Source organism: Clarias gariepinus, chromosome 11 (genome assembly GCF_024256425.1).
Source record: "Clarias gariepinus isolate MV-2021 ecotype Netherlands chromosome 11, CGAR_prim_01v2, whole genome shotgun sequence".
NCBI classification, from domain to species: domain Eukaryota; kingdom Metazoa; phylum Chordata; class Actinopteri; order Siluriformes; family Clariidae; genus Clarias; species Clarias gariepinus.
The window spans coordinates 13,978,637-14,462,569 of NC_071110.1; the positions used below are offsets into that span (position 1 = coordinate 13,978,637).

Below are 483,933 nucleotides of genomic sequence, written 5' to 3' on the forward strand. Positions count from 1 at the left end.
TGCATACAATTTGGGGTGTTGTCCTCAGGGTGTCCTGATGGCTAAAAAGTGGGCATTTTGCTTACAAGATATACTGTAGGGTGTTTCAATATTTGAGTCCTTTTTGCTTGAAGCAGTCATACAGTTCAGCCTATTAAAATGATTTCAATAACTTTTTGCTCCCACTGCCTCTTTTTAGCTTCAGCTGACAATGCTCTATGCTCTATATGAGATAAATTTTCAACCTACAGATTTGTTTACCTTTCTTAATACCTGTCCAAGATCCTGGACCATGATATTTTTCATGATGTCAACCATCTCCAAACATGCAAAATAGATCAGATTCAAGTCGGAAGTTCACTCCTAAAAATATAGTACTATGGGAAAAGCTCCCACCCCCAGTCACTGTACCTGACCAGTTTCAACATAATGTTTTTTGTTTGTTAAGCCACTTATGAATCATTAAGGCATTGAAAAAAAACTGGCTTCCTTTGGCGACAAGAACCAAACAAACAAGGCGTCCTTGCATTCCAGGTCTCATTAAGCTTTAGAGATTTGTACACAATATCCCTGTACTTTGGTTCAAAACACATCTCTTATGTCCCTTGTGTTTCCTTCTGTAAGATTTGAGCATACATATAGTGAGCTCTGACTGTTTCTTCTAAAAGCTAACTAGTTTTTTTCTCCAGTGGTCTTAAGATTTACAGCAGTTCCTAATAATGGATCATATTTGCAGCCACTTGGTGCAATGCTGCGTTCAAGTCAAATCATGACTTTTGATTGTTCAGAATAACAGAACATATTTAAGAGAGTAAAAACTCCCTCTATTTCTTTATATAATCCACGGCTAAACTAAAGTACTTAACCTAGTATTTTAATAGTGCTTAGATACCATCAAGGTACAGAGTTTTCTTAGGATGATGGAATGTGGCCCAAGCATGTGGAAATGGCTTGAAGAGAGGTCGGGACTACATGGGAGATGTGGCACTACCTCCCAGCCGAGTTCCTGTAATGGGCAAGTGGTAATCGTGAATGATTGTTTGTACAGTTCCTGCAAGCAAATGTGTCTCTTCTGTGGCAATTGTCACGGATTAGGTGTTCCACTCACTGAATGTTCACAAGAATGACTGTGGGATCTGAGCCACTTCAGCTGGGATTGTCATTCACGGCCCTACGGCCTTCTTAAAAATGGTAGCACCATTCTGATGTTTTACTATGGACAAGAGTCTTATCACTGCATTGTGCTAGAAGTCTTCTGTAAATGTCGATCGACTTCTGAATTGACTTAAACACACTCATATGTAGCCTTATTCTTATGCCCTTATATCACTTATAAACCAAAATAGTTTATAATTGATAAACAGTAACTTGTGACCACATTTTTTTTTTTTGTTTGTTTTTTGTTTTTTGTTTTTGTGGCAGTGCTGTTAAATCTACCATCCGGATCTGAATCATAATGAAACCTCAAATTCTAGCAAATACCAATTGAAAGTTCAAATAAAAATTCTATTTATATGTTTTTCCACTGGATGTAATAAAATGTGCTAATTAAATTGTCAAGTGCTCAGATCAGTTGAAAGCTACTGTATATTCATAATGTTATCTGTGCAGCATTTTGTACAGCTTTTGGTTATCTAGTATCTTATTCCATGTTTTGTCTTTATTAATCATCATATACCAGAAGAAGAGAGAAGTAAAGAAAAAAAAACATGACTTGCATGTATAATTTCTTTAGAGAACATAGCACATGTGGTTAGAGATGGGTATTTAAACTTCACAAGATCAGAAACACACAGGTCTGATGATTTTGACCACAGTGGACATGGCTATAAACTCAAATATAATAATACAATATTCTGCCATTTGTCTTTTAACCAACTCCAGTTTCAAGCACATAAATAAATAAATAAATAAATAAATAAATAAATAAATATCTGAATAAATTAATAAATAGTAGACATAATTGCTTTCCAAAGTGCTTAGATGTTTAATTACCTTACTTTTAATATGACTGAGGATACAGGAATAGCAAACAACTCCCTAACAAGTAATGAAAATGAATGAATACTTAGTATATCTCAAAGCTCAGTACATTCTAACCTCTCGTCACACCCAATCCACAGCAGCAACAGCATGCACAGCATACACCAGAGTGTTTGATGAATTACACTAGCATGATCCTATTTAAACATTTGTGTGCATAGTGTGAGTCTTGTATGTGTGCCATTATATTTGACACATACTTGAGGCTTATAACTCGTGCCCTGTGGGGCTACATAAAAATTAATGTTCGCGATGCTAAACTGATTTGAAAGCTGACTTTATACAGTTCTGAAGCGATGCTTTAGCCCAAGGCTGGTGACACCACTTGTCATCCTGTGTTAAGAGGATGGGGTGTTGAGTGTTGTCACTTCATCATGACAGACAAGAGGTTGTTATCTCCGGTCCCTGCTAACTAGGAGCTTCAGCTAAGGTCAAGCACATGGGAAACTTTGGAGGGCAAAAATCAGACTGGCTGATATAGGCTTATCATATAAGCATGTCTAATTCCTTATTAAAGATAAATTACACAGGTTAATGGACAAAATCTGAAATGTATGTTAAGTATAAGGTAAACGCAAGTAAGAATCACACAGTGTGTACTTTAGATTAATTTTAGTTACTCAACTCACCAAATATTATTTTAATTATACCTAGCTAGTATACCAAATATTTGGTGAGAGAACTAATTCAATATGTACAGTATATGGGGGTAAAAAGTGTTTTTTTTTCTGCCTCACACTAAGCACAATTGAAGCAAAAGAACCTATTTTAGCATATATACCAAAATCTGTTTAAATAAAATTGCAGCAGGTGAAAGTAATGTACAAAGTAAACATCACACATCCAAATAAAAGAAAACCCACATAAAATACAAATCTACCAAAGCTTCACTTTTTTTCTTCCCCACCTCTGGCTTACAAATTTCTGGTTCAAGCTCTTATCTAGCACTTGTTAAGTCAAATAGTGAAAAAGGTTTTCCTGACTTTCACTGAACATATTTTTTTTTTTAGAATTGAAGGCATTTTATATACAATAGTACAGAGTTGTGCAGTTGCAGTGTCTTCCACCTGATTCATTGGTTATGATTTCAGAGTCAGGTACCGTGATTCGCTGTTAGCATTGGATTGAATAATGTGAAGTTAATAAATGAAGAAATTAAAAGAAATTACTGTAAGCACCATTTTAAATCATACTTTTTTATTCATTTTATGAAGCTCAATTTTGTCATATAAACTCTATTGTGTTTAAACAGGATTGCTTCTAAAGTGCAAAAAAAAAAAAAAAAGGTATCAGGTTTGTTCCACACAAGAGGTACAGTACATCATATTCCTGTTGAACTTATTATGCATGCTAATCAGCCTGTGAAGTGACAAAACTAGTAGAGCTTTATTAAAGTGTCTCATCACGTTTGATGTAAGATCAAGTACTGCAGCCAAAGTACAATTGCCCTTTGATTAAAAAAAATAATAAATTGAGACATTTTACAGACAGGTTATTTTAAAACTCCTTACAATACTTTATTCATTAAATAAGACTTATACATGGCTCATTCTACATGATGCTAGAAAGCTCTGAGTTAATGTCTTTTGGCAGAATTAAAGGTATGTTGTATTTAAAATTATTTAGAAGATTTTAAATTCATTACAATGTTCATTTGGAAATTATAAAAAAAAAAAATAGCTCCCCTCATCTGTATTTGTCCCATAAAATGTTCCACTTCGCAGTTTAAAAAGATTCCTAGATCATGGACATCTGCATTATCGGAAGACATACAGTAGCAATAATATATATTTTTTTTAAGGATCATAACTTTTTACTCAGAATATGAAAGTTCATCTGGGAGAACCTTTAATGGCAAAGTCAGCTACACTACCTAGCCAAAAATAAAAAGTAATATTTCAAAAGGGTTAAATTATTGACCGGCAACAAGCAAAAACAAAATTAAAATTACTGTAATTCATTTAAGAACTGCCCAATGTGTTAGTAAAACCTATAATGATTATGCTTCCACTTTTAAATGAACATGAATGGAACTCACTTAATCGCTTGTTGAAGTTGCATAGTAAAAATTACACCTATGTTTATACAATGTGACAAGAACTCACAGGATTGGAACTGAAAAGCTGTGTGTCTATAAGACAACAGGACTAGGCTCAGCATTATTATGTGTCAATAAAATGAAGTCAGGGACAACCTGAATGTACTGAACGATAAGTTGACCCGTCAGTGAATTTCTCACTTCCCTGTTGTCATGGGCACATTTACCACTCACATTGTGGTGTGAGCCTAAATCTTCTATCACTCCTTGCTCACTTCCAAGCTCACTAGGTAGGCGGCCTTCCCTTCTGCAGGTGTGCGAAGGGGCGTGGCCGTGCGAACGGCCCTGGGAAAGCCTGGTGATTAATTTTCATTAATGGATTTCGGGTTTCTCCTCGTGCTTTAAAACACAGTAGGGAGTGTACTGTAGCTCGGGTCTGTCGGTCTGTCTGTCTGTCAGGACCTGGAGATCTACAGACCTGAGTTGCGCAGCAGACGCTAAAGTGAGGGGGAGGGGGGGGGACATGAGAGAGGCGTGATGCTATGCGCCAGGGACTTCAAAGGCGCGAATGGAATGGTGCCTTTGATCACCGCATTGAGGACAGCCGCAAGCACACTGCTGGAGCTCCCGCAGCACTTGAACTCTCAAACAGAGCCGGATTTCGTGACCCTGCCGCCGAATAGGAAAAGGCCGTTGTGTGTATTACAACAAGGCTTCCGCTCCCAGGAGATACCCTCCTTCCACCACACCAATGAAAGCTGGGAAGCAATGCAAAAACATTCAACGGAACATCTGACCATATTGTGCCCGAAAAAGTCACTTATTTAATATCCTGTTCTTAGTCTTAAGTATGACCTCACTTTTGTTTGTGCAATGTTGCATTTATTTATAAAATTAATTTATAGTCACTATGCCCTTGCCCCCAAATTTTTTTTTTAATTGCTTTGTATCCTTTATTAAAAAGAATAATAATAAAAAATTGTAACCTTGATTTAACCCCTGACCTATACGGTTTCTAACTTTAGGAATAATTTTTAGGAGTTATCTTTGCACTTATAAAAGTTGTCATTTTATTGCTGAGACTTTGAACTTTTTTTTGCAATATCCTCTAAAATTGCCTAATAAACATAGACCTTTTCTTGAGACTGACAGTTCTTTCCAGTTCTCATTATGAACAATCCTGCATGTAGGTTATTTTAATATGTCCACCTTCGATTTCTGCTAGTGCCCGTCTTTTCTGCAGATAAAAAGAAATGCACTTTAGGTGGCAGCTGAAACTGCAGTATGTGATTATTGTAGAGGAGTGGGTGAGTGAACAGGGAAGGTTGCTGTTAATATATCAGATGATGTTCTGAAATAACACAACTTTTTTTTTAATAATTGAGAGGGTGTAAATCTTCCGCTAAGTGAATCCTGAGATAAGTGGTGATTATCTGAATGCGGGGTTTGACTATACATATTGCAGGAATGTACCTAATGCTAGCGTGGCGGTTTAAATAGCTGGAAACTGAAGCAAAGGTAGAATCCTAAATGGTTACCAATATAATACTGTATAGGCTGTGAAAGGCATTATGTAAGGCATGTGTGGGGGGGCTATTTTTAGATTTAATTAATTAAACTGTTGTGATATTAATCATTTACACAGCAAATATAATGTTGCATAACACAATTAGTTTATAAAAATAAATCACTCAAAATAATAGAGAAATGTTTGATATAATGCCTTGTCTGATGGACTGAGTTAATCTCTTGGAGAAAAGCAGCTGGTACAAACATTGAGGCAGGCAAAGTTTCTGACAAGCCTGTGTTGATTCAGTGAGAAATAGAGGGTCTGTTGGTTAGGTATCCAAACAGCATGTAACCTTGATGCTGTAGTTTTCTCCCTTATCTAATCAGGAAAAAAACTAAAAGGTATTACCTTTAAAAAAAAAATGTAAAAAAGCAGTTTTGAGAAAAATATTTTGCTAAGCCTCACATTAGCTAGTCTATTAAGAAGATGATTCATTTAAAAATGGCAAAATCTCTCAAACTTACATTATATTCCACTATGTTTAACATGATTGTAAACTTGTGTTATGAATGTAGAGTCGTTATTGAGCTGTGAGGGTTCCACATTTACAGATAGCCTCACTTCTAAGGTTGTCACCCAGCATGTATTTCAATGATGTAAAAGAGGAGTCAAATGATTGCTATTTCTCCATGAATTAGGGTGAAAATCAAGTTCAGTCAATTTTTCATTCAAAAACTTTTTAATTAAAATGTCAACCTACACTCTAAAAATTGATATGGTAGACCTATTGCAATCACTTTATTAGATGCATGTTTGCAAAAACAGAATCTTAATTTAAGGGTTTAGATAAACTGAAAACATTACTTTATAATGAAAAGATTGTTTTAATAGGTTAAGTACTGACTTAATTATGTTGGTAATTACACCAAAAACTTAATTTTGTGTGTCATTTAGTTCGAAGTACCACATTCATTGATGTAAAATTACATTTTAAGTTGTGGTAACTTAATAACATTGGCTCAGTAACCTAATTTCACTCCACTTTTGAATGCCGGATTTTCAGCCCCCTCCTCCATTCACTGAATATAAAACAAATTCAGACAGTTGAGACTGCAATACAAAAGACATTTTGAAAGTGAGAATATTTTTTTTTAGATAGAAAATTTACAATTGACATATCTTGTGTATGAAAGAAGAAGTCGCGATTTGCTGTAGTAGAACAAGAAGTTCTCAGTAATAATTTATTAGAAAACAAATAAATTGTCTTTCTGTTGCTGATTCTACTGATGCTCTCCCTCCCAATGTTCATGTCTTTGAAAAAAGTAATCTTCTGGGCACATCCAAGGAAAAAAAAAACACAACTGTTTACTGAGTATTACCTGATGTTCCTGCGTGCTCATGTCTTCAATTAAATCCATCTTCTTAGCAATGCTCTACAGGGAGGAGGATGGGAAAAGATTTGGCTACAGTATTGTTCTGGAGCCACTGCTTAAAGATCTTGTGAGTTTGGAAGAGGAGGACCTGTCAGTGCCAGTATTAGGGAAAGGAGTCACAGGAATTGTGCTTAGTATTGTGACAGATAATCTTGGGGCCCATTCTATGGAGGGATTTGTTGAAAGCTTTTCCAGTTCTTATGTGCGTAGATTTTGTCTGAGTGAGTAGCCAGAGGTTCAAGTGAAATAAGTGTAAGCAGGCATTCCAGTCTAGAACTAAAGTACAGCATGGGATAAGCATACAGTATACTAAATAACTGCTGCAGAAACCCAGAGAAACTGCTGCAGAGTATTGGAACTAATCAAGGTTAATATATTGTGAGCTTTGTCATCATCTGCACCTGTTTCTTACTGGTTCATGCATTAAGTTATATGTGTTTCATGTTTGAATATTAATAAGTCACTGTGTGGCTTAACTAACAAAAAACATTCATCTGAAAACTGGTCAGATACAGAGACTGGATAAAAAAATTGGCCAAAAGAAGCCTAGAAAACTATTCCTCAAGCCCACATAAAAATACAAATTCTAACCAGAATATGAAGAAACGAGGAGTGACTAAAGACTTTGTTACAGTATTATATGTTTTACAAAAAGATTTTAAAATAAAAGTTCAAACCATTTCATGCATTTTACTTGACTGAACTGATTTTTTTTACTGATTGTTAATTTTTGCTTGTTATATTGTGCTCTTAATAGTAGCAAGGAAGTGAATGTGACTTACATGTGGTTTTCTTGTACTATAAAAAGTAATTATGGCAAACTTAATTTTTATGAATAATAAAATTAAAACATGTTTGTGTGCTGCCAATATTTAAAGATGTGTTAAATAAACAAGCATTTATGTCTAATGGGAAAGCAGTATTTACATCCCTTATGTAATGTCAGTTGTTGGTTCTCCTTAGTTCTATCAAAGCCATAATCAAAACTTTAAAAGCTTGGTGTAAACTGTTGCATTTTTTTTTTAAGTGTAGCCTCTTGAATTAACAGGATAAGTAATGATGTTTTTTTTATAAATGTGTTTACAGTCCAAAAAATTAAACTGGGTTGCAGTTTAATGCCCTTTGCAGACTTGCCCTTTAACGTCCCAAACTCTCAGTGGTATCCACACTCTTGTAACGACGTATTTTTCCTATTAGTTTCACTGTTGTTGCTGAATAATTTATAGCAATTGCTAATTGCTATCCTTTAGATAAGATAAATATCAGAATGTTAAGTTGGAAGTTTAATTCCTTAGTGTTTCTGCTGTGTTGCATCAGAACCCATTCACATAGTGGAAACCTCAACCCCAGCAGAGCTGCGTGATACTGAATCCTGGTAGAACACTAAAAGTGCCGTCAGTCTCAACAATCCTTTTAATCTCTCATCAATCATGTGGAAGTGGTGCAGGGGCCCCTGATGCTATTACCGTCTCGAAGAAAATTGCTATTCGTGTGAGGAGACAAGCCTGCAATTGGCAGCGAAAAGTAGCCATGGTTCAGTAGGGGAAATGACAAGCTTGAGAGAGCAATCACAGAATGAAATCTTTCAGCAAGTGAAACACAAGCCCTGTAAGTAAACAAATGAGAAAATTATGCTGTCTAACTAATTGCCAGATGTGATTAGGGCTATCTAATGGATGTGTTTGTGCATGGCTTGAGATTCATGAATGCTTTTGCCATTTTTTGGCATCTCTGACTCTGTTATCCAGATGTGAGATGCTAGATGGCTTTGCTTTGACCAACTGTGCGCATAAATATGAGCTTTTGTTCTTCAAGTTTTTTTTAAAGGGCAGTCACCATTTAAAAAGATAAAAATTGAGATGCATGCTTTTAAAAAAACTTTTTATATTTTTATTTAATTAATATTGATTAGTGTATAATAATATTCAATACACTATAATAATGAATAATAATATTATTAATAATAATAATATTGTTGTTGTTGTTGTTGTTGTTGTTAATATTATTATTATTAATAATAATAATAATAATAATAATCCTCATAAAGTAAACAGTTAGTTAAAAAATCTTGACTTGAATCCTGCTTTCATGCTCATTGATTAGTGACCTTGTTTTCCTTACAGTATTTTGCATACTTAAATAATAATATTTTTAATAAGGACAAATCAGTGTTTGGTAAATACAAAATCTTTACATGAATTATAAACAATACATGCTTTTTCTGGTCACAAACTATTTGATGCCAAAAGATGTTCTCATTGTTCATTCTATAAGACTATGTAAAGGGGTATGTTTTTAATACACTGTCTTGACTGGCTTTTCTTAACAACTAACCATACTTTTCCTTAATCAGAGTATCTTTGAATGTATTATTGTAACTATTGAATTAACTAACACTTTCAACAGTGTTGAAAAGCACAATTGGGTTCAAGATTTACTGTCTGGCCAAAAAAGTGCTATTCTATTTTTTTCTCCATTGATCTCAAAGGCATATTCCAGAACAACAATGCCAAAATTCATTAAGGTCAAATTGAGAAACGGTGGTTCTCGGAGCATAAGGGGCCATTTTTACAGATGCATTGGCTATCACAGGTTTCTGACCTTAATTGCACTATAATTCTTTGGGATGTGCTAGAGAAGACTTTGCAGACAGGTTTAACCCTTCCGTTATCAGCACATAATCTTGTCCAGAAATAGATGCAACCTCGGATGAAAAGAATGTTGTGATATTGCATAATCATGTGGAAACAATGCCATGGAGAATGCATGCCATAATCAAAGAAATATTATGTATGAGTATGTGACTGTTTCTACAGTGTACAGTGCAATTAATAGAACAAGAGTTACAGCTGAATTGCATACAAATGTAATACAAATACAAATTGTATAGTCAATTGTATAGTCTTACTCCAGGTGTATAATAGAAAACATCTGTAGAAGAAAATTACAGTTTCATTGATACTTTAGGTGTTACTAAATGGTAGTAACATGATGCCTATAATTCAAGAAACAGTTCTTCGTACATTATAGCAAAAGAGTTATTTTCTTTGTTTATGCAAATCTTTGTTAAAGTAAAAATACTGCACAATTAATGCAGTAATTTATTACTACTACCAATAATAATATGATGGCATGGTGGCTTAGTGGTTAGCACTGTGGTATCGCAGCTCCAGGGTCGAGAGATTGATTCCCACCTTGGGTCTGAGTTTACATGTTCTCCACGTGTTTGGTGGGTTACCTCCGGTTATTCTGGTTTCCGCAAACATTCGAAAGACAAATTTAATAACTCACTCACTTATCGTCTATACTGCTTTATCCTGTATAAAGGGTTGCGAGGGACTCCATTGCAGGGCACACACACATACTGTACACTCACACATACACTGTTCCCAAATTACCTGTAGAGTTTGTGCCATGCAATGGATTGACACCCTGTCCAGGGTGTAATCCGTCTTGTTCCTGAAGTCGCCAGTGATATGATTCAGGCCCCACGACCCTATAGCAAAATAAGTAGTATAGAAGATGAATCATTAAATAAATGAATGAATGAATAAAAATAACAATTCATTTTACACATTACATGTATTTTTGGTTTGAGAAGACAATAATAAATGTTAAGACAATCATATCATCTCACACATAAAAACCCATTGTATCCCTCACTCCACTCATTAGGTTTGCAATTAAAATTGGATATTAAAGATTAATCCTGGCTCAGTAAAAGTTTCCGGTGAAATCTATTTCGTACTGGTGGAAAATGTCCCCCTTTTCCCAAAGAGTGTTACAATGATTAAGTTTGATTATCTCATTAATGAAGAGAGTGAGGGAGAGACAATACACGCAAGCCAACACTAATTAAGTGTTTTATGGTGCATGTAATGTAGGTCTCTCAACACACCTTGTCTAAAAATAAGATACATCAGGCCTGTATTCAGCAGAAAGTCAATGAAATAAATCAAGTAGCCTGAAACAAATGACTGAAAATGTGAGTAATGATGCAACGATCATTCTTCAGGAGACATCCTTCGGTGTAATATCAATGTAACTACAAAATATAAATAACCACTCTGTTACAAAATGTCTTTGCTTATGTCTTTTTAAAAAAATGAGGTAAGTGAGTTATAGTGATCAAATGATTCCTGGTCAGGTTATAAATCCGAGGATCACTGGAAACAAAATGAAAATACTTTCTGATTTGGACCAAAGGACCCAAATGAAACTCATATGGTGATGCAGAGAACATTGAGAACTTTGTGGAACCAGAGCTGAGGATTGAATAAGGAACCCCGGAGCTCTGAGAAGGCAGTATTACATATTGTACCACAATGGCACCTTCAAATTTGAAAGCAAAATTAATTTAATTAAAGCAGATGTTTATTTTAATATTATAATTAAAGCAATACTTCACAAATATCTCATAATCTAGAAAAAGAAGATCAGACTTGAGTTGTATTTCTGATGGCCTAATATTTTTATTTAATAATTTTTATATAATATATTTATATTACATTTTAATTAGTTATTTATTTATTTTATTTACATGTTACTCACATTCGCAAGGAGCACTTGCTCAGAATAAATCTCAGGTAAGAATTCAAGTGGCTTGTTTAAAACAATTATTGTACCTCATTTGAGCAGCACTTGCGTAATCTGACTGTGTAAGTGAACACTAGGTTTCCATGGGGATGCCGTTTCAGTGCAGTTAAGAAGACTGATACAGTTCAACTGTTATTACTTTACTCTCTTGCAAACAGTTCTCACAGGCCCAATCACAAAAACATGATCACAGATGAGTGCTACAGCAGGGTGCCCTCAGTAGGACATTCAGAGCCTGCTTTGTATTGACCAGGCTGTCTGTCTGTCTGTCTATCTGTCTGTATACCAGAACCTTAATCTGAAGGATGGGAGCAAAAACTTTGATATGGCTGTGTGTTTAGATCTGGAGGGATCCAAGTGAAGCTAAGGCATCCTGACAGCATCATGTGGAGTAAAGAGCAGACTACATTAGGCACTGTTCTATTGGGTGTCTACAGGACTGTCAAAACTCGATCAATACTGTTCTTACGTTAAAGATGGGTATGTCAGGATGGATAAGGATGAAAACTGTCTATTGTACAACTTTATGAAAGCTGCATTCCCTGCTAATAAAAAGTGGTGGAAAAAATGTGTTTTTTTTTTTTTGTTTTTTTTTAATCGATAATTGGTGATTGCAGAAGGACAGTTTTTTCAAATCGATAATTGGTGATTGACAAAGTACAGAAACATTTTCCTGTTTGCACTCTTTGCAATTATTTTTGCAATTTATTAAAGTGGCAGCATTACATATTTCAAAAAACAAGTCAGCTCGGTCAGACAGTAGAGATTTTGCTATAGTACACCCAATTAACCTTGAGGAAGCGGAGAAGTTAAGTGTTTCAGAAGTTTTTATGTCAATATAGAATTTTTGAATGTAGAAAATGCAGAAATTCAAAGTCCACAAAGCACCTTGATTCCCAAAAGGTGTGAACATTTGAACAAGTTATTATCTTGTGGGGACAAGTTAATATCTTGTGTGCGCACAGCTCACCTTCTAACCACAAAGCAAATTAACTGTTCAAATAAAACAAAGATAGCTTTCATGTCCCAAATATACTTTGTAAATCAACAAATTGTTAATGTAGATGCAAATATCCCAGCTGTTTTCACGCAAAAGTCCAGCATGCCTTTAAACTTGTGCAGATAAAGAACGGGTTTGCACAAGATAATAACTTGTGTGAATAAATAAGGATTCTGGGGGTTTATGTGACCTTGTTATTTTTTTATTCATATTTGCCATGCATTCAAAAAATAATCAACTGCTGATTGAAAACCAGAAAGAAAAGAAAATCTTATGCATTAGCACACTTTTCTTCTTCATTCTATTATCATGTTTAAATCCGAAAATGTTTAGCCCGAAAAGAAAATGTTTTTTTATCATCAATGCTTAATGCATATGGGAGATTTGGGGCCAAGGTGTTGGACAGAATTCTCTACCGCCATCATTCATTAAACTAAAAGTTAAGTAAACATATTTTAAAAGTGAGGTGTTTATCTTGCAGTTCCGGGAACTTGTAAAATGTGTGCAAACAAACACTGAAACACCTTGAACTTTATAATATGTTTGCCAATCAACTGACCCCATACCTGTCTAGCATTTTCAGTATTGCTTAGCCATTGAGTTTTGTTTGCCTGAGTAGATTTTTAATGAAAGCTGTAACCTTCACCTGCATCCATCTGCCCACCTTATTGACAGTCGAGAAACGTTTCATCCCTATACACACCCTGAGCCTGTATTTACGAACTGAGCTAGTTTACTAGCTTACCACACTTTGGGGTTAAATTGCTATACATATTTGCATACATTTTCAAATCAGTCTTAGGATGAGCTATGATTTAAAATGTTAATTTCAAACTTTTGAAAATGACTTTTAGAAGCAAGACAGAAAGTCAGTAGCCTGTTGCCATCATTTATTTAATCTTTAAGCAAGAAAATGATTTGTTATAAATTAATTTTAATGCCATGATTTTAGTACAAAATATAACACTAATTATGAACACTTGCCTGTGTTTTATTTTCATTTTTTATTAAATTTTTTAACCTGACGTTTAGAAAAACATTTGAGGAAGAAGTGACATATACTGTATCATGCTAAATTGTAGCTTGTTATTTTAAAGCAGGAAACAAGTCTTTGATGAATATACAGTACAGCATAACATGATTGTGTCAAGTAGACATATGTTTCTTTAATTCATTCTTTAAAGTAGATTTAAGCATTCAGGGCAGAAACATTCAGTGGTTAATGTGAACAAAATCAGTGAATTATACTGCCGAATTTCCAGTCTCTTGTACTACTATAATTGAGTGTAATTAAAATTTTGATTTGATTACATTAGAGCTCTAACTTGCATGGGAAGGTATTGTTTGTAGATCGATGTCATCACACTTAAAAATTTCAATCAGAATCGAATTCAGGATGCGGTAGGCACTATAATATATAACTACTAATATGCTCTGAAGTGTAACTTGGATTACACTAAGCCAGACTGCATGCATATGGTAAGCCTATATGATGCCACGTTAAACAAAAGGGATCTTTGACTATATTTCTTTCATTACAAGTCCTGTCTGTGTATATCATTCATTACAGTGGGAAGGCTAAAGTAAATTTGCAGCACATTTCTCTCCCATTCACTCTTTCACACTGCCTGGTTTTATTAATCACAGATAGTCAGGCTTTCCAGGCTCTCCTGTGCGCTAGGGTGTGTCGGCGCACATGTGGGTGTTCTGATAATGAGCCTGAACTCGTCTTCCTGTTGCCTGTGTCAACCGAGGGGCTCCAAATCCCATGGAGACAGCATCACAATCCCGGCTCAGCCCGACTGTTTTCCATTTGAAAGAATATTTAACTTTTCACTCATCTATTCACAGCCACTGAGAACCCTAAGCCTCGCCCAGATTAGCCGCCTGTGGATAATGCAGCGAATTGAAGGCACACACATACCACGTCCTGGCCTCTGCCTTGTTCTCAGGGTAACCAAACACACTTGGCAGGATAGGGATCCTTGAACATTCTTTATGCCTTGTGGAGAAGTGAGAAAGGAAAGAGAGCGCTTGACACAGGCATGAGTTTCAGGGCAGACCTTATTTAAATGCTGTGACCCTGACAAAGAAAATGTCAGGTGGGACAACATGAAGGTTCTATCTCTGCCTAATCTTCAAATCCTGGGTGTCAGAGGTTTAAGCAGAGGTTGCAGAAAAACACAAACTGAGATTTCCTCTGTAAACTCAGTCAAGTATAATTCCTAGATGATGATCTCAAATGGAGCTGTACAAAATGAACTTAATGTGAGGAAGAGATTAAGCAGTTCAGGTGCTTGATCTGTAATCCAAATTAAATTACTCAACCAAACACATTCAGAGTAAGGTCTTTATTAACGCTTGTTTAAAATGGTGCTGTGTTTTTAAAAGGTTATCTAACATGTGACTTATAATTAATTAATTTGCGCTTAAACAGTTTGCTTTCTATATTTCAGTTATACTCTATTTATACAGTATATACAGTATGCTTTCCCTTATGGTAGGAGGCAAACACAGTTCAGAACACCAGATGAGGCTGATGAGGCCGTACATAATAATACAGTACTCAAATCTGTGGTCCAGTGGTAGGTTTCCGGGCAGCTAGTGCCCAAACCCCAGCCACTGGTTGCAACGCTGGTCCCAAAGCTGGATAAAATGGGAGGGTTACATCAGGAAGGGCATCGACTGTAAAACCTGTGCCAGTTTTTGTGCAGATCAGATGGTTCACTATGTGACCCGTTGATGGGAGTAGCTGAAAGATCAACAACAATGTTACTACATTTGCATTTCCACACCACATTCCAAAACAAAAACCTTTTAAAAAAAATGATAATTATATTAACATTTCCCCAGCAACTTGTATGGCAAAAACTACACATAATCTAAGCCCAAAATTAACTTCATTTTCTGGCAACCTGTACAGGGTCAAGTAAGCCTGGAGCCTATCCCACGGGACTCAGGACACGAGTTGTGGTACACCCTGGACAGGGTTCCAATCCATCACAGGGCACAAGCGCACACACACTGATACACCCACTCACACACTACGGGGAATTTGGAAATGCCAATTAGCCTACTGTTCATGTCTTTGAACTGTGAAAGAAAATGTGAGTACTCAAGGGAAACCCACCAATCATGGACAAAAGACAAACTCCATGGACACAGACCCAAGGTGGGAATTGAACCCTTGACCCAGGAGGTGTGAGACCACAGTGCTAACCACTATGTCACCATTCTGCAACAAGCCTTATAAATTTGCCAAATTTGTTATTTAACAAATACAATCCTATAATCATTGATATGTGAAAGTGCCCATGCTTTGTATAAATCAGAGATAAAGTTGGTGCTTTCAGTTTATTAACTGGTATTAACTGTTATGAATGTAAACCACTATTATAGTACAGTATACAGGATGTATACAGTAGCTGATTATAAGAGCTAACTGGTTTTGTGGACGTTCTTCAACATGAAATGTAATTATAAATGGAAGAAAACAGAATGTAATATTCTGAAATTGATTAAATTGTAATCACTGGTAAATCATCATTGGTTTAAGAGAAACAGAGGGTGGTGATAACTGTCCCCCCTCTTTTTGTGTTGCCGCACCACACCACATACAGTATCACTAACTATTTTATACAGTATAACATCATTTCCTTACATCCCTTATGGCCCCTTTCATATAACATCAATCCCATACCCTAGCTTGCTTCATTAAGAAGTTGAAGCTATTGTTCTCTTTCAAGTCAGGACAGTTAAATTTTATTTATGTACTCAGTGTTTAGGGACCATTGATGTAGCTGTTAGGGCAGGTTGAAGAAAAGTCAGGCAAACATTCTAGCTTAATTGAGCTGTGAGCAAAGTTCAAAAGGCTCAAATCTTTCTTTGATGTGCTCCATTAGCTTAAATGTTAAAAGAGTTAATAGCTTTGATTAACTGCTCTTGGTTTGAGCCCTTGATTTCACTTATGAAGACAGCATTTGTTGTTAAAAAGGATAAACCAACATGAAAACCAGACATGTCTTGAGAGAGTGTATGAGAGAAAAGCTGACAAAAGAATGCAACCTGATCAAAGACATAACTCAAACAACAGGTACAGCTAATGCAACAATTTGAATTGCCCAGAAAAAAGAAAGACACCACTGGTGTCCAAACATTGAGACATTTAACAGGTTGACCAAGGAAAAGAACAGAAGTTGACGAAAGAAATATTTTGTAGTTAGGGCAGTATCTGTCAGTCCAGTCATGAACAAAACCTGCTCAGGGTATCACAACCTACAGATTGAAGAAGACTTCAGAAGAGAAATGCAGAGTCCATATCACAAGATGCAATCCACTCACCAGCAGTAACAATCTAAAGGCCAGATTGGAATTTGAAAGAGAAAGAGTTAGAGAGAGAGAGAGAGAGAGAGAGAGAGAGAGAGAGAGAGAGGAGCCACAAGTATCCTGGTACCAAGATAAAGCTCCACCAAAGTCATGGAAAGACCAAAGTATGGAGAAGGTTCTGTTCATGATCCAAAACATACAAGCTCATCGGTCAAGCACAGTGGAGATAGCGTCATGGCCATAGCTTGCATGGCTGCTCGTGGAACAGACTGAGTAATCTTTATTGATGGTGGATCTCATGATTGTAACAGCAGAATTAATTCTGAAGTCTGCACAAACATTCTGTCTGCCAATTCACAGAGAAATGCATCCAATCTATTTAGAAGGAATTTCATCATGCAGCAAGACAATGACCCAAACACACTGGCAACACAACAAAGCACTTCATCACGGGAAAAAAGTGTCAAGGTTTTAGATTTGCCAAGTCAATCACTACTGGAGGAGACTACTGACAACAGAACAACAACTGCAGAAGAAACTGCAGTACAAACCTGGAAAAGCATTACAAAAAAAGAGTGAAAGAGTTTGGTGATGTCCTTGGGTCACCACATAGAGACAGTTATTTCAAGCAACGGATGTGCAACCAAACACATTTTAATTTCATTTGACTTTAATAAAATAGGCTATCATATATCGTTTCTATTCTTTGGCTCATTGGATGGTCTGACACCAAAGGTGCCATGTGCTAAGCTGCTAAACACATCTAGATGGAATTAACTGGATAGATTAAAATGTATTATTGAAATTCTGATCTATCGTCACATTTTTTTAATCACTAATCCATCCAACTGCCAATGTTCTCAGTGTGTAGCAAAAACAAAACATTTGGCCTTGCTGCTCCAATATTTTGGGAGGGGCTATATTTACAGTATATACAATATACAGGTATATAGCAGTGACAGCAAACAGAGGCTGCAGAAAAAGTGACAACGTTCTCATCTCTGAACAAACAACCAGATAACATGCTTTCAAAGATCAAGCATTGTTGTTTATTGTGGACCCCCTGTTTGAAGGGCATATAAGGTCTTTTTACAGTTTGTTTTGTGTGGAATGAGCACTGGAAAATTAGCTAGCAGAAATGTAAGAAAAAATGCTTAAGTATCATTGTGTTATAATATCGTTATTACAAAAAAAAAAACATGCAACTAGGCTACAATAAAAAACAGAATATACAAAAAGATTATGTAAATATGTAAAGAAATTTTCCAGTACCTGGGAAAAAGGAAGTGGATACGATACAGAAAATGTCCAGCTAAAAAAATTCAGCTTAGTCTAGTAATCATATATAATAATTTATAGACAGTTCTTTATTTTTAACTTGGGAATTTTTAAAGGATTTTAACTTAATCGGCACATGGCATATGACTTACAATATAGTTGAACAGATTTTGTCTTGATACATCTAAATTACAGTAGCACATAATCTTATTATCTTATTATCATAGTCTTAATGTAATTAACATAGAGAACAACAGATTGAGGTGGTACAGGGCCATAGTGGTTAGCACCTTCTTGCAACTCGAGGGTCTGAGTTTTTTCGTGCTTGGTGGGTTTCCCCTGAGTACTCCGGATTCTTCTACAATTTAAAGACATGCAGATTAGGATGCCACTGCCATTTGTGTGTGTGTGTGTGTGTGTGTGTGTGTGTGTGTGTGTGTGCGTGCTCTGCAATAGATTGGCACACGATTACATCTTTTTAGTGTAGCCAGTCCACATACCAGCATGTTTTCAGAAGGTCAGGTTGAGACTGAAGAACCCAGACAGACACGATGAGAATGTGTGAAACTTATGAGATTATGTGTGCACAGAGAGTAACCCGAGCTCAGGATCACAATGGTGACCCTGGGGCTGTGGCCTGGCAACAATACCTACTGATCCGCTGTACTTAATAACAACAGAGACTAATATTTGTATTGCAATACCACATATCAAAGAAAAACAGAAATTATTACACTTGTACAGTAATAATTAGTATTAATTATGTAGACGATACTGTATGAAGGAATGCAAGGTTGGTTTGAGGCGTCAAGTCAGCTGACACTTAGCCAAGGGGTCCAGGGTTTTCCAATTTTATTACTGTGGTGAATATTACAACCTACTACACAGACATGTAAGACGCGAAAATACGCCCACAGTAAAATGTTTGCACTAAAAATGTGTTGTTTGGATTGTCCCAATGACAGCTAGCATGGAATCTTGAAATAACTACTTAAACCTAATTCTACCAGTAACAGAATTATCAACATGACCTGGTCAACCTTATGCTTCTGAAAGATATTTTCATGCAGTTAAACATTCTGTTAAGAACAACCCTCTTATTCCTTGCCTGTTAATCCTAAAGCTGCTATAGGAAATAACAGCTATATAATAATAATAATAATAATAATAATAATAATAATAATAATATATTAATTTAACCTATTTACTCCTACTGGGCACGAAAGTGACCATAAAAAAATGTTTTATTTATAAAACTCTAAAAATGTTACAGAATGATGTATCACTGCATTTTGAGTAATACTGCAATATTAAAGGGTCTCAGTGCAGATGCACCTGGCCAGAGCTGTTTATTTCCTAGTTTTACTTTGGTTTAGGATATGTTGGGGCTAGGTGATACCCCAGACAAGGCATGCAGCGTTGTAGTTATCCCTTGAAATGAGGGATATGGTGCCCTCTGTGATAATGATGGCGATGGGTCAGATATAAAGTATGAAAGGGATACAGGCCTTTTGCCAGACAGGGTGTTGAATGAATATGTTGAACTTATTCAAACAGATCATGACAGGCACAATGTTATCAGTGATGATGACCTCCCTCAAACGAGTATACTGGACCTCTGAAATGATGATGAAGCCTGCGTGACAGCTAACAGCATTGTCACAGTTGCAACAAATACGGAGGAGAGATATACTGAGATCTCTGTCAACAGATAGAACAAACAGCAATGCACCTTTAAAAAAATCCCACAACCAAAATGCATCAATGGCCACATGAATGGCCTTGATCTTTACAACCTACATGTTATAAGAGAGAGGATATGGGACCACTGACCTGCTTATCTCCTGTCGCAGTCACTTATGCAAAAGTTTGGTATGAAACCTCTGAGCCACAGAAGGAGATCTTTACAGGCTGTTACTGTTAAAGCTCAGGCAAGATACGACAAAGCTTCTCACTGGTCAATCAACACGATGCACTGTTTCCAAGGATTTGACCATTTAGATTTGACCATTACCTCTCCAAAGTAACTCTATCACAATATGTTACAGAAAAGTAGCAAAGTTGAAAAACATTGATGAGTGATGTTTTTTATTTGGCCTCAATACTCATAATGGTGTTGTGAAAAGGTTTTTATAAACTACCTGGCCAATAAGAAAAATCATTGCTTAGATTTAAATAAGTTGTAATAGGTAAGATCCACTGATTGGACACTTACTGCAGTATCAAGCACCTTTTTTTTAAATCCTAACTGAAGCATGAGTTAGAAGACAGGTAATCAGGAATATAAAAATAATGATGACCATGCTTTAATGTCGCTTAAACACTTGTTGAAGTTGCAGTAGAAATCACAACTATGATTAGTTGTCAAAGTAAGAGTATCTCTACATACACAATCTGGCGGGAACTCACAGCATCGGCAGGTAAACAGTTGTACGGCCATAAAAAAAAAAAAATGTTAGTGCGGCTCATCCAAACAAAGGGCTTCAATTTATATAAATTTATCATAAAGATTAGAAATTGGAGCATGTCATGCTGAACATTTTGGGACAAAAAAGGGAATCACTTAAAGCAATGTTATGATCTGGGGTTGCTTTAGTTAGTCAGGTATTATTAGAAATATTGTTAGCAATATTATGTGGCAATGAAATAAAGTCAGCTGACAAGCTAAACGTATTAAATGACCAGGTTATCATATTTCAGGATGACAATTATGATATTCATTGAACTCAAATATGAAAGAAGTGTTTTTACAGATGAATTGGCTACCAGGGTCTTAACCTTAACATGAGCGAAAGAATTTGGGATGTGCTGGAGAAGATGTTACGGAGTGGTTTGACTCTCCCATAATCAATATAAGATCTGATGATAATTGAATGCAACTCTAAACGGAACATAATGAATGCGCACCATATTTAAACAAAAAGGTGCAATTATAGGCCAGGCAGTGAAAAATAGTCAGACAGTGGCACAGTTGCTATAGTGGGGTCGGTCAGTGACAGTGTTTTATGTGTAAATAAATGGGCTGGGCCATAAAGGAATTTTGATGACTGCACAGAACTATCTTAACCCACCGGCAAAATCATTCACATACTTTTTCATGGAAAAATATTTGATTATTTTAAATGATTACTAGTAACACAGGATGCATGTCAGTTAAATTTTGCAGATTAACCAGAATAACAATGTCTGACCAAACAGAACTCTGCATACTGTAATATTTGGTTGGAGCATCTTTTACTCTGATTATGACCATGGCGTAATTTTGATAAGCGAATCAATGTTAAAACATTTATTTCAGTCCAGAATCTTGCACCATGCCTGTGCCATCATGGAAGAATAAAAAATAGTTGATGCAAACATACAGTACATTCAGGTCATCAGCTGGACACAATTTTTAGGAAAATAATGTTACTGAGCCTAGACTTGACAAACAGAAGCAAACCCAGATCATAACGCTGCCCCCACAGGCTTGTACAGTAGGAATTAGTCATGATGGGTGCATCACTCTGGAAGAGGGTAAATCTGGAGTCATCAGAATACACAACCTTTTTCCAATGCTCCACAGACCATTCTTTATGCTCTCTAGCAATGTTATGCCTTAAAAAAAATTGCCTCACAGATAAGTGGTTTTTATTAAGGCCACACTACTGTTTAGTCCTAATCTCTCAAATTATCTTCGCAGTGTTCGTTTTGAAATGCTCATACTTTCACTATTAACCATAACTGTCAGTTCTACTGTTGTTTTTCACAATTTGATTTCACTAAGCATTTAAGTGATCACTCAGTACGCTCATTCTGAATGTTTTTCTGTCCATATTTCTTCCTTTGAGATAATGGTCCACCAATTTCCTTTCAGGTTTCAGTAATGCGTTCCTAACAGTTCTTTACCCAGTTTTAGTAGTTTCGGCAATCTCCTTAGTACTTTCATTTGCATGATGCTGGACAATAATATGACCCTTATGATATATCATACTGTATGTTTTTTTTTGACATGGCATGATTGTTTAGGAAATGGGAAACAACTCACTGCATCAATTAGGGTTAAAATACTTATTGCCAGCTGGAACTTAATAATCATTGCAGTAATTACCTAGCAGAAGGATCTTACCAGCTTGCTTAGTTTAATGCAGTTGGTGATTTCTTTTTGCCCAGGCAATGTAAATTTAGCACATTTTGCTGCATAGGTGCTACCATTAAACCACGGGTGTCTGTATAATCTAAGTTATGATACAGTATAAAGTAAGTTATAAGCGTATAGATTTATAAAGTGTGGGGCGCTGTTAGATTTAGAACGCAGCCAAGACGCGTAGTTCTCCGTGTTCCTTTGCGAGTATCAGGCTACGGTTAGACCCGATACTGAACATGATAGTGTGTACTGTAATGTTGCGTGGCTACGGACGAACGGTGTTTTACACTAGTAGCTACGCCGCCTATAGTTCAAGCGTAGGCGCGTCTACTAACTAATAACCCCGGTGAAGAAGCTTTGAGGGTTTTTTTTTACCCTCGTGCACGACACGACGCGCACCCCCCCACGCGCTCTCCCACATGGTACGCGCCAGCTCTGACTTGCACGGGGCCGCTGTGGAGTCGCTTTACCCCGCTGCCTCTCCCGACGCACGCGCGGAGGACGCCGCGCGAGCTGGACCGCAGTCTTTCATGTTCTGAAGGCTTCATTTTTGTTAATATTATTATTTGTTACATCGCTGTATGCTACAGCGCGTCCGTTCCGCGCGCGCGCCCCGCGTCCATCCTCTCCGGACTCCCTCTCTCCCTCTCTGTGTGTGCGTCTCTCTCTCTCTCTCTCTCTCATCCGAAATGATGCCGCTGCGCACTGGACGTTTCACCGCGTGGTAATTCTCTCATGGGAGACGACGTGCGAGTGATAAGTCCACCTGCACTTCTTACTTCATCCGCACAGAAGGAAGAAAGAAAGATAAAATAACAGACAGGGAGAAACAGAGATTTCGACAGGCTTCAACGCGGATCTGCCTTCAGAATGGTGAGCTCCCATTTTCTTTCGTGATGCTGCAAATGCACACACTGGGTTATACAGCAGATCGTGTTTCTGGATTCATTCTGGTTATTCCTAGGCCAGGAATAAAAAGAAGAAGCAAAAAAAGCATGTTTCATTTGGCTCGTAAAGTTCGTAGCTGTAGGAGAACACACCTTGAGGAAAGCAAAGCAAGGGCTCAGTGCGCTCACGGTCCTGCAGCACGTCTAATGATCACGTTAGAATTGAGCTTGTTTTGGGTTGCAGTTTGATCTGATGGATAAAAGTTGCTTCCTCATGCTTTTTGATTATAATTGTACTGTTTAATGATTTAAGCTCTACGTTCAGACCTAAGGGCCACGCATGGATGTTCATGGGGTTGCGCGTTTACCGCCTACACGGTGAAAAGCAAAGAAAAATCACCTTACTCTGCGTTATGATCGCGTGTCATATATATATATATATATATATATATATATATATAAAGCGTGTAGATCTCATTCCCTATTTCTTATTCTTCATTTCATACCCCGTGCCTTACTGTTAACCCGCTGCGATGCGCTGCTGCTCGCATCATGTGCTTTCTTTCTCTTGCTGCACTACCTACGCGCACGGATAAGTCAATGCAAACAAGATTCTCATAAAAGCGTATCACCTCTACACAGCTGAGATATTAATTCTACAGCATGATTCCTTTTGGTAGCTTTGGTTTACTTGAGAGAACCAGTTTATTTTGTGTGGGGGAGGGGATGTGTGTGTGTGTGTGTGTGTGTGGGTGATAATAGAAAAGTTTGCAATAAATAAAACAGCATCATGTATGTTAATTATTGGTTAGGTATTAAAACAAAAACATAAACAGGGAGGGTGGATGGACAAAGGAAAGGTTGTGCACAGCTCTAGAGCAAAAACCTGCAAGATCCTTTTTTTTTTTTTTTTTTTTGCACTGCATGAATTACTTTTTCTGTCAAGTCTGAAGCTGAGCACTACTAGGCCAGAAAACATAAAGTCAGTTCTACGATGCTACTGGCTGCATGCATAAGACAACTTTTTTTCTTCTCCCCCCTGCTACTATTCCCTAAACGGACACTTGTGTAGAATGCTAATCAGCCTCCCTGCTCTGGATGGAGTGCCGGGGCTCTCTGAAAATCTCAAGCAGCTCCCGTTGGCCATAGTGGGGCCCAAATGCTTCAATAGCTGGATTGAGGTCCGAGGGAACATGCACTCTGTGGGCTTCATGTGAAGCACTTGGGTAATAGCAATAAATGAGTCTGAAGTTGGTGGGGCTATGTAGGGGCTGACCTTTCCAGGGCAGTCTTCTATTCTTTTGCTTGTTGTTGGTCCAAGTTGATGAGCACACAGGAACTACGAAAACCCAGCCTCTAGGCATGAAAAGGAAACAAAGTAAAGACAGAGCCCCCTTTGTTATCTCCCACTCTGCTTCAGTCTTCTTTCCATATGTTTTTTTTTTTCTCCTTTGCATTAAGCATCTTGGCATCTCATCTTTCTGCAACTAATTTACCCATGACAGAGGATAGCATAAAGAGGTGTATCATTAGTAACAGACACACCTCCATGTGCATGTGAAAGCTGCTTCCAAAAAATGGGTAAGATTTGATGTAAAGAGAAGTGTATCGAATCGCCATGAACAAACGTGACCAGGATGACTTTTTCATATGTTTGTTTTGATGTTTGGTTTTGACATCTAATAAACTCCCATCTTTTGAGGGCCTTTTGAGACTTTGTCAGTAAAAAAAAAAAAAAGGAAACCACGATGGAAGCAGTACAGTGAACTACCTCAGCTCTCTGGTGAGGCTTTCAGTGGGGACTCACAGTCTCTCATGCAATAATTGCGGAGACTTTACAGTTACTGAGCGAAGGAGGAGGCTTCACTGGAAAGTGGACAGCCAGAGCATGGGGAAGTGTGGCTCATTGTCCTTTTGTTGCTTCTCCCTCTTATTAAAGCGGTCGACAATTACACCCCTGCTGGGTCTTTCATCCCTGCAGTGCCACAACCATTTGATCACTGCTTTTAGAGACCGGCTGTTTGGAGGTGGTTTTGCTGGTAGAACACTTCACTGAAACCTAGTGTGATAGAGCTGAAGTGAGATCCCCACTGTTTTCCTTTTCTGTTCTTCCTGTTTCAAATCTTTCACACATCTTCCAAGTGGAACATGATTTAGTTCGTAGGCATCCATGTTTTTTTTGTTGTTGTTTTTTTAAATCACTCACAATTTCAAGCTCGAAATAAACCTCACAGTGGTTCGTTTTTACACTTTTCTCCCTATTGGAGAACAGCCTGCATTCTGATGACACTTCCTGCAGGACACATGTTGCTTTAGCCCACCATGTGCACCGGAACAAATTTTCAGGAACAAAGCGGCGAGATCTTTCATCAGCTTGTAAAGAAAGTAATCAGAACTCTCATCAGCTTCCTTATTTTGGTGAAGGCAAACCTTTTTGCCCTTCAGCACTGCCCAGTGTAGCATGAGGAAAGTTGGATAGAGAAGCAAAGGCAAATGATTTTATCGGTTGGAGCGGATACGGCTTGTAGTTATAAGCCAGCGAATACATGCAAAGCCTGATCAATGAAGTGCATTACAGCTGTGACCCCTTATGAACTCACAACCCGATGGCAGATCAATTGGTGCGACTCTTGCTGTTTGGATTTTCTGCTAAGGTAATTAAGCTTTTATTGTAAGTAAGTTTATAGTGCTATAAATACCACCCAGACATGTGATTACTGTGATTTAAACAATGCCCAACTGCTCTGTAAAAATCACAGTTGTTCATAATGAACAATGGCACACAGCAGTTTGCCAAACATCCACCAATTTATCCGTTCAAACATTTAGTGTTGTTTGTTAGTGCATAATGACAAAAAGCTATCGGACAATATCTAATACAAGGCATGAGCTGAATAAGCTTTGTAAAGTTGCATGTAATCTGTAATCATAGAACAGTTACCAGCAGCAGGGATTTGATATTTCACAGACTTAATGATAGTGATGGTTTATGAGCTGGGAAAATGCCTCTTTTCTTCAGAGGTCAGGGCAACTATGCAGGTTTGGCTGCTTCTCATTCTGTTGTCTGACTTCCAAAAAGAAATGAAAGAAGCAACAAATGAAAAAAAAGACTTTTCTGTAAGATGTCTCCTTAAGATGTCGGCTTATTATTATTATTATTATTATTATTATTATAAATACACTTTCCCTTAAATAACATTTCCAGTTGATTTTTTTTTTTACCCCTGTGGGTAACACCCAACAGCTTAGATTGTTAATTATCAAATAAGGTCTTGTTTAATTGTGGTAATTAGGTCTTGCTAATTGTAGTCCTGTGATAGCTGAGTCAAAACAATACATCACTGTTGGCCTCCTTTATTTTGCAGTCTGTGTCAAGCACTAATGATTGGAAGAAAAGGCTCGGAATGTAATTTACCCTCTTTAACAACGCTTCATTTGCTCCCCGTTTTATTTGGGGGATTAAGCCGTGCCTACACATTCGGGCAACTTATAACGTGTGCAGATATGACATACATCATTGTCACGCTTTTTCATTAATGCATTAAGCGAGCCTTAAAAACTCAGCCGACCCTTCCGCTCTCTTTATCCACGGACTTGAGCGATGTGAAAGGGGAGAGGGTGCTGTATTCACTTGCCTGAAGCATTATGCTTAGTTGAAACTGCAGTCTGTCACACAGTGATTTATCGCACATAGGACTAATGGCATCCTATCGAGATAGCATTTTATTGTACTCAAGAGCTGGGAGCTAGGCAAGGAAAAAAAAAAACAGTAGCCGTCTTCATTTTCAGAATCATTGAATGGTGTCTGGTCACCGGAACACTGTGTTGTGTTGAGATCTGCTCAAAGAAGGATATTTCTCTCTTTTCTTCAGTCTTTTACTCCTGTCTTTTTGTCAAATAAAACTTGTTTAATCTCAGGAAAATTTTCATTCCGAGAGACACATTCTTAGCACGGTTATGCAGCTGTCAGAGCTTTGCACCATTCTTTTCTAAACACGGCTGTTGGGCAAAATGCAATTCAGGCCTTCTATGCGAGCTCCTCATTTTTTTTCCCCTCCCTGGCCAGTTGGTAGAAAAGAAAAGCTTGTCCCTCATTTAGACTTGGACTTAGGTCTTAGACATTGTGCATTCTGAAAGTAGGGATCAGGATCAGCAGCTGCCCCATTTACATCCAAATGACCTTGGAGAGGGCCTGTTTCACAGCATGCCCACCTCCTATACACTTCCAGCCAGGTAGACTCTCAACTCATCTAGCACATGTCTACTGATTCATACAGGACACACAAAAACATTCCTAGGGATCATTTGTCCTTATTTCTGTGCGGTACGGAGGACACACTTGGCTTGTTCTCCTGTAATATGGATTACACTTTTTTGTTTGCCGTTGCTCATCATTTGAATAGAAGGCTTTGATAAATGTAGATGACTGAAGGTGTGAAATTGAAGTCGAAGTGGTTTGTTTAGTTTAGTTTAATCAATCAGGGATGGCGGGTGATGCATGGAATACATAAAAGCCTGGGAAGAGTTATTGCTTGCTGTTGCTTGACATCTGAAAGCGGTAGATCCTTTAAACGGAATAATTAATCAATTAACTTCTATTTGCCGTTAGCGGTGATAACACTCCAGGCCAAAGAGGGGTCAGTGCCGAGTTCTCACTTTATCCTTCTCGTTGCATTGTCTGCATTGTTTAAACATGCTAATGCACCACATGGCCTGCAAACGACCTTATTCCTACCGTGAGTTTAAATAGAATTTGATTGAGGTGGTTTTCAACGCGGTGGGACACTATACACAATGGAAAGATGATGAATGCTCTTCATTTTTTTTTTTTTTTTTTTTGGCCGGTTTAATAAGAAGGCAGCCCTTCAGCTTTCAGCCCTCCGACTCTATTGTGGTGCACCTAAAGCATGAGCCCTGGAGCATGTGCCCTTTCTGATCTCGAGAGTTTACTGCCCTCTGGACTCGCTCACATCAGTCACACAATCCCCGGTGTCAGATTAACGCCGTAAGTCCAGTTGGGCGCAAGTAAACACTGTAGTTAAGTGTCGGCTGGTTTGAAAGTTTTTTAACACAAAGGGCTTAGAATGCTTTAGTTTTTTTTTAGTATTTGTGTTTATAAGAAATGAGCAATGAAATTGGATAGTCCAAATAATCTTGATTCAATCTCATCAGCAAAACGTTTGTCAAAAATTTTTTCGTAAATTTTTTTAAACAGTTTCAAACCAAACAACCAAGATATGTCTGAGGTATATCTGGTTATACAGGTTATACACTTAAATCTGATATGTTATACACAAACCAACCTTAAGTACAGAATCCGAAAATCCGTTTTTTTGTCTAGGATGGTTAAATGGATTGTGTAGAACCTTAAAACACATGTTTGGAATGGAATCCTTAACTTAATTTCGTTTTATAGTAAGTGAAAAACTTTTCCAACATAAACAGAATAAATAAACAGGCATACGAAAATGATGTAAGCTAAACGTAATTAAATGTTTTAAATATAGCAAGCATAACATCACATTTTAATCCACAGGAAATTGAGCTGTTTTGGGTTTATTAAACATTTTGCTTCAGATGCACAGGCTGGAGTTTAATAAGCATCTTTGAATCATATTGATTCTTTTCTTTCGCCTCCACTGGAGATGTGGGGTGACCTACGCTATGAATGGGGCCTTTTACTCCATCCTGCTCATTGGCAATACGAGGCAGAATCAGCCACCGAAGTAGCTTCAGGAAAGGCCGGGGGGGGCGACAATACATACTCGAACCACTTTCAAGAGAGAGCAAGAGGGCTCATGTTTCCCCTCCTGAGCGGTCACTAACAGAATGTCCATTGTGTCCTCCATTTCACACTACACATGTAGCAATTTCTGTGATGATTCGCATAAGCCACGGGAAGCTAATCATGATCTCGGCGCGCGAGACTCGGATTTCAGCTTTTGTCACCGCAGCTTAATTTACTGTCACAAACTTTAACACGCCTCATATATATCCAGTCGAGTGTACGAGTGCGGAATAACGCTTCGCACCTCGTCAGACAGGGCGTCTGGATCGCTTATGGCTGTCGTAGATCTGCTGGAGTAATGTCCGTACCAGTGCATTATTACATAGCCATTACGATTACAATTATCTGTGTAGTCTGGACTAATGGAGGAAATGCGCTAGCAGTTATAAAACTGCTGTGGCTTTACTGGTCTAACGCCCTCTCTTCTGTAGCCAAGTGCTGTCAATTAGGAACCATAAGAGAAGATTTATAGCAGTGCATTTAGTGTCTGAGAAGCAGACACTTGTAATGGAGGAATATTATAATCACACAGTAGAGGGATTCGGAAATAGATAGGTATACAAGATCAAGAGTCAAAAGTTTGGTCATTTTCTTTTTTTGTTTTTTTACCTTTAGGAATAAACATGAATGCATCTAAAGTATAAAATAAAATCATTTGGAATTACACTGTTACATTACATTATAAAAATAATGCACGCTCAGTAAAAAAAAAAGTGGTGTCACCTTTTATTTGATATATATATATATATATGACCTGATGTTTTTCTTAAAAAACCTTGAACCATTTAAAAAACAAGTTACATAACTCTAATGCTTTACTTAACAGCTTCACAACTCAATTGAATCTGAGTTATTAAATGCAGCCCATTCATTATAACATCATATAAATAAATCAATAAATCAATAAAAAAAAACAAGTTCATCATTCAAACAGTACAAAATGTCTTTTTTAAAAATTTAAAATGTAACTTCAAATGAAATGAAACCAAAAAAACACATTTTTACCGACCAGCACACATCTCTGCTGGGATGCATGAGCGCACTACCTGTAGGCTTATAGAGAAACAGCAACGTTATACCACCTGAAATGCTAACATAAGTACCAGGCAAAAAGTCTTCAGCCACACCTCGTTTCATAGTGCTACAAAATTCCTAAAGATACAATTTACAAATGGTTTGTTTATGCACCCATCATTGCAGCAACCTCATTTCTCCTCTCATCTGTTAAAACCACTCAGCATTCCCGGTATAATGATCACCTGTCACCTGTCGGCCGGATCATCTGTCATCATCCACACCTGTTTCTCACTGGAGCATGCTTTAAGTTAGATGGTTTTATGCTTGAATGATTCATAGGTCAACATTCCTCTGAGACTGGTCAGGTAAATGAGAACCAAAAACGTGCCGAAAGTGAAATATTTCTTAAAAATAGAAGGAAGTCTGGCTCTTTGAAAGCAAAATATGAAGAAACAATGGGGACTCAAGATTTTACACAGTGCTCTATATAAATAAATAAAATAAAGAATACATTTGGGAGTCTGTTGTCACAGTTGGGGAAAGGGTAGCTCAGTGGTTAAGGCGTTGGACTACTGGTCAGAAAACTCTCAAGTTCAAATCCCTGCACTGCCAGGTTGCCATTGTTGGGCCCCTGAGCAAGGCCCTTGACCCCTAACTGCTCAGATGTATAACGAGATAAAAACTTAAGTCTGGATAAAGGCCTCTGAAAAATGCCTCTGTAAAAAGTCAAGAGTGGAAAAACATTGTCTAGTCATCAGCTATGCGGTTTCTGTGGCTATGTGCTCACTGTAGCCTCAGATTCTTGTTCTTAGCTGACAGGAGTGGAACCTGACGAGGTATTCTGCTGTTGCAGTCAATCTGCCTCAATCTTTGACACATTGTGCTTGCTGAGATGCCTTTCTGCTCATCGCTGTTTAAAGTAGTGGTCATGTGAGCTACTGTAGCTTGAACCATTGTCCTCTGACTTTTCTCATCAATAAGGTGTTTATTGAAATACTCATATTACCACTGTATCTGGAACCAACAACCATGCCAAGGTGTCAAAGCACCAAAGATCAAAGATATTTTCTCATTCAGATGTTTAATGTAAACATTAAGCTTTTGATCTGTATCTGTACGACTCTGTAATGCCGTCACATGTTTGGCGTTTTGAATAATTTCATTAATGAAAGTTATTGACTGTGAATGTAGATACCAAATAAATAAACAATGTTTTGTGAATGTAACTAAGAAGCAAAAAGCATAACTCTCCCGCATTTTCTCGCTGGCTGCATTTGCCTCACTTTTCTGTATAGTTTAACACATAATTTAATCACATATGTCTAGACTGTTCACTGCCTGGTTGCATCATATTTTTAGTATATAAAAAAACGTTTTGTAAATAAAAATGTTAATATTATTACTTGACTTGATTCGTGCAGATGCATGCTGGCAGGAATAAAGGTCTAAGATGGCCCTCACATTAGAATTGTGAAGTTGCATCATGGGATGAACAGATTAAAATTCTTCTGTGGCTCTTATTCGGAGAGACCCGCCAGAGCGCCATTGGCCATGCTGCAACAAATCCGAGATAGAGAGAGTGAGAGAGTGAACGAAAGAAAGAACGAAAGAAAGAGAAAGCTCGAGTAGCTGATGAAACTCACTCAGTCCTGTGACAAAGAGAGGACTCAAGAGACAGAAAAGTAGACAGAGTGGAAAAAAGAGAAAAAGAGATATCAAGAGAGAGAGAGAGAGAGAGAGAGAGAAAGTGGAAGATATAAAATAAGAAATGTAAAGGTATATAACGAACATATAGAAAAAAGATAAATACAATGAAAGGAAGAGAGCGAGGAAGGGAGAGTGGCTTGTTGGGGAAATTAGATCCCGGCTCTCTGGAGGCAGTTTAGAGGACAATAATAAGGCACACTTATTTTGTTTGAAGGCTCCATTTCCAGGTCTGTTTCATCTGTCCGTTAGCGTCATCGGAGCGATTCCACATTTTCTGCATGTGCGGGTCGCTCACCTCTGATCCGCCTCCCCCGTGGTGTTTCATCATGTGGCCAATAATCTTATGCAAGATGGTGAAATGGCAGATAATTTGCAGGTAATTAGGCCCTAGTGATTTGCAGGTGAAAGGATGCTGGAAGTGAGGGCTGTGTTCGAATGTCACTGTGGTGGTTGCACCTGCGCAGTAGGAAATGTATAGCATATAATCACATAATCTTACGGACTTAATAACATAGTGGGACAACAGTAGTAAAGCAGATGATGGTTTTAAAGCGGAGAGGATGCAGAAAGATTGATGCTTCTATTCATGTGTTTTTTTCCCCGATTCATTCAAAGAAAAAATAAATTCTTTTGACTTAGACTGTGTGATGTTCCGATCTAAAACTTTTCAGAGTTCGATTGCTGATTTAAGTAACACAATGGCGACATTTTCGTCGAGAAGAAAAGGTATCATTGTGAAACAAGGGCTGGCTTTTGTCACGTTTGTGTTTTTAAATGCCAGCGAACGCCGTTCTGTTTTAAACCGAGTTCCTCTTTGTTTTATTCGAGGACATACTGGTTGTCCAATTGATCGTTTTCTTTGCAGCACTTTCCACTCGTCGTGCTCACAAAGCGACCCGAGGGGGAAGAGAGCCCAAGCTTTTACAGGATGAGTGAGTGAAAAAGAGATGCATGAAGCGAATGAGTCTTTTGTATCTTGACGTCATCAGTGTTTTTCCTGCTGCAGATCTCCCACCGTAGTTCTCCTCCTCCACGGACTGTCTACTCATTTGTGCGTATCAAAGGCAAAGCGCTTCAAGAGGCAAAACGGACTCTGAAATGAAAGACCTGCTAAGCTCTCTAATACAACAGCAATTAAGATCCCACAATTAAAGCGCTCACTCTGGAATTTGGCCTCCATGCAAGGGCACCATCAAATAAAGCGGGCGCACTCAGCCAGAGAAGCTGCGCAGAGCTTGCAAATGATTACAGGTGGTGGCTTCACAGAAAATTGAATTAGGTTGGAGATGGAGGTAGAAGGGGATGTATAGACAAAAGAGCCTGGGGTTAGTAAACAGTCTCACCCAACATCTAGGCTCACTTGGAGTAGTTCAGTAAATCCAAAAGAAGGAGCATGTGTGAGAGGGGGTAAGTGATGAAACTGGAAGTAAAACAGTCCCAGATGTATTAGGCAGATGTTGTGAGTGGCAGTACTGACCGAACATGATGGATCAAGAAGAGTCAGAGTCCAAATCATGTTCTTTGGTCAAAAACGATATGCACATTAATTAGTTAACTGAACATTAAGATTATGTTACTTGACAATATTTAGCATGGTGTTTTTTAAAGTGGGGTGTGTGAAGCATAATCAGGAGGTCTATGACATATTCGATTTTTGAAAATATTAAAATTATTAAATTTATTTGACCACCTTAATTAAATTGCTAACACTCACTTATCGTCTATACCATTTCATCCTGTATACTGGGTCATGGGGGACCTGGAGTCTGACCCAGGAGACTTAGGGCACGAGGCAGGATACACTCTGCACAGGGTGCCAATCTACCACACGGCACACACACACGGTCATTTAAACACTCAGGGCAGTTTGGGAATGCCAATTAGCCTAATCTAGTCTTTAGACTGTGGGAGATAATCGAAGTACCAGGAAGAAAGCCAGCAAACTTCATGCACACAGATCCCGAGGCGGGAATCGAACCGGGACCCTTGAGGTGCATCTTTTGAATTCCGGTTCTAGGATTCGACTTAAGTAGAATATTATAGTACAGTGCTATTTATATTTTATCAAGGCTGCAAAAATTAATGTTCCGATATTATTCAGTGTGTCATTATCATGGGGTTGAGATCTACAGAATCAGAGGTGTGAAAAGTAAAGGTGTTGTTCAAATCACTAAGAACTAATTTTATTTCTTGCATCATGGAGAGTTGTAGAGTTTAGTACACTTTACGGTCAAGGATGTTGCGCTCATTTTATTCACAGGACAGCTTTTTCCTTCCGGTAAAGTGAACAGTGGAATATATTACCACTGTATCTATTTGATATACAGTAGAATCTGAATAAAATTTGCCCACCAGAAGAGGCAGTTCACTGAAATATGTGCCATACGAAAGCTGTGCATGTACTTACTTTCCGTTCACATGGATTTTGCCGAAAGCTAACAAGAAGGTGCGAATGGTCTCTCGAGTCATTAAAAACAGAGGAGCTGCTTGTTAATAAGTAGAGGACACCCCTGAGTTTTTGCCTTGCTGTTTTCTTGATGTCAGGGGGTGCAGATCTGGAAAAACCAAAAATAAAAAAAAATAAAAAAATGACTGTCCTGTTTACTTATATAAGCTACTCTTTTGTGACTTGTAAATTTATAACTGTCTGATTAGACAACATATTCTCCTCGCCATACTTTCCGTTGTTAAAGAAAATTTTTTAAATGCAAAAAGACTTTACAATGGTTAATGTTATCAAGGGCTGACTCGAGAGACTCTTTCCAATTGAACATAGGAACAATTTTCCATTATTCTTTTTTTCTTTACACCGAGAACGGAAATGATGTGTTCTAGCCACAACGCAGTATCCAGAGATGATCACTCCCATTCTAGTCAGTGGCTGTGATTCCACCCGGTGCTCCGCGGATCTCAGTGCCGCTTCGATTAAGTTACATGCATAGTCTGGCTTTGCGGGAAGCCGATTTCCAGACACGTGTCATAACAACAACCCACCAGTCAGGTGGTGCATTTTCTTATTTTTGCACAAGCATACCCACGAGAGTACACTCTGAATCAATAAATAAGTCCAATAAAATGGATAAAGACAACAAATGAAAAGTCTGCGTCATATTCACATTAAAATACAATATTTATTTGGATAAGCTCTCTGATATGGGTAAAATATTCAAACATTCAAAGAAAGGTCTCGAAAAACCATGAGTTGAGATGTTTAGTAGTGCTTTCCTCATGAATATTCCTACCAGGCCACAAGTCTACAAGGCGCTCCGACAGTAAGCTGCTAGCCTGCTCCACGTGAATGTAGAGCAGTGATCTTCAAGTCCAGTGCTGGAGGGTCCGTGTCCAGCACAGTTTGTAATTCACCAATCACCTAACCCGGTAATTAACAGATTAGTTGATTCAGCCGTGTCTGAGCAGAAGCATCGCCAAACCACGCTGGACTCTCGCCCTCCAGGACTGAAGTGGAAGTCACATGAACATGTTGTCACTATGGAAATAATGACGCATTAGGATGAACATATAAATATGTCTGAAATAATCTTTTAAGTTACAGATGGTTAGAGCTGCGGTGTTATAAAATTTTATTTCATTTTATTATAAAAATTAATCAACGCCTACAGGTTCAGAGTGTAACAGCGCAGTGGTATAGTGGCTAGTAATGGCTCATAAAAGCTGTACAAAATGAAAACATACTCCTTCTCTGGCTATTAATTAGCCTTGATCTTGACATCTTGTCTTTTCATCGGAACTGAAGCTTTTAATGTGGCAAGACGTCGACTTTTTAATGCATTTTAAGCAGGGTGTTTGCAAGTAGTTTGCTGCAGTGTCAAAAAAAAAAAAAAAGTAAGGAAATCTGCAGCTCTGGGACAGCGATCTCTGCACAGATACTCTGATCTCGCCTAATCTGCTTAACAAGAAATAGCCAACTCCTGAAGATCTTCTTGTTGAATTCCATTCCAGTCCTAATCTAAGACAAAATACGAATACACACACATACACACACACACACACACACACACACACTTGAGTTAATTAAGTCCTTAAGCAGCATCTGAATATTAGGACCAGGTGTGTTTTGAACTAAACACTGCAGGGGAGAAGATTTCTGGGAATGAGGTTACATACTAAGCTCCCCAAAACACTTGCACACACACAAACACACATCCACATACACACTTTGTTACTCTTTCTCACTTGCTAGCTGGCTAGTTGTCCTCCCAGTGCCAAACTCTGTTTATCCATAAACAAAACTTAGGCCGTCCTCTCTAATGGTTCTCAGCGCTACACTGAGGCGTTATATAACAAACTTTTATCTTAATCGAGGTGTTAGAAATAGTGCCAGTGATTTTCACCTCCGTCCCACCAAGGAGCTAACAGCCGCTTATTTTCTTTAGACCTTTGTTAGCTTGTTTGTCTCGCGAGCACTTATTGTCTGCCTCTAAATAAAAGAGCCATTTATTCGCATGCGTGTTCACGTCCCGGGTGGCCTTCACAATTTTGTGATGTGAAAGAGTGTATGAGTGACAAAGGAAGCATTTTGATTAGGCAAGTTCGATTTGTTTACTACAAGAAATGCCCTACACTTTTTTTTTTTTTTATAAATTTTTGTTCTAGAATTAGATTGGAAATCTTCTATATTAAACAAAATGCAGCACGAAATCTTTTCTAGAATTCCCTCGAATTTTTCATTAAGTTTGAGTATAAAAACAGTGAACAGTTTGACATTTACAAATCCATGTGGATTGTTTACTTAAGTTCAGAAAGTTCGAACAAATGTCATTTCAACTTTGCATTGCTTTGCTGCTGAACCAAGCCAATAGTGAGGTGCAAAAAAATAAAATAAAATAAGTATATATATAGTACTCAAAGCAGAAATCTCATTAGACCATAAAGTAGAAGAGATTGTTAAATCAGCCAGCCTGTGGCATACACACTCGGCTCTTTGTTTTCCCACCGAAGCCGCCTCTATTCAAGCCGAGCGCAAGTGTGCGCCCGGCTCCAAAGGCATGCAGCTTGCGGCGGCGAGCGCTGCGAGAGACTTGTCAATATATTTTGTGAGCATTAGGCCACAAAGTGGAGTGATAGCTCTCAAGGGGGCTGCCCTTAAGCTGTTCTTCTATAAATATTAATAAGGCCCACCAGCCTGCCTGGAAGGTAGCTCGGTGCATTTGGCTCGTGTCGCCGGCTGTAGTTCAGCATGTCAAGCTGTGATGGGGAAGAGGACGAGTTGACATTTAGCGCCATGTCTCATTTCCAGCCCAATTTCATGACTCCCTTCTGAAATGGCACCCTGAGCTGCTGACCTAAAAAAGGGGAAAAGGAAGAGACGGGGATGTATAGCCTTTTTTTCCCCCCCAGCACTCCAAAAGGGTCCCACCAACAAGTGTGTCATGCTTCCCTCTGACCTTTCCATAACCAGCAATGCAAGGACAGTAACTTTGTGATTTGCAGGAATCGAAATGCGTACCTACCTGGATTTATATAATGTAACACACTAATACTAATATATTTGTTAATGTACATGAAGGTTTTAATCTGACATTAATGTTTAATGTCAACAACTGACGTAATATGGAGAACATACAGTACTTATACGCATGCCATCAGATGCTCTAACGTATTTAAGCAAAGAAAAGTTTAGCTAAACATGTTCAATTCCTCACGTTTACAAATCCATGACCCGGAAAAGTCTCACACACAGATCTGAATAAGTATCTTACACTATAATAGAATGGATTTGGTTAAAACCCAGCCATACATAACATATCGTTGCCTGTCACGAGAGTTTATCTACTCATCTTTACAGTACCTGTGCAGAGAGAATGATCTCCGAGTGGAGGAATGACCTTTAAAAGAAGACGGCACTACTGTTTTGGTGCTTCATTTTTCTTTGCAAAATAATGTCAGGTCTTTTAAGTGCCTTTGAACTGACCGGGAAAATGCAGCGTGCGCATTCGGCTCTGGGTGTGAGTACCGAGGCGTTTAATGGTCGCCGCCAGCTCGGGCATTCAGCTGCTTTAACTACTTGCCTTTTGTTCCCATTTGGTTCAGCTTTATTTTGTCAGAGCAAGACTCCTGGGAATTAAACGCATGAGCGTTGGTGGGATTTCAGCTCATGCTACTGTCATTTCTTGTAGTAAACTGTTCATTACGTAAAACAGATTAAGAACAGAAACAGCGAATGTGGTGTCGTTATGAATATTGGATTGTTTTCCAGCTTTTCTTTTTTCTGACTGTATAATGTACAGTACATCATCAGAGCTGTTAAAAGCACTGACTGAATCCGCTCTGTATTTTCAGTAACAAGAAATGACTCCTGTTGTTCTATTTTAGTCTTTCAATTTTCATCTTCTTTTGTGTTACATAGTCTATTGCAATACAAATATTAACACAAAGGAGTCTTACAGGTACTGTTCATCATTTGTATTAGTATTAATCATTAAAGTGTTTATGGTAATAATATGACTAAATAATAGTCATAACTAGAAGCAATAAAAATAAGATGAAAAAAACTTTTGTAAGCAAAATTTTGTTAGTTTTTTGTTACTTATTAGTCATAAAAATTTGTAAACTGAAATTAATTATTACTATTCCTTGATGCATCTAGTGTTGTTAATAATGTAACACTATTTGGGTGTAACTTTATTTTCAAACTGGAATTATTTTATATCATTATGTACATCATAAAAATTGCGTATAAAATATTTTTGCCATATCACTATACCCTTTATAAGTTGCCTTACAAAAAAAATCGACAGTAGAAATGTTTAATAGTCAAAGTAAGAACAATTCCACACACACACACAGATACACGTATAAACACACACAATGTGACAAGAATTCACATGAACAGCTATGTGTCCATAAGAACACCACTTGACAGTAGGGCTAATTAGAAAAAAAAAAGTTTTAGTTTGCTAGGGAGCACAAAGATTAGACTTTGGAGCAATTGAAAAATGTGATTGGTCTGATGAGTTCAATCTGACCTTATTCCAGAGAGATGGACGTCACATTAAGAAGGGAAGTGCATGAAGCGATGCGCCCATCAGGCATAGTGGCCACTGTACAAGGCTCCGCAGGCAGTGTAACGATCTGTGCTTGCTTTAGTTGGTTAGGTCTAGGATCATCAGCATTATGTGGCAATAAAATAATGACCTGAATGTACTGAATGACCAGGTTATCACATCTATAGAGCTTTCTTTCCCTGATGGCAAAGACGTATTTCTTGGAGCATGATGAATCACCACATTGCACATTGTCTAAAAGTGTTTAAACAAACTCTTAGTAGTGATGGGTCATTCATGAACGATATTAGTCTTTTGAATGAGTATTTAACATGACGTAGAAGAACAAGTAGTCTCGAAGCGCAAAGCATCGCAAAGCCTCCGTAGATTATGTACAGGAAACAGAATTGAGTGGTTCCCTTCGAGTCTTTTCGGTCCGAATCGTTCGGTCTTTTGTCACATGACTCCCATAGACGCTGTGCAGTGTAGTACACAGGAAACAGAATTGAGCGTTTTTATGAGTCTTGGTCCGAATCGGTTGTATTTTTGTCACGTGACTCCAAAAGCGTAAAGAACCGAACGATTCAGACCAGAAGATATGAGAGGTGAGCTGCTCATTCTGTTTATTATAATATGTCCTTAGCTGCATTATAATATTTTTATTACTGGAACTATATCCAAAATTTGTGGATGTAGACGTGTTGGAGGTCTGTTTATTGAAAATGTAACATTTTATTTTATTTTTGATCAAAAGAACGAAATGAACTAAATGACTTAAAAAAAGATTCATTCATTTTGAAGAACAAAATTCAAAGAACCAAGTCAATAAAATTATCCAAACGTCCCATCTTAGAGTGTGCAACTTTTTTGGCCAGGCAGTGTATTTATACTGACTGCATCTGGATTAGGAGGAGCTCATTAAATCATTATCAAGGTGTCATGTTGTACTTTATTAAATTATAAAAGATAAAATAAGAATGAATAGTCTGTTAAAAGTTAAAGCAAATACAGAAAACGTGGCGAACCTGACATGGGAGGACCTGCAGTTGTGTGTTTGCAGATGACTTTGTTGGATTAAGATAAAATACTGGTACTTTCCATACCAGTAGACTTTTAATTGTCACAGATTAAAGTGATGAATTAAACATATTTCCTAGTTTAAAGATAAACTTCTAAAACTTTCCAGAGCATGAGAAAGTTTGTAATAATTGGATCTGATGGTAGTATAAGATGTTTATCCTAGACTTCCAGTAAAGTTAGAGTGGATTTCATCATTTCATCATGGTAAGGCAGCTGTTTGTTCTGGCTTCTTTAATTGAATAATTCTTCGCAGGCTGGATCAGAATGATGAGTGCTGTGTGACACGGTGCAAAATCACACCTCATTGATGTTTCGGAGTTAGCTCACGATTCAAGATTAGGGTGTTAATGAATTGGGAAATGTTGTGGCTTGAAATTATTTTTATCTTTCATAAGCCTCATGTTTGCAACGCTTAAGTCCAAAGTAAAGCAGCATATTAGCATAGAGTTAATCAACGTCTTTTTTTTCTTTTCTATTGTGTAGAATGATTTTTTTTTTTTGCGAGAAAACATAATATGTGCTCAGTTCATCAAATATAATAGAGGTTTCATAGTTTTTTTGTTTAGTTTGCATTGATCAAACTAGCAGATCAAATTGTTGTGCGTGATAAATGTATTTCTCATTGCAAACGTGTAAATAGAAGTCGAAAAGAATTAGACTGTGCAGACTGTCCTCGCGGTTAAAAAGAAACCGGAGCATTTTCCCCTTCCTTTGTTCAGCATAAAACGACAGTGTTGACAAATCATGTCATCATGTAGCAACTATCTGTTAGTGCAGTCGTTTTGTCCTACCTTGGACAAAGTATGAAGGACAGACGTAACATAAATCGTGTCTGGCTTTAACTGCTGTTTTAGCAGGAACCACAAGTCAGCGTTACCAAAAGTCAGCCCCAAGCAGCGCGGCTCAATCATGTGCATCGAGCTTTCCGATGACTTCCACCGAGTCAGAACCTGAAACATAAGCAATTTTATTTTTGCCCGAGCATTTTTGAACACAGTCCTCAACACAAGTCCCGCGTACTAGGCTATAAAACGAAATGATCGTTTTCCTTCTCTTTGCTTTTGTTGTAGAAGGTTACGCAAGGTCAATACTGTCGATTATGTATGCATTAATTTTCGTCAATAATATTGAATTTTGTTTAACCGAACTAATAGAAAAGTTTGAGAATGTACTGAGCATTTACATTGATTCATTCAGGACATGCATTACTTAGGAGAAAGGACAGTCACATAGGTATTTTTGGATTTGAGATGAGTGGTTGATTTGATTTTTTTGATTTTTCACTTACAACATAATTTTAAACTAAATAATGGAAAAAAAATGTTATATGCTTATAATTTATCTCTGAATGAAATATTATATTATCAGGTTAATCAGAATGGAATTAATTACACTTAATGGGCTGTTCAGTAAGAACACCTATACCCCTCTTCACACAGTTATATACAGTAGTAGTAACCCTTGTCTGGTCCTGTTCCAGTTTCAGTGAGATTCTTCAGCCCTCTCTAAACTTAGATTCATGTTCTTGATTTTCTTGACAGTTTGGCATGCTGTGCATTCTGAGACGATTTTCTCGTAAAGAGTGGTAATTTAAGTTACAGTAAAGTCCTTTTCAGCTCATTCCAGTTCTCCTCTGAGCTCTCTCATCAACAAGACATTGTTTTTTTGCACCACCCAGGAGATGAACTGTCTCTGAAATACTCAAGCTAGACTGTCTGGGAGGAAGAACAAAAAAAATAATAATAATCATGGTCAAAGTCACTGAGATCACATTTTCCCTCATTATGATGTTTGATGTGAAGATAAACTCAAGCTCTTGACTTTTATCTTCATGATTGTATGCATTGTGCTTCTGCCCCATGATTGGCTGATTGGATAATTATATGAATGTGTTTGTGTCCAGATGTTCGTATTAAAGTGGGTCTCTGCCTGAGGATATATTTACTACAGCATCATTATTATTCATTCTGTAAGATCCGCAAGCATATCAGTAACCACTGTGAAGGAATATAAGACCAGAATTTTTGCTTTGTACTAAGCAGAATTATAACAACCTGACTTGAGCACCACTTTTATCCACCATTACTGCCTGTCATATAATGATGAAGGTGTGAAGGTGAGTGATAATAAATGTATCACATTGCTTTGACCCGTAACTCATTTATTAGCTCATTTTGTCCCCCTCCCCTCACAAAACCCACGCCAGGGTCATGTAAGGAATTGAGAAATGACAAAATGGACCAGTGTGACTGGATTTGTGTCAGAATCCATTTCCATGGAATTTTCTAAAATTGGCTAATAAAAACGCCAGGCACAAAATGAGTACAGTAATGGGCTTATTAATATTAATTAAAATCCACTACTTTATTTCGTCATGCTAAAAATATATACCGGGATGAGAAGATTTATTCGAAATACTTCAAGGAAAAAGTATGTAAATGGCGCACACTTGTATAATAAACCTTAATTGAAAGTAGAACTAGTTTAAGGGCCATCACTTTTTGTGACAGGTTGGAATTTGACAGGATAATGTTGATGTGTATACAGCTAGTGATTATGTCTGGCAAATAAATGAAAAGAAAAAGGTCAGGTTACTCGACTAGATTGGCAAAGTAGACTGCATGGTTGCTTCATACTGGAACTAATACTTTGTTCTTTGAAAGCTTGTGAGTCCAGGGTCTTTACAAGCTGCATAGTTCTTAAGTCTCAATCGTTCACATGTTCATTCTTTGTACTGCTCATCATGTGTAGGGTGACGGGGGCCCGAAACCTATCCCAGGGGGTTCAATGCAGGGGACAATGGATGGGGTGGCAATACGCAATCACACTCTTAATCATCACGCGTCAGTCAACATATAACGTCTTTGGACTTTGGAGAAAAACACAGGGAGAAAATGCAGTCATAGACTGAGGGTGAGTTTTGAACCCCCAACTCTGGAGGTGTGAAGCAACGGTGATAATCCCTGAGCCATTATGCCCTTATTGAGTCTTATTTGTCTATTAAATAAAATAAATCTCCCATATTACACAAGGCAGAAGCAGGTTTATGAATCACTGTCTCATTCCTTTGTTATTCCTGTTACCTCAATTTTGTTACATAACCAGTAAATCGATTTGATTGAATATTCTAATGACATTGATGGACTGTAGTGCCATTGCAGTACCCGACTGTCCTTGTGAATTGTGCACAATCCAAGTTTTTACTAAAAGTGCTGCTTAGATGCTAAAGGCACATTATCCGCAACCCTGAAGTGTATGTCTGCACACTAATTCATGTTCAAAATTAAATACCAAGGATATGGTCATTGGGGAAGAGAGATAAATCACAGTAATATGCCTTACTTGAGGAAGAGATTAATCTCACCCCCGGTGTATTTGTGTTTGTTTTGGTCATGCAGTCGACTTTCAAATCCCAAGAAGCACACGTCAAAACTGGGATGAATCTAATATTGTAATAAATGGCACTAGAACATTTGCTGCTAGTTAACGTCTATATTCAGTGTCGCACCCAAAGACCAAAAATGTCGGGTGATAAATAGAAAAAGTGCCCCTTGTTGAATAAATAATAGGAGCACTCAGTGAAGATGAGGCGAGAGATTGAGTAGGGGAAATTCCCATTTAACTAAAGCCACCTATTTGAATTAACCCCTTATCAACCCTTAGTGCTTATGTGGAAACTGTAATAAGGACCTTAGAACAAAACCTACAGAGCAGAATTAGGATGAAGCAATAAAGTGGGACCAATCACAAAAAAATCCCTTCAATGCAGCTCGATGTGATTCAGGTAAATATTTGTTAAGAGCATACAAGGAAAAGTGCTTTGTGAGCCAGCGTGACAAGCCCTGCAGCTATTGGAAACTGAGACTGAAATGGTTTCCTGTTGTGGGAGCTCAGTCTGAAATATCTCCATGCTGAACTTGATCATCATCCTGTAGTCATGATAAAAGAGAGTATGCCACTTCTAATCCACATCTCTGTCTCCGGCCGCTCCACCCACCTGAAGTGACATGATTCAGACTCGCATTGTTACTTCAGCAAACTATGACAATGTACAGGGGAGATTTTACAGAGTAAGTAAGATTTAGATGATTAGAAAGGGCAAAAAGAAATAAGTTTGTGATTGGAGCAAATTGAAATAAAAAATTTTTTGGACACCTTCCCATTTTTTCTTTAATCTGAAATGGGTCACTCCATGAAAATGGTAGCTAAGCTGTAAAACTCCTACCAACCCTTATGCTGACATAACCATCGGAAATAATGGCATATGGGTCAAAAAATACCATCTCCACTGAAACATCTGTTATGAGGCAGCAGATTTACTTACTGGTAACACTGGTGCTGAAATTACCATAAATTCACCAAAAAACAATAAAATAAGTAAATAACGAAAATGGAGACGTTGGAAAAAATCAACAAGTTGGACCACTCTTAAAAAGCTGTTAACTTGAATATTTTAAAATAATACTTGAGTCTATTATTGTTCCAATGAAAAGGGAACAAGTATTTTGAAGGTTAGATTTACTTGTGTAATATGCAGTATGTAGTTACGATACTATGTATATATTAATTGAGTGACATCACTGTACCCTTCACTAAAGACTGTGAGTGTATGCTGGGTACAATGACTTTCACTGTGCAGTTTTTTTATTTTTATTTTTTTTTTTTCTATAGCTGAAATCAGTTTCAGAGATCAAACATGTTTATGTTAACTTCTTTATTTTCCAAATCATATCTGATTGTATTACATTATGATTTAGTCTGAAACATCTGTCTGGAACTGGGTGGGAGAAACAGAATTGGGTTAATTGTATGCAGAATGGTGGAATGTGCAAACAGCGCTAGAAGACAGGTTATATTATTTATCCTGTTAGCATGGATCAGTCTCAGCCACAGACACCCTGAGGGATTTGATGGTAAAATACAACCGTCCCTTTTTGCCTTCTGGGATTTTTCTTATTATCAAAGTTGGCACCTCTGTGTAATACTGTAAGTTGACAAAATCTTGCACAATAGCTGACACCCTAGATTCCATGGTTGTTCTTTTTTGCATATTCGTTTTTATCCCATCCAAGGTTGTTTTACTAATTAAATTCTCAGCTGGAACAAGCATTTGAAAAAGTATTATTCTTGTGTGGAAATAGGAGCATTATGTAAGACTGATGAGAAAATTTGGGAACATTAAACAAGGACTTTTGGTAACCAAAAGGTAACTAACAAAATGTTAGTGTTATTTTATTAATTTGTTAGTGCTTGGAATAATAGGCTGCACGGTGCCTTAGTGGTAAACACCGTCGGCTTGCACCTCCAGGGTTCGGGTTCGATTCCCGTTTCCTACAGGTACTTTGGTTTTCTCCCACAGTTCAAAGATGTGCAAATTAGGCCAATTGGCGTTCCCAAATTGCCTGTAGTGTGTGAATAAGCATGTGAATGTTTACCAGCGATCCTACCACGGTTGTAAAATGGGCCTAAATACAAGGGTAATCACCATTGGCCTCCATGGTCCCTAGTTGCACTACAGAGGCTCCTAGATAGATAAATGGAATAATTGTAGATGAAAACAAGACTGCATACTATTGTCTCATTACCGCTGTTTATTTAAAATTATAGGCCGAAATTAAAATTCAATATGAATAAACCACCTTCTAATCATACTGTATGTTTGTCTAAAAAATAAGATAAGACAGTTCGACTTTTTGACAGTAAAGTGTGTGAAATCTTGAGTAATGACTCTGAGGTCCTTGAAGGTCTTAAGCGATCAAAAATCATTTTTTTTCCCTTTTAATACCCGTCTTTTAGGTTTATTACCTTACTTGATTGAGTTTGGTAATAAAAAAATTTCAGGGTCATATAAACACGTATTTAGTAATATATATGATGTTTGATGGCTGTAGTTCATGGTAGAGGTCAGAAGTTGAGGAAAGGGTAATGAGGAAAAATTACCCAGTGAGGGAAAAAGGCACCTTCTGTGCATGGCACACTTGATGCGTTTTTTCATTTGTGTCTCAGCAAGGCTCCATCTTCTGTTGACTCAATATTGTAATAAGAAACCCAGGGAGCCAAGATGGATACAGCAGGTCATGTATGCCGTAATTAGCGAAGAGAATAGAAAGTCAATGTCTTAACATCCTGCTAACATCGTTATTGACCCTGCCAGGGTTTAGCCACATACAAAAAAAGAAAAAGAAAAGAAAATATATTCCTGACCTTGTGACGTCCTCCTCAATTCCTATAATTGCAGGGGGAAAAAGTTTATTTATTTTAATTTTAATCATCGTGATAAAAACACATTCATGAAAATTCCAGAGAGCTGATGGATATGAATTCATTATTTGTAACTAAGCAGTCCAATATTCTGTGTGGTAGAAATCATTCAACATGCACATCAATATTCGTATACTTTCACTCATTAAAATGAAAATGTGTTATTGGTCATGCTATGCCCTCTGGCCTGTGCAGTTTCTGCATAAGAAGGCCACACATTCACAAATGGATGTAGGATATGAGAGACGGTGCTTACCCAGCAGTCTGTTTTGGTTGAAGGAACATGCTGACTTTTGGCATTCTTTGCAATATTAACACTAGATTATCATTTGTGTACCTAAGGGAACATAGATTGACTGCAGTAGCTAACAGAGAATTTGTTGTTAGTTCTGTTTTGAAATAGTACTGAATTAAAAAGATGTTAAATAATTTCACCAAAAAATATTGAATAAATTCACAGGTTTAAAATGGTGGACACACGACTTCCATTATAATAAAGATGCATGGCTGGATAAATTTATAAGCTAGTTCACCCACCAAGTGAAAGCTCCAGTTTACTGCTAAGTCCAGGGCTTTTGTTGTTCAGAAGCCTTACGAAATGTGCTAAATGGTAACTGGTTAAATAACAAAGCATATATATGAATCTCAATAAAGATAAATGATGGATAAATAAAAAAATTTGCACAATGTGTTGATGAAAAAAGTTCCCCAACGCATTGGAAAATGTTTTGGCTGGGCTGCGATTATTGATGGGACGATCATTGATTCTAGTCTTTCTAGTCTATAGACTTCCTGTGCATTTTAAGCCACCAATTATGGAAAATAGCAATCAATTTTAATTGATTGATTGTTTAATTGATTTGTTTTAGGAATAAAAAATTCCTAGAACATGACATATTGCATATTTTTTTCTGTGCACCAGGGCAACTGCTGTGTAGCGAAAGTTAAAGGAACATGTACGCTTATAATGTTGTATAATAAATGTGTATAATCCCATATTATGCGAGTGTAAAATAACAGTGTATCTCAAGGTGAAACTTTTCTTGGAAAAATTAGATGGCTCGTAGATTTAGCCACCAACAAAGATAAACCACCAACAAAGGAAAATCTTAACATGAACAGCATATTATGCAAAATCTGTCAGAAAGAGTACGCACACAATAGGAAATACTAGTTACTCTACAAAGACTGATGTACTTCTACGTTGACAGCTGCGTCATGTTTGTAACGTTAATAAAGTATATTTGGAAATAGATGCTTTTTGCGAGTAATCCTAGATGATGTGCGTATGTGTAATGCTCTCTGGGGGTAGTAATAGTAAATGGTGGTGGAATTGATTTTCAAGAAACACAACAAGTTTAAAAAGCATTGTACGTTGCGGTTAAACTGATTATAAATAAATTATCAAGTTATTTTAACCAGTGATCGATTATGGAAGGGATACTGACTCTCATCGCTACCTGAGATGTTTTTCCTTGCATGTAGTGTAAAAATATTTTTTGTATCTTGTGCATATCTCAAGTGTAATGTAAAGAAAAGTTATATAATGATGTTTATGTGTGAGTTTTTATTGCCAAAATTTCTTACCTTGAAAATCATAGTTCAGGTTAAGTCGCATTCTTCTGGGAAGGTTTTCGACAAGATTTTAGATCATTGCTGTGCAGACTTGCCTATTCCGCCACCAGAGCATCAGCGAGGTCATGCACTGACGGCACGCTGTCAGCATTCCAATTCATCCCAAAAGTGTTCAGTAGGGTTAAGGTCATGGCTCTGTGCAGGCCACTCGAGTTCTACCACTCCAACTTTGGCAAACTATGTCTTCATGGCCCTCCATTTGTGCAAAGGGACATTGTGATGTTTGGAACGTGTTTGAGCCTCCTAATTGCAGTGAAGGGAAAATGTAATACTACAGCATACAAAAACATCCTATACAGCATGTGTGCTTCAAACTTAATGAAAAGGATTTTTATCAGGAACCAGATTTGGATGTGATGGTCAGTGTCCAAAAAAGTGGGGCCATATAGTATACATGTATGTTTCTAGTTACTTGGGCCAATAGGGGTTTGGGTTTATTTGTTCACCAGCAAACTACTAACAGAGAGAAGTACTTGTCCTGTGTGCCCAATGTCCACGAGGATAACTACCTGAAATAATGTAGCAGGCTGTAAGCAGTGATAGGATTTCAAAGCAATGTTGTTAGGAGAGCTGTGGTAATTAAATACGTTTACCAGCAGACTGTCAAGCTCCAGTCTTAATCCCTGATGACATGAGAAATTGTTTGCCTGTATAGATAATGATGTGTCCCATGGGTCAGTTTGGAAGTTTGACCCCTAGGTTGTTACCCTGTTGCCATGTTGTAAGCGTATCTGAAAAGTGAATGATGGAGATCACATTATTCATGTTGAGCGATGGGGCAGGAATCTTTTAGACCGGTTACAGCCGTCACTCTGTCTGGTGTGCGCTGCTTTACAAACCTTCACCATGCTCTCCAGCTTGGATTCCCTCCATCTGCAAAGTATCATGTTTCTCAGAGCCTTAGGTAGAGAGTAGAGATATTAAACACAGATTTTCTTTAACAGCACTAAAGGACTTTGTGTATTCTGGCACTGGTGGAATATTTTAGCTCTGCAAAGAACACAAATTGAGGACAGAGATTTAAAGACTATACCATTGCACTGCAGAATTCTTTTCGATTGTGAGAAGGTGATTCATGATGATGATAGTGCCAGCTGTGATTCAAACCACAGGATTATATTAATACATTATTGTTTTTGTAGTAACATCTTATATAGGGAGCTGTACGGTGGACACGCTGTATAATTTGTATAATTGACTTCATAAAAACACATTTCAAAAACTTTTACTTACTTAATAGTCATTAGTATGTTGGAGGTGTCTGCATGGAGACATTTAATTTATTATGGAAGGAGTCAGGACTGCCAAGTTTTCCATCAAGGGTAAGATTGTTGAGGGAGCTTGTAGCTGCTATAAATTGATAAAAAGTATATTTGTCATTAATTAGAACATAGAATATTGTAATCATTGACAACTTGGAACTGTAATCATATGACACTTTAAAATCCACACATATAAAGTAAATATTGTATTGGGCTGCATCACACCACTATTTTGTGGAGTACTTTACTATAACAGTGCACCTAATCATGTTTTATTACTTTATAAATACTTAATATATTTAAATAATTCATACTTTATAAACTTATAGACTCCTTTTGGTGTTCGTAAACACAGTGACATTTTCTCGTGGGCACTTTAGCTAGCGCTGGCAAGCCTGTTTTGCTAGTTTGTATTTAAATACTGCCTGAAACTATATATGAAAATCCTGGAACCATGACTGTAAGGAAAAGTTAACATTACCAACCCCTTCACGCTCACTCAGTGGATGATGTGACAGTTTGTTTTATTTTGTTGATATCTCATCAGGCGTCAGGCCATCAGACTGGAGCTTGATAAGATCCTGGTAGATAAATTTAATTACCACAGCATCCTTAAAAACAACTTGATTATTCTCATGGGAAACTGACATTAACATTAGTCAGAAATATTCACATTCCCAGCCAATTTCCAAAATAATTACACAACCCACGCCTACGCCTACTGTACATCTTAAAGAGATAGTTTGACTTTTTCCAAGTCTTGGTTGTGGTGAGTGTAAGTAATCAGGGCCAAATACCACAACCTTTGTTTGGTGTAAAAGTGCATTCAGCTCAGACTCAGGTGAACCTTCTGCAATTCTATTGAGCTAAATCAAGCTGGAATCTTTTAAACTTATGTAGCATTAGTGCAGATTTAGCAGTTTTTTTTCACTGGAGCTAGCTGTATGGCTAACCGAAATTAGCCTTATGGATAACTGGAACTAGCCACACTATCTTTTTAATCATATGTAACTTTACAGTTTTTTTTTTTATATCATATGTACCCAAACCCAAACACATGAATTGTCACAAGAATTATAATCTATCTGATATGACTTTAAAAGATTCTGAATGGTGATTTTTTATTTTTTTTTTTTGCTGCTGCCATGTGATTGATGAATGTCACGTCAGGGATTAAATAGCAACCTCCTGTTTCTGTGTAATGCCATCTCTTTGCCCTAATGTCTCTCTTTGTCTGTGTGACAGTACTACCATTGTCATGATTACAAATTTTGACTCATGACATGAAAAGCTGGCATGATTAAAATAAAAAAATAAAAAAACATGTGGCTTTGGGGAACTGTCCTGTTGCCTAGCACTGAGATGAACAAAAATTGCTTTCTTCTCATATGAAAACATTTTTTTTTTTTGTTGCTGAAATAATACCCAGTTCATCATGTCCTTGGATGGTTGTAATTATACAACATTTTGTAATTAGAAGGGTAATTGCTCCAAATTTCAGAGTAATACCTCCCCCTCCCCCACACACACACTGTTACGAGGATCTGCGGGCAGCAGGTCAAAAAGAGATGACGGAACATTGGACAAGACTTTGTTCTAAAGGTTTCGACGTGAATGTTTACTTTTCTTTTATGAAAAGCAGGTAGTAATTACTTTCATGGCCCCTTATTAGGTGTATTTTCAATTTTCCTGGATTGCTTTGCAGCTGCATTTGTTGTTGGTGTTTTAGGGTTAAATACAGCGGGGGTTAAATAATACTTTTTAAAGCGCACCTAGACTGTGAAGGGCGTCGAAGAAGTGGCGATTTAGATATCGGCCGTTTGTTAAAGGTGACTTTGCTTCATTAAACAATATAATTGCAAACATTTTGCTTGCACTAAAGGCTTAAAGGGATATTAAGCATCATCATTTGTGAAATTTCTGTGGAGCTGTCATGTGTGTAGTAGTTCCAGTGTATAAGCCAGCAGTTACTCTTATATCTTAATAATACACACATATAGCACCAGATGCGGAGCTACACATGGAATTGGAATGCTCATGCTGTCAAAAGAGTGTTGGGAAAATCTGGATTTAATTATGTTTTCATTGCAATTAAAGGGCAATTGTTAAAATTGTCTAGAAATAAACTAATAATGAGTAATCACCCAGGCCATGACCTACAACAGAAAGATGAATAAATAAATAAAAGAATTACTTATAATTCTTACAAATACTTATAGTATGCATAAAAAACTAACTAACTTCGGGTGTCCATCTGCGCAATTATTTAATGGCAAACAGATGCAATTTATTATAGGTATTATAGACATTGTCAGGAATTTATGTAGAATTTGTCAATAATTTAGGTATTTGTTTACTCTTTTAAATAATTTTGAGGCGATAAATATCTATTGGCAAGGATCCTTTTAATAATAAGAAAATTTGTCTAATGATTTGCTGTTCTAGTAGTTACATATTACAGTTTGTAGTGTCAAAATAATCGCAATGTGAGTTTTTGATGTGCAGCCTTAGAATGAATAAATGAATGAATGAATGAATGTTGCATGTACTTGGATTGTTGCGTTACATTTCACTAAACGGAGGGATCTTATAGCACTTCTTCACCTTTCCACATGAAACTTGGCAGCAAATCCAAACCCAGGCCTATCTGTGTCTGGATCTGTGAGGATCTATTTCACATCACATAACACTATCTGTGAGCAGAGGAGGAGTTTCTCTGGGGGGTTATCTGCCAGTAGTAAAATACCAATACTATAAATTGGAAAGAAAAAAATAAAAATAAATCACACATGCACACCAAAAAACAACTCGAGCAACAACAACAACCAAAACATTTTCAATGATAACTATTGAGAGCAACTTCACTGAAAATCTCTATTGTTAGTATTTATCATATTTTTGTTAGAACTTGAATGAGAGAGTGGCATACTGAGCCAAACATCTAAGTAGCAGTTTAGTGCAAGGTTCTCCATAGTCAAATCGTTGTTTTTGAGTTATGGTCCGCAATGTCATGTTCTTCTATGCTTTTGATCACTGATGTGTACGATTAAATTAGAAACACGCTCAGAGTGGCAGCAGCGGTAGTAATGTAACTTGTTCTTCGAAATAGTTGATAACATAGCTGAAGTGTCTGCATTTTTTTTATTCATTTATTTATTATTATTTTTTTTACATCCCCTCAAAAAAATGGAAGTGGCAGGAGTATAATTTATGGAAAATAAAAGAGGGAGCAGGTTGTAAAAAGTTTGGGCCGACACAGCTGGTCATGAAATAGAAGAGAACCACTGGAGTAAGGATAGGGTAAAAAAATAGTAGGTAATGAAACGAAATGCACATGAATGGTTTTTTTTTATAGTCAGTTAGTCATTCATAAACATTAGTGGTGTTTTATGATATTATGTTGAAATTCCATAGCAAGTTGGAATCTTTAGCAAGATTGGATATTATGTAAAGTGCTGTAGTGTAATGAGTACTACAGAACCTCTAATTCATTCAGAGTGAAGATTAGAACAGGATTTAAGGAACTTGTTCTCCCAGACAAGTTTGACACTTCCAATTGATGTGGGATCCCACCAACACATCCTGTTTCTTAACTTTTTTTTTTTTTTTTTTAATGGAGCACTTAAACACAGAAAGATTTCAACTTATCTGCTTGTCTCATGTGTCCAGAACCTGCTGCCATGTGATCCGTTCATTAGTTGCTACAGTTGACTAGTGAGATTGTGTGTTGAATGAATAGACGCACCGTCTGTTCCCTTTCATCCCTCGAAAGCCCACCGTTGCATTGTAGAGAGGTGTTAACCCGCAGTATGTCTGTTAACATCGTGTCTTGCGATAACTAACACCGTTTCGCTGGTGAGCTTGACACGACGTGTCCCGCAGTAAGTGAGCGAGTCGGGCGCTGGGTGGCAGCGATGCCCATGCTGGCCCCCGTTCCCAATCCTAGGCCTCTGGGGAGCTCTCGGCTTACGGCTGTCACATCCTGCCGCATTAACTAGGCACGGTGAAATAACACGCTGCCATCTGGAACGCAGCTTTTCGATCACACTCACCTCAATTAAAAGCTGTTTCTTCAGTCCAGACTTTTTCTTCCGCAGACAAATGACTGCATCTTTTTAAAAAATCTTTTCATCGTCTTTGAAGTTTCTGCAGATGTAGCAAAGTGGCCCGTTTTTTTTGTTGTTGTTGTCAGTTTTAATGCTCAGGGGCTGCAATTTGATATTTTAAAAGCATGTGCGGAGCAGGTGTGGAAAAGTAGCGTGTGAAATCCGGGAGGATGAATCTGGGCTTTGTGGTGTTGAGAGGTGTGCTCGCTTGGGTGAAAGCACTTTAAGGCTGAAGGCTCGGCCTCCGTGCTCAACACGACCCTCTTCTGACCCCACTTTAACCGACAATGAACACCCTTGAAAGGTTTTATTGTTCTTCATCACCTAACACTCCTAGTTTCTGTCCCTCAGTAAGAAGGTTTGTTACCTTGGAGGGTTTCTTTTAGTACATCTAACTATGCACTCTTAAGATGGCCTGCCACAATGATCTGAATCACCTAAAACATCATGTCTGTTCTCTCGCACACTCCCCCAAAACCTGTTTACTCTGGAATCCCTAAGAGTGCAATTAATCCAAATCTTAAAAGAAACCTCTACTGTTATACAGTTGCATTTAAACACTATGATGTCTTTACTGATTTTGGTGCACATGTACAGTATTGGTTGGTACTGTTTTTTTATTACTTTTTTGCCTAAAAGTTACTGGTCGGTCTCCTGCGTAACATGCGCCTTATGCAAGACATTTCTCTTGACATTGTTTTCAAAGATATCAGTAATATTAGGCATAGCAAGAAACTTGATTTTCTTGTTCAGCTCACAAACCAAATAGTCTGTCTTTGAGAACTCTATGCACAATCACTTACTAAAACCACTTGCACATTATATCTCTTGTACAGTCCTGGCCTTACCCCAAGCCATTTCAAGACGTTTGGCTGATTAAAGGGGTTCCTGGGAGGCTAGCGTTTCAGACAGAAAGCAGGCAGTCCGATAATGGCTCTCAGCGTACTACCTAAACCTTCTACCTTGATGGATGGAATTCAAGCATTAGTCAAACATAAGTGCATTAGTATAGCAGGGGATTATATAGAGAAATCTAGAGTCCTGGTTGGACTTGAACACCCCGTATGAACACTCTTTATTCTTTGCAAGCTCAAGAGTTTTAATGACTTGTGTGTTCTTTCCAACCATAAAAGTGCCTAAAGATCATGCCAGGACCGGAAAAGCCTTCAAGGGTTATATGGAATGAACTAATTAATGCAAAGTACAGCTGCGGGATTCAAGCTCATAACTGGCTTCTCCTGCACCGGCAATAATCAGCCGACTTTCACAGATGTACATAGAGAACAGACCCGTAGGAGTAACTCCGGACCCCTCTGTGCTTAATAATCCAACCTGCCCAGAATAAAATACTGGGTATGAAGGATTTTCAAAACCTGCAGTCTGCATGCTTATCCATGAGTTGCGTTAAAATACAGCTGCCTGAATTAATTCTGCTCAGTTAATTTCAATTTCACAGCCGCATGCTTCTCCAGAGTTCCAAATACAGTATGTGAAAACAACAAAAAAGGCCCTGTGTACCTAAAAAGGATGATGAAATGTTTGGAACTTCATTTATTACACACACTTTGACGTACTATCATGATGCTCCAGCTTACTTATAAAAATAAAAAAAACTAGAAATTCAAACTGTGTAAATAATGCAATGTGTCTGCATTAAAGAGTGACTCTGGATTGATAGGCAGCTTGAATTCTCTCTCATTCTTTGACATGTTGACTTTGATAGACAGGTGCTTTATTCAGGGTATTTTTGGCTGTGAATCAACCGTGATGTGCCTTTAAGTGTGAAAGTCATTTGCACAGCTTCTCAGGTGTCACCAGGTCAGGTGTGATCTTCTCCTTGAAAAGAAAAGAAAAGAAAAGAGGGGGAACAAAAGTTGAAAAAACGAATTGCTTTGACCGTCATACCTTAGAAACACGATCGGTTTGGGTTACAGTGTATGGTTTAAGCTAATGCTTTAAAAACAGAAAAAGAGAAGAAAAAATTTTAAAGGATAAAGTGGTGTAAACATTATGTTGCATATTTATCAGACACAGAAATCGCTTCAGCTCTCCCTGTATTGAAAAACTAATTTATCTGTTATTTCCTATTGTGAAATTATTATTATAAGTTAAATAGGATTATTACATTTATACCTAGGCAGTTTCATAAATTTCATGCTTGCAGTTGTCATTTATTGTTTGTGCATGTTTTTTTTCCTTTCCCCAAATAAAACCGAAAAAGCAATAAACTGCTAAATAAATAATAATGGAGGGAAATTACCTGCCAAATGAAAAAGACCGTTTCAAACTTAAATTTAGGAATCTAGAATTAGGTTTAATCATCACAGGTGTGTTTTCATATCAGTCTCAAAATGAAAAATAGTAAATAAATTGGTGTGTTTGGATTAAGATTTTTTTTTCCAGGACTCTGCATCCAAATGACTGTTGATGTTTTTCCTCTTAATTTTAATGCACTGTTGAATGATTGAAAGTTGTGGCCAGTTTAGGAAGCTCCAGCTCAGACTCATCTGTAGTTTCATGGCCTAACGGAGCGAAAAAGCTGGCCGCAGCACTTAAACGTGCCGTGCTCCTAGCTTATCAGAGCATGCAGGTTGGCTGCCCGAGATCTCGGCGAGATATGGGCCGCAACAGGAGTGCCATCTGAACCTGGCACTTAGCATCACTTACGATATCACTTACAACAATCTGTAAGCGAGAAGGGTTTTTCAGGGCCATAAAGACGAGCTTCTTAAAGCGCTGAATTCTCATCAGGAATCGTGTAGCGCTGAAGGACATTCGAGGCAATGGCTCTTGAATGAGCCCGGTGGGCGGATTACCCGAATGCCACGCCTCACGCTGAACAAGGGATGCCTAATTACAATCGGACTCATTGGAATTAATTAACGTCTCAAATCAATTTGGTTTCACACACTTTTACCACTGTGTTAATTTGCATACACACAAACAAGCGTGCATACGAGCTTAACAACAAAATGGCAAACTCAGCACGACCGCTCATGTCCAGCTTTCTCAGCCGATGGCCAAACTCCAAATCCCGCTTGTGTAACCATTTATCCCTGCCTCCATTTGGTTAATAGATCCATTAAGCTGCAGAGTGAGAGAGCATAGTGAGAGAGCATGCGCCTGCGTACGACACGAGGCGAGTGTGTGACATGTTAATTCAGCGTAATTTATGACCGGGAGCGTTGCAAGAGAAGCCTTCCTGTGTGAGTTGTATCTCTCAGGGTCTCCTCAACCTCTCATGCTCTCTCTCTCTCTCTCGCTCTCTCTATCAGCAGGCTAAGAGCACCCTCTCCCTTGCGTCAGCCTGATGAGAGCACAAAAGCATGCTGCCCTGCCAGAGACACACAATAGCTGAAGAAAGGCTTAACGTAGCATGCTAGCTGCCCCACTAAGGTGGGGGGCTAAAAGCACACCTGCCGCGAGAGTGGAAGCTAATCGGATTTCCCTCTCACCGTTACGGCCGCTCGCTGCTTCTCATATGGTTCATATTTATGGAGGGCTGTTGCTCGAGCGAACACTCCGTCCTCTCCTCCGCTTTCCACCTCCTCCGTCTGTCTGATTAGATCCTCGATGATGGCTGCAGCCCAGAGCTGTGGTGATCAATCCTAATTTACTAGCCGAATTAGATTAACGTAAAAAAAAAAAAAAAATGCAATGCATGGACCTGAATGGTTGAGAGGATGTATCCCTGTCATGCAGCTCTAACGCAACGAGACACCCATAGGAAGCCATCCTCCTTGTTGCTTTTGGAACGTGCTTTTTAGTCGGGCTGCTCAACATCAACGTTCCAAGAATCACCCTGTAGTAGTTAGTCAACCAAGAATATGCTGACCTGCCACTCACTCCGCAGGCCATCTGTTTGTTTTGGACCGTGCTGATGCGTGCGTGTGTGTGATATTCACATGGCTCATGCTGATACTTTCTCACTTTCTCACATCGTAATTGTTTCATTTCTGGAGACGAATCTGAAAATCTGCCTTAAAACAAATACCTGTCTGTTATCATACATTAGATCATCCCATGGTATATCGGCTATATAAGTTATTTGCCTTGCTGCTACTCAGCATGTTTGGAAAATCACAGATGAATCCTCTTTTCCGTCGTAAAACTATATTACGAAATCCAATTCAGCAAGCTAAGCACATTTACAGCAGCGAGGTACAGCCCGTGTGTTTATGACTATTATTCTCCACACTGTGCAATGAGCATGGAAGGATGTATTGCCTGTGTGATGCGAGAAGCGACCCACAGTTGCTGAACAATCATGCATTTTGATTCCCATGTGCTCCTTTTATTATCGAGCTTTCCACTCAGCAGAGGAGTTTAAAAAGCTGCTGGAGGGTCCCTATCTACCAGCCTAAGCAAATATTCATGAATCGGGGTCTATCAAAGCCGCATTTTACATTGTGCAATAAATCCAGACAGTGTGGATCGGGCTGTTGACAGGAAAATGTATTAGCATGCACCGCCTCTGAAGCTGAAACTCGACAACAATCCAGCTAAGTCGTGTTTTCTTTGCCATTATCTTATCTTAGCAATTTCACAGATGCCTTTTTTTTATATAACAGCCTACACACGTTTTTTTTTTTTTTTTTTAAGCAAGCACAGGCAAACCGTCCCCCATTAAAGTAAGTAATAGGTCTAACTCCAAGTGATTCATTGCTTGACTACTGCTTTAGCAACTTTGGGAAATTTGCTGATTCATTATTTATTTATCATTAGTTACACTGATGCATCATCCCTTCACCATATGTATTGCGTGACTCATACAAGATATAAGTCGAAAAAGTCAGGAGTGCAAAAGCCATTACAGTTTAAAAACACTGTTCACTGGAGTGTGGTTATGATGTATTGTGTGTAAGTGTTGAGAACTTTTAGTTTGGAAACAGCGTTAAAGTACTTTACATTGAAAAAAAAAAATTTTAGAACTTTTCTGATTTTATTTTTTTTGTGGCCCTCACTATACAATTAAATATTGACATTATGATTGGCGTTGGAATGGAATTTGGAATTATGTGTTATATTTGCATTGTAGTTCTGCAATGCATAACCAGTACCATTAAAACGCGGTGCTTATGTTTGCTTCTTTTATCATTCTCAACTGCATGTCATTAGCGAGTATTGGACATTTTCACTGGAACTTAAAGAAGTCCCTTGTTACAGGTGTTGCGAGTTTAACACAGGTCATGGCTGTGATTTCTCACCTTCGTGCAAACTGGAGCAGCAGTAACTAGCAGTTAGTGTAGAGATGAGTGTTCATGACTGCACAGGAGAAAATAATATGAGAAAGAATGCTTTAGTTTTGTTTTCTTTACTGAGTATAAAATAGTTTTTTTTTTTTTTTTTTTACGATTATATCAAGCAAGAGAATTTTACTTACCATGTACAGTGAGACGGGAAGGCTTCGGGCACAAGGTGGGGCACAACATGGTGCCACACTCATTTGCACAATATGGACAATTTAAGAACACTCTGTATGGCATTGGACTGTGGGAGGAAACCCAGAGAAAACCCACCAAGCTCAAGGAGAATTACAAACTCCATACTGCCAAAAGATACGCTTTAAAAATAGTTTTTTTAATTAACAAACTGAGCAGCAACCTCATTTCTCCTCTTGTCTGTTCCAACTACTCAGCATTCAGCTTTAACAGTATACTAATCACCGACCTGATCATCCGTCCTCATTTGCACATTTTTCTTACTGGTTTATGACAAGTACGTATTTTTTGTCATGCGTGAATGATTTGTAGGTCGCTGTTTGGCTTGACAAGCAAAATCATTTCTCTAAAACTGGTCAGGTACAGGGACTAGAGCCAAAAACATACAAATAAATAAGATCCATATAAGTCCTTCAGGAAGCCTAGGAAACTATTGTAGACTATATTAAAAATACAAGAAAGCAAATGTAAGTAAATGTGAGTAAACCATCCTGAAAATAAGAAGATGCATAAGTAAAAACTAATCTAGAGTAAACAAAGTAAACAAATAATGATATTGTGCTACTATGTTTATTATGTGACAGTATAAAATTACAGGATCATTAATATTCTAATGCAGTTTAAAAGAAATTTGCCCAGCCTACGGTGTTTATTCTTTAATTAGAGAAGTTTGGTCCTGTTTATATTTTTCCTATTATTCATTATACTCTGGTTATGAGATTTTCTGCATTGATGCAGTGCTGCTCTGGAGACAATCGCAGTGCATTGGAGAATACTTTTTATATTTATACTATTTTCACCTAATATGTTTATATCTCAGGTTTAGGATTTATTAATGTTGCTCTTACAACCTTGTGCTGTATTATAATAACCTAAACCACTCCGCCCTTGCAAACAGTTACTAATCTAGCACTCTGGGTTTGGTCAGGATCTTACTTCGAAAATGAGAATGTGTCAGGAGAGAACGGCACGACACCTGTGTAGACTCAATGTTCAGCTCAGCTCTTTTTCTTTCCCTCCCGAGTAGTTTATTAGTCTGTCAGGGAGAGGCATCCTTTTTTGCCTGTCTACTCTTAGAGCAGATGTAGCAGAGCGAAATCTGGAGCACAGCTTTTGCCCTCCATTTTTATGGCCGTGATAAAAGAGAGAGCAGGCTGGAATTGACGGCACACCATTGTCTGGGACTGCTCCGAACGAGCATCATCGTAGGCAATCAGAGCCCACGCTGTCACCACAGAGCTGTTAGAACATGAGTCCCTTCCCTGTCCGCCACAGTTTTCTCCTCAGAAAAGTCGTCCACGCTGCTCTAGAGTTTTTAGCCCTTCGGCATAGTGGAAATGTAATTGGTTCCCTGTTACAACTACTCCACTAGTTTCCCAGCGAGGTAGCTGCCGAAAGCATGTAGATGAGACTCTGGGTTTTTTTTTGGATGCACAGCGTCGCAGGCTGGGTTAGATTTATTCAGCAGTTGAGTAGAGCAGATTTGATTTTCGACTCAAATTGAATAGAAGCTCATCAAGGCGAGTATTTGTGAAGAGCTTTTGTCAGTCAGGCATCAGCCTGTGACTTGAAGATCTACCATTATCTGGAGAGAATATAATCTCGCCTATTTAAGTCAGTTTTTAATGCCATCCATCTACAAATAGATTACATATGCAGTACATTAAAAAGAAATGTATACTGACCGGAGAAACCTATATTTTTATTATTATTATTATTATTATTTTATATCTATATGTTGTTGACTGTTTATGATATAAAAATAATAATTTACATTTACATCAGCCTCTTAAGTATCTTCCCCTGAGGTAAATATCAGTCATGGGGTTTAATAAATAGGCGGCTCATCACTGTCATCATCATCATCATCATCATCACCACCATCATCAGTTCGCTCGAATGGTCTCTGTTTGTTCTTACATCAGTGCTGAAATAATCTCTGTCATTAATTCAGTCTGCTTTGTTCTGGCTAAATGTACCATTTTTTGTTTAGCTTTACAACTTTGCCTGCTGCTGTCTCTACAATGCATGCGGATCATTGATCATGTGCATAATATGACCACTGGTACTTTTTACCATTTACAAACGGAATCCTTTTTGGGTATTGAGTGTGTTTCATATAAACACACATAGCATATATTTTTTAATTAAATTAAATTATGTAAATTAATGGAAAGTGAAATAAAAATGTCTTACTGTGACTGGCTGCAAAGTGCCTAAAGATACGATTTAAAAATGGGTTGTTTGTATAACACCCTTAGCAGCAACCTCATTTCCCTTCTCGTCCGTTCCAACCAATCAGCATTGGGTATCACCAGTATACCAATCGCCATCCTGATCATCTGTCATCATCTGCATCTGTTTCTCACTGGTCCATGAATCAACTTAGATTTTTTTATAAGTTTTTTCATGCTTGAGTAATTCATAGGTCACTGTGTGGCTTAGCAAATGACAGCCAAAAACTTGCCACAAATGGGAGCCAAAAAAGTTCTTCAGGAAGCCTGGAGAGCTAATCCTCGAGACTACATTAAAATTACAAGAAAGTCTGGCTCTCTGGAAGAAAAATATGAGCAACCTTTGGGTGGCTCTAGACTTTTGTAAAATATTGTGTGTATATATTACTGTCTCAAAGCATGCCATTCTCTGTTGCAGAAAAGTACATTAAATGTTTTTCAAAACTGCTAAAGTACATATTATACAGTGACAATGGACGAGAAGAACATAACATGTCAATGTTGCAACTTGTACAAATCTACACGATCTGAGTAGAGTTACCTTATATATTTTAGATTTCAGTCAGTGATCAAGAACAGGCAGCCATCAGCATACAGCTGAGAGCTTTAGAAATACTTAACCTTGCCAACTGCAGGTGATGGAAGATTGACAGCTCTGAGATCTAGCAGCACTGAACCGAAAACTGTGCTCACTACAGATTATCCAGTAAGAACAAACTACATGCCATTTTATACATGGCCTCATTCCAATCCACATTCCTTATACGGCCCAAACAGTTAGGGCTTTGGGTTACTGCTTGGGAGGTTGGAGGTTCAAGCCTCAGCACCATCAAGCTGCTGCTGTGGGTCTCTTAACTCTGTCTGCTCCAGGGGTGTTGCATGACTGTGTGCTGACCACAGCCTGCTAACTGTAATATGCCAAAAAAAGATTTGTGCCATAATGTACATGTCACAAATAATAATAATTATTATCTGTATATGCTGAAAACTGGACAGTAAGCTGGTTAGAAGACTGACTGTTTTTTCTTTATTATTATTATTATTATTGTTATTATTATTATTATTATTATTATTCTGGTCATGCTGGAAAAAGTGTTTGAAAGTCATTTCAGTGTGACCTTTTTCAGTGCTGCTGTACGTTTAATCTTATCGATGCTGCTTAAAAATCAGGGCACATCTTGAAATTAATCAAAGATATCTCTGACTTTTCTGCTTTCCACCAGTTTTTTCTTGTTTGGCCCAAATTCTTTTGTCTTTCCCGATATTTCCTGCTGATGTAACTCCTGAAAAATGAAGAAATGTTATTTTAAATTGTACTTTAGTTTTAGAAATCCCATATGAACCTTTCATTTTCAATTACATCGAGATATATGTGTGATTACAGCAGTTCTGAAAAGCAGCGATAGATTAGCCGGTGATATGATGGGCTTTCTAAGTGTTTTCGACTGCCTGGAAACATACTGTGCTATTATAAGCAACATGCTATATCTTCTGACTGAGAACATTATTTAGCATTGACATGAAGTCCTGCTTATATTTATGGTCTTGTCACAGAGACTGTATGAATTATATTTAATTAAGGAGGCCTAATATTAGACATTCCGTGCATGTGTGATTCATGGTGCTGTAAGAGAAATGTTTGAATAATACTCATAATGAGCAGTATGAAGGGCAGTTGAGGCTCTAGGTTGCTGTTCGTACAGTCAGGGGTTCGAGACCCTCCACCGTGGATTGCCATTGTTGGGCCCCTGGTCAAGGCCCTTAACCCTATGCCCATACAAAATCATTTCTCTGTTGTCGGTTCCATATCTTTAATAAGGAAGGAGGAAGGTTTGCGTAGGGCTAGCAACCCAGCCCTGTAAAAACCACTACTGCTGTAGAAATTAGCATGGAAGGAGCGCCTTATAAACCTATTATTTATTTCCTCTTATTTTTTGTCTGTCAGTGGAATCATAAGACAAGCACTAATCAGTTATTATTTAGGTATTGGATCTTTTTAGCCCAGAAAAAATGTTCAGTCAGCATCCATGCTATGGTCCGACACTAATGGTATACAGCGCCCAACACACAACACTGTTGCTACCAGGTCAGTGATGTAATTTACTGCAATATCAGTAACATATGGTCCTATCACCCAGCTATAATCCACAACTGCTTGGCTATATTGTCAGAAGGCATCCTGTGTCTATTCAGTTATCATGCTTTGGATAAAAGCATCTTGCAAATGAATGATGTAAATGTGAAATGTGGAGCGGAAGTGTGCTTCTCCAAAATGAAGGAAGCATCGTTTGTAAGAATCTAGCATGCTGCTCAGACAAACAGAGAGCCATGAAAAACACATGACGCCATACTGCTGAAAAATAGTGTGTGCCATGGGAATAGGCCTCAGCACTCAGGCTTGGTGTGCCTGCGCGCACACACAGACACACACACAGCCCTGGGATAAGATCCTTTTTTTTTGAAGGCACCATCTCTGCTAGTACATTGCTAGTGCACTTTAAACCGTTGCAAGCGTAAAAAGCCGAAATGCTAAATGCACTCTCAGCTACTCAGTACTGAAAACATATATATGTGAGACTCACGGCACTGATCTTCTTGTGTGTAAGCGCAGGACTTTCGCTGCCTTAGAGGTATAAGAAAAGGAGATGGAGAGGTGTGAGCAGTTCCATGCTTCAGCAATCTCTTTGCGAGTCATGGAGCTCAGGGATTGGGCACTAGAGCTTGTGCCTTCTTCACGCTGGCTCATGCAGGAGCATGTTTTTTGGAGGTTGACTAGCTGGTCATGCCAAGCTGGCTTCCTGTTCTGGTGGGATTACACACTGTTGATTATTACTTAGCTGGTTTCAGGACTGCTCTCACCCTCAGCCGTGGCTGTAAATCAGCGACCGGCCCGGTCAGGCCAGCGTAATAAGCAATAATTGCACTCTAATGAGCCACGATGGCATAAAAACACATACCAGTTCCCTAGCCACGAGCTCCCACTGCTTTTTTTGCCATGAGGACCCACACATTCTTTTTTGCCTCTCTCTCCTTCTCTTACTCATGCAGTCTCTGTTATTCATTTCTTCCCTCTTTCGCTCCTCGGCTCATTTGCTCTCCAAGGATTAAGAGGGGCAGCTGAAGTCAAGATTGTTTATTTCCTTCTGTTCCAGGCATGATCTGTGATATTTAAGCATCTCGCGCGTTAATGCATGCTTGCTCCCGTCTAAACACACTCCGTCCAGCATACTCCTCTCTGACATCTCCTCCCACCTGTGCAAGCATGGCATCGCCCTCTCTTGAAAGCAATTTATGCTCCTTTTGGTGATTTTAATGAATAACCTGACGTTTTTTTGCTGAACGGTGAGCCGTTAACGTTTCATGGCTCCAGTCAAGGTCACGAACGTATATCAGTGTGGAAAGTGAATAAATGTATCTTATACACCCTCCCTATTCACTAGTGCCACCCCTTCCGTTATTTACTGAGATGGATTGAAAGCATTACGCCAGCTGTAGTCCTACTCCCTTGCTCTGTTTCTCTCTCCTTTTTTTCCCTTCCTCTCTCTGTTTCCTCTCTCACTCTCTGCCTGAAGCCTACATTGTCAGGGAAGTGATTAGTTGAAGGGAGAGTACAGCAGCAGCAGGTCTCGACTACTTTTTGTTTATGTTAAGGCTTTTACCAGTTCTGTTTTTATGTGCTGCCAGAACTTCCTGTTTGATCCTGGAAGCGGGAGGGCTCTGAATTACACAACCCCTCTCGTGTACACATTCACTCACATGCAAACCCCCGCTAGACACACTGCTTTGCCTCCTCTCTCTTGCTCAAGACTGCTGAATTGAATTTGCCTCTGCTCTCTGCTTCTTGTCTATTAAAAACACACCTTCTTCTGTGCTGAGCAGACTTGGGAAGGGGGCCTCTGCAAAGGAAGTGAGTAGTGCTTTCAGGCCCCTCTTAGATCTGTCCAAATATAATCCCAGTAGGGTTTCTCAGTTCTGTTATGACTCGGTGACTAGGTTTATCATGAGGCAGCGGCTCCTAACCCTTAATTGTTTTTTCCTGACGTAATACACCTGATTCGAGTAGTCACCTAATTAACAGCTCCTTTGTGATATGATGTTGGTGTGTTTGAGCAGGGAATAGAACAAACTAACTACTGTCACAATGGATGTTTTCACAGAAAGGTTTGTAATATGAAGCATATAAAACTCCTGAGCTTTAATAAAGTATAATCTCAATCCACTATATGTACATTACTCTTACTATGGGAAAAAAGACTGAAGGTAACGTGATATGGTCATGAAGTCACCAGGGCACACACGCGCTACCTACTGCTCATTTATTCAATTAAAACTGTTTTCAGTCGCTTTATCACTTCATTAGTCTACTTTTCAGGTAATTCTCTGAGACGGGTGCCTTTTGGGTCATCTACAAAGAAGGGTTCAGCGTTCAACCCTGTCACAACGATTAACCCTGTTGAAAAAATGTGACAGGGGGGAAAAGTGACGGGGCTGAAGTTGACTGAGAGTAGCCATATTTCCATATTTAGTTAAGAATGAGCACCATATGGCATTTAGGACATCAAGAAAGGTTGCGAGTAAAATCGTTAAATACAGGTAAGAAAAACTATCTACACTTGATTTAATTTTTTCCAAAGACTAGTGTGACATCGTGATGTCGTGTGAGGAGAAATGGTCTCACATGATGGAGGTTAGAAACAAACTGGGGTTGTGTGGCAATATTTCAATTTTACAGATAATTCATGTATTTTGTGAAATGTAGGTAGAGCACAGAAACCTATAATTATACTAGCAGCAACATGTTTGATAAATTTGGTTCATATTCACTGCAAATATAAAGATAGTCTGTAAGGATAGGCAAGCTTGGCCGTCAACCCACTATTAACCTTAAACTTTATTTTAATGGGATATTTGGAAGTTTGTAGGTGGCACAATGACTTTGTGGTTAGCACTGTGGCCTCACACCTCCAGCGTCCTGGTTCGAGTCCCGCCTTGGGTCTGTGTGTATGGAGTTTTCATGTTCTTCTTGTCCTTGTTGGGTTGTCTCCAGGTACTCTGTTTTTCTCCCACAGTCCAAAGACATGCACACTGATATTCCAAAATTGCCCATAGTGTGTGAATGAGTGTGTGTGTGCACTCTGCAATGGATTTGCACCCCATCCAGGATGTACCGCGCATAATGCCCTAGGTCTCCTGAGATAGGCTCCAGGCCTCCTGCAAGCCTATAAAGTGGTATAGATGATGAGAGAGTAAACTTAAAATCTTCTTATAGGACACATCAGCATCGTGCTCTTGTAACTACATATCCTTTTTTATGTTCCATGTTTCACTGTCATGGAAATTTAAGGTGAAAGAAAGGCTTAGCTTTACTTATAAAAAGTACACTTTGTAAATAGTTTATAAGTTTATAAATAAAAAAGGTGAATGGAAACCTCAAATACTGGCTAGACTGTTAAAAAGAAGTCAATCAGCTAGCTCATTATTCTCAGTGAATTTGAATATTAATATTTATAAATTACTTAAAATTTTACTCAGAAATTAGGTTTAATTATCTAATTTTAGTTATGAATGATAAATTTGAACAATATGACTTTAGTTTTCTTTCAGAAATCCTTCCACACTAATTTATAGTACTTTTTACTTAGTATAGTAACTTATTTATCTTACAACAGTAGCTACTAGTTATTAGCATTGATGATGAAAATGTAAACAAGGCTCCTTTCTAAGACATCCTGTTAATTTATCTTATTTTAGCTACCCATGTAGCATTGGTAGTAAATATGGACATTTATAAATGTGATTTAGTTCCTCTTAGAAATCAAATTAGCGCATGATACCTAGCATGCTAGCATTAAGAGCTATTAATATGCATGGCAAAAAACACACATTTTCTTTGTGTGCCTTTTAATCATATTGTATTCTCTTGTAGCGTCCTTTTACTGTAGATCGAAATTGTGCGCTCATACATGCCAGTTGGCTGTAACGGTAGAAATTTGAGAGTGAATTGTTTAAGCTTGAGAGCTAGCATTAATTCAGATATCTAGCATGTGCCATGTGTTTGTTGACCTCCTAGAGGCAGGTGATTCCATGTAAGCTTCTTACGTTTTAAGCTCAACATATTGCATCCATTTTCATTATGTTTGCCTGAGGTAGAATTTCACAAGCATACTGATGGGACACGCATGGGAGTGCCCAGTCCTGGTAAACTTACTCTTGCTGAGCAAACCTCTCTTATTTTCCCATGGCTTACAGTCTCATGTGGTAAAGTCTGCTTTTCCCCCAGACAGTTGTTGTTATACTTTAACAAATTCTATTCATCAACGTAATCATCTCCAGAAGTTTATCATAATCTCAACCATCAGTTGAACACCACACACTTGTTTCCATCGCTTAAGGGAAGGGAACGATATTATTCTCTATGCCAAACCACAAAATGGCTCCAATGGCAGATAATAGTGCCAGAACTTTGTGTCTGCATTGGTGTTCAACTGATGAATAATTCCACTTAGGTAAGATGAATAGACCTGCTGAAGTAAAACGAGTCTGCTTTTACTAATTACATTTCTTTTTACATTTTCCGAGATATAGTACAAACAGCATTGTCTATTTGCCAAAACAGTCCTTGTTTTGCCTTTTAAAGGTTTGCAGGCCTCATAGCATCTTGAGTTTCATAGGATTTTATAATAAATCTCTAGAGGGGTTTCACTGACTGAGGTAGGGAAATATTTTACAACAACATTTGAAGCCGTGTCATAGGTTAAACCAAATCATGTAAAAGTACTGGGCTATATCCAGACATTTACAGTGCCGATTTAAGCATCAGGAAATATATTGTAAATAATCAGAAAATGTATATATAAATGAAACAAATTTTCCATCATATGTTCACTGCATACATATAATTTTCTGATTGACCAAATATGCCTATATGCCAGTAAGATGGCAGCACAGTGATATTTTAAAGAGGGAAAAAGAATTTCAAGAGTAAATGTAAAATGATAAAGCTACAGTTGTCAAGAGAGAAAGAAAGAAGAATAAGATTCAAAAGGTCACATATGTGTGTACAAATATTAAATTTCTGCATGCCTCAGTTCAAAATTAAAAACTTTATGTATTTTGGTAGAGGTTATTATTATTATTATTATTTTTTTTTTTTATGATTATACAACCAAAAAGTCATGCCTCTTTTACCTTCTGGGATTTTTTAAAAAGTTTCTTTGATTATATAGTACAGTATACTTTAATTAAGGGTCCCTATCCTGCTTTAACAACTGTCTTAGTTAAACTTGCATTATTTGGTTAGAGATACTTTTCTTAAGCATCCAAGAAACAACATCAACAACATCTAACATCAAGTAGATACCCAAGTTTGTGTTTGTTTATATAAGAGTTGGTAGGAAAAGTTCACATAAATGGTGTTTATATAATACAAGTCATATGTATATAGCATTTGGGGGCAGAAAATATGAACAAAACCCTTAAGAAAATAAAGGGAAAAAACAGACTGCAAAATACACCTTTTACACAACATTTTAGTGCCCTATACTCTGAACAGACAAAGGTTTGAAAGAAAACACAACAGGTGGGATAATGAGGTGTAATTTACCTCCAGGGACAATAGTAAGTCAAGAAATGAAGGCATACAGTTTCTTATGTATAGCACTTGTGTATGTTTACATTACATTAAATAAAAAAGGACAAAGTAAAGGGGCTATAACTGTCATGATGATATTAATGCACTAAATTATTTCATATTTTTGACACGTTACTGCCAAATGGGTAGTTTTCTTTTGCATTTCTTTTCTCAGTCGTATTTTGTTATTTTACACGACTCGTAAATCCAAGGCTTTCAGTTTGTTGGCATCCTGTTTTAGCCGCCGCTGAACTCCAGGGATTAGATTAAACAGATGCGTCTCCTTTTTTTTCTTTGGTTTATTCATACCTTCAAATGTTCTATCAAAGTAAAACAAAAGTGAGAATGTTCTCTTAGTTTTTTAGATAACCTGAGCTTAAATTCTTACCAACAACATGCCAGTCAGTCAAAGCTGTCTGGTGTTTGTGATGCCAGTTGCTTTCTTGAAAAAAACGGATCGGTTCCCATGGCCTTAAAGGTACAACCTTACACGTACCAGCTGCCCAAAAACACCAGGAAGGCATATGTGTAAGTGCATTGAGGATGTTTCTCTAAGGCCAGCACTTTTGCAATTAAAACAATGCATGTAAACAACCCCCAAACTTCAACATAAGGCCCTAAATGCATTAGCATAGGCTGAGAACCTTTGTTAACTGCTAAAAAAAAAATTAGTAATCCAGAAGCAAAAGGCTCTGCAATGCAGAATCGGCAGCTGAAGGACTCCCTTGGGTCTTTAAGAGAAAGGCTGTTTTTGTCACAGACTAAGGCCTGTGCTCTGAGGTCTTCCAGCCATTAATCACAACCATCTTTTTAGCTGTCAGTCCATACAAAAGGTGACCCCTCTGCCACAATGGGCTTGACAATAAAGAGCCTATTGAAGGAGGGGGTTACGTCTAGTTTACTATGGACTGCAAGTTTGACTGAATACATTTATACTATACTAGCTCTAAAGAGCTTTACATTAATTTACCTGTATGTGAATGAGATCAGAAAATATTGGGGTTTTTTTTTACGAGGAGATTTACACTTCTTAATTTTGTAGACGTTTTGCCAGCAATCGTAAACCGTTCTGCAGCACTGTGTTATGATACTGTTGATGATCACCAGTTGCAAAACTGCAATTCATATTAAACTCATAAGAGGGTGAGTTAGTTTACTACATGTTTAAGGCAGCATCCTCGAGCCCATAGAAAGACTATGACTCTCGGTTGATTCCAGATAATTCACCCCTGTGCCGCACGACACACTTGATTTGAAGGCCAGAATTTGCAGAGAGCTTGACTGAAGCAAATTAAATGCATCAAGTGGGGAAATCTCTCCAATTTAACCAAGCCCCAGAGAAAACAATGACCCAGCCTCTAATCAACTTTATAAATCCACATTGACATGCTCTAAGCCTGTTCAAGGCCACACAGTACCACGTGATTACCTGCAGGGGGAGGGGGGTGGCTAAGGAGCCCTATAAATCCCTGCCCACACCCATCAGCTCACCAAAGCACCAATTCATTGCTGAAGCCAAGCAATTCATCTCAGAGCCACTGCCATTTTGTTTTCACTTACGCCTCCAGCTACTTTTATATTGCACAATTACATTAGCATGCAAACTGTTGCATGGCTAGCTCCCATTACAACCCGCCTGACATCCGCTCAGTGTTGCAGTTTGGTTAAGGTTCGTCACCCAGAGGTTTATTAGGTATTTTGCAGTTGTATGTCACATGACACTGTCTTTAGTTCTCTATGATTATATATATATATATATATATATATATATATATATTATACACACACATTTTCATTTTTCTTTATTAAAACACACGCAAAAAAGATAATCTACAAAAAGATTGGACACACAACTGTAGTGAATACAAGGGGCTGTGGAAATGATGATGCTATCAGCATAACTATTTTTTTTTTCCACATATGCTTGTAATTATTTTACTTCTCCTACATTTTTATGAATTTTGTAGATTTTATAGCAATGTCTGATCAGTGACCACCACTATGGGCTTTATGTTTATGATTGGAGTTAACAGGCTGTACTATTGCTCTCAACCATGAAAGGACACCTGCCACTTAAAAAGCAGCTGGAAGTGCATCATTTCTCTCTGACGCTCATAAAAAAGAGAGAGAAAAAGGGAGTGGGTGGGGTGGGAGGTATTTGTGACAGGACTCAAACCATAAAGTTTATAGCTACAAGATTTATTGCGCAATATTTTATCAAAATGAATCCCACTGCCCGAATGTGCTGGGTGCTTCTGTGTTTTTATTTTATATTTTTTATTTCTTATCAAAGCCACAGAAATGCTGCAGTAGAGAAAAGGGATAAACACCAAGCTAAGGATCATCTAAAGCAGGGCATTGTTTGATTTTGCTTCTCTCACCGTATACAGACTTATCAGCGACATGAAATGGCACAAAATATATTTGAGTGGCTGCCCGAATTTGAATTTGTTTTTGTCTGAAAAAAAACAAAAACTTCAGAGTTTCTTTTCTCTTTCCTTTCTTTATTATACTCTTGCCAAGGTTAGGGTATTACTATTAATACTAATACTGTTAGTCTTGCTGCTACTATGCAAGAAGTGTGACTCCTACTACTATTACAGGTATTATTGTTATCACTATACTTTTACTATCACTGTTGCTGCAAGTGTTACTACTACAGCTAGTATCATGTTATCACTACTACTACTACTACTAAATACTACCTCTTCCGTGCCATGCTGCTACATTTACATGATGGCACATGGCAGACGCCCTTATCCAGACCGATGTACACTTTTATCTCATTTTACATCTGAGCAGTTGCGGGATAAGGGCCTTGCTCAAGTGCTCAAGGGCCCAGCAGGTGTTCATGAGGTTTGAACCTGGGACCTTCTGTACTAGTCCAACGCTCTATCCACTGAAGTACTGGCTAGATAGTAAGGCACTTCTGATCAGATGGTCATAAGTTCAAGAGTCTCCTGGTTTACTACTACTACTAGTATTCACTGCTATCCCCACTAAAGTTAATAACGTTATTATGTCTACAGTTAGTGCTATTAATACTACTACTGGAAAAGTACTGTCTTCATGGCTAAGGCTCCTTTGTTCAGAAGGTCATAAGTTCAAGAGTCTGCACTGTTAGTCTCTTCAGCACTGTCTTTCTGCTCCAGGAATATCGTTATCATGTTTGAGCTGTCGTCTTCTATTCTTGCACAGTAAAATACTTAGCGTTGGATTAACATGCAGAGTGCTGAACGAATACCCTACAGTATTTACTGTATATAGGTTTGATCAACACTGGTGATTTTACTGTGCATTACTCCACTAATACAATGACTGCTAGAAATAATACATATACATTTTACTACTACTACTACTACTATTACTACTACAACTACCATTCCCCTACTACTGCTCCTGCTATTGCTATAATTACTCTGCTATCACTATTACAGTTACTACTCACATTACTATTACTACTACTAATAATAATAATACATTTAAAATCTAGAAAGAAAAATGTACACAGCTTTCAAACAACCAAGGGATAGCAATTGCAATATATTGTGATTAGTTTTATTTTTAAACCTTCATCGGTTAATATTTAACTACATTGTATTTATAATGACACTGAACAGAGGTGAAAATTTTCAAATTGGAGCTAAGGAAATTGCCTTACTGAAACTCCATTTCTTATTTTGAGCATGTTACTGGGCCACGTGTGTCATCTGAATTAAATGCAGACGCAAAGCATCATCACAGCATGTCTAAAGAATTAAAGCACCCCATAACCCCGTATCATTTCCTGCTTTAGAATTGCAGGGGCTAAACCAGCTCCATCCCCTTTGATGTGGAGAATCAAGACGCGCTCATGATGGAAGTGAAGGAACGCAGACCGTACCGCTCTCTGACGGCACGGCGGGACACAGAGCGGCGCTACACCAGCTCTTCGGCCGACAGCGAGGACGGCAAGCTCAAGCCCAAATCCTACAGCTCCAGCGAAACCCTTAAAGCCTTTGAGCAAGACCCCCGGGTGGCCTACGGCACTCGCGACAAGGATGTAGTACACCATGAAGTGGATGAATTCGGCAGGCAAGGTAAGGGCTAAAGACAAGGTCCTGAGGCTTAAACCAATTACAGCACACCTTTCGAAGTAAAGCTTACTGTAGCTTTAAAAAAATACATTTTAAACAGATAAGTGCATATTCTGTTATACTTGTAACATGTATTCGGCAACTGGTAGTAATCTCATTCATAGGTTGTTTTTAATTAGCAGGAGTCGATGAAAGTTATGAAGGTGCTGGCATATATCCATACAATCTAATTTAACGTCCGCAGTCTAATTAATTCACCATCGCCAAGCCTTTCTCGTTAGATCTCTCTGATGAGTGTCAGAATGAACCTGTGTATCATTTATACATCCATATCCTTTTGATGAAATTTTAAATAACATAGTCACCTTGGTTTTCAGATCATTCTTCTCTTTTTTACACCTCACACTGAAGTAGATATCTGTTACATTCAGCTGTTGACATGAAAAGCTCCATAAGTATCAGCAGGTTTTCTGAGAGAGGCCCTGCATCCCTGAGATACGCTTTACAAAAGGATCACATTCAAGCAATTAGGGGAGAAAACACTGTGAAGATTTGGTTTACTGTTAATTAGATTCATTTTCAGACATAAAAAAAAAAAATTCAGCATCTAAACAGAAATAGATAAAAGGGGCGCATTGTAGCCCTGCCATTAGCCCAGCAGGAGTTTAAAGAGAGAGAAAGGCTGGGGTGAATGCCAATGCCAATCCATGGATGTCTTTTATAACCTTCTAATGGAGGAGTGTCAGACTTCAGTCCTAGAAGGCCACTACACTGTGGAGTTTAGCATTGTGGCCTGTTTAACACCTAATTTAGATCAAACGTAAAGTGCTGGAAAAAACATATATTGTGCTAAAATTAAGTTTGACATCTGTTTAAAAAAATCGGATTGGTCAGATTTATTTAACAGCAGTTTAGTTATTTTGTCTCCAAGGACAACTTGTTTATATGAAATGCATTTGTTCCAATGCTTCAGTGTTTCTATAGTAAATATGGATTTTTTAGCAAACGTTTCACATTATCACAATTGTATTTTTTAATAAGTAATATTTCACAGTTTCTGCGATGTCATTGCTCTGTAGCACTTAGGGGTAAAGCAGTACCTTTGAGTTTTTCAACACAGGCACCATGTAGGTGTAATTTAATTGATCGGGCAATTTAATCAGTCTTTTTTATTGATCAAATTAATTGAATCTTATTAATTGACTCAGTGGGTCAGTTTTTAATTAACACATATTATATTATAATATATATATATATTAACTCCACTACCTGTGAAAAGTTTGGACACACCGCCTTTAGTGATTTTTCCTTATTGTTATTATTTTTAAAATTGTATATTAATACTAAAGACCCCCAAATTCTAAAAGGAAAACACATATGGAATTATGTAGTGAACAAAACATTTTTTAAACAATCAAGGATATGTTTAGATATGTGGGGACCATTCCAGGGAAGGAAGTGCTACCTTTGCTGCAGAGGATATGTTTATTAGAAGCTTTAGAAACTGCCAATTTTAAGCACCTCAGATTAGAGTCCATATACAAGTGGAAGACAAATTTCAACGTGCACTATTCAGAGGAGACCTTCATGATTGAATTGCATTGAGGAGGAGGTGTGATGGTGTGGAGGTGCTTTTCTGGTGACATTGTGAAAATTGACTTAGTCAAAATTGAAGGCTCATTTAACCAATATGGCTACCTTAGCATTTTTTCCTGAGACCTCAGACGTGCCATCCCATCTGGTTTATACTTAGAACGACCATCATTTGTTTTCCAACAGGATTGGCCTCAACAATCACCCGATCTAAAATCAACTGAGATGGTTTGGGAAGAGTTGGACTGGAGAGTTAAGCAAAAGCAGCTAACAAGTACTCAACATCTCTGTTAGACAACCATTACATTAGACTACCTTATGAGTCTGACTGAAAAAATGCCAAGAGTATGCAAACCTGTCATCAAAGCAAAGAATGACTACTATGAAAATATAAACCATATTCTAGGTTATTTAACACATTTTTGTTTACTACATCATTGAATAAAGCTGTCTTTAAACTTTTGACTGGTAGTGTATTTAGGTAAACTAACAAATGGTAAATTCTTTAAAATTGACAAGTGCCTTAAATATATACCATAATCCATGCAGAAAATGCAAACCACTTCCATTTTTTTTTTTTTTTACATTTTTCACAAGCATCTCTTCTTTTTTTTTTTTTTATTTCTTGGTGGTTGATGCAACACCACCACCTCGACTAGATTGTGGCACAGAAGATGATTATCGCTTAACTGAACAATTTATAGAGCATTATTATAGAGCATTATTCATCATAATGAATAATAGATAGTTGAGTAGTTTTAAATACTTTGAATCCTGTAAGAAATATACCTGCTTGAGACAAATCAGACAGTAGACGTTTGTGCTTTGAAATTTGAATCAAATAGAATAGAATCTTTATCTTCAATTCACAGCTCTATACAGCTCCCAGCATGCACCATGGGTCAAAGGTTACAGATTACAGTTCTAGTTTAGTTACTTACTGATTGTTTTACATCTGAAATATGGTCACATCTCATTTAGCACTGCATTTAAGTTCCGAGTTTTCAGTTTGTCTCATGCCTTCAGAATTCCCTGCCATATTTTTGTGCCTTTTAAATCCATGCTAATGTGAACACTAACGCTAATGCTCACAGGTATTTGGTTTAGAACTTTAAGGTTTAATCTTAGTATTTTATGGTTAATAGATATATCACAGAGATAAATAATTTTCTATTGAGTTACCTTAATCTAAATTGCATTCTTAATGCATTGAGCTGGTTCTGGGAAGGGTGCGCTAAAACAAGGTGACATTTTATAATTACTGTCAATATTATAATTAATGGTTACACATTGTACACATAATTGCAATTAACTATTAAATTAGTTTCAGTCAATTTTATTTGATATTATGCCACTTTTGTAATGTAAGAGTAACTGTAGTGTAATAAACATATACAGTAGAGCTAAATATCAATATCGATCATCAGTTAAGTGAGTTAGAAATCTTTAAGTGAGTTAGAAGCTTTTTTATAGCAACATAAGATATGACAGAAAATGAAACACTATGAAAATATAATACTATGCAAAAGTCAGAACCACCCTTTATTTCTTCATATTTTGCTTTCAGAAAGCCAAACTTTCTTGTAATTTAATGTCTTTTTGCGGAATAGTCATCCAAGCTTCCTAAAGGACTTTCGTTTTCAGTTTCTGTACCCCTGTACCTGACCAGTTTCAGAAGAATGTTTTTTTTGTTTTGTTTGTTAAGCCACACAGAGACCTATGAATCATTCAAGCATAAAACCATTTAAATTATAAGGCATGCATCAATGAGAAACTGGTGCAAATGATGACAGATGATCAGGCTGGAGATTTTATAGGGGAACAGATGAGAGGGGAAATGAGGTTGCTGTTAAGGCTGTTACATAAACAATCAACTTTTACATTGCAACTTTACATTTGGCACTTCGCAGCTTGAAAAAACACATGTTCCCATTTACATAATTTATTCTTTATAATTTAATTTTATTACATTTAATTTGGTATGATTAAATAAAGGGCGATTTAAGACTTTTGCACAATACAGTACGCATGCTACTACTTTATACTAATGAATTAAATCTTGTACCTGCTAATAATAAATCTCATCAGCAGCTGAGGTAGTTAATGTATCTACTGTTATTGCACAGAATACTGTATAGTATAATACCCTGTGCTTCAGTCAGTATTAATATTCTTTTGTTGCAGACTGGGCTTTTTGTCAGAGTGAAGTGCAGGTGTTCTAAAGTGCTTCTGTTTAAATGAGAACTTTACAAATTAGTCAGGATTTAAAATCACTCCCTGTTTAGCACTTGGACACTACAGTTCAAGTGGATATTAAGTACCCACATCGCATGGTGGAAATAAAGCATTTTGAAAATGTGGATGGAAAATGAATGCTAAATAGGCAAAGTTCAAGTACTTCATATTGTGGTGCCTGTAGATGCGGTTGCCATGTGCATAAAATGTCAAATGTCAACGGTACAGTACTGTTCTGTTTTTTGTGGTGTTCCAGGTTGTCCCCATGTATTTGTTCATTTTATGAATTCATTCTTTACAGAATAAATTTTCCTTCTGATTTTTAGCCCTTTAATTGCAAATTCATTATGTTCCTTGTCTTAAATGTACCCTTCAGTGACTAATATAGGTCTACCAATATGATATTATTATGGTACTCAGGTGCCATTTAAATTTTTATTGCTATTCTGTAAGTGTTTGATGTTAAATGTATTTTTTGTTTTTTTTTACAATTCTAAACAAACTTTGCAAATAATTTGCTCATACCACCTATAAACTTATACCGCCTTAAATACAGGCATATAAAAATGAAATGTTTATTTAAAAATAATAGATGTTGGTGTTATTGGTATGATGCTTAAATCGTCACACAAGAGAATCACAATATATTACTGAAATAATTACCACCATCTCTAGTGACTGATATGAATCGTTAAGTAACAGCAGTGAAACTGTTAGGAAAGGCTTGTAGAGTAGGTAAAGCGTAAGATTTTTGGTTCTGGACCTACTGATGGATGCTGGATAATAGGTCCTGTAGATCCAGTGGGCTAAACTGTGTATGTACCAATAAACGTTTAATACTTTCTTTTCCACAAAAAAGTTTTTTTTTTTTTTTTTTAGGAGCAGATTTTTCTCTGCGAGATCTGGGCTTCGGTGAGCCCGTGGCTCCTCGCATGGTGGTATATCGCTCAGACATGGCAATGCCACACCGTGACTACTCACTCAGCGTAGGCTCAGACGCAGACACCGAGACAGACGGAATTGTGTCCCCGGAGCACGCAGTCCGCCTGTGGGGACGAGGGAATACGAAGTCAGGCCGCAGCTCGTGTCTGTCCAGCAGAGCCAACTCTAACCTGACCCTGACGGACACGGAGCATGAAAACACAGAGAATGGTGAGTGTTCCGCCTCCTCCTCCTCTTTTTACATGCTGGATGCTCTGTGTTCCACAGTAATGAGCTTTTAAGAAGCCGTTTTGGCTCCATTATAATTTTCCCTTTAGAACTGGTGGTGCTTTGAACCTGGAGCTCTTATGGAAATGAAGAGCCGTGTAAAATAATTCGGCTTGGCTCCTGGTTATAACAAGCATTCATGAATACACCTTTTTATGCCGCTTGTGGAGCGATCATAATTTTTTCTTCCCACTTTGCATTTTGATTGAAAAAATCTTATAATAGGAATAAACAAAACCTGTAGACTGTTTGTCACAATAAGAATCTGGTTGTCCAAGGTTTGTATTATGTTCGTTGTTGATATATTTTTAATTTCAGCTTGAAACCTGGACCTGAATGTATTTCATGGCTGGTTGGATGGTCCCGCATTGTGGAGTCTATCATCTGCATGTGTTCTTTGTGTTGGCAGTGACCTGGAGTCACATGTTTGTGGGGTTTATCCACTTTGGAGCTTCGCAGGCTGTGGCAACTATAAAACAAATTAGACACAGCGATGAATCAGCCTGCTCTGTTCTCCTAATTGTTTGTGGATATTTCTACCTACTGTAGGCCGTCCAGCCATGAGGATTGAGCCAGGAACAAATTTTTATCACAACGTTAGCTCTGGAAGTTAGCCCGAAGCATGGGGCTTACTGGAAAGAACACATTTCTAAACTTAAACCCTCCTTTTAACTAAGGCTGAATGAATTCGTGAATTTAGCTGTCCTATTTAAGTCATCGTCTTGTTGTTGTTGGTTGTAAATACCATCCCATCCCAGTGATTGGCAGTAATGATTTTGGCCATGTGTACACTGGGATGCAACAAAGGCAACAGGTGGCAGGTGCCCCAAATAGCCCAGGCAGCCATGATGGAACTGTCTTGCATAAGCTCGGCGCTTCTAAATTACCCTCAAGGGCCCAATGACTCTCTTCGCTTGCATGGAAGGTCACAGTGCACAGAAAGCACATCTCCATGAAACATGTCAAGTGCAGATCCTGATTAGGCTTGGGGCAGGCAGACGAGCAACGTAATCTGAGGGAAAAGTTGCATGATATGCAGTCAATCAGAAAAAGCTCAATTTCTAATGGCGGGTTGGGGGGGGGGGGGCGCTCATCTTCAGGTGAATGCATGTGATTACGATAAGTAACGCACTGTCAGGACGAGGAGTGAATTGAAATGATAATCATGGTTATTATATATGACCTCATCATGCAAGACGAATTGAGTGTTAAAGGATGAGTCCTGAATGTAAAATCAGGTGTTGTTTTTTCTGTCCTAATGAGTTCAATTATTATGGACGGGATAGACATCATGCTGCGAAATGCTTTATAAAAATTTCTGTGTAAAAAAGTTACAGATTTATACTTAATTCAAAATAACATGTGTGCAGTGCAATAACACACTTGCACACGTAAAATATTATATAATAATAGAAAAAATATAAAATATACATATATAAAATGTGCAAACTGTTAGCTGTATGTATAGGAGTGTGTACTGTATAATATGCAATGTGCAATTTTTTTTTTTTTATTCCTTTTTTTCCTGGCTGATCTTCAGTCTTGTTACGTGAAGGGCAGAAAAAAATGCTAATCAGATACTATTGCAAGATCCATCACTGTAAGGACATGGCAAAAATGTAATCATTGTGTCACCTGCCTGTGAAGCATAGACGAGGGATCACTATTCAGCAGCGTCAGAGGCATCTGTTGTCGGCACACTTTTCTTCTCTGAAACCATTCATGGGAATTTGACCAATCCTTCACATAATCTTCATATGGAAGCATAGATGTGCAGTAGCTATTGCATTTCCTAATAAAATCACTTTTACCCTGTACAGTACAGTCTTTCTCGGAAGGCTGGCATCCTTTTAAAATATCTTATAATCATGTCAATAAACGTTTAATAACTTAAGATTTAGGCTTGTTGCTCTATTTCTATCTAATTTTTTACACTTTATTCATGATTATAAAAGTTTTTTTTTTTGTATTACATCTGAGACAGTGTAAACAGTGTAGAGTAGACAAAAAATTGTTATAAGGGGTGTTGTGGACAACCTAACATTGAAACTTTTCAGCCAGTCCTTCCTGCAGTGATTAGTTCCCTTCACATAATATGAACTAGGCAGAAATATTACATCATTATTGCACTTCAGCAGTCTGTGTGAATGCCACAGAGGTGGAATTCAGGTCCGTTGTTGTTGCACCTTTAGGGTGAGGCAGTAGCAGGAGTGAAACAAGATCTGTGTGAAAATTAGAACCACGCATTGGAGAATAGGGGTGGGGGGGAGGGGAGGGGGGTTTGAGACGTATGCTGTGTGCACCGCAATGTCTGGAAACAGTCAATAGTTACTGTAGCAGCTGACCAATAGATGATAAATATGAAGAGTAGATCAGACATCTTGGCTAAAGTTGTTGAATGTTGCTAAATTTTAGTGCATCAAGGAAAGCATCAGCTGAGATAAAGGTCAATTTTTTTATTGGTTAAAATATTCACTTGTTTCAAAGGACAATTGATAGCACTGAGCTCGTTCTAGCATTAAGAGATGGAGATAAGCTTTTTTATTTCAGATCAATCCCTCAGTCTGTATTATGATTAGTTACCACAATTTTGGCTCATCCATGATTGGTTTGCGTTACCACAGCTGTGATAAGAGCAAACAGATGGAAAGCACCAGTGTGCATGGTATTTCTGATGCACATGTTATATGTCACACTAAGCGACACTGTTGTGTTAAAAGTCATGCCTTTTCTGAGCTCCATTGAGTCAACTTAACGCCGAGTTCACGTGTTTAGTGTGCATTACCAAATGAAAGTGATGGCGAAATGTCGAGGGGTCATCTGATCAGCGTTATAGCATGACTTGTCTATTGTCTACGGTATATACTATATAAACGCAGCCCATGTTAGACAGGAAAGTTGCTTGCATACTTTACCAGTAAGTGTTTAACACTTAATTATAAAAATACTGTTTTTGATAAACTTGTTATTTTGAGATACTGAATATAACAAGGCTGACTTTAAAGCAGAGTGAGGATTTTTAGACAACAAGGTTTATTTCAGGTCTTGGCAAACAGTGAATTTGCAACACAAGTTCCAAAGCGGTAAGCCAGACAAAGGTCAAAACACAATCATTAAATTACAACATTAAATTACAACAAGGACAAAGGGTATCTCAGCAAGAAAGGTAAAAACCCAGCAAGGGTTTAAGACATGACATGCAATAACAAGGCTCAGAGCTTACTCAGATACACGGAGTGACAAGACGTCACAATGGGTAGCTAAACATAGGCCGCCCAAATTCTCTAAATTTCTTTTTACTGTGACGGGATTTTTCAATGGTGGAAACAGGTTTGCCATTGGTCTGATGATTAGATAATTACAGTACATTAAATGTATAAAGTATGGTTTAATCAAATGTGACAAATTGCAAAAGAATAGTTTAAATATTAATAATGCCCCAGACAGCCTTGGCTAGGATGTGCATGACTAGCTTCATCTGTCTCAGAGGAAGCACACGTTAGCCTTCACCTTCAGACGTTGAAAACTGTTATATAATATGAGAGAGCTGAGCGCTGGGTGGCATTTAGTAACTGAAACAAACTGATTTAAAAATGATCCATTAAAAAATAAACGATTGTCCTATTTTGTGATGCAGACCGGATCCTGGCTTTTACATATTAATAATAACTAATATCATAATGAGATAAGCGTTTCATTTTTTTGTTTAAACGCACTACATATCAAATCAATGTTTCCAGGTTAGACCTATTTTTCTGCTCACAGCTGTTTGTCTCTGCCAAGCCAGACTGTCCAGTGCACTTTTTATTCCACTCGCCCGAGCAGAAGAACCCTTGCTGTCACCGTTTAATCAGCTCTTACTTAATAACCTATATTTTCTATATGGCAACTTAATTAAAATCCACTCAGCTGCTTGGCTTACTTGTTCCGCAATCATTGTACAAGTCATTTACTTTGGTACTGCCTGCACAAATTCTTTAATTTAACATGCAATACCTACAATATCATGTAGTGTATATACACAGGGTGGGTCAAAGTTTTAGATCCATCCTCATGTCTTTTTTTTCTAGATTTTTCTGTTTTTTTCTCCCAGTAACTTAGTCAGTTTCCACCAGGTCACCATCATCATTAGGACACTCCCCCATCAAAGCTACAACCATCAACCAGGGAGGGTGAAGGCTATTATGTGTTTCCTCTGAGACACGTGGCAATAGCATCTTTTCAAACTGACAGGGAACAGACAGTGCTATCTGCTCCTTTTGCCTTGCGTTGAGCTCACAGATTAGCCCATTGTTGGCTAGCGTCACCATGACTGATGTGAGAATGCTAGAGAGCTCTCTCTAGGCTCCCTAGCTGTGGAATGCTATAGAATCACCTGGGATTCCAACTTGTGATCTCTGGATCGTAGTGGCGAGCTTGTTGCCACTGCGCCTTTATGGGGTAAAATTTTATATTTTTCTTATGGCTTTAAAACTAACAATAGAAGATTAAACATAACTATTTGTTTTACTCTGAGTTCATCTGAAGTCAGTGATCTATCAGAAACACTTATTCTAATGGATTAAGAAATGCTCAATGTTTTGTACTACAGTATTTAAGTGCAAAGAAGTTAAATCTATCAAACTAACCAATAAAGCTATCAATTTGCTGTAATTCATCATTTATATAAAATCATTTTTTGTTTATCAATCCAGGCATTTTAATATTCTAAAAGTTGCATCATTTTAACAACATGCTATTTTTAATGATTAAAACTCAACAAACATATATAAATGGTACTATTGAACTGGCCACAAACACAACTGCAGACTGTTTTGACAAAACTGTCCGAGCCGGTTCTATAGTGGTATTGTAAAATACCACTATAGAAGAACATGCACAAAAAGAACATGCACAAAACATCTACCACCAGTTTGTAATACTGCAGTACTGAATATTTAGCAAAAACACGTTTTTTTTCTCTCTCAAAACTGTCAGAATGGATTTATCGTTTTGCAGTGAAACACGTCATATATAATGCATCACTTATTATAATTTAAACATTACCTCTGATTACTTTTGAAGACTGCTTCCGCGAGCTGTTATCAGATCTCAGTTTGCATTTTCAAAATGAATAGGTTCATGCAAGCATGTAAATTATGTACAAATATTTTCTGAAGCACGTGCATTGTCATTTCGCAATTAGCATCTGATTTTGACAGTAAACACTGAACATAATGTTTACCAAAGGAACAAGTCAGATTAAAAGCACTACTCAGACAATCAATTAACACACCCTGTTTGTGCAAGATAGATGGGTGGGTGTGTGGGTGTGTGGGTGTGTGTGTTAGTTGTGGTTGTGTGGGTGGGGGGGGGGGGGGGGGGTATGAAGACAGATTTATGATAGTGCTCATTCAAAAGACCTTACTTAAGTTTGGTGTGCATGCGTGTGTGTGTGTGTGTGTGTGTGTGTGTGTGTGTGTGTGTGTGTGTGTGTTGAAATCGTCTCTCTTTAACAAGAACAGTTGTTAATCACCTGTAGGTGGTGTAAGGTTACAGTAGATAGATTTATTTTTAATATTTATAAGCCTATTAATCAATGTTTCTCTGTGTGTTCCACAAGTTTATAGAAAGAACTATTGAAGAAATTGATGGAAATGATACTGATATGTAGTTTGGCAATCCAACCAAATGCACCAAAAGCTGTACACCTCTAGGTATCTAAAAGTTGCTTAAGAGCATATGAAAAACAGTATCTATAGCAAATAGTGCAAACAATGCATCTTTCAATTAAGGGACTTTTAAAGGATATACTGTTTAAAAAACATTATTTACACTCGGTAATCAGTCTTATTATTCCCAAAGTAAAACTTTTTACCTTTAAATGGATTATTCTGTATAAACAATATATATATATTTGTTATATACACTACCAATAATCCATTTAAAGGTAGGAAGTTTTACTTTAGATCAATCAATATACAGACATCATCATATGTTAAATCTAACACATTCATTAATTATTCGCTGTTTGAGAAAGAAGATATACATCACATACCCGAGTTATCTCCCTGGCTTTTTGCTGACGTCAGGTTTCCCACTTTGTCTGACAAAAAAATCAGAAATTATGTAATCCCACCTGGAAATTAGCTTTAACAATGGAACATTTAAATATATTCAAAATCTGTACATGTTCCATATCTATATGCTAGAAGTCCTTAGTGATGTACTGCCTGCTTTGTTCATTCAATTTAAATGAATTAATGGAGAATATCCTCCAGCATTGTTTAAAGAAAAAGGTATTGTTTAAAGGAAGACTGTATTCACTCGGATCACAACATTGACCGAACCGAACATCCAACACAACACACATTATTATTATTATTATTATTATTATTATTATTATATTATTATTATTGGCGTTTTAGATTGTTTGATGACTGTGATTGGCCATACAATCAACATCGTTTAGCATAGCTTAGGTAAAGTGTGCATATCGTTTTAACCAGCCAGCTATTGCACTATACCAAATGGTATACCAAATTTAGTAGGGCAATATCGAATTATTATTCATATTATTATTAGTATTTTATATATTATATATACAGTATATAATATAAAGTAAATAAAAAGTTTTGTTCAATTGGTCAATTACTTTTTATTTTTCGCAGTTATTATCTGGTTTGATGATTGATCTTTTTACTAACTTGCCATTAAATATTAAGCATAACTGATGTTTAATCTTTAAGCTTAACATTTTGTTGCAGTATTTTCTTTTAATTATTATTTTTTAAACAATTCAACACATTTCCACATAAAAGTTTTTAAGTAGTTAGTCCAACGGGCATGTGTGGCAATCGTACAGTGACAGAATTTTTGATAAAAAAAAAAAGTAAATAAATAAATAAATAAATATATATATATATATTAATAAAAATTAACTAACTAAAAAAAGCATACAGCTTTGCCTTTTCATGAGACAGAAACCGATTTTTTTCAGTGACATTTTACTGTATCTATTTCTAAATAATACAAGCTTTAATCCTTTTAGAAAGGCATGTGCATTCGTCACTTATTTGTAAATAAAACCTATGTAGTAAGTAGACTTTAACTCATTTAAAAAACTTTTAAAACTAAGCAATGTAGAGTTAAAGTCTATATGCGTGTAAACAAACTATTTACAACTCCACATTGCGCTGACGCTGCCAGACTAGCCGTTAGCATCTGCTCTGAAGAGTCTTGACTCCCGGGCACTAATGGTCCATGTAGGTGACAGCCAAATGACTGACACACACCAAACACTCAGACTAAACTCACTCTAATACACACTTAGCCTGCTAGCTTGTCGTTTTGAGGTCAGACTGAGAGAACAGGAATATACAGTATTCTTTTGAGATCCTCGTGCTGTGTGTGTATATGTGTGCGTGCTGTGTGTGTGCATGCGCGTGTTGTGGTGAGCCATTTGACACAGGACCATTTTATTATAATTTTCTTTAAAGAATAGCCACACGTCGGGTCGATTAGGATTTTTTTGGTAATAAAGCCTCATATTATCGCGGACAGAAATAAATGTTGCTACACATTAACGCACCCCAAGGAATCCACATATTTACATAATCAGCTTAATCGATTCCATCGACACGTCAGTACAGCCCTACAATTTGCACATAATATCTTAGACACTAGTGTGCCATTTACAAAGATGCACAGAGCTTTCCAGACAAGTGAAAAAAAAAAACCTGGAGAAATAAGTCATTGTTTTCACTAAGCAGCAAATAAATGCCTTAATTTGTTCCTCACATGCAAATATATTACCTACTTGTATTGACATGCAAAACCTTCTCTCTTTGTTGAGAGTGCTATTAGCAACCTAATAAGTAAGAATGACTACAGGAGGTCTGCTAGATACCACTGTTAGGGAAAGCAGATTTTGTGGCGGAGAGAAGAAAATACAGTCTACAATCATTTATTAAACAGTATACAGGTGAGGTTTTATAAGCTAATGTCACATTTTTTTTAATTCCAGGATATTTAACATTTGTGATTCAAAAATAATGCACTGTCTCATCAACACTTACCGTTCAAGACTACTGTCTCTCCAGTCACTGCTGTGCATGTGTGAACGTGCAACATAACATCTATAAGGGCAGTGTGAGAAAAAATTTGGATTTTATTTGAATATCTGAGTGAGACGCTTATTAAAACTTCGGATTAAACGCATAGAACTGCTCTCCAGGGGCGTCGTGATCTTGCATGACGATGCACGTCCGCACACTTCTGCCCACACTACCGGAACAAAATTTGCCGCTGTCAAAACTTTTTCTTGAGGTGTTAAAGCATACTCCGTATATTCCTGATCTTGCTCTATTAGTCTTTTACCCATTTGGTCCCCTGAAAGCAGTCCTATGAGGTCAAAGATTTACTTCTGATGAAGAAGTGAAGACAGTGTTGTATTTGTAGCTTGCAGTTCAGCCTAAAACATTTAGAGGATATGAAAGCTTGTTGACAAATAGACAAAGTGTATTGAAAAGCATGGAGGTTATGTCGAAAAATGATGTACAGTAAAACCTTGGATTGTGAGTAACTCGGTCTGCGAGTGTTTGCAAGATAAAGAAAATTTTTAATAAATTTGTAATAAAGGTCTATGAGTATTTGGTACGTATACGCTTTGTCTGCCGGAATACGAGTATGCCTAGTTTCAGTGCACATGCGTTACTCGTATAGTCAACATCCATGTGCATGTGTACTATTCACTTTAACATTGTGACCACGTGTGCTTGCACCCGTAAAGCTTTTTTTTTTTCTTCAGTTTTTGCAGATAGAGACTCTTTCAGAGAGCAGTGATTCTGTTGGGGTGTGTGTGTGCGTATGTGCAAGTGTGTGTAAAAGTTGTTTCACAAAGTATCCCCCCCCCCTCCTTCTCCTCTCCATTCTTTCCCTCTCCTCTCTTCCTCACTATAGTTCTGATTCTTTTAAAGGAAGGTAAATTTGTTTTATTTTTTATTCTATTTTGTATTTATAATTTTAACAGTCTACAATCTTAACAGTCTTTAACAGAATACTTTTGGGTTGTGGAACAAATTATCAGGGTTTTCATTATTTGTTATGGAAAAATTTGCTTTGATATAGAAGTGTTTTCATCAAAATAATTTCTACAGCCAGAGTGTGGATAACTTTTAACTGACCCCTGTTTTATTATTATAACTGATAAATATTTTCATTTTGTGGCGTTTGTAATGTACAGTAATTATATATATATATATATTTTAAATTGTGTTAATTTTTGCAGTCATAATGTATCCGTAAACATGAAGCACTATTTGTTGTGTGAATCACAATTTGTGAATGCAAATATTTTGCAAATGAATATGAAAACTGCAAAATGCCATCTGGGCATGTGGTCCTGTGACTTTTGGCAGCTATCGTTGTATCGTCACTGACCAAACTCGCAAAATGGTGTTAGTAAGAATTTTCGAAGGAAGGAATCTAGGACACCAATCAGTTCTGCCAAAACCAGAAATCACATGACCACATGTTTCCCCGGTGGGTGTTTGCAGATTTTCTGGTTCATTTGCAAGACATTCTGTACACACTTACAAATGGCAATGGATACATACTGTACACGTTTCAATAAACGTAAAGTTGCAAATACAACGAGCATTATTCCATAGTAGTGCTTTCAGCTTGGGTCACTTTCTGAGTCTCTGTGATCCTGTAAGCTCGAGTGCTTTATCCTCCGGCCATGTTCCAGAAGACAGGGCTGCTCGAGGCGATACGCAGTCATACTCGAACCAGCAGCAGAACACACAGAGTTTTTAGTGACTAATCCCCAACTCCATGACTGCACTCACAAACCGCACCTTATTCTCCCAGGTCACACATACAGTATACCCGGTTTGTTATATATCTGATGAAACTTGTTTTTATAAAAAACACGAAAAAAAAAAACTACAACCTAGTTAAATATTTATTGTATCATAGCGCCCCCCTTGTATTTCTTTGGAGAGACGTGATGTCTGTTCAAATGTAACCGTCTTCACACTGTAAACACTTTATAATCAATGTAATCTTCATCTGTGGACCGTTTCCATTTCACTCAGTCAGCTGGGAAATCTGAGGTTGCATTGAGCGGCTTGGTACTTTCAGCAAGGGCTTACACTAGAGAGTGATGGTTGACCTATTGGGGGATGAATCAAGCATGAATTAAAAGGCTTTTACAAAAACCAAATCATTCCAGATGGTTGCACTTGAGTTGTTTAGAGCGGTTTGTTTTGTTGAGCTTCGCTTGCATTTTACCTGGATGAATACAGAGGACACTCAATAATTAGATGCTGTTCTATCGATTGAAATAAAAATGTAATTTTTTTAAAGAATTTTTTCAACATACAGTAGGAATAAGGTAAACATGCAATTAACCCATAAAAATGTGTTAACCCTTTAAACCTGTCCTGGCTTCATTTTGAATATTTATTCTTTGATAACTAAGTAACAGTGCTGTGTGTAGGCATAGAATTAATTAATTATACAAATTAATTATTCATTTATTCTTCTTTTACTTTTAGTACATAATCATAACAATGGCAATGCAAATGTCCATCGTATAAAGAATATAAATTTTCTTTTTCCTGTGATTTTAAGGCAATTCGGATAGTGCGACTTATTGATCATATGACCTTTGTAATATTTTATGTACTGTACACCGATCAGCCATGCCATTAACATCACATACTGTTAACACATTAACATTGATTATCAATTATATAGCAGTAAACGGGCGACAAGTTGATGGTTACCCAAGATTCACCCATGTCCGCAGGTACCAAAGGCCAGCTCGTCTGGTCTGATCCCACAGAAAAGCCAATGCAGGACAAGTTACTTAAAAAGGAAACTCTGGCCATGATAAAAAGAGCTCAAGGCCACTGACCCAGCCTCTAAACTTCCCAGATGACAATCCACTTGGCTCCCAAGGACAAGGTTTTGTGTTGTAATGTTACGGCTGATTGGTCTATTTGGTAGGAGAGAATTTGTTCAGCTAACAGGATTAAGTAAAGTTTGTACAACACGAAAATAGACATTATTTTATGACCTGAATGATCTTTGTAGCACAAGATGGATTCTGTAAAATGGATTTACTAAAAATCATAAGATTTTTGACATATTGTAACAACAAAGAATAGTTATAATGTTCTTGGACATTCTTTTGGTCATGTTTTCCGCCATATATATTAATTTGGAGTACGCTATTGTATATGGCAAGTGTCACTGTAACCAAGGAACCACCTATAAATCATTCTCACGTTATATTATTCTTATTAGCTATTGTATCTTTAAAAACACATGCATTGTTCTCGAGCTCTTCAGTAAACGCCGCCTTCCCTCACCTCTTTAATTCTCACAGATTTCCTATTACAGTCAAAGGGTCTAATTATAGGTTCTCATCCTATTTCCGAATCCACGACATGAGAAAATGATTTACGAGCACATGAATCCGAGTGCGAGGTGAAAATTAGCAATGCTCTGGTCTTCTTAAGGGTCACTGCATTATTGCAGCACGATTTAGCCTGCGCTATCCATTAGCATGTTTTCCACTCGCAGGCATGGCTGCGATAATGTGCCAATGCAATCATGCTTTAATGCACACGACAGCGAAGCGATTACAAAGCCTAGAACTGATCTGTGACAAAAAGCTGTTGATTAGCAGCTCTGCACATATCTATCAGTACACGCTGTTTGTGGCTGTCTGTGCAAATTGACAGTAACACCACAAATGCGGGCACTCAGTGATAGCTTCCGGATCTGTTATAGGATAAGAAAGCTAGAAAAGATTAGAGGATCATTTTTGATGCCTGTACACAATACGCCTAACAGACGGCACCTTCCTTTTTTTGTTTGCTTTTCATTCTTTTTCTCCACGACATTAAAGTAGGTTAATTTTAGTGGAAGTGCATGTGCCATACAGCGACTGTGTCAGGTGTCACAGCTGAGGCTCAGAACCTGTGGGAAACTTTGAGCCGCTGATAGATTGAGGTTAAGAAGAAAGGCTCAGGGGAACTGACAAGTGTTTTGCTATAATCATGAGACGTTCAGAAGAATGCAGATGTGCTTACAGTCATGTCCATACAAATGAAGGAGTAGCAGTTTAGAAGGGGTTCATAGTAAATACATTTGCTTTCTTTTATTTACCTACATACAAAAGAGAATTTTATGCATTTTTAAGCCAGTCTATCTGTCCATGTTTGTGACTCTCAAGGAGTCTCTGGGACTCTTACCTTAACGTTTAGAATCAGCCCATCAGAATCAGCTTTATTTATACAGATGGTGGTCTAGTGGTTAGCACAGTCGCCGTTAGAGTCCAGGTTCGATTCCCAGCCAGTTTCGATTCTGGTCTGTGAGTGCATGTTCTTGGGGTTCCTCCGGGTACTCTGGTTTCCTCCCACAGTCCAATTGCATGCGGATTAAGCTAACTATCGTTCCCAAATTACTTGTAGTGTATGAACAAGTGTGTATGTGTGTGCCCTGCAATGGATTGGCACCCTGTCCAGGGTGTTCCCCTAAGTCTCCTGGGATGGGCTCCAGGCCCCCTGCAATCCTGAATACAGGATAAAGCGGTATAGATAAGAAGTGAGTGAGTGGGTTGTCTCTCAAATGGCTGATCATGAAAACCGATACAGGTAAAAAAAAAAAAAAAATGTTTTTTGACAGCCACATCAACATGCCTTCGCCAGTCTGGGAATTGTACCAATTCTCTTTAACATACGTCAAATTTGCAACATGGAATATTTCTTTCTAAAGCAAAAAAAATATGGCAGAATGTCTGCCAAAAGCTTTAACAGAACAGAACGTATTCTCCGCTTAAGAACAACGCACCGTGAATAATATTGTGTGAATAGTTATCCAGAAAGGCAGCATCTAAATCTCGTAAGTCGACCCTCACTCAGCCACCCATAGCAAAAGCACTCAAAAAGCTTGAGCCTCACTCTGCAGAGAGTAAAAAGGCTAAATCCATTATCACAAAAATGATAATTAAGAGAGAAATAAAGAGCAGTTTCCAGCTGTGGCCGAGGCAACCCGGGTTTACCTTCATGAATGCGGGCCGACAGTGAGCGACTATTCAGCATGGCTGCACACGCTCTGGATGATAAGAGGAACAGACTGTCTCTTAAAAATGCAGAAATTCTGATATTTATGAAGAAATGCCTGCCCTTGCTGCTTATTAATGAGTAGCCCTGATTGGCTTGCCAAATACAAAGTGACTGATGTCTGCATTCATTAAGGAAAAAAAAACGTCGGTGCAGAGTTTCGATTTGTTATTCATTGACACAGCCTTGATCCATGCGCTGCACATTATAACGAGCGAGTATAACAAGACAGACGCATTTTAGATAAGCATTCCGGCGTGTGTGAGAGCCTCTTGATGCTAGTTACGCAATGGAAAATTTTTGCTCTTTAGTTGAACATAGGCTATTCCATTGGTTTCTTTTTCTTCATAATCTACATAAAATAATAAGAGAATGTAATTTGTTGCATCTTGCCTGGCAATAAATAAAAGTTTTAAATTTATGACACTTTCTCAGATCCTAATTATATTTGTTCTAGTTTAGAATAGTTTTTTTTACTGTTATATATAGTACACAAATAAACTGTACTTTAGAGAAAATAAAACACTTTAAATGGAGGATCTCAGTAATCCCCAGACAATCCGTGATTGGTATCAAAATCAGACGATTCTGATGTCTGTGATTGTGGAACGGTGGTCTGCCCCTGAACCCTAAAACCCCAAAAGTACCCCTAAATTTTAGCATTCTTAAATGCTTTGGTCCAAAGAGTGGTAAAGAGTCACTCCAGCCTTCCTGTCAACTCCATTCTTCTCTGACCTCTCTAATCAACAAGACATTTTTGCCTACAATAGTGCCACTCAATCAATGTTCTTCTCCATATAATTATGTATAATGACTATAAATTGGTGTGTCTACTAACAACAATGTGATGGAAACCACATTTTCTCTTATTCAGATGTCTGATAGGAACAAAGCTCTTGATTGATCTTGCTTTGACATGATTGGCTGACTGGAAAATTGCAACGATGTCCAGGTCTACAATCCTGTGCTGATCGATCAGCTGATCCCTCTGTAGCCTGCTACTGTATCTCTTATGACCCAAATGAGTTGGGGTTCCCTGTTGAGTCTGGTTCCTCTCAAGGTTTCTTACTATTGCCATACCAAGTTTTTTCTTGCCACCATCGCCATCGCTTTTGGCTTGCTCGTCAGGGACAATCTAATCATTATGATCTATACACATTTTTATTTGTTCCCACACATTTGCTTTCATTATGTGAAGCTGCTTTGAGACAGTGACCATTGTTAAAAGTGCTATATAAATAAAATTGATGTAGCCAGCATAGCTAGGAGTCTATGGAGGAGAATAGCCATGCTTTTAGTAAGGAGGGATCAGTGTTGGTAACTTAGCGACTTGGTTGCTAGATTTAGCGACTTTTCAGACACCCTTTGACGATTTTTTTTCAAAAAATCGCCTAGCGACAAATCTAGCGAATTTTGGACAAACCGTAGCAACTTTACAAATGTTGCCAGTACTGTCCTGTAAGCGCGAGGTCCTGCTTTCCCGGGACAGTTACTCATTTCTCTGTCTCTGCTCTGATCAGTAAGCGCTAGCTCCGGTGAAAGGAGCAGCATATTCCCGTGACCGCACGGCAGCTGACATAGATGTGAATGAGCTGTGCATGTGCAAACGGTGTTGTTTTATATTGGACATGTGAGGAAGGATTAGGGAAAACACACAGAATGCAAATACGACGTCATTACGTCATCTATATGCAAATATACGCATGACGTCATCTAGCGACATTTGGCGACTTTTCGAGCAGACTTTAGCTACTTTCCATTAAAAAATTGTTGGCAACACTGGGGGGGATGGCGTATTTGTGGTCCCACACATGGTGTGACTCTAGCCAATCCGCGTACATGGATAGGGCCTACCCTAGTCTCATCAATAGTGTTTGAAAAGGTGTCTTGAGGTAGCAGACAAAAGATTTTGCCCTGGTTGGCTGTCCTTTCATTTTCAGTTGGATTTTATTTGTACATAATTTTTTTTCTGCTTTTCCACTTTTTTTACATTTAAGATTTAATTAAATAAGAGAAATTCCAGTAACCTTGTGCAGTTTATGTAAAAAAGTAAAAGCTGAACTTTTGCTTACAGTAAAGGTACCAAAATACAGGGCTATACTGAAAAATTACTCTACCAACATTTGTACTGTAACACTTTCTATCACAAGCGATGCCTTTGCATCATCACTGAACTCAACTCTCGAATCCTCTTTGAAAATCCCCTTTGTCGCAGTTGAAGGTCTTAAACTGCAATACCGAATTTTTGTGTTTGTCTTGTTGCAGCATGCCTCCACATTTTTTTTTTAACTTCACTACACACCTGCACTTTACAAATACAACATTACCTTATGAGTGCCTGTATTATGCAGTTAAAGACACTGCTATGAATCACTCTTCATTTGCAATCTTGGTGCTAAACCTTTTCATCTGTTTTTCTCTGCTGAGTGTACAGTCTACAGTTCGCATTGCAGTTTGTGCTGGTTTCTTCCATTGGGTATTGTTTTCTTGTCCTGTTTAGTAATCTTGTGCTCACCTTCATGTAGTCTCGCGTTCTATGCCGCTGTACTACAGTATCTGTCCACACTACTGTGCTTAAGAAACAACATTTCTTTCCAATGTATATAAGTTACATGCAAGAGAGGCGTATTAGTCAAAAGAAAGACGTGAATGAAGGCATAGAACCAATTGATCTTGACAGAAGACAGCATGAGAGTCTTAGCTGCAGTAAAACATTTGAATGGTGGGAACGTTTAGAAGAAGGCTGTATGTCTGTGAATGACGATCCCAGCTGAGGTGACTGTTATTCAGCAAGTGAAACGCCTTATCCTTGAAAATCAATGGATAACTTGTCCCCAACTAGTGGAAGAGACGCAGCTCTTGTCTTTGAAAGCTGTACGTACAATCACAAACACCACTTGCATATTACAGAAACTCGGCCGGGAGTTATCCCCTTGCCACATCCCCTTGTAGATGAATGACATTAAACCCAACAATTCCAGTCACGAATCAGTTAATACCTTGTGCAGTGTGAGAAAAGACCCTTAAAAACAAAAGACCAGATCGTTTCTGTTGTTTTTGGAAAGGCGCATTCGTCACGAGAATTCATTATTCCTCCTTGGCACCCACACCCACCTGAAGCGTTTGATATTTCCAGTGATGCTTTTGAAGCTTGCTCCATATTTAGAATGCTGCATTCCCCCCGCCTGACGCTTACTCCTCATCCTTTGAACTGGTTCCCCTGAGCCTTGTGACTATTAGGTGTCCATGGTGTGAAGTCAGAGGAGTAGATTCAGCGTGCTGTGTTGTACAGCCGCACAGAGGGATGAGGTTACAGGAACTGACCTTGGAGCAGCAAAGAGATGAGATGGAAGGAACGACCGTTTTGCATAGAGAATTTTCCCTCAAACGCTCTGATTGAGGAAATTGATTTCTGGAGATCTCACGGAGGACCGTGGCTGCTTGTGCCAATTCGCAATCTGCATGAAATGAGTTGCGCGACCTTCTTTCCCGAATGTGAGCGATGAAAAACCGAGCTGGCCATGTTTCCAGTATGATAGCGAAACTGGAGATGCAGCTTCCTTGCAAATCTCTTTATTATTTTGCCAAATAAAACAGGAAAGATTCATTCCAAACATGTGTGCTTGATATTATATACTGTGCTAGTTACCTTTTCTTTTTTTTTCAAATTCACGAGAACTAAATTTAGCTGATAAATGTGAAATATGATCAGGGACTAAATGAAGCCATGGCCATTGCTTCGATTAGCAGATTAGGTTGTATTGTGGGTAACATGAGGCCTTTAATGTTTCCCCTCTAAACGTAGCTTATTTTATTTTTGGAGTATAAGAAGTGAATGTGTTTTTTTAGAAGAATGTTATTTACATCAGCCTCCCTCTGGGCACAGGTTGTGTCACGGTGAGCTGCACAGTGCCACATTCGGCTTTTGTCACAAACAGCTCTGAGTCAAGGCCACTCTGGTTTAATTATAGACCTCACTTTATTATATGCAATTCTTAAAAGGTATTTGTCTGAGAAATTTGATCCGTTAAGGGTTTTGTTTTTTTATTCTAAACGAAAAATTGACTTTAAAATATTGTAGTGCATTCCTAACTGTTATTATATTTACAGTACAGTATGTTAAATCCATTTGTACCAGATGTGACAAATTCTCAGGGGTTTATTTTAATCTTCCTCTTTTTATACATGATTGTTGCTATAGTAACAACGCATCCATAGGCATTTACATGATGGATGCTTCACATAATCTGAGACTCGAGTAATAAATGTTGTATGTATAATTTTGATATGGTGACGCTTTCTTTAAGGAGACAGTTATTTGTTTTTTGTTTATGAAAGCACTCTTAATAGCTGGTGCGTTTGGACACAAAACGGAATGCTTTTTGTCACAGGAAAGTATTCAGGACAGAGAACGTTGCACTTCATGCATTCTTGGTAACATCGACGTTATGATCCCAGCAGGAAGCCTGTTTTAATTTGGTTGGAACAAAGCTGTGATGATGTTTGACTTCAGGACAATGATCTTTTCGAAAGGTAGAACGCGTTGAAATAAAGTTGAATGATTGACACAAACACACATCTAAGAACAAAATCTCAAAACAACTAAATTATAGCCTTTATTTGAAACACTGATGATGATTATCATCCATTCGCAAAACATCCGACCACATCCATAGTCCCTTAAGTCTCTGATTGGAGATTGGAACGGATACAATAGCTCTTAGAGTTAAAATGTTACCTTTAATTTTTTTTTTTAAAGAAATATTACAGTGAGGTGCATCTTATTGTGTGCCTTTACCTACAGTAGTGGTCCAGTGGTAAGCACACAATGAAAGCAGTTTAAATCCCGTTTAGGCCATCTGTTTAGCATTAATATTGTTTTGAAGTCATTTTTGCTACATTGTGTTTAGGGGAATTGGTTCATTTCATCAAAGTAGTTCTATGTTCCAAAAACAACGTAATACCAGCATTGTCCCAACATCTGTAACATTGCCAAGTTATCATCACCACAACGTTTAGACAAAGAAAACTTTCTGCCGGGATTAAGTGAATCTGTGTTTGTGCTGTAGGCGTTATAGCATAAGTAATAACAGGGGCTTGTTTGGATGTTCTACAACATTACTGTAAATACAACCATAAATGGCTAAAATGCACAATGTGGTAATTAATACATTAAAAACATTGTAGGATAAATCAGATATTTAATATACAGTAACAGTAGTACAAAAAACACAATGCAATATGTTCCTGATATACTTTACATAGCTCAGTACATTTATTATTAAAAATTATATTATAGATGGGGATTGGGGATGTGGAAAAAAAATCATCAGTTAATTACGACACGCTTTTTTGTGTGGCAATTTATGTATCGTCACACTGACCCCAGAATTTTTTAATTAATTGAATTTTTAGTAATTTACTATTATTTTTTAATGAAATATTATTTATTTATATTTGTTGTAATGTATATAGGTTTATGTTTGAAATAGTAAAATGTCACCTTTACTTTATAATCCTACAGGTGGCGCACTCTAAACTATTCACACACTATCTGACAGCACTGCATCCTGAGTAGTAGGAGCAAATATTTGGGAAATGTGTTTAGAATTTAAAACAAAAACCTAAAAGTTAAATTTCAAATCAGGGTATTTAAAAAAAAATTTATACTTACAATACAAATCAAATCAGCACCTACAGTAAGCATTGTGATAACATTGTATCGAGTGATCCCTGGTGATTTCCATGCCTATAACAAATAGCTAACTATTCTGTTGTACTTCTATCTATTGTATTATTTGTTATATTTGTTTTAAACGCTAGTATTTTTAATAAAAAAGTAAAAACTACTTTGCTTTACAGTATACTTACACTACTTCCTTAGTGTATTGGTAGTCACCTAGGACAAACTAGCACTATGATTTGTAACGATTTTTTTCTCAGTAGCTCCCATTTTCATCCTCCCTTAAAACACTGTAAGAACAGTTAAGTCAATCAAATTCAAAACCGATTCTTCAATTTGCTTTTGTGAAGTAAAAAAAAAAAGAAAGAGGTGGGAAAAAATAAGTAAAACTAGTCACGCTTGCACCCAGGCCTGGGCATTACTTCTGTTCAGCCAGCAGAGAACTGCTGACTTTGGCTTCTATTAATCACACCTATGTTCTGCTCCTTTATTTATTTATTTATTTATTTTGTGTACACGACATGTTTTTTTTATTTTTTTATTTATTTGCTTACTGGTCTTTGGCTGAGGCTCTTTTTCAGATGGCGGATTAGCCGAGTTAGCTCAGGCTTATTTGAAAGCTCATTATTATAGATTCGAAAGCTCCTTTGAACAATGCAGGTCTGCTATAACAGCTACGCTCCAAAACCAGCCTTCTGGATCCGACGGTGCGCCCATATTACACGTACGCACACGAACATGCTTACACACACAAACCATTAACCCACACCGGAGCACATTATAGCCATCATCATTAGCCAAAAAGAATAAGAGTTTAGTGAGCTATGAATGTAAAATTTCACTCTGTCTATTATTAGTCTGTTGGCAGGCTGTTGCTAGGTGCCAAGAAGTCTTGACTCTACGTGCATATCTATGTAATTAGGGAGCGTATATTAAGGAAACTTGGAAGATTTCCCCCGTTAAACACATTTGATTTAGCATTTCATAATTTTGAATATTTTGCTCTGAAATGAGATTTGCAAGTATGATTGGACGAGTTTAAAAAAAAAAAAAAGCACATTGTGTTCTGGGTACTATTTTCTTAAAAAATATTTCATTTGGTGATTTCATTCTTCCATATTAAAGTGATGGACATGCATCGATTTCAAAATGATTGTAATTACTGTTTATTAGGCTAAAATCAAAATCTGCGTGATATCGGTTTGCACAGGGGGAATTCTGCGTAACAAGTACAGTCTCTCACTACTTGATAGTGGATATGAAATATGAGGTGCGCTGCGGAATTAAATATCAGAAATGGTGCAATGTTTGGAACTGTAGACGAATGAACAATTTGAGTGAACGGAGCATGCTTTTACTGCAGATCTCACACAGAAGTTCTCTTCGCTTGCTGTTATTAAATCGCCTTGGCTTAAAGCAGCTCTTGCCTTTGGCGATAGAAAATAGCTCCACTTTTATTATAGCATAATTGCTACAGGTCGCATAAACAAATAAAAATGTGAGGTTCTTATTCTCCTTAGTTTTTTGTGTTACTCTATGCCATCTAAACTTGCTGTAACCTCTGCCTGCCTGTATTCACATTGTGAACCCCACAGCGACTCGTGTCGCTCTGATTGATAGAGACTATAAATGCAGAAACAAGAACTGTGCACAGAATCTGACACAACGCTTAGTGTGTAGGACATCATTGTGTGTGCACACTACGCAGCCTCATTTTCAAAAATGTAAAAATCTATGGAAGATATAAAGATGCCTGACATTTTTTTATTAACTTTGAGTGTAAATGTATGCAAACAAGTCTACCAAGGAAAAAAAAGATAAGAGTGGAATAATAAAAGTGTGATTATTAATTGCAAATGGAAAGAGAAGTGAGCTTTATTAGTCCTTTCTCTGGCATTTCCATCTTCCAGGGTGATTGTTAGTAGCTCTTTTGTTTAAAAAAAAAAGTCATGATAAGGAATGCATTCTACCTGTGCAAATTAAAGGAACAGGTTTTAGAGGAACCATGATTAATGTGTTACCTCAGCTCAGAAAAAAATCACTGAATGCTGATAGCATTGTCAATGAGGCTAATCTCTGGAGTATATTTCGTGCAACTTGTGTGCAGGCTAATTATGCAGAGCAGACATTATGGAGGCTGGAACTAGTAAACAGTAGCCATGTTGTTTCATAGACCAATAACAATTAAAATTAGTACTGGTGTGTGACATTTCTATTTTTGTTTTAGTTTAAAATGTTTTAAGACCATGTTTTATATGAATGTCACCATTTTGGTTTTAGTGCTGTTACTTATAGCTGCGTTGTAATGTAATGAATTACACATACTTCGTCAATGTACTTAAGTAGAATTTCCGCATGCTGTATCTGTTCTTTATTTCCTTATTTATGTTTCTGGCACCGTTCACTTTTACTCCAATACATTTCGGAAATAAAATCTGTACTTTTACTCCAATACATTTCCGATAAGGATCTTCCCTTCTCCTTGCTGCACCGATTCGAGGTGGTGACGTAAAGCGCAGAAGGCCCGCATCTCCATCACAGTATAATAAATGAAGATTGATACCATCATGGAAGCACCTGCTGCAGGCCCTGCTGCTAATGTTACAACACCGGGTAACAGACGACGACCACCCTGACTACAGTGGTGAACTCTGTGGTGGCCATGAAGATAACGTTACACACCTGCCGGCCTTGTTTGCAAAAAAATGTTTTCATGCGGTGGACTGAAAGTTTCTTCTTACCGGATGAGGTGCCTTTTATGCCTAAAGAAAGTTATTGAAATATTGGCACTTAAAAACTCCCAGTTCTAATTAAAAAAGGACATCAAGGTAAATTACATTAATATTGATTTAGTGGAGCCACAACGTTAATGTTATTTAACCTTAGTTAGTTATTATCATAAGCCTGTTAGCTTTCTGATTAACATGATGGCCAGGCTAATATGTTCTTCAGCTTCACCTCGCTGATTAGGTTATTTTGCATTATTATGCAGCCACAATAAAGTTCACAATTCAAATTCTACCTGCTAATGTTTTTATTTTAATTTTTTCATAAGAATATTTTTATACAGATTTAATATTTAAAAAAATCATTTGATGCTTAATATAGTAAAATAGTAAATATTAGATACTTTCAATCTCTTACTCAGGTGCTATTCTGAAAGGACTTACAAAGTATTTTTTTGGGGTAACATGCTTGTACTTTTAATCAAGTATTACTTTCAAGTATTTCATACAAATTTTATACGAGTTTTAACTAGAAGATAATAGTTTGGATTAGCATGAAGCACCAAAATGCCGACTGGAATCCCCTACCGCACCCTTTTTTACACTACAGGTATTTGGACAAAAATATTTAGCCAAACCAGCCATATTTTATCCAAGTACATATACTTAAATATGGAGTTGGTCCCCCATTTTTAGCTATAACAGCTTCCACCGTTTTTGGAAGGCTGTCCACAAGGTTTTAAAGTGTTTCTGTGGGAATTCGTGTCCATTAATTCTGTAGAGCATTTATGAGAATTGATGTTGGACGAGAAGGCCTGGATCTCAATCTCCGTTCCAGTTCATCCCAAAGGTGCTCCATGAGGTCAGGGTTCTGTGCGGGCCAGTTAAGTTCTTCCACACCAAACTCATCAAACCATGTCTTTATAGTCCTCGCTTTGCGCCCTGGGGGACAGTCATGTTAGAATAGAAAAGGCCCTTCCTCAAACTGTCCCACAAAGTTGGAAGCATAGCATTGTCCAAGATGCTTTATGTCTAAAGCATTAAGATTGCCCTTCTTTGGGGATAAGCTTCCTGATTGTTCCTGATAATTAACAGATTTGGTCAAATACCTTTGTCCATATGGTTTATATTTTATCCCAATTTTTTGGTTGGTGTTTTATGGCAAAATTGTACCAGCAACTCATCAGGAAGTATCCATCCAGTATCCATCACGAAGTTCCAACCTTCTGTTCTTTGTCTGTTTTTGAAAGCTGGACACGTCTAACTTCAGCTTGCAACATATCAGGGACAATAGCTGTCGCTGTGGTGTAGGCTCATCATATTTTCCCTCTTATTTTTCTCTACTCTCCTCCAGAGAATAAAACGACCCTCATCTCTCAGCTGTATGGATTGCTCAGTTTTTACAGGTTTTACCTGAGCTGCGCCAATGGCCCGTCCAAAGTGAAGGAAGCTGCAAAAAAAAAATCTTCACAGCGAGCGAGACAGCTCAGCTTCTACCTCTTTTCCATTATCACTCAGAGACACGGCAGCTTTTGTGCTGACTAGTAAAGATGGCTTTGCCCAAGACTCATCAACAAACGCCTGATAAGGAATAAATGAACTGGCAGAACTATCTGTAATGAGTCAGCGCCGTGGTTCTCATTAGCAGGTCCAGGAGCGAAACCAATGCAAATTGCTTATAAATCAAAGGCAGGCTTTTAGACAAGGGGCGTAGGGTGAGATTACAGATTCTGTTTCTGCCATGAATACCGTTATCGTTTTTATTTCCTGTTCCTGTCTAAAGACCATGACACAGAACGTGTCACTTCCCAAATGTGGTGGATTTTAATATTTGTCCCGGAGCTTTGCATTCCATCCAAAGAGCTCTGAGATAACTGTAGTTTCTTGCAGTCTTTATCAGTCACTTATGCAGTTAAACAGACCTCTCTCTCTCTCTTTCTTTTTTTTATTTTTTTTGCATTGAGTAATGCTGATAATATAGGTGGAATTGTTATTGTCGTAATCTGTTGGCACAAAGCAACGCAAAAGGGTTTTCCGTTGCTTTTGTGATAGACTCGGCACAAATATACAATGGCCGGATCAATAGCTTCTCCGTGATGGTGGCTAAACCAGCTGCAGCAGGCTGAGATTGGTCTTGTTATCAGATGTTCAGAGTCGAACAGGGATGCTTAGAAAGCAAAGCATGCCTGTGATACATGTGTAGCATTTAATTCCACCCTTACACATCCCCTTGTGCTGAGGAGGTAAATGCACAGCAGGATTCAATTAGGTTTCACAAGCACATAGATTATACATTAAAAAAACTTTTCTTTTTCATACACAGCTAGGTAGTCACTTGTGTGCCTTTGATGTGCATCTGTCTGCAGGGTGTGTTTTAGCATTTGATTAAGCCAAGGATACAGGGATGGTGCCATTCTTACTCAGAGCTGCCCCGGGCTAACCACATTCAGCTCCTGTTGTGTCGCTTCACTTCAGTTCCTCCCAAATACTTCACACTTTCACACTATATTTTTCACACTACATCTGGATTACTCTCTGTACATATTTTAACTGCAAAAAAAAAAAAGCAAACAAACAATCAAGCATGTCTTCACTCAGGCTTTTGTGTTGATTCGGGGCGAATTCGCATGTGGCGTGCAAGCGGCCGAGGAGAAATGGAAGTCACACTGGGAGGGAAAAGTCAATAATTATGTGCTATTTGCATTATTGCGATCTCTGGGGTTCGGATCTCTGCTCCTGTGGCAGCCGACAGCAGAGGAAGGAAGGATGCGTGTTTAGAACTGATTAACGCGGCCCGGCCCCTGTGTTGTAGAGAGTTGCGTGGAGTGGGCGTGAAGGCGATTAGAGGCTTGTTTTTAGGGCACTCGCCGAGAGAGAGAAGAGACACTCTTTTAACACGAGGGGGAGGAGAAATACTCCCACACGGAACAGAGCCAGTACTACGACACCGCTATCCTAAACAGAGGAGACAGGCACAAAACAAAGAGAATTGGGCTGGAACAGTGAGAAAAAAAAATCACCACTAGATAATTACACAAGCTAGAGTAAAATCATAGTCTGTGTTATATCATAAAATGAGCGAACAGCTTTACATTTTTAAAGAGATGATATACTAACAGAAAAAAGGAAATTACTAAGAGTAATAACAGAGAGGGTCAGGTTTATAAAAGTATTGGCACCTGTGCATTGAAATGCAGTGCCCAATTTTTTATATTGTATTGTCCTAATGCCCTTGACATTTTGATTAACTTTTATGCAAGAGAAAGTGAGCAAGAGTGAGCAAGAGAGAGAGAGAGAGAGAGAGAGAGAGAATATGAGATGCGATGCGATGACGCTCTTCTGATCCTAGAACAAAGAGTGCTCCTGAACCCAATGTTTGAACGGGCTATCTCAGGAGGGATTTTTGCTCGTGTCAGCCTGGTCCTGTCAGGCAGGCTGAGTGTAAACATGAACAGATATGGCGAAAGATCAAACGAATACACAGTTTGATTTAAAGGTTGACATTGAGGAGCTTTATCACCCAAGTTGGCACAGCTGACCTGAAATGCTTTGAATATACTGAATATCACAAACTGTAATATTTGTCTATATATCCATTTAGCTATCAGTGCATTATCTATACCACTTATTCTTTGTACAGTAGGATGGGGTAGCTGGAGCCTATCACATGGAACCAAGGGTATAAGGCAGGGGACACAATGGATGTGGTGCCAACTCAATGTGAAGGACAAAGGCACACACGTACACATTTTAACACCCCCAATCACAATACTGGGTATTTGGAAACACCTTTCAGCTTACACTGCATGTGTTTAAACTGTGGGAGGAAAAAAAAGCACTCACATTGCACATGCAAACTCCACAGTCAGATGGGATTTCGGTATGCAGGTAGGTAGGTATAACCTAGTTGTCATTGCATAGTACATCTGGATTACAAGCATAATTCGTTCCAGAGCGTTCCAGAAGGTGTTCCAAAACGCTCATAAATCAAAGCCAATTTTCACATAAGAAATAATGGAAACTTAAATTATTCGTTCCACAGCCCAAAAAATAAATACATAAAAATAATTCATACAAAATATAAAGAAAGTTAAACTAAATCCTGACAGACAAGTGTTTCCATTTATGCTTGCAGGCGCTGTGTGTGTGTATGTGTAAGAGAAGGAATCAGCCTCCCCCTTTACATCTTATACATTAAACCGTTGCGCTCCCTTATTTGAATTTCACACACACACACACACACACACACACACACACTAACGGAAAGACTAACGAAAAGATTCACTTCTGTAAAGTCAAACAAACAAACAAAGGCCACAGTGTCAAATTATGCGCACGCACATAACGACAGACATAAGACTTTCTTTTGCTTTACACACGCGTACACACATGTTATAAGAAACAGCACACACGCACTGTATGCACATGTTTACAAACACAAAATAAAATATGTTTTATGCACACAAACTTGGTCATGGTGTTATAGTAAAGAGTACACGCATGCACAGATGTTGATTATTCCAGCAAGAGACACGCACTAGTATACCCAGCAGGGAAGCAATTACCCATAATTCTGCAGCGCAAGAAAGAAAAAAACCATTTGCTTAGTTGTGATCAAAACAAGAAGCACATGCGTGACACATGATACTTGGTACTCGTAAACCAAGACTTGCTCGTTTTTTAAGTCAAAATTTACTAAACAAAAAAAACTTTATATTTATACTTACAAGATATATATATAGGTCCTATATATATATATATATATATATATATATATATATATATATATATAGTGAAAAAGAGAGAGAGAGAGAGAGAAAGTCTAAGTTATAAAAAAGAGCAGTGCTGTATTATTACACATGTACTGTGTATTACATTATGTACTGTATATAGAGATCAATTGTGTATATTTCACAACCCCAACTCTAAAACACTAAGCCATCATGTCACCTTTGCCTACACTTAATATCATAATTTTATTGTTTTCTCATTCTGCACTGGGACACCATATTCATACTTTGATTTTTCTTGATTTTCAAATCTTTTCACTCTTATTATAAAAGAACCTTTTTACAACTTTAAAAAGGTTGAGTGTTTTCATTAGCAGTTGTTAAATGTGTTGGAACTGTTGTCTCATCTCCTCCAAAATGTGTGTGTATGTGAGTGTGTGTGTGTGTTTTTTTTTCTTGAAACCGCACAACATTTGGCAGTTTTGTGCCCTGGTTTTTAGCACCCTGGCATTAAAAAAAAAAAAAAAAAAAAAAGTAAGCCCCAATTTGAAGCTCTTTCGATTTCAGTCAAGACTTCCAAAAAAGAGCTGCCACTGTTAGGCCAAGCAGATGGAGCCTTTCAGCTCAATTATACACTGATGGCATGCAGAAGAAATAAAGCTGGAAGAAGGAGGGATGAGGAAGCGATTGAGGAAAGGCAGGATGTCTACAGAAGACAGAGAAAGCCTATTATATCAGCTTGCTTACTCTCAGTGGGTCTAGTAGTGTGAGTCCATTACTACTTACTGTCTGGGGTTCAGCAGCTGCTCTTTTCCTCAACAAATATTGTGTTATTTATCACTAGACCAGCAAGGCTTAGTTGAACTAGTCTGCAGTTTGCTGATCAAACATTCAAGACATCATGTACATTGCTGTAGAAACCTTATAAAACATTGCATCATTGCATCACTAAACATAGATTCTCCTCTCTGTTTTTTTTCTTAAAGATCCTAGGATTTAGAAGTAGGAACGAGAACAGGATGCAGAATATGTCAGAATATACATTTTTTATTTCTGTATTTGCACTTGTTTTATATTCTTTCTTTGGTTCCTTTTGTCGCTTTTTAGCTCCTCCCGAGCTGGGAAAGGGTGCAAGGAAAAAGAACAAGGATGCGATGGGAAAGCCTTGTTCCTTGAGGCATTATTTCTGTTAAGCTAACTATATAATGGATCTTCATCTACATAGCACAAATCAAACACTGAATTTAAAATGTATATACAAGGGGGTTCTTTGGAAAAAATCATGTAATGAAAATGAACGTTGATCGTGAGGTTAGTCGTTCTCTACATATCCTCCAATGCACCACACATATCCTCCAATGCACCACACATTTCTCTAAATGCACCACACATTTCTCTAAAGGATGGATAAGCCATATATACATATATATATATACACTACAATAAAAAAGCGTCGTATTGACACTATCATATTGTCAATCTAGAAAACTTCCAAGTCAAATATCCCTACATAATATCCATACATATATTTACATAAAGATGCCAGACTTTATGTCAGATCAATTTTTTGGTTATAGGCTAAAGAGCGTAGGGTAAAGAAGTCATCGCTTAGGGATTTGGGAGGCCCTTAACATAAAGGCTAATACATAAAGGCTAATCAGAGCTTTTGGTAACAGAAGTTATTGATCAGTTACTGCAAAGTCACTAGTGTCCTGATCAACGCTTATGTATTTTTTAAAATTAGGCAATACTTCGTATTGCACAAAAAAGTTTTCTATTACAGTATATAAACTAATGGGTTGCATCAGTATTATTTGTTCTTTGTTGCAGTTTTATATAATAAACGTCTGACAGTTAAAGCTTAGTATAACTGTGCTGTTTTATCAGTATTTTTCCAGAAATGTGCATTCAGATACATTTCAACATCTGTCTCAGGTTTAAATAATTCATTTATCTTAATTTTCAATTCATGTTGGTCAGGATATGGAGGATTTGGGCCAATCCCTTGATCACTAGGCAGGAGGACTTCACCCTGGATCAGGCATTAGTCCATCACAGGTTTTAAGAAATGTTTTAGTTGCGTTTTGTATTAGCTTTAAATAACTGATGGCCTTTCATAGTGGACTAAGTAAAGTTTTAGACCCTAAAGTATGAACACTGTTCAATACTTTCACACAGCTGTTGATTAATCAGAGTGTTTAGCTGTATTAAAGTTTGTTTGTTTTATGCATTTTGTTGTTGCCGTTCTTTCGGTTGCTGATGTTAAGATGTGACCACTGCAGATCCGCACATTTAACTTGGTACAGGGTGTGATGCACAGGTGTGATTTTGAAGAATACTCACTGATTATTAATCAGTGTATTTTTATCACTAAATAACATGCTACCTTTGTCAAAATTCAACTCCAATTACCGCTGCATTTTTACATTTATTATTTATTAAATACAAAATCAGGTATCTTAGCAGCCTACAGTGCAGTACGAATCTACTGTTGTATTCACTGGGTTGAAAGTTCCTTGCCAAGTACAAACTAGGTAGCTCATACTGTATTAGTAGCCTTTGTAACATTTCTTTTGTTCTTTACTGTGTGAGCTATGCAGTTGTCCAGTCTCAAACTAAGCTTTTACCTTTATGGTTGTTAAATGATATATCATTATAGGAGAATCGCAATTAGATTTTTTTTCTCTCTCATACATTGATGTCTATAAAAGCCAGTCTTAGAGTACTCACCATTTGTTCTCGACTTTCTCATACATTATACTGCCACTCGAATATTGCAATATTGATTGCTTGCTGTTAGATGGCTTTGTCAGGGAAAATTTATGACTTTTCCAATGATGTTCCATTTGGAAAGCTATTTCCAAACTTCCTTCTAATATGCGTGTGGTCTCTTGGTCTTGACGTACAGGCCATGAGGGAGCGAACAGGGAAGCTTCGACTAGAAATGAGAATAAGGTGCTTCATTGTTTAGAGTCTGGTCAAGATCCATGGAGGTGATTAGCCTTGACGTTTCAGTCTAGCAGATTTAAGGCCGACATTAAAAAGTAATGCAATGTGTATTGGCGCAAGGAGGCACATAATTTCCTAAAAGTAATGGTATGATATTACTGATTCATGAAGAAACTTTTGAGCAAAAGCAACACAGGAGCACAGTGAATGGGATCTATAAGGAAAATGTGTGTTATCGTGTATTGTTCTCTTAGGGGCCGAGTACAGACTCGGTTCGGCTTTTTGTTCAGAGTCTGCTGTGAGAGACAGATGTTGTTGTCACACAGGACATTTTAGCACTTTCATAGCACAGCCCTGTGAGAATAAATCCAAGCCAGAGGAGCTGGTGGAGTGGGCTACAGCACCCTTAATCTCACGCAGGACTGCTGCTAAGCAAGTTTAGTGGAGAAAAGCAGACTTGACAGCTCTGAATTTTGGAAAAGGTTTCAGGGCTTTGAGACAGACAGGGAAAACTGTACTTGGGTCTGTTCACAGCACAGATCGTTTGATGGTGGAATTTTCTGGTGCACTTGAGTCTTCGTGTAATACATTTGACAGAATCTTTATTCTTCATAAGTAGATTTTATTTTAGTAGAAAGTTTGGGTTTGTAAGAATTACTTCACATATGCAGTTTTACCACTGGAAAGATTTTTGATATAAAATGATGCTGACATTAATAACTACATGGAATGCAGGTTGTGTGCCATACTGCCCTGTGGTCCATCCACATTGCATTTATAAGTTTGCTTTTTATTTTAAAGATCTTTCTGATGCTTTTTTTTTTTTTAAATCTGATGCATTGCCTGACCCTGTCATAAAAGTAATAATCCATATTGGTCAGTTAAATTTTGCCTATGAAATGTCAAAACGAGTGGGGCTTAGATTTCATCAGCTGGGAAACTTTTGCATTAAAAGCTGATGAAAGGCTACTCGTAGTGACCCAACCTGATTTCATAAGCTGAACTGTCACAGATCGGATTTTTTCTTTTTTTTTCTTTGAAGTCGGATTACAAAATCGGATTTGTATAACTTTGATATGTGGTCCTACAGATAGATAAACGATCTATTCAGGCATGTGACTTGAACGTGAATCGATAGGTCAGAATTTCTGTGACTTTTTACGTAGGGTGCTCAGTGATATCAATCAACATCGGGAACATGGGGATTTCATAGCAGTGCTAGCAACAGCTACTGAAAGATCTAAAGCAAAGTGTCTGGCTTTCCTCCTTCATTTGGATTTCAACAAATACAGCCGACTAACTGCTAGCCATCCTCCAGAGCAATATTTTTTTTTTGATAAAATAACATTCATTGTTTAAAATGAATAAATGATCGCACAAAATCCTATTGTGTTTTAAAGACGTATGGATGTGCGCATGCATGCAGTTTTGGAGGACAGATGCATCATAGAGTCAGATAAGAATCACCTGTTATTATGAATGTGAACCGCATGACGTACAAATCTGATCTAAGCAAAAAAATCTGAATTGAATACTTGGCTTGTAATGTGAATGTAGCCACAATGATTAACGTAGCCTTTGAGAATTGCTTCCATATGCATTCAAACACAGTTCTTTGTCACAGAATTGTCTTCATTTCATCCATTTGAGTTAGCAGTTTAAAAAGCTGCCTACTCATTCACAAGCTCTTCATTTTGGTTTTAGGTTTCCACTTTCTTCCTAATTCTTATACTATTATCTCCTCATTACGAAAATGCCTCAAAAATAAGATGCATTTTCACAGAAAATGAAATATAATATACTTGTAAAATGCTCAGTCTGAAGAATTTGATACCGCTTTGAGACCAATGAATATGAGATCGTTTTATATGAAAATAAGTGTAATGTATTGTAATAATGGGATAATGGTGTTGGAATTAGTTAGAAAGTGCATTTCGTCTGCATCCTAATGCTGTGTTCAGAGGCTGATTATAATTAAAAGAATCATGCTATCTGCTGTGGTCACTCTCAGTTTCTTCATACTTAGAATTCATACTAAGTATTAAATTTATGTAAAATTTCCAGACTTTTGAGGCTTTATGTTTTGATAATGAAGAGATGATACTGTGGGAACTTGTGACCATTTAAGGGAGCTTGGAAAATCTAAATGAGCCAAATTCATTTAAACTCATACCTATCTAACGTTAGCTGTTTAATGTGTCACTCAGATGGATGTAGTGAAGACACTTCATGATGATAAAGAAAAATATGCACAATTTAGTAAGTACTTACATCATTTTATTTAGCTTCTTATACAGTTTTTCTGATGGTAAGCACTCAGCTCTGTTCGTTCCAAGATGGCAGCTCCACCTTAAACTGAGTGGGTGTGGCTAACTACAAGAGCACCTCTCGCTCTCAAATAGAGATTAAAGGATGTTTTCTTCTAAGCCCCACCTTCTTTAAATAAAGGTCCCGAAAGTTAAATAAAATAAAAGATTGATTTCTAAAGAACATTACACTGCGTGTAAAATTTATATAATATAGCAAAATGTAAGACTGAATCAGATTTCTAAAAAAAAATAATTGATTTGATTATCATCGCAATTAGTTTTTTTTATATAGATATTTGTTGTGAATTTAATCGTTGTATTCTATGAAAGGGGAGGCACTGTGGGTTTCCCTTCACAATCCAAAGACATGCAGAGCAACTTAATTGGCGTTTCCAAATTTCCCATAGTGTGCGAGAGTGTGAGCGTGATTGTACCCTGCAACGGATTGGCAACCTGTCCACAGTGGACCCTGTAAAGTGCCTCAAGTCCTTTGGGGTAGGCTCCAGGCCTGCTGAGACACATTACAGGATAAGCAGTATAGAGAATGCGTGGGATTGAGTGAGTGATTATCCTATAAAAGAGTAACAGGTTTCTTTTGACATGATTGGCATTACTGTAGAAGCAAACACGACTTAAACCCAGGATTGGATAGTATACTTAAAAAAATAAAATAAGGAATGATGGCTGCAACGTCCTAAAGCGGTGCAATTAATTAATTTTCAATTTCAAATATAATTTTGGCTTCTGATGTGTATGAAAGCAAGATAATGAACATTACATGTTCATCCTGCTGCTTTCTTTTTTTGCAGTGATGTATGCATCGTGTGTTAGAAATCCATCACGTACTTTTAGTTCACGGCAGTGCGCTGGCAGTCACTCTCCCCCAGGCTGTGGTAGTTACTGTATCTCTGTGGTAATTATCTTCACTGTCAAAAACACCAGGTTGCTTTATTTAAAGTTAAATAAATGCAAGATGTTTCCGAAGACAATAAGTTATCATGCTATATAATAGTGATTGAGCAAAATGATCATGATTCTCGCCATAATCTAATAACACTACTAGCATTAAATACTGTGACTGTTGTCATAACAATATGCAAACCGAAAAATTTATAAATGTTTGGTGAAGGAAAAACAAACATTTTATTTAAGTGTTAATAAATACAGTGCTAATCTCTAAGCAGAAGCTGTCGAAGACTTACTTATCTCTGGTGTTTATGTGAGAATTTGTTGTTTTGTTCTTTTTTTTTTTTTTTAACATTTTATAAATGTTTTGAACGGCGATGGCGTGACTGTGCGTCATGATGAATTTTCATATATTCACCAGTTTCAGGCCGCATCTGTTTGGTTCTCCTGCCTCTCATCCTCGTCCATATTGACTTTCTATTTTCCACTTGTGAGAATAGACGGATAGGTCTGGTGTAAAAGCTCCTTAACTATACAGATTGAATTCCCAATCTGAATGACTCACATAAGCTTCTGACGTTGTGTTCAACCAGCCTCTGGTGATGTGAGCTTTGCTAGGCCTTGCTTTTTTACATCTTTTGATGTTCTGAAGGCAATAACAGAGCTTAAAGGCAGTTGGAGAGCAGATCTATCATAACTCACAGTAGTTATGAGTCTGTGTAGTTGTTATTTATCCGTACCGCTTTTGTGTTTTACATCCAGTGTCCTTGCCAACTTTAAGGTGAGATGCTGAGATATTGTTTTTTTTTTCCCTTTTCTTTTCTTTCTCCCAGCTTTTCTTGTCTACTGTGAAAGTGCCATATTTAGAACATTCTCTAGGCGTACACCTCCTTGAACAAACTGATAATGCTCCTCTTCAGTAGGAAATCACATATTTGTGCTCCCTCACATCTGTACGTGCCTTTGTAAAAAAAAAAAATAAACCTGTGCAGAATGTGTATTTTACAGAGGTCTCCGAATTCTAAGGCCAGATAAACACCTGCCTTTTATTTACAGAGACGGTTGGACAAGGAGTAGGACACATCTGGGGGTTTTATTTTATGTGCAGGACTCAGCAGAGAAGGAGTAATGATTCAAGCCGCAATGAGGGCTATTCGGAAATTTCACATGCAAGTCAAGAAGGGGTTTACGAATTCTTAATAATAAAGCACATGCACAGTTTAAAGGTTTATATGTCGGAGAATGAATCTGTATGCCAACCGGCTTTGATCACGCATAATTTCTTTGTTGCTAGAGCCGTTTTGGCACCCACGATGTGGACAGAATATATTTAGAGTTGTTAAGATTCAGCACTGGGATCGGTTTTCATGCATATCCAACATGCGTTCTTTAAAAAGCCTACTGAGGCTGAGCTGTGGCACATTCAGACTGCAAACCTGCCCGCAAAAACTTTTTTATATATATTATGTGACATCTGGTTTAGCTAAATTTTTTTGCTTTTTGGCACAATTCGGGACCAAGTACCAGTGGTTCATAGTCACTCATTTGTGATATTTTTATTAGGGCACTAAGCATTCTTGTGTCATTGTATTAGAGGCATTCAAATCAAACCGGGACTTTTGTTTGTGCAGAATAAAAATATACAGTTAAGTGAGTGAAGAAAAAAAAAAAAAAAAAGCAACAACTTTATTTTTCTATATAATCCCCTGGTATGCTACTGCATTTCTCCCATAGATTCACTAGTGCTTGGATACCATCAGGGTAGAAAGTGTCCTCAGTATGGCCGAGGCATAATCGGACTGCCCGCTTCACGTCTAAAACACTGGCTTTCCAGGAACTCCTTTAATGGCCCAAACATTTCATACAGTATGGAAACGGCTTTTACGGGGGATGCGGCAATAACTCTCAGCCGTGTTCCTGTAATGTGCAAGTGTTGTTTGTGAGTGATTGTACACTACGTGCAGTTCACACAGACGGATCCGTCTCTTCCGCAAGTTGGTGTCAAGTTATCCGTTGATTTTCAAGGATCAGACATTCCCCTTTGCTGAGCGCACACACACACACACACACACACACACACACACACACACACACACTCCCAGCAATTTGGAACCACCAGTCAGCCTACGGGGTGACTCTGGACTCTGTTGGAGGAAATCCACCGAGCACGGAGAGAACATGCAAACTCCTTACATACAGAGCAAAAGGCTTTGATTTTGAGATTTTAATCTCTAACTATTATTATTATTATTATTATTATTATTATTATTATTATTATTATTATTAATATAGAATCCCCAAACCTAAACTATTATCAATATTATTACAAGAATTTTGGTGTGATTAGATTTTTTCTGTCTGTTGACTTTTTTTATGCAAACATAATGACAATTTTTTTTACATGCAAATTTTATCCAAACATGAAATTTGGATAACAGCAGAGTGAGACCAACTTGTAACTTCGAAATGGGAAATGAGGGCATTTCTCTGCAACAATCATTTCCTGAGTTGTTAGGGCTCCTGGAAACAGCAAGTAAGGCAAGATCTCGTCAGCAACTGGACCTTCAGATCTTCCTACAAACAAGTACTGATGGTCTCTGTGGATTGTGATGTCTTTCTGTTACTAAGAGTTGGAGCCAGATTGTGCTTGGGAGTAATAACAACACACAAAATTAGGATAATTGACTGGCCACGATTAAGATAGGAGTTGGTATCTCTGATCAGAATAAAAGATTGAGGAGGTATGTATCATGCCAGATCTGGTGCCTGTATCTAATCTATCATGGAGAACTTCAGTTTCTCTTTACTTTGCCAGTGAGGTTGGTGGCTGTCTGAAGGTCCATACTTCTGGAGTTTGTAATATATGTTCATACAGAGAAAGTGAAAGAGCAGGCTGACCCCTGCTGCTTTGTACCAGTCGCCTTGGCATTTGACTCCACGTGCTCGGCCTAGCCTCGTGGGGAAAGGCAAGCTGCAGGAAGGTTGCCATGGCAAATGCAGCACCTCAGCGTACTTCTGAATTAGTGGCTCCTGTTTCTTAACCTTCTCGCATAATTAGGTGGTTTCTGAGCAGAAACTGCTCCCTCGCTATTGTGGGTGGCCTGCTGAGTTCAGGATCCATGGAGCATTGCTGTCGCAACCAGGCTGAAAGGCCACGTCCCAGGAGAGAGAGACCGTCTGGAGTCTGGTGTGGATGCAAGAGTACACAGTGTGTGTGTGTGTGTATGTGTACGTAGCTACAGTGTGCTGATGCTGCGGTCTGAACCAGTCCGAACTTAAACTCCAAACAACAAGTAAAGGGCAAAACAGTCAACTTCAGTCAAACAAAAGGAAGTTTTCTGTTCAGATTTATCGAAGCTGTGAGTTTTTTGTTTACCGAGCTCACTCCGCGGCTCAGTGCCTGCCCGTGTAAGTGCAGCGGATGAGAATGAATTACGGCAGACTGGCTTAATTAAGCACAGTCAGCCACAGGCCGACCTTTCCCTGTAAGACAAACGCGCTCTCTTTGCATAGCTGTGCATAGGTATGGAAATGTGGAACGGGCTCTGCTACGTGTGACTTTCAGTACTTTTTTAGAGGACGTCGATGCGTACTGTAGGTCTGAGGTGAGAAACAATGCGTCCATTACTTACAGCAGGTAACGAGTTTTGCGCAGTTGAACACAAGGTGAAACCTAATGAATAAATGAATGATGAATTTAATTTTTTACGAAAAAACAAGTGGGCTTCTTACTTTTTAGTCGTAAATTTGGCGTGTTTTTGTTAGCGCCTTATTGTGTTCGTTTTTTTTTTTTATTGGACAAGATTATGACTATGCAAAATATGTGATAAAAGGAATCTGTGTATTTATGGCTGGTTGGATGTTTTTCTCAGTGTTTAATATGAATTTGAATTCCAAGAGATGTTCAAGTCAAACCTGGACTTATGATGAGATTGCATGTGAATTTACAGAACACTACGATGATGAGACTCCTAGCTGCATTGAATGGTGCAAGTGTTTTAAAGGAGACCGAGTGTCCATGGATGTCCATCCCAGCTGAGATGACTCGGAGCCCACTGCAGTGATTAAGTGAATTGATTGGGAAGATTTAGAAAATTTAGTGGAAAGCAGAATCCTTGAAAATCGACAGATAAAGTGTCACCAACTTGAAGAAGAGACGCATCTGTCTGTGGGAACTGTACACACAATCGTCCATGAACACGACTCGCACGTTACAGGAACTCGGCTGAAAGTTATTGCCACAGTCAGTCCTGACCTCCTGCCAAGTCATTTTCACATGTTTGGGGAATTAAAGGAGTTCCTGAGAGACCAGTGTGTCAATCATGGTTTTGGCATACTGGGAAAACTTTCTACCTGGAAGGTATTCGAGCATTAGTGAAACGCTGGGGTATGTAGATATTTAGATCAGGCTTTTTCTCTTATTCTGCACAATCAAAAGTACCAGTTTTACTTAAACGCCCTTTTGTATTTCTTAATTGGCAGCGATTTTTAAATCAACACATGTTCATCAACCCAGTGATTTTGAAGTACGTTTCCATTTTTAGCTCCCTTTTAACGTGACTAGACGAAGCATGGCTGATGGGACCATGATAGGCTGAGCTCATTGCAGTGGTCTTTCCTTAAGTGCTCATTTTTCAGCATGTGGGAGAACAACATCGGATGTTAATCACCACTTTATTGGGGCCACTGCCGGGATTCAGCTCCCCATGACAAAATGAAGTGAAAAGACAATGAGTCTTAAATGTGGAAATTGAAAGCCCATGTTTTAAGAAACATAGGGCTGTTGTTCTGTTCAAGCAGAAGCAATAGACCTCATAAAGTAGGCCACATCAGGTGATCCCCTGTGTTTAAAGGATTTTAACAGTGTGCTGGCTGTGCTCGTATTTTGGGATCCATTATGTTGCAAATGACATTTTGTTTTTGTCTTTGTGCTGTGTTGCATGAAGAATGGTGGCGGTGTAATCATGCTGCATGTGAACATGAACCAAGCAGACTAATGAGCTAAACTTTCTTCCGAGTCAGTGTTTGCGCTCAGACGAAGTTAAGGTACAATATTTGCTTAAGACTTAAAAAGTTGATTTAGAGCTGAATTACAGCAGGTCCGCTGCAGGGACATTGGATAATGTTGTCACATAATTGTAATTAGATTGCAACGCCATCCACCTGAAATTCACCATCAAGACTGTTATTTTTTTTTCTCACGGTAGTATTACTGTCATAGAAAATGCATATTGCAAATACAACCTCACAACAACAGAATATCAACATTGATTTAAAGCATGTATGTAGCTTAATGTTGCATGCAGCGCATCTATCTCATGTCGCTTGTACACAAGGAGCTCGCAAGTCTCTTGAGTGTTGTAGCATTATCCCTCTGAGTAACTTTCTAACAAAATGATGACAGAGAAGTGCAAAGTTGCTTCCAAATGCAGCAAAACCAGTGCTCATGTATACATTTTTATTAATAACGTTTGATTAGCTAAATTAATCATTTCAAACATCCACCAATGAGACAAGTTTGTGCTATTATTTTCCTGTTAGCCTAGATTAATACGTTTGCTTTTTAATGTATATCAGTAGTTAAATAGTTACATATCACAATTTAAATTGCAATTGCATTGTGTCCAAATAATCACTTGTTGATATTTTTTATATATTTTTTTTTATCAAATCAAGCAGAAATTTTAACACTTCTATATCCAAAACGTGTCACAGTAAAACATCCTGCAAAATAAACAGCAAAAGCAAATTAATTAGTTCAGATAGCCCTTTCTATTCTGTAATTGCATAATTATGCTTATTATTGAATTTCTTTAAAATGAAGGTTTTTGTCCAACGATATCTCAAGAGAGCATGTTATAATCACAGTATCGATGTCGTTCTTGTGTTATTGACAAGTGTGTCTTTCTCATGTAATGCATGTTCGCCTGCTACTATCCTTCATATTCACTCGTCATTTCCAAATGTTACCTCATAAACTTTGCATCACCAAAGTCTCTCTGTCTTGGGAAATGATTGAAAAAGAAACACCCATCCCCAAATCGCTGTTTTCGAATCTGCAGGATGCCTTTCACACCGTGAGCCCCAGCGCTCGTTTAAACCCTGCCTCTGGGACGGGGAGACAGACAGATATTATTCACGCATCGAAGCATTTGCATGCTTTTTTGTGATGTAATGTGTTACATACGTGTTTTGTATAAGTTCTCTCTGGTGTGTTTCTTGTCTGTGTGTGGTGTGTGTCTGTGTGTGTGTGTGTGTGCGCAATTCTCAGGTCCTCCACTGCATTGCTCCTCTGGCTCCTCCTCCCCCGTCGCCTCTCCCTACCCGCCCCCTGCCCACGCAGCCAGTGAGAGTCAGGGAAGGTTGCTAGGTAACAGCGGGCCTCGGGCCGACCCCGACTCTGAGTCGGAGGATGAGTTTGGCCCTGCATCTTCGTTCTTAGTTAAGACCGGCTCAGGGAATGTGAGCGTGTGTGCCCCTGGCTCTGCGGCCGCTGACGGTGAGTGCTTCACACACAGGCTCTGGCAGTACCTGCTGTTTTTTTTTTTTTTTTTTTTTTGATTTAAGTACATTTGCATCCTAGTTTTGTTCCCTGATCCTGTGGACACCTGTAAGATTGCATTGTTTGCTCCACCATGGTCCTGGAGGCACAGTATTTTGTCCTGTTGTAAATGTATTTGGATGGAATGACAACAGACATTGAGTCAACTTGGCACTTTGTAGCTTAAGAAGCTCACCTCAGGCGAAAACACTTTGCTGTTTTAAGCTGTAGTTTAAGATGAGTCAACTGTCAATGTTTCTTCTTCTTTTTTTTTTTAGCCTGGGGTTTTTGCTAGAGCCCGTAGGGGCATGTAGTCCATATTTTAAGAGACTACATGCTTTTAGAGTGAGATTTTCACCACAAAGAGAAACCAAACACTTTAAAGTAAGCTTACAGAAAGAACTACCTGTTACTTTTGAGCTTTATGAATATATTTAACCGTCTAAAAACATCCACGTTTTTCCCTAGGCATTTGATGTCCGATTTAAATTTCCATTACAGCAATTCACCCTTTATTTTAAAACCTATTAGTGCTAACATTGCTATTGTCACACTGATTACTGTTCTTTATTGTGTTTCAACATCCGTGTGGTTATTAGTGTTTTTTTTTTTGTTTGTTTGTTTTTTTGCACAGCAGCACATTCCATTTCATTTTGAGAACTTGATTAACTTGAAATTTCATTTCAACAACCAGCTTATCCCTCAAATTGCCAAAATGCATGACTCCTATTGTTGGATCTGTCCTGTTTAGCGCAGATCTCAGCAAGTCTTGCTTCATTGCCCTTGTCATGGTAGATTTCATCCTGTGTCGTGAGCGCTGGCGTGGTCCACAACAGCTTCACGGTTGAAAGGTCTAGCAACTCGCAGGCGCCTTGAAGTTCAGATCAATTCAATAGAGGTTATTTATTTATTTTCCATGGTAAATAATTAAAAGATGTAAAGAACTACCACGGAATATAAAATGAATACTTTGACTAAAGCAAGAAGCAGACTCTAAAGTTGTAAAGTTAACATAAAGACAGTGGGGAATATGGCGGACAAGGTTATTGCGTTATAGTGAACGTCTGCTTCTTTGAGATGTGATGTCATGCTAATTTTCAACGACAGCTTTCTTTCGCAGCCTCATTAGCGTTAAAATTTTTTATTACCGCTGAAAGAGTTGTGAAATTCCTTCTTGGCTCCTTAACTACTAAATTATGACTAAATTATTTTAAGAATCTTCAATAATAAATAAACGCCTTCACAGCCCTAAGTCAGCCCTCAACAGTTTTAAAAAGTGAACATGGGGGGAAAAAAATTTAAATACGTCGAAATTGGCAGAAAAAAAATGTTTGATAGAAATTCATTCATTCAAGACGAAACGGCATCAAAAATCAAATCCTTTTGGTGATTTGAGAAGATTAGACTCAAGCAACTGATACAGAGTAAAGCAACGCATAGTGTCATGCACTGATTGCTCTAATTATCTGTTTGACGTGTGACTCTGTACTAATGAGCTGTTAATCAGAAAAAAAGATGATTTCAGTTGATAATACCAGTGGTTTCAGTTGATAAAATAAGTGGTACTTATTATTATTATTTTTTTTTATCTTGGTCTATATTTAAAAGCAGAAATATAAAATGATATAATTAATTCTTTAATTATTTGAAGTTCTGACTTTTTCAAACTTGTGTTTTTGGTGATAAAGTTGGATATTATCAGGTCAAGTCCAATCAAATGCCTATAATGCATCTGGTGAGCTTTGGGTTTGGCTTATACTGTAAGCAGTAATCTGAACTGATAGCCAAGGATGTGGAAATGACATGTAAAGAAAGTGATTGTTCCTCTTAAAAAAAAAAAGAAAGAAAAAAAAAGTCAGAGACTATTATCTTCACAAATGTGGATCGCAAGTCAGGTTAAGCCTTGTTCAGTGCAAAATCTGTTAATAGACCTAGAGAATAAGCTTTTGCTTTGCACCATCTTCTGAAACGATCTCCAATATGTTTTTTTTTCTATGTGATCCTCTTCTTCCCATTTCAGAACATGGTTCCTGAGCAATTTCTCAAGCTAGCTAAAAGTAAGAGTTTTATTAAGTCATAGTGACCTGCCTTGGCATAATGATGTACAGCGCTATTTGCAACAAAGACAGTTTTAAGAAGGGAAAAAAAATAGAGAGACTTTTACTGCTTTATTTCATTGTCGGTTTCATTTTTGATTTTGAAAGAAGCAAAAGAAAAAAAAATGTTTTAAAATTTCAATCTCCAATTTCTGATAATAATAAAAAAAACTTGTTTATAGGTTCTCCTGATGGAATTTGATCAATAATAAAAGACTAATTTGTGTTTATTTTTCTTCTGATAATATAATGAACAGAACAGAATGATCAAAGTGGAATGATCAAAAAAATGTACAAATACTGAATTTTCTGGACAAAATATTCCATTTAAAAGTAGTAGAGTTCTCGGTATCGTTCAATGACTGCCACTAAAGTGAAACTGCCCTCCTCTGGGTGAGTCTCTCTGATATTAAGTTGTATATGAAATGTAAAGAAATCAGAAAACATATATAAAACAATCAGTATATATATATATATACAATCCAAAGTAAGTCAATATCAGTATTGAATTGTTTGAAAATATTCAGATATACACATATATGTGTATACTGTATGATAATCGTTCAGTGAAAGAAAGCATGCACAGTAAGAAGTGAACACGAGACAGTAAATGGCTATAAGCATCTGCTCTCGCTCCCAAAGGCCCTTTGATGCAGCATAACAAAAAATGCTCTAAATAATAGATCGACTTTACCAGTTAACTACCCAAAGGCTCGCACTTGCATCAAGCTCTGGAGTATTCCAGCCATTTGTCAGCACATTAGATGCCTATATGTTGTTTCTACTTTCTCCACAAACAACCCCTGGTCATCTAGCAAACAACTGTGATGAAGTGACTCCGCCGGTTTTAAAGCCGGGATTCGTCTCTTTCACGCACAGCTGTGATTTGCATCTGTTATATAGGTTACCCTGAGGCTGACAGTGAGGGGTAGCACAAACACCAAGGAATCAGCCACTTTGCCCGCGAGCTATGTGAAGCACCATGCGGCTCTGTTCGACTGAAACAAAAGGCCGTGCAATAGCAGCTTTAGTATTCTGAAACTAAGTGTAACGTAATGGAAGACTTATTGTCAAGGATCAGTTGTGTCGCATTGCTCTGTTGTTGATATAGGAGCTGCCTGAAGCTGCAGTTTGAGATTTCCCCCGCCAATTCAGTCATCAGCAGTCTCGCTTAGTTCTCATTACCTGCGAATAAATGACAAACAATAAATGAGAGATATTCTTCAGAGAGGACTCTGTCATTTCGTATTGCTCGGCTCCCGTTATTGACAAATCTGTGACAGGACAGGAAGCCAATTACATTATAAAAGGCATGTCACTGTTTATTCACTTACATCACCTAATGAGCTGCTAAAGCCACTCATATTACCTACTTACACCGTGGCATTGAATATCACATATGGCTTTTTTTGTACTCATACCTCAGCCCTGCTGTGTCTCCATTGAAATTAATTTTGCATATTTTAATGTACAGGTGTCATCACATTCATTTTGAACTGCAATTATGAGCATTAATCATAGCTCAAGATAGCATGCTGAGTTAATTAACTCAGTTAATATACATAGAAACTCTGGCCATATGGTTCTAAGCCATTCGAACCCAGCTATTCTTCTTTCTTCCCATGTCGTCACCACGACAGGAAATGAAACGATCGGTACATTATGTCCGCATTAGTACAGTTCACTGTTTTGACTGGCCTCCCTATGTAGGTTAACAGAGCAGAAGAATGGATTAAGTAAGAAAAGTGAGCGAGAGAGTATGCTGGGAACAGTATAGTCTGCATGTACTGTAACACATGCACGTCTACGTTCTTATGTCTCGTGAGCAACAATAATGGAGGAAGGAGCCAGAACTGTTTCTCGACGCTGATATGATTTCGCGTCCATCTTTTGAAATCAGCCCCATTATGTAGTTACAGAAATGTGATCATGTGCTGAGATGTGAGCAAAAAATAAAAAATAAAAAAAGGCTTAGCTCAGGGTTTCAGAGTGTGTGTTTTTTCCTGCTGTATTTGCTATTTCTCTATATGAGAGAGAGAGGGAGAGAGAGAGAGAATTATATACGAGGGCACGGCAGATATATCCTCGGAAGCTGCGTATTTAAGGGTAGAGCATCAGGGCATAGCGTTGATGTCTAATTCAGTGATATTCCCCCAATCCATCAGGGTGACTGTGGTGTTCTAAGTTTCTGCTTGTATTAAGTCTTAAAAGTACTGGTCGTTCTTTTTGATGCATTTCCTGCTTCATTTTGTTTATGTACAACTCTTAGAACTTATTCTGTGCTCAGAATGAGAAAGAAAGAAAGAAAAATCCTGTTCTGAATGCTTGCTAACCTGCGTTAAGGCCAATGATGTGAGCTCAGTGAAGCTTGAGCTTCTTTATTGAGCATGTGCTGCACTGTGGCCCCTAGGTTTGTGTCTGGGCCCGGATCCCGGAGAGAGCGTTAAAGCAGGGTGTGGACCCCCTGCCGGGCTGCCGGTCTCCAGATCTAGGGCTCTGCTTTCAACCCCACCATACTGTTGTTTGCATCTTTTAGTATGAGGCAGCATGGGGTTTGGCCACAGTGGGCTGCTAATTGAGTATGGTTCTCCTCTGTAAAGGCCAATTCAACATGTCTTTGCAGCTGACTGGGCAGGAATGAGCGGCAGGGAACGAAGCCCGCCAGGTCGTCCTTCGCCCCTGCATTTAGATGAGCCGAGGTTTGTTCGGAACTCGCTTTATCACAGGCCTTCTCTCTGCCGCCAGAACGAATGGAGCAAATAGTGTTTAAAGAGGTCACCATGGAACGGGGTTTCTGCAGGAGATACTTTGATATTAAAATATGGATAAACGTGGTGAGTTAATGAGCAGCACATGGCAAAGGAGGAAACTGTGGATTTGCAAAGGTTTTTTTTTTTTTTTACCTAGTGGGTATTCTATTGATGGTGGTCTTTGCATGAGATTTCACATTCTTCAAAGATTTACCGTTATACACGAGTGCAACTGTAACAGTGGACCATCCATCTGATAGCGTGCTTAGGAACGAGCATACTTTATCCAAGTTTTAATGTAGTCAGATGTTTTAGAAGTTAACATGCAGGTAACAAAAGCAGTAATCAAAGCCATCTGCGCATTTCACCATCGAATCTATCTTCAGGACCTTTAAGGATACATGAGCAATGTCATGCATGTTAATCAGGGTTATTTATTTATTTATTTTTTTTTAGGCGACGGCGCTGTGAATGGTTTTGTTACACAATTTAAATTAAAAGAAGGGTAGCGATTTTATTCACATTTCTACAAAATACATACAGACAGCCGTCCCATTATTTCCACTGATATGACAGATTTCATGTGCGGGTATCATATTTTAGAGTCCTGCGCTCTGTTCCCAAGCACGCTCGCCTTCAGACAGAACCCTGTGAAGACAGCTTCTTTTCCCCTGTGTCCGCCTTTCTCCGTCTCTCCTAATGGTGAGAAACAGTAGTTTGACTGGTGAGCAGAACTCCGAACAGTAGCGTTGAATCCGAAAGTCCCCAAAGCTTTGAATTAGGCTCTGGGGAGACATTTTTGCTTGTGCGCTTCTCTGTATCTAACATCTGGTAGCCGAAACAATGTGTTCGAAGAAGAGCCATCTCCATCATTGCTGTGTTTGAGTAGACGAACACTATTAAGTTGGGGTTTGATGCTCCTGTGCTTAGCTGTAGGGGCTGCAGCACTGGATTGCTTTTAATGATCTGGCTGGCTGGCGACTGTCTTTTGATTAATTCTAAATCAAACCTCTCACAACTCAGCAGTTTGAGCGGGGGTTCGGGGCATGTCGTGCCTTGTCAGGTGTGACCATCGTTGGTGTGGGTTGTTATTTTTGAGCTTTAGGTCGATACACACCGCTCGTGGAGGGGAGTTAGTCTTTCTTCTTGCCTCTGTATTAGCAGAGGGAAACTTGCGATGTGCAGATATGAAGCTGAAAATTGCTGCTAAACTTTGAGACGGTTGAAGTATGAGCTTAGATAATCAAGCGTGGAAGATCTGTCTGAATGCCTGACCTCACTGCTTATCAATTATTTATATCTACAAATCAATTCGGCACAAGATTTGATGGTTTTGTATCAGCCAGTGGTTAACTAACACTGCCAGCTGAAGCAACTTGATTTTCCTTTGAGATTGATTTCAGACCAGTTTAATGGGTCTTTGTCGCCTGCAACTATTGAACATGGAATAGGAGTCCCTTATCTATCTATCTATCTATCTATCTATCTATCTATCTATCGATCGCCCCACACAATATACACAAAGCTATAAAAATACATCTTTAGAAGACATTCCTAAGGTTATAATGCATTACACATACTGCATTTTATGCAGTCCTTATTTTTCAAAATTGCAAATGCATTGGAATTTATAGCACTGTTCATAAAACAATATGAATTGTTTGAATGGACCCAAGTGGAACTTTGTATAATGTTTGATCCTAATTCTTTTAAATGAGTAATCCTGTTGATAGACCTTTCATTTATGACAATAGCTTAAGTTCTGTGAGAATGTGACATTTTGTAACTTATGCTTATACATCTTAGTTTTGTAAATAATAATAATGATAATAATAATAACAATAATAATAACAATAATGATAATAATAATAGCAGCATGATGGCCTCGCACCTTCAGGGTCGAGGGGTCGAATTCTGCCTCGGGTCTGTGTGTGTGGAGTTTACATGTTCTTCCTGTGGTTTTGTGGGTTTCCTCCGGGTACTCTGGTTTCCTCCTACAGTCCAAAAACATGCAGAATGGGCTAATTCACATTTCCAAATTCCGCAGTGTGTGTGTGTGTTTGAGACTGGATGCCCTGCAGTGGATTGGTGGTTTAAGTCTCCTGGCTCCAGGATTCAAATGAGGCTAAGCAGTATAAAGAATGAATGAATGAATAAATAATCATAATAATAATAATTATATATAATTAAGTATATAAAATAATATGGAAATATTAAATTATAATATTATAATAATTTATTTTATTTTCATCATTGAATATAGGCACCAAAGTTTAAAACATCAAAAATCTTTTACAAAATGACATACAAATGTTTTCTGTTTAGTTACTAACCTTGCCATGGTTTTTTCTGAGTACATCACATCGAGTAAACAAGGAGCCAGTTCAACATACAAACAGTTTAAGTTCGTCTTCTGAAAGGAGACAGTGTAATTGCTAGTGTGCTTCCCTTACACAGTAAATGTCGTGCTATAGTAAAATGGAGACGATCACCCATGGATCTGATCGCTCATGTCATAGCAAAACACACGTAATCACTCCGTAAACAGTATAAATACCAGCAGTCAAATTATCCACAACATACACACATCGTCTCTTACATCACAGGCGCGGTAAATGGGTCACGCATCGATTCTATTCAAAACGGTAAGAAATTATGGCAAATCTTTCTGAATTCATCCGTGATTGTAGGAGTCGGAGTGTATGAGCCTCCTGTTCAACAACTGGACTGTCCTGATGTGACTGTGCTGAAGGGAATAGACATGCTGATGTGGATCGGATATGAACATGCTATATCTTTACATGTAGAGAAAAACATCACAGACATACAGTACCAATTTTGTTATATATGTTATCATGTTTGTAAAAATGATGTACAATATCATTCAGTATTTTTATATATAACTTAAAAATTGATAAATACATAACATTACAGGAGGTTATATGCATGGCTGTAAAGAAAGAAATATGGTACAAGGCAGACCAGTTTTTAGATGGAAACAAAAAAAACAGCTGTTTTACTTACAGTACTGTTCAAAAGTCTTGGGCACATACAGAAATATGGCATAAGCAAAAGCTGCTTTTGAAAACATTTCGGCATAAGGAAAACTTCTATAAAGAGCAATAAAAAGTAATAAGATAAACAGTCAATATTTGGAGTGAAAACTTATTGCTAAGAATCTGGAGTTTTAGACACAGATTTATGCAGTTTTATAAGAAAACAGCTGTTAGGTTTTACTGAGCTTGCTGGAGAATATGAGTTCTTCTGGTAACTTTGTCACACTCGCTCCTTTTTATTTTTATGCAAATTCCAGGAGCATACATTAGGTTTTTTGTTTCCATCTAAAAAACTGGTCTTATATATATTTTTCTTTACAGCCATGCATATATTCTTCTGTAATGTTATTTATTTATAAATTTTTAGGTTATATATGGAAATACTGAAGGATTTTGTATATAATTATGCAGACATGATAAACTTATATAACAAAATTGGTACAGCATATCATATGGTGCCTAAGACTTTTGCACAGTACTGTACTTCAGCACCATGTAAAGGCTACACTAATATTTCTCTAGGTATCTTCTCAATTACACGCTTTCCATTTTTACCCACTTTTTAACTGCTTCTGAAACTTGCCATTTTTCTCAGAGCCGTTTCGCTGCTCCTGTAACAGCTGCCTGACACATTTGTTGTTTCATAATTATTAAACACTTTGACATCCTACAAACTGTCAGCTTGGATAATTAGGTGGAAATTACATTACATCTCAGGAGAATTTTTCTTCACCTTTATTCCTCTAGGCGAGGGGATTGTAGCAAACGAGATGGACTGGAGGAAATATGCACAGGCTTTTTTTGGGGGAAGATCTATTTTGAAGTTTGAAGCTGGGTCTGTCTCATTCTACTTTTTTTTTTTCCTCTGCAGTTGCCTGGTTTGTCTAAATATTGATTATTCCTTCCAAACGGTTTTAAGTGACTTTGGACTGCGGCTGATTTATTTTTGCTGAATCGGTGCTTCCTTTGTTGTGATTCTTATTGTCTCGAGAACTCGAATGTGCCTCAGCATTTGTGCTTTTCAATGAAAATAAAGCTCTTACTTTTGAACGCTGCATCAGCTGTTCTCATTTGCCGTCTGCTATTTTAAGAGACCCAAAGGCCATCTCAAGTGCAAAAGCCTGACCAATGTTTTATAAAGGAAAGGTTTACTCATAATCGACTCATTTGTATTTATTGGTATAAACATCCTTGAGGACAGATTTAAAATGTATGGCCTCGAGTTTTAATATTCGGTGCTTTTTCGTCACTAATTAAAACTAGATTGATTACAGCATTGGCATTGTTAAGAGGTCATGACAAATATTTTGTCCGTACGCCATAACATATGCTGCAGAAATTTGGGCGTGAGATTTTTAAGTGATATGCCTGCTCGTAGTCGAACATATGTGTTCATTTATTCGCCAGCAGATAGACTCACAGACTGAAATAATAGTGAATATCTGAACGTATTAGACGTTTATATTTAAAAAGGACACGTATAAGCAACTAGCATTCTGGTGCAGAAGGAAGTAACAGCCACTTTCCTTCATCACTTTCGTTCTGTTTTGGTGCCGGTTTCGTCAGGGTCATCGTCAGCTTGGCTCAGAGATGCATCAGGCTCTGAGTAATCGGGAGCGTAGGATTGTGCGAACGTGAGTCTTTATGGATCCATCTGTCACTGCTCTCTGACAAACGATCCAAGCCTGCGCCTGAAATGAAGGGGAATAAAAAAGCAACTGGGTTTCTGTCGGTGACATATCCCATAATGATTCTCGGGAAAAAAAAAAGGGCTCACCACATGGCATAAAGCGTACATCTCCTCATTTCAGGAAGGTGATTTATCAGAACGTTAATTAATTAAAGCTTGGGTCATGCTCTTGTCATATTTGGTATCCTCCTCATAATCAGGAAGCTTCTATAGATATCTGCTGAGAGGGAAACCACCTAAAGTCTGTAAATCTGTAAAAACACAAACGTGACCACCAATGCCCATCCTTGCATGACCAAGAGGTGTCCTTAATCATCTGACAATCTTGTTACCTGTCCATGTAGTAGGCTTTACATCATGTAGTATGTAAACATTTATATTAATGTTGGATCGTTAATTAACTTCCACCACCATATTGAATGATATCATATGATGTAGATTCAATTGAAGAAATGGGAATAATGTTTTACTGTGACAGGCTGCAAAGTTCCCTTAGATGCTTGTTTATGTAACAACCTGAGCAGCAACCTCATTTCCCCTCTCGTCTGTTCCAACCACTCAGCAGTCAGCATCACCAGTGTACTAATCACAAGCCTTATCATCCACACCTATTTTTCACTGGTTCATGCGTTTAGTTAGATGTTCTTTATACTGTATGCGTAAGTGATATATAGGTCACTGTAGGGGTTAACAAACAAAAAAACATTCCTCTGGAACTGGTCAGGTACAGGGACTGGACTGAAAATGGAAGACAAATTAGTCTTTTAGGAAGCCTGAACTATTCAACAAGACTGCACAAAAAAGACAAAAAAGTCTGGCTCTTTGGAAACAAAATATGTAGACATTAGTTCCTCAACACGGGTACACACAAGCACAGTACTGTATTTGAGATGTTTTTGGAAACTGTGACCACTATGGAGAAACCAAAGTTTTTTGATGTACCATTTATTAGATCTCAAAAATCAATCAGATAAACTTTTTTAGGTAACAACAATTCATCAGCCTCCCATAAGCATTACACTTTTTGGTTTTAGACAGGACTGGCAGGACTGTGAAAAAGTCATATGTTCTGTTGTTTTGTAATTATTACTTTAGTAATTAATAAATATAATAAATATTAATAATTTACAATTAACTGTATATTAGCATTTATTAAAACATTTTTCATTTAACATTTTTTTTTTGTTGTTGATTGGGCTTGGATTATAAAATGGCATAAAGGATTGACAGCTTCCATCCTGGTCTACACTATCTAATGTGTTAGTTCCCCAAGCCTCATGACATGCTAGTGACAGCAGGATGGAAAAACAAAAGTTGCAACTCTGACAAGCCTCCTGATGGCAGACTCTGACCTGTCGGACATCACTCCATAATAGGAGGAAGACCGGCTGACTCTGGTAATTCAGCATACCTGATAATGACAGCTTGTCAGCGGTGCAGGTAGCTAATGCAGGATGGAAGGTTCCACCTGCCAGCTGAGACACGATGGTGGGAAGTCAACCAGGGATAATGTTACTCGCGTAGTTTTAGCCATGCATGCCTGTAACACTGGCTGCAAACCCGATGCTATGCCATAACAAGCCTCAACTTTCACTCCAATATGTTGTTTTGCAAATACTTTAACATGACCACATGTGCCACAATGTGCGTTAATAAAGCATGCATTAGGGGTGTGGGTGTGGGGGGGTGTTTTAACAGATTAAGCAAATATTCTTAGCTTTAAATATGCCTACAATGGAACACGTGGTATCTGTGTACACGGCTTGAAGGCTGAAATCTGAAGTTTTTTCTCCAAATTTCCATTTATGTGCTTATGGTCTTCTCTGTGATACAGTTATAAAAGTTAAGAAAAAGAAGTTTTAAAAGTAAAATAAACTGTCAAAAAAATTATTTTGGCCACCATTGATGACGAAAGACACATGAACAAATTTTTAAATTATGTAAGTAAAATAAATAAGAGTAAGAGTAAAAGTAGGAGGAAAATTAAAAGTAAGGTACCTTTCCTTCCAGAGATTGCAAATTTGATTCCCAGGTAGCTGGGAGTCTAGAGAATTGTATGGCAGCAGTATCTCTCTTTGAGAATGGCATGCTCGCTTTTCCACATCAACCATAGCAACACTAACCAATCATGGGCATCAGTGAGCTCATTTAAGCAGAAGGGGTGGATAGCGCTTCCCTTTGAGTGTGTTACACTGGTCCTTAATGATGCGGTTTAAAAAGATGAGGTCAGTGGCTTTTGGTGCACCAGAGGAACCACGGTTAGCCTACACCCTTTCGTTTCGGTAGCTATTGTTGATCGGGTGTGCCCTAACAAGACGGGTGGAAATTGGTCACGACTAAATTAGGGAGAAATCGGCTTTGTGCACACTGAATTGGTCTTGTTGTTGTTGTTGATAATGTTTATAGGGAAAGGTTTTATAGAGCCAATGCACCAATTTTAGAATTTTGCAGATAAGATTTTCCCAATGGAAACAAAACAAAAGTACATACACCTACACAATTTTCCATCTAGTTTTTTTTTTTTTTTTTGCTTCTGGTGTAACCCATAAATGTTGTACAACAGACGTTTTCCTATTCAGAAAATGTTCAGAAAGTAGAAATCCAGGAGGAACTAGAGCCCTCGAGAATACATTTTTCACTAAGAGCGTAGAGATTTTCATGTGATGCTTGCAGGTTATAATGCATTAATTTAACCTTACTCCTCTTCTTGTTCCCTTTCTCTCCATCTCTCTCTCCTTTCCTCCACTTCAGAAGGCTCTTACCAGAATCATTCGCGCCTGAGAACGCCTCCACTCCCCCTCTCCCACTCGCACTCCCCCAGTCAGCACCATGGCACCTCTGTGGGCTCGCTGAGCCGGAGTAACTACACGCCGCGCAGTAACGTCAGTCCGGCACCCACCGACAGCACGGCCGCACCAGAGGGACCCTCCAGTGCCCCAGACTCTGGAAGTGCACAGGACAACTGGCTTCTCAACAGTAACATCCCCCTGGAGACCAGGTAGGACAGAGGAAATGTCTAATGGTAAAATACAATAATATTAAGGTTCTTCACCAGCCAGATGATCTCCGTGATGCATTATAAACCTGCATGTTGTGAACTTTGGCCTGAGTTCAACTCCCTATAGTTTAGGTGATTATCCTGAATCAGTTCTGTCGTTCGGATTCTAATGAGCATAATTATACGGATGGAAGTATGAAAGACAGCATTTTCTGTAATCATAATTATAAGTTACCTAGCGTATAATTATGGTTTGTGTACTTTTAGAGAAAGTTGTTCATGTGCGGTAAGACCTATAAGCCGTGGTACAGTTCAGGCAGTGAGGCATTTCACAGCGTCAATCACACTAAAGGTTGTTTGGTGCACTATTCCCTAATGAGGTCCAGGTGGAACAGTGGCTCAGCAGGTCACTTGTAAAATGGTCCGTACTCAAAACTTAGGTCAGTGCTGCAAAAGGCCACAATTAATATGTGTCCTGTGCATTCAACAATGCCATAAATGCCATGAGAAACGATGACAACAAGGGATAGAACCATCGGCACATACAGGCTTGTATGTAGTTAGGCAGACTTGCCAGATTACACCGTAGAGATGCATTACATGACGGTTATGACAATGCAGTTGTTATTGTATATTTTATATTATCTGCCCATATGTTAGTCTTGCATCTCTGAATCAGTTTGTACCTGGCTGAGAGCATGAGTGGAGGTAAACATAAGCTGCCTCTGCTTTTAGAGCCAAGGGGTCAATTTATAACAGTTGAGTCATGTTTATTCCTGTACATAATAATGCATAATGTTTGCTTGGTACAATGTCCAGGCTAGGCATAGTGCTGTGTAGGTGTTTAGCTCTACATAAAAGAATGGGTTAAAAACACATTATACAAAGTAATAGTTTTGCATTTTTTTGTACAGCATTATAATAAATGACTTGTTTCTTTGCATATCCATGCCTAATCTGATGCGCACTGCTGTATCGCTGTAGTGCGGATGCACTGTTTGTTGCTCCAGCAGGATGACCTTCAGTGAACTGCTGCTTACATGGCTGTCATTGCCACCAGGGCAGCGAGCCACCATGCATCCAAACCATCCCACAAAAGAAAAGCACTGTTTTCCTCTCTGCTTGAAATTTATAGACCTTGATGGGCTTAAGCATACCATATACTGTAGGTTAGTGGATAATGGATAGGTAATTGCACCCAGGCACCTGTAGGGCAGCTTTCGCTCTCCCCTACTAGCCCTGGGTCCTTGTTTATCTCCGATCAGCCTTTGCTCATGCTGCTTAAGGAGGGTCTTATGAAACCGATCAGTCAAGTGCATTGAATGCTAATGACTGTCTACATCATTCTGGCTGCTCTTAATGCATAGCAAATATCAGAGCTGTCAGGTTAGGACTGAAGAGAGCTGGTGTTCGGATTACCCTCTCACACACCACAGAGCTCATTGCTCTCTAGAAACGGCTTTGTCCCACATTCGCTCTGTGAGCCATTTTCAAAGTTGGTGCAGACGTTCTTTCAATATTTCCATAGGGACAAGTAAAATTCTAGAAACCAAATAATGATGATGTTTTTGCTCACTTGTGACACATTCCAGTAAAGAAAATCTGTCCATGCTTGAAGAAATTAGCTGACCAAGCGATCACCTGCTACACTTAATGCTGACCTTGTGTTAATTGATCACTTTATCCATAATAAATCAGTCACGTGGATTAGCAACGTCTCCGCTTTTCTATACAAGAAACCCCAAACCCTAAGGAATAGTTCAATCAATCAATCAATAAATAAATTAACTGATTACTGTTGTGTTTATGTATTTAATAATGGCCTTAAATGGCATTCCATATATGCCATGCACTTAAGTTCAGATTCTTGTGTAAAATAATGCTAAAAAATAAAGCTAGGTTCACATTACAAGCCAAAATTTTCAATGCAGATTTTTGGATTAGATCAGATTTGCAACTCAGGCCATGCCATGACTGTTCACATTAATAACTACAAGTGACTTTTATCTGACTCTTACAGTGATGTGTCAGTCCTATGAAACAACACACTCGTGCACTTCAGTGTGTCTTTGTGACATATAGGTTTAAACACGTCATATTTGTGTGACCGCACATTAATTTTAAACAAGTAAAGAGATTTTTGCAAAAATATGCTTGGGATTTTGCTCTGGAGGACGACAAGCAGTCAGTCAGTTGTTGAGGTCCAGATGAAAGGAAGAAAGCCAGACGCCTCACTTTAGCTGTTTTATTAGCTATTGCTAGCCCTGTTATGAATCCCCTGGTTCTGACTGATGATGAAATGAGCACCACGTCATGCGCAAAGGCAAGAAGTCGCATGAATTCCTGTTCTCATTCAAGTCTCAAGATATATACCTGATCTAGGACCACGTTCGAAACTGGATCAGGGTCAGAATTTTGTGTTCAGACAGCCATAGACAATCTAAATTGAGTCACATCTGGCTTGTAATGTGAACATTTTAGTCTAATTTAGATTTAGATTCTTATCTGATTTTTTAGATTTAGTCTTTTCGACTTCCCCATGAAAATAATGCGATACGAACTTCTTTACAGAATATTCAATCACACCACCCCAGTGCGCATTCATTTCCTATAACAGCATGGTCTGTCATGTGTCATTCCTTACATATCGCCTAACTGGCTTGGAATATGTGCGATTTCGCTAACTTTCAGATTAAGCTTCACAATATTTCGCCCTAATATGTCATTCTTATTACAAAAAAGATTCTTTTTGACAAGCACATATGCTATGGATGTTTGCCTGCACATCATTCTTTTCACTCTTCTTCATCTCTACAAAATCGTTGCTGTGGCGGTCCACTCAACAGGAAAACGAGTGTTAATTTCGGTTTGCGGAGGGACACTTAACGACATAATGACTGATTAGGCGCTACGGATTTTCCCAAAGTTTAATCTGTAGCAGGTATTCCCAGATGAGAAGGGAACAGATGGTCATGCCAGCCAGTATGCGGGAGAAAGGAGGTGCTGGAAAAGTGAATAAATCAGCATTATCAACCCCTCCCTCATCCAATACTTGGTTATAAAAAGCCTTCATGACAGAAGATAGAGCCATTTGGAAAGGTTCACAGGGGCTGGGAACATGGGGTTTTAGTTATTAGCCAGAAAACAGTGCCGTCCCTTAGTTCAAAGGGACGAATGGAGACAGAGACTCCCACGATGTTGTGGCTTAGCTTGGTTTTCCTTTGTCCTCCCTTTTTCTGTTCTTCCCGTCCACCTACACTCAATTTGCCAAGCCCCTTCCTAGTTTGACTCCTTTTCATTAAAAGTTTAATGCCTCTCTTGCTGGCCGAACAAATGAACAATAAAAAAAATAAGGAAGAGAGCGAGGAGCCTTAAACAGGAAGTGAATAGGAGGGAAACAAGTCTTTTTCTCTTGTTGAACTGAAGGTGTGGAGTCTGTGGTCTGCATGCTTGCTGGTTCATTCTTCCATTGCATTACCTCAGCATTCCCTTATGGAACAAGTGGTTTGATGCAGACATGACCCGGCGTTCCTCAGACTTTCCTCCCAGAAAAAGGAAAGATTTCCTCCTGACTGTTGCAAAAGAACATGTTGCTCTTCGCCATTTCAACGTATAATGTAGAATTTCCAACCAACCGTAATATGTGAATTATTGACTGAGTAAATTTACTTTGTAAAAGCTAAAGAATTATATAACACCTTGTTCTCTTTTAACCCCAACCACAAAGGAACCAGAATACTCTAATGTTTATCAGAGAGGAGCAGGACTCTTGCAGAGAAGGGCAAGGGTCATACAATACAAGGTACATGCTTGGGTGGGGGAAACACTGTTTAGTAATGAAAATACTGTATGAAGGCTTCACAGCAAGCGACAGAATCCTAGTTTAGTTCCATAAGGGGCGTTAGTTTTAATTTTTTCATTTGTCAGTTTTGGTTTTCCCACCTTTTACTTCTGAAGTCACAGGATGATCACATCTGTGTTTCCTTCTTGCATGCATGTATGTCCCTCACTCTCACTCCATCTATCCATCTCTGTACCTGTGTGTAGAAACATAGCAAAGCAGACAATCGTAGACAGTTTACAGGACAACCTTATAGAGATGGACATACTGGCTACGGCTCGCCGCGACACTGATGGGTATGTCGCATGCTCCGACCGCGGCCGCTGTAACTAGTAGGATCTGCTTTGCCATGCTTCCTAGCGATATGCATGCATTGATCTTGTCTTTCCACTCTATCCTTTTGTTCAGGTGTGAAACCGTACCTTCCAGCAATAATTTTTTTTTTTTTGCATGCACAGAACTAACCGTGATCGATGCTAGCAGGTAAAATTGCAATTGTTTTGTTTTTTTTTCTTAGCACATTAGCCTGGACAAGGTTGCATATGATTCATATGTAATTCATCTCTGAGCAGCTCTTACTCAGTCAGTAAAGCGGTTTCAATTGTCTTAAAAATCTCTTCTCATTTTTAAAAGCCGCAGCACTCACTCGGACCATCCTTTAACAAGAGTGTGTCATGATCTTCAAGGGCAAATGAGCCGCCCTTACCATTTGTGCCCTACTATACAGCAGCCTATTGGCACTCCGGAGACACACCCTCTGGAGGTGAATTAGAAGTCACAGCACGAGTCCATATTAACAAGGATCCTCCGTGGTCACTCGGGCTGTAAATTAAATTACATATCGATTCACTTTTCCAGTGCAGCAAACCCTGGTTGCAGGAAAGTTAAAAGCGGCCAAAGCAACCAAAAAGTCAAAGTGACAGCTTCACTGACTGTGCAGAGGTGCTCGGTATTGTCTAACACAGTGGGGGAAAACACTTAACACTTAAGCCTGGCCTGAATCTTTTGAATACTTTGGTGTTTATACATTGCTTTGTTCTTTAAAATCCCTATATGGACAACATGTAGAAACATATGTAATGGTTTCTAAATCGTATATAGTACCATATGTTACTCGATATTTACAAATTGGTAAAGAATAGGGATTCACCAATTAGAGTCATGTGACATAATTTTCTATAACAGCTAATGAACCATTTATGGCAAATATATTTATTATTATGTAAAAAAAATTATCGAAATATAGAAACAGACACACAATGTTAATGCCTACAAACCTTACTTTTGATTTATTAAAGTACATTATTTAACTGTTGGTGTTATTAGTATGATTCCCGAGAATAAATTATTAGTATGAGTATGATTCCAAAACGTAACATATTTTAGAAATACACTCCAAGTGTATTTGGGTAGCATCTGGAATAGAGTAATCCCAATCATAACACTTACGGCTGGATGTAGCTTAAACAACAGCTTCCAGCACACAACATCTGTAACTCATTTCTATTGTACACAAAGTTCTCATGCTGCCAGCAGTATAATAGTACAGTACATACAGTATATAATACCTACAGTATGGTGCAAAAGTCTTGAGCCACCACTTAATTCTTTATATGAAATTATGTAGATTAAAATAATTGTAATTAAAAATTAAATTGCTTGTTTATTTAACAACCTCAGCAACAACCTCATTTCCGTTCAACATCACCAGTACAGTAAACTAATTAAACACCAGTCTGAGAATCTCTCATCATCTGCACCTGTTTCTCACTGGTTCATGCCTTAAGTTAACTATTTTTATGCTTGAATGATTTATGAATGATGTAAATGAATAAAACTGCTCAGGTAGACGGACTGGATTGAACATGAGAGCCAAAAACCTGCCAAAATTTAGAGTCTTTACTATTTTTCAACACTACATTAAAAGTACAAGACAAGTCTGGTTCTTTGGTATAAAAATATGAAGAAATCAGTCAGTGGGTGGCTCCAGAGTTTTGCACAGTACTGTATATCTTAAAGATATACACGTTATTGGTTTGTGTATGTACCGTACTGTTATTTCAACATGAACTTTCCTTACTTACAAATGAAAAGGTTTCTGTATTTAATATGAAATATAATTGTATATAAAATATAATTTGTTTGTTTTAATCCAGACTTTAACATTTAATCGAAATTAAATTCAGTCATTTAGTTTAACTGTTGAAAGCAGAAACACCAATGAGTATTCAAAGTCAGCAAACGCTGTTCAGGCCAACCCTTAAGGTAACACATCGACACACGCTTCTTGACCTTTTTTGTGTGAACTCGTGCAATACAGTCTTACTGCGCTCTTCTAGACACTTTCTATTCAAGCCTGGTGGGAACTCACCGCTGTACTGCACGACGTCGCCCGCTTACCCTCTGACCTCCAGCACGGTGTACTCGCCCCCGCCACGACCGTTGCCTCGCAGCACATTCACCCGACCCGCCTTCAGCCTCAAGAAGCCCTACAAGTACTGCAACTGGAAATGTGCCGCCCTAAGCGCCATCCTCATCTCCATCACTCTGGTGTTCCTGCTGGCGTACTTCATCGGTAAGTTCATACCTCTTCTTCTATTCAGCTTTTTATCCTAGATCCTAGAAATATCTGCCGGTCTATTAATGAGGACTGTTCCAACTTGAGAAGCACACTTCCTTTAAATATTTTAATACACGGTCATGCCAGAGAACATTATGCTGAATGTATTTCATCTTATTAAAGCAGGGATTTTTTTTTTTTCTTTTTTTTTCAGTCAGTTAAAATTTGATGGTCTCCCTAGGACTTTTTTTTTCTTTCAGTCAGACGTTCCAAATACGGTTCAGACCCTACCCTAATTAAGATTTTTCCTTTTAATAAATAACACCTTTCTGTGAAACTATTAAGCTTCGTATATGGCGAATAGACTATGCTTTTGAATTCTCTAGTCCTTGTCAAACCCCCTCTTTGTCTTATCCCAGATCCTGTCATGCAGTAGTGAAATGTTTTGCACACACTCCCTTGTGGTCCTCTAAGAGACTGGTGTTACAATCCATGCATGCGAAAAAGAAATAAGATGCCTTATTTCCAATTACACCACAGATGCAGATTTTTGCCATCATTCGACCTGAGAGTATGTTTTACATTCAGAGCTCCGACAAAAGGACTTCATCATATGGCTCGCATTAACATGTGTATCTGTTTAACATATAAATTATTTCATTGTTAAATGCAATCTTAGGAGAGGGGATCTGAAATAAGATTTTATGAAGAAGAAAAATGGGCAAAGCAAGTGCAAGGGCACATCAGTGGGGTGATGGTGGAATATCTTTCAGAACAATTTCCTATCGTCAGAGAGAAAATAGCTTCTGCTGCTTCATCACTGAGAATAAATATGCATCGGAGTAGAATGATGATTTAAAAAAATAATAATCTTCTTCCCCCCTCTGGCTTAATGATACGGAAGTCATGAAAACATGTCAATATACTGTGTGTATATATATTGGACCAGTATGGAAAATAGTCATAAAAACAAAAAAGAGTCAACTCTTAAAACTTTTCACGCTGTACTATATTGAAAGCACTATATCAGCACTTTGTTTTATGTTTTATCATGTGAATTTATGTACATAAATATTATATTTCAAATCTGACCACTTCAGCATTCTTTAAAAAACATTGGGAGAGTGTAAGATCAACATTTCTGTTAAATACACTTTTTAAATGTTTGGCCACTGAAGTGTATGGTCACCAGTTGGTCAAGTTTAGCTATTGGGATTTTCCCCCATTCTTCCATTATGCAGGTCTTCAGCTGAGCAATCGTCCGGGGTCTTCGTTACTGGCTTCATGATGGGCCACACATTCTCAGTTAGAGACAGGTCAGTACTGCAGGCAGGCATTCTAGCACCTGGACTCCATGAATGTGTAATCCGCAGAAAATGTCGTTGTTCTCCTGGAAAACACAGGGACGCAAAAAAAAGTTTGAATGACGATATATAAACATACTTTTTAACGACAGTTAAATCTGAGGGATCAGAGATCATATGCATTCAGAAGTAGCTTTCGGCCCTGCCCTTTACTCATCAAGACTGGCTTCCTTGAATCTCTCCATGATATCGTGTACTGGTTAGTGTGTGATGTCCAGACTCCTTTCAGTTTCTCTTTTGGGAACATTGACCTGAATAATTCACTGGCATATCTGTTGGCAAATCAGTGAGCCTTGACCCATCCTTGCTCTACTAGGAATACGCCTTTCTAGGAAACTCCTTATGTACTATAACATAATTGGTTTGCCTGTTTAACAGCACCTGCTTCTTATTACCTTCACATCGTTATTTAAAATAAGTGCATACGTTCACATTGTAAAACATTTTATTGCCAATTTCCATACTGTCACAACCTTTATATATATATATATATATATATATATATATATATATATACACATACAAGATGGCATTTTGCTGATGTGTTTGGAAACAAGCATGCATATGTATATTCAGCTATTAATAGCTGATTTACTGCATAAAATATGAATCAGTAAACAGCGACAGGCTGAAGCTGAGCATTATAAAGTCTACGGCCAACTTCGGGTTTGACCTCACCAGGAGCTCTGAGGAGCCCAACAGGCTGATGGGTCTTAATTACTTCTTGTAATTACTCAACCCAAAAAATCAAGACCATCTCCCCATGCACCCTTGAGTAAACATGTAGGGAACCTTAGCTCGCCCTGAGAATCGAGAAATTCCAATCAAGAACAAGGGGCCACGTTTAATTAAAAGCTGATGAGAAAATATAGTTAATTTCAAGTGCAATTAATTATGGAGGTCTGTAATTGGAAAGTCTAACTGTGTTGTCTAATGAACCCAATTAAATCTTCTGACAGATGTTTAGATTCCTGTGTGTGTGTGTGTGTGTGTGTGTGTGTGCGTGAGTGTGGTGTTTGTGTGGGTGTTTTCTTTTCCTTTGTATTTTTTATTGTAGTTCACATGAAAGAATTTGTTTTAAAAAAAGAGGAGTGTGTGGTTTAAAAAAGTCAGGAGGCATGTGCCATTTTCTCAGTGGTGCCATTAAGAAGGTCGTTATGTTCGGCGCATCTGAAGGTCATCAGCTTCCCTCTGTGTTCATTTCTGCTCATGCTGGGCTCTCTTTCTTTCTTAATGCCGAAAGTGGCTCAGTTCGAACTCCCACACACTCAAATTCATATTTCAGCGGTGTTGTTAGTTGCAGTTCTAGTCCTAGTAACCCTGCATCAGTCTTTATTTGATTGCATTTGACTGCATTGCTAATTTATAGATTAATTAACCATTCGGAAGATAAAAACAGCTGTTTTATAAATTCATTTAGTTGCCACTGTAGATACAGTATATTACCAGTGTAGAGTTATTATTGCACCTAGTGGTCAAAATGAGAATTACAACAACCACTAAGAGAGGCAGTATTAGGGCACGAACCACTGTGCTCTATCTTCGTTTTATGTCTGATTTGCTTATGAATAAAGAGAAGGGCATCAGGCATAACACCATGATTTTACCTCATTTGTGTTAGCAGTGGTCCTGTAAACACCAGTATAATTATATATTTTTTTAATCCACTTGTTATCTCAGTTATCGGTCCTTTACGTTTCTATTTGTCAGTAGACTGAAAAATATAGTTAACTGCAGATCAGTTTAATCGAGGACACCGTGTACAGGATTTTGCCTCCCCTGCAGAGGCAATGACCAACAGCTACTGTCACATCTCTTACTGATTCTATCAGGTTCTGTGCATGTCATTGTGCGTGTGACACAGACCCCCCACAAATCTCATCATTAGTAATCAATGAATTAATGAGAGGGGAAAATCTTCTGCTTCCCCCCCAGTCAGTGGATTTAATTACCTCTAGATAATTACCTCTATCCTTGCAAGGGTGTTCCAGTAATCTTGCCTCTCTTGTCTTGCACTTTATTTCACCTTTTTCCGGCTTTTACATCAGCTACCAGTGTGTTGACGGCAGAGCGGTCCAGTAGGGCAAGGCTTCACAAAAAAAAGCAACACAAGCTTTGCACACTTTTCTCTCCTTCGGGGAAAAGCGTCAGAGTCATTAGGACGCTAATGAGAGGACAGAGAACTACCTGCTTTTGACACATCATCAATTCAAGTATCTAAAAAGGAGTTTATGCGTATGCTTGCTAATGCACACCCGTTCATTATGTGGAGGACGAGTGATAATTGGTGGTGGTGTATTCCCATACCAGGTCACATCTCATACTAGGCCCCTCACGGCACACCGTATCTTTTTCCTTGTTATGCATGACCTTGTTTTCAGGTTTCTGGAGAAACTTCTGATTCTGGTTATGCCAATATATGAAAAAATATGAAAAAGTCAAACACAGATCCAGACAAAAGCATAAATGTGATTCCCATGCACCCCCAGCAGCCACCTGTCCTTGCAACAGACATGCAGATTTCGGATGTCAGACTTCCTCCATTAGAACCAGCCAAAAATCCGGATCATGCTAAAGTTTTGACTAACAATAGGACACATTTCATTTATAATCCACTTTTCTGGATTCTGACAATCTCTGCACCATGCAAGATAGCAGGAACTGCCTGGGGTAAATAATAATAGTGCAGGGGTATGCTTAGAAGGGTTGTTTTGGCAAGTTATTTTCCATTAACAGTGAAGAGACTGAGAGTGGATGAGTGACAGACCCTACATTGGAGTGATTGCTTGGATGTTTGGCATGACACACACAGGCTTCAGATGCTGTTTGATGTCCAGGACAGTCCTCAAGCACTGACTCAGAGGAAGAAAATGGGTTGGAAATGAAGAGATGGAAATGGAGGGGGGTGGGGGTGGGGAGGCATGCATGATGTACCACCCAAAGTTGACAAATGGTGCCATCTGTCTCAGTGTGCTCACACCCGCCTCTGCCGTAGTTAGTTTCAGCCAATGCAGAGGGACCTGATTGTTTGCATTTATCTTGTCTCACAAGATAATTTTTGTGCTCATCCGTGTTTACTTCAACACACACACACAAAAAAAAGATGCACAGAAATCTGGACTTGTCGGCAGGAATGCTGAGATGTGGTAGAATACAATCAGCGAAAGGCACTCAGCAATTTTCCAAATAGCTATTGATTCAATAAAACAGAGCTAAGAGACTTTCCAGACTCTATGGCAAGCTATATCAAAGGCCTCATTATTTTTGGAGACCAGATTTACTTGCAGCTTTCAAATGGGAAGATGTAAAGCAGAAGGTAGAAGACTAATATGGCTGTAATTAATGGATGAGAATAAGTAGAGGGCAAAGCTGTGCTGCTTTCTTTTTTTATTTATCATCAAAAGTTTGATCTACACTCTGTCTGTTTGAAGCCAAAGCAAGCATGGTGATTGATTTTACAGCATCTTTAGAGGAATGACTTGGTGTCACACAAATGGTTTGATGATAGGGCAGTGATGGCTCAATCGGTTAAAGCTGTGGAACTACTGGGCAACTGATCTGAAGGTGGTGATCACGGATTCAGACCTCAGTAACACCAGGCTTCCACTGTTGAGCAAGGCCCTTAACTTTATCTGCTCCAAGCAGCGCTGTATTCTGGCTGACCCTGTACTTTGACCTCAGCTTTCTACCTGAATAGGCGAAAAATAATTTCAGTGTGTTGTTATGGAATATGTGACAAATAATGAATCTCAATCTTAAAAATAAGCGTTACTTACGGTACTAGGCACAAGTCTTAAGTCACCCCTCATTTCATCATATGAAATAAAATAATTTAGATTAATTTAAGGAATTGGAAGAAATGTTTTATCGTGCCTGGTTGCAAGCTGCTTAAAGATACAATTAAAAAAAAAAACTCAGCAGCAACCTCATTTCCCCTCTCGTCTGTTCTAACCACTTAGCATTCAGAATCATCGGTATATTAACCACGGGCCTGATCATCTGTCATCATCTGCACCTGTTTCCCACTGTTAAATATTTAAAAAAGGTCTGCTTATTTGAAAGCAAAATTTGAAGCACAAGACTCATGACAAAGCTGAATATATCTTTTAAAAGTCATTTTTTTTTTTCTTCTTGTGTAGCCAGTGTATCACCACTTACTAACACATATTTCATTTGGAGTAATTATTGATGACATTTTGCTAATACTAGCTAACATTTGCCTTCTGGCCATTAATGGATAAAAATTATCCAACATGCATAAGATTCTGGTCACTTTGCACTTATTATTAGCCTGGTTACACAATAAATTATTCATTATTATGTTCTGACCTCGAGTACAAGCACTGGTCAATTACATACTGTAGGTGTATAATTTAGAATAATGGGCACTCTAAAATAGGGTCAGATCGGAATGTTCTTGCATTTGCTTTATTGTAAAAAACAACAAGAAATATCTAAATAAATAGTCTGAAACAATAATGTCATAATGTGTACAGAGTGCCGTGCAATTATACACTTTAACTGTGTTATTTTTTTAAAGCGAAACCTTTAGTCAGAAGCATGCACTCCTTACATTGTTGTTTTCTTTCCTTGTACTTTTATATCTTCGAAACTGCAGAACAGAACACAAATTAAGATTGAGTTCAGTGCTTTAAGAATTACACCAGCTAAGCTTTTCCTCCAAATGGTGTGACATGGAAATAAATCAATTGCTTTAGACCCCCTTTCACCTTATTTCAAGATAAGATATTTGCTGTCGAGTGAAACCAGTACTTGCTCTTTATTTTCATTGATGTTAAGTGAAATGGAAAGTTATTTTTGCTGATGCACATTGTTGAGCGTAAGATGGTGCAGTACAGGAATGTGCTTGGATGCCTTGTAGTCTTGTACCAATTATGTGCTGATGAATGAAAATAGGTTTTGAAATTCAGGTGTTAAGAAAGAATGCACTAGCACTTACAGTTGTGGTCAAAGGTTTACATGATGACAGATCGACATGAATGGCATGGTAATATTGGGCTTGCAATGGATTTTTTTGAGCTGGTCTACAATCTAGGGAAGGAATGATTGTACAGCATACACATTTAATAGAGGAAACCCCCCAAACCCTATCGACAAGCTTGTTTTGGGCAGACATTTAATCACTCAATTTGGCAATTCAAATTGGTTGTTCACTTAAATTTGTGAGCTGTGCTTAAAATTTTTGATTAAGCAAAGGCATAAAAAGCTTAATCCATTCCCAGACAGTGTTTATGTATTTTTTGGTCATTGTAACACTATTAGTTAAAGCATTTAGTTTTGTCCAAATTCCATCTGACCGATGATCTAAAGGGGACAAGCTTGTATTGGGCTTTAGGATTTTGTGGTACCTCTCCTCCCTTATTTCATCCACATATAAACCCAAACCATGATGCTACCACCACCATGCATGACAGTTTGTACAGGGTTGGAGTTGCTGCTCCAAATATACGTCTGATTAGTGCTTTCCTCCAGAAGGCTTTTATTTGTCTCAGGTGCTCAGGGCCTGACTTTAGTCAAGCTTTAAGGTGTAAGTTTTGGAGCTGGGGCTTTTTATCTCTTTCTTGGACAGTGTTTAATTCCATGGTGATGTAAAACATGCTTGACTGTCGGAAGTGGTGGTGTCCCAGCAGCTTCCAGCTTATGACAGGTGTCTGATGCCTTGGTGGTTTCTGGGCGCTTACCCAACATCCAAATTAATCTCCTTTTAGCTGGGGGTGACAGCTAGGGTCTCCCTCCAGACCCTGCCAAAGTGGCAATAAGTGTTACTTATGTACAATCATTTAAAATAATCATGGAATCTGTAGATGTTTAGAAATGTCTCAAAGACACATCCCTGACATCTCACTGGACTTTTCCATTGTACTGTGCATTGGTCAGTCCAATCACTCTCTCACTCATCTTTTATACCGCTTTATCCTGTATTCAGGGTCGTGGGGACCTTAAGTTTATTCCAGGAGGCTTAGGGCACGAGGCAGGGTACACCCTGGACAGGGTGCCAATGCATTGCAGGGCATTCACACATACAAACACTCATTCGCACACTACGGGCAATTTGGGAACACCAATTGGCCTACCCAGAGGAAACCCACCAAGCACAGAGGGAACATAAAAGCTCCATGTACACATAGACGTGAATCGAGCCTGGCCGGGAATCGAACCCGGACCCTGGGGGTGCAGGGCTACACTACACCACTGTGCCACCCTCAGTCCAATCATACAAAGCAGCTGTAGTTGAACATGATTACAAATAGTTGTGAGGTTTTAGGATTGGCACATTATTAGACATTTCAGGACTTCCCATGCTTCCCACGCTCCCAAGTTAAGAATCTAATTGATTATGAATATTTTTAAACCTGTATTGATATTAGAAAATAAATTAAACCATACGCTCCGAACCCTTGTTTTTTGTTCTATTAAAAAACTATGAAATGAACTCTGTGTTTATCCTTCTAAAATGAACTGACTTGGTTATATGTACCAACTGTAGGTATACATATAAAGGTTAATGTTTTGTTGTTTGTTTGTAATGCTGACCAAATGGTTCTGGGATGTGATATTTCCCAGTAAAGCTGGTCACGTCTTTGCTGTTTCTGGTGATCCATCATGATCCGTCACTGTTCTTTAGTCTTCTGCTCCCTGGCTGTTCATCCCAGAGGTCACTCCTTTTGTTGATTGCAGGCTCCTCTGTTCTCTTCCTGCTGACTTGATCATTTCCTTGTCTCTCCTGCTCTGGGGAATGTGTGAAGAGGGGGGGTTATTAGTAAGGTAATTGGGATGAGAAGAATAGTGTTACCCCAGGGATCCTGTGCTGGTAGTTACAACACTCTTTTTTGCCCTGAAGGGTTAGAAGGTTGTGGGGGTTTACGGCTCTTTTGGCTTTTACCCATGCTTTGTCAGCGGGAAAACTCTATTACACATTCATCCTCATTCCTGTGATTCGGCAAGAATTTATCCTTTACAAAAAGTATTTCCTCATAATGAAAGAGAATTGCTTGCCAAAGCACGATGTTAGGAAAAGCCTATTTTGCTGTGTTATGTTCTACAGAACAATATATCAATATATCACTACCCTGTACTGTAACAACTTTTTATTGCAATATAGTGTATGTAACTGAACAAGTTTTTAGTCGTTGCACTGAAGAGAATATGCAAACAACTACTCTAGCAAACAGAATTTCAGATGCTAATAACAGCAAATTAGAACCTGGCTGTAGATTTCATTTTTTATCAGCTTCAGCACTGTATGAAAGCTCTCTCAGGACCTACACTTGAATCTAATTCTAGACACGTGTTGTTGCCTTGCAGCCATGCACCTGTTTGGTTTGAACTGGCACTTACAGCCCATGCAAGGGCAGTTATATCGGCTGGCAGAAGACAACACCAGCAGCCAGTCCATACCTACAGACCTGGGCCTGCCTCCTCTTGGAAATACAGGGCTGGAGCTTCCAGACCGCAGGGGCCGAGAAGACGGTAGGTACAAAAACATATGAATGAATGGTGAAAATGCTGGATTCTTAATTATAATCAGCATATGGATAATTATTATTTTATGTGCATATCCTGCTGAACATTCCAGTTTTTATTGCATTTCTAATAATTAAATGGTTATCTATTATGATTGATTAATTGCATAGAAACAGTATGGTACATGTATGCAAATGTCTTTGTACTGTGGTAGTAAATTGTGCAAATGGTAAGTTGAAGTTTTTTTTGTCATAAACCAAATGATCATTTCCAGAAGGTGGCACGGTGGCATAGTGGTTAGAATTGTCCGATTATATAATTTTGATTCCCACCTTGAGGGCTGTGTGCATGGAGTTTGCATGTTTTTCCTGTGCTTGGTGGGTTTCCTCCAGGTACTCCGGTTTCCTCCAACAGTCCAAAGGAATGCAGATAAAGTTAATTAGCTTAGTGTTTCCAAAATTGCCCATAGTAAATGTGCCCTGCAATGGATTGGCACCCTGTCCAGGATGTGCCCCACCTCGTGTCCTAAGGATCCTGGACACCCAGTGACCCTGTATACGGGATAAAGTGGTATAGACAATGAGTGAATATTTCTAGGTGCAGTTAACTTAGTTCTTTTTTTTTACATTTATTTTTGCATTTAGAGAAATGATATGTGTGCTGTTTTAGAATTGGCTGTGGATTGAATTTTTCCCCATTCATTGCTTAGCACTGTGGCTTCCAAGGTTTACCTGCAGGTGAACTTGATTGCATGTTGTGCCTGTGTTTGGTGGGTTTTCTTTGTGTACTCCGAGTACTCTGGTTTCCTTCCACAATCCAAAGACATGCAGAGTAGACTAATTGGCATTTTCAAGTTCAAAGTAGTATGAATCCTTGTGCCATGTTATGGAGTGGAATCCCTCCCAGAGGGTACGCCACTTAATGCCCAGAATCCCATGGCTTAAGCTCCAGTCATTATTCTAACCTGAGCAGGATAACCGGTATAGAGAATGAAGGAGTAAATCATTCCATTGTTTGTGTTCCTGAATATACCAGTGATATCAAGTGAGTACGTATTACTTGGTATTTTGTATGGGTTTAAAAAATACTCTCAGCTGTCTGTGAAGCATAGACAAAGGAAATCCTTGTTGGCCTTTTTTGACAGGTCTCTCAAATCAAATCAATCCAATAATAAAGTCCAGAAACAGAATCTTCTTTGGCTCCAATAATTAGCAAACATTTCTTACTGTACACATTTACATAATGTTTGTATGGTTGGATTGCACTGATAAAACTGCACTGAATGTCATGAAACAGGTTTGAGAATCAGTTATATAAAGTCTGAGGAACTACTTTCATTTGGCTGACCATACTTGGCGGCATCCAAAAACTTTCTTCACAGCTAGCTTTCCTGGTGTCCTTCAGCCGGTACAAATCCAGTCACGCATTCCAGAATATCCAGCTAATTTCCTAGACGATCCCCACTGATGCAGATAATCAGTGGCCAACATAATAATGTCTTAGTTTAGATTTTTCAAAGACTTCATCAGATCAAGGATTATTTGTCTTCCAGCTCCATGCTGTGACTGGGTTTGGCAGCTTCCTGCAAGATCTGCATTATAATCCAGTGAATGTTGCCAGACAAGTTTAGGGGTATTATTTATTCCTGGGGGACGTCATGGCACTGCTTTGTGGGAGCAGGTACCCAGGGACTTAGAACTTGTATTGTGTCCAAAGAAGGCATGCCTTCCCTTCATCATGTGTATTAGATTCCAGTTTCCTTGGCAGCGGAAGAAAGCGCGTGCTAACTCCTGTGGTACTGTATGCCGATGAGCTGCACAGTAGGGAAAGTTTCACTTTTCTGTGCTCTCGAAACAGAACAGAGCCCAGATTTAGCTGTTTGATTCGCCGAAAGGTGGAGATCATGGCCATTACCATATAGATGAGTCACAGAGTCATCCGTTTTCATTTAGCGGTCCATGGAGAGACAGAGATAAAGATAGAGAGAGGAGGGAAAGAGAGACACATCAGGCCACTGCTAGACTGTCCCTCTGTGAGTGACGGCTGTAGCTGAAGGGAAATCAATAGGCAGTGGTTTGTAATTTTGCCTTACAGAGCACAGTTGTCACCAGAAACACATCCAATCTGTCCTGTGTCATCCCAATGCTATGCACGATTATTTTCTGATTAAATCTCACTGTTGCTGATGTACAAGTAGAGGATATGAACGCCTGCTGCATCCTGATTTGCTGTTATTTAAATATTCAGCCTTAGAGGTGTATGGGGTAGTACAGTGGTCAAGACGCTGGCCTGATCAGTCAGTCACAGGTTCAATTCCCAGCCCCCCCCCCCCACTACCCTGCCACTGTTAGTCCCTCGAGCAAGGCCCTCAACCCTCACCTGTTCAGATGTATAATGAGATAAATGTAATCTGGCTGGATAAAGGCACCTGCCAAATGCTGTAAATGTAAGAAAAAAATGCCACTGGAAATTCAATAAAGGCAATTTATAGTGTGACATTGGAGCTACTACCATTTTAAAGTGGACTAGTGGAGTATTATATAATGCAGAATTATTGCAAATGATGGTTTTTTTGAGGGGCTGCCATCTGGTGTGGTGTGTGGAGTCGCCTGTGGAGCTGACTGCCTCCGTGTCCTTCGGGTTCATTTTGCAGGCATGTCTGTTTTTGGCGCCATCATTGCAGAAATTGGCCCATGTACACGACCAAGCAGATGTTGGCATTTTCCACCGAGGCCCATAAAGGAAGGTGTGGTATGGCAAGCGTGCTTCGCTCCCTCATAGAACAAGGTTCACAGAGAACGAGGATTACCAGTGACACTCAGTTAGTTCCCTTGACCACCGCTGCCCCCTCTCCCTAACATTTCAAGGAATATGTTATCTAAATTACAAAGGTGGCATTTTTGTTGCTTTGTATCACAGGCAAAATGGATGGCTTGTTTCCGGACGATAGCTTCATAGACACGGGCGAGATAGACGTGGGGCGTAAGGTCATGCAGCAGATACCGCCTGGGATCTTTTGGAGGTCTCAGGTCTTCATCGACCACCCCATGTACCTCAAGTTCAACGTGTCCCTTAGTAAAGATGCCTTGGTGGGGATCTATGGAAGAAGAGGCCTTCCTCCTTCACACACACAGGTGGGCTATTCAAACAAGGCACTTATTTGCCGTAATCCCTTTCGGTTCGGTGGGAGGATCAATATGAATCCCCTATGTGAGAATGCTAAATTTGTATAAATGTCAGAGATTTTTGTCTTTCTAATGAGCATGTAAATCGATGCTGGTTTATTGTACTATTGTCTGTTGCTCAAAGGTTACTTTTGCAGTAAGCTGTATGAGCACTGTATGCATGTTTTTTTTTATTTTGTGATACAGTACACACAGAAAAATTGTGAAATCAAACAAGCACCTAATTTTGCTATCGAGCACCCTGAATGTCGACCCGGCTTTATTGATTTGTATCATAGTTCCAGTGTTATTATATTACTGGAAATGACTCTAATACCTAAATTGATTTTTTTCAAACAATTGGATAAGGGGAATACAGTATATACACGATTTACACTTAACTGTGTGTATTTAATAACCAGTAGTGAATCAAAACAATAACCTAATAACAGTTGATTTTTTTTTTTAGCTTTCTGTTCAGGTCCTTTCTCATAAGGAGGCAGTCCTTTGATTGCCTTACAGTCTTTGTGTGTTTGTGTATACATAGGAAAGCTTGTGTGTCATTCTTATACTTGTCTGCGATCTCCTTGTTTCTGTTTCTGTCTCCAGTTCGACTTTGTGGAGCTTTTGGATGGACGGCGTCTCCTGGCTCAAGGGGTTCAAAGCCTGGACGGCCCGCCAGCTCTTACTCAATCACGAAGCCTGGTGCTCCTTGGCAGCCATGACACCGGTTTCATCCAGTACATGGACTCGGGCATCTGGCACCTGGCAGTGTATAATGATGGCAAGGAGACGGAGCAGGTGTCTTTCCTTACCACAGCTATAGGTGAGTAACACAAGAATGTTTCTAGAGGGTTGTTAGGCATGTGTAGTAGCTGGTAGGAATGTGGAAAAATGTGCTCCTGCTTGCATCGTGGCTGAGTGAATGAATGCACAGTTCATTTGGTCGAGATGATGCTTATTTTCTCGGTGTAGTCTGTTGTGCAAGGTTTGAATATGTTAAAGGCTAAGTCAGCTAATTCAAGCTGGTATGGCTATAATAAATGGAACCTTAAAATCCCTCAGTCAGCATGATGTGTTTCTTGCTGGGTTCATTACGTTCATTCATTTGATAGATAATGTTTTAGGCAATGCAGCGTACATTCGAAACGGGCTCTTACATGCCAAGACTCTCACATGCCAAGATAACCGTAATATTTCTCCCTAAACAATTTTATAACATATAATCTTGAGCTTTTTTTTTTTTTTTTTAATATCATGTGACTTTAGTTTTAATAACGCTCTGTTTTACTATGAAGAACCCAGTGGCAGTGACTGTGGTAAAATGTTAATCACAGCTTAACAACTGCGAAATCATGCAACCCTAGAAACACAGCTGTATAGACGGAGTAGATCATTTAGTAAGAGATGCATTAATGGCAAGAGACAGTTCAAGCTTTTAAATATGGACGAGATGTTGTGGACGAGAATCATTAGCTCAGACATTTATTTCATGGTCACGATTTCCGTCTCACTCCATTTCTTCATTTACAGCATGCAAAGACACTTTGCCCATTCATAGTCCTCCTCCAAATATTAAAATTCCCCCTTCAGATAAAGCAGCTAGAAAAAGAGCACACCAGTACTTATGAAACCAACCTGGTACTCTTCAGCTCTGATCAGTGTGATCTCAAGCAGACTGAGACTCTACAGTACACAGCAATTAAGGGGGATAACAAAGACGAAGAGCTCCACATCTCCTTGCTTCTTCTTCTCATGATGGCTCCTGGGCCTTCCATTAGCGTTCGAGTGTCTTTACCATGACAGGTTTTGCCCTTTTTTTTTTTTGCATAACCCATTTGAATACAATGCTGCCCAGATTCAAAGCGTCTGATTGCTCAACCCCACTCCTGCCCCCTGCCTGAGCCATTATGGCTTGTTGTAAACATCTAGTTTGCATTCGCGTCTTGCTGCTAACAGAATAAAGCTCTCTTTTTAATACTTCTTTTTTATGTCCGTGCACGGCACAGTGACCATGCAGCCCAGCTGCCGACATCTGGCCTCCTCCAGTGTAGGCTGTTTGTTGGTTTTTGTCCTCTCTCTCGTGTTCGCTAAAAGCGTCTTTGATTGGCGTGAGCAGAGAGACAGGGCGGAGGGAGCGTGAGGTGTCGGCTTTCGCAAAGGTGGCAGCTGGGAGCTGTTCTCACATGCTCTTTAATTAAAAGCTCCTGAGCCATGGTCCATCTGTGACAGGCGAGGGGTGGTGCGGTGGGGTGATCAGAGGGAGGAGCTCAGCAGATCGATTGAAGAAGCATGTCCTCAGTTGAAGAGCCACAGCAGCCGTGACCCACCCGGAGACAGACGTCAACGTGGTCCCATGATATTTGATACCGTGTGGAAGGTCGATCTGATGAGGGTAGAGAGGGGTGGAGGTGGAGGGCTGTCGGAGTGAAATGCTTTCTGCTCCAGGGAGGGATGATGTCTAACATGAGGGCGTCTGAAAAATCACCTGAGGTCCAGGGCACAATTTCGAAGGACTGTAGAGAATATATAGAGCAGGGGGCACCGGATAGAATTTGATTTGAAGTCAAAGTTGATCAGGCTTTTTTTTTTAGTGCTAGAGATGGGAGTAGAGATAAAGTGGGTCAGCCAACGATGTCCTTCAGAATGATGCTAGCTGTTCTATTTTTTTTTTAAGTAGAAAAGGCCTTAGATGATCCTCAAGCATTTCGGGATTAGAAGGTCTTTCACATTTACTAATTTAAGAGATGGTCCTGTTGAAGTCTTGATAAAGTCATGGTAAAGTCATGAAGGAGACGTGACTTGGAAGACATAACCTAAATATACAAACTCTGGTCATAAAACGGTAGATGAAGATGGTTTTGTTAGACCTAATTAGACATTCTTTTATTCTTCGAGCAATTCAGCAGCAGATATTTATGGAATTTCTTTTTGTCCTCTAAATGCAGCAGCCTAAAATGTGGCTTCAGTGGTTCACTTCAGAATAAAAATAAATGAACATCTCTGCTGGAAACCTCATATTCTGTATTCAGAAATAGTTATTTCTAAACTCATCTATAAAGGTTTATCAAAATAACCGAAGGAGCCCATTTCCCTCTCCTTCTCTTTCATCATCATCGCTCTTCATTCATTACTAGGCTGAGGCGCTCGATCCTTTCCACTTTTCAATTGACTGTCCTTGGTTCTCTCACACACCTTTACCCTGAAAAAAGAAAGTGTTCAGGTTTTTCAATACAGCCTGTTTAAATCCATGCCCATCCATTGTTAATGGCTAGACCATGCTATGTTAAGGTCAGACCTGTAATATGTTTCATGCTTCCGTAGTTCAGGGTTTATGTGATGGATTACAGTGCTTACTATCCGTGCTGGCATGTGCTGTGTATGTATTTTAATGGATTCGTTTCTAGTGTAAATTTTTATGCAGTGACATAACAAGCTTCATGTACAGACCACAGTGCTGATTTCCCATTACTGAATTTTATTAATACATATCCTTTTTTTTTTCTTTTTAAAAAATAATGCAATAGAGCAATTCCATACAAAGGTCAAACTTGCTATGAAAAAGGAAAGCAGGCATAATTCATAGGGTAAATTGACTAAGTGTTTACTCATAAATGAAACAGTAAGGTCCAGTGCTTAGCATCAGGAAGCACAAGGAGGCGAAAAAATGACAAAATTAAATAATTAAAAAGGCCACAGGGTAAAGGAGCAGAAAAAATCTCAGCAATAAACAATTTCATTTAGATTTTTTTGTTTTTTAATGGTTTATTATGGTAAAATTCCCTATTCAAGCATGTTCTTTATATAGTTAGTGGAGTGTTGATTTACACGTCGCATCCATAATGTAAATATGTCACATCCCCAACCTTAACACCACTTTATCTTACATCATTTATTAAAAAATATTTTAAAATTTTTAAATCTACACTTTGTGTTCATTTACAGTACATGTAATGCTTTCTACAGTTGTCTTAAAAAATGTAAAAGGTTTATAAAAAAACATGTAATCTTAAAATTGTGTGTTTGCACACACGTCACATCCATAACACTGATAAAATGCTAGAAATGTAACTATTTTTTTTTTTTTTTAGCCGTACAGAATACATTAAAAGTTATGCACATTACTTCACTGATACTAAGCTTGTCCATACTTTAAGGTTTTTTTGTTTACTGATATACAGTAAGTCCATATTTCACTTCTGTAGGACTAGAGTGAAAGTGTACATCTTACTGCAGTACAGTAAGATTTACACTTGTTTGCAGAATCGCACCATTTTGATAATATGTCAGTAATCGAGGTCCGTGATTGGTCATTCGTAGTGTCTGTCAAATAATTGCTTTCTAGGAAAGCAAAGTGGCGATGTTAAATAAAGTAAACTACAAACAGTGGTAGCCAGCCTTCTGGCTGGTGAGACTATTATGGAGTCTGAGAACCATTTAGTCTACTTATTTCTTCTGAATAAAACATGAAGGCGCTACATTGTTTCAGATCTTTGAAGCAGATGAACATAGCCGTGTGGGTAAGTGGAGTATGCAAGACATGATGGCTTAAAAGTACGTATCTCTCTTGATTCAGCTTGGTTTTGGCAGATTAGCAACCAAAGCTTACCCCGTACACCTTTCTACTGAATACAGATCGAGACGATACTTGCCCGAGGAGTCAAATGTGCATAATTGTATTTCTTGGATACATTTCAAATGGCAAAGCTGTGAAGCTTTCGGCTTTCTCATCTCTGTATGCATCTTATTAAACACTCACAAGCATTAAACTCCCCAGTGCCACAGGTCTCTGAAAGCAGCTAAAGCCTTCTAGTGAGTGAGAACTCAGTCATGGAGGCCATCAAACACTTCAGCAAAGTTTTGATGGGACACACCGGGGAATAGGCAACCTTATCACCTCTTCTTCTCGCATCATTGCACTAAAACAGTGGCTGATGAATGTATAAAATACACTCCTTCAACCCACATTGGAGTTGCCTGCCTCCTGTTTTCTCCAGTCACAGCTCTTTTTCTTCTTCTTCTGCATCCTTCATGGTGATTGACTCTCCTGAGGAACGACAGAGGACTGTGAGAAGGTTCACGTATCCCCTCCTTTATTTGGCAACAAAAAAAAAAGGCAGTTGTTCAGGTCGATTATGGCTCAAGGAGTGCCAGCAGCCCTGGGGGCCTGGAGAGGGGACATATTATTCCTTGCATTTTGTGTTTAATTCACTGCCCCATCTAATTTTGAATTCCAGCCACTACCGGGATTGTAAAAAGCCCTGTTTTGTAAAAGACTAACGCAACATAGAGAACGTATAGAATCAACCTCCAGATCACAGGGGATAGGTTGTGATGCGAATAGAATCACATGAAATGCATTTCACATTAAGGCATTTGAGGCACTTGAATTTTACAATGTACAGTGTATACAGTTCATAACTATTATTATAACCAATAAAATGTTGGCATTTTTAACCTGCTTATTATGGGCTTTATTCTTTAATAAGAATTGTGACTATATTCTTGTCAGGGTATTATTCAGTTTATGTTCCTTTAAATACTATTCTTCGCTGATGCATCAATCAGTCATAATATGACAATGCAAAACATTATGTCTAGGATTGTGTAGGTTCCTCTTGTGCCACCTGGGCAGCTCTGACCCCTTGGGGCATGGTCCAGCAAGACCTCTTGTGGTGTGTTGTGTCTGACACCCAGACACTAGCAGTGGGTGCTGTGGGTTGCAGGGTAGGCCCTTCATGAATAGCTCTGGTTTGTCCCATGCATTTTATGGATGCTTGATCAGACTGAGATAGCCTTGGGCAGTTCGTCTGCTTGACCCCATGCATGGCAGACTGTGGTGAATTGGGTGTTCTGACACCTTTCTATCTTACATTAACTTTTTTTGGCAGTTAGCAATTTTATGCTGGATCGGGTCGGACAGGTTAGTGTTCGGTCCCTCACTATAGGTCTTGTTTGTCCATGATCTTGTCACCAGTTTACTGGTGTATAATTAATAATCAATGTTCACGTGTGAATTTACATTTAGGAATTTGGCAGACGTCCTTATCCAGAGCGACTTACATTTGTATTTCATTATACATCTGAGCAGTTAAGAGTTAAGGGGCTTGCTCAAGGGCCCAACAGGGACAATGTGGGATTTGAACCTGGGACCACTGAGCTATCCCTGACCCCTAAATGATATGTGGTTTAAATGTCATGGTTGTTCTGTGTATATGAGGAAAACGAGTTAATGGGTTTATTGTACCATTGTCAAAACGTGTGAAGAAAAGAAAAACAGTCTATGCAGTGTATCAGTATACATTAATTGTGTATTGCAAGTGCTAATTTGATAATTTGCCCCCACAAAATATAATAAAGATAATAATAATAATAATAAATAATAATAATAATAGTGGTTAATGATATTATTTTTGCATATTTTTTTATTACACTATATTCTACATTCAAAAATGTATTTCACGCTATACTTTTATGTTATATGTGATGACTTGTATGTACAAATATACTATATTTACCCTTTATGTTAAGAAAAGACTACACATTTAAAGGGTTGTTAACAATGGGTTTTTGTCTCAAAAGGATGAAAATTGGTTTAAGTTCATTTTAAAAGAATCTGCTCTTATTTGAGGATAAACTAGACATTGCATTAAAAAAAAAGTTTCTCCGCAGACAGGAACGAACTTATTTATAAACAGCTTATTGATGGATGTAGTGAGCCGCTCTGACAGGCACTGTTGTGTGTGATTTGGTTTTAGACTCAATAGATGACTGTCCTAGTAACTGTTTTGGTAATGGAGACTGCATCGCTGGAACCTGCCACTGTTTTCTGGGCTTCAGAGGACCAGACTGTAGCAGGGGTAAGATCTCTCTCTCTCTCTCTCTCTCTCTCTCTCTCTCTCTCTAGTCATTCTGTCTTTTGTCTTTCCATCTACTTCTCTACTTGTCACTTTTTTTTAGTTGCTCTGTTTCCAGAAAATAAAATAATAAATAGTATATAAAACTTTCTGCTTATATACCTGTCTGGTTCTGCAGTGTCTAATTTAATATACTGTATGCACAACCCGCATACAATAACCAGTCAAATATCTTTCTGGATGTTGTAAAAGTTGGTTTATTAGCTTCTGTTCTAAAACAGATTGAGGTTAGTATTCAATCAGTCAACTTTAAATTAGTGCTACACAATTAATCACATAAAAATCTAAATCGTGATATGGACCGGTGCTATTATTTAATCGCAAAAGGCAGCAATAAATATTGGAAAAAATCCTCTTAATGAGATTTACTGTTAGCCTGGATTAATATGTTTGAACCCAAAATGGTACATTTAGTAGACTAGATAGAGGCAGCCCAGTGGCGTACTGGTTAGCACTGCCACCTTGCACCTCCGGGTTCTGGGTTCGATCCCCTCTTGGGGTCTGTGCGCATGGAGTGCTCTGTGGGATTCCTCCCACAGTCCAAAGACATGCAAATTAGGTTAACTGCCATTCCTAAATTGACCATCGTGTGTGAATGCAGGAGAGTGTGTGTATGTGTGCCCTGTGATGGATTGGCACCCCATCCAGGTTGTACCCCACCTCGTGTCTCCTGGTATAGCAAGCAACATTTTTTTGTAATACTAAGCTATTAACTGATGATATTTATTTTTTTGGAAATTATATTTGTTGATTATTTTTTCAAATGATTTTGCATACTGTAGTCACTACCAGCAATTGAATGAGTTTGTGTTTGTTCTTTTTATAGTGTCCTGTCCAGTTCTTTGCAGTGGAAACGGTCAGTACCTGAAGGGACGCTGCATGTGTCACAGCGGTTGGAAAGGCTCCGAGTGTGATGTTCCCACCAACCAGTGCATAGACGTGACCTGCAGTGGACATGGAACCTGCATAGTGGGGACCTGTATTTGCAATCCAGGCTACAAAGGAGAGAACTGTGAGGAGGGTAAGAGCGTCCTAATCATTAACATGATCTGCTTTGTCTTTCATTGTCTTTGTCAATATTTTTTTTTTCCTGTTTCTGGACTGTAAATCTTTACTCTGTAAGAAGATCAGGTTCAGCTTAGAACCGTATTGAAAGGGATTCCGGTAGCGAATTGCTGTCAAGAGCATCATTTTATGTTCATGTCATTCACTTCTTAGTTCTCAAGAGAATTCACCCCCTCACAGCCCCCAGCATGAAGCTTACCTGATTGCAGCAGCCTGCAGAGCAGCACACTGTGGTTAGGAAAAGTGTTCCTCTCTTTTCACCAGTCAGATGAAACATTTTTTCAATGCCAACCACACAGCTATAATTTAGAGGAATCCGCTGGCCTCCAGTATGCTCGCTGAGCTTTGTCAGGACCAGCCCGCACCCTGTTCCTGAATATTTTAGACCCCGGAGTTTTTGGAGCCAAGCCCAGTAGTGATCTTTTTCTGATAAGCTGGTGAAGCTTCTTTGGCCTCAATTCTCTTTCATATATTATGGATGTTTTGGAGGACTTCATGACATTCCATTAAGCAGAAAAACAATCCCTTTTCTTCTGTGAAATCCAATAAGTTTTGCACAGAGGCAAATTGTGACTTTAATCTTTTAATGGCATCCCAGTGGCACAGCAGAGGGGCCTAGAGCAAGGCGCTGAGAGATAAGATTGAGCTTGCCCATTGTGTTTGGCACCTTTCATTTCAAGATGAAAAATAGAGCAGTTGATTTTGATAAATGCGGGGTTTGACACCTCTGATCCCAACCGCACAGTCTATTTTGGGTCTCACAGTCTGCAGGCGAAGGGAGAGAATAGGGCTGCTGGCCCTTTAAGGGCCCTACCTTTCTTTTCTGCGACCTTCAGGCAGAGATGATTAATTGCCAAGAGAGAAGCTCCTGTCAGTTAGCCTATGATCTCAGTCTTGCACCCAAGCCATCTGCTAGGAGGCCATAGCTCCTGTTTGTCTATAAAGGCCTTCCTTGTCCTTTTATGTTGTGAGAAAGCAACGCCGCCATGCTGCAGGCCTGTCCCCGTCCCCCCTATGAATTTCCCCTACATCTCCATCTGTGAGATCCAATCTCTTCTTGTTGTTGTTGTTTTTGTTATCATTTTCTAATTGAGGTTTTTTTTTCTCTCTCTCGTGGTTCTTGTCCCCTCGTTAACCGAGGCCACATACACCAGCTTTCTTGAGGTCTCTCGTATTCATTAAATAACCATTAGCCATCATTAGCATGCAATTGAACAGACTTTCTGCCTTTTTTCTTTTCTGCCAGAGGTTGAGGGATGGAACGATCAAGCGTCATAAGTCAGGCAGGGGAATATAGTCGGAAAAAGAGCAGCAAATGTGTGAGGATGCGAGTGTGTTTTTTTTCTGTTCTTTCCTTTGAACACAAGGCCTGAGCCATGCAACAGACTCCTTGTTTGCATTCCATCCTGCATTTGGTTTTCTGGGTTCAGCGGGGAGCAAGAGGGGGAGCATGTCCAGTGCCGCTTTTCAATTTATCCCAGCATGCATTGGCTGCAGCCTCCTTCCTTGGCAATGGGAGGAAATCTCATTACCGAGAGAAAGAGAGAGAGAGAGAGAGAGAGAGATCTACTCCACCTGGTGGCATGAGGAATGTCTATGGTGGTGGCTATTTTATTCCCTAGTATTAAAATCTCTTTCCTGTCCAGATATAAGAAATACTTAATGGGAATATAGAGAGGTCCTTATGCAAGAGACTCCCAGAGGAAAAGCATGGAAAATGGACCATGTGCATTATTCCAAAAGCATAGAAAATGTCATTTTACGAGTTGAAATCATATTTGTCAAAGACAAACAGTAACCCTAGCTCTCTTTTTCTCTTTTGAGCTTTCTCCCCATGTCTTAGTGTTCCTGTTCCACACTGAGATGTATGTTTATTCTAGCTTCTAGACAGTTTCTTTCTGACTCAAAAAGTTTATTATTCTTCACAGTGGACTGCCTGGACCCCACATGCTCAGGACGTGGTGTGTGTGTACGTGGCGAGTGCCACTGCTTTGTGGGCTGGGGAGGCTCTGGGTGTGAGAGTTCACGGGCATCCTGCATGGACCAGTGCTCGGGTCACGGAGCCTTCCTGGCAGAGACAGGCACCTGCAACTGTGACCCCAACTGGACTGGGCACGACTGCTCAACAGGTCGGTACTTTTGCAGATTAAAAACAACCTTAAGCTACTTCATTCATCTAAAGTGGTGAAGGGCGACTGGGGCCTAGAGTGTTGATAAAGTTAACTAATGTAATCCACTGGAACCCAGGCCAGTTCAGAGTCTCTGAAGCAATGGTTACGTTTCTGTTACACTACTGCTCTAAGCATTGCCTAGCCCACACTATGTTTTAAACTCTTCAGCAAATTATTTTATATCGGACATTTAAAGTCTTGCAAATTTTTATTGCTCTGGTTTACATCACCTCTTTGTCCTTAGTCTGAGCCTGTTAGAAAGAAAAAGAAAGTAAACCAAAGAGCATGATACTGCTGCCTGATTAAATCGACCATTTTAAAGACATCTACAAGTATGCTGCTTAACTTTATATTCCCAATTGAAAAAAAAAAATCATGGTTGTAGTTTGATTTAATGGTGCATCAACGTGTGATGCAAACATGAAACCCAGGGAAAGAAACGTGATAGAATCTCACTTATGTTGTTAATGAATAGCTATCCAGATGTGAGAGATTTATCATAGAGGAGATTTTTTTAACCAGTGCCACCTTATGAAACTGATATAAGGCTGTCTCAAGAGAGTTTAAAGATGATTTTTAATTGACTACACGTTCAAAAAGTGATGGAGACAAAAGCAGGCATATTAAAACGTGATGAGAACATGACGCATTATTTAGCCCGGTACTAGTCGACAATTAAAGTCCATCTGTACCGTATGTTTTCTTGCTTAGTTAGAACAAACTTAGTAAGATTTAGATTTTTACCTGGTATGTTTCAAAAATATGGTTTGAACTTGTTCTGAATTCTTTCATATTACATTTAATGAAAAATTGTACATTAAGTTACAACGTGCCCTTGTAAAACAAAAAGCAGCAGGCTGTCCCTAATCGTACGTGATTACCTGTTGCCATGGGAGCAGTCACTTCCTTCCTTTATTCCTAGGGGTGTTGGAATTTAATTGCATACAAAAGATAATTTGTCTTTTGGTTCACCAATTGTGTTATTCTGAGAAATCTCAAAAGCAACTTTTAGGCCTGTTATTTTACACGAATGATTGCTTCTGTGTTTTAAGGAAAGGTTTTTCTAAAACTCTCAGACGCTCAGAGAGAGAAACAGTGATTCATTGCTGTTACATAAAGAGTCATGTTTTAATGCTTTATTTTGATGGTGCAAATTTCTACTCTGTGCTTTGGCAGGATGCTACGACATGGTTATTTCACATATTCGTGCGTAAGAAGGGAAGCGCACAAAGTGCTGCACCCATCATGCATAGTGCTCACCAAGCGTCTGGAGGCAGTGTTATGATCTGATGTTTGCTTCAGGTGGTCAGGTCTAGGTTTAACAACATTATGTGTCAATAAGATGAAGTCAGCTGATAACCTGAATGTATTGAATTACCAGGTTAAGACTTTATAACCTACACATTTGCTTACTTCCATGATGGCGCAGGCCAAATTGTGAAGAAACGGCTCTGAGAGCATAAAGAAATATTTTCACATATGGATCGGCCACCATATCGCAAAGGTAAAGGCAGTTGCTTGCTGCCTCATCCATGTCGAGAAGATGTTAGAACAGATGTGGGTTCTGTACGCTTGTCTTCCTGACACTTTGCTACTTCAGTTTCTTTCTAGAGATACTTTAGTAAGAGGTTCTCTTTGGAAGCAATACTTACTGCCAGCAAGAGAGTGCAGACTGACTCTTTTGAGGTTTGGTCTGAACAGTCTTTAAACCACCAAGGCCTTCTGTTTGGTTATGATTTATTTATTTATTGTTCCCTGACATGATTTCATAAAATAATCCAATCTTAGCAATTTAGGTATGAAAGCCTTATTTCATCTTTCCCGTGTTTTTTTTTTTTTTTTACAGAAATCCAATTTATTTTGGACCTTGGCTTTTAGTAAAACACATCGCTGATGGGCTTAAAGAGATGATGCAAGTAAAAATCAGTCTTCTTTTTTAAAGTGTCGAAACAAAACGATCTGTGACTGTGAATTTCCCCCACTAATGCCAAGCTGACAGTCTGACCTATTAGGTAATCCAGGGGATTTGCTGGAAAATAGGCATTTTAAAGGCTGGCTTCCCAAGCAGAAGGGCTGGGCCGTAAATTATGATTAGCTTGCAGTTTTTGGCTCCCGGCCCTGTTTGGTTTTAGTGCTTGTGAAGCGCGCCAGAGTTAAAATGGAGGAGTGTCTGCTTGTCGAGAATGTGTAGCTCAGGCCAGAGAACTCAGGCACCGAGCCAAGTCTTTGTACAAAGCCAAAGTGCATTTTACCTGTGTTAGCAGTGAGGAGAGATGATTAATTATCTAAGTGTCATGAAATCGCAGATGTGAAGGATGAAAATGCTTTTTTTTACCGGAAAAAACTGTGGTAATCTACACAAACAGGCAGATATGATGAGCAAGAGTGCAGCTAAAGGGTTGATGATGTGCAAACACACTAATCTTAGACAAAAACCAAAGGGAAAAGTATTAAAAAATATGAAAACCGGGACAGCCTGATAGAAAGTAACAAGGCCATGTAAAGTTTCAGACAATAAACAGCTTCACATGACCTTGTACATGGTTTATAAAGGAGTTGTTGATGTAATTGATCAGAATTCAGCTGACATTGAACATGGATGTGTAGAGAGAGCCTTTTACTTGTTTTTACATTCATTTGGCAATAAATAGGAGTGATGAAAATTATTTCCGGATGCGGTCAATTTTCTTAATTGTCCCTTTCATATCATTGGTGCGGATACAGGAAGCAGGTTAATTTGAATTATATAAAAATAAAATTCCAATAAAAATGTTTTCTTTAAAGGGATAGTTTTTTTTTCATGTTTGTCTTAAATGACAATTTATGGTCATTCGTATAAGTCCATTACAATATGTTTTTGATGTTATAATTTTTCTTAATCTGGAAATCTGGAAAAATAAAGGAGTTAAATTTGTACTAAATACCCCATAACTTTCAAAGATACCAATATCTGCAGAAGGTTCATTTCAGTCTCATCTTAACTTGCATTCATTTTAATTAGGATTGTGAAATTTGGTCATGATTATTTGCATTGTACTCACATTGTGGGTGACAAAATTCATGGTCAGTGCACATGATTACAACTGAGCCCAAGGTTCTTTTTTCTGTCGCGCTGTGTTTGTAAAAGTCGTCCTAAACAGTAGCCCCCCTCCTTCTGCTTTTTCTCTCATCTATCACCAGTCCTTTCATTAGTACTTTCTTTAAAAGTAAAATGCAGGTTAATTTGTTCATTTTTTCATTTAATTTGTATTATTAATCTTTATATGATTATTTTTGAAAACAAATCATCAGAATTTTTTTTTTATTTCTTATGAGGAAATTTGCTCTGACATACAAGCACACAATTGGAACTGGAATCATGCTCGCAATCCAAGGTTTAACTGTACATTACCACAGCTCTTTGTCATTAATTTTGTCACCCACAATGTGAGTCGATATTTTTTCGATATTTGCGAATATAATAAAGTCATACTTCAAGTTATACTTTAAGCCTGGCTTAAAACAAAACTGAAGTATGGCTTTTTTATATTCGCAAATATCGAAAAAATATCGACTGGCTGATATTAAGACGTTTGAGACTTTCATTAGATCTGCATTGCTGTGTAGTTAATGCCCCTAAAAAGAAGGTGAAGATCTGTGTCCTCCATTATTACAGTAACATCTCTATAGTATAAATCAAATGTCTGTATATGAGAGCAGAATAGAAATGAAGAAAAGAGCAGTAGAAACATTACCTAGCTAGGGGTTGTTGGCCAGGATGCAGCACGTGAAGCAGCTTTTAATAAACGGTATTAATTAATGGTACAGTATCTACGTGAAACATGATACATAAAATCAAGGCCATGTAAATTTTTCTTCTCCATTAAGGTTTAACCTATTGAAACATTATATTTTGGTCAGTAGTCAAAAAAACCTAACTTGACCCACATACTGTATCTTTTTAATCAAGGCACTGCATGGTAAATACTGCAGTGAATACATAGCCCTATAATACCTAGTTTCTGGTGCCCTGTGGCAAACAATGAAGTATGTTAGCTAATCAAAGAGAAATGCATGGTGTGCCTTAACACTTTTACATGGAAGAACACTGTGTAATTCACAGTGTGACCTCGTTTTCTATTTCAATAGCTTAGCAATTTTTCTATCTTTTTATTTTGAAACCTGTGACATCATAGACTAGAGGACTGTGACAAAGTCCTCTAGTCTATGATGTTGGCCAGCAGAGTCTGGAGAAAGTTTATCATCGTACTAGCTACACCGGTGAGGAGTTACACTTCTTTATTGCCTTGTCTCTGTCACTTTAACCCACCTGGCTGCCTCGGTGTCCCCTGAGCTCCAGGAGGCAGAAGAGGGCATTTGATTTGTAAACAATCAAATGGCAGATTTTTTAAAATGCAGGTTTTGTTAGTGTGTGTTGAACATTCCCCATCTGGCCCTGCTCTCCTCCACTGACTCGCTGACTCGCCTACAGTGCATGCTTTTTTCTAGTTTTTTATATATATTTTTTTATTGTAAAACACAATCCTGTGACACCTCAAAAGTCACAGTCAGCCTTTTAGCCTTCAGATCATGGCAAAGCAGGATGTAATAAAGGCAGACGTACTGCTATTTCCATAGAAAGTCAATATTAGATTCCTGCTTTTCCTGTTTTTTCTCAAAAGGATTCATTTCCAAAAAAAAAAAAAAAAAAGAAACAAAAGGCAGTGGGAAAATCAGTGGGAAAGTTCCCGCGTTCCTCCTTCCATTTGAGACAGACTTATTAGATTTGTATTGTCCGAAGGGGATCCTCTCTTCTCTTATGAGGCGGAGAATTCCTTTTCAAGAGCCATCAAACAAGCCAGTGGAGCATGGCCATCTGATCTCTGACAATAACTTCTGGATTTGTCTTCTATTACCCCCCACTGACCTGTGTCCTTCCTGTCCCCTTTCCCTTTCTCACCCCCTCTCATATTCACTCCAACAGAGCTTTGTGCATCGGACTGTGGTGGCCACGGCATCTGCGTAGCAGGCGGCTGCCGCTGTGAGGAAGGTTGGATGGGCGCCCTGTGCGATCAGAGGGCATGCCACCCTCGCTGCAGCGAACATGGCACCTGCAAGGATGGCAAGTGTGAATGCAGCCCGGGTTGGAATGGAGAGCACTGCACTGTCGGTAGGGTGAAGGGGTGGAGATGTGTTAACGTCTATTTCTGGATGTGTGTGTGTGTGTGTGTGTGTGTGTATGTTTGTGTGTGCGTGAGAGAGAGAGGGTTGGATCATATTGGCGGGGGGGGGGCACTAGAAAGGGAGAAGCATGCGTAATTGAATTTGTGTAACTCGGCATAGCATGAAGAGGTTTGCTCAAGGATCTGAAGCTTGACTTCATGCATTTTAATGTGAAAATATGCTAAGGTGTCTTTTCATTTCCGTTCATCCTTTGCCTCATCCCTCTTTTTTATCCACCCACATTGCCGTCGCCTTTTGATTTGCTGATGTGAAATACAAACATTTGCATCATCTCCAAGAGCAAAGTCACTGGCAAGACATTCTTTTTGGCGGGGCGCTTGACCGAGAAAAAAAAAAATCAAATCAAGATCTTTTATTTACTCCAAAAGCTCTGGGATTCAAAATACCTATTATATGCCACCTCTTATATTAGCTATATATTTATAATTTGATTAACCCTGCCAGAAAATTAATCAGCTCAGGACATATTTGTTTTTTTTTTTTATTACCTCAGAGTTGACTCATGAGGAAAACTCGACATCAGCTCTACATCTGGCTTCCCTTCAACCCTAATTAAAAAAAAAAAAAAAACTCATGCACTGTCTTTTTCTTCACATGCTGGGGTTGTAGGAAGCTTGAGATCTGTCGCGAAGCCAGTTGATATTTAAGGGCTAGTTTCAACTAAACGCTGCTATCACTGCCGATTAAGCTAAAAACAACAGTTTGCATAACATCATTCTCCTTGTCATTAAAGACATCTTGTTACACATTAACTGTCTTTTCGTAAGCAAAACCCCATTTTTAGCTATATTCCTCAGGGATTAGCCAATCATCTAAAGTAGGAAGTTCATGACAGGAAGTGAATGATTGATCAATCTATTGTGTGTAGAGACTACGTTACTATTTAGATATTTATTGAGAGTATATTTTTCCTCCGAGCCTCAGACAGTAAGAAAAGTGATGCTAGCATGAGATATATTTTACAGTCCTAAAGCAACACAAAAAAACAACAACATTTTTCTATTAAATATTAAACGTTAAGTCTTTCCTTAATGTGTCTCACTGTTCCCATTTGAACCTGGGGAGTGGTATCCGGATTATATCTTGGATGATACAAGTCAAAGATCTCAAACTCTTCTCGAAGAATTAGTACGTACACTGATCAGCCATAACATTAACAACACATACCATTAACATTGAGTATCATTTACACACAGTAAACTGCTCACAGAATCATGGGCACTCAGGGCTCATTCATACCTGTGGGGACCAAAGGCCAGGCCGTCCGGTCTAATCAAATAAAAAAGCCAATGCAGCACAGATCACTGGAAAAAGCAAAGGCTGGCCACCATAGAAGGGTATCAGAGGACCCCAGTCGTCCATGGGAGCTTAACAGACAAAGTGACCAAGGACCAACCGGCTCTCGGACTCCCATGGAATGCCCTGAACGACCACCCAAGAGATCCGCTGCCAATGTCCTGGTGCCAGACACCAGGGGTCATGTGTAGCCATGCCTCAAGGGGACAGAGCTGCCCCTGTGGCACATCGAGAAACTTCTTAATACTGAGCTTAATATTTTGCCTTGTACTGTTATGGCTGATTAGTGTACAGTATATGCAATGACGTATAAGCATTACCAGTAATGTCCCTAGTTATACTTTGGTAAATTATATATTTTGGAAACTTTCCAGTATAGAATTTTATGTATATTAAATGCTTTCAACTCATCTTAGATAATGCATTAAAGATAAACTTATAGTACTGACTATAAAAGCGACAGATGGCAATTTCCTCCAGACATAATTAAGTGCAATGGACCTTAGGTAGATATGCACGATGTTTAGATGATTACGTAAGTACGAATGATGAAATTTACTGTTTTTCTTTCTCGGCCCTGTCTGAGGTCTGCTCGCTTTGTGTTTGCTGAGCGGCCTCTCATTGTCCCCTGAATGGGCCAGTAGACTGAGCTGTTCTGGGAGACTGCCTTTCCCAGTGTGCCTGTCTAAACACCATTGTGGTTCGTCCCCTGTCTCATCTGTTTACCCTTTTGATTGTGTCTCTCTCTATCTCTTTTCTCATTCTGAGAAGTGTCCCTGCCACCTTTGCTCACTAGAAATGGGTGACACAGTTCTTTGCTGCTGCCATAGTGCTTACCAGCCCCTGATTTCTGTCTGTTTGTCAGTCAGCCGCCCCGGAAAAGGAATGGCCGGGGACCTGACAATTGCAACAGCGGGGAAGGAAATCTAAATAAGCAAAGAGTGATGTATTGACTATATTTAGTTTGAGGTATTCTAAAGTTTTACAAGGCGAAACGACCTCTTAGAGGGAGGGCTAGGGAAGCTGCAAGGTTTTCTCCAGGCTTTGAGTGCAAGTATTCAATGTTTAATATCATCTCAATAAAATATTAATATGCCTTTTATATACTGTATGCCATGGTGAGATGCATCATTTCCCAAAAAAAAAACTGAATTGGAGTATTACATAAGTAGCTTAACTGTAATAGAAAGACTTAGAGGGAAAAAAACTCTGTTATTTATAGTAAATATGAAAAATTTCATAATTTCTTTAAAAAATGTCAGAATCTGCTTGTTATACTGTAGGTCAAAACATGTTTATTTGAAATCCTCTCCTTCTTGTTTTTTTTTTTAATTATTATGATTTAATATGAACAGTCAAGATAGCCTTTTTATTTGTGTTATTTTTAAAATCAGATGCCATAATAATGCTTATCCATGCCAGAGCTGAGTGGACAGGAACTGCTTCTCAGGAGCTTTACGTCCATCATTCTCTCTCTCTCTCTCTCTCTCTCTCTCTTTCTCTCTTCCTCTCTCTCTCTCACACTCTCTCTTTCTCTTTTACTGTGTTCCTGATCTTGCTGTGTGTCTCCGCCTGTGCTGTATGTGTGTGTATTTCTCTATGTATGTGTGTGCGTTTGTTTTTTGTATGCGTGTGCAGCCCTTAATGCATGCTGTCGGTTCCTGTCACTAAAGGCACGCACACCTGCTCTAGCTCTTGCTGTCCGTGTCTCATTCTGGAAGCAGCACTGTTCAGATCCTCCCCTTACATGTCCTTGTCTTTTATCTCCCAAGCTCACTATCTGGATAAGGTAGTGAAAGGTATGGCATTCCTACGTTCCTTTCTTCCCTCATTTCTCCCGTCCTTCCCTCCATCTCATCCCCTCTCTCATCCAGCAGATGCACAGCTCACTGTTCATTTTCAGCATTCAGACACGCCTCCAATCTCCTCTTCTCGCCCCTACTGCTCCCTCATCGCTCTCACTCCTCTCTTTTTTTCTTGTTTCTCTTTTTTTCCTCTCTTGTTTCTTGTGCGTCTGTTCCTTTTGTCAGTCTTTTTGCACATATTATAGGCGGCATCTCAGACCACTCGCTAATATATACACAGTATAATTATAGGTGTGATTAAAAAGAAAAAGAACCTATGTGCTAAATGATGGTGGCTAAATTTCTTATTTGTGTTTAAGTCAGTTTTTTAGTTTTCCTACAACAGGAACATTTGCTCTTTATTATTAACATATGCCCAGAATGCTTTGTATCTATCTATCATTTCAGAATTATTATTAAATATATATTATAATAGGAATAAGATTAGCTCCAGGGTCACCAGTTCACTCCTAACCTTTTCTCCCGACTTTCTGTGTTGAGATCTTGACACTCCACAGTGTTTACTAAAGATAAATTTATGACGGAATTATCGCTGCCAGCACCGATTATGAGGATCAAAGCTCTATCCCATTCAGTAGCTTTTTACAGATATATTCAGTAGCTTCAATTCTAAATGCCTGAATAAACCTGTATTTGAAAAATGATCCATCCCAGATGGAGTGAAAGCACTGAACACTACAATTCTAGGTAAGTGAAGTGTTTTTGTTATCACGGATGGATCAAAATTAGTTCATATCGGGCACATACACTGAGCTTCACGGCTTCTCCTGTGTGTCAGGTACAGTTAGGGGAAGGAGCACAAATTAACACTTGTCTCATACACTTTTCTGTGTATGTTTTAGTCAAAAAGCTGTGCATATGACATGGTATTAGGGGATAATGAGCTAAAATAATGAAATTAAAAAGCTTAAATTTACAGTACAGTATAGACAGAAAAAACATTGAGCTCTTCGGAGGGTTTCCTATGAATAATTTCCGGACTTATGGAAGGCTACTCTATTGTTATGGAAAAAATATGTTTGTTAAAGTTGCAGCTTCTAGTCTACGTTTCCAATTTTAAGCAAAATTAGATTTTGTCAGGGAAGAAAAACAACATAAATAAGGAAAATAACAAAAGTGCCAGAGATCCAATTGTGTGTCCTTGTTAAGCCTAATTATTCTAAAGTTCATGCACTTACCAGGTCATAACGATCTGCTTTGAACTAATGAAAAGTCTAGCCAGGCTTTTCCTTAAGAATGTTTCATATTTTTATCTGTTAGTAATTTGCCTCACAAAGCACATTGTGGCCCAATTTTTAGTCCTCAGTGTAAATATTTTAATACATAAAATACATTTACTATATTTAATAGACAGATTAATTTTTTATGAGGCTGTTTTAACTTTGACCGTAGGCATTATTACAGTAGGTGTGTTTACATGGATTCCACTAATATTGGATATAGCTTAATCAGATTAAAAATACATCATGTAAACACTTCGATCGGAATGACCATTCCTGATCAGGAGCAATCAGAATAAAATGCCTTTTTTTAATCGCAATGAGACGGGTGGTTTAAACCTCTGATAATCTACACAGTAGATAAATATTAGCCGTATGCCTGAATGCCTGAATCGCCGAATCGTAAACGCTTGATCTGGAATAAATACGTTCTTTCTGTGGGTGTCTGCCTCACGTGGAAGCATTAGGTGAGTTTCAGGGAGGGAAATTTATGACGTAAACTATGTCGCAAATCTCTGCAAAGGTAGTGTACAATCAATCTGAGATTTTTTAAGATAAGATAAGATAGATCTTTATTAATCCCAATGGAAATTGCAGTTCTGCAGCAGCACAGGATAATAGTCACAAACAGCTAAAACATACACAAGAATTTAGGGGAAACCAAAAAAAAGTACAGTAAAAAAATAAATAAATAAATCATAACGCAAGGGCAGGATTTATCAGACAAGATGGAAAGTCTAACCTAATCTCAAAGTTGGAGAAAAATACTTCCAACTCCTTTTTCTGTTAAATTTCTGGCAGAGTAAATGCTTAGCTGTGGGCAGGAACTCGTTTAAAAAAAACATTCATGATTAAATGCTTTGAGCACGTACACTCACATCTTATTGGATCAGCATTGAAGGGTAAACAGTTCAGTTTGAATGTCTAATCAAAATGGCATCAATCAGATTGAAGAAATCATGTCCATGTAAACCTACAGTAACTATTGTTTAGCATGGTGTATATTTACAACGCCAGATTCTTTGAACTGCTGGCCGAGACAAAAAGACTCCGATTCACCAACTGAGGATGGCTGATTACATCACGTTAATAAATCTAGAGACTACCGTCTTAGTCTCCCTGCTGCATCTGAACAAACTCACCTAATGCTTCACAAACTTCACACAGATTCTGTCTAAAACTGTAACATCCTGTGTGCGTGTGTGAGAGAGAGAGAAGAGGTGAGGTGCTGATGAAGCTATGTTGCAGCGTCGCTAATTAAAGAGTGCTCGGCATCATGGGCGGTGGAACGGAGGTTGAAACTGATGAAGCGACATTGCAGTCTCACTAATTAAATAGGGTCTGGATTTGAGAAGAAGATTGAGGTGTAGTTTCTTTCCTACAGTATCTTCCCTCACTCTTTCTCTCTTTTTCAAACTAGACTATTTTTTTCACTGATCTGTGTCTTTTATTTCTGTCCTCTGCCATTCTTCCTGCTTTTCCAGACCACCTGCATAGCTAGCAGGAGTTGGCCGGGCCATTTTTCAGGCCCGCTCGACTCCAATGCCGCTTGAGTCTGACTAGCTAACACTCCACAGGGGCTTGTCTCTAAAAGGCCTGCCAATTAAACTGAACCAGTGCCAACAGAGAGCCGATCTTTATTTATTTATCCCTATAAAAAGCTTTCAGAAGTGACTAATCCACCACCTTCTCTGTGCAATCTACGTAGAGTTCTTCGTCTTCTGGGACGGCAGAAATGGAAGCATTCTCTGAGTAAACTGTCTAAAATGGGACATTTGGCCAGAAAATATATTTATAAAATATATTTTTTAATCTTTTGTAGTTTTAAACTAAATTTATTGGTATTACTGATATATCTCTCATAACCAAGTAATACTGAATTGATATGCTGATTTTAAATGTTAGGGCCAGGTTAGCATAGTGGTAGTATTTTTCTTGATTGCCACCCAAAGCCCAAATCCCAGCTACTGGATGCAGTGCCAGTCCCAAGCTTGGATAAAATTGGGAGGGTTGCACCAGGAAGTGGACCCGGCATTAAACATGTGTCAAGTTGTTGTGCAGACCGGATAGTCTACCGATAGAGCAGCTGAAAGACAAACAACATAAACAAGCTGGTTTTAAATGTGAAAGAAATAGATGGATGAATAGATAGAGAGATAGACAGACGGACAGACCGACAGACTGATAGTCAGTCCATGAAGGCCCAGTGCCAGGTACCACAGCACACCCCCAGAGGTCTGCCTGACCGGCCAGGCCTGCCCTGGTGCCACAAGGATAACACAAAGGCTTAATGGTTTGTAATGTAATTGTGGATCGGTGTATATACACCTCACATATACACCATGCAAGACAAACCAGAAATTTCAGCCACCCAAAAGGTCTTAATTTGTGCATTTTTCCCCCCACTGACCACGATTCTACTCTGTCAGCTCTCTGAGGTTTACTTCTTTAGTTTTTACACATGAGCTGACAAGCAACGAAGGGTCCCTTCAGAAGAAATCCTAAAGCAGGAAAAATACCCAGAGCTTCACTTTCCGTCTTCAGCTGAAGGCTGAAGGCTAACGGTGACAAAGCAACTCATAGAAATATGTACACTATTGTTAGAGGAGACAGTATCATGAGTCAGACATCTACCTCCCTGTAGACAGTGTGCTACTTTTTGTCAATAAACATGGCCATGAACCACCTATTTTCTCAAAAAGAGGGCATTTGTCTGACATTTAAAATCAACAACCATCTTAACTTATAGCAGTTTTAAAAAGAACTCCCCGATAACCTTTAAAGATGTAATACCTTCAGCTTTTTTTTTTCAGTCCGAGTGAATATAACTTGCTCATTCAACAGTTTTTTAACTTTTTTTTTTTCTTTCATGCTTCTGAAAAAGCACTTACCTTGTACAGCTGATGAAGGACACTTGGAAACTTTTATGACACTCAACTTTTACCGCATCTTCAACTTAAAGTTGGAAAGAAAAAATAAAAACATCAAAAACAAAGTAATTTTAAGATTCTGAAGCTTGCGGCCAGAAATGTTTACCAATCATATTTGACTCACAGAGCATTTAAGGTTGAAACACTTAAAAAACAAGTGCTTTCTTTTTGGCCAAACTGTAATACAACAAATATGTCTTCTCTAACACACTAGTTATTGTGCTGCTTTTAAATGTAAAAGATATTGTTATCATTTTGGAGAAACTAAAAAGCAAACCTTCTAATCCTGTTTTTTTCACACACAGGATTTTGGTGCATTTTTATGCGCGGGATCACACTGCTCATCGTAATATATAATTCAGAAAGTCCTGCATGCACAGCGCTCCCTTATCACAAGCGCGACTGCACAAAGCTCCAATGATCGCGTTCCATGCTACTTAACATGCAGCCATTTCTTTTTAAAAAGCACCGAAGCATCAAAAAAAATTTTTATTCTTATCAGACAACATCCACCTTTTTCTATTCTAAACCCACAATCCTGCTCTCTTTTTCTTTGCCTGCGTTGGGAGGCTGTCGCACTGGTGGCTGTCGCCAGCAAAACAGGCCAAGATGTACAGTATTTATGTCGCAGATATTTGTTCGAGAGCTGCAGTGCGCTTCCTCGGAGCATGCAGCATTTTATAGCATCAGGCATTTCATCATTATTTACGTTCGAAAAAAGAAAAGGCGAAAGGGAAGTGTGCAGGAGAAGCAGCAGGACAGTTCTAGGCTCTTTTAGCCTACAGCCGAATCAGACGCTGCTCTTCACATCTTCATACACCCATCAACATTCCACATCCCAGTATGCCGCAGCCATGCTTGATAATTTTAGCCTAAAATTAAACAGAATATTGATGCGAGGACAAAATATAATCATGTTAGGTTAGCTAAAGTCTACCTCTTCATAAAGGTTTAAGGAACTTTAAGTTATAAGTGTAAGAATGTCAGGTTTTTAAGGAACGCTTACAAATTATTTATACATGTTCTCTGCAAAGTTTTATTAACAGTTTTCTTGAGAATTATAATTTAAATTGTTATAATAATTTCAAAGCAAACCATTATTAAATTAGATGTTTATAATGTTACAGTCCAACCTTTATAAAACAGCTTAAGAACTGTCCTAAATTTATCTTAGCAGGGACTGTAGAGGATATAAAAATAAAGCAATAAGCTATAACAGGATGTTTGTTATGGTGGTTTTATTCTACTGTACATAGGGTTGTTCATAGGCATTAATAAAATCATATGAAAAAAGTTTACTTAAATATTTTATGCATTATTATTATTATTATTATTATTATTCATAGATTATCCAGCACAAAAAAATAGCCTGTTAACAGTGAGGTTCTGTTGCTAAGCAACATAATGCACAAATGTAAGGCTATTTGATGAACAACATAATGGTTTTATTGGATTAAACCATGGTGCATTAATAGAGAATTCACTTACTGTGATGCGGTCACAAGTGCATGCATTTCAAGCATTTTAAATGAGCTCTTCTGATTTTACAACAGAAACTATACATTGTATAATCGATGATTTAAAAAAAAAATGCATCTCGGCATCAAAACTTTTTTTTTTTATTACGGATTTGAGTTAGATGCTGCAAAACATATTGTCTTCCATTACCTGTTCCCTCCCTCACGTTCGCTCTTTATCTCTTTTCCTAGCAGTAGAGTGCTAGATCCATTCTGCAGCACTAATGAGAGTATATTGATTTGGAGAAACTCTGCAATCGGCGTCTGCTTCAACAGGATATGAGGAACTTAACAAACGGTGTATCAAAATTAATCACCCAGAGTCAAAGGCAATTATTTCCGACTCATTATTTAACCTGCTTCTGTCCGAAGAATTTTAAAACGCGAGATAGAATCTTACACGTATTATCAGTTTGCTACATAACTCTGAACTTCACCTCTTTTTTAATCTCTCTCTCTTTAGCATATGTTTCGGAATCGTGTATGGGTAATGAGTTTGTTTTCAGTCTGGAATCTCCACCATTAACACGGTCATTGTGCTTGTGTGTGTGCACAGAGGGTTGTCCGGGTCTGTGTAACGGCAACGGCAGGTGCACGCTGGGTAATAGCGGCTGGTATTGCGTGTGCCAGCTGGGCTGGAGAGGAACAGGCTGTGACACCTCCATGGAGACATCCTGCAGTGACGCCAAAGACAATGACGGAGGTAAACAAATACAAGTGTGCAATAGTCAGTTAGCCAGTCTAATCTTTTTCTTTATCGCTCAGTTTATTCATCTCCGCCATGTAAATCTCCTGAAACAGAAGCGCTTTTAACATGCCATCCTGCTTTTGTCTTTTACTTAAGCCTGAACACCTGGACTGTCTGTTAATCAGGTGGCTCTTTAAATAACCACAAATGTGTACGAACCTGTCTTCGGAAGCGTTCGGTGGAGAAGAGTAAAGCCACGTCGAGTGAGAATTAGATGCTCAGAGCTCCTTAAGCTGAGATCGCAGGCATACAAAACCTCACAGAGCCTGTGCCTTCCAATCCCAGCATGCGCTAGCTTCAGGGTAGGCTTCCCACAAAGCCAAGAAATAAGCCGCAGCCTGCGCCGCTGACAAAACCTTCCAAAACCTACGAACACACAGGCTCCAGGGATATACGCCGTCGCCGGGGAACACTCCTGGCCGTGATCTGCAAACACACTGCCCCACCACTTACTGTTCTGCTTTATGCAACCGTTTTATATCTCCTTTTTAGTCTGGGTTTTTTTTTTCTTTTTTTTTTCTGTTTTTAACAATTGCTCTGCATTCAGACTCGAGGCTGAACATATGTTGTCAGAGGATGATCTTTGCCGGAGCAACACTGAATCCGAGCTAATGTGCAAATTACACCCTTCCTCATTTACCCTACTGTTCAATATAAGGCCAAAGCACTTGGCACGTTAAGGCATTCAGATTTACATAAGTGTCTACTCAGCAGCAAAACACTCCTGAATCTGTGCAGTAAGAAGTTATGAATTGGTTAGTCTGTGACAGCAGAGGCAAGCGTTAAAGAGGCAACCGTGTGATGTCTGCCAGGAGACGTGTTATTTTTGTCTCTCTGTCCATCTGGCCAGAGTGCTTCCTGAGAGCTACAAACAAGAAAAAAAGAGAGCAAGGGAGCCATGACCTATTTTAGAGCGCTACCACGTCCCTCTCCTGGTCAGGAGTCTTGAATTATTCGGGCTGAATTACGGGAAGGTGGAGAGTTGTAGAAAAGATGTGTTAAAGCATAAAAAAGGGGAAAATCAGAACGGCAAGGAGTAATTGTAGCTGTTAAAAAGTTTCAGGTTATCATTTTTAATTATGGGGGTTAAAACAGATTTGATTTTGACAGAGCAGTTTCAAACCAACATTGCTTTTTGATTTGTGAGCTTCATCACCCAAATAGCTGATATTTTACAAAATATATATATTTTTTGAAGTACAAAATGCATCCAATATTTGTACTGATTTATTACAATTTCAGGAAAAAAATTACAAATATATAGAGCATTACATCAAGTTTTTTAATTAGAAATAGCAGCAGTTACCTTTAGTTCAGCAGTTGTTGAAACTACTGGAAATCAATTCCATTCCCTATAAAGAAAATTTAAAATTTTTTAATATTCTGAAATATACGTCTTTTTACCTACCGGACAATCTCGCGCAGTCTCTCTGCAGAAGAAGATTTGTCTAAATGCCGCAAACAAAAAATCCTGCTAGTTGAACACCTGACGGATTTATCTGCTTCCTTCAGACGGCCTGCTAGACTGCATGGACCCAGACTGCTGTGTGCAAACATCGTGTCACATCACATCTCTATGTGTGGGCTCTCCGGATCCGTTGGACATCATCCAGGAGACACAGATGTCTTCAGGCCCAAGCAACCTGCACTCCTTCTACCAGCGTGTGCGCTTCCTGGTGGGCCGAGACAGCACACATGTCGTTCCTGGGCCCAACCCCTTCGAAGCTAGGTGAGTGGCGTATGGGTTCTAATGCAGATTTATCCTTTAGGTGCCACTGGAGCATTGATTAGCATTATCAACAATAAACATGATGTTGATCGAAAAATGGATGCTTAAGCTCCTGTTGTATACTGTACATTGCATTTTCTTCTTCTATTGTTTTTTTTTTTTTCATTAGATTCTGATCATTTTAAACTGTCTTCGAACATAAATAAGCCATTTAACCATTATACCTAATTGTCCTCATGTGCCGTCATGGTTTTACAGGATATATAGACAATGCGGTTGGGGAAAATGTCAAGTTCTCATATGAGGACATATGGGTTTAAGTACAGACAGCGGTAATATGAATAAATAGCACGCAGGAAAAGAATGAGTGAATGCACCAAAGTCAAGCACTTGACTCACACAAACTTTTATTAAGCAGAACACAATAAAAATTCTGACTAAAATGCCTACAGGGATGGACTGATTCTATCTTGGGGATTCTATCCGCTAAAGATCTCAGTGCGTATGTTGCGTCTTATTTTTAGACTATTTGGCTGAGCAGATCACAGAAGTACAACTTTCACAAAAGCAACCAGGGCACATGATCCCATCCATATTCCTTTAGATTGAGGAGAGGCAGGGAAAAAAAAAACATGCCGTCATTGTGTCCCATCTGGCTTCTCAGAGTGTCACTGCCTTTGTCTTGTTCCCTGCACATTTTTAAACTCTAGAGGGATTCTTCAGCGACATGTTTGCATCTGACACGCGTGCGAATCTCTCTCTCTCTCAGCACTCACCCTCTCCTAATGCTTTTCCTAAGCTCATTTAAGACCAACAGAATAGGCAAAGACATAAGAAAGAAAAGAACGTGCAGCAACTCTGAGAACTCACAGACCACCCTCTCACTTATCATTCATCAAAACTGTGGTAGAAACATCAGTGCTGGAAATGTGGGGGGGAAAAGAAGCGCCTAAAAAAGAGCATCTAAAGAGGAAACATCTTTTGAGGATGGCTCTATGGATCAAGCCTAGCAGAACACTAATGTTTTGATCCTGTCTTCTTGAGGCTTTGGTTTAATATGCCAAAGAGGTTTTGGATTCCTATTTTCAGCCTCCTGAAGTGGATATGCGATGTTTTGAGAAGCTTTCAATCATTTGCCCTAAATGCCATAATTTGCCTTCCGGAGCATTGCAACTTTGTAGTTAGGCTTAAAGCCAATCGGCTTCGGCTTTGTACAGCAGCATCTTCAGTTTGTCCAATCTCCCTCGTTTCTGATCCATTTCTAATGGTGCTTTGATCACTTCAAAGTCAAGGCCACTAGCCTAATTCTTCCCCACTGTGCCCACTCCGAATTTCTTAGGCTTTTCTCAGCTAAGCCCCTCGTAAAACTTTTACGAAGTCATCGCACCCTCAGTGCGCCGATGTCGAGACGTCTGTTGCGTATCGGCTTTCTCTAACTGGAGATCATGGCGCAGCATGAGCAAGAAGGCAGTGTCTGATAGAGGCGTCTGTGGACATGAAAATGCATTATTGAATGGACTGCTCTGTGAATACCAGCTAATTCCTAGAAGTCACATTTAGAAAGGATTTTTGGAGTGTTTCCGTTTATTATTGTGTCACCTGCCTGCAGAGCATCGGCGATGGATCATTACGCATTGTCTCTCTTTGATGTCATTGGCATCAATCATCTGTCATCATCACACTTTTCTTCTCTCCACAACTCCTCCAACACATTCTTTTTTTCAACATAAACAAAAGAGAGAGGGTCAAATCTCCTACTTAACCAGTCATGGGGATTTGACCAAACTTCAAATCGCCAGGACGTTTTTAGATCTAATTTAACCAATATACTGTAACATATACTGGTTAAGTTATGTGGTTTACACCAAATATTCTTTTTTGTTGTAGTGAACTACAGCTGAATGCATGTTTGGAGCGAAGTATGGCTACGATGACGCTATGATTAGCTACTTCGATGAACTTATTCTCCTCAGTGTCTACAGTTCACTATCACTAATGTAGAGTCGTGGACAACTGTCTTGTATAGGCGTTGTTTAATACTGTAAATGTTCACTAACTATTTTATTGTGTTGCCTGTCTGCGAAACATAGGCAACACACACAGGGATCACTGTCCGTCATCTTGCATCATCTGCGTCATCGTCATCCATTGTCTTCCATCTGCAACTTCTCCTAAACCGACCATGGAAATTTGACTGAACCATCACAGAGCCTTTATTAGGAAGCGTAAATGTGCATTAGCTATAAGTAAAGCAGCTACTAAGCTATCAAGAAAAGCTAAGCTTTATCTGCTTTAACCTAAAAATATCAGCTGTTATATATTATTTAACACAGTTCATTTTGCTGAGACAGAGCTGAGACAGCTTGGCAGAGCTCAGATGGGACACTCCGAAACGGGATGTGCCAGCAGGAAACGTTCCCCTCTTCGTCACCTGATCGCCCCCTTTGTATCGATCCTCTCCCCCCTTTTTCCATGTCAGAGTCCTCTTTCCTGATGCGTCCAGCTACTAAAAAGCTTCTGAGGCGCCGCACGCAAAAGCCACCAAGCTTTTAATGGGACACTTAATACACCAGGCTACATCATTCGAGAGCGTGTGGCTGAACAGAAAACGTGCATATTGTTTTTTTCCCCTTCTCCTGGTATTTGCAATATTTTTTGTTGTTTTGTACAGTATGTATGCACGTGCGCACAAACATGACACAGGATCTATGACAGCGCTGCATCAACTGAAAAAAAAAAAGAGTTTTTTCATCACAGTTAGGGAGACATATCTGTCTCTTTTTGATGTTGGAGATAAGGCAGATAAAGAATGCTCCTCTTTCACATAGCTGATTTAGACAGCAGGCAAAAGGAGAAACGCTTAGGCATGTTAATGCACTTCTAATGAGGGCTGGAGCATGCTTTATGTTTTTATTGTCCTAAATAATAACAGTAACTGGCTAATTTAATCATTTTTAACAGAAGTCAACTGGAGGACCTTTGTCCTGATGCAAACCCAGGGTGGTATTTCAGCGGAGAAAAAATAGTGTGGCTGAGCTGATAAATTTACTTTCAAAACACAGACCGTTGTGTCTCGTGTAACAAAGTCCCTGTTGTGAATTATCCAATCACGTGGCTATGTAAATTATTTAGCTTAAGGCGGCTCATCAGACTAGACATTTTTTTAATCATCAGAGATTTTTATTTTCCTGCTCTGATCTGATTATAGAACTGACAACAGTTTATTATTATTATTTTTTTATTTTTTTTAAACAGGTACACGGTGTGAACAGAAGGCAAATGGACAATGACACATGCAAATTCACAACAGATGTAACGCCGTAGTCTTTGTTCTTAGTTGATATTGGTGCCACAACAAGATAAAATTGCTTCCAGCAGCTTAATTACAGCTGTAAACTTATCACAACAACGGTTAAGCTTTAAAAGCTTTAAAAACTTATCGCCTTTCGGTCATGCCAGCCCTCGGTCTATACCTTCAAGTTGTTGTATTTTAGTTTAATACAGTGGAGACGGAGGATAAATTGTGTCTGTTTACACAGTGTATTTTTTTAGGCAGTAATCTAACAAAGAAAGACTTGATAATACCTCTTGCAGCAACAGCCAACGTCTGCGATCAAGGCCGACCCAACACGCAGTTTATTTTCTTTTGAAATAATGAGACTTTCAGCACATCTCCCCATGTGTTGTTTTACTGCACTTCAACTCCGGTTGAAATGTGTTATTATTTTGCCCATTAGTGCCAGTGAAAAGTCCAACTGCTTTCAGTTTTCCTGCAGAGCGCAGCAGAGATAGAGCCACACTAGATCTGTCGTTGTGACGTGTCCTTTTGAACCCGTAAACCTCCCCATAAATAAACCCTCCAGTTTCCTGCGGTTCGGGAACTTCGCTGAGTGTTTCTGTAGTTTTGAATTCTGCTGTGATCACTCATCTCTCTCTCTCTCTCTCTGTTTCTCTCTCCCATTCTTTGCTCTGTATCGCTGTTTAATATCTATATTGAAATCATTCAGTATTACCAGTATCGGTTCTTCATTCATCCTGCTCAGACGTGCGCTGCCAGGCTTGAAGATAGTTCCACTTCTGTTGACCTTCATAATAAAAGTCCACTAAAACATGAATAATTGGCTGTGACACAATTGCATCCTTTTCCTTCCTTCTTTTTTTTTCTTCTTCCTTCTCATTATCACAGCACACGTATTGCACGGGGCTTTTCAACTGCTTGTGGTAATATTGTTTATAAAGAAGCAAAGCTAAATCAAGGACTGTTGAAGGAGAAAAGCGGCCGAAATTAGCATAAAGCCGTGCTCCATGGGACCAGGATATTGTTAGGTGAATGATTTTGCCTGCAGTAAGGACACAACGAGGGCGGCCTCTCATGCACCAGTGTTAATTGTTTCCGCTATGTGGCAAATATTTAAGAGCTAACTCTTCCACAGGCTGATAGCGCCTGATTTATTTTTTATTTATTTATTTATTTTTTTGCTTGTGCTTGGGCAAAGCCCTTTAATGGCCCCAGTAAAAAAAAAAAGTGCTGGATATAATACAGGAATAAAAGTCTTCTTGATGTACTATACAGTACAGTACAGTGTGTTTACTTCCTAAACATCTTATGAAGTCTCCCGTAAGCTCTACTTCATGTGACATTGAACTTGGTAATGCTTGTACCCTGGCGTTAAGCCTCTTGTTGCAAGTTCAGAACTATTAGAAGTGTTTGATTGATTTTTTAATATCGATTCGTAAGCCCCGTCTTGGCCAAGGTGACAGATAACATCTCTCGACTGCAAGATCATTTCCAACCCAAGTAGAGTAGCTGAAATCACCAATTCGTCGCTGCACTGTTGTCCTCTCTCCTCTAAGCAGTTTTAATGAGGATAAAAGTGTAAAGCATTCTCTATGAACACCCTTTTCTTCTTCTCATTATCTCTTTTTCCTTCAAGGCAGGGAACCCCACTGTGGTCTCTTCTGAGCTCTCAGCTGGGTTGAATTCATTATTTATGCAATTAGAAACGGGGTAACATGAGGTGCACACTCCCACTATGTGTCTGCATGGCTGCATGATGTTATAAGGCAGAAATCTAGATTGACTCTCCCGTCTCTCCGCAGTCACGCCTGCGTCATCCGAGGCCAAGTGGTGACGTCCGATGGAACTCCACTGGTGGGAGTGAACATCAGCTTTATCAACAATCCTGCCTATGGCTACACCATCACCAGGCAGGATGGCAGGTAGGATGCTCTTTGTAAACATCCACAAAATGTTTATCCCCAGCGTGTTGTTACCGCCTCATCGAGGTGACCTAAATAAGCTCTTTTTTTATTATTTTTTTTATTTTATAGCAGCACAATTGTATCTTATAACAGACTCTATATATCATATTATCAATACAGTTACTTTCAGTGGAAACGGACATAAAACCGGTTTATGTGCTTGGCATTGCTTTTGATACCATAGGTGTGTGCAGAAGTGTGAGTTCAAATAAAGATCATTTTTTAAAACTGTGAGAAGATCAACTTTTTACAATTGGTCAGTTTCACCCTTTTTACCCTTACACAAAGTAGAGAAGGAGTAATGTTTTTGGGTTATCTATCTGACCCACCAAGTGTCCATCTTTCCGCCCGTCCACACACCCCTGTTTTTTATCCAGGATTCCTGCTGAAGCAATTTTTTAAGCACTAGTGATTTAGTGTTTTCAGGATTTTTATGGTAAATCCTGTAAACATTCAGCAGATGACCTGATTCGATTTTGAAGTTGATCCAAACAGGATCAAGGTCACAGCAAAGTCACATGTTGGTGTTTTGTTTAACATTATCCTTTTAGAATTTATCCTTCTCCACCAATAATAATCTTGCAATCTAGCAACTGCAAGATACTTTTGATATATTTAAAGAATTTGTATAATGAGTGGAATTTTGTGGAGTGACATCGTTCGTATCTCAATAGTTGTTGCTTAATTAATTGGATTTCTTTGAGCTTGCGTCTCCTGTCCTCATTTTCATACTCAAACAAAACCCCTTTTTCTTTTCCGCTTGCTTTTCCACCCACCCAATAACTCATTTGCATTCTGTCGTTTTGTGCTTTCTGCAGTTTATATGGCTATCCCACTTTCCTACTCTTGTTTAAGTTTTCTAACCTTTTTTTTTATTATTTGATTTTTTTTAAATAATAAAATTAATTTTATTTATTAATTTGGTGTTTTAGGCATCTTTTATGCAACAGTTATCCCAAATCCCTTGCCAACTCCTGATCAAGGGCACTACTTGGTGTGTGCAACAAGAGATTGTACACCATACAGTTTACTAACTTTCCATTTTACGCTTTTTGGGATTTAACCCCTGAACCAGAAGGTTAGCTAAAATTTTTAAAGCGGAATAAGTTAATTAAATCTTGTGGGTTCCTCAGGACTGTCCACCACCTCTGTTGTTTATTCTTTTTACTGTATATTTGGCTACATAGTACCAGTAGGAATTTAAACCTACTTTTAACCCTCTTCACCACACTATCTCTCGTGTCTACAACCGCATTTCGCCATATTTGAATAATTCCATTGACACTTCAGTAAACTAAATGCTTTAAGGTGTAGGTTCAGCCTCAGGTTTCAGTCTTGCTCCAGGTTGTGCATAAGGAAGTAAAGAATGTGATGTGTACCACCATCATCCACCATCATCCGTCAGTGCAAAGAGGTATCTCTACAGAACCTGCATGCTAATCTACTCTCATACAGTACAAGCATTCAAGGGTTCTAGCCAAGCCAGTGACATAAATGTATTCCAGGAATATGGTGGTGATGGAAACACCAAGGGCTGATACGGAACAGTACCCTGTTGAGGTATCTTCCATCATAATTCCATATTAGCAAGTTTGTGTTAATTTTGTCTTGAATTTAGGTGCTTTATTAATTTTGATATATACAAAAGACACATTTGTTAATTTTTTTTTTTTATACTGCTCCATCCTCCAACACACCTTAAAGCTGTGTTGGAGATATCTGGAGAGGAGTGAGGCAGTGATGTCTGTAATGAAATGCACCGTCCAGTCACTGATCTGAACCCGAGTTAGTTTCTTTGGAAGGTTTTGGATGAAAGAGCCAGAAAGGGATGTGTCTGAAAAGTCCCTTTAGGAGACATGCTAAAGCATCTCTGAGAAATGTCTGCGGAAATTCTCAAAGCACCTGGTTAGTTTCTAAAGGTAGTGTATAATGAGGTATTATAATGGAAGCTAGCAGTTGAGAAACTTTAAATACAAACAAATTCAGCCACTCTCTTCAGCATTTCCTCTGAAGCTACAGAAGGCTAGAACTACTTCATTATTGTGCAAAAGTTGGAGATTTTCGAATTGTCATTACTGAAAGAAACCGATAAACACCTCCTTGCCCTGATTGGTTGGATGGTGGTCCAGACTATTACAAACCTGTTTGTATAAAAGTCTTACCTCAGAGTAGACATTTTATTGCAGGTGATATAATATGAAAAAAATATAAAATATATATTTTTAAATACTGTATATAAGAAAATCACTAGGTGCCTTTTCATGGACGATTATATTCAACTAATAATTGAAATATTAAATACTCCCAAGGGTAATAAAAATGCTTCATGTGAACACCTCAGCTGGAACAGTCTGAAAGGATCTGGCTCGAACAAAATACATTTTCAATCTAAAAGAAGGCGTGGCATAAACTCTAATCATCATCATCATCATCCTACTCTCATCTATACCGGTTTATCCTGTATTCAGGGTCGCGGGTGGCCTGGAGGCTATCCCAGGAGGCTTAGGGCACGAGGCGGGGAACACCCTGGACAGGTTCCAATATATCGCAGGGAACACACACATACACTCACTCACACACTCATTCACACACTACAGGCAATTTGGGAACGCCAGTTAGCCTAATCTGAATGTCTTTGAACTGTGGGAGGAAACCAGAGTACCCGGAGGAAGCCCACTAAGCACAGGGAGAACATGTCAACTCCATGTACTTATACTATACTGTACATGCACACACACACAGACACACACACACAGACACACACACACACACACACACACACACACACACACACACACCACACACACACACACAGACACACACACACACACACACACACACACACACACACACACCACACACACACACACAGACACACACACACACACACACACACACACACACACACACACAGACACACACACACACACACACACACACACACACGCACAGACACACACACACAAAGAAAAGCTCTCTCTTGAACCATTTCCATCACCCCATGCTGAAACACACCTTTTAATCCCAGCATCGCTCTCTTTCGATCCTTCCTGTTTCACTGAGCGCGCCTCTACTCTGATCTGTTTCTTTATCCTCTTTCATGCCATTCTTTACTCTCACTTGAGATGTTGTCTTCCTGCTACCTCTCTAAATCTTTACATCCTCTCCTTACTGCCTTCAGCTGATAATTTCCTCCCTGCTTCACTTATTGCTTTCCCTACATCCCACACATTTTTTCTCTTCCTCTCTCTCTCTCTCTCTCTCTACTCTGTCTTACTCCTCCTCTGTCCCTTTTACACTCTGTCTTTACTCTGCGGCTCCATTCCCCGTCACTTCCTGACTGTAAACACACTCTCACTGTTCTGTTTTCCCCCTTCTATCATCCTGTCCTTCTCTCTCTCTCTCTCTCTCTCTCTCACACACACACACACACACACACTGTCTCCCCCATGTAAATACTGCCTCTCTCCCACTGCTTTGTAGTCAAGCCTAGCGAAACATGCTCAGCATGGCGTGAAATCACAAATGCACCTGTTCAGCCACTTAAAAATGGAGGAAGGCTGCCTTCACTCATCTTTATGATGTGTTCTTCATTGTCTGAGCACCTCTGCTTTCTTCAGCTCTCTTACCTGCAAACCTCTACTGAAACAAGGCTGACACCAACCAAAGCAATTAATTCGTTATAATTAATCTATCATGTGTCTCTGGTGAGGGGAGTGACAAAAAAAAAAAAAAAACACACAGCTGAACAAGCTTACTTTTCAGCCTTGAAGAATCAATCTCTTTTATATTTCTGGTGTAACGTTCATCTGCTCTAGCCTAAAATCAATTACTGATGAAAATCACACGTGTTTAGCTACAATTCTTAAGGTCTTGTGAAAAGAAAAGGTTTCACATATTTAAACTGCTTATAGTGGAGAACATATAACTACAATACAGTATAGTACATCTACAATACAGTACAGTACATCTACAATACAGTACATCTACAATACGGTACAGTACATCTACAATATAGTACATCTACAATACGGTACAGTACATCTACAATATAGTACATCTACAATATAGTACATCTACAATACGGTATAGTACATCTACAATACGGTACAGTACATCTACAATATAGTACAGTACATCTACAATACGGTATAGTACATCTACAATATAGTACATCTACAATACGGTACAGTACATCTACAATATAGTACATCTACAATACGGTATAGTACATCTACAATACGGTATAGTACATCTACAATACAGTACAGTACATCTACAATATAGTACATCTACAATACGGTACAGTACATCTACAATATAGTACATCTACAATACGGTACAGTACATCTACAATATAGTACATCTACAATACGGTACAGTACATCTACAATATAGTACATCTACAATACGGTACAGTACATCTACAATATAGTACATCTACAATACGGTATAGTACATCTACAATACGGTACAGTACATCTACAATATAGTACAGTACATCTACAGTACGGTATAGTACATCTACAATATAGTACATCTACAATACGGTATAGTACATCTACAATACGGTACAGTACATCTACAATATAGTACATCTACAATACGGTATAGTACATCTACAATACGGTATAGTACATCTACAATACAGTACAGTACATCTACAATATAGTACATCTACAATACGGTACAGTACATCTACAATATAGTACATCTACAATACGGTACAGTACATCTACAATATAGTACATCTACAATACGGTATAGTACATCTACAATATAGTACATCTACAATACGGTACAGTACATCTACAATACGGTACATCTACAATACGGTACAGTACATCTACAATACGGTACATCTACAATACGGTACAGTACATCTACAATACGGTATAGCACATCTACAATACAGTACAGTACATCTACAATATAGTACATCTACAATACGGTACAGTACATCTACAATATAGTACATCTACAATACGGTACAGTACATCTACAATACGGTACAGTACATCTACAATACAGTACAGTACATCTACAATATAGTACATCTACAATACGGTACAGTACATCTACAATATAGTACATCTACAATACGGTACAGTACATCTACAATACGGTACAGTACATCTACAATACAGTACAGTACATCTACAATATAGTACATCTACAATACGGTACAGTACATCTACAATATAGTACATCTACAATACGGTACAGTACATCTACAATACGGTACAGTACATCTACAATACAGTACAGTACATCTACAATATAGTACATCTACAATACAGTACAGTACATCTACAATATAGTACATCTACAATACGGTACAGTACATCTGCAATACAGTACAGTACATCTACAATACGGTACAGTACATCTACAATATAGTACATCTACAATACGGTACAGTACATCTACAATATAGTACATCTACAATACGGTACAGTACATCTACAATATAGTACATCTACAATACAGTACAGTACATCTACAATGGGGTACAGTACATCTACAATATAGCACATCTACATTACGGTATAGTACATCTACAATATAGTACATCTACAATACGGTACAGTACATCTACAATACGGTACATCTACAATACGGTACAGTACATCTACAATACGGTACATCTACAATACGGTACATCTACAATACAGTACAGTACATCTACAATATAGTACATCTACAATACGGTACAGTACATCTACAATACGGTACATCTACAATACGGTACAGTACATCTACAATACGGTACATCTACAATACGGTACATCTACAATACGGTACATCTACAATACAGTACAGTACATCTACAATATAGTACATCTACAATACGGTACATCTACAATACAGTACAGTACATCTACAATATAGTACATCTACAATACGGTACAGTACATCTACAATACGGTATAGTACATCTACAATACAGTACAGTACATCTACAATACAGTACAGTACATCTACAATACAGTATATCTACAATACAGTACAGTACATCTGCAAAATAAATCATACAAATTCCCTTTAAAAAAAAGATCGATTATGTTTCAGCCCATATAATATTTACTCTTAAAGAAAGGTACAGTTACAGTAGCATGTATGAATATACCTGGTTGAGATGGGGGAAAAATTCCTGTTATTATAGTAGATTCACATATCGCCATACTGACTTCAAAATCTATTTTTCAAGAACTATTTTTACATTTATAATAAGGATGAACCGTTTGATTTGCCAGTTACCAGAATTGTGACACCTTGGAGGTCTCCAATCCTGCAGGTGGCGCACTCCAAACTATTTACTGTATACATTTTCATATCATCCCATTTGGAAGGAAGAAATTATTTGCTAAGTTTGTTTAGAAATAATAATTCTGAGGGATGACAAAAAAAAGCAACTTTCTGAAAAAAAAGTTTATGTTGGCTAAGATAGAAAGGTATCGGAACACCCAGTGTATCATAGCCTGCTGCTAATGGGGTTTGGTAGGCAAAGAGTTCGAGGTTACTGATTTCGGCCACCAAATTCCCCAGATATCAATCCGACCAAGAACGGTGGAATGCACAAGACAAACAAGTCTGATCCATGTAGGCCCCACCCTGGACCCGAAGAAACGGCCCTAATATCCCGGTTCCAGACACCACAGCAAGCACACACCCGAAGGTCTTGTGGAGTCATGTCTCGATGGGTCAGAGCTGTTTTGTTGGCACAAGGCGAATCTTAAACCTAATTGGTTTTAATGCTAATAGTTTTAACATCACAGCTGATCATATATTAAAATGTATATTCTGTCAGGTGTATTTTTATACTTGATTTCGTTCACTAAGCAAAAGTCAACACAGTTCATGAAAGTGCTTGGTGAAATTGTACTAGAGAAGCTCTTGACTATAAAGTGTTAATAATGTTAAAAACAGTCTATGAAGTTGCTCTGCATCCTGTTCATATCTCACAATATAATCCATGTTTAGAACCCAGAAGTATAAAGAGGGTCTAATTGTGATCTATGCCTCTTGTGTAGCTTTAGGGATACTCCGCAGGGTGTGAGAAAGTCTTTGATTTTTGAAGTACATGTAGTCATGTGTATGCCCTGAAGGCAACATGAAAGCAATCAGTCAGTCATAGCACCGATGAGCAAACTGCAGGCAGTGTATCCAGGCCGAGCTGAACCAATTATTCATGTTAGTGGTCTAATCCAGTTAACCCCTTTGGGTTCACCCGCTTCCCAAATGAAATCCTAAACAGAGAGAGTGATGGTGTGCAGAATTATAGCGTGTGTCACTTCTTCAGCCTGAGGTTCTTCTCGTGATTAATAACAGGCCCCATTGATCGGCACGGCAGCCCGTAGGTGTGCAATTTATGTGCATGTGTCCGGCTGGGCTTTGTGTGTGTGAGCGGCTGTGACTGCAGATCGCCACAGGCAGCATGAAAGCATGCATGTGACCATTCTGTCATACACACTCTCTCTCTCTCACAGTCCACACACTGAGTTCCATTTTATCAAGGGCACGGTGGCAAGGGCAGAGCAGACCTTTGTTTACAGATGCAGCCAATGAGCACTATGTATCAGAACAGTCTGCAGGGATGTGTAGGTGAATTAATGCCCAGGCAGCATGAGGGTATGGCTTCACAGTCACTCCCTAAACTCGAGGCCTGGAGATTCACGGCCACACTGTCCCAACACATTCCCCAGGGTCTCCACATCACCTTCTGTTAATGGCTTATTAAGAGCAGCAGTTGTGCAATGCAGGTGTTCAGTAGGTGCTTAGGAACAATTTCTTATTTCGTGTGGGTGGGTGTTGATGTGTGCTGTTTTTACTATCTGTTATAATAAGTAAATGTTTTAGGTTTTTTCATAGAGTACCGGTATATTTTTATTGTATTTTATACTTGCTTAAAAGTGAAGAACAGTATAAATCAGCATATTAATAGACATATTGATTGGAGATTTATTTTAAATGATTGATCATTTTGTTTTCATTACCAATCCATAGATCAGGGCTTGTCACATGGCATTCTGGTTCGAACCCAGGAAAGTAGACCACCAGACCATACTGCATACATAATAAAAAAAAAAATCTGCCAATAAACATAGAGGTAAACTTGCTGTAGTTCAGTTTAACCAATCACATGTATTCATGTAAATGATTTTTATTATGTTTCTCAGATCATAGACAAGCTATCGTACATGGTTAGAGACATTTGCTTACACAGGGAGACTTTTGCAGGTTGAATTGATGACATGGCTTTATTTTTTTCCCCCCAACCTTTTCTGTATAGACACAGAATTACGAGGAGTGTTCAAGTCTAACCGGGACTTTTGATTGTGCGGAATAACAGAACACAGTTTTGAGAGTTAAAACTCCATTTATTTCCCTATATAATCCCTGCTACACTAATGCACCAGTCTTTAACTAGTTTCTTAAAAAAACATGATGATCAGACAGCCTGCTTTATATATAATATGAAATCCTGGCCTCCCAGGAACTCCTTTAATGGCCCAAGCATGTGGATTGGAGTGAGGTCAGGACCGTATGGGGGATGTGGCCGTTTTTGTCAATGATTGTATGCACAGTTCCAACAGACAGATGCGTCTTGCGACTTGTTTGTGTGAAAAAGAAATGTGTTTGATCTGTTTAGCATCTGTAGCACTAGTCAAAATTGGTACTCTGAAGCACAAATACAAACACAACTGTTGCCTAATCCTAGCCATTACCTAATATTGAATATTTAGGCATTAAAAGATAGTTGCTGGCACTATTCAATCAGATCCTTGTGCAGACCTTTGTAAGCAAGCGATTTCATCCATATTTTGGTAGAATAGATTATGTTGTTTCTTTTTATCTCCTGCTGTTTCATGGACGGGTCATTATCATTGACTTTTAGCCGGCGCTCCCGGGATTTACGTCCGGAGGGTGATTGTTGTGAACAGTATCGAGTTTTTCCTCCCCTCTTTCAGGATTAGAACAATGTTTAAATATCTCTATGATCTTTTGTTTAAAACTGATTTAGAAACTGAATGCTAATACATGTGTTTCTCTATGGCTGTGCTATGATAGCAGTGGCGGAGCTAAAATCATTTTATTTTGCAATAAAAAAAAAGCTAAACAGTTTTCAGCACCCTTTCAAAAGATTATATTAATTTAGATTTAAAAGCTCAATCTTTCAAAGAGCCAGAAGCTTATTGTTTTTACGGCATACTGCGAAGCCCGTAGATTAAAAAACATGCTTCCTAAATTGCTTGAGCTGAGTTTTTTCAGCAATAATTAATGCATAATTAATTACAATCACAATTAAATCCCCTTAGGGTGCCTATGATAGAGTTAGAATATGTTGTTTAGCAAAAGCTGCATAATAATAATAATAAAAAAAAAAAAAACGATTTGGGTTATTGTAATGTGATTGCATGGTGAGTCATAGAATTAGCATGTAATATAACGTTTTAGATGTTTGATTAATGGACTGAACATTGAATAAGAAATATTTCTAATTACACTGCACACTGCTATCTATTGGCCTACTGTTGTATTGGAACCGGCGCATGGTCTGAGTGAACTGCATTGTGAAAAAGAAGCATGTCAGAATCCACTAGGGATAAAACCATTACAGATCCCTACATGCAGTAAAGAAAGAAATGATTGCTGTTGACAAAGTGAGTGCACATTGTCTTTTTGTTCATCTGCTGTGATGGAAGCTATCCAGGCTCTCAGTGGAACGTCAGACTGACAGTCTCACTAAAGCACCGTAATCTTCTGGCTCTGTTTCAGCTTCGACCTGCTCTCCAGCGGGGGCGTGGCTGTAGCACTGCGCTTCGAGCGCGCGCCGTTCATCATGCAGGAGCACACGCTGTGGTTGCCGTGGTCACGCTTCTTCGTCATGGACACCGTGGTCATGCGGCACGAAGTGAACGACATCCCCAGCTGTGACCTCAGCAGTTTCACACGGCCGAGTCCCATAGTACTGCCCGCTCCTCTCACTGCCTTCGCCTCGGCCTGTCGGGACAGAGGCATCGTCGTGCCTGAGATCCAGGTGAGTGTTCATGAAAAACGTGAAACTCTGCATATGCATATTACAGGTGTTATAAATAAATAAAGTGGGAATTTGAGTGAGGCAGTAAGATTTACTGATATACTTAAATCTACTACAGGCTTATTAAAAATTCAGCTGCATATTTAATCAAAAACCTGATCTAAAAAATTAACCCACCTTAACTCAACTCAACATCATCAAAGCTTATGTTTCAATAGATAATTTCAGGAAAAAGAAAAAAACTAAGTGAAAAAACCCACATCATCTTGGTTATGAATTAAAAACAGAATTCCTAGAAGTTTTACTGTCTAATAAATTCCTTACAGTTACATCACATGTTGAGAAATGACCACATTATTAGGTTGTAACTTTATTTATAGAAAACTACAGTTGCATTACTGCATAATGGCATATGTGAACACGATTCACGTTTTATAACATCTGTCCATCTGTAGCGTTTATGATGTAGCGTTTCCTCAGCCTGTGGGATTCCGCTCCTTATTTTTAAAATGTTCCTGTTCGTCAAGGCAGGAAGTCGCACGACTCAAAGGAGCTCAACTTTTTCAAAGATGCTTTCAAAGCATCTATATCTAGAATGTATTTGAACGCTTCAGAGACATATCAGACAACCTGTGGGTTCAGCAAAACCTAGAGGTATATCCGGGCTGGAATTCTCACAGGGGTAGAATATAAATAAAACCACCTAGTAGCACCTAGAAAGGATCAAATGTAAAACTAATACCAGACATATAGGCTGCTTTTGACTGCTTCATTTCACACTCAGGAAGCAGCATTTTATTTTTTATTTTTTGCTTTTATTTGCATTCTTCTCTTCTGCTTTGCATTTAATCTTTGTCATTTCTTAAATACAGAGTGAATTCTTTAGCGCTTCACATGCAGAAATGTTTATATTCAGAAGTCGGTGTACTTGAAAGCGCATTTGTGTTGCACTCTGGGAAAACCCTTCGCTAGCTGACATTTTGACATTTTCTACTATATATAGCTGTGTAAAGGCTTACAGGCAAAACCCGCCTTCATTCATAGCCCACAGCCGAGTTTGTCAAACTGGCTCCTTATTTACCCAGTGTGGTCTTTGTAGAAAGATTTTTAAAAAAGTAAATAAAAGGTTTCTGCAGGGCTGCAGTAGAAAAGTATAGCCCCCTAATGTGAAGACATCACAAGTTCAAACCCTGGCGATGCTGTAGCCGTCCACGGCCAGGAGTCCCAGGGAGGCAGAGCTGGCCTTGAGAGGGATGGCATTCTCTCTCTTCCCACTGGCAGTTACTCAGCAACACTAGCCAATTCTGGGCAATTTGTTAGCTCATGTATACAGAAGAGGGCAGATAGCACTTTATTGTATTTTTGTTTTATATGTTCTATGTTTTTATTTTATATAAACATTTTATAACTGTCACTTGAGAATGAACAGTAACATCGTTAAATGAACGGGCGACCCAATAGGTCCGCACTATGAAGACGTGCTGCTCATTACTGTACACCACCATCCTGATGAGAGGTCGAGTGACTGAGTGAAGGGGTACAGCGTTAAACGGTGCGATGGCTGTCTGGTGCCTACTCTACCTTATCAGTCCCACTCAGGGGCATCAAGGCCTACAGTATATACTGAGGGCACATGGTTTCATTCAGATTGCTTCGTCCTAGCGAGAGTTATTACAGAATACTCTGGGCATCTTTTAAGTAAATCTCCCTGTATTTAACGATTTATATTAGTTACTTAATTTTATGTTTTTAAAGGTCCAGTATTTAAAAGTTAAATTAGGTCTCAGAGGTCCCTGAAAGTGCGTGTGTTAATGCTTCAGCTGAAATAACCATCAGATTCCCAAACTTTTCCTGTTTCACTCCTCCATTCCGTGTCTATGGAAATGAGCTGCTGCTCAGCTACGCCCCAGCAAAGAGTAGAGGAGAAGAGTTACTGTACCTGTGGGAGGGTATCTACAGTACTTATAGGGAAATAGCTTAAGTGGTTTAGTTAATTAAACAGTGAAAAAAATGTGAATTTTTTTCTTCTTTTCTTGTTTATCCTCGCACACTGGGGACTTGTAAAAGTAAATAAATAAATGAATAAATAAATTGGTCAGAATTCAGCTGGCGGGTTTCTCAGATCGTGACACGTTCCTTTCTTCCTCTGATTAGACAAAGAGTCACTATTAACTTATTATAAGTAAAGAAGAAACGTCGGAGTTTGGCTTACCAGAGGTTGTAAAATCACACCACAGGATGCCAGGACGTTTGCCCTGGCTAAGTATAAATCTCATTGGCCACCTCATTTCAGAACCGTATTATACATTGTGGACAGTATCGCTCTTTATCCTCTACTGTTTTGCCTTTACCGTTCATTAGTATCCATATAGATTCTCATCGGGAGAGCTTTAATTAGATGAACTGTTGCTATTAGCTTTTAACAGACGGAACAAAACACATCTGGCCCTTTAGTGCTCTCTGTAAATGGATTGTATGCCCTCTATTGCACTGCGCGTGTGATTCATTCCATGCCAGCTGTTGTCACTGATAGAGGACCCCATGCCCTCATATACAGAGGAAGCGGATTGGAAAGAGCATACATCAAGTGGGAATGGAGGAGTGACTCTTGCTAGTGGCAACACTTTCATCAGGGTTTTGTAATTGGTTGGAGATACACAGTCTAATTTACAGTGGAAGCTTTTTGCAGAGCCAGGATAATTATGTTTAGCAGAAAGCAGACACTTATTGAATTTCTGTATCCAGAGTTTGTAGTCACTAGTGAAAAGCTGTATGTTTTCCCTTGGGGACCTTTTTTTTTTTTTTTGTCGGAGGGCAACAAGGAGTTCTGTGCTTGTGGTTAAAGTGTGTATGAATGTGACAGTGGAATGATGTCTGTGCATACAGATATGTCTACTGTATACAGTATGTGCAGTGATCTTTTTATAAACAACGATTCCTAATGTATTGTGTGTTTTTATTCCTTCATACATGTGTGCGTATTCCAACATATATTTGTCTGCGAGTGTATATCTATGTCCATGTGTTCTCTTCTAATTATTTTGTCTCCCTCTTTGCTATGCAAGATTAATGGCTCTGCAACGTGCAGTGCTGTCTGGCCTATTAATATCAGACACTGTCTTTCCTATCCTTCCTCTTAGTGGCCTGGAGACACACCGCACACACACACGCACACACACATGCATATGCACACAGATTATTGTGATCTTTTGCACGTTCTTTACGCCATTCTGCATTTTTTACAGTCTAAGGTCTTTGGTTCTGTCATTATTAGGATTTACAAACGAGCACAATTTAGCAGACGCCTTTCTTTTCCTTTGTCCTTCTCTTTATCTGTGCATTTGTGAAGTCGTCACTGACTGTGTTAATTGCTCTGGTCTTGTCTGAGAACCAAAGTGCTACATGTGGTGACTTAATGAGAGCACTGCAGTGTGCGTCAAAAAGATTGTAAGGAGGAAACTAACGAACCAATCAATTCCGTGCACTTGGCCTTTGTGGGAGATCCAGAAATGCTCTTCTCTGTCACTGCTTATCCTTTATGCATGCGTCCATCTGTGATTTAATTTAACACGCTTTCATAGCAGAATATGTATTTTTTTTATTGTTCCAATGCAAACAAATAAAATGAGTTTATTCATGTCTCGTTATCGGGTCCTATTCGCATTCCAGCTGTGAGCATCTGCTTTAGTGCCAGTGAACTCTCTTAAAGGTTGCACATGTGGAGTTTGTTCATTCTTCAAGCTTGTTAGAGCTTTAATATCTTCTCTTGTGCAGGCTCTTCAAGAGGAAGTGCGTATTCCCGGGACAGATCTGCATCTTGGATATCTGAGCAGCCGCACAGCAGGTTATAAATCTGTCCTGAGAGTCACGCTGACCCACGCAGTCATCCCTTTCAGCCTGATGAAGGTGCACCTCATGGTGGCCGTAGAGGGACGCCTATTCCGGAAGTGGTTCTCAGCAGCACCCAGCCTCTCGTATGATTTTGTTTGGGACAAGACTGATGTCTACAGTCAGAAGGTGTACGGCCTGTCGGAAGCTTTCGGTAAGGGGATCTTCATGCATTCATACTTCATACCATATTCATATCTCATGCATTTCTTTTATTTAATAATGTCTACGGTTTAGGGCTGGCGAAAGTATCTTATTAAGAATTTTGTTTAATTTTTATTGATTTATATGTGAAAAAGCACTACTATTTTAAAAGGCCGCACTTTTGGTCATAACATGTTTCATTCTGTTTATTTATTTATTCATTTATTTATTTATTTTCCATGATGCTATTGAATTTAGTTTGGACTTGCTTGAACATAAATTTTGGGTACAAATACAAAGCATTTACAAAATATTAGTATTTAATTATGAATTAATACAAATAATAAAGTTTAAATCATTTACTAAATAGAATACAGCTGTGTTAAACTATTACATATTATTTAAAGCATTATTATATGGTATTTAGAAATTGTTTAAATAATACTTTATATTATATATTATAATTATTGCAGCATATTTTATTGAAATTATATAATCTGAACAATCACAGAGGCATGGTGGTATAGTGTTCAGCTCTGTGGCTTTGAGGGGTTTCCAGGGTTGAGGGTCCTATTTCCGCCTTGGGAAATTGTAACCATTGTTTTCAAATTGCCTGTAGCATGTGAGTCAGTGTGTGTGCTTGTGTCCTGCGATGGGCTGGCATCTAATACAGGGTGTACCCTGGCATAGGCTCCAGACCTCCCACGACCCTATACAGAGTGAGTGGTATAGAGAATGAGTGAGTGTTACTATGGTTACATGAATATTTTGGTCATTTTTACCTTTACTTTATTACTTTTCTATTTGTAAGGTCAACTGTTTTTTTTTTTTTACTTTCTTATTCCTCAACCCACCCTATTCTAATATTTTAGTATTATAATAAATAAAGTATTTCTCAGAAAATAAGGGTTTCAACTAAATAAAGCCTAGAGGGAAGAAACCAGCCAGATGTGTTAGCTTCTGAGACTCTTTAGAGAAATTGCATCATTTTTAAAGATCTATTTAAATAAAGTGAGAAACTTCACCTTTAACCTAACACTTCAGATATTTATTATAAATTCTGATTTTAAAAGCACAGAACGTTGTAGTGTAAGGTTGTACTCTCTGTTTAGTGTCTCATCATCATCAGGTAGAACACTGTGTTGAGGTTTTTAGGTGTGCACTGTATGCTCACTCTTGTGTACTGTGCTCGAACAGTGACTGTGGGCTTCGAGTACGAGTCATGTCCTGATATGATCCTGTGGGAGAAGAGGACGGCTGTCTTACAGGGCTACGAGAGCACAGCATCCAACCTGGGGGGCTGGAGCATCGACAAACACCATGCGCTTAACATTCAGAGTGGTGAGCTCGGAAACACATACACAAACACACACACATACTCATACACACACTTTTTCCCAATTTAGGAACAAGAATTGAAGGAGGGTTTGAACCAAAATTTCAGGAGAATTGAAATGGTAACCAGCTGGGACACACCTAAGTACCGGTCCTGAATTCTTCATAATGATGATGATGCATAACAGCTTTTAAAGCAAATGATTTAAATCACTAGGAAAGTGAAGCAAAAAAAAAAAAAGGATGCAAATGCGAAAGTCTGTAAGGCAAAAGGAGATTGTGAGAAATGTCTGGAAATTGGAGTGATTCAGAAATGAAGGAGCTGTCAAGGGCAAAATTCTCCTAGAAATAACTGGCGATGTGGCCTGTGTAATGAGGCTGTTAATGCAACACAAATCACTAGCAGGTATAATTCAGTTCTAGTCAAGTGGGTTTTTAGCCGTTCCTTCTTTCAGCTTGTATTTATTGTTTATATTAAATATGCATTTTGTACAGAACATCGGATATAACAAAATTTCCAGGACAATGGTGCGACACACAATGGCGCAAAGTTAAATTCATTCTACATTTCTCTGTTACAAGTCACACGTAGTTAAACGAGACCTTATGGAGAGAATAAATTTATGTATCTTGGTCAATTTGAAAGTCACAAAAGTATTAAATATATTTTTTAAAAAGGCTACACGTTGTTGTTCACATTTTTTTTTATATATATATAAATACATACCTTCTTATATACGGATCATTGATGCTTCAGTCCATCCAGCGTCCACAGACTGTCATTTCAGCACCATGGACTTCCCTGACATTCTGACACGGAGAAGCCATTTCGTCCACTCTCTTTCCCTTTATCGTCTTTTTTATGCCTTTTTTGTCGGGAGGTCATTTCTCATCCTTCTGCCGAATTGGTTTTGAAAGACGGGAGCCGTGCGCGCTCGCCACTTCCCTACGAGGAGCGAGCTCTCTCGCCAGCATCCATACACACTCATCACAGGAAATGAGGCGTACTTACAAAAGAATGTGGAGCGCAGGTGGCACTTCGATCTGTCACTGATAGCAAATCCGGTCTGAAGAACAAACTGCTCTGACAGAGGACTTCCTCCGAAGTTGATTCTGACTGACTATTAGATATCTCATTCATTCATTCTTGCATCCTCTGTCTCGCTCATCCTTTCCCCACAGCATCCCATAGATTTCATTTTTATCTCTGGAGTACACAATGCTCAGCCATAGAGAGAGTTTGCAAAGATTTTATGATCACAAATAAGCCGACTGGAATGAATTTAATATTTGCACCGTTTGTCCTGGGTAGAACTGAGCAGTATATAAATTTACCTTTCAGTTATTTTATTTTGTTCCCTTGATTAGTTTTTCCATAAACTTGAAACTTGAATATTCCATTACTTTTTAGTTGTATTGTTTTACGTCTTATAGTACTTCACAATTCCCATTGGCCAGTGACAGTGACACCAATTTATATGCAAATGTTCTTTATAGCTCAGCAATGGATATATTGATCCCCTGAGAAACGTGGTTGGATTCGTGATCATGCTCAGATTTTCGCCAGAGCTCTGGATGCTAGTGTTGATTACGGGTTTTCAGCTTAAGTCCAAGAAATAATATGATAATAATAATTATTATTATTTTTATTATTAGTAGTAGTAGTAGTAGTAGTAATCTTGGGTCATCTTGGGTCTGTGTGCATGTAGTTTGCATGTTCCCCCCGTGCTTGATGGGTTTTCTTCAGGTAACTGGTGTTCCCGAATTTCCCATAGTGTATGTGGGTCTGCCCTGTGATGGATTGGCATCCTGTCCAGGGCGTATCCCACATTGTACCCAGAGTCTGCTAAAATAGACTTCTGAAAGACTTCAACCTTGTACAGGATAAGTAGGATAGAAGATGAATGAATGAATGAATAAATAAATAAATATTTATTTATTTATTTGAACAGGGTCTGTCTATAACAAATGATCAAGTTTCATAATAATTTTAAAAATACATATATCTTAGTTGAATGCTAAAAAAAAAAGAAAAAAAATTCTGGAAATAATAATAAAAAATGAATCTGGGTTTGAGCTTCTCATACTGTAGCGCATAAGCAGTGATGGAATGATGAGTGATAGGTAGAGTAGATATTATCTAAGGTAAACCCAGCAGAAGCAAGTCATAAGTGGAATGATAAAGCTCAAAACAATAAATGTGAGTTTCCCTTGATCTGTTTCCATTCAGCTCTGGTAATAATATGAAATTTCTTCTCATGGAGTAGCTGAGATTCTACACCATGACAGGAGGATGGCTTTATAAATAAAGCTGAAGTAAATTGAATCAGCAGTAAAACCCCATGACTTCTTTTACCTTCCACAAGAAGGAAGATCCATCCATGCACAAACGCATGCATAATTACCGAATAAACCCACCTCATCAAAACACCAAGTTTCCTTTTTTTTTTCCTTTAATAAGTGTTCTTTCTTATAAAGTGAAGATGTTAACATCTTCTGTCATCTCCTACAGGCATCCTGCACAAAGGCAACGGAGAGAATGTGTTCATTTCCCAGCAGCCCCCAGTCATCGGGAGCATCATGGGGAACGGACGGCGGCGCAGCATCTCCTGTCCAAGCTGTAATGGTCTGGCTGATGGGAACAAGCTTCTAGCTCCAGTAGCTTTGGCCTGTGGCTCAGACGGAAGCTTATTTGTGGGTGACTTCAACTATGTCCGTCGAATCTTCACAACTGGGAATGTCACTAGCGTTCTGGAGCTTAGGTACATTATGTCTGCTACAGTACATACTCCCACTCACATACACTGTTATTGATTATTTTTGAGACTTCTAAGATAAGCTTCCTGACAGATAGCGGTTATCAGCACCGCTTAAAATCCAGAGAGCTTTTCTCAGAGTTAAATGGGATGGACTCTTGTGTGGAGAGTATCTGAAACGGTTGAACCAGAAGATGGAGCAAAGCATGAAACTATCTATATATAGTGGTGTGAATAGACCGTATAGCTGTGTAATCTCTCTCTCTCTCTCTCACACACACACACACACTTTCTTTCTCTTTCTCTCTGTCCACTCTTTAAACTAACCCCTTAAAATCCTTGATCCTTTATTCATTGATATATATATATATATATATATATATATATATATATATATATATATATATATATATAGAATAATTACAATAACACTAATGATAAGTTTTCAAGTAATCATAGAGCGACTGGAGTTTAAGGGGTTAAAACGTCCGACTAGCATTCTACTTTTGGATCGAGTAATATGATAACTGATTTATCATATTCATTTGTGTCTTTTTCATATCTTTCCTGCACGAGCTGAATACTAACACACTTCCAACTTGCTAATCCTAACCTCTGCTAATGCTTTGCTTATTTTCCTTCTTTTTCCCCCTGCTGTTCTTATCAAACGGTACAGAAATAAAGATTTCAGACACAGGTAAGAGATTTCTGAAAGGATCACTACTTCTTTCAAGCTTCACCCATTTCATAATAATATGTCATACAAGGCACCTGAGACTGTAAGGATTTGCCGAAATTCATGCAGTATGGGCGAGATCGTTGCTGCCAGCCTGTGTGTTGTGCGAAAATTCTGCCACAGCTACCCACTCAGTGCAGCAGAAAGATTCAGATCCCCCACAGTGGTGAAAAGGGCAATGTGATGACAGCCTGTTGGTAATGCTGATGGTCATGGACAGATTTTAGTTTGATGCACACATTTCCATCCCTGCCTGAATGGTGGTCACAGAGTAAAGTAAACATTTGCAGAGGGAGATATGTCAGTGTATCAGAGGGAGACAAGACTCCCAGGACCATCATTTGAAATGTCAAGACAGGTAGATAGAACAGCCATGTCAAGTCATGGACTTAGCATAAGCCCTGTTTTAGTGCTTCATATTTTTCACCCTTAGGGGACTTGGCTCCCATAATGACAGTATCCACCACTAGGAGCAGGGAGGAAAAAGCCGACTACATTATATATAGCCTCATTTGGCATTCTGGTCAGAGAAAAATGGCGCGGTTAACTGCTTTTAATGCCGTCCAAATGTGCAGTTCGCTAATGAAGTTTGGTGTCACGAATTGTAGTCCATCACCGAAAATGCTCTAGACTTCAAATTGGATGTCCGAATTTAAAAAACAGTGCAAAAATGTGCTCTTGTGAGCGCTACTTCTCTTTAAAAAGGACAAGCTTTAGTATTCGACGAGCAGGTGTCTGGCATGACAGTGAGCAACAGTGCTCACGTTTGACTGACAGAATGCGCTTGGTGTTTAAGACTGGGCAGAGGTAGCCTGGCAAACACCAGCTGCTTGGAGTCTTCACAGAAAAGCCATCTAGCATGAAGTGCTATTGATTGATCTTCATGCTGGTGGGTCACGGCTCCTGTGGTGAGCATTTCAGTTGTAGACAGAAAAGAGGGAGGCTTCTGTCTGTCTTCATATGAGCAGAATTGAAAAATATGTCCAAGTATAGTTATAGATTTAAAATGCATGCCATTGTGTCGTCCCAAACTAGAGTATTTATTTTGCCTTCCCAATTCAGCTCACCCAAAAAAAATATATATAATAATAACTTTTTTCTTAAAAGCTCTACTGAAGCTTACTAAATGAGTACAAAAGAGGCACCATGTTCCATTCCAGTACACAATAATCTGGCTCCTGCGATAAACGTTTCAGTTCTAGCTGGGAATTAGGAAGACTTGACACGTTCTGTCTGTCTCCATATGAACGGAGAATTGCACCGAATGTCAAAGTATAGCTATAAATTATATCCTTTTATGTCCTAACCCTGGTCTGATGCAATGATCCATGTTACTTGGATGGAAAATAAAATGTTCCTTTAGGGTTCTTTTTAATGTTAAACATTCCAACTTTCCAGTAAGATTTGTCTTGAAAGTATTCCTTAATGCGACCTCTTATTTCAGGGTTCTTCCAGGAACCATTAATTGAGCTCCCAGAGGTATAAACCATTAAACGTTTGTTTCAGAATGTTATTTGAAAGACTGGGACAGGGACTATAATCATTGTTTAAATGGGAGCATATAGAAATGTGTGCGGTGGCAACTGGTGTTCCTGTGTATGTGAGGCTGAGTGCACGAGAGTGTGTTAGACCTCAATGGGATATGCAGTGACCATCAATAAGGTGTCCTTTCTTGGCCCAAGTCCCTCTTCATCATCTTGATGACCCACTGTAAAATCCAATTATACCCCCTGAAACTGGCTGTTCAAGGGAATAGAACATTCACGCATTTAGGATATAGTCCTTGCATTAAAGAGCATAATGGGAAAACCATGTGCAGTACAGCAACCAGTGATATAGCACTTGAACTTCAGGGAACTGAAAGCATGGCGAGCTTGCCAACTGTCCCGTTCTTCCCTGCTGATCATTGATAAACCAAGGCCAAAACTTTTTGTGACAAACCCTATTTGTCTCCGTTCCAAATGGAGGTCATCAGTCAATGTGGTCATTGGAGGCAGAGATGACTTTCTGCCTTCAGGTCACCTGGAGCAGCCTGTTTCCAAGCATGCAGCAGAAGGTCAGTTGTCATTCCGCATAACAAATTGGAGTTGGCAACAAGACAGGTCCGCTTCTTCTGTTCCTGCACACTCCTTAGAGCTCTTGGGTTTTGGCAATGCTGCCTACACCGTAAGCGATATTCAGGGATTGCAAAGAGTCAATCTAGACCTCTGCTTCTTAGACAGATACGTTATGATCATTAATGATGTGTAGCAGGGCAGCACTGTCTTAGAGCCCTATATCCTAAGATATACTGTATATCGCATGCTTCACCAGGACCGACCCGAGAAAAGAGCAAATCTTTTCTTAGAATTGTGATCTTTAACGACTTGACATTTTTAACACTGTTAAAGCATTTTTCTCATCTTCATCCTTACTGCGGTGTTCATGTGGAGTTAAGCGTTCGTGTCAAATCCCACAATAGGGCGAAGAACAATATAACACATTACGTCACTATGAGCCGCACATCAAGTGCTGACCACGCCTTTAACTTATCTTGGGACGTTATTGTAAAAATAGTGTTGCTGACTTCTAACCAGTAGTACGTAGTAGATGGGCTTACTGTAGCACTGTTCTGAAAACTGTGAATGAATGAGAGAACAACAGAAGAGGTAGAGCTACAAGTATGGTCTTTCTTTCAAACTTTAGTTACCTCATAAGTCTTTTGTGATTTTCTTTGCTGCCTTTCCATTTTGGCCGGCTGAAAATGTTCATGAATCTCAAAGAAAGGGTACAATGTGGACCTGCGTTGCATTCCGGGAAGCTGGCTCTCGAACCTTGCCTGGTAATCTTGTGTCATTGAGCAGGGAAATTGTACTGAACTCCAGGCCTTCAGGTCTAGTATTAAGAACCCCTGAGGTAGGGTGAAAGACTGCATTAGTCACCTTTTGGTATCTGGGTCCACATCAGTTGAAGTGCCCAGCAGTACACCACAATTAGCCAACGTGTGATTGAAACTTTAAATTGCAGTGCAGGTGCCTTGCCTCATTTATTTGATTAGCTTGTGAAAGGGAGGACCGGTAGCAAATGCCCGAGTAAACTTTGTGTTCCAGCGGGTAGCTGGCTTTCTCACTCCAGCTTGATTGGCGCTATTTTGTCAGGCATTGATGCTAGCGAGCCCCTGTGTGCTTGTGAAAGACGGCTGTGTCAGCTTGACTGTTGTATAATAGGCTATTTGTTGAGCAGTGTGCCATTTCTGTTTGAAAATGTATAATGTTTTAGATACCAGTCCTCAGACCACATACATCTCTATAAGAAAGCTTTCCTCTCTTGGGAAATTGGCAGACCACCTACCTGTATGCACTAACAACACATTAGCCACCTGGAGGTTTTATCCAGCATGGGAAAAGCCTGCATTTCATTGTTTAATAGAGGTGCACATATTGAGTATGAACGCAATAAACATCACACAGATGCCTGTGCCAGCTGAAATATGGGTATATAATTGGGTTAGGAGTTTGAAGTTGGCATGTAGGCATCGCATTTCTCCATCATGGGTTTTACATACGGCGTGAACATCTGTTTACCAGGACTAGAACTGTCTGCGATTACACCCACAGTGAGATCAGTTCCACTGTGGGGAAGGTGTTGAGAATGTGCTACAAGGAAAACCTTTTCATTGTGTAAAAATTTTTATCCACATTCATGCCACATGCATTCATATGCCACGAATGTGTACCAACATTTAATTTTTTTTTTTTTTATGTATGTAGTAACAGTCCAGCACACAAGTACTACCTGGCCACGAGTCCGGTGTCAGGAACTCTGTACCTGTCAGACACCAGCAGTAGAAAGGTGTTTAAAGTGAAGTCTCTCAACATGGTGAAGGATGTGGCTAAGAACCTGGAGCTGGTGGCGGGGACAGGGGACCAGTGTCTCCCCTACGATGAGACGCGGTGCGGGGACGGAGGAAAGGCTGTGGAGGCGACTCTCACTAACCCTAGAGGTAAATGCCCTGAATCATTTCACCATTTTTCACCACAGAGACGCCAGCAAGCAGTTACATTAAAAGGAATATATCAAAAAGTCAACGTTAGCAACAAATGAAAAATGACCGGCTGGAAATGTGTTTTCTTGTTGATAGCTACATGACTCAGCAAGAAAATGCAGCGGGCTACCGCTGTACACCAGATAGTCGTTCTTTTAACATTTGTTTTGCATGTTTGCTGCTCAGTCTAACAAAAAAAAGGTTGTTCGTGGTTAGGGCTGTTTGCTTTTAGATTTCGGCAATGAATTCACTTAATCCTTCCTGAAAGGGGAAACTGTGCAATCTTTGAGGGTTTACACAGTGGACAAACTAACGATTTATTCATTGTACCTACAGCATCTTACTATCAGTTATGATGTCACACATTGTTATATAATATTTCCTTATTATTTTAGTGTTTTAGACTTTAGGTTTACATACAGAAAGACGCAAGTAACATGGTTCACAAAATTAAATTTCTGGTCCATACCATCCTGCATAATTTTCATATAATTTTTTTATTTTATTTTTTTAATTTAGGCATTTCGCAGACGCTCTTATCCAGAGCGACTTAAAAAAATTGCTTAATTTTCATAGATCTTAACACTGGGGTACTAGGTTACTAACTTGATACCACCAGTCAAACACTGTTGGGAAAGTTTTTTTTTTTTTTTTTTGGCCTTATTAAATACAACAAAAAATTCGATTTTGTATTTAGAAATTGGATTTTTAATGACATAAAATGTCATAAAACTTAAATTTTGAAATGTCCATTATCTTTAGACAAAAGAAAATCTTTTCTGTTTAGACCAGATACCCGAAGAAAACATACTTAACCTGCTGATCTGAACATAGCTTAAGCTGCTGACAGCTTTTTCTATAAAGGCATTATGTAAAATCTTGATTATGGCTCTTGGAGAGATGCCCTGCTGCACCGTTTAGTTACAGCTCTCTGAAAAATGCTTGCTCTAAAGCATACTAAATAGGAAATATTCATGATTTCATAAATATTTTAGCATATTTACATAAAAGCATAGTCATATTGATATCAATGGCGTTTTAGTGAAATACATCTTTGACACGCTGTATTACTGTATTTTTATCACAAATACTTAAAGTCCTCAGTATTGAAGTTGGCCATTATATGAGATGCAGATTAGAATCTATCCGGACTGTATAATATCACCTTTCAGCATTCTGTCTGAAGTTGTTAGTGAAACCTGCAGTGCAAGGCCAAATTATACAGCCATCATCCATCACAGGCTGGAGATGGAGGGTCGGCCAGCAATGAGTGGTGGTGGACGTTTAGTGCTCCGAGTTGTTCATTGGAGTTGTGGGGCTCTTTAGGACGGGAGAGGTAGTGCAGACGTCTTGAAAGGGCTTTCGTTTTACAGCCCAGATCAATGCATCCCTCCGTTTCCAGAAATATAGGTGTAATGATATTTTCTCTCCCAAGATTCCAGATCGATGGTGCATGTGCATTGTGTTGTGTGCCGTTCATAAAAAAGAACGTTTGCTACAAAGGCTGCTGATTACAGACTCAAGGTGTAATAGCTGGGCCACCCCTGTTTCTGACCGTTAGATGATTGATTAGTCACCCAACTGCAGCTTTTTCTTATTCCTTTGTGATCACACTATTTCTCTCTCTCTTTTGATCTTATTCTTTATTGTTCAGATGTGCACCATTAAGCAGATTTGTTTCCTTTCATTCATCTTCACCTAGAATGTGTTTGTCATATCCTAAAAGTCAGTACAGCTATAAACCTGTAAAGAAATAAAAAGCAGCACACTGTATGTTATGGCTTCACCAAGACTAAGATATACAGTGTTTGGCCAAAAACAAGTATTGAGACAACATATTCCATGTATTATACTGTAGTTCTCTAATTAATTTGATCTTATCTTGTTGAAGAACTGTGCTAACTAGAATCAGCTGGTTTAGGTAATGGATGGAACAAATATGTGATTGGATTTTTACTTTCTGAAGGTAAATGGGTTCCTGGGTATTCGCCTTTGCACAAAACGGCTCAAAACTAGGGAATTCTCAAGTGAATTGCGAACGTCTGTGAAAAATTTTCATACATGATATGCAGGAAGCAACGCATGGATTGAGTAAGCGACACCAGAGTACCGCAGACGTCTTTTTCACTCTGTGCCCATACGGATCCAGCCGCAATTTCACTGCAAAAATAACAAATTATTTAGATTTTCATTATTTTAAGAATAATCCAAACATTGAATTTCACTTTTATATATATATATATATATATATATAAAATTCTAAAAGCGAAAAATTTGAAAGGGAGGGTATTTATAAGCTGTGGTAGGAAACTCCAGTCTTTCGTTTTGGTTTCATTTGGTTTTATTTAGTTAAAATTTAGTTTAATTTGGTTTGGATTTAATTTATTTTGGTTTGACATTTATTTACTTCCGGCTTTTCAGCATGCTTCCACAATACTCATGAATAAATAAATGGATAAGGAAGGCAGAATTAAAACCAAACACATCACAAATTATTCTATTACTAGTCACAACTTTATGTTGCATATTATGTGCAGAGCCTTGTGATTTAATTGATTATGGAATTTAATCAATATTTTGCTATTAGATTAAATTATTTCAATTTAATTAATTTAATCGATAGATCATTTCTTTATTCAGAACATCTATTGTTCAAGTAAGCTTACTAAAGTTAAATCGGTCTAAAGTTAAAGAATTTCTTTAAAAAATCCAACAGTTTTTGCAGAAAAATACAACCCACTTCCAGCTTTCAGAAACAAACGCGTCTTGCGAGATTATAACTTGTTCTTCTTTTGAGTTCATGGCGATTGGTGCACCACCGCCATCTATTGGATTAGAGTGTGGCAGATATGCAGAAAAAAGATCATCGCCTTGTATTAGACACGACATTTAAATTATCACCAGCACAACTTACACAGCATTTCAGTGCTTATTAGATATTTAAGCAGATTTTAATACATCGAAACAATGAAGAAATACAGCTGCTCGAGCCAAATTAAACAATAAACATAGTTGCTACGGAGTCAAATTAAATCTAAACTCACAATGCCCCGAAATTGACTCGATTCAAATTGACAGTCTCCCATGATTCATAACTCTAGCCAATTTGTGACGACGACAAAACAGAGTGTTTAAAACGCGTATCTGTCTGTTTCATTTTCTACTCTAGGAATCACAGTGGACAAGTACGGCACCATCTTCTTCGTAGACGGCACCATGATCCGGCGAATAGATCAGAACGGAATCATCTCCACCCTCCTGGGCTTCAACGACCTGACCTCGGCACGACCCTTGAGCTGCGACTCTGTGATGGACATCTCACAGGTATACTCCTCCGCTTCCCGCATTTTCATCCTGCAGTGTGGCCCTGTCACAGGACGGCATAAACACATCGCCTGGTTGCTGTCTGAGCGTTTGCGACATATATAGCAGCATGAGCACGCAGCAGACTGCCACCCACACCGAATGCTAACAGTCACCCCAGGCAAGGACACGGCGCTCTCTAGAGGCAATAGTGGCTTCCATTAGGGAGATGATAGGATACAGGGTCTGGCACCAGAGGACACACAAAAAGAAATAAATAAAGAAATACAGAAAGCTGATAGCTGTGCTTAACTCACTGAAGATGCAGCTATTAGAGTGATTAATACAGGCGCAGGAGATAAAGAGAAAAGAAGTGATCCGGTTGGATGTGGATTTTGCTGGGAATACGTTTTATATACATTATTTCAAATCATTTTAATTTGGGTTTCATTTTAATTACTGCTTATCATTAAAGGCAATTTGTATTTAATAAAAAAACATATGTATTTTTTTTTTTTAACTTTTTTATGCTGTATAATGAGACACTTTACTAAATCAACAAAAGGCCAGTCTGAATTCTAAAAGCTGTAACAGCTCGAACAGAAGAAATTAATAATAATAATAATAATAATAAAAAAAAAAAGGGGGGAAATAGACTGCTTATATAACACAATACAATACAGTGCTAAAATACAAAGACAAATCCCACCCTTACCACTCTGTCCAAGCTGTACTGTTTTATTTGTTGAAATCTTTGGTTCATTTTTATTTCAGCCTTTTTAGCACAAATTTTAGGGCTGTATACAGTACGGGCCAATGAATAGCAGATCGCCCAGAAGAGAGTCTTAGTTCAGAGTGTACTGAATGTGCGCACATGTCATAAGACCTCGCTTATAATCCAGTGTGTATAATGCAGTAATACAGTTAGAGGGTGGGCAGGATAGTCTCAGTGATATTAAGCCAGGTCCTTGAGCAGTATAGCATGTTCATACTGTATGTCAATTCTACTCTTTCCCTCCTGGCTTCTTTCAAGTGTGCATGCATGTGTATGTGTGTGTGTGTGTTCATGAACATGTGTGTCCTAGTTACCATCAATAAGCCTCAGTTACCAGGATAGGAGATGCTTTATTTTACAGAAAGGATGCAGAGTGTTAGGGTTAGGCCTGTTCCTCTGAGACACTGCACTCCCCTGACACACACACACACTCGGATATCTTGACATACGGGTATATGCAGTCATCCTGACACATCTTGACAAATCACACACATGCACACTATCTTTTTTTTTTTCTCTCTCTCCCTTGCCTATTCCATCCCTGTGGCAAACATATAATTGAACACATGCACACACACACACACACACACACACACACACACACACACACACACACACACACACACACAGACACGCACACACATACACTCAACTAGACATGTAGACATTCTTAAGCACTTACTCACACCAATATTCTGAAAGTTCTGAAAACCCTCAGCAGTGATGACAAATCACACTCATTCCAGCCGCAGACACTCAGACAGTAAAAAGCATCCATTATAAAAATTCATGGGCACCTCGCCGCTCGCTGCTTCAAATACTTCCCGGACTCCCTGCTGCAACACTTTTCCAGACTACGTTTTATCCTTTTCTTTTACCTAGTTTTGTCAAAAATATATATATATTTTTTCTGATTTTCTAGGCTATGCTTGTTCATTAATGGGCCATATTTTTTGAATCTTTGCAGCTCTCTACCTCTCAGCACACAAATTACTATTTGCATGTTATTTCCATCCTTTATTCCAAAACCCAGCATGGTGGCTGTTCTTTGCTACTAAAAATTTCTTTATGCTGATTTCATCGGAAGACACATCTTCATCTCAGACCTCTCATCCCTGTCATAACCAGACTGATGTGTGAAGGGAGGAAAAAAAAGAGATTATTTTATAGACAAAGCTGACCAAAATTACATTTTATCAGTTTGGTGAGATAAATTGACCGCAGCGTCCCCTCTAAAATTTAAACAGGCTTTAGATGGTTTAGATAATTTGCTTTATTTTTGACACGAGTTAAATACATCACTGTTTGAAGATATAAGCTAGCCTCTGGACATAAATATAGATTTGGACAAGATCAGACAGGATCAAAATCATTTTTCCACAGACATTTTCTGTTTAGGACACCTGACATGGATTACGCATTTTATTATATGCAACTTAGAGTGTGATTGTGACTATATATACTGTACACTCCAGGGCAATCTGGAGTATGTATCATTTCCTTTAACTAGCACTAAGTGGCTCAAACCTGCTCCACCATAACCGTGATCCTGTGTACAAAGAGAGGACAGAAGACACAGTTTGCCAAGATTGCCTGCACGCAGCGATGTGACCTCATCCTGACTGAACACCTTGAACTGGATGAAGTGGAACGCTGACTGTGCACCAGGCCTCCTTACCCAACATCAGTGCCCAAACCCTAGCACTCCTGAGGATACATTGGCACAAATCCCCACAGCCACACTTTAAAATCTAGTGCAAAGCCTTCTAAGAAGAGTGCGATATAGTCTAATGTACTGTAATAGCAAAGACTCATGGTTAATGCTCATGGTTTTGAAATAGGAATGTTTAATACTCAGATGTTCACTTACTTTTGCTCATATAGTGTATACACTATGTGTGTGTTTATCCCTATGCGTGTGTGTAAATCCTTCCAGGTTTTTGTACTGAATTCCCACCTGCACACTTAAACCATGAAATATTTAGCCTGGTCTGTTGACAAGGAATAGATTTTAAGAAAAATTTCCTGTCCCTTCTTTTTCACAGTAATGCAGCTGCTGATAAAAATAGGAGACATTCCCATATGCTAGCTGTCCTCGTGGGTCACAGACCTGTAATGGGGCTTATTACATAAACCTCACTGCTCCAGTGAATGATGATAGACACAACACAGATGTGAGGGTGGAGTAATTTATGTTTTTTGGGTGTGTGTCTATATATGTGAGCTGTTCCTGATATTAAGCACAGCCTTATGGTATTTCAAATACTGAGATCACAGTGGCAGAAATGTACCACTTTGGGCCACACTGAGCAAAACACAACCTATAACGTCTTTGAATATTTTTACAGCACAGCGTTTGTATTATGGAATTGAAATACAGCACATCGTCATAAAGTCCCTCCTAATAGAAAGAAGACACTCAAATCTGCAGTGGTAATAGTTTAGCAGAGCCAAAATCACACATTTACCCTAGCTTCCCCTCAGACTGCAACACTCCAACGTATCGTAGATTTTGCCATAGCAATTTGGGTTTCATTTTCTTAAATACAAAAACAGCAATTTTAGTCACATGTATTGTTGAGGAACCTTCTTGAAGGTGGCATGGTTGTGCACTGTGGCCTCACTCCTCCAGGGTCCGGGTTCGATTGAGTCCATTGAGTTTGCATGTTCTCCCCGTGCTTGGTGGGTTTCCTCCAGGTACTCTGTTTCCTCACAGTCCAAAGACATGCAGATTAGGTAATTCTGGCATTCCCAAATTGTCCATAGTGTGTTTGTTTGTGTTCCCTGCGATAGATTGATACCCTGCTTCATGCCTTAATTTCCATAAGATCCTGTTTACAAAATAGACGGTTAAACGATGAATGAACATTCAGAAAGTATCTAATACTTATAAACAATACTTTTTCATATTTTGTTTATTTTGTTCCAAAGTTTAATGTGTTATTTATGTATTTTCCAATTTTGCACAGTAGTTTAATGAAGGAAAGAAGTCTATCAGAGATTTGGTCCAGCTAGAGGGGTGTTATTATGGTTATCAATAAGTTACTTTTTGTATCCCGGTATTCAGGTTGCCCTTAAAATAATTCAGATTTATTTTATAAGTTTGTTTTTTTTTTTTTTTTTTGCTTGTTTGTTTTTGCCAGATGCCGTACTTATCTTGACATTTCTCTTCAGTCTGTGAAATATGGATTTGTCCTCTTTGATCCATTCAAATCAATTGGCTGCTTTTAAGGTCTTCTTTTAATAGAGTTCACAGTATGGTAGCTTGCTTTTGCTTTTTTCTCCCAGTGCATTAAAACATCTTTTAATCAAGCATGGGTTACCTTGCCAAGACCACCACTGAAATCAGATATTTTAGATTCTACCACTAAGAGAGCGCTCACAGTTTAGTTCCTTTCTACTGTTCACACAATCATGCTCTGTTGCTTCTTTGTGTCATGGAACTGAAAAAAAAAAAAAATCAAGTTTTTGCTCTTTATCATGTAATCAAGACCTGAGTCCCTAATGGCTAAATTAAAATAATTTCCATAATTAATGTAGTTATTTTCCATTGTAACCGACCTGCAGTCTGATATTCCTGTATAAAGGTTGAGAAAAAGGTTGTTTCTATAAGTGAAAATCAATTGCAGAGTAACGGAGTCTGCTATTGTGTCTTCTCACAGGTACGTTTGGAGTGGCCCACTGACCTAGCTGTGAGTCCAATGGATAACTCCCTTTATGTGCTGGATAACAACGTGGTGCTGCAGATCTCAGAAAACCACCAGGTCAGAATCGTAGCTGGTCGGCCCATGCACTGTCAGGTGCCCGGTCTTGACCACTTCTTAGTGAGTAAAGTTGCCATTCACGCCACGTTAGAATCCGCTAATGCATTGGCCGTGTCCCACAATGGCATCCTCTACATCTCAGAATCTGATGACAAGAAGATCAATCGAGTGAGGCAAGTTTCCACCAATGGTGAGATCTCTCTGGTTGCTGGTGCCCCAAGTGGCTGTGACTGTAAAAATGACCCCAACTGTGACTGTTACTCAGGGGATGATGGCTATGCCAAGCATGCAAAGCTCAACTCACCATCATCGCTGGCTGTTTCTCCTGATGGGGAGCTCTTCATTGCTGATCTCGGCAACATCCGGATCCGTTATGTAAGGCAGAACAAACCATACCTTAATCCACTTAACATGTATGAGGTATCCTCACCCATGGATGATGAACTCTACCTATTTGACACGAATGGCAGTCATATCTACACCCAGAGTCTAACCACAGGTGACTTCCTGTACAATCTGACGTATTCAGGAGCAGGAGACCTGAGCACCATTACAGACAAGAACAAAAACAAGGTGACCATCCGAAGGGACACTACAGGACTGCCTCTCTGGATCATGACCCCAGATGGACAAACATTTTGGTTCACCATCGGTACTAATAATGCCCTCAAGAGCCTTGGTGCCCAGAGCCAAGAATTAGCCATGATGACCTACCATGGGAACTCTGGACTGTTGGCCACTAAGAGCAATGAAGATGGGTGGACTACTTTCTATGAGTAAGTAGCAAAGTCTTTTATACATTTCAAAAAGGCAGTATATCATTAGACAGCAAAAACTATTCAGCGACATAAATTTAATCATAAACTAAAATAAGTTGAAGAGAGTTGATGATTTAAAAATATGTAAAGTAGAGCTGTTAAAAGTAGTGTAAAAATTAATTCTGCTCAAGTACAGGAACTAATGTGAAATTTTCTCGAAGGATTTTTGAATAAAAATAAGTTGTCCTTGCATAACAGAAATACAACAGCCATCAATATGAAGCCATTAGAAAAGAAAGTAATTGAAGATTTGTTATTTGTACATTTTTCATAAGCTAACGAAGTAGTGGCCTGTAGCTTTTCATGCATTAAAAATGTTTTCGCTTTGAAGTAGTACCTGTTAAAAACCAAAGGATTTTCTCTTGGATTTCTACAGTGATATTGATGTTTAGACCCGGTTGATCAAATGTGTCAACTTTTTGAGAGGCTGTTTTAAGGTTATATTGAGAGTATTGACATTTCTATATGGTCCAGACATCTCCAAGGGTTTCTGCTGCTTTGTGTCTAGAGCATACTGTATAGGTGTTGTGTTTAAATGTTTTTTGGAGAATGTTTACGGCAAGAAAAGGACATTTACGCTTTGTGACTACCATTGTAGTCACCTTAGCTTGACAAGTATGCGTGACAGATGTTGGAGCATTTGGAACATCCTGTTATATACTTAAGAAAACTTTACTGTATACTGTAGTGTAAGCACAGGTGTGAAGCAAAGAAATAACGAAGAAATATAAGGACTTAAAAGACGCATGAGCGCTTTGTTTACAAGAGAAATGAGATGGATACAGTACGCTCTATGTAAGAGGCTGTTGGTTACATAATGCATGCAGGTACTGTACTGTAATATAGATCTGTCATTGACTAGCAAACTGAAACTAAAACTGGTAGAGGAGGAGGCTGATGATTTGCTGCCATCATTTTCTGTTCAACTCACTACAAAATCAAAGTTGAGTTTATAATAAAAAATAGTTCAAAATAGAGTTTGCTATATTTTTTTAATTAAAACTCAACCAAGATATAAATTTTACTAACTTGCACATTTTGATAACCACAAACACAAATGCAGGGTGATTCATCCTTTGTGGAATATACTGCATAGCTTTCTAAAAAAAAACATACAAAATTTACATTTATATAAACCAAATAATTTCAACAAAATATTTTAGCATTTGTGGTTTTTAACACTCATGACTCGACTCAAACATGAGCCAAATATTTTCCATCTGTGTGCGATATTAATTGCATCATTTGCACAAAAATGCGGTCAACCTGTTTATATAGAAACTGCTCAAATTCCATAAGGAGAACATGGAGCTGGCACTCAATAACATACTAAATAAGAAACTGATTGGAAGCAGAAAACTATTTTGGTCAACACCCAATGAGACTGTACTGCTCATTACAGACAAAAAAAAAAACAGGTTTAGAATCAAAAGCACTGACATTAATGTAAAATTTACCATTTTACATTTGAAGCATGGTCTAAATCATATTCTGTAAATAGACATTTTTGTTAAAGCATGTTGATAATAACACATGTAATGTTGAAGAGAAATATTTTAACCAAAGACCTAAAAACTAAAATTAATTTAAAAACTAAAAGTGATTATTAAAGAAGTCATTAACTGCAGCCCTGCTACTTTTTCGACCTAGAACTGGTTGATATGTGATTAGACGTCAGAACTCACTGGTATTTGGACAGTGTAGTCAGCCAGATTGTGCAGCCAGACCACACTTTGGCAAGAGATTTGGCCATGGCTCAAGTTGCCATGGCTACGCTGACAGATCAAAGCTGAAATTGGGACATGGTCAAATAAATATGGTCAATTAAATCTGCCTCTGTGCAGGGAACGTATTGGGTTTCACAGCTAATTTAGATGAGGCTAAAAAGCTTCAGTATGTTTCATATTCCGGAGTTTAATGTGTTTATGCGTGTTAGGGTTTTTTCTCGATGTCTTCTTATTCATGGGTGAATTTCGGATGAACTGAAAGACCCATTTCCCCAAGTTCTACTTCATACAATTATGACACATACAGTATCCAAATGCAATCATGTTTCCTGGTACAAATAGTTTAATTAGTATTAAAAATAATTAGGTATATACTGTACACTGATCAGCCATGACATCAACACGGTCCCCACCTATACACCAGCAAACTGCTGACAGGATCATGGGCACCCATGGCTTGTTTATGCCTGTGGGGACGAAAGGTCAGGCGTTCTGGTTCGATCTCAAAGAAAAGCCAATCCAGTTCAAATTGCAGAGAAAAGTCAATGCTAGCCACAAGATAAAGGTAAAAGAACACCAAGTGCACTATAGCACATACTGTAGGACCCAACTGGCACAGAGACCAAGGCCACTGACCCAGCTTCCAAACTCCCCAGATCTCATTCTGGTTGAGCACCTATGGGATGCACTGAATAAACAAGGAATAAACAAGTCCGATCCATGGAGGCCACACCCTCAGAGGCCCATGCGAAGTCAGCCCCCCAAAAGACCAGAGCCGCCCCAATAGCATAAGGGGAACTTAAGAACTAAGTGGTTTTAATGTGGTGACCAATCGGTATATATTAAGCAATAAAACATTTCATGCACAAAATTCATATTCCTAATTTGCCATGTTAGTGCCACAGAATAAAATCAATATATAAACCTAAACATACTATTGTGCATCTTTTATGATGCACAATAGTTGATTGCCTTGATATATATATATTGCCTTGATTGCCTTGATATATATATATATATATATATATATATATATATATATATATATATATATGTATATATATACCCACCTAAAGGATTATTAGGAACACCATACTAATACGCTGTTTGACCAATTGAAATGATTTGAGCTTTGTGACATGGTGCATTATCCTGCTGGAAGTAGCCATCAGAGGATGGGTACATGGTGGTCATAAAGGGATGGACATGGTCAGAAACAATGCTCAGGTAGCCCTTGGCATTTAAACGATGCCCAATTGGCACTAAGGGGCCTAAAGTGTGACAAGAAAACATCCCCCACACCATTACACCACCACCACCAGCCTGCACAGTGGTAACAAGGCATGATGGATCCATGTTCTCATTCTGTTTACACCAAATTCTGACTCTACCATTTGAATGTCTCAACTGAAATCGAGACTCATCAGACCAGCCCACAGGACTGCCGCATACTGGATATTTTTCCCTTTTCACACCATTCTTTGTAAATCCTAGAAATGGTGGTGCGTGAAAATCCCAGTAACTGAGCAAATTGTGAAATACTCAGACCGGCCTGTCTGGGACCAACAACCATGCCACGCTCAAAATTGCTTAAATCACCTTTCTTTCCCATTCTGACATTCAGTTTGGAGTTCAGGAGATTGTCTTGACCAGGACCACACCCCTAAATTCATTGAAGCAACTGCCATGTGATTGGTTGATTAGATAATTGCATTAATGAGAAATTGAACAGGTGTAGGTGAGTGTATGAGACACATGAGACACACCTGGAGGCCCTTATCTGTATCATCTTATATTAAGGACTGGGTTGACAATAGGGGCCTTAACATGTACTCTAATATTTCCACTAATCATCAGAATAGTGGGAAATTTTTTTCCCCTCCTCAAAATAGCCTTGGCTGTTGCCGAAATATACTACAATCCCTTCTGTTTTTACATATGTTTAATGGAATCTGAAAATAAGCCACGGGCTCCTGAAATAAATCAGCAGTATTTGTTTCTCGGAATGCATCATTTCTTTTGTTCAGATGAATTGAAAATATTCTAATGGCAATTACACCTTTCCCCTATCTACTATTTCTTTATTAAAAATGCAAGCTGACATATGATTTCTTTTTTTTTTTAATACATGGCTTACAAACCACATTAGCTCTGTAATCGCTATTAGAAGTGGGGGAAAAAAACAATAATTAACATTAAGAATGCTTCACTCTGTGCTTTTCAAAACAATTTAATTTTACTCAGACATTCTCCTCCTCAGGCAGCATGAAGTGGTGTTTTTTTTTATTTTTATGAATAAAGCTTTTTTTTTGTATAATTAGTTTTGAAGGTTATAATGCTGCCTAAAGAATCACAGTTCTAATGCACCAAGGGTGGAACAGTGCAGGCCCTCTGAGTTTATCACAGCCACCACCCGAATTCATTACGGCCTTTTCAAGCCAGTTAGCCTAAGGACACGTGCAAGCTATGTCAGCCAGGATTTGTGCCAAGACGCTATGCAAAGCCGCAGAGGCAACCACAACAAAGGCATCTGCTGAGCTGTCCCCTCCATTAGGCTTTATTGGAATCTCTCTGTAGTGTTGAGGCTGCAGATGTGTATTTGTCACTAGAATAAAGTTCTAAGTATTTGTTGCAAGGACACAGGCTAATTTTTAGTTTTAGTAGTAGATTCGTAAAAAACAATGAGGCAGTGAAGCAGAGAGAAATATCAGGTCTTTGATGCGGGGGTGGTGTGAAAGAGTTCAAGTGGAAATGTGTTTTTGGTACTTTGGAGCTACTAATAAGCATCACAGTATGAACAGAAAGACGGTCTTACACACATCCTGAACTTAAGCTTCTTTTTAGAGGGCTTAAGGAGACAGTAATCACAGAAAAGTGTTGATTAGTGAAGAAATCCTAAGAACATTCTTCTTCTCAAGTACTCCTTAGAACAAGGGTGTTTACATCCTATAGATATTCATACAGACAAACTGAAATACTGAAAAAGAGGCAAATGAGCAGGTGAATGGAGCAACATAGGACAAATAATGGTTCAAAACAAAGGGAACAAAAGCAAAGGTTCTGATCAAGGGAAAGAAATAGACAGAAGTAAAGGTGCGAAAAAATCTTTAAAGAGTATACATGAAGCAGGCGTTCTTACAGTATGTCCAGGCTAGATTTGGAAATCAGGACGTAAAGTAGAAGCTCCTGGACCAGCAATGGACCCAGATGGGACAAACAGAAAAGCAGAATCATCAGGAGATTGCAAGTTCAAATCCTATTGATGTCATGGCCATCTGTGGTTGCGAGTCCAACAGAGCAGCATTGGCCCTAGGTGCAAGGGATGGCATTATTCTTTCCGCTGTTAGTCAGAGCAACACTTAACCGTTTCTGGGTACCTGTGAGCTACAGTAGGTAGTGGGTTCCTTAGAAAGTGTTCAGCTGCTCTGGAAACGTTTAATATGTCTTCAAGCAAGAGGAGGTCTAGCTAATGGGTGGGATCTGGCAAAATGACCAGATTGATTAAAATTGGGGTGAAAATGCAAACAGCAGAAGATGAACTGGTCACAAATTGTTGCATTCCAATTCATATTTTTTTAAGCAGGCTTATGTGATTTGTGCTAGGGCTCGTTAACTGCATCATACAGTATATTTGCCTTTCAGAATGACAAGCCACTCTTTTGTCTTGTCCAAGTAGGGAATTTGGTCTGCGTCTCAGTCTAATGACTTCCATAATATTAACTTCCTGACACTCGGGTCACATAGCTACCGTAAGACTAACAGGAGCTGAATTGCCTGAGAGCTGGTATATGTATTTAATAGCATGAAAAAAAAATACAATATCTGATCCGGTTGCCTCTCCTCATTCCCAGCCCATTTTCTTGATCAGTGTTGAAAAGTAGCGCTGAGGCCTAGTATTTTATCTCCCATTACTTCTTTTCATGGAAATAAAAGAGGACAACTCCATTCTGCACTTAATATCGCACAGTGGGTTTCTCCAAAGCACTTTTCACATACCTCAGAAGTCTTTACCCTGCAAATCAGATCCAATTTCCGTCAGTATCAGCACTTCCTCTTCTGTCTTTCATTCCGGCTGGAAGAGACCGAACGGGAACGGTAGCCGGTGCTACAGACCGTCTGCGGCCATCACTACTACTGCTTGGAAAGATATTAGAAAAACAGGACGTTCTGAGATCCCCACAGGCTTCAAGCATGCATCGCGAGATTGTTCTCGCTCATAATTTTCGGGGACGGGTGGTGTTTAAAGAGAGTTGGTGGTGCTGCTCTAGGTTTCGTTAAGCTGTGTGTTGTTCTTTATTGTATTACGGTTGATATGGACGCAGTTGTGTAAGTGCTGTTATAAACTAAGCTCACCTGCAGAAACATGCAATACCACAACCTCTAACCCCTTTTCTGTATGTCTTTCTCTCTATCTCTCTCTCTCTCTGTGGCTCTTTCTGTCTCTCTCCCTCCGCAGGTATGACAGTTACGGGAGGCTGACGAATGTGACCTACCCTACAGGCAGGGTAAGCAGCTATCGCACTGATTCTGATGGTGCCGTGCGGGTGCAGGCTGAAGGCTCCAACAAAGAGGACATCATCGTCACAACCAACCTCTCAGCCTCAGGAACATTTTACACGCTCATGCAAGGTCAGTTGCCCGACCTGTGTGTAAAGTTACGGAAGGGATGTTTCCGAAATTTTACAAGGTTTCACATTAAATCCGACATTGCTATATTTTGTCTGCAATCCTCTATGTACTGTGTTTGTTTGAGTGTGTGTGTGTGTGTGTGTGTGTGTGTGTGCATGCTATAAAATGTGTCAGGATTCTGCCAGCTTTCACGCCTGTTATCTTCCATCTTTTTTCTATCTATCTTTGATACTTCTGTTTTTCTGTAAGACAGCAATGTGTGTGAATGAGATTTATTCATTTAGCTGCTTGAGCTGATACAACACCTACTGTACAACACACACACACAGAGCAGTCCCACACCCTCGAAACACAATGCTTTATTTTTGTGGCAACCCTAAATATGTGGAAAACACGGCGTTTTCTCTTGACAGCCAGGTCTTTTTGCTTTTACATGCAGAGCTTCATGAATAAAAGAATGAATGAATGTGCTTTGGTATTCTCGCTCAGAGGAAATTCCCACAACACACGTCACACAGTAAGATAAAAGCAGCTATATAGATTTTCCATCCTTTCGCTTCACACACAGAGGCTCTCCTGCCTGCTGTAGGAAACCACTTTGCTTTTAGGACAAAGGGACATGTTCAAGGTCAAGGGTCGGGAGCATAATCTTGTAATTTTCCTTGCATACTTTGGCATTTTGATATCTTGCTTTGCAGCTGACCAAACACTCCATCGATTTCCAATAATTGCCTTTGAACTCACCATTTCCCTCGGCTTTATAGTCGAAAGATGTTATGCTTTTGCCGTTCTCCCACAGGCAGTGGATTTCAAAGCTCAAATTTCCCCATGTTTCATAGCATCTGAGAGATACCGTAGTCTGCTGGTTCAGGCAAACTGTAAACGTTTTTGTACAATTCATTTCCATTGGGTTAAGAACCAGGCTGTTTCATAAAATGACACAAACCACAGATCATTTTAGAGGTTTTAGTTTTGGTGTGTGTCTGTCAGTCTCTCTGTCTGTCTGTCTAGGTACAGTAGGTAGGTAGGGATAGGTTGGGTGAGTGGATGTCTTTTTTGGACTCAAATTATTTATACTTTATACTCAAATTATATTAATATTAAATAATAATTTTTAAGCTTTGAACTTGTTTTTGACCAACTATGACAGTGACCACATTACAAAAACGACAGTGTATCCCATAGGCATAAATTATGGAGACATTTACTTAAAACCGGCCAAAGCCCCAAATATCATATAATAAAAGAATTAACATGAAACAGCCTATTTGCAAAAATAAATAAATAAATCGAAAAAAATCATTGCATGTCCTCCCAACATGCCATCAGCCCCCCAATGTTGAACTAAAGGTTATGCCCTTGGCACCAAAAAAATGATCACATGATCAGCAAAGCAAACATACCAGCTCTGAAACAAGCAGCTGCTCTAAATGAACGAAATGTGTTTAATGGGTTTTTGGAGAATGTTGAAGCCAAGTAAAAGGACATTTACAGTCTGTTTGTGCCATTGTGGTTCCCCCAGTAGTCATAAATTTCTATTATACGTTGCTGTCGTCTACTACTAGATTGTAGGGTTGCTGATGACCCGGCTGCTGATGAGGGCAATGCTTATGATGTATTGTAAACTTTAGTTTTATAGTATAGTTCGGTAGTATATATATATATATATATATATATATATATATATATATATATATATATATATATGTGTGTGTGTGTGTGTATAATTGCCAAGTGAAAATTTAACTAAATGAAAAGGATAAAGGATATATCATGTGCTTCCTCCGAGACAAATGATGGCCCCAGATGACAGTTAGATCTTTTTGAACACACGTAGCATTAGAGGGTAGGAGTAAAGCGCAGGTGCCCGTGATTGTCTAGTGCCACTATGATTGATGTGTGAGGGCACATCTTCCCGTTATGAGCATGGCCAATCTGCTCCCTAGACTACTGGATCCGGATGCATGAAACAGGATTCAGACTTACAATATTTTGCCATTTGTGCTTTTAAACACCATTGTGACTTAAAGAAATCTGTTTAAAAGGTCTTATTGTCTTTTTTTGAAAAATCTTTTACATTTTGTAGTCAGACTATTCTATCTATCTGTCTATGTTTCTATCTATCTGTCTATGTTTCTATCTATCGATCTATCTGGAAAGCACATAATTGTTCCATCTTAGAGAAAATGTGGGAGATTTTCTTGTTTCAGATGTAGATGTTATAATGTTTGATCCACTGGTCAGTGCAGAATGATGCACTGATAGAGGGGAGAGAGAAGAGAAGGAGTGTGGGTGCAGAGTCAGTTGCTTTGCTGCTAATTAATTCACTCTCTTTGTAACTGCTTTGTAACTGGACACCGTTTTGGCTTTGCTCATGCACTGAATCAATTGGATATAGGCATCGCTTAAAAGGCACTGACCTTCTGATATTTATTAACACTGCGTTTACGTGTGTTTTCAGGAGGCTGTCTATATATTATTACTTACTTCTATAATAACTTTTATATCTTTAATATTTCCTGACAGTAATGTACATGTTTAAGTACATTAAAATTATGTTCAGACATTAAAGGCGGCCATGTTTCATACTCCTCTGATTGTGAAGAGGCATCGTTTGATTTACCTCATTGCTTTCTTATCTTCTCCTTTACCTGTTCAAACCATATTTATTAATTCAAATGCACAAGGCATGCAATTTTTCTAGATCATTATATCTGTTACATTAGTGTGCATGCATGACAGGTACAGTAAATCCTTCTTATTATGCAATCATTTAAACTGCTTGAATGTCACTTTACGTTTACGTTCCATGTGAAACATATGTTTTCACAAGGGAGAATTAAACCGGTTGCACATTTCTGTTTAGGCTGAGAGCACTGCAGCGTAATAAGTGCAGCTCTCATCAACTCATTAATTCACAGTGGCCAGTAATGAGCATTTTATTCATGGTGGACCTTGTGAAAGTGCTGACTGACACTTACTCATGTGTGCTGCATCGGAGTCAGTATTGCATCTTCGCTTTCCTGCATTAATAGCCTCTCTCTTTCTTTTCCTGTGTCTCGCTATCTGTTGTCAGTCTGTTTATACCACTACCTCACTGAAATGTATCTGTCTGATAAGGCACCTGCTAACAGAGATCCGGGTGCATCCGCATACCTCCATGACTACTGATACACAAGTTTACTCTGATATGCCCCTATATGAACCTCTTATTCTTCTGCAAGGCTATTCACACCATGAGATTTATTTTTTATTTTTTCCAAAACCTTCTATCTTCATTTAGGTACTTTGTTTGAATTCCAAAATCTTTTAAGACAAAACAACTCAATCGCTTATTGTTCTTTCTACATTCAGTCAAAATAAAGTGCATAGCTGTGGTAAGTAATTAGTCAAAACACAACTGCTCTTTTAACCTTAAAGATATTACAGTTAAACTTTGGATTGTGAGCATAATTCGTTCTGAAAGCGTGCTTGTAAAGTAAATCAAATCACTCGTACTGTATATCAAACTCATACTATATTTATTAAGGGAATAATTAGTTTCACTGCCCAAAAATATTCATATAAAAAGATTAATACACAATAAAAAGTTAAAATAAAACAAATTAACCTGCACTTTACCTTTTGAAAAGAATCATGACTGGGGTCAGACAATAGGAGCTACTGTGCAGGATGACACACATGCACACACTGATGGAATCACTCCTCTCTGACAGAGAGTCTCTGGTTAGTGCATTACGGCATTTTGGCAGACGCCCTTATCCAGAGCGACCTATATTTTTACCTCATTATACATCCGAATAGTTGAGGGTTAAGGGCCTTGCTCAAGGGCCCAACAGGGACAATTTGGTAGTCAAGGGATTTTAACCTGGGACCTTTCGAACCATAGTCCAATGCCCTAACCGCTGAGCTATCCCTGATCCCTGGTTACTGGAAATCATCTTCTTTTTTGTGTGATTTTACCAAGGAACCCCTCTAATGACACTTGCTTTTGTTGTTCCCGCGCTGCTACAACCTTTTAAACTTTTTTTACACAGAAAAACATTACACAAAATAAAAGAATGCTTTACATGCACACATACGTGGTCACAATGTTATAGTAAACAGCACACATATGCATGGATGTTAATTATAAGAGTGACGCACATGAACTGAGACTGAGTATGGGAGATGATTACCAACAATTACACAGCGCGAGAGATAGAAGAACTATTGGCTCAGACGTGATCACGTATATCAAGACCTCGCTCGTTTAACAAGTTTAATTTTTCTCGTCTTGCAAAACGCTCACAGACCAAGTTACTTGCAATCCATGATTCCTATTTACAACATAGTCTATTAAGCTGGTCCAACACACCTAAACTGTACCTTTTCCTTACTCTTGTAATTTCTCTATAGATCAAGTCAAGAACAGTTACTACATTGGACTGGATGGCTCACTACGGCTGGTCTTGGCTAATGGCATGGAAGTGTCACTGAACACAGAACGACACCTGCTCTCAGGTACTGTGAACCCAACTGTCAGCAGGAGGAACGTCACCCTTCCAATAGATAACGGCCTCAACTTAGTGGAATGGAGACAGCGGAAAGAGCAAGCCCGGGGACAAGTCACAGTTTATGGACGCAGACTGAGGGTGAGAATCGATCTCTGGCTCACAAACACACACACACACACACACACACACACAACAGAGTCTATTCTGTAGTGATCATCAGTTACAACTCTGAAGGCTTCTTGGCTTGGCTGCAGGGGTCAAAGCAGCATACTTTAATATATATACTGTATATATAATAGGGTTTTTTTTAAGCTGAAGTTTTGTGCACATGAATTTAATGACAAACAAATTAAGCAGTAAAAACTATTTCATGCAGCCAGTAATTTCATTTACCGGATACAGTTTAATAATTTACAAACACAAAGCGACTCCAGATACATACACTACAAAACATATATAAAAGGTCAAACTGATAAGTCCTACAACCTCCACCAGACACTGTACTCACTAGAACAGTTAGGATTCCTGACAATAAGATCAGAATAAATAAAGTTTATGTTTATGACATGAACTTAAACTTGTAATTAATTTTGTTCCACCAGTAATGATAATTTTCTAATATTTATTCTGTTTAAGAATAAGTTTAAGTGTTATACAGTCATGTGTAAAAGTTACAGTAGTACCTCCTCTTTTAATGAACTGCAACATATATATATATATACAGTCGGTCGGTAGCATTCAGGTGTTAACCCAATGACAAGAGGGAAAGATGTAAGCAGTGGTATTAGAGAGGTTTTGTTGCTGCACTTTTTTTTTTTATCTTGTAAATCCAAATCATACATATGTACTTATAGAATGTGACATAGGCATAGACTTTCTTTCCATCTGAGAAACTGGTGTAAGGATATACACAAACTAGACAACTCATTTAGATTTACCCTTCATTGCCCACTGGCTTAAAAGACATACTGTACAGACTTTGTGTTTATTCACCTACTCACTCACAGATTATAAATCTCTGAGGTATGACACATGCCCACGCACCACCTCTAGCACATATAGAGAAGTGCCCAGTGTGGCCTGACAGATACACAATCACAAACACACCTCCCACAAAGTCAGTCTGGCAGCGAACCCCTCACAGTCAGAAATAATTCTACACGGACGAGCATGTTGCCCCGGAGTTGGCTGGATTAATTTTGTACGACTCTTGGATGCACACTGAATCATCTAAGCGGAGAAGATTCTTTTCTAGCCACAGTTGCATCTTAATTACAATCTCTCTGACGCTCATAGACAGTCTTGACGACCGCACCTGTCTTTTTGAATGATGAGCTTTTTTATGATGGCATCGTTATGCTCTGCCCTAGCCGAAGCGGGCATGGAGCTGCGCGCCAAGGTCACAGAGTGTGGGTGAGCTCTCAGTTTCTCTCAGCGGTCAATCCATCATCGTGCACCATCCTACTTTCTGACCCTGAGGACTGGGTCAACAGCTAGGGCAGCGATGAATCCCATGATGCTAGAAACCCAGAGGCTTTCCTCATTGTACCACAGTGACACCTCCATCCATCTCCTCAGTGCATCTCGGCACTAGTTGTGCAGCGATCGCCTTCGAAAATAAGAGTTGCCGCAGACCTCGTTTTAGCCACAGGCAAAGTTTTGCTCATGGGAAAGAAGACGAGTCGTGTCACTCCAGCTTAGGACGGTGTCTTGCAACCTCCGGGGAAGTTATAACTGAATCAAAGTGTGCGACCCAGTTACCGGCACGCTTTGACCTGCACTTGTCTGCCAGTGCAGTAATAACAGACGTGATAATGGGAAAACCACTTTAGCCACTACACAGTACAGTCTTCAACATAATTCAACCCATTTGTGATTTGAACCATAGCATTGCAGCAAGTCAAGGACACTGGATCTGGATGTATTCACCATGAATTGCTACACGTCTGCTTTCTGTTTGGGTAAGCAAACGTGATGCAGGGCCGCAGGCAGAGTGGTTTGTAAGCTCAGGCAGCGTAGCAGACAGTTGGTCACAAGGTGCCATTCAGTTCGTGGATAGCAGCTGGTTTAATAACCCCGTGTTGTGTTTCGAGGGAATAGCGAAAATGTATAGAATAGGCTGAGACACCTTCAGGTGGTGTGTTTGTGTGTGTTGTTGTTGGTATGCCTTTCTCGGGAGATGTGGAAATAGAATAGAGGATGTATATATGCATGTGTATGAGTAAAATAAGGGGCATTAGGACAGGACATGTGCAGTTTTAGTTAAGGTAATAGAGTGATGTATTGTAATATGTGTTGGTGTGAGCAAATTCTGTTGTCTCCTGGTGTCAAAATATCTCTATAGATGGAACGTGTTATACTGCAAAGCAGGTCATCGGCAACCTCTGTGATATCTCTGGATTATGTGTTCCGTGGTTCCATCACTGTGACAACCGCGCCATTAGGAAAGCTCACGGCTTCTGCTACCAGGACACTATCATTTCTCTTTTCTCCACGGCAGCATAGACACCTCTGCCCTCAAGCTTCGAAAGTGTAAATGAAGAAATTCTCGATTTACCGTGACGCTAAATTGCATAATAACATAAAGCTACCCTTTAAGGCTTAGTAACAAAGCATCACCACATTCTCTTTTGGATATGTCAGGTTACGTTTTATTATTAGGACAGTGTCACATACCACCACCAAACAGACAAAGTAAACATGCGGGCACACTTATTTGCTTGAGGAAGCGGGAAAAAAGAAAAATCGCACTGAACAAATAAGATTAGTGTTCTTATCAGAGGGAAACCCAGGACATGTTTCAAATGGAAAGCAGAGACAAATATTGGAACTGCAAAACAAAAACTTGAATTTAGTGAGAACACAAAAGACAGTCATTTGCAAATTTGTGGGAATGGGGAGCATCCAAGTTCCATTATCAGTGGTGATTCATAGAACAAAGCATATCCATCATCAAAACAATCCATGGTGATTTCTTTCAGTGTTAATCAATTTCCAAGTGGATTTATTCTTAGTGATTTACATTTACTGTACCTTTAGGCATTTGGCAGAAGCTCTCATCCAAAGCGACTCACAAAAGTGCTTAAGATTCTGTCATTTGATAGATTAGTGATTAGTGAGTGGATGTAGCTGTTTTAAAATTGATTTATTTGTCGTACATTAAATACCGTTCATATACAGTACCCTTTATATGTTTTCCCTAAGCCATGCACTTTTAGCCAATTTTTGTTATTATTATTATTATTATTATTATTATTATTATTATTGTCCTTAGTTTTGCAGTCTGCAACTCACTTCTCTCCATCTCATTCTCACACTGATTAAAAAAATATCCACTTGGTTTATAAGAAGAAGACTTCAAAAAGTAAAAAAATACTCAGTTTTCGAGCATAATGTTTGCCTTGCATTATTATATAATGTGCTGCTAAAGACAGAATAGATGGACACTGACTTATTCACATCAGTAGGGGTGGAAGACATCAGACAAGCTATGACTCTGCTTTTTTCTGTACCTCTTGCTGGGAATTCATGCATTCTTTCCTTTAAAATATACAATAATCCTCTCAGTTAGGCATTAGTGGCATTAATTGGCCCTGGTGTAATTGGCCCTTTACAGTACAGCGATATTTAAGAACACTTTCACACTCTTTCACTTCTAGCGTCACTGGACAGCAGCCAACAACAACGAGAAAAGCTGCTTTAAGACTTTGCTAAGACATGCAGTGCATCATGCCAAGATGGGTTTCCGTGTACCTGGAGTGATCAGCTTTAATCAGATTTAATCCACATGGGTCAAGGGAAATGATGCTGTTTTTGTAGATTTATTTAGGTACCTGTTAACAGAGCAGATAAGGCATTTTATAGTTGCTTGGTTCAATATATCTAGATACAAGTAGTCTATACTGTAAAAACATTTAAGGTGACTTTAAGGTGGTGGATATTGTTTCCATCTCACAGCTCATGAATTCAGGTTACTGCTTATGTAGGCTTTTGCATGTTCTCTCTGTCTGAGTTTCTTCATATCTCCCAGAAACGTGCATTGCGCTGTGCATTGTTCCTAGTTGTAAATGAGTTTGCAGCTAGATGTATGCATGGTACCCCGTAATGGACTGGAGTCCAATATCGTGTGTGTTCCTGCCTCATGCCTAGTGGATCCACTCTGGATCCAAAGTGACCCTGAGCAAAATAAAACAGTTCCTGAAGATGAACGAAAGAAATCACATTCAAGAGCAATGATATGGTATGATTATATATAGTAGGATGTTGGAGCAAACCTCAGCTGAGTGTAGATGGGCAACATTAGCAGACAAAGCCTGACTGAGAGCCATTTTCCTCCTCTTGCTGTCCTTCTGCATTGACTTGGATGTGTCCTACAGATTAGCACCTCCATATGAGTGAGTCTTTTCTCTAATCTCAGCGTGTGCTTGGGTCAGAAGGCCCTTTCCCATTAGAGTGGATTGACGCTCAGTGTGATATGCAATTTGAATCCTATAGTGAGTCTTTTGACTACATCTACCTTTCAGGAGCACCACTGACTTTCCCTTCACATTTCATTTTGCTGGGTAATTATTTTTTAAAGGCATGGTGGGTGACTTTTAATGATCAGTGAGCTTCTTTCATTCTTCGTGTCCTGACAGGAGGAGAGCCAACAATTCTCTGTAGATCAGCGTGCAAGAAAAAATATAAATATATATGGGAAACGGTATCATTTAATAATGTATGTCAGAGAAAATTTTATTCTGAGAGCTAACTATGTATGTCAGGTTTAATTATATTTTCTGTCACCTTCAGCATAAAAAAATAAATAAATAATCGAATTTCGGCATTTTTCTTTGACAGGTTCATAACAGAAATCTGTTGTCCATGGATTTTGATCGCATCACCAGGACAGAGAAAGTGTATGATGACCACAGGAAATTTACTCTGAGGATTCACTACGACCATGCAGGCAGACCCACCCTGTGGGCACCGAGCAACCGGCTGAACGGGGTCAACGTCACCTACTCCCCTGGCGGGCATGTGGCTGGCATTCAAAGAGGCACCATGTCTATCCGAATGGAATATGACCAAAATGGAAAAATCACTTCACAGATATTTGCAGATGGCAAGTCATGGACCTATACTTACCTTGAGAAGGTAAACAGCTTTGGAATCCTTGTAGTGGTGAATATAATAATTACCATGCTTGATTAAAGAGTGAGTTAAATTGCTCAAGACCCTTTTACCCCATCTCGGTTCTTTTGGATTTGTGTGGTATTATCAAGTTTTAACTTAGCAGTTAAACTGTCTGATGCGCTTTGCTCACATTATGCATTGTTCCCGCTGACAGCTTGACAGTATAGTTATACCCAAAATAGCACCTTTTTAGAAGAGGTAAAATGTCTCTGTCTTGCTAATTAAAAAGCAAGTTTTGCAAATGTAGGACTACAGGAAGGAATTTAAATCTGAGTTTCATGTTTGATTTTAAGTATGGTAACAGTACTATTAAACCCCTTTTGCGTTCTTAAAAGGCTGTGAGTCCCATTTGAGTTGCATTCGAAATGATTTCACTGTATCTTTCATGAACCAAAGGTGGATTTGCCTTTCAGAAAGGTCAAACTCTGGAATGTGCTGCTTCATTAAATAAGACCACACACATAATCCTAAAAAAAAAAAAAAAAAACGATCTCCTTGACCTCTATATTAAGCAATATTATTTGCACTCATATTGTGCAGGGGTTTCCAGGGCCAATTGTTCTGGCGCCACCTAATGAGAATTTGCCCTGCGACATTTTTCAGCCTGTGTTTCAGTGGCCTATCAGGCTATTTTTAATAGCTTGAAGCTAATGTGTGACACCCTACAGTTTGTTGCGTAGTTAATCACATAGCAAAATGTGACTCCTGGGCTCGTAATGACCTTCTCGTCCATTGGACGAAGAATGTACCGTTTAAGGCATTAACATTTTCAGGCAGTTTTCATAAATGTGCTGCAAATTACCATGCTTCATTGACTCAAACACACTGTCGCTTTATTTTTACCTTGGCAGTCCATGGTGCTATTGCTGTACAGCCAACGACAGTACATCTTCGAGTTTGACAAAAATGACCGTCTCTCATCTGTCACCATGCCCAATGTGGCCCGGCATACACTAGAGACCACTCGCTCTATTGGTTACTATAGAAACACATACAGGCCCCCTGAGGGCAATGCCACCGTGCTGCATGATTACAGTGAGGATGGTCTGCTTTTGCAAACTATTCACCAAGGCACAGGACGTCGGGTCATCTATAAATACGGCAAGCTCTCCCGACTGCTTGAGATTTTGTATGATACTTCACGTGTTGCCTTCTCATACGATGAGGCGGCAGGCATGCTAAAGACAGTGAGCCTACAGAGCGAGGGATTCACCTGCACCATCCGTAACCGGCAGATCGGTCCACTGATTGACAGGCAGATTTTTCGTTTCAGCGAGGAAGGTATGGTCAATGCCCGATTTGACTACAACTATGATAACAGCTTCCGGGTCACGAGTATGCAGGCCGTCATCAACGAAACACCACTACCTATTGATCTGTACCGCTATGATGATGTATCAGGTAAAACAGAGCAGTTTGGCAAGTTTGGGGTCATCTATTATGACATTAATCAGATTATTACCACAGCTGTAATGACCCACACTAAACATTTTGACGCCTATGGACGTGTCAAAGAAGTGCAATATGAGATCTTCCGTTCACTGATGTACTGGATGATGGTGCAGTATGATAACATGGGCCGTGTGGTAGCCAAGGAGCTAAAAGTAGGCCCTTATGCCAACACCACACGGTACACATACGAATATGATGCTGATGGCCAGATCCAGGTGGTGTCCATAAATGACAAGCCTTTGTGGCGCTACAGTTACGACTTGAATGGCAACCTGCATCTTCTGAGTCCAGGAAACAGTGCCCGTCTTACGCCGCTACGCTATGACATCAGGGACCGCATCACACGGCTAGGAGATGTCCAGTACAGGTTGGACGAAGATGGGTTTTTAAAGCAAAGAGGCAATGACTTTTTTGAATACAACTCTGCAGGCTTGCTAATAAGAGCTTACAGCAAGGTTGGCGGATGGAGCATAAAGTATCGTTATGATGGTCTGGGCCGAAGAGTGTCTAGCAGAAGCAGTCAAGGACATCACATGCAGTTCTTCTATGCTGACCTGTCCAGCCCCACCAGAGTCACCCACATGTATAATCATTCCAGCTCGGAGATCACATCACTCTACTATGATCTGCAGGGCCACCTCTTTGCCATGGAGCTAAGCAGCGGCGATGAGTTTTATGTGGCTTGTGACAACATCGGGACACCGCTGGCTGTTTTCAGTGGCTCAGGCCTCATGATTAAACAGATCCTCTATACAGCATTTGGAGAGGTCTACCTGGACTCTAACCCCAGCTTTCAGCTCATAGTCGGATACCAGGGTGGCCTGTACGAACCCCTCACAAAGCTGGTACACATGGGCCGCCGTGATTACGACGTCTTAGCCGGTCGCTGGACCACACCTGACCATGACATCTGGAAGCAACTGAACAGCAACAACATAGTACCCTTTAACCTCTACATGTTCAAGAATAACAACCCCCTAAGCAACACACAAGAGACAAAGTGCTACATGACGGGTAAGTGCTTTTGCTGTTTTAAGCTTGAAATACTCTGTAACCTCTATTCGGTCATGTGCTAATTTAATGGAATATTATACAATTCATAAGCTTAAAGCTTTCACCAGAGTCCTTTTTGCAGCAGTGGGCTTTTTTTTTTTTTTAGACTGAGCTCCAGGTCTTAGCCTGGGGTATTTTATGGCCTTTTCTGGCTCCCCAGGTAACATGACCGTGCGCCGGCTTCCTCTGCCTGTTTTGTGTTCAGCTCTCTGCTCCAAAATATCTCATCCTTCTTTTGTTGTCTCAGAGCATGAGTAAGGTAAATAGCAGCGAATGCTCCCCAGCCAGAGAAGACAATGGGGGCTTTACAAATCAGTGCCACAGGCTGTTGTATCAGCTTCTCCTTGCTTGGAAAGCAAACAACTATTTTATTGGAAGAGTACAAAATATTATAGGTCTGTTTGTAGTATGTGCCAGTGCCTTTAAGCAGCCTACTTTAGGCCAAAATCAAAGCCCTAGTTAATGCCATTGCTGCCAAGACGAAATTAATGAGTGAGAATAGAGACTATTAGCTGTACTCATTATTTTGGATCAAAGCCTAGGGTTTGAGTTTTCCCTTGTGTATATGATTGAATTGAACAGTAAGAAACTGGAACGTATGGAACAAGTGAACACATTGACAGCAAAATGTAGTAAACGACGTTTTTGTCCTTTTAGTCATTTTGATGATTTATTTTTGTCTCACACACAAGGTTGTCATTAACAAAACATTTAATTAAAAACTGTATACTGTATACCCTTTTATTTTTTTAAGTTTCTATGCTTTAACCAAACCGTGACATTAGATACCTTCGAGCAAAAGTTGATGCATCATGACAACCACATCCTATTATTATTATTATTATTATTATTATTATTAAAAGTCAACTAGAATATTATTGATACTTATCTGCATACTAAAATAAACACGAACACAACTGCAGGCTGATTTATCTGTTGTGAAAACTGTGGAAGGTGGAGTTACAGATTTTTGCTTAATAAATTCACAGTAAAATAAAAACAACAACAAAAAAAGATTTTTTTTTTCACGCTTTTTAAGACCCTGACTCCAAAAAAAAAGAAGAAGAAGAAACATGCACTTAGTATTGCTATTAGCTTCTAATATGTTTTGATTCATTTGAATAAAACTTTTTTTTTTCTCAAACTGGCAAAAATGGAGTTCTCATTTTGCTGTCAAACTGTTCGTACGTTTCCACATTCATACGCTCTACCTATAATTGCCTGCGATTTCACTGCATTGCCTTTGCATGCTAATAATCTTGTACATTAGCTATGTTTAACTTAACATTTAAAAATGAACAATGAAACACTCAGAGATGGTCATTAAGCTCCGAACTTTCTCATTAATCCTGGCTTTGGTTGAGGAATCACTAAACACACTCTTTAGATGTTTATATTCGAGGGTAAATTCCAGTGTTTTATTTAACTGATGATGCTGACATTTCTGTCGCATACTTGGAATTATTCAATTAATTGCCGTGTGTTTCTGTTTTAAAAGAGGCTTCATTAGATAATCCAGGCAGAAATAAACAAGGAGCTCCCGAAGTGCACTTCACATGAAGTGCACTTTGAAATGTAGTGATGCTGTTGATAGACGTTAATGATGTACAGTATGGTTCATTCAGTTTTCATTATACAGTGTGAAAGCAGTTCAACATTTGTAAACAATTCCATCACATTTTTTTTTTTCTGATCTTAGAAAGCGTGAAACATTTGACTCATGAGAAAGAAGAAAATGTGGAATGTAACCGAGCAAAGTGGTGCTTACCAGCAGAACCAGACCTGGAATGTCACTCAACTTTATGTGAAGTTTTATCAGTGTAGTGTGCCTCAATGAAGTGCTGGGAATTATCCTCTTTTCTTGAGATGCAGTAATCTCTGGAGTATTCATCATGTTTAGCCCACCGCCACACTCTAATCAATTTTCCATTGTAATGAGTGTAAAGCGAGCTTATTTCATAAAGGGAAAAATCACTTGACCTGTGTCCTTCTTCTTAATGAAAAATTGTTTAGCAGTGCAGAAATCAGTGTATCGGCTGTGTGGAATGTTTGTGATCTTGCATTCCTAAACCGTTGTCAACACTGTTCGTTGCAGATGTGAATAGCTGGTTAGTGACTTTCGGCTTCCAGCTCTATAACGTCATCCCTGGCTATCACAAACCTGTCACGGATGCCATGGAGCCCTCTTACGAACTCATTCATGCCCAGATGAAAACTCAGGAATGGGATAGCACTAAGGTAAGCAGACACATACTGTACTGCAGCCATTTAAACACGATCAGTAAATACAAGTCATACACACACATTTGTATCTATAAAAATGCTGGAAATGGGTTTATACTGATGTTGTGTATATTCTGTAATTAAAAGTAAAGCATGGGGACTTAGGCAGCAGTGCCAGTCCCAAGCCCAGTTAAAAGATAGGAACGATGAAACAGGTGAGGTCATCCTGGATAACATCTGCGCCAGCTCTTGGTGGATCAACTGATCTGATCTGGCGACACCTATAATAAAAGGGACAAAGGTCAAGAAAAAAATTATACACTGTGGGCATTTATGTAACTACCTATAACTTATGCAATAAGAATACTCTATACTGTACCTATTCCTAAAATTAACAATAATTTTAATCTTAATAACCGTGTTATCTGCTCACTTAAAGAAACATCTGATTTAATTTTTTTTAAAGGCATTGTACTTTACAGTATGTCCTGTCCTGACACTATCTCAGTATCTTGCTAAGGTTACCACTCTTGTTGTTGTTTTGTTTTTTTTGTACATTTTGGTCCCTTTGGGTTCTACTGTAGGTTTCAGTGTGTGAACATGTGTGATGGACATTTTAGTGTGATCCTTAAAAAAGAGAAAACTGCTTTTTAAAATTTATTCACAAGCTCAAAGGTTTCCTTTTGTTTACAAAGGTTAAGGTTTGGTCTAGGCATGGTATTAATTAGCTGGAATAATGTTTGTCAGTGAAAGGTCTTGAGAAGAATAGTAAGAAATAAATTCAGTTTCAAAAACCTTTTATTCGTGCTAACCCGACCCTTTAGTTTTGTAACCTCCTGATGGAGCCCAGTGTAATCAGTCCAAATCAGTGGCTAGTGTGTCTGCCCTCTGCTCCTGCTTCTCAAACTGAGGGTCAAAATAAAGAGTGCTTGTAATAGTCCCGCCATTAGGGAAATTCATTCCACATTTCCTTCCCCCCACCGGCCATTGATTTCAGCTCGGCTTTACACACCTTTCTGTCTCCCTCTTTCTTTCGTCTTTTACTTTCCACTTTACATGGTCTTAGACTTATCAAACCCTCGTGTCTTCTTTGAGTTACCTGAATAATTTAGAAGCTGTTTGTTTCGCGGATCAGGTCACTCCCCGAGAGCAGCTCGCATTAGCGCGCGTTGACGGCTGTGTTTTTTCTTAACGCCGAAAGACAGACACCTTGTTCCCTTGACGCAGCACCGCATGATTTCAACTTTCAAGGCATTCTATAAAGCATAATAAGAAAAGGGACATACCAATGTAAATTCCTATCTGGCTTGTTGGATGTGAGATGTAGAGATTGTATACAAGTCGCTAGTTCTTTCGCCCGATAAGTACTTCTGTTCTGGCATTCGAAGAGGCCAGAAGTCATCAGTAAAGTCTGAGTTGTAAATGGATACACCATAATAGACAGACGTATCCAAGGTTTCAGATGTTTGAGATATGAGATTTTAAATGTGAAGTGATGGATCCATTCGAAGCAGGCAGCTTGATAAGGTTGGCATGGATCGCACCCACACTCAAGGAGAATGAGCGAACAAGCTAAATATATAAAAACACGTAAAGAATGTTCTTTCGGACTATCTGAGGTATCGTTCAGATCCTGTATATGTACGTCTTTTTTTGCGCTTTGATGGCTTAACTTAAGTCCAAAACACATGAAACAAAAAGCACTGCAGCAAAACAGTATATACCTATAACTTATAATATCACATGTTAGATATACTGTAAAAACACAATGCTGGATTTTAAATATAAGAAAATGTGAGCTGAAATGAATCTGTTGATCATTTTATTCATGCCTATTTTTACTAAGTGGATTTTTATACGATGTTATTTTAGATATCTGGATAACTTTGCACAGCATTAGAATAAATAAGCTAATACTGAAAAGGAAGCCGTGTTATCAGTATACTCACTTTATTAACATTAACTTTTATTTAAATAATTTTTCAGTAGACAAATTAGATAATAAACCAAACAAGTGCCCTTCTTTTTTCTTGTGATCGTTCTTATGACGGGCACAGCCAGCAACGAGCATTTGATGCTATGTCATTCCAATTCGAGTTAATGTTGACATGTTTCCGAATTAGCTTTAGTGATTTCGGTTTTGTTGAGCCTTTTGAAATGCTGTGGTGTTTTTGGTTTGTTAATCTGTTCTGCGCATACAAGCCACCAAATTTACAGGACCTTTTGAAGGCCACACAGACTCCAGAAGCCAGTTTTCTCTTTCATTTGCTCCGAGTGCTTCAAATTCAACTTAATGAAATCCCTTTTGCAAAATAGTCATTACAATATAATCACGCACACACAGTCTTGTCCCAGGCTGGATATATTTAGCTGTTTGATTTGCCAGCATGCACAGTTATAAATCCTAGTTGTTATTTGATTAAATGTTCTAAGCTTGTCATGAAAGCATTAAATGATGAAACCCTGCTGGCTAGTCTAATTTCTGTGTGCACTTTAATTATCACTAACTTGACCACATGATAAGACTCTTTAAAAGTTGAAAGCAATGCAATTTTCAAGACTTGTCAGATCTTTCTGTCTTGTTCTTCTATAAACAGCCACTGCAGAGTTGAAGTCACCACAGGATATTTGGTATATATAGCGCATTGGTCTCCACGACATGGATGGACATGGTTGTTGGTGCCAGACAGGCTGACCCGAGTATTTCCAAAATTTTGAACTTACAACCATCTCTAGGGTTTATGAATGGTCCGGGAAAAAAGAAAATGCCCAGTGATTGGTTTGAGCTTATAAAAAGGCATTGGTAACTCAAATATCATCTCGTTACGACCGAGGTACGCTGAAGAGGATCTCTGAATGCACAACATGTTGAACCTTGAAGCAAATGGGCTGCAGGAGCATAAGACCACACCGGTGCTTTTTTTCTGTCAGCTAAGAACAGGAAACTAAGACTACATTTCGCATGTGTGCATCAAAATTGGACAATAGAAGATCGGAAAAACGTTGCCTGGTCTGATGAGTCTTGATTTTGAGACATTCATATAGTAGGGTCAGAATTTGGTATAAAAAAATGATAATCCATCCTTGGTCTTGGGCTGGTGGCGGTGATGTAATGTGTGTGGAATATTTTCTTGGCACACGTGTGTCCCTTACTACCAATTAAAATTTATGCCAAAGCCTACTTGAGTATTGTTGCTGGACATGTCCAACAGTGAGTCCACTGTACTCAAATGACCTCCACAGTCACCAGATCTCAATCCAGTAGAGCTCCTTTGGGATGTGGTGGAACGGGAGATTCGCACCATGAATATGCAGCTGACAAATCCACAGCAACTTCATGTTTCTATCATGTCAATATGGAACCAAATCTCCAAGGAATGTTTCCAGCACCTTGGTGAATCTACAAAGAAGAAAAGCAGTTCTGAAGGCAAAAGGGGGGTTCTAGCATGGTGTACCTAATTAAGTGGCTGGTGAAAGTATTTCAACTGTAATTTTACATAGTCTGAAGTTTCTGTTTCTTTTTCGAAGGACATTGTTGTTACTCCGGAATTGAGACACATCAAGAACGTATTAATTCCTGACTCGTTAGTATAGGTGTAGCTACTTTATTACTCATAAATCAGCCCAACCCCACTTACGGACATTATTTTCTTTTTTATTGGGAGGAAATAAATGATTCTAATTGCTGGCCAAATTGCTTTTTGAAAATATAATTATGGGGTCATTTATGAGCTTTTAAAGAAGCTACATAAAAAAAAACCACTAATGGCCTCTGCAAAAGTAGTGCTGTTCCTATGAGGGTTTAAAGTAGGCTGTTTGCTCCATAATGCCCATATTTCATTTAAAGTATTCACAGCGATAGAGGGGAAGGAGGAAAGAGCCACTCATTACACATGTGACAATAGCGCCTCCATTTACTTCAGCGAGATGGTACACTTTTAGAGTAGCCTCCAAATACTTCAACTTAAGTCTCATACAGAAAAAAGTATAAAGCAGGGGGTTGTTTATCAAAAAAAAAATTGCTGTAGTGGTGCAATAATTGGGTTCCATTATTGCAAATATGAATAACTATTTTATCAAAATAACATGAAGAACTGCTAAAAGGTTTCTTCAGCTTGTTTTGCACCAGTGAGCATTCACATGTTGTAGAAAAGAGAGAAAGGAGAGGAAGAGGAGTAGTATGACTAATAGCAGGCTCAAGGTAGAGGTATTGTGCCCCTAAAACTTCAAATCAATTCAGAGCAATTAGTGGTTTGAGATTATGCTAGGGAAGGGAAAAAAAAAATCTCTAGCACTTCTTTGATTGTATATTGATCTCATGATTACTCACACGGACAGGGTAGAAGTACAAGTAGACCGTCCACCTCCTTAATACTCCGGCCACATAAACATCCTTACCCTGCCACCTATAACTATTTTTGAAAGATATATCTGCTGTCTGAGCAGCCTCGGTCTCATGCTGACACGACTGCGATAGCTGTAGAGTAGTGCAAAAATAGTGTGTACGGCTTGATTTGTACTATATTCAGCTGAAGAGCAGCTGAATATGCAGCAGAAAAATGACAGAAGTATGTGTCCTGATAGTCCTGGTGGCAGCCACCATTAGCTTCTGACTTTGATTAGTGCCCTGGACCGCTGGTCCTGCAGGCACTCTGACCACCATACGCTACTTGAATGATGCATCTTTTTTAGACCTGAGAGATCATAGCGGTAGACCCTAGGACAGGCCTTGTCATCCCTACACCACACACACGTCTGTATTGTGACTAAGGTCAGAGAGTTGGCGTTCTACAAATTGGGGTGGTGAGGTGTGAAATGTTTTTCAGACAGTATGTCCTGCCAGAGACACCTAACAGCTGAACACAACTTAGCCTTCTGCTCACACCCTTACTTGCCAAATTGGGTAGGTGGGGGGTCCCAGCAAAGATATACTGTAGGGAGGGTGTTAAAGACTTTAGGCTCTTCTTTATCTATTCATTCCAGACAGGAGCTTCTTCTTTCTAGGGTTTCTCGACAGAAGCTAATCATAGCCAGTGTCTAGCCCTTGCTATCTCACCCTACTTTTCCAGTGTTGATGACTGGAATTTTCTGTTTTTGCTTTAATATAATCACTGAAGAAGACTAAAAACAGACGTGACCATTTTGTAGAAGAACCAAGTAGCTCTTGCTGAAGAATTACACAGCCTTTTTTAGTGACAATCGTATTTTTAGAAAAGTGTTTACCGCCACAGTACAGAAAGGCTTACCCTGAACAGTCAGAACATGAAAATTAAAAGTGTTTTGAAGTGGTAATGAAGCAGACTGAGAACTGGATGAACATGGGGAAAAAAAGACAGCTTCCTGCTGAGGTCACCCACCCTGTACCAGCCATCAGTTACTCCTGGGAGTTAGTTACTCCTTAGAGACGGGTAGTGCAATCAAGCCAGCTGCTATAGAGCAGACGGGGTGAAACCAAATGCAGATATTTTGGTGTGCCTACCACTATTCTGGGTTAAATAATAACGTCTTTTATTTGGATAGGGCCTTTGTCAAACCCAAGGCTGAGTTACCAATTACAGATTATTAACTGTATCATAGAGCGAAGGGCTACAATAAGCGTTGATAAGACAGCGTATTTCAGCTGGGCTTTAACCAGAGAAGAGCAAGATGATTTGCATTTCAATCAGGTATGAATGAGATATTGTCATGGCAGGAATAGTGGCAATTATAGTATATGTGGAAACAATTCAGTGAATATACTGGATGCATGCATGGATGGATGGATCGATCACTTGAGCAACGCCTGATTGGAATAATAGAAGCCGAAGCCATAGCTTAATGATTAGGGACGGGTCAGTTAAGTTCAGGTCCCAGCACTGCCAAGCTGCCACTGTTGGGTTTTTGAACAAACCCATTTACCTCCCCTGCTCAGTTGTATACTGTCTCACTTCTAGATTACTTCCAGTAAAACACCAGACAAACAAAGTGGTAAAGTAGACAGTGGAAGACAGAGTCACTCCGGATTAGGGTGACTGGCAAATATTTAAAATGTAAATGTGAAGTGTTGCTAGACAAATGCACGCATGATTATTGGTCAATTTAAATTCAGTATCATTCTGTGTGATTGCCTCCAGTAAATCGTGAGTCAATCACTCATAAGTCCTGCAAAATATTAAAAGATTAAGCAGTATACAGTACTGTGTCTTAGTCTTAGACACCATATTATATGCTAACATTTGTTAGGTTTTACTGAGCTTGCTGGAGAATGAGTTCTTCTAGTAACTTTGTCACACTCGCTCCTTTCTATTTTTATGGAGCGTACATTAGGTTTTTTGTTTCCATCTAAAAACTGTTCTGTCGTGTACCATATTTTTTTCTTTACAGCCATGCATATATTCTCCTGTAATGTTATTTATTTATTAATTTTTAGGTTATATATGGAAATACTGAATAATTTTGTAGATAATTATGCAGACATGATAAACATATATAACAAAATTGGTACAGCATATCATATGGTGCCTAAGACTTTCGCACAGTACTGTATATTTGGAAGTTGTGCTGGTGAATTACTATTTGTGTCAAAGACCGCAGTTGAATAATTTTAATAACTGTCATAATTCCACTCACTCCACTTTTTAACTATTGCTACCAACTACTACTGTATCGAACTCTTCTGTTTTTTTCTGATAGTAATTTGTCTGCTTTTGTGTATCTGTGTGTGCAGTCTGTCCTCGGAGTGCAGTGTGAGGTCCAGAGACAACTTAAGTCCTTTGTAAAGTTGGAGCGTTTTGACCAAATCTACAGAGCAAGCGGTGCTGGTTGTCCACAATCCCCTTACAGCACATTCTTTGCCTCAGGGGCTTCAATCTTCGGTAAGGGCGTGAAGCTAGCCATCCGAGAGGGTCAAGTGAGTGCTGACATCATCAGCCTGGCCAGTGAGGATGGCAGACGGCTTGCTGCTGTTCTGGACCAGACTATCTACCTTCAAGACCTTCATTTTACAATTGATGGCATGGACATGCACTATTTTGTGAAAGCAACATCAGCAGAGGGCGATTTGGCACTGCTCGGTATGACAGTGGGACGCCGAACGTTAGAGACAGGAACTAACGTGACAGTTCAGCAGCTGAACACGGTGCTGGGTGGCCGAGCTCGGCGCATTACCGACGTGCAGCTGCAACATGGCGCGCTGAGCCTGAACGTACGCTATGGGAGCAGTCTGGACGAAGAAAAAGCCCGGGTGCTGGAGATGACTCGGCAAAGAGTCGTGGCAGCCGCCTGGCAGCGGGAGCGGCACCGACTGCGCCAGGGAGAGGACGGTTCCCGCGCCTGGACGGACACTGAGCGGCAGCAGCTGTTCAGCTCGGGCCGAGTGCAAGGCTATGACGGTTACTACGTGGTGCCCGTGGACCAGTTCCCTGAGCTGGCAGACAGCATCAGCAACATTCACTTCCTGCGCCAGAGCGAGATGGGCCGCAGGTGACACGAACACAAAGGAAGCCCCGCTCAGACTGAGCGTCCAGGACTCTTTGCCAAAGACATGTTGCTTGTGTGACCACTTTGTTAAATCTTTTTTTTTATTATTTAATTTTTGTTTTCGTTGTTTTGGGGGTTTTTTTTGCTTTCGTTTTTAGACTGCCTTACTTAAGACCATGTTGCAGGCAGTTGCACTGCATTGACATACAAGTGCTTTTTTAAAATTGTGTAACAGTTTCTGGCTGCCAAAAGAGGCTGCTAGTGAAATGACATATGGTAACATTGGTTATTTAGTTCTGACTCCTTTTCTACAGATCAGCTCAAAGGGATCCTGGAAGATGGCTGGTAATGCATTTTGATCACTGGCAAGTGAGCAGATTGGCATTCAGCTTCACTCCACCCTGCCTTTTTCTCACCCCACAGCCAAGGAGAGCCTTTTTTAAAAATCACTTCTTTTTATACTTGAAAGTCTGCCACACTTAAACAAGGACAGTGTCTGTTGTTTAGGCTCCTGATCCCCCCCTTCCCTTATCATCACGGACTCTTGAAATGGTGGCATGTGCCATTTCAAAACTGCTTGACTGCCCAGTATTTCTTAAATATCTGAATTCGACCAACGGATAAAAAAAAAAAAAAAAGCAAAAGAAAGGAAATCATAGAGGGCATGCTCACAGTCTGAACACATAATGTGAAATGTCTTACTGAATACAAAAAGGGCAATTGTGACAAAGAAAATAGCTCCCAGTGGTAAAGATTGTTCTAAAAAAATATACAGTCTATATTGACATTGCTGGAAGAAATATATATATATATATATATATAAAAAACTTCTGTATGAAAATGAATATTTTACTAAAATACATAAAATCACCTAAAATCTATTTCATAGCTACATGTATGAAAATAAGAACAGTATATCTAATGTGAATACATTACGAAAAATGTGAACTGTCGTCCCTTTTAATTGCAATTTGCTGTACTTGAACGATGCCTAATGTTCCAACACATGAAAAAGATGTGTGTATATATTATGTTTGGGAATGTCAATTCATGAAATTAATTTGTTTGGTTTTTATTGTTGAAGCAATTAAGATTTTAATATGCTTAACCATTCATTTCAGGAGAACAGTATTTATTTTAGTAATGTGCTTTTTAAACCAATGTTGCTCCTCATGCTCTCTGTCTGTGCAAGAGACATGAATGCTTAAATATATATATATCTATAAAACAAAAAAGGACTCACACACACACACACACACACACATGCAAACAAAACAGCACATTACTAGAACACGCCCTCAGACGTTCCTCAGGCTTTCCCTTCCGTGAACATGTTGAGCTGTGGAGTGCTAGCTGCACTGGACACTGGGCTAAGGACAGTTTCGAACCCCAGTGGGATGCCTGAGGGTCAGAGTCTTAAGTGCCCTGGATATGAACCACAAGACTCCACCGAGTCCCACCGCTGCCTGAGATGCATTACAGCCTGCAGACGTGTAGTTCCTGTCTACAAGCAGAGGGGTTGAAATGCATGCCAATCTGGCAACCCGCCATGTGGATATAACTTCTTTGCTTTTTGTGCGTCCTATAGCTTGACTACCTACTGAACTCCAGAAGAACATCGAGTGTAGCCTTTCTCTGTCATTTTTTTCTAAAAAAAAAAACAAACAAAAAAAACATTTCTGAGCAGGAACAAAATGGTGTTAATGTGTCGGACATGGTGTCACGGTGTAACACACACCTCTAGTGTAGGCGTACAGCTGAATCTGTTATTACAGTTTGTGTGACTGTGGACCGTGCGTGGGGACGATGAGTATATCAGTGATCACAACTTGTATAATACTGTCAAGCATATTTTTTTTATTTGGATGTCAGTTGGATGTTGGATACAGCCATAACTCTTTGCTGTATTTAAAAAAAAGAAAAAAAAAAAGTTCGAATGAAGAAAAAAAATGCATTGTGGTGACTTTGCTGAGAACTGCGTCGTGAGGCTGTACTTACTTTCTAAAGTTTTGGACTAATTTAATTTTTTATTTTCCGTTTAGTTTTTTTGGGTTGATGTTGTTTGTTCTCAACACTGTGTTTCTAACGCTTCTCTTTGGATCTGTAAATACGATGACGAGAAATGAGCTGTAAATAAAATGCCAATGTAGATACCTTTTAGAGCTACAGCAGTGAATCTGTGTAGTCTTTAGGTAAAGAAGGGGAAAAAATAAAGAATATTTTGTGTTTACATTTATTTAATGTCACTATTTTGTCCTGTTTTGACAATTTTGCATGTAAGGAAAACAGCCAAAATTATGGAAAGTCATTTAGCACAAATATTTACGCCAATTCACTTTAAGAATTCAAAAATATTTTTTTCAAGGCTTTTTTTGGCAGTCTGCCTACAAACATGAGTTTGGGTAATGGGCCAGTTTAACGAATAGTGATTAGTCTGTCAGAATCTTTAGTCCTAAAGAGTTAGCGACGATATTTGATATCCACTCTAGATGTTCAAACACATTTGGATTTTTCTTATTTTTTGGTCTTTTTTATATAAATTTATCAAGACCAATAATTCATCCACTTATGCAATACTGCGCAAAAGTCTTTGTTTCATGTATTTTTAGTTGTAGTCTTGAGAAATATTTCTCCTGTTTTCCTGCATGACTTTTTGGGCTTATTTTTAGTCCAGTTCCGGTACCTGACCAATTTTAGAGTAATGTTTTTTGTTTGTTAAGCCACGCAGTGACCAATGAATCATTTAAGCACAAAAAACATCTAAACTTAAAGCATGAACCAGATGATCAAGCCGGTGATTAGTATTAAATTAGTATTTCTCTAATTTAATGTAACCTCACTTACGCACTGATCGTCTATACCGCTTGTATACTGTACAACAAAGTCGCAGGAGGGGCACCTGAAGCCTATCCCAGGAGACTTGGGGCTCGAGACATGGTGCCAATCCATTACAGGGCACACACATTTACACACTACGGGCAATTTAGGAAGATCAATTTATTCAATTAAATTTTATTTGTATAGCGCTTTTAACAATTGACATTGTCGCAATGCAGCTCTACACAATCAAAAGAATTATTTAAGTTTGTATGTAATGTAAACATGTACAGTATAAATCAAAATGATAAGACTGTCCCTGATGAGCCAGCCGAGGATGATGGCGATAGCGGCAAGGAAATACTCCCTGGCTGGATGGTAAAAGGAAGAAACCTGGAGAGAAACCAGACTCAACAGGGAACCCATCCTCATTTGGGTGAATCAGAGAGCAGGGATCTGCATCATACTGTGTGAGACTGGAAGGTCAGTATAACAGGAGATGTGTTTAAGTTCAAATTGAGTCTGATTCGTTATTGGAGGCTCAGGTAGACTGTAGGAAACTCCAGTCCTGAACTATTAAGCGACTGAAGTCACATGTCCTCAGAGAACAGCTGTATGCACCAGCTAAGGACAGACCCGTCTTTGTGGAAAAGTGGAACCATCCCCAGTCACCACACGCATCCCAGGCAGACCACACGGAGCATCCATGCGACGAGATCTCCAACCAGAAGCGGGACACCAGGACCAGTCAGACAGGTCCAGGGGGCAGAGGGGTCTGGATCACTGGCAACTCAGGAGCGACATGTATAGCTCGACAGAGAGACAGGGAGAGGGAAAGAGAGAGAGGGTGAGAGAGATGAGGAGAGAGCAGAAGATAAGGAGAGATACAGTAACAGTGAGGTCTGGTAACAGTCAAACAATGTATGTGTAGTGCAGAGTGCAAGCAGGGACTCCGGCAGGACTAACTATGAAAGCATAACTAAAAGGGAGAGCCAGAAGGAAACACAGACATGAGGGCTCCCTGAGATGTAAAGCAACCAATCACCTCACCGTCAACAAACCTGAGTGATCAATGAGAGTGGGGAGGACAGCATCTAAATATACCAGGTTACCGTAATACTCTACGTCCATGAGTCCCCCCGATCTGTTACTTTACCTACTGTAAGGCAAATCTATTTACAAAAATGCTTGGCTAAATAAATAGGTTTTTAGCCTAGACTTAAACACCGAGACTGTGGTCTTCGGGGCTTTGTAAGAAAAAGCTCTGCCCCCAGGTGTAGTTTCCATAATACGTGGTACTGACAAACAGCCTGCATCCTTTGATCGAAATGATCAATTAGCCTAATCCGCATGCCTTTGAACTGTAGAAGAAAACGGGAGCCTGCGGAGGACATGCAAACTCCATGCACACTCATTATATGTTTAGCTGTTTTTCCCCTCCCCGCCATAAAAATTCAAAATGTCAGAACTATATACTTGTGCTTGTGACACATACAAAAGAAACAGTTTTCAATATCAGTTCGGTAAAACCTTTAATTTCCAGAACCAGCAATAGCAGAACTTGTCAAGATTTGACCGTGTAAATGCTTTCCCAAGAAGTGTGCTAGATCACACCATCACTTACCACTGTGAAATGAAAATCACCTCCATTATACTGTATACAGTACAATTTCCAGGGTAACACAGCCTACTGCGTCTGTTTGTTTCATTATATGGTAAGTATTCCTCAGCAGCTGCTCCAGCCTGCAACCTCACTGGGGTGTTTATTTTTATCTTCATAAATAGGTTTGGTGAGACGGGTGCTCCTTTTCTCGAATAGAGGAACGAAAACAACCGTGGTGTGCTTATCAATCCAGGCCAGCTGTAATAAAGATCGTTTCAAATTTGCTGATATGAATGCATATAAATGTATTTGTGCGAAGGTTTCTCAGTGGAAGCCGTTCTCCTGAATCGGTAAAGCCAGCCTTCATTTACTGCAGAGAGCTTTCTGGGGGGTTTCAGCTTGATAGCGACTGTTCATCATCACTACTGAAACTTTCCCAGTGGACACACCTGCAGAGGTTAAGCTCCAGACTGTGTATGCAAATGTATGAGCATGCATGAACATTTGTGTGTGTGTGTGTGTGTTTGCGAGTGTGGGCACACACTCTCCCACAGGCAAAGTCAAGTCTTTATCCTGTTGCACTAATGCAGCTAATAACAGGCAGTTGTTCTAAGTGACCTGGTTCTACTGTATTCTGCCTTATCTTACATCTAACACCTGTGGCGACGAGCTTGCAGCCAGTGCACATGATAATAAAAAAGCTCCTCGCTCGCCTAAGAAAAGCCATCACGGGAAATAATGGCATCAACAGTGTGACACTCCTGAAAGGGGAAGGGCATGGGCTCATTATTTCATGTGTAAATGCAAACTAATTTTTATATTGTCATAGGGTGGCATAGGGCCAATAAAACTTCTTAAACCTTAAAATCTGACCATAACATTAACTGCATTAACACAACTGTACATCAAGGATACAAAATCAGGACTATTGCAGAAATTTGAAATTATTGTTGAAATTATTAAAGATGGAATTACAACACAAAAAATGCAAACTTAATTTTATAGTATTATGAAATGTTATAGTATTACGGTTTCTCTAAACATCTGGATTAAATCCTGGGTCAAAAAGAAGGACTCAATGATGCAAAACAAGCACATTCACCTAAAATAGAATTAACCTTTTTTTTTTTTTTGCAGAAGCATTTGCTGTAACTTTAATAACCAAAACTATTTTTACTAATACAGCAGCATTTTTTTGTTACATTTCAATCATGATAAAAACCTGCATGCTGTACATACAGTACATAGCACATTATCGTTCTACTTAAGTAAATTCCACAGATGAGTGATTTACACGTCATATACAGTATGTAAGAGAAAAAGCAGTGTAACATGGGATAATAATGTGCAAAGTGAGTATAAACCAATAAAATACCAACAATGCACATTGACACAGATTCTACAAGTCTCAATCACCAGAGACAGTTTTTTTTCCTCCAAAAGATTCCTTCAGTTGGTGTTTTGATGATGCTGGTAGAGAAAGCTGTCCAACCAACTGTGTTCAGGTGAATGGGAAGACCAGAAAATATAATTTTCATCCTTTTCATCTTTAACCTAAAGAGAGATGTAAGAAAACTGAAAGAAAGCCCTTCTATCAGAAGAGATACTTCATGAGAAAATTATAGATGATCAGTTGGAAAAACCTTGTATTGATCTGCTGTGACTTTTCCCTCTAAGAGAACAAATGGACCCAAATCATGACAAATAAATAAATACCCCTAAAGCATAGCTGAGCCACTCAACTTCTTCTAAATATAATTTGTCCTTAATGGTTGTTTTTTGTATTACTTTATCAGTAAAAAAAAAGAGAGAGAGAGAGAGAGAGAGAGAGAGACAGCTCAGGATTGAATCAAGACCCTGCAGCTACTGTATGCGCCATCCATCATAATAAACGTTACAGAAAGAATACATTAGTAAAGCGTTATGTAACTATTTCTCATATAAAAAATAGTGAAGGATGACAGGTTTACCTGCAAAAAAGCAAACACCCAAAGTTTTCAATGTTCTACAAGACACAGAAAAATCATACCAGCCTTCTTTTTATTATTAAACAACATGACTGGGTACTGGACCTGGAAGAAGGCTGGGCACATCTTTTTAGAGCTCGCTCCTTAGAGCAAAGTGGTTCTCAAAATTCTTCAGGGTTGAGATCCACAGCTTTATGGACTTTATAGCGTTTATTAAATACTCAAATCAGGCCACTCTTGCCATGTGATTGGCTTACTAAACAACTGTATATATGTCTTTCTTTATGCCAACTTTGCCCATTTCCCCAATGTGGAATCCAGGGCCTGTATTCACAAAGCTGCTTAAGCCTAAAAGTTGCTTCAAGCGATGAAATTCTAAGAAAATTCTTAGAAATATGACACTTTCTTAGAATTTTCCCTTAAATTTAGGACCAAATCTTAGTAAAGATAAAAATGATTCATGAAACATCTTAGACCTAAAAAAAAACGCTTAAGAGTACAGAGAAGGACTTTCAAGAGGCTTAATAGTTTCTATAGCAGTGGACAAAATGAAATGTTCTCCAAACACTAAACATAAAAACAAACACTGCTCTTCTGTCCAATTTGGTTTTCTTGTTTTTTGTACTTCCTTCCATTTCTCTTGGATTGTTGGTTACATACTTAAATGGACTGTCCTGCAACCATGTAAATTAGTAAAAGGTGAGTCGTTTTGCTCTCATCAATCTGAAATGGATTACAAGTCAAAAGTAGAGTACAAGCTTTAAAAGTAGTCACATTTTCAACATTTGGCTGTTTTAATTATCTTTAAGATATTTAGTCTATAACAGAAGCTTTGCATAAGGTCATGATTATACATTTCACTGTCTAGTCTATTATTATGTACTCCTATTTTCACAAAAAAAACACATTTCAAGACCTTTGCAGTGGTCACAGGTTATTTTTTATCAACCAATCACAGTCCTTGAATTGTTGTGTCATCCCTAGCAATGGGGTACTTTCCTTACTCAGAGTTGCTCTGAGAAGTTTCCTAAATCACTTTTAGTCTTGGACTCCCAGATAGGACTAGCTAAGATAGGAGCTCTCTGAGAGAATTCTAAGAAGCTTTGTGAATACGAGCCCTGGCTCCCAAGGACAATCATAACATGGGCCAGTATTCACAATACTAAATATCTTAAAGATGATTAAAGCAGCCAAATGTTAAAAATGTGTCTACTTTTAAAGCAACCAATTTCCAAGCAGTTGTTACTATATTTACGTTCTTACAATTATGTACCATACTGATTTTAATACTTGTGACCTATTTCAGATTTATGGGAGCAAAATGATCTCAATGACGAGAGCTCAGCTTTTACCAGTTTACATGATTGCAGGACAGTCCATTTGAGTTGCACTTTTGGATGGAATGCCAACAATCCAAGAAAGATGGAAGGAAGTAAAACAACAAGAAAACCAAACTGGACAAAAGAGCCGTATTTACTTTTAGCTTTATGTTCAGTGTTGGGAGACTATTTCTTCTTTCCTCATCATCATCACCATAATAATAATATTATTAATAAGAAATCAAACCCTTTAAATATTTATTCAATGCCAAGTTCAGTAATAGTGACCAACTCCTCAGTACTCAGACCTTAAGTGAGATGATCACAGACTCCTCTTTCAGGTTGCCTTTTATTCCTTTGATAAGCATTTTAAGTTTTTTCGAGTTATGCAAAGGAAACACAAAAGTGATTGCTGTTCAAATCAGCCAGGCCCATATGCCTGCTGAGTCTAATGTTTTATACAGTCATTCGTTCATGGGGTGCTAGCAATGTTTTCGAAGTCCATAAACATAGAAATGACTCATAATCAGACACCTGGTCGGTCCTCCAAGTCTCACACTGACATTTGGAGGCTGTGAATTCGCGATGAATCAATACAAAACCAGTGCGAACAACAGCTTGAGCTCAGACAATAGCAGTGATGCTCTGATGGGACTCATAAATGTGGCTTTGTTCTTCAAAACATCACTTTGTGCGTGATGTGTGGTCACATTTGCTGTGATGAGACAGCTTTCTTATGTTTTAAATGCATTCAGCTCCATAAATGCACTGAGTATGACAAAGGAAATGTACAAGACAGGACATTAAAATGCATCTTTTGTTTTTATATTAGAGAGAAAGACTAAGAAAGGGATACAAAGAAAGAGAGAGAGAGAGAGAGAGAGAGAGAGAGAGAGAGGGATGGGTCTCATAAGGTCAAATGAATACTCCAAATTAATAGATGTTGTTAACTTGTGCAACACGAGCATTTCTCATGTTAGGTTTTAAAGCAATGAATAAGACCAATGAATTTTAAAACACTATGGGATGCTTCTGCTTCTGGATACTCATAAACACTATCATTTTTCTATGTTAAAATTGTTGTTTATCCTGCCTTAATCCCAGCCTGTTTGCAGACCTGCGTATATAAATTTTATTCACTTCCTCTGATATGAAGTAGAAGCACCTGTACTGCACTGTTTACTCTCCCGCTGGCTGTTCATCACAAATCAACAGCCAAACGTTGGCAGAAAGTGGCGAATAAGGCTTCTTTAAAATTCAGATGCTCTTGAAGGCAAGAATGCTAATTTCTGAGAGATTGAGGTGATCTCAGCAGAAGCACTGTCGAAGGGAGGGTCTCAGCTGGGTGGTGATGCCTGGCTCTATTTTTTTTCTCTTTTGACAGGTGTGAACAATGGTAGAGCCCAGAGAAATGTCAACATGGCGATTAGTAGGAAAAGCAGATACACTCCAACATTCATCAGTCAGGCTGCCTTTACTGTATATATTCATTCTTATTGACAGTACAGCAAAGGCATTTATTAGAGAGACTACCCCAGGGATATAGCTAATCCCAGAAGGCTTTGCACAGTGGGGAAAACAGGACCATACTTACGCCGCCACCCACATGTGACACATTTATACCCTTACCACCAACTAGGGTAAAAATAGATCAGCGCCTATGCAGGAATATATATACTGTATATACAGCATATTGTATATATACAGTAAGCTTTAACCTCCCATGTCTTTGTGAGCCTAGTTATCCACTGGACACAATTCCACAAATTAAATCCAAATGCTGCTGTAATTAAATCCAAGGATATCCAAATTATGTACAGTATGAGTGCATCTTGACAGTATATCAACGGTGTGCGTACTGTACTGTAGCATGTGCATAGACATGGAGTAGAACAATTTCCTTATAGTGAGATGTTGATGATGAAAAAAGCCACAGTCAATACAGCTAAAACCAAACTTCTAATAATGATTAATAAATAAATATTAAATAAAAATTTTGTCTCATGCACAACCACACACTATATGATATGCAGTGACATGCTTATACAACTAAACAAGAAAGAGGCTGATATGACTTAAAAGAATAGAATAAAAAAATCACTACAGTTCCACATGTTAACATGCTAGAAAATGAGATTGCAATAAATGATTTCCACTGCACCCCTAAAGCACCCTAGTATAATTTTAGGCCTTTCAATTAAGTAATTTAGATAACAAGATAGATAAAGTTTAGATGTGGTAATTCATAATATTTTGCGCTATATAGAGATAAAGATCCTACATTGGTTAAATGTTCCTATTAAAATGTCTAACTATTTGCACTTCACCTGTTTCAGATTTCCATCTGTCAGCAATACCGGCTCAACTTACTAAATATAATCCTTTTTATATATATATATATATATGCCCCATGATCCCTGAATTTTTCCTTTCACCACCTTTTATATACATTTCTTTTCCGAATTCCCATTTTCTTTCTTTGTGCTGCAATTTAACATCCAGTCGCTCGTCATTTTGCTGATCCATACAGTTCTGCGTAAACATGTTTACTGTCTCTCTAGCTGATTCAAGCAGGTACTCTGCCCCACTCAGCTGTTTAGTCTTCTATGTCAAGCAGTCCCAACCGCTCAGTTGCCATAGTACCAACTTCCTCTGCAGCAGTTCCCACTGCACCAAGATGTTGTGCTTCTTCACAAAATATCCTTGCTGCGCCTTTCTGTTCTTTAATGGTAGCATTTCTTCTCTGCCTCCTTAACCAGATTCTGAAAAGGCTCTCAGAAGACACATCAGCTCCCTTTCCTTAGAGGGCTGACAAACTCCTGGACCCAATCCACAAATTAATGATAACAGATTTAATGAGGTAACTTACAGCGCTGCTGGTGCACAATATAATGAACCAGGTGCATCTGCATCCTTTGCACAGTCATGGTACATTGTACAAGGTTGATCTTTTTTTAAACAATTAAAAATATATATATTATTCACAATTCATAAGGTTTGTTTTTAAACCTCCTGGGAATAAAACACTGACCAGCGTTACTTAACCTTCTGCGGATCACAAAAAACTAAAAAACTGATATGTTTTATTTTCACACCCATCCAAAAATACATATTTGTAAAGTATTTAAACTCACAACCCTTAATATTTAGTTTGGAAAAATGCAATTTTTTCCACAACCATTCAAGTCAAACTGGGACTTAAAAAATAGCATAGCACTGGTATGAGAGTAAAAACTACCTTAATTTTTATATATATTCCCCTGCTACACTAATGCATTCATGCCAGTGTTGCACTAGTGCTTGGTATCCCAGAGACATGATCGAACTGCCTCCTCCATGTCTGAAATGCTGGCCTTCCAAAAATTCCTTCAATGGCACAAACTTGTGTAAATGGCCTGGAGATACTGTAGGTCAGGACTACACAGGGGATGTGGCAGTAGCACCTTGGACAGTTCCTGTAATGTGCAATAGGTGTTTGTAAGTGATTGTGTGTACAGATCCCACCGACAAATGTGTCTCTTCTACAAGTTGGTGGCAAGTTATCCATTGATATTCAAGGACCAGTGTGTTCCACTCACTGAATGTTCACAGGGACACCGCAGTGGGCTCCGAGCCACCTCGGCTGGGATCATAATTGAAGGATGTACTGCCTTCTTTAAAACGTTTGCACCATTCAGATTCAAGAGTCTCATCACGTTACTGTGCTTTAAGTTTTCCATACATGTCAATCAGGTGTACGCCGACATTTATGAGAAATTTTATCACCAGTTTGACTTGAGCACCTCTTAAACATAACAATGGACCATATCGGACAAGATTTTTCTCTGTGTCTTTCATGATAAAACTACACTTTAACACTCTATGATTTTATTATCTCCATGTTTTATCATGAACATGTAGTCGAATTTGCTATTTAAAAAAATACAAAAATATCTGTCTACTGTATACTGTCAGTTATGGTTTTTAGAAAAAAACTAAATCGGTATCGACATCAGTCAAGAAAATCTCTTTTACATGCATGGAAGTGCCACCTTATACTGTAGCTTGAGGGCCCCTGGCACTGTCTGGGTAGTGTGGATGTCCGATGCTTCATTTTTTCCCTTCTTCTCTTGGCCTTGGTTAGGCTTGTTTTTGTGTTCTTGGTAATTTTGTTTAACCTTGCACATTTTTAACTGTTCAATTATTAATAGGTATATAAGAAAAATAAGAAATATCATTTAAATGAAGTTAAGAATGTGCAAAAACTGTGAGAAGTCCAAAAATCAGATGAACCAAAATAAAAATATCTGTATGCATGTACAGTATGTATTACATTGAAGCAGTTATATAGAATGCAATTTAATCTTTGCCCCTAACAAGCTGGTTACATTTATTATAAAGTAAGGCATGTTGAAAAAGTAAGTGCTAAGTGCTAAGACAAATGATTTGCGCATGCCATAATACAGTACTTAACATAATGGTGATATGTGCACTATTAAAATGTTTAAAAAGTACCTGAGCCTTTTTTTCTGCAAGCATTCTGATAGCATTTAAATCTATTCTGTTTACAAACCCATGACATGCCCAGTTGTGCGAAGGTTCATGTCATTATTTTTTGTGAAACATATGTGACCTCTGTCAAGAAATTATGTTGCAATTGTGCTTCGACAACAAGGACACTCGTGCAGAATGTGTAAAACCCGACAGATTTGCTGCAGTCACTGACATCTGGCAATGTCTGTTTGTAACTGTATTATATGTTATAACCCAGAACAACATATTGCTTAAAAAAAAAAAATAAAATGATACCTGCATGCGTTTCCATACATGACACCCCTAGGTCTGAAGTGTGTTTATGCCACCGTCTTGACACACCTTTTCTCCATCTATAAATTTAAAAATACACAAATCAACCTTGTTCAATGTAACCATGGATATGCTAAAATGCACTTCGCGGATGTTTTCTAAATATCAATTATACATGACACATGGCTTTTATTCCACATGCAAAGGATTTTATTTGTTGTAATATCTATATTAAAGAAATTACTTTTATTATAAGTAATTATATTAAAGAAATTACTCATTGTTTAATTTGGCTTTCTCTAAAAACCTTCTCAATAGACTATATAGTGGTTCAAGTAGCCTAATTCTTTCAGGCTGGAACCCCCAACCCTAATCAGTAACAAAGAACCTTAACATTTCCGCCACCACCATTACTGATATAAGACCTGCTTTATTTGTTGCACGAACACTTGACACCCATAATATAATTTAGGCCAGCTCTTTTAAATAAGGTTGCATCTTTCTGATGTATAGAATTGCATTAGCACTGTGTGTATGTTTGGCTTGTTTCCTTATTTTAGATTTGACTGTATTTTCTGAGATATGGAAATAGTGCGAATAACCCTAATGAAGCAAGAGAGATTTTGGGTCAGGAGTCATATTGCGACTTCCATTTAGCTCATTTGCTGTTATGAAGCCATTTCTCACCTGCAGCTGAATGGTCTTGGTGCATGCCTCAAGTCGGCAATCTAATTGTGCAACTGCTAGTTCAATAATGTAAATGCGGTAAACAGATCTGATGCCAGAAAAGCAGCCATGTGTTATGACTTGAAAACCTCCTCAAGAAATGGATTGGCATGAATGCACAAATGAGCAGCATGGAGATGCATACGACTGCACCAATTTTTTTTTTTCTTTAACAAAACTACAAAAAAAAATTCCAGACCAGAAATGTCCTTAGAGGACCAGAAACCCCAGTGTCTCTCCATGCATGATACATTGTAGTAAAAGGTCTAAGAAGTGTTTGAGCAACCACTAAAAGGTCAAATTTGTCCAGACATGTCAGGAATAAAACAAAACCCATGCATTTTGCTAAGCGGAGGCTACTTAGCAGCTGGCCATACTGCTTTTTCATGAAAGAAATATCTTCCCTAGGAAAAAAGAAAAAGAAAAGAAAAGATATTGTCATTAATTATTTTTGACATCTTTTAGTTCTCGTGAGCGGTCCCTTGGTTTAAGGTCAAGAGAACATTATATCAAAGCTCAAGGACTGTACAGTATATGGGACATACAGCAATGTTTTCATTTTAAAGAGCAGTGTGTCCTACTTACCACAGTGCTTAAGCACAATTTCTAAAGTTCAGCACATCACTTCAATTTTATTATTGTGCTGTAAATGCAGATAGCATTTTCATATTCGATTCAGGAGTACTGTAGTAGCCCACTATCAGGCTTCATTAATTTTTGATTTTATGAGCACGAGAATGCATGAGGAAATCGGAGGTATTTTTTTTAATGATTATTCTTCTCACTGTAGTAAGCAGCACATGAGAGGTCTGTTTCATGTGTGTCTGAATGAAATAGAGTCATTACAGAAATGGCAAAATGACCTTGAATATTTTTAGCATATGTGTGGTATATAATTCTTAAAGCTTGCTGATCTGATTAAGTTGTTCATTTAGGATTTTTTTTGAAATATTATTGCTTAGAAGGTGTTGATTAATTTATATATACTGTACTGTACATATATAAATAATAATTCTGTAAGGAATTTTCAGCATTAGGGCTGCACTGGGGTTGTGTCTGGCACCAGGATATTAGCAGTGGATTCTTTGGGTGCCTTGAATTGAGGTCTCCATGGATCAGTTTTTTTTTTTATTCCCATGTTTGCTTGATCGGATTGAAACCTTGAGTTTCGTGCCGAGTCAGCAGCCTTGGGCTTCTTGCCTGCTGGGTTCTGTGTACAGCTGCCTGTGGTGCGCTGAGTGTTCTGGTGCCTTTCTATTGCAGCCACCATTGACTTGTTAGCAACGTGTGCTGCATTGATGTGAGTAAGCCTTGGGTGCTCATGATTCTGTCAATAGTTTGCTGGTGTATAATTACTAATCAGTGTTAAAGTGTTAATCTTATGGCTGATCGGTGTATGTTATTTGTCACAGGAAATGATTATTCAGGATAAGGGATGGATCTGGTGGCTTAGTGTAACTACTGTTACCTTGCACGTCCATGTCCTGGGTTTGATTTCCTTGTCAGGTGTGTGGACATGGAGTCTGCATGTTCTCCAAGTGCCTGGTGCGGTTTTTTTTTTGGGTTCTGCTTTTTCCACCCACAGGCTAAAGACATGTAGATTAGGCTGCAGTAGAAGTGGCGTTGTGTGTGGTGTATACAAAATGGGTATGAACATAGTGGTTACTGGTGTTTCCCTGGTTGGACTAAAGAGGTTTCTAAATGGATGGATCGATGGTTCCTCAGTAACATGACATCCTGCTAATTTGACATGTTATCTTCAAGCTGCTGTAGCATAAGAACCAAGGAACTAACTCGCCTTGCAGCTTTAAATAGTTCAAATTATGACTCGTTGTTTATTAATTAAATGAAATCTGAGTAATTAATGTTGACGAATCCATTTGTAATAAAAGAAACAATACATGTGCATGCTGTTTAAGGAAAAGAATAAACGTCAGGGTGGTACAGTAAACCGGCTTTGCATCAGGCTGCATCACACTCCACTTTCACTTATTTTTCCTATAACTGCATCCTGCTTTATCCCTTACTTGTCACCTACTGTATGAAGTTCGATGAAGGAGAGTTCAATTGAGGTGAAGCATGCTGAATCATGAGGAATGAATCATTTTTCCTTCCTAGCCACATGTCTCGGACTGAATTCCCCTTGTGCACTTTATGCTTTGTTGCTTTTATTCACTGCTAATGCTCCGATATAAAGAGACGTCTTCGGAACAGGAGTTGGAGTGAGTAGGGTCACAAACATGCGGTATGTAGGCTTGCATGTGGGTTTGATCTTAGGGAAAGTTGATGGTAATTTGAATGTACAGTATATGGTTCTGGTATGTGGACTGCAGATTACAAAAGCCAGATAATGTGTTGTATGAAACAGTAATTACACCCCAATCCACAGCGCAAACAGCTGACAGGTCCGATGAAGCCTTTTCGGAAAACAAAGACACTCACAAACAAGAGTTATTATAATCACAGCTACGTTTGTGAATGTGTTTTAATTTAGATAATAATAATGATAAGAGTGCTTTTGTAAAGCTTCTCTATAATAACACAAGAGTAGTTGAAAACAATTATTTTGCATGTATTTCAAGCCACACAGGTCTTCGAAAGCATGTCCGTCAAATTCCTATTCATTTCCAGATAATGGAAAATAAAGACGTGGCGCGTATAAAGCTGTTAACAAGCCGCTGTTACGGTTTCATCACATTGAAGCTTCGGCTAACTCTTACTGTATGTGGATGCAGTACAGTTTTCGGAATAAGCCCTTGTGGAGGTTCTAAGCACTGTAATTTATGGCAATGCTAATTAGTGAATTGTGGGTCCTGTCTCCATAAACAGAGGTAATTATTCATAAATTTGTATAGAAATGTCTCCTGAGAGAGCAGCTGTTAAACATCTCTCTAAGATGAATTAGCCTCTGTGCGGTGTAAGCACAAAATTCAGGTTTCAGGTTTAGCATTTGTCCATTTACCACAATCGCACACCTACGTACAACCTGTATCTGTTTTCTAAATGGTTGCCCCAGTGCCCTCTATACTATCCATCTCCATACAGTATATACCTATCTACAGTATGTGCTTCACATTTTCTTAAAGACTGAATCTTGATGTGTTTCACTTATAATAATAAATTCTCAGCTGTTTATGGACCAACCATGCCTTTGTTTATCTAGAGGCTGCAGGCTGTCTCATTATCACCTTCACAGCCAAGCTTCTCACTGCCAAGGGACCAATCTCATGTATGTTAATCAAGGTTTAAGCAGAAGGCTGCAGTAGTTTGTGGGCATACTGTTGGCACAAGAACTGTACTGTGCCTCGGTGTGACCATGCTTGCAAAAACACGCAGCTCATCAGTACTCACTTCTTTACTAATTTATATTCCATCTATGGAAAAAAAAGATTGCTATATATATATTTTTTAGTCTCATCCTTATTTTTCACATCTCGTTGGCATACATTCAGTTGAAATTAGTACGGGTTGTTATGAAGCATGTTACACCACCCTTACCAAATGGTAAAGACATTTGGACAGATTGACCTTGTGAACATTAATTCATCAAGACATCTTTGTAATGGTCTGGGCATGGTTGCACAGCCTGCCATAGAAACACTGGGTGCAAGGCATGGACTGAATGCCAGTCCACCACAGTATACCACATTCACACCTACGTACAATTTTAGAGCAGCCTCTGCTTTCTTTGATTTTGGGACAGTGGGAGGAGCCAGGGTAAAAGGACACAAGGAGAACATGTAAAAAAAACCTTTTTTAGTTTAAAAAGAGTGTTAGTTTAAAAAGAGAATGTTAGTTTAAAAAGAGAATATTTTTATGACAATTTACAGTATGTCCAGCGTCCTGTTACCTGTACAAACAAAAGTAATTGATTCCACTGTAATTTAATCCACATGCTAATAAGGGTATAATTTTCATATGTATTATGATCTGACCTAAGCAGCATGGTGGCTTAGGTTGGCACTGTCACCTTGTACCTCCAGGATCCGAGTTCGGTTCCTGCCTCGGGCCTACTTGCATGGAGTTTGCATGATCTCTTCGTGCTTGGGTCCTCTGGGTACTCTGGTTTCTTCCCACAGTCCAAAGACATGCAGAGTAGGCTAATTGGTGTTCCCAAATTGCCGTAGTGTGTGAATGAACATGTGAGTGTGTGTAAGTGTGCGTGTGCCCTGTAATAGATTTCCAACCTGTCCAGGGTGCCAGGGCGTACCCTGTCTCCTGGGATAGGCTCCTGGCCCCTCGCAACCCTGTATACAGTAGTATATTGAGATATAGAGATATACAGTATTATTGCTCCTCAATAATGTAAATATGTTGGCGTATATCCCTGACCATGACAATGAGTATAAAGGCTTAAATGCCTCTAATGAATTTTAAAAAGGGAATGACAGTAAAGAAATTCTAAGCGACAGTCTGTTATTTTTTTTTTAAGGCATCAAGTACTGAGCGAGATAATACAATCTGACACACAACTATAGCGACAATTATTTTAAGTTAACTAACTGATCTGTGTGGGGGATTACAAATCTTACAGAAAATGGCTTGCTATTTCTTACAGAACAAAATGTACAAACAAAAATAACCTTTAAAGCAAACCATGTTATGTAACTAACATGGCTAACAAGTAATGGTAAACCCTTTATAAAGATGCTAGAGATAAAGAACTAACATGTTTTTGTAGAACCCATGTACTTCTTAAGAAATGCAACACTCTTGTCCAGTGCCATAACACCTGTCATATGTCATCATATTACAAAATCTATGCCAGAGACTACCACTCACCACCATTAGTAAGCCGCCAGGACTGATCAATTACTGATATGCACGTGAAGACAAATCATTATCTCATTACCGCATTTGATGTCCACTATGACATGGTTATGCTGTTGGGTTATTAATCTTATATTGCATGAATCTGTTGTCTCCAGCATTCTAAAAAAATGTATAACCAGACTGTTTTTTGCAGGCATCGCCACGAGAGAGAGAGAGAGGGGGGGGCATTCTATGATATTGGAAACCTTTTAGGATAAAGTAAGGGACATCTCAGAGGATGGTAAGTGTAGTCAGTCCTGCTGTCTCTCATTGGAGAATTCAGTCTTCCACAAAACAACATTGGAATTGATATTTGGCTTCTTAAGTACTGCTACCAAGATGTTGGCTGGCTCCTGAAGGATTTGTGCAGCTAAGCTCATGAAACTTTAAGCAATGACAGTTCCATAAGATCAATAGTGAGAACAAATCCTGATAGCTTTCCCCGGCTCTTCGTCCTTCCTCACCAGTCTAGATTCAAACATGAAATGTTTATTCCAGTCTCTCAGCAGATGTCTCCTATATAGCAATTATTTTAAAAGTGGGTGGACATGCTGTCTTTAGCTTGAAAGTATTTAAAACTACAGTCTGACATTATGATTCTCAGCCACCATAAATAGACATTTAGTCAAAATAAAAATAACAACAACAACAACAAGAAAAACAACAACAAATTAGCAACAACAACAAAAACGTATGGTATTAACGATTTGCTAACATAATATAACTTGCTATTTATTATCTGGTGCACCTTTTTGAGTATGGGAGAGTAGAGGATTTCTACCAATATAGTTTTAAGTATAGTTATACATATAGACTTTGAACTAGCCTGGGTTAATTAAAAAATTTTCTTGTTCTCAATTATGGTTCATGAAATCTAAACTATTATTTTACTACTAGTAAAATTAGTGATATTGTAAAAGTTTATGGGTAATGATACATTTAAATTACTATTTTAAATTATTGATTATAAAAAATATATTATTATTATTATTATTATTATTATTATTAATAATAAAAAATAATAATAACAATAATAATATAAAAATAATAATAATAATAATAATAAATAGGCTGAAGATTAAAAGGAGAAGTGAAGCCAGTTTCATATGCTGTACCTTTAATAAGAATGTGGTCCAGATGATCTAAGCAAGGTCCTAGGTTCAAACCCCAGCGCCACTGTTATACCCTTGAGCTAGGTACTGTAGCAATATACTGTATAATGGGGAAAAAAAAATTGGTGCCAAATGCCATAGATCTAACTACAGCAGGACCCATGCAATACTGTTTAGTAAGTTTCATCATTATATAGTTTTCAGATTTTTATACATTTATACTAATTCACTTTAACCTAAATTAGTGACAATGGTCATTGTTTCAAAGCAACTTTACGGAATCATAAAAAAATTATGGAAATGGGGATGAAATATGTTAGAAAATATGTATAAATTTAAATGATCAGATGGTCCCTAATGAGCGAGCCGAGGGCGACAGTGGCAAAGAAAAACTCCCTGAGATGGCAATAGGAAAAAAACGTGGAAGGAGCCAGACTCAACAAGGAACCCATCTTTATTTAGGTAATAACAGATAGCAGGGATTGTTTCGCAGTGTGTTAGACAGCTGAAAGTACAATATAACAGAAGATGTGTCTAAGTTAATAAGGGGTCCAGTTTGTTATTGGAGGCTGAGATACAAAACTGTAGGAAATTCCAGTCCTGAACTATTAAGAGACTGCAGTCTCAAGTCCTCAAAGAACAGCCATCTGCATCATGGTAAAGTTGGAACTGTCCCCAGTCACCACACGCATCCCAAGCAGACCACACGGGCATCCATGCGATGAGATCTTCAACCAGGCACAGAGTTAGACAGGTCAAGAGAGCAGAAAGGGTCTGGATCACTGACAGCTCAGGAGCGGCATGTGTAGCTCAACAGAGAGAAAGAGAGAGAGAGAGAGAGAGAGAGAGAGAGAGAGAGAGAGAATAACTAAAAGGGAGTCATGAAACACAGACATGAGGGCTCCCTGGGAAGTAAAGCAACCAGTCGCTCCACCGTCAACAAACCTGAGTGATCAATGAGGGTGGAGAAAGACAACATTCAAACATACAGTACTAGTTCATAGTTCACCATAATACTCTACGTCCATGAGTCCCCCAGATCCCTTATCCAAGAAAAATTTATTCAATCTAATAAATCTATCTACAATGGGATTTTATCCTAGAATTAAACGTACAGACTGTGTCTGACATTAATGAAAAAAGGCAATAAAAGGTACAGAACAGTAAGAAAATCCCATTGTAATAAAGCTATGGAAGATACACATGTGTGTGTGTGCATGTGTTTAAATATGGGCATGGTTTTATATTTTAATGGGAACTACTCACTAAATCACTCACTCATTCACTCATCCTCTATTCTGCTTTATTCTGTATTCAGGGTTGAGGTGGCCGAAGCCTATCCCAGGAGACTTAGGGCACGGGCCGGGTACACCCTGGACAGGGTGCCAATCCATCGCAGGGCACATACACATACACTCACTCACACACTATGAGCAATTTGGGAACACCAATTAGCCTAATCTGCAGGTCCTTGGAGTGTGGGAAGAAACCGGAGTACCCAGAGGAAAACTAATAGGAACTAAATATTCCATAATAATAGAATTACTTAATTCTACTGCCATAGAATTATAGGCAGTGTGTGTGTGTGTGTGTGAGTTGATTAAGTTCATCCTATTGTGAGCCATGAAGTCGTGATTAGTTGGTTTAATAGTCTATTGATGTTATAATGTGATGTGTGCATATAAAAACACTATGACTGAATAAATGTATTAGGTCTGACAGATCAAAAGCTAAAAGGCTTGATTATTATTTTTTTTAATTCATGCAAGTCAGTATGTGCTGGGTGTTCTCAGCTACTGGCACACTTAGACACCATACTTTCAGTACGCATTAAATTGCCCTTGCTTAAAAATAGAGACGGTGGAAAAGTCATCATTGCCTCACCATAAAGCTACTCACTCCTTTTGCACATAGCAGGAAGCCTGGAACTTATTAAAAGGACTTTATAAGGAGAATACTCTGAAGTCAGATTCTACATGAAGTGGTTCTTTGAGAGTTGCCTAGTTTTAGACATGGGCTTGAACTCCGTGGACTCATCTCCTGAAATTACAGCACTTTATTGGCCTCATCAGAGCTAAACGAAGCGTGCTGGCCAAAATCGATGCTCCTCCTGAGACTGCAGAGGGATTGATGATAGTCCCCATGAATAAAGAGTCAATACAATGTGTATCGTTGGACAGGCAGAAGGTGAGGCCCATTCTGCCCTTAGAGAAAGGATTTGGAAGCCCACGTCTTTTAAAACAAGATCCTTGTTGGTGTTGGCTAATCACCTATTGACTTAGGGCAAAGATAGAGAAGCAAATAAGGACAACCAAAGCTGCTATTCAAATTCAGACAGTATCAATGGCTGGAAATCAGTATATCCCTGTTATTGTTTAAGTTTGTGATTATTTTCATCTGAATATAAGAATAATAACTGTAAATGATACATGCCTACTGTAGATTTATATGTATGTATATTTACGTATTCTGTAAGTACATATTGCATTTAAAAAAATACAAATCCTAATTGTGTTTCTTAAAAAATTTCTATTTCTAGTTTCTATTTTTAGTTCTATTTTTCCTAGTTAAATTTTATTTTATTTATTTTATTTTTTTATTTAAATTTTCTATCGTATTTCTTTTATTTATATTTATTACTATTATAAGCTTTAATTCTTTTTTTTAAGGTCACTGGCGGTCGTGTAAGCATTTTACTACATTTCGTACTGTGTATGACTGTGTATGTGACAAATAAAATTTGAATTTGAAAAGTGAAGCTTTCATATTCTAGATTCATTCATTTTCTATATCACTTATTCTGTACTGGGTCGTGGGGGCCTTTAGGTACGAGGCAGGACACACAATGAATAAGAGGCCAATCCATTCCAGGGCACAAACACACACTACAGACAATTTTGGAATGCCAATTAGCCTAATCTGCATGTCTTTGGACTGTCGTAGAACCCCAACCAAGCGTGAGAATCGAACCTTGACCCTGCAGGGTGACAGTGCCAACCACTAAGCCACCGTGCCGCCCTATTCTAGATTCATTAAACGTAAAGTGAATAATTTCAAGGTTTTTTATTTTATTTTATTTTTATTTTTTTCATTTTGATGATTACGGCTCAAAGCTCATAAAAATAAAAATCCAGTATCTCATCATATTTTAATATTCCCTGGGATCAATAAAAAAAGTATGTACAACACAGACAGGTTCAAATTCTAAAAATAATGATGTTTATGCACTACAGTTGGTCAGCGCTCTTTTAGCACAAATTATTGCATCAATGAAGCATGGCACAGGGGCCGTCAACCTGAGGTGCCTGTTTAATTTTTCCCAGTCTAATTTTTTTTGTCTTGATAATAGGAAATTACAATTGTAACTCATTTCCTGAAGACGTTTGCGTCTTACGTCTTGATGCGCTGACTCCAGTCTCATCCAGTCCTTGTGAAGCTCTGCCGGGTTCTTAATTGGGCTTTGATTGACAATCATCTTTAGTCGTCATTGTTGCTTGTGAACATTTTTTTTTACCACACTTTCACCATCCACCCTTTCACCAACTTTTTATGAATATGCTTTGATATAGCACTCTGCAAACAGTCAGCCCTTCTAGTGATGACCTTCTCTGGCTTACTCTTCTTGTGGAGGGTGTCGATGATCGTTTTCTGGCCAACTGTCTAGTCAACCAGAAGTGTTGAATTTTGTCACACAAAAAAATGATCATGAGAAACATGAGTAATACAAAAACTTCAGTTTATAGCATCATCAGCCTCCTCCTCTCTCACTTTTAGTTTTAAATATCTGGATGATATACGCATCAACCAATCACGTGTCCATCAGTCTTCACTGAAAGGGTTGTAACATTACAGTAATAGTGGACACAACCATCTCACATCTCTTCTACACAAATCAGTCTTGTGTCTTTTTAAGGTTTGGAATGTTATTTCTCTGCTTCATCACTACTGTATCCAACATAGTTTGGTTAAGTATATAACATGGTGTTCAAACAACATCCAAATCGCATAACGTCAGATTCTATAGAATGTATTGTAGTCATTAAGCAACACATACCTGTCGTTCATTACTGCTGGAGTGACTGCAATAGCAGTAACGAAGTGTAAACATCTTTTTTTGGTTCCAACATTTTCCAAAATCCTATTGAGTGAATTCAAACCACTGACAGCAGCTGTTGTGTTGCACAGTCAATATATTCGCTTCACTGATCAAGTGACAGAAAGGAGTGATGCGATTGGTTCATCATGAAGTGCCTGCTTTGGCCTGAAAAATCAGGTGGATACGTGTTGTATTTTGCCCGAAATGTGAAAGGTTACAGCTTCTAAAGGTTATATAAAATATCACTCAAAAAGTTTGGACACTTTTTCTAATTCCATGGTCTTTCCTGTTTATTTAATTTCTTATTTTTTATATTCTGAGGCTGGTAACTCTAAATGAACTTCTCCTCATTTAGCAAAGGTAGGTTTTGTTCTTGTATATACACCATATCAGTTGTTATTTTAAGACATGTAGATCTTCTGAAAGAGTTTTTGCAAGAACAGTACTGTCAAGTGTATTTGCAAAATCCTTCAAACACCATGATGAAACTGGCTCTCGTTGAAACCATCACAGGAAAGCATGAAAATTTAACAGCAGAAATCACAGTTATGTTTAATAATGAAGAGCATTTCCACAGACAATGTGATGAGAACTTAGCATTGGGACTTAAAAGCTCTGTAGCCCAAAGATTGGACTTTGGCGCAATGGTGAAAGGTCACGTCATCTGATGAGTCCAGATTCACCCTATTCCAAAGTGATGGGCACGTCAGGGTAAGAAGAGAAGTTCACCAGGTAATTAACTCATCATGCATAATGTCAACTGTACAAGCTTCTGGAGGCTGTGTTATGATCTGGGGTTACTGGATGATTCATTTTGTCAGGTCAGGGCTCATTAATGGTATGTGATGTACATTCAGGTACTGAATGACCAGGTTATTACTTCTATGTATTTTTCTTTTTTATGACACAACCATACTGTATTCCTAAACTTAAATTGTGAAAAAGTGGTTCTGGGTGCATGAGGAATCATTTTCAGATACGAACTGGCCAACACATTGCGGACTGTAATCAAAGCTAAAGGTAAAAAAAAATAAATTAAAAAAATCAAATTTTATTTGTCACATACACAGTCATACACTGTACGATATGCAGTGAAATGCTTATACGACCGCCGGTGACCTTAAAATATAGAATATAGGAATATGGGGGGGAAATATATATATATAAAAATTTCATATAATCAAATATTATTCTTATTATTATTATTATTATTATATTAATAATAATAATAATAATAATAATAATAATAATATACAATATTATTATTCAATAGAATCAAATCTTGAATTATAAAACATTTGGGCCAGACAAAACATTAAAATGACAGAGTGCTGGTGAACCGGCTACATGGTTATGGTTGCCCAAGTCTGATTGATGTGTGTGGAAAGCGAAGGTTTGCTTGTCTAGTCCGATCCCACTGAAGATCTACTGTAGGACCAAAAGTAAATTCTGGCTATGAGAAAGGCGATAGAACAGTGCATTGCAGCTGGCCGTGTATGGAGCCGTGTAGCTGCAGAGCAGTCAGAGTGCCCATGCTGAACCCTGTTGACCACCAAAAACAAATACATATCAGCATAGAGCACTGGGAGACAGTTGCCTGGTCTGTATCTGTTTTCACTAAAGCAGTAATGCACACAGTATACAGTGCATGATCTATTTAGAGGCAGAATTGTGCAATAGCAGTTATATATGATTTATACATGATTGCTTTGTTTAAAAAATATTTTAAATATTAAGTAATTTTGGTCAATACAAAGCAATTTATCACCCAACATAGTGAACACTGGTGGTAATTAATGAAAACTGAAAGCATGTTACAACCATACGACAGCATGCTCAACTAGCTTTTGTTTATTATAAGCTAGAGAAGGATTTTAAGCTTTTAAGCAAATCATTTAAAAGCAGAACACATGCATGTGCGGCATGTGATATACATCTGCTAGTCGTGCCATCACGTCATGGTCTATTAACAACAAATATTCCTGATGCAGTATGCCTGATGCAGATAATACAAAGCAAGACTGCTTGTAAGAAGACTGCTGGCATCGAAAGTGGTAAGATCAGGTCTGTGGAGACACTGTACATACATTAATAATACATTGGTAAAAGATGCTGAGTTGATAAATAAGTCATTAAATACTCTACATCTGTCGGATGGCTGATGCAGGGTGAGGAATAACATAGGTTGTGTGGAGCTACTGCGCCACCATGTGGGCATAAATGCTTTCCTGATTATTAACAAGGGTTTATAGACAATATCATGTGGAAAATATTAATATATTAAATATGATCTTCTTCTTCTTTGTCTTTTGGCTGTTCCCTTTCAGGGGTCGCCACAGTGAATCATCTGCCTCCTTCTAATCCTATCCACTGCATCCTCTTCTCTCACACCAACTAACTTCATGTCCTCTCTCACTCCATCCATAAATCTCCTCTTTGGTCTTCCTCTAGACCTCCTGCCTGGCAGTTCAAACCTCAGCATCCTTCTACCGATATATTTACAATCTCTCCTCTGAACATGTCCAAACCACCTCAATCTAGCCTCTCTGACTTTATCTCCAAAACATCTAACGTGGGTTGTCCCTCTGATGAACTCATTCTTGATCCTATCTATCCTTGTCACTCCCAAAGTGTAATAACAATAATAATAATAATAATAATAATAATAATAATAACAATAATATCGGAATAATAACTACAGCTGCCACAACAACAAAAGCAACAACAACTAGTGTGCTGTTAGAAATGACCAGTCCCAGAAAGGTCCCAGTCCCCCCCCCAAGAAAATGTAATAAAGGTGTAAAAAAAAAAAAAATAATTTGGTTTGCAAATAACATAAAATCATTTTTAAACCACAATGCTACTGAATTTTAAAATTTGCCATAACCACGTAAATTCAAATTTGATTGGTCAAAAAATTATATTCATTTTTGTTGCATTTTTGCAGCTTTGATAATAGTGCCTTGTGTGCCATAGAGTGTAAGTCCAATCACAAGTAATGTGTTTGTCCGACTATGTTATTGGATCTATAATACCAACTCAGTCTCAGAGACTCATAGATTGTGACCAGGCTACATCAGCTGAAGATTACAATTAACACTAGTTTTTTTTATTTTTATTTAAGCTTTCTGTACAGACAATTATGTATGTATGTATGCATGTATGTATGTATGTATCGATGGAAGGCATCTCAACGCTTAATACTCTGGACAGCTGTTTATAACCTGTAAAATGTTATTTTTAACAGAAACTATTTTTCCTCTTAGATGTTCCAGAGCAATTAATATACAGTTATTATAGAGAGTTAAAATGTCAAATGAAATGTTAGTTAACAAACAAATTGGCTTTTGATTGTAATCTCTGGCTGCACTTCAGGATTTGCTGTTATTGCCAAATTAATGAACTAGGTAACAGTGATAACCCACACCATTTACTTAATTATTTTCTTACAGCAGCACTGTGTGTGATTTTTGCACCATCCTGCATAAAGACTGTTAGGTTTGGAAATCCCATGAGAGCAGTATTCTCTGAAAATACTTAAGCCAGGCCACCCAGAACCCATTCTAGTGTTTAATGTGAACATTAACTTTATTGTGCAGCTCCGACATGATTGGCTAATTGCAAGAATAAGCAGAAAGTGTGAAGTGTGTGTGTGTTTTTTTTATTCACATAAAAGTCTTAACTCTGGCTGTTAGAAAGGAAGAACCTGCCAGTACTGTTAAAATACATTTCCCAGAACTCATAGCACTCAATGATTGGCTAAGCAAAGTCACGTGGATGCGTCGAGCCAATAGAATCAGGCCTTTCCAGGAAGTTGATTCGCTATCAGGAAGCGCGCTTGGAGCAGCGTGAATGTCATAACATTCAGCAGAGTGCTTTGCACTTACAGGAGTTTTATTTATTGCGTTGTAATTTAAACAATTATTCAATTTAATCCCCCTACCTTTTACTCGCATTTTTATCAACTGACGTAAATAGCAAGAGCCGTATTTAAGGTGGAAAGAAAAGTGAAGCGCAGGCTCCGCTCGAGCGCTTCTCCTCCGCACTAATGGCAGCTGCAGTGAAAGCGTTAGTGGGGAGTTCACTGGTCACATCACGGCTCTGTGGCTGTGTCACCTTCAGTAAACGACTCTACTGCAAATCAGCAAAGAGAGTTAGGGTGCACGATGCCCTTAAGAGCACAGAGACAGGCTCAACCGTCAGAATACAGGTATGATCTAAACAGACTTGAGATCTTTATCATGTTGATCAGGGGGTGTCAAAACTTTCGCATAGAGGCTCCTCTTTAACTATATATTATTTTTCAATTAGCTGTCATTTACAGTAATTATTAGAGATTAGAAGTACAAATTTAGAGTTAAGTAATACATCACTTGGGACACTTCAGCACATTCTCATCACCCTCACTCATCTTTTATATCGCTTGATCCTGTATTCAGGGACGCAGGGACCTGGAGACTATCCCAGGAGGCTTAGGGCTTAATGCAGGTTACACCCTGGACAGGGTACACACACTCATTTACACACTACAGGCCATTTGGGAACGGCAATTAGCCATACCTGCATAATCTTTGGACTGTGGGAGGAGACCAGAGTACCCGGAGGAAACCCATGCACACAGAGACGTGAATCGAGCCTGGCCAGGAATCGAACCTACATCCTCGGGGTGCAAGGCGACAGTGCTAAACACTACACCACCGTGCTGCCTCACGGCATGCTGTTATTGGAAAATAATTAACTAGGTACAAATTGGGCAGCAAGTTGGCATAGTGGTTAGCACTGTCACCTTGCTTTTCCAGGGTCCAGGTCCAATTCCTGCCCCGGGTCTGTGTGAATGGAGTTTTAATGTTCTCATGGGTTTCCTCCAACACTTTAAATGGATGTGAATGTTGCCTGGAGGTTCTACCATGGTCATAAAATAAGAATAAATACAATGGTCACCATTGGCCATCACCGTCCCTAGTTGGACTACAAAGGTTCCGAGATGGATGGATGTCCAAAAGTATGTTAGCTACAGATTAATTAGATAAAAGTTTTTTAATTCCCTAAATTTAGATACAGGTTGGCAATATTTTAAAAGCAGCTTTAATGATTATTAAGTTGATGAGTACATTAAATGCATTTGAGTCAAGTTGGAGTCAATATCTTCTAGTCAAATGACCTGATAACCGTAATATCTTTACAATTACTATGTATTAATGACCTATAAGTCGTGACTTGTACAATTCCAATCTCAGGTTTGTGTGCGTGTTCTCCTCATGCCTGGTGGGTTTCCTCCAACAGTCCGAACATGTACATTAGCTAAATTGGTGTTCCTAAATTATCCATAGTGTGTGAGTGTGTGTGTGTGATTGTGTTGCGATGGATTGGCACCCTCTCCAGGGTGTATTCTTCCTGGTGCCCATGGCCCCCATGACCATGTACACAGGATAAAGCGATGATATAAAAGATAAATGAATGAATGAATGCAGACGTGCACAAATTTTATAAACCAAACTTTGTGGATCTCTGAACTGATCTTAAATATTGGTAAGTTTATCATTTTTTTGATAATAACCTGCACTGGGCAATGTGATTCCTCAGGGATGGATACGCTCTGTTCGATCACAGAAGCACAATCTCTTTCTACATATGAGTGATGGAAGTTCCCTGCAGCCTCTTCAAGTAGTCGCCAGCTCAGACCTCAACGCCAGGTGATGGTTCTACCTTCATATAACATGAAATATGGTTTTGGTGTATGTTTGTTGATTTGTTTAATTGCTTAATTCCATAAAGGGAGCCCTTTATTTAACATGTTTATATGTTTTTTTTTTCCAAATTAAGAGATCTCAGCTTTGGCTGTGCTGTCGATGTTACTGGAAACTTAAAAAAGAGTCCAAGCAAAAAACAGAATGTGGAATTACATGCTAGTCGCATTGATGTGGTTGGAGAATGTAATCCTGTGGTAAATTTTCTTTCTTATTATTTAACCTATTTCATTTATTTATTTTAAGGTTGAAATGCTTAGAATAAATATACCTTTACTGTAGCTGTTGAACCAGAAAGTCAGCAATTACATATCAGCACCATATTTCAGCTTAATTATTTTTTTAGGATTTTCCATTCAAGATTAAGGGCCACCATTCGCTCGAGTACATTAGACAATTTCCTCACCTGAGATGCCGTACAAATGCCTTCAGTGCGTTGCTCAGGATACGCAGCCAAGCAACTGACGCCATTCACTCTTTTTTCAGGGTAATGTTGAATTTGTCTCATTACTGTAATGCATTTCATGTCATTTCATGGTATTTTATCTTATATTTAAACTACACGTGTCTAATAAGTGCAGATCTTTACAGGATAACAACTTTGTGCAAATTCACACACCGGTGATTACATCTAATGACTGTGAGGGAGCAGGAGAACTCTTTCAAGTAGAAGTAAGTCTCTTTTTTTCCCCCTTCAAATTGAAGTGTGGAGTTTAATTATTTTAATTATCAGGAATTTGATATTTGTTTCTCTGTTAAAAAAAAATCACACAAAGGAGAATATTAGTCAGTATGTTAAGGGTGACTAAGGTATGGCAAGGATGTTTTCTGATTTAAAACAGATCAGCCCCACACTAATACCACCGCAAGGTAACTTGAATCACATTGATTATCAGTAAACTGGTGACAGGATCATGGGCACCCATCTATACATGAGTGGGCAAAAGGCCTGCCCATCTTGTTCGATCCCACAGAAATGCCAATGTAGCACAAATTGCTGAAAAAAATGACAATGTCTTGTTGTGCATCCAAATTCCTTATAACCTAATCTGATCAAGCATCCATAGAATGTGACGGACAAGTCATGTCCATGGAGGCCCTATCAGGCAACCTACAGCACTCAAAGTATCCACTGGTAACATACCGATGACGGACAGCATGGCACACCTTCAGATGTCTTGGGGGTCGTGCTTCGGGTGGACAGAGCTCCTCCATTGGCACAAGGGGAACATACAGAATATTGAGAATAATGTTTAATGTTATGACTGATCAAGGTCCAGTCAAGTACATTTTCATTTGTAGCCTGTGTAAAGCTTCTGCCATTTTTAAGCTATATTATTAATGACAGAAGTAAATAAATTAGTCCATTGAATGTCAGCAGTGACATATGACTACAGATTTGGGCAACATACTCCCAAACAAAGTGAAGGTGAGTTGAGATACTGTACTCCACTTACGCTTCAGGATGCTAGCTAATGATTTTTTCTAGTAGCCCAGTTTGTTGAAAGTCGACAACATGCACTCATCCAGCAGCTCATTTAAATTTCATTTGATATAATAATTAATTTGTTTCTAAAACTCACAGATTATTTTAAAACAGTTTGGTCTGGCAAACCCTGTGAATAACTATTGTGCTTGCTGCTCCTCCCCAGTAAATCATTGTGAACATGGGGTAGAGCACTGTCTGCCCCATGGGCTTTTATTATTGCTCTTTGCAGTGTCTATGTTTGACCTGTAGGTTATAGTGCAGTAATACATAGCTCTATGGATCTAAGTAGGACCGTGAGCTATGTGTCATTAATCTCTATATGAATTGAATGATTATTTAGCCTGTTGTTAAGTCATTTGTGTAAATGCAAATTTTAGAAGAAGCCTTTATCACATACTGTAAACATTACAGCACAGTGAACTTTTTTTCTTCATATCTCAATTTGTTATAAAGAGTGTAGAGTCAGCCAGGACACAGCGTCCCTGCAGCAAACAGAATTAAGGGCCTTGGACATCGTTGCGTTGTGGTAAAGCTAGGGCTTGGACTTTTGAGCTTCCTATTAATGACCTAGGGTCGTGATTTGCTGGGTTTCCACTGCGCCTAATGCTACAAGGGCTAGAATTTACACAACAGTATTTAAACACATTGCAAAAGTTACAGAACTTAAATGACAGTCTGATTGTGACAGCAAATTATAAGCTTTATTATTTAAAGCTAATTATTATTAATCCAACATGCTGTATTTATCTCTGGCCAGTGTTATAATTTATACATACACTAAAATGCCAAAGTCCCATTTTGGCCAAATTTACCTTACCATGTGTTTAGTAAAGTAATAAATTAAATAAGATATTTGAAAAGCACATTATAAGCAGAACCAGTTTTGCTAATTTGAATTTAAACTGCTACATTGAAAACAGAATTTGGGGATTTAATCAAAAGAAGAAAGAAAGATGATCATCTGAAGGTCACAGTAAACAGCACAAAAACCTGCGTAATCCTTAGTTTCCTCTCAGCTTCTACGTGAATTAAAAACCACTGTGGCTTTTCCTTTTGAGCCATCTGTCTAACATAACAATGAATCTGTCCTTCTTGATGAATAGTCCAATTTCCTTCAAGGAACTAATCAAACTGTGAAGGGCAGCCTTATGACCTTTAGGCTGTACCATGAAGAAAAAAATATATCTCAATTACTACTAGATACAGTACTGTGCAAAAGTCTTGCTTATACTGTACCTCTTACCCTTCATTTCTTAATATTAAATTTAAATTTACAGTAGATGTTTTGAATGAATAAAATGCTTGAATGATTTATAGATCGTCGTGTGGCTTAACAAACAGAGAAAACATTTATTCTGTATTTTATTAGGTACAGGGACTAGACTGAGTCAACAAAGTCTTTTAGGAAGCATGGACAACTATTCCTCAAGACTGCATTAAAATTACAAGAATGTCAACAAAAAAAAGAAATAAGGGGTGGCACAAGACCTTTTCACAGTATTGTATATCTGCTCCTTATTCACGCTATAACTTTAGCTTTACTATAGTCATTGTTGAATATTTTTCTTCTCCTGAAAGCCTGCAGGTAATGAATGGAACTTGGATGAAGAGAATCCCCATTTTTTCTCTGTGCCTGCATACCTAACTGTATCAGGACAGCTGCACCTGGAAGCGATGTCAGGGTAAGAACTATTAGACCTTAAACTTTAGTGAAATATTTTCACCCAGAGAGAGAGCCTTGTATTTATCATCTAACTATTACAGTTTGGCCTTTGTCAAAGTTTCTTAGGTCCTTAGACTTGCCCATATTTCTTGCTTCTGACACGTCAGCGCCAAGAACTGTTTACTTGCTCCCTTGTATATCCTACCCCTTGATGGGTTCAGTTTTAATGACACTATTAACAATGTGATCATTTGTCTTTATATGTTTTACTAAAAATGTGAAAAAGTTTGTTAAGTGGTGTTTATTAATGAGGCATGAGGGTGCTAAATGCTTCCTATTATGCTGTTTAATTTGCTTTTGCTTTCTGTAGGGCTTTTCCTGCTGTTTACACATTTGGACCAACTTTTCGAGCGGAGAATTCCCAGACCAGGAGACACTTGGCTGAGTTTTATATGGTTGAAGCAGAAATCGCATTCACCAAGTCATTGAAGGACCTCATGGAGGTCAGATACTAAACCTTACTGACCTCCTGAATAAACCACACCATGATGACACACATGGCTAAATGTCTAAAACACCTACTCAGAAAAGTTAACAGCTTATTAATCAGGGTTTGACTGGCAGTTGTGGCCTTTGGGTTTGAATATTCTTCTAATACTATTTTTATGTGGTCTCTTTGTGAATTTCCTGCAAAAGCAGAATGATTGTGCGTTATGTGAGTTTGTCATTAAAAACAAGTCTTGTACAGCATTCATTGTGTGTTACTTACTGTTTCTTAGGTTATGGAAAGTCTGTTCAAAACAACCACAGCCCATCTGCTCTCTCATTGTGCAGAGGATATGGAATTATTTCATAAATACATCTCACCCGGATATATGGTAAGATTGAAAAATTCATTCGGATCACGTACACATTTTGAAAAATGACCTCCTCAAAGCCACAATCATATTCGTGTGACAGAAATATTTGTCTTATTTCCAGGAACAAGTGGACCTCATGATGAAAAGAAACTTCAATGTGTATGTATTATTTTTTTTTCCTAGTTGTATTTGGTGCTATTAGCTATCAAGTAGTGTCATCATGGTGATGTATTGGTTAGCACTGTGGGCTTTCAACTCCAGAGTCCGCATTCAATTCCCACCTCAGGGTCTGTGTGCATGGATTTTACATGTTTTCCCTGTTCTTGTTTCCTCCATCTGCTGTTGTTTTCCTCCCACATACAGTCTAGGCTAATTGTCATTTCCAAATTGCCCGTAGTGTGTGAGTAAATGTTTGTGTGCCCTGCGATTGATTGAATGCGTACCCTACCTTGTGCCCAGCCTTCAAAATTTGCATGACTCTGTAAAACGTAAGCAGTACAGGAATTGAGTGAATGAGAGCTATTAATGTCACTCAAAATGCTCTGCCCAATTTTTAAATCATACAGACTTTGTTTCACTCTGTATTAGCAACAGAGTATGCCGTATTCTACTTCAGCTAAACATCTGTCATCACCAATATCTAAGGATCTTTATCATTTGAATCTGCTGCATAAAGTGCACTTTAATACACTGCAGTCGCCTTAAAGGCATCTAAGATTATTTATGGGTCAGTCAGCAGAACTAAGAGCTGTAGATGATTATTTAAGTGTTATTTAAGCATAGCATGCCATCAAGGATCCTTTCTAGTCAGGGTCACCAGCGGTATATATAATGTATATAAACATTACTTGTGCATAAAAACAAGCTCTAAAAGTGTCTGCAATTTTCCTCATGCAATCTGCTATTAGAATTCAGGAGAAAAAAAAAGAAAAGTAGTAATGTGTGCATCATCACACAGACTGGTCAAAGATATGGCTGGGGGAGCAGTTATAACAGGAACAGTTTCAGTGACTGTATGCTATAGCTCATTTGTGTTTAATACAGTTTATTCTCAGTTGCTTTGGAGCATTTCTCAAATCATCCTTAACATTTTGCAAAACTGTAAGTGCAGTTCTCAAAACAATTAGTACAAACAGCACCACAAAATAGATTACCTGCAAAAGCCAGTAACTTGCTTAAAATAGTTAAATTATTTAAAAATAAATATGTATGTAAATAATATTGAGCATGTCAGTGCCATCAGAGTGCCATCTTTTCTCATGCAGGTTAGGCTTATTGGTGTTCCCAAATTGTGTGTGCGATTGTATGTGAACTGCAATGGACAAGCACCCCAACCAGGGTGTACCCTGACTAGTTTCCCAAGTACACTGGTATAGGCTCCAGGCCTCCTTATACCAGTACTTATACCACTGTACAGCACAAAGAATTAAAAAAAAAATGTAACCATGGGAAACACTCCACAGGCAGAACTGTACATTAAAGGGAATTACATGTACAGTGCACCTCCTGACTTTCCTGTCTGTCTGGAATGACCTCTCCATCCTTTACAGGCGTCTGCTGTGGCGTCTTCTCGTGCTACATACATGGCAGCCAGATATTTTAGAGAATGGGTTCATCGTTAGTTGAGCAGGCAGTTTTACATAATCATTTGCGTGAATGTATGAAAACATTTGCAATATGTTCAAAAGAGTTAGAAATAGCTAGATTAGATGATGTGAAGTTTCTACAAGTTGTTTTGAGATAGTTATTTCTAGTTCTAATTTGATAAATGAACCTAAGTGACTGAGAACAACTGTATTGACTGTAGATTTTAGGAAGCATTTATCATCCCTGTGAATGAGCTGCTATTGTACTATAACAATAAACCTGTCATTAATATAGACTTATCGTTGACGATATATTCAAATATTGAGATGTACACTGTGTAAATGTCTTTCTGCACCCCTGAGTAAATGGGTTACATGATTTTATTTGGCATTTAATCCATTTAGCACAAACAAGGCTAAAGTAAGTTTTAAAATGCATCTGCAAGTTTTACTCCATTCTTCACCTGACTGTGTGTAATTCTGCTGGAGTTTGTATTTTTTTGTGATTCAGTTTGTGTTTCAAACAATTTCTTAAGTTTAATATGGCATTAAAGCTCTGTTATTTTTCATGCTTGTCAAAGGCAATCAGTTATGCTGGTTGAACAAGTCACAATTGTAGTTAGCCCTGTGAGCTCTAATGTTGTCATCCTGGAATATGGGAGTGTAATGATTGTGTTTAGATTGGAAAAAATGCAACGAGCAACAACGGATCTGCTTTTACACTAGTTACTGTATATTCATTCATGTGTGCAGTCAATTGACATGTACAAGAAAGAGCTGCGGTAGTAAGTCAGAGTGAGTGACTCAGTTTTATCCAGGGAACATTTATGAAAAGACTCAAATACTCAATTGAGTAACACACAGGTACAGTACACTGTTTTTGGAGCAAAGTATTCAAGAGCAGACAGAAGAAAAGCATGTTTTTAAAGGATACAAGGTTTTTTCACGACTACATTACAAGCTGTTTTTGATTCCAGGTAGTTATGTTCGTTGAAAACGGTTTCCTTTCTCCAGATGGGAAACTTTATACAGATGTACAGTATATCTATTTTATTTGTGTATCTTATATGAGATTTTTGTACTATTAATTCACAACAATATTTACAGATTTATTTTTATTCTGATTCATCCCAGGGATTTGCCTTGTGTTTTGCAGAATTTCCTATACAGAGGCGATTGACGTTTTAAACCGTAGTTTAGAGCAGTTTACCTTCAAACCAGAGGCAAGTGATTTTCATCAACTTATCAAATCATATGTGTATTTTTCTCCAAGATTCCAGATTCGATATAGTGCATGTTTGTTTCTCTGTTTCTCTCACTTCACTGTAGTGGGGCTGTGATCTTCAAACAGAGCATGAGAAGTACATAGTGCAGCATTGTGGGAATGTCCCAGTCTTCGTGACGGATTATCCATATGAGCTTAAACCTTTCTATGCCAGAGACAATCAAGACCAGCCTCAGCACACAGTAAGAATAACCACAGGGACTGTGTATACATGTTAGCCAGACTTTGATTAAAATCCCAAGAATGTCCCACCCACACACACATCCACACCCACACTGTTTTTTTTTTTTTTTAGAAGTTTTTTTTTTTGTGTGTGCTTTCTGAACAGATCCAAAAGAAAATACTTTTTTTCCAGAAAAAAAAAAAACTATTTTCTTTTGTCTCAGCAACAGCTGTCTTGGGTTCTGTGATAATTGTGCCTGGTATAGTTTTGTCGATTGGAGTGAAGTGAATCTCATTTTTGGCATTCAGTGTACAGTACATTAGGATTGGTTGGAGTGTACAGTAATAAACATGCATCACAAACATGATAAATAAATCTGCACATTTAAAAAGTTTCTCATCTTCATTATAATAAAAGTGGATCTCATGTCCTGACTGACTAAACTCACACAACACATTTATTCATTTATTTATTTAACTGTGTGTGTGTGGTCCTTTATGTTTTGTTTGACATTATTTTTTTTTTATTTCCTTAATTGTCGATGGTTTTGTTTTGGCCAGGCAGCTGCAGTAGATCTCTTGGTGCCTGGTGTGGGGGAGCTGTGTGGAGGTTCTCTCAGAGAAGAAAGGCTAGAGCTTTTAAGGACTCGGCTCGCACAGTAAGAATATCTTTCTCACTGTTGCACCAGTGCTGTACTTTGTGGTCAACTATGTGCATCAGATCAGCTCAAGTATTATTGGCACCTCTGATGACAATGACCGAAAGTGAACTTACAAAACACATGCAGTTAGGGATCTTTTGATCTTAAACATATAAAAGTATTTTACTTTGTCGTTGTGAAATATTATATGTAGTACGGTGAGGAGGGGGGCTAAGGATTTTAATTCATTTAAAGAAGAGTGCCTAAAAACAAGGATGAATTGTGGATGTTAAACATGTTTAAACTCCATGACCGTCTGTTTATTTAACTATTTTTGTATTGACTTTGTTTTGAGCTTCTGTTTTGAAACTCTTTCTGGCTCTTGATTATGTTCTTAGTGATATTAAATTGGAAATGTTCCAGTGTAAACCATCAAGTTTATGGGTCTTTTTTCTTTTTTTTTTTTTATTTATTTTTTTAAACATTTGCATTTTATTTAAAATGTAATTTAGGGGTTGCAATAATAAAGGTTTAAGAACATAATTTAACTTGTATTCATTTTTTTCCACACAATAAATTTAACCCATTATAATGGGGAGTGCTAGTAATTTCAGAGCTGATTCTCTGTGAGTTATGTCAAACTGACTAATCTCTAGTTGCTTTTCATTGTTGCAGTATTAATATTAACAGTATGTGTGGGCTACTGTAGTACTCACTGTAACCTTTATTATTTGTTTCTTTAGGGCTGGATTAGATAACACATATGCATGGTAGGTTTACAATCATGTTTTCGAGTTTATTGTTTTCCAACTGCATAAAAGGTTTGTCCACTCACTCTGTCTCCTCCTTTTCTCAGGTATCTTCAGCTAAGAGAGTTCGGCTCAGTGCCTCATGGTGGTTTTGGGATGGGCTTCGAGAGGTACCTGCAGTGTGTACTGGGAATTGACAACATCAAGGATACTATTCCGTTCGCAAGGTTTTCACGCTCCTGTGTTTTATAAAGCAGCCTGGTATAAAATTATAATAAACTAAAAGAAAGCACTTTGTATTGTTTCATATGTTTTAGCAAAGCAACTGCTTTTGCACGATGGTACTGGAGAATTGCTCGTTAATACACAGAAACAGATGGTAACGACAGTAAATTACTCCAGAATACATTAAGAGTCCTGGTCGTTCATTTTAATGAGAATTCCTTGACAAATGCTTCCTTTGTACCATAAATACCTTCTGCTGTAAAATTAATTCTGTCATGAAAAATAGAAAGTAGAAAACATGGGAAAGTGAGTTAAGATCTTGATCCCAGAGTCTCTTTCGTAATACAGCAGTGTGCAATTGACATGCAAAGCACTTGCAAATGTGTACAGATCACCACGATTTGCCAAACTTGAGCATCAATGATTTGTAAGTGCTGTATTTAAAAGGCTTTTTGAGAATTCATTTTAATTTGAAGTCCTGCCCATACATTTTTCTCTTCAGTTTTGAACATATTGTAGTTATATTTTAATGCATCGATTCCTTTTTGTGCAGTATTTTTGTAATTTGTTGGCTTTATAAGAGCACAGCTATCAAATTTATCATAGAAAATGGTATAACAAGATAACAAAATGAATTTACAGTTTACTCGACTGCACTGTCAGAAAATCCAGATTAACAATAATTAATAATGATTAGTCACGCTTATTCACCGTATACTTGGAATTTAGTCTCTAATTAGCTGGTTTACCCTTGCTGAACACTAGATGGCAGCTCTTTCTAATAGACAGCTGCATTAACAGTTGATTTAGAGACTGATTGTTTATTAATACGTAGTAATAAATACTTGTTTTTCAGTTTGTAGTCCATATGTTGTTTAGCTACATCCATCTGTGCACACATTATTCTCTTTCTTGCTCTCTCTCTTAAAAGCTACTTAATTAATCTGGTCTAAAGTAAATTTTTCTTAATCTGGTCTAGAGTAAATTTTTCTTAATCAAAAAATAACCTTTTCTCTGCCATTTTAATAGAGAGATATTTTAAACGTGCTGTTAGCTAGGCTTTTTCATGTTTTTTATTTTTTTTACTTTCAGCACAACACCTCCTGAAACACAAATTTTACTGCCAAACACACACATGCCACAACTGTTTAGTTTTGGATGGTCTAGACGCTGATTTATTATGTTCATACACATCTATAAGGGGCATTCAAGACAAACCCGGACTGGGTTGAAAATTCCTGTGACAATCACAGAAGTGCACAGACAATGCAATAAAACATTTAAATAGTGCAAACATTTTAAAGAAGTCTTTCTACTTGTGAATGATGATCCCAGCTCCAGTTGTTCCCATGAACATTCAGGAAGTGGAACGTCTGATTCTTGAAAATCGACAGATAGGTTGTCTCACCAACTTGGGGAAGAGACACATCTTTCTGAGAATTGTACACTTACACTTGCTTACAAACACCATTTATTGCTACATCACCCCTGTAAAGTAATGACCTCACTCATTTTTACATGTTTGGGACATTAATGGAGTTTTTGGGAGGCCAGTGTTTTTGGCCTGAAGCAGGCAGTCTAATCATGGCTCCGGTGTTCAGACAAAACTTTACACCTTGATTGTACCCAAGCGCTAGTGAAATGCTGGGTTAAGTGCATTAGTGTAGCAGGGGATTATGTAAGGTATTAAATCCCGGTTTTTGTCATTTCTGCTTCGTCCACAAGCTACCAATTGCCAAAATACATGCTGAGCTGGTCAAACTGGTAGAACATCTTTGCTCGCTGGTGCATTGCTATTTAGTGTTCTTATTAACTGATAAATAATTATTTAATGAACTGATAAATACTTTTTTAAATATCATTATTAAGCAGTAATTGTTAATACTGTATTATTAACAATTATGAACAGTTAATAGTATTAAGTAGTTACATTGCTACTAAAGCAATATAGATAATGAGTGAGTAAACTGATAACTATTGCTTGTTTTAGCCTTTTGATGAACTCAGCAGTTTTTTTCTCTACAGAGAACATTTTTTTTAGAAGTACAGTAGTCATTTTTCTTTTTTTAAACAAAGAAAATAAACAAACAAGTCTAGCTTTATACATTAAATTGGCGGTCTAAACGAGCTGTGAAACTATTTGTGGAAATTTTGACCTTCGACTTAGATTTTAATAAGGTTTTATGTTTATTTAGTTAATAAGAAAAAAAATTAATGGAAATAATTACAGTAGCTTCTGGGTTTTTGGCTGCACTAACTGCACGCGCATGACTGTCAGCAGAAAGCGCCGCCCACTTCCCAGGACTGTGTACAGGACCCGAGTTTGAACCCCGCCTTCCTTTGTTAAGACCACGCCTCTTCGTGACTGTGATTCGCTAGAACACTATAATCAGCTGCCTGGAGAAGGAGAAGGAGTGATTTCACAGCGAGGCGTGTGTGTGTGTGTTTGTGGTCGGGACCTGAGCTTGAGGATGAGCGCTGCTACACTTATACACTCGGGTTTGTTACGCGGGCGTGGTGTGGACGGTAACGACGCGGCGTAAATCCTCCGCGCCAGCCGACTTCCTGCACTCCGCGTTACTCCTCCTTCTGTCTCGGAGCTTCCAGTGTGCGCTGTCGGGACGGTGCGCGTCTCCGAGCTCTCCGGATAAACTACGCGCGCTCTCGCGTCAGTAATAAATGGGCCGGCGGAGCGCGCGCTTCTGCGTTCTCCCTAAATGGACCTGCATCATCATCATCATCTGATCATACGAGCGCCTGTGTGTGTGTGTGTGTGTGTGAGTGAGTGAGTGAGTGTTGTTGTGATCGGGCTTCTTTGGGAAAGAGAGGGAGAGGGAAAATAAAAATGAGCGGAGGAGAAATCATTTGCCAAGGCTGGCTGAGAAAATCCCCACCGGAGAAAAAACTTCGTAGATATGTAAGTACATTCGTGTGTGTGTGTGTTTCAACTTTGTATTGTGTAACACTAATTGAGATCTTTTATACAGTAATTCCAATTCTTATGTTGGATTGTGTAGGTATTAAAGCATATGAAGTTATAAAGCAGCTTTATCATGATGCTTTATAGACACTGGATGGTTAAGGTGGTTCCCAGAGACAGCAGGTGCGCCCTAGTGGCTGCCAGAAACATCATTCCCTTCCCTCTGACTCTTTTGGGGGAAAAGAAAAAAATATAAACATAAATAAAAACAGATGTTTCCCACTTTATAAATATAAACAACCAGTATGCATTCTGGTGGTAACAGCCTGGGTACTAAATCAGGATGTTATCTGTGTTTGACTGTAACACTTACCCAAACTGTGTGCACAATAGGCATTAAAGATACCATGGAGCCACCGTCTGTCTACTAATTCTGTTTGGGACAGCTGTCCATACAACTGTTCCCGTTGAGAAAGCAGTCTGCCTCTCATCTGATAGCGTTACAGTAATGCATCACATAAATCATTTGTTGTTGTGCGTTAGAAGATGCGGTCCCCATCCCGTTCACTCTTGCTGTCTGGACACTGAGGACTAATGGTTTCCACCTCGTCAGAGCTGATAATGGATTAAAAAAAAAAAAAGCAGAAGCTCCAGCTTTTCTAAATACAGCTGGCCTATGTTTATCTACAGGATTGCATTATAGAACCTCTCTTCACTCACACCCATGATGTCATATCTTTTCCTCTTCCTCCTTTCCATCAGTCATTTTCTTAATTTTGGCGAAGTGAGAAGTCATTCTTGACCTGTTCATATGAAGTTCTACTAGGTCATTTCCTTTTTCTTTTACATATAAGGATCGTGTTTTTTGTGCAGCTAGGCAGGAACTGCTGATGTCAAAACAAACAGAGCAGCTGCGTCCACAGAAAAGGCGTAACGTAACGTCACATGTAAATGTCAGCGTTTATTGATTTCTTTTTTTTATTATTAATTTATTTATTTATTCTACAAACTAAGCAGGACATTTGAAAAACACGAAATAGTCCGTATACTTAGCAAAAGACAAGATGAAACAAGAATGACATCCTGTCAGTTGGCCTCATCAAGAGAACTAATTGTCCAAACAAGAAATTTAAAAATCTATTTAGCAGAAAAGATTGCTGTCATCTGACTTTGCTACTGTCCTAATCTACTGAGATATTTTAAGCAGTCGTGGACTTCGGTGTTCCGACAACAACAGAGTGTTTGTGCGACTGCTCAGACAGCCTCATAGTAGGCCAGAACGTATCACCTGAACCTCAGTTGTGTCTTGCAAATCATATGCAAATACAAAGCACAAACAATTCTGTCAGTTAGTGCCCTATGGCAACAATTAGAAAATAGTGGTGTCTGTTGTCTTGACTAGCATGTCATGCTCATTCACATTGTCCAAATTGGGGCAAGAAGGACCAAATCGTATGTAATCGTAAGTAATCAAAATGAACCAAACCACCATTAGCTCGTTTACGTAATGGTCCTACATGTGTGCGTAGACCTGCCTTCACCACTTTGCAGTAAAAATGATAAGTGAAAATTTTAAAAATAAAATTGTAAAAGGGAAAATAATGTAAGATTCAGACAAGAAAATGTCCCCTGACAGCCAGGGGAATAAAATAAATAAGGAGAGTCACTCCCTTTGGTTATAATGTGAATAATTAACAAGTATTTTTACTGGAAAATTGTAGCATTAAGCTGTTACTTATTACCTCGATAGCCAGCATCAGTACAGGGCAAGTTCACTAGTGGTTTGCCAATTACAAGATGAAAAATAATAATATAAAAGCAATTGCTGTCTCATTCACTTTCCAGTGGAAACCATATTGTACTGTATAAAAAACAAAGTACGTTAGTGGTGTTCTTCTGATTGTTTATGATATTATAGTGTAATAGAAAAAGGAAAGGGGAAACATTAAGGACTAAATGGATTGCCACGTTTTACACTCATACTAACATCAGCAATTTCTGACAATAGTTGGCTTGCTCACCTCTGCTTCTCACAGTGCTGTGGCCAGGTGTCTTTTAGACAAAATGTGAAACTATTGTTTGTTAGTGGGAGACTATTCCATAAAAAAGATGGAGGTCAATTCATAGAGAATATTGTAGCTTCAAACTTTACAAGTCAGATCAGATTTGGCCTGGGTTAGATCTCATTTACTGTACAGTGCTGTGAAAATATATTTGGTATAAAAGATCAGTAAAGATCTTAGCATTATTTTTTCTGCATATTTGTCACACTTACAAAACAAATTTTAATATTACACCAAGATAACCAGAATTAATACATTTATTAATGGAATCACTGTCCAAAACTACCTGGACCTTTGTGAAAATTAAAAGAAAACCTAATAACTGGTTGTGCCACCCTTGGTGGCAACAACTGCAATCAAGCATTTGCGATAACCATCAATGAGTCTTTTACAAAAATAATGGTTCAGAGTGGCCTAGTCAAATTCTGGACTTTAATCTGGACCATGTCATTCATGGTCGAAAACTCTCCAAAGTGGCTTAATTAAAACTATTCTGAAAATACTGATATAAAAAAATAGTGGGCCAGAAATTCTTTGCAGCGATGTGAAAGGCTTATTTCCAGTTATCACAAACACTTAAATGCAGTTGTTGCCCTTATGGGTCGCACAATCACTTAGTAGGTTCATGGGGCAAATACTTTCTCACATAGGGTCAGGTAGGTTTGATTTTAGCTTAATAAATTAAGTGATCATTTAAAAACTGCATTTTGTGATTACACAGGTTAGCTTTTTCTAATATTAATATTTAATTACTTACTTACTGATCTGAATTAAAAATATGCAAAAAAAAATCAGGAAAAATACTTTTTTACAGCATTGTATATTTGCTAATGCAGTTCTATCAACAAATTAGAATTTCAAATATATGTAAAATATGTGAAATTTGTTGTGATCATGACGCATTCATGATTTTATTTAAAAGCTTTTATTATAATGTCTAATATTAATGCCTTGTAATCATGTTGAATTAAAGCCACATCTTTCAAAATCTCATGATTCCTTAAAAACATTTATGAACAAGTGAGAGCAACACACAAACCAATTTCCGATCTAATCTGACAATTCCAGAAAGTATAAAAAACAATCTTGATCCAGTCATTTCATGCTGCTGCCAGGAAAAGCTTGTTACATTATTAATCATCAATCATCATTAAGCACGCATAACTGCGAAGCTTCTCTATGATAAAACGTGACATGTAGATAATGAACACAGCTGTTCTATACTGAAGTCGTTCTCAAACAATATCTGAAGCTTAAAATTGTTTTCCGCGCCGCCGCACCGCAGGCAGCGCCGCCGCCACAATACCTATAATAAAACCAGCGATCGGAAGTGGAGGGACAGTTCTGGCATTTCCCATAACAGCAGCTCTTCGTTTCCTCTTCCTACAACTATTGTCACGTTAATACCCTGCCATGTCCAGAATCCACCCTCAAACGCATAAAATATGTTAATTTAAAATATTTTCTAATGTGCTTAGGGTTAGACTCTAGACTTGATTGTTAAATCCAGTTTAGAGCAGTGGAGACTGGACTACAGTGCAAGTACAGAGTACAGTGCAAGTTATGACAGAGACATGACTCAGATCGTTACGGAGCTATGAGATGACTAGCACAATGGCAGCGATGGTCATATTTTAGCATGAAAGTTAAAGATTTGGATGCTGACCTGATCGAGTGGAGTGTACAGATGAGGACGTGAGTAAGCAGGATCTACTAAAAGATGCTGCATCTGTCTCACTTTAAGTGGGTAATGTGGGGTAATATAGGAACCTGTTAACCAAAGTGAAAGTAGGTCAAAATGTTAACGAAAGTTAAAAAAAAAAGTAAGCAACAATGTGCAAAATATAAACTAAGTGCATGTGACATTACATGCTAACTAGAAGGCTCAACATGTTTTATGATTATATAGGATTATCTGGCATGGCTGGAGAAGAGCTGGGCTGATCTGCCCTAAGATAAACGTAGCATTTAAGATCAAATTCAACCATTTAAGATAAAGCTCCAGTGTATTTTCTGTAATAACAGGCAGTGAGAGTGTGTGTAACTAGAGTAGCCTGCAGCGATAGTGCTAGGTGGTGCCACCCACTCTCCTGGCTGTTTTCTCTGACATCACTTCACAAACACCCCTGTTTGCCTGGTCCATCCCAGGATTCCAGACTGATCGTATCAAAACTAAAGTGAGTGCAAAATATCTTCATGCCTTTGTGTTTTCCACATGTGCGTGTGTGTGCGTGCCTGTTTGCAGACACGTATATCTGGAATTAAAAGAGGTGCATCGCAGATCCAGTATATTTTTTTTGTAAAGTTGTATGCTGTTATTCAAGTAATGGATGTTATGTGTACATCTGGATCATGGTTGAGGGAAGTGAGTTTGTCCAGATTCAGCGCACTTGTTTTGAAGAGGGTCTTTGGGAAGGTCTGACTCCTGCAGGTCAACACTGAACACCTCCCAGTTCCTGCCTTGACAGACAACATTGCGCCTCACAGACATTTTCCTTGTTCAGCTTTATCAGACGTGCTAAGGGTTCGCTGTGGATCCTGAGACAAAACACAGACACAGTGCTGTATCAGAAGGTGCCAGATGAAAAACAGAAACCCTAGGGTTCTACTCTCCAGTTCGTGGACATTTTCCACTACTATGAATCGTGAACTACGTGATGTGTCAATAATTTAGCACTTCTGCCTTATTCAATTAAATTAAATTTATTAGGCGATAGGAAATAAACTTCCTCTAATGGGGTCTCCGGCTTGACCCGGTTTCCCGGACCACTCTTGAGTCAGGATGTGAAGGTAGACATGTTTGATCTTTATATAGCGTCCTTCAGCGCGTCCTGGGATTGTACCTGTTTGTGCGGTTGCTGAAAATTAAACTGCAGCGGTAGCAGGCTCCAGACTTCCTCTGGATGGCACCTACAGGAAACACTGTGCCTCAGTTCTCAGGATGGAGGGTAACAGATTGTTTATTGATTGATTATCAGAGGGGCAAGATTGGCTCACCATTTCATACATAGTAAAGCAGCTAACCAATCATAGATAGCATTGAATTCTTATAAGCCAATCTTAATGCAGAAGGTGGATATTTTGCGAAAAGATGGAAAGACAAACTTAACCTAAGTTGGAGGAAAATGCTTCTGTTAATTTCTGGCAAATTAAACAATTCACAGTGTCAAAAAAAATTATAATACGATTAACTTTTTGTTCATCTTATTGAATCAGCTTCCATGTAAACAGTCAAGTTGGAACTCTAATCAGCATGATTTTAATTTTAGAAATGAGGCATAAATATTGTTCATGTAAACTTTAGCTATTTTAAGTTCACACGTATTAATTTAAGTTTTGGTGATTTGTTTGTCTTAGAACTTTTGGTGATATTGGTGTTCTTCCATGTTTTGTATGCTCGTAAAATTTGCATGCTCTTACTGTTATTCTTAAAGTGTTTGGTGACAGTTTATGATTGATTATAAACCTACCTACCGGTTTGTGGTCATTTTTTAATTGATTGTGTTTTTGTGCATGTACTGTATATTAACTTATAAGGTGTTTGTTCAGGCAGGTTAAAAAATAGACATATATGTGGGCAGATCATCTGGGTCATTTCAAACTCAAACTAAGACTTGTGATGAAATTTTTCATGACTTAAGACATAAAACCGTTCAACATTTACAGACGAGTTTAAATACAGTACGGTCATGAGACTATTAGCAGCAGTTCAGCATTTGAATGGTGGAAACATTTTAACGAAGGCCGAAAGTCCAGGACTGACAACCCTGCTCGAGCTGCACTGCTGTCGTTTCAATGAACATTCAGGGAGTAAAACGCCTGATCCTTGAAAATCCTTGAAATAACTTGTCGCCAACTTGTGGAAGAGACGTACCAGTCTATATGAACTGTTCACACAATCACCGCTTGCACATTACAGAAAACCTGTTTGGGCCATTCAAGGAGTCCTGGGAGGCCAGCTTTTCAGATTTGAAGCAGGCAATCTGGTCATGACACACTGAGAAAAATGTTCTACCTTAATGGTATTCAAGCACTAGTGAAGCACTGGGATAAGTGCATTAGTGCAGCAGGGGATTATGTAGAAAAATAAAGGGAGTTTTTACTCTCATAACTGTGTTCTGTATTTTTGCACAATCAAGCGTCCTGGATTTACTTGAACATCCATCGTATCCAGAAGAAAAAAAAACTTTTCATACAAATTAAATCCATTTTATAGTAACGCATTTACAGTCTGACGTGAATTCAACACACAGGCAAGTTTCCAGTCTTCTACTTCCAGATTATCCTGACTAATAATGGGCTGACTGATCTGTAATAAGCATTCTAGGAATTTGAGTATTAAAGTCACAAACCTGTACCAGACTGTTACTAAAATTAGTTGTTCCACGGGACTGCTATAAATGGCCAAACACTAATTTAGCTATTTCAGAGCACATGATTGTTTGTTGCATGTTTCGCTCTGCTAAGCTCATGACACTTATTTAAACGGGGTCATGACTTCAGGTGCCCTCAATTCTTTGCATAGTCTGTTAAAATTTATCAGGAACTCGGTGGGAACAATAACAGGTAATGAAGTGGATACCTGCTAACTGCCTCCCTCTACTTCCTAATACAGTCAGTTTAAATACTTAGGAGTTATGCGTGTATTATCCTATTAAGATGATCTTTTAATCTAAAAATACTTGCTGATGTTATGGTGCACCAGCTGAGAGCCAAAAATCATCAGATGCAAGTAGGATTCTTAAGATCTGAGCTCATATTTCCATGGAAAAATTTCAGATTATTGCTATGAATATACAGTTACTTGGAAGTAGATATGCAGGAATTACAGTATGTACAGTAGGTCGTTTGCTAAGTTTTTCTTCTTCTTCATATCTAGCATGGATCTTACTGATTCCATGGAACTGTTTGTCTTAGAAGTATTTCTTAGAGATATATCATGCCTATGCTTTCAAATTTGAAATTGCTAAATTGCACATGTGCAAGCATGGATGGTATTAATGACGCGCGCAAGACCTTTCTGCTGGTTTCGACAGCTGACGACTTTATTACAGGTGATGTCATCTTGCGCAAGGGTACTGCAGGCACTAGTGTGTGTGTGTTACAGATTAAGTAAGTAAGCGAGAGAGTGAGAGAGCACATATGTGTGTATGCGTATGACATATGACTGGGGTCACATGGTGAACAGATTGTTAAGCAGGCGGGTCTTGATTAAAAGTGCTCCAGGCGGCTCAGTCGAGACGAGAAAGAAAGTTGTTCGAGGGACACCATCGCTTTTTTCGAGCCTTGTGTCCAAAAAAAAGCAGTGTCTTCCTGCAGGCAGATGTCACAGGCTGGTGTGAAATATTGCCTTTCCAAGCAAATGACCTCAGCTCAATGAGAGCTTTATTAGGGTGTGAACAATCTAGGGAAAGGATTACATTTCGAGGATAGTTATCATAGCCTGTCTCTCAGCAAGCGACCCAAACAGATTAAACCAACATCAGGACGTGTAAATATTATTAGTTTAAAATTTATTAGTTAAGAACATAATAATGCTTTTTTTCCAGGTTCGGAATATTCTTCAGTACCGTGCTGTGTATTGAATACCATTTGCTATTGTGTAAGGGAATACCTGTTTCAACAGCAGCTTTCATGGCTGTAAATTAGACATTACACACTTGTTCATATAATATGAGGATTGCAGGTGTGTGATGCTTGAAGGCATCACATGAAGGTCAGCTGTTCTAGAGTAGTTCTTTCAAAAACAGTATTATTAAGTGCATTCGCAAAGCCCATTAAGCACCATGATCAAGCTCTCATGAAGACCATCCCAGGAAAGCAAGACCAAAACTTACATCTGCTGCAAAGGAGAAGTTCATTTAGAGTCACCAGCCTCCAATTAACAGCATGTAGAATCACCAATTAACTGCATCTAGAATTAGAGCTGTCATGAAGGCTTTACAGAGCATAAGTAGCAAATACATCTTAATATCAACTGGTCAAAGGAGATTATTAAATATTTTGGATGCCTTTAACATTGTTTTACAAAATAGTAAGAAAAAAAAAATCAGGAAAGACCATTCTAACAGAAGGCGTGTCCAAACTTTTGACTGGAAATGTAAACAAATGTCAAAGAGCTATTTATAATGTTGGTACACCCTGAACGAAATCCCAGATAGTACAAAAAAAGCATGCAATATTGTTTCAGTTCTCTTAAGTTAAAAAAAAAAAAAAAACATTCACCACATGGAAAACAACAATATCTCATTTTCACAGTGTTGTGTTACATCTTGCTCTTAAATGAATAACAGGGTCAAATGTAATGTAATGTAATTTAGTTTTCTAGAGCTAGCAAGTACATGCTACCATCCATTTCATACCCTTACCGGCAGACGTCGCTAGGCAATGGTTGCCCGCGATGACCTGTGGACCCTCACGTCAGCAGTCATTGCTATCAGGGAAGTTATGTTGTTGAGTGCTCTAACCTCTGACAACCTATATGCATGCGCAGACACACGCACCTAGCCATGCTTTACACGCACTCTGGTAACAGTCTGCCTATACCAGTGTACTGTATAAGGAAACCTACGAATTATGCAGAAAACTGTCTCTGTTTATGGAATATGTATCCATAGTGGTTATTCAGTGTTCATTTCGCACTAGAACTAGCATTAGCTAGCATATATGCTAATGGCATGAGGTTAATTACTGACACTTAGAATGTAAGTATAGTGAGGGGGGACAGGTACAAATGCTGTTTTCTAAGTGTATATAAGTGTTATTTATCTGAAACATTTACACAGATTGTCATGCATGTTTAAAATGTCTCTTTTATTTACTTTACATACATGTTTGTTTGTGTACAGTAATATCACAAATAGTGTTATTATCATATAATCATATCATATAATTATATATATATATATATATATATATACTGTATATACATACAAAATAAATAAATAGAAAAATAAGATCTTTTTAGTTATAGCCTACACAATGAATTTCTTGGAACTTCATAATGTGTATAGTTTATAGTGTGTTTATAGTGTTTGTAGTCTAACACTTTTTTTCTACTATTTATTTCCTGTATTACAAATATGTTTATATTACTTTCCTTATCTTTCTTGATTTTTATCACCGACTCCGAGAGCGTCTGCACAAAACATTTCCAATGCACCTGTTCCTGTTGGTATGTGTACAAATAGTAAATAAAATCTCGTTTCTTGAATGTCGGTAAAGTTTATGCTTACATGAAATGTTCGGGTCTCTGTGGCTCTATAAATAAATGAACAAATGATTTGGATCATCTAACAAATCCGATCCCTACTCACCACCGCTGCAGTCGTATTCAGGGGTTCCCATCTTGGCAGCACATGTGTCTATTTACATTGGCTCATTTGTTTGTACATTTTATTCAAAACAACATATATTTGGGGCAGGGTACAATCAAGCAGATGAGGCTTAGAGGATTTGCAGCTTGGCAGTACTGGCAGTTGCCCACCATGGACCTGACTTTTTTTTTTTTTTTACATCAGAGCCTTGCTTAATCTGTAGTGTACAAATACTTCCCTTTTCCAGCTCTCACGTCAGGACACAGTTTTGTTACTGCTGAACTTCTGCATTGTGTAGAACTCGTGCAATTTGTCTTGCGGCAATAACCTGCTTACAATAACCTGCTTACAATAACCTGCTTATCGGAGATGCACAATATTGTGACATTATGACGTAGGATGTAACACTCGAAATGCTGTGAGTTCTGTTGCCAGATTGGACAGTTATCCAATCAGTTGGGCTACTTTGTTCTATTTTGGTGTGGGAAAAAAATGGCTGTTGGGCAAGTAACAACAAAAAGGTTCATGGTCAAAACTACAGCCTGAATATCAGATGACTCATTGGCTTCTCAATGTCAGTTCATGATTCAGTACAGCACAGTGAAATTATTTTTTCCTATTAAGGCAGTTGGGGTCAGCCAGGATACAACACCCCTGGATCAGATAGGGTTAAGGGCCATGCTCAAGAGCAACTTGGTGGTGGTTGGGCTTGAACCAACGACCTTCCAGTCATTAACTCAGAGACTTAACCATTTGAGTCACCACTGCCTGTGCAAGCTTCTTGCATTGATTGTTTTATGTGCTCCCTTTTACAATTCACTGTTTATTTAGTTATTTATTTGTAAGCATTAATTTTAGTGGTGCTCTGGAATGGTGCAATTTTATCATCTGAATAATTTTATAACACTTTCTTTTTACTGGCTTTCTTTCTGGTCGTGTGATTGAGGAGGATAAATATAATTAGTCAGGGCCTCTGTAGTATAACTGTGACACTTGCAATGCTACAGTATTGGTTCATCTATCAACATGTAATATATACTGTATGTAACTTTGAGATACACAGGGCATTAAAACGCATAAGATAGGCAATAGCATTTTGCAGTTCAAAAGCTACTTCAATAGCTTGTTCATCTTCATCTTGTGCCGCTTGATCATCTAAGGTTTAGAACTCTTAATAAGAAAGTCGACTGTCTGTTCCGTGTAATATGTTAAAGCACTTCTGTTGTGTAGGCCATGTTAGCTGTGTATCGCCAACCCTGGGGAAATCTAGCGGAGAAGTGTTAGCATTAAGCTAGCAAATGGCCAGAAATGATACTATGTTAGACTGAAGACAATAACATAAACATATGATTTGTCTTGCACATGCCAGCATTGGGAGAGCTGCTGTTAGAGAAAAAGTCTATTGAGATTCAAGACCATTGCTTTGATATGTAGTTTTGCTAAAATCCCTTTAATGTGTTACAGAGCCTATCTATCGAGACAAGACGTGCTCCAAAAGCTGTTTAGCCCTCTGTCAAATTGATAGCATGGTTAAAGTCAGAATTAGCGACATTCACTCCCTGCGCCACATTGATTTCAGTGTGGCGGGAGCACAAAAACCCATCGCAGCACAGATGGCAGGGAACATAGGAAGCGGCACAAAGAGTTCTGATTAGCCAGAATGCCTTGCTGTCACTCATAACGCTAACTCGAGCAGCTTTTTGAATGAGGCCTAGCATGCATTCAGAGATTCACATTTTTTTTTTCGGTCTTGAAGTGGCTGCTTACAAAATAGGTCTGATTGCACAAACGTTCAGTAAACAGGAACAGGATTGGCGTTTCACGCGTCCTTTCACATTCACAGTCTTAAGTTTCCATTTGCTGCCTTTGCTTATCTAAGAGTAGGCCCTGCAATTTAATACAAAAAAAGTATTCCAGGGTAAAGTTACTTCATGTTTTTGTTGAGTCATGTGCTTCATCCTTTTTGTGAAATCATCAAGCGTATGGATGACTGCATTTATAGCCGGGCATCATCGCAAATGTCCTGAATTACGAAACTCTCACGGTACGAAGCCAGTTGAGCACTTGAGACATGTCCAATCCTGCGTGTGTGTGCGAGTTTGTTGTGGGTGGTTAGCTCTTTACTATCATGTCAAGCATGCCACAGCTGCTGGTCTTCCCGAAGCTCTGTTTTGACTATCGGGGAAGCCGAGCAGTTTAATGCGAGTTGCAGAGGGACTCTAATGCATCCGCCCAGCAGAACCTCTCCAGCTCTGTTCCCTCCACCGCTCTGTTTAATCTCTCCTCCTGTTTATTTCCTGGGCTATGTGGGATGGAATGCTGCCATTACCAACCAGAGGCTCTGGATCATTTCAAGGAAAAAGCCAGATTACTCATGAGAGCTGTAAAATGAAGGGACGAAGCTAATTTGTTGGATCTTTTGTTGTTTTCTTTATTGTTTTTTGTTTGAGGGTGGGGGGTGTTAATGCTGAAATGGGTGTTAATTCGTTGGAAATGTTTGTGCATTTGTGTGGGACATCCTGATGATGGGAATACATTAGGATTTTGATCTTATTGGGTCATGTGAATTGTTTAACAATGCATGTGAAATTTATTTGAAAAAACTAAAAAAATTAGATAATGCGTAAGATTAGTTGTACTCTACAAGACAATACTCATACTCTACAAGTATGATCTTTGTGTGTGTCTGTGTGTGTGTGTGTGTGTGTGTGTGTGTGTAGTGTAGTGTGTGTGTGTGTGTGTGTGTCATAAAACCTATCTATTAATGGCCATCTGCTCGGCTATACATAAACACACACTATATCTGTCTGGACTATATATAAACTTTTTGCCATCTTTAGCTTATACACACTCACAATATACACAGTTTATTTTAACCTCCTGATGACTTCAACGCATGTCACTTATGCAAACATGAACAGACGACACCTGCTCTGTATGCAGACGCCAAACGGCACACACTGTCTAGATACATGTTGGCCACCCGTGTCTGTGTGTGTGTGTCTGTGTGTGTGTTTGTCTGTGTGTGTGTGTGTCTGTGTGTGTGTGTGTATGTGTGTGTGTGTGTGTGTACATGTATGAAGGAGAAATAGAAAGTGTATCATAAACTTTTGTGGGATACAGAAATCTCACCAAAAAAGGAAATATTTATCTCTGAAAAACAAGACCAATATCTTGTTTGTGGGTTGTGTTAGATTTTTTATGTCATCAGTTATATTTTAGCAGACTTTACTGACTGAATCATCAATTTGTGTAAACAACTTGGAAATTAAGAAATGCACAAGTTTTTTTTCTTTCTCCCCAGGCACTTGCAGGATTCCTCCCAGGATTCCAAGGTTATGTTTTAATTAAGGGTTACATTAAGTTTTTATATATATATATTCTAACTTTCACTTTGTATCTAATCCGATCCTAATTATTTAAATAGCAGTATCAGTGTGCACATGGTATAGTTCTTTACATTAAGGTTTCTTTAGCTGTCATTATATGATCGATTAGTTAGAAACACATTAGGGAAAGAGAGGTTGTGTTAAGGATTAAGAAAGAGACTGGTTGAGGTAGGGCTGCGCAGGTTATTGTAAATTTATCAAACCTGACATTTAGAGCCTCTAATCTATGTAATCTTGTTTATGTCAGACATGTCTGATTTTATAAATATAATAAATATAATATATGTCAATACTATTCTAATAGACCCAGACCATGAGACGGAATACACACACATACACAAACCCTCATTCACACACTACGTGGAATTTAGGATCGCCAGCTAGGCTTTATCTGCATTTCTTTGGTGGGTGGAAACCCACCAAGCAAAGGGAGAACAGCAGAGAACTCCAGACACACAGACCCGAGTTGGGAATCGAACCCTCTCCCCTTTTGGTGCAAGTGCTAACAGTTATGCCGCTGTGCCACCCTGTCAGTGAACTATGGTGAAAAAAAAATTATCATTCATTAATCATAATTTAGGTAAAATGGTGATGATATTGATTTAAGGTCCTTGCCCAGCACTTGGTTGGTGGAATGTCACTTGTTATTTAAGCAGGAGCCCCAACATTGGATGCCCATTGTAACACAGTAGTCATGAAGTTGCAGTGATGTCCAGCATCAGGACCAATGTTGGGACAATGTTATTTTTGAAAGTTGCAGTTAATTATATTGATTTTTATGATGACATTTATGATGATTAGTGTCCATAACATCTGACGACATCCATGGTCAGTTAAGGTTTAGATGTCGGATCGGTAATTGGGATGGACACAAAAGCGTCACCAGTTGCCAAATTATCATCTCCACAACACTTTGACAGCCAAAAATTCCTGCAGGGTTTATACAATAATTGTTTCACACGGTTTTATACCGCAGAACTGGTGCTGTCACTTTCCATGTTCACAAATGATAAGAGTAAGGTGTCGTTTCACTGTGTACTCCCGGTTCAGCCACCGTTCATTATCTCTGGCAAGTTGCCGCACTAATTAAGTAGCAGGTTAAGTTGCTGTTTGGAAGCTTATTGTTACATGATGACTGATGGCCTGTCCTGCGCCTGGTTAAGGCACACAGTCATCGTTTGATGATAATGGTGCATTGAAACAAAACACACAAGCAAGTTTGCTGGAGGAATTTCATGGAGCAAAGCCCATAGTAATCCGCTTACGTTTTTTTTTTTGCTTGACCTTTTAGAATAGTAATGCTAAAAACTATTTGACTAAACACTGTGTTTACTACTTCTAAAGGCCACTTTAAAACCCACCTTTAAAAGATCTTTCGATTAGACAGTAGTAAATGGCTTGACCTGGTCATTGATGGCACATGAACAACAGCAAGCCTTAAACCTATTCAGTGAGTAAGATTTCTTATTCTGCATTTACAGTACCACTTTCTCGCGTGTAGGAGTGTGTGCTGGCTGTTAGCGTTGTTGCTCATGGATGTGAACTGGCTGAGCAGTTGCGGGTTAAGGGCCTTGCTCAAGGGCCCAACAGGGAGAACTTGATGGTCGTGGGATTTGAACCTGGGACTTTCCGAACCATAATCCAATGCTGTAGTTGTAGTTAAACCCCCCCCCAAAATAATGATGTTTTATTTGTTCTACACCGATTAGCTGCAACACTAACACCACCACCAGCTGAACTAAATAACATTAATTATCAGTTGTATAGCAGTACACTGGTGACTAGTCACTTTGCTCCTATCCCACATGTAGGGATTAAAAAAAAAATTGTCCTGATAGAAAGGTATCAGAACTAACCTTAGGGCATATCAGCTTGCCGTGTATGGGGTTTAGCAGGCAAATGATCAGCTGTTGAGGCAGCACAAGAGGAACATACACAATATTTGGCTTAATGTTTTGGTTTTTAATGTCATAGTTGATTGTTGTTTTTATGATCATGAAATACATTTGAAAGCAGGATAAATGCAGGCCGTTTTCACAGATCGGTTTTTCGCTTGACCCCTAAGTGTAAGACATTTTGATCAGTAAAAAGAGAATGGTTCCAGGCTTAGAAACACTTGAAGACCTGGTCACCTGCACAGTACGGCAAACCTGGGCAAGGTTTAAATCAGATATAAAAGCCAATTGTACCTGAGCATGGAAGGAAATGCATCTCATTCATTGACCTACACAGCCATACAGTAGCTGATATGTTTTCCAAAAATCAATAATATTAGGCATAGCATGAAAATTACCTTGCTTGTTCTCTTCTCCTCACAAACCTATGCTTGCAAACCACGTAGGTACATGCTGTATCGGCGAGTGTAAATATGCAAGCGTACCAGAGAACGGAGAACAAAAACAATGCGGCCAGTGGGGGAGCAGGGAGGCGGGGGGCAGTTCTTCCTAGGCATGGCAAAAATCAATTATGCCCAATTTGAAAACACCTTATGAGAGTAAAGGTTTTCAGTTGGTCTGAGGAATTCCCTGAAGCCATTGTTTGGATTTGTTGCTTTGCCGCATCATAGCTGATTTGCATACATTTGAGAAAATCTGTGTGGCGCTCTGGCTTGCATAGATACACAGAAAACAAACGGTTACATGTCATTCTTTATTAACATTACATTTCATAGATCTTGATGTTCAGTTTATTTTGTATAGCTAGAAGTACTGTAGTCATGAGCGAGTGCTTGGCACATGGTTGCTACTTAGTAAACAAGCTGAAAACTAATAATGGGATTTCATTTCTTATTTTATTTTAGGCTAACAGAAAGGTTAATGCTGAATTAGCTAGAAGCATTTCAGGTATAATTATTATTCAAACGTTTTGCAGGCACCATTCGAATAATATTTGAATATTCCAGCTGCCATCTACACAAGCACCTAAAATGGAAGACATTTCTCCAATGCTGCAGCATGTGTGTGAATGTGCAGTGTGCTAGATAGTAGATTTTAAATACATTTTAAGTACATTGAAAACTTTCCACAGCTGAGTGAGTTACAGTAGATGAGATAATGTCTCACTTCGTGCACTATTGACAAAAAAGATTCTTGTTCCTTTTTGCATGGTGTGAGGTTTCCAGAAATACAGATAACCATGAAATGCAGATGAGAGTGGCCGATGCTTTTTTTTTTTTTTATGGTGAGAATAATAAACTGTCTCCTAAATTGTCTGTAGACTTGCAGCTTGATCATTTACATAATACTGCGCATCAATCATACAAAAGGCACGTAAGCTGCAGGCAGGCAGCCACACACCTCCTTACTGATGCAAGGCAAGACTACAGTAATTACTATTAAATAATACTTTTTATGGTTATGGTGACTGATTAGGCTACTGATAAAAAGGAAGCCCTGGCTTAAGCCCTGATAAGAAGGAAGTGAGTTTAAACACTAGCCCTGGTAGTGTTAGGTCCTAAGGCAAGGGCTTTAATCCTCTCTGATTGAGGATCATCATGATCCAAGTACTATTAAAATCTTATTTGAAAATCTGAAATTCAATAAAAAAATTGCTGGGTGGCTATATCAGACCAGTTCACAGACCAGTTCTGGCCCATAATAAATCCCATAATGATTTTTTATGGTTATGGTTAGTTTTTATTGTTTCACAAGCTCTCACTCACTCATCGTCTATACCAGTCTTATCATGTTTTTTTGGGGGGGGGGCCCCAGAGTTTATCCCAGGGCGCACACACACACACGCTACATGCAATTTGGGGACAACAATTAGCCTAATCGACTTGTCTTTGAACTGTGGGAGAAACCGGAGTACCTGAAGAAAACCCACTAAGCAGAGAGAGAGAGCATGCAAATTCCATGCGCAGGAAGGGCAGTAATCAAACCTGGACGGGAATCGAACCCGGACCCTGGAGGTGCAAGGCTAACCACTAAGCCACTGTGCCGCCTAACATAACCCTGACTTAAAAAAAAGTAAGAAAAAAAGAGATGGATCCGCCTTGGATGTTGTTCAAACCCAGGGCTTCATCAGGTGGGTCAACAATCTGCCTCTAGACTAACGAGTCAAACCTAAGTCCTTTCATTGTTTTCCTAAGTACCCCAGACAGCATAGTGAGGTCTAACCAACATTCAGGCTTTATAATAGGACAGGTAGACAAATAGGAGGGGTCTGGACACTCGGCTTAAACTCAGCTTGCAATTGTGTTTGCTCAGCTGTGTAGTGTGTGTGTGTGTGTGTGTGTCAGGTGCTGTAGTGAAGAGGTGAGTGCAGCCTGAGTCAAGTTCCTCCCCTCAAGAGTGGTTACACACACCCGAGCTCTGTGAAGTCACTGCTGTAAGACCTGTCCCGGGCCTGTTTGGTTAGCGTGTTTGCTCAATATGCATGCGAAAACATGCTGACTGATGCCTATCTCCTATTCCCCCTGTACAATGCTGCGGTTCTCTTAGAAGTTATAACTGCCACAGTCTAATTCATGCCAAATAAAGGTGAAAGGTGAGCGTTGCTATTATTGTTGTAGCTTCACTACTCCTTGAAAAAAAAACTGAAACCTTATAGTGTCTATCTAAGCTGGGATCAGTGTTACATGATTGTAGTTATGTTTGAAGTATGTAAAGGAACGCTTGGTTAGTATGAGTGCTGTATAAACTGGATTTATGATTCGGATTATTTATGATTTATGATCAGGATATGATTATTGTCTAGTAATGTAGTATTGTCGGGTTTATAAAACCTGATGCATACTGAAGTGAGGTGTTTGAAAACTTGTCTAACATGCTGAAGCTACTGGTGCTCTGCCAGGACCCACAACCCTCTTGTAGTTATAGTAACACTAATACCCACTTCTCACATGCACATTAGTTTGGGTCAGATTACACAAAATGTTTAAGTCAATGGAAATGCATGTGAATATTAAGGCAGCATATAAATAAATTTAGACTGACAAAAATCATTGTAAACGCGACTAAACCAACAATTTTTCATGAAGTCCTCCACAATGATTTAGTTCTGTACAGTAATATTCTGTGTCATGTTTGGGTTTGCAGGGAAGCTGCTCTGTATTCAGTTCTCCTTTTTAGGCCTGAAAGAGCGTCTCGTTTTGTGTGTAGCTCTGCCAATAGCGTGACTTTTAGACAGAAGAGAGTGAAAAGCCTTTGACCAGATGAATAAGAACAACTTTTGAATCTATTTTAAGAAATTGACTACTGTAAAACAGATTCCTTTGTCTTCAGAATGTTCCTTTTTTTTTTTTATAATTTTTTTTTTTTTTAAACATTTCAAGAAACAAATCCATATACTGATGTGTGCTCATTGTTGATCTAAACTGACATAAGTTCTTCTGCAAAGTTGTTTGGTGATAATATCTTGTTACAAGGAATTGTGATGAATTTTACTACAACAGTGAAACAATGTTGGAAACAAGTTAGTGTCATAGTAACTGCTCCTGGTGTTCTTTTTTTATTTCGCTTAAAGCCAGTTAGGGTTTATTAAAGGGATTATTTAAGAAATAGTGCGAGGTAAAGAGTAAGATGTGCTTTAATATTATGGCTACACGTACAATATAATATGATCCTGCATACATTAAATCCATCGTTCATAAGATATTATCATGTATGTTTCCTGTTTCATAAAAAAAAAAAACTCTTAGATTTAGGCATACACTCTTATCCAGAGCGACTCACAATTTTATCTCATTATACGTCTGAGCAGTTTAGGGTTAAGGGCCTTGCTCAAGGGCCCAACAGTGGCAACTTGGTGGTTGTGGGGTTTGAACCGGGGATTTCAAATTAATTTTTATTTGTCATATACATGCAGGATATGCAGTAAAATGCTTATATACAACAGAACGTGACTCAAAAGAGTACAATTAAATTAAAAATATTTTTTTTTCCATAAAAGTAATATATAAAAAATGTATAAATGCAAAAATTATGATATTTACAAAAAGTTACCAAAATAAATAGTTTAAAATAAAAGAGTATAAATTATGCAGTTAGTATTTACAGACTGTACAGAACTCTGAGGTATATAAGTGTAAGAATATGGAAGTATAAAAAGATCTTGTGTCGGTATGACAGCAGCAGTATGATTGAAACCTGGAGTAGGAAATAAAATGATACTGATACTGTATGTGTGTTAGGAGCAGTATGGTTGTCCATGTTCCAAGGTGGACTTAGTCCACAGATGCATGCAACAGAACAAGAAACGTGCAACGTACAGTATGAGCAACGTGCAGTAATGTTGAAGTAAAACTTTTGGCAAATTTTAAATTGTTAACAAGTTAACCAAGTATGGCTTACAGGAACATTGTTCTAAATCTAGAATCATATCATATGTAGCATTGCTTTTTATAATGTAGTTTAAATAACCTTTTTATCATTATGTAATTAAACAATGGCTCCACAATAACAACTCGCATTGGCGCTTTTTCCTAGCTGATTTTATGGAGTTTAAAGACTGCTGATTGTTTTTAATTATTCAAATGTTGCTTTTTTTTAAAGCTGAAACTCATGTTTACAGGGGACAGCATGGTGCATGTTTTTAATGATCTTACCATTTCCTTTGAAAAATAATTTCTTTTTATGTGAATGCAGAAGTTAGATTTTCTGTTGAACTTTTACTTTTTACATTACATTATATTTAAAGAAAACTTTATTGTTTATACCTTTCATGAACAGGAAATAATTTTTTACTCAACTAAGACTTACAGAAACTGGCCTAATATTTAAAAAAACACAATGGGACTTAGTTATAATTAGAGCTGGAGTTTGGTGTGCGTATAAACAGGTTGTTTGAATGAATGTGCACTAGGCAAGATTTTAGATGGAATTAGTTCATAGCTGGTGATTGCTACCTTGACAGACGCTGAGTGTCCTCTAGTCAAGTTTCCCGGGTCCCGAGAGCGGCAAACTGAGCCAAGGACATTTTGGAGGGGGGGGGCTGTGAAGTACTTAAAGCTTCTTTTTAGACTTCACTATTCTCTTTGACAGGTCAAGTTTGATAGATGGACCGGGAATGAGGGGGAGGATTAGTTTGTTTTTGTTGTTGTCCATTTTGTCAGGCTCATGAGAGCTTTAGGAGAGGGTGAATAAAAGCATTCGATTTTTAATTTAAAACTTTCCCATGGCGAAACTTGGTCCAGTTCTACGAGCCAATTGTGTCGGATTATTCAACAGTGTTTCTGTGTACATTCTGTGCAGCAGGAACAAGTTATTCCGGGTCATGATGACCTTCTCGGCTGAACTGGGCAAATCTCCAGCTCTCATTAAGTCATATTCCGTAGGTGAGAGCACCACATAGTACTGCAGTGAGAGATGAAACAGTGCCACTCTACCCTCCCCCCTCCCCATCCTTTCCCTCTGTGACTCTCTGTGTTTCATTTCCTTGGGTGATGAAGATATAGATCTGTTACGACCTTTGATGGAAGTTTTTGTCTAGGAATTTAAAAAGGAGTAACATTGAGATGACCAGAGGAAAAAGCTTAGCATGTGGCAAGAGAAGCAAGAGACACTCAAAGTAGCACCGCAAAAGGTTTATTGCTCCCAAACCATGAATATCAACAAACATTGAAGAAAACACAAATAATAAACAATAAATTAGATAATCAAGACAAACGGGAGAGGGAACGAGAAGTGGCGCTAGAAACTCAAAGAAATAAACATAACAAAAAGAATCCCCACTGTCTCCTCCCAATCCTCTAAATAAACAAACAAAAATGTGAAACAAAAGGTCTTCAGCGCAAATGCGCCCTGAACTTACTCTAACTAAAAACACAAAAGTACATATTTAGCGCACTTCGCTATACTAGTGTGTCTAATACATAAAGAAAACTCCTACGTGCAAGGTATGTATGTCACGTGACTTACTAGGCTGTTCCACGTCTCCGTTGTCTGAAAAACGGCAGTTAGTTTAAGTGGAGCTTAAGCGGGCTAAAAGTATCGAAAGCACTCATTTGACAAGAACACCGATGTCACCAGAGACAACGTTATACAGATCATTTTTAACCACAAGCGATTAAAGTAGTAGCAGAAACGGACAAAATAACACAACGCAACACACGCAACACAACAGCGACACGCCAAGTCAAGCAGCCTCCATCTTCCCGTTGCCGCTTCCGTTTTAAGGCATCAGAACAGATCACCATTGGCGGAGACCACACGACGTCACAAGTGACCAACGATGATTGACAGGGAGAACCACCAATAGTGTCCTGAAGTAGGCGGCACCTAGAAGCGCTAAAAAGAACATAGAACACACACACAAGGGAAAAACAGTGTACGGTTCGTAACACTCCCCCACTTAAGAATAAACTCTTTTGGAAAAAACAAAAAAGTTTATACTCTTGAAAGAGCATCCGCTAAGACATTTTCAACGCCCCTCTTGTGTCTGATATCTAAATTGTAACTCTGCAGAAAGAGTGACCAGCGCGTCAATCTCTGATTATGATTGTACAACTTTGAAAGAAATGTCAAAGGACTGTGATCCGTAAAAACTACCAAAGGTTGCACACTACATCCAACATAAACCTCAAAATGCTGTAATGCAAAAATTAGAGCAAGCGTCTCCTTTTCAATGACTGAATAGTTTAACTGATTCTTGTTAAACTTCCTAGAGAAATAACTTACTGGATGAGCTATACCCTGCTCATCATCCTGTAATAAGACAGCACCAGCCCCAACATTACTTGCATCCACCTCAAGCTTAAATGGACGTTCTAAATCAGGAGCTGCAAGAACAGGTGAACTACTTAATAGTGTTTTCACACTTTCAAATGCATATTGGCACTCTGTATTCCACACAAAAGCAGTAGAAGGACTTAAAAGTGAAGTTAAAGGATTAACCACAGACGAAAAATTTCTGCAGAAGCTGCGGTAATATCCAGCCATTCCGAGAAACCTTCGGAGTTCACGTCGGGTTGTGGGAACTGGGAACTTCGATATAGCCTCAACTTTCGCTTCAACTGGTCGAACTTGACCATGTCCTACCTCTTTTCCCAAATACCTCACTTTAGCTTGACCAAACTCACACTTGGCCAAGTTAAGGGTCAAGGAAGCACTCGCAAAACGCTCAAACACAGCACGTAATGACTTTATGTGTTCAACCCAATCCCTGGAATAAACAACAACATCATCCAAATAAGCACTACAATTAGGAATGCCAGCTAAAACAGTGTTTACCAACCTCTGAAAGGTAGCAGGCGCGTTTCGGAGTCCGAACGCCATGGCCGTATATTGTGCAAACGAATCTGGAGTGATAAAAGCAGCGATGTCAGAAGCTCTGGGTGTAAGTGGTACTTGCCAGTAGCCTTTAAGCATATCTAACTTACTCACAAACTTTGCATATCCCACATTATCTACGCAATCCTCCATCCTAGGAAGTGGATAGTTATCAGGAACCGTAAGTGAATTTACTTTTCTAAAATCGGTGCAAAACCTAAAAGAACCATCTGGTTTCGGTACCAAAATACATGGAGAGCTCCATGGACTAGAGCTAGGCTTAGCAAGATTGTTCTTCAACAAGTACTCAACTTCTTGTCGCATAACTGAACGCTTAACCGAATTCACTCTGTATGCATGCTGTCGGATTGGTCTAGCATCTTTAACATCAATATCATGCTGAATGACATTAGTTAGCACAGGTACGTCTTTGAACAGACACTCAAATTCAGAAATGAGCCTCACCATATCACTCTTCTGATCAATAGACAAATTCGTTAAATGTGAATCAAGATCTTTCAACATTTCAGAATTGCACAACCTCACCGTCGTCTGAGAAATATTCTGAAACATTACCCCGTCTTCTTCAGTATCAGTAATGGGCTTTTCCGTCACGACCGCAACAGAAACAACAGCAGTGTCTGGAACTCTGTCATTCACATCAGTTTGTGATCTCGAATGATAAAATTTCAGCATGTTTACATGACAAACGCGAGTTTTTCGTTTTCGATCAGGAGTACAAATAACATAGTTAGTTTCATTTAATTTCTCCTTCACCACATAAGGGCCGAAAAATCGAGTTGACAGTGAAGAACCCGGAATAGGCAAGAAAACCAGAACTGAGTCACCAGGCTTAAAAGATCGTGTAACAGCCTTTTTGTCAAATGTTCGTTTCATGCCTTTTTGCGCATCGGCAAGAGACTCTCTTGCGACTGAGCAAGCTGTATGCAACCGCTTCCGAAACTTCGTTACGTACTCCAGTACATTCGGTTTTAAACTGTCTTTTTCCAAAATTTGGTCCTTTAAAACTTTCAACGGACCACGAACCTGGTGTCCGAAAACTAGTTCAGCTGGACTAAAACCCAGCGACTCTTGAACGCTTTCTCTGATAGCAAACATCAGCATGGGAATGCCATCATCCCACTCATTACCAGTCTGCATGCAATATTTTCGCAACATCGACTTTAACGTTTGGTGAAAACGTTCCAGGGCGCCTTGGCTTTCTGGATGGAACGCAGTGGAAGTACGATGTGTAATTCCTAAAATCTGCATGACTTGATTAAAAAGCTTGGACGTAAAATTTGTGCCCTGGTCGCTTTGCACCACTTTAGGCAAACCAAATGTCGAGAAAAACTTAACTAGTGTCTTAAGAACAACGGGTGTAGTGATTTTTCTTAAAGGAATTGCTTCAGGAAATCGGGTGGCTAGACACATCACTGTTAGTAGAAACTGATTACCACTTTTTGACTTTTTTAAAGGACCTACGCAGTCAATGAGGACATGTTCGAATGGTTCACCAAGAACAGGTATTGGATTTAACGGCGCTGGGGGAACAACTTGATTTGGCTTTCCCGCAATTTGACATACGTTACAAGATCGACAATAGAGCGTTACATCAGTTTTTAGTCCAGGCCAGAAAAAGTGTTTTAAAATCCGGCTGTAAGTTTTTCTTATGCCCAAATGACCCGACAGTGGATGATCATGAGCCAAGCACAACACATGTGGGCGATATGGGACAGGAACCACAACCTGATAAAAAACATCCCATTCGGCTTGGTCAGGTGATGAACCCCACTTACGTATCAACACGTCATTTTCTAAAATATAGGCGCTTTGTTTTGTCTTAGCCAAATCGTGCGGAATTACAGATTTAAAAAGTGTAGTCAAAGTTTCATCTTTTTTCTGTGCAGTGATTAATTCGTCCCGTGTGATTTTTAAAATCAACGAATTCGTGTCATTTAAATAAGAATTTTTCACCCTTTCCGGTTTCTTTTTCTCACAGTCCAAATTTTCCTCTCCGTCTATGACAGAAGAAAAGAAAGTGTCATTCAAAGCAATCTCTTTATGCGACTGTGCACGAGTAACAGCACAGGCAGGAAAAACATGAGGATATGCTTTACCAACCTCATCAGATGCACATTCTGTCGGTTTGTCCAGAACCTCCAATAATGGCATCACTTTCCCTCCGGCTAAATCATTGCCTAGGATTAAATCTACGCCTTTCATCGGCAGCGAAGTACAAACTGCAACACGGACAAATCCAGAACACAAGTCACTTTTCAAATGCAGATTATGCAAGGGCCTTTTTACACATCCCATTTCAATTCCTTGCACTAATACGCTGGAATGACATGAAGTCTTATCAGAAAATTTCATTGCACTTTCAACAATAAAACTTTGCATAGAACCTGTGTCACGAAGCATTGTGATCTCTTTTTGATCCTCATCACAACCAGTCAAAGAAATTAACCCCTTAAGAATAAAAGGACGGAACGTTTTATCCACATCCACTTTGGAGCATACAGCTGTAGTCTGTTTACACGTCTTTACAAAACCTACCGGCTTAGCTTGCGAGTTTTGTTTTCGTTTAAGTCGGGGACAATCCACCACAACGTGTCCTTTCTTGTGACAATAAAAACAGTCACGATCCTCACTAACTCTAGGTGCATTGCTTTTCGAACGCACGAATTGTGTGTTAGATAAAGATAAAACAGCGGGTGTATTTTCCATACGTGAATGAACAAAGACATTTTTGTGTGTTAAAATGAATTCATCAGCTAAAACAGCAGCCTGTGATAAAGAGTTTACCTTTTGTTCGTTTAGGTAAACAACCACTTTCTCTGGTAAGCAATTCTTAAATTCTTCCAGGAGAACCAGCTCACGCAACGAATTAAAATCTGCAACATTGTTAGCTACACACCACTTATCAAAAAGCGTGCCCTTCTCTCTAGCAAATTCCACAAAAGTTTGATTAGAAGTTTTTCTGAGCGACCTAAACTTCTGTCTGTATGCCTCTGGAACTAGTTCATATGCACGAAGTATCGCTGATTTGACTGAATCATACTTCAAACTTTCATCAAGTGACAAAGTGGAGTACACCTCTAAAGCTTTCCCCACAAGTTTACTCTGCAGTAACAGAGACCAGAATTCGAGTGGCCAATGCAAAGAAGTCGCAATCCGTTCAAACGCATTAAAATACGAGTCAACTTCTGATTCTCGGAATTGTGGAACAAGAGCAATGTGCTTACTCACGTCAAAATTGGGACGAGGTGAGATCGACACTGAAGGAACATTTGAAGGAGAAACTGGATCTGGCTGATTAGCCTCCGCAGCCTTCTTTGAAACCTCCAATTCGAGCTGGCGCAGCCTCACTTGCGTCTCAGCCTCGATTTCAAGTTTGCGTATCTGCAAACGTAGATCAAGTTCAGCCCGACGGGTGTGCTCTTGGGAATCATAATATAGACGTGCCAAACGAACTTTCAGCCGCGCATCGTCTCGTGAACCCACAGAAAGCGGAGAGAACGGTTCAAAGGGTGGCAGTCCAATCCCAGCATCTGCAACGGCCTCCACCCCTGCATCTGCCTCAGTTCTGCCACTACATACGTTCTCATCTCCTAATCCAAAAGGAGCAAACACCTCATCACCAGGTTTTTGCCGATCAGCCGCCTCCTCCATTTCAACAGTTGGCGTGAGAAGTACATTAAGCTCGAGTAACTGGTCTGTTATCTTTTGCTTAATTTCAGCTTTACGATCCTGCTTATTAATCATCAATTTAAAATGATCAGCCACCAAAAACAGGTCCTGTTTCCGACAAACGTTAAGCAGCTCCAAGGACGGACTCTTAACAAATTCCTCTAAACTGAACATTTTTTTAAAATGATGTGTCACGTGCTCAAAGTGCTACAAAAAACTGCTACTGTACTTACTATGCCACCCTACTAACCAGTCAACCAATTCTATTGCCACCACCGTAGCTATATCCTTGGTCATTTTAGTTTACCTCCCAAGGGTTTAACAATCCATCCGGTAATATCTATCCCAAAATTATTAAAACATCCCGGACGAGCCCCCATTAAATGTTACGACCTTTGATGGAAGTTTTTGTCTAGGAATTTAAAAAGGAGTAACATTGAGATGACCAGAGGAAAAAGCTTAGCATGTGGCAAGAGAAGCAAGAGACACTCAAAGTAGCACCGCAAAAGGTTTATTGCTCCCAAACCATGAATATCAACAAACATTGAAGAAAACACAAATAATAAACAATAAATTAGATAATCAAGACAAACGGGAGAGGGAACGAGAAGTGGCGCTAGAAACTCAAAGAAATAAACATAACAAAAAGAATCCCCACTGTCTCCTCCCAATCCTCTAAATAAACAAACAAAAATGTGAAACAAAAGGTCTTCAGCGCAAATGCGCCCTGAACTTACTCTAACTAAAAACACAAAAGTACATATTTAGCGCACTTCGCTATACTAGTGTGTCTAATACATAAAGAAAACTCCTACGTGCAAGGTATGTATGTCACGTGACTTACTAGGCTGTTCCACGTCTCCGTTGTCTGAAAAACGGCAGTTAGTTTAAGTGGAGCTTAAGCGGGCTAAAAGTATCGAAAGCACTCATTTGACAAGAACACCGATGTCACCAGAGACAACGTTATACAGATCATTTTTAACCACAAGCGATTAAAGTAGTAGCAGAAACGGACAAAATAACACAACGCAACACACGCAACACAACAGCGACACGCCAAGTCAAGCAGCCTCCATCTTCCCGTTGCCGCTTCCGTTTTAAGGCATCAGAACAGATCACCATTGGCGGAGACCACACGACGTCACAAGTGACCAACGATGATTGACAGGGAGAACCACCAATAGTGTCCTGAAGTAGGCGGCACCTAGAAGCGCTAAAAAGAACATAGAACACACACACAAGGGAAAAACAGTGTACGGTTCGTAACAGATCAAATCAAGACCAGTTTTGTGTTTGTGGTCTAAAGCTGTGTGCGTCAGTAAGAGGACGACGTTGTCTGTCTGTTAGTTTGTAGAGTGCACAGTGTGGCGGTTTAGAGTGGGAGTAGAAGTAGCAGGAGACGCTTTTCGAGGTGGGGTTTCCAGCATTACTATAGAAGCCACACCAAAAAACACAAACGTGGATTTACTACAGAAGCATTTAAATGACAAAGCTAACATAGCTAAGCAGTTTTAAATGTTAGTATTCAGGTACTGTGCTGTAATAAATGTTATCCTATGTAATAAAAGTGTATCCTATTAATGTCCATATTTTATATACTGCAGCCATAGTAATCAACTAGGCTTGGGGCGAATAACAGCACATCTACAAGAGGGATGACCTTTACAAGAGTAAAAACCTTTATTTCTCTATATAATTCCCCGCTACACTATTGCACTGCAGTTATACTATAAATTTTTCATAAGATTGCGATTTCTCAGTACGACAGAGGCATGTTTCATGTCTGAAATGCTGGCCTCCCAGGAACTCCTTTAATGGGCCTAATATGTGGAAATAGCTTATAAAGGGGATGTGACACTATCTCCTAGCCAAGTTCCTGTAATGTCCAAGTGTTGTGAATGACTGTGTGTACAGTTCCCACAGACAGTTCCGTCTCTCATGCAAGTGGGCGTCAAGTTGTCTGACGATTTCCAATGATCAAGCATTCCACTCTCTAAATGTTCACGGGAACGACTGCAGTGAGCTCCAAGGCACCTCGGCCGGGATCGTCATTCATCATCAAGTCCTGATTTGACTTGAACGCCCCTCGTACAACCCTACTTAACCTTATACAAGAGTTGTTCAGCTTCAGTCCTGAAAGGCAAGGTCCAGCACGGTTTGTTGATTCTTCTGCTCAGAGACAGCTGCTTCAACTGATGTGGTAATTACCAGGTTCAGTGTTGGGTGTCTTTAGGTGTTGGTGAATTACAAACTGTGCTGGACACTGGCCCTCCGGGACTGGAGTTGAAGAACCCTGCCTTCAAGGTATAACATGTAAGCAACACCTGGGAAGTATAATGTGTCCTGCCCCCACCACTCCCCAAAGTAAATTTTTTTTACCCTTAAACATCAAGAGGAAAAATTTTGCCCTTGAATATTACATTCTATAATTTTGAATAGTTTGTAGTTACATTTAATGTTGTGGAACATCAGCGAAACATCCTGATATTACTTACATTACAGCATCTGGTAACAGTCATTCCCTCACCAAGATCACCTCAAACAAAAGGTTTCAAAAGAAACAGAAAGTGCAAAGTTCTTCATCTTTAAAACGTTCACATGGCGGGGAACATACTGACTGTTACAAAGCACTGACACATAAAAAATGTTTAAACATCTGTCTTACAATAAGCTTCAACTCTTCAACTTCTTTTGCCGTGCATTAATAGCCATTAATATCATTTATCTACAGTATATATTACATGGGGAGAGTGATCTGTTAAAGGGCTTGATGATGAAGAAATTCTGACCAGCTGTATTCAAGATTTCAGGATAAATCGCTATAATGCAGTTCAGACTCTAGTCATTTACTGTCTTAACAGAACTGGCTTTGGACTTCAGAATCATTTTAATTAGTCTGAGCCCCAGAGAGGCCTGGCTTCCAAACAGTTATGCCTTCAGGCTCCACCTGCTGTTTAATTACCGAGAGCGATTTAGTTGGCAATACTGTTCCTGCACTAAAGGGAGTGGCAGCATGATTTTGTCTGTTTCACAGTGAGAAACTGTTGCTCCATCAGCTACGTGCGCACCTTCCAGTATGCCAGCATTTCATTATCAGTCGGGCAGAAAACGAAACAAGGAGGAACCTGACAGTCTGCTGCAGGAAAAAAAAACACAGATGCTATTACATAGTGGGCTGATCTGTCGTAAATGCAAACGCCTTTTTAGTTTATCTCCTGCGAAAATGACACAGATAATCCAGCAGTGTGGTTGTTGAACATTTGCGGTCTTACATTATGGATTGTTTAGTTGAGAAAAATGGTCAAGATGTTAGGGCTTCATTTAGGAAGGTGTGTTGTTCTTAATATTACGTTAAATTTCTCATACAGTAATGAATATTCAATAAATGAGTGTGTTAATTTATGTTTTTAATCTTGAACAAGTCAAGTTTTGCATGTCTCCCGCCGTGTCTGTGTGGGTTTCCTACAGGTTCTCTGGTTTCCTCAAACCATCCATAACATGTTGGTAAGGTGATTGACTTTACTAAATTGCCCTAGCTGCGAGTGTGCGTGTGAGTGTGCGTGTGAGTGTGCGTGTGAGTGTGCGTGTGAGTGTGCGTGTGAGTGTGCGTGTGAGTGTGCGTGTGAGTGTGCGTGTGAGTGTGCGTGTGTGTGTGGTGATTTGGCAATTGACTAGCCCCCCATGCATGAGAGAAAAAGTCTGAAACATAGTAATCTCTAAGTACATAAGAGGATTAGGGCCACCTTAACAAATAAGTTCTTTTTTTTTTTTCTCAGAATTCTGACTTCATCTTATATAAAACCTACTGAGATTAAAAGTCAGAGTTCTAAGGAAAAGAAAAGTAAAAACTCAGATATCTATGACCAGAATCTGTTAGCATCATGACACATGGAGGGAATCAGTCACTCCGAGCATGTTACTACTGTAACTGAGAATGTCCTCGTTTTTCCGTAGCTAGACCGCTAATCCATGCTTGTCGCACAGACCCGTACTGCGATAGCAAGGCTATGAGAAGGGTGTGAGAACAACGTTCTAAATGGAGGTCAACAGCAGGCTTGAGAAAACACAGGATGTGCAGTGGGATCCGTGTTTCCGCTTCCTGTCGGACAGTGGGACTGAGTGGAGGAAAAGGAAGAGAGGGGGTGGGGGGTTAGTGGAAAGAGTGTCCTTGGTTCTCTGCTTTGGTGGCGGAGGTGGCCGTCTGTGTGTGTGTGTGTGTGTGTGTGTGTGTGTGTGTGTGTGTGTGTGTGTGTGTGCGCGCGATGATGGAGCCTCACGCCTGCAGGATCCTGTGTCAGCAGGAGTGTTGTGGAGAGAGAAAAAGGCTGGACGGAAGTGGATTGCTGGCTGTGGGCCAGACAGCGTCCCTCCATCATCTAGCTGTCTCTCCCTCCCTCCCTCCCTCACTCCCTCCAAAACATCCCTCTCTCGGTGTCTCTGCGAGACTCCCAAAACCATGCATTTCAAGCATTCAAATCCATTAGTCTAATATTTAAAGCCATTTTCATAGTGAATATACAGTCTCTTCAGACAAGCACTATTCCAGGAACCTAAGGGCTCAAAAAAGGTCATCTTTCTTTTCTCTTTAAAGTGAAGGTTCACTGATGTGTGTGTGTGTGTCACGTTGGTTTGTTATAAGCGTTTTCCCACATGTTACACTTGACGTTGTGGTTAGGGTTGTACATTTTTGGTTCTGTTTATTTACATTACTACTGTACATCCATTACTATTGCAAACACAATCTCATTGGTTGTATGTCAAACCTACAGCCTTACAGGTGTGTTTGCCAGAGACGCAGTTGTCATGGTGGTTTTGTGCGTATGTGTGTCTGTGTGTGTATTTCTTAGTGTGCGTACCACCTCCTCAGCTGTATATGAACAGGAAACAATATGGGGGAGTAACACCTGTCTCAGATAAGCCGCACAAACACAGACACACTTAAACACACTTTCCTTAGAACCTAATCTAGATTTCTATCAGTAGGATCTGCGCACTAACTGAACAACCCTGTTTATGTTTTACTTTCTTATGCGATGTCACTTTCACTACACTCAAAAATCTACACTTCTTTTCTGATGCAAAGTAAATTACAAAATAAATCGTGTATTGGGTTTATTTTTGGTTTTTAAGCATGTTTTATGCAATAAAAAATATACATGATTGTTCAGTATGTTTCCTAAAATTATGATCAAATGTATTTATTTTTAGCAGTTTAGTGTTTTTAATTAATCAAACATCTATATTATTTTCCATGAGATGGACTGGCAACTTATCCAGTCTGTATTTCCACATCAATGGTTCTGAGGCTTTGTGTCCACCATGACTCTGACCCAAAGTTCTTCCTCAAGGTGCATAAGGTTGTGCATAAACAATCATCTTCAGATCGTAGCTCTTTCTTGCTCACTGATCTGTTTTTTGGATATTCCTTAGGCTTGGAAGAAACGCTGGTTCATTCTACGCAGTGGACGCATGAGTGGAGACCTGGATGTTCTGGAGTACTACAAGAATGACCACGCCAAAAAGCCCATTCGTGTCATCGATTTACACTGCTGCGAGCAGGTCGACGCAGGACTCACTTTCAAGCGCAAAGAGTTTCAGGACAGTTTTGTATTTGATATCAAAACGGCTGAACGAACCTTTTACTTGGTGGCAGAGACAGAAGACGAGATGAACCGCTGGGTATGTGCTATCTGCCAGCTTTGTGGATTCAACCAGTCTGAAGACAACCATGGTGAGTTAAACATGTCTGTAGAAGGTTTAGCACTTTGAGGTCCTAATAGAAACAGTAATAGCATTACAGATTTCTGAGACAAACTGGTTGGTTAAAAATGTCAAATGTTGTCAATCAGGTAAAACTATTTTTGATTGTTTTACTTGATTGACAACATTGGTGAAGTCTTTGCTTTGGACCTTCATCCACTGGCTCTTTTGCTGAGGCAGAGCCATTTCACATCTTACCAGAGATGTTTACAAGCGTTCTTGTACCAAACCTTAATGTAGAAGATGAGATTTGTGGGAAAAGATGGGAAGCCTAACCTAGACTCCAAGTCGGAGAAGTCTTCTTATTCTTTTTTAACACTTCATAGCAGGCAGAACCACTTTGCACATGTTATATAAAAAAAAAGTTATATTCTGCTTTGTGCATGATAAATTAGCATTCATGTAAACAGTTCCTTCTAATCAGAATACTGTCAATCACACTGAAAAAATATTGTCCACATATATGTACCGTATCTAGTAGTCCTTCATGTGAACTGACATCCTTATGTAGAAATGAAGATAGAATTTAAGAGGCAACGAAATGCCTTGATGGATTTAATTCTATAAGTTTATGTGGGTACGGATGAAACTGAACCCGAATAGCGGCTCGTTGCGCATGTATCCAGGAGACGTTCGAACCTTTGCGTCAGTGGAAGGCCAAGCAAAGTGAGTTTCAAATTAAAAGGTTTTTTTTGTGATTTTTTTTCCTTTTTTTTCGTGCAAGAATTAGTGAAGACATAGCACCATGGGTCCCAAGAAAGTTAGCAAGGACGGTAGCAAGAAGAAAAGGGAGCCACTTTCAGTGGAAATTAAGAAATGAATCATGGCTAAAAAAGCAGCCAGTGCCAAGAGGACTTATAAATTAAGTGAGGTTCAATGCCTTTTTATTTAATATTTTACTTAATTTACTGTACGTCTTTTCTAAATGTTCTAAATGATTATAGTGTTGGAAATTAGTAATATTAGTAATAATTTGGGGTGGCTGAAGCAGATTATCTGTATTTACATTATTTCCTATGGAAAGATTTATATTGCAATACGCCTTTTTGCTGTAAGAACTCGCCTCCAGAATGAATCGAATTCATATGTCGATTGTACTGTATATCGTATTACATCGTTTCTTTTTGTCATGACTTGAGCCTGGGTGGAGCATTAATAGACTAATACATGGGACATTATTTTTTTAAGGTATCATAAAGTCAGGAATGAATGTGCACAGGCTTAGGCAAAGTAGGAATTTTTTAGTCATTAGAATGGCATGCTTATTCAACAGCTATGTTTTGTATTTAATAGGTACTGTATTATTGTATCATACAGGAGTTTTTTCCTTTTGTTTGGATCACTTAACAATACTTTGTAAATTGTATAATGTTATACAATTGATATTACTACAATAATATTTTTTTGAAGTAGATGACCTATACAAAAAATATATATGCACATACTGTATACTGTACAGTCATCTTTAAAAGTTAGTACCCCACTTTTAATTCTATGTAATTTTATCTTAAAATAAAGTACAGGTATTAGGCAAATACAACTTTTTCACTGTGGCATTATTTATTTAAGAAACATTAAGCCAAAAAATATGTTCACAATACTAAGTTCAAACTAATAAAAATATTATTTGTCACATACACAGTCTTACACAGTACGATATGCAGTGAAATGCTTAGACCGCCCCTGACCTTAAAAACACAAAAGATTAACAATAAGAACAAAATATAAAATATAAGAAAAAAAGAAAAAACATAAGAAAAATATAAGAAAAAAAAAACATAATTCAAAACCTTGTAGATCTATCTTTAGCAGCAACCCGTTCTTCTTTACAACATGGCTTACAGTAAGTTTGTTTTAGGGCAATTGGCTTATGCACAGCTCTCTTAAGCTCCCTCCAAAGCATTTCAATTGTGTATTGGTCCTTCCAAAACCTTGATTCTTTTCTTTTCCAGACATTCCGACACAGATTTACTAGTGTGCTTCGAACATTCTTGTTGCATGACCCACTATTGCTTGTTGATCTTTTTCACTGTAGAACGTTGAACTCCAAATTGTTTGGAAATGGTTCTTTAACCCTTTCCAGAATGATGTGCAACAACAATTGTTTCTCTGAAACCGTTGCTTATGTCTTTTCATCATTTTATTAACACACACCTGAATGCTCCAGACCAGCAAACTGTCAAAACCTCTACCTTTATAGAGATCCCCCTTTTTTTGGACGACTTTATTTATGTTGCAAAAGGTTCAATATTGTTGTTCATCTGAGGTTGTATTTGCCTAATATTGGGATTTTTATCATCTTTTTAAAAGTGGTAATAGATTTTAAATATGACTGTATGTCTGAGAAAGGTTCTCTCATATGGTCATGTATATGAATATATGATAAAAACATATTACCAATTTGGATTTTGAACTATGGCGATGTATGTGTGCCTGCTATAGGTCAAAATTATAACTAATAACTATGACTAACAGACTAACAACATATGTTGCTTATATATAGCTAAATAGTTTTTAACTGCCCTGGGAATTTATACTGGATGTATTTATTTAAATATTACATGCATGTGATACTTGAATAAATACATCCATTTTAAATATAAAATCTATGGTTTGGGGTCGATCCACATGCCATCCAGCACATCGGGCAACGGATATTACCTTAAGATATATCCATATAATTTCTGCCAATTACTTAAGGGGTTGGGTTGCCAGCTTGACACCTGATTGTCATTCACATACTACAGGCAATTTATGATGTGCCTAACCTAGCACGCAACGGAAACCCATCATGCATAGGGAAAACATGCAAACTCCATGCCCACAGACCCGGGGCGTGAAACGAATCCGGACCCGAACCCTGCTGCCATATGTGAGTGTGTGTGTGTGTCATTTCGGATGTGGCATGGTGCTAGTAAAACGAATACCAGTGAAATTACAAAAGCACCTATTGTTATTTCAAAATAACAGCAGAAAATGTGCACGGGGCAAATCCCCTGCCACATGCTTATGCTAATGTTCACTTCAATTGATGAAAAAGTCAGATAGAATACATTGGAAGGCAACATGATATGATGATTTGTTGCTATCTTTTCTCCCCCAATGCTTCTCATCCTTGTTATTTGAGAAAGTTGGTCTGGATCAACCCTCCCTAATGGATGCAATGTCTGAAAGGTTTATTGATTTTTTTTCCTTCTGTCTTTTTGTTTTGTTAAAGAAAGGTAGTGATTGCTCCCCATCATGGCCAGTACAATAGCAGTACATATATGGGAGTATTTAATGCTGCCTCTGGGAGGCATAAAAGGAGGTTGGTGTGTTGTGACCACTTTCATGTTTTCTCTGTGTGTTTAGCATCTAAAATACAATATATAAAATGTTTAAGCAAAGACAATACAGAATAAAGCAACACAACATAACATAATCCCACCACACTATCTGATTCTCAGTATGATAAATCTTTATATTTTATTTATTATATAAGTCCTTTATTTTCTTCTCGTCTTGCAGTAAGGTTACTTTTACAGAAAATAAAAAATTTATGCAGCAGTTACATCCACCCACACTAAATATGAGAGGCATTTAAGTCAAACCAGGACTGTTGATAGAGCAGAATAACAGAACACAGTTATGAGAGTAAAAACCACCTTTATTTGTCTATATAATCCCCTGATACACTAATTTACTGTACCTATCCCAGTGTATCACTAGTGCTTGAATACCAACATGATAGAAAGTTGTCTCAGTTCACCTTGTCATGATTGGACTGCTCCACAACTGAAACCCTGGCCTCCCAGGAACTCCTTTAATGGCTTAAAAATGTGGAAATGGCTTGGAGTGATGTCAGGACAATACAGGGGATGTGGCAGTAACTCCCAGCCGAGTTTCATAAATGATTGTATGTACTGTTCTTCTGCAAGTTGACGATTTATTCTTAGATTTTTAAGGATCATGTGTTTGAATTACTGAATTTTTATGGAACAATTGCAGTGGGCTCTGAGCCACCTCGGCCTGGGATTGTCATTCAAGGATGTATGGCCTCTTTAAAACGTTTTCACCATTCAAATCTTTTACTTGTTATCATAAATAACACAATGATCCCCTGATCCGGGCTCTTGTCCTCATGCCTATATACATGCTTAATAATTTTGCCATTTTCGCCAAATGATTACTAATTAACAAAGTACTTGTGGCATCCCCACATTCCCTGATTGTAGTAAACCTGAACGTGTTTAACAAATCCATATTTTCCTACACCCTCCCCCTTTTAAAATCTTATATTAAAAAAAAGAAATCATCATATTCTCATATTATCTATTATACGATTTCAGTTTACTGTGAATGCTAACAGATGCTGTATTACTATAATTTTTTCATAAGCATTATATGAGAACTTGAAACATGATTACATATATCACATATAGACCCTCAAAATAAAGTGTCAATTTTTTTAACTGTTCTTAACGGCACCGTTTAATAAAAGCACCAAATTTATATTCAAATCTCCTTCACTGTCATTTTCATGACTTTGCCTAAAGGGAGAACTTCTACACAAAGTAGATCGTCAGAAGCCAGAACATGATACGGATAATATGGCAGTGAATCATTCTGACAAGCCACTGTAAAGCCTTAGGAGCCAGGTGTGATGTGTGTTTTAAGCTCCACAGGTGCACCGGTGTTGTCTTACACCTTTAGTTAGTTTGGTGAAGTCATTTTAGCTTGGCATTGTGTTGTTCAGTTAAAACGACTTCTCATAAATTATTGTAAGAAAAGTTGAAGCTCGATATCGAATATAGGCAATAAAATAAGCCAATAAAAAGAAATCTGATGGGTAAATATTTAAAAAGAACCTCTTATTAGGATTGTATGGTAAAGTTTGTAATAAAGGTGTACACAAATATCACGTAGGTTTTTGCTTTCAGACGCACAGGACAAAGTAAGGGCATGTTGATGAATATGGGAGCAAACCGGATGTGGTATGGTGCTAGTTATCCAATTCTGTCCAAGCTTTATCCCTTAAATATTTTAACTGAAGAAAAACTGTGGCAGAAATAAAGAAAGTCTTGTACACACCTCTAATTTGTGATATAGCTTCATTTGTATTATAGATTCATTATCTTCTCTCTTATCATTTCCCCAATTATACACAAAACAACATGCATAAGAAACCACTATCAGTGATTTTCATCACGTGTTATCATATTATGTTTATTCTCATCGATTGTACTGTATTTTTTTTTTCTAATTTGCAGAATTTGGTGAGGGCTTCTTTGTATTCATCATGATTTCAATGTATAATTTTAAGGAACCATGTACAAACCAATACACCCACACAAACACTCATATGGTCACAGTCCCTCTCTGCAATTATTTAAACACGCATACTGTATACTGTTCTGCCTCTACTGCAGCTAACCTCTTCTGACCTCCCTAGACGATAGGCTGATCCTCTGATTTAAAGCTGAGTTATTATATGAGCTAAAGCCATTGCCTCCTCCTGAGAATAAAACACACACGCATCAGGATTCCAGTGTGAATCTGAGCATCTCTCTCTCTCTCTCTCTCTCTCGCTCTCTCTCCTCAGCCAAATGCCATTGCTGACCTCTCATTTCCTGTAGCTAGTATCAGGTTGTCAGCTGCTTTACACTTTATATGAAAAATAGGACAGACCTGTTCACCTCCGATGCTCCTTCTGCATCTCTCATTTAAAAGGATCATAACCCGTTTTGCCATCCGCATATTGATAGAGTTGGCGAATTAAAATATTAACACTTATCTGAAGAAGGGAGTGGCTATAGGGATGCTAAACCAAATGACATGGGGTGTTAAGCCGGGATTTTTGATTTGGCAGAATAACAGAAAATAGTAATGAGGGTGAAAACTACCTTGATTACTCTCAGGAACTCCTTTAATGATCCGCACATATGGAAATCACTTTGAGCAAGGTCAGGACTGTACACGGGATGTCGCACTAGTAAAAATCTGGGATTGTCAGGTTATCAAAGTGCATTATCAGGTGAGTACACAGAGAAATAAAGAGAGTTTTTACTCTCATAACTTTCTGTTATTTTGTACAATCAAAAGTCCCCCTTTGACTTAAACACATTTTTTGTATATATACTGTATAAAAGGCCGTGTGATAGTTTTTAATGAAATATAAACAAAAGAGAAAAAGACAAAGATATTCCCATGTGCCGGCATGGGATTTTCAAATATAATTTCATTACACACAGCTAGTGAGGGGGAAAAAAAAACCTAAGTTCAGTTTTTCAGTACTGATGTTCTAAAAAAACAAACATCAACCATAGATGTATTCATAGATATAAGACCCACACAACTGTCAACATTATGCGTCATATAATACACATGCTGGCGTGTCACAAGGCTGTGCAACTACACCCAACGTAATTGCTTTAGAAAGTTAAAAGAGCAATGTTATGGTGAACTTGTACAGTCCATTAGAATCTGAATGAATCAGAATATTTTTTATTCTCCATGCACGGAGTGTACAAGTAATTCTTTTTTAGTGCATTGTCACACACCGTACATGACAGCACATTGACCAGTACAATACAATACGGTACAATACATCTGTACAGGAGCACAGTACAAAAGATTAATGTGATATGTGTTCATACAGCAGAGTGAAGGGGTGTAAGGGGTTTATAACTGTTGCCATGACCATAATTAGTGTTATTGTGCAGTTATTACAGGTGCGATTATCCTCGAATTTTACTGTGTATTTAAGTGATGTGTGCTGCATGTCAGAGGGAATGGATGTGGAAAGGATGTTTATTTTGAAGGATTGTAGAATGGGAAAAACAGTGGATGTGTGGACTGGTGTGGTATTTCAGAGCTCTTCTTCTGGGTTTGTGGGTTTTTGAACTGAAAAAGAAAGCAAGTTGGATGTGTGGAGTCTGCCATGATTTTTCTAATGTCCAACATTTAAGTGAGCTGGTCAGGTTTCTTCCTAATGCTGATATTCCAGTAATAATTAGTATACATTAATACCCCGATAGGAATAAAAATGCATAATGTAAACAACTTAATCATGTTGGAATAAATTTTCAATCGGAATGACAAGGTGGTATAAACCTTTTGATAAATCTGTTTAAAAAGTAACAGAATGTTTCCCTTGTAACCACCTGATCCAGTCATTCCTCTCTTGTTGGAATAAATGCACAGGGCAATTGTCTGTGCAAACACTGATTGGCTTGCCACTTGACATCCAACCAGAGATTAAATTCTTCTAACAAATCCGAACACAGAGGGCAAGATTAATTAGGAAAGATTCTGATTTAATTCTTTAAGCAAATAGATGCACATCTTATCAGATAAGCGTCCATATAAACAGTTAAGAGCTCAGACCTATTTTTCCATTAAGGTAAATTAACGGGATATAACCCTGACCAAATAGAGATTTTAAAAGACATGACATGACATTTTTTCCTGACAGCTTTGGGGATAAATCCTTATGTCACATGTCGCAGGATTATGTTCTTAATTTGCCTTATATCAATTTGTTTAAGCAGTCAAAACTATTTAACTATTTAAAAAAAAATATGCGCTTTTTATTTGTATTGCTAAAAGCGCTATACAAATAAAATTGAATTGAATTGAAATGTGTTATTGAATCATCATGTGATGGATTGGCACCCTGTCCATGGCGTACTCTGCCTCGTGCCATACATGCATGGCATATGCATGGGTTAAGTCTCCTAGCACACGCAGCCACCATACCAAAAGCTTGTTGGCAATGTTGTGGATTCGCAGTAACATAGTTTAATAAGATGAGTTATTGAAAATTACACATAAAGAGGCAGATGACCGTCTATACACTGACTTTGTCTCAAGACATTTTTTTTATCTAGCTCTCCTTGCTTCAGTGCAGACAATAATACATTTAAGTACCTCTCATTTCGTTTTATGTTAAAGTTTCAGATTACTTGTTTACCACTAAGCATTTCTTCAGCTCAGAAATTGAGTGTTGTGATTACAATGTTGTGTCTTTTTAGGCTGCTTTTGTCTACAAATATGTCATTCTGAATAAACAAGGATGTTGTGTTGTCTGGATCTTATTTGTAGCCAGACATCTGTTTCGAAGACAAACAAGTTACTCAGTACCTAGTGTGTGTCAGCTGGGCTTGTTGTTCGGGGTTTCGCAGCACCAGCAATGTAATACCTATAAAAAATAAAAAAAAGAATCTGCTCACGTTTGGACCCACTTACCACAGATGTTGGGGATTCCCAGGATGACGAAGCTATTAGACAATTTTGTTCTTATTTTTAAGGATGCAGAGAGTTCACACTGAGAGCAGCACCATACTAGTGTAGTCAAAACATTGATTCATAGCAAAGGTTGCTAAAGTCTGACTCGTGCCTTATCTGTACGCTTAAGCATGAAATCATTATGAAAACTTCTTGTAAGACCTTTAAGTGATGAAGACAAATTTTCTCATATAGGCGGATATCTCATGTGGATATCTTGTCTTACTCATTTTTGCAATTATGTGTTATGTGATGTTTTTATTTTTATTTTTTTCTTCAGGGATAGTGTGTGCGCTTGTGTGTGTGTGGTGGGGGGGGGGGTTGGTATGGGATGGGGGAGGGTATATGCGAGCAGGAGCAGGCTGGTATCGATGTTCTGATCTGTCTGTCAGACTAGCTGGGCAAGGTTAGACTACACAGGGAAGGGAGGGTGAGTCCAAGCTCCTCATGGGACACTCACCAAGGTTATGCAAGGGCAGCCTAAACAGATCCCCCCCTCCCCTCACCCTTACCCAGTGGAAAAAAAACACTCACATACGCGCACAAAGTGCCCTTCATGTCCATCGATTTTTGTTGAAATAGCGAGACGCCATGGTGCTGTGGGGTCAGATTGCTGATGCTGCTCAGCTGTCAGCCTCAGACTGCTGCTCATCCACATCACAGAATAGTGGTACACATCAGCACTGCAGCACACACCCTGCTTCATGGGCCAAGGAAGTGTTACTTTTCCCACATCATAATCCCATTGTTGGAAAAAGGTGTGTAGTCATTTATAGACAGACAGCATGTGTGCACAAAAAAGAAATCCCAGCTTTTTTGTCCTTTTTTTTGTTGTTTTGCTGTTGGCTGGGATTTAAACAAAGCTCTGAGACCTGCATTAACTTGTTAGTAAAATATGACACCAGCAGAAGCATGTTTTTCTCAGAAAGCACCAGCTCATTATCTAATGGGATAATTTGTTCAAAAATAGACCAGGGAGCCCCAGTAACATTATAACACAAATGACATGAAATGGGTTTTTTTTTCCTTTTTGCTCATTATTGATTAATGTGCACATTAAATTATCATAGCTGTGGATGCAGAACACTGACGTTATTCTAATCCTTCAATAATATCTTAGAAGCCTGAGGAGGAGGAGGAGGACAAGGAGGATGATCTATGGACTGTAAAATAGAATCCAAATCGTACAGTTTCACCCATGAGCGCTACTTAGCAAAGCATTTAATGTATCTACCAGCATTCAGATTTGGCCTTGTAAAATCTCCTTTTGTGCTACTGTAAACCAGTCTTGTTTTTTTTTCAGTGTATCATTCAAAAAGACTCCAGTTGATTCCAGCGCTCAGATCTGGGAAAGGTATTCCCCTTCACTGCTCCAATTAAAATTTTACAAAAAGCAGCACACATGGGTTTGAACCAACAAATGACTGAATGATTTGACGGAAGATTTTTGAGTGTGTGTTGGGGGGGGAAACAATCAGAACACATAATGGAAGCTGATTTATTGCTGCTGTGACCAACAAAGTTAAAATCTCTGACTAAATGAAATAATGAAATAACACTCGCTAATGGGTAGACATATTTCAAGCTGGCGTCTGTCTCAGTGAAGCCATTTTCTACACTGGTTTAGATCACACAGATTGGATATGGTTGCAGAACTTGTTCATTTTCTTTGATCGCACTAAAGAATCTTTATCGTGTAGTCTAATATTTCAGCCTCACACAGTATGATGCAGATCAATCCCTGCTATCCGTTTCACCCAAATGAGGATGGGTTCCCTGTTGAGTCTGGTTCCTCTCATTCCTATTACCATCTCGGGGAGTTTTTTTTTACTAGCCGCTGTCGCCGTCATCCTCGGCTTGCTCATTAGGGACAGTCTTATCATTTTGATTCATACACGTTCACATCTCATACAAACTTAAATAATTCTTTTGATTGTGTAAAGCCGCTTTTCGATAATGTCAATTGTTAAAAGCGCTATACGAATAAAATTGAATTGAATTGAATTGAATAGTCTGAGAAGGAGAAGAATAAAAGTCAGCCAGATATTTTTTGGGATCATGTCAGCATGACCAGTAATAATATTAAACAACTTCTGTTATAACATGGTGTAAAAGATTGATTCCTCTGATTTTAAAGCCAATACAGAGATCTGGAACATGCAGCATTTGATAGTATGTGAGATAAAATATTCTGCTCAATAGCTCATGGCTATACTGACTTTTATATCAAAGCACCACTGGAAGTGATCCTGAAAAATGATACTTCAAGAGGCGGATAGAAATATTAGATTTTTATGCATCGTCCTGTAAAGCGTATGCCCGTTATTTTTGTTTGTTTTCTGTTTTTGTGTGTTGGCGAGTTAATTACAGTGCAAACCGCTGAGGCAGAAACTAAGATTTATTCAGTCCCAATAGAAACAGTCTTCAGTGGTGTCTTCCAAAGCCTAGTTAGAGCAGGATTATCTATTAATTCGAACAGGTAATGCAGCTATTCAAGGTCTTCAGGAGTATTCAGACATTAAATTCGGTTGTGTTAAATTCCTGTTAGGAAGCCTATTTAACAAGGATTTGTTGTCATTTTATTTTTGAGTTAGCATATTGCTGTGGATGTCTTTTCTTCAAAGCTAAACGTCTCATGTCTTATTTATCCATTTTTTCTTTTTTGCCTGGTGAATGAATTACAACTAATTGGAATCTGACAAAAAGCTTAATAAAATGTTAGCCTTATGATTACAGTTAAAACATCTACATGAAGTAAAGTGTCTACATGAAGTCCCTTTTTTAGTATAAAATAGCATATATGTATTGATATCATCTTTCAGCTTAATGCTACTGTATGCTATGTCGTGGTTACGTTGGTACGCTAGGTGCTACACTGGCAAATAAATAGCAAGTAATACAATCCACTTTCAACTACTGAAGTGGGAGTAAGACTGTGCTAAATGTGCGCACTAATGTTCTTTGTCTATAGTACATGGTGTCTATAACACTGAGCCATTAGGCTGTACTTATGAGAGCATGTGATGAGATCATCAAGGGCATCCATTTTAGTGACAATAATTTGTAAATCCTCATTCTTGCTCAAACACTGTTATACTCTGTTCCAGTAATTAGATTTTTGTGAAAAATATGTCGGTCACTCATATGGCAGATGTTTATTTAAGCCGACATTGAAAATATGAGCTAATGTGGTTAAAGGTTTTGTTCTAGGGTTCAGTAGCAGTTTATACGGTCAATTTCAACATCTGACCTTCCAGTCATATAAATTTAACTTCCACAACAACCTAATGATATAACTCTGCAAAAATATAACAAAGAAAAGTTTCAAGTGATTTTTAAACAATTAATGCAAAACTATGCTGTACATCTTCCCCTCAAACTAATAGCCACATCAGTACTTTTCCAGTTGCATTATTAGTCGAACCTGATCGGATTTGTTAACACTCTCTCAGAATACTATGATTATTCTTATCAGAAGCATTACATTAATGTTTCTGTAATTTCGTCTAAGCTCTCTGTAATATACTGCCAATTTATGCATTGCCGTCTTCCACACCCATGCCTGAAGGAGCTGATGTGCTCTGTTCCAGGTATTACTCTCACTTTTTCCACTGAGAGAATGAAATGCAATCCTCCAGTCCTCCGCATTGAACTCTCTCACTCTGATTTCTTTTCCCCTCCTTCACTCCTCCTCGATTATAGCTGATCATCCGTTTACAGCTTTGCAGAAGATCTTAGTTTTTATGACCTTCCAGGGAATCTGGATATTGCAAGAACACAAATTTCCTTCTGTCTTAATTAATTTAGTATTATTTAATATATATATAAAAAATCACAGTGATTGACTGACTGTTACTGGACAAGCAGGACTTTTTTTCACAGATTGATCAGTCCAAGCTCTTGAGGCTAATTGATGTTGCTGTGTGGTTGTGAGCTGCACTCACATGATGCAGGCAGTGATGGAGGGGGATGGAGAATGGAGAAGGCTGGCTCCTGGGACATGGCCCTCATCTTGCTGTGTCACTCTGATAATTACTTTATATTCATTGCAAGTCTCCCTGACCATCTCAGCTCACTAGCTTTTATCCCTTACAAATTTGTCTCTTTAATTTGGATATTGTTCATTTGTTCGCAGTTTTAAATGACACTGTTTGTTGTTATTGTGGTATTATTAGGCCACAAGTTTTCCATAACACCAGCTCTGTTGTCATCCTATGACCAGCCTCCACAGTAGTCTTGAAATGGCCACAGATGTTATCTATTGACGTCAGCCTTATTTGAGCAAACAGAATGTCACAACTCGAGGAATGTAAATGCCTTTTGGCATACCATTTTGGATGCACCATTATCGTTGTGCAGGATGTTGTGCGGGAGAATTGTATTCAATAGACAGAAGCAGTCTGTCCAGATCTACTACTAAACGCAAACACTGAGCAAAGGCCTTCTCCCTTTTTTTTTTTGCTGTAACTATTGAGGACTTTTCACCAGCCAGCCATTAAAACAGAAAGAGCCCCCCAAAAATTGAAAGTACTTTTGCTCTGTTTTGTTATTATTTGGTCTGATATAAGTGGTATCATGCTTTAGGAGAGCAGGCTATTAAACCCCTACCATGGGCCAAATCCGTAGTATCTTTTAAGTTTCTTTTTTTAATATACGAATGTCAGATTTTTATCATTGGGTCATTCCATATTTCTGTTCTATTTCTGTAACAGATATAAATCATGTTATCTGTCCTTGGATGACTTTCTCAGTGTAGAGAGGAAATGAGGTTCTGATAAAAGACTACCTTTCTCTTCACTCTTTCCTTATTCTAGCTCTACTAATTTCACACTCTTGATGTTATTAGGTTGTTGCAGCCTTTTCTGTAGGTAAAGTTTTAATGGACATTATAGGAATTTTGGCACATGCTTTTTCACTTATAGTACATGTCCACTCAATTTATGCTTTTTGCATTTCGGTGTGATGCCATGGTGTAATTATTATTATTTTTTTTTTTTTCAATTCAAATCAATAAAGACTGAATCAAAATATACTTCGGGAAACATAAAATTATTTGAGAAAGTAAAAGTGATAAAATGAAAGGAAGCTATAATTCAAGGTAATGCTAGCATTTTTACTATTTTTGGTCCAAACAATTTTTTCATAATACCATGAATCTGGAATTCAGTATTTTTAGCCACTTTAGGCTTCCTGTGACTATTGATTAGTCCCATTAGCATCTTTATAAGCCATCAGACCTCCTCTCTGGGCTGGGTTGTCTCATCACAACTGAATAATGTAATTTTTTATTCTAGTCCAACATAGTCAAACCTATATACATGTAGTACTATAAAGTTCAAGTACAGTATCAGTGCACTGCCTGAAGGCATTTTCTCCATCATGTAGCTTGATTCCAACAAATGCGAAGAGTATATTTTTTCCAGGGTGAGAGCTGAACAGCCCCCTAAAATCAATACATACTGTATCATGCATGTAAGAGGATCAGAGCTCACAGGGATGGTAGAAGCATTTACAGATGTCTTAGAGGCCACTGGAAGACAGGCTGCTATACTATCAGTACGAGTGAATAGTAAATCCTCATAAGACAAAGGACTAATTGAAGACCAGTATGAGCCCATTGACACTGGCCTGGTCATAGCACATTTCCGGTTACCCAGTGGTGGGGCAAAGCGAGGAACATCTGTGTCTCCCTTTGTCTCTATTTCCCTCTCCCCCTGTCTGGGCTGGAGTCAGGGGTATGACCACATTCACCCATAGGTCCATGTATTGAATAACTACCCTTTTGATTCTTCAGGCTTATCAGAAAACCTTATTCTTTTCTTGAGTATTTTACATAATAGTAGCAAATAATGAATAAATGTGTCACGTGACCCTTATGTTGAAGAGCAGAAACTGGTGAGGTCTGGAAATGTAGTGGTTGGTATCTTTCTGCCTCCCACTACAGCATGTGGAAAGTACAGATCTCCTCAAGAGGCGTAATAAACTTACTTTTCCACCCACTCTTTGGCACTCTCTCACTTTTTCTGCCCAGCTTGTTGTGTGTGAGGAGGATGATGGGTGGTGGGAAGAAAGGGTCATATGCACTTTGTTTTATTGGCTTCCAGCCTAGTCTATTTTGAGTTGCAAGGCCTGAGATTTGCCTCCACTCGTCAGGCCCATGCTACAAAAATCAGATGTCATTAAGAAACAACCCGATACAAAGGCCATGCTGTTCACACAGTTCTGTGTTAAGACAAAAACAGACACAGTATAGATGATGGGAAAGTGCTAATGCAGCAGGGAAAGTGCGTTTAAAAAAACGGAAAAAAAAAAGATCTGGAGAGAAAGAAACCTAAAAATTGTCAGTCTACAACGATTGAGTTTTGAGTGCACACAGAAGGCTATTTAATCCAAACTGCCGACATGGACGTTACGGCTTAACGTTTTTTATGTAATTTTGTTCATCTGTTGACTTTATTGATCATGGCGGGAAAGAGAAGCTGGCTGCTCTTTTTGGTCTTTTTACAGACATGCAAAAAGAAATCAATAAATCCATTTCAGAGGGTAAAAATCCTTTCTGTAGTGTTCAGGATATCCTGTTTCCTGTGACCTCATGATGTTTGTGATGAATGTTGGTTTTCTTTTTGTTTTAACTTGCCAATAAAATCTAGAGAAACTGAAACTTGTTTGATACATGAATTGATTTTATGCACAACGTCTAAATCTTTTTTTTTTTTTATGTGCAGATGATAGGCCATCGACTACCCATATGCTTCGCTCTATGGCTGGTGACCTAAGCAGTTCTTTGGCTCCTCTGCTTGGTGAACGCAAGACGAGCGTGCCCTCGCACTCTAGTCAGCCAATGCTGTTTACCTTTGACATGCCGATCCGCCACTCCCACGCCCCCTTGTCCAACAGCGCCCCCCAGGACTACCTCCTTCTTCACCAGTGTATGAGCCGGAGGAGTGAGAACACTCGGTAAGAATCATGAGCTCTGCATAACACCCTTTTAGGCTTCCTGTGACATTGAAACACCCCCTCAGGCCACAAAACAACAATACTGGTAAAATATTTTTGCTTGAATCTTCAGATCTCCAGAGCAACCAGTGATTACCATTATTATTCATCATTAATTTGCGTTGTATTATGTGTAAACAAGACAATCGAAACCAGATAAAGGGGTAGGGTAACCACTCTGGTATTCTAAAAGCACTGAGTCATAAAGCTGGAAATACTCTACTCTGCACATATAACAGTGGATTTGCACAATAATTGTGTGGTTCAATATAAATTAGTGCACAAACATTTTAGTAAGTGTTCAAGCAAATAAAAAATTATCTAGGCACTTAAATGTTGTATTTCCTAAATATATTCCCATGTACAGTCATGTGAAAAAATTAGGACACCCTTTGAAAGCATGTGGTTTTTTGTAACATTTTTAATAAATGGTTATTTCATCTCCGTTTCAACAATACAGAGAGATTAAAGTAATCCAACTAAACAAAGAAAACTGAAGAAAAGTCTTTTCAAGATCTTCTGTAAATGTCATTCTACAAAAATGCCTATTCTAACTGAGGAAAAAGATAGGACACCCTCACATGTATTCCCTCTTAAATTGGCTCAGATCTCACACAGGTATATCACACCAGGTGCACATAATTAGTAGATCGTTACTCTGCATGTTGAATGAGGCTTGCCCTATTTAAACCTCAGACATTTAGTTTGGTGTGCTCCTGACTGTTGAAGTGAGAGTGAGCACCATGGTGAGAACAAAAGAGCTGTCAGAGGACTTCAGAAAAAAGATTGTAGCAGCCTATGAGTCTGGGAAGGGATTTAAAAAGATCTCAAAAGATTTTGAAATCAGCCATTCCACTGTCCGGAAGATAGTCTACAAGTGGAGGGCTTTCAAAACAACTGCCAACATGCCCAGGACTGGTCGCCCCAGCAAGTTCACCCCAAGAGCAGACCGCAAGATGCTAAAAGAGGTCTCCAAAAACCCTAAAGTGTCATCTCGAGAACTACAGCAGGCTCTGACTACTGTTGATGTAGAAGTACATGCCTCTACAATCAGAAAGAGACTGTACAAGTTTAACTTGCATGGGAGGTGTGCAAGGAGGAAACCTTTGCTTTCCAAGAGAAACATCGAGGCCAGACTGACATTTGCCAGAGATAAAGTTGACAAAGACCAGGACTTCTGGAATAATGTTCTTTGGACAGATGAGTCCAAAATTGAATTATTTGGACACAACAGCAGAGGACATGTTTGGCGTAAACCAAACACAGCATTCCAAGAAAAGAACCTCATACCAACTGTGAAGCATGGAGGTGGAAGTGTCATGGTTTGGGGCTGCTTTGCTGCAGCAGGACCTGGTCAGCTCACCATCATAGAATCCACGATGAATTCTACTGTGTATCAGAAGGTGCTTGAAGAACATGTGAGACCATCAGTTAGAAAATTAAAGCTGAAGCGGAACTGGACCATGCAACATGACAATGACCCAAAACATACTAGTAAATCAACCAAAGATTGGCTGAAAAAGAAGAAATGGAGAGTCCTGGAATGGCCAAGTCAAAGTCCAGATTTGAATCCCATTGAGATGCTGTGGGGTGACTTGAAAAGGGCTGTACGCGCAAGAAACCCCTCAAACATCTCACAGCTGAAAAAGTTCTGCATTGAGGAGTGGGGTAAAATTTCCTCAGACCGATGTCGAAGACTGGTAGATGGCTACAAGAACCATCTCACTGCAGTTATTTCAGCCAAAGGAGGTAACACTCGCTATTAGGGGCAAGGGTGTCCTATCTTTTTCCTCAGTTAGAATAGGCATTTTTGTAGAATGACATTTACAGAAGATCTTGAAAAGACTTTTCTTCAGTTTTCTTTGTTTAGTTGGATTACTTTAATCTATCTGTATTGTTGAAACGGAGATGAAATAACCATTTATTAAAAATGTTACAAAAAACCACATGCTTTCAAAGGGTGTCCTAATTTTTTCACATGACTGTATATACAGTATGTATTTGTGATAATGCACAGCCATGATTGTTCTATCACTTAAATATATTCACTGATTCGCTTGAATAGTTGAGGCAGTCATGTGTTTTGCTGGAGTTTAAATGCAGTATAATGTCCTTCATCACTTTGTTGTGATACATGTTGTGATTACACAAGTATTGATGTTGCTCCGACACCGGAACACACACACACACACATATATATATATATATATATATATATATATATATATATATATATATATATATATATATACTGTATATATGTTCTATTATATATACTGTCTATACTGTAGTTCAGCATGTTGTTCACCTGTTAAAATGACATGTGACCTCAGTATAAAACAGTCCCCCCACACCCTTGCAAAGCACATTTCTAAGCAAAAAAAATTTGAATGAGTAAAACTCTATAAGAAACAGGTCCGAGACAAAATTATGGGAAATCATTATTTAGGATTTGGTTGTTTAAAATAAAAAATAAAAATCCAAAATGGCAGAAATAAAGAAATTGGTACAGGTGCAAGTCTAGTTAGAATAGCTTAGTGGCTGTGTTAAGTCAGAGAAACACTGCAGTAAAGATGGGTGAAATATCATGATTAATAGTAAAAACGATATTCAAGTGTTTGTCAAATAACATTTACAGGTCACAGTTCTGTATTCTTACTGAGCACCTTATCAAATAATCAAGGATTTTTTTAAGATTCAGCAGTTTTTCAGATAGTGGTTTAAAAGGGTCTTCCACAAAGTTCAAATGTGTACTTTCTAGAGCATAATTATTTTATGGAGATGTCATTGACAGCATTTGACTTGCATTTCAACTTTTACTTTATTGTTGACCATTTTGGATTATCCCCCACTTACATGGTCCAATAATGCATATAAATCACAGTCCCCCGCACATACTTCAGCTCTTTCAGTGGGCTGAGGCCTTGATGTCACCCACTCTACTTTACTTTCCATGACATATTATTTACATGGCAAAGATTAAAGTTGCTCATGACCCACAATCATCATAATGGCTTAAGGATATCTATGGAGTGATGTTTGACCAATAGGGTCGTTAATGCAGAGTGAAGAGTTTGTAATGTAGCTGGATTTCCTGAGCAAAGCAAACTGAAGGCAGCATGTAAAAAAAAATATAGTGATTTCTCTTAAACCTTATAACCGTAAAACATCTTAATGTCTCGAGAGTAGCACTTGATAGTTCATCTGGTATGGCTTGTTTATATGAAGTTACACTATTTAATATAGATGCAAGTTTAAGCAATCTTCCCATAGACCCACTATATCAGGCTGCTGTTAGAATGAAATGACTCAGCTGAATGTGAGACTGTGTTATTATAGACTTTAATAGCATCATCCATCATGGCTGAGAATGGGAAACACTCACTGTTGTTGTGTTTTGAGTGTAGAAGTGTAATATCCTAATTTATGGCAGTCTTGTATATAGATTTTTGTTTTTTTTAATCATAGTGTCTTATGTACTTCTCTCAGAAAAATATTTCTTACTGAAATAGTCTTAATATCTTGATTTTTCACCAAAAACTAGAACAAAGCATCTAAGGTTTTATAATAGTATAATGTTTATTTATATACTTATGTATGGACTGTATAAGGAAATAGGAAGGAAATTCAGAGAGACTGACTATTGTTTGTGCCTTTGTGTACTTTATGTGGTTCAAAGGTAAAAAAGCAATACTTTATAGGAACTCGTTTGTTATCTGTTCTCCATGTAGTTTATGCAATATATCATTCAGTATAGCAGATAAGCATAAAAACATCACCTATAATCTATTTCTATAAATACTATGTTTCTCTACCAGGAGTGCCAGTTTCTCACAGGCACAGCGGGGCAGTCTGTTATTGGGCAGTGACTCAGCAGGTCAGCGGCTTGCTCATGGTGTCTCACAGGGTTTAAACGGGATGGGCTCGCAACTGCACGGCTCCTATAGCCTCCCTAAATCCAACAAACACCAACAGCTTGGGGTACGTGCAGATTCATCGCATGATGCCTGCTACGTGTTGCCCCGAGCCCACAGTGCCGAGGACCCTTCTGACCTGGAATCGGAAGAGATTTATACCTATAAGACACCCTGTAATGCTCTCGCCACTGCGCACTTAAACGACCAGCGCCCTCCAGACAACTACGACCTTCCTGGCACACCCGGCTCTATCTACCAGATACCTCGCACCTTTGATAGGAACCACAACGCTTTGACACCCAACAGTGCAGATTCAACAGGTGGCCCCCCACCACCCAGACCACCAAAACCGAGCCTGAACTCAGAGTCACGCTGGGGAAGCCCTCAGTCTCTCGGAGGACAGAATGGAGACGTAGCCAATGTGTCTGCCATCCCAAGGAGGAACACGCTGCCAGCGGTTGAAAATATCAAAATTCACAGAGGTATTGCACTTAGCTAATGAGTGAATTGCTGTTTCTATACACTAAATTAAATTGTCTTAGATTTCAAATTTGTCTGATTGGTGTTCAGAGGTTGTGTTGTATCTTTATTTTTTTCAATTGTTTTAAAATTCAAATTCAGGGGCCTCCGAGTGGCGCAGTGGTAAAGTGATGCTGTTAACCTCTCACAGCCGGAGGCCCAGAAAAAGCTGATTGGCTGAGCTCTCTCAGGGGGGAGGGATGAGAGGTACTCAGTGCTCCCACCTTAATGACGGCTCTAAAAGCCAATCAGGGGCGTCTGTGAGTTTGCGCAGACGGAGGGAGCAGGGTCGGTCTGCCGCCCTCTCGACTGATTGGCGGTAGATGCTTAATGTGGGAGCCTCCAGTGACGGGGTGGAATTGGATACCACTAAATTAGGGGAGAAAGAAAAAATGTTTAAAAAAAACCCATTAAAATTCAGATGAATAAAATTTCTTGATTTATGCTTAGACTCTTAGATGTCTTGTACACAAATTAATTTTAAAAACAAAATATGTTTTATTGAAATAAATTGAATCATACTAAAATGGCATTCAGGATGCCATACTGTACATTCTTAAAATATATTTGACAAAAAAAGGTTTTTTATTCTATGAGGATAATATAAAAAAAATTTCACCATATTGACTGTTCTTTAGAGAATGTTTTAATCATAGATCATTTTTACTGACTTTAGTAAGTCACACAGATGCTTTAATTCAATATGATTATGACTTAAGAAGAACAGACATAATATAAAAGGGTTTTTAATCTCCAAGACAGTGTCTTGACATACTCATCACAGAAATTGATTTCCTTAAATTCCACCAAAAAAAAATCATGGATGCGTTTTACTTAATTTCAACCAGAATTATGTACTATATCCGATCCTCTCAGGCTTTCATTTCTGCCTTGTTAAGTTATATACTGGTTTCTGTCCATTCCCCCTTCTTATATCTTCATCTCTATCCCATTCTCCATTCACTGCTTGCATCTGATTTGAAACAGAGGCAATCTGGCTTGTGCCGCTCTGATCTGCAGGGAGGATAATGAAATTCAAGCCATGCATGGAGTCCCAGAGTGACTCGTTCCGGCCTGATAAGCAGAGAAAAAAACAGACGAGCAGACTCTGTTCTGGGCCTCCATGGTGGCTCTGTGCTCAGTCAGGCCAGGCCAACATGTCTGGAGTAACAGGAAGTGACCTTCTGACCCTGTTGGCTCAATAATAGTCTGTTCATGCACCTGTGTTGGGCAGCTATGTTCCAAAAAGGATAATCGGAAAGCAATGGAGTGTAAGATAAAGTATTCTCAAGCATTGACTGCTCGGAGAATTCGTTGCCTATTGCTTTGGAACTTATGCAGAAATGACTGCCTTTTTTTTAACATGTCATGGAATGACAAGCTCTGGCAAACTTTACTATTACAAGCTGTTTTTGAGGAGGGTTTTTATGTTTTTTTTTTGTTTTTTTTTCAGGATCCTCATTTGAGACCAACAATCAGCGTCCACACTATTTAAATAACTCTGGTCAATCAGTAGAATCTGTCAATGATGGCCTCAGCTCCTACCTGGTAAAATACTTTTTTTCTACTCATATCATCTTGTTTTTAAATAGCATTAAACCCCAAGCAGTGGATATCTTGCAATGTAAACCTACTTAAGTTTTATTCTCGCGTCCTTTGGCAGAGAGAAAAACCTCAACTAACTCGCTCAGACAGTGGAAATTCTGATGACAACTATGTACCTATGAACCCTGGCTCCTCCACCTCCCCTCTCAACGCTGCCCTGGCAGACAGCCCCAAGAACAACTACATTCCCATGAGTCCTGGTCCACACCACTTTGACTTTCCAGGATTCTCTGCCACTCTGCCAGCCAGGAAAGGCAGTACAGCATCAATGTGCTACCGACCGGCCCGTGTGAGTGACGTCACACCTCCACCAATCAATCGCAACCTTAAGCCCAACAGAAAAGGTACGGTTTAAAAACAAAAAACAAAAAAAACATTGTTTTCCTGAAAATTATCTAAAGGAGCATTTGCAGCAATACTAATAATTTTAACGATGGTTAATTTATTGTCGTTTATAGTAAAGCCATCACCTCTGAACTTAAGAAACAATGGCATCATTGATGAGCTTCCTTTTAAAAGCCCTGTTACCTTGTCCTGGAGCAGACCTGTGTAAGTGATTCTTACCTCTATTTGAACATTTTTTAAAGATTTAAGAAAATGCGTTTTAGAAAAAAACAACAATGGTATGTTGAATTTTGGAATAAACTAAAATTTTACGTGTTACCATGAAGTGCGTGGAATAATAATAATTGCGTTAATTAAGTAGAATTTAATTGCACACTCATATGCATGTATTAAAAATGTACAGCGCTATCTGTTGAATTTTGAGATTAACTTATGATTTTTTATTTATTTTTTTTATTACGTAAAAGTTTTTTTTTTATTACATTTTAAAGTAGCATATTTTTTTCTTCCCATGGGCTGATTGCGACGAACCAAAGCCAAATACACCTGTGAAAACACAATTGAAATTTGATCAGTAGTTTATATATGATGTGTGCACAAATGGAGAAAAATTCCAGAAACCATATTGATGTGTTCTATTAGTCATCTTACATCCCCCAGAAGAATTTGTTCACAAATATCTTTAATGTACAGACACCCCAACTTTAAAGTTTTATTATATGTATAGATAATTCTATAAATATTTTGATAACAGTGTGAATATAAATAAGAATCAGCTTGGAATCGATGCAAATCTGCATCTCTGCTGTAAAAGTAGATTTTTTAAAACCTGTTTTTTGTTCATTTCAGGCCTGTTATGAACTCAATCTCCTCGCAGCACTGTCGACCCATCTCCACTCAGAGCATCACCAGCACTGATTCTGCAGACAGTGAGGAAAATTATGTGGCAATGGTGAGTTTAACTGCTGCAAAGTATTAAATCCCTTTTGTCTTTAGTGTTGCTGTTCTTTAGTGCTTTGGTTAAAAAGTTCTTACCGTCTTTAGAAAATATTGTGAAATTAAAGATATCAGGCTACTTAGTAAACACCTGTTTTCAATTTGCTCCAGTTTCCTTTCACTATCAAACTGATGCATACATTTAAAGAAAGACAGTTTGAGTGCTTATACAGTATGGTGCTTTGCTAAGAGCAATTTGAATTATAGACTTAAACAGTTAAAATGCTTGTGGTCGGTTACATCACAGCCCACCAGTGCAGGATTCTTATTCTGACAATTGTCGGCATATTTAATAACCATATTTTATCCACTCAGAGAAACGCAGTGAAATGTAGCATTACCTGCCTGAAGAAGAAATGGCTCTTTGATTATATTGTTGGTGGATTAATGTGTTGCCTTTACCAATGTACAGTACATTTTTTATTTTTTAATAACTCATAATAAAAATAACACTATTTATGTTTTTGCATTCTACTACAAGTATTTTTTTATGCATTTTTGGAAAATCCATCAAGAATCATGTTAAAATATTTGGAAGGTTACTAGTGGCACACATTTATTGAACTCAGTATAAAATTTTAGATTTTTGACAGCATCTCCTCAACCTAATATTTGCTGTGCTTTTTTAGATTTTTAATTTGAAGATTTTTTTGGCTAAAAAAAAAAGAAGAAAACCTCGCGCACACACAAAAAAAACAAAAAACAATATGGAACCCAAAAAATAAAACCAGTAAATAACAATCATTTGTGTTTTCTTCTTCATGTTGCATGACATAAGCTAACTTTGATGTTCTACTTTCTACTTTCTATTTTATGTTTTCTGCAGGTTTGTTTTGTAAAGATATTTAAAACAGTTTAATATATTTTGCCCTACCTATCAAATTTTACTGTCATGACAAAATCAAGGCTTTGACTCTTAAATTATAATTGTTTGCATCTGTAGCAAAACCCAGCATCTACCTCGCCAGTGGTGAGTGGTACCAGCAGCCCTGCTTCAAGGAAAGGTGGTAATGTTGACTACTTGGCTCTGGATTTCCAGTCTGGCTCTCCTGGTCCACACAGAAAGGTAACATATATTGTAACTTCCCACCACATAAAATGTTCAAGTTGATACTGTAAGCAAGCCCTATTATGTTATTTATTCTGATAGTTACTGTATGTAGGGTGTCAGCTCGTCACCCTTGATATTTATTACAGTTTTCAGTCCCATAGGTCACATTTCTATGTTTTTCCACCATTTTCTCAACAATTTGGTCACCTGCCAATTCCCAACCATCATCCAGCTCCCCCTATCAAATGACAGCTTCCAGTTGGGTGAAGGCTAACATGTGCTTCCTCTGAGACACATGAAGCCAGCCGATGGAATCTTTTCAAACTGCTGCTCAGGCTGTATCTCAGGGCAGCATAACACTCAAAGAGGAAGACACTCTGTGCCCCTTCCACATAATGTACAGAACATGAGTTCACACAAATAAAATTATAAATACAGATTCAATGTCCTTTAGCAAGTACCACGGTCAGCAAGCTTGTGGCAGATATCTGGTTGGATATTTGACCACCCATATTGGCAGAATTGGTGTTTAATTAAATTTTTGTTTTGGGTTCCTGGCATGGACTTGACGTTAGGTACAGTCCACTTTTTTATTGGGTTAAAGTGCCAAAAGCTTCAAGTTGGCCTGCTTTACTCATTCCACAACCAGATTTCATAAACGTTTAGAGCCACTGTCCTATTGAGTAATTTTACTTTGTCCAAATTTCAACAATCTGGCTGATAAATTGAGGTTATTTTAAAAATGGTTAATGAGGTTATTTTTATGATTTAGTTCTCCTTACTTCATTGTCCCATCTGCCAATTTTACTGACAGGCCCAAAGCATGATGCTACCACCACCATGCTTAACAGCTGCTATGGGGTTCTTGGGATTAGATGCCTTACCTTTACTGCCTGTGTCAGTGTGAACCCTGCTTGGCAGTAGACTGTGACACTGGAGTTTAATCAGCTTCCAGTTTATGCCAAACCTGTGGCTTGGTGGTTCCTAGGTTGTTCCTTTTAGCTAAGGGTAATAGATTTGGGTCTTTTAGATCTTGGTAAAGTGGCCTTAACTTATTATTTAGAAATAACTCCAAGAGATGTTCCTGATTTGTCTAAATCTACCATACATTTGGACTTTTCCACTGCACTGTAAGTAAGTCAATGTGCTTTCAGACAAACACTTTTTTATGTTAGCCCAAAGTTACCAGCTGCGGTCGATCATGATCACTAACAGGAAGACACCATCACTGCCAAAGAATTAATAACCTGTGTGGGTGTATGTGTATTTTTGATCCTGCATGGATAATTGTGATGCTTCGTTGTTATAAGAAACTGTAAAATCAGCATTCTGGTCCAGAAAAAGACTGATTAAAAATAAATAAATAAATAATAATAATAATAATTAAAACACTGATATTGTCATTCTGTATTCATGTTTTTGATGAGTCTTATGTAAACCTCTGACTGCTTCCTCCTACTGATTCCCAACCTAACTGAGATCTAGGTTTTTGCTGGATTGTTTGAACAGGGTTTAGACTCCTGGGTAGACTTGTCGTTATGCTTCGTATGCTTAGGCTCATTGTGCTGAATCAAAGTCTCTTGGTCAATAGAACTGGTTTTCCTTTTAGATTGTCATATTTTTGGCTCCGGCCATCTTGCCAGTTTGTTAGAATCCCTATAATGTAAAAAATGTTCAGTGTGGAAAGTATAAGATACTGTACTATAGAAAACAACTAGCTAGAAAGTTAATTTTCTATCAAACATCCTCTCAGTAGAGGAGGATGTCAACAACGCACTTCTCATCCTTCTCATCATCAGGCAGAATTGTCTCAACATGTATACCCAGTTTCATATTTACACATGCATGATGTCACTTCACTGTGAATCTTAAACAGTTTAGAAATAGTTCAGAAGAACTGATGAAAACCCTGATATGAATAGTGCAATGTTGGTTCTTGTTTTTCTTGGTCACTAAGCTCATTTCAACTTATTTTAACTTCTGCCTACAGCCTTCCACATCTTCCGCGACCTCAGATGAAAAGGTTGACTACGTCCAGGTGGACAAAGAGAAGACACAGGCCCTTCAAAACACCATGCAGGAGTGGACGGACGTCCGACAATCAAGTGAGCCGACCAAAGGCATTAAATCCTGACAGAGTGCAAACATGCAAATTTTGGCAACACAATGCACGTGCGCCTCCTTATCACTTCATTTTCCATCAGACTGGTGTGCCATGACATGAGGGATTTATCTTCCTTAAACAAAACAAGAGATTCAGCAGGTCTTAAAGCGATGTTATAAAATGGAACCCAAAGCCATAACTAACCCTTGGTCTCATGATGGGAAATACAGCCATTGATCATTAAGGAACTGCCTTCCGTGTTAACTCTGGACAGAGATTCATTTTTTATTTTCCTTTTTTTAATAAATCATTGTATCATGAGCCATCAGTGTGAGCTAAATCAAGAATGTGCTTCAGTATGCGCATAAAAATGTCTAGTGTCTTATAAATTGTTTGATTAAAAATATATATATTTCCCTTCTGTTCAAATGCTTCATACAGATTAAGATCCAGTGAGACATGTTTCCAAGCACTTTGTTTTTGCTAGTCCAACAGTTTAACAACTCTTTGACACCAAGGCCTTCTAGATGATGGCTTTATAAAACTAAAAAATATCATGTTGAATATTAATCACTATGATGAAGTATGGTAAAGATATGGCAGATGGGGACTAGGTTAAAATAAAGAAGATCATCTAGCTTAATATGAAGAAATCATTAGCTTCATTTTGATCGGGTTATAAAATTTATTAATTCTTAAAGTTAATAAAGAATGGAAAAAAAACATTTTAAGAAACTATACTTAAATGGCGCTTTCTCTAAAAATTATAATCAATATAACTTAATATTATAATTGGGGTTAAAACTTTCGCCCTGTGCTTATAAACATAAACAAGCTTTGATGATTGACACAAAATTGCTTCAAATAAATTTTTACATTGAAGAAGGTTAGAGTAGTAAATACTTGCAATATTATACTGATTAGCCACAACAACAAAACACAAAACATTAAGCCCAGTATTGTGGGGGTTCCCCTTATGCCACCGGGGCGGATCCGGCCTCTTGGGGCATAACTTGCTGGGATGTCTTGCATCAGGACGTTGGCAGCGGATCCTTAGGTTGCTGTGAGTTAAGGGAGGGCCTCTGTGGATCAGACCTTTTTGACTGGTACATTGTGTGGTTGCTTGGTCAGATTGAGATCTGGGGAATTTGGCCAGATTAACAACTCTTTGCCTGCTAAACCTAATGTGCAGCCGGCTGTATTGTATTGGGTGTTCTGATACTTTTCTATCATAGCCAGCGCTGACTTTTTTTTTAGAAACATATGCTACATTGGCTTTTCTGTGGGGTTGGGGACTTTGGTCCCAACTGACATACAAGAGCCTTGGGTGCCCATAATCCTGTCACCCAGGAATATAATTGATAATGTTATTGTAACCTTGTGGCTAATCATTGTATATATGTACTGTATACGCAAACCATGCAGCAAACTATTCAACAACATACTGTAGGTTTGTTCAAACCATAAAAGATTTGTGTAAATAACAGTTTACAAGACACAAGGTACACTCAGATTTATGTGTATAGTGAAGCACATTTGAGTTCTCTCTCTCTCTCTCTGATTGTTGATGATGCACACATTTATCAATACAACTAATCTCTCTACTTACCCACGTAAGCGGATGCCTCATATTTGAATGAAAAATACCAGATATGAAGCTCAGACAGTGCAGTTGCAGCATGATGTGCATGCAGTTGCCTGTCTATTTAGGAGTGCAATATGGGCTGTGGCTCTCATTGATTGGTGGAAAGTTATCTCTAGCCTAGTGTTATCAATACTAACAAATGGGCACTGCATGAAATTTAAATAACTGTGTTATTTTCAGAATGATTGAGCTTGCAATAACAGCTTTCCAGGCAAACTGAATTGCAGTCTGACTTCGATTGATTCTGGGAACAGAGAAGCCTGAATAACATTATCAGTGCCTGAGCAAACATCAGACTCAGCGAAAAAAGAAAAAAAGTAAAAAAAGAAAAAAAGAAAATGGCAAAACCTACTGGTGTGTGGTGTAAAGAACAAGCATTTCAATTTATTAAAGTTTATTCAAGCCATGTAGCTGAGTCATGTATTGAGAGATCATCCCGTGCAGATTTAGCTTAGCAGTGCATGTCCTCCGATCAGGAAGATGATGAAAACCGAATCTCTCTGCAAAGACTTAGCAATATATTGAATTCACTTGCCATGGCCAAATGTTTCGCTGTTGGACAATTTTTTTTTTTGTTCAAGCAATTTTGGTTTTCAGATATGAATCCAATAAGATATAGAAAAGATACAGTACGTATTAATGTGGTTCTCAATAACATATTGACTCAGTATGTGTATATTTTCCTCCTGGATACATGGCCATATTTATTAAATGGTGCAATTGTTTGCCAGCAGATGTGCCACACCTGTCTGTATTCATCAGTGGTTCAAGGATGAGAATCACATAGATGCCTTTTTATAGTTTTTTTCTTTTTATATATATATTTTTTTTATTTGCATAAAATACATCTCTGGTATTTCTAGTCTGCAGGATGGTAGCAGTGGACCAAAACGAAAGCATTAATGAATTACTTGTCATTCCAGTCGATCACTTTTGGTGCAGCTCTAAACTCCAGTGGACTCATGAAGTCGTGACTGCACAAAATGTAACATTACTGTGAAATGTTAAACAAACATGTGTTTTGAAATGAAATGAAATAGATGAATTGGTTACAGTTGTACTGTCATGAAAAAGACTCATTGGAATTTACAGCAGTAATGAAGAGTCTTACTTTTTAAAGGTCAGAAAGTCATTCCAAGTCAAACCAGGGCTTTTGTTTGTGCAGAATAACAGAAAACAGTTATGTTTTCTGTTATAACACTTTCTCTATTCAATCCCCTGCTAGTGTTTCACTAGTGCTCGGATACCATCAGTGTAGAAAATGTTCTCAGTACACCAAGCTCCATGGACAGTCTGCTTGTTTCAAGTCTAAAACGCTGGCCTCCCAGAAACTACTTTAATGGACTGTAAGGGGGGATGTGGCAATAACTCCTATCTGAATTCTTGTAATGTGCAAGTGATCGTGATCGTGAATAATTGTGTGTACAGTTCCCACACACAGATGCATCTCATGCGCAAGTCGACAACAAGTTATACGTCGATTTTTCAAGCATCAGGTGTTCACGGATGTATGGCCTTTTTTAAATTGTTTGCACCATTCGGATGCTTTACTCTGGCCAAGAGTCTCATCACCATCATGTGCTTGATGTTTTCTTTGAGCGTCAGTCGTTTGTTTTCCATTCATTCTTGAGAATTGTCATCACAAGTCCCGGTTTGACTTGAACATCTCGAGTTCATTTCAGATTATCAGGAAAGGAAAAAAAAATATCTAAGACTTGTGTTTCAGTTTGGAATAGTATAGGGAAGGATTTCTCAATGGTTCTACTTGTGAGGTTTTGCTAGTTTTTCATTAGCTAAGGTCTTGCGTATTAACACATTCGGTTATAGGGTTCTAAACAGAATGTGTAAAGGTTCCTTTATAATGAACACTTTATTCAGATTTTAAGTTTTTTGTTTTGTTTTTTTTCCTAAAAGCTCTAGCAGGAATTTCCGAGATATTAATTCACATGCCATTGTAAGAGCCCATAAGAAATTAAGATTAAGATAAGGCATGAGATGACGATTGAAAAGTAATATGTCAGTCCTGTTGAAAATTGAATGAAATATGCGTATTTTTTTGCTTTCTACCAGGGATATTTCCTATTTATTATTAGTTAAACATGAAGCCTCTGTCTTTAATTCAGGTCCTTGTTTACTTTAATTTGTGATTACAGCTTTTTGTCAGCATTGATTTTGGGGCTACCTTTTTGTAACCCTGATATTGGAAACCTTTGAAGACCTACTTCTGTGGTAACGGTGCACTGGCATTGCCCTTCAGCATTCTGCTGAACTACTGCGAGACTGAAATCAGTTATTCCCCATGCCTTTGTCTGTGAAAATACAATGTGTAATGTGCTGTCATGGGAGAATGTGTAAGTGAGCTGAATATATTTTGCTGTGTTAGTGTGTATGCTGTATTGTGTTGGATGACTTGCTCTCTGAGCATGGTAGAAAAAAAATGTTCAACTTTTTTGTTTTGTTTTTACCGAGTTCTCTTGAGTAATGTACACTTTGTCTTATTTCTACTTTTACTGTAAAGCCTTTATATCAAGTTGCTTGAGAATTAATTTATTAATTTATTACATGTTCACAAGAAGAAATACCTTGTAAGAATGATAGTTTGTGGCTTGACTAACATTAATTTATGCTACGCATTTTGATCTTTGTGAAGCAATATGCCAAGTAAAGCCAGTAAAATGGTCTAATGTGGTACTTTTGGGATACAAAAAAAAAATAACATTGTTATTCCATGATATTATATCCTCAAAATGTTGACCAAAATAAACTTCAGTGCAAACACGAGTGTTTAGGTGTTGTCTTGTCTAAATAATAATACAGTTCAGTTAATTGCAGCAGATGTCAGCAGGTCACATGAATTTGTTAATAAGGTAATATCTTCTATTCTAATCTCCTATTTTTTTTATATGATAAAACAGTGAAGTTGGCGTGTCTGTACATTGAAGATATTTACAAAAAACTTATTTGGGGGATGTAAGATGAGTAATAGAACACATCAAGATAGTTTTTGGAATTTTTGTCTCTGTTTGTCTGTTTGTTTGTGCAAACATGACATAAAAACTACTGAAAAGATTCTAAAGGGGTTTTTATAAGTGTACTTGCCCAAGCTTGAGGTAACATATAGGCTGTGTTTCATCGCAATCGGCCCATGGAAATAGAAGATATGCTACTTTGAAACCTAAATGAAAAACCTTGGGAAAATAATCTCAAAATTCAACTTTCAAATTCAAAATTTAGCTGTACATTTTTTTTAAATACATTTTTATGAATGTGCAATTAAATTCCACCCGAACGTCCCGGGCACATCTAGAATATTATAAATTGATTTAGTATGCTATGCAAAAGTCTTAGGCCAGTCTTTATTTCTTGATTTTGCTTCCTCTTGTCTTTTTTATTTAAAGTGTCAGACATTTTTAATATAGTTTTGAGGAATGCAGCAGTTTCACTTTTTTCGCTCTCATTTTAAGATCCAGTCCCTGTACCTGATCAGTTTCAAAGGAATGTTTTGGTTTGTTAAGCATCACATTGACCTATGAATCATTCAAGCCTTAAAAGACATCTAACTTAAGGCATTACCCAGTGAGACGCTTGTGCAGATGATGACAGATGATCAGGCCGGTGATAATAATAATGCAGAATCCTGGGTAAGTTTAACAAACAGGATGAGAAATGAGGTTGCTGGTGAGGTTGTTACATGTTGGTATTCCTGTTGAGGGGTCGCCACATCAGACCATCTGAACCGCACACAATTTGGCACTGGTTTAATGCCGGATGCTCTTCCTGAGGCAACCCTCCCATTTTATGGACCGGCACTGCATCCAGTGGCTGGGGTTTTTGGCCATTGGATGGGAGGTGACCCTGGGCCGTCCACAAAGCAGACAAGAAACCTACCCCGGAGCCGCTGATGCCCTGCTGAGGTTGTTACATAAACAGACAGTCTTAAAATTGTATCTTTAGGCATTTTGCAGCCTGTCACAGTAAAACATGTGTTCTAGTTTATTTAATCCGCATAATTCAATTTATTATGAAGAAATAAGGGGTGGATCTAGTCTTTAGCACAGTACTATAAATCAGTAGAACAATGATACAAACAAATGATGGTATAATAACGATATAACCAAGTGTTGTTTATTTTCCTGGTAATTTTTTAGTCCAGTACTTAATTCTTTTGAAAATGTAATAGATATTGCTTTAATTATTTATGCACACACTATCCTCCTGTTTTAACATGTAGCATGTGTACAGTAATGAGACCTAGAATGTTTTAGTGAAATCACTTTAATTTGATCAAATCCATGGCTTTTGTCCATATGCTTATTTGGTTTGCTTTTGTCCTATTTACCTGTTAGCTGAAAACCCGTCCTTCTTACACTAACAGTTCAGTGGATAGGCTCACAGGTCAGTGTAAACACTCTCACGTCATCGCGATGTGTGTATTGTGTCAGTGCTGGGCCACTCCCTGTGCCTGCTGTCTCTGATCTGACAAAAGCTCATCCCTAAGCCCTACTGACCCCTTCTGGCAACCACAGCCATGACTCAGTCTGTCCTCATAAACAGCTCCCTATGTTCTGACTCAGGCCTTCATTATGTCAACATGTTTCCACCACTATCTCTCTTTGTTCGCTTTTGCCACACAGTGCTGATGAAGCTGTTATTCATACACTCCTCTGGTGTTTACTCCAAGCCACATGCTTCACAAAGAGATGTGAGAAAAACACCCCATGTTTTACTGATGCGTTTTAATTGACCGTTGCTTCAAAATGGAGTGATGATGTGACTAATTGAATGAAACGGCACTTTAGTCAGTGAACTATATGATCAGCAGAGAATAACAGGGATGCTGAAGTAAACAAGTGCCATCTGATGATGCTATAGTTAAGGTTCTGAGTTATACTGTAGACTTAAATCGCATGCTACAGCAGCCAGAGGCCATTTTATTATTTAAAAAAAAAATAGTGACAATGATTATACTAATATCGACCTATTGAAAGATGTAAATTAAGAAAAAATGAATGAAAAAGAAAGGAGTCACACGTGTGTGTGTGTGTGTGTGTGTGTGTACATGAGTAAGAGTCAGGTGAAATGATGAACTGAACAAAACAGATGGAAGAGGTTTATCTTCAGTGTGCTTCTTTTTATTGCCAGCAGGAGGCACTGGTCTCTGGACATACTGTATGTCAAATAAATCAATAAATAAACCATTTCACTCTTTTATTTTGTGTTTATTTTTACATAAGCAAATAAATGTAACAACAAGATGTAATTAGAAACCAAAGTTTTGAATTGTAAATATACCACGGCCCATTGGTAAATTGGTTAAATCGGGAAGTAATGAAGCAATAATGTTAGGATTGCCATCATGGTGGCATAGTGGTTAGCACTAAAGGTTCACGAGCACAGACATGCAGAATAGGCTAACTGCCATTTTCAAATTGCATGTACTGTAGCTTGTCAGAGAGTGTGTGCGTGTTATGTGCCCTGTGATTGAATGGCACCCTGTCCAGGGTGTATCCCACCTCATGCCTCAAGTTCCCTGGGATAGGCTCCAGGCCTCCATCAATCCTGTACAGGATAAACAATATAGAGAATGAGTGAGTGAGTGAGTCGCTATGTATGTGTATATAATAAAATATAAAATCAAACGCACAGGCAATCTTATAATAGTCACTTTTATTTTACTATTTAATTTAAAAGTAATGATTTTTCTAAATCTCATGATATTTAAATATAATTGCTCTATAATATTTTTAACTATATGGGAGGCTAAGTATAAAATATATTTCTTTGTATGTCGAGAAATTAATGAGAACAAATGTTTATTATTCTTGAAAAACAATGCATAAATAACCAAGACCAGTTTAATATGATGTGAAAAATGTGCAGGGGACTATGCATGTTTTTATTATAATAAAACTGCCACTTTATTTTAAATAGGCTTACAAATTCAGTATGATTTTAGTAATCTTTTTTTTTTTTAAACTAAAATCTAAATAAAGTTTCTAACTGTGTGTAAGATGTGTAGTAAGATTAATACTTCAATAAACAATAATCACATTGGGGATGTAAAAATAAAACCATAATACTGGTCAATAAATGTCCATAATTCCATGTGATTCTCTGTTAATTCTCCATACCGCCTATCCTGTGTAGGGTCACATGGCCTGGAGCTTATCCCAGGGAATTTGGTGCAAAACACAGGGGGCACATTAAATAAGGTGCCAACACACCTCAGAGCACAAATACACACCCACTCACACACCCAATAATAATAATAATAATAATACATTTATTTATAATGCAATTTATATTTGAAGCAAATCTCAAAGTGCTACAAATTAATTTGACCCGAAAGCTCATAAAAAGATAAGTTTTAAGACCAGATTTAAAAGCGTCAACAGTCTGTGGCGTCCTCAGATTCTCAGGGAGAGCATCCCACAGTCTAGGTGCAGCTGAGCAAAAGGCCCTATCTCCCATAGTATGAAGTTTAGTCTTAGGAGGTTTCAAAAGATGTACTGATGCAGAGCGGAGGTTGCGTGTGGACGTATGTGAGGTAATAAGTTCTTTGAGGTAGGGAGGGGCATCCCCAATAAATACACTGGTGGGTAAGAAAAACAATTTTAAATGAAACAGGGAGCCAGTGAAGAGATTTAAGAATGGGCGTAATATGATCATATTTACACCCTCTAATCAGGATCCTGGCAGCACTGTTCTGAATATACTGCAGCTTTTGAAGGGTTCCTCCAGTAGTCCCAACAAGAAGTGCATTGCAAGTCCAGCCTGGAGGAGACAAACGCAGGGACCAACTTCTCTGCTTTAGCAAAAGTGAGTGCTGGACGCAGTTTTGCAATATTCCTGAGGTGGAAATAAGACGTTTTACACAGATGTTTGACATGAGCCTCATACGTCAAATGAGAGTCCATTTTAACCCCAGGGTTTATAACGGATGTTGACAATGGGATATTCTGACCAGAAAAGGTAATACTGGTGATGTTAGATGTCCTAACCTGGTGTGGGGTGCCTACTAAAATAATAAAATGCCTACCTAATCATCCACTATTGATATTTTCAAAATGCCCTTAAGCCTACACCACCAGCCTAGCCTGGAGTCCAGAGGACACACACTAAAAAGATCCAGGAAAATATCAATGCAATCAGTATTTAGTTACAAAAGATCCTTGAGTCACTTAAGTGAACAGCAGAAGATAACCACTGTTATGGTGTGTAAATTTAGGCCTAAATATTATCCTTCAGTTGAGAACATTTTTTTATTAGAGTAGGTTACTTTTGGCATTGACAATTTTAAACCTTTGATAGCTGAAAATATAATATAAAAATCAAGTGATTAAGGTTTTACATTTTTAAAATGATAACATAATAAAACTAATATTTTTAAGGATGAACATAGTAATTGATCCCTTCCATCTGTAGCCTATACACTGATCAACCATTACACTATGACCACCTGCGTAATACTAAATAGGTCCCAATTTTGCCACCATAACAGTGACACCTTTTTATCAGAACCTCTATACAGTAGCTCTTCTTGTTAGATCGGACCACACTGGCCAGCCATCGCTCCCCATGTGCATCAGTAATCCTTGGCCACCCATGACCCTGTCTCTGGTTCATCGTTGTTTTTTTTCTTAGGATTACTTTTGGTAGGTCCTGTACCACTGTAGACCAGGAACATCCCACAAGAGCTGCAGTTTTGCTCACCCATTTGTTTCTACTTCCAACACATCAACTTCAGGAAAAAAAAAAAAAAAAGTATACACACTTGACTAAAATATCTCGCCCACTTCCGCTAGAGGGCGCACATCGACCTGACTTTCAGTCAGACCGGGCTTCATTTCTATTCCGTAAGTAAGAGCTGCCGGAGATCCGCAGAGGAGAGAAGAGAGGGGGAGGAGGATTAGGAGAGGTGTCCGCTCCCGCGTTTCTGCAGCATTTGTTCAGTAAACGGGAGGCGGCGCACGGAACAGCGCGCTAGACCTACGTATTTGGAAAGAGAATGACGGGACCGCGGAGAGATCTCTCCTTTCCCCCGGAAGTTTCTGGCTTTGTGGATTACAGTAGGCTGTAATTACGCTTATTAGTTGACTGTAGGAGGAAGAGCGAGCGGACACACGGATACGGCTGCGGGCTGTGCTCGACTTCGGCTTGTTAGGAGTTTCCACCTTGCAGCTGGTGGAAAGTCATAAACTTTGAACTTAAACCCACATATTGAGTGAAGACTTATTGCGCGTGCATTCTGCGTCGTGATCCGGAGAAAGCGCACGCGTACGCCTGTCTGTGAGTTACCGGTTGTTTCTTAAGATGCTCTGCGTTGTGCGCAAAACGAGGCTTAAACTTGCGCGGTGAACCAGCACGGAGCGGTGTGGGATGGGAGAAGCGGCTCCGGCGCAGCCCACGGCTCCGGGTTTCCCCCCCGTCCTGGGCTCGGTGGGTTCGGGCTCCATGGCCTCGGTGAGCCCGGTGTCGGTCCACAGCGCTATAGTGGAGCGGCTGCGCGCGCGGATCGAGCTGTGCCGCCGCCATCACTCGGCGTGTGAGAGCCGTTACGTGCGCGGACAGGCTGAGATCTCGGACCGGGAGCGCGAGGCGACGCTGCAGCTGCTCAGCATCGTACAGCAGGGCACCGGGAACCGGAGAGGCAAAGAGAGGAGCGCGAGAGCGGGCGCGGCGCACGGGCCGGATGGAGCCACGGCGGCTAACGGAGAGCAGAAAAACCGAGAGAGCGGGGAGGGGGAACCGAGACTGGCAACCCGCATAGCGGTAAGCACCTGAGCAGAGACCAAAGCGTTCATTACTGCAATTAAATAACACTGTGTGTGTGTGTGTGTGTGTGTGTGCCATTATAAAGACCTGCTCTGACGCGCACCACACCATAGTCATGTGGACACAAGTTGGTTTGAGATATTTATATAGAGGTGAGTTTATGAGATAGACATTAAGCATAATAACAAGCCCTACTCCAGTAAACCCTAAGCAGTGTGTATGATCAGAATGTGACTGGTGTGTGTCAGTAAAGCATGCTGGGATAACCATAAGAATCCTGATTTAATAAGAGGCTATGAGTTGGAGGAAGCCCCTGAGGTCAATAGGACAGCGCTGAGCTTTTGTTCTCGGTCCCCATGCCTTCCTCATTACTTTCGCTGTTTGACCCTCATTAAAGCTGTTAAGTCAATTAAACATTTCTGCCTGTTTAAGGACTTTACACGTTGTTTTTCCCATGAGGTTGGTAATCCTGTATAATTCTCCACAGTGACAAGCTCAAGAGGTTACAAATCAGTTAAGACCAACTGTGTCGTTTTGGGGATTTGGTTCCATGCAATCCATTGTCACTGGCTACTATCACAGGTTTGAACATATTGCTCTCAGGGCACCTTCTCGATTGAAGCTTTTCCTGTGAAGCCGTTTGAAGCATGCCTTCCGTTGCATAAATGTTTAGCACCAGTGAATATATTTCCTGGATGTGTTTACTCAAAGTCAAACAAGCCTTGAAAACCCGGCTGTTGGGAGGCGGCCCAGTGATTAAGTGCCCTGGGCATCGGGACGCTTTTTGTTATTTCCTAATTTCAAGGTAGTGACAGATCTGGGAACAGTGGGAGGGACATGTAAAACATGCTCTCACGGAAGGAAAGACCAGTCGCAACTAGTTGTGTTTGCTCATCTGAAGCCAGATTGCACAGAGATCAGGAGACACATTAACTGTGTTCAGTGACCCTTTTGATTGAACACATCTGTGTTCCAGTGTAAAATTTTGTCCAGCATATTGATCATTAGCGATCACAATCAGTGCCCCTAAAATATGATATTCTGCTATGGAATGCTTAAGGTATTAATATAATTGGCTGTGATTAAAGGCTGACAGGGCAAGCATGTAAATAATATGAGGAAGGAGGAAATGCCTGAGTATTTGGTGGTGTTCTTGGCTTGAGAGCTGCAGGAGAAAAAAGCTGGAGTCGGGCCTGACCCTGGAAACACTCTTCTGTTACACGAATCCTAAGAGACTGCTCTAAATCCAGAATCAAGGTGAACGTCTCACAGTGGATAACATGAATGCTGTCAGGTCTTTCATCTGGATGAGGAAGATTAGTTTTAAACAGAGCATTCTTTAGCTTTGGAAGAATGCCAGATTGCCAAAGCTTTATTTATTCTGCTATTTCTCCTAATTTTATTTATATTGCGCATATCCTGCTTCCAATTTTTTTCAGCGGGGGCAATGGAGTAGGGGTTAGCAATGTTTCCTTACACTTTTTGTCTGTATGTGTATGGAGATGTCATGTTTTTCCCTTGCTTTGGGGGTATCACTGGGATAGTCTGGTTTCCCCCAACAGACCAGACACATGTTTTCCAGGCTGGTTGAAAATTGTCAGGAACATGTGGACTAAATTGTCCTTAGTGTACATTTGGATTGTGTGAGTGTGTGTGCTCCTGTGCCCTGCAATGGCTTGCATCCTGTCTTGCTACCCCCCCCCAACTAACACCTGTAGTTTGGTGTTGAACTCCAGTTCAGTTATTTGCGCTGCTGAAATCAAAGACATTCAGGGTTCATCTTTGTTAGCCCTCCCAGCTTTTTTCTTTGCTAGGTGCCCCCTGTGTACTCCTCATGTTTTATTCACATCCTGTGAGATGACTGAGGCTTTGAAGACCACTGAACTGTTCAGCATATACATCTCCAGGTTTATATTGCATAACATAATAGCTCCACGTCACGACATTTCCACACACTATTCTCTTTAAAGACACAAAATCCTATCCTTAATTGTTTTAAAAGGAAGCAGTGAAGGAAAAAAAAAAATTACAAGAGGAGTTTCTTCCCGCCCACACATTCAAGGGAGGTGATCAGTGAGAAGCACAGGCTGGCTGTCATATGGCTAGAGCAATGTCATTTGCTTCATCCAACTGCATGTGGCTAAATTCAAATACCAGCCGTGTGTCGAGGGCTTAGATTTATCCCATAGACATCTGGTAGCTATGATTCAGGTCCAAGGCATTAAACTCAGTTACATTTTATCCAACCGACTGAGAATTAATGCAAAATGGGATCTTTGGCTTATCGAGGCTGCATGCTGACATTTTGATTTTAGAAAGTGCACTCTGTGAATGATTCCTTAATAATGCGTTTAACCACTTTAACTAAATGGCTTGTGTTCGTATTTACAGGTTTATAGTGCCTTTATTGATATGACGTTTTGATTGATGGCAATGTCATGTGAAAAAAGAAATTTGAGTGTAGGGTCGACAGTACGCGAAAATGTGCTCAAGGCCAGATCTTGACAATTAGAGAATATTCATGAGTCAGGTTGAGGAATGAAAACAAAACCAGGAAACAAATTGTATTTTGCTAGGAACAGCATCAAAACTGTAACCATCCTTAACTGTTCCAGAACAGATATGTTAATTTGAAAACCCACTAGTGTATTGTTTATGTCTTATCTCCAAATCCCAGCTGTTTTTGGAGCAACCTCACATTTCATTCAGAGTGTCAGGTTTTACAACTGACTTTTGCAACTGGTAACACGAGCCATAATGCTGCGTGGCGGTTCATGGCTGAAACAAAGTAGTACATGCAATATTTATATATATGTTATAGAAATGTTAGGGCTGGGCAGTTAATTCAGAATTATGTGAAACCAACATTTAGATCCAATGTAATCTCAACGTAAATCCTGTTAATACATTCCCCAGTGTGGGTTCATGTACTGTACTGTACTACCCTGTGTGACTACATGTAGGAGAACTCTTTCTTTGGAACAAAAAAATCCCAGCTTCCCAGCTTCAAACTTTGTGAGGGAACTATGAAAGCAATAAACAAAAAAATAAACAAATGAATGAATAAATAAATAAATAATAATTTATTAATCATTATCAATGTAAAAGATTTAGTTACTTGGTTAATATTATATTGATATTAGATCCTATCGCCTAGTACCAGATAATGCAGTACTTATTATGGTTTAGCTGGTAACAAGTTATTTATCAAGTTATTATACTGGTACAGTGAGTTGCTCCTCATTTCTTAAACAAAAATATCAGAAGGGTCAAATTATTGGCCTGAATCAAGAAAAGCAAACAACTAAGGAGATTGGAGAACTGTCCAACGCATTATAAAACCTGGAGGGTTAGTGGTAAAGCATCATCTTCAAGAAAGAAAACACCCTCAGCGAGCATGATGAGACATCACTTATAGGATTAGTGAAATTAAATCTCTGAAAAAAAAAAACAACACAGTAGATCTAACAGTCATGTTTACTATTGCAAGTAAGAGCATTTCCACACGCACAATGCAAAGGGAGCTCAAGGGTCTGGGACTAAACAGCTGTGTAGCCTTAAGCAAACTGTGGCTGCTTCTGTTGGTCTAGGCATAGCAACGATATAGTGTGTCCAAAAATGAGGTCAGCTGACAACCTGAATATATTGAATGACCAGGTTTTTCCATGAGAGGATTTTTTTTCTTCACTGATGGCATAAGCATATTAAAAGATAACAATGCCAGAATTCATTGGGTTGACTCAAAGCGCGAAAGAGTGGTTCAGGGAGAATGAGACCTTATGTTCACACATGGATGGCCACCACAGAGTCCAGACCTTAACCCCACTGCGAATCTTTGAATGTGCTGAAGGAGACTTTACGCAGCAGTCTGACTTTCCCATTATCAGTACAAGATCTTGGAGAGAAATTAACGCAACTCTGGATAGAAATAAATGTCATAAGATTATGAAAACGTAATCAAAGCAAAAGGCGGTCCAATTGGACCCAAATATACAGTATATTTAAGAAACAGACAGGTCTTTAATCGTCGCTTAAAGATTGCCAGTGACTGTGTACGGACATCTAGATGTACAGTTAGTGTGTCTATGCACTTTTAAACTACAACATGTAACATTACCATTGGGTTTATTTTTGGTAATAAAAAATCTCTAGCAATATGGGCTATTTCTTAGCTGTGTGTTTGAACACAAACAGTGCAGGCTTGTAGGTTGTGTGTGGGGGTGTTTGTGAACATGGCAGGTCTAATGAGTTTTAATAACCTTCTAAATATATTGTATTTTATGATGTAAAATGCACAGCATTGGTCATTATGTTACTCAGACAAAAGCTATTAAATATAATCATATTGTCTCTTTCAAAATATGAAATTGCTGCGGCATAATTGTCATTGCCCCCGGGACATTCTGAAGCAGACAGTTGCTGATAATGCTTTCACACCTGATGTTTGTGTGAGAAAAGCAAAAGTGTAGGTTAACGTTTCACTGTTGAGTAAAGCTCACAATATTTGCAAGCTGTCTAAGCTGGCCCTTGCAATGTTGGTAACTAACAATAAAAATAAAAAAAAGTGTTAAATTTTATATATGTCATCCCAGCCTGCATATTTCCAAATGTGGCAAGTTTTTACTGTGGGTCAGTCAACTAAGTGGAAAGTTAGAAAAAAAATAAAGAAAATTAATGCAAGAAGGGAGTTTCTGATTTATTGCACGTGATAAAGTTGATAAACTGGCATGCGTAGAGGAAAGGTGGAGAAATGTTTTATAATATAATATAGTGTAATGAGAGCTGTGGTGTAATGAAGTTTTTGGGATCATAGCTGACTGTGCTCAGACTTTGCAATCAGTTATAAGGTGGTTAAAGTTTAAAACGGCACTGAAGGTTGCAGGCTGCTGAATTAGCAGCTGAACATTGCCACCTTTGTCTCAGGTCTGAGTCATACTATATACATGTGAGTCAAATCTTCCTCAGAGCTATCCTTTTCATGCTTGATGTCATTTCTTTAACACAGAAAGTACTTTGAGTCTGTCAGGTTTTTTTTTTTTGCTGAGGAGGGAAAAGAGGGACTGGCTCACCGTGTCCTTCCACAAGCAGTGCGCTTTGTTGGACTTACCGGTAATCTGACTCCTGTGGGAACATGCATGTTCAGGTGTGTATGCATGGATCTTCAGGGGAAAACAATGTTTCTTACGTATTAGTGTTTCTTACTCGTACAAACAAAAAGGTGACCTGTAGAGAGAGACCTTCTATATTCACTTCTGTAGATAGCAAAAAAAAAAAGAGAGAGACTGAAAATGCTTAGCGAAAAGGCTGTTAAAATGGCAGATTACACCAGATTAGACTTACATTTCAAAAGAAGGGTTGTGACAGTGGCTCAGTGGTTAGCACTGTTGCCTTGCACTTCCAAGGGCTTAATTCCCATTTTCAGGCTTTTTGAGGAATTCAAAACTACCCGCCCCAAATACCCCCGACACTCCCCCCCCATCCCCCACCCGAATCCCCCACCCCGCATGCATTGTTGGTTCATTCATGTTTCCAAATTGCCCATGGAGTGTACGCCTGTGCTCTGCAATGGGTTGGCACAGCATCCAGGGAGTCACCCACCTTGTGCCCCAAGATCCCTGGGAAATACTTTATGCCCCATGAGACAGCATTAACAAATAAGAATGAAAAAGCACTGGTGACTTTTCTTTTTACGTTTACATTCAACAGAAGCAATGGAGACATGTTGACTGTGCTAATGTTAGCACTTCGGGCTGCACGATTCTTGGCCAAATACAAATCTCGATTTTTCTCCATGGGAATTTACAATCACGATTCTCTCACATGATTCTCTTTTCCAACCAAAAACATTAATTGGAAATACAGTTGAAAGACCTTCAATGTCCTTCTCTTGTATATAAAAGTCACTTTGCCCTATTTTAGATCCCTTAACAGGAATAAGCTGTTAAACATAAATAGAATGTCAACAGTAATAAATAAAAATAAATAAATAAACAAATAATAACAACCCCTGAACTTGTATTCGAAAAGCCCCAGGTCATATCTCCGACGTTTGCATGTTTCTGATAGCAAAAGGTTTTTGGCACAGAGGCCATATTGGGTAAGAAGATAATTTGAGGGATTCACACACACACACCCCACCTTCTAGAAAGGTCACGATCCTTTCCAAGGAAATGAGAAAATGAGCTCCTAATGTCAGTAGCGGACTCCTGGGCGGGAATGCCGGGTCAGATCGGGGGCTTTCTGGCTAGATCAGAGTTCAGCACTGTTTACATTACAACACAGGATATTTCTCGCAGGGCGGCCAAACTAGCTTGCCGTTCCCAGGCTCCCCACTCTCAGCCTCTCAGAGCCTTGAAAAGAAGCACAAGCACTCTCTTTTTCTTCATTCCCTCTCCTCTGTTTGCTCCCTCTCTCACTCCTTTACACTATCCCCTGCCTAGTCCTCTGGGGTCAAAGCCATTTGTGTTGTGCTGATTTTCCTCTTTTTGGTAAATGCAGACTCAGGAAACAGACATTATTAACTCTAACTCTGAGCTCGAGCAAAACCTTTGTTTTTTTGTCCAGAGAGGCAGTAAATTCATTTCTTGCCTGACATCCAAGTGCAACAATTAAAGAAGAGTGTTTTGAAACTGTGGCCAACTTTATACTTCATGTGACGTTTTTAAAATGAACCAGCTGGGAGATTTCATTTAGGTTATGGGTACAGTGGTTGGTACCAAGGCATACGGATTTCCAGAGGCGAATTTTTAAGGTGAAAAATCATTATTATATTTTATTATTAAATTTCAATTCTTAAGTCGAGAATTTATATGCCAAGGTACCACATTATTTGAAAATGATATCACTGGCATTGTAGAAGATTGTGAGTGTGACAATATTATGTCATAGTGCAACAAAAAAAGGTAAATGTTGTGCTGAATCAGTGCTGATAATGGCATCACATACTCCATCAGGTGAAAGAAATGAGAAAACCACATTTCTACACTGACTGGATCAACTGCTGGAGCTTAATGGTTGAGATTAATTAATACAATTTCTACTCAATATTTTGTATTGTTTCAGGTCAGCTTAGTAGCTCAGTGATCAAGGCAGTGGTGTACTTCTTGGAAGATTGCAGGTTCAAATCCCACCTAATTTAATTAGGTCCCCTGACAAAAGTATAAATGACTCCTGTACTCATATTACAGGACTCCTGTACTCATGGTCCTGTACATATTAGTGACTCCTGTACTCATGGTCGCTAGGGGCCTGGAACCTATCATTTAGATAGGTGACTTGGGGCACAAGGGTACACCCTGGATAGTGTGCCAATCCATCCCAGGGTACACACACACTATGGGCAATTTTGGAACATCGATTAGACTAATCTGCAGGTCTTTGGGAGGAAACTGGCGAACCCAGAGGAAACCCACCAAGCACAGGGGGAGCATACAAACTCCATGCACACAACGACAGGTATCGAACCTGCCCGGGAATCGAACCCAGACCCTGGAAGTGCCATGCAACAGTGCTAACCACTACACGACCATGCATTGGTTAGTTGCTGTAGAAGTTGGACAGGAAGGACCCATGCTTTCATACTGGCAGCGTTTCAGTGATAGGGAGACCCAGTTACATTGCCTGGCCCAAAAAAAAGTCGCACATGCTAATATTTCATTCAGCTTCCTTTAGCTTTGATTACGCAATGCAAAGTCAGCATTTTATTGCATAACATTGCTGAGTCTAGGCCTGACTAACTGAAGAACCCGAGATCGTAACACTGCTTTTAGAGGCTTGTAGATTGGGAACTAGAACTTAAAGCATTTTCCCTGATTCACCTTCCTAACAAGTGCTTTTCTTAAGGCTACATAGCGGTTTTATTGACAATTCAGCACTATGTTTTTGTTATATATAACAAAGGCTGTGTGACTCAGCCCAATGCTAAGCAGATTTGCTACAGATACAGTTATTACATAATATGTACTGAAGTGTTTTATTCTCCTTACTGTATGCCCCAGAAACTGAGCAATGATTGCAGTTCTGGTTATTCAAGAACAGTGTTTTTTATGTTTATAGTTTAAATCACTTTGGATCCTGTTATGACTTATTATAAACACTAACTCATTCATTTTTGTTAAAATCAATAAGATAAAAAAAAATTCAGACCTTTAAAAAGAAATTACAAAACGAAATGTCTTGTGTTTTATAGATCTGATAATAGTGTAAACTTTATTTCTGACTTTTAAAAAAGGAACTGAGACCAGAGACTCCTTACAGTAAGGTGAAATAAACAATTTACAGAAAACCTTTTTATCCATTAAATCTTTTTGTTTTTAGTTTTAGGTCCCTCATACAAGTCCTTGTAAATTATTGATTATTATAGAAACAGAAAAATCTTAGACTTTTTGTCCAGAAGTGAAAAAAAAATTAAAAGTAAAAAGTGCTATTATTGAAGGGCAGTATATACTTGTAGATACACACAGCTGTTGCTTGTTGAACATTTGTTTTTGTCTTAGTAAATCTGAACCGTTTGACCCCAGCTTGCAGTTCTACTTATTTCTTACCTGTCTTTGTTTTTGTTTTTTATTACTCTTGCAGTAGAATGTTGCCTGGAGGCGAATATGTGCACCAGACTGGTGTCATCTGTAATCATCAGTTCAGCTAGTTTCTGATCCAAGAAGTTGTAGTTTCCCATGACACCATAAATATAAAAGGCAAACAGCAGATATAAAAATGTATCCAACCTGATTGCGAATATTCTAACCTAGTTACTTAGTATTGTTCCTTGGGAAAACATTTGATCATCTGTTAGTTTCATGTTCCTGCATGTTTTCAGTTTTTGTTTAAACTATATATATTAAAAGTCCTATACTGAAAAAAAGAACTGAAAAGCAATCAACTCAAAACTTATCCATAATTGAGATGATGTGCATATCGCTGTATAATGTTTTTCGAGAATTATGTTCCTTAAATCATGTGCATTTTCCTCAAAAACCTATGTAGTGTGAAATTATTCCATGTAGGCATGTATTAATTCTACTGACTGCACAACCCGAATTAGGAGTGAGATTTAAGTAAACTATCTCTCTGTTTCTTTCTTAGTAAGGAAAAATTTAATTTTATTCTGTGGTTAGACTGCAGACTACAGAATCTATAGACGGAGATCTGGTAGAAAAAGGCCGTATTATTTTAAATAAATAATTTAGCAAAATAGTAATGTACTGTATTACTATCACCAAAGGAAATAAAAAATTCCTAATTAGTCAAGGAAATATACTTTTAATATTAAACCTATCAGTTAGTCTTTTATATGCACATATAGTATTGTGTTTGGATTCGTGGTTAAGGTTGTTTTGATGGAAATGGTTTCTAAGAATATTCTTGCATTTTTAGCAGATTTCATGCCTCTCTGAGTACAGGGGTTAAGCTTGCTGAGATGCACACAAGTCTAGTTTGTTTACCAAATCAATTTCAAAATTAGGCCAAGTGTGGTGAAAGGATTGTGGCTCCTGCACGTTTGAACAGAGAGCATGTTTTTGCATATTGTATTATTTATTTGTTTCTTGGCAAAAAGACGCTGAATCTCGGTTAGAGAGAAAAGGGCTACATCAAGGTCATCTCTGTCATGACAGACATGGCTGTCTACCCGAATATTCCGTCAAAACTGTCAGGTCTGTCTGCTTCAATGTACTATGAAATTGTAAGAAATAAAGTGAAGGCAATTGTTTATATTTACACTTTATGTCTTCTTTGGAAGTCTTATTTGAACCTTTACACCATCAAATTTGTGACTGTAGTATTATATGTCTCTTTCTCGAATATGATTAAATAAACCTTCAGACCAGGCAATTCAATATTTGTTGACTTTGCATAGGGAATCGCCACAATCTTATTTGTGTATCGATTTCAGAATGGAATAAAAGTGCTTTGATTTCTAGTAACCTCTTAATTCTGGTCAGGGTCGCAGTGCATTCAGAGGCAGTCCCAGGAACACGGCAGGAGAACTGACCCTAGTGCATTGTGGGGCACCATACACAAACACATGATCAAACTCACATAAAATAAATGTTTAATGTTACCAATTCACCAACTTGTATGTTTTTGGACAACGGGAGGAAACCAGAGAACCCTGAAGATTCCCACGTGAACACTAAGAGAAACTTGCACAGACCGTAACCAAACCTTAGTATGTTAGGAACTCTGCGGCTGTAAGGCAGCAAACCCTATCCACTGCACTACTGTGTGCAAATATTCTCCTAAATGTTTTCATATACAATATAATGTAAAATATATAAATAATATGCTATAGGATGGCTAAGGGCAATAAATGATATGTTTTAGTAGGGTGGAATGGTGGCTTAGTGTTTAGCACTTGCATCTCCAGGGTCCGGGTACGATTCCATTGCTTGGTGCATTTCCTCCAGGTACTCCTGTTTCCTCCCACTGTCCAAAGACTTGCAGATTAGACTAACTGGTTTTCTCCAAAATTGCCCTTTAGTTTGTAGGTGTGTGCCCTGTGATGGATTGGCAGCCTATCTAGGGTGTACCCCGCCTCATGCGCTAAGTCTCCTGGGACAGGCTCCAGGCCCACAGCGACCCCATATACAGGATAAAGTGGTATAGACGACGATGATGCCTTAGTGGAGGACAAATGATAAATTAATTATCTAACGCGCTTGGCAAGTACAAGCTGCTCTGCACTGCCAAATCTCATCTTTTGGTCTCCTGGAACGCTAAGTGACAAGGCTAAGAAATAGTATCTAATGTAATGTAATAATAAACTGAATATGGCAAGCCAGCTAGGTAATTATGTGCATTAATACAGAATAAGAAATATGGCTGCACAATTCGGTAAAAAAAAATCGCATTGCAATGTAAAATATGATATTTAAGAAGTAAATGTACCATTTTAGGGTTGTCAGTATTAAGACCTTAACACATGTGATTAAGGTAGAAAAATAGAAGCAAGTTTATCAAACGACCAAGATTGTCCCTAATGGCTTCCTATAATCGCAGCGTGGTCCCCCCCCCATCCCCCCCGCTGTGTGTTATAGTGCACTGTTACCCGAATAACAAGGACATGAAGTCTGCTTGTATTGAGCTAGTCATTCGTCCATGCCCAAACTGTTTAATCACTTCAAAATATTAAGTTTTAAAGTTTTATGTAATTTTCCATTGCTTTAGTGAAAGTTATTTAATAATATAAATTGCTAAATTTTTCACATAAGTTCGCACCCAATTCTGGGTTCTGTAAATGACATAGTCAGAAAACAAGAAACAATGGAAATAAGCAGGAGGAAAGAAAATTATAGATTGCCTGAACAAGGACCACCTTGGAAGTAAACCATTAAATCCATCACATCCATACCATTTCTTTCTAAACCAGTTGACAACTTGGTATTAAGTACCAAAATGGAGACTCAAACCTGTGTTTAGCTCAAGTGTGAACATTTTGTTTTGTTGCCAGAGAAGTATTTCCGAGATCTAACAGTTCGCAACAATGTACAGTAGACTTTAGCCTAGTTCTAGTCTATACCGCTTAATCCTGTGTACAGGGGTGCAGGGGACCCAGGGTGGGGTACCGCCCGGACTGGTGCCAGTCCATCGCAGGGCACATGCATGTACACAAACTCACACACTCATTCACACACAAGGTGCGAGGCAACAGCACTTAACCACTAAGCCACCGTGCTGCCTGCTAGCCTAGTATACAGTGGAAATTAGAATGAGAACCTTTTATATGACAGGGAATCATTAAATTCCATGGAGTAACACAGTACACTGTGGAATCCGTAAATGTTTAATATTTGATCATCCAATATTAATAGATTATTAATCTTAGCTTTAAATTTGCAAGCATTTTAATAAAGAATTGAATGAAATGTCACAGCTTGGATCACAGTGCCAAAACACATGGCTTCGACTGATTGTGTAATCAGTATATTGCATTTCTTCAGGCTTAAAAGATCTCATTAAATCTACATGAAGGAGCACTTAAAAGAATCATAATGCAAATGCATTTAAATACAGCCTGTATGCACAGGGTGGATATACCTGCTATGTTTGAAGCTGTAAGTCTGCATATGAAATTTCTCCGTAGCGTCTGTCGTAACTCTGCTACATCTCTTTCGCACTGACCTGATTAAACAAGACCATGTAGAGAGTCATTCATATTGCACAACCTATTTCCTGGCTTTGAAATCCTATTAATCAGCATTAATCATCTGACCACTGCTGTCACTGAGCCAGCGTGAATGTCTTACTATTTCAAGTGAGGCATACACTTTTTTTTTTCTTTACTTTTTTTTTTTTTTTTTACAAGCGTGTGAACACAAGTGGTCTTGTTCAGGGGGCTGAGCAAGTCAGGAGGTGCTGGGGGAAAAAGGACAAGCAAAAAGCAAGTAAAAGAAAGACACGAGTAAGAGAGGAATTTGAATCAATCCTTTACTCAAAGGAAAAATGCAAATGTTTCCAGAGGCATTTCGCAGTATTCAAATGTGACTAACTGTCTTACGAGATTCTTATCATGGCTGGTCACATGAGAATTTGGGGGAATTTAGGATAAAGCAGGGGGCGGATGGTGAAGGCAGAGGACGGATAGGCAGAGGGAGATGGGTGAGGACTCACAGCTGGAATGCTGCATGTTTGTGTTGTGAGGTGACAGTGTCGGCTCCTGGCAAGCCCGAGCTCTGGCGCCTGCTGCCCTCAGCCTCCCTTTCAAAGACACAGAGCCTCTGCTGTTCTACTCTCTCTCTCTCTCTCTCTCTCTCTCTCTCTCCTTCTCCCATCCTGTGTCCACACCGGAGATCAGCTGAGGACCCAATCACCTCAATGATTCAGTATTCTTCATTATCACGGCTTATCAGCTTCATTTTAATTTTAGCTACAGATTTGCTCAGAATATTAAGGAATAATCAGACACTTTGCAAAATATATTTTTTTCTACTTCACATGTTGTACATGTACAGTTGTCAGTGGTTTAGTGTTTCTTTGTACTAAGAACCGATGGGGGAGGGGTTAGTGCAACTGTTGATCACATCCCTTATTATTATTTATATAATGATGATAATAATAATAATAATAATAATAATAATAATAATAATTTTTAAGTGAAAGCGTTCTTTATTTTGTATATGTATTTTTTGTAAAAATGTTTCAGTTTAAATCCAGAACTATGAAAAATCTTTTGGTTTCCCATTTGCCTTTATACACCTTACAGTGGTAGGTTTTTTACACTCTGAGTAGTTAAAAATTTTGTAGGATTTAATGTTTCTCAGTTTGGGGAACCTGTAAAGATTTTATGTAAGACCCAAAAAAGATACCCAAGGGATTTCCCTTCAGACAGGGTTTGGCCTTAGCTACCTAAGGAATTCTTGGATTTGTTATTTTTTCCCTAAGAGTGTACACTCAGGGAAAACATGGTGACATTTTGGACATTTAAGCGTTATTTTTTTCCTCTCTAGTAAACTTGAAAAAAAAAAAAAAAAAAATACCCATTTAAGAAAATAAGAAACCCTATCTATCTATCTATCTATCTATCTATCTATCTATCTATCTATCTATCTATCTATCTATCTATCTATCTACCTACCTACCTACCTACCTACCTACCTACCTACCTACCTACCTACCTACCTACTGTACCTACCTATCTACCTAACTATTTATCTATCTATGAATACTTTTAGTAGTAAAACTGATTAAATCTAGAGCAAGCCTTAGATTTCCAAGCTTTCCGTCCGGGAGTGTTTTTTTTTTTTTTTTTAGTAAATAAGAAGCCTTAACTTATCACATAAGCCTTAAGAAATCCTTTCCTCGAATCTTTGATTTTATTTCCCCCATCTGTCCACTAATTTATTATTCTGGTTAATTCCCACCTACCAGCTTTCTCTGACACAGCAGCCAGTCGGAGAGGAGGAAGTCTTACACATGCTTCCTTTAAGACACCTGATGCTAGCAAATCACAAACCGCTTAACTCATCAAACAGGCAGCTTAACACACTTAGAGAAAGATGGACAGCTCAGTTTATTCATCAATATACATTACTGAGGAGAGCACTATCCACCCTCTTCCACATGCATATGATCAGAGACATATGTGATTGGCTAATGTTGCTCTGATTGACAGGTGGACAAATAACATCTGACTCTTACATCTGAAAAGCCTCATGTTTAGATTGCTCTTAAATATTTTTGTGTTACGGCAGAAAACTATTTGTACTGTAAGAATCCTTAGATCATTATTTTTTTTCTTGGTAAACTCGAATGTTCCATGTAGAACCCTTTTAAGAAGTTTAAAGAGTTTTTAGTAAAAGGAAAACTGTTAACTATCCAACAGAAATCCATCCATCCATCCATCTACAGTAGGAACCTTGGGAGTCTACCTAGGGACCGTGGAGACCAGTGGTGACCATTATAATTATTCCCATTTTTATGACATGTTAGGACCTCTGGTCAACTTGGCTCATTTGGGAACGCCACTTAGCCTAATCTGCATGTTTGTGGACTGTGGGAGGAAACCAGAGTACCTGGAGGAAACCCACTAAGCATAGGGTGAACTTAGTCACTATGCTGCCTACTGTGTACAGTAGAGATTTTGGGGGGGAATTTAGTTACGTATTGTGATACTTTTTGTGGCAACTTATATATAATCACACTGACTACAAAATGACTTTTTTTATTGACATTATATGTGTTTGCATTTGAGGTTCCTCTATAATCCTATAGGGAGTGAGCTCTAAATTATACACACATTAGTTAAAAACCAAACTTTTATTATTTTTTTTTTTTTTTATGTTATGTAATAGGGATATTTATAAAATCATATTTAAGAATCATGATAATGTGAACCAGCACCTAGGTATAGTGATAATACTGTATGGGGTGGTCGCTGGTGATTCCCATCCCTATACTTTCTTTACTTTACTTATTTTTCAAAGAAAAAAATGTACCGAGCGCTCTGATGGTACAAATCAGATGTGCTGTTCCCACACTGATATAATTACACCACATCCTGTGGCTCTGTAGCAGAATGTCTATACCGTGTCCTTATTCTGATCAGCGTGTGATGTGTCTTGATGTACGCCGCGTATCAGTCTCAGCAGAGCAGTGTGCTACAGAGAGAACAGTACTCAATGTGTTCTGTGATAAACAAGTGTATTTATCCTGCATCTCCTCAGCTCCAGCTCTAGTGTCAGTTTGACTTGTTGACTCATCAAAAAGAAGAACCTGTTCTGTCTGGTAGCTGTCAGAGCCGTAACGGATGGCTGTGCTGGGGCAAGTAGCCTGTAGGCAGCACGCTGAGAGTTTCACTCGCGACACCGTATTCCTCTTAGCAAGCTTCCAAACGAACCTAATCGTTAAACAATATGCTACATGCTCATGCTTAAACTGTGATGCTGCATTCCTCTCGTAACTGTTCTAATGGGCCGTGCGTGTGTGTATGCGTGCATGTGTGTGTGCGTGCGTGCGTGAAACAAGTGAAATAGGAACATTCCTTCCTCACTCCCACTCCTGTTCTCCCCCTCAGCTCATTGCTGCCACCCCACCCCCTGTTTCCTTCCTGTTCTTATTTTAGAATTTATTGGATGTTTTTCTTTTTCTCCACATCCGGCAACAAAGAGAGGATTGTGCCATATCCTAACTACACACTCTTCCGTGGCGAGGAAGGGGCATGATCAAATATTTTTACAAAATGTTCGACACACACACAATCACATGATAGAAAGATTGACTTTACATTTCTGTATCAATACTTTATGATTTTTTTAGCTAATAATATCTGCCATGTGCTCCTTTGCAAATATTTGTTTCAAAACTGGTAATGTTTAAGCAATGTGGTCTAACTCAAGCACAAATCAGCATTTTTTTTTTTTTACACTGGATTCATGAATGTTCAATTTGTTGAATCTGGTTTTGAATGTGCTTTAAGTTTTGCTTAGAAAATCCACAACAATTTAATAAATGATTTGCGTCAGTGTTTAGATGTTTTATATATATTATACTCTATTTGTATATAAAATCTTTTCAGATATAACTTGGGGTGCTAGAGGGGAAGAGGATACCCGTCATTCTGTACAAAAGAATAAATATGTTATTGTATTTTTTATGCATTACGGCTGCACAATTTGATCAAAAACTCCCTTTACCATTTTCTTTTTACACATATGGTCATTGCGATTTATACTGCGATAAGTAACTATTGAATCTACCATTTAGTATTTAAAAGTGTTTATCTAGGCTGTTTTATATTATTAATCACCTGAAAAATTCATCATTTAATTATTGACAAACTGTACATAAGTTCCTGACAATGCGTAAATTTCCTGTAATAAACTGCTGCCTCGTGCGATTAGTTATTGCCCAGGAGCATATTATGATTTCGATTTAAAAAAATAATAATAATTGTGCAGCACTATTATGGGGTGTGGCAACCCACTGGCAGCGGAGCTCAAACACAGATCCTCAGATCAACAACCTAGATCCTTGGATGCCTGAGCCACCTCTTCTCTGTTTTGCATTGAATTTATTCTTTTAAAAATAGTTCCCTTTGAAGGTAACTCTTTAACTTGAGTTTGAAAGTTTATCCAAACTTCAGTCTAGCAGCTTTTTACTTTTATAACGCAAGTTGCTGTTTAGAACACCTGGTGATGTTTCCTCACTCATCATATTATGCGTATTAAACGTGCCTTATCAAACATAGCCAGGAAACCGTGCTGCAGTTATGGGAAGCCATTAGGGTCAATTTTGGTCATATGATTAATTTGCATTAAAAAAAAAGGTGTTAAAATAGCTAGATTAATCACGTATGTTAATGTGCTAATACTGACGGCCCTACTTGGATCTTGGCTTTTTCTTCAGTGTTTTGTTTAACAGTTTTTGTGTTTGTACTGTAAGCGAACAATATCCTGGTTGCCGCACCTCTCAGTCTGGATGTTATAACCAGCAAGAATTTGATTTAATATTTAATATTAACAATGATGATATATAGAACTGTTCTAACAAAAACGATTTGACATTCAGTAGTGACGTGGTATTTAATATCGGCATGATCTTGAGGCAGGCTGCAATACCTGGTCAGAACAACGCCACAAGTGCGAGTATAGAATTGCTTTTGATACAATACATTTTATTCAATGTGTATAAGCAAGACATTTTTATTACAGATATTATGTGCTAATATTATTTATTAGTATTAATAATGACATTCCACACAATATGTCCACATATTGTACATATTATTAAATAGTATTAAACACTGATCAACATAGCATTAATCTCAGTGTGGTGTCGGATCCCCCCGTGCTGCCAGTTTAAGCTCTGTCCCCTCAGGACATGACATGATTTGGGTGCTGTATGTTGCAGGGTGGGACCTCTGTGTATCAGACTTCTTTGTCCGTCGCTCTTCATGGATGATAAATCGGATTGAGATCTGGGGAATTTGAAGGCCGGATCAACAGCCTTGGACTCCTTGCCTTCTAAGCCCCATATGTGGCTGGTTGTAACACACTGGGCAATGTTTTTTTTCAGCAATTTGTGCTACATTAGCTTTTCTGTAGGGTCGAATCAGACAGGCTGGCCTTTGCTCCCAGTAGGATTGGATGAGCCTTGAGTCGCCATGTTTCCATCACCAGTTAATGTCACCAGATGATAATCAATATTATTCAATTCACCTGGAGGTCACATTAGTGGCTGATCAGTCGAGATACTAAATATTACTTAACCGGAATTAACCGTTGTATACATTGAGATATATAATAACTAGTTCTCTTAATAATGAGCACTTTCATTATACCTTTTTAAAACATTTTTTAAATGAAGGACAAGGGACACAGTTATTGCTGTCATTATCCTAGAGTTTGTATGAAAAAGGGAAATTTCTTTCAAAAAAAAATTGTTGATTTTATAGTTTCTGAAAGGAATAATTTCTAATTAAATTAAGAAACAAATATATTTTTTTTGTAAAACATTTATAAAGCTCTTAAACTGATATTAACATGAATGCATTTATTTATTTTACATACCAGATACACACTGCTAATCAGCACATTATAAGTATTAGTATCCTTCGGCTGTACTCAATCTCTGCCCTGTACATATTTTAACTATGACTGATAACAAACTGTAGACATGCACACATAATTAAATAAACAGTCATGTAGAACAGTGATATTACATTTGCTCACTGCCAGCAAATAGTGTTACATCAGTCCGGAGTTTGACTCAACTACTATGAACGTGATGAGCTGCTTGTGAAGCCTCATATGGTTGTGGACACCTTAATGTTTTGAGCACATAAACAATCCGATTACTGATGAGTTATTTAATCGTAAAGTTCACCAAGTGTTTATTGAGTGCAGTGGCCGTCAGTAGCTTGGACATAAACTCATCGTAATTCCAGTGTGCTGGCTAAATGCCCAGAGGGATACAGCGTTGCAGGTTTGGAGAATGAATACTGTTAGTAAAACGTGATTTGAGAATAGCAGCAGGATCAAACATTCCTGAGATTTGTCTAAATTCAATGAATTATTTTTCTACAGCACATGTTTCTGCATATACTTAATAACATCACTTGTTATGCTTGGTGGGGTATGACTTATTGTTCACTCCACATACCTCAAAAATTTATATAAAAAAGATATTAATGCAGTTTACTAAGTATTAATTGAATATTAATGTTTTTAATAGCATGTTTTATAAACAAAGGAAGTGAAGAATATAATTAATAATAAAGCTGATAATTTCTTGTAATGCTTATAAATTTTATTAATTCATTACACTGCCATCAGGGTTGGATGGTTTAAATCTCACCTCCTGTTTGTTTATAGTTTGTTTATGTTCTTTGCTTTATGGGTTTCCTTCAAGTAACTGTCGTACCCAAACACTTGCGTTGTATATTTTCAGGTCTTTCAGTCTGGTTTCAAGGCTCTTCACAGTACTGAAACAGCTCTGTTAAGAGTCTTAAATGACATTTATTGTAATACCGATTCTGGTGACTCTGTGATTCTTTTGCTGCTTGATTTAAGAGCTGCCTTTGATACAGTAGACCGTGACATTCTTCTGTCACGCTTAGAACACTGGGTGGAAATTAGGGGGGCAACTCTAGACTGGTTTAGGTCCTATCTTATTGATAGAATTTTTTCTGTTAGTCTTGGAGATCTTGAGTCATCATCAGCTCCTCTTACATATGGGGTTCCACAGGGGTCTATCCTCGGACCCCTTCTTTTCTCGTTGTATCTGTTGCCGCCCAACTATATCAGAAATCATGGCATCTCAAGAAATGAGAGAAATCATCAAGAAATCATGGCATCTCCTTTTACTGCTATGCAAGTGACAGTCAAATTTATCTCCCGTTAAAACAGAAGGAAGGCTACTCTGTCAAGGCTCTGTTAACATGTCTTGATGACATGAAGGCATGGTTAGCCCAATTCTTTTTATTTTAATGATGAAAAGACAGAGGTTTTGGTATTTGGAGTTCCACCTCTGGATTTAGGAGATTTGGAGCTGTATGTTTAACCCACAGCGTCGAATTCAGGGGTTATTTTTGGCCATGGCCTTAAATTTGATCAACAGATTAGTGCTGTGGTTCGGTCCAGTTTTTTTTCAGTTAAGGCAATTGGCAAAACCTAAACCTGTTTTTTCCTTTAAGCTTTTCGAAATAGCCATCCACGCCTTCATCACCACTCGCATTGATTACTGTAATGCTCTGTATTTTGGGGTTTCTCAGGCAGCATTACATCGGCTACAGCTAGTCCAAAACTCTGCTCCTCGACTATTAACGTCTACGTGTAAAAGAGAACCAGTTCTGGCCTCTCTTCATTGGCTCCCAGTAAAGTACTGAATTAATTTTAAAATTCTTTTGGTCACGTTAAAATGTTTACATAGCCTTGCCCCTCCCTACCTCTCGGATCTGCTTAAGCCCTATGCTCCATCCCGGTCTCTCAGATCATCAGATAAACTTTTGCTGATGGTACCCAAGACCAAATGCAAGCTCAGGGGTGGTCGGGCGTTCTCTGTGGCGGCACACAAATTGTGAAATGACCTACCATTGACCATTCGTGAGGCCATATCACTGAGGGTGTTTAAGTCCCATCTTAAAACTCAACTTGTTTTCTCTGGCATTTAAACTAACATTAGATGTTGATTTTACATATTGTTTTGATTAGATATGTGTGTAATGTAATTTTAATTATGTTCCTTTTTAATATTATTTTATAAAATTCATTTTTTTTAATTATTATTATTTATTTTTTTTATTGGAGGGCGACAATCCACTGCAGGGCATAGGCACACACTCACGAAACAGGCAATTTGGAAATACCAATTAGCCTATCCTGCATATATTTACATATGTAGTTTTTGCATGAGTTTGAATGTTCTCCCCGTGCTTAGTGGGTTTCCTCCGGGTACTCCAGTTTCCTCCAACAGTCCAAGGACATGCTAATTAGGCTAATTGGCATTCCCAAAATGCTCGTAGTGTGAGTGTGAGTGTGTGTGCCCTGCGATGGATTGTCAGCCTGTACTCCGCCTCGTGCCCTAAGACTCCTGAGATAGGCTCCAGGCCCCTGCAACCCTGAATACAGGATAAAGTGATATAGGCAGTGAGTAAGTGAGTGCTTTGAATATTTTTCTCATTATTGAAATCAAAATTTCAATAAGGTTTGCACTTTTGCTTGCAGCATGCCCATGAACAAAACGGTTAGACATAATGAAATTATGCGACAGGCTGCAAAGTGCCCAAATATACAATTTAGTAAATGGTTGTTTGTGTAACAACATCAGCAGCAACCTCATTTCCTCTTTCGTCTGTTCCAACCACTCAGCATTCAGCATCACCAGTATACTACTGTAATCACCAGCCTGATCATCTGCACCTGTTTCTCACTGGTTCATGCCTTAATCTAGATGTTTTTTATTATTATTATTTTAAAAAATTTTGAAACGATTAATAGGTCACTGTGGTTTAAACAAAAATATTCCTTTGAAACTGTTCATGGACAGGGACTGGACTAAAAATGAGAGCCGCAAAAGTCTTTCAGGAAGCCTGGAGAACTTTTCCTCAAGACTAAATAAAAAATACAAGGACGTCTGGGTCTTTGAAAGCAAAGTATCAAGACATGAAGGGTGGCTCAAGACTTGTGCACAGTGCTGTTAATGTCTATACAAACAACAAAGAAACATGTAATCCTTAATTAAAACAAGACTGTATGGGTCAATGTACTCAAGTCAGTGACAAAACACAGCAAACATTACCGTACCTTAATGCTCTGGGCTGTTATAACTAACCGAAGAAATGTAATTTAATAATAAAATGCTCAAGATTGCGCACATGCATGTAACGTAACTGGTATTAATATTTATTTTTTAATCTATACGGTATGCCATTATCATGGTACAAGCATAGGCCGTTGACAACAGTGACTCCCAAAGTAAGACTTAAAGTAATGTAACACAATTGGGTTGATAAGTATGGTCTGCCTTAATCTGTTTTGTAAGTGTACAGTATGCCAGCAATACATATATAAATATACGGTTAATTTCTGTACAATTTCCTTTATGTTTAGAGTAGGGCTGCAACAATGCAACGCGGAGCCATTTGATTATTGAAAAAACTTTAGTTGAGCGCGGAGCAGAGTAAACACACTCGGTCTTGCACACTGATGCTAGCAGAGTTCGGCGCCTCATAGACAGGGCGGAGCAAAAAAAAACAAGTGGAGGTAGAGGAAAGATACATGGCAGAGGCGAAGAAATACGTAATCAGGTAATCAATCGTCTCCCCTGCTGGGTGTTAGTGCGCGTCTCGTACTGGTATAAACAACATCCATGCACACGTGTACTGTTTACTATAACACTGGGACTACGTGTGTATGTGCGTAGAACATATTTTATTTTGTGTCTGTATGTGTGTGTACAGCACGCGTGTAAAGCAAAAGCAAGTCTCATTAGAGATGTTAAAGATCCATTTTCTCTCTCTGCTCAAGGCCTGCTCTTTGGCTGCTGTACTTTGGCACACACACACAGACCCCTCCTATTTTCACCTTTAACAGACACACACACTCTTTCTCTCTGCTCTACACAGAAACACTGCTCTGTCACGCTTCTTTTCAAAGGTAAAGTGCAGGTTAATTTGTTTTATTTTTACTTTACAGCAGTGATTTGGTTAGTGTGTTTTAAAAAAAATTTTTGGGTTTACAACTGTTTTGGAATATGAGCCCGCTTCTGGAGCGAATTATGCTCATAATCCAAGGTTTCACTGTATATACTGTATTTGGCAGATGTAAAGCATACATGTCTATGTTTTTTGTGTTAGTCCATTTTTATTTTATTATTATTATAACAGCTTAAGGAGCAACGTTTGTGCACTTTCTAAAGATTTAAGTTCTGTTTTTGAATAAATGGTTGAAAATGAATGCTTTTTTGTTTTTTTATCTGATTCATTGATTAATCGAAAAAATAATCAACAGATTAATCGAATAATAAAATAAACGTTAGTTGCAGCCCTAGTTTAGAGTGGCATAGTGAAATTGATCAGAAAACCAGGAAAGATTTCCATAACACATATTTCATCACAATATTTATAGAATACATTTCTAACAAATGTGTGCCATGGCTGGTGTTCATGTGACGATTTTGAATTTAAGTATTCTTGTGGTGGTGTTTCATGATTTTTCTGGGAAATTATTAGGGAAATGGGGAGATTTTTGCCGAGTAAGATTTTGTGCTTTTGCTTTCTCCAGTTCACATAAAGCCCATGTGCACACACACACACGCACACACACACTGAAATTGCTGCAGCCTTGAACTCTCAGTGCCACTGTCAGAGCTTCCCTTGGCACAATGTAAACACAGCTGTACAAAACCACCAAACACTGCTAACAGTTAGTAATAAGCGGACAGAACCGCTGGAGTTGAGAAAGCTAATCCAACACGCCAGGCTGTTTTTTTAGGCCACTGTTGTTCAAGTTTTAAAGCTTAATTTTTCCCCCCGCCATGATCAGGAGTCCACACGTAGTTAAATATTTTATTTTATTTGTCAGTCTCTACACTGTTGCGGAGGCTGTTGTCAGCTCAGTAGTCACCCTGTAGAGCTTTCAAAGAGAAATAAACACGAGCCATAACAATGTGAAGTCGCAACCAGTGAATCTGTCCAAACACAATATGCTTGCAGTTACTTAGCTTGTACGCAGGAGCACATTGATAAATGATGGAGGAAGAAGTTGTTTTGTGTGTATGCCTCCTCTTTTCCCATGTTCTTGGCTGGATTCAGTGGGACCTCTGCTGTGGAGTCTGCATGCGGCTGCCAATATTGGACTGCAGGCCTTATTCGGAATGTAAGAAGTGTGTGGGAGTCGACTGGGGTTCAATTTCTGCTGCTCACTCGCTCGCTTTTTTTTTCTTCTTCTTTTTCTTTTTTTTTTCTCTCTCTCTCGTTGTGAAATCTTCTCATAATGTGCTCCTTTGTTAAACCAGCATCCTGTTCAAGCCTAGTCTATGTGTCTTGTAGGAAAATTATCGCACCCCTAGTAAATTCAGGGAATTAAACGTTGTCCGTCAAGGAGGGAGAAAAATACAGTGTTAACTTCAGTGTTAAATGCATTATTATGATTATGAAAGTGAGCATTTTAACCAGGTTGGGAAAAAAAAATGTTTTGTTGCCCGTTGGCAACCGTCGCGCTTTTCCTTTAATCAAAACCAGTTTGGGGAGCTCTAACACACAAATAACATAGTCAGAACCATGTTTGCTATTCCCCTGGGACATTTACCACATGCAGATTTCCATGGAGAGATACAGCAAGCGTATGATTATACATACTTTGGGTGAATCTCTTTGTTTGTTTAAAGGGAAGGAAAAATATTAACGCACATTCATATATTCTATAATGTATAAATAAAGGGCTGCATTTGAAAAGGAATCCTAGTTATTTTTGCAGAATGACACGTTATTTAAATGTTAATGCAAAACATGAGATAAGGACAGTGGAGACAACCTGTGAAATTGTTTATACAAATTGTTTTATACACATTCCTGGACAGGATGCCAATCCACTGCAGGCACACACACACATACTGTACACTCACACGAGGTAGCAATATTAATGTATTAATGTTATTCAACATTAAGAATGAATAAGTAAAAAAGTTATAATGTTTTTGTTGGATTTTGGGACTGGGATTTTGTGGGACATACAGTAACAAAAAATTACAAAAAAAATGGACAAAAGAGTGATTATTAAACACACCTAATCAAAGGTTAGGTTCAAGAGAAAAAAAATGCATGAGTGTGAACAAAAACTAGACTATATATCAGGTCCAGGGTGGGTTACACCATCCCCCAAATGCCCCTGCAGTTCAAACCATACCTACGTCAAGGTTACAACAGGTAAAGACGTCCCTAAACTACATTCCTACTACCTGTATAGAAGCACTGAGATAGACATCTCAAGCAGGGTGTATCCTGTCGTATGCTCAGTATTCCCGGGATAGGCTCCAGATCTCCCAAACCAGACCAGCATAAAATAAGTACTGAAGATTAATGAAACACAATGATAATGACACAAATTCAATGTACATTTAAGTTTTGTAGGTTAAAGTTTGCTTCTAGTGGGAGGTAGATCGATCCTCAACACCAGGCTGGTCTTAGAAGTGATTGTTTGCAGTTCCTATGCGGCCAAAACATGGTAGTGATGCTAAAAAGTTTCTCACCTTAAGTGAATTTTCAGATAGGATCAGAACATTATTTTTCATAATACTTAATGATTCTTATCTCCCAATACATGCTTAATTTTTATTTTTTGTAAATATGCATACACATTTATTTCTTTATCAGATAGAAAGAAACACATTTGCTAAATACAATTTCTTGTTCTTTTATGTAGTGTGCGTAACTTTTTTTCAATTCAGATCTTTCAATGATCTTAATTGTTATTCAGATGAATCTTGGCTAATTTGATTTTACATAAAAAGACATATATTTTTTTTTTTTTAATTCCGAAAAAGCATATTATTTCAACGTGAATTTGACATGGTTATGGACTCCAGATTTTTTTTCTTTAGGTAAAATTCTTAATTTTGCATGGGTTGCTTTAATTTAAGCAACAATTTTTACAAGTCATATGCTACTAGAAGATTACACCAATTTTAGTTTCAATATTCATAAAGAAATATAAATGATGCATTTGCAATTATTATTGTTTGAAGCTAGACAATATTACGCTGAAAAATGGCCATTTTGGGGGGAAATATATAAAATCATCTCTCCAAAATGGCTGAAGTTAGCGACTTGAAATTTTTAGGGAAGCAAGATTATCCATATTTCATAACCTTTAAAAGTAGCTACAGTAATTTGGCACACACATTGTATTATATGTATAACATAAAAAATAAATAAAATCAGCACCAATACTGTGTTTTGGACGATGGATTCTTGTGCCATGGTCGGTTTCGACAATACAGCACAGCTGCACTGTTGGAGGAGAGCCAGATGTTGGTGAAATGTGTACGAGAGAGAGAGAGAGAGAGAGAGAGCAGGAAGCAGCTCTGCATGCCATAGGAGACTCTTTGAAAACAGGAAGGCAGCTTCCCTGCTTGTGAGCTGTTTCCTGTGGCAGGGAGATGGGTGGTGTGGAGGCACCGGGCTTCTGACGTCTGCTGGGAAAAGAACCTTTCACATAGGACTGGAAATGGTCTTGTATGGACATAGAGGCGAAAGGAACTGTTGCCTGAAAGATATTCATTTCCTGTTTGTCAATCCTTATTGTGGAATTGAAAGACTTTTCTTAACTTACAGGTTAAAACCTTATCATAATGGAAGTCATAATGTTTGGATGACCAACAAATTATCTTTTTTTTTAAGCAAATCTAATGCAAAATTAATGATAAATGATTAAGGCTTAGGTATAATTCTAGTTGCTTGTAGTTATAACCAGAAGCTGTAATCATGTGTAGTATCAGTGACTTGTACTGTAGACGTTCTCTGTGCTGTTCGATCATGTCTTCCCTTTGTGCATCTTATACACAAAGAGTCCTGGCTTAATTCAGTAATCTGCAACACTCTTAGTGTAGTTGTCATTATACTGTAAAAATATGATATGTATTACTCCTCACACAAACACACACACACACACACACACATGCACTAAAGCTCTCTCAACTACACAAACTCCTGTTTTTTTTCTGCCCGAGAAAGTGACTCACACACACAAGCTCATACACACACACACACACACACACACACACACACACACACACATCTACTCTCCAGTCTCTCAGTCTCTCGCACAGCGTTTTAGTCAGCCCGTATTTGATTTCATTTTCACACTTTTCGCCCGAGCAGCATGTGATTGAGATAAAGAGGAAGGGATTAGGTCCTGCTCTCGACGCTGAAGAGAAATCTTTAGGAAAATAACTCAATAATAAAACCCGATCAGCACTCTGCAAGTTTATATCTGATCAGGAGCATGTACAAGAGAGTAACACAGATCCTATGGGAGGTCATTCATCTTCTTTTTTTTTTTTCTTGTTCTTTTTATGTCTTTACCTTCCAGCTAATCCTTGCACACGTTGCAGAGTGAGATAAAGTTGAAATTAAACTAAAAAGAAGAATACATAGAAACGGAGAGTCTGCTATCAGAAAACGGAGACGACGATGAAACAAAACCCTGGCGGAGCACACGAGAGAAGAAACTGCCACTAAACCCAAAGAACACTGTGCTTTTGTAGCAGACACTGTACAAGAGACACTAAGGGGCTTTTGTATGTGAACGTACTGTCTGCTAGCTTGCCAAAATATTGAGCATTTAGAGGCCAGTGGAGCAAATTATTGCAGTTTTTCTATGCCAGCGTCTTTGCTCCTTGAAACTCAAACTGCCGTGATAAGACGGAGCTTTAATTGCGGTTATATCAATATCATCTCAGAGTAAAGTGACTAAGAAATAACTGACTGTTATTTCTTTATTACATTAGTGAGGAAATTGTTCTTGATTGCGCCACAATTTTCTCTTGAAAGGTTTTGCATCAATGCACCAAACATTTGCATTTATAGCATTTTGCATATACAGTACTCTTCTCCAGAGTTACTTACACAAGTGCTGTCGAACATTTACGCTTATGCTTGTGGAAAAAAGTGCAGAGTCTCGCTGGAGTGTACAAGCTACAGTAGAGAGATATAGTGCAGCATAAAAAAATTAAGCCTGCATGGTAATTAAATCTTTACACATGTTTATTTATTTCATTTCTTTTACTGAAAATAAAGTATTTCTAATAAAAAAGAAATGTTATAATGATGTGATAACAAATGAAGCAGCAGACATTTCAAAAGGGTAAAGACAGAGTCAGGTGATAAATATACAACCCTAAACAGGGTCAAGACTACACTGATGTACGTACAATACTAAAGGCTGGGTTGGTAGATAAGAAAAATGGACGATTTCACAATTTAATCATGAACTTTAAGATGTAGTGTAATTTTATCTATGCGAAAAAATTCGCTACTTCAGCACGGTCAAATTAGTGGCCTGCATCAAAAAAAAAAACATCTAAGAAGATTTGCAATTACTGGAATTGAGTAATGAACTCCCCAACACATTCGCTTTATGGTCTGTAAAAAATAATGAATGGAAATCAACCAAATGCTTTGTGAAGTTGCATCATAAAAAAAGTTGACAGTCAAAATCACAGCTATGTTTAATTGTGAAAGTAAGCATATTTCCACACACATACACACACACACACACACACCATGTAAGAACTCTCAAGATTGGGACTAAAGAGCTGTGTGGCCATAAGAAAAACACATTAGTGAGACCAATCAGAATTTGCTAGGGAGCATAAAGATTAGACATTGGAGTCATTTAAAAAAAGGTCATGTGGTCATCATGAAATCATGAGTTATAGTCGACCCTATTCCAGAGCCATGGGCACGGCAGGGCGATGCACCTTTCATGCATAGTGGCCACTGTCCAAGCCCCCTAGGGCAGGGTTATCATCTGGGGTTGCGGAATATTCAATATTTTCACACCTCGGACACTAGTCTGCGCAGCTGGCTGAGTGAAATTCTAGAGTGTGAAAACTTTTTTTTGACCAGGTACTGTATCTATCCCAGTAATAAAGTTTTGATCCCTTATTCCTAAGGTCTACTTAAAAATCAACCTTTAAATTGCCATCACATGGAATAATAGGGAATGAACTGGTCAGTATTTAAGGGTACAAGCCAGCAGTGTTGTAGAAAGTGAAATTCAAACACAGACAACAGCTTGAATCCCATAAAGAGCTGTTAGAGACTGTTAACTATAATAGTAGATCACTTTGAACATATTTCCCCAGCAGTGTTCACAAACCTCTGCAGAGAATGCGCTGTGTTGTGGACTGAGCCGAGGGCAGACTTCACTTTGACTGTCTTTCTGGTTGAATGTGACATTTGGATTAAGGATGACAGCAGTGTCATAGTCAAAGGCTGCAAGAAAAATACAGGGATGGACAGGCAGTGTGACAGCTTGTCAGGTTTACGTAGATGGATCGCTACATGGCGTGTGGGTGGGAGTGCGTGCGTCTGAGAGAGTCCGAGCCCCTGACAAGCCTTGGTCAGTCTGTGCACAGGTTCGCTCAGACGTCGTCCCTCTGTACTGTATAATGCTGGGAATAAACTCTTTAGTGAGGTTCTAATGTGTAGCTTTTATTCAGGAGCAATAGAGGAAATTTGCCTAAATCAAAATTTGTCTTTGCGTCTGAGGTTATTAAATTGATTGGTAGATTTGACAAGCTGCTTCATTAATATCCTGAAGCCCTGTCATCCTCAGCGTGTTGCTTTTTATAGTGCTAGTCTAAATAATTTACTAGCTATTAAATAATAATTTAATCAGACCCTTTGTCTCTTTACACTGGTGTAATACACTCTTATTCGTTGTGCATTTCTGAAAGCCAGGACATGTGTGTACAGGCTCACATACTTTACCAGATTAATATAATGGACGATTATGTAAAATATTCTGGTGAAGCAATTTAGTTCAGTTTTTCTCTGTTGCAATAAATCTGATTCTGACCAGCTATAATGGTGCAGATTTATTAAATATACATGTCGTGCTAATTGAATAATTGAATTACATAGTCTAGTATCATCAAAGGATGAGACTCACCAGGAACCATCTGATACGATGTTGTCATGATACTTATTGTGATTCTGTTAGAACATCCCGATTTAAAATTATTTAATTTAAAAAAATATATATTTCTCCCAGATTTTGTTACAATTTTCAGCAACAGGATACTGTGCTGTGTAAGTAATTTAGAGTGCACTATCTGCAGGATTATAGAGAAATGCTAACATTTTACCACCTCAAACATACTGTACAAGTTGGAGTCAGTGTGCCAATACTGTACATGAATGCAATGCAATAAAAGTGCAATTTCAGTATCAAATCCTGATTTGCAGGAACATAATGTCAGAATTTTTTTAAACAATAGCCAAACCTGTAAAATTCACTTTATTCCCTTATTATTATTATTATTATTATTATTATTATTACCCAGATACTAAGATATTTTAACCAATGTTAACTGGTAATATGTCCTCATACACGCACTCACTCACTCATTGTTTAGACCGGTTTATCCTGTATAGAGGGTTGTGGGTGGCCTGGAGGCTATCCCAGGAGACTAAGGGCACGAGGCGTGGTACACCCTGGATGGGGTGCCAATCCATCGTAGAGCACAAACACATACACACACACTCGAGTGATTTGGAAATAAGGGCCAGTCAGACAAATCTGCATGTCTTTAGACTGTGGGAGGAAACCGGAGCATCTGGAGGAAACCCACCAAGCACGGGGAGAACATGCAAACTTTATGCACACTGAACCCGAGGCAACAGTGCTAACCACTAGGCCTCTGTGCCGCCTGTCCTTATATAGGACCATCTTATTTTTTTATTTAATAAAATATATAAATTATTAATGTGACTTGTGTTCTGGCAACAAATTTCACTCAAACACTCTACACTGTAAAATGGATACTTGATGTAAGTTTTACATCTGGTTGTGCTTTAAGTGTTAACTGGCAAAGCTGTTTCTTCATTTATTTATTTTATAAAGCATTTTATCTGAAGATTACTATGAATTATTCATTACCCAAACTGATGTAGTTAAGAAAGTAAGGACTGTCACTCTCAGCCCACCTGGCTAGTTTAAGAGTTTTAACGCGGGGGGAAAAAAGCAGGATAAAAGTTCACTTTTATCCTGCTTTCTTCTTTGCGATAATGCTAAATTATCCCAGGATTGTGACTGAAACCCGACATTGTACACCATCCCCTGAAGCAATTACATTCTTTTAAAGCACACACACACACTGGTCTTGTTTGCTTCCAGCTCAGTGAATAGGTTCAGCTAAGCTGTTTTTCAGACTTGGAGGCCTTAGCACACACTGTCCAGGAAGAGACAGGCTTGGTATTGTGAAGAGCAAGCTCGTCTCTCCGCTGAGAGTGAGAGTGAGGAGCAGGAAGTTACACTGTAATAATGTACATCCCACACTAAACATAATGGATGCTTGAGATCTTCAAAGAGCTGCTTAGATCTTCATGCTTTCTCTTTCTCGCTCTCGTATTCCCCTCAGGGCTCCCATGATGGAGCTGTGAGCTTCCTCGCTTCCCTCCTTCCCTCTCCTCCGGTTTTTATACGTTGCCGATCTGTTCATTCCATTCCTCCCATCATCTTGTTCTTTTTGCCCCCTGTGGAGCTGTATCTAAGAAGAAGGAAAAAAAAACGGAGAGAAAAAGAGCTGATGAGGATCATAGTGCCTGCGCTCCTGCTTTGTGTCTCATCATTGCTTTTATTAAAAATAAAATATATAAAAATATGTGGTCCTTACACATGCAGGCTCAAAAGTGCATCAGATAAAGGAAATTCCTGCACAATCATAGAAACAGTCACAGAGCATACTGATATACACTTGCACTATATATTTTACCATCCTGCTTGCAGTTCATACGTTGATAATATTTTCAATTATACAGATGCCCTAGATTCGGGTCTGTGTAGGTTGATTGCGTACGTAGGTGCGGTAAATTAATGGAAATGCATTATCAGTTGTTTTCTTTGTTGCATGCACTTAAGCCGCATGGAAACCGGGTTATTTAAGTCGCAGTAACAGAACAGTATAAATTAATTTGTCTTTTTGCAGTTGCCTACAACAGTGTACCTGGGGATCTCATGGGGTTTTTTTTTCTTCCTGACAGACAATCGCTAAATGATTGTTTTACATCATTGACCTGGATTGTTTTTTAATTTCCAGCCTTAAACCCATACAATAATTCTGCTGGTCCTTCTACATGAATTGCTAGGAACCTAAAAAAGGATGACGAAAATGATTACTTTAATGACTTTTAACTGCTTAAATACTCTGACAATTGACAATTATTTGAGGCAGGGTAAATTAACCCAAGTGTAATCAGAGATACTTAACTACACCCCACATATGCATATAATATACTGTATGCTGTATAAGCCACATAATGACAGTTTTTTCCAAGCAAATCTTGCATTTTTTACCATACAGTATGTGTACATGCAAATTGATAATTCAATATATATCCGACTGATGAGTCAGTTGGAAGGTAACAGCATAAATCTGTAATCCTCACAGCTAACAGCATGAATGCAATACAACACAATGTTTCAGGAAGGAATATTGAGGTTGTTTGGCTTCTATAAACCTTTAAAATATTGCATTTATTAATGTATTTTGCATGTAAATAAACAAAACTACATACTCTGTAAAAAAAAACATCATAATACCATTAATTCATATTTTTGATGAGCTGAGGCCATCTGTCATTCTTTTTTCTGCCAAATATTTATGGTCATTTAACACCTACTGTACTGTATGAGAAAATACATTTTTAACCTCCGGGGAATAACTTGGGCAAACAAGCGTAAAAATAATAATAATAAAAGCAAAAAAAAAAACGCCCCACTAGACTTCCCACTATATCGGACTCCCACTGGGGGTCAGATAAAGACAGGTTGTGACACCTAGAGGAAGGGAAATGCAGTCAGACCTCCCCACTTATTCACTGTGCAGTGTTTCATCAGGGTTAGACCAATTTCCTGATGTTTGTTTCAAAAGATCTCCACCTTACACCAATCTTGCATTGATCCATGTTCTACTTAAGCAGTTACACACATGATAGCTGAAAGGGTAAAAGTAAAATCTACACCAATGATGGTCCTTTTTCTGTTACAGGAATAAAATGTGTGTGGGGTGTGGTGGTGGTGTGATGCAGCAGAGAGTTACAGAGCATTTTCAGCCTGTACAGAAGTATTTTATTCTATTTATACCACTGCAGCTTTGACAACTGTTACAGTTTTTTTATTATTATTTATTATGCCTCTCATTCATTTATAGTTACATTTAATGGTTCGAAATATCCATGAAGCAAGTTAGATCCTGTTATCATGAATATTACTGTATATTATTATAAGTTGTCAGCTTCCTTTTTTTCGTTTGTCTATCCTTTCCAATTAATGTGACTTTTCAGTAAAATTTCTTTACAAACCACTGACACTGCACAATCCTTAAAAAAAAAAAATACAGTGAAACCTCGGAGTGCGAGAAGCAAGGTTTGCGAGTGTTCCGCAAGACAAGCAAAGATTTTTAATTCTCAATTTTGATGTGGTAAACGAACAAGTCTTGGTTTTTTACGAGTATCACGTGATCACAACTGAGCCAACGTTTTTTCTCTCTCTTGTGCTGCGGAATTGTAGGTAATCGTCTTCCCTGCTGGGTCTTAATGCGGGTCTCTCAATGGTATAATCAACATCCGACCAAGCGCGTACTGTTTACTATAAAACTGTTACTCCTTACTTTAGCTACACACACACACACACACACACACACACACACACACACACAGTGCCTGCGCGCACAAACGGAAACACTTATCTGTCTGGATTTATTTTTTACTTTATATTTTTTGTTAATTATTTTTATGTATTTATTTTTTGGGATGTTAAACAGATTATTTGAGTTTCCATTATTTCTTATGCGAAAATTCGATTTGGTTTACAAGTGAAATATGAGCCCACTTCCAGAACAAATTATGCTCGGTGTCAGCATATCAGTTTGCCAGGAGTGTCTTCTATACAATCCACTGTATATAGTTGTATGAGTGCATTAACTTATTTCTAAAGCTTGGAAATATTATCATTTGAGACCCACTGCAAACTTAGCTCTGCACCTAGTTGATGTCTAAATGTTAGTTTTGTGGTAAATGTTAGTTTTGTGTAACTAAAGTATTGTGTAGTGAGCATCAGATAACCAATTATATCGTATATGGGACAAACCTGCTGACTTCTTTTGAAGTACACTGTTCCTTTTTATTTTGTCCGCAACAAAGCACTTGTACCTCTAGGTCCTGAGTTTGATTCCCACTTTGGGCCTGTGTTTAAGTGCTTGGTGGGTTTCTTCCAAGTGCTCTGGTTTTCTCCCACAGTCCAAAAACATGCTAATTGGCATTTCCAAATTGCCCGTAGTGTGTGAATGTGCGTGTAAATGTTGACTGGAGGTCCTTCTACGGTTGTACACTAAGAATAAATACAATGGTGGCCACTGGCCTCCACATTTCCTAGTTGGACTACAGAGGTTTCTAGATGGATGGATAGATGTAAAGCACGTGTTTAATGTTAATTTATAACATAATATATCTTTTTACAGCCAGAAAAAAGTCCCTTATTGGTGAATATTCTGTAGTTAGACCGTGCTGAAATTTCAAAAGATGTGGACAGTTGGACAGCCTATTTTAGTGACCAATATCACAATTTAAGGTATTAAAAGAAGTTGTAAAAAATAGGTTTTACCAGCTTTGATATATTTTGTACAATCATGTTATTTTTAGACATTTAAACCTTGGAATATTTAATGCAATTTTATTAAGGTATTCTGGGCACAGTAATCTTTTTATTTTTTTATTTTATGCTGATAAATTTGGACCCATGTGGCTCTGTATTTTAGCGAAAGGAAGTGAGCATAAAAAAATATATAAAACATGTTTACTGTATCAGCATGTGTGGGGACAAAAGCCATCAGCATAATGTGTTTTATCCTGTTTATATGGGTATGATAAGTGCTCTCTTTCTCTCTCTCTCTCTCTCTCTCTCTCTCTCTCTCTCTCTTTTTTCTCTCTCTCTCTCCCTCCATTCAGATACTGAATGTAATTAGTTCTCATGGAGAAAGCACAGAGTGGATGTGAGGTCTATGAGTCTAAAGACTGAAAGCTTTAGGTTTTCACTCCTATCCGATTGAAATTCCACCTCACGGCACTCAGCAACCATGCAAATATTATGTCTCCTTAGGAACACAATAGTGGTATTTATTTCTTTATTTTGGACATGGTTTTTTCTTTGAGGTTGGATTTACAGAGGAAATCTTCGGATTCTCTCAGCAGCGGATTACAACATTTCTGAATGGAGTCTATGGAGAAGGAATTCTTTACACACGTATACCTGCACATAGAGTATGTACGCACACATGTACAATCAAAGGCATTCACACCGTTTCAGTGTTTAACCCAGAGATCCATGGACTAAGCTGAATATAATGCAGTCACAGGAATGTACACATGTGCACACACTCACATATCCTTTCTCTTAGAAATATTATGATGGATAATGACATGTTCTTCTCGCGAGTGTTTTTGGGAATAGCTGACAGGCCTCGAGCACGAGCATCTTGGGAAAGAATAGTGACTAGTATGTCCAAGTTGATGTGCCAAATCTCTATAGTACGCTAGGAGAAATTCCATGATCCAATGTTTTGTAGATAATTGCAGAACAATTTCAGTGGCTTTAGAGATTTAGGTACAAGCGAAAACTGTTGCGTGAGACGTGTGCGAACTTATGGTAATTTCGTAGTCAGACTGTGAACATTAGAGTGCGAGGTTTGAGTGGGGTGAATCCCCAAATGAGAGGTGTGTGAACCAAGGGCGAAAAACATTTAGTGTTTTTTTCTAAACAGTAAGTTGAATTCTTTGAAACTTATTGAAGTGTGATTTAAAACTAAATATAAATATAAATCAGTATCTGGAAAATATGATATTCAAGTGTCTGCATTATTTTTCTGTCTAACTGTACAAAAATGTGTCATGTTAATCTTGATAAATGTCTTCTGTTGATGCACGTTTTCAGATGACACTTTATATTATTAAAAAGGTTTTGCACAAACTTGCGGAGTCTGTGCCATCCAGGGGCACACTGACCCTAAAGGTAAAAGAGGACATACTACAGGCTAAAACTCTTATAAAAAATATTGCAAGAAAAAGCATTTTCCCCAGGCTTTTGGATGCCATTGTAGGTCAATGAATAAAAAACATGTAATAGGTTTATATTGATGTGTTGTTGTTGTTTTTTGTTTCATTTAAGTGCCATTTAATTTTATTTAAAGACACCCTTTATAAATAAATTAAGTTACAATTATTGGCAAATTTCTGTATTATAAGTAATAATAAAGTATTTCAGTTTGTGCTATTATTCGAAAATAATGAACTTCAGGGTGGTATTCTCCTGAAACAAAACACCCTGTAATGTTTAATTCTTTATCCCATACGTAGTGTTTCAGAACTGCATAACATGCTGTTAAGACAGATGGACTATTCCTGTTGTCTTTTACTGCACTGCAAACACTTGATTAAACTGCTAATTTCTGGTGAATAGTCTGTCTTCCCCAATTTGCTGCGCTTTCACAGAGTAAAGCATTATTTCAAGGAGGGATCCTGGCACCTCCGTCTACTTGGCAGTTCCTCAAGCTTAGTTATTGTGCTTAGGGAAGCTTTTTCAATCCATGAGACGAGCAATAGAACTGGCTTGTGGGGAGGGGGGAGGTCGGGGAACGACTATAATAAATTACCACACCCTTCTTTGTCAATTCTGTTTCACCAACACTTTTGCACATGGGCACGCATGTTGCCTACTTACAGGCAATATAGTGCAAGTTCACACTTTACAAGAGCTAGCTTTGAAGCTTGGGTCACACACATTAAATGTATATTCATAGTGCACAATTTTGACTATTGTTTTGAAAAAGAATTTAAGAAGACGTTTGCACATGCCTTTTGGCTTCTAATGATTTGAAGGAGAGCAGCATACTGTACAGTAGGTCATTACAAATTGCTTGATCAAGACAAGACCTTTGCTGTATAATAGGGCAAAAGGAAGGGCTTTACATCATCATGTTCAAGAAATCATTAATTAATCATGTCATGTTACCAGGAAGGCTCTATTTTTGTTATGTTCCAGTAATTTAAGAGATACAGTTCAATTAAACATTATTACATGAGTGGGAGTGCTGTTGGGCTGAATATCAGCTTCCTTTGGGGTTGTGTCCAATAGCATAGCATTGTTACCTTGTTCCACACAACAAGTAGTGCCCTTGATCAGGGGTTGGAGAAAGATTTGGGATTCAGCCCTGTTTTAGAAGCTAGTTAGCTTTGTAGCTTATGTAAGCAAAAGTAACACGGATGTTTCAGAGTGGGTTGGGGATGATTTAGAACAAGTTACTAAGGAGACAAAGACATACTGTAAAGCATTTATGATGACATAAAGCTATCAAGTGCTTCCATACTGTAACTGGTTTTGAATGTGGGTTTTGCCAGACAGCTGATCTTCCCTCTTTCCAGTATAGCAGACTGTACTGACCTACTTTCACCCATGAGTTAGTGTAATTAACGATTGTTAGAACATATGTGACGTGAAGCGATACATACTGTATAGTAAAACATCCCAGTGCTGTTGTGCTCTATTATACAACCACTGTTTTACAGTGTTTATGAGTACAGTTCCAAAGCCTTGCTGAATCTACTATATAGACGTGAATTGCATCGAAACCATTGTTGTGCCCCAAAATCTTCAGACACAATGTACTTGGGTTTGTGCCTATTTGTCACAAGTTTATAGGCATTTACATTTTAAAACAGTTAAACTTCAGGCAAAGTTCTATTTATTTTACATTTTACAATTGTTATTCATCCATCTTCAGTGACCACTTTCTCCTCCTCGGGGTTGTGGTGGATTTGGAGCCTGTCCCTATACCACTGGGCATGTGGTGGAAATATACCCTAAATGGCATGCAGGTCTGACAGAGGACATCACACACACATTCAGTCCTAGAAGCAATTTAGGGTAGGGTAGAGAACCACGTCATGTTTTGTTTAATATTGGATACACATTTATAAGTAATTTCTAAATAGACGTTAGTGTCCGAGTGATAAGGGGCACATACAGTATGTACTAAGAGTCATATACTCCTCTCATCATCAGGAGACACTTTGAGGGAGATCCTGTGCTTCTCAGCTCATTAAACCTTAATCAAAAAACCTATTTTCAGATCACTTGTAGATCCGTCAAGAGGATTTCCCACAAATAGAGGCCAGTGTTTCTCCCTGACCTCTCCATTAAAATGAACCAATTTAAATTATTTTATATGTGGCTAGCACATCAGTGGAGTACGATTGTCATTTTTCTCTTTAAATATGCCACCCTGAACATTTCTGAGTTTCACTAATATGTTGAATGTATGACAAGGACAGACAGCAATAATGTATTGTGGTGTTTAATTCAATACTATTTTGCCATTAAGGTGTTTCTCGTCGTAAGCCAATTACAAAATGTCTTTTAAAACGTCACTTTAGAAACTAAGTATGATATGCAGAAAAGTATATTTGAATACACAACAGACTAAAAAATAAGGTGCATGATCTACAACAGCAAAACACCACTCAGTTTCCACTTCTATTAGCAAAGAACAAAAACCTAGGCAATCATGAGCAGACAAATTGGAACTAGACAGTTGTAGCCTGAGATACAGTACCGCTTCTGGTTGGAGATCTCATCACATGGATGCCCCGTGTGTCTCTTTGGGATGCGCCCGGTGTCTGGGGAAGGTTTCGCTGGTTCCTCTCAAGGTTTCTTCCAATTGCCATCTCAGGGAGTTTTTCCTTGCCACTGTCGCCCACGGCTTGCTCATCAGGGACTATCTGACCATTTTGATTCATACATATTCACATTCCATACAGACTTAAATAATTCTTTTGATTGTGTAAAGCTGCTTTGCGACAATGACAAGGACATTAGCTGTTTCTGAAATACTCAAACCAACCCATCAGGCCCCAACAGCGATGTCATGGTTCGAGTCACTTGGATCAGTGGTCTCTAATCGTTTTTGCATCAAGATTTCCACACACTGGCCATCGGCCGCTTGTAAGAAAGCAGAATAAAGTGCATAATCAATACAACATACCATAACGCAGAATCAGCGTAAGCTTTAAGCTTGTTTCTCTGCGACAAGACGGTCCTATCTAGGAGTGATCGGAAGCAGTGATACCCGATATATTTTATATATTCAGGATATCCCACTTTGATTTTAATCCAGAACTTCGACTTCGAGTTGAAGTCGTCTTAAAAAGACTCTTAAGGCCACATGTGAATCGCACATGAGCATGTAAATCACATGTTGCGATAAACCTGTAATTTAGGTAGGACTCTTGGCATTTTCTTTTAAATGCAGCTTTTTCATCATGTGTCTCGTCACCAGGTATTTTCCCTTTTTTCAAAGAAGCTCTACATAGACATTTGTTCTTTACTCATTTTGGCTTCATTTGTAACATTAGATTAATTTTATTCGCCATCCAAACCGATCCAGAGAGAAATGTTTTAAAGAAGTACAGATAAGGGCAAAGGGAAGATGACCTGATCTTTTTTTTTCTTTCTTAATAAACACTCGGGTAGTCAATAAAATGAAAAGAAAAATACAGGTATATATTTTAGCTTGTTACCAAATCATCTGCAGCCCGGTGGTTTGGGACCACTGACTTGGATTGCAGGGTTTTTTTTCCTCCATTGTGATATTTGATGTGAATAATAACTGGAAACTTTGACCTGTATTTTCATAATTTGATGCATTGTGCAACTGGCACGCAAGGACCTGTTTGGGATTTTTGTCATTGAAAATGAGTTCCTATTAAAGTAGATGGTGAGTGTAGATGTGTTATAGGTGTGTATTTCTTGCTGAAAATTGTAGCTGTTCAAGAAAACTCATCAGAAACAGAGCGTTAGTCATCCCTAACATGATGAGTCAGACACTGTGAGGGTGGTTAGGAACACGTCTCATTCATAGTGAAACAGCATAGGTAAGCATACACAGAGAGTGAGAGTGCAAATGCACGAGAGCCAAAGAGAAAAGTCTTCCCTCCCAACCCTGAAGGTATGAATCACTTTACCACACTGACAATGTTTAATATTTCCACCACATGGAGAAGAAAAAAAAAACTCTCATTTGCCAATACACTGAGAACTGCTTGACAATTCTCTGCACTAATATTAATGTTAAAGCTAACACGTTATCTCCCCCAGGCTCATAATGCCAGTCTGTATTTGTGTGATTTTGCATTTTCATAACACTGATCGTTTCGGTTTTTATTCCTAGAGCAATGATTGCACCAGAAGCGGCTGTGCTTATATACTCAAGTACAATTGCAAATGCTTCCGTACAGTGACTTAAATGGGACTTATGAGTCATTGTTCTGGTCTCATTTACATAAATAAAGACATGCAAGACAAAGAGAACAGTCTCACACACAATGGAGAACGCTGCTATCTTTACAGTGAGCCAACAGCAGGAAATATAATTCATGCAAATGAGCCAAACAGATAAAGGCTTTCTTTGTCTAGCTGCTCTGTATATCTGATGGCTAAATTTAACTGCTTGGTTAATGCATGGGTTTCAGATCAGATTTATTTATTTTTTGTTAAACCTTATTTGTTCCAGCATATTTTTTGCCAGTAAATTATACCTATGAGCACAGGCTTCTTGTAAAAATGACAGGTAGATTAACACTTGCTTCATCTTGCACCTAATGTACCAGTGTACTGTTCCCCCTTTTTTTTAATCTAACTTTGTAGCATCTATCCATTTTCCCGGGCTCGAAGGGAAATTTTCAGTGTAATCATAAGGGCGCAAATGAACAATTCTCAGCTTTTGCTTTTATCCAGAATGGCCAAGCGAACGAGGCAGAAAGGCTCACAGTAGATTACAAAATTGGGTCAATTTACATAAAGATAACTTGTTCCTGAGACACCTTTTTCATTTTAATATTTAGAAATTCCATCGACATTTTAATTGGTTTTCAACATTAAAGCAGTCCTTGATAAGACTGCAATAATTAGAATAAACGGTCTTGTTACATTATGTGCACTACCAGCAGCAGAGCATGTGCTCATTTTGACCTAAGTGTAGAGAAAAAGACCACAGGCTTCTGAGGAATTCTCATATGCTGCACTGTTTCTTTTTAATTCTAATCATTTGTTTAATCTAAATGTGTTTTTTTTATTAACAAATGCTTTACTTTAAAGATCAGTTCATTAGAATTCCCAATTAACAATCAATTCTTTGCCTTTACAGCTCCAGGGGTCTCTCAGACGAAAGATTGAGGGGCAACCTTCTGGATACACAGCTAAGCAGAATGGCCACTTCTGTGTGGGCCCAGTCCCAGACTTCAAGCGTCTTCGTATGGAGACAGGCTCTCTTCATGCTGGTGCTTGCTCTGTAGATGCGGGGCAAACTCAAAATTTAGCTGGGTCTATAGCTCTGGGCCACATTCCCCGGCGGAAAGATCCCTTCATGATGGGCCAAGGTGTAGGCAGTGATATTTTCAACATGACTCTTAGAGATATGAAGAAAGAACCAACTGATGTTCACACCTGCAGTCATTCATCAGCAGACCCTGCGATGATTGTGTTTGACTTTAAAGAAGAGGGTGGAGGACAAATTGACCCTGAACTCCAGGATCTGTTTGATGAACTTACTAAGTCGGTACCACCTCTGAATGACCTGGAGCTAGAGAAAATGCTGAAACAAGATGATGACTTCGGTTTGGATCTCGGGCGACCCAGCTCAGCTGGTGCAGCCAATCCCTGCCCTCTTTTAGATAAACCGATCAAGACAGAGTACTCACCTGATTATGGCCAAGCACCAGGAAGCTCTCCACAGCTCAGGCCAGCATCTGCTGGACCTTCCTTTTCAATGGCCAACACGAATATGTCAACTTCCCCCATTGGGCCAGGGCAAATGACCCATAATCATGTACCACAGACTACAGGAACTTCTTCAAGAGGACTGCCTGCATGGCCCGAGATGTCACATGCTGAGCAGCTAAAGCAAATGGCTGCAAACCAGCAGCCTAAACCGCAGCCCAACTCTATTCTCCACCACCAACAGCAAAGCCAACAAGGTGGAGTGAGGAACTGGTCCTCCACCATGAGTGGTCACCCCAGTTCCTTTTGCCAGGAAACCATTTCCAGCACAGGTTTGCTAAGCCAACCACGAGTTAGCTCTCAGGGCAATGGTCAGGGCAAAGGCATGCCCAACTTCCTCTTTAAGCCCAGTAGTTACAACCCATCAAATCCCACCGACATAAAACCTCTCAGCAATAAACCAATGCTGCATTTCACCCCTAAAGCGTCAACTTCAACCACAGGCCAACAAATCCCCCATATGGTCGGGTCACAGAGCAAACAGGCTACACAGCAGCAGTCTACAGGAGGTCAAAACACACAGTTTCAGTTGTCTATGCAATCATCGTGTCTACAGCCGAAGTCCCTGAGGCCTTCTGTTAACCAGCATGGTCCTGGAATCAATTATAAAGTAAACCAACAAAGACAGGTAGGTCGCAAACTTCAAGCATGAATGTCAAACTTTTTTAGAAATTCTAGGATATTCAACTCAAATATTAATTTAATATTACCTCAACAGTAAAAACAGCAAATCACATTTTTTTATTTGTCATGATTGTTACACTAAACTAGGAACTGACAAGCATACTATTTTAATGCAGCATCAGGGGAATCAACCTGTTCGGAGTCTTGTATGTAAGCTGTCTCAGGCTGGAATGATTCGTTTTGTATTGGGACATGGAAGAGACATGAGTGAACAGGATAAATGCTAGCATTTACTGTGGATTGTATAAGAGTATTCATTTGATTTGAATTAATGCTAGCATATTGTCATGGGAATAGTTTATTAATCCCAAAATCCACATCAGTTTTTCTCCTGATTCTAGCCACTGCTGCTCCATCTGCTCTATTTAGTTAATGTGTTGCATTTTAGAAAAGCATTTATTTTCTGGATTTGCATTGACCATGAAGCTCACCCTGCTCACTGCCAGCTCTTTGACTTTACTCTCTGTGTAACTCTTGTGGCTTTGCTGTGCTGTTAGTTTGCTGCTCTTGTCGCAATAAATCGCAGTTTCTTCTGTCTAAGTTGCAGGGCATCTTTGAATATGTATATCCCCTCAAAGCGATTTGACGAGGGTCCTGGCTCACTAGACTGTGATGGATTAACATGCAAGACTTCTAATTTCTCCGCCTGTCACAGTTGCTCAGCGCCAAGGCATAGATGTGCACAGCGGGATTTGCTAATTGGAGTTTGTTAGCTGTGAGGGACAAGTTGTGGAAAATGACAGTAATCTGCTTAGCCTGGTGCCCGTGGTTGAACCACTGATTTGTTATGATTGGGGAGATTTAGAACATCCCCCTTTTTAGTTTTGTACAAACAGCATCTTCCAAGTCGCTCTGTGCAAAACGATAACACGAACCCCACAAGACGCGTCCTGAGAACCCGATCTCCAAAACAGTTCTCATTGTAACGGATGCTGAAAGAGCAGAGATTAAACTGGATTAAATCATAGTTTATCCTTTTTTATTTTATTCCAGTTGCAGCTAATTTTGCATCTTGTGTACAATAATCAGGAATTCATTTAAATTAAAATGTCCACAAAATCTGCATTCATTTTCTCCCGTTGCTACATTACTTTATTACTTATATTTAATTGTCAAATTGAGATTTCAATCTTGTATTTAGGGTACTTTAATCATGTGGTGGATGCATATTTATTTACTCAAAAATAATAATGTAATGTAGATATTGAACAAATCTCTCATGCTGGACAAACAAAATTATCATATTTCATTAAATAGTTTTTTTTTAATATTTTAATAATTTTTTTTGTGGTAAATTTACCCATGCAGTTCAATTTACCCAAATAAAATTAAGTCTTAATAAAATACAAAAGTCCTTTAATCATTAATATTTATTCCTTCTTATGGGAAACTGTGTTCTTCACTTGATTGCATGGTGTTCTTCTAGCATCTTGAATAGGCCCGCTTCAACCCTGAGCAGGATACTAGACTAAATGAATAAATGATTAGTGCAATTGACCCCAGGCTTGTGCATTAAGGCACCAGTGTATTAATAAGCCATTGTCCTATCGCACCTTCTAACCATTGGCAGTTGTCAGCAGTATTGCCAGTGACATTAGGGGGGAGACAGGAGTATGGCCAAACCTACATAACAAGTGCCATGCATTCATTACTTCCTTAAAAAGAAAGAAAGAAAACTAGAAGCTTACTACAGGGAAGCTACAGTATTGTGCAGCTAGTTATTAACACCTTGTAGTCATGATTTATTAGTCTTTTAAAAATATATATATATATATAATATATATACAGTATATATTAGTCACCACCCAATACGATATATCACGAAACCCAGGTGCCGATTCAATTAATATTGCAATTCTGCAAGTATCACGATTGTATACATATCCCGATTCAATATAAAGTTTTCTTACAATTTTAAGCCCTTAAATAAAGGTGTCATAACTCGTAAGTTTTTTCTTAGCATTATTCAACATCTTCACAACAGAATTAAACATAACCAACTACAGTAAATGTACAGTAGCCTGTTCTTTATATTAATTTAGTCAGTTAAAAACCAAACGCAGAATTTAAGCAATACAAACTAACTTCAAAAGCGTTAAACATTTAGCTTTAAATAACAAAAGCTAAATTTCACTGAGCATCATGTCTCTCTGTCATCTCTTATAATTCTTATTTCCAAACAAACAAACAGCAAATAATTGATTCCTACCACACAGGATTCCAGTGTGGGAATAGTGCATGTTGAATTGTTGTGAGCACGTGGGCATGTGCGGATACTAACGCACGTGTTTCGAGACTAATTGGCCCGCATAGTGTTTTGAGACTGATGTAAGAGTGTAATTAGTGGATTTTGAGACTATCATTCAAGGCTTTTTAGTGCACACAACTTTTGCTAATGTGATGCCATAAAAAAAAGTTTCATTTGCATCACTCAGAAGCTTGTGCATTTGGCACAGAATTGATAATACAGATACGGGATCATTCATGGCTGATCAAGCTGAAAAAACAGGCAATTCCGGTCACTGGCTGATTGACCAGTGCATCTTCAGTATATATTTAGTAAATCTATTAAACCTAAATCTAAGATACTTAAAAAATCTATTTTGGAGACAAATTTGGCGATACATGAATCGGCACACAAAAGAACCAGAATCAATTTTTTCCCCCATCTCAATTAATTAGCAAGGTCAGGAATGTTTCCAAGCACAGACTGGGGAAGGCCAGGTGCATCAGAGAAATGTTTTGTTTTCTAGATCAGATCCATCAGCGATATGATTGTCAGGCATCCCAGACTCATTGCTGATTTTGACATTGAGGCACGACATCATGCTTCTGGTCCCATTCTCGTTTCTCATTACTGTTGGTCACTTATGCCTTCTAAATAGACTCCTATTTTACTCCTATATATTTAAAAACACTGTAAATCATCTAAAAATGTTAAATAATAGTTCTATTAAAAAATATTTGATAGAAACGACTATGGTATGTCTTTTAAGTAAAATCCCATGGAAATTAATCCATACAGGAGCCAACAAGCTTGGGTTTGGACCTCTTTCAGTGCGGCAGCTGAGGACTGAGCAACTGTATGTATGTTTGTTTTGCAATTTAACCGTCAATTCAGTGACAGGGAAATGTTATAAAAATAAATACATAAAGTACAGCTACTATAAATGCACCAGTGATTTTACGACCAAGAAGTAAAACTAATGAACAAAAGAAGTAGGGTTTCAAAATAAATTTTAAAGCTAAGTTCCATTACCAGATGTGGAAATTTTTCTTCATGAGAGACCGCAAAGTCGTAAGAAGTAAATCTTTAATAGCTCACATTTCATACCTCTAATAGTGAAGTAAAGTGAATAGGAAACACCCTTTTCACTGGTGTCTACATTTATTTATTTCAAATAAGATAATTAAGATTTTAAGATCTACATCTGTATACCATGATGATGAGTTATTAATAGAATGTACAGTATATCCTGGATAAACTTAAATATTTATTCAAGGTTGATATTTTAAACATTTTATCCTGCAAGTTAAGAAAACTTGTCATTCCATTCATTGGGGGGAAATGCTGCTGAAGGCAGCACCGATGGGGTTAAACACACTGCTGAAATGGAAACAAAGGCACAGCTTCTGCTACAACAGGAGAGAAAAATGGGAGTGCTCAGAGTCTTCCCACAGTCAACTGAATTAGTAATGCCATGAAAATAAAGGTCCCGAAATGGTGCCACAGTCCCTGTGGAACCCTCATGAGCAGAGCTCAACTTCCTCCCACCAGGACCAGCTCGCGAAATTCCTGTGAAGAGATCAAGATATGGGCTCTGTTTTTCATTTTCTTGTTCTCACAGTCTGCTGATCAGTCGTCAGCTTGAGTGCATCAAAACTGGGATCCGCATTTCCAAGGGTGTTCAAGCTTATGATGGAAATCTAATGGAAATCTCAGCGTCCAGATGGGAGGCAAAGTGCTTCAATGTCTGCCTGTGTGGAAATCTTTGCTTGGATAAGGATATTTTGTGCTGCCTAACACAGAGATTCCTGCTTTCATCGAATGTTATATACCTAAATATCTCATAACTACTCATATTCTCATATTCATATACTCTCATATTTGCAATTCATGTGCTTACTAGTTTGGATATGAGACGGTCATTCCTGCAGGAGCTTCTGATTATAGCTTGAAATATAGTCACTTGTCAATTATATGTTATAACATTATTTGTCATAATATTCACAATATTAACCTTTGGACAGTAGATCAGAAATGTCTTTACTACTGTAGATCAAAAGGGTTTTTTTTTTTCACAAAGCATTACAGTGAAACAGTTCTGATCAAGCATTCTCTTCATTTTTTATTCACTCACTAAAACAAAGCCTCCCTCAGCAATTTTGCCCTATATTTCGCCCTGGATCTCTAACATCTTTGAGGAATTTATGGGAGTTTAGTTTCAAGAATCGTAAAAAAAAAAAAAAAAAAAAATTAAATGTTAACATTTGGTTTCAATAATAAATAAGCTTTTACGAAGCAAGTTTAAATATAAGATCAGCAATTTTATATTCTTCATTCACAGCAGACTCTCCACAGTTCTCTGCTTTGTCGTGATTTATTTTTTCCCCTTCAATTTGCTGGATTCCCAGCTCAGTGAAAAAAAAAAAAGAGGAGGGGGTGCCAGGTTGTTGGAGCTGTGCTGCAAGGCGAGTGCTTGTTTCCTGGGAAAGTGATCTGGGGCCAAGTCCAGATGCCGAGCTGTTCCCTGGGGACGGCGTTCCTGCCTTCAGACTGCAGGAAGTGTTGTGAGAGAGCAGCGAGGCTCGGGCCTGGAGCCGTGTCAGCTGCTTGTAATGCCGAGTAGAACGAGAGCCTAAATCACAGCCCTCCTTTATGGAGTCCGCAACCACATGTGGTATTCATTTAACGATGTACTGAAGAGTGAAGAGTGCAGCAGAGATGGAAAACAGCTTTATGACACATCAGGATGACAAAGAGCGGATTAGAGAGCCGTCCACGCTAATGAAACTCTCGGTCCCTCCCACCCGGACAACGCAGGCAATTTGAAAGGCAATTTGAATGTAACGTCGAGGCAGTTTGGCACGTGCTCGGATTGGTCATGATTTCTTACCATGTCTCTAATTGGAGGTTGTACGGAGTGGTCACGTCTTACTTTCTTGTAAGTGGAGAAATAACTAGTTCTGGGAAGTGTGACTTTGAGGTTACATCGCTAATGGAAAGCAAGAAGTATGTGTAAAAATATGATGTGTATTAGATGTCATAAACTTGATACTTCATGAAGCCCTATTAAAAACAATGACCTGCAAAATAGAGTCATGTGCATATCTGTGTGATGGAAGAAAAAAAAAAGTCCATCACGTGGGAGAAGTACATCAGAACTCACAGCAAGGAAACATTGCTCTTCACTTGACCTCTAATTAATTAGTGGACTTCCCAGCGCTGATCTGTCTCAGCATGGGACCGTAGCATGTTCCTTCTCAGTCCTTCTGAGGCACGGCCTGTGCCGCTACAGATAGTTGCCTCTGAATAGGACCTCGTGCGAAGTGTACTTTACTTCAAATCCCCTTTTCCATGGGTTGTTGAAGCAGGGAATTCCTCCCATGACACACGAGGTTCTTTTCAGTGCTTTTGTTCGAGGACCTCCAGTGTGGGTTTTTTTTGGAGATGGCTTCTCATTTAAACATCAGTTCTCAAACCAAAGGCGCTTTTGCTACGCTGCTGTTGAATCCTTTTTGCCCTGAGAAAAGTTTCATGTCAACACAGTGACTGACAGTGTGTGTGTGTGTGTGTGTGTGTGTGTGTGTGCGTGCGTGTGTGTGTGTGTGTTTGAGCGAATAGGATAACATACTTGAGCAGGGTTTGTTCTGGGAAATGCTTAAGGACTTATCTGACTCAAAAATATTACTGTTTGTTTGTGGTTGTTGTCTCGTAACTTGTTTTATAGTTTAATATAACAGACAATTAAATATTCTGATGTTGCTTAATAAGTGATTAGGTTGTTTTTAGATTCTGCTTTTAAAAATATGTAAATAATGCAGAATGAACAGTAGTAAAGACTTTATAGGCAAAATAACTTGAAAGAGCCCTAAAATTAGCACTCCTGAAGTTTTTTTTTTTTTTTAAGGGAAGGATTGTTTGAATATCTCTAATTATTTACTGACTGGTAAATCTATTTTATTGAACCTAATGAGTACAACTGAGTTGTGTAACGTGTTATGGTCACCCCAAACAAACTCGACAATACCTACCTAGGACCTGTAACAGCTCTGGCACCTTGACTTTGCAATGAAACATCAAAGGCAGAGTTTATACCATATTTCTGGCCTGATGTTGTTTTAAGAGAAGCACTGATGTGTTCACGATTGTCTGTCTAATCAGAATTGAGGGGTATTATTATTTCGAGTAGGTTCAAGGTCAATATCAGTATCCGGCAAGGAGGAAATCAGCAGATTGTACATTAAATCATGCACAGTTACACTTAAATATTTACATGTTGTGGTCTTTTTTTATTAGTTATGCCTTTAGGCATTACGGTCCAGTAACTGGCCAGATTTTCATCATACTGCCTGGCATGGCCATCTTTCACAAGATGGTCGTCTGCCAAGATTTCTTTCCCAGGGAACTGGCTTTCACAATGTTTAATGAAAATAATGCAGACTAGTGAGCAATTAAAGGAAAACACTTATGAGAGATTTTGGAGCCACTTGTTAAACAGCTCTCTCCACGACCATTATTGAGGTGAATGCCTTAGGAAAGAATGGTGTCCATCACAATAAAGCTGTTCTAGTGGATGGGGGATGATTCAACAATCACCGTTCAGTATATAAAATTAATACACATGTCAACATGATGAAAAAGGCGTCTCTGGAGAAAAGTTTGGTCATCCAAACACCTTGACTTGCTAAAGTGCAAATTTAAAATTAAAGAGGATCTTTAGGACATCTAGTCATATACTGAAATGTCAACTTTTCAGCAAAATGACTGCGCTATCCAAGTGATTATTGACTTGCTGTAAATGTAATTTGGCTTTTTCTTTTTTTTTATTACAATGGTAATTATTAAAAGAAATGAGGTAATTGGATGACAGCCTACTCCAAGTAACACACAGCTACATGCTTTAAAGCATCAGAATAGTTGATAAAGCATGCCATCTAGTGGACAAACCATGCAATCACAAGCCCCAATAAAGTTGATCCCGAGCAACATGGACATGCACAGGGCAGAACTAAAGTTACTCAAACAACTGCTCATTTGCCCTTTCAGGCTGTTCTGCCCATTAGTAAGAAGAAATAATACTAAATAATTGTTCTATTTTTGCTGTTGTGGCTGCAATAATACGAGTTGCTCATAATTACCCGAGTTAAAACAAATAAATGTCTTGTTAAGCATAATGCAGAACTCGAACATTACCGTATGTTTAACTAAGAATTATTTCTAATTTAGTATTTATTTTGTAGTTAACATTTATTCTCTAAATAAATAATGTCCATGTCTCTCTCATGTCTGTTCATAGGGATTGGCACCAGGGCCACGATTCTCAGCAAATGGATGTCTGGTGACCCAACAACAGCAGCATCCGTCTGCACCTAGCACTTCACAGATAAACAACAGCAAAGGACAGAGACAGCTAAACCAAGCTCAGCAGCACACCAGTGACACAGTGAGTAACAGATTAAAACTGACACACTCTACATCACAAGCTTTTCCTGCTGTCATCCCCTGCGCAGTGGGTGTGATGCAGTTTACACTATGTTTACTCAACTGTTTTAACTGATATATGTCTGCAAAACCTCTTCTTCTCTTATGGTGTGTGGTATCCAACTATGCTTTGGACAATAGTATATAAAAAGTCTAATGGAAATCTTGCATGTGTTCATTCTTAAGGACGCTAAAAGGGTTGCTCCTCATACTGTAGAAATCTCTGAACTACACATCAGCATTGAACGATGGTTTAGACCTTAAGGTTTTAGAGCCAGAGATGTATTGTTGGTTACAGTGTTCTGTTTGTTTTTGTTTTTTTCAATTATATCCTAGGAGAAATTCAACCCCCAGGATCAGTTTAACAGGCATCTAACAAGACCCCCGCCTGACTATAAACAACCCCAGCACGCAAATCTTTACACAGGTATGCATTTTCTTTTTCTTTTTTTAGTAGTTTTAGTCAACCAAGATAAGGTGCACGGGAATGCAAGAAATGCCATTGTGTTCAATAAATTCTTTCCACCTCCAAACTGACTCACATCAGGGTGTTCTTTTTACGACCTAATGTTTTGAACACCTCGAATAAATCTTTTTTTTTTTATTATTGTTATTTAATCTCTATTTCAGTTCATGTTGATGTTTGTTCACATTCTAACTTGACTCAACATGATTATTTTCATTCCAAACTCCCTCATGTGCTGTTCTGTGCCCAGGTCTGACATCATCCACAATGACCAGTAACAGCTCAGATCAGAGGGAGATTCAGTCCATCTCGTGCCATATATCCAGTAATCAGGGAGTCAAAATGACACCCAACTCTGGAGACAGAATGTTTCCCAGTAGATCTGATCATTCAGACGTCCAGAACTGTGCAGGCCAACTGCACCAACAGTCTAACAGCCAGATACAAAATGGGATGCATCAAAACAAGTCACAGTTCCAGGGAATTGCCCCTACCACACAGCATGTCAGGACGAGCGCAAGCCAAGATCCAGTCCTTGGCCAAGGACTGGGATGCAGGGATACTGGCATGAGCTGGGAAAATGTTACAAAGCAACTGGATGTAAAGAGACATCCAGGCTCAGTACCACCGCAGGGTGCACAGACTGATGCTCACTTCCCACCAAGACATATTGCTCCACCAAATCAGGTAGTGCCCCATTCTGGACTGATCCCTTTAGACCATACCATTAGAGGATCTGCTCCCAGAGCCAGCCAGCCACGCATACCCCCACTACCTGGGATCAGCAGACTAAGCCAATCCTCAGCCACACCACAGGGGCGCATGAACACCTACGGAGGCACGGCACAAAGCCCCGGTGAATTTCAGAACAACCGCACAGGCCACGTCACGTTTGATTTTCTGCCGGATGGGGATAATACAGTACCAGGGATCAATGCAGACTCGGACTTCATCGATTCTCTTCTTAAGTCAGGTTCAGGCAATGATGACTGGATGATAGACATAAACCTAGAAGAGATTCTGGGTAGTCATTCATGAAGAAGAGATTCAGGAACATTAAATGAGAATGATGATTTTACTATTTTGGTATTTTACTAAGTGGGTTAGTGACAGGAGCCACTAACCTGTCACTAAGTCTGCTGATCCCTTGCCATTGTCGCCCTCGGCTTGCTCACCAGGGACAAACTGACCATTTTGATTCATACAAATTCACATTTCATACAAACCTAAATAATTCTTTTGACTATGTAAAGCTGCTTTGCGGCAATGAAAATTGCTAAAAGCGCTATACAAATAAAATTGAATTGAATTGAATTGAACTAACCCACTTTGAAGAGCTTTCAGTTATATTTTAAAACACCTAACATACGGGAGTTGGTTTGATTTCTTAAAATAAAGACTCTGAAAAAATATATGATTATCATGCCTTTGTTTTTTATTCATGTGGACAACTGATGTATTGCAGGTATCATTATATTTAGATGTAGCTTTTAATCATATTATCTGTTCACAGTATTTATGGTCTTCATAGTATGTTATATTCCTGTACACCTCCATTTGTAAACTCATGCAATATAGTGAGTACTGTAAAAGCCAGCTGTAGTAAGCATTGACATATTGCGACATAATGCAGCACACTAGCGAACTTTTAATTGTCACATCCTGAAGATTAGTTTATTTTTAAAAGATAAAGATTTAATCGAGATTTTCATGCAACATGAAAAAAAAAAACTAATTCGTCTTTGAGGAACTTGTGGTGGCAATCAAAGAAAACAATGACAAAGATGTTATGATCGTATACCCCTTTGTAAGATCTTTTTGTGAGTTTTAAACTGTAACTATTGAAGCTCCATCTCTAAAACTGAAATTTAAAGACTTCTGCTTTGGGCAGAAATCGGTCGAAAATTGACTTCCGCTATATTTAGTCATCGAAATATTCCAAGCAGACATAATTTAAAAATGTCTCAATAAGTCATATTGCTAATATTGTATTTATGAATATGTTTATTATATCTTGTTCTTCGTTTTTTTTTTTGTAGGACTAGTCTTTTATATAATGCTCTATCAGGCTGTAATAAATGTGCATATCCTGTGATGTCAATTTAGCCTTTGAATACTGACGATTACAATAAACTATAGTTATGCAGATTTACTGACCATTTGTGTATAAAAGTTTTATGTGTACTTCTCTGTAAACATTCTGTCAAACATAATGAGCCTGTGATGAGGTGTGGTGGAATTTTTAAACTGTGTTTGATCTATGCACACTACAGACAGTAATGCTAGCTTTGCATTGTGGGCTGAAAAGGGACATCTAAAACAAAAACACACACACACCTGATTTGAAAGTAATTATTCATATTTTGATGTTTAATTTCGAGAATTTAAAGCCCTAAGCCAGATAACACACTGGTGCAGCATTAGGCAGAGTTGCCACCACTAGCTCTAAGGTCCCTGCTTTCATCATGAGCTCAGGTTACTGTCTGTGTAACGTTTCTGTGCATGTTCTCATGTGTTTGAGTGTGTTTCCTCTGGATTCCTCCTCCTGATAAAGACAATGCCATCTGATGATGCCAAGTTGCTCATATGTGTGAATGTGTGTGCATGGTGGCCATTTACTAAAGATGGATGAATGAATGAATGAATAATCTGTAACCTATTACCAATTTGCTTGGCCAAAGCTTTTGGCCTGATGATTAAATATTAACTATTTTTCAATATTAAATACAAAAGGATTGTCTCTGTATTGTTGTTGAGTCTTACTTTTATATTATATATTACATGTACTGTAAATGCAGCTTTCACATTCACAAGTGCTTTTTAAATAGTGAAAGGGCACACTGGATCGTTTGTGCAAAGATTATAATTACGTTGAGTCTTGGGAAGGGCGACGTTATATCTTGATAACATCAACATTACTATTTAAGTTAAGTTTCTATATAAATGTTGTTTTATACTGTAGTTACAAATTAAGCTAAAGGTTTGGCTGATAGACATTATACGTATGATTCTATAACCATTTTGTCCCCAAGTGTTAATAAATCATTATCAAATTCAAAATTAAAGAATGACATTCAAATTAAATTAGTAGAAAATTATAAAAAGCTGGCCAAAATACAATGCTTTTGTCTATCTACATTATATGAAAAGTTTAGGGGAGTTCGTAAACTATTTAAACATGATTAAGGGACATTATAATAATCAGTGTTGGGTGTAACGCATTACAAAGTTAGAGTACTTGGATTACTTTTTTGATGTAACAAGTAATCTAACGCATTAGATCCGCCATTTAAGAATTCTATTTTCAAAAATGTAATCCGTTATTCAAACAATTTATGTAATCCGTGAGCCAGACAGCACAATACTTACGGCCATTGTGCGAAACTGCGTAGATAGAGGTATTAGTAATTAACAGATTAGGGCCAAACTTTGCTGAGTAATGATGGTAGAATAACTATAAATGTCTTGACTAAAACAACATGCATGAGAAATCACAAATGAGTTTTCATTTTCTGCAATGGAAAAGTATTCTAACTAGTTACTTTTATCAGAAAGTAAAGCTGTAATGTAACTGATTAGTTTTTAAAGACAGTATTTTTGTAATGTAATTAGTTACTTTAAAAAGTAAAAACACTGTCCCCCAAAACTGATAATAATAATAATAATAATAATAATAATAATAATAATGCATGTAATGTTAAAAAAAAGACTCCTAATTTGAGATCAATGTCTAGCTAAACCTCAGAAGAAAGGTACTGTCCCATTCCAGTCAATTGCTGCTCCCTCCCATTTAGTCCTGATGGTCATCTCCACAGAGGGGAACCTCTTCTCAGGGTCTCCTTGACAGTCTTTGCTTTTAGCCTCCCAGTGATGAGAATGTGTGTCTAAAACAAAAGATTAAGAAAAAATTGATTACTTGCTCACTACTGTAATGACTCTCTTTAGATGTGTTTTTGTGTTTTATATATATATATATATATATATATATATATATATATATATATTGTGGTATATATATATATATATATATATATATATATATATATATATATATATATATATATATGTATGTATAGTTAAATCAGTTTTGTCAAAGACCACTGAACCATGTGCACCATGTGAATTCAGAAGTTGGGAATGAAGTCAAGCAGTGTTATGGAGATGAAATAACCTTACCTATGGTGAGCAATGTTGTATTGACCTGAGTTGGTTGACCATTGTAAAAGTAGAGGTGGAAGAGGTGTTCCACCTTCCAGTCAGACAGAAGGGATCGGTTTGGGCTAAATAAAACACTGTAGGTGCCATTGATGTTGCAAACCCAAACAGGCAGTTTGGGTGTCTTGAGCATGCTTCCCACCTGAAAAAGAAGTCATTATATAGAGAATTACTTTGTTTACAGGCTTTTGATGATCAACCTTTACGTACAGTGTGATAAGCTCCTCATAGGACTTACAGCAGGCAGACTTGCATGTTCCGCTTGCTCTCGGCTCCAGTGTAGATATCCCACACTACTGCGAGTCAGAACTCCATGAAGAGGTTGGTCAAGCGTGTTGCCATGCTCATCACATATCAATGTACCGTTAAAGACGTTAGGACTGGCACGCCCAGTCAACAATAGGTTAACAAGAGCCTAATGATTAAAGATCGTTAAATTTCAATTACCAGGAATCATTAGCAGGTATTTAATCACAAAAACATATATTTTTTTGCATAAACATGCTTTATGACGTCAAGATATTCCATGTACTGTACGATAAAATAATAAGCTTTTTTTTTTCCTGACAGTAAATATTACATATGTATAACAAATGTTGCATTACAGAAGTATGATTTATTTACCTGGCGACAAACAAAGTTGCCCAAGCCAAATTGTAAGAGATGAGTCGTGCTGACATCCAGATCCTCCTGCAACCTTGGATATTTAGAAGGAAAATTCTAAGTTAAACATACAATGGCATCTGTAATAGGTCGTTTCTCCCCGTATTTCTTATTTTCTATGTTGTTTTCACTCTCATTCTTTAAATCTTTTATGCCACATCACAAGTGTTCGAATCTGATTGGGCAGCAGGACAGAACAGTATTATGAGTGGCATGGTGGCAGAGTGGTCACCTTGCACCTACAGGGTTGAGAGTTCGATTCCCACCATGGAGCTGTGTACGTGGAGTTTACATGTTCTCTCCATGCTTGGTGGATTTCCTCTGGGTACTCCAGTTTCCTCTCACCATTCAAAGACATGCAGATTAGGCTAATTCCCGTTCCCAAATTGCCTGTAGTGTGTGAGTGTGTATGCGTGTGCCCTGTAATAGAATTTTCACCTCATCCAGTGTGCATCAAGTCTTCTGGGATAGGCTGCAGGCCCCCTGTGACCCCGAGTATGTGTGTGAGTGAGAACTACATTACTGTTTCTATAATAGCAACTTGTTTACTGACATAAAGGAGAAAGAATATTGATGTTGGGCCATAGTGTGCCAAGGTACATTTTTAAATGTGTAATTAATAGAGAAAAATAAGAGGACGGTGAAAGAACAACTGTTTATAGCTGTTACAGCATAAGTGACTAAACATACATGCTATAAATAGATTAAAACTAAACTGCTGTGGTGTTATATAAAAAAAACATATTTTAGAAAAAAATATTAATAAGTATTAATAAGCTTGGGGGGAAAACTTACCTAATAATTGACCTTGAGAAGATCAAGCTATAGAGAAAGAGAATGACTCCATGGCTTCCCTCCTCATTGAACTTACAGAATAAGAATACATACAGTATGCACTTTATTTAATGAATATAGACAATAGCATTGAAATAAACTATGTCCGTTTCTTTTGCAAGAATAGATAAAACTATGTCCTTAAAAACTCACACATTGAATATGTTCATATATAAATTTTGTCACATCTTCTTTCTTCGTAAAGGTGAAAAGCTGCAGCTAAAAGAAAAAAAAAACAACAACTAACCTGTCACAATATAAAATGTGTGTATGGTGTGTCTCAGAAGCCATATGTAGTGTAGTTTGAGAAATTGATACTAGACACCGCATGGCAAACAGTACCCTCTCGGTGAAGTTGTCCAGTTTGTAGTCCAGGTGGGGGGTGAAGCAGCGATCTGGTGTAACCAAGGAGACGGTGGCAGTACACTCCTCACCAGCTGTCCATAAAATATCAGCCAAAGCAGCAGCCAAAGCCCTCTCCTGCTCTTTCTCTCCAACCTTCAACAGACTGAAATACACAGCAAACAAGAACAATTCATTTCTTTCACTGTATCATTTAGACCACAACTGCAGACAGAGCACGAGTCTTTCCTCACCTCTCCATTTCACAGCAGGTTGTTGAAAAAAGCAGGTATTTGATCACGTGGGCCTGGACTGCCATCTGAATAGCACGGGCTCCCCCCTGCAAAACCAAGAGTTAAGCATGCTTAGGTCATATGTACTGTATTAGTATGTCATGGAGTATGTCATATGATAGCAGAAGTTCTTAACTGTGGTCATGAGAACTTCATGCCCTTTACACATTTGTGGTTAATAAGTTTACACTGGAGATATTGGGTAAATCCTCAGGAGCTCAGCATGCCACCTTTAAGTCACATGTCACTGATCACTAATAAGTTGATGCCTTTGATCATGTGTTCTAGATTTATTACTTCCTGATTATAGCTTGTCATGGTTTGAGTCATTTGTTTCCTGAAGTGTGTGACTAAATTCTGTTTTTCAGTCACCTTTATCTAGCATCTCTTGTTTCACCTGTTCTGTTTTTCACGTATCCTTCCTGTATTTTATATTCACTGTCAATTATTGTTCAATTTAAATATATATATTTTTTATTTTATTCAAACAATGGTCACTGCTGCAAAGCAGCTTTACAGAAAGAACATTATGGAAGTGAGTATGAAATGTTTGAGAAAATTTGTATAAATCAAAATGATCAGATTGTCCATGATGAGCAAGCCAAGGGGACGATGGCAAGGGAATACTTCCTAAGATGGTAATAAGAAGAAACCTTAACAGGAACCAGACTCAACAGAAAGGCTGAGATACAAAACTGTAGGAAAGTCCAACTATTGAGCGACTGCGGTCACAAGTCCTCAAAGAACTTTCTGAATCAGCCGAAGCCAGGACCGTCTTCATGGTACTGCATAATGAAACAGTCATCACACAGATCCCAAGGAGACAACATGGGGCCTTCATGCAACAAGATCTCCAGCCAGAAGCTTGGTACTGGGATGAATTAGACAGGTCCAAAAGGTAGAGATGGTCCGGATCACTATAATATATATTATTGTGCTGATGCTAGTCAGTTACTTTACTTGGTGCTGTCTTTTTGCTATGATGTTACAGAAGAATTTACTAGTGCAACAATATTAATCATAAGGAATAAAAGTGTTTAATGAGAAATCCAATGTGGAAGCAGTTACACAGAATTTTGGGAGATGCTCACCACAGCTACTGGATTTATTATGATGGAGCTGATAGGGTAAAGTTTTATAATATGATGTAAACTCTCCCATGCCTCTATGCCAATAAAACAACCCCTTCGTTGCACTTCCATAATTTTCTTTTGATCGTGTAAAGATGCTTTACGACAATGCCAATTGTTAAAAGCCCTATACAAATATAATATAATTGAATTAAATTGAATTGAACTTTCTGATTCCTTATATGGTAACACTTCCTATAGCCCTTACATACAAACAGCTTGTGTCTGCAGGGACCATTTTGTTTAACTGGAAAATGCTAATGCATTTCCTATCATCTGTCCATCTTTCGGCTTCTCTAAGACGTACTGTACATGTTAATGACCGGTTGCTTTGATGTATAGGATGTACGTGGATGTAAGCTTTTGGCACCTGGCCAAAAGCTTAAATATGCTCTTTTTGTTGATAACACAAAGAGATCTTCAGGCATCATGTGTGCATGAGTTTGTCCCGCTCCCAGTTCGAGCTCAGCCAGTAAACGTATTCGTAACGTACCTTCATGCGTGATTTGAGCATGATCTTTTTAAATACAGGTGAGATGCCTGGACAGATTCATAGACTAAAGTACTGCAGCATCGCTCTCTTTTGGTAGAGATGAAGTTAAAGCTATTTCCTACGATCAGCATGTTAAATGTTAAAAAGTATTGTGAGTTATATAGAATTTTTTTTTTTTAAAACAACATGAAATCAGCATCTTTTCAGCATTAAAAATGAAAATACATTGTGTAACATTCCTTATGTTTAAAATATTAACTACTGCATGCCCTGCTTTATTTATGTATTAACTTAAGTCATTAAAAAGAAGGTAAACTTCCCTTATATATGTAAATTTATACCCCAAACACAAGCGATCGATACTTATACAGACAAAACATCATGCATATGTATGTATGTAATTTTAAATGACCTGTGCATTTGTATGCATTGAGTTGCACACTGCCTTAGCTTAAGATATGACTACAAAACCACATAATTCAATTAAACTTCCATTACATAGAGCCATTAGATAAGTTAAACGTACTCACTCTTTCTGCCTCCAGTGCATACGAAAGGTTCGAATATGGCTCCCGAAACTTAAAGAAGGATTTCTTCCACTCAAAATTAAAGACGTGTAATGTATTTCCAAACAAAATTTTCCTCAGACTCTGTATAAGGGGAAGAAAATCAGACAAAACGAATACATAACAGCATCGTTATGAATCAAACGTGGCATAGATATTAGTGTTGTGTAGGGCTTTCTACAAACTTCTGCATCTATGGAAGTACATTAATAAATCATTTCAAGTGTATTGCTGTGAGACAAGACACAAGGAGGCCCACTGGGATTAAGTAACAGACTAATTTTCTATAGCTCACCATGGCAAGTTCAGGTGAAACTGGATGTCCACCCAGACTGGGAGAGACGACGAGTGCACGAGGGATGGAGTGGGGCACCAACAGCGGGTTGGCATTGCTATTGTGTGAATGGGCCGAAGGAGACCGAGGAACATCCTCTGTGTCTTCCTCAGCTTTAGTCCTCTCGAGCGGTCTCTACAGCAGTCAGCGAGAAAGAAAGAAACAGCATTAGGATTGGGAAAACTTATCCACCAAAGATACCGGTCCAATAGAGTGGATAACTGCAAAAGAAATCTGTAAAAAAGATCAATCGATTAAAATTGGAACATCATAGCCAACATCACAGGAAATTCTGTTTTGTTCCTTCTGATGCATCTCAGATTCTTGCGGAAAATAAATACATGCATCATGCAAAATGTATCAATTCCATGACATTCCCTGTATGGTCAATGGATCACTCACATCCTGGTTTCTCTTCACCTCCTCTTGAAGGAGTTCAATGTAACCAAGCCTGGAGGGCTGCAGAGTGCTGATGTTCTGGAACAGCTGCTTATAATCTTCCATTTCATGGACTACATTCGTCTGCCAAAATTTACATTCACACATCGTTCCATGAACTGGTCTGGTGATTATAAAAAAAAAAAAAAAACAGCTGACCAGTCACGTCTAGCTCTCTAGCAGTGTCCCCAGGTTTTTCCCTCAGACACACTTGCGACTGTGCATGCACGCGAATACACAGCATCCCTTTAGTAAGGTACAAATGATATCAAGTTACCTAACCGCCTGGGTCTCAGGTGATCATGTTGTGCCACATAAGAAAAAACGCAAAAATGTTCGTCACCTGATTAGCTAACATGTAATCAAGGCAAAAAAGCACATACTTACTTTTTTAAAAACGTCTTGTAGTTCCATCCTGCAAGACAAGACATGAAACCTACTGTAAATATGTGACATTTTATTAGGAATACCATGACACGTTGCACATTGACTTTCATTGTCCCTTTTATCCATTATGCCTATCATACAGGTAGGCAATTATACAGTTACTAACTGTAGTCTATCCAATGTAAAAAATAATTACTTAGTTTCCATCTTATCTGTTAATCAACAGACACCACAACAGGACCATTGCAGATCATCTATTAATACAGAAGCCATTCTGACTATATGTGACACTGACATGTGTGACACTGTTACAGACACAGAGTCATTGCTGTGTCGTAGTCCATCCTGTGTTAAGAAAGTTCTATCTCCCAGAAATACAGCTAATAGTCCTTTAAAGGTCGCTTCCATTGAAGGTTCGAACATAGAACAGTTGACAAATTAGCATCATGTGACCTACAGTCAGTAATTATAAACAAATTGCATCTCTATAGTAGGTTTATGTAATAAAATGGCCATAGGTTTAATATACCTATTAAACTGGCAGTTGAGTGTATTTCTAAATAATGCCACAACAGACTTCTCACCCCCGAGCGTCAAATATTTCCCTCCATTTGTCGAGTTCTGCTATCTGACTCAGAATGTCATCCAGGTCTGTGTCCTTGTCACTGGACTTCTCCAACCCGTTCTCCGTCTGCAGATGACAGACATGCGGCACATGCATTCAGCTTCATAAGCTATACTGTTGCGAGTTCGGGAAGCTACATGAATGTTTCAGTAAGGCCATTGTTGCTGGAGGAAGCCTGAGCTTGTTTTCTTTTTCTCAGAGGAAGATAAGTTTAAAGGAAACAGCATCAGTGTATCGATTACACAACCATGACTGTTTTCGTAGGCATGCTACACTATAAATATAATTTACAGTACATAATTTATATAATTCAAGATAATAGGCCTACTGGAATTAATTCAGTTCAATTTGCATTTGTATAGTGCTTTTATCAATAAACCTTATATTTATAAACATCCAGATGTAGATGTAGGACCTAATCACTTAGAGAGATCTGAGTTAAAAGGGTGCCCATCTCCTTCTGCATGGATAGTAGGATTGTAGTAGGACTATGTAGTCGAACAGTGCAAATACTGAAGGATGTCTTTTTATGAGTGGCATTGTCTTTATGCTCATAGTGCCTGTTCTTTTGTACAATTTTACAGTATCCATGACTGATGCAATAAATAAATAATATCCTTAGCAATCTGTATTGTATCTCTATATGTGAGACATTTCACAACAGCAGAAAGGAAGTGACGAGCAAAAATGTCAAAACAGAAGTAACAAGATGTCATAAGTTAAGTTAAGCCCTTATTTGTCACATATACATTACAGCAGAGTGAAATTCCTTCTTCGCATATCCCAGCGTAACTGGGGTCAGAGCGCAGGGTCAGCCATGATACGGCGCCCCTGGAGCAGTTAGGGTTAAGGGCCTTGCTCAAGGGCCCAACAGTGGCAGCCTGGTGGAGTGGGGCTCGAACCGCTGATCTTCCGATCAGTAACTCAGTGCCTTAGCCCTCCACCACTGCCCCCTAAAGAGGAACGCTTCACGGATTTGCGTGTCATCCTTTCGCATTTCGCATTTGATTCATTCTAAAGCATTACTAAAGCTACTATAAGTAGTTCGACTGAATTCACAGAACTTTTTTCTTTCAAATTACTCTTGCAATTAAATTAGACCTGACACTTATTCCGAATCGCATTTTCAGACATGGCAGACAAACGAGTGATGTGTTAGATGTGAGAATTCTGCGAGTCGATTCCTAAACAAGTTAGTTTTCTAATTCCAAATCGTTGGGACTTGGACATCAATTGCAAAGCTCTGGAATTGATTTTACAAACTAAAGTGATTTGGGAACAAAGTGAGCAAGTCTAGATTCCATTACCACTGTCTAAGGGAGCTCTCTCTTCACAACCCAGATCTCATTTAGTTGATAGTGTTTCATTTTGGAGAGAAAAGTTGATACTTTAAACTGTGAGTTAAAGTGTTTCCTCTCTAAAGAGTTTACAGGTACAGAATTCATCACACTGAGTTAGGTCTTAAGATTTTATTACTTTGAAAGAATCATTCTTGGGCTGCAACATGATTGTACAGTGTGAATAAACTTTTTGAATAGATAAAGTTAGTTGCGACAGTTAGGGTAGATACCTCTGAAGAAGCTACACCCATCAAATATTCATGGTTCCTGTTAAAAGCCTACTTTATGTAGCATGGTGGCATGATGGCTCAGTGGTTAGCACTGTCACCGCACAGCTCCAGGGCCGGGTTCTAATCTCTGCTAGTCCGATTTCCTCCAATGAAATGTGGTGTAGATTAGAATTTGCAAAATGCCTATAGTTTATAATTGGGCATGTATAGCTGGCACCACATCTAGGGTGCCCAAAGTTTCCCCAGGTCCGCCCACGCAGGATACGCAGTATAGATAAAGATTGATATTTTGATAAGGGGTAAGGCAACACAGCAGCTCAATGGTGCCATCTTGTGGTACCATCATCTGTCCAGGGACCCCTGAGTTCATTCTGCAGCCGAATAGATATAATCATGCTATACTATACCTGAAATGAGACTAAGAATACTTATGCCACCCTATTAAGTATGAGACTTTCAGGATGTTGATGTATATTTTTATAAAATGGTGTTAACATTCTCCATTATTGATTCTATGTTAAAGCATTAACACATTGCTATTTTAAACACAAGTTTGAAACTATTTAAGTAACAGTGAGTTGTTTTGTTTAAGACGCAGAGGTCAGCTGTTCTGGAATTGTTCTTGCAAGAACAGTATTTTATATTTTTTCCTCCAAAATGTTTTTATTGCACTACTCTTTGCTGTCGCAGCATTTCAATGTACAACTGCAGCAATAATTTGGCAATTAAAGTAGAAGGAGTGACAAACCATACGGTATAAACTTGTTGATTTGGTAAGAAATTATAACATTTGTTTTTGGACAGTTTACCATGATTGGTGGTGCATGTAGTCATAGTTTATTCCAGTTAATATTAGGAAATATAGTACAGTAATTAATCACAAAAACAAATAGAAATATCCATAAGAGGATGCTGAAGAGCTTTCAAATGATTATTGTACTGAGTACATCTCTTTGTTTTCAAATTCTTTATTTGCATGGTGGTGCCACTGGAAAGCCTTTGAAAGATTTTATCTATTATTTTTAAAAGTTTAAATAATGTGATAAATGTAGGCAATTTTTCATTTATATAAATATCCTTTCCTGTCCTTTAATATGTTTTTATTGTACAACTCTGTGTTGTCCGAGGATCACAACACGCAGTTCAATGTACAATTGGCACTAAAATTTTGTGAACATGGCAAATAAACATGAAAATTTACATGGTTTGTTTCAGATGGAGTTAATTGGTGTTAAAAACATAGAATGTGAAAATAAAGCTAAAAACAATTCCTGGCCATTTTTATATAAAAAGAATTCTAAATTTTAAAATTGAATAATTAAATTTTATTACTATATACATTTTTCAAAATTAAAACAAAATGTAGTTATAATGATGTGACATCATGTAAGTTACATGACACACTTTAATTGTATACTTAGCTATTGATAAAAAACATAAAATATGAGAAGCAAAATATGAATATATTTTAAATTATAACTGGCATAAGGGTGTCTATATACATAATACATACATATACATACATATACATAAATATACAGTCATATGCCATCATATAATTTGAGTTAAGTGACACAAATCTTAATTTTGCATATTTAGCCATGATTTTTTAGCCTGTCATTTATTAGTGTGATTATTTGATGCACTAGCTCTTACTGAAGCTTTTACTATAGTGTTCAATGTACTGTACTGTATATTCTACTGTATATATACTGTAATCTTTCCTTTTTTGCATTTTCTAAAAATACATTAGCATAGAGATAAAGAACAACAAAGCAATAAAAGCCTACCTTGTTCTTCCCATGTTGTTTAGTGGAAGGTTGATGTCGCAGTTTTTTAAGATGACTTTTTGCAAACATACTTAACCCAATTGTTTTCTCAAGTGACCAAAAGCCTTTTTATACAGTAAAAAGCAAGAGTAGGCAAGAGTAAGTGCTCGCAACTTCATTCGCTATTACACCCCTTTCTTCTGATAGTGGGTGGGGAGCTTCACGTAAAGTCGTTTCAAGACCTTTAAAGTAGTTCCGATTTTTTTTTTATTGTCGAATTTATTATTAATGTGAACTGATGTGTTACAATGTTAACAGAAATAGTGTATACACAGAAATATCCATAAGAGGATGCTAAAGAGCTTCCAAACTATTACTGTGTACTGCACAGTACATCTCTTTTTTTTTCACTTTCTTTATTTGCATGTTGGTGCCACTGGAAAGGCTTTGGTGAAAAGGTTTGCATTTTATCTATTTATTTTTGAGACCCGAAAAAAAAAGACTTTGATATAAAAAATAGCTTTGCATCCATACCTGTTTCACGTGGTAGTACATCACATTAATAAAACAATTTAATCAGGAGAAGAAAAAAAAACCACAGTTGAACAGTGGGTTGGACTAAGCAAGGACTGAAAAATCTTCAAAAATCTGAAAAAAGTAAATGAGGATAATATGCATTCCATAAAACACTGGCTAAATTATTTATTGTAAATTAAATAGTATGTCCGTAACAACATTTAATTTGCTTTAGAAATTTAAAAAGCATTCAAACATTCACCTTCAACACTTCACTTTGTATGTAGCGACATGCATGGCATGTCACATTTGCAAGCGTACAGATAACAAACACTTATTAATAGGTACCCTTGGTGTGGTTGCTCTCACAACCAGAAATACTAATTCATACTAATTCAGGGCTTTTATCATGACTATCAAACCATACAGTCTGGAAATTCTGTCCTATTCATATTGACATCAAATTATACATTAACATCACCGACTCACTTTGCACATTTTATGATAGCTAATAAACATATGGTCTCAATGAGATTACAGTAAACATTCCCTCATCTAACTAAATGGTATTTATGAATCAGGATCCTTGGCACATTCAAAAAAGGGGTTTACACAATACACTATACAAATAAAAATAATTATCAAATAAATTAACCATCATGTAGTGTAATGTTACTTGCAGTCTGAAAGATGCAAGTACTACGGGAGAATAAATAGGGCCCATGCTGATGAGACAAGGCTGGGTTGTGCCATTTCTGCATGTCAACAGGTATTTAAAATACTGAGATGGCAGTTAACCGAATATGCAATCACGAGTCCAGCTGAGAGACGGGTCCCTCCACTAGCCTCCCCACAATGTGATAACACTCATCTCTCATACATACAGGCAGGACCATTTCCAAGTCGGTTCCTCTCCTGAAAGTAAAAAGATGCATCAAAAAAGGCTCAGATGTGTCATCTGTTGATTTGTAAACAAATCAGAACAACGGATGGGGCAAGATGTGAAACTTTAAGTGAACAGCGCTAATAGCCATGGTAGGATATCGCATCCTGGGGGTGGTTACAGGACAATAGAGTCAGTCAGTACATGAGATCCGCTGCACCCGTGCTGGCATCTGTCTCTTTGGCCTCCTGGAAGGGAAACTGGATGCCGGCTAGGCGGATCAGAAGGATGTTAAAGCTATGCACAAGAAAAATAACAAATATGAGCCAGAAAGTGTGGTCGAATGCTTCACTGTATGTCTTGTAGACAAAAGTGCCTTCTTTGTAGTTAGCAATCTTCTCAGACAGTTGATGCAGTTTGACTTCTGATGCATAAAGGATTAGGATGAGACAGCTGCACAGACCTGTACAAGAAAACCACCTTTATGGTTAATGGTTACATTTAGAATTTGATTTGTGCAAATCTAGTTAACACGTGCTGTAAATGTGTTTTTGATTTTTTTTTAAAGTACAATACGTGAAATATCATGTCATTCTTAAACTCTGTACTATCTCAGCCTAAGTTGATTCAAGGTGGTCTTAAGTCCTACTTTTTATTGGGAACAGGTGATGGGTCAAGCAGGTCATTGTAAAGATACTGTCCATCAGCATATGATTCACAGAGACATCTGACACTGGTGGAGAATTGGCCAGTTGGACAGAGTGCAAATTTCCATGCTTTTATTTATTTATTATGCAAGCCAATCCCAAGCCTTTTCTAAAGGTACACAAAACAAGTTTTGGGGTACGGAAAAATAAATGATAGTGTCTCAGATTCACATTGATAAATTTCAAAGGAGACCTTTTAGTGAAATAGCTATGTGTCTCTTTGTTTGTTTGCTTTTTGTGTGTGTCTTTGTGCAGGCAGGGGTTAGTGGAAGGGACACAGATAAATCAAGGCATTTAGGTGAAACAACGTATTTGTGTGTGTGTGTGTGTGTGTGTGTGTGTGTGTGTGTGTGTGTGTGTGTGTGTGTAGACTTACAGCTGATCAGGTTCCACAGATAAAGGCCTAAAGGTCCATGTAGAGTCTCATATGGATTTCCAAAGGCATTGTACATGAAGAAGGCACAACATACGGATGAGAAGAAGATGAGCACTGCACAGAAGATGATGATGCTCACATGCAGGCTAGCTGGGATCACATCCACCAGGTCAGGAAAAACTAAACAGAGTAAGAAAAAGACCTATTTCTAGCGCCAATATATAGTAGCAGGGTATGTCAGGGTATAATTTATACTTATACATAATTTAAACTTTGTATTAAAACAAGCTGACTATGTATATATACCGCATATATACATATTTTTTCTATTGTAAATTGGATTGAATGGAAATTATTTAATTAAATTAAAAGCTCACTTTATATATCTATACTATATAAATATATATATATATATATATATATATATATATATATATATATATATATATATATATATATATATATATATATATATGTGTGTGTGTGTGTGTGTGTGTGCAGAATATTACATTTAACACTTCTGTCTTTGAATGATTTCAGTTTGCATATTTGAGTTATGCATGACAGGTTTTGAGGATGCTCTCATTGTGGTGTGTGTTTTATAATTCTGCCTACACAATGTGTAGCGAAAGTGACTTTATTGAGGGGGCAATTTTAAAGTCTTTCTCAAAACACTGAAGCCATTAAGTTAGCTATTGCATAAGCTTGATAATCGGCATAATTCCCTCATCCTAAGGATAAAAAAAATGACCCACCTTTCATGTGACCCTCAAGAATAAAACAGCTGAAACTCCAGATCACAAAGCTACTGAAACATTTGGCAGGTGCTTTTATCCAGAGCTACTTACAAAAGTGTTTTGAAGTTTCCATCATCGCATAGATTAGTCAAACCCTGTCGGGAAAGTTTTTTCTTGTTTTTTTTTTTCATAGTGGGGGTTGGGGAACCGGATGGATGAATAAATAACCTAAATATCTAAAAAGCAGAGAGGTCTTTAGCAAGATTTAGCAAGATTGCCAGTGACTAAGCTGCACAGCCATTTACAGAAAGTTTATTCCACCACCTACTGTACTGTAGGTGCCAGAACAGAAAACAGTCTAGTTGCGTGACTGAGAGATGATGAGATGATGAGAGATGATGAGATGATGAGAGATGATGAGAGATGGTGAGATGATGAGAGATGATGAGAGATGGTGAGATGATGAGAGATGATGAGAGATGGTAAGATATGGTGAGACCAGCCGAGCAGTGAAACCGTGGCAAAAGTCCTGATAGCCAAAAGTACCTAGGTCTATTAGGGAAATAGAATAAAAAGCTCCACATGGCTTACACTACTTTTAATTTCATTACTATACTGTATTATAGCCCAGAACTGGCATTTAACTTCATTTATTCTAATCTGAATGCCGACAGACTGACTTAGTTACTGTAAACTCACAGGAGAAGGAGAAAGGTCTTCCTCCCAGTCCACACTGTTTCAACCTCTGTCCATGAAAGAGACCGTAGTTTAAGCTCCCGATGAATTTGTCCAGCTCCGATCCGGTGGCATTAACCAGCTGAGCTCCAGTTTTGCACAGCACGGTCGCCTTCACCCAGTTCCTCCCTCCCATAGCCGCGGCTCCGATCAGCACACAGGCGAAGCTCAGAACTCCAGCCAGAGAAAACAACACTCTCTTCTGCATGCTCGGCATCCTGCGCGGAAACACTCACACACACACACACGGCATGCTGGAGTCCTGCGCATTAACCTAACGAATATAAACAGCTATTCCTTAATCAATCAATCAATCAATTAATCAATCAATCAATTAAATAAGCGACCCCATGTTTTCCACAGGTTTGGAGAGACAGCGCGCGGTGTGAAATGTCGGCTCGGGGTTGAGTTACAGCGCTCGGGTTCTCCGCGTCTCCAGGTTACAGGACTGAGTTTCCGCCACAGGCTGCACTCGTGTGCCCTGACCTTAACTTTAATTGGTTATTGCATGAAGCCAGTGCGCTTCTGTGTGGAAGTCATTTCGCGTGTACAGGCCTCGAGGGGCCATAAATGTCTCGTTTATGGTCCTATAGGGCGAATTATGGGACATTTAAACCAAGACAAAGGAGACAAACTCGACACAGATCTATTGTTTAGCAGCTGTATACACGAGCCTTAGTGCGGCAATATTAAAGATCATAAAATATGACCATGGGGTTTACCGCTGCACTTTCACTGACGTCATAACCTATATCTTTGCATCTACGACTAGGGTTCAATGCACTTGAGTTTAATTGACAGAACAAAATGTAATTTATAATTTCACAAGAAACACACAGAACACTATATACATTTATCCATGATCCATCTCGTTGTCAGACAACATTGTTTTGAGACAATGCAGCAAACGTGTTTGTCATAAGACTACCAATAAATAATAAAGCTGGACTATCTAAATGTTCCAATCTGCATTAAACAATACATTGCTATACATATTGGTTTTTTAAAGAAAAAAAAAATGAAATCAAGCACAATCCCATTTATATGCAAATTGAAAATTCTTCATTTTCAACACACCCACCTTCTTAGTCACCAACACACTAAGTGGTCAAATTGTAAAATCGATATATCAAGGGGGATGGTGTGGTCAAGTATTAAAATAAAAAAAATAATAAAATGTTATATATATATATATATATATATATATATATATATATATATATATATATATATATATATATAGTATATAAGTATATATATATATAGTATAGTAATTTGTACAATAATACAGTAAGAACAGTTTTATTAACGAAACATAAGCTTAATGAAATCAACTTGGAGCAAAACAAAGCACATGCATTTGAACATGCACTTGTCAAAACTATAATTTGATCCATTTAATGGCTTTCATTTGGAAAGAATTATAAGAGTACAATATAAATCTACAGAAATTTTTTTTAATAAAATAAATTAATTTAATAGTATTTTAGTTCTGTATGACTACACACCAGTCTCTCTCTCTTTCTCTCTCTCTCTCTCTCTCTCTCTCTCTCTCACACACACATACACACAAATCATCAAATTACTAATATGGCATTTAAAAATCTATTTTTGACCCTTTTGGAACCAAGCATAGGTGAATCCTTCTCTTGGGAGTAATGAAATTATACAAATGGGTAAAGAACTCGTCTTTTATAATCATTAAAGCTGTCAGTCATTGTTAGTTCAAAGATGATCATACATAGAGTTTTCATATTTCATTTACATTAAAATTTTACATAATACACAGCATTATTAATCACAGCATAAATTAAGAGGGTATGGTTTTTGTAAAAAAAAAAATTAACAGGCCATCCACCCTTAAATCGAACCCTGCCCACACTGGCTTAGTAAAATGAAACACTAAACTCTATGTAGTATTTTGCATGGTGTGTGTTTGTATATTTAAAAGTATTATATCCTTATAATATTATATAAGTATTATATAATATTATATAAGTTCTTACATCCTATGGCCGGCCATGATGATACAATCAGTCATATCACAGTACAAACAAGCAAGCTTTTTTTTTGTTTTTTTTATTTACAAACTAAAAGAAGGAAGCAGTTTGCGGTTGGGATTTTATCTAAATAAAAGTCTGTACATTGGTCAGAACTCACTTTCAATATCTCATAATGAAACTTTCATTAAAAAATTTTTATGAAACTTTGCCAGTGCTTAGGTATTTGCCTGAAGTTTAATCTGCGGCATACATAAAATCAAAATGTTTAGTAAAAGGGACATTATGAGCAGTTATGTGCCAGATTACGTCACAGCATTAGTCACGTGATAGTCTTCAGCCCTCCCAACTAAATGGTAGAAGTAGCCTTCATGTGGGCGCCCGCTAGTGACAGGGAGGATTGGATGTGACGAAATTGGGAAGACAATTTTTCTTCAAGGTGGAAGTGGCTCTATGCATCACTCAACAAAGCCAATAAACGCAATAATTTACTGTGTATACACAAAGTATGCGCAAGACAGAAACTAGTATAATGCATTTACAAAGCGCTCAAATTCTCACAAAACACAAACAAAATTTCGACACAGCATGGCTTACTCCAAAAAGAAGGAAGGCACAAAATGAAAATTTAACCTTCAAAGATGATCAATGTATATATTTCTTTTTCCTGTGGGAAGTTTTAAACCAGTTCATTTTTCATATGTTCTGAAACCAAGGTGCTAGTTATGTGACGCGCCACTATGGGATAAACCATGGGTCATTAGAGCGAACATATCCACAGCAGTCCGAGGTGTAAAATACCTGACCTACTGTAAGAGGGCAGTTTTATGTGGTAAAATAAAAAAGTCATGTTATGAACTGTTATGTGCTGGAATTAATGTACTTTAAAATAAGTTTTTATTTTACAGCTGCAATAACAGCGCTGAAGTCGTATAAGTGAATTGTAATGCACTTAAATCGTTTTTAGAGAGAACTTAATCTTTATTCAATCTACTTTTGCAATTTCTCATCTGTGATTCACCTTCCAATTACTGAACAGGGAGGGTACAGTATTTGGCTGACGATGAAAGAAGTACAACTTAGCGGAAACAAGGTGTAAGATACTCAACGTAAAAAAAAAAAATATTTCTATGTATTAATAAATTAGGCAAAAAGTTTTTGCCATACAGGAAGACAGACAGACATGTACAGTACATGAGCTTCGACCTGAATATTACTGATCCATTAAAGCTGATCAGCTTATTTTTAGCTTTACCCTTTTAACTATTTCTACAAATCCTTTCCTGCAACGATGGGTACTAATGCTAGTCTTTAATATTATAACAATTAATATTGTATTAAACAATATTAATTGTTATAATATTAAAGACTAGCATTAGACAATGTAATTTATTAAACAATGTAATGTGTTGTGAAAATGTAATGTGTGGCCTAAAAATAAAGATTAATACGGACAGTTCCCAAATTGTCCATAGTGTGTTTTTGTGTGTGTACTGTATGTGTGCCCTGCAATGAATTGGCACAATATCCAGTGTTTACCTCGCCTCGTGCCCTAAGTCTGGGATAGGGTCCAGGCTTGGATGGCCCTGTACACAGCATAAGCAGTAAAGGAGGTTAAGATTACTACATTTCCATTTTCTTTTTTTGAAGTTGGAATACATATCATAAATTTAGGGTAAAAAATCTTTGTGAGGACCAAGATAAAATATTTGTGATATATAAGTAAGACAATACAAAATTATTTGCTCTGGAGCTGCAATAATGTTTCCAAAATCATAAAAAAAGAATAATCCAAAAGATAGGACAGGTGTTTGTCTTTATGTTTATGAATTTTTATTTTAGCTATTTTATCTCCAAAGGCAAAACATTTGTTGTGTCTGTTGCTGTGTCACAGTATAGTATGTATACAGTAGAGACAGTAGAAAATAGCAAAGAAATTTTCAGTACATGAAATCACACCAACCATTTCATGCAGGTATTTTGCATTTTTCCGCTGACATTTTAATAAAAGTAACTGAAAACAGGAAGTGTTCCTTCGTGTTCATGTCAGACTACAAAAGCTACTGATTCATAACATTTATACGCAGCATAAACAGAAGGGATGATATCATGTTCTGTCAAAGCTGTAAAGTGGTCAAAATAAAAGAACTGCATGTGTGCTGATAAATAAATAACCATTAGTTGGTTATACCAGTGCCAGGAAAAATGTGAAACTTTTATTAATTAAAATAAGATCCTTAATCAGAGATGAACAAAACAGCTTTCCCACATAGAATTACCACACAAATATTAAAATGCATCAGTCCATTCTTGTGGTCACAAACACAATAATAATAGCATTTTATGTTTTTATTATTTTTTAGCATTATTAGGAATGTAAAATAAAATGCTTACTTTTGTTTTAAAAGCCTTGTTACTAAAAGAGGTTTATAATAACATTTTTTTACTTTCTCTTTTTTACTTTTTCCATATTATCTGTAAACATAACCAAAATAAATACATACAGTATGAAATGTATAATATGGAAAAACCCACATTATACTAAAAAATAAACCTGTGGATTTTTTGACCAACTCAGTATGTCTAGACATGGAGTGATGAGAAATATCCAGTGGGTGTTAACATTCAACCATTCAAGGCATGAGTCATGTCATGATTCATAGACAAGTCTCTGAATCGGTCACTGTCTGTTTTTGATTTGCCCACATCTCTCTTTTTGTGGTACTTTTTACTGGAAAATATTAGATGATTAAATATTTACACGAAGTGAAGAAAAGATCAAAATAATAAGATAAATAAACAAAATATATAAATCCAGAGCAGATTTTAAACGTAAAAGTGAAAACATAATAGGTGTTAGTGAAACCAGTGTATAGTACTCTAACCATGAATCATATCAGGACTTTCCCTGTGTAATCTTCTCACTCATATTTTACAAAAAAAATGTTGCATTTCTTAGGAATTGGTTATAAAAGCTAGCCCAAACAGCAAAGATTGGCTGAGGATTGGTTTGGTGTTGAGGGGTTGTATAACAGTACATACAGGTGGTAAACCCCACCAACAGCTATGTTAACAGTTATGTAATGGGTTTCAGTATTTGATAAAGATTATTCCAAATATAATTGATCAGGAAAACATGAATTGCACAAAGTGTTTTACAAAAGAAAAAGTGCAACACTTTGATAATTAGGCTGCATTTTGGTCAAATTGCTGGGTTTTGCCAACCTTTCAATAATTGTATAAAATAAATGATTTTTTCCCCCAGACTAAACTCATAAATGCCCTCAAATGTCTAAATATAGTAAAATAAGGACTGTTATATTATCCACCTGAAATCCTTTTTTTACTTTTACATAATATGAGTAACTAATTCCATTTGTGCAAATTCAAATGCAAGTACTTTATATGTTCTTAATATGATAAACAAAATGCTAATATATAGACGGGGTGTAAAAAATGTGTTCATAGTGCAAAACTAATCAGTTTGTTCTCTTTTATTTTTATGTAAAAATCCTGATTATATATATATATATATAAATATATTAATATAAATATATATATATATATATATATATAAATATATAATGCTTCAGCATTATGTTAAGGATTTACATTCTTACCTGGTAAAAAAATTTTTTTTTTACTTATTTGAGAGAACACAATACATCCCTTGTTCAGTATTTAGCTGGATATTGGTTTGGTTTTATAAACCCTGACAGTCTGTGGGTAATAAAAGACATTTTGTTTCACACTAATGTTTTATTTTATTTTAAATCTATTCCTCCTTCTTATGAAACTGGCTCAAGTTGTAGCTTTTGATCTGGGTCAGATTCATGGTTTTGGTCTTGACTTTTCCTTTTAGTAAAAACCTGTGTTATCTGATGTCTGAATGAGGGACAGAAAAAAAAGTATAGCACTGGATCAAAGCACAGATTTAGGATGGCCAGAAGCAGAGTGGACTCTTTGGCTAAGAATAAGTGCTTCCTAACACCACAGTCAGTGATCATTTCATTCTGTGTAAATGTATAAGGCATTCGAACAGCATGATATGGTACAAAGAAGATGACATAAACCACTGTCACCATCGCGATATTTCGAGTGGCATGGTGAGCAGTGGCCTGCTCCTCAGGGCTTCCTCCACGTTTGCCCCAAAGATGTCTTAGCACCAGGCCATTGGACATAAGCACAGCCACAGACGCGTTCATGAAAATTGCCATGCCCAGAAAAACTGAAAGTGTGTGCCAGTGCTTGCCAACATCCTGCTTAATGTCTTTACATGTTATTAAAGTGCTGTTAGAAATCTTGTCCTTGATTGGGATAGCCATGTTGGGGACATTGATGAAGAGCACCAGAAGCCAGACTACAGATGACATCACCAGCGCAAAGCCGACCTCCTGTAGGCGGAAGAGTTTGGAGCTCTGAGTAATCTGTAAGTAACGGTGTACACTGACAAAAGCCAGAAATATGATAGATGCATACATATTAATGTAGATGAGCGGTGAACTGACTTGACAGTGGAAAATTGTTAGTCTCTGAGATTCCACGCCAAAGTTTTTAGCAATCTTAACTGGCAGTGCCAATGTCAGTAAGAAATCTGAGGTAAGAAGATTGATCAGGTAGACATTCATGCACTTCTTAGAGTTTCTACTTTGTATAAATGCCCAGAGTGCTACCAGACTTCCAGCCATCCCTATCAGGAAAACAATGATGTAGAATGTGGCAAATGGCATCATCTTGTCATTTACCACACAACTTTCATCCTCCATAATAGGACCTTTTTCAGACTTCATTTTTAGAAGGAGGTGTTCCAGCTTAGATTGTCATTGCAAAAAACCTTGATAATGTGTTGAATATAGTCTTTCTGTGTTGGAAGCTTGTTGGATCCTAACAGGACTCAGACAACTGAATTTGAGCAAAGGGGCGTTTGCCAAAGGTGATCCAGATTGCAGGAAGAATATTAGGTAAAGCTGTCTTGCAGACAAGACATGCTACCTGTCAGTTGATAAAATCTGGAAGGAAGCCTGCAGAGACAAAGATTTCAAACATTTAATAACTTGGAAAAAAAAAATCTCATTACAATGTTGTGCTAAAAAGATCCTATCTTTGGGTGATCTATAGATATCTTTGGGAAATCTACTGTATAGATGGGTGCAAATTGAAGAGGAAAAACGATGGCTTTTTATTTTGTAGGTTTGAGTTTATTTGCCACCTTAAAGGCAATAAAATGTATAAATGAATAAATTAGCAATAAAACATTTCTAAATCCTATGCCATGGCATTAGCAGTCACCAGAGCTTAACCCAATTTAACATAAAAAACAAGACTCTTCTCCCTCCTTTGCCATCCTTCACTACTCCACCCAAGGGAATATCTTTTAGATGAATTATTTTCATATATTTAGTATAGTTCCTGAGACTTGACAACTCCGTATGAATGTGCATTTAAGAGGCTGTGACAACTCAATGCTTCACTAAGCCACTGTTATTTACAATGCATATAAAAAACATATTCACACCCATCTTTAGCTAATTCTCATAGGATTTTAAATGAAAATAGATCCTTGACTTTCTGTTACTCCATGCTAGTCAGTGGTTTGCATTTTGTTGTAATTTTTTTTTTTTTTTTTTTTTATTATTATTATTATTATTAATGTATTTTTTCCACAATGCCTAAATGGTGTCTGTAATATTTCTGGACTAATTACTTTACCGTTACATTTACATACTGTATATGGCCTTTGTCATATTTCTTTTATTCAGAGTGAATTTCTTTGATTCTGAGTTTTTAACTTTTATTGTTTAATTGTTCATCTTTAACTGTTTTAAACAGCATACAGCAGCCCATTTTTATACACACACTGTTTTTGCTATGTATTGATGATTATTCATTTTAGTCCTTTTTTTAATTTAAAAACAATATACAGTACAATATACATAGTCAAAACAATTACTTTGTCAATTAAACTTTATATTCCAGCCAATTGTCATATAAACTGCTGAAACATAACGTAAAGCAGTAGTATGTATTATGAGTAAAGCCATAAGCCATCCATTTATTATGATTTATATATGCTTGCATTTAAGATCTGTCTAAAAAAGACAATACAATACCAGCGTAGACCAGGCAAATATACAACAGGCAATCACAAAAAAAAATACTTTCTGTGATAAGATTTTTTTTAAAGATCACAGTTTGGTTCCTAAGGAAGGTTACGAATAATAATAGTAAAATACTTTACAAAACCAGTTGGCTAGCACAGTGTCATGTGGTGTTCCCCATTCCACTTTTACTTCCACATTGAAATGTAAATTACATTTTTATAAAATTGACTGTACATTTACTATTACATTTCGTGACTAACAAAAGCACTAAAAACTGAGCTTTTTCTCATTATGAAGTTAAACATATACATTAAATAAATGTCTACATCATATAACTCTATAGTCTGTTCATTTCTGACATATTTATTTACTCAATCGCTCTATCTATCACAACTTGCATGCAGTCATACTGTAGGTACTCAAGATTTAAGTTTGGATTATAAAGCGGTGAAGAAATACTTGCACCAAATCAGGCCTCAAGCAGGAAAAGACATACGTGCAATTAGTCTATGTAGAAAACAACTCACCACAATGTTTAGTTGTTCTTCATCTCAGGCAGCATGTTGTCTCTACTAAACACCACTTCCTTTATGGTTTTTAATGTAACTGCCTATGACGATGTGGCCTCATTTCTTTGAATCTATCACCAATTACATGCTACAACGCAAAAAAAGGCGTTAACCAAACCATGTGGTTCAGTGACGTTTTGGAAACCCATACTTTCCGATTCTCTGAAAAAGAAAACCACAAAGTACTTCAACTGTCATGTACTGTATATTTTAGGTATAAAAGTTCAGCATACAATCCTTATGTGATAGGGCATGCTGGACAAATCTTTTTTTTAATCTTGTTCTTGGAGTGCTTGGAGTCTTTGGACTTTTTGGCAAAAACCCACACTGCTCAGAAGCTGTGATGAAACTGAAATTCAGGAAGTTGTGTCAGAGCCTCCTGGGGAAAGCACCACATTTATTGACCTATTTCCTTTATGACACTGAATGTTACATTACAAAAGAATTATTCATTGATTTGCAGGAAAGTGACTCTCAGTAAGTAGCTATTTTTTACATTACATTTCATGAGGAACATTTTTAAAAACATGAAAGGCAGCAACAGTCTTTTTTTGTGCGCAAAAATATTATGAATACATATGAAAAATATGTTTAAAATTATGATTTGCAAAATATATTTAAAATGATAAGTAATGGTCTCTGACTTCACCGTACTTGTGTACACACTAAATATAGGAATGTTAAACATGTATCAGATCTAGAGAAAATTTTATCTTTTATTGTTTTGAGCCAATTCTTATATTGACTTTACGAGAGTGAAACAAAAAAAGTTGAGCGGTGTTTTGTCTGGTTCTACTTGATTCTATTAGTGGGTTCTGTGCCATTTTGGGTTAAAATCCAAAAGAAAAAAAAAAGACAATTTTCATATTATGATTATATTAAAATAAACCAAACTTATGTCCACCATGTATGTTATAAATAAAAAAATTTTAACATGACAATACATAAACATTAAGATTATGGTTTGTATAATACCACTGTCCATAATGTAATTCACAGTAGGGTTTAATATATTTTTTCTATTTTTAAAAATGTGCTTTCACTGCTGAATATCATTGTTATTATCATTTTGGGACAAATTTTGCAGCTCTGTCTGACACAAACGGATATTATGTGGTTGAATGAGACTTTCACATCTCATTGAGGCATGGGAATCTGTTTCTGTGTTACTTTGTTTTCTTACATCTTTCTTCAGCTTTAGACTAGTGGACAATGGGACTTTTCTGTTGCTTATTTTCTCCCGAAATCCCTTGCAAAAGACAAAATATATCAATGGATCCATGCAGGCATTGAGCACTGAAAGCAGAACTGTGACCTCCTTTATTATGTAAAATGACTTGGCTGTGGTACCACATCCATTTAACAGGGGCTTTAGGAAGGCATAAGGCAACCTTACTAGGTGGTAGGGCACAAAGCACACACAAAACACCAATACAAGCACTAGCATGTTGCGCTTAGACCTGTTAAGTTTATGTTGGCACCTTTGAGTCTGTACAGGAGGGTGAGCATGTTGAAGCCTCTGCACTGTGCCCCAGTAAAAAAGAATCAGGGACACTAGCACAAAGATGAAGATGAATGCAGAAACACTGTGGATGATCTTGTACACCATGCTGACCTGGGAGTTGTGTAAGCCATCACACCCGATGGACTGTGGATTGGTTCCCCAGGAGTTCTGGCTCAGAAACATAGCAATGTAAATTAAAGCGACTGCAGACAAGGAAGCCCATGTTATAATGGAGATGCAACGTGCAGAATGGGCTGTCTGCAGTGCATGAGTCTCCAATGGATGAGCAATCTTTAGATATCTAAAAGATAAAATAGAAAGAAATATAATGGTTACTTTGACTTCCCAGTACTATAGAAGCATTTCACCAAATAAAGTAAAATTTCAGTGGATAGGATGGTATTTTCATACATGTAAAATTGAACTATAATCTATATTTCATCTGAAATGACACCAGACTTTTCCTGTTTAGGTACCTGTTTGCAGCAATGTATTCCATGAAGAGAATGCTGGCATACATGTTAAGGTAGAAGCCTGCAGCACCAAAATTGCAATAAATGTGTCGCATCACTGTTGATTTACTAGCATAGTTTGCAATGCGCAATGGCAGAACAAGGCAGAGGAAGAAGTCAGCTGCAGCGAGGTTCTTTAGGTAGACTGTGACACTGGACTGAAATCTTAGAGCAGTGCAGTAATACACTCGTATGGTGATGGTATTCAATACCAAACTAATGAGGAATACTACAGAGTAAGAAAAAATAAAAAAAGGATGTGCTGGCACCTGTGACAGGCCACAAGTGTCTGAGGTTGCATTTGTTGTGACTGTTGTCATGCTGCGATTCAAGGCAGTGGTCAAACTCATGGCTGTCATTGTTGTCTCAAAACTGAATAAAAAGACATGTAGAAATTATATTAAAACAAAGTTGTTGTTTTTTTCTAATATTGCACATGCATGAAAATTATGCAAAGATAATGTTGTGTTCCTTAAACCATAAACTATGATATAAATTTCTGCCTACTTTCAACTGTCCACTAACAGATGAAAGTTTGAGTTAACATAACATATGAACACCGGCAATGTAATAACAGCCTATTAATGCAATACAAATATGCAGCTTTTAATTTACTCTGATAATTCTACAAATGTAATACAGTACATTTCACACAAGCAGTGGCTGTTACATTTGCATGGATTAGGTATGTTTGTGGAAGGGTGAAACTTTGAGTGTTGGGAGGTGTTACAGATCCTGTTAGCAGCTTTATTAACCCCCCAAAGCTCAGAGTAGTTTTAGTTTTTTTTTTTTTTTTTTGCATAACTGTGTTTTTAAAACAAAGTAATGAAGCATTTCTGAATCATACAGAAAAAATAAAATAAAATAAAACAAAACATGTTGTAAAACAATACATTTTGTTTATTGCTTTCAGATAAACTATGCAATGTAAGATATTTTGGGAATATTTTTAATAAGTTTATTCAGAACGGTTACAGAATTTATAGTCGATCCAAGGGCTAACAATGACATGTACAAATCTAAATACTGTAGGAATGAAAATACCTAGAAAGATAAATTTGCTTCGAGTGTCATGCAGGTAGTCTGCAAAAGTGGCCATCGCATCATAAACAAGCGCTCACCTGGTTTAAACAATACACCACAATACACCAAATGTTACAAAAATCACTAAGCATGTGGAAATATTGTGAAATGGAGTTCTGTTCACCAACAAAAAAATTCTGCTTCCAATTAACCTACTGTAGGAAATGCAAATGTTACATGTCAAAGCAATGTGAGTCATGAAACACTGTAACTAAGGAACAGGCCACAACTGCCATAAAACTGCTTATCATATCATTTTTGTTTTAGCCTGCGTAAATAGAGTGACTTTGTAAAAAATATATATATATAATTTTAACTGCAATTTAGGCATTAAAGCTGAAAGTCTCCACTTCAGCCACATCATGTTTGCCTTATATCAAATACATTGTGGTGGGATGCCTAGAATGCAAAAATCCTAATATTTTGTTACTGGCTAAAATGTTTGTCAAATGACTTACAAAAAAGATTATATTTAATTATTGTGATCCTATATCGTTGTAATCATATAATAGGTATTATATTTATCCATTACATTACTGGTTCCAATACGATAATTTTGCACAGATATACACATAATACATTTTTTTATTACATTAATGCTGCATAAAGGTGGGGAAGCAGGACATTAGCATATTAATGAGTGTATTCAATTTAATGATCTTTATTGAACATTCGCTTTTTAAATAGTACCTTTGCATTAGTTGATGTAGCTTGAAAAATTGGGTGAACAGGTGTGCAAGTATGAGAAAAAGAGAGAGATTGATTGAATGCTGAATAAAGTATGCTAAACCAACATGCTGTTGGGGAAGTGAAAATGAGGTTAAGTGTTTCATGTGAAATGCAACTTTTAATAGAATGATGGTTTATTTACAGAACCTTCTCATTTTCTTTTTCTCTCGTACCCACATCTTCTAAATTGTTTAGTGCTACTGTAAAATATGTATAGCAATAAATTAGTCTTTTGTTGTTATTTGCAATCGATAAGAACTATTGGCCTTCTGACAGGAAAAACAAAGATATTACTTAATGCCAAAAGCTTAACAAGCAGATAAATATTTAGAGCATTCAATAATTATTCTATTCGCTTTAAATGTGCAGATTTCCTGATAATTGTATTTATTTTAAAGAATTATTATTGACAGTCAAGTATTTTATATATGCAATTTTTTTGTTTTGTTTTTTATCAACATCTTTTTACTTTTCTCATTTGTTTAAAAGTAATTTATTCTGGATTTAATATTTTATATCTAATTTTATACCTACAATTATAAAGCCACTGTATTTAACACAGTTATTAATTTTATTAAATATTATTTATTTGTTATTTTTCTATTCTTCCCTCTTTACTAAGATTGCTTGCTTTAGTTTTTTTTTTCTAAAAAAAATTAAAATATGAAATATTATTGACATTACATTTCTTGTGTGATATGCATTTATTGTACGATATGAATCATATACTGTATGACAGATATACACTACCGCCCAAAATTTTGGGATCATTTGAAAATTTCTTTGCTTTTGTTTAGTGATTTCTTTTCCACAACAAAACTGGGGATTTTAAAACTATGAAATAATAAATTGTTTTATGTAGAATTAGGTAATTATGTGAGGACAACAACAACAACAACAGTTGTTAAGACACGGAGGTCAGTCTTTCTGGAATAGTTCTTGTAAGAACAGTGTTGTCAAGTGCATTTGCAAAACCTACAGTATCAAGCATCATGATGACACAGGCTTTCATAAAGACCTTGCCGGGAACACAAGACCAAAACTTACCTCTGCTGCAGAAGAGTAACATTTAGTGTTACCAGCCTAAAACATTAGCAATTAACAGCACCCTGAATTAGATCCATTATGAAGGCTTTACAGATCATGGGTAGCAGACACATCTCAACATTAAATGTTCAAAAGATATTATGTTATATCCGTCATAAAATATAGTTATTTGTTTCTACATTGCATTGCATATTTTGGAAAGCGTTCAAAATATGCAATGCAATGTAGAAACAAATAACTACATTTCTTTTCTTTATATTTCTTTTCACAATGTAGGGGGAAAAAAAACTAAGACAGGAACGACCATGGACTTAGAAAGTGATCCCAAACTTTCGAGCCGTAGTGTATCTAAATTAAATATAACTTTTTACAAAGACCTTTCACATTATTTTATGGGATTTCATTTTATTTTATTTATTCATGTATTCATTTTCTCACACACACACACACACACACACACACACACACACACACTCAGAACGTTACTGAATAATTACAATATTTAATTCTATCATCATCTATTTTTCCTATTTATGCTATATTTGCCAAAACAATTTATCTAAGACCTACTGCAAAACACAACACAAACATATTTGATTTTTTTTTTTTTTTTTTTTTACCTCTGTGGTCAAATATCTAAAGTTTTAATAACATAGCATAACAGCATAACAGGACAGGTTAGACTCACCCTTGCCCAGTCATTATCAGTCATGAAGAGCACAGCATTGCTGCTGTCTCAGTTTTTATTTGCCCCCTACTTCCTTTTATGAACTGAAACGAGGAAGGGAAATTGGTTTCAATGCGAAGTGCCTTTGTCTGTGAAACGGATAAAGTTATGATAATGTGCCTGACAGATGCACAGTTATCATTCATCATTAAAACTGATAATGACAACAGATAGCTGTAGATCCGCCTAGACCACCAATGCAATGCATGTTTTTTTTTATTTGTAATAATAGATGGTTTAATTAGACACATCTATGTAGATATTCATGAACAAACGCATTATTCCAGCACTGACTAGCATTTTAAATGCATGGTATATTTTTTTGTGTGTTTCCTAGACCACAGGTGCCCAATTTTGAGTTTGATTATATTATCTAATAACAACTAATCTAATCAGCTAAGTAACAGTTTTGTTAATTCCAGCCATGTGTTTGAGCAGGGTAATCCTAACGTCCATGACAAGTACTGCAAAACCAAGAGTGGTAGTTGCTTTTTTTTTTATTGCGGCTATATGTATATGCTTTGAAAGTATAGTGTTTTAATTAAACTGTTTATCAGGGAACACCAGTAAAATATTAACATAAATTAGCTAAAGAGATGTATGGTGTGTGATGTGTGCATTATGTGTCTGTGCTGCCTCCTTGTGGAACTTCAACTACTACTCTGACTCCATTAACATTTTTCCATTTTATTCTGCATATCACAAGAAACAAATATACGGATGAGCTTTAGACATAACATATAGTTTATACAAACTAATAAATGTATTATTATTATTTTTTTTTATTTTAACATTTGTATCAGTTACCTGATATTTAACTTTATGACACCCACACATTACTGTAGTATTTATTGTCATTTCTCCTCACCATTCATGTTAGCACCTAACTATGCACTTAATCGATATATTTAAATCAAAGAATATTCGTCAAAAGAATAATATCGAACATTCCTCATGGGAGGACCATACAAGGATATATAGACAATGTAGTTGGAAGGCACTGTTATTGTTATTCAGCTACACTAGCACATGAATAGAGCTGAGTAGAGTAGCCAAAAATTGTATTCAAGTAAGAGTAGCTGTACTTTAAAATAATCTTAATCGAGTAGAAGTACAAAGTAGTCATCCAAGATATTACTCAATTAAAAGTAAAAAAAGTATTTGAACTGAATATATTCATACTGAATATATTTTTTAGAACCAAATGATAAAATGATGTACAAATTCTGATTTTTTAAAATAATAAAACAAATGAACTGAAAATGAATCTCCAGTGTAAGATAAACTGTATATTCAGTTGCACTTGAAATGGCTCAGCAGGTAGAAATTAGAACATGTGTACAAGAGGTCTCACTTTACCATAAGCTGTGTCCAACAGAACAAATGTAAGAAACTTATATTTTTTAGTCTCTAGCTTATTTGGTAACCATATATGTTTACATTGAAACATTAAATACTAAACTAACCTGAACATGTTTCCTTATAATGGGTCATTCATAAACGATTCGGTTTTTTTTTTTACTGGGCGCGCATGCGCAAATCATCAATAAAAACTGTCGGTTATTGACCAGAATTAAACAGTTCTCAACGAACCTTCTAGCCGAGTCATTCGGTCTTTTGTCACGTGACTCCCATACACGCTGTGCAGTGCAGTACACAGGAAACAGACTTGACGGATTTTTTTCTCAATGACACTTCTAGTCCGAGTCGTTCGTTCTTTTGTCACGTGGCTCCCATAGACGCTATGCAGCGCAGAAGATTCAAAAGAATGAATGACTCAGAGTAGAAGATATGAGAGGTGAGCTATGTAGACGTGTTGGGGGTCTGTTTATTGAAAATGTAACATTTTATTTGATTTCTGATCAAAAGAAAGAAATGACTCAAAAAAAAATATTTAAAAAAAACAGAGTGCTACGTTGGTGCTACGTTGTTTACGTTGTTTACGTTTTGTGTGTAACGCGGTTATTTTACTCCGTGTATGGATACCGTCGCGACTGGTGTCCGTACATACAACAGCCAGACACTTTTGTTCCTAAATAACCTGGGTAACAACATCCACGATGAGCTGCGGGAAAAGCTACGCGACCTCGGCTTGCTGCGCGAACCAGGCCTCAAGGCCTCGGCGTTGCCTGATGCCGGCGGCCGGAGGAAGGGTCATCGGAAGCGGTGCGCGAGGAAGCAGAAGCGCGGCAAGCGGGCGGGAGTCTGTGCTAGGCTAAAAACAAACCCTAGCCGGCCGGCTCTCCCGTCCATCATCCTATCCAACGTCTGCTCCCTGGACAATAAACTGGACTACATCCGACTCCAGCAGGCTACACAGCGTGAGGTTAGAGACTGCTGTGTCTTTGTTTTCACGGAGACATGGCTCAGCGACAGAGTACCGGACGCCGCTATTCAGCTAGACGGGCTAGCCTCGTTTCGCGCCGACAGAAATGCAGCTCTGTGCGGTAAGACTCGTGGTGGCGGCTTGTGTGTTTACATCAACACGAAATGGTGCAAGAACTCTGTGCTAGTTTCTAGTTATTGCTCATTGCTAGTGGAGTTTGTGATTGTTAGATGCAGACCTTTTTATTTACCACGGGAATTCACCACTGTCTTTATTATCGGAGTGTACATTCCACCTAGCGCTAATGCTAAGGAAGCGCTATGGGAACTGTATACAAAGATCAGTGAACTGCAAAATACACACCCGGATGGACTGTTTATTATTGCTGGAGATTTCAACCATGCAAATCTCAAGTCAGTGCTTCCTAGATTCCATCAGTATGTGGACTTTGCAACGAGAGGGGAAAACACGCTGGATCTTGTTTACACAAACATCCCCGGCGCATATCGGGCAGAGCCCCGCCCCCACCTCGGCTACTCAGACCACATCTCTGTTATGCTAATTCCAGCATACAGACCACTCGTCAGGCGCTCAAAACCGGTTCTGAAGCAGGTGAAAACCTGGCCAGCAGGAGCCATCTCTGCTCTTCAGGACTGTTTCGAGAGCACTGACTGGAACATGTTTAGGGAGGCTGCAACTTACGGTGACTTCACTGACTTGGAGGAGTACACGTCATCAGTGACCAGCTACATTAACAAGTGCACCGATGACGTCACTGTCTCCAAGAACATCATCTCACGACCCAACCAGAAACCCTGGATTACTGCGGAGGTGCGTGCACTTCTGAGGACCCGAGACTGTGCCTTCAGAGCGGGAGACAAGGTGGCCCTCAGAACAGCAAGGGCCAAACTATCTCGGGCCATCAGAGAGGCAAAGCGCGCACACGCCCAGAGAATCCACAATCACTTCAGGGACAGCGGTGACACACGGCGCATGTGGCAGGGCTTACAAGCCATCACTCACTACAGGACGACATCACCTGCCTGTGACTGTGACGGCTCCCTCCCAGATGCGCTGAACAACTTCTACGCTCGGTTCGACAGGCAGAACGACGTGGCGGCGAGGAAGTCCACCCCTCCTCCGAACGACCAGGTGCTGTGTCTCACTACAGCCGAGGTGAGGAAAACTCTACGCAGAGTCAACCCACGTAAAGCTGCTGGACCAGACAACATCCCAGGCAGAGTGCTCAGAGAATGTGCTGAACAGCTGGCAGATGTTCTTACCGACATCTTCAACATCTCTTTGAGCAGCGCCGTCGTTCCCACGTGCCCAAGAAGTCTACTGTGTCCTGTCTCAATGACTACCGTCCCGTTGCACTTACACCCACCATTATGAAGTGCTTCGAGCGGCTCGTCATGAGACACATCAAGACGCTGCTGCCCCCTTCACTGGACCCACTGCAATTTGCGTATCGTCCTAACCGCTCAACGGACGATGCCATCTCCACTACACTCCATCTTGCCCTCACACACTTGGACAAGAAGGACGCATACGTTCGAATGCTGTACATAGACTTCAGCTCAGCATTCAACACTATCATCCCCCAACAACTGATCGGGAAGCTGAGCCTGTTGGGCCTGAACACCTCCCTCTGCAACTGGATCCTAGACTTTCTGACCGGAAGGCCTCAGTCAGTACGGATCGGGAACTGCACCTCCAGCACCACCACACTGAGCACTGGGGCCCCACAAGGCTGTGTGCTCAGTCCCCTGCTGTTCACACTGCTGACTCACGACTGTGTAGCAACACACAGTTCAAATCACATCATTAAGTTCGCTGATGACACGACCGTGGTGGGTCTCATTAGCAAGAACGACGAGTCAGCGTACAGAGAGGAAGTGCAGAGGCTAACGGACTGGTGCAACAACAACAACCTGTCTCTGAATGTCGACAAGACAAAAGAGATGGTTGTTGACTTCAGGAGGACATGAGGCGACCATTCTCCGCTGAGCATCAACGGCTCCTCTGTGGAGATTGTCGAAAACACTAAATTCCTGGGTGTCCACCTGGAGAAGGACCTCAACTGGTCCCTCAACACCAGCTCCCTACACAAGAAAGCCCAACAGCGTCTCTTCTTTCTGAGAAGACTGAGAAAGGCCCAGCTTCCACCACCGATCCTGATCACCTTCTATAGAGGGACTATCGAGAGCATTCTGAGCAGCTGCATCACTGTCTGGTTTGGGAATTGTGCCATATCGGACCGCAAAACCCTACAGCGGATAGTAAGGACAGCGGAGAAGATCATTGGGGTCTCTCTTCCCTCCATTGAAGACATCTACACCACACGCTGCATCCGCAAAGCCAACAGCATTGTGGCTGATCGGACACACCCCTCTCACACACACTTCACACTCCTGCCATCTGGAAAAAGGTACCGAAGCATTCGGGCACACACATCCAGACTGTGCAACAGCTTTTTTCCACAAGCCATCCGTCTCCTCAACAAAAAGGGACTGAACTGATAAACACACACACACACACACACACACACAAACATTATCACTCAGCTTAACTACTACAACTCAACTACATTAATACATCAAAACACTGTGACTGGACTGACAAATCAACACAAGCGCAGACACACTGACCCACACAAACTATCCTACACACATCTGTAAATGCCTCACTGTTTATCTCTTCTGCACAATATTCATTACTTTTTGCACAAATACCAATTCTTGCTGCTATGTTTTTTACTACCTCAACACCATATTTTATGTCTTATGTTTTTTGTTCTGATATGCCGTTGTCGTCGCACTGTCACTTTGTTGTTGCTCGTTTTGCACATTTGCACGTGCACTTTATGTTGTTGTCTGTTGTCTGGGAAGAAGAAACCTGTAGATAGTCTTTTAGTTTTTTTTTTTTTTTTTTTTTTTGGTAATTTAATTTATGTTGTAATTTATGTTAGGAATATCTGTCTTGTCTCTGCTAGCCAGCTAACTAGGCCTCCTAGCTAGCTAGTTTAGCTTCTTTGTTAATTTATGTTGTAAGTTTATGTTGCATGTGGCACCTTGGTCCTGGAGGAACGTTGTTTCGTTTCACTGTGTACTAACTGTATATGGTTGAAGTGACAATATAGCCTACTTGAACTTGAACTTGAACTTGAGTCACTAAAATGATGTAAAAGAATGATGTAAAAAACACAAATTATTGTGGATTTGTCCTGATCTTGGATTGTTTCGTTCTTCGATGCGCATCTCGCATTTGCTGTCATAGCATCATGTCCGTAAGCTTGAACCTGAGGTCCGTTCTTCGTACGTCGCTTGACACATCCGAGATGAATTGACACATCTCAGATGAGATCATCGTGCTAATTACGATCCGGCTAAGTTGGTTCTTTGAGCTCACCTGTGGTTGATGATTAGTAGAGCTGGATTGAGTTGTCTAGGATTATTGCGCGCTCGTGCGTTGGTTTAAAAGGCGATATGCATCGACAGTAGAAACACTGATCACAAGCTCTCCGATTGGTTGACGAAATGGAAAAAGAGCGGCTCAATTTTTTTTATAACACGTGTTATGCGCTGAAATGCCCCCCTGCCATGGATTGCCCCCCCTACATAATCGCTATTAAATATTATATTAGAACATAAATTCATAGGTTAATGGTTTACAAATTACAAATTACATGAGACAATAAAATAAAATAAGCAATATGAAAATAAATATGTTGTATATGAAAAAATAGAAATATTATGTATACTTTTATATTGTTTATTTTATAATAAAATTAGTTTCGTCCAATTTATCATTGTAAAATATTAATTTTTAATATATATATAAATATTTATTAGCATATTTTTATGACAAACCCCTGAAAAATAAATGTTACAAAATAAATATTATACAAGAGTTTGTAATAATGGTCTCGACGGCTGTCTCATGCCTAGGGTTTATTATAAAAGTTATATCATATTTGATAATACTAAACCTATGAATTTATGTTCATATATAATATTTGATAGCGATTGTGTGTGTGTGTGTGTGTGTGTGTGTGAGAGTGGGGGGGAGTCCATGGCAGGGGGCATATACTTTTTTTTTTCCACGTGAGGCAGTCATGCTCTTTAACCAATCAGATGTGACCTCGCCATTTCAACCAATCATAACCTGGCAGGAGCGCAGGCTAAATCCTGTTTACATGAAATAAACCTGCTCCCGAGCAGGTTCAAGCTTACGGATATGTTGCTATGACAACAAATGCTAGAAGCGCATCGAAGAACGAAACAATCCAAGATCAGGACAAATCCACAACAATCAAATCCAGCTAACTGAGTTAGCGACGTACGAAGAACGGACCTCTGCTGCATTTCTCGGTCAAAAACAAAGTATGTTTATAAATGGTGAGAAAAGTAACAAGTCAAACTTAGCCGAATGTAGCAGAGTATAAGTAGCGTTTCCTCTTTTCAAAACTACTCAAGGAAAAAATAAAAAGTTTGGTGCAGTAAAAACTACTCATAAAAGTAAATATAAAAAAAAATTACTTAAGTAAATGTAAGAGTAAATGTAACTCGTTACTAAACACCTCTGCACATGAATAAAGTACATTACCCAAAAGGTTGCATGGGTAGTTTTATTAATAATTCAAACCTATCCAAGCTTATACACTCATACGTTTATGGAATTGCTCAAAATAAATATATTTTATACCCCAAAATGTACAAAAGTTGACCAAAAGTCTTTCGGTGAAGATTGTGACTTCTTAGTGATCAAACGGTTCGGTTTTAGGTTTTTTCTTTTGGTCACAGTGGCTTTGCAAATTGAGACAGAAACTGGAACAGAGAGCACTGCTCATGTCCATGTTTTTGGTCTAGCACTGCATGATTTACCCACTGCACCACTTGTGTCCATCAGCAACCATCAATTCCTCTTTGTTTTTTCGTTTATCCTCTAAAATTACTTGTGCTCAGTGTGTTGGTAACAGAGTGCATTACATTAACAGCCTCAGCCCTAGGAAGGAATTGAACCTGGGCCCTGGAGGTGCAATGCGACAGTTCTAACCACTATGTCACCATGCCAACCAGATAAAATCATTGACAAAATTAATTCCACATGTTAATGAGTTTATTTTATATGTATATATATATATATATATATATATATATATATATATATATATATGGAACTCACTTATTTTTTAGGTAGTTTGGTTAAGAAATGGCTTTTATGTGGGTGCTTCCTTTACCTAATCGACCATAAATGCTGAAATTAGTCTGAATTCAAGGCAGGAAACAATTGAGGAACAAATGATTAAATGCCATGTTTTAAGAAAAAACAAGAAGTTTACATGTTTTGAAACTATTAGAATGACTGCCAGGACTTGCTAAACACTGCAGGACAAACTTGCTAACGTCAGCGAAGCTCTCAATGTCACGAACTGTTAGATGTTGGACTGTGGGCATGAAGGTGAGGCACAGGCATAGAGGGGATAAGATAAAACTAAGTCTTTTAATGACAAACAGACCAAACAAAACATGAACAAAGGAAGTTGGCTTTACATTGAAGCGTGCTATGAACAGAACTCAAAAATACTTAAACATACATCGACAAGGGATTACACAAACTAATACAATACAGACAGGGGATACAAAACAGACAAGACAACACAAACAGGCTAGAGGACTAAGCACAAGAGACTATACATGCAAGGGGGCCAAACATACACAAGACAGGCTTGGCTAGGCCTACTAGCTGTTATGCACATTAGCTGCCAAGCTAGATAGTAACTAAACAGACTAATTGCTAAACTGGCTAGTAGCCAGAGACCCAAGGGGCAAAAAGACTAGGTACACAGCAGACTGGGTATGAAACAGACCCAGAACTATAGAGGTTACTGGTTAAAAAGGTTAGTAGCTAAACAGACTATGATCTAAACAGACTCGGAGACTAGACAGCCTAGGATCTAAGCAGGTTAGTCGTGCACTGGTTAGTATTTATACAGACTAAGAACTACACATGCAACGCTTACACATGCAACGCTTACACATGAGGGTAAACACAAAAGGCTAATTCTCCTAGAGGATAATCCTGCTAGGAGACACAGAGACAAAGACATACTAAATTAAGACTGATACAAACTTAAAGAGCTCCATAAACCAAATGCCAACTATACTAAACAAACTAAAACAGAACATAACCAGACAAAACAAATACCCACTTAACAGAACTGAAATTAATGCTCGACCCAGTTTTCCAGAACAACCAGCTATTGATAACGTGACTAATGATCTGCCTCGGTTCAGGTGAGCCCCCGCATCACCTGACCGAGGTGCCTTCTGGGAAACTGAGTCTACAAACAAAAACTACAAAACCAAAAACAGTGCCCTCTGGTGGTGAACCCTCACAGTCCAACCTTTTTTTGTCAGTTCTTCTCTAAATACTGTACACTCAATGAATGCTATAATAAATGAATTACAATGAAACACACCAGAGCCAGCAAACAGTGTTTGGTTAATGTTTATTTAGACTGAATGTTTATACACTGTCCTGTAAAGGTCACCTTTAAATCGCTGAAAGTATTTTTTTGGGTCCTTTAGTGCAATACTTACTTGGAATTCTGCTTCCTTCCAACTACGTGTAATAAGACACATGATAGTACATGTCAAAGGGCTTGTTTATGAGTTTAAATCCGGGTTAATGGATGCCTGTACATTGGGGTCAAATTTTCTTCTTTTAAAAACGAGGGGGCTGGAGCCTACCCAGGAGACACGAGGCGAGGTACACCCTGGACAGGGTGCCAATCCATCGCAGGGCGCACACACATGCCAGGCAATTAGCCTAATCTGCATGTCTTTGGACTGTAGGAGGAAACCGGAGTACCCAGAGAAAACTCACCAAGCACGAGGAGAATATTAGTACACAACAGTCTCAACAAATTAAAATAGCACTTAAATCAATTTTATTTATATACTGACCCAATTAAATTGACCATGAGGTATAGAGCTTGTGTAAATGATGTAATTACATGGTTTCATTGATGCTGCAAAATTGTTGGTAAAAGGTGGTCATCTGGGCTTAAATTTTACCATGTCAGCAAAATTCTGTGGGATGGCAAGTAAGATACACTTTTTATTAAGTTGGGTAAATTTTTGTGATTAAATCAGGCTAATAACTACTTTTCCAGCACTATCACTGTAATCTGTTTAGGACCCACTGAAGACAAATGGTTTTTCATGTGGAGCCATAGTTTATTAGCTGAATGATCAATATTACATAGAAACCTTCATGCTAAACTTAAAAAAAAACCTGTCTATCATACATGTATGAACTTTTACCACCTTTTACCACTTTAACAATTATCAGGGTGTGCTTAACACTGATATCTTATGGATTGCTGTCTTCATTTGGTCAATGGGATACGGACACGTTTATTGAGCAGTTTGGAATAGCAAAACTGTAGCCGTGCTCTGACACGTACAAGATCAGAGAGTTTTACCTTCGCATACAATGGCAGAGGGAAAACCAACAGTGGGTGTTTATGCAGATGTGTAAGCCACTGTGGCCTACCTGCTGAGTTATCTGCTTAATATAGGTATAAAAACAAGCAGTGATAGATGTAAAAATAAACTGCAATATTGTTTTGAATTGGTTCAGCTGTTTGTCACTGGTCTTGGAAGAGTGGAGACTAAAGTTGCATTCATTACATATTGTAGTCCTACAACAGAGGACGAGATAGTACAGTAGCTCTGGCACATTCACACATGCATTTAATTAAAATCATAACATTGTCTAGCAGGCTGATGATTATAAGGGGGCTCTGAATCTTTAAGTATTTTTATGCCGACATGGCCTACTAAACAATGCAGCAGAATGGACAGAAAATCATTTTACAGGGTTGTATGGTTTCTAGGAGCCTTTGGGCACAAGGCGGCGTACAGGCTGGACAGGGTACCACAAACATACACATACAAATCACAGGCAATTTGGGAATGCCAATTAGCCTGATCTGCATGTCTTTGAACTGTGAAAGAAAACCAGAGTACCTGAAGAAAACCCATTAAGCACAGGGAGTACATGCAAACGCCATGCATACAGCCCTGCGGCGGGCATTGAACCCTTGACCCTAGAGATGAGAGGCCATTGAGCTGCCTATGGACAAATATATTGTATATAACTCAATTCACACCTACCTAAGTGCTGACCTGAGACCTGTGAATATGATTACCTGGTAAATCCTAATAGACTACAAAAACATTATAGAACATGTAACACATTGTTTCAGTTACCTATTATTTAACTTCATGACACTTCTGTTGTATTCACTGTAATTTCTCCATACTTTTTGTGTAAGCATCTGGTAACTGTGTGAATTTAATTAATGTCTTCAAAATAAAGGACATTTGCCAAAAGAACAATACCACGCAGTCCTCATGTGAAGAACGTACAGTACAATAATATATACAGTAGTCAATGTAGTTGGAAGACACTGTCGTAGCATGCCATGGCATTTAGGTGCCAAGAAGTTAATATGTATATATACGTATACTACTGTATGTGGCATGTTTTTAGGAGGTGGAAGGAAACTGAAAAAAACAGCGGGAACTCCACACAGACAGTGATCACAGCTCAGGAAGAAATCTTGCTGTGAAGCAGCAACCCTACCCGCTGCGCCATCTTGTTATTCAGCAACACTCTTCACACAAAAACAGTACATTACCCTAAAGGTTGCATGGTTAGTCTGAGGCTTTATTAAAAATGCAAACTTTTCCAAACTACACAACGTACACACTCATATTCGTTTATGAATTTGTTTAATATAAATATGCTTTACAACCCTAAATGTACAACGTCAAGAATAACTTCTATTTATTAAATTCTATTAAATCTCATCATAGTTTTAGGGAAAATTTGATTCATATAATAATTACACAAAGACACATTCCAGCTCTGCTTTGCATTTTTAAGTCTTTTTAGTAAACATTGTGCCTTTTTAGTGATCAAATGTTTCGGTTTTAGGCTTCTCCTTTTGGTCACAGTGGCTTTGACAGAAACTGGAACACAGAGCACAACTCATGTCCTTATTTTGTTTTTGGTCTAGCACTGCGTGATTGACCCACTGCACCACCTTGGTGTCCATCTGCAACCATCAATTCCTCTTCATGTTTTCATTTCTTCTCTATAAATTACTTGTGCTTAGTCTGTTGGTAACAGATGGCATCACATTAACAGCCTTGGTCCTAGAAAACTTTCGCATCAGTAACTCTCGGAATGTTCTACACATGAGGAAGTAGATCAGAGGGTCTAGACATACATTAAATGAAGCCATGAACTGTGTGGCCTCTTTGGCCTGGAAGAAATGGAATTTGGTTTTATCGCTAAAATGATTGGAAAACGTCTGACTCAATGTGTAGGGCACTCGTAAAGCATGATATGGCACAAAGCAGACAAAAAACACAGCTAGTAGGCTGTAAATGCTTTGGTTAGACCTGCGGCTTGCATTACTGCTGCCTCGCCTTACCCTTTGGTAGGAGCTGTACACCTGCCAGGCTATAGAAAAGTAGCAGAAAGACATTAACACAAGTGTCACCCAGAAGATGGCCACACCTGTGTGGGCAGAGATCTTATGCCATAGTAGTCCGAGATCACTCTTAAGATTCATGCAGGAGCAGCCTTCTGCAGCAGGCTTGTTGGTCAGCAGTGAGTTGGGAAGCATACAGAGTAGCATTATAGCCCAGGACAGAAGCGCCAGGCACCTGGATACAGTCACCCGCTGCAGTAAATTTGAAGCTCTTAAAGAGCAAGGCTGGGGTGAACATGGGGACGCATGCACGATCTTGACATACCGTTCCAGACTGATGAGGCCCATGAAGACTATCCCTATATACATGCCTAAGTAGTAGAGCACAGCTGTGTAGCGGCACACCACCATTTTCAGATACCATCCACCATGGCCAAGGTCACTAACCACACGCCAAGGAAAGGAGAACAGCATGAGAAGGTCAGCCACCACCATGTTTTTTAGGTACACCACCAGTCCTGAAGTGCTGGGTACTTTGAAGAAGATCCATGCTGCCAAGATATTTAGGATCAGACCAGCGGCGAAGATCAGACAATACAGCACTGGGATCACCTCACGTGTAAAGACACTGTTGTTATAGCTGTTCCCACTTGGATCGCCTCCGCAACCAGGGGGCTGAGTGGCATTGCTGTTGTTCATACCTGAAAAACACAACAGCTTAACTCACCTTAAACTCTCTACATTGCCCTTTTTCAAAGTTTCCATTATAGCAACCACATATATGACTCATTTCCTGTTTATTCTATTAGAAGCACATCCTTAAATTAAATACACTGTAAAGCTTATTTCTGTACACTTCACACCTGTGACAGTGGAAGTTTTGCACTATATTTCTCCATATTCAGCAAAGTTTTAGCTAGTCTTGTTAAAGTTATACTTTCAGGCGAAAGTATGCAATAATAGAGTTCTCCTTAATAACATTTTACAATGAAGGAAAAAATTCCAACGAAGTTCTTTAAGGGCATAGTTTAAAAGGTTTTCGCGGGATGGAAATCATCTGGGGAATGATCTTAGCACTTTTGTTTGCTCAAATCTGTTTACATCTTTACATAATCCTTTTAATGTGGAAATTGGTCATCAAGCTTTTTCATCTGACAGATGAAAAAAAAACATAAACACAAGAGAGAGGGAATTAATCATTCAGGCTGGTTTTAGTCAGATTTATGTTGTTACAAGATCACTGGAATCTTGAACACTTAGAAATTGTGAATTTTTTTAGCACTGTCGGTTATACTTTTAGTATAAATGTGCCTTCTGAATTTTGCATGGCCTCAAACAATAAACTTCACTGTATCTCTGAATGTTATCAGAGGTTTCACATCAACATTTAAATGCTGTATGCATTTCAAGAAAACAAGCCAGCTGCATTCAAATAGGTTTGAATGGAACAATGTACTATTTGTAGCTTTGTGAGTAACCAAATGTGAGCCCAAGAGCACAAAACTACGTAATACAAATATATTTGTTAAAATAAGTTAAATAAATAAGAATTAATGTTCTTTAGCTCAATAAACATTTTGAAGAACTGAATAATACATACTGTACTGTACTTAAATGTATATACATTTAATGGTTTGGTAACAAAAGTTACTTAGTGCTTTGCAAAATATTGCAATATTGTATCATCACCTCAAACAATATTTAATACAACATTTTAGTGAGCCCATCAAATTATAATAAAATGCAAAATGTTGATGATAATACTCACCTTGAGAAACAGGCAAACTCAAAGGTTGTGTTCAATCCTAAGTAAAAAGGTTGTATGTGGCAGGATGTAATCAAAAGGCAGTATATGTGTAGATTCTCAGTGGGTGGACTTGTAAACAAAACCACGGCGCATGATGATTCCACAAATAATGTCACACATACAGGAACAGTCCTCCAAGTTTGCTCTTTTACTTCTATTTCCTCTTCTGGAATCCCTAGTGTGAGCTTTTCAGTCGAAAAGAAAACAGAAACATGTCTTTTTCTGGTTGTCTTTCATTGCAGCTGTGTGCTGCATTTTTGAAACTTTGCTCAGTTTTGAAACTTTTCCCACACACATTCCTGTTCTGGCTCTCTATCAGAGCTATCCCCTGCAGAGCTCGGTGGAAGTTTGTGGGGGGCGTTGATTAGAGGCAAAAATAAGAACGAAAGGTCAAGTCGCCTCCTTCCTGTAATCAAAGTAAAAATAGTAATCAGAAAAATAGTTTTTTTATATATAAAAATTATATATGTGTGTGTGCATTATATGACATTATTAATATTATTATTAATCTTATTATTATTATTATTATTATCAACATTATTATTATACATATTATTATTATTATTATTATTATTATTATTATTATTATTATTTAGGTCATTGGTGGCTTAGTGGTTTCCTCGCCTAGCATGCAGAAAGCCGGTGTTAAAAAAAAAGTTGAAGGATCGTCTGCTGTGGCCCTTGACAGGAGCAGACAAAAGACTAACAGCAACATTATTATTACTATCGTTTTCCCTAACATTTGTAGCCTTTAGAAGCCGACCATCATATACGTCTATTCCTTCAAACTTCATTACAGACATGTTGTGAGATCTTTCTTGCTTTACAGCCAGAGCTGTAAATATAACTTGTGTGGTTTTTTTTTTTTAACACCACTTCATACATCACGACACAAAGAGTTTACTGAATGAATGAATAATGCATCATTTAACAACAGATAGGTTTCTAATACCATGAAGACGGTTCTGGCCTCGACTGATGTTGACAGCTGTTTCTCCAAGGACTTGACTTGGCTGTAGTTGCTCGATAGTTCAGGACTGGAATTTTCTACGAGTCTACCTGAGCCTCCAATAACTACCTGGACTCCATATTAACATCAATTAACATCAACTGTTATACTGAACTGCCTGCCCCCTAACACACAGTATAAATGCAGATCAATTCCTGTTTTCTGTTGTACCCAAATGAGGATATATTCCCTGTTGAGTCTGGTTCCTCTCAAGGTTTCTTCGTATTACCATCTCAGTGAGTTTTTCCTTGCCACTGTCGCCCTCGGCTTGCTCACCAGGGACAATCTGACCATTTTGATTCATACACATTCCATACAAACTTAAATAATTCTTTTGATTGTGTAAAGCTGCTTTGCGACAATGACAATTGTTAAAAGTGCTATACAAATAAAATCGAATTGAAGTGAATTGTTTTTGTGTAAAAATGTATATTAGTCGTATTGAATAACAAATCTGTGGTGGTCATGTACCTTGTGTATTTTAAAGGGTCAAGTATCCCAAAGTGTGAGTATCTTTGTAAGACTTTGATTAATTTTGCTTCGAACATAACAACTGAGCTCTGCAGGACTGCTTATAGCAGAAGTAATGAATTGATTCATAAATAAATTAACACATAATACTGTATATGTTATAATATAAATAATCTCAAAAAATAGCAACAATGCCAACTTGATAAGATTTTGGATAGTCTATCCAATCCATATAATACTGTCAGTATTTTTAGTATGGTAAGGTTTTTGACTGTTGTTGTAGGTTGTTGCTTGCAACATTTTGCAGACTAAGATGTGCTTGTGGTTAAAAAAAAAAGTCACTTCTAAATATGCTGACTTCCTCGGCTTGTTAGTTTTACTGATTGCTACAGAAGGAACACACGAAAGAAGATTTTCATCATCAATTTACATCATTTTATGCTGTTTAAAAACCTGTATAAATATATACAGCACTGTATACGGGCACAATGATGGTGAAGCTTAATACTTAAGGATGGTGTCTTAATTCTAATATTTTACTTCTTGGAGCTGTGTGACATCATCATTGTGCAATCTAGTATCTTAATCCAAGTATTCTCATACAGTTCTGAATGAGGGTTGCTGTCTATGTTTCATATTGTAGGTTTTTCCCATGTCTACATGGCTTTATTCTGCTTTGTGGTCAGTGTTTTAGGTTAGCTTTATGTTAGATTATGCTCTAATACAGCTGACACACAGACCCTGGGACTTTATATTGAGATTAAAGTGTGTTTATGGCAACCTGGACTCCTTCTTATTAGTTACCTTCTTCCATAACCCAAACTTAGAATGCATTTATGTAAAATAAGCATTGGCAAATGAGGAAGCAAATAAATTAATGAATAAAATATTTGGTGTCACTGATAGCAGACTAGTTTATGAAGATTTTAATCTTGCCTCAACAATAGAATGCTTTTATATTCAGATATCAAAACATTTCTTCATATTACACTTAAACAATATGCGCATGTTCACTTCCTTTTAAGTGTTCTGGCCTACATTCCATCCCACTTTAAAACAAGTGTAGACATTAGCTCTGTATCTGTCTGTTTTCCCATGACCTAAGCTCTTCCTGTTTCTGAATATTCAAATCTCCTCTATCATGTCATGCCGTTTTGCTAAATTACCCTATTCCTCTTTCATCTTGACATGGAAAATCAGCTGATATTGTCTCATTGACAAAATGACGGAGGATGACTGTGCCTATTCAAACAGCTGCTTGCAAGAAACACATCACATTTACAGTATATGCATTCAAAAGTCAGGTGGTTTTATCCAAAGTGACTTACAGGTAAAACGTGCAGGTGAGTGCTGAAGGTCAGTACAAGGATTCAAAATCACAACCATTACATACAGTAGTCCCAAGCTCTGACTTGTCTAGCTTCTTATCGTAAAAATCTATGAGCGTTGGAGGCTTTAAGAACAAACAAGCATCATTTCCTTTCATGACATAATTTCTCAATATTACAGATAGCTCTTTTTCATGCTCCAAGTACACATGTCACAGCTACAGAAACATTAGGAACCGAGCTCTGCCTGTTAAAATACAGCAAAACATACATGATAAATATGAGACAGATAAATGAGAAGAAGTAAGTAGAAAAGAAAGAACAGAAATACCTGTTAATTTGAGAATCAGTTAACTTTAACCTAAACAGACCATGAAGTTTTAATAAAAAATACAAAAGATACTCTTACTGGGCACTTTAATAGAAACATCGGTATCTCTGCTTATTCATGCAATTATCTGTTTGCATGATTTTATGGATTGTGCTGCCATAACATGATTGGCTGCTGTTATTGTGTTAATTGCCTGAAGGAGCAAGTGAACAGCTGTTCTTGGTCTGAGTGTGTACTATAAGAAATAAGATTCAGTAAGAATACATACCTTTAATTTGCAGCATGCAGCAGCTGTGACAGTCAAATGCAGAAGCGAGAGTCCTAACTAGAACCAGAAGATACAAGCACATCTTATCCACACTGCATTGGATCCCTGTAAAATTTTGCATTCATTTTAAAATACTACTTTTGATGCATAAAGCATTAAATAGTCTTGCACCGAAAAAAAAAAAAAAAATTTATTAAGCCAAGCATTTAAATAGATTTGCCTTAGGTAAAGGAGCAGATCTGGGGGACTCATGGATGTTGAGTATTATGGTGAACTGGTATGTTTGGATGCTGTCTTCCCCACTCTTATTGATCACTCAGGTTTGTTGACGGTGAAGTGATTAGTCGCTTTTTCTTAGAGAGCCCTCATGTCTGTGTTTCCTTCTGGCTCTCCTTTTTAGTTATGCTGTTATAATTAGTCCTGCCGAAGTCCCTGCTTGCACTCTGCACGAAATACAGAATACATTCACATTGTTTGCCTGTGACCATACCTAACTGTTATCCCTCTGGGATGCATGTGGTATACGGGAATGGTTTACCAATGAGTTGGTTCTGGCCTTGGCTGATGCTGACAGGTGTTCTGACTGCTTTGTGACTGCAGTTACTTGATAGTTCAGGACCAGAGTTTCCCACAAGTCTACCTGTGCCTCCAGTAACAAACTGGACTCCATATTAACTTAAACACATCACCTGTTATACTGAACTTCCAGCCTCCTAACACACAGTATGATGCAGATCAATCCCTGTTATTAGTTATTACCCAAATGAGGATGGGTTCCCGGTTTCTTCCTTTTACCATCTCAGGGAGTTTTTCCTTGCCACTGTCACCCTCGTCCTCGGCTAGCTCATCAGGGACAGTCTTATCATTTTGATTCACGCACATTCACATTACATACAAACTTTAATTATTTTGATTGTGTAAAGCTGCTTTGCGACAATGTCAATTGTAAAATGTATTGGATGTTTTTAATTGAATTTAATTAATTTTTAATAAAGTGTCTTCAATATACAGTAAAAAAGGAGAAAGAAAATCATTTTGTACATTATTTTATAGATGCTAGATGTCTAAAACTAACAAGTTATGTGTGTGGGGGGAAGGGTAGATCATGTTACTTTAAAAACCACATAAGGTACAGGAAATTGGGCTTCCGGATTTATTTTACCACAGTTGCGGTTTTAAAAATAACTTAAGCCTTACAGTTAAGTTTAACAACAGCTTTTTAAGCTTCTTTGGCAGCTTAACAGTGACACTACCGGATCTTAAAGGAGGAATGATAGCTTTGTATCCACAGTCCAAGAGCATTTAGCCATTCTTATTTGTGAAGCATGGCATTATCACATGCTCAGCAGATATTCATCTGTTGAGTTGTGTATGCATCTACAATAGTGGTTTAAGTGAGTGACCTATTTGTCAGGCGCTAGCTCTGTCGCAAAGTGTGACCATGTCTGTTATAACCCAGCTTTTTTTTTTTATTTTGTGACTCATACGTAGAATGCTTTTATGAAGGAAATAATGAATAACAAAAAATACTAACCAGTGAAAGGATCTGACGGAGACTTCAAAGCAGACGCTTTGGATAAGAACGTCTGCTAAATGCTTAAGTGTAAATGGATATGTAAATGTTTGTAATTAGTAAGAATTCTATCTCGCTATTAGTGTGTGTGTGTGTGTGTGTGTGTGTGTGTGTATGTGTGCGTGTGTGGGTGTGCGTGTGTACAGGTTCTCAGAAGTATATGAATTACAAATGTGGGTGTGCATGCATATGGTCAGGAAAGACAGATGACTGAGAGGAACTATATGACAAAGACATCCTCTGGAAAAACAAGAGTAAAACAAACTTAAACAGAGCAGGATGTAAGGAAGAAACATCAAACAGACTAAATTTATGAACTGCAACCTGACAATAAATTCCACAGGGATTCACCTTGTTCAAATAATCAACTTTCAAAAGCAACAGAGGGTCAAAACAGGACTTTGTACTGTGATATTATGCCAGAGTAACCCGTGGGAGTTAAAAGTCATAATCTTCAAAGCTTTAGTGTTATAACTACAGCATGGTTAATATTAATTTTGCTGTGAGGTGACAACTGACTACAGATCCAACCAAACACCTGAGAGTATGTATCTTGCAAATCTCGCATACATTGTATAGTGCTGTTTATTGTTATTAATTGTTTATTTACAGTTTTTTTTAGTAGCAACTAGTAAATATGTATGTTTTATGTACATGCATTTATAAAGTATTATGATTTTGGTAACTTAATCACTTAAAATAAAAAATCACAAGATAATAAAAGATTAAAGGGTCATGTTGAGGTCAAGGCTCTTGTACAGGACAATTGGATTCCAATCTTGCAAACCATGTCTTGTAAAATATAATTTAAATATGCAAAGAAAACTTTATTTATTAATGAGCATGTTAGGGTTCACGAGCCACAAGGTAAAGACTGCCTGCATCAGTTGTGTCCAAGACCATCTTCTTGGTCAAGGTGAACCACTTAAGGTCAACCAACCATTTACCACACATGTCCCAACCAGACCAAGGTTTCTCTGGGAAGTAAAGCAACCAATCACTCCACCATCAGCAAACATAAGCGATAAATTAGAGTGAAGGGAGACAGCATTTAAACATAACCATCATTGTAAACCACATTACCATAAAACTCTACACTTAGATGACAGATAAGTCCCCCAGATCTGTCCCTTTTCCTAAAAAAAATAAATTCATAGAGGTTTGGGCTAAACAACTAAGTTTTTAGTCTGGACTTAAACCTGAAGACTGTGTCTGAGTACCAAACATTAATTGGAAGGCTATTCCATAACTTTGGGGCTTTGTAAGAAAAAGTTTTGCGCCCTTTGCAGTTTTCATAATATGGGGTACCAACAAGCAGCCTGCACCTTTGATCGAAGGAGGCGTGGCAGATCATTAAACACTAGCACTTGACTCATATTTTAGACTATTTAGTGCTTTATAGGTCAGAAACAGTATTTTTAATTCAATCAATGCAGTGTGGATAAGATAGGGGTGATGTGCTTATACAGTATCTTCTGGCTCTAGTGAGGACTCTGGCTACTATATTCTGTAAAAACCTAAGCTTTTTTATGTACCTAGAAGAACATCCAGACAGTAAAGCATCGCAATAGTAAACAACCTAGAGGTGACAAAAAAATTAAGTATTTTTCTGCATCATTTAGAGACAATATATTTCTTATCTTGGTAATATTTCTGAGATAACAGAATGCTACCCTAGTTATATTATCTACATGAGCTTCAACTGAAAGATTGGAATCTATACAGGTAATCACAACCAGGGCCTTTACTGCTGCACAAGATGCAACAGAAGTCAGAGTGACTATGTGATCAGAAAGTTTACTTCTAGCTTTACAGTATGTGGTACTAGTACCAGTATTTCTGTCTATTCAGAATTAAACAGAAACAAATTAATATGCATTCAGTGTCTAATGTCATTCACTAATGAAAGAAACTAATACCTTACTGACAGGCATTAGTACCTGTTGTCGATGAATAAATAGTTTGTAGAAATAGTTGAAGGAGTAAAGCTAAAAATAAGCTCAACTGCTTTAATGTACTGTAATCAGTGATATTATTACTTCAGGTTGAAGACCACGTACATGTCTGTTTGTCTTTCTGTACGGCAGAACTCTCTGCAACTGTTTATTATGCTATCTGGGTCAGGGGTAGCTGAGTGGTTAAGGCATTGCACTACGGTTCATAAGATCCCCGGTTCAAAACCCCACAACCACCAAGTTGCCACTGTTGGGCCCTTGAGCAAGGCCCCTAATCCTCAAGTGCTTAGATGTGTAATGAGATAAAAATGTAAGTTGCTCTGGATAAGAGCGTCTGCCAAATGCCCAAATGTAAATGTATCTTGTGCCTTATTTACACTAAGTCGTATTTTCTTTATCGTCAGCCAAATACTCTTCCTGTTTGGCAATCAGAGTGTCAACCACAGATAAGAAATTGCAAAAATAGATTGAATAAAGACTAAGCTTTGTCTTTAAATGACTCAAGCGTGTTAAAATTCACTTATACCACTTCAGCACTGTTATTTCAGTGTTAAAAATACTAAGTAATCCCAGTAAAAATTCATTTTTTTAATTATTATCTAATTATTTTCTAAATATTGTCTAAATCTGGCATACTGTACTGTAACTGTTTATACAGTAACATCGCTTTTGCTCAACATTTTAATTTTAATAATACTATGCTCTTACTGTAGGTTGGATATTTTACATGGCCTTACCTTGGACTGCTGCAGATATGTTTGCTCTAACAAACCCGTGTTTTACCTCATAGTGGAGCTTCAAATTACTGCTTTTTATTAAAATCAAGGTACTGAACATACTGTACAGTATGAGACAAACTGGCTATAAACTTTACTCAGGAAGTATAAACATACAGTGATCTGTCCAATTATCCTTGATGGTTCAGTATTTATAGTCTACTTGCCTTTCTTTGGTGTAAGCCATGCTGTGCCATGGTTTTGTTTACAGTTACGTTTACATTTAGGAATTTGGCAGACGCCCTTATCCAGAGCGACTTACAAAAAGTGCTTTAAAGTTTACATTATTGGATACATACTTACACTGGGTTAACTAGGTTAATAACTAAGTGCCATTAGTTCAACACAACTGGAGTTTTTTTTTTTTTTTTGGGTGGGTGGGGGGGGGGTTAGTTCAAGGACTGGAGAAACAGATGCGTCTTGAGTCGTCGTTTAAAGATAGTCAAAGTCTCAGCTGTACGGACATCTAGAGGAAGTTCATTCCACCACAGCCAGAACAGAAAAGAGCCTGGATGAATGCTGCCCTCGATCCCTGAGAGATGGTGGAATGAGGCGAGCAGTGCTGGAGGATCGGAGGGAACGTGGTGCAGTGCGTGGTGTGATTAGAGCAGAGAGGTAAGTGGGTGCTGGGCCATTTTTAGCTTTGTAGGCAAGCATCAGCGTTTTGAATTTAATGCGGGCAGCTACAGGAAGCCAGTGCAGGGAGCGGAGGAGTGGTGTGGTGTGGGAGAACTTGGGAAGGGTAAAAACGAGATGTGCTGCTGCTTTCTGGATCAGTTGCAGAGGACGAATCGTAGACAGAGGCAGGCCTGCCAGGAGTGAGTTGAAGTAGTCCAGTCTTGAAATAACAAGGGACTAAACAAGCACCTGAGTAGCCTGTAAAGAAAGAAATGGGCGAATTCTTCTGATATTGTAAAGAAGAAATCTACAAGAGCGAGTTGTGTGGGGAAAATGACAGATGATTGTCCACGGTTACCCCAAGATTGCGGGCAGTGGTTGAAGGAATAATTTGGTTGTTGTCCAGGAATATCACAAGGTCTTGACATGGGGATGAGTCACAAGGGATAAACAACAGTTCTGTTTTACTGAGATTGAGCTTCAGATTCAAGATTCAAGATTTAGAGATTCAAATAACTTTATTAATCCCAGAGGGAAATTGCTTATGCTCGGTTACAGGTGCTCACAGTTGTTAACTAAGAAAGTTAATAAAGAATAAAGGTAATAAATAATAATCATAATAATCTTAAAAAAAAAAAGTTCCTAAAACACTAAGTACCATAAGAATATGACTCAGGGCCACTTGTAAGTATTGCACAGTAATCTAGTATTGTTTATGTAATATTGTATTATTGTATGTAATCTTGTATTACATATTTTATTGGGAAGTCGTATTGCAGTAATTATATTATTAATATGGTAAGTGGTAATGTCCTGTCGTGTAACAGTTAGTGAAAAATCCACATACATGTGTGTATGAGTTACAGGGAAGAGTTGTAAATTTTTATGGCCGTTGGGAGAAAGGATCTCCTGTGGCGCTCTGTGGAACACTTGATAGTAATCAGTCTCTGGCTGAAACTGCTCCTCTGTTCAGCGAAAACACTGTAAAGCGGGTGAGAAGGATTGTTCAAAATGGATTGTACTTTGGATAGAATCCTCCTCTTTGCTACTACATCCACAGAGTCAAGCTCCATGCCTAGCACTGATCCGGCCTTTTTAATTGACTTGTCCAGTTTGTTCTTATCAGACACCTTAATGTTACCACCCCAACAGACCACAGCATAAAAAATGACACTCGCCACAACGGTTTCATAGAACATCCGCAGAATGGTGTTACAGACGTTAAAAGACCTGAGCCTTCGAAGAAAATACAACCGACTCTGTCCTTTCTTGTAGAGGTCCGTTGTGTTGAGTGACCAGTCAAGTTTGTTGTCCAGATGGACTCCGAGATATTTGTATTCAGAGACCATGTCCACTATCTCTCCCTTTACAGATATAGGAGTCACAGACGTCTTGCTTCTCCTAAAGTCTACAACCATCTCCTTTGTTTTCCTGATGTTTAGTTGCAGGTGGTTACGCTCACACCAGGAAACAAAGTCATCCACCACAGACTGGTACTCAGAGGTGTCACCCTCCTTTACACACCCAACAACCACAGAGTCGTCAGAGAACTTCTGCAGGTGGCATGACTCTGAGTTATATCTAAAGTCAGATGTATATAGGATGAAAAGAAACAGAGACAGTACAGTCCCCTGGGGAGCTCCAGTGCTGCAGATCAAAGTCTCGGACACACAGTTCTGTAGTCGGACATACTGGGGACAGCAGGTCAGATAGTCCCTGATCCAGGAAACCAAGCGGGTGTCAATGTTTATGTTCATTAGTTTCTCCCTCAGTACTGATGGTTGGATGGTGTTGAAGGCACTGGAGAAGTCAAAGAACATCATCCTTACGGTGATCCTAGGCTTGTCAAGGTGAGAGTAGGTACGATGTAGCAGGTGTATTATGGCGTCATCGACTCCCATGAACGGCTGATAGGCAAACTGAAGAGGGTCCAGAGAGGACTTCACCAGGGGACGAAGTGTATCCAGGATCAGTCTCTCGAACACCTTCATAATGTGCGATGTCAAAGCAACAGGCCTGAAATCATTTCGGCCACAAGGACATGGTGTTTTGGGTACCGGCACAATGCATTATGTTTTCCACAGTGCAGGGACTTTTTGCAGAGACAGGCTCAGGCTAAAGAGGTACTGGAGGACACCACATAGTTGGGGAGTGACTCTTTCCCCTCCTTGATTTTGCCAGTTAGCATTTTTTGAGCCTTCTTCACTGCTTCCTTATCACCAGACCTAAAAGCATTTTTTTTTTGCATTTAAACACGCTTTAATTTCCTTGGTGACCCAGGGTTTGTTGTTGGGGAAAAAGCGAATATCTCTCATCAGTACACATGTGTCAACACAGAAGTTAATGTACTCTGTGATGCAGTCCGTCACTCCATCAATGTCCTCGCCATATGATGCACTGAGAACCTCCCAGTCCGTAGCCTCGAAACAATCCTGCAATGTAGCAGTGGCTCCTTCTTACCACCTTCTTACACTCCTCACTATGGCAGGCTGTCTCTGAACAAGGGGTTTGTATGTTGGCATGAGGTGGACCAGGTTCTGATCCGACCTCCTCAGGGGGGGAAGTGCTGCAGCACTGTAAGCGCCTTTAACATTAGCATACAGCAGGTCTAGTGTCCTCTCCCCCCTAGTGTGGCAATCCACATATTGAGTAAAAGTGGGTATAGTCTTGGTCAGTGATGTGTGGTTGAAATCACCGGAGATCAGGAGAAAGGCGTCAGTTGGGTGTCACCTGCATAACAATGGTGTGAAAATCCATGCGATGATATGACCTTACCAAGAGACCGGGTATAGAGGGAGAACAGAAGAGGACCAAGTACTGAGCCCTGCGGGACTCCAGTAGAGAGTCTACGTGGGGCAGATGTAGATCCCCTCCATGTTACCTCATATGACCTATCTTCTAGGTAAGAAGCAAACCATTGCCACGCTGTTCCACAAATTCCAAGGCTTGTAAGAATAGATAATAGAATCTTGTGGTTCACTGTGTCAACTGCAGCTGACAGGTCCAGGAGGATGAGGACAGATGATAGTTTAGCAGATCTAGCAGCATGGAGCTTCTCAGTGACTGACAGAAGGGCAGTCTCTGTAGAATGTGCCACTTTGAATCCAGATTGGTTGGGATCATTAAGGTTGTTCTGTGAGAGGTAAAGAGACATATGGTTATAAACAGGTATTTCAAGAATTTTGGAAATAAAAGAGAGAAGTGATACCGGGCGATAATTGTTAACTTCTGATGGGTCCAGGCAGGGTATCTTGAGGATGGGAATAACCCTTGCCTTCTTAAAAGCAGCAGGAACATGACCAGATGATATGGAATGGTTGATGATGGTTGTGGTGAAGGGAAGGAGGTCTTGTGAGATGGCCTGGAGCATTGTGGAAGGGATTGGGTCTAATGAACAGGTGGTGGAGTTAGATGACGAGATGATCTGCTGAACCTGTTTGTGTTACAGTACATGAGGATTTGGGCACCTGGTAGGTGCATTTTGGTAGTTTCTGTGTCTTCCACATACGCTCTGTATAGTACATAGTAAACTATTGTGCTGACTGGCTCTGTTGAGTCAGGTGTATACCCACCCCGGCGTTACATTCACCTAAAAAGCGCTACATTTATCCAAAGAAGTGTTAGATGCTGTGATGTAGTCTGAAACATAACTGCTTATAACTTCCATTTTACTCAACATTTTTAATTAATTTATGGTGCATATTAAACTTTAGACAAATACAGAAGGTTTCATTAAAATTCTGTCCAGCCAGTTTTGCATTAGGTTTTGATATACATGGACAGACAGACAGAATCTTTTTAGAGACTGCTTTTGGGTCCAAAGTTACTAAAAGAACTCATATTCTCCAGCAGGCTCAGTAAAACCTAACAACTATTTAACTTTAGTACTATGCAAAAGTCTTGGGAACATACAAAAATATGGCATAAGCAAAAGGTTTGAAAACATTTGAGCATAAAAGAAACTTCTATAAAGAGTAATCAAATAAACAGTCAATATTTGGAGTGTAAACTCATTGCTTGAAATCTATGCAGTTTTATAAGAAAACAGCTGTTAGGTTTTACTGAGCTTGCTGGAGAATATGAGTTCTTCTGGTAACTTTGTCACACTCGCTCCTTTCTTTTTTTATGCAAATTCCAGAATCGTACATTAGGTTCCATCTGAAAACTGGTCTGTCTTGTATTATATATTTCATTCATTCAGTCATGCATGCATTTTCCTGCAATGTTATTTATTTATAAATTTTAATTATATATTGTATATATGGAAGTACTAAATGATTTTGTACATAATTATGTAGACATGTTAAACATGTATAACAAAGTTGGTACAGCATATAATAAGGTGCCTAAGACTTTTCCATACTACTGTATATTATATATAATATAAGATGCAGCACCAAACTATCATCACTTAAAATACTATATGATAAAAGACATTAATATTATTTATATTTAAGTTACATGTGTATTTTATCGGACATAAAATATTACTTTCTTTTATATTGGTAAGAAAAGAGCGGGGAGGCAGGAAGTATGATGCAAACATGGACATAAAGTCTATTTGTCTTTCTGTACGGCAGAACTCTCTGCATAACTGTTTATTATGCTATCTTGTGCCTTATTTACACAAGTCGTATTTTCTTTATCGTCAGCCAAATACTCTTCCTGTTTGGCAATCAGAGTGTCAACCACAGTTTTTGCAATTAGTACCTGTTATCGATGAATAAGACTCCCTCCTGGCGCCCCAAGCCACCTACACCGCCCCCCGCCAACCAAAAAAAACCCTGACAAAACTTCACATTTGGTACACACCACACGTTTTATTGTAGTAATACACATGTCGTTCCGTTACAGACCACTTTTGGTAAAAAATAAATAAACTACTCATAACTTAAATAAATAAACTCTGTAAAAACAAATATTATTTAAGAAAAATATTTTACATTATTAAGAATAATATACAAATATAAAATATTTTAGAAGTCCCTGAAACAGGACGCAGTTGAAATTGACATCAAAACACTGTTGTCTACAATATTACTCTTAAAAATTGCTAATTTAAATAAACATGCCCTAACATGCTTATTAATTTAATATTGTAGCGTTTTTACGCCCGAAAGGATGGTGGAGAGACGAGTTAATTCAATTGCTGCCCAATGCAAATGGCTGGGAGTATTTTATTGAACTCACACAGGTGAACCAGCAGCATAACAACACACAAACATCACACATATCCTGGCTAAAGCCACTAAACCAAATACCTTCTCCCAACAGGGTGAACACATAACAGCCCCTCCCGCAAAGCATGATGGTTCCCAAGCGAAACCCCGCCCCCGTCACAATATAATCTAATCTATGGGAGAAACAATTAGCTCCTTGGTTAATTTACTGCCTCAAATTATATGCTTTGTCACATAACAGAGTTATAGCAAATGGAAAATGTCTTTTAAACTATCTACACATATGTAAATTACACTGGATATTTAGAGTATACCGTAAATATATTGTAAATACATTGGCTATAACTTCAATTCAATTCAATTTCATTTGTATAGCACTTTTAGCAATTGTCATTTCCGCAAAGCAGCTTTACACAATCAAAAGAATTATTTAAGTTTAACCAACATTAACATAACCAATGGAAATAAATAACTGTACTTGCAACAGTTTTGTTGCAAAGCATAATTTTGTGGTTAAATTTAATTAGATCTCATGTTGTATACACTGCTGAAAAAACAGTAGAACCCTGCCCAAAAATAATAAAAAATGTAATGGATTTGTATTGGTTTTAATGGGAATTGTATTGGTTTTAATGGTAAGTATAACAATGTCTGCTGGTATATGATGGATTCTATTGGTGGGTGGAATAAGAAATTTTGTGATAGTTTCACTGAAAAAAGTTAATAGTTCATAATGATATTTACCATTAGAATTTGTGTGATGGTTTGTATATTAGGCTTTTATTGTGTTATTGTTTTTAGCATGGTAAGCATATAAAGCATCATAAGCAAGAAGGCTAACAAACCTAAGAGTTAACGTTATACCACTAATTAACATAATGACATGAATACCTTAATCATACAGAGAGAACATTGTTGCATACCTTTATCTTTTGCCCATTTCTCCTCATCTTCTTTTCTTTTTTTCCTAAATTGGGCACCTGACAGCTTTGGCTTTTTTCTCTCCATCCCTGTGTTTACTTTGTAATCGACGCTTCGACAAATTTCCTTCAACGCTGTCACTCACAAACAGAAGTCAAGACTAAACCAATTCACCTCAACATCATAATTATTTTTATTACCTATTTTTATTAGCCATTTCACACGATTAAATAAATGAAAAAAAAATGCTAATTATTGGTCTGTGTTTGTAATATTTTGAATGAAATGTGCGTTATTTGTAAGAAAGTCAGGTGTCACTGACATAATTCATCCTCCCTCCTTGTCTGTTTCCCCCGCCTGCCTTAGGGGATTTTTTTTTTCTTTTAAAAAAGATGCTGCGATGCTCAATGCTGTAACATAATTTGGCACATAACTGCTCATATCTTAATTTCTACTTAACATTTTAATTTAATTCAACATCTGCCACGGGTTTAACGATAGTCAATTACCTACAGTAAGTACTTTCAAAGTTTCATTAAATTCTGGATAGACATAAATGCATACAATCAGTCTGACAGAGAGACAGAGATAAATTTTTACTGAGACTGGCAAAGAAAAAAACTTTCTTATATATTTTTATGTTTCTGTGGCAGTCTTATTCCTAGTTAATTTATTACAGTATTTAATAAGATCCTTGGATTATATTTTGTTAACTTCTATTTATTTTAGTTTATTTTATCCTTTGAATATATTTATTATAATTATGCACAATACAGTTACATACATATACAGAACATTATATCATATTAAATACATCAACTACATAAAGCACAAATAGGTAATGAAATGTCCAAATTAGTACTGTATTAACTTAATGTACTGTATGATTGTAAATATAAATAGCAAAACAATTAATAACTAAAAGTATAAAAATTTTTAAATAGAAATATACCAAATAATTAAACAATTTACATTAAAGCATAAATATGTTCATACATTTACATTTGTTTTATAATATATATGCACAACATACACATAGATTTATAATTTCTGTGCAAATTATATGATACAACTATTCATTCTGTCCAACACAATACAATATGTGCATATTGTTCTACATTCTTAATCTAAGCTAATCTAATCTTTTCTTTAAAAAAAAAAAGAGAGAGAGAGAGAGAGAGAGAAACAATGAGAATGTAACTAGCGACCTCTAGTGTAATAATAAAACTTCAGCTTAGCCCTTGTGTTGTCTTTAGGGACAAAAATGACCTGTCCCTATAATGCAACCCCTTCAATGAAAACCCCCTTATAAATATTTTATTTTAACTTGAAATGTAATTACTTTCATTGAGTAACCCCAACAACAGAAAAGGTGAGGCATCACATTTGTTCATATTTCATTGAAGGCTGTATTAAGCAAATATATATGCAAATATAGAGACAATTTAAAAATGGTGCATTTATCCATCCCTGCATCCCTACATCCCTATTTATCCTATATAGACATCTAGTCCTGTTGTTGTTTTTTTACATCTTATGAACTAAGCTAGCAGCTCCTAAAGAGGCAGATCACCATGGTTTGGCACATGGTGGAACAAGCTTGCCCCTCACTCATTGTAAACAAAAGGGATAGTGGCCTTGTCATAAAAGTTTGTCTTCACCCCACCCCCACTCAAGTTTTTTACATACCAAAGGGTGAAATAATGTGGTCCTCTCCAGCACAGTGCACAAGATGTTTGGGATTAATAATACCAGGTCAAAAAGTCAGGGAAAATACTGGAGTACAAAAAAAAAAACCTGGACAGGGTGATTGACATTTACAGATACAAGAGCATGACTGCCTACTTGCCCCTGTTCTTTTTTTAAATTACATCATTAATGTGTCCTCATGCAGTGCCTTCCTGAAATGGAACATGATCAACTCTACCTCGATGCCTGGTGAGCAGAAGAGAAGGCTATTTCTGCTTGCTTCAAATCTGAAACTCTGTTCTCCCAAGAACATGTGGAAATAGCCTGAAGCACAGTCAGGACTGTATGGGGGACGCAAAACTAGGTTCCTGTAATTTCCAGGTGGTTTTTGTAAATGACTATGTGTACAGTTCCTACAGACAGATGCATTTTTTCTTTGTTCATTGATTTCCAAGAATCGGCGTTCCACTCCCTGAGTGTTTACAGGAAAGACAGCAATGGGAAGGATTATCATATGTCCTTCTTCATACTGTACAGGTATATTTGTACTAGTTCAATGACATACTAGACCTAAGAGTCTCATTACTATACTGTGCTTAAAGTCTTTCTGTAAATGTCATCATCAAGTCCAAGTTTGACTTCAACAATTCGAAATTCAGTGTGTAATGAAGGCCTGTCATTGTTGGCCATTAAGACAAAGGGAGTATGCAGAATGTGAAGACAATACAATAGTTAAAACAGTGGAAATTGTTTTGTGGTAAGGAATCATAGGATTTCTATCCTTTTCACTTTCCTGCACATTTGGCAGCTACACAAAACCTGTTTTAGGAATTAGACCAGTCCTTTGTGTCCTTTATGCAGGAACAACCTAAGAAAAAGAATGGGAAATGGTTTAATGCTATGACAGTATTTATTATGTTTTTATTATTATTATTATTATTATTATTATTATTATTATTTCCTTTAACATAATAAAATAATTTTTTTATTTCGAATATAACTAACAGATCCATGACGACCAACGTGTTTAGGTCTAAACTCTTCACCTCTAATGCATTTATGCCAGTGCTTCCCATTTGTAGAGAGAGTCAGTATAGCCTCAACCTTCCACTCCTACTGATTTAATGGCCAACATACAGGAAATATAACAATACAGCTTACTCATCGAATCACAAATGTGCATGGTTGCAATAAATTGTGCATGAATGACACATATTTAAGTTAAATAATGTTTTGTAACAACTATTCTGAAGATTTATTAGTAAGTAATATGACATATTTACATGGCCACCAATTTGCTACTATACACTATTTGCATACATCAGAAAAACAAAATTAACGTTACCTTTTTCTTAGCAGGTCCACATATTATACCACGCACAGCACTGAAAATCTGCACAAGACAGAATATAGCCTGAAGTCCATTGATTGCCATAATAGTAGAGAAGAGAACAATGTTCCAGACTACAACATCGCGAGGCTCCTCGCAAGCAGAGCCCCAGCTCTCTGGCTCATACAGGTAACTTTTTGCACTTAAAAAAAACACACACACACACACAAATGCTTAAATTACACGACGCACACTTATGTCACACTCACATGCTTGGCCTAGTTGCATGTCATAACACTAGAAGGGGAAGTGCTAAAATCTTCCAGTCTATTTCGAACAATATGGGAAATAAAATTCCCACCTTATGAACCCGTGTCTCTCATGGTAAAAATAGACTGTCCCATTAAACTAATATTCATATAAAAAATAAAGTATAAAAAGTAACTACTTAATTAGCTTTGTGTGACTTCCAGTATTTAGACATACAGTATAGAGACTTACTTAATACTTATACGATTTAGGGGTCTGATCCACTGCACCCCCTCAGTCCCATTGTGTAGACATAGTGGTCCCCTTGTTAGCCCCAGACTGTTAATTTGGAAACAGAAAGTAGCTACAGCCGCTGCCACAAGTGAGTTGACTATCCGACACAGCATCTGGGGGAAAAGAAAACTCCTGATTGAGCAATCTGAGTTAAAATGATGACATTCAACCGAAAGAGGGAGTATTTTCTAATGATTTCTGTACTGCAGTTCGTACACTGCCATACCACTGAGCTTATTCACTGACTACAAATTTTACATAGCAGAATGAAGGGAATTCAGTCTAAGAATAATTTGCATTAAATCATGTATTTAAAAAACAAACAAGCAAACCAAAACAATAAAAACACCTAATGCACTCAACTCACATGAGCTCGGAACTCACAGCATCCTTTTTTGTTGTCACTTGATGAAAAGCCACGAACGGCTACAAGCACCTGACGAAAAAAAGAAAACACACACACAAACACAAACAGACACACACAGACACACACACACACACACACACACACACACACACACACACACACAGTCTGGTTTAAAAAAAGAGGACTGGTTAACCAGAGACAGAGCATGTGCATGACAAGTACTGTAGGTCATACACTTGAATTATGTGACACATTCAACCATACATGGGACTGTCAAGCACATGATGGTACACAAATAAGAATGATTAAATGTGCTAGGATCATAGATACAAAACTGTAATTCCTATTCCAATATGCAGGCACTTACTACAAATCCAGAAACCCATATTCCTGTACACCACAGGGCCTCTGGAGTGATGTGGTTTTCAAACAAGTATTTATAGGAGAATCCAGGAAAAAGCAGGAGCACATTGGCCAGTGTGCTCACTACAGCCAGAAGAATCATGACCACAGGAAGATATTTCAGGCCACAGATCGAACACATCTTTACTCTGTAGTGAACCTGGATGCACAAGAAAATATCATGAAACATTAAATTAAATATTATGATTATTATTTTATAATTATAAAAAATTTTTTTCAAAGGTAAGTCCACAGAAATGTTGCGATTTTGCAAAGTTCTGCAAAGTACAGTATACGTCTGACACACATGCTGGTGTTAAAAATTAGGCATTACTTTGTAAAAAATACAAGTTGTGATGTTCAGTTAGGAATTGCATTGCTTCACTGAATTAGCAAATGAATTGAAAAAAAAAGTGTTGTTTTTGCCCTAACCAGTGGTGTTGCTATCGAATATTTTCATCTCAGATTTCAACATATGCTTTTAATATTCTCCGTTCTAAACTGATCTCTGTTTGGTGCAGGTGTGTCATGGACTGTTTAAAAGCTGGTAACTGATTACACAATGAATGAACTATTCTGTTTCATGGTAAGAAAAAACACACAGCAGAAGGGTTTAAAACTTAAGGCAGGATGACTTAGAATATTTACATTATTTATCACATTTTGCTAAAACAGTTTTTTATTGATTATTGAAAAAGATTATTGCAAGAAAATACTGAAAATACTATTTTTTTTACCAGACCACCTAAAACATGTAGATGTGTGTATGTGTGTGTGTTTATATTTTTTTATATATATTTTCAAATTATTGTAAAACCTGATACTATTGAAAAAGCTATTTTATAAAACATGACATTTAAGCACACTACCATTTAAACTCTTTTTGTTTGCATCCCATCACCTAAACACATCCTGCACCAAGCAACTAACTAACTTAAAGTGTCCTAAAATAATATTAAACACATAATGTCAAAATAAAGGACTTAAGAGAGAATTTGCTTTTTTTTTTTACCTGCACCTAGAAGACTAGCAGTATGTCACATGCAAGCAAGCAAGTGTTGTATTTGGGTAATCAGCAGTGTGTGAGCAATCCAGAGTAACAGAGATGTCCTATATACCTCAGGATGAGGAACAACAGGGAGCACTGTCATATGCCACTAATCTTTTCCTTCCTCTCTTTTGTAGAAATCTCTGACTTGTTTTTTACATACATATATGGTCAACAGCTGGTTTGTTTGGACTTTTTACCTGAAATGCACGTGATTAACCATAAAGACGGTACCTTGCACCTACAGTATACAGTACATTTCCTTTTCAAACACTTTACATTATGAAAAATAACATATAACAAAATACTGTATTAAACATCTATTAAATATCTATTAAATACAACTTTTTTGAAAAGTATCTATAAAAATATCTATAAAAATAACTTTAAATATCTCAAAATTATATTATATGGTATGATATTTTTACGGCAACACGGTGGTGTAGTGGTAAGCACTGTCGCCTTACACTTTCAGGGTCCGGGCTCGATTCCCATTTCTGTGTGCATGGAGTTTGCATGTTCTCCCCGTGCTTGGTGGGTTTCCTCCAGGTACTTTGGTTTCCTCCCACAGTCCAATGGTTAGGTTGATTGGCATTCACAAATTGGCTGTAGTGTGTGAGTGAGTGAATGTATGTGTGTGTGCCCTGCGATGGATTGGCACCCTGTCCAGAGTGTACCCCACCTCGCGCCCTAAGCCTCCTGGGATAGGCTCCAGGCCCCCGCGACCCTGAATATAGGATAAAGTGGTATAGACGATGAGTGAGTGGTATGATATTTTCAAAAATTATTTACAATAATGGCAGAATATACTGTAGTAAACGCCATTACAATAACATTGCTAGAAATGCATACTGGGGAATTTATTGTAAGGCAGAAAAAACACAGTATCTTATTGTCTGGTTATTATGTTTTATAAAAAGTTTAAGGAAAAAATTAATTCACTAATTTCAGTAATCCAGAATCAGGGCAAAAAGCTAAATAAGTGACACAGCTAACTAATGTTTGCTAGACTACTTTTTATCTACATCCTGCTTCAAGACTATAGGTAATATTAACATTAATTTAACATTAATGTAGCTAATGGATATCCACCCCCTGTCAGCACAAAACATTCTACTACTTCTGTTTTCAAATTTTAATTAATTAATGTATTTATTTAATAATTTATTCATCCAAGATTTAGCTACCTTTAAACTGATTTAAAAAATTTCATAATAATAGACATAACTGTATGACTGCTATTAAAGCCCTATTATTAGAAGTTGTATTACTGTAAATTTTGCAGCTTAACTTAACAGTAAAAGTTGGCTTTTTCAGCTCCCAAACAGCTCTTTAATGAATACTACTTTTGGCTTTAATAATAATAATTCAGCCAAAGTATGTATATGATTTTAATTATTCAATGTAAATTACACTAAACCTTTGAAAACCCAGAATAAAATTTAGTACATTATGTTTGGTATAAAATCACTAATGTACAATCATCCAAAACTATTAAATTTGTGTAATGAATGTTTTATTTATACATAGAACTTTGCAACTTAAAATTTTTTGCTACAAACTTTAAACAAAGTGCATCTGGCTTTCGTGCACAGCTATAATGCTAATAAGATGTCTAGTTCTAACCGAACAAATAAAATAAAAACAAATACAAAGGAACTTTGGATAAAATAACTTTGGATAAGCGGGCGCGTATTCCAAAACACTCATAAACCAAGTTAATTTTCCCATAAGAAGTAATGGAAACTAAAACTATTCGTTCCACAGCCCTAAAAAATTAATACATAAAAATAATTAACACGAAATATTAGGTAAAAATAAAGCAAATTAACCTGCACTTCACCTTAAAAAAAGTAAAATTAAATCCCTACAGATAAGTGTTTCTGTTTACGCGCGCAGGCATTGTGTGTGTGAAGCCCCTCCAGACCAGAGAGAGAGTGTGTGAACTGGCACGGTGTCAAATTACGTGCGCACACACTGGGTGAAAATGGATTTTTAACCTTCTAATGGGACTTTCTTACATAGTAAACCTTTTTTATTTGAATTTCACATAAACACACATTAACGGAAAGAGTGGCTAAAAAATTAGCAAGGAACATCGCTGATGACACTCGTGTAAGCGCATACTAACGTAATAACTGCTGTAAAGTAAAACAAACAAACAAATAAACCTGCACTTCTCCTTTGAAAAGAATTGCGACAGAGCAGTGTTTCTGTGAGAGGCAGAGAGTGTGTGTGTTTGTGTGTGCGTGTAAAGCAAAGAGGGGGTGCTTCACACACACACACTTAAGGGGAGAGAGAGTGTGCAAGGATTTTTAAATAAATTTTTTTTAAAAAGTAAAAGATTTTAAAAATGAATGGTTGTTTCTGGTTATTTTAAACTAGCTAACAGCTACTTATAGCTCTTATAGCAAATGCCTTATAAACGTGTGAATATTGGTGATAAATCCTTTATTTTGACTATATATTGGTGAAGCAGGTTTGTGAGATTACAATTGATGTTAAAATTAGTCTCACATGTCATATATTTAAGGGAAGGAAAAATGGAGATCTAGTCTTTTTTTAACACAAATAATTCTATTTATAATCACTACAATATACTGTTTGGCTGAGTGATTCAAAAGAAAGGCAAAGGATCAAACTAATTTAGACACATTTTTGCTGATGGTAATACCAAGTCATACATACAGTGCACATTTCCTCAGACTGTACTGAATCATCATAACATGCCAGGCTATGGGAAATTGGTAAACAAATTAATTAATTAATTAATAAAGTTTTTTGTACCCATTCACTTGTATGTGCCTCTTCTCCAAACTGTTTTGCACACAATCGCATGAGAAGTCTTTGTATGCCATAACATTATGATTCCCCCTTACTGAAACTAAGAGGTCCAAACCAGTTCCTGAATACATGGTGTGTCAACTTTGGAGTGGAACTTAATTTTATTTATTTATTTATATTTTTTTTGGCTGAATGTGCAAATCCCAACAGCCCCACTCCAAAGTTTAGTGGCATGCCGTCCTAGAAAAATGGAAATTATTATAACAGTAAAGAACACAGAAAACAGAAAACAAAATCACTAAACCGAGATTAGATTCCTTCTGTGCACAGTAAAAAAAAATTAGAGCATTGATACGGTTAATATTTTATTTATATTAATTCAGACAGCCTTGAGGACAATAATGCATCGCCATCATTATTTTGGATTCTGTCATTAAAGCCCACAGATGTCCTGTGATTCTGTGTGGTTTGGTGTGCAACTCAGTAGCTTGTGTTTGTGACTCAATCACAATGGATGTGGCAAGAAGGATTACAAATCTCGCAAAAAATATTTGTGGCTTTTACGTTTAACTCATTATAGTATGTTATCTATTCAGATGGCATTGTGACATTTACTTAACATTTTAATTAATAAAGGTGACAGCACTTCTTAATGGAAATTATGTTTTTCCTAATGGAAGTTTTTAATTTCTAGTTTTTCATGACTAGCTGTGCTTTTATTTTAATATAAAAAACTATAACAGTAATATATTGTTTCCAGGGAAGAGAAACTCCACACGCACACGAACCAGAAGCAAGATTTAAACCCCCAACCTTAAAGGTGCAAAGCGACAGTGCCAATTTGTTTTATTACTAAATTAACCAAATTCAATATAAGCTTGAAAACATCAATGTTTTCTGAGTAATAGAGGCTCTTGATTATTGCAAATTAAAGCAGGAATAAAGGTAAATATTCAATATTGCGTATACATTTTACTTTAAAACCAACGGTTGAAAAACACTAGATTTAAAAAATGTAGATTATTTTAATACAAATGCTTTACAACTAGAGATTACTTCCTTGTTTTCAAACGACAATTTACTGTAAGAACTATTTGTCTTACACACACACACACACAAAAAAAAAAAAAAAAAACACCTTTGCAACAGTGTTTAACTGATGGTACTTAGTAACCCAGTAATCCAGTGTAAGGATCTATCCAATGACGGAAACTTAAAAGCACTTTTGTAAGTCGCTCTGGATAAGAGTCTTTGCCTAAATTTAAATGCAAATGTAATATTTTTTAATCCTTTTAATATAACAATATTTAAACTGGCGAAGAATTGTGGTACAGTAATTAAATTTACAATGAAATTTACACTTTTCAGGAATGTGTAAGCATGTTTATATGTAATTATACACAAAATAAATTTTATCACATATATTCACATAAGTATCTAGTACAAATACAATCATATAAACCTCTAGACTAAGATTTGCTATTAAACCTTTAAAAGCTCATAGGAGATGAACTGTGAGATATAGAGAGCTGAAAGGAAAAGCTGGTTACTTTCTCGCATTGGGTAAGGAGCATGGCACCTACACTGCAGGGCGAAAGGTCGGCTTGACCTAGATAAGAAATATACAGACTTAATGTTGCCTTTCTTAATAAGCTGCTTCGAGAGAGAAGCCAAACTGAAGCAGAGTGAGGTAAAGGGAAAAGACTGAATGTTTTATTTATTTTATTTTTTTATAACTGTGCGAGCGGCACTCATTATCTTTTATCAGGTAAAGACTCAGTTAAACCACAACAAAAACCCATGGCTGGTGCAAAGTACAGTTTAATTCGCTTTATGAATAAAATGCATACAGTACAGACAGGAACACAAGTGACACAAATACATTGGGGAAAAATGTTGGCTAATATCAAAAGGAAGTTATAAAAGTTAAGCAATAATAAATCGAAATATATAAAAGACATCAGACTTGATATGTTACAGAACATGTGTGAGCATCAAAAAAAAAGGATAAATCACATCACTGATTGGATGAAGAGGTCGATGGAGAGACCCGTCATTTCTGAGCAAAAACCACACCAATTGGTAATTCGGCTTGAGGCACATAAACAGAGATACTCCTGTTGATTTTAAGCACCTTCCACCATTGTTTTATAAATTAATTGGAAATGGTTTAACAATAATAGAAACATAAAATAAGGAAAAAATTATTATACTGGGAAAAATATAATAATGTGATATAAATTACATATGCCATCTAGTGACAGAAAAAATAATGAGAACAAGAAAAGAGATTATGGGCAACAAATCTATGGGCAGTAAAACCAAATTTGGAAACCAAAAGTAAAAAAAAAAACTGGAAAAACGTAGGGAGGAAACATTTTAGCCCCTCCCTCAATCAACAGTAAATAAGGAGTGTGCATTTACCTGCTTTTTAATCTGCTGGCTTGACTCACTTTGGCTTTGTTGCCATCAAGATCAACTGACTGCTGAGTATATTTTGAGTTACAGCTTATGTTTTAGCGCTAAGGTGTAACTGGGATTAACAGTGGAAGATAAAAGACAATGTCAGATTACTGAGTTTAGAGAAATGTTTTGAGTCACTTTTTCCTCCATCATTGCTGTTAATTCATCTCAAATAGGATTGATCATGTTCTATAAGAAACATCAGCAAGCAGAACATTTCTGACTAGTTGAACCATTTTTTTAAATAATTTAGAGACAGTTTATACTGGTTATAAACAATAGATTACAGATAAATGTAGGATATTACTTTTTGTCTATTTTCAAATGTGGTATTTAAATGTGGTATTTAAACATGATTCAAACCTAGGGTTACAAGGTAACAATATATATATAATATATAATATATTCCCCCAGGGCTCCTTCTCCTGACCTTCCACATGATGGGAAGCTCACAATGAACAGGAAGAGCACCAGTCAGTTGGATCTGGTCCCCGGCTCAGGAACGGCGTCCGAGCGAATCCGTCATCAGCGAAGCTACTCGGTGCCGAAGCGCTTCGGTGAGGTAGAGCGTTCCTCTGAGGTTCCTCGCAGCGCAACCCTAGACCGCCTCCACGCCAACGCCACTCGACGCCAGAGCAACCTTGGCAAGCTGCGCTCGCGCTCCTTCACCTGCTGCAGCGACGACGTACTCTCCACCAACCCCTCGAACTCCAACCATCTGCGCAATCTCCTCGCCACCATCTTCTGGGCGGCCGTGTCCCTTATGGAGTCCGATTTCAAATTCGAGTACCAGATGGCGTTGCGGTTGCTGGGTAAGCTGCTCGGCCACGTCCCTCTGGACAAGGAAGAGTACCGTGAGAAGCTGGAGAAAATTCAGAGCCAGCTGAGGTGGATTGGCTTCTCTGGGCTTCAGCAGCATCTGCTTAAGGGCTTCACCTCGGCTTCCACCACTGAGCTCATGCTACAGCTTTTCTCCCAGCTCACGCCCATCTCCCGTCTCCCGGTGGTGGACACGTCCCAGTCCATAGGTATGCTGTTAGCCTAGTGTTATTAGGTATTTGGTTTATTTTTTTTTATTTAATACTCAGAAATAAAAATGGGAAACAAGATGTAACGTATATTGGCAAGAATGTAGATTTCATTGTAAAGTAAGAGTGTTAACGTTTAAAGTCTTATAATGTAGCTTAATTCTAGCAGTATTTCTAATAATCTGGTTAACTATTAAGTGCTAATTGTGATCATCATGCTTTTACTGTCTTCAGTTATTAAAATGAATGCAGGATTAATCACATAGGGTTTCAGTAATATGTCTTTAATATATTGGTATTAGAACTAATACAGTACATCCTTCAATATGTAGCACTGGTAGTAACGCTATTTCATTTCTATAGCAATAATAATAAAGTTATTTTTCCATTATTCTATTATTAGAACTTAATTGTAACGTTCAAGACATACTAGTAGTAATGCAACTAGAATTGCATCCTCCAATGTTATAATACATTTCCCATAGACACATGAGCACTTGCTTACTACAAACATGTTTATGTAGTTGTAGTAATTTATATGATTCACAGATTATTAAAGAATCAAAGAATCTATTTTTTTAAAAAGAGATGTTGGAAGACGGACATGTAAATGCACGGTACGCGATGTTCTTGTAGGTTATTTCTAACCTGCCCAGAGCCCTGTTCTGACACGTTTTGAACCGCTCTGCCCGAACCCGTGATGTTTCCTAATGAGCTAAATCGAAACCGTCGGCAGGTGTGAACTTAGGCTACGCAAACGAACATCATCATGTTTTATTTGAATATTACATTCTTGGCAAGTTATTACAATTTCGAAAGGTGAAGATTTCCACTTTCTCGTAAACGTAATAATAGCTATTACATAGAAAACCCCAAAAGAGCTATTACTGTACATTTGCAGAAGATTATGCATTGCATTTGCAATCGGGCATCCGCGCTTAAATTTTTGGAGGGAAATTATGAGGTGTGCAGAAGTATTTTTGTGTTTATTATGCTTGTGGGTGACGGCACAGTGGTTAGCAATGTCGCCTTGCACCTCGAGGGTCCGGGTTTGATTTCCGGCCATGTTCTCTCCCTGATTGGTGGGTTTCCTCCGGGTACCCTGGTTTCCTCCCACAGTCCAGAGACATGTAGATGATCAGACTGATTGGTGTTCTCGGATTGCAAGCTTGTCTATGAAATGTTAAATGGTTATAAGGGGATATGGTTATTGTTATGGATGTTATAGGTTTAGTCATATCTCTTAGAGTACATGACTAATAAGCTCTTCCCCTCCTGTTTTATTTACCATTGCTGTTTAAGAAATGTGATAATCATGCTAAAACAAGAAGTGGTCAGCAGGAATGCAGAGGCGATTTTTTCTGAAATTGCATTAAACACCCAGTTTCATTTCTTTTTTACCCTCATCTAAGCGTAATCAACTTGTTCATAAATTTTCCCAAATGGGAAAGGTTTTATGAGCATTGGTTACAGGAAGTGAGGAATGCAGTGACGTGTAGAACTGAAATGGCATACATTCTGATTGGTTAACCATGTTTCTTGTGTTTAATTTTTTGCCCTTGTATAAGTAAAATTACAGTACTACAGTTTCTGCACAGTATGTGAATGATTACATAAAATCAGCTGTGATTATACCTACCTTAGCTATGGCGCTCTCTCTCTCTCTCTCAAGCCACAGTACACAGTAAAGACAGTGAAGTATGAAGGCACAAGTATCATGATATGTGGATGCTTCTCGTACTATGGTGTTGGGCCTATTTATTACATTTCAGGGATCATGGATCAATTTAAGTACATCAGAATTCTTAAAGAGGTCATGTTGCCTTATGCCGAAGAGGTAATGCCCTTGGAATGGGTGTTTCAACAAGACAACAAGCCCAGACACACCAGTACGCAAGCAGCATCTTGGTTCCAGACCAACAAGATAGACGTTATGGAGTGGCCAGCCCAATCCCCAGACCTTAGTCCAATAGAAAAGTTGTGGTCCGACATTAAAAATGCTGTTTCTGAGACAAAACCAAGAAATGCAGAGGAATTGTGGCATGTAGTACAACCGTCACAAATGTGAAGCTGTTCTCAGAAAGCACGGTTATACAACAAAATATTAGTTCAGAGATGCACAAGAAAGATTAAACTTTTTTGTTTAAATGGTAAATTCATCACTTTGTAAAGATGAATGATGACACTGATATTTTTTTAACAGACTAATATTGGTTTTTCTTCACTTTCTGAATGAAGCGTGCAGGGTGTCCAATGCATTTGTGCGATTTAAATTAATAGTTATTATATGGATATGGAGCTTTACTCACTTTTTTTAACACACTGCTATTATTTTGAACACAACTGTACAAACACAGTATATATACAAGAGTTGGACAATGAAATCGAAATGCCTGGTTTAGACCACAATAATTTATTAGTATGGTGTAAAACCTCCTTTTGCAGCCAATGCAGCAACACTTTGTCTTGGGAATGACAGATACAAGTCCTGCACAGTGGCCAGAGGGATTTTAAGCCATTCTTCTTGCAGAATAGTGGTTAGGTTATTATGTAATTATGTGATGCTGTTGGAGGAAAACGTTTCCTGACTCGCTCCTCCAAAACACCCAAAAGTGGCTCAATAATATTAAACAGATCTTAATAGATCTGGAGACCGTGCAGGCCATGGGAGATGGTCAAGTTTACTTTCATGTTCATCAAACCAATCTGTCACCAGTCTTGCTGTGTGTATTGGTGCATTATCATCCTGATACACGGCACCGCCTTCAGAATACAATGTTTGAACCATTGCACATGGTCCTCCATAATGGTTCGGTAGTCTTTGGCAGTGACGCGCCCGTCTAGCACAAGTATTGGGCCTAGGAAATGCCATAATATTGCAGCCCAAACTATCACTGATCCACCCCTATGCTTCACCCTGGGCATGCAACAGTCTGGGTGGTATACTTTTTGGGGCTTCCCCACAACGTAACTCTCTCAGGTGTGGGAAAGAAAGTATAGGTGTACTCATTACAATACAAGTTTCACATTGGCACTTGTTTTCCATCCAGTTTCAATATGCATTTTGGGATGTTTTTAAGATTCACTTATTTGTCACATGTTCCTTACAGCACAGTTGTTGTTGTTGGCCTTTCAGCTCCTAGCAAGGGGTCGCCACAGCAGACACTTGGTCTGCATGGCCTTCCTATGCAACCCGTTCATTTCACTCGGCACTGTATCGATCGGCTGGGGTTTGGGCACTGGCTGGGAGTCGAATCCAGGTTTTTCGCATGGCGTTTTCTCAGTGGGCTGTGGTCATGATTGGACTGCCTGTTTCAAGTCTGAAACGCTGGCATCCCAGGAAACATCTTTAATGAGCCAAACATTTGAGTTGAGTTGAAGTGAGGTCAGGACTGTATGGGGGATGTGACATTAACTCCCAGCTGAGTCCCTGTAATGTGTAAAGTGGTGTTTGTGAATGATTGCGTTTATAGTTCCCACAGACAGATGTTGTCCTTCAGCAAGTTGTCTGTCGAATTTTCAGAAATCAGGCGTTCCACATGCTAAATGTTCACAGGAACTTCTGCAGTAGGCTCAAGCCACCCCCGCAAGGATTTTTATTCATGGACATATGGCCTTCTTTAAAATTTTGTATCATCCAGATATTTTACTGAGAGTCTCATTACAGTACTACACTTGAAGTCTTCTGTAAACATCAATAAGGTGTATAACAACCCTTACTTCTGGATATTTAATGACAAGTCCCAGTTTGACTTGAACTCCCCTTGATAAAAACAATAGTAGCTCATTAAGTCTTGTTAATAAGACTTAATGAGCTACCATGTTCTAATGGAAGTTTTTGATTTCTAGTTTTTCATGACTAGCTGTGCTTTTATTTTAATATAAAAAACTATAACAGCACCATGTTATGAATATCTTCTGCTAATGGCCATGCTAATAATTGCTCATCACTGGGTCAAATGTACAGCACAACATGTCAGTAATGAGAGTGGTATTATATGTTTGTACAAAAGTTTTATTTTCTACACTCAAGAACAATATTGGATTTTTAAAATTATGAAATAACATATGCCATTAGGTAATTAAGTACCAACAGCAGCCAGTTATAATTTTAAGACAAGAAGGTCAGCTGTTATGAAATAGTTCTCGTAGGAACAGTATTGTCAACTGCATTTACTTTAGAGTTACCAACCTCAAAAATTATTTTACAGCATGTCAGATAAGAGCCGTTATAAAGGCTTTACGGAGCTTGAATAGCAGACAGATCTCAGTATCAACTAATTAAATGAGATTATTGCCTTTGGACACCTTTAGCATTGTTTTACAAAGTAGAAATAAAATCAGGAAAGACCATGGAATTAGAAGGTGTATCCATACTGGTGACTGGTTGTTGAGGTTCTCTTTGGGAGTGACAAGGATGGATAGGATTAAGAATGAGTTTATTAGAGGGACAACCCACGTTAGATGTTTTGGAGATAAAGTCAGAGAGGCTAGATTGAGGTGGTTTGGACATGTTCAGAGGAGAGATTGTGAATATATCGGTAGGAGGATGCTGATGTTGGAACTGCCAGGCAGGAGGACTAGAGGAAGACCAAAGAGAAGATTTATGGATGCAGTGAGAGAGGACATGAAGTTAGTTGGTGTGAGAGAAGAGGATGCAGAGGATAGGGTTAGATGGAGGCAGATGATTCGCTGTGGCGACCCCTGAAAGGGAACAGCCGAAAGACAAAGAAGAAGATCCATACTGGTGACTGGTAGTGTATTTCACTTACTGCAATCACTTACCTAAATGTTTTAATAAGTCATGAGTGTTGTTTTAGGAAACAAATAAAAAAGGGTACTACATGCAGGGTAGTTTGTCTCAACTAGGTATTTTTTTTTTAAGGAAATACAGTCAGTGAGGCACCAAAGGTCAATTCCACTTTAAAATGACTCTCTAAACATAGTGTGTTTTCTTGGAAAGTAATTTCAACATATACTGTACGTGTGGTCAAAATGGCTCTGAAGCTTTTGTTATGCAATTCATATAAAGTATTACTATCTGACCTCCGTAACCTGACAATACACACCAAAGATTTTAACAACTATTTTATTCCTTAAAATAAAAAGAACTTTACAGAAAAATAGAACCATGCATAAACATCTTTTTTGCAGCGATTAAAAGTTTGCGAAATTTCCATGTCAATTTTTACAAATAAAGATTTGTGTATTCGTTACACTCCACTTCAACCATTCCCATGTTCTTCAAAAATCAGCAGTCAGTAAAAAAGAGAGGCTAAATATGAAATGTGCTAAATGTAACAACATATAAGGAAACGGTAACTAAGGATTGATTAAGATGCTCACAGAGCTAGCTTAGTTGCCCAGACTCGGAAACATTTCAGTAAGTGTGGTCTGCTTTCTGCCCTTCTGCACTGACGAGGATGTAGAAGGAGACACTGGTGTAGAATTAGAGCTTGTCTTAAGACTTCTGCCCTCGACTTGGTTGTTAGCTCTCTTCCCAGCTTTATGTCCATCTACCTTCTGTCTTGAAGAATGCGGACTACAAGCTTTCCCTGTTTTGTTCTCCTCGCCTGGGCTTGAACTGCTGCTGAATGAAGGGCTGTTTTTCTCCCTCAGTAAATACCCATCAGCAGAGCCTTTTCTGCGGTCCACGTTGTACTCTCGGTTTAGTTCCTTCTGCAGACGCAGCGCCAACCTTCTGTCCTCCTCCTCCTGCTGCAACCGGACCCTAAAACCCTCCTCCTGTTCCGCCATCTCCTGCATGAAAGCACAGTCGTGAAGAGGAGATGCAGGCGATGGGGAAGTACAGGGCTTCTTACATGTTACGGCTTGTTCGCCATCTGCACTCTTCCTTTTAGCGTAGCTGTTGGTTATGTTGGAAGTGTCAAAGAGTTGATTACAAGTTTCTGGATCTGAGCTTGATGTAGAAGGTTTATTACTAGAGTCCAAGGAGTGCAGTTCAATGCTGGAAGCATCTTTCAAGGTTGAAGTGTTCAGAATGTTTTCCTGAAGAAATTGTAAAGAATTGAAATTGAAGAATAAGAAAGAAGTGGGATATGATTATTTTTGTACCAACTAGAGAACATACACAGTTATTTGAAAATTACATTTAACTAAATTCATGAGCACCTTATTGTCCAAACGTGTAGAAGATTGCTTGGTCTCGCAGTGTGACTGCGTGTAAGGCGTCAGATACCTAAAGAACAATTAACATAAGAATCAAATAACATTATTACCTATGTTATTATAAACGAAATGCTTTAAATTAAGTGATAAGCATAAAGGTCAAAAAGTAACAGCACTTTACAACAAGTTTTACTCACTTTTCAATGTGTCCCACATTGGATTTCTTTTTCTTGGAAGATTCATTAACTTTATTGTTCCTCTGTGTTTCCAAAATTGGACTTGCGTTCTACAAAGATACAACAGTCATATTTCTTTTACTAGCTAAAGCTGACATAATTATTTTACATGGCATTACTAGCCACACCATCACAGTACGTTGCCTGAGATTTTAGATTAGTAATAAACAATGTTTGTCATGAGTAAATCGTGTGGCTTTGAACACTACTTCAACTTGATTTTTAATCCAAAGTAAATCAAAGTTAAACACATTGAGTGACTCTAAATTCTCTAATTGTTGCTTCAGTCGCAAAAAAGGAAAAAAAAAAAGTTTTAGAGTAAAATCAGTATTAGAGTAAAATCCACACGCATTTATTTTGCTCTCAGCAAGACTGACTGTGGTGTCAACAATCTTTGACAACAACTTTGAAGAATAACAGAAGCTGACTTTCTTAAAGCCTTTAATAAATATTGCTTAAAAAAAAAAAACACCAGGGAATTGCTGAAGGGAATAACCAAGTGCAAGACTGTTTGGACACTCACCAATTCTTCACTGAGCAATCTTGCAAGTCTCTCATCATCCTCTAGCTGTCTCTCTTCCTGCCTCCTCCTCTCCTCCTCCACTCGCTCCTGTTCTTCAGCTAGGAGGCGCTGTATGTACTCTTCACTGGCCTTCCTCTCTGCCTCCTCAAGAGCTCGCTTCTCCTCTACAAACTAAAAAAATAAAAACAGTGTACCACATGACCCTGTTCCTTAAATAAATGTTGCACAAGAGTAGATAAAAAAAATTCATGGAGTTAGAACTTAAATCTGCCAAATCTAGTGAGTCATTAAGAGCTGTCACAACGCAGTCCCTCAGGGTGGTCAGAGACAGCTGCCTTAAGATCTACTGATTTATGTATAACAAAGCATTTAAGTCAAAAGTCAAAGTCACATTTATTTTTAAAGCACATTTAACAACACAGTTGACCAAAATGCTGTATAATTCTACAATTGCTGCAGACAGAAACAGACTTTACAAGTCAGACAGAAAATACAAGAAAAGAAAATCAAATTTTATATAAAACAAACAATAAAAGGTCAACTCTCATTGCATGAAATAAGCAAATAAAATAGTAAAACTAAATACTTCTGTAAATAACTTCTGTAGCTCACGTGTATTGTACAAAAAATAGACAATTTACAATTATAGACAATGTTTTCAGCATGTAAGTGAATGTATAGTCTGGTAAATTGTATGTTTGTGCATGAGAAATATGTCGGCCTTATAGGTTTTAATTAATCAGTCCGGGAACATGATGATAGAAAATGGCTGTCCTGTAAAGCTGTCATGATGGTGAATAATCTTAATTTCAAAAAAATCCTCAACAGAACAGAGCTCATAGTCCAACACAGTGGCAGCCAATGGCAGTGTGGGAAAAGGAGACAGATTTAGTCGAGCGGATTGGTATGCTTTACATTGTATATTTGTGTCAAAGGCATATAAGCCTCACTTTGATGGACCTAAGAACAAAATGGATGTACGAACATGTTCTCTGAACAGGACTACCTGTAATCGTTGATAAGTAATTTTTCATTCTGAGTTCAGTATTTTCAGTAATAGTGAGTTATTCCTTATACACAAGTCATCAATATCCATAAAGTAACCAAGTTTTTCTCACCTTGTTAATCTCCTCCTCATACTCGCGCCTGAGCTCACCTGGCTGACTAACTCTGGGTTTTTGCATAAACACTGTGGAAAGAAAGAAAGAAAGAAAAAAAGAAAAAAAGACTTATAGGTTAATGGGAATTTACATTTGTTGCATAATTTCCCAAATTAAGTTCCGCATGAGTATTAGACAACTGTGTAGAAGCAGTGAGCACACACATTATACAACATATATTGTAACAACTGCATACAAACAAGATAAAACCCCACTGATAACCTTTAGAACAGCAGCATAGTCTCATGATCATGACTCGAAAGAGCTGTTACACTGTGTTTCATGTGGCTTATGCATCAGGATTCTATTCAGCTCTAGAAATAACTAACAAAAATGAAAGTGCACTCAAGACAATAATTCATCTTTCATTAATTAAGTGCTATTTCTCTGTATTTACCCAATTAAAAATGTATTACAATAATGCTCGTTTTGCATAATATTTCTCTGCAGCTCATATAAGGCTGAGATAAAGATTAGAGTCGTTTTGGATAAGGGGGTCTGCAATATGCCATAAATCTGATAATTGAGATTTATACACACCTCCTCACACTTTTCAAAGTTATTTCTATATTTTTATGATCCTGTAAAGCTGCTTTTCGACAATGCCCATTGAATTTAATTAAATTAACTTGTACACTGCAAGAGGGCAGTTGCATTTTTAGTTGCTTTGTTTTTAAATTAGGACAAAGAGGATTTTCAACAGCATAATTATTTTTGTTTGTTGTTTGTTTAAAGTATTTGAGCTTCGTTAATTTGTTTTTGGTAGGTTTGTTAGGATTGATCTACATTCATTTAAATATAACTTGATCTAAGAGTAAATCAGCATCTTATTATTACTAATTTGTAATTCCTAGTCGGTTATCGACTGTACACATATTTAATATCATTTAGGAAAATGCAAACCCTTTTACTTAAAAATTATTGATTCTGATCAGTTAAAGTGCGAGATTCTATAAGCTGTAAGACAACATACTGTACAAACTTTGTTCCAGTAGGTCATATAGATAAGGGTGCACAATTTAATTAACACACACACACACACACACACACGTGCACGCACACACTCAAAAACACTGCAAGCACTACGACCCAGCAGGGGAGACGATAGGTCTCGTTTTTTTTTTTTGGTCTCGGCTTTACAGCTCCCCTCCTCTCAGGTTGACAAACACACAAACTCCTCTTTGTCGCGATTGTTTTCAAAGGTGAGGAGCTGTTTAATTTTTTTTTTTTGTTTTTTTACTTTACAGTAGTGATCCCGTTAGTATGCGCTCACGCGAGTGTGACTAGCGATGTTCCTTGCTCATTTTTAAACGGTTTTAAAAACGGTCTCTCCGTTAATGTGTGCGCGCGCGCGCACAATACACACACACACACAGCATGTGGTGTTCACTCAGCAGGAGAGACGATTGCCTACAATTCCGCTGCAAGAGAGAGAAAAACCGTTGGCTCACTTGTGATGACGTGACGCTGGGTGTTAAAACAACAAGCGCATGCGTGAAACATGACTCGGCGCTTGTAAACTAAGACAATGTTCGTTTTTCAAGTCAAAAATTATTCAAAATTGTTGCTCATCGTGCGGAACACTCGTAAACCGCGTTACTCGTAATTCGAGGTTCCACTGCATTTATTTCTCCTTGCTCTCCAACACACTTGTGTCCGAGTATGCAATCGTTCTTATGACCATCTTTTCTAGGAGACTCGGCACAGTTTCCAAGCCTAAAATGATTGTGTTCTCAATAATTAAAATGAACCAGACTTTGGGGTCAAGTGTTCTCTGAAACAATACCAGGGCCTGTATTTACTAAGCATCTCAGAGTAGGAAATCACTCCTAAGTGGCCAAAAATTCTCAGAATGACGCCATCTTGGTTTTATTTTCAAAAGTAGGAATAAGCTATTTATCAAAATTCTTAGAATTGGAAATCACTCCCATCTCCACCAAAATGTAGAAGAGCTCCGGAGGTGTAATAATTGGTTAGAAGTAGTAAGTCAATGGGGTTCAGGCAGAGACACGCGCACAGGAGAGACGTTTTAGTAACACTGAGTGATACGGAGCTCAAAAAAGACATGTTTGGACAAAATTACAAAAGTACTTTCAGAACTTTCTTATCCCCTCTCCGGTTTACTTTCTTTTCAAATCATTTATATCAGATTATGACAGTCCTACACAGCTCTACTATAGGGGCCTTAAATAGTTGTAATTGGAGCTGTCTGATTAGGATAGCATCATGCAAATGTGCACTTTATGGCTCTCAGTGTCGTAAAAAGTGATGTCACACACTTTTCCTCTGCGCAGTCCCATCTTCCCAATCATCCATAATCCTACAAGTAACGCTCTCTAAACCATTCACACACTAGCAAGCAGCACATTATATGTGGTAGGTGCAACATATTTGCCGGGTTTGTTTAAAATAACAATCATTTAAAAAAGTTACATTTAGAATCTGGATATTAGCTAAATTGTGATAGTATCTGTATCACAATACAAATAGAATCAGCATCTGGGTATCGTGAAAATACTGTATTGGGTGGCCTGAGTTGATTTTGCCATCCCTAGATTTTCACAACTTTGGTAAACCTGCACAGGTCAGTTTTTACACTGGGACATCATTGTGCTCTCCACTAAGTCAGAAACGTATCAAACCATGAATTAGTTTTAATGCCCTGTCTGTGTTTACCACAAAAAAAACAACAAAAAATGTGAGATTTGGATAATAAAAAAAAACATGTATAAGATTTTTCCTGAACAACTACACACACACACAGAAAAAACAGCATCAAACACGCTGCTACATTTGATGTTTTGCAAATGATTAAATCACATATATAAAGCAAACTGTGTTCAGTATTATTACAACCCTGAAAACTCTCCTCACACATATACAGTAGTGTCTTAGGGACATGCAAATAAATGTCATGGAGCAAAGATACGTAAAAAAAAAAAAAATAAGGAAACAGTAATTAATGAAACTAAGTAAATATTTGTCTTGACCATGCTTTAATGACCGTTTAAGGATTTTTCTTTAACTTTTAATTATGCGCTGGAATACTGATTGTGGAAATCAGAAATGCTTTTGTACCAACTCAACAATAAAGTCCTAAAATAAAAAAATCTTTAACAAGTTTGTGCTTAAAAAACAACACGGTGCATAGGACTTTTGCACAGTACATACTGTACATCTAACTTACCGTTTACATCCTCCTCCTCTTCTCCAACGCCATTTAATCGACGCTGGCACTGTGTAGGGAAAGCGTCCTGAATGCGCCTCCACAGCTCTGTGTTCACCAAGGTCTTGTTCCTGCTGTTCAGCCTAGCCCAAGTAGAGACACGTTTTCGGCAGAGAGGGCAGCAGATATTTGCCTTGTCCACTGTCTCCAGAAAGCAGGGTTTGCAGAAAGTATGTGTGCATGGCAATGTGACTGGCTCCAGAAAGATCTCCAGGCAGATGGGACACAAGCAATCTGCCCGGTTTAGTGTCCCCTCCTGCCCCAAGCCTGGTTCTTCATCTGAAACAGGTGGCATCACTCTGTCCTCTGTCTCTGAATGAAGATCTCTCTTTCTGACTGGCAGGAGACATGTAACAGTTAACAACACGAATTTCCTGAGGTGTTCAAAACACCTAGTAGTGCAGTGGTACAGAAATAAAATTTCAGAAGGCCCAGTCAATACAATTTTCACCAAAACGTAATCCAAATTTCACGTTTGTGTTAGAATTCAGATCTCTAAATATGAAGTCATTGTAAGTATATAAATTACAAGCTATTCTAAATTTTTTACAGAATTTTAATAAAAATTTGTCAGTTTTTCGGTAACCATATTAAACATGTGGACAGTTTGATCCTTGATGGCCTTGTATATTACGCTGTATTTGTATTGAATACAATCAACAATCTTTAATGAATCTTCATTTGCACGCTGCTGGGCTGTAAATGACTGTAAAAGAACTCTGGTTGTTTTTGTCATACTCTCAGTTTTGGTACTTTACACACCCTCACCACACACTGCTGCAGATATGTTGCTCCAATGTGTATTGTCTCATAGTGGTGCTTCACATTACAGCATTCATCGCCAAGGTTATAGAACATGAGAGACAAACTAGCTTTAAATTTCCCGCAGAATAAACATTTATTGATTCATATTTGAAAGTTTAGTTTTTATAGCCTACGTTTCTTTTTTTGGGGTAAACAATGTCACACTTTCGTTTCTGTGTATTTACTCTGTCTACACATGGTAAACTATCTCAAGATTCAAGATTAAAGAACTTTATTAATCCCAGAGAGAAAACTGTTCATTGATTGGCTCTGTTGAATAACATATAGTCACGCCTACCTTAAGGAAAAACTGCAAGATTACTGGTATATTAATTGTTCTTATTTATCAGAAAAGCATCAGAGGCTGAATAGAACTGTCACTCAATCTGGGTCCGGACTGCCACTTAGTGATGCTTGTTTTAGACTGTAAGCATCACCTTCCTCCAGATGAACTGATATGCAACACTTAGTTTTTATATTTCATGGAGCTTTAGGTTTCTAACACTTCTCTGAATAAGAAGTACTGACAATTAGATGAGATATAAGTGTCTGGATAAATCAAACCTGGTCTACAATTACAGTAAAGTTAAAACTGTATTTTAACCAGTGCATTAACTCATTGCAATACCACAGGCTGTTTAAACTCACATTGTTTGGTAATCTTTAAATATATATACTTTTGTTTTAATCACTATGACAATAAGCATACTGCTTGTGGTGTGTGTGTGTGTGTGTGTCTGTCTGTCTGTCCTATTCTCTATAATGCTTTCCATCTTCTAAATCTATCTACTTGAGCTTTATTCACACACATATTAAAAAACTTTCCAGATAAGATATATTTTATTATAATTCTACTCACCAGGCTAACTCGCTATGCTAGCTGTACAACAAGTACTAGCATAGACCAGCCGTAAAATACAGACAGCTAATCGAACTAACGACTTGGCGAATTAGCTTTAAACACTAAATTGTCATTATATTATATGACGTAAAACAAGTTAAATAACACAATACAAACATTTAAAACGTAATAAATTAGCGTTCGCGTCGATAGCTACAATGCTAACTGTTTACCTCAGAAAGGCCCAGGTCCCAAAAATCCCGGGAAAAGTCGGTGTTGCTGTGAAACCACGCGCAAACTAATGTCAAAATAAAAGCACATAAGCACGCCACGGTGTAGCGTGTAGGTATATGTGTAGAAAAGCTCATTTAAAAGATAAATGAACTTTAATATTCTTATGTGATGTATATGGTGTTATTGATGTTACTGATATTAATGTGAAAAAAGAGCATACTAAAATACCTTTTTTCATTGATCAAAAAGAGCCCATTGCAACAGGAATGTTAATTTAGATAATGCGTGTTAAACAATTATAAATAAAGATCCGAAAAACAAGCCACGTAGACATGGCTGGTTTTTAAATTTAAGAAATAATTTGTTTGTTTGTTTGTTTGTTTGTTTGTTTTGTTTTGTTTAATTCTTACCTCACAGAACGGCCCACTACAGCTTATGGAGAAGGGTTGCCAGTTGTCATTTAAATCCGCACCCATACCACACAACTGCGCAGAACATAAAACTAGCTCAAAAAATTCTCAGAAAAAAAACAAAGTTCATTAATGACTAATTCCTTAATAAATGATTGATTCCTGAGCTCCAAGATTTCTGCAATATTTAATCATACTGAGTGTACAGTAATTACACAGCATGTAGCAGCCACAAACCACATTTACAGAGTCAGCCAAAACCAATGTATACACACTTCAGGAAAAGAAAAACGTGCAAATATTTTAATACTAAATTTATTGCCATACACTTATATGATATTATGATAATATATGAATAGTATTTATATAGAGAGAGTTTGGGTCATTTGCCAATTTCTTTGTTTTTGTTTAGTGATTTATTTTCTACATTGTACAACAATACTGGGGATTTCAAAACTATAAAATAACACATATGGAATTAGGTAATTACATAACAACAACAAAAACAACAGTTAGTTGTTATTTTAAGACACAGAGGTCACCTTATTCTGCCTGTCATACTGTGCGCGCATTGGAGCCATGTGAGGAGCAGCAGCAAGCTGACCACACCATTTGCATGAAATAGTAGCATACAGCTGTGAGGATCTGCATGCGGATGGAACCATGGATACACCTCATGTACACGGGCAGAGCATTACATACTCTCTAGTATATATATATATATATATATATATATATATATATATATATATCAGGCCCGTAGCCAGCCTAGTGCGAGGGGGGGTTCTTTTTTTTTTTTTTTTTTACAGTGGACCTTTTTTTTCAGTATTTGGTATTTGAGTATTTACTCATTTTGTATTTCATTTTGAGGTTTAAATACTGCATTTTAGTGACATGTGCTGGATTAGCTTGTCTGCTGGTATATTACCAATAATTCTTTAATAATAATAATATACAAACATTACAGGGAAAAGACGATCAGTTAATGTACTTACAAGACTGTGGGATGGATAAAAATTATTTTTGTGGGCTTATTTTATTTTATGTTTTATGTAACAATTAGTTATGATAAACTTCATTCAAATGCTGTCAACACCACGTATAGACACTAGACAGCATCGCCTATGGTTAATAGAATAATTTAATAAATTTACTTCGTTCAAACCACCCGAACCCCCCTGGCTACGGGCCTATATATGTATATATATATATATATATATATATATATATATATATATATATATAAAGAGAGAGAGAGAGAGAGAGAGACGTCCAGCCGTAACAGTGCTTTAATCTTGCAGAAAAGTGGCTCATGACGTCATGAGTGACATCATATACAGTGACATCAGCGTCCAGGGCTTTTTAGAAATGTCAGAGTGCTCAAAAGTCACATTGATTGTGTGATGCACTTGGCCACCGTTGTCTTTTTGGAGGTCTTAAC

General features: G+C 38.2%; 11 protein-coding genes across 17 annotated transcripts; 4 read left to right on the forward strand and 7 right to left on the reverse strand.

Moving 5' to 3' along the window:
• Positions 1-23,120: 23,120 nt before the first annotated feature.
• Positions 23,121-241,406, forward strand: tenm4 (teneurin transmembrane protein 4). 3 transcript variants are annotated; one of them, XM_053507223.1, is made up of 31 exons: positions 23,121-23,202; positions 72,178-72,460; positions 77,165-77,437; positions 116,187-116,414; positions 128,800-129,046; positions 132,774-132,848; positions 135,227-135,462; positions 144,138-144,302; positions 147,216-147,430; positions 148,070-148,286; positions 154,219-154,320; positions 155,204-155,398; positions 157,371-157,571; positions 162,577-162,762; positions 165,905-165,931; positions 172,221-172,367; positions 173,925-174,141; positions 179,242-179,361; positions 189,184-189,445; positions 193,220-193,487; positions 194,675-194,818; positions 197,325-197,574; positions 202,054-202,286; positions 205,498-205,652; positions 210,069-210,946; positions 217,172-217,344; positions 221,743-221,978; positions 226,680-226,976; positions 227,867-229,481; positions 231,616-231,758; positions 238,450-241,406. In XM_053507223.1, exons 2-31 carry the CDS (start codon positions 72,235-72,237, stop codon positions 239,206-239,208), a joined length of 8,490 nt encoding a protein of 2,829 aa, XP_053363198.1. In that variant the 5' UTR covers positions 23,121-23,202; positions 72,178-72,234; the 3' UTR covers positions 239,209-241,406. The 3 variants fall into 3 exon arrangements, with proteins under 3 accessions (XP_053363198.1, XP_053363199.1, XP_053363200.1); XM_053507224.1 differs by lacking the exon at positions 165,905-165,931; XM_053507225.1 differs by lacking the exon at positions 116,187-116,414 and having other exon boundaries at positions 128,803-129,046.
• A 24,865-nt stretch (positions 241,407-266,271) lies between these two features.
• nars2 (asparaginyl-tRNA synthetase 2, mitochondrial) lies at positions 266,272-277,028 on the forward strand. The gene is made up of 14 exons (XM_053507966.1): positions 266,272-266,648; positions 268,022-268,131; positions 268,262-268,382; positions 268,532-268,672; positions 268,777-268,857; positions 271,253-271,356; positions 271,708-271,840; positions 272,117-272,215; positions 272,319-272,356; positions 274,940-275,006; positions 275,113-275,250; positions 275,792-275,889; positions 276,615-276,641; positions 276,728-277,028. Exons 1-14 carry the CDS (start codon positions 266,487-266,489, stop codon positions 276,870-276,872), a joined length of 1,464 nt encoding a protein of 487 aa, XP_053363941.1. The 5' UTR covers positions 266,272-266,486; the 3' UTR covers positions 276,873-277,028.
• A 2,244-nt stretch (positions 277,029-279,272) lies between these two features.
• gab2 (GRB2-associated binding protein 2) lies at positions 279,273-341,407 on the forward strand. 2 transcript variants are annotated; one of them, XM_053507083.1, is made up of 11 exons: positions 279,273-279,762; positions 310,283-310,783; positions 310,866-311,166; positions 326,186-326,417; positions 330,275-330,855; positions 332,346-332,440; positions 332,556-332,841; positions 332,956-333,046; positions 333,692-333,794; positions 334,782-334,904; positions 336,880-341,407. In XM_053507083.1, the coding sequence occupies exons 2-11, from the start codon at positions 310,730-310,732 to the stop codon at positions 337,021-337,023; spliced, it is 2,010 nt and encodes a 669-aa protein (XP_053363058.1). In that variant the 5' UTR covers positions 279,273-279,762; positions 310,283-310,729; the 3' UTR covers positions 337,024-341,407. The 2 variants fall into 2 exon arrangements, with proteins under 2 accessions (XP_053363058.1, XP_053363057.1); XM_053507082.1 differs by lacking the exon at positions 310,283-310,783.
• A 5,150-nt stretch (positions 341,408-346,557) lies between these two features.
• On the forward strand, positions 346,558-398,441 carry zmp:0000001236 (mastermind-like protein 2). Its single transcript, XM_053507916.1, has 5 exons — positions 346,558-347,410; positions 387,827-389,086; positions 396,663-396,809; positions 397,184-397,274; positions 397,564-398,441. Exons 1-5 carry the CDS (start codon positions 347,018-347,020, stop codon positions 398,349-398,351), a joined length of 2,679 nt encoding a protein of 892 aa, XP_053363891.1. The 5' UTR covers positions 346,558-347,017; the 3' UTR covers positions 398,352-398,441.
• Positions 398,442-401,054: 2,613 nt separating this feature from the next.
• Positions 401,055-407,729, reverse strand: mindy4b (MINDY family member 4B). Its single transcript, XM_053507554.1, has 12 exons — positions 407,593-407,729; positions 406,586-406,745; positions 406,145-406,318; positions 405,814-405,933; positions 403,622-403,707; positions 403,368-403,533; positions 403,179-403,244; positions 402,987-403,057; positions 402,153-402,225; positions 401,767-401,943; positions 401,490-401,670; positions 401,055-401,197 (listed from the first exon to the last, which is right to left on the reverse strand). The coding sequence occupies exons 1-12, from the start codon at positions 407,727-407,729 to the stop codon at positions 401,055-401,057; spliced, it is 1,554 nt and encodes a 517-aa protein (XP_053363529.1).
• Positions 407,730-412,292: 4,563 nt separating this feature from the next.
• On the reverse strand, positions 412,293-415,349 carry clrn1 (clarin 1). The gene is made up of 3 exons (XM_053507833.1): positions 414,891-415,349; positions 413,455-413,634; positions 412,293-412,834 (listed from the first exon to the last, which is right to left on the reverse strand). Exons 1-3 carry the CDS (start codon positions 415,141-415,143, stop codon positions 412,569-412,571), a joined length of 699 nt encoding a protein of 232 aa, XP_053363808.1. The 5' UTR covers positions 415,144-415,349; the 3' UTR covers positions 412,293-412,568.
• A 5,169-nt stretch (positions 415,350-420,518) lies between these two features.
• Positions 420,519-424,243, reverse strand: gpr171 (G protein-coupled receptor 171). Its single transcript, XM_053506823.1, has 2 exons — positions 423,555-424,243; positions 420,519-421,947 (listed from the first exon to the last, which is right to left on the reverse strand). The coding sequence occupies exon 2, from the start codon at positions 421,714-421,716 to the stop codon at positions 420,715-420,717; it is 1,002 nt and encodes a 333-aa protein (XP_053362798.1). The 5' UTR covers positions 421,717-421,947; positions 423,555-424,243; the 3' UTR covers positions 420,519-420,714.
• A 362-nt stretch (positions 424,244-424,605) lies between these two features.
• On the reverse strand, positions 424,606-429,199 carry LOC128532721 (P2Y purinoceptor 14-like). Its single transcript, XM_053506822.1, has 3 exons — positions 429,160-429,199; positions 425,577-425,984; positions 424,606-425,401 (listed from the first exon to the last, which is right to left on the reverse strand). The coding sequence occupies exons 1-3, from the start codon at positions 429,171-429,173 to the stop codon at positions 424,636-424,638; spliced, it is 1,188 nt and encodes a 395-aa protein (XP_053362797.1). The 5' UTR covers positions 429,174-429,199; the 3' UTR covers positions 424,606-424,635.
• Positions 429,200-440,314: 11,115 nt separating this feature from the next.
• LOC128533456 (P2Y purinoceptor 14) lies at positions 440,315-445,730 on the reverse strand. Its single transcript, XM_053507726.1, has 3 exons — positions 445,654-445,730; positions 442,807-443,251; positions 440,315-441,739 (listed from the first exon to the last, which is right to left on the reverse strand). The coding sequence occupies exon 3, from the start codon at positions 441,735-441,737 to the stop codon at positions 440,697-440,699; it is 1,041 nt and encodes a 346-aa protein (XP_053363701.1). The 5' UTR covers positions 441,738-441,739; positions 442,807-443,251; positions 445,654-445,730; the 3' UTR covers positions 440,315-440,696.
• A 12,634-nt stretch (positions 445,731-458,364) lies between these two features.
• On the reverse strand, positions 458,365-462,675 carry LOC128533580 (transmembrane 4 L6 family member 1). Its single transcript, XM_053507866.1, has 6 exons — positions 462,619-462,675; positions 461,572-461,766; positions 461,205-461,273; positions 460,796-460,950; positions 460,310-460,496; positions 458,365-459,832 (listed from the first exon to the last, which is right to left on the reverse strand). The coding sequence occupies exons 2-6, from the start codon at positions 461,746-461,748 to the stop codon at positions 459,818-459,820; spliced, it is 603 nt and encodes a 200-aa protein (XP_053363841.1). The 5' UTR covers positions 461,749-461,766; positions 462,619-462,675; the 3' UTR covers positions 458,365-459,817.
• Positions 462,676-474,002: 11,327 nt separating this feature from the next.
• On the reverse strand, positions 474,003-482,526 carry rnf168 (ring finger protein 168). 4 transcript variants are annotated; one of them, XM_053506737.1, is made up of 7 exons: positions 482,493-482,526; positions 480,165-480,539; positions 476,936-477,006; positions 475,818-475,988; positions 475,256-475,344; positions 475,062-475,128; positions 474,003-474,938 (listed from the first exon to the last, which is right to left on the reverse strand). In XM_053506737.1, exons 2-7 carry the CDS (start codon positions 480,496-480,498, stop codon positions 474,285-474,287), a joined length of 1,386 nt encoding a protein of 461 aa, XP_053362712.1. In that variant the 5' UTR covers positions 480,499-480,539; positions 482,493-482,526; the 3' UTR covers positions 474,003-474,284. The 4 variants fall into 4 exon arrangements, with proteins under 4 accessions (XP_053362712.1, XP_053362709.1, XP_053362711.1 ...); XM_053506734.1 differs by lacking the exon at positions 482,493-482,526 and adding an exon at positions 482,311-482,341; XM_053506736.1 differs by lacking the exon at positions 482,493-482,526 and adding an exon at positions 482,082-482,140.
• Positions 482,527-483,933: the final 1,407 nt, after the last annotated feature.

Bases quoted from the DNA above. Each gene is read 5' to 3' on its own strand.
- nars2 (XM_053507966.1), top strand. From the start codon at position 266,487: ATGGCAGCTGCAGTGAAAGCGTTAGTGGGGAGTTCACTGGTCACATCA. The intron at 275,007-275,112 runs GCAAGTGATTTT...ACTTCACTGTAG, and splicing joins AGTTTACCTTCAAACCAGAG to TGGGGCTGTGATCTTCAAAC. The intron at 275,890-276,614 runs GTAAGAATATCT...TTGTTTCTTTAG, and splicing joins TTAAGGACTCGGCTCGCACA to GGCTGGATTAGATAACACAT.
- LOC128533456 (XM_053507726.1), bottom strand. From the start codon at position 441,737: ATGAACAACAGCAATGCCACTCAGCCCCCTGGTTGCGGAGGCGATCCA.
- clrn1 (XM_053507833.1), bottom strand. From the start codon at position 415,143: ATGCCGAGCATGCAGAAGAGAGTGTTGTTTTCTCTGGCTGGAGTTCTG. The intron at 413,635-414,890 runs GTGAGTTTACAG...TACTCTGTTTAG, and splicing joins AAGACCTTTCTCCTTCTCCT to TTTTTCCTGACCTGGTGGAT. The intron at 412,835-413,454 runs GTAAGTCTACAC...TTTCTTGTACAG, and splicing joins TCTGTGGAACCTGATCAGCT to GTCTGTGCAGCTGTCTCATC.
- zmp:0000001236 (XM_053507916.1), top strand. From the start codon at position 347,018: ATGGGAGAAGCGGCTCCGGCGCAGCCCACGGCTCCGGGTTTCCCCCCC. The intron at 347,411-387,826 runs GTAAGCACCTGA...TTGCCTTTACAG, and splicing joins GACTGGCAACCCGCATAGCG to CTCCAGGGGTCTCTCAGACG. The intron at 396,810-397,183 runs GTGAGTAACAGA...ATTATATCCTAG, and splicing joins AGCAGCACACCAGTGACACA to GAGAAATTCAACCCCCAGGA.
- mindy4b (XM_053507554.1), bottom strand. From the start codon at position 407,729: ATGCATGTGCCGCATGTCTGTCATCTGCAGACGGAGAACGGGTTGGAG. The intron at 406,746-407,592 runs GTGAGAAGTCTG...TATAATCACCAG, and splicing joins GAAATATTTGACGCTCGGGG to ACCAGTTCATGGAACGATGT. The intron at 401,944-402,152 runs GTAAATAAATCA...TTTAATCATTAG, and splicing joins GCAACTTTGTTTGTCGCCAG to GCTCTTGTTAACCTATTGTT.
- LOC128532721 (XM_053506822.1), bottom strand. The intron at 425,402-425,576 runs GTACCTAAACAG...TTTATCTTTTAG, and splicing joins GAATACATTGCTGCAAACAG to ATATCTAAAGATTGCTCATC.
- LOC128533580 (XM_053507866.1), bottom strand. From the start codon at position 461,748: ATGTGTTCGATCTGTGGCCTGAAATATCTTCCTGTGGTCATGATTCTT. The intron at 460,951-461,204 runs GTGAGTTGAGTG...CTTTTCCCCCAG, and splicing joins GCTGTGAGTTCCGAGCTCAT to ATGCTGTGTCGGATAGTCAA. The intron at 460,497-460,795 runs GTAAGTCTCTAT...GTTTTTTTTAAG, and splicing joins CTAAATCGTATAAGTATTAA to TGCAAAAAGTTACCTGTATG.
- rnf168 (XM_053506734.1), bottom strand. The intron at 475,129-475,255 runs GTGAGTAAAACT...ATTGTTCTTTAG, and splicing joins AATGTGGGACACATTGAAAA to GTATCTGACGCCTTACACGC. The intron at 474,939-475,061 runs GTGCTCATGAAT...CAATTTCTTCAG, and splicing joins CTACACGTTTGGACAATAAG to GAAAACATTCTGAACACTTC.
- gab2 (XM_053507082.1), top strand. From the start codon at position 279,691: ATGAGCGGAGGAGAAATCATTTGCCAAGGCTGGCTGAGAAAATCCCCA. The intron at 330,856-332,345 runs GTATTGCACTTA...TTTTTTTTTCAG, and splicing joins AAATATCAAAATTCACAGAG to GATCCTCATTTGAGACCAAC. The intron at 334,905-336,879 runs GTAACATATATT...TTCTGCCTACAG, and splicing joins CTCCTGGTCCACACAGAAAG to CCTTCCACATCTTCCGCGAC.
- gpr171 (XM_053506823.1), bottom strand. From the start codon at position 421,716: ATGAAGTCTGAAAAAGGTCCTATTATGGAGGATGAAAGTTGTGTGGTA.
- tenm4 (XM_053507223.1), top strand. From the start codon at position 72,235: ATGATGGAAGTGAAGGAACGCAGACCGTACCGCTCTCTGACGGCACGG. The intron at 77,438-116,186 runs GTGAGTGTTCCG...CGCAATTCTCAG, and splicing joins GCATGAAAACACAGAGAATG to GTCCTCCACTGCATTGCTCC. The intron at 155,399-157,370 runs GTAAGAGCGTCC...TATTCTTCACAG, and splicing joins AGGAGAGAACTGTGAGGAGG to TGGACTGCCTGGACCCCACA.